This window comes from Podarcis cretensis (genome assembly GCF_951804945.1).
Source record: "Podarcis cretensis genome assembly, chromosome: 4".
In the NCBI taxonomy this organism is placed as follows: Eukaryota; Metazoa; Chordata; class Lepidosauria; order Squamata; family Lacertidae; genus Podarcis; species Podarcis cretensis.
The window spans coordinates 66,851,299-67,341,701 of NC_137173.1; the positions used below are offsets into that span (position 1 = coordinate 66,851,299).

At 42.4% G+C, this 490,403-nt stretch overlaps 4 protein-coding genes and 7 long non-coding RNA genes across 27 annotated transcripts; 6 read left to right on the forward strand and 5 right to left on the reverse strand.

Annotated features, from left to right (window-relative positions):
* Positions 1 to 985: 985 nt before the first annotated feature.
* On the forward strand, positions 986 to 54,293 carry SCML2 (Scm polycomb group protein like 2). Of its 3 annotated transcripts, none has more exons than XM_079972664.1 (15): positions 986 to 1,251; positions 16,961 to 17,057; positions 19,296 to 19,364; positions 22,291 to 22,361; positions 23,709 to 23,943; positions 25,716 to 25,804; positions 31,161 to 31,404; positions 35,631 to 35,887; positions 37,783 to 37,915; positions 40,460 to 40,663; positions 42,758 to 42,940; positions 46,890 to 47,003; positions 47,930 to 48,211; positions 49,121 to 49,284; positions 51,294 to 54,293. In XM_079972664.1, the coding sequence occupies exons 2-15, from the start codon at positions 17,036 to 17,038 to the stop codon at positions 51,417 to 51,419; spliced, it is 2,193 nt and encodes a 730-aa protein (XP_079828790.1). In that variant the 5' UTR covers positions 986 to 1,251; positions 16,961 to 17,035; the 3' UTR covers positions 51,420 to 54,293. The 3 variants fall into 3 exon arrangements, with proteins under 3 accessions (XP_079828790.1, XP_079828791.1, XP_079828792.1); XM_079972665.1 differs by lacking the exon at positions 986 to 1,251 and adding an exon at positions 2,153 to 2,742; XM_079972666.1 differs by lacking the exon at positions 986 to 1,251 and adding an exon at positions 2,952 to 3,051.
* Positions 36,812 to 39,982, reverse strand: LOC307214509. The gene is made up of 2 exons (XR_013838171.1): positions 38,638 to 39,982; positions 36,812 to 37,661 (listed from the first exon to the last, which is right to left on the reverse strand). It is a non-coding gene; the product is annotated as an uncharacterized lncRNA (long non-coding RNA).
* Positions 54,294 to 58,492: 4,199 nt separating the features above from the next.
* On the reverse strand, positions 58,493 to 151,464 carry RAI2 (retinoic acid induced 2). Of its 5 annotated transcripts, XM_079972777.1 has the most exons (5): positions 151,291 to 151,464; positions 129,608 to 129,711; positions 123,538 to 123,573; positions 106,892 to 106,969; positions 58,493 to 60,699 (listed from the first exon to the last, which is right to left on the reverse strand). In XM_079972777.1, the coding sequence occupies exon 5, from the start codon at positions 60,593 to 60,595 to the stop codon at positions 58,928 to 58,930; it is 1,668 nt and encodes a 555-aa protein (XP_079828903.1). In that variant the 5' UTR covers positions 60,596 to 60,699; positions 106,892 to 106,969; positions 123,538 to 123,573; positions 129,608 to 129,711; positions 151,291 to 151,464; the 3' UTR covers positions 58,493 to 58,927. The 5 variants fall into 5 exon arrangements, with proteins under 5 accessions (XP_079828903.1, XP_079828902.1, XP_079828904.1 ...); XM_079972776.1 differs by lacking the exon at positions 106,892 to 106,969; XM_079972778.1 differs by lacking the exons at positions 106,892 to 106,969; positions 123,538 to 123,573; positions 129,608 to 129,711; positions 151,291 to 151,464 and adding an exon at positions 95,120 to 95,432.
* LOC307214503 lies at positions 95,621 to 96,863 on the forward strand. Its single transcript, XR_013838165.1, has 2 exons — positions 95,621 to 95,753; positions 96,523 to 96,863. It is a non-coding gene; the product is annotated as an uncharacterized lncRNA (long non-coding RNA).
* Positions 114,085 to 117,144, forward strand: LOC307214024. Of its 2 annotated transcripts, XR_013837839.1 has the most exons (4): positions 114,085 to 114,349; positions 115,258 to 115,449; positions 115,540 to 115,710; positions 116,446 to 117,144. It is a non-coding gene; the product is annotated as an uncharacterized lncRNA (long non-coding RNA). The 2 variants fall into 2 exon arrangements; XR_013837840.1 differs by lacking the exon at positions 116,446 to 117,144 and having other exon boundaries at positions 115,540 to 115,842.
* A 20,747-nt stretch (positions 151,465 to 172,211) lies between the features above and the next one.
* BEND2 (BEN domain containing 2) lies at positions 172,212 to 185,954 on the reverse strand. Of its 6 annotated transcripts, none has more exons than XM_079972654.1 (12): positions 185,789 to 185,954; positions 182,970 to 183,101; positions 182,500 to 182,648; positions 181,777 to 181,845; positions 181,546 to 181,620; positions 181,175 to 181,279; positions 179,483 to 180,269; positions 178,562 to 178,762; positions 176,546 to 176,667; positions 175,891 to 176,080; positions 175,091 to 175,294; positions 172,212 to 173,709 (listed from the first exon to the last, which is right to left on the reverse strand). In XM_079972654.1, exons 1-12 carry the CDS (start codon positions 185,799 to 185,801, stop codon positions 173,519 to 173,521), a joined length of 2,238 nt encoding a protein of 745 aa, XP_079828780.1. In that variant the 5' UTR covers positions 185,802 to 185,954; the 3' UTR covers positions 172,212 to 173,518. The 6 variants fall into 6 exon arrangements, with proteins under 6 accessions (XP_079828780.1, XP_079828784.1, XP_079828779.1 ...); XM_079972658.1 differs by having other exon boundaries at positions 175,091 to 175,177; positions 185,441 to 185,907; XM_079972653.1 differs by having other exon boundaries at positions 185,441 to 185,907.
* Positions 185,955 to 187,721: 1,767 nt separating this feature from the next.
* Positions 187,722 to 431,547, reverse strand: NHS (NHS actin remodeling regulator). Of its 5 annotated transcripts, none has more exons than XM_079972421.1 (9): positions 430,583 to 431,547; positions 213,708 to 213,860; positions 209,545 to 209,678; positions 205,580 to 205,642; positions 203,241 to 203,433; positions 198,651 to 198,782; positions 194,403 to 197,378; positions 193,870 to 193,996; positions 187,722 to 192,891 (listed from the first exon to the last, which is right to left on the reverse strand). In XM_079972421.1, exons 1-9 carry the CDS (start codon positions 431,043 to 431,045, stop codon positions 192,255 to 192,257), a joined length of 4,878 nt encoding a protein of 1,625 aa, XP_079828547.1. In that variant the 5' UTR covers positions 431,046 to 431,547; the 3' UTR covers positions 187,722 to 192,254. The 5 variants fall into 5 exon arrangements, with proteins under 5 accessions (XP_079828547.1, XP_079828550.1, XP_079828549.1 ...); XM_079972424.1 differs by lacking the exon at positions 430,583 to 431,547 and adding an exon at positions 254,249 to 254,406; XM_079972423.1 differs by lacking the exon at positions 430,583 to 431,547 and adding an exon at positions 236,730 to 236,831.
* Positions 267,937 to 270,747, reverse strand: LOC307214519. Its single transcript, XR_013838182.1, has 2 exons — positions 270,537 to 270,747; positions 267,937 to 268,204 (listed from the first exon to the last, which is right to left on the reverse strand). It is a non-coding gene; the product is annotated as an uncharacterized lncRNA (long non-coding RNA).
* On the forward strand, positions 309,413 to 310,855 carry LOC307214494. Its single transcript, XR_013838156.1, has 2 exons — positions 309,413 to 309,529; positions 310,433 to 310,855. It is a non-coding gene; the product is annotated as an uncharacterized lncRNA (long non-coding RNA).
* On the forward strand, positions 371,369 to 376,667 carry LOC307214449. The gene is made up of 2 exons (XR_013838103.1): positions 371,369 to 372,196; positions 376,385 to 376,667. It is a non-coding gene; the product is annotated as an uncharacterized lncRNA (long non-coding RNA).
* Positions 431,548 to 439,008: 7,461 nt separating the features above from the next.
* LOC307215353 lies at positions 439,009 to 444,159 on the forward strand. The gene is made up of 3 exons (XR_013838476.1): positions 439,009 to 439,424; positions 441,596 to 441,739; positions 443,389 to 444,159. It is a non-coding gene; the product is annotated as an uncharacterized lncRNA (long non-coding RNA).
* Positions 444,160 to 490,403: the final 46,244 nt, after the last annotated feature.

The window sequence follows — 490,403 nt, forward strand, 5'->3', positions numbered from 1 at the left end:
TATTAGGAAGCAACTAGGGATAGTAGGAACTGAAAAAAGGTGGCTTGACAGAGGATACTTCCACATGCATTCATGTGCAGTATTTTTTAGATTATATTTGATGATTACTAGAGACTCTGCGTATAACAATTGTCAGAGCGGTAGCCGTGTTCAGTCTATTTTATTGATTTTGCTAAAGATAAGTCTTGTACTTTTTTCCTGCATAATAATTTGCAGACTGGGATCCACTATATCAGAATCATAGGGTTTTATCTTCTCTCTCCACTAATACTCTTGGGCCATGGCAATTAAAAGTACCCTGTAAGATAATTCTACATAGAGCTTAAATTTACCCAAGATAAGCACAGTGATAATTCACAACAGCTGTAATTGGTGGGGACATTATCATGCTAGTTTTGCAGGAAACCATTGCTTCAATTCCAGCATAAAGCCACAAAATCAAACTTTGATAATAGAAAATGTATGTGTCCACAGAAACATATGTATTCCATTGAACAGAAACATTTTGCTTCAATTTTGTACACATGCTTTTATGTGGCACATACAGAGCATACTGTTCTGACATCTGTATGGAACCACTGGAAAAGATAGTGAAATTAAGATAAAGGGGGGGGGGAACTAAACTTTTTTGGGGAACTCAAAGGAATTGCACCCGTTTTACGAAACTCTCTCCCCAGCTTCCAAGGTGATCTGTTAGCAGGTTTTAAGTGTAACTGTTTTGTATATTGGTTTATTAAAAATATATATTTTGCCCTGCATTTTCATAAATGATCTGTTACTTGTGCTAACAGAAAACGTATGTTTAAAACGTTGTTTTGCGAGAGGGTCGGCCCCGCCAGCTCCTGGCTCGCCCGAGCGGCACTGCGCGCGCTCTTCCTGCGCCCGCGCGGGCGTTTGCGCGCGCTCTGCGGAGCAGCAAGTGCACAGGAGCCGCCTGGCGTGGGCGTGGAGAGCTGGCGCCGCACAGCCCCCCTCCGACTCCGAGCCGGGTCAGCAGCATGGTGGTAGCGGCGGAGGCGGTGGGTGAGCCGCCGCCCGCGCCCTCCGCCCCCTTGTCAGTGGGCTGCGAAGGGAGGACGCGAAGGCGGAGGGAAGCCCCCAGTGCCGCTGCCGGGCATGCGCGGCGCCCCAGGAACATGGCGGAGGCGGAGGCGGCGTGAATCCAAGCGACGGGGGCAGCAGCCGCGCAGCTGACAGACACGCGAGCCGCGTCGCCGGCGCGTCGAGGGGGCGCCGGGTCCCTTCTCTTCGGTGAGTGCCGGCCGGCCGGCGGCTCCCGGGCCCGGGGTTCTGCCTCACGCCGGGGCTGCCGAGGAACCTTGCGAGGGAGGAAAGGAGGCGAAGCCGGAGCCGCCTCCTCCTCCCCCTTTGCTGCCTCCTCCTCCTCCTCTCCTCGCTGCGGCGTCTCCCGGGTCCCGCACGCTGGAGCGCGGGCAGTGCAAGGGGAAGCGGCGGCGGCGGCGGCGGCCGTGGCGCAGCAGTTGCCGCCCGCCTTCCGGAGAGCGCGCGCGTGCAGAAGGGGACGCGGTTGGCTGCCCGGTGGGTGCCGGCCGCTCGCTCGCTCGCTCGCTCGCCCAGAAGCCCGCAAGGCGGGTTCGGCTGAGGAGGGAAGCGGCTCTCCCATCCCGCTGGCTCCAGTCGTGTGTCTCTCCCCCCCCCCCCCCGCACACCGTTTGTGTCGCTGCGCCGTCCCTCTCCCTGCAGTTTGCCGCTGAGCGCGCTCTCTCTCCCCCCGTCTCCCTGTTGTTATTTTAGTTTTTGCGCGCCTGCCGCGTTCGGAGCGCGCGAGAGAGTTTTTATCTCCGCCGAAGCGGGACTTCCCCCCGCTCCCTCTTCCGAAACCTTTCACGTCCACCTTCCTTGCGATCAAAAGGCCGAGGGGAGGGGGAAATTGCATTCCTCTTGAGGGAGAGGCAAAGGAGGAGGAGGAGGAGGAGGAGGTGGGAGATCTTGGAAGGGGAGCTAACCTTGTGTTTAGCCCGGGGCATGGCAGGTCTCTCTCGGTCTCTTTTTCCCTCCCGCTCCCTGGAAGGCCCCCTAGATTTCGGGGATGGGCGCTCCTGCTCTTGCGATGGTGTAGTTTCTCTCCTCCTTCCCGCTCTTTTTTGGCGGTTGACTTAAAAATAATAATAAGGAAGGGGGGGGGAGCAGCCTGGCCGCCGGAGTTGAGCCTCCGCAGCTGGCGCGTTTGAATGCTACGCGCGTAGAAATCCAGAAACAAGGCGCCCAGGCGTTTCAACTTGGAGCAGAAGTAGGGCAGAACTCAGAAGGGAGGATTAGCGCTTGCGGGGCTGGGGAAACATGGGAGGCGGAGGAGGAGGACACCTTTCCTGGGTTCACAGAACTGACCGCCCAGAGATCAAGTTAGATCTCCTCCTTTTTGACCGCCACCCCCCCCCCCCCGTCGCCGTGCATTTTGGGCCGGAGTGTTCCGTGTGTGGTTTGGTATCGCTTTGCTGTATATTTGACAGGAGCGTGAGAGGACACACCTCCTTGGGCTGCAGCTTCCCGCAGGCGGAATGCTCCCCTCCCTTGTTCCTTCCTGAGGAGGAGGAGGAGGAGGAGTGGCGCCTAAAATCCACTTGCTTCAGAACCGGCTGCAGGCAGCTCTCGATTGAAGGCAAGGCTTTCAGCCGGACAGATGAGGAGGAGTCCGTGTGCTTTGGGTGCCCCCCACACCGGCGAATCTTCCCCTGCTTAAGACGTTGCACTTGCTCTTGTCCTTTTCGACGGAGTTTTCCCGTAAGTCAGTAGGGCTTGGCCTAAAGTGCCTTGAGGACGGGTGGAGAGCAGTTTTGCAGAGCAGCACGCTGCTGCAATACTGCAAGTTGCGTCTAGGAATACTTTGTTGACTTTGTTAACTTTAGATTCCGGTAAAAAACAAGTGGTACTTCCTTTCCTAAACACACACTTGCTTGGAAAGTAAATCCCATTATATTTCCATCCCATAGGATCCCAGGGTGATTTTCCAAGATCATATGCTTCAGATGACAAGAATTGAGATGGATCCTATGCATGTTTACTGTGAGCTCTTAGTGAGTCTTAGTTGAAGTAAGTAAGGGAGCAGTCCTAAACAGACCTATTAGGGAATAAGCCCTAGTGAACACACAGAGACTTGCTTCTAAGCAAATATGCACAGAATTGCTCTGTAAGTGTGCTTGGTATTTTATTCTTCATAATCTAAATGATCCATTTCAACAACATAATAAAAATGAAAAACAAAGAATCTAGAAGCTCTGAAAGTGCTTATGATGATGCCATGGTGAATATTGTTTTCATTGGAGATAATCAGATGTTGGAAGAATCTTAGGGAAATCCATGGGACTACTGCAGAGTAAATGGGTTGTAAAGTTAGAATACGGTTCTAATGTTAAAGTGTTTTTTGACAGCAGCTACACTAAAGGTAAAGGTACCCCTGCCCGTACGGGCCAGTCTTGACAGACTCTGGGGTTGTGCGCCCATCTCACTTAAGAAGCCAGGGGCCAGCGCTGTCCGGAGACACTTCCGGGTCACGTGGCCAGCGTGACATCGCTGCTCTGGCGAGCCAGAGCCGCACACGGAAACACCGTTTACCTTCCCGCTGGTAAGCGGTCCCTATTTATCTACTTGCACCCGGAGGTGCTTTCGAACTGCTAGGTTGGCAGGCGCTGGGACCGAGCAACGGGAGCGCACCCCGCTGCAGGGATTCGAACCGCCGACCTTTCGATCGGCAAGTCCTAGGCGCTGAGGCTTTAACCCACAGTGCCACCTGCGTCCCTCAGCAGCTACACTATGACAGTGTTTAATCAGTTAATCCTTACCACTTCCCTTTGAAATGCTGAACACAGATTTAGAAGAACACTTAAAGTGTATTGATAACCCAAGTGTGAAAGAACACACTGCTGTGATTATGTACTGTAAAAGCCATTATCCTGTACATAAGAACACAATCTAAAGAAATGTATGTTCTTAAGGACTATTGATTGTAGGCAGATTGAGGATACTTAAATTTTCTGATGCTTGTGCCTAAGTATGTTGAAATAGGCACTACAGGACTTTCATAAGTTTAGGATGGTGGTGCTAAGAGTGGATCATGTTCTGCAGAGTGATGTCTATAACTTTCAGGTTTTGTTTATGCTTTAGAATTTAAAAAAAGTTTAAAGTTAACTTTCAACTTTGATGCTGTGAAAAGAATATTTTATGAATTAGCCACTGCCCATGGTTTAGCAAATTGCAGTACAGATTGCAGCATGGTAGTAATTAAGTGGAACCTTACTTTATATAGCTGCATTTCATGCTTGGTTAAACTTTGGTAATAAAAAGAACTTTCATGTGTTTCTTTTCTAAATAGTTACATATTGTAGCCTAAAATATGTTAATTTCTTTCTTCCTGCCATTCTATTTTCTTCAACATTGAATTTGTTGCCTATCAAATAATTCTTTAGTGATTCTTTAATTTTCATTATGAACAACAGCAAAATAAAAGCTTATATTAGTAATATATTTAAATGCTATGTAGTAATTTGGAGTAAAACACACCATGCTATATTTGTTTAAATGAAAAATATGTATTTTGTAGAGCTTAGTGTTTGTACTAACATTTAATGACTAGAGTTAACAGTATTTTAAAAAGTTAGAGTGACAGCAACTATTATTTTGGCTCTTTTAATCAGATATTTTGCATTAAAAAAATAATCCTCAATTTGAAGTGCTTTAGATTGGACAGCCTGCAGGTTGAAATGGAGGAAATAAAGGTTGAAATAAGCATCATGGAACTTATAGCTTGAATGATCACATTAGGTTAAGATATGTGCCTTTTACATGATTATGGCATATTATTTGAATCTGCTACTGTGTTATAATTTGTGGGTCATTTTAATGAATTGCAATCAATTGTTATCTGGCAAGTAGTGCTATTGTGAAGGCAGCAATTAGTATTAAGGAGAAGTCACTGTAAACATACATAGAAACAACTAACTACAAATGTTGTACTGGCCAGCAAGTTGTCTTATTCCCCCTAGTCATGGTTGCTCTGATATAAAGCTGGGCAAACACTGGATGCACAAATGGTCAGCCAGCGTGATTCAGAGATAGTTGTTTGCACATAATGAACTACAGCAGTCGGGTTTCCCTTGTCAGCAGGATTTCCTGGAGCGAGGCTGTAGGTGGAAGTAGATGCTATTTTTCTTCATTTAGGGTGCAATTGAACTCCACTTACCTGGGGTTAAGCTTTAGTGAGGGGACTTCTGTGTAGTCGCATTGTTATTGTCTATTATGCAAGTGTGTGAGACACCAAACTTTCTTATATATGCATGGTTTGTTTGCACCGAAATTATACCAGGCATTAAGGTTTCCAGTTATTTCACATGGGGGTCATTTACATAGTTAAGGAACGTGATGTTACTGTTCATCAAGGACTGATTCATACATTATAATTGGATAATAATTTCTCTCTCCATCCCCTTCTGTAAATAGTCCGCAGTTGACTATTGCAGCAGTAACCCCAGTGAGAAGGAAAGTTTATTTCAGTACGGTTGTATCCAGTGTTAACCATACTCAGAGCAGACACATTAAAGGACATGGCTAATTTACCGGTAGGTTTGTTAATTTCAGTGGCTCTGCTCTGACAATAACTTTAGTTATAACCTGTATACTTTATATATTCAAGACCAAGTTGGAAATTTCCCAAAATTAGGAGGGGGAAGAACTCATTGGAAGTAAGATGGAATAGTACTGTAATAATACATAAAACAACAAGTTATTGGGTCCAGATAATGAAAGTCTCCAAGAGTTTTTAAGCACGTGTTCACCTGGACTGAAGGTAGCAAGTTTACAATGAAATGCAATGATACTTTTAATACTAAACAGCTTTGCCCTATATATTTTGATTCAAGTGGGCAGGGCAGGTTTCAATATTTATTTTATGTATTGCATTTAAAATAGCTGCCCCATAACATGAGTTCTTTGGGTGGTTCATGGAGTACAGTAGGGCTTCTCAGTAATAATAATAATAATAATAATTTATTATTTGTACCCCGCCCATCTGGCTGGGCTTCCCCAGCCACTCTGGGCGGCTTCCAACAGAGATGAAAAATACACTAAAATATCACATATTAAAAACTTCCCTGAACAGGGCTGCCTTCAGATGTTTTCTGAATGTCAGGTAGTTGTCCATCGCCTTGACATCCGATGGGAGGGCATTCCACAGGGCGGGCGCCACCACCGAGAAGGCCCTCTGCCTGGTTCCCTGTAGCTTTGCTTCTCGCAGGGAGGGAACCGCCAGAAGGCCCTCGGAGCTGGACCTCAGTGTCCGGGCAGACCGATGGGGGAGGAGACGCTCCTTCAGATATACTGGACCGAGGCCATTTAGGGCTTTAAAGGTCAGCACCAACACTTTGAATTGTGCTCGGAAACGTACTGGGAGCCAATGTAGGTCTTTCAAGACCGGTGTTATATGGTCTCGGCGGCCGCTCCCAGTCACCAGTCTAGCTGCCGCATTCTGGATTAGTTGTAGTTTCCGGGTCACCTTCAAAGGTAGCCCCACGTAGAGCGCATTGCAGTAGTCCAAGCGGGAGATAACCAGAGCATGTACCACTCTGGCGAGACAGTCTGCAGGCAGATAGGGTCTCAGCCTACGTACCAGATGGAGCTGGTAAACAGCTGCCCTGGATACAGATTTGACCTGTGCCTCCATGGACAGCTGTGAGTCCAAAATGACTCCCAGGCTGCGCACCTGGTCCTTCAGGGGCACAGTTACCCCATTCAGGACCAGGGAATCCTCCACACCTGCCCGCCTCCTGTCCCCCCAAAACAGTACTTCTGTCTTGTCAGGATTCAACCTCAATCTGTTAGCCGCCATCCATCCTCCAACCGCCTCCAGGCACTCACACAGGACCTTCACCGCCTTCACTGGTTCTGATTTAAAAGAGAGGTAGAGCTGGGTATCATCTGCATACTGATGAACACCCAGCCCAAACCTCCTGATGATCCCTCCCAGCGGCTGCATGTAGATGTTGAAAAGCATGGGGGAGAGGACAGAACCCTGAGGCACCCCACAAGTGAGAGCCCAGGGGTCTGAACACTCATCCCCCACCACCACTTTCTGAACACGGCCCAGGAGGAAGGAGCGGAACCACTGTATGACAGTGCCCCCAGCTCCCAGCCCCTCAAGACGGTCCAGAAGGATGTCATGGTCGATGGTATCAAACGCCGCTGAGAGATCCAGCAGAACTAGGAAACAGCTCTCACCTTTGTCCCTAGCCCGCCGGAGGTCATCAACCAGTGCGACCAAGGCAGTTTCAGTCCCATGATGAGGCCTGAATCCCGACTGGAAGGGATCCAAATGGTCCGCTTCTTCCAGGCGTGCCTGGAGTTGTTCAGCAACCACTCGCTCAATCACCTTGCCCAAGAATGGAAGGTTTGAGACTGGGCGATAATTGGCCATCGTGGCCGCATCTAGAGATGGTTTTTTAAGAAGCGGTTTAATAACCGCCTCTTTCAGCGGGTCTGGGAAGGCTCCCTCACGGAGGGAAGCATTCACCACCCCACGAAGCCCATCGCCCAGTCCTTCCCGGCTAGCTTTTATAAGCCAGGATGGGCAAGGATCCAGGAGACAGGTGGTTGACTTCACTCGTCCGAGCAGCCTGTCCACATCCTCGGAGGTAACAGCTTGGAATTGATCCCACACAACTTGACCAGACAGGACTCTAGCACTCTCCCGCCCCGGCCCTGCTCCCACGGTGGAGTCTACTTCTTCCCGAATCTGAGCGATTTTATCTGCAAAAAAATTTGCAAAATCATTGCAGGAGAACATGTGGCCCGTACTGGGCACCGATGTTACAGGTGGTTCCGCTAAATTGTGAACCACCTGAAAGAGTCTCCTGCTGCTGTTTTCTGCAGATGCAATAGAGGCGGTGAAGAAAGTCTTCTTCGCCGTCGCTATCGCCACTTGGTAGGCTCGACGTTGAGCTCTAACCTGTGTCCGGTCAGATTCAGAATGGGTTATCCGCCACCGGCGCTCTAGCCGTCTCAACGATTGTTTCATTGCCCTCAGATCCGTGGAAAACCACGGGGCTCTCCGGGCTCCATGCAATCGGAGAGGGCGCTTCGGAGCCAAACAGTCAATAGCCCTGGTTAATTCCGCATTCCAGCGGGCCACCAGGGAATCGGCTGAAAGGCCATCAACATGGGATAAAGCATCCCCTACCACTCTCTGGAAACCATTTGGATCCATTAAGTGGCGGGGGCGGACCATCCGAATCGGTCCCACCTCCCTGCAGAGGGGATGGGTCGCAGAGAAGTCCAGTTGCACCAGGAAGTGATCTGACCATGGCACTTCTTTCGTTTCACTTTTACTTAGTGTCAGATCACCAACATCCGTAGAGGTAAACACCAGGTCCAAGGCATGTCCGCGGCTATGGGTTGGGCCAGACTTATTCAGGGACAGCCCCATGGAGGCCATGCTTTCCACGAAGTCCCGAGCGGCCCCTTGTAAGGTCGTGTCGGCATGGATGTTAAAATCCCCTAGAACGACCAAGCTAGGTGTCTCCAGGAGAACATCCGCCACGACCTGAAGCAGCTCGGGCAGGGAATCCTTGGTGCAGCGGGGAGGTCGGTACACCAAAAGGAATCCTGTACTGCCCCTATTGCCCAACTTCCAGAACATGCACTCAGAAAACTGGGTCTTCCCAATAGGACGCCTGGTGCAAACTAATGACTTCCTAAAAATCACTGCAACCCCCCCTCCCCGCCCACATGACCTGGGTTGCTGTGCGTAAGAGAAACCTGGTGGACAAGCAGCGGCAAGGACAGGCCCATCTGCTTCATCCAACCAAGTCTCTGTTACACATGCCAGGTCAAGTCCTCCATCCATGATCAAGTCATGGATGGCAGTGGTCTTATGAATCATTGACCTGGCATTGCACAGCAACACTTTCAGGTCATGTGGGTATCCCTTGCTGATTCTAGTATTCATCCGGTCAGGACCAGACCCGGAGGCAGGGATAGTCCTCAGACAACGTCTAAACCTGCCTCCTCTGTAATGACATGGTCTGGTCTTAGTGTAACTCCTCCTCCTACCCGTGATCACTGAGATCGGTTGTCCCAGTGCATCCCCCCCTGTGGAACATGCCCCAGCCATTTTGTGGGCTGGGGCCCACTCCCCGGCAGCCCTGACCCCTCCCCTTAAGAACAAAATAACCCCTTTAAAAAACAACAACAAAAAAGCAACAACACAAATAAAACAATACAAACAAAAAACAATAAAAATTATAAAAATTACAAAAACATAAAATCAAACAAATTCCCAGGCCCAATAAACATCCACCCCACCCCACCCCACCCCACATACAAAAAATTCAAAATAAATTTTTTAAAAACATTTTAAAAGCACTCTGCACCCCTCCAGCAGTAACAGCAACTGTCCTAGTGAGGCCTGTCAGGCCCCGCCCCAGGCCAGATGGTGAGTGGCAGGAAGGAGCAGGGCCCTCAGACACTCACACAGGAGAGTCCTCCTGGGTAGCGGAGTGCAGCAGTCCATGTGAGGCTTCAGGCCCCACCCCAGGCCAGATGGTGAGTGGCAGGAAGGAGCAGGGCCCTCAGACACTCACATACAGGAGAGTCCTCCTGGGCAGCAGAGCGCAGCAGTCCCTGTGAGGCTTCAGGCCCCGCCCCAGGCCAGATGGTGAGTGGCAGGAAGGAGCAGGGCCCTCAGACACCCACACAGGAGAGTCCTCCTGGGCAGCAGAGTCCAGCAGTCCTTATGAGGCTTCAGGCCCCGCCCCAGGCCAGATGGTGAGTGGCAGGAAGGAGCAGGGCCCTCAGACACCCACACAGGAGCGTCCTCCTGGGCAGCAGAGTCCAGCAGTCCTTATGAGGCTTCAGGCCCCGCCCCAGGCCAGATGGTGAGTGGCAGGAAGGAGCAGGGCCCTCAGACACTCACATACAGGAGAGTCCTCCTGGGCAGCAGAGCGCAGCAGTCCCTGTGAGGCTTCAGGCCCCGCCCCAGGCCAGATGGTGAGTGGCAAGAAGGAGCAGGGCCCTCAGACACCCACACAGGAGAGTCCTCCTGGGCAGCAGAGTCCAGCAGTCCTTATGAGGCTTCAGGCCCCGCCCCAGGCCAGATGGTGAGTGGCAGGAAGGAGCAGGGCCCTCAGACACTCACATACAGGAGAGTCCTCCTGGGCAGCAGAGCGCAGCAGTCCCTGTGAGGCTTCAGGCCCCGCCCCAGGCCAGATGGTGAGTGGCAAGAAGGAGCAGGGCCCTCAGACACCACACATGGGAGTCCTCCTGGGCAGCAGAGTCCAGCAGTCCTTATGAGGCTTCAGGCCCCGCCCCAGGCCAGATGGTGAGTGGCAAGAAGGAGCAGGGCCCTCAGACACCCACACAGGAGAGTCCTCCTGGGCAGCAGAGTCCAGCAGTCCTTATGAGGCTTCAGGCCCCGCCCCAGGCCAGATGGTGAGTGGCAGGAAGGAGCAGGGCCCTCAGACACTCACATACAGGAGAGTCCTCCTGGGCAGCAGAGCGCAGCAGTCCCTGTGAGGCTTCAGGCCCCGCCCCAGGCCAGATGGTGAGTGGCAAGAAGGAGCAGGGCCCTCAGACACCCACACAGGAGAGTCCTCCTGGGCAGCAGAGTCCAGCAGTCCTTATGAGGCTTCAGGCCCCGCCCCAGGCCAGATGGTGAGTGGCAGGAAGGAGCAGGGCCCTCAGACACCCACACAGGAGAGTCCTGTAGGAATAAGTTACTCTAGACAACAAGTTACTTTCTCCCTTTACATGCATTTGCAAGAAATAAAGAGGCTTCATCTGCTCTGCTTTCCATCATACACTTAAATACTGTAGTTTCTGACTGAGGCTGGAAAATCAAAGCCCTAGGCATCACATACAGATGAATAATTCCCAGAGGTTTTCCTGTGCAAGCCCTATTGAAAGAAATTGGAATCTGCACTCATTTTGATGGGACTTGTGGAAGTGGGTTTTTTTTTTTTTTTGGAAGGTTGTGCATTAGGACATTTCTGGCTCTGGTTCCTCGAGCTCAGAAATTTCTTTGAGAAATACATTCCACTTTTTCTCTTTGATGTCATGAGCAAATAAACCATTGAAGTTTGAAGTCTTCATTAAATTATGGGGTTGTTTTTTTAAAAAAAACAACACTAAAAAAAAAAACTTCTGATGTGTTTTTAACCAAATAAAGACACACGAATCTTTCCCCCTTGCCATACAAGTCAACCTTTTTGATTTTTCCTTGATCAGTGTACCTAGATTAAATTGCATATTGAGTTGCTGACTGCAACAAATATTTCAGCATGGCATTGTGTAGTAAAGCATTATAGTGGTAAAAGAACAGGTGCTAAAGTACCTTCTAATTTTTAAAAGTGGTTATGTTTCAGAAATAAAAATTTGCTTTCATATATTGGCAGTAAAATTGTGCCAGTAATTTCTGAATTGTATCATTAGTGTAAATAATGTTTATGCTTACAAAATGGTTTCAGATTCTGTTAATTGTGCTTTTGGCTAAACCATGGGTGTGACCTATTGAGAGAGAGTTGGGCTGTTTAGGGAGGAAAGGCAGGATATAAATTGAATAAATAATAGCCATCTTGAGTGAAGCTCTCATGAATGTAGTCTCCTGTAAAATAATGCTTGGACACGTGGAAAATTCAACAAGAGAATCCCAAAATCTTGTACAAATCACTTGCCACGTAATCCAACTAAATACATTTAATTTCCATTTATCTCAATGGGAGATTTCAACTCTTCCAATGAAATCAGTGGGAATAAAATGCTTAAATGCTGGTAGCTTAGATATTTATAACTTCTGAGACTGTTTTGCTGTTAAGAATAAGATTAAAATCCCATTATGTAATTAAATCTTTAAATTATAACAGATTCTTTATAATGACAACATGCAGTAATTTTTTTTTAAAAGGCTACACCAATACTTTGAAATATTATATTCCATTCTTGCATAGGATAGCCAGTGGATTTGCATTCAGGTCACTGCACTATGTACAGCAGCTCTGCAATACCAGTGACTTACAGACAGGAATCATGTGCCGTTTCACATTCATCACAAAATAAACTAAATCAAAATCTACAGAAATACGTCTGAATTGTTTTGCATGCAGAAACAGTGTTGATTAAGTATGATGTGTAAGGTTGGATTCAGCTGGTGATTACCGTATTTCCAAATGCCCTTTCCAACAAGTTTACTCCACAACCGTTCAATAAGCACCTATGTTTTGTTCTCAAAAGTTTGTTTTTTTAACATGGTTACTTTTGTTGTTTGCCTCAGTAATTGGTTTCCCCTTTCTTCCAAAATCATTTGGATAGTTTGTATAGGAAGTTTAGCCTCTTTTTAAAAACATTATTTTGAGGTTTGCTGTTTTGTAGAGTGGTCCTATGTTAAGTATTTGATCTTTATAACCCATACCAAAGCAAAATATCAAATTGGTGGCAGTCCTATACATGGTTAAGAGGGAGAATTTTGTTTAGTTGGTTGTGCCTTATGGTTCTTCAACATAGCCTTCATTATTTTAAAAGTTCTCTTCCACTTTTTGTCAGTGACATAAAGTAGTGCAGTGGTACCTCGCGTTACATATGCTTCAGGTTACAGACTCCGCTAACCCAGAAATAATACCTCGGGTTAAGAACTTTGCTTCAGGATGAGAATAGAAATCGTGCGGTGGCGGCAGGAGGCCCCATGAGCTAAAGTGGTGCTTCAGGTTAAGAACAGTTTCAGGTTAAGAATGGACCTCCGGAATGAATTAAGTACTTAAGCCGAGGTACCACTGTACTTATTAAAAGTAAGAAAGCATCTTTTATGGGTAGTGCTGCTGCTGCTGCTGCTGGTGGTTATTATTAAATTAATATATAAACAATCTGTACAAACCTACAATTAAAACACTAAATAAACCATATTCATGTCATGGGAGGCCTTGCATCTTCTAAAAACAATGAAATAAGGTATTTTGGGTGTCTCTTCAGGAAAGGAGTTGCACAGTCATAGGGCACCAACAGAACATTTCTCTGTATCACATGCTTACAAATCTCACTTCCTCATGAAATGACACGTAGACATTCTGCTGGCATCTTAAGGAACATGGGTGCACAGGGGTGCTGAATATGTGGGGCCTGCACTGTTTAGGAATTTTCTCTTGGGGAGAATTATTAGTTGCTGAAATAGGTATGGTAATGCAGGAGTTGCTTAGTTTGAGGCCTATGTTTCTCTTTCTCTCCCCCACACCCCACCCTGCTTCCAAGGAGCTCAGGGCAGCGCAATGGGAGCTGTCTCTCTCGTTATTGCAACCTTGTTCCGTACAGCCTAACCTTCCTTGCAGCCGTTCAGTGAACTTGATTCCACAGCAGAAATTCAAACGGCCATTCTCTGGTGCAGGTTTTGCATACTTTCCATTTTGCCACACTACATGGATGGTCGTTTAGACCAGTGGTGGGGGACCTGTTGAGCTCTAGCTCCTTTTGGTTGCAGTCAGTATGCCAACAGTCAGGGGTGATGGGAGTTGTAGTCCATCAACATCTGGAAGGCCACAAGTTCCTCATCCTAGATTCATTGTGTGGGTAGAGTTGGCTGTCCTATATAACTAAAAAGTATTTTTTTCATTAGCTCCCAGGGCTCTGAACCCAAGTTATAAACAGAAAATTCAAAGGAGCTTACAGTGTCAATGGAAGATGATCATTGAGCTGTCGGTGCTGCTTTTGAGCATATATTTAATCCAATGCAGAATTGGCATTCTGAAATTTTAGCTCCAGGGGCTGATATCCCATTAATGGTTGCGTTGCGCTTGTACTTCAGTTCAGCCACACTTGTGTGACTCCAGCTCCTCCATCACTCCAGAGAAAATGCCACGCTGGCTGCAGCTGATGGGATTTGGAGTCCACTTCTTTAAAGTGCCTCTCAAGTGGATTATTTGCTTATACCCACAGTGCATGATTAATCACTTTCACTTACCAATGGAAGAGAGAACCCATTTTTGATAGATTAAATGTCACTGTTGATGAACTAAAAGATTGATCATGTACATTTAAAGGAAAACAAGATACAGCTTGGATATGTTCATCAGTCACATTATTAATCTTGCACCGAATAAGCATTAGTTCTTGTAAACTGTTAAAAGTCAATGGCTTGTGATGGTAAATGTGTGAATATGCTGGTGTAAGAGGTTGGAGTTTTAAAGACAATTTATTTAAGGTGCTGACTTGATATTTCATTGGTGAAAAAAGTGCAGGCATTTATATATTTCCGTGTGTGTGTGTGTGTGTGTGTATGCATGCATGTATATCTGTCTGTCTGTCTGTCTTACCAGAATGTAACAAAGCAGAGCTGATTCTTGAGAGGCACAACTTCAGGTTCATTGCAGTTGTGTAACTGCAAACCTGAAGGACTTTGGATAAATTAATAGTAGTCTGAAAAGCAAGTCTCAAACTTCATTCTTACTGCAACAACATTTTCTAAAGTCTATTTTGAAATATAATTAGGAAGGGAGTTAGAACTTAGATTCAAAACAACACTTCATACAGTTGGAATGGCATCTTTTGAAATTAATTCCTTAGCTTAAGCCATACTTTCAAACTGAGAGTATTTCACCATTTATTCTCACTTCTGGGCAGTATCCAAGTGGCTCCTATATTGTAAACTTGCACTGAGTCAGAAAGGCGAGAAGGCGAGGGTAGCAGTACCATGAATAGTAGTTTTAAGTGTGCAGTGGATGTTGTGTTGAAATGTAACTATGAACTAATAGTAATGATGAAGGGACTGTATTTCTGTACTGAATCCAGCGGGCAGTTTCACACATTCCCCACCCCCCAATGTAGAGATCAATCCCCATGTATGCACTGGTCATGGTATACATGACAGTTCAGATACCTTTTGGCCGTGCTGTACATACATTAGGAAGCCAGTGTATGTGTCCATAAATGAAAACTGGACTTCTCAAACCTGCAGCGGAATTTCATAAGCCACATAACAGTATCTTGGGGCCAGGGAGGGCTGCATATCAACAACCCCACTTAAGGACTGCAGTTGCTATGTTAGCAGGGAGTCGTCTCTCCAAAGCTGCACAGACTTTGGAAACTCTGGAATTCTTTTTATGTTTCTAGCAGGGACTCCAGTGGCTAAGAGGGATGATTATCACTGCTGGGTTGGAATCTTTATTATGGGAGCAAGTGCAATCTGGTGGCAACAAAAAAAGATAAAAAAACCACAGACTGTTTAAAGTAGCCTGGACATAAAGTGAGGCCACTGGGACTAAGCATCATCTTTCATAGTTTATTGCTGGCAGAGAAGAGTAGTTTAGGAATGTGTTTGACTTCAGCAGCTATTGGTGATGTTCCATTTAAGCGGATGTTCATTTCTTCTGCTTATTGGATACGATAGACGCATGAAATGTGTTATGTGTTTCTTTATGTTTTACAGTACTCTTCATAGCACCCTGTAGCACGTGAAGCAATTTATAGACTCAAATTATACGTGCAAGCATTTTTCAGTTTTTGTTAGCTGTGTAAAATGTCACAGAATGGGTTCAGACAGAATAATCCCAGGGAATTACATTGTTTGTGTAATGAGGCAATTGCCAGCTTAGTATTTTATTGTTTGATTTATTGCAGTTTTTGTAGACAGCTTTTCAACTTTAATGGTTCTCAGTCAGAGTGTGATATAAATTGCAGGTGATAATTTTCCTAAAATCCGTAACTATAAGTTAGCACCATCATGAAAAGCAAGTAATTTGGCAAATGCTGGCATAGTGCTACGAAATATAATAAATTAAAGTAATGCTATAATATCCGTCTCTGTTTTCAACTTCTCTGGTTAATAGATGAATATTTCATGAAAATTAATGTGTTCAGGATTCACTTTTTAAATTAATTATGGTGTAAACTTAAATTATACATATAATGAGATATACAAAGGCATGTGTCAATTTATTCAGTTATATACAACATCTGTTTTTGTAATATCATTTATAAATACAATTTTTAAATGGTTGTTTTAATAAATACAACATGCTTCTAATAATCCACAGTCAGTATAGATTACTATTAATTTGGCATACGTCAATATCTGAAATACTGAATTCTGGCCAGATGAAGCAAGGATTCAATATGGAATGAACGGCTGCAACTGGAAATCAAATTGGTTTCTCTTCCTGCTGTTTGGATCTTTGTCTTACACCTTAACATCAAAACCAAATGCAGGATAGTAATCTGACAAGTGCTATTGTTGTTTATCCCCTAATGTTTATCATTTCCCTGTTCAGAGTTGGGTATATAATGTATATAAATGGCATGAGAGATTATTGCCATTAATCAAGGTTGCACATATCAGGAAGGCAGGGGCAATAAATGACAACATAATTTAAGTTGAGGCACAGACGAGGGAACTAGTAGACTTAACAATTAGTTAAATTTGTGCCTTGTATATTTGTGGAGTGAGTGAAAACAACAACTTTATAGTTTCATTACTGCCAGACATGCTGCTGAAAGTGATCTGATAACGCCATTGGCAGTATTTATGAATGTGAGTTGTAAAGTGTGTGCACTTGAGTACAAAAACTCAATAGATTTGTTTACTATTATGTGCTGTCACAATTAAAATTTTAATACTAACACAACCTCCTGTTTTAATGAATTCTAATGAATTAAGTTTTCCTAGTTAGCTATTATTATTATAGGATGTCTGCAGTGCATGGGAAACAGTATCATCAAGTGGTATTTTGCTTGATAAACAAATTAGAAATAATAGCATGGCCTTTAATAAAATGGTTTAAACAGAATGAGTTATCCAAACTTAAGGTTCTGTAGCATTTGTTTCCAGGTGACTTGGAGCTAAGGTGTAACATTTATCTTCCATCTTCCTTCTCGACTGGGTTAAAAAGGCATTGCCTGTTTATATTCCGCTTCCACTGTATAAAAGTTATTTACATATTATTTTGCATTTGGCCTCACCTGCTGTGTTACTGCTCCACAGGAAGCAGTTGTGTTGAAAAAAGAAGCGTGGATGGACGTGTTCTTATTGTGAAAAAGGAGGACCAAACATTTTACCATGGGGAAAACAGCAGCTAAAGGTAAAGTTCCTGAAACAAAGCAACAACTTAAATGAGGGTTTTCAGGGGGGAAGAGGCCCCCAAGAGACCTAATAAGATGGGAGGTGGACTAGGAAAGATCTCACAGCTCCCCACAGTCAACTCACTAATCTCATGACAGAGTGGAATAGATTTTTGCAGGCTATTTTATGATTTTTATTCTCTGCCCTGGTCCTTTTCCCTTTTCATTTTGTGGTCCCATAAGTATATGGGTATATGATTGCACGTATTTAACGTACCTATTTCTCTCTAATTTAGTATGTTCACTATTGCTGTATTGCTGTGATGGAGTTTTTTAACCTTTTATATTGGGGATAGATTAAAATGTCAGGGCCATATAAAGTGGCTGCCCCTCCAGATAGCTGAGCATGTATGCTTGGTCCCATTGTTGCACTGCTGTAGGTCAAATCACTTCCAACACTTGGGAGAGAGTTTACAGAGCTCCACAGGGAACACACCGTGGTTGTAGTTAATTACATAGCACACTGAAAATGCTTACGCCCTTCCAAATTATGGAGAATTCTTGATTTGGCTAGAATGCAGCAACTACCATGCTGGGCCAGGTTAGATATTTATTGCTCCCCAACTTTGATCTGTGACCAGCCCAGTACAACAAGCAAAACAAGATTGCCATCTTCCTTCACATAGGAGCCAACTCCAAGGGGCCGAGGTCCCTTCAGCTCCCCCAATAAAATATTTGAGGGGTTGGGGCGCCCCAAAGTTGATGGGCATTGCAATTCAAATTGGTGTGCCCTGTCATGTGATGGATTATGTGGGGCACGGCATACCTGGGACCCCCCCCCAATATTTTATTCAAGTTGGCACCCCTGTTCCTTGACCTTCATTATCTGGCAGCCATTGTTCAACTTTTCCTTGAAGCATCTACATGGTCTTACAGTTATGCTAGTACAGTGGTACCTCGGGTTACATACGCTTCAGGTTACATGTGCTTCAGGTTACAGACTCCACTAACCCAGAAATACTACCTCAGGTTAAGAACTTTGCTTCAGGATGAGAACAGAAATCGTGCTCCGCCGGCGCAGCGGCAGCAGGAGGCCCCATTAGCTAAAGTGGTGCTTCAGGTTAAGAACAGTTTCAGGTTAAGTACGGACCTCCGGAACGAATTAAGTACTTAACCTGAGGTACCACTGTAGTTGTCAGAGCAACCCATGGCAGTACATTCTACAGATAACTATGAAACGGGGTACTTTGTCTTGTAAGGGAATGTTTGTTTTTAAACCTATGTGTCACTTTTAGTTTCCTCCAAGCGCTTACAGTATACTGTACCTTTCCCTGATTTTTAACTCTATTCATTACATGAGATGCACAGTTACTCTTAGAGAAATAACTAAATAAATCCCACTGAGTCCAGTTGGGTTTCCGTCTTAATAAATGTGTTTAACATTGCAGGATTTTGCACTGCCATTTCCTGCACGTATATGCCTGAAGCAGGGGTGGGTAGCCTTGATTGGCACAAGGGCCACGTTTTGGGTCAGCCACCCATTTGCAACACATTGCAATGCAAACACACCCTCAGCAAGGAAGGACTAGACAAGTATACATGAAACATGTATACTACCCTGTGGGGTGGAGAGACAGACTCAGCAGACGTGCTGCATCAGACTCACACATTCAGCAGAGCTTTTGCTCTCTAAGGAAGCACTGATGTAGAAGGGCCTCTTACCCCAGCACTGTTCTAGGGAGCAGAGGAGGAAACCAGCCTCTTTTGCAAAGAGGCCCTTTTCCCTCTTGTGTGGCAGAATTGTTGGGATTCTTAGAAGAATGGTGCAGTGCCAGAGGGAGAAGGGGACCTTTTGCAAAGGTTGAAAAGACATTCCCAGACTAAACATGATGACCAGGGGGAGAAATTGAAACCTCACCAGTGCAACAATGAGGACCTACAGTACCACCTGCTGCTTGGCAAATACATACATATACCTGTGTGTGTGTGTGTGTGTGTGTGTGTGTGTCCGTCCCCTATTTATTTATTTACTCATTCATTCAAAGTACTTAAATTCTTTTTAGGGCAGAGCTCTTTCAGGGGGCTTTAAAAAGATAATTAGCTCCAAATAATTTAGCTTTGTATACATGGCAGTGGTTCTCAGCTGGAACTATATCCATGCACAATGGAGGGATGCATGGGGTACCTCAGCCCGGGACAGTTTATTCTGCAAAATTATGTTAAAAATACTGTGTTTTATGTCCTTTCTTTTTCATTAGATTCTAAGACTATTAAAAGAGAAAAACATGGGAAGAGTTGTCTGTCAAGCAACCAATTGTTAAATAATGGTATGTATTGTAAATGTAAATATTATGAATTATTTTTAAAATAAATAAATGGGGTTTAACCTCTGCTCATTCACATATCTCTCCCATCACCTCCTGCCTCACCCGATTAGCCTCTCCACCTGTGCAAGGTGCCTCCTTCCTGATTTTTGGACAGTTACAACTACCTCCTGCAGTGTAGTCCATGCTGTTCAGGAGGTCTCCCAGTCATCCTGGGATCTTTTAAGAAGGCTGCTGCGTGTGGGGGAGAAGGAGACCAGAAAGATCCTTGCTCTAGTGGCCCTGCCATAACCTTTAGGGTTTTGAAATGAGTAGGGCACTTTATTTTCTTAGGGACTTCACTCCAGGGCCTGGCACCAAAATGGGGACACGCTGTTATGCACACTTAACCCAGACACACAACCTTAATACATAATAATAATAATAATAATAATAATAATAATAATAAAATTATTTATATTCCGCCCATCTGGCTAGGCTTCCCCAGCCACAAACGCAGATAAGCATAGTCAACTGCCTGCCCGGATATGCTTTTCTTCTTATCCTTTTTAATGAAATAGAGGTGTATAATTTTTTTTTATAAATAAGTAAGTTGCTTCCTGTTCTCCTAGCTGAGCCCTTTGCCTGGGTTTGCTGGTATCTTTGCTCTTGGGTTCAAGAAAGATTTTAGGGTAGGTAATGTTGCTAAAATAAACCAAAGGGAGAAATTGAAACTTGGTTAGGTAGACTGAGGGAGTTAAAACAAAAGGCAGGGTTTTTTTGGTTGAAAATGAAGGAATTAAAGAAGGACTTTTAAAAGTGACTAGCTCTGCTCAAGATGGGCCTTCCTCACCCTGATTGTGCAAGACTTTTAACATTTTAAGGAAATAATGGGCTGGATACATGAGTGAAACACAGGAGACGTGTGCCACATAAAGAATGGTAGAAATCCAGTACAAGCTAATGTCAGAACATGAGGTGCAGGAGTCCCACTGCTGCATCATTTGTGGCAGCCTCCGGGAGGGTTTCTGCTATTAGCCAGGACCTCTTGAGTTTTATTAGCAATTATAAAGCAGCCCTTCCCCCAACCTGGCAGCCTCCAGGTTGTTTTAGACTACATGCATCAAAGCAGTGTTCGAAACCCCCATTGTTCTAGGCGCATTTTGCGACGGGGAATTTCATTAGCACGAGCAGTTTCTGAGCTTTGGGTGCAGTACTGTGCCTAAGATTTCAGATTAAAACCTCAGAGTGGAAGGAAAGGAGGGCCTTTTTCTGCCTCCCCACTTCCAGCCACTCTCTGAAGACTAGAGAAGAGACCCTCTTAAGAATATTAGGGGGGTGAGCATGGGAAGGAATGAACATAATATTTTAGCTGCAGTTCATTCATTTTCAGCTCTGTATTCTTGTTATAAAAAAGCACGCCTAGACATTCCATTGTTGCGCCTATAACGTAAGTTTAAGGTGTCATTTAGCTCCTAGCTGTCATATCTCAGTTTCTAACACTGCATCAAAGTACTATCGTTATCAGCTGATGGGAATTGTTGAAAACATCTGGAGGGCACCAGGTTGTAGATTATCCTAACAAAGCCACTAGGTGGCAGCATAGTATCATTTTTTCAGTGGCTTACTTTTTGTATTTGGAGTGGAAACTCTTATGAAGGTATGGAGAACATGCACAGATTAGCAGTGTAAGGTGGGATCTGGACGTGTAGTCCTAATATATGTCTGTTGACTTGCCAGCGTATGAGAGACCTTTTTTTTTCCTCTTGGCTTGTGAGCTTTGGGATGTCATGTCAACCATCTCCTCCTTCATTCTGGAGGAGGATAGCTAGAGGTGTGCAGAAAGAAGGGATGAAGAAGTAGAGATGGTTGTGTGGGAAGCATATGAGTGGGTGGGTGTACAGGGGGGAAAGACAAGGGGGTGGTCCACCCCTTTTTTGACTCTATTCCTTCAACTATGTGTGTATTTGGGGAGGACATGTTCCTCTGTCCTGTCCCCTCATGTACATGTATGTATATTTTCATGCATATCTGTCGCTTGTTGTGCAATGTTGTATGCATTTTGTGTTTAGCTGGTGGTGGGTGGAGGTGGTTCATATCCATCTCTGCCTTCTCTCCACTCCTGCAAACTATTGTGCACCCACCTGCAAAAACAAACAAATTTGCATCTGGACTTTTGAGTGGAGCAGGTATTGATTCTCAAGCATTTGCCCAAATTATGCAGCTGTACACTATAATGAGAATCAACATTTGCATTTTTTTTAAAGAAACTTTTTAAAAGGATTATTTACTTAGCTCAGCCCTTGCCATTGTTAAACTAAGAACCACTTTATTGTCCCAGGAAATCTTGTGCTATGTAAACACAGTAGTTTATCCTTATTCAGCAGGGTTCTGAGGGAGTGGATAGATAACAAAGGGAATCCAGACCCTGCAAACTTAACACACTGCAAGGTCGAGCTATTCTAAGCTGCGGTGTAGACACAGCTTAAGTGTGAAAGCATTTGTGTTTGTTTTTTTCAGCAGTGACTCGCCTCCCTGTGCACAAAGAAATGTTCCTTTTTGTTTTATGTTAATGCTCAATCTGTAAACCAGTGAAATGACTTTTATTAATTTCACTAAAACTGCTCCTGCAAAGGTAGTATATAAATCTAGATTCTAAAAAGGGTTTCATATATCTATATCTATATCTGAAAGAAAAGAAAAGCATTATCTATATGTATATAGAAAAGAGAAGTAGTTCAGATCCATTGTTTTCCTTTGGGTAGATGATTTCTGCTTATTTTCCAGTAGTCTCTTAGAGTGCTAACTGCTTCCCTCAGCCACAAATGATGACAAATATACAAAAGACTGAAGAATATGATAAACAAAAATATGTGTGCTTCTTGCAGATTGAAGGCTTTTTATCTCAACAATATGTTTAAATTTTGCTCTCCCATGCTTTCCCTCCTAGAATATTTTAACTGGGATAACTACTTGAAAGAGACTGGATCCTTAGCTGCTCCTTCACATTGTTTCAGACAGGTAAATGGTTTAAAATATAAATGAGTATACGAAAGTGTTTTGTGTTAGTATTGTAGTTTCTTTGTGTTGCTTACCTTTCATATAGATATATGTTATGCCAGGGGTGGGCAGACCAGGTTTATGAGGGGGTTTTTTGGTGTGTGTTTTTTTAACAAGAAGCCCAAGGTTTAGAGGGCTTGTTCAGGCATGGCCAAACTCGGCCCTCCAGCTGTTTTGGGACTACAATTCCCATCATCCCTGACCACTGGTGCTCTTAAGCTAGGGATGATGGGAGTTGTAGTCCCAAAACAGCTGGAGGGCCAAGTTTGGCCATGCCTGGTATATATGAAGAGGGAGTCAACAACCTGTTGTAATCCCTGAGCCATTCACTGTATATTGATGTACAAATCTGTATCTTGAGTTAACATAGATCAAGGATGAGAACTCAGAACTCTTAAAGTGGCCAATACTGTTGTATAAAAACTTGGCCAAAGGCCGCCAATTATTATGCATATTTTATAAGTTAGAAACACCTAATAACATTAGCACAAGGAGAGAAGTGGCTTCCTTTTAAAAACTTTCACTGTTGTTAAACTATGAGGAGCTAGAACCACCTGTTAATTAACTGCAAATCACCCCAGAGATTTCCCAGTTGATACCAGTCTGTCTACTTCTGTTTTGCACAACCCATATGGGTATTTTGCAAGCTTCAGATACTTACACTATTTAGAAAGGGGGGGGACTCCAGTGGCTTTTAAAATCATAAATACTAGTTGCATAAGTTAAAAGTTTCTGTCAGGAAGGTATTAGCCTTTCATGCCTGTTAAAGCTGTGATTTGTTGTGAAGTTAATTAGAAGTAAATTACAATAAAATGGATGAAACAGCTTGTAAGTTTAGTGTAGAAGTGCCAGCTTACTATAGTTGTGCAGAAGAATAAATTTGTGTAAGAAGCCAACTTCGATACAGTGGATCATCTATTAGATTTGCTGGTGGGGTAACTCATCCATTGAAGGTCGTTGCTCAGTGTATGTTATCTTTTAGCCTAGCCTACCTCATAATGTGAAGATACAATACGAACTGTAAATCCTTGGTTAAATTGAAGAGTGATTTACAGTAAATATAAATGGCATTTAGAGCACCTCAAATAATTGCCCAGGACTGGAAATAGAATCAAATATTTAGGTGCCAGGAAATTTTCCAGCGATTTTTTTGAGGAGCTACACTTGATCTTGGCCCCAAAGGCTGAGAAACAATTGTGGTGGTAATAAATGAGCTTGTGACTAGCCAAATAAGTACTGCTGATTCCTTCTCTCTCTCCCTCCTGGAAAAATAGTCCAGTAAATGCCTTATTTTGCCTTTTTTTGCAGTCTAGGGTTCCACCTAGCAATGATTTCAAAGTGGGGATGAAATTGGAAGCCCATGACCCTCGAAACATTACCTCAGTATGTATAGCTACAGTTATTGGAATCACGGGTGCCAGATTAAGGTTGCGGCTTGATGGAAGCGACAACAAAAACGACTTTTGGAGGCTAGTGGATTCTTCTGACATACAGCCAATTGGAACCTGCGAGAAGAAAGGAGGAATGCTTCAGCCACCACTTGGTAAGAAAACATATAAGCCTAACATGGATGAAATCAAAGTTTGCTTTGAAGTCACAGTAGAGTTTGAAATGACGTATCAAAATAACAGCAGCCAGAGATAAAGGGAATGAAGAATAGACTAAATGTACTGGACTGGGCGAGTTGGGTTGAGTTTGCTAGAGATAATACAAGTGAACCATGGATTCATGGCACTGTCATGAGAAATGTCACTCAAGTTCCCAGGTTTTTCCTTCAAAACCCTCTGTGGCGTTGTTCTCCCGCTATCCTCTGCCCTTGCCCAGTTCCACCATCTTGATGCATGACTTCTTCAAAGAATTCCACCCCTTCTCTATTGCAGCCCTTTAGAACTGTCTCCCAGAAAAAAACCTGTGTGATGCCATCTCTCTCACTTCCTCAAGCCATATCTGTCCTGTGTGAAGTCTTTGGGGGCAGCTTCCTGGTCCCCCTTGCCCTACTGTAATTGCATGTCACTGAAATAATGCACATTCTTCCCTGTTTACCCCATGCCTCCATTTCCCTCCTCTTTCCCTGTTGATGTCTGTGTTCTGTTGTAGGCCGTAAGCCTGCAATAGATTAGGGACCTGTCTTCCAAAGCCTGTGTAGCACCACTGATGGTTCTGTAGGAATAATGGAAATAATAATTGGTTAGTAATTTAGTGGCGCTTTAAAGCAGAGGTGACTAACCTGTGGCCTCCAAATGTTGTTGGACTCCCAGTCCTCCCATCGGCTTCAGCCAGCAATGGCAAAGATTATCAGTTGCACATTTGGAGAGCCACAGGTTCCTTCCCCGGGTATGAAAATCTTGCTCCTGTTAGCAAGATGTTTTATTGCCTTCAGGGTGAGGGATGCATTCCCTTCTGAAAACTTCGTAAGGACCACGTGCCAATGGTGGCCAGAGGGGAAAGTGCACGAAGCAACAAATGTAAAATTTTTGCCTTGGTACCATAGGCTAGTTTCTATGCAAATTTGCACCCTCCTCTCTATCTAGCCAGTGAGGGGTGGGGGAAAAAGAGAGACCCGGAGGTTCCCCACACCTGGCCTATGCTGAGAAAGTAATTGTTTGGAAGCAAAATGGCTTGAAACAGGTGTTTCAGCACCACCAGTGAATGAAATTATCTGTGTGAGTGCCCCCCCCCCAATCTTTGCAGTAATGTTTACCGGATACTATAATGCAATTAGTTTGCTCCTGCAGTGTATGTAAACTGGCACATATCTTTATTGAGCCAGACAAGTGAGCCCTTGATAAAATATATCATACTGTATTTGGCCCTCCTATGTTTTCTGAAGATAGGCAGAATTCCAGTGTCCAAATGGTGTTGCACAGCTAAATACCTTTTTGAAACCTTCCCTTTGGCAGTTTTGCCACATCTTGTTTGTTGGCTGAGCTTGGAGCTAATTGTGTGTGTAATTGCCTCCTGCTAACTGTATACAAAACTGGCATTTCCCAAGTGACGTCGAACTGTCTGGTCCCAGAAATCCTATTCCGCTCGTAATACAGTATGAGTCAAAGGCTCCCTTTCTGCTTAACTTGAAATGTAGTGCTGCATTCCCACGTGTTGCACCAGGTGCTTAGCTTAGTTAGTATTGCTCAATTACGGTTGTAGCTTCTGGTGGGAAGTGCCTCAGCACGATGCGCCCATGCTCATCCTCTATTTATAATCAAAACGTACCCTGCAGAGATAACGCCACTTAACAAAGGTTCTCTTGTTTCTTAAAAGGCATATTTTTGGTGAATCTGTTATGCACAACTAATCTATTGTTGTCAATTTTAGGGTTCCAGATGAATGCATCTTCCTGGCCAATGTTTCTCCTAAGAACACTAAATGGTGCTGAAATGGCTCCTGCTTCATTCTTTAAGAAGGTAGGAGACTCGGCTGCAGTTCTATTGTTTGTTGAGGATTCCAGAGCACTCTACTGCACTGTCCAGCCTGAAAAGGCAAGGAAGTTGTTTAAAAGGACAGGACTACTAGGAAGGGGAACATCTTTCTCCATCCTCAGTGCCTGCATTTAGAAAATGCCTGTATATGTCTTGAGTTCAGAACAAATCTCTTTGGTTTTAACAGTTTTAGGCTTACAGTGGTGCCTCGCAAGACGAAATTAATCCGTTCCGTGAGGCTCTTCGTATAGCGGTTTTTTCGTCTTGCGAAGCAAGCCCATTGACAGCTTAGCGGATTAGCGCTATTAGCGGTTTAGCAGCTTTTAGCGGCTCAGCTGATAAGCGGCTTATCAGCGGATCAGCTGATAAGCGGCTTAGGGCTTAGGAAAAGGGGGGGGGGAGGGAAAAAACCCCCGCAGGAACTCGCAAGACATTTTCGTCTTGCGAAGCAAGCCCATAGGGAAATTCGTTTTGCAAAGCGCCTCCAAAACGGAAAACCCTTTTGTCTAGCGGGTTTTCCGTCTTGCGAGGCGTTCGTCTTGCGGGGCACCACTGTACCTCTCCACACAGGTCAAATTAATATATTAAAATATGTGTGTTGTTTATTACATGTGATGTTCCTGTTCATGCATAAATGGGGCATTACAGTCTAGACAAATGTAGAAGTTAATTCCTGTATGGGAGAGATTGACTTTTTTCTGTTGAATGGTCTGGTGAATGTATCAAAGACTTCTAAGCATAGTGAACACCCATAAATTATGCCCCATCCTCCTTATTCCAGTCACTGTTGTACGGATCATACACTAATGACAATGCAGAACACATTTTTATGCTAAAAACAATACACTCTCTTCTTGTAACAATCTCAACATTTTTACTCCTTTCTTGTCTCTTGGTATATGATGTTTACATGTGTTTTAATTTGTGCTTAGTTCATGTTATTTTAATAACTGAAGCTCAGCCCAGATAAGACTGAGGCACTAGACCAGATGGTTTGGGAGATCGCCTGCTCTTGCACTTCTGATCTGAAGGAGCAGGTTCGTAGCTTGGGGGTACTCCTGGATCCTTTGCTGTCGCTCGAGGCTCAGGTGGCCTCAGTGGAGCGGAATGCCCTCCATCAGCTTTGGCTAGTGGCCCAACTACGCCCCTATCTGGACAGGGATAGCCTAACTACTGTTGTCTATGCTCTGGTACCCACAAGGTTAGATTACTGCAATGCATTCTACGTAGGGCTGCGTCTGAAGATGTTTCGGAAACTTCAGCTACTGCAGAATTTAGCGGCCAGGTTGCTCACCGGAGCAAGATGGTTTGAGCATATTACACTGATCCTGGTCTGACTGCATTGGCTACCATTTCCAGGCCCAATTCAAAGTGCTGGTTTTGACCTATAAAGCCTTAAACGGCTCAGGACCATAATACCTCAAGGATCGCCTTTTCCCCCGACTTCCGGGTTGGTGCCTCCGGTAATGGCGGAATTCCTCTGATCGGGAGGAATTTGCCCCGTGGGAATTTGGGTCTGGCTGTCACGGCGAAGGCGGAGACCCACAAAAAAATCACAGGCAGGAGAAGCCTATGAGCGTGGGATTCGGCGAGCACCTTTTGCGCCTCCCCTACTGGCGGGGAAACCCAGTTTCGGGGGTCCGGAGCGACGTGGGGTGAGCGGCGCGGTGCTTCGAATCGTCTGCTTCTTCCACGGAGCGAAGCCTCATTGCTGTTGCCGGAGAGCGCTGACTTTTTCCTGTGGACAATTTGATTTTAAAGTAATTACCCGTGAGTAGAGCTGAAGCGGGAGAATTGGATTTCTAAAAGTTTAATTTGGTATCGTAACGGGGAGGTTCAATACAGGAAGTCCGCCTTCCCCTTTTGTAAATAGACTGAAGCATTGAGGCTGTAAGCTGAAGCCTTGGAAAGCCTATTGTAAAGGACTAAATTTCCATCGGTAAAGAACATTAAACCTCCCCTTGGAGGCAGGAGAAGAGGGGGGGAAGTTGTGAACTGAATATGCCTGCGGGAGAGAGCGAAGAGTGTTAAATACCGCCGCTCAGACCCTGGAAATGGGCTGCTAGCAGGACTGATGTTTTTTGGAAGGCTCACTGACAGCGATTAGAACGTTCGTTGACAGCTAATAAGAGAAATACATTGTTTCTACTGTCTCTGTCTGCTTTTAAAAAGGAGTAAAAGTAACTGAAAATTGAAACTAACTTCATTGTCTGAGCTGTGTTTAAAAGAGGACATTATTGACTAATATAAACAGAAACTGTTTCCCCCTAGAGGAAGCCTTTGAAACTGTTACAAGAGCTGAGCTGGGGGAATTTCCAGCTGCAAGATAAAAAGCTGTGAGACTCTGGGACTGACCTTGAATCGGTTAAGTATTATGGCAAATGGAAAGGAAAAAACGGACTAGTCAATTCTTGAAAAAACATTAAGGTCTGGGAGGACTTGGCAGCAATCTAGGAGAGCCTCAATATCAGTCCCCCCTGCTTCTTCTGCTATTGCTTTTGTAACAGTATATTCAAAATCAAGAGGAATGTCAACAGAAGAGGCCTTAGCGGATGCATTAAGTAAGATAAATGATTCACTGGAACAGCTTAACAAGAAAACAGACGTGATAAATGTGAAAGTGGACGCTGCAACTATTAAAATTGACTTAAATACAGAAAGTATAAATGATCTGGGACAAAAGGTGAATATCAACACAGAAACAATCCAGAAATTGATACAGAAATCTATTTTGATACGGCAGACTACGGAGGAAGCTAGGGAGAAAGCCGTTGCTGCTGAATGTAAAGTAACACAATTGGAGAGAGAGAGAGAGAGTCCCAGCCTTACAGAGGCAACTTGACCATAAGTCGACGCTTGCTATGATGGAATTTAAAGAAAAACAGACGAATTTGAGGATCAGAGCCCTACCTGAATTGGAGAAGGAAAGTTTGATAGACTTCTTCACACAGGAATTTGCTGATTTTTGGGACTTGGATTTGGGTCAAGAAGAGATTAAAACTGTGAGGGCCTTCAGATTTGGAAGGGAGGGAAAAAAGAGAAGAACAGAATAAGAGACTGTTGGCACTACCAGAAGAACCTAGAAGTACAACAGCCAAAAGTGGAAATTTTTAAAGACGTCCCGAAATACCTTTTGGATCTTAGGTCAAACTATGGAGATTTGGTTGCCCTGCTGAGAAGGAATAAAATCATCTTTAGGTGGGAGTTTCCCCAAGGTCTATTCTTCAGCTTCAAAGGAAGGAAAATAAAAATAAGATCAGTAGAAGACAAAGTAAAGTTTTTGTATAAATACGAAGAAGATCTGCAGAAGGGACTTGGAAAAGAGCTAAGAGCATCGGACAGAAGATCACCAGGTTGATGGACTATATGGAACTGGCGGAAATGACTGGCAGAATCCGAGACCAGGGAGAAGAGTCGGTGGAAGAAGATTGGAAAAAAGTTTAAAGACTATTTATAGAAATATTGTAAAATTAATGAATGTTAGGAAAATGTTGGAATGAAGTTATATGGCATTAGTAGAAATGTTATAAGGAATCAGGTATAAATAGATTATTAGAGTATTAAAGGAAAAATAAGGGTAGAATATGTTAAGAGAATTATAGGATAGAAAATAGAGGAAGATGGAAAGGAATTGCTGAAATAATTAATAGAAGTGGAATACAAAAAGGGAGGTGTGAGGAGGTCGTTGAAACAAGTGAATGAAAGATAAGATATTGAAATTGTATGATGTGTGTTAAACTGTTTTAGCTTTGTCTTGTTTAGTTTATTGTGTTAGTGTTGTGTAATTTTTTTATATTGTATTGTATTGTCTTTTTTTCCCCTTTCCTTTTTTGTAGTGTTTAAAAGTAATAAATATTTTTATTTTTTTTAAAAGGACCGCCTCTTTCCATATGAACCTACCCAGACCCTGAGATAATCTTCTGAGGCCCTTCTTTGTGTGCCTCCTCCTTGAGAGGTCCAGAGGATGGCAACTCAAGAACGGGCCTTCTCTGTCTGTGGAATACTCTCCCCAGGGAAGTTCACCTGGCACTATCATTATACACCTTTAGGCACCAGGCAAAAAAGCTCCTTTTTAACTAGACAGTTGATTTGGTTGACATCCTATGCCCTTTTAAAATGTGGGCGTTTTGGGGGGGGGTGGGTTCTTGGGTTCTTGTTTTCATTTAGATTATGTATTTTGTGGTTTTATATTTTGATTTTGTTCTGTGAACCACCCTGAGACCTCCAGGTATAAGGCAGTATATAAATTCAAACAGTAGTAGTAGTAGTAGTAGTAGTAGTAGTAGTAAATTTGGATGTTTTAAACTTTTTTGCTGATTATTTTATTGTGTTACTCATTTTGTAAACTGCTTTGAGGTTTGGTTGGGGGTCTTTATACACTCAAGTGGAACAGAAATGTTATGAAATAAATAAATAAACTTTATGAATTGCACCAAAGCTGGAACAGTACAAGTCTGTTCTGCAAAGAAAATGAAGTGGGTTGATTTACAAAGTGAAGAAATGAAATAACGTGCCTTAATTATGTAAGGGAAAAGAATATAAGTTATATTTACAACCTAAATTGTCCTTTTAGTTACATGGACAATTTTACAAATGAAGCTATGCCCCTTTTTATTAATAATGCATGTCCTTCCCCACAAAACTTGGAAATCAATCTAATGAACAATAAAACGTAAGGAAGAGTAGGAAACAAAATGCTATCATGGAAGCAATTCATCATTTGAACATGCATTGAAGTCACATTATGCAAATTCGAATGGCTTTATAAGAGAGTCTCCTGTTCGTTTACAAACCTGCTTTAGGCATAGACTTGAAGATGGTAATTGGTCAGTTCATGGTCTCAACACTGACGGGTGACACTGCAAACTACTTTATGTTTTTCACAACACTGTAACAACTTATTCTTCTTGTGATTATCAAGGCGTTGGAAATATGTTGCTTGGTAGTTCTGCTTCTTTCATCAGTAATTAAGGAAAGAAATACATATCTTAAATTTTCAACAACAAAAAATGGACTTCTTGTTGATAGGCGTTAATAGAAATATTGTAAATAACTAAATACTCCAAAGTGTCCTTTTGTTGATTTCTTTTAAATTCTTGCTTTTAAATTCTTTGCTGCTTTTTATCACTCATAAAACCTGTCATTTAGCTTAGAAACATGAATTTTTGTCCATGGAGGAGCTCTGGACCATAGAAAATACAGGAAAAACGCTAACATATTTCCCCCCCAGTACTACGTATCTTTTGGAGCATGAGTCCTTTTAGGCATCAAGGTTATATGAAACTCACTTCCCTCCAAGATCTCATGTGTACATACCTGTTTGGCTCTTTTGTTTTGGCAGGAACCTACAAAGCCTTCTCCAAACTGTTTTAAAGTTGGAATGAAGCTAGAAGCGATAGACAGAAAAAATCCTTATTTAATATGTCCCGCAACCATTGGGAATGTTAAAGGAAACGAAGTTTTTATTACCTTTGATGGCTGGCGAGGGGCATTTGACTATTGGTGTAAATATGATTCTCGGGATATCTTTCCAGTCGGATGGTGCGATTTAACAGGAGATGCTCTACAGCCACCAGGGAATAGTGGTAAGAATTTTTTATTTGTTAAATTCCACACGTCAGGCTCATCTGGTCCATCTTTGCTTTTAAGCCTGTGCCTTTAAGGCTTTGATAGAGCTGACAGAGAAGCTTTAAGGAAAAATGTGTTGGTTTTTGTGTGTTTCCCATCATCATTAAATGCAATAGCAAAATCTAAGTAGGATGAGATAAAGCCTAAGGCATCCCACTAGCTTTAATTAAATGTATTCACTAGCACCAGGGATCATCATCCCAGTGTCATGGTGCCATGGTGGCTACGAAGGTTTTGTGACTGTCACCCTACAAAATTTGCCCACTAGTCCAAAAATACAGTGGTGCCCCGCAAGTCGAATGCCTCGCAAGACGAAAAACCCGCTAGACGAAAGGGTTTTCCGTTTTGGAGGCGCTTCGCAAAACGAATTTCCCTATGGGCTTGCTTCGCAAGACGAAATGTCTTGCGAGTTTTTCCGACTTTTCCCCCCTTCCCCCCCTTTTTTCTAAGCCGCTAAGCCGCTTATCCGCTAAGCTGATAAGCCGCTAAAAGCCGCTAATAGCGCTAATCCGCTAAGCCGTCAATGGGCTTGCTTCGCAAGACGAAAAAACCGCTAGACGAAGAGACTCGCGGAACGGATTATTTTCGTCTTGCGAGGCACCACTGTATTGGTGACCTCTGCTCTATCATTTACTATCCTTGCAATGTAGCTTCCCCTCATGTTCATGGATATAGGATTGCAGCCAAAGAGAGACAAACCTTGATAACTTTACGCTTGCCACCAGTTCAGATGTAATGAGAAACCGTAGGGTCATGTTACCTGAGCAAGGTGTAGCAACCCTTGGGAGTTGCATGCTTCCCTCTCCCCCACTGTTGTGCTAAGGAAGGTGGTTGGAAGCTTCTTTGGATAATATGTAAACCATGGTTTCCTATGATCAGGGAAAAGTGGTTCTGGAACATGGCTTGTTCTCACAAGTCATCACTTAAACAGACTTACCGTCCCATGACATTGGACGTAATGAAAGCTGTGTTTAAAATCAGAAGCAAAATTATCCCATGGTTTTTCGTTATGTCTGAACTTAGCCAGTGTTATCATTGTCAGAAGTAGTGGCATTTCACATCTCCTTAATAAACTTTTCCACAATTACGATTGCATTATTTCTCTTGTGCATGTGCGTCTCTCTCTTTCCCTCCCTCTCCCTCTCTTACATTGGTGTACTATATTTTGTTCTCATTACAGTAATGTCAAGAGATGCTGCTCAGCTGTTGAGTTGCTTATGGCACCAGCATAGCTACTGTCCATACAGTTTTTCAAATAGTTTTTCTAGCAACTATTTCTAGATGCATTAAGTAGTTTTTTCTAGATGCATTAAAAAGCAGGTTCCCTGAAAAAGCTGAGCAACTATCTCCTTCCTGTTTCAGAAGACCATAATTTGTCTTATATGGAGCTGCAACATCTGACTATTTGGTAATAGTAGGGTTTGACTATTCTGGGTCTGTTTATGGATCCTAAAATAAATGAACAGATGTGGAAAAGTTGTAAGCGCCAATAATTTTTTAGTCTTTTTCATAGGTCTACACATAATGTTTAATGCATATTCTCACACCTTATCAAAACAAGGATAAGCAATTGTAGAAGCAATTGAAGCATCCTAGTTGCTGTTATATGTTTGCACTCTGTGATACTGAAAGCTCTATAAGCAATCAGTACTCTCAATAGAGAAAGCCATGTTAACATCCTTTGCTTCTTGTTCCATCCTTTCAAGATGCATTGTTGCTCCGGTTAGTATAAGACTATTCGGTTTGAAAAGACTTTAATAAAGTTGTTGCTTAGGATCAGAGTTTTAAGCAGGGGCTGCTGCATAGCTAGAGTACCCACAAGAGAGCTGAATGCTTGATGTCTCAATTGTTTTGCCAGCTCAGCGAGAAACAAAATGCTTTGTTTTGTTTGTGGAATGGAGAGGGCCATTGTAATGCAAAGCAATGGCCTGAAAAGAGCAAAAGGGCTGGCCACCCCCTTCCAACTGCACATTATATATTAATTACAAGGAGACACTGCCGATAACCCCCCCCCCGTCCCGTCCCGTTTTAATAAACTAATATTTTAATGCACTAATATTTTCATACAAATCCTGTTGAGATTACAAAATGGTTTTCAAGTTTTGGCTCCTGTAGCTCAGCTGAGAGACCTCTGTACATGATACAGTTGTGTTGGCAGCTAGATTTCTTGGCTTGTCCTTTCACTCTTTCCAGATTCTCTGACCCCATGTAACCTTTGATCCCCTCCTCAAGAGGGGGTGGTTAAGGAAGTATGAGCAGGTGACTGATGGTCACTGTCAATAGAGCCCACAGACAATATGTGAATTGCTTTAGCAGTCTCTCCCCTCCACTCTGTTGCCCTCCCCCTTCCTCTTCCTCTTAAACCAACAAATGCAAATTGCTGCACCCTGATTTGCTCCTGCAAAATTTCAGTGCCCGCTGTCCAGGCAGTGTGGGCTTTGTTGCAGATTTGCTTTTTCAGTCTAAAAAAGCAGTCCTATGAGATTGGGTCTTGAACCTTACAAGTTGCTAATGTAAATGACATCTGCATCTCTGGAATATAAAGGTAGGAGACCTGTTTAAAGGAAATTGTTTTTATATAGCGTTCCAGCAGGGGCTCATTATTACTCCATTTGCAGCCTTTGTTCAGCGAGCACTATCCATCATTTATTCCAAAGAGCAGAAAGTTACTGTGTGTAAAAGCGTGTACCTGCTATTTTACAACCTGTGGCATTGAAGGGTGTTTTCTTTGTATTTGTGAACTCTGCTGTCCTCTCAGATTTTTGCTGCACGTTAATCCATTGACATTTCAGTGGAGGCAGCGATAGACTGTAGCACAAACATGTTTAATCCAGATGACTGTTGTTTTGCAATGTGTGAGTGTGGTGTGAGAGTGTGTGATGAAATTTGTGTTTGTGTGCAGTGAAATTACATTTTGTAATAAAACTTTAATTTTTCAATTTTTACACCAGTGATGATTTTCTGAACATGGGAATATATGGAATTTAACTTCACACAAATGTACCTTTTTAGAAATGTTTCATTCTTCAACAGTAGTATAATGCAAGTGGTTGATAACTTTTGAATGTGATGAAGAAGAAAAGCAACACTGTTTAGTTACCTAAAAACGTCTCCAGAACTATATAAAGCTGTATGAAAAAGAAAAGTATAATCTGTAGGGTGTGGTCTAGTCAAACAATATACATAGGAGCTGTGCCAGATTTCATGTGTTAAAATTTTTTGTCACATAAATAAAATATATTTTTTATTTTCTATGAATGTGTTCTCTCTGTAGAATTTACCTGCTTTACACAAAAACAGACCATGCAACCTTGGTTATATCTTTTAAACATAAATGGTGCCACAATTTTATTTTTGAAAACAAGTGTTTTCCCTTTCACATTGAAACAACTGCATTTAGACAAGGGCAGACATTGTTTTACCAACTGTGGGACTTTAAAATTGGGGTTTTTCTTGGATGCGAGAAAAACAAGCTCAACAGAAATATCAAAACTACATTTATTTTTATGTGAAATATATATGCTTTATAAAGGGGTGGAGAAGCAATCTTCTTCTGTAAGACACATGAAGGAATTGAACGGCGTACTTCTTTGACCAAATGAAACCAATCACAGGAATCCACATGACTGGAAAGCCAAGGGGTAGAAGGCAGAATGATCAAAACTTTTTCAGTTAATCAGAAGCATGGGGATATATATATGACTTGCTGTTCATAAAGAATTACCACAAATATTCTTGAACAAATTCCATTCATTTTAGTAGGGCCTGTGAAAGCAAAACTCAAAGCATGTTGCCAAGAAGTTCCATTAAATTTCATTTAGGGCTTTTTTTTTTTTAGGGGGGTGCTCTTTTTTTATCTCGTTATGTCCTAACTGGTGTTGCCAGAAAAGAAATCACATGGCCCAATTTTGTGCCTCTAGCAGCAGTTTCTTGATGTACAGAAACCAGCTTTTCTTTGCATGAAGATTAACATTACCCACTTGCATATTTCTGCACATCAAGCTTGCCGTCAGAAGCACCACTTCCCTATCTGGTTTAAAAGTTAGCAGTCCTTGTTTCAGTTCAAAATCACTTGAAAATATCTTGTTGTCAACATACTTTGAAGTGTAATCAAACTTTTTAAAGAATACTGCTTCCTGAAGTGTATGCATTCTGATAAATGTATATTTGACTTCCTTCACAGTTTCAGGTACAAAGAATAATTCGAAACCTCAAACATCCCCTTCCAAAGTGACCCGGCGCTCAATGCAGTCTCCTCAGAAATCTGCTCCTGTTCCTCCTTCTACATCAAGGGGAAGGAAGCCTAGCCGGGGGAAACCAGCAGCTCCACCTGCAGTCCCCAGGAAAGGCAGGTCTCCCAAAAACACCCCTGTAGCGAAAAACACATCTCAAAAAGAGAATCTCAAAAAAAGGAAAAAAGGCTTGAAACCAGGAAGGAAGGTGAGAGCAAATCTGTTTACCATCACAATTGCAGTAGATGGTTTTTATGTTTCCCCAGCTTATTTTGTACTGATTTCCCCACCCGAGTTTCTTTTTGAAATGTCCAATTGTGCAAGCCGTTTACTAGGTGTGTCGTATTGAACACAGCATCTTTTTCAAGGTTACACTCCCTTTGAAGGAGCACAGGTTCCCTGTTCAGGTTACAGCAGCTTCGGGGTAATTCTGGATCCATTGCTGTCACTTGAAGCTCAGATGGTCTTGGTGTCACAGAGTGCCTTCCATCAGCTTTGGCTAGTGGCCCAGCTGCACCCTTACCTGGACAAGGGACTTCTGTCATCTGTGCTCTGGTAAACTCTAGATTACCGCAGTGAAACTTCAGCTGGTGCTGACTTCAGCGGCCAGGTTGCTCACCAGGGCAAGACGGTTTGAACATAACAATGCCAATCCTGTCCTGACTGCCCTGGCTGCCAATTAGGTCCCAAGCTCAGCTCAAAGTGCTGGTTTTGATGTATAAAGCCTTACATGGCTCAGGACCACGATACCTCAAGGACCACTTCTTCCCAAATAAACCGCCCCATATCATGTAATCATTATCTGAGGCCTTTCTTTTTGTGCCCCCTTCATGAGAGGTCTGAAGGGTGGGAACACGGGAACAAGCTTTTTTCTGTGTTGGCTCTCCACTTGTGGAATGCTCTCTCCAGGGAAACTCACCTGGCACCTTCGTTGCGTATCTATAGGCGACAGGCAAAAACATTCCCCTTCTTCTAGGCCTGTGACCAATAAAAAAAAAATCTATGGCCTTTTAAACAGGGGCGGGGCATTGTTTTTGTTTGTTACTATGTTATGTATTTTTGTGTTTTTATATTGTAAACCACCCTGTGATCCTCAGCTGAAGGGCAGTATAGAAATAACAATAATAAAAGGTGCAAACAATATATTTTATTGAATGTATTGGAGACAAAGATAAATATAAAGATATATTTAGATTGCTACATTTGCTGATACAGGGAGAGTGCACTTGCGACCAGATTACTTGAGAGACCACTTTATCCCTTACCTACCTAGTAGGCCTCTTCTTTTGAGCTGGACTTGCCCTTTTGTACATGTTATTAGTGAACATTTTAGGCCTTGGAGCTTCAGGTATTAAAATCAATCCTTAGTTGTTGTTGTTTTTACCTATTTTTGCTTTTTAAATTGACATTAAATCACCTTGATACTTATGTGAAAGAGATATTATTATTTCATTAATTTATGAACCACTTATTTGTCCTTAGCTACCCGTTGCTACCCATTCAGTGTTAATCTAATGTGGTTGCCAAAAGAAATATCCCTTTATTTAATTTCGTGTTGACTCTCTGCTTTAAAAAGAGCTGCTTCGGTGCAGGCTAACTTTACTGGCAAAGATTGTTAATTAAAGCATGCATTTTTGCTAGTGGTTGCAAGGACAGTGGTAGATATCAGCATCTGCCATCATTATCAATTAAAGTATCAGCAACTTTATTATCCATGGGAACTAGACATGCAAGTGGGATACAACTGATGTGGCTTACAATGCCTGAAGCTACCTGAACCTACCACTGTACTTAATATGGTAGTGATGTGTGAAGTAATCTTGAGCTGGCTTTTTGTGTGCTGGCCAGTCTTAACAGATTATCTCATGTGGTTCCCTAGCTTGTGATGAGATTCTGATGCTGACCCTTCTGGAGAACCCTTGAAAAATGGGTTGGGACTGGGAGTTGCAAAGATCTAGTCTTTATACTCTTCTGGCAGCATTCTACAGTTAAGAGAAATAAGATAGCTTCAGCAAATGGTGATCTGAAGGCTGTCTGTCTTCTGATAGGAAAGAAAGTTATATTTTTTAAAATTTACGATAAATATATTTCTTCTTTTTCCAGAAAAAAATCTTACCAGTGCAATCTCCAGTATTTCCTCCGCCCCTTACCTCTGCAAAAGTGGACAACAGCGCACCTCAGATACACAAAGATGGACCTAGTATCACTGGCGTAACAGCGGCTGTCATTTCAACAGGTAAAATGATCTATAGCTTGCATGTCTGTCTGTATAAATCTTCTGAGGTACTGGGGTACTCTGGTTCCAGAGTGTCATGAAAGCGCTGGTAAAAGTAAATGGATTCAGATACTGGTCTGTAGCTAAGTGTTAGAGCATCTGCTTGCACGCAGCTGGTCCCTGGGTCAGTCGTTAACATCTCTAGGTATGGCAGGGAATGCCCTGTTTGAAACCACGGAGAGCCACTGTCAGTCTGTTGTAGACATTATTGAGCTGGATAGGCCTATGTCTGACTCAGTGTAAGGCTGCTGCCTCTGTTTGCGTGAAAGTAAACAACAGCCTTTGACACTGGATCCGACTCCTCATTTTGTGTAAGGTTTGAAACTCTCCGGATATGTGTTACCTCTATCACCTCTCAGAAGAAAGCAGAGTGTGGGCCCAGTAACTTTTCTTTTTTAAGTAGCATCTTTTATGGATGCATGAAAGTCCACCAAACTAGAAATGCAGGTAACTGGGTGCATTGTTTTACTTCTAGTTAGCATGTACACAGTAGTAAAATAAAATAAAATAAAAAAATAAAATAAAATAAAATAAAATAAAATAAAATAGGAAGTAGTAGTAGTGATTGGAAAATGAAGCAATGGTGTGTGCTACTGCTAGCACCTTGTTCCCAAATCTCTCACTTGGCTTTCATTTCTTGCTAGACATTTCTTTCACTGCCTTCAGAGTTAGCAGCGCTCTACCTGCACAAAATAGGCCTCCATTGGTCTCTGGTATCTTCTTGTGTCTTGTTGCTTGGCTGAACAGTTTGCTTGTTACTTCCCTGCACAGGCTGAATAAGTATCTGGCTCTTGTCAGATATAAGAGCAGATTATTTCCCCAAAGCAGTATTCAAAGTGTCTCTGTGCTTGGTCCTATTCTTTCTCTCCCTGCTCTGTCGTTTTTGACAGTTTACCCATCTAACAACCATTCAGCTTTTCTGCAACCCCATTTCCTTTGCCTTCTAGATTTCCATGTGGCGGCTAACTCCTCCTTTTCACCTTCTGTTTCACTCTCCAGTGCATATCCAGTCCTGAAAGTGTGTTTATTTAATCTTTTGCTTTCCTCGCCACCTTTCTTGTTTTGCTTTGAAATTCCTCGTTCCTCCTTTCATTTTTCATTCACCATGTTCTGTTATCTTGTCTTTTCCCTCCCCCCTTCCTTCTGATCTTATTTTTCCTTGCCTTAATTCTGACCTTCTGTTTTCCTGCTGCCTATACCCTACCCCTCATTTTTACTACAGTGGTACTTTGGTTTAAGAACAGCTTAGTTTATGAACAACTTGGATTAAGAACACTGCAAACCCGGAAGTAGGTGTTTTGGTTTGTGAACTTTGCCTTGGAAGCAGAACATGTTCCACTTCCTGTTGATAGTGTTCCATTTGTAAATTGAGTCCCCCGCTGCTATGGAAAAACACGGCTTGGTTTAAGAACAGACTTCCGGAATGGATTAAGTTCATAAACCAAGGTACCACTGTATTCTTCTTATCTTCTGTTTCTGTTTCTGCTTTTCTCTCATTCCATGTATCATGGGCATGCAGCGGTTACCTCTCATCAACATCAACAAACTATATTTTCAAATGCATATGTTGAAGATTTTCACACCATGAACACATTAATTTCCTGCCACATATTCAGTGTAACTTTACCAAGACATTGTAGCCAACGTTCCCTATCCAAATATGGGAAGAGTACCTTGATCTGGGGTTATTACAAGGGCAGACAAAATATAGAAGGGAAGGAGCAGCATTTGCTCCTAAAGGCATATTTGTTAGCTCTATAGTTCTGGAGGATAACAGGAAAAAGCAAGGAATCTGGGTATATAATTTGACAAAGTCAGTTAGGCTTGTCTAGATGTGGCAAGTGTGTGGACATTTGTGGTTTCACCACCACCTGTTGGAGTTGGAGGTTAAATAAAGCATATGGAAGTAGTTTGTTTACTGTGGGTAGATTTTACATACAGGACATGGGTGGCAATGTGGTCTAAACCACTGAGCCTCTTGGGCTTGCCGATCAGAAGCTCGGCGGTTCGAATCCCCGCAATGGGGTGAGCTCCCGTTGCTCTCTCCCAGCTCCTGCCAACCTAGCAGTTCAAAAGCACACGAGTGCAAGTAGATCAATAGGGAAGGTAAACACCGTTTCCGTGCACTCTGGTTTCCGTCAGTGTCTTGTTGCACCAGAAGTGGTTTAGTCATGCTGGCCACATGACCCAGAAAGCTGTCTGTGGACAAACACCAGCTCCCTCGGCCTGAAAGTGAGATGAGTGCCACAACCCCATAGTCGCCTTTGACTGGACCTAACTGTCTAGGGATCCTTTACCTTGTTTTTACATGCAGAGCATCTGTTCATCATCTAATTACCGTTTAGCTATTTGCAAGCTTTTGAAATAGATAGAAATGTATAGAAGATGTTCATCCAGTCCATTCTCAATGAAACCTTTATGAAATATTATTTGATCTGGAATGCATTGTTTGCAAATTCTCCTTTTTTAAAAAAAAAAATTGACATTCCTCCTTTTTTCTCTTAGTTTGTGTCTATGTTAACAAACACGGAAACTCTGGGCCTCATCTGGACAAAAAGAAGGTTCAGCAGCTTCCTGATCACTTTGGACCAGGTCCTGTGCATGTAGTCCTTCAGCAGGCTGTGCAAGCCTGTGTGGACTGTGCCTATCAATCAAAAACAGTCTTTGGATTCCTGAAGTCGGGGCACCATGCGGGAGAGATCATCACTGGTATTTTATTGGTTTTATTTTTATATATAAATGGATTTATATCCTTTCTTTTTGCAGAGTCTCAAAGAAGCTAACCGTTAAATACAATCAAATGTCAATAAAAATGGAACGTAATAAAGCAGTATAATAAAAGCAGCAGCAGAACTAATAAAACAAACCAGGAGGCTGTGAAACATGTTGATAATGGCAAAGCATACTTGGGTAGAATCCAGCAAATGAATGAGCAATAGTAGCAGGTTTTCTTAACTTATTAGTAAAATGTGATTCAGTTTTAGAGTTGGTGCAAAATCAAGACCAAAGATTAGTGTGGCACAATTGTGTAAATGACGCACTTCATTTTATTTATTGGATCCTGCGGTAAATGGTAGAACTAGGTTTCTTTATGCTTACATTATCTAAATATTTTTTTAAAAATGGAAACCATGTTTATGCTGTTGTTTTCTAGTAAAAGAGCAAAGAGTAAAAGACCTTGTGCTTTTTTTTTTTTTACATGAAGCTACTCAGCTACTCAGTTTAGGGTTCCCACTAAATGGATTTTTAACTGAGATGCTGTTGCTGCTATTCTTTTCCTATAATTATATTTTAGAAGTGTGGAAGGGATAGCATCTTTATTCCCTCACTGTTCTGAGGGCAGACGTGTTGTTTAAATATTTCTCCAGTTCTAAATTAGTGGCTGCTGCTTGTCACTTTTCTCCTGGCAGAAGCAATCCTCAGGACACAAGTTAGCCTTAATTCATATGGCATTAAAAAGTGTTTGCCTTACTTTATTCTCTCTGTATTAATGCCAGATGAGGATAATGAACTATGGTATGCCTAAACCTGCATTTCCCGCAGTATAACTTGTGATGTGCATACTGTGAATGGTCACTAATCTTTGTTCACATCTTCTGTACGCAAAAGGAAATGTCGGTCTACTGGCATAGATTTAACAGTTAGATATCAGCTTCATTTGTAAGACCCCATTATTGTACACAGGATGTTTATGGGATGCAAGAAGTTATAGAAGACTTCAGCTGTGGGTGTAAATTAAAGAGCCCTTGGTATTTATGAATACAAAGCAACATATATATAAAGTAGCTTTTAAAATGTCTTATAAAATGCAAGGAGTGCCATTTGCCAGGGCAATCACAGGCATTTTTTCTCAGAGATAATTTCTGTTGAATTATTTGGGGCTTACTTTCAGGTCAGGTGGGCTGGGATTGCAGCCAGAGTTGTACCAGTACAGCAGCCTCAAATTTTGCCATTGCGGGGTCTCTCTAGGTTAAGAAAACAACTGTCCAGCTATTTCCAAACATAAAACAAAGCAGAAGTTTCAGCTTTGCAGTGTTTGCTGTTGTCCTTGATTTAAGCAAAATACAAAACAGGGACAGTAACAGTTGCTACTCTGATGATTACAGGTAGCCCAAGTCCCGCTCGTTTTGAGAAGGGGTCAAGGAGGACCAAAAGCTTCCCCTTACAAGCTACCTGCATCTGAGACATCAGCCCAGTTCACGTGTCATATTAAACCATGTGCAGGTACAGCGTGATGATGCATGCTGCTCTAAAGTTCCCATGCTGCTGCTGAGCCACAGACTTAAGCAAAGCCGGTGACTGGTTAGTCGTGTTGTATCACCCTCTGGCTCACCGTTTGTTTCCTCCAAACAAACCACAGGCACTAAGCCAAGAGAAAACCACAAGCCTACGTTCTCATGACTCAAGCTAGATTAATTTTTTTTCTTCGGTGGCGGAGCAGGGAAGAATTGTTTTGGGAACTTTTGAGCAACCTTTCATTCACATGAAAACCTTGATTTGTTTTACTATGGTTCAATGTGATACGGGAGCCAGGCCTTTGATGATAAATCTACAGCCATATAACAAACCTTGTATCAGACTACGGCACTGCCTTTATTTAAAGGGTAGCTTAGTTACTCCGGATTAGCCAAGGGACAAACGTTCAAGCTTTGGTATTGAAATTGGCAAAGACAACACAAGAAGCACGGCAAAATGTTCTGCCTTTTACCCCCTTTGTTTCTGTCAAACCGGAGGTCTTCTCCCATAGGCACTGGTGTTTCAATCAATCCCGCCGTGATTTGACGTCTTCTTTTTGCCCTATAGCCTCCTTTGATGGGGAGAAGCACGCCACCAGTCTTCCTTCTGTAAACAGTGCCTCATTTGTCCTGCGCTTCTTGGAGAAGCTCTGCCACAGCCTGCAGTGTGATAACCTTTTCAGCAGCCAGCCCTTCAGCCCTTACATGGGAAGTGCATACAGCCCCACCGAATATGATAGAAACAAACCAGGTAATGCCCTCCGCCTCCCTGCATTTTTAGAAGTTACGGTATGTATTTAAAACAAAACAAAACACAGTTGGGTTTACATTTGTGAATATCAGTGTAAACTAATCTAGGGTGAGCCATTTTGCGTCTTGTGCTTAAGATGTGTTGTTGTTTTTCTTTGCTGCCTGATACCATGTGTGCACAATCATAAGCAAGCACTGATAAAGTCAATGGATTTTGCAACCTTAAGTCTTAAAAGGAAACCTCTCTGGTGTAGCGTGGCATAGGAATTTATGGTTCTTGATTTTAAAAATAGGTTTTAGTGTCTTAGCTCGTTCCTAGATTTTGACATATAAAGAAAAACAGAATATTCCCTTGTGCCTTTTGTAGGGCTAATTCCACACCAGTTGCTGCTCAGGCATCATCCTGGTCATTGGCTGTTTCAGAAAGAAAGCAAACTGATTTTGATAAGCAATTTTAAAATTTGACACTCTTCGCCATCAAGCCTCATATTTATGCTGCTGGATTTTTGGTGTGGATTAAATAATTTTGGTTTTTGTCTCCCTCCCCCCATCAGATTTATAAAGGAATATTATTTATTTATTGCACTTATTAGAAATTGACCGTGGTTGCAATCCATATATATAGTATACTTACCTGGGAGTAAGTCCCATTGAACTCAGTAGAACTTAACTTTTAGATAGCCATACATAGGATTGCTGTGTGAACATGAGATTATATATATTGCTTCCTCAGATAGCCATGTTCAGGTGTTTCACAGTTGTCTAGGCATTACATTATTACTTAATTTTCTAAAACAATGCCGGCTTCGGCTGGGGAGGGCGGGATATAAATAAAATTTATTATTATTATTATTATTATTATTATTATTATTATTATTATTATTTTCAGAAAGTTTTCTGTTAGAAAACAGCGATTAAAAAGCTGAGTTACTTCCTAAAAAAAATGCTCAAACAGCATTTCCATCATGCATGCCAAGTGTGTTATCGCAGTAACTCATCGACTGTCCTATGAAAGGTCCGTTATCCCTGTATGAATTATGTATATGGAACAAGGGGCTGAGAGAAATGTGGCTGAAAGCCTAAGGCCACTGAGGATGCGCATGACTGGGGAGAGATGGGAAGTGGTCAGATTTCCTGGCTCACTCTCTTTGTCACATGATACCCTTCCAAGCTTATTATTTCTGTACCCACAATTTTCAGGAGCTGAAATAGTTGAAGGCTGTGCTTTCAATATTTTTGAGAAATTGTAGTTTGGCATCTGCCATGGCCATTAAAAAAAAGATGCACAGATGGTTAAGTATGCACATTTTAATCATTGCTTATTATGTCAATTGCTGCATGCTGCAATGAGCAAATTGACTGCAGGCCCTCTGTGATATACTGTGTTTCCTTTTTCAGTGTAGAATACACCTTTTTTTCCTGCTTACGGGTGACATCAGGTGGGGAGTTCAGCTCCCCCTAATGACTGAAGGCAGAAATCACTGTTCATATTTTTAGAGGCTTCTTATGTTCTCAGATCAGCCGTATTTTGCCTTTACCAAGTGTGTTCATGGCATGCATGCTCTCTCCATGATCTTTGCTTCTGGCGTATTACTGTATATAGTTTTGCTTTTGTTTTTATGGTTTGTGTGTCCGTTTAGTACCTCTAGTCTTTTCCTCCAGTAAAGGTAAAGGTAAAGGTACCCCTGCCCATACGGGCCAGTCTTGACAGACTCTGGGGTTGTGCGCCCATCTCACTCAAGAGGCCAGGGGCCAGCGCTGTCCGGAGACACTTCCGGGTCACGTGGCCAGCGTGACATCGCTGCTCTGGCGAGCCAGAGCCGCACACGGAAACGCCGTTTACCTTCCCGCTGGTAAGCGGTCCCTATTTATCTACTTGCACCCGGAGGTGCTTTCGAACTGCTAGGTTGGCAGGCGCTGGGACCGAGCAGCGGGAGCGCACCCCGCCGCAGGGATTCGAACCGCCGACCTTTCGATCGGGAAGTCCTAGGCGCTGAGGCTTTAACCCACAGCGCCACCTGCGTCCCTTTTCCTCCAGTAGTGTTTTTTAAAAATTATTTTTTACTTCAGTTGTGTCTTATCCTTCACTCTTTTCCTGCCCCTTGGTCAGCTCATTGCTAACTTTTTTTCCTGTTCTCCATTTGCCTCAGCTTTTTCCTATACCTCTGAACTTAAAAAGAGAGAGGGCCCTTTAGTTTCTGCTCTATATTTCGCCTTCCTTCTTCTCTTCATGAGGACTCTTGTCCATAGCCATCCCTCTGTCATGGTCAAGTTGTTCTCTGTTTTGGTTTTGCCTCCTTGCACCAAAATCCTAGCAAACATTTTGGGGCTTATGGTCTTGATGAACTAAGTCACCCCTTAGGCATGGAATCGCACCTGACCTCTTCAGTGGACTCATTTCAGAGATCAGGTGCATCTGCCCAGGTCAGTTCATCTGTCTCTTCCCTGGTAGCTTCAAGAGTCAAATCTTCAGAAAGAAGCTCCTCTTGGGGACCCTCTCTGGACAGTTACCATCTTGGATGCCAGCTCTGGAAGCGCCTTATCAACTTCCTAGAGCTTGGTCTTTCTAATGGCTTTCCGTTAGAGAACTGATCTGAGAACACAAGGGAACACCAAAAGCTTCTACAAAACTGAACAGGGATTTCTGCCTACAGCTACTGCGGGGAGATAAACTTTACACCTAATGTTACCAGCACATGCATGGGAAAGGAGCCCTTCATGAATACCAAATGGTATCATCGTACAGTGGTGCCCCGCAAGACGAATGCCTCGCTAAACGAAAAACCCGCAAGACGAAAGGGTTTTCTGATTTTTTAGCGGCTTCGCAAGACGAATTTCCCTATGGGCTTGCTTCGCAAGACGAAAGCCCATAGGGAAATCTCCGGGGACAGCGGGGAAGCGCAGCACCTGTCCTGAAGGCTTGCGGTGGGAGGTCCGGGAACAGAGGAGAAGGCGCGCAGCGATTCTCCTCTGTTCCCGGGGCTTGTGGTGGGAGGAGGGTTTTTCCTCCCCACCGCCAACCTTCAGAACAGCCTTCTGAATGTTGGCGGTGGGGAGGAAAGCCCTCCTCCCACCACAAGCCTTCAGGACAGGTCCGGGAACAGAGGAGAAGGCGCGCAGCGATTCTCCTCTGTTCCCGGGGCTTGCGGTGGGAGGAAGGTTTTCCTCCCCACCGCCAACATTCAGAAGGCTGTTCTGAAGGCTGGCGGTGGGAAGAAAAGCCCTTCTCCCGCCTCCAGCCTTCAGAAGAGTTCCCCGCAGGGCTCCCCAAGCTGCAGATGTCTGCCCCGCGCGAGGGGCGCTCTGCTTCAGAGCGTTCCTCGCACCGGGCAGCAGGCTGCTATCCGCAGCCTAGGCAGCCCTGCAGGAACTCTTCTGAAGGCTGGCGGCGGGAGAAGGGCTTTTCTTCCCACCGCCAGCCTCCAGAAGGCTGTTCTGAAGGCTGGCGGTGGGGAGAAAAGTCCTTCTCCCCCCGCCAGCCTTCAGAAGAGGTCCGGGGACAGACTGTCCCCGGATCTGGTCTGAAGGCGGTCTCCCTAGGAACGCATTAATTGATTTTCAATGCATTCCTATGGGAAACCGTGCTTCGCAAGACGAAAAACTCGCAAGAAGAAAAAACTTGCGGAACGAATTAATTTCGTCTTGCGAGGCACCACTGTAACTGTTTTCTCCAGTGACAGCGCTTTGGAACGATTTCTGCAGAGGAGCACATACAGGGAAGTGGTTACACCAGAATGGAAGATCGGCATACATTTTTGCATAGAAAGGTTTATGAGCAAGGTATTCACAGACCCATCCAATGCAGAAAAACCCACAGGGGTTCCCATAGGTGTTTTTTCTACAGGAACCAGCCCAAAGCATTTCCCCAAAGGAAATGCAGGGACTACATAAGGCAGTTAGAAGTGGGTGGTTGTTGTTTTATAAAATGAATCCTTTTTTTCCTCTCCCAGCAAAAGAGGAAATCTCTGACAACAGAAGTACAAAGCGATATTCTCAGGATTCGCCATCCTATACTGCCCCCCTGTCTCCTAAACTACCAAGGACTGAAGCTCATCCCTCAGAAGGTAACTATTGTTATATTTCTTTACAAAAGAATCACTGCATTTCTAGGCAGTCTAGCCCAAGAGCACACCAAAACCCACATGAATAGGAGGATAAGTAGCTACTAGCCATGATGGCTATGTTTCACCTCCGTTGTCAGAGGCTGTTGTCCTCGCGTCTTCCTTGCAAGCTTCCCATGGGCATCTGGCCACTGTGACCACAGCATGCTGGACTAGATGGGTGACTGGCTTGGTCCAGAAGGGACTCTTCTTATTTTCTCATGCAGTCCAGGCATGTACTGGATTCTGTGGCAGGCACACCCAGCTTGGAAGGATAGGGGGAATATTCAACACAAATAACACACTAGGCTACTTCCTCAGGACTGCACTATATGGTGTAGCTCACTGATTTCAGTGGGTTTACATCTACATATATTGTTCAGTACTAGGACAGGCAAAACAAGCTGCACGTTGATTCTAATGAAAACTGGAGAAATGAATATGTATAGGCATAGTTTCCTTACTTCACCAATTCGTAAATTACACCCCAAATCCATACACTTCTGGGATTACTGCCACTTCTACAGGAGTCCTTTTCTCTGAAATCGCCCTTGTTTGTGTATTTTTATGGGGAATCTAGTTACCATATAGGCACAGTCCCTCTTTCCTCTGTGTCTTTTCCACTATAATCTGGGGAGCGATGGTGCACTGGCAATAAACAGCATCAGGCTGTCCAGTGCAGATGGGAAAAATGCTGTCTTGTTCTTGTCTTTGAATGGAGGAAGCCCTTCCATTCATAGATGCCTAATTAGAATACCAGCCCTTTTTACAGCAAAGTATTTGTAGACATAGCTCTCCCCCCCAAAAAAAACCACTACCCTATTATCAAGGATATTGCCATAATACTTCCTAATGTAAATGCATTATTTATGTTAAATTACTTTATACAGCGGAAACCTTGCCAAGTGAAGAAAATGGCACTTCCAAAGAACACAGATTTTCAGAGGACTCAATGGATTCTGCACTTAATTTAGTCAATCCCGCAAGCCCTAACTGCCGGAATTCCACTGAATATCGAACCTCAGGGAGTGCAGCCTATTACAGGAATTCTCTTCCGCCAGTGACTGCTACCTCAAACACAGCACCAATTCTACGGAGACTGTCGTCAAGTTCTGCAGGGAACAGCAGTTACTATGAAGTCAACAGGAATAGGCTGCAGAGGAGGATTGAAGGTACAATCTAGTTCTTTAAAAGTCCATGCTCTGTTTTGTCTTCTTAACAATATATAAACTCATATATTATTGCTTTTTTTTGCCTTGTTGAACAAAAACTAGTTTATAAAGCAGGTTCTGAACGTGCTTTGATATGCAAGGATTTGAAAAAGAAGTCAAAACTTGCAAAGTTATCAGACGTGCCAGAAATCAAGTTAGCCATCCAATCTTGCTCTGTAGAGATTCCTCATGTTGTAATGAGTTTATAAGGGATTGGCTGGTTGTAGGTCACTGAAGAGCCATTTCTGAAATGTAGGAAAAAATCATGCTTGAAGATTCCTGTCTTCCTTAACAGTGTTTTAGGTATTTCCTCAACTCTCCTTGATATCTCAGAAGTTGGTAGGTAGTTAATTCTCAGTTGTCACTTCTATTTTTGAACCTTCTGTACCTTAAATATAGTGTGGTGTAATCTGTATTATTCAGGCCTTCCTAACCTATGAAAGTCTGGCCAGATGAGCTAATTGTTGCATTTCACAAATACCAGTTCACTCTTTTCTGTAGGCAGAACATCAAGTGTAGTGGAGCCTTAAGAGAAACATACGTGATCTTTTATAGATACAAAAAGTCACCATATGGTATTTTCCCTCCTACCACCCTTCTTAATTAACCAGTAATGCAGTCAGATGTATATTTAACCACAGCATGAATAATAATAAAAAGCACTAAGTGTTTACAGATTGTTATTAAATATAATCCTTCTTATATGGAGAGGCACTCAAAAGGAATGGCAGGGAAGGATCACCATGTGGAAATCTGCCCCCTCTTATTTATAAATGGAAGCCCAAGAACTTGATGTTGTGTGTCCAAAATAAGCTGGTTATACAAACAGCATTTCCACCTTCCTCAGTTTCTTGATTTTTTATATTTAAGCTGCAAGCTCCACAACAGGACCCGACCTCAGCACGCTAAAACGAGAACCCTCCCGTGTACCCAGTAAGGATCCTTCTATGTGGTCGATAGATGAAGTCATGCGATTCGTGAAAGAAGCTGATCCTCAGGCATTAGCGCCTCACGCAGAACTCTTCAGAAGACACGTAAGGAGGCTGTTTGCTTATATTACAACATTTAGTCTATTGTACTAAAGGACCCCTGACTATTAGGTCCAGTCGTGGCCGACTCTGGGGTTGCGGCACTCATCTCGCTTTACTGGCCCAGGGAGCCGGCGTACAGCCAGCATGACTAAGCCGCTTCTGGCGAACCAGAGCAGCGCACGGAAATGCCGTTTACCTTCCCGCTGGAGTGGTACCTATTTATCTACTTGCACTTTGACGTGCTTTCGAACTGCTAGGTTGGCAGGAGCAGGGACCGAGCAACGGGAGCTCACCCCGTCGCGAGGATTCGAACCGCCAACCTTCTGATCGGCAAGTCTTAGGCTCTGTGGTTTAACCCACAGTGCCACCTGCATCCCAGTCTGTTGTATTACATGAGAGTAAAAAAACTTGGGCACAACCTTTGAGAGATTGTGGGTTTTTTCCCAGGGACACAAACCATTTTGCTTTAAAAACAAACAAACAAAAAAAACCTATAGCAAGCTCACTTGAAGCCATCCATTGTGATGAATCACATTCTCTGTTGGGTTCTTCACTACAAATGCTCATTATTTCTCAAAGTAGAAGTCGCCTCTATTAGCCTGTGAAGCTTGACCTGTTATTGTGTAATTCTCTGGCAGCCCACTGGAGACTACATAATCTCTGCATTTTGTTTTTATTTTGGCAGGCAAAAACTTTCCAGTCTTTTGGTTAAAAAAAATCCCAGCAAAACTTTTATTTCATAAAATTTATATACTGCTTGATTGTTAAAAGCATACACCATCCAACCAGGCATTTTTGGTAGGAAACATTTAAAGGACTAAAATCAATTCCCAGCTCAAATTGAAATTGGTTCCCAGTTTGAGGCTATAGCTGACTGACTCCCACTACGAAAAAAATGAGGCTGCTGAACAGACTCTTGGGCTTGTTGATGCTGGTTTTTTATATTTTAGATCATGTTGTGATTTATTCGGAAATGGTTCAGTTTGGTTTTGTATATTTTAATGTTTTATTTATTATTTTTGACTACTTTTGTTAAGTTGTGGTTGAGGTTTTTTTTTCATGTTGTAAACTGCCTTGAGCATGAACTCTGGAAAGGTAGCATACAAATAAATAGTTTCCCTGCAGAACCCTTCCAATAATTTAGAATTTCTTTGCTTGGCAGGGTTTCTGCTATATAAAATAATTTAACACAAATAGTGCACTTACATTCGGAAGTATTTTGGCAATATCCTTGAGACTAGCTTTAAAAAAAGCTATGTCTACAAATACTTTGCTGTAAAAAGGACTGGTATCCTAATTAAAGGTAAAGGACCCCTGACAGTTAAGTCCAGTCGTAGACGACTGGGGTTGCAGTGCTCATCTCGCTTTACAGGCCGAGGGAGCTGGCATTTGTTCGCAGTTTTTCCGGGTCATGTGGCCAGCAAGACATAAACTGCTTCTGGTGCAACGGAGCACCAAAACCAGAGCAGCGCACATAAACGCCGTTTACCTTCCCGCTGGAGCTGTACCTATTTATCTACTTGCACTTTTTGGTGTGCTTTCGAACTGCTAGGTTGGCAGGAGCAGGGACCGAGCAACGGGAGCTCACCCTGTCGCGGGAATTCGAACCACTGACCTTCTGATCGGCAAGCCGAAAGGCTCAGTGGTTTAGACCACCTAATTAGGCTTCACAAATAGAAGGGCTCCTTCCATTCACAATCGTGACGAAGACCCTAGGTCAGCCTTTACCAACCTTGTGCCCTCCAGATGATTGGGATTACAGCTCCCATCTGTCCCTGCCAGCACAGGTGTTCTGGAGGGTACAAGGTTGGCAAAGACTGCCCCAGGTCATAATTTATCATTCTCTGTATGATGTTCCCCAAGGCTGTACTCTACAACCTACTGTATCTTGTTGAGCTTATTACACACAGATGCACATTGTCTCATGCAAGCCTAGTACTATTTTTTCTTTCAAGGATTCTAGACCAAGATATTACCAGGTGGTTAATCCTTATTGTGTGCTCTTTCCACAGGAAATTGATGGAAAGGCTCTCTTGCTACTGAGGAGTGATATGATAATGAAATACATGGGACTGAAGTTGGGGCCTGCACTAAAGCTGTGCTACCACATTGAGAGACTTAAGCAAGGGAAGTACTAGGCAACTGATGCACAACTATAATGTCACATGTTTATTGGACAACCTCTCAGGTTCATCAAGATGGGGGAAGGCACAATACAGCGGGAACTTTGCCTAACTGAGCATCTTAGAAATGGATGGGAGATGGTCCATTCACTTCAGCAAAACAAGTTTTCAGCAGATCGTGTCCAGTGTTCCATTCACTGTGCTAAACTGTGACTAAACTGTCACTGGTTTCCAGAAGTTTCTTCCCCACAATATGAAATTTGTTGTCAAGAGAAAGTAGTTACATTTTTGTATTTACAAAATTTTCAAGGTGCAGGGAAAGGCAGTGCCATGGGTATTTACATGGGAAGTTCTAAATATATTCGCAACCATTTGGCTTCAGCTGGTGCATTTTCATTCAGAACCAAAACAGCTGAATTTCCAAAGGAATTAAAATATGCTATCAGGATCTTAACATTCTTTGTTTTGCAAAGGTGACTGAATTAATAATGCTAAACGGGAAAAGGTAGTAATGTCTGCAATGAGTTCACTTCTCGGTTAACATCCTGATACTCCAGGAGATCACTATTCAGTTATGCTACATAGGTTTCCACAAAGGGAATAGCCATATGAAATGTTCTGTATGTGTGTGCGCTGTGTGTTTAAAAACAAAAGAAAGCTTTTGTAAAGAGTTTTAAATTATGAGGGGAATTTTTGTAGTGTTGACAATTTAAGCTGGCAGTATTTCTTTTTCTTTTTTGAGAAGGAAGTTCTCGTGGCTGATTTGAACAGCCAATTTTTCCAGGTGAGTGAACAAATTTCCTCCTCGCTCACTGGAACCTGTGCCACCTATCATTTTGAATCATTCCGTCTCTGTGGAGCTTAACGTGAACATAAAACGTTCATACGCTTGTATATTTGTGTGTGAGTACGATACATGCCTCTGTGCTGTACATAGTGTTCATTTTTTTGGAAAGTCTTTTAAAAGGTACTTTTGCACTGTGACAGATAACAAACTGTAGAGATAACCCCCATGCACAATCCATTTTGGCCTCTGTTTACAGATTGTTATGCGCAGTATGAGGCTTTGTGAGCACTCTGCTGAGCACTATGATCATTTCTTGACACTCGTACAGCTACAGGCTTCTTGCTGGAGGACAGGGTGGGGAGGGGAAGAAAAAGGCCTATAACCATTTCCTCTATCACTCCAAACAGATGATTTCATGCTTTCAGGCCTGACTGCACTGAAGTTTGTTAGGTTCTGTGTAATCCAGCAAGTATTTCTGCACGCAGCTCTAGTACTAGACGCACGGGTCTGAACTCCACAAAGCACCTTTTGCTGCAGGTGGAACACCCTTGCTGGATGAAAGTGAATGTGTCTTCTTGCTGTTATTGACTTAACACCTGTCTGCTTTGCTTTCCATTTCTGGAGGGATAAGAAACAATCAAAGGACAGGTGGATTCACGCAGGGGAATGTCCCTGTACTATGCAATATTTTGGATTTTCATCATGTCGTGCTGAGCCATTTTGTTCTGGGAAGATTTCTGGAAAAAAAAGTGTGGCGACTTTTTTTTGTTCTGAATTTCTATCTTGCCCTCAGCTTCTTTTAAAGTAGAAAAAAAATTACAATTTAACAAAGAAGTTGAACTGCACATGGATGTGTGTGTGTATTACACACTTTGGTGCTGTTTCTATAAGCTACAAGAAGTGCTGATAGTAAAACATTTTGCTGTCACTGCCAATATCATATCAGGGACAATTGTGTACATTTGCTGTGTAGGAAATGGAATGTACTGTATGTAATAGTACAAGTGATGATAGAGAAGATGTAGTCCAAAAAGGAAGGTAGATTTTATATTTCTTATTGCCTTTTTTTATATCAAATGTGTCTAGTTAAAGAAAGTATTTTTACACATTACTCATTTGAAAATGCCTTGCTTGCTGGTATACTAGTATTACTCAGGTTTAGCAAAAAGTACCGCAAAGTCTCAAAACAATTTCCAGGCTTAAGTATTTCTTTAAATCACTGCAATATGATTTAAATGAGTTCACTTCAGAGGTGTGTTGTATTTTATGAACAGCCTGATGTTAATATTTGTTGTGTCTGCTAAATAGTTCCCTCTATTAAGTGTACAAACCATTATACCAGCCCAGAATGGCTTTGGAACTGTGCCACACAGCTCTTGCAGATGTTTGGAATCAAGCTGCAAGGGCTGCAATATATTTAATGAAAAATAGATACATGACATGGGTAATGTGATAGCAAATACTTGGCATTTATGTTGGTGGCTGCAGTCTGTGAGACCCCCGCACATTTTTTCTGCAGTTATTGGCTAAGTGAAATTTACGCATACTCAAAAAATTACCAAATTTATCCACACTTTTTAATCGGCGATACTTGGACAAACTTTTTGCTTCTAATGTGGCAATTCTGAATGCTGTTAATACAAACTAGCATGTGGAAGAGAGACACTGTAAAATACAATGTTTATTCTAATAACTGTGGCTTATTCCACTCCATGATAGAGAATTTTAAAAAATAGATTTGAATATGGAGAAAACCCCAATCTTGCATGCATGTGGTTATTTTTAGCCGTCAACTGGAAGAACAAGTATCTTATAGTTCAACTCATTTTATATAACCTACAGTTGGTTTTAAAATGTTTTATACAAATATTTTAGCCTCCTTCATGCATTTTGGGAGTGTGGGTTTTTGCCATTGAATAGGGGAAAGGGTGTGCATTGCATTGTGTACACGAAACAAGAATGCCATACTGAAACTTAACCTTGTACTATATATATAGCATGATATCAAACTCTTATCAAGTGTTTGTAACAGAATATATATTTTAATTATTTTCAACTGGATGTTTTCATCTACGCAGAAAATAAAACATGTTCAGTGTTTATGTGTTAGTTTTTTATGATATCAGCTGTACCTGATTTATGCAAGTAAATGTGTAATTGTACAAAGTTCTACACACAGTACCAGACTACTAATAGTGCTTCAATTAGCTAATAGTTGAATTAGAGCGAGCCTTTCAAACAGACTATGTCATCTTTGCATTGAGCCCTGAACTACTTAACAAGACACACACAATTTCTCTCTCGCCAATTCTATATCTTGCCGCAGCACTAGATGTCAAGGTATTATACAGACTTCTGTCACCAAATCCCACCAGTAAAGGAGAGTTGAATACTTTCTGGATCAGAGGGGTTGCTAATGGTCTTAAGAAGCTGTTGAGATGATAAGGCTTGCCTTAAACCATACTTTAAGAAAAACATACGTTTTTGCATAACTGTGTGTGTGGTTTTTTTTATCAGAACAAGCTAAAATAGGTAAGGTATTCTGTTGGTCAATGCTTTACACCAAGTAGACCTTGAGCAAAGAAATACAGAGGGAGCATTGGTCCAGTACTTGAACTCAACACAAGAGAAGATGAGTGGCTATAAGCACAGAAGGGAAAGTGGGAGTTTCAGTCTCTTATTTCAAAAAAGAAAGACACTTAAAAAAATATATTCAGTAAAAATCTTTTTGACCGTCAGGCACTGAATTAAAGGAATATCTGCTGTGATTTGTCACCATAGAAAGTAGACCTATACAAATAATGTTCAAGTTCATTCCAGCCAGCATCTAGCAACATGGTTCATATTCAAAATGCTTAATTACCCATCTCCAGCCTTAGAAGTATAGCAAGGCATTTATTACACAGAGTTTTTTAACAGGCCTCAACAAAGGGATTCCTCTGCCCAGACATGGGATGGCTGTAGTGAGATCTAAACATTAAGTATTCTGCCCCTCTTTAAAATGTCGCAGTGACTGACTTGTCTCCTCCTTTCAGAAAATCTCACCTGAATACACATGCCCAGTTTCATACTTGGAACTACTGCTCATGGGTTCAAAATGGTTGGTGACCTGTGATCTAGCATTCCAAAAAGTCCATTCACACACATCTACACTTTGTTTTTACTGCTGGGGAGAGGGAAGGAGATGCCAAGTTCAGATTTCCATGTAAAGGTAAAGGACTCCTGACAGTTAAGTCCAGTCGCAGACGACTCGGGGGTTGCAGCACTCATCTCACTTTACAGACCGAGGGAGCCGACGTTTGTCCACAGACAGTTTTCCCCGGTCATGTGGCCAGCATGACTAAGCTGTTTCTGGTGAAACCAGAGCAGCGCACAGAAACGCCGTTTACCTTCCCACAGGAGCAGTACCTATTTATCTACTTGCTCTTCTGGCGTGCTTTTGAACTGCTAGGTTGGCAGGAGCAGGGACCGAGCAACGGGAGCTCAGCCCGTCTCAGGGATTTGAACCGCCAATCTGATTGGCAAGCCCAAGAGGCTCAGTGTTTTAGACCGCAGTGCCACTTGTGTCCCCTCAGATTTCCATACACGAGCATTTAAATGTTTTTGGGCTTTCCTGGAGAACTGGTTTCGGGGCTTGACTCACCAGCACACCTTGTGGAAGCACTTACATGCCCTCCAGCAAGATCCATGGATGTTTTCTCTAGGATCCCTGTAAGAGACACTGTTCATGCCCACCTCTCTCGCTCTCTCCCCAGAGAGAAAGCAGAAAGGTGAAGAAACTTTAAATTATTGAAGGTGCACCAAAGGAGGATAGAAGCAAAGCAAATGAGAGTCAAGTCCAGCAGTTACAACACATGAGATGCAGCCCTGGATCCCTTCCCAGTGCCACAGGGGAAGTGCCGACATGATTTCAAGGCTCTTCACCCACCCCCAAATACTGCAACTTGTTTCGGTTGCTCATACAATCCTGATTGCATTTATAGTCTCCGATGACACTCTTAAAAATGACAGTAGTTAAAAACAAAGGTAGCAGCATTAACTGTGGTAATGAGACAAATCAAATTGACAAAAACAACCCCAATCCTATTATCAAGTAAAAGAGCAAAACAACACACAATGCCACAACAGCAAAGAGCCAAAATGACAATCCCAAACTCACCAGCAGAAGACCCAGTTCTGCTGAAACAGTTAAACCTTTAGATGGCAGTAGAACACTGACCTTTCTACCTCATCCAACCTGCCGGTGCAGTAAATTCCACATAGGCGGTGTTGTCACAGAGAAAGTCGTCTTCCGCGTTGCCACCAACTCTGCCTCAGGATGTAGTGGCACAAGCAATACTTCTGTTAAAAAACAGTAAATTCACAGAGCAGGTGGGCAGTCCTCCCAAGCTGTTTAGGGCTTTCGAAGTAATAACTAGCATTGCAAATTGCATCTAAAAATAGTGGAATGACCAATATATCTGGTAACATGATTCCAAGACTAAGCCCCAGTCATGATTCTTGCTGCAGGATTCAGCACTAACCAAAGTTCCCAAGTGGTCTTCAAGAGCTGCCCTACAAAGTGTGCATTACAGCAGTCCAATCAAGATTTAACTAATAACATGTCTGATTGTGGTCTGACTGCACCAGAAAAGGACACAGCAGCTGAAACAACAAAAGCACTCTTGAGCTATGATCACCATGGGAGCATCTAGAAGAAACCTAAGAGCTCTACCAGTCTGCAAACGTGAAATTTTAAGGGCAACCTAATTTGGAGTAGGCTGACAATTCTATCCCTGGTGTGGTCATCCTGTCCATCACTGACTGCAAACAGATTCAGAGCTTCCACAACCTCCACAGAATGAGATAACAAAAGAGAAGACAGAGCCTGGCATCATCCACATCCTGACAGCCACCCACTCCATAACACCAGGCGTCTCTACTCAGTGATGTGGAGTGCACATTTTTAAAAAGCACTAGGGGATAAAATGGAACCCTGCAAGACACTAAGTCAGTGACCAAGTCATCGATCACAAGCCCCGACCAATACCACCTTCTGAAACATGTCATCCTGGAAAAACCACAAAGCAACACAATCCCCGAAATCCCTATTCAGCGACAACACAAGCTTTAAGAATAAAGGCACTGAAGCTGCTTGGAAGGTCCGATATAACCAATGTTGTTGCACTCCCCCTGTCTAGTCCCCACATAGACCTCGGAGACTTTTTATTTTATGTTCTTCCATATTTGTATAGCTAGCTTTTGTATAGTTAAAGGTAAAGGGACCCCTGACCATTAGGTCTAGTCGTGGCTGACTCTGGGGTTGCGAGGCTCATCTTGCTTTATTGGCCAAGGGAGCCAGCGTACAGCTTCCGGGTCATGTGGCCAGAATGACTTAAGCTGCTTCTGGCGAACCAGAGCAGTGCATGGAAACGCCGTTTACCTTCCTGCCGGAGCGGTACCTATTTATCTACTTGCACTTTGATGTGCACTTTGATGTGCTTTCGAACTGCTAGGTGGGCAGGAGGCCGGGACCAAGCAACAGGAACTCACTCCATCGTGGGGATTTGAACCGCCGACCTTCTGATCAGCAAGCCCTAGGCTCTGTGGTTTAGACCATAGCGCCACCCTCATCCCTGTATGGTTAATGAAATACAAATTGTCTGTCACTGGGCAGACTTGCACATAAATGTGTACATTAGGAAAAATGCACACTAAAATGATGGCAAAATTCAAGAGAACTTTTAACAACCAAACGGATGTAGAAATGTGGCAAAGCCAACTTAAAGTTTGGAGAGGCAGAGAAAAGTGGAAATTGTTAGCTTCCATACTTCTAAGTGTATAGAAGATCCCTACCCCACCCCCACCCCAAGGCCATTATTTTGCATCTAATTCTAGTCAGTGGATTCCAGGGAACTGGGAGGAAAAAACCCCCAAGTATCCCTAACAACCTGATGCCTGTTCAACCTTGGTCTATATTACTACTCAGAGGGTGGGAGATGCAACTTGCCCTCACCCACTTTCAAATAGAAGTTAGCTTTTTTTATATAGAACGGATGGATATACTTATTGGACTATGCAAATGTAGTTTTGCTATAAGATTAACATTCATCTTGTTTCAGTCCGCATAGTTCAAAACGCATCACTGCTAAAAATGTGATGAAGAGTGCCAAGGGTAAAACTGTGTAATGAGCTTGGATTAGTTCAACAGCTCAAGAACATGACAAGTTAATAGCTATACAAGTTTCCAGACTTGTACCAAACCTTTATGGACCCAGAGTGCAAATCTTATATAAAAAAGTACAAAATACCGCAACCAAACTAGCACATACAAATATTTATTCCGAAAGTTCCATTCTACCCACCATTGTTCAGAATTACATCATCAAAGCACTTCATGGCAGTGAAAATAGCTCTTACCCCTCTGGCTCATTCACCCATTGTATCCCATTAAAGCTGCAAAGGTGCAATCCACTTGAAAAATATGCTGCTTTTTATTTAGTTTTCATGAAAAGTTTAGAACGCAACAAGGTGGGAGGGGGACCCATTGTACAGGGAAGACGTAGCCAGTTCTCTCCAGCTGTCTTCCCCCCACCCAAGCTGCTCCACCCCCTTCCCTTCCCCTCCCCTCCCCACTCCACAGTCCTCTGCCTCGAAATAACTTAAAAGATAGCTTAACATTTTAATGCAATTTAAAATGAAGTGCATCTCTTTATTTATAATAATTATACCTTAAAACATTCTAAAACCTTATAAATTACTTTCTTGGAAAAAAGGCCGCGAGCCGCTGCTTTTTGATTGGGAGAATGTGTATTTCCTGCGAGCTCATTTTCTTTAACTTGACACTCCTGTTTTTTATAGGTTTCCTAAGAGCCTCTGCATTATCCTGGGCTTCCGGCTGGTTCTTCACATCATAACACTGCAACACCGAGTCCTGGGGCATGTCCCTTTTGAAGGAAAAGTTTTTCGTCGAAACCCCCGAGAGGCCCTTTATCTTGCCGCAGAAAATTGTAGGCACCGCATCTTTGACAGAGACGATTACTTTGGCCGTCTGTGATGTGCTCACAATCTCAATGTTATTGCCAGTGGGTGGCTCGCAGGGTGCTATACTGGTCTGGTCCACCAGCCATTTGGGCTGCTGTCTCAGGAGTTCCGATGAGCCACTACTGATCACTCTGCTTTCCACCTTTGCTGGAGCCTCGTGCAGTTTGGAAGGAGCAAAGGGCAAAACCGCACCGGAAAGCTTATCCTCTGCAGAATGAGAAGCGCCATCCATCGCGGATCCAGATCGGGTGCTGTTATTGCTTGCTTCGGTGCTGCTAGCCTTCCGACAGGAAGTAATCGAGAGGTCCAAAGCGCCGCCCTCCAGCGAGAGCTGGGAATTGTCCTCGCCTTCCTTAAGCGAAGGGGCTGTTTTCATGGACAGATCGAGGACCTCATTCTCGTTACTCATCTTGATGACAGTGTGCCGGCTCAGCTGGGAAAGCTCTCTGTGGTGGATGAAATCGAATGGTTTGGTTTCTTCTTTCTCCAAGGGAGTCTGGGTGCCTTTGCAGGAACGCAAGACGAACGAAGCAGTCGGTTTCGGACAGTCCATGTTGGCCTTAGACTCAGCACCGTGGGGCACGGGGATGGGAATGGGGATAGGAATAGGAACTGGGACTGGCAGAGGAACAATCACGGGGTATGGTACCAAGAGTGTGGCTGGCGGAACCAGTGGAGATAACGGGGAGCTGAAGGGCTGTGGCGGGGGGACAGAAGAGCAGTCTGGGGGTGGCTGATAGGGCGAAGGACCTAAGGCGCCTTGTGTGGGAAAGAGATCCTGCAAAACAGCAGCAAATCCTGGTGTCTGAAACACAGGAGGCAAGACAGACTCCTGAGCTGTATTTGATGGTTTCTGATCCAACAGTTGCGGCTGTCCCAACGGAGCAGAAGAGCCCTGAAAGAGGTTGCTGTGAATGGAGTTGGCTGCACAGGGAGAACTCTGCGGTAACACCAGTGGGGAGTTTAAATGCTGGAACACATGTTGCTCTAAGAGGACAGGCAGTGGCACTGGGCCTTGAGTGGTCATGACGTAGGGAGTGTTGCCGTTCGGAGCAATCTGAGGGGCTGTGCTTCCTGCTACTTGCAGGTGTATTGGGAGAACCACAGGGCTGTCTCCTAAGCAAATGGGCTGAAGCACTGTGGCAGCTACCTTGAGAGCGACCCCGCTTTGGGATTCTGCTGGCGGTGTCAATATTGATGGAGCGGGGACAGTTACCAGCGGCGAAAGTGCTTTCTTCATCAAGTCTGCTGAATTGATATTCCAGGCTTCTGCTGTTATCAGCTGGGCAACTCCATTTTCTAGCTTGTTGTTTGCCATAGCTGAGGGCGAGGTGGTAACATCCATAGGCAGGTTTTGCGTGTCCTTATATAGTTCCTCCATTTCACAGGATTTCCGAGGCTTTGCAGAACTGTAGTTTACATAGCTGTCACGGGCATCCAATTAATCTCTGGGCAGCCCAAAACATCCACATCAACACTACAGGCCTGCAAAAGAGAGACATGTTTTAAGCACGGCATAAATCACTTGCTTAAAATAATAACTGCAACTTTCTCTTTCTTTCTCTCTTTCTAAGACCACCTGTCACCAAAATGGAACATTAAGTGTTTCCACCCTTTGGGGACAAGAAGTCCTATGGTTCTGTATCCTGGGCATATGTGTGTATAGAATATATGCATATACAGAACATACATCTCTTGAGTGTTACTTGAAGAGTCCTGGGGAGCTTAAAGATAGCCATAAACAAAGATAATTTAAGGACTGAAGCTACTACGGGGGGGGGGGGGGGTACTGCTAGAAGCAGAGCAAGAATTCAGGCTGTTCATTTCATACTTTTAAACAAAGCTTCATGCAATGGCGTCATGTGACACAGGGAAGCAGCTGCACTGTTTACACTCAACAAGAGCCCCAAATTGAGGTGCCCTAAAAATAACTCATGATAAAAGCGATGCAGTCTTGGACTTGGAAAGCTTCAGTGCAACTGAAAGAATCAAATACTTTCTGCCTTGCAAACTCTTAAAGCTAGCCAATGCAAACATACCATTTGTGATAGGTCCATAGATTGTATTGAAGCAGCACCACAAAGCCCTGCACATGAACACACAACCACACACCCTACTTTGTGGGCTTTTAATCTGAGCCATATTTTAAAAGGAACTAGTTCTTCAGTGCTATACAATGACGGAAATAGAAATCTGTATTAAGAAAGACACACAGAATTAAAATCAAAGCTGATTTAGATGTACTCTGACAGCCTAATCTTAACTGTGCAGATGTCCGTAGGGGGGAGAGAGGGAGAGGGAGAGGGAGAGGGAGGGGAGAGAGAGAGAGAGAGAGAGAGAGAGAGAGAGAGAGAGAGAGAGAGAGAAGCACTCTTTGTAAACCAGGAGTGGTTTAGCACAATGTCGAGAACATTCTGCCCACCCTCAAGGCACTAAGCACAAATCAGGGAACCAGGCAGAGGGCCTTCTCGGTAGTGGCGCCCACCCTGTGGAACGCCCTTCCAGCAGATGTCAAAGCGATAAACAACTACCTGACATTCAGAAGACATCTTAAGGCAGCCCTGTTCAGGGAAGTTTTTAACGTGTGATTTTACTGTATTTTTGGTTTTTATGGAAGCCGCCCAGAGTGGCTGGGAAGGCCCAGCCAGATGGACGGGATATAAATAATAAATTATTATTATTATTATTTATTATCATTTTTGCTGTGAAAGCTTCTCCACCCTCACAGATACTAGAATTGTCAGATGTTTCTTACTTAAAAGGATGCTTCTTAATGCAGAACTTTAGAGCCCAAGGAGTCATATAAATGTATCACTTATTTCCAAAGAATCTTGCATCTTTATATTCTGTTCCCATCTGCCCTTTAGATTTTATACCATTTGGAACAAAATCTTGCTCACCACCATTATCTCAATGCACTGTTAATCTGCTCCCAAGTCCTTGAAGCGTGGCAGGCTACAGCCCTAATCAATTAAATAAATTTTGTAGTGCTATTCTATAGAAGCAGCGACAGAAAAAAAATCAGGCCAATAGCAAGAAAAAACAATGTATAATAATAAAAAGCAACAACAGAATGCATAGATCTATTTAAAGTAGATCCCAATCCAACTTCTGCCTACTGCTTGTCTACAGTTATTTTGAACTACTATAATGTGTGTTCTGACCAATGAAACAACCATCTTGGTTTTGTGTATTTGTATTCTATTTGTAATACTGAGGAACTACTTATGGTGTTTGCCACCATTCTGCATTAGGTAGATCTCTGTTATTCCTTTTATTCTTTTTTGTGATTTATTCTACATTTATTTATGATTACACGTATATTGCATCTTTTCTCCAAGGTAGAGTACAGGGTCCCCCCCCCCCCGCCCCACTTTAGCCTCACAAACCGCTGTGTTGAGAGTAGGTGACTGGCTGAAGGTCACTCAGGGAGCTTCATGACTAAGTGTGCATTTGAACCCTGGGCTGCTCAGGTTCTAGACCAGCTGCTTCGTTATTAACAAATTTTTTTCTCCCCTTTTTTATTTTGTTTGTGAGGCTTGTTCTCTTACCCACCCATTTTATTTTCTGTACTCTACAGAATAACACTATGATGAAATGTTGATGAAAAAAAGGCTCCACGGAAAACTTTTATCTTATGATGGGAAAGAACATTTTATCTTAAAAACAACAACTAGGTAACTGGATAATTTCAGGCTGTTCATTTTTCTTTTTTCTTATCTTCTTACTGGCAACATAGCTTAGTCATGTTAATGGTTACTCTGGCTAATTGCGAGGCAAACAAAAACAACCCATATTTGTGAAAGCCCAGGACAAACAGTTCCAAATGTAATCCTATAAACACTGACAAATTTTAAGGCTATATACTCTGACAAAGGCAGATGAGCCCTTAACATGCATGCTATTGAGCAGCAGTCCGTTAGCAATAGCTGCAAACCCTGACCCCACACGGGGTGCTAAGGGCATAAATTGCCCTCCTCACCTCTCTGCATTAAAACATTAATGCTGTATTGTCAACGTGGCAGTGGCTTTGCTCGTTTCAATTGAAACGGAACACTAAAAATGAATTCCAGCCACCTTTATCAGTGAGGATTTTCAAAGAGAAACATGGTTTTTGGAGAACTAGAAACGTTTCAATGGCAGAGGAGAAAATAATAGCCCCAGTTATAATCTCCACAATAGCTTCTCACTCAGACAGAAAACTTAAGGCCGCAACTGGCAAGTATTGATGTCAATGGGCTTAAGCACCCCTAACCTCTGACTGCAGCCTGAGAGTGTTGCATTCAATTCCAACCTGACAATGCAGCCGTTGCTTCTTTGTCCCAAATGCACCTTGTTGCACCAAATATAATCTAATACGATCTTTAGCCAAAGATTTCACAATTCCTATTTTAAAATTGTGGCGTTATGAAGGAGACAGTACTTACACTGTGAACACTACAAGCAATATCATCTTCTCACCTGCCAATGTTTCTCTTTCTTTAACAGCAATCCTCAAAAGTTGGCTCCATGGCTCCTCTGTCCTACATTTTGACACAGAAAGGTTTCACGCCATATATGCACACACTAATAATAATAATAATAATAATAATAATAATAATAATAATTTATTTATACCCCACCCAACTGGCTGGGTTTCCCCAGCTACTTTGGGCAGCTTCCAACAGAATATTAAAATACAACAGTCCGTTAAACATTAAAAACTTCCTTAAACAGAGCTTGCATTCAAACAATAAAACATCAGGAGTTGGTGAGAGGAGTGGCTGTTGTGATAGCTATGGAAAAAATATATTTATGACTCTGAATGAAAAGCTATTGAGGATTAAAATTCACAAAACACGCATTATTGGCTAACTATGCAAGCTTTGTTCATGCTCAAAAGAAATATCCTTCAGCAGCAATGCGTGGCACTAAGACACTCTTCTGAAAAGGAAAGTTAGCAATATCTGCTGGTTGGTATAAAAAAAGACCAAAACAAGAAGTCGAAATGCAAATGGTCTGAACAGCTGCCACTTGATGATGAAGTGTTATCATAGCACATAATTTACCCAGGTCTTCCAGTATAAGCAAACAGTATATTGATCACACAGTCTGAGCCTAGGGCTTACTGATCTAGTAAACACATGCTCCGGGTGGGGGTACACTAACTAATCGTTCACACGTCACAAAGCTTGATGCTGTACAGACACTGCAGAGACATAGCATTAGCGATAGGAAGATGCAGATGTATAGCGGATAAATCCTTAAACAATTTAAAGAAAGGGCACTATTTCATTGGCTATGCTAAAACTCCTCTAATACATGTCTACACATTTGCAGCGAATAATGCAAGAATATACAAGGGTGTTGCACATCTTTGTCCAAAACATGGTGAAAGTTTAAAAACTATTTCCTCTTCTGTGCTTTGGATTGTTTTATTTGTTGCTGCTTAATTAATAGTGATCTCTGTTTTCATGAGAAACTAATGACCTCACAGGACACAGGGGACCTCCCATTCCCCTGCCTAATCAATTTAACTATGAAAAATAGTGAAATTATAGTGAAAATGATACTACAAAGGAGACTTGCAAGGCAGGCTAAAGGGATTAATATACAGAAAGCACAGGAAAGAAAACAGATAACTGAGTAGGATCAAAGTATAAGACAAGATAAAAGACTGGTTTGCTTAAACTTAACTATCCCCCATCTCCAAGCACTGCAACATTTAAGCTGTACAGTTTTGCTAAGCTAGACACAGAGAATAGCCACACCAGACTGATAATAAGTTCTATCATAGGCAGGCATCTTGAAGAAAAACCTATGGGTTTTTTTCTCTTTGAAATACAATCAAGATATATTGCTTTCCAGGTTGAGCAGTCTCTCTCTCTCTCTCTCTCTCTCTCTCAATAAGTTTATTGGGCTGTATCCAACTAAACCCTACTCATAATAATTCTATTGAAATGAACGAAACTAACAATTAAATTCCATTGATTTCAATGAATCAGCTCTGAGTATGGCTTAGTCAGAAACCTATTTTTGGCACTGCTTTTCATTGTTGTTGTTGTTGCCAACAGCAGGAGAAGGCTTAAGAAGTAGAAACAGAAAAATGAAGCTAACCTTTCTTAAAGCTAGTAGATAAATGACAAGTGTGTATGTATCACACTCAAACACACACAAGGGACATCTATAAATTGGCACCATGTTGGCAGCCCTGTTCACCTATGTTAAATGAAAAACAAAAAGATACTGAGTGTTATTAAGGGTTGGCCATGTACCATAAGATAGATAAATAACCTTCCTCTATTCCTCCTTAACCATTCAGCACACTGTCATCCCAGATATTCCACATACTCTCATTCATACTTTCAAAACTCTTTAATTTTTTACAGCAATGAAAATGGATCTGTAAATGCTGCTAGGCATCCCAGACTGGCGGAGATAAGACTTAAGTGCATGTGATGAATGCTATGTCATAGAGAGCAACATGCAAATGTTATTAAAGGAAGTGGTGATTAATTCCATTGTGTTTAGCCACTGCTGAGAGTAGGGCACCTAAGTCATGTAGCACAGTTATGTGCCACAAGACATAATCAGAGCGTTTGAATCAGGAAAATTGCCAAGTGTTTGTGCCCTTAATACTGTACATGCTTGTAGACACTTCATATGCCTACTTACATCTTCTTTGCTATTCATTTTTCACTCATCTTGCTGACAGGCATTTCTGAGCTGGGTTCCTACTTCAGTTGTTAAGACTTTGATTACAGCTTCCAGTATTTGCGCTTACAGCATAGTTAGATTTAACCATGACATGCAAGAAAAAAATGGAGCTGCTTTGAGAAAAAAGCTGCTGTAGGTAATCCAGTGACCATCATGCAGCTGCCCCTGGATCACTGGGAGAAAGAAAAACAAAATCCAGTAATTCTGGATTTTGTTTGGACCCTCAGCCAAGCATCCAAAAATTAGTAAATACTCCAAAATTACATTCTCAAAATGGTTGACTCAGGTAGATGATGCAGACTTTCACAGACTAAAAAAATCTGTAATATTTTATAGTGAAAATGGGAAAATCTTCTAAGGCTGCAAACTAGTACTCTCCAGTACAAACTAGTAAGGCTGCAAACTAGTGTTGAATAGTTGTGCAGTATCCCACAGATTGATCTAGAATGAACTAGACCAGGCTTCCTCAACCTTCGCCCTCCAGATGTTTTTGGCCTACAACTCCCATGTTCCCTAGCTAGCAGGACCAGTGGTCAGGGATGATGGGAATTGTAGTCTCAAAACATCTGGAGGGCCGAGGTTGAGGAAGCCTGAACTAGAATTAATACAACAAAGGCACAGTAATTTTAAAGCCAGCCAAGAAGCACTGAGGTGGTCAATCAACCACCAAATCCCAAGTTATGCCACACACGCACCAGCCATGGTACAAATATGGGCTATGAAGTCTAGTGTTGCATAACCTCTGCAAAAATGGACACCAATGCAATCGCAGCTACTTACGGTATCTACTGGGTTAGGCTTCTAAATGATTCTCTAGTGACAAACCCTCATTTGCCATTATGAGAACACAACATGGCATCAGACATTCATAAGCATAACTTGAGACTTGGAACCTGCCATTTAGAAAATAGACAATAAAGTATAATAAAATGCCATAAATCCACTGGCAAGCAAACAAGATGCCTCCTATTTACTGGCACAGTAAAGACATAAAATCCACAAGGCTACATCTTCCAACTCATCCTCTTCAGTGCAAGAGATCTCACATTTCTGGCACCATAGTAAATGCCTTTCATGAAAAGATGTCCCAGTGAGAGTCCTGTTGTGATTATTACTTTGGGAATAAATTATCAGGGCATACATAGGATTATGCTAGTATTAGAAGTATTTTTAAAATGGAAGTTGTCTTAGTCTCCTTTGGGGAAAAAATGTATTAAACAAATTATACTGCTTGCAATTAAAGTCCCTCTGTTGATGGATTTAGTTTCATTTTTCATGTGCTTTATACTCACCAGCAAAACAAAGAAAAATGAGCTATTCTAAGAACACTGCCACTAAAAACAAATAAAGAGGGGTGTTTTGTTTTGTTTTTACAAGTAACTCTTGAATTTTATTTCCCTAGTAACCGATACATTTTAGATAAAAGGAAACCATTTAAAATGCATGATGATAATAATAATAACAAGGAAACAGAATTTTCCACTAAAGTCTGATGGCTAAATAGTTGCTTTTCTTTCAGTCCAAATCTATGAACTACCATTGGCAAAAGCCAGGGGATTTTAAAATTGGATTTTAGGAGATGCTTACATAAAACTTAATGGCTACATCATGGTCACACACATCTGATGGGCAATGTCAAATCCAGAGCACTGTCCCAGAAGAAAACATCAGCCAAAGATCAAAATATTGTGACAGAATTAACTGTGTGCATTCCTGTCCCTGCAAAACGTGGCAGGATTGGGAAGCATAAGATGTCTTTGACTGAAAGGAATTTCATCTGCAAGGCTGTATAGTCTAACTGTAGTGAATGTGGTAGAAAATAGCTGTTGTGGAGACCCATGGTTCATCCAATAGCTGGAGATGCTAATAAAACAATTTAACTTTCCATTTCATTTTTATCATTAATATTAGTAATAAATTTATGAATCACATGTTATGTAGGTGCTGGCATAAAAATATCATAGAACAATTAAAAATAGTTTTAGAACTGTACAAAAATAACCCAGATTTAAAAGCAATACAAGACAAGCACCAAAGCTGGAAAAGCTAATTGAAACGAGTATGTTTTTGTTTCTTAAAAGTACCTGTTGTATCTTAACAGGAGTGTTGTTCCACAGGACAGGGACAGTTGCACCAAAATTCCTATCGTTAACAGCATTAACCTGAAAAGCTCAGCTGGTTACAGCATGGTGCTGATAACGCCAAGGTTGCAGGTTTGATCCCCGTAAGGGACAGCTGCATATTCCTGCATAGCAGGGGGTTAGACTAGATGATCCTCAGGTTCCCTCCCAACTTTATGATTCCATGAGTTACTGTGGACCAGGCTTCTGATATTTTGGGGACCTGAAGGAGAAACTCTCCTTAAGAAAGTAGTGACCTACTGAGTACAGTCTCTCCCCCCCCCTTCTGTCAGCGACTTTTTCTCCTTGAAGCTGTCATGTGCAAAATTCCAGCATCCTGTATTCTGCAGTAATTTGCAGCACTCTGGTGTTGATATAATGACATTAGAAATCCCTCCAATGTTTCTCCAACAAAGCACCCATGTCCTGCAAATGAAAGCACACATATCCACACATATAATTTCTCGTTTGGGGCAAACTGCTGCAGTTTTGTTGCATGCAGGTGACTGAACTAGAATGCTAAACTCTCGAAAGACAGAAATTCCCCTTTGTTGTGGCTCCCATGCTTAGGCAGAAGTGGATCTGTGGTTGTACTGGGCTTAAGGGAGGACTTGTGGATGAACCACAAGAGCAAAGTTCCTGTTCTGGTGCTGTGCTTGCTTCTCTTCTTCAAGTACTGGATTTGTCCCAAGGAATGTTCATGTTGTCAGCACCAGCTGGGCAGGAGAGCGACCGTGCATGACTGGCAGGCATTTTCTGCAGAGATTATTTTGGTGGAGCAACCTCTACTTACTGCTGTAGAGACACTGGCTGAGAATTATACAAACATAATGAATAAGGAGGGTAGCCTTGCAATGAAGATTTGGGGGGGGGAGGGTTGTTAAATAGGCAAGGATATTTGTTCTTTTAAAAAGAAATCAAGGAGATGCCCACAGCGGAACTGGACATTGGCATGAGAAAGAAGTAACATGTTTTTGAAATGTCACGTGACTTCTGTGAGGATACAAACAGCCTTGAATGCTACTTTTATTTTTAAAAAGTTATATGTGTACAGTGGTGCCTCGCAAGACGAAATTAATCCGTTCCGTGAGGCTCTTCGTATAGCGGTTTTTTCGTCTTGTGTAGCAAGCCCATTGACAGCTTAGCGGATTAGCGCTATTAGCGGTTTAGCAGCTTTTAGCCATCAGCTGTTAAGCGGCTTATCAGCGGATCAGCTGATAAGTGGCTTAGCGGCTTAGGGAAAGGGGGGAAAGGGGGGGGGGACCGCAGGAACTCGCAAGACATTTTCGTCTTGCTAAGCAAGCCCATAGGGAAATTTGTTTTGCGAAGCGCCTCCAAAACGGAAAACCCTTTCGTCTAGCGGGTTTTCCGTTTTGCGAGGCATTCGTCTTGCGGGGCACCACTGTACTTACCTGTATGTGGTTAAGCTTATAAGCACTTATTTGTGTGTGCACTCGCACACACATATAAATCTGCCACCCTGGTTACATCTCCCTTTGATCCACATCACAGCAGGTAAAGACAGAAGCCAGGCATTTTACTTTTAAAATTGAATGCCTTCGCTTTGGTAAGCAGTCACTGTATCACAACAACTACATCAACAACAGTGAAGTAGCATGAAAAAAACACAACTGTCCCAAGTTATATACAGGCCAGTTGTAGGGTTACTTTAAAGATGATCTTCCACACTTCCATGAGTGGACTGACACCTTTGGAGCCAATTCAGGGGTGAGAAACCTAGTGCAGGGGCCAAAGTGGTTCTCTGAGTCTTTCTATGTTAACCTCAGACCTGGGAAAATGCAACCATACTTTGAGAGAAGTAATAGCTCTATAAATCTCTGAAATCTTATATTTTAGTACTACTGTTTCTCCATGTGTGTGTACGTTTGTTCACTGACGAAAATGCAGTATGCATTATTATTATTATTATTATTATTTGAATTTATATACCGCCATATACCTGGAGGTCACAGAACAAAATCAGAATATAAAACCACAAAATATATAATCAAAATAAAAACAACAACCCAATAACAACCCCCTCAAAAAGACCCACATTTTAAAAGGGCATAGGATGTCAATCAAATCAACCACTTAAAGGTGTATAATGAAGGTACTATACTTCTACTATAGTTTGTATGTAATACGAAAACTGCACAACTTCAAACCACAATTTCATTTTTCCTATATGAGGCTGCTGCATTAAATGGACCGTTCTAATTCATCATCATTGAACCAAAGCCCTTCTGGGCCATAGCACCAACTCTCCCTGAAAATATGATTTTCTATTTGACCTCTCTCCTAGAAATTAAAGGACACAGTTCAATAGGATTATAAAGAAGTTAAGCCTTGTCCTGACATGAGCAGTTTGCAGCAGCAACTTTTAGTTTTTGGAATTATGACAGAATGCTAATAATAATGCCTCACAACACAATCCTAAGCATATCTATTCAGAAGCAAGTGTTACTGAATTCAGTGGCGCTTACTCCCAAGTCAGTGGGGTGAAGATTGCAGCCGCAGTCCTTCTCAGAGAGAGGTTGAGGAGGTGGAGGTGGAGGTGGCAACAAGCCTTACTGGGGGTGGGGGGCTGGCTAGGTCAACAATGAGGCAAGTAGGGAGCCCCCCACTTGTTACCTTAGAAAACTATATTCTGCTTCATCATTGGCTCAGGTGCATTTAACACATTGTGGCTGACGATTAATCAAACACTTCAGTTCAAATGTCAAGATCCAAAGATTGTGGAGTTAGCTCCGAGAGAAGTTTACAGTTACTTTTCTCAAAACAGCAAGTTCCAAATGCCAAGAGGAGAACATGATGGTGATGTTACATAGATGCCCTGTGAAAAAGTGAGTGGTCAAAGTGTGGCTATTCCAGTGTGGAAGCATCTTTTGTAGGAATCTGGCATTAGTAAAAGAAAAATATCACTTAGTATTGTACTGTATGTGCCTAATTGCCGGAAGAAATATCAACAACCTCAGATATGCAGATGAGACAACTTTGATGGCAGAAAGTGAGGAGGAATTAAAGAACCTTTTAATGAGGGTGAAAGAGGAGAGCGCAAAATATGGTCTGAAGCTCAACATCAAAAAAACGAAGATCATGGCCACTGGTCCCATCACCTCCTGGCAAATAGAAGGGGAAGAAATGGAGGCAGTGAGAGATTTTACTTTCTTGGGCTCCATGATCACTGCAGATGGTGACAGCAGTCACAAAATTAAAAGACTCCTGCTTCTTGGGAGAAAAGCAATGACAAACCTAGACAGCATCTTAAAAAGCAGAGACATCACCTTGCCACTAAGGGCCCGAATAGTTAAAGCTATGGTTTTCCCAGTAGTGATGTATGGAAATGAGAGCTGGACCATAAAGAAGGCTTATTGTCAAAGAGTTGATGCTTTTGAATTATGGTGCTGGAGGAGACTCTTGAGAGTCCCATGGACTGCAAGAAGATCAAACCTATCCATTCTTAAGGAAATCAGCCCTGAGTGCTCACTGGAAGGACAAATCCTGAAGCTGAGGCTCCAATACTTTGGCTACCTCATGAGAAGAGAAGACTCCTTGGAAAAGACCCTGACGTTGGGAAAGACTGAAGGCAGAAGGAGAAGGGGACGACAGAGGACGAGATGGTTGGACAGTGTTCTCGAAGCTACAAGCATGAGTTTGACCAAACTGCGGGAGGCAGTAGAAGACAGGAGTGCCTGGCATGCTCTGATCTATGGGATCATGAAGAGTCGGACACGACTAAACAACAAACAACAACCATTTCATGGAGGGGGGAATGCATGGCTGTATCTGAGGTATTTTAACATTGCATTTGTTTCAGAACAGGATTCATGGGTATTTATTACTCAGAAAATTAGTAATTTCCTATGATGTGGGTTTAGCATGAGGTGGAAATGATGCATTACTGTAATGCTAAGTGCAGAGGCACATTTTGGGATAGACATCCAATTTGGCCTTCAAGCTTGCTCTGAATGGGAACATTATTTATTTATCTCAATTTTTGTAATGAATAAGAAGTGAAAATGAAGTAAAAAGTAAAGTAGCAAAGTGCTGTAGTTTTAAACCAAGAACAACTCATGGATCCACCCAATTCAGATAATAAAGTTTGTTGAGAGATACTATTAGAGTGTAAAAATGTGTACGCTGAACACTGTCAAGGGAAAGGTCATTTCTATATAATGCTCATTATGAAGCTTGAGGGGATAGTTTATTTCAAAAACACAGCTCTTTCAAGATGTCTCTATCAGTAATTATGATCTGCTGAGAAGAAAAAGTAGGGCAGATTAAATACCCTTTTCAACTGCTCTCAGTGTATTTCCAAAAAATGGTTTGAATGAAGGGGAAAAACCCCAACCTACTCTGGTTTGTAAATGTCAAAGACGTTTTTATTTTAAAAATAAATAAATAATGTTCCCATTCAGAGAAAGCTTGAAGGCCAAATTGGATGTCTACCCCAAAACTTAGCATTACAGTAATGCATCATTTCCACCTCATGCTAAACCCACATCATAGGAGATTACTAATTTTCTGAGTAATAAATATCCATGAATCCTGTTCTGAAACAAACGCAATGTTACAAATACCTCAGATACAGCCATGCTTTCCCCCACTCCATTCGGATTGGTAAAACGCCGATACATACTAAATACTTTTCTATCTTCAAACTCCCATTATCTCAGAGTAGTACTGGTATGCTTACTTCAGCTCTTCTTTCTCTGCTGTGCAATATCAGCATGTACAGAAATTATTGCTGGTACAGTACAATCACATCCAACACTGATTTAACTAGCGTAATTTCAATCATACACGTCTAAAGGCCATTAGTTGAAATCCTGAAATGCAGGAAGGCAGAAAGCTTAAAAGCTATTTTGTGCTGGGTTTTTCTGGTGAAAAAAGAGCTTTTAAACTCTGTGCCTTGGGAAACAAGGCTCTCTCAGCGTTATCAGGTCTGGGATGAGATCTCATAGGAACTGGAATAGCTCTGTGAAATCCTCCCATGGCCTTCAAAGCTGGCGTGCAGAGAGGGCCTTGCTCCCCAAGCAAGGTAGAGAGCTTAAAAGCTCTTTTTGAGCGGGGAAAAGCCAGTTGTTGGGTGTTCCTGTGAGATCACAGAAGGCCCAGAATGTTTGCGCAGGGGCAATTCCAAGGATTTGAGTATATATGTTTTTGCGCATATGCGGAACTCTTGGAATCGAATTCTAAGATGAGATCATACTGTATATGCAAATATGGATGTTGAAGAAACTGTTATTGACCTAAGGAAATTAAATGTACACACACACAAGTCTTCAAGGTTACTCAAGGATTTTGTCATATCTGCATTTTAGAGCAAACAAACCTGATTTGCAATTCCTAGGCTCATAAATCAGAACGCAGTTATGTTTCAGGTTTTTTTAGACTTCTTTTAATTTTGCAGCACAGTTTTCTGCTGACGTGTACCTAAATCCAAATTAAAATGTGCATTTTGTGAAAAACATAGAAAACATTGTGAATATTTCATGCAGTTAATAAATATCCACAAATTGATAGGGAAATGAGATTGAACATACTTATAAATGAGCACATGCAAAACTGACAGAGACCAGAAACAGGTGAATCCTCCCATTCCCTACTCAAGGTTGTATAACAAGGTTCTCCCCTCATTTATCATTATAAAACCCTGAGTTAGGCTAGGATGAGCATTGGTGATGGCTAAGGGTCACCCAGCGAGCTTCAAGGCACAGTCCAAGGTTTATATTCTTTCCAGTGCAACACAACTTGAATAAGGCTTGGGCACTATCTGGTGAAGGGACTGCAATAATTCCCATTTCATATGAAATGGGTTTTCCTTTGCTACATGATTTGACCACTTCTGCTGCAGTAACACCATGTGCTTTTGTTTTCTCATTACGCCATTGTTACCAATATTGGTAGTAAATTCAATTATTTTAATACGTATCAGCATTTAGCTCTGTAGGTGATTAGTTGCAATACCAATATTTCTTGGGGTGCTCAGTGGCATAAGCAGGGTACTCGAAAGGGTGCTGAGAAACTGAAAGATAACATACTGCTGAAGGTAACATGCCCATAAAACATGCTTCTTCCAATGGCATGGTGTCAGAATTTCCTGTTGCTAACAGAATGCAAATCCACGCTGCCACAAATTCTGGCAAGATGTACCTTCTCTCATCTTCTCTTGCCCCTTTTGTAGCAAGAGGCAAGTAATGGAATAGCAGCAATTTTCTACAATTACCATGAAGCCCGATTCTGTGAATCATTAGAAGCCCTCAGCCTTCATTAACGTCAGAAGGAAGAACAGGTAGTGAGCATTTCACAGGGTTGGACCCGTCACTGCTGCAAGAGAAGACTACCAATTGCCCTACAATTACTAGGATGTTCCTGTCACAAGAACACTAGTTTACAGAAGTCATATTACTGTAATCTAGAGTTAATTACTTCCTGGCTTTAAGTACCAGCTGAAAAAAACAGAAAGGAGTAAGTGTGCACAGAGGGGTTTGTTTTTTTTAATGCCACTTAGCAAAGTTCACAGAACAGAGACCAACTGTGATAAATGTTAACTCAAATGTACAAAGAAACAAGCACAGCACACCCCCCCTATCTATCTATCTATCTATCTATCTATCTATATATATATATATATATGCGCTTCCTTTTTGGTAAAAAATTTGCCTTTGGTTATTTTAAATCACTTGATAAACTAAATAATGCATGCCCTCTTCACCCCTTACATTTCTTTTGCTGTAAAATTAAATTAAATTTTATATCGGTGAAAACAAAACCAGGGCTATATACTGGAAGCCTTTGATATGGCAGATTTAGTGTTGCTATGCTGTTTTCCTGAAAGGCCTCATGCCTTTAGCAGTTGTCTGACAAGACAAAACTTCAGCAGGAATCTTTTTTCCTATAACAGAGATGCAGTGCTGGCAAAATAAGCACCTGTTGGATTTCTGCCACACAGCTGTTTATTTTTTAAAATATCAAGGGGAAAGGTGGGAATTCAATGAGTAGCAGCAAACATCAATTTCTCCATGAATACCTAATACTCTTCAGTTCCATTCTCATGGAAGGCATGACAGATCTTCCACAGGAAACAGCATGCACACTGCATATTGAGATAGCCACCATGTGTTAGTTTATATATATTTATTTTGAATGTTGTTACGTCAGGGCTTCCTAGCACATGTAAACAAAGACAAATACATCTGTGCAATCAGCACACATACATCACAGTGATCTACACTGAAGTGCAATGCTATTTAAATGCACAATAAGCTGAAATTAAGGCAATAGAGAGTTCTTTCTTCAGTGCCAAAAGCCTAAATGCCAAACTTTTATTTTATTCTGGCACTGGATGCAGAAATGCTCTTGTTTCCTATATAGATCACCAGCAAATTTGGAGTTCAAGCTCTGTTGGAAAAGCCATAAAAGCACTTTGCCATTAAAGGATGTTCAGCATCTTCCCATTCTGTCTGTTTCATAATACATATAATACAGAGCATTTATTCCAGCCATAAGCTTGTTTCAATTATATAGTTGATGGGAAATTTAATACACATTTCAATATAAAAAAGGAAAGTCACAATACTGAACCTGCTGTCACCTCTTTTATATTTGTCTCTAGCGTAGCAGTGAATCCAACATTGATATGCAATTCTTGCCCTTCTTTTCTTGCTCACCTGCCCAGTCACTACCGTCAAGTACTCCACCAGGGAAACAAAGTGATCTACTATTTTCACAGCACTGCGTGGGTCTCAACTCACCATCAGTTGATTCCCCCCATATATATAATTTAACAATAGTTCGCATGACCTAAAAGGTTATCTCAACCCACACTGTATATACCCAGTTGATCACTGGGCTCTGCAGGAAAGGGCATCATCATCAGGAAGTCTTCTCCATACAATATATGAATCAGACAACTTGTATGGTGGCACGTACCCTTTGGAACTCCCATTATATACATTATCAGGCAGGCAACATCAATATTTTCTTTTTGGTGCCCATTGAAGACCTCTTTCTTCCAGCAAACTTCTTAAATGGATATTTTTATCAAAGTGTCTATCTGCATCTCCCCCCCCCGCAAAAAAAGGATAAACAAATGCAAAACTGAGATGTTATTTCCATCTCTAAGTTGAGGTGAGGTCATTCATTTGGAATAGGAATAGTTAACATTTGTAGTTGATTCTCACAGCTATTATGTGGTGAATTCACCCAAGAATTGACTGCATAGCTTTCTGAATTCTCTGAGACCAGAGGAAATCTCCACTTGCCAGACTCTTGAAAAATATTGTGGCTTGATTCCAAAAGCATGGATACTAGCAATCTAGACACACTGTTCCTCGAACAAATATTATTTAATTTATTTTTATTTATGAAGCACTTCTCATGAAGCACCCAGAAGCAATTTAACAGTAAAAGCATCAACAAGACGACAAACACACACACTTCTGTATTTTTTAAAAAAAATCCACAAAGCCCCTGACACTATGTGTTCTGCTGAGGAAAATGTATAGCTGCTTGCACATTTCCCACAACAAAATAAATAGCAGTGTTATGAAGATTGAGGTATTATTTAGATTGGGGAAGTTTAGTGATGAAAAGAATTAAGCGGTCTCCCACAAGTAGCAGACTGGATAACAAGGACTGCTGCAAAACAGACAAAAGACACCTGAAAGAACTGAAATGTGTATGGGGGGGCATTTCTCACACCCTGAAATGGCAATTTTCATAGCAAATAGTCAAGCCTCATGAAACTTTGATGGCACAATACTCCACAAAGTGGAGTGTAACTCCATGGCCTATGTTTGTTTTATGTGGGCAAGGATGATCCATTGTGCTGCATTTTTGTCCTCTCTTATATCCACTGTCAGTTTCATACCTCTTTGAAATTGCTTTGAATAGTAAATTCTAGCCTATTTCACATACACCACAACATACAATGGCATTTTTAACGCCATCCTTTAATTCAGAAATTAAAAAGAGAAGCAGGACCCTAACTGATAAACATGCTCAGCTTTTAACTCATTTTCCTTTGCTTGTAGCACAAGGCTGCCTACGTACAGAATCAAGGACAGATCAGATATGAAAAACATTAACCAGATGATCTTTTACCTTGTCCCACGTAATTATTCACATCATGAGCACTAAGTGCTCTTATCAAAGACAGATTTGTGCCTGTTTCAACAAATGCTTTTAATAAACTGTGCTTCCTCAGTCCCTTGAATCTTCTGGACAAATTTTAGGCAGTCTCCCACAGATTATCACGTATGTGCCATCTTAGCAGTGTCATAAAGCTTAGCTTTATTTTGTTGAAGTTAGCACTGCCTGATACTTAAGATTATAACAGTATGGAAAAGTGATGTGATGTATCCACCTTTTCCAATTATTTTAAACATTAATGTAATCATACTCTAAATGCTCTCCTTTGTTCCCCCTTCTAAAAATGGTCCATTTTAGAGCTAGTTACCTGTCGAATCTCTAGCCGGCCTCACTTAGATTCACTTTTACTGAGCTGCATTTTCAAGCTATGCCTGCCATCCCAGACAGAAGATATAACAGGGTACAGTACAAAGACAGACTCTTTATATGTGGGCAACTGCAGGTGGAAGACATCTTGCACTATTTACTATATTGCCCACTATACATAGGACCCAGGAGGCAATTTCTCACCTTACCATCTGTACAGGAATGATATCTCTCCCTGGCAGAGAAGGTCCTAAATGATTCAGTGACTCATAAAGTCACTTTTTTACAAAATAAAAATAAAAATTCTCCTGGCATAATACTAAGTAAAAGGGCCTCAAGTTTTTTGTTAATGGAGAATTTAAAAAGATCAAAAAGACAACCCTGGACAATATAGCCATGAACTGTGAGGGAGACGCAGAGATCTAAACAGAGACCATTATTTGTGGCGTAACACCCCTTTTGCTTGTATTTATTTTCAATTCAGATTTGTCATGGCCAATGGCTAGTACAGTGGTACTTCTGGTTACACACTTAGTTCATTCCGGAGGTCCGTTCTTAACCTGAAACTGTTCTTAACCTAAAGCATGACTTTAGTTAATGGGGCCTACTGCTGCTGCTGCGCCGCCGCCGCACAATTTCTGTTCTCATCCTGAAGCAAAGTTCTTAACCTGAGGTATTATTTCTGGGTTACTGGAGTCTGTAACCTGAAGTGTATGTAACCTGAAGCATATGTAACCCGAGGTACCACTGTACAATAAATTGGATTGGATGCAATCATACTTATGGTTTTAACTGGAGAGATGACAAAATGGAAGAATTCATAAAGACTGATTAATGGAACCACAGTAAGTCTAAGCTGAAAGAGCAGGTGGTAATACATATGCCTTCATATTCTAGGACAGAGCTTTCCAAACTCTTCATGTTGGTGGCACTCTTTTTAGACGGGCATCATTTCGCGACACAGTAATTCAGCACTTCAATTTTACTGTACTAGCAAACTGAAGGTTAAACTAGCCCCTTTCCAGTCCCGGGAGGAGCGCAGAGAGCGTTCACGCAACACACCTACATACTGCAGCCGATACACTAACGTGTCACGACACACAGTTTGGAAAGCTCTGTTCTAGGCAGTTACCCTGCAGTCTTCTGTACCAATGAGCCTCTTTACCAGGTTATAGACTCTTTGCACAGTTGGTAGCCAATTAAAACAAAGGCAGGGTAAGTTGCAATCCTATTGCTTGCAAAAAGTCATTTGAACTTTGCATCCTATACCCAGAGGGATGGGATGCCTCTTGGTGCTGTTGGACTCCAACAGCCCCACTCAGTATGGCCATTGGTCAGGAATGATACAAGTTGCTGCAATCCAGCACCCTCTGAGGGTCAAGGGTTCCTCACCCCTGCCCTACTGTATATGAATCTCAAAACTACATGATTCTCATCTCAAGGCAGTTGACATAAAGCAGCAGCAGCAGCAGCAGCAGCAACAACGAAACAACCATATGTAAGTGACAGAACTGGCTACCCGAAGTACAAATTTTGACTGCTGTTAACCTGCTTGCCGAAGAGACAAACTAATCTTCTAAGGATTATGTCTTTATTTAGATGTGTTTCAATCAAAGCTACTTAAGGTGATTTCATAAGGAACCAAACAAATATTTGATTGTCAGTGCTCATTGTGTACCGAACTCCTGTTACATCCCTGTCCTAGACATGTTGACTTGAAGTACAGGCTTGACAGCATACCACTTTAAAATACATACACCAATACCTCAAGCTGCTGTTTTTCACATGCTGCTTTGTCTCTAGATGTCTCCAAGTTGTCCCATATGTTCAGCTGAGCTTACTATCACATGACTGATTCCTGAAATGAATTCTCTAAGGCCTGTAGCCACTGCAGGAGAGCGATGGTGGAAAGAAGAGGGTTTTTAATTTAAATAATAATAATAATTTTTTTATATCCTGTCCTCCCCAGCCAAAGCCGAGCTCAGAGCGGCTAACAACAATAAAAGTAACACAGCATTCTAAAATCAATTCATTCTAAAATCAATTCAGAATCAAATTAATGGCAACCACTGGGCTAGAGTTCTATGAGGATTACCAAAGGCGGGGATCAGACTGTGCCTTGCCCAAAGGCCTGGTGGAACAGCTCTGTCTTGCAGGCCCTGCGGAAAGATGTCAAGTCCCTCAGGGCCCTAGTCTTTTGTGACGTTCACCAGATCGGGGCCACAGCTGAAAAAGCCCTGGCTCTGGTTGTGGCCAGCCTAACCTCCCTGTGGCCCGGGACCTCCAAGATGTTTTTGTTTGAAGACTGTAAGGTCCTCCCTGGGACATACCAGGAGAGGCGGTTTCGTAGGTATGAGGGTCCTAGGCCGCATAGGGCTTTAAAGGTTAAAACCAGCACCTTAAACCTGATCCTGTACTCCACCAGGAGCCAGTGCAGCTGGTATAGCACCGCGTGAATGTGATCCTGTGGCGAGGACCCGCTGGAGTTTTTGGGTCAGTCTCAAGGGCAGCCCAACGTAGAGTGAGTTACAATAATCAAGTCTGGAGGTGACCATCGCGTGGATCACAGTGGCTAGGTCAGGGCGAGAGAGTAAATATTGTATTTAATAATTTTCCTTTGCAAGTAAAAATAGTAAGGAAAAGCATAGTCAATAATTTACCTAGTTACTCAGTAAAAACCTGCCCCCCCCCCCAATTCCCAAAATAAGCTTAAGCCTGGTGGGCTCTCTATAAATTCTGTTGTTCTTACTCCTTCCACACAGGGAAACCGTAACTGGACTCCTGCAACCACTTACCTAAGAGTAAGCGCCATTAAACACAAAGAGATTTAATCTGATTAGAAACGTATAACAATGTGCCAGTATTTATAGGTTAACTATACAGTGAATTCTTAATGAGTGCCTAGACTTCAACACTACACAGCAGGAGACATGCCTAAGCCTCTTTGCAAAGTTTTCACATTTTGCATTTGACATGTGGAGGTTGGGAGACATTTTTTAACACCCACCTTCACCTATTGCGCGGTAGCATTTGGAGAAAATAACTTCTAGGGAATACTGATCTTAGACAGACCAACCACAGGAAAGATGTGTCCTGGTTGCTAGAATGAGAAAGAAGCAGGAAAGGAAAGTACACTAAAGGGGAGGGAGAAACACCCCAGGAATTCCAAACAACTCACTCATCAATCATAGCTCTGATTTCACTCATTAGCCAAAAATACTGAAACGTGTGAGCTGCCAGGCTGGCTCATCTTAAAGAAATCAATTTGAAGGTTGCCTATACTTTTTGTTTCATAGCTTTCATTTATGGAGGGCTAGATACTTACTTTAAAACGGTGTGTGTGTGTGTGTGTGTGTGTGTGTGTGTGTGTGTCAACATCTGGGGTTCCTTTCAGGTATGGGTCATTTCAGGTATTGCATCATTATAATCCAACCAGGCACAATTCATTCTCTCCCAATGCGTCAGTTTGTTCAGTGACAAGTACATCAGTTTGTTCAAGACACTATTGCTTTAAATGCTAAATATACCCAAATACAGCTATGCATTCTGAGTGGCTTGCTGTGGGGTGGTATGGAATACATTCAGATACCACTGAAAATTATCCCTTAGCCAATAGTTATTCAAGATGGTACACTCCAGAAAGTGTAATTTATCATTTTCACAACAAGTTCTTATTCCCTACCACCATAATACACACAGCAACCAATAATGCTTTTTCATTAAGGGCATATTTTGAGGTTTTCTGCTACAGACTATTATGTAAGAGGACTATAGTTCTATAAGCATTTTGCCAAACAAAAATTTACCTAGCAAGTTCCTTTAAGTTGAAGATATTGGTTTTGTTTTGTGTGTGTGTGTGTGTGTGTGTGGAAGCAGCACCAAAATTTTGATCTTCCTTGAATAACAGTAATTCGATCATCTATTTTCAATTAAACTGAAGCCATTTTGCTCTTGCCAAAGTGCATTCTCCAAACATTATCACAAGAACCTTCTGTAGCTCTTAAATAATGTGTTTTGTGAATATACTGGATATCACTGGTTACTATTTGTTCTTGGTCTTTTTGTATAGCTATAAAAAAACAACAACATCCTGGTATAAATCCTTGGATCACCCTTCTTCTTGCCTCTCTTCACAGTGAGAGTTACCCCTGCCTTATAATCCATTGTTGACTTTCAGAAAAGGACGTCAGCTTTTATTCAAGGACCTTCAGTCAATGAAACACTCAGTGAGAAGGGTTTTTAAAATCCAAGGACATCACCATTTAGATTAAGCTTCTTGAAGAGTTTTATTTACGAATATGGCCACCTACGAATATTAGAAAACTTATTAAATGTGTCATATTTTATCTGTTTTTTCTAAGAACTAGAACTTAGAAAGGCTGCTTATTTGCCTCACATGCACACACACACAATTTTTTTTAAGATTGATAGTGCATTTGTTACCTTTCTTACACAGAAAAGTTTTCTTGCATATAAACTATTATATAGAGGGTATATAGATCAGAATATGTAATTCAGCTGTTATATACACAACTTGTTTTATAGTTCGTGAGAACATGCTATCAGGCCCTAGCAATTCATTGGGACTTGATCTATGGAACTTTTCTAAAATATTTTAATAAACACTTAATGTACAAGAGTTCTTCAGCTTTTCTATTTGAAAAGGTTAGGTCTTGTTTTCAGAAGGGAATTTGGTTTCTCTGCATATTCGTACATGATATCTAAGTGTCTTTCAATGGCCTTTCTGAAGCTATGGCAGGGCTTTAGATTTCTAACACATTAAGAACTTTATTACAGTGTTAAGGCTTCAGCTACAATTTCTCAAAACCTTCACTGGCTTCAGATACAATCACAATAAAATACTGCCAACACCTCATTGTCGCCATCACGTGAATGTCCCCTGCACTCTTCCTTACCAGTCAATTACACTCAAGTCCTTGTTTCTGAGGCAGCATTTTCAAATCTCCCCTAGTGATTCTACTGCAATTCATCCACAAATCATTCAATAGGCTATCGTTTCTCTCCTTTGGTTGTTACATATTGGATCTACCTTAAGGTAGGCTTCCCCTATATTTGTTACGCAAAATAATACATTAAGAATACTGTAATAATGCCTCTATAAATTAAATCTCATTCATTGCACAGGTGCATTCTCTTCAATTGAGTATTAACCTAAAGGCCTATTAGATAAGAGGGATGTAAGCATGCAATTTATGTCCACAAGAGCATTCATTTCAATTATTTAGATGCCCCATTAGATAGCTGAATTATCTGTTCTTGTCTGTTCTTGTCCATATTCTTCAATTGGTCCTCCACTGTTGGAAGCATCAGGATTGATCCCTAAGGCATTATATGCAGTGCATATACATAGATGAATGATTTGATCAGGGATGGGTAACCCATGGCCCTCCAGATTTTGCTTGACTGCCACTCTCATCATCCCTGCCCATTGGCCATACTGGGTGGGGCTGATGGGAAATGAGATTCCAGTTACACAGAGAGGACAACAGGTTCCCCATCCCTGGGTTAGATACCGGTAGTTATCACACTCAGCCATAAATTCTGGTGATGATTTCTTATTGCAATTGTCACTTATACTCAGTGACAGAGTACATGCGAGTATCCATAGGCACCCATATTCACTCCCAGATAAACTGAGGAAAGGACTCTTGTCTGAAACCCTGAAAACTCAGAACCTGCTGTTGAATTTGTTTTCTAGGATTTAGCTACAGATGAAACAACAGACATGAGCAATATAGCATAGCTTGCAGTCTTTTTGCCTGGAATCACACCATGTTTTGAGACTACAGGAGTTACTGTAAATAACATAACTAAATAACATATGCTTAAGCCTTGATTCAGATCAATTGTGTTCTGTGCTGCTACATCAGTCATAGGGAGAATCTTTCTGCATACTCTCTTGGTCTGAAAAGCATTACGTGTACTGTTGTTTCATGCATAAACTTCATTAAAGGCACGGCTATGAATAGCCCACCAGTTCAAATAACTTATTATATTCTGCCAAGTTTTACTCAGAGTAGACTACTGAAGTTAATGGACCTAAGAAAAAGTATTAACAGCTTTAAAGAGAAATGTGTTGCTTAGTATACTTTGTTATGGTGCAATCAACAGCCTTCTTCAGCTGCTTAAGTGTGCTTTTGCTAAAGACTTTTGTACCAAAAAGTCTAATATGAAAAGCCAATTGAGAGATTTAAAAACACTCACTATATGAATATTGTGTAATTGTTTCTGCAGAGTAAAAGTGCCAAGTAAAACAGTTTTTTTTAAAAAAAAATTAATAAATAGATCTTTTGTCTGTTCTATTCTTTTTTTTTTAAAAAAAACACCTTTGACCTCTCAAGAAGGCCTAAACATACAGAATATTCCCTGCAATTTTACCTTCCATGCTTATGCTTTCTTGACAAACAGATAACCTGTTTATTGAGCATTAATCCTGGTTTGTTTTTAGATAGATTAGATGACGTTGCATCAAACATTTTCCAGTCACTTCCTTTGTCACAAAAAGTCACATCTTTGGGGAAAGTGGGTTGTATCACAAGAGCTTCAAGAACAGCCTGAATGTGCTGGCATATAACTAAATCCCAACTGAAAATAGTGACAGTCTGGAAGTGCCCAAGGTTTCAAGAACACGTGCATGCACACACACTCAGGAGAAATGGCCTTGAACAGGCAGATTAGAGACAAGGCTTTCAATGATCAAGGATCAGTTCTGTAGTGGCTTTCTGCAAGCCATGCAGTTAATAGTATATTCTGCTTGCATTCTACACAGACTAAAAGCAGACTTACAAATCTCCAGCACATAATTTGAAAATGAAGCACAAAGCAAGGCTTGTTGGTAAACTATAGAAATAGCATACAAAAACATTATACAGAGAATGTTTTTAACATATGTAAAGAAACTAAAAGGGCAAGGAAACCATTGCCGTAGGATAACAATTAGGCACAGATTTTAAATCTGTAAATTAAAGCATGTGATGTTGTTCCTAACGTCTACACACACATCACAATAGGTTTCCAACAGCAACACCACACAGATATTTTTCTAGAGCAACAGAATGAATGCTTTATATGACCATAGGTACTAAATAACATTTATTGCCACCAGCATGGGACAGCATTACACTGTGGGAGGACTTTACTAATGAGGGAACAATCAAGCAGCAATAAAAACTTTATGGCATTCCCACATCAAAACATATATTGTCCATGTCACTTTATTGTGTTGCTGTCTGTCCTTTTTCAGTACTGTTCTTACGCTGCATATTTCTGCAACTACATCAGTTCTTCCAGTTGACTCTTTCCCCTCTTACATCTTTCTACCACTCATAAGTTATCTCCTTCCCCTCTAACACACAGTTGCATCATTTACCTCCTTTTAAAAGTTAGTGCTGAAACAGCCAAGTAACATGCAGGGCAGGTTTGAATCTAAAAAGGCAAAAAACCACATTGTTTTATAAACTGCTGGCTACTTTTTATTTCCTTCAAACGCCAACACAAGGTGTGGTGGAACTGGGAATACAAATTACAGTGGTGCCCCGCAAGACGAACGCCTCGCAAGACGGAAAACCCGCTAGACGAAAGGGTTTTCCGTTTTGGAGGTCCTTCGCAAAACGAATTTCCTATGGGCTTGCTTCGCAAGACGAAAATGTCTTGCGAGTTCCTGCGGGTTTTTTTTCCTCCCCCCCCTTTTTCTAAGCCGCTAAGCCGCTTATCTGCTTATCCGCTAAGCCGATAAGCCGCTAAAAGCCTCTAAAAGCCGCTAATGGCGCTAATCCGCTAAGCCGTCAATGGGCTTGCTTCGCAAGACGAAAAAACCGCTAGACGAAGAGACTCACGGAACGGATTAATTTCGTCTTGCAAGGCACTACCGTATCACTTTCATCAAGGGTTATTCTGTTGCTGACATGCTTTATTTCTACATGCATGCAATGAAATCAAATTCCTGGATATGGACCAAAAATCTGCCCTTGTTTACTATGGCCAGTTTCTGTTGGCATTAAGAACAGCCCTTCACACAAAAAAGAGCTCTGACGGGATGGAGGAACAGAAACATGCAAGCAGCTGAATGACTAGGTTCACACTACTGAATAATTCATATTAAACTGCTGTGCAGTTGCATCAATATTACTAACATTTCCCACCCAGAGACCGGCCATTTCTTTGTCCCAGGAAAGGCAGAGCAGGAGTGTGAATGCATGTAAATCTCTTTAGGTGTTCTGTTCTGACCCATAAATATATGGTGAGGTACCAGTGGTCTTCAAATGCCAGCTTCTCTGGCACCAGGACACTGCCTGTGCCAACAGCTCTCTGGATTACATAAGATGATGGGGGTCACTGTTTAGTTCATGTGCTTTGCATATTTAAGGGCCCAAATCCAATCACTGATATCCAAGGTTGAAGGATCTCCAATAGCAAAGCCTCTGCAGCTGCCAGTCTCAGTGCCTTGGACTACACTGACCAGTAATAGGAACAACGGAATCTGCCTACTACCGAGACAGACCACTGGCCCATCCAGCTTTGTATCACTGGCACTGACTGAGAGCTGCTCTCCAGGGTTTTGGCTCCATCTGAAGATGCTGGAGACTGAATCTAGGGACCTTCTATATGGTCTGAGCAACAGTTCTTGAAACAATAATGTAAGGCAAACAGCACTGTAAGGTCCAAACATCAGTAAGTATTATGAGACTGTCTACAGTACTTGATCCCTTATGCATACTATAAAACAGAGCTCTCAGATTCAGGAGGACAGTTGAGAGGAGAAGTGTGGGGAGCAGGAAGAAGAGAACTTGTGGCTGTAGAGAAGCACATATGGGGAGGGATGGAGAGGTGAGCTGACCAGCAGCTATATATTTCAACACATACTGAACAGTTTCAAACCATTATCTGAAGTGGGTTTGTAAACCCAGGTTAAGTGGAACCTAGTTAGCATTAATGATAGTTGGCATCATGTGTACAGCGTCAGTTAAGGCCAAAAAAGAAAGAGAGTGGGGAATATATGGCAGGGAGAAGTATGGTTTGCAGAGAGCTCATGCTACCTCTCTACCAGGCCTAGTTCTGCAACATCCCTCAGTGCTCCAGCTCTCTATTTAATTAAGAAAGAGCTGTCAAGGGAGCCACCATGTTTAAAAAGGCAGAGAAAAGAAATAGTGTATAGCAATGTCAAAGCAATTATGACTGGAACAAGTACAGCGCTCCAGGAGCAAGAAGCATGAGCTCCCCTTCCTCCCTCTCCGACTTGGCTCATCTCAAACAAATTAAGTGTTTGGGTTTTTAACCCTATTCCTCATTTATAAAACCCAAGCAAGTAAAATACCATAAGGTGAAATGCCATGAAAGAGACAAACAAAGAAAATAAAAGCATTTTCAATTCACAAACAGCAGGCTGAAGGGAGAAGCTGCCCTTGTAGGAGTAATCATCTCAATCTATGTTGCTTGTCCACCAAGAGCATCCAATCTCTTCTGTCCTTAAGGCCTTAGTACTAACTGTTAAGGCATTAAACTGTCAGAACATTCCATTAACACCAGAGCAGTCAAACAAGGGCTAGCTAGGGAAGCATCAGATGCAGCCTGCATTTACAATACATTTCATCTCTTAACATTAAATTTGCACCTTACTCTTCTTTTTAGCAGATCTACGAATTCTGTGCTTTAATTTGATGGCTCATGCTTAATTCCAAAATGCCCCAAAGCATCACCCACATGCTGGGCTGAAGATTGCTATTGCAATATATAACCAAATGCAGAATGGCAGCAGTGTCTGCATAATTCAAGGGTCTTGCCTTCCCTCCCTCCTGAACACTGAGGCTGATTCACTTGTTTCAGCCACGTGACTAATTTTATAAGACGTGTCACAAGAGATGCCAAATTGTACCCAGGGAGAAAATTATTTACCAATATGGCAGATCCAACCTTGAGCATGGCAGTAGGACTCCATGCACTGAATCTGACCTTAGATCGCCAATTTTTTAAAAGCTCTCCAAGGACTGGTCTCTTTCCTTCCCCAAATACCCCTTCTTCAGTTGTAACATTGAAGTGAAATAAAATAATACTCCACCGGGGTAGGAGTGTTGAGAATTCCAGGATATTAGAGTGGAACCAAGAGGTGGAACATATTTATGAAGCAAGGATTTATGAAGCATATTAAATTATGATATATTTCTAACTATTACTTTTCAACATTAGGTTAAAAATGGTGGGCTTCTATATGTCCCATATGCTTTTACCCATTCCAGTTTTTAATCCATATTCTTATTTAGCCTGTTGACCTTGCCATGACTGCCAGATAACAGAATGATTCTTCTCCAACTGACATCTGTGGAACTTTGCCATTGAAAGCACATCATGGCAGCCTTTGCCAATCTAGTGCCCTCCAGTTGTTTTGAATTACAACTCCTATCAGCCCCAACCAGTACATGTGGGGCTGGTGGGAACTGTAGTCCAAAATATCTGGGGGCACCAAGTTTGATAAAGCCAGAATTATAGCATTACTATACACACTAACATACTGCCATGAGAGGGTGCCATCCCTTTGCTTTCAAATTCTTCAAGATCCATGGGAAAGAATAAAACCAACACTAGCTTAATGCTACTTTGAACTGTTAATGCCAAGCCATATTTCCAGGAGGGGGGGACAGGAATTTGATAGAAAAGAATGGAGAGGGATTAGTAAAAATTCAAACACAGCAATTTAACTAATCAGTAAGTGCATTTTTAAAAGGGGGTGGGGAGTGACCTATATGCAGCTAAGTATGTGCTTAATGACTACTTCTTGGACTACTGCAATGCACTCTACATGGGGCTACCTTTGAAGGTGACTGGGAAACTGTACCTAATCCAGAATGCAGCAGCTAGACTGGTGACTGGGGGTGGCCGCTGAGACCACATAACACCGGTCCTGAAAGTCCTACATTGGCTCCCAGTACGTTTCTGAGCACAATTCAAAGTGTTGGTGCTGACCTTTAAAGCCCTAAAAGGCCTTGGCCCAGTACACCTAAAGGAGCATCTTCACTCCCATCGTTCAGCCAGGACACTGAAGTGCAGCTCCGAGGGCCTTCTGGCGGTTCCCTCCCTGTGAGAAGTGAGGTTACAGGGAACAAGGCAGAGGGCCTTCTCGGTAGTGGCTCCTGCCCTGTGGAACACCCTCCCATCAGATGTCAAGGAAATAAACAACTACCTGACTTTTAGAAAACATCTGAAGGCAGCTCTGTTTAGGGACATTTTTAATGTTTAATGTTTTTTTTAAAAAAATAATATTTATTAAAGTTTTAAAGGTTACAAAAAGAAAAAGAAAAAACACCAAGTTAAACACAAACTTAACAACACTTCACGATAAGAAAAAAAGAGAATAGAAAAAAGAAAAAAGAATAATTATAAAACACAGAAAAATAGAAAAATAGAAACAACGAACCTTCCCATAACTTATCTTTCATTTGCTTGTTTCCTTGACCTCCTCGCACCTCCCTTTTTTGTATTCTAGTTCGGTTAGATATTTCAGCAAATCCTTTCCATCCTTCCCAATTTTTATCCTATAATTTATCTTAATATAATGTAACTTTACCTTTCCTCCTTTCATCCATTAACAATATTTTTACTTAGTCCTTTATAATATTTCTGCTAAAGCCACATTTTAATGTTTGATGTTTTATTGTGCTTTTAATTCTGTTGGGAGCTGCCCAAAGTAGCCAAATGAGCAAGGTAATAATAATAATAATAATAATAATAATAATAATAATTGTGATCATTAGAACTAGATTTCTAAACTTTCTCCTCTTAAATTTTCAATATGGTCAAGGCTGTATTTATTCAATCACTGCATATGGCAAAACTGTACCTTTTGTAGGTATTTCTAGCTTTCTAAGATTCTTTAGCCTGTCAAAATAATGATCCAGTAAGTGCACTGCTTTCCGTGTGAGGCACTGCGTCAACGCTGAAGCCACACAAAGCACCAGCAGGATCTCCCGTAGCATCACAAAGGCTCTTCGGGGCACACCTCTGTGACCTCACAGTGCTTCATTACCACCCCAAGGAAGAGTTTTCTGTGGGATGCTGAGGAAAATACTCCCACTGTTATTCAACAGAGAAGGTTTCTGAATATGTGACACAATGAAGTCTTGTCCAAAGACAAAACCATTCACAGTAAAACAAGCCTGTTTCCCTGCTTCTGCTCAACATGGTGAAAAACAAAAATCACATGTCAATTCTAGTGCCATCACAAGCACATTCTCTTATTTTGCTTCTTGTTCACTTGCTATTTGGGAAAACCATATCAGCTCTTAGCTACACAGACTTGCAAATACACCACGCCCAATTACCCTCTGGTTTAGTCAGAAGAAGTCCTAGTAAGTTGCATGGGTAATTTATTTGTATTAATTGATTTACCGGTATATTAAGTTCATTAATACTATCATTCAATTATTAAAACATAATACCAGAAATCAAAAGTTTAAAATATTCAATTGTTTGAAGATCCCAGTGGCTGAGTAGTAAGTGTCACACACACATGCACTCCCTAACCATGTCTACTGGAAGGCCCTTAGTGACCCTTTGATGCCCCTTTTTTGGCCTCGGTGAAAGCAATACACATAGATCCCCAACCACACAGCAGCTCATCCCATTCATACTCAATAAACCACACTCAGAAGATGCTCCCTCCACCAGATTTTAACACACATGTGTAGAGCATGGGTAGGCAAACTAAGGCCCAGGGGCCGGATCCGGCCAAATCATCATCTAAATCTAGCCTGCGGACGGTCTGGGAATCAGCGTGTTTTTACATGAGTAGAATGTGTCCTTTTACCGTATTTTTTGCACCATAACACTCACTTTTTTCCTCCTAGAAAGTAAGGGGAAATGTCTGTGCGTGTTATGGAGGAAATGCCTACGGGTGGCATGCCTACGGATTTTCCTCCTCTAAAAACTGCGTGCGTGTTATGGTCGGGTGCGTGTTATAGAGCGAAAAATACGGTATTTAAAATGCATCTCTGGGTTATTTGTGGGCAACAGGAATTCGTTAATCCCCCCCCAAAAAAAATATAGTCCGGCTCCCCACAAGGACTGAGGGACAGTGGACTGGCCCCCTGCTGAAAAAGTTTGCTGACCCCTGGTCTAGAGGCAAACCCTTCTTTTTCCCTGTCTACCACAGCTGAGAGAGGGGATGAGGCCAGCATGGAGAAGTTCTAGAATCAAAACTCTTCTGAAGTGGACTGGGCTTTAGGAATACCCCATATCTCCTCCCTCACCTTTTTTTTCTGGAATCATCATTATTATGATTGCCTCTGTGTGACAAAGACAGAACCATTTATTTATATATATGCTGTAGTAAGATGGATTTCTGTGATGGGAATAGTAGAAACGTCAAGGAAGTGCTGTCAAGCCCTGCCTCCTCCACAATTATTTACAAACGATGGGAAATTTATAAATATATAAATAAACTGTGCTGTAACTATGCAGTAATTGGTTTTTACTGGTTTCACTCATTATTTACCTGCCTTTTATGTTTTACTTCATCTTTTATTGCATTGGTATTGGCTAGCTGTCTCAAGCACCATTTGGTGGAAAGGCAGAATATAAAATTAACAAACAAACCAAGGAAGGAAGGAAGCCTCCGACAGTGCCAGAATGAGCTTTCCTAGTGTCAGAGAAGGGTTGGACAGACAGAAGATATCTGGGCTTCCAGTGGCCAAGCTGCTCATACGTGGCAGGACAGGAAGAAATGTTTAGTGGAGAAGAAGGTATGCACCTTAAGACAGCAGTCTGGAAAAAGAAGTGTTCTAGAGAAGAGTTTCCCAACCCGGTGCCCTCCAGATGCTGCTGAACTACAGCTCCCATTAGCATTGGCTATTGCCCACATTGGCAGGTGAAAATGGGAGTTGCAGCTCAACAACTTCCCAAGAGCGCCCCCCCCCCCAGACATCAAGAGAAGAGGTTCTGGTTGCAATCCTAAATCTACTTAGGAGAAGCACCTTCTGAGGAAAGAATTTAATCCTGAGCAAGCATGCTTCAGACTGTACTATGAGAAAGGAAGGCAAAGTGGGAGGCAGTAGGGTAGCAGAGGCCAGGAATTGCAAGAATAAGGCAATCTGAAGCTCACATTGATTTGAAATAATCAGCTCTGCCCCTCCCCCAAGTCTCTTTTTAATACAACATGCATCACCATGTGTGTTTAGCCATTCTTGACAACCACTCATATGATTTATGTAAAAGTAATAGAGGTTAAATTATATGCCACATAAAACACCCTACATCTAATTTCAACTTTGCAACCTAGGAAGATCTGAAATAAACAAACCCATATATCATTTAGCTGAGGCTGGCAGCTGGGCCTAATTAGGGCCATTTTTATTGTATTGAAGAACGTTGCAGCCCACTATCCTGAGGTCTTTCGTCTAGGATAAATGCCTGCCATTCTCTAGGACATCCATAGTTTAGCCACTGGCAACCTAGTCTGTGAGGAGCTTTGAACTTTTCTTTGACTACTAACTGCCCAGTTCAGATGTAATCATGGTTTAGCACTATAAGAATACTCGTGTTGTGAACCACCCTGGGATCGTCAGATGAAGGGTAGTAAACAAATAGTAATAATGGTAATAGCAGCAGCAGCAGCAGCAGTAATGCAAGCCTACTGTTCATATGAACAAACCATAGTGTTCCATTGTATCTCAACTCAGGCAACTATGGTTTATTTGAACTGTGGTTTAATCCTAATTTCTTTGAATTTACCAAAGTTTTCCTGAGATGTTACCCTAGCATTCAAAACCAAAAGTGAATGCTTCAATCTCCTCTCCTTAGACACCAAAGGGGAGCAGAGAGGACAGCATGTAAGCAGAGGCTCACCAAGGCCTGTTATTGAAAAGCTAAATCATAGTGTTACATTTGAACGAAGTCAAATAATAATTTCTATTCTACTATATCGAATTAATTTTGCATTAGACTATAAATAGGAAAATCTAGTGAGCGTGTACATTGGCAACATTTTAATTATCATTAAATGCGTATTTCACCCGCATGATTTTATATGCTCAGGAAAAAAGCAGAATGCTTTAAAACATATACAAAATCCTCATCTGATTCAAGAAAGGTACCCACTCCACTGACACCCACCAATAAACTGTTTTTCTAGTTACAGGGCCAGCTCAGATTTCTTAGTTAGAGCTTTACTATTCTAGAAAAACATAAAAGGCCAAAGCCTTGTCTTTTTTTATTTGGCAAATATTCCCTCTAATATTAAAATTTTTAACCTAACGTGTAGGTTTGGCTATCTCTGTGAAGCCCCTAGTGGCAATTTCCATTTATCACAGGCCACTATTACAGTAACAAAATAAGGCTATTAGATGGAGTAAGAGAAGCTTAAGAAATTGGCTTTTCCTCCAGAAGATTCCACAGCCAATCCTGTAAAACACAATTTCTATCACATGTGCAGGATACCCATTTGACCCACTATTTCTTCACAACAACTAATCCTTGGCCTCATGGAAAGAGAAAGTGCTTATATCCCTACAGAGTAGGAGGACCAAGCAAACATTTTTTTTCGAAATAAATTAAAAAGAAGCCAAGAATGCACTGAAAATCAGAAACTTCAATTAATCAGCACACCCTTATCTGAAGCTGTTCCATGAGAGAGAACATACTGAAAAAGGAAAATGCAATAAATTAGTTTATTGGAAGAATCTCAACATATTCTTGCTTGTAAACTAGCATTTATCTGGCAAACCCAATAGCAAACAAATGAGCAGGGTATGACTTAAAATTCAGGCAAAAGTGCATTTTATTTCCCATCCGCAATGTATTCTGTGCAAAGTAGCACTTGGTCAATGTAAAATCTTCACTGAAATATTTAAACACGCTCCAGTAACCAAATAATGCAACTTCAAACCAGAATCATAGACAGAAAAATAATAAAACCACTATCACCTTGTCCAGAACAAACAAATGCACCGGAGGTGAAAGAAAAACCAAGGGATTATTTCCTACTGAATAACTTTAACTATAGACAGTGTATTTTTTAAGAGTGATACATAAGCAACTGCTCTGCAATGATTACAAATATTAAACTAAAAAAAATAACTGTTTAATTTCATATTATCCATTGTTTTGGGTTTGAGTGTATCAATCCAAGGTTTAAAAAAATATCGCTGACTAATAAGTCTGCAGCATGGGTTTGGTTTTAATCCTCACCTCATGATCTACCACTACCTCTCCAAATTATTGTTTTTAGGAAGTTTAGCAGAGGGAGATGTATGCACCCATAAATCTGCACTTGACCCTTGTCCTCCTCTTCCTTCATCGTTTACACACCATGTCACTCCCTGTCTAAAACCCACTCCTGGGACTTCGGCAATTGAAACACAAAGCAGCAGCTGTTTGGCAACATTTCTAACCCTAAACAGCAAATGCAATGAGATTTCATTTCAGTAAACATGCAGACCTTCCTCAGTGCCGAGTGAAACAATAGCCACTCATTTATGGGTAAAAGACATTGCAGGAGAGGGGGGACCAAATATACTCCAACACAAATGCATTTGCTCAACTTTTTTTTTACCACCAGAACAAAGTGATCGGAAATAAGGAATGGAAGCTCATTTTGCATTGTACTGCCATCTATAAATGGGAAGATTGCCTATGGGTATCTTTATTGTACAGCTCTGTTCCAATAAAGGCCATATAGCTGCTGGCACATTTGGTGCTACCTTTTAAGAGTCTCTCATCTTCCCTTGTGCTGTACCATTTCCCAGAATAGGAGAAAGACTCTCACAAGGCCCAGCACACATAAATACTGCAGGTCCAATTTGGGACTGCTGCATAAAGTCAAAATGAGGCGGATGCTGTCAAAAGACACCGCTGGGATCACTCCCTCCTCCGCCTCCTTTCAATGATTTAGCACAAATACAACTTCACAGCAAAGCATGCCAAGTAGGAGCCTTGGGGAAGCACTCGCTGCATTGCTAAAGCATCCCCTTCTAAAGGATCCATTCCTTCCTGTGCAGCCAAACCCATCAGATGGCAAAATGGATGCTTCACAACAACCTCAGCCTCCCCTCTTATGGACCCAAATTGGATGAGAAACCAGTCCTGAGTAAACAACCTCCCCCCCCCACCCTTTTCTTTTTCAGGCAACCCTTTATGATTATGCCACATATATAAATTATGCCTTTATGATTATACAACACACACACACACATATATATCTAAAGGGAGCTTTTCTCCTCCCTCCCCCCACCTTAAAGAGACAATTCCCCATAAAGCATCCTCTGAAGAGGGGCGATGGTGAGCACCTACCTCCCCATCCTCCCTGGACTCAGGCAACCTGTCAACCGGAGAGGGCAGCCCGGCCCCCGCCCCCCCCCCGCCTGGAGGGCTGGCCAGGTTCACAGGCACCCACCCTCACCCCACCCCAGACCCTGCGCTCGCTCGCTGCCCCCTCCCTCCCTTAACCTTCAGCTCCAGAGCCTCCCCCCTCCCTTCCCAAGCCGGGTGCCCGCGGGGCGGCTGAGCGGGGCAGGAGCGCCGAGGGGGCGCCCGCGCCGCTCCTCTCCCGGCCCGTTCCTCCGGCTGCCGGGGTCCCCTATCTACTGCCGACCCGAGAGCTTTTACCCCGTTGCTGTTACCTCGCTGTCCTCTCTGCCGGCGCTGCCTTAGCTGGGCTCCATGGACCGGGCGGGCAGGCTGGGAAGACGCGCGGCAGGCTCCTCGCCTCCCTGTTCGCTGTTTCAGCTGGCGAAGGGTTCTTCTCTCTTTCTCCCAGCCACCCCTTTTTAATAACGTCCTCGCAACGAGCCTGTCAGGCTCTGCCCGGCTGACAACGAGGGCGAGCCGCTCTGCGTGCCGCTTCAACGCGCGCCCTGCCCTCCCTGTCGCTGCTGCTGCTGCTGCCGCGGCTGTCTGGTGTCTGAGTATCCCTGGTATCTCTCCGTCTCCCTCCCTCACACACACACACACACACACAGAGGGGGCGGGAGGGAAGGGGCGGGCCAGTAGGAAGCCGAGCTGTGCCCGCCTCCAAATTGGTGCGGGGGTCCGTGGTTCCAGGGCGCATGCCCGCCGTCGCCAAGCGCGAGAGGCGGGCCTGGCACGCGCCGCCGCCGGTCCCCCCCCCCGCACGCGCGTTAAGCAAGCAAGCGCCAGCTGCTTAACTTCCCACCCTCCCTGTCCAGAAACGTCCTCCCGACCCGAGGAGCATTTTGGCTGCGAAGGGCTCGGGGGTCGTTCAGGGCGGAGGAGGAGAAAGAGGGCGCGGGGAAGGTGGAGCGGCTTCCCTTGGTTTTTCCCCCTGGCGCGGAGCCCCCAAGGGAGACCGAAAGAGGCGCGCGGGGGGGGGGGTTGCGGTTGGTTTGGGGGGGGGAGAGAAGGGTGCAGGGGGAAAATGGCCACGGAGAGGCGAAGCCTAGGGTTGCAAATCTAGTTGGGGGGGGGGAGCATGAATCCGTTTTGCTAGAGGCATAAAGCAGGGGTAGGCAACCTAAGGCCTGTGGGCCGGATGCGGCCCAATCGCCTTCTCAATCCGGCCCGCAGACGGTCCGGGAATCAGCGTGTTTTTACATGAGTGGAATGCATCTCTGCGTTATTTGTGGGTTGCTGATCCCTGGCATAAAGGGTCTGTTATTGTGCATGCATTTGGCAACGTCGTTTAGGGAGAAGTGAGGTGTCTTGGAAAGAAGTTAATTGTAAATTGGGGCCTGCTCTGCAGGGTGGGTAGTAGCACTGCAGATGGGTATGAATAGCAGAGAAGAGGAAAGCTGAGGAGTAAAGAGGGGAAGTTTGCTCTGCATTAAGACAGCCTGAGACTGGAGGGGGGGGGGTTCTGGCACAGAAAGGTAAGTACTGAAAGGTTAAGGATTTAAAGACCACATCTCTAATATTCTGCATTATAGAAAAAGAATTTGGGATTGTGGCAGACCATGCTATTTTAATATAAGGAAAGATACGAAAAGTTATAATGTGTTCTTATGTCTGGTTTTACGTTCCATTACATAGCACACATTTAGTATTTGCAGTTTATATCTTCATGCAGTGTAACATTTTGGAAGGTGGGGTGCTGCCTCTGTGGTTGGAATGCCTCTTGAGATAAGGCCAAGCTTGGCACAAGCGTTCCCGAGGAGGGGGCAAGGCTCTTCATCCTCATTTTGACACCATTTTGAATCAAGATGGCAGACTGAAATGTATCTTTGGCATCACTGCCCTTTTTTGGCATAGTTTTGGCTGGCTCTTGATATGTCATCGCCAAACTTGGTGTGAACGTTCCCAAGATGGGAGCAGCAGCCTTCGTCAGTGTTTGGATTCTGGGTGCCAATATTGAATCAAAACTAATTAATATTTTTATATATGACATTCACTAAATATTTTAAAACTCTGCTTCATGGTCTCTGTGCCCTCTTGTAACACACTAAAATCTGTTATATAGACGGGCATAAGCATTTGTGAATATGGAAGAGGGTGCTGCAGCATGGGAAGAGTGTGTTTGATTTTTCTCCTTCTTAGTTAGTTATTAGCACCAGGTAATTGTGATTTACATTACTGTACTTGTTTGTAAACAATTTCAGTTTTTGCCATAATAGTTTCTGCCAATGCTCTGGCTTTTTTGGACTATAGCACTAGTGTAGGGCTGCCATACATCCTGATTCTCCAGAACATGTCCTGGAATTGCCTGGATTATTTTCTTGAAATCGGGCAGATGTCCTGGAAAACCAGCAACGGGGGTTGAATCGTGCCAAAAATGCCTTAAAAAAAGCTCCCAAACTCAAAAATTCTTGTAGCTCAACAACTTCCGGGGTATCCTGATTTTTACTTTTTGAAATATGGCAACCCTACACTACTGACTTTCCTAGCCTATCCGTTTGCACCATATATATTTCGCATATACACTTATTTTAAGATGGCCATATTTTTTAGTCCATCTTAGAAAGTTTGGTACATTAATCTTGATTTTGTTTACTAGTTTACTAGTTTGTTTACTAGTATTATATAAGCTTGCCAACTACGTATAGTTGGGTTTTTTTAGTTCCATCATTGATTCTATAAAAAGCAGGCAACAATTGCTCTTCCAATTTGCTGTTTCATTTAAGTATTTGAATGAACTTCACACAGTACGTTTTGAAATAATTGGTGTCAGAAGAAGAAGAAAATGACTAAAGCAGCTTAGGTATGGCTTGGTGACATGTCTGAATTGACAAGCTATGTTCACAATCAGTTAGCAATCTATGGTTTGGTGTGATTATGACCATTGTTCAACCACCAGAAGTCATGCCATGGGCCTGATTCGAGGTCAAACCACAGCGAGTTGTATGTTAGGATTACTGTAGTGTGTACAGTATAAGGCCTGAATTGTGCCACTGTGTTATTGATTGCTTTATTCATTTCAAGATTTCCATCCAAAGCTTTTTCCATAATCATATTCTTTTATAAACTAGCAAAATAGAAAAGGGTTAGGTGGGTAGTCAGGCTAACAGGGTTGCAAGAGCATACACATGGTCATAGTTATATAGGGACTCATAAATAAATGTGATTGTACTTTTTTAAGGCTATGAAAGGTCCACTGTTCCTTACGACATAATTACTGTATCTTCCAGACCTCTGCTATGTATATATTTGTGTTGATGCTGTTTATAAATCAAAGCAATTTCAAAGGAGTGACTAGTGAAGTAGTATATACTCTTCCAAATACAATAACTATATATACAGTTATTAAATGAAGTTACAGCAAATTGTTAAATAAGGTGTATATAATTGCCACAAGGATTGTGACTGTTCTAGGTTTTCTGAACATTTGATAAATTTTGGGGTCACTGCTCCATGGAATAGCCAAATGCTGCCCATAAAGAAAAGACACCCAACACACACTTCAAATATGACGGAAATAATCAAATCTTTCTGTGGCCTGAGGGACCATGACCTTAATTTAAAATCAATCAAAAAAGCCTTCTGTTGTTGGTGGCTGGTTGCCCTATTCATATGTCTAATGCTGATGTTCTCATAAGCCTGCCATGGTCAATTTCATTGAAAAGTTGAGGCACGTCACTTTACTGTACGTGTCTTGGGGAAAGCAAGACATATCCCCAAGCTTTAGCATGTGGCAGGGAGAGATTATTATTTCTTTATATGAACTTACTATATTACCTACATTACTAATAATGTGTATTATGTATATCAGCAAATATATCTCATGTCATGAAATATCTGGGGCACTTTTTTTATATTGCCCAAGAATCCTCAAATGCTAATTTTAAAAAAAATAAATCCTAAAGTGAGCTAAATCACAATAGAACCCTAAATTATAATTATGAGATTGAAATAAATAAGGAAAATAAAGTATCTACCCATTTTGCAATTCCCATGAAGTGTGAAGAGTGCACATGTGTAGATTTAGCCACGTGCCTCTGAAAACAAAATGCATCACAAGTACAGGTTCCATGTTTTCCTTTATAAGTATTATTTTGTATGAAGATGGTATGTGCCTGATTCTACACATGCAAGAGCCTTTTACATGCCTGTGTCATTTTCGTATTTGAGTATTGTTGTGGGTGAGGAAGTGTTTCCCATGGGAAGGCATTCCCCTTCTCCTGGTTTTACTAATTAAATGAACAATCTCAAAAACTTTTTTATAAATTCAACCTTGATCCAAAATATCATGCTGCTCTAGGAGCCGGAGCAACTAAATATTAACTTTTTGAAATGCAGGCTCAGCTGTTGGGTTGCAGAGGGGAAGAATCACACTCTACATCTAGGTGGAGAAGTTTGTGTACCGTTTCTATATGCATAGTGTCCTGAGTAGGAGGCAATTTAGTAGGGATTATAAATGCAAACTGCAGCAAAGCAAAGAATGTGTATACAAAATAAACACATTACAAATTCAAAGACTAGGCTACAATATGGCTGGCTATATTCCTTCCATGTCCTGGACAATCTTGGGGAAATGGGCATTCTAATGGGTCATGTTCCACATCCAATTTCCCAAAATTCACTGGAAAAATCTGTGTTAGTTGTGAAGTTGTCAGGATCTGTAACTATACAGTACTCAAATGCTCAGAAGTATGGAAAAGTTTCTTATTGCCCAATTCAGGCTCCAGAATTCATCTGAGCCAATAAAAGTTACTCTTTTTTCTTTGTTTAATCCCTATGGCTTCAAATACAGCTACTCTGACTTAACTGCCTTGCATGCAATCTTGATTTCTGGAAGGCTGGCCATTCCAGGTTCAATGCTGATAGGAGCCCACAGTATGCCAGATTCTTTTAAGTAGAAAAGAAGGAAATCCCAAGGAAGAAAGGGACTTGCGCCAGAAACAGCATAATATAAAATGACAAAGGTAAATGGATACAGGATGCCAAATACAAGAGTTCGTTTTTAAAAAGGAAACTTTTTCTTTAAAAGCATGTTAACAAAATAACATAAATAATGAGAAACAACCGTCTTCCCAGCAAATATACCATGGCTCAAAGCTTTTCATCTCTGGAGCAAATGTTTTATATACTCCAGTAAACCATGAATTATATAGTAATTTAACTCCAAGCACATTCATAATTTCCCATTAGGGGGCAAGGAGAGTTTCTTCCCCTTTTAATGGGGAAGTAGAGGAAAGGACAGGTCATACTAAGGGTATGACAACTTGCATCCTTTCCCTTCACTCATCAGGCCAACAGACACACTCTTGTACTGAGTGAGTTGTATCACTTGGGAGAGACCAATCATAGAAACGCCAACATAAATTAGATACAAACATCTTCTCAGCTTCCCTATATCTGACCATCAAGTCCAATATGTGTATTTTTATCAAGCATTTCATATAAATGAAACTATGGGAGTTTGTAAAGATATTATGTGGTTCTGGCAAGAAAATAAAACATTTGGTGATAACTTGCAATGATTAGTCCAGGAATTTGTCCAACATATATTGCGCGTGTTATTAATTTTCAAATATATTAAAAGTATTTTGAAACCTGTTTTGGTCATGCAGCTGTTAATATGCATTAATAAAATGTGAGGATGATCAGAATAACATATCAGGTACTGATGATTCTCTTATGTGACCTTCAGTGTTAAGCAAGCTGAGCACCCGCAGCTTATATAAATTGTTCACACATAATGTAACACTTCTGTTACATGTTGACAGACCAGTTTGGAAGTTATAAAAATAGACTAGTAGAAAATACGGTGGAGAAAGAATGCAGGCCTAACTAAGCAGGCCTGAAAAGAATCAGAAAGCAGGACTCAAAAACTTATATGTAATCCCTAAGACATACTAGCAGCTGACAGCTATCAAACAGCCAGAAGAGAATCTATTTATCTATATACATTCATAAAAAGCACATGTGGTATACAATGTAAACGACATATCACTACCATGAATCAAAACAACTTTGAAAACTAGTTGGGTTGGGTTTTTTTAAATAAAAAAACACACATTCCAAAATAGTGTAGTTTTTAAAAGACAGCTAAAAGAACGCAGGAAGGACATCTGTACCTCTTGTGGCAATGAGTTCCACAGGGCATGACCTGCCACACTAAAGGCTCAGTCCCTGATAAAGGCAGACTGAACTTCAGGTGGATGGGGGACCACCAAAAGAATGTCTCATGGCTGAGGTGGAGCACAGGGAATCAAATGGTTCTTACATCACATTAGGCCCAAGTTATTTTAAGGTTATGTGATTTAACACAAGAACCTTGAATCTAGCTTGGTAGCAAACTCGCAGCCACCATGTATTGCTCAGCAAAGAAGTAGCATGTTCATCAGCTCAGAAGCTTCATCTAATATTCATAGCACAAGACATATATTTAGGGAGCTGTTCTGGGCAGCACTCGAACAGCTGACTGCATGAGCCAACAATGGCTTCCTTTGCCAGCCAGAAATATGACTGGGACATGGATTCCAATTTACGAGTCAACTGGCCTTCCTGCATCAATTGTAATCTTTCATGGGGAAAAAACATGTTCTTTCTGAAGAGAGATACTATAGTGAATTTGCTTATGTATTTAAACTGTTTACTGAAGTCAAAGGCAATCCAATTGTCCCCTGGGAAAACAGTTTCATTTGCCAATGCAGGAAATCATGGACCTGGGCCATTTGGCAATTGCTGTTGTAAAAATATATAAAGAGGGAAGCTCAGGAATCACAGCCTGTGTGTGAGGGTGTATGTATGAGTGTGAGAGAGAAGTATTTGTGTCAATGAGGTGTTTTCAAGGTGCTCTTTCTTAGTCACCCATCCATCTTCATAACATACTGTACTTGAAACACCATTCTAATGAAACAATTGTCATTGTTTCGGTTGCTCATTTACTATTTCTGCTTTTGTTTTTTAAACACCTCTTTACAAATTGCTGGGAGAGATTTACTTGGAAGACTAGAATATATATTCTTCTAGATCATCTGGATTTTTGATGCAGCATCAGGAAGCAATTATTTTTTAATAGTGTAGTGAAGCTGGAGTCTTCAAATTAAATCATTTCCCATAACTTTTCAAAGAGAATCGTTGCTTGTCATGTCGCAAGTGCTCAGTCATAACAGCTGTTGCTTCCACCAAGCAAAGCCCTATGAAATATTTGTCACCAAATGAATGCCATTACCTAATGGCATGAGTATTACAAGCAAAGGATCACCTCACGCAAAGCAGTGAAGAAGACTTTTGTATTGGTTTGTCAGCCAGCGACAACAGGCTATAGGGCAAGGGTGTGCACCCCCCTGGCTAAATTTGACATTGATACTGAAATTGCCCTCCGAAAAAAGAATCCAACCCAATGACGTTCTGATTGATGAAATAAGGCCAGATAATGCCCAGATGGTTTGTAGGTTGACATTGGCCACCTATACACATCCAAATCACTTCCGTGTGCCTCTGCTGAAAATTTGTGCTGGGCTAATCAGAGTCTGAATCTTGAGATGTGTGAAAGTACAGTAAGTGAAAAATACCTTCTCAGTCAGCACACAACTTTCTGAAAAGAAGAGTGTGACAGCAATAATGTGACATCAATAATGGTTAGCTGGCTTACTAATAACAGAATTAGCCCCTACATTACAAATTGAACAATCTCTGCTGTCGCACTTCCAACAGCTATTTTTTAATTTTTATTGCAAGCCCCCTTGGATGGGCATTACCAAGAGAAGTGACCTGGAAATGTTTTAAATAAAAATAAAAGTAAGCTTTCTAGGGGAAGCCCCCAATGGCATAAAGGTAAAGGTAAAGGGACCCCTGACCATTAGGTCCAGTCGTGACCGACTCTGGGGTTGCGGCGCTCATCTCGCTTTACTGGTCAAGGGAGCCGGCCTACAGCTTCCGGGTCATGTGGCCAGCATGACTAAGCCGCTTATGGCAAACCAGAGCAGTGCACGGAAATGCCGTTTACCTTCCCGCCAGAGTGGTACCTATTTATCTACTTGCACTTTGACGTGCTTTCGAATTGCTAGGTTGGCAGGAGCAGGGACCAAGCAACGGGAGCTCACTCTGTCGCAGGGATTTGAACCACCAACCTTCTGATCAGCAAGTCCTAGGCTCTGTGGTTTAACCACCCGCGTCCCTGGAAATGTTTTAAATAAAAATAAAAGTAAGCTTTCTAGGGGAACCCCCCAATGGCATAGCATTCAATTATTACAGAGAGGAAGTCAGCCATCTCTCTTTTCAGGCTCACTTTCAAGACTGCCTAGCTATTGTTCGCTTTCATACACACAGACAGACACCTGGCTGATGTCACCTCCAGACATGGGAGGGCAAGGCAAGAAAGAGATGCCCCTTTGTGCTAACTGACCAGAAGGATCTCCAGCTATTTACTTTCTGTAGGAACCCATTGCCCTGGGCTTATAATACAAAGTGGGTACTTAACTGACCAAGCAAGGGATATTTATGTCACAAAGAAACAGCCCCCTTATCCTGCAGAATCCCATATTTACAGCTGTAAAATCAAAAGGCAGGAGGAGACTCCAAAAACCCATTTAGTCCAACCCCAATCTCATTGCAATGCGTAGGAGAAGCTCCAGTTTTAAACTGCTGCTATTTTATATTTAGGACACTTATTTATTGGCAATCATTTTTTCTAAAGTGATAATTATACACAGCATTTTACCCGATATGTATAAATGGTTCACTGTGGAAAATCTTACATGTAAATTAATGAGAGTTCCATTTCATGGTCTAGATTTGCATTAGTCCATCAGTTTATAATTTTCCCATCCCTGTATATAAAAACCCTTCAAAACCAATGCATGAAATCTCAGAGTATGCTGGCACTAGTGAACTGCTATGTGACAGCTCCTACAATCAGCATAGCCTCTAAATGAGTAATATTCATTGCGCCTAGCAGCTAATGTCATGGTGATGGCACATGACATTACATTATGATGCAAATACAGAGTGATCCAAATAGCTCATAATATATCAAACAAATAATGTATGTAAAAATGATCCCAGTAACACATGATATAAATAAATTTGTTATGACTGAAATGATATACAATTTAAATGTCACATCCATTCCTCAAAAATTGAGGCTAGAAGACAGCGACCTTTCACATGGTGCCCTAATCATCCCTAGGCACATTGTATCTTTATGAATTTATTCCTACATTTTATCAGAGTACATAGCCCAAGCAAAAGAAGCAAGTGACCCATGATCTAAATTTCTTTTTAAAAAATAACATTATAAAAATATGGCAATATCAATACAGTGGTACCTCGGATTAAGTACTTAATTCGTTCCAGAGGTCTGTTCTTAACCTGAAACTGTTCTTAACCTGAAGCACCACTTTAGCTAATGGGGCCTCCTGCTGCTGCTGCGCCACCGGAGCACGATTTCTGTTCTTATCTTGAAGCAAAGTTCTTAACACAAGGTACTATTTCTAGGTTAGCGGAGTCTGTAACCTGAAGCGTATGTAACCTGAAGCATATGTAACCCGAAGTACCACTGTGGTTTATTGCAAGGGCAACCCAAATGCAACTTACTCTGAAAACCCATTCAACTCTATGGGGTCCCTCTTGCAAATCAGTTTGGAATCTTTATCATTACAAATGTCATTTAGTAACATGACGGGTAAGATCTAATCAAAGGAGACCAGGCAACAAAAAAACTGGGTGAAAATGAAAGCTTCATTCACAGGTTAGTGTGCTGCTGCTTTTTTTTTTTTAAAATAGTGCATGTTTACTGCTGACATCTGCATAGATAAACCAAGTAAGGAAACACAGACACCAAATAACAATGAAGTTCTGGACACGTTGTGAGGATGAAAGGTGGCGATGGTGTTGCAGTCTTGCCATTTATTGTCTCAGATGGAATGCTCCCTAGATTGCTATAGAAGCATATTCTCTTAACAAAGGCATGATGGGAGTGATTTTCCCACTACAAAATGCTCCTGGAAAAGCCCAACAAGGGTGAAGCTACAGGCACAAAACTCCTGTGTAATCAGAGGAAGAGTGAAAAATAAATAAGTAGATGAAGTGGCTATATTCCCCAAACTTTAGATGTTTGGTCTTGGCAGCTTTTGAGAAGTAAATTGAAAATTGTGAATTAGAAAAAGCTGCACATGTAACTGTCACTTAGAGAATCTGGCATTTGTTCAGTGTTGTTAACTAGAACTTCTTGAGGGCATGAAGAAGCAATTTCTCATTGGTGTGTGTGTGTGTGTGTGTGTGTGTGTGTGTGTGTGTGTGATTCATTCACTTCCATTGTGCCAGGAGGGTATTTTTAGACTGACTCGCAGTTGCTATATTACTGAAATAAGAAGGGTAGGCTTCCACATTTTTAGCTCCTTTTTAAATATAATCTTTTCTTTGGTGTGGCCTTTCAAAATGATCATGGACAATATATGTGCTCTCTTGTCTCTCTCTCCATTATTTAAACCAATCATAAATAGCATCCCTAAGAGCAGGGAAAACCTTCATCTATAACTACTAAGGCCTGGAATTCTTTGGAGACAAAAGACTGGAAACTGCAAAGGAAACAACACTGCTTTTGTTTGCTTTGCTGGTGTGTTAAATCTGTTGCAAATGGAGCATAAAGCTTGTCATATAACCTCAAAATGAACAGCTCTTTGGCTTGTTTTTTTAAAAAAGAGCATTAAAGTACATTAGCCTTGTGTTGCCTGCTGACTACACAGAAAGAATAAGCACATACATAAAAACATTAAAACTGAATCATATAGACCATAGGCTAATTCCATAGAACAGACTCCAGACACAGTTGTCATAGTACCATCATAAGCAGCTGCCTCCTTGTTGGAAAAACTGGTGCACCATTAATACAAAAGCTGCAAATGCTACAGAGGACAGAGATCCCAACAGGACAGAGGGAAGAAGGTGGTTTTTGAGGTATACCGAGATGACCGAGATGACCGAGTGTGACGCGGCAGCTAAAAAAGCCAATGCAATTCTGGGCTGCATCAATAGGAGTATAGCATCTAGATCAAGGGAAGTAATAGTGCCACTGTATTCTGCTCTGGTCAGACCTCACCTGGAGTACTGTGTCCAGTTCTGGGCACCACAGTTCAAGAAGGACACTGACAAACTGGAACGTGTCCAGAGGAGGGCAACCAAAATGGTCAAAGGCCTGGAAACGATGCCTTATGAGGAACGGCTAAGGGAGCTGGGCATGTTTAGCCTGGAGAAGAGGAGGTTAAGAGGTGATATGATAGCCATGTTCAAATATATAAAAGGATGTCACATAGAGGAGGGAGAAAGGTTGTTTTCTGCTGCTCCAGAGAAGCGGACACGGAGCAATGGATCCAAACTACAAGAAAGAAGATTCCACCTAAACATTAGGAAGAACTTCCTGACAGTAAGAGCTGTTCGAGAGTGGAATTTGCTGCCAAGGAGTGTGGTGGAGTCTCCTTCTTTGGAGGTCTTTAAGCAGAGGCTTGACAACCATATGTCAGGAGTGCTCTGATGGTGTTTCCTGCTTGGCAGGGGGTTGGACTCGATGGCCCTTGTGGTCTCTTCCAACTCTATGATTCTATGAAGCCACTGAGGGTCACAGAATCAAAACTAGAACCAACAGTTCCGCCCAGAAGGCTGTCAGTAAATGCTGAAGCTTTAGTGCAAGGCAGTCCAGCCTCTCATACCAAGTGGGCTACAAGAGCACTTCCACACAGAACCCGGGGCAGGGGGCACATACTGAATTACATTTCCATCTTTAGGGAAGTTTTTAATGTGTGGCATTTTAATATTTTTTTAATCTTTGTAGGAAGCCGCCCAGAGTGGCTGGGGAAACCCAGCCAGATGGGTGGGGTACAAATAAATAAACTAAGAGTAATCATCATCATCATCATCATCACATAAATTAAAGTGTTTGCAATGTAGTTAATATCAGTGTTTTTCTTTTTTAGCTGTTCCTGAGCATGAACTATATTTTTGGTTCACTTTGGTACAGACAGAACAAAGGCTAGTTGGGGTTGTTTTGAAATATTTACCTTGGATGGGGCAAATATGAAGGATGGCATAGGACGTAGGTGAAGCATTCACATGTCTTCGTATACATGATCTTAAACCTATGGAATGACATTGGAAAACATATTTCCAGATATATCACTTTTGGATTTTCTTGACTATAAACAACATGAGCCTGGGTAGTATTAGGTATGCCTAACCCCTTTGATTTTAATAGGGACCACTAACTCTGGATAGGATTTGGCTGAAGGGGCTTAATAATAATGGTGTCCTTTTCCAAGGTAATAAATAATAGTGTCTTTTTCTAAATTTTGTGGATGTTGGATGATAGAAATTAAATGCTTCTTTTGTGAGACATTTCCTTTTTGGAATGCACATTTTGCATTTTAACTAAACTTGATTGAAAATGCTCTGCATATTGCTTGTTTTATTCTCCCAAGTTGGAAAAATAATAAAGTTTTATTAAAAAGAGATATCTATACAGGATCAGGATGGTGCCTGCAATCTCTCTCTCTTGCCTTGACACACAGATGTGCTGCAGAGTTACTAGACTGGCTGGCTAAGTGAGCATTCTTGGCTTGCGCCCAAACAGGCCCTCCTCCCTTTTTTCCCTTTGCCCTATGGATGCAACATCTTCCACATAAGAAAAACCTTAACATCTCGCAAGGAAGTGTGAATGTAGCAGTGGGAGGTGAGCAGGGTGCATGCTCTCTTCCAGCACAAAGCAGCATGGTTCCCTTATTTAATTAACTTGCACCTGCTGTCTTATTTCCAAGGTCTGTGCCTATTTTGCGCTACAGACCAACTGGCAGGCTGCAAGGTCACATTACAAAAGCATGCCCCAATCAGAGAAATACGGCAAATCTTGTCTTTCCAGGTCTTGTCATTGTGTTGCTTATAACGTGTGTGTGTGTGTGTGTGTGTGTGTGTGTGTAAAATAAATAAGCTGGCAAAATAAGGCACCTTGCGTTCGAAATCCTAAATTCAGCTGTTGAATTGCAGTGTGTTAAACTCCTTACCACAATAACTGTTAACTGAAGGCTGAATGTTGATTTTAAAAATACAGTGGTACCTCGGGTTACATACGCTTCAGGTTACGTACTCTGCTAACCCAGAAATATTACCTCGGGTTAAGAACTTTGCTTCAGGATGAGAACAGAAATCGTGCGGCGGCAGCGGGAGGCCCCATTAGCTAAAGTGGTATCTCAGGTTAAGAACAGTTTCAGGTTAAGAACAGACCTCCAGAACGAATTAAGTTCTTAACCCGAGGTGCCACTGTAAAATAAAATAAAGGTCTTATTGTACCATCATCTTCAGGCTACAATCCCATACACCAAGAGTAGAGAACATTTGTCCTTCCAAATGTTGCTGAACCACAACTCCCATCAGCCCTAGCAAATACAACCAAATGAGGATTCAAGGAAGTGCAGTGAGTGCCCATCACAAATTGGCTGCCATAGGACATAAAGACTGCCACATCTTTAAAAAAGGAAGAAAAAAGGCAGACCACAAAATACAGTGGGGGGGGGCAATTACATCTGCTGCCACCCTGTTCACTCACAGAGAAAAGCTCTTTGCACTTCTCCTCTATTTAGAACAGATGGGAGGGTGGGCATCAAATCCTGGCATCCAATGAAATGTGAGCTTATTGAAGGGAGTTGTTCAGCGTAGGAGAGGCTGAGGCAGTGCAAACAGGAACTGAGCAGAAAAAGCAAACTCTTCTGTATTGTGGATTTTTAAAGAAAATATTTACAGTGGTACCTCGGGTTACATACGCTTCAGGTTACAGACTCTGCTAACCCAGAAATAGTGCTTCAGGTTGAGAACTTTGCTTCAGGATGAGAACAGAAATCGTGCTCCGGCAGCACGGCAGCAGCAGGAGGCCCCATTAGCTAAAGTGGTGCTTCAGGTTAAGAACAGTTTCAGGTTAAGTACGGATCTCTGAAACGAATTAACCCGAGGTACCACTGTACTGCAATTTTTCACAGATGCCAAAGGAGGTACTGATGGGCACACTTGCACCCATGGACACCATGTTGACAACCCTGGATATACAAGGTTCAGAAGAATTTCAGACCACTCCTTAAAGTGCCTGAATTCAACTGCCCTGTTTCAGTTATCATCGGTGTACTATTACGTCCAGTTATTTGATCTCTTTCTTCTGGAAACGTATGTGAAAGTACATGACTCTCATATCGCAGCAGCATCAGGTTGCTAATAGTAGCCAATTGCAGAAATCTCTAATTTAGGAAGAGTGAAGTTAGAGCCAAACTGCCTTACAATCAAATTATGTTAGCCATTCTTCAAAGTACATGGAGAAAACGAAACATCAGAGGATGTGCTGGGGACAGTTAATGACATTATAAAAATTACTATAAATATCATTTGAAATCACATCAAATACGATATATCAAATGCATTAATGTAGCAGATGCATTTTGTGCCGGGGGAGTAAAGAAAGATAGCCCTATGGATGTGTGATACCATGAAATTACATTTGCATAATAGAAAGTGAATGTTCCCTTCCAGAGCTCAGTAGTAAAGCCTTCATATAGTCAGTAATGAACAATGATGCTTTCAAAGCAGAATCTACAACATCATCCCGTGCAATTCATTGAGAAATAAGTTCCTCTGGGGCAAATGCCACTTAAATTCCCAAACAAGTGTATTTAAGATTGCAGGCTTTTGTGTTGTACCATTTCCTCATTAGCACTAGATGAACAATTTGCAATAACAAACTTATTAAACAATATTCCTTTTTACCAGTATCCATGGCGAAAAGCAATTTCCTTACACTTGTGTAAATTGTTGTATGAAGTGATTATGTAATTGGGGACAGTGGGAGTGGGAATCAGACACCTAGGACTGATCCCTTGATGCATCTTCATTCTAGATTCAGAATGCATCTTCATTCATATGGGCTCTTTCTATTGGCCCATATGAGATCAGCACAGGTGGCCGGGCCTAGTGAACTTGTAATTCCTTACCCTACAGTTATAATTCGTGGGTTCCCACTTAATTTTATTTTGATTTTAAATGTGATTCGAATTGTATTTTAAACTAATTGTTTGATTTTGTGTTTTTAATGTATTATATATTTGGTGTTAGCTGCCCTGAGCCTGGTCTCGGCCGGGGAGGGCAGGGTATAAATAAAAATATTATTAATATTTATTATTATTATGGTTTCAGAACGCATCTTCATTCTAGATCCATAATGCGTCTTCATTCTGGATCCAGAATGCATCTTCATTCTAGATCCAGAATGCATCTTCATTCTGGATTCAGAATGCCTCCATTTGCTATGAAATCTGCTGCTACTTCCATTTCTAATTTTATGTCCAGAGATGCTAGCTACCATGAGAACAACATGATCATGGCTCCCATTGTATTTCTAGATGCTGTTGGACCTGTTTGTGACAAGGTCCAGGACATGAAACCTGACATTCTGAAATTATTTTGTATTATTGAAACATTTGCCTTTGTACATTTGCATATGTAACACAGTGTATTCTTGTAACTTTTTCTGTTGTTGTTTTAGCTTTCTATATATCACTTAGTAATATTTTTATATATTAAATGGTATAGAAATTGTCTAATTACAATATGTGTCCCTTTGTAAATAAATAAATAAACAAAAGATTGAAATCTATCAGTGCTTACTCTGTGTGGTGCATTTATACACCTGGGTGTGTATTCCCTAGGATCCTTTACAAAAGAGATCTTAGAAACCCCTGTGTGATTGTCTCTTAAAATCATCATAGAATTTGAGGGGTTACTAAAGGAAATCCCACTTGCTCCCCACTCCACCCCTCTCTCTGGAGGGAAACGCGAGTCATTATATTGTAATAAATTTTTATATTGTTGGTGTCTCAAGCAGCAGGAGCACAATAAAGCCATAGTGAAAAGAACATATTGTTTATTTTTGTATCAGGCTTTCCTCATATTGGGCTTAGATTTTTTCCGCCAAAACTTTTTGCGAATGTTTGCACTTTTTCAAATGCAAAAGGAGATAAATAATTGAATTATTAATTCAGTTAAGGACACATTTGGAAACAGATGAGACGGAAAATTTGATCCATGATGAACTTGAGAGAGGACTGCACCTCGGCAAACCACAGTCTTTATTTCCATTACTTGCTTAGGACTCCTGGTAGTGAATAACTACGTTTTCATTAATTAATTAATTAATTAATTAATTAATGTTTGCATAATCTATGTAGATGTGCACAGAGTTGTCGTGCATGCAGACAAGCAAAGGAATGAATTCACAGGTAGATCTACTAATGCCATTTAGGTAAGTGGTTGTTAAGTTGTGGGTGAACATATCAGACGACACAGCGATTCTCCAAACTGCTCTTGTTTATTCACAGGCCAGAACAGAACAAAACTGAATGTTTCAGCCAGCCTGCTTATATAGAGCTCCACTAGAACGCAACAGTAACCATTTTCTGTAACTATCCAATCACTGAATGTCACTTTCAATCCCTTATTTGCATATGTGGACCTGAGTGAAAACTATCTACAGTATCCCCCTGCTGGCCCAGGGTGAGAACTTCAGTACATAACAGTAGTGAAACCACAGTCCTAGACAGCCACATCACAGGCAGAGAAGAATACATGTTTAGAAGTGTTTTCAAAAGTACAGTGGTACCTCGGGTTAAGTACTTAATTCGTTCCGGAGGTCCGTTCTTAACCTGAAACTGTACTTAACCTGAAGACCACTTCAGCTAATGGGGCCTCCTGCTGCTGCCGCGCCGCCGGATCACGATTTCTGTTCTCATCCTGAAGCAAAGTTCTTAACCTGAGGTACTATGTCTGGGTTAGCGGAGTCTGTAACCTGAAGCATATGTAACCTGAAGCATATGTAACGCGAGGTACCACTGTATTTCACCTACAGCAGACCTATAGCAGACCAAAGCCTTCCTAGCTGCCTTTCCTCTAAACACAGACTTGCCTATCCAGTCAGGAGAATGGATGCAGCAAAAAAAATTATATAAAACCCTGGGATGCAAATGTGTATCTTCTCTCCCTCCCCAATTGTCTAGATGGCAGCCATTATGGACAAGGGACATCCACATTTATTGGAGTACCACATCTGTAAGAATTCCCTGGCTACTTGCCTTGTGTGGAATACACTGAGAGGTTTCAAAAGAAAGCCTACACTGCATTCTTCTGATGTGTTAAGACACTAGGTTTGGCATTATTATTTTTAAAAACCCTGTCTTTATTGCAATCTCCTTGTTCACTCTAGTGCTCTACAAAGGTCACCCGCTCCCTAGTCAGCTTGATAATAAGGATCTGTAAATCAATATTTATTTGACGCTGCACTGATTTCCTCTTAGGCATTATGTCCATGCTGTTAATCCATATTGATGTTTTTCCTGCAGTAAAGGCCGGTTTAAAACAGCAGCATGTGCAGACTGAGAGCAGCACAGCTACAAATGCAGCCATCGATAAAAGTGCATTATATGTTTAGCCAGAACTCTGAGGTCAGAGATGAATGAACACAAGACATTCCACTAGAACTCTCCGTATTTGTTCGTTGGTTGGTAGGTAGATACCAGTAGTCTGTTCTTACTTTCCTTCCTGACAGTTCAGTGGGTGCATATGGATTTCCTTAAGAGTCAATTACAGACCTGGGGAACTACGCTGAATTTTTAGCGTCTCCGTGTGGGATTCACTAGCAGACAAAAACCAAGTATCAGGAGCCAGGATGATTTGTGACCAGTCAGGAGGCTGAAATTCTGCTATCCCTTGGCAGCAATGGAATCCATTATGAAATCCGATGAAGAATATGGTGAGCCACATTGAGATTTGACCTCACCTGGAAAAGGATTTTTTTATCTATAGCTCCCAGCCATGCAGTGGCGACCCAAGATTTCTTAAAGACAGGCCATTTCCAGACATTGGGCTGAAACAAATATTACGTTCTGATGCTGTGCTCTTACTCTGCCTGCTTCCAGATTGTCTCATGCCCAAGGAGGTTTGCCACCCATCCCTAGAAAAACGTGATTGTCCTTTTTTGAGAGAAAAGTGTCCCTTGCCCTGTTGGACTTCAAACAGGATGCCTTTTTTCACATATTCAAACTCCTCCTCCTCAAAACTGCACAGGCAGAGGGTGGGTCTGGTGGGAGGAGGAGAGCGAGAACCTGAGTGGGAAATTTGTGCAGGCAGAGGTGCAAGTCTACTCTATACAACACACGTATTACTTTTTTAAGGGATTGGTTCGCTGAATCAAAATAAATAATGACTAAGCTCCTTTGAAAGCTCAAGCATTTGCAAGTATCCTGCAAACTATCAGAGCTGTGTTGCTACAGTCCATTGCAAAGTATAGTGTAGTGTAGTGGATTGTTCTGTACGTTGAATGAGTGTTTTACTGAAGTGACAGCTGAATGGCTATAGTGATGTATTAGATGTAAGAAGAGTGTGACTGTTAAAATATGCAGGGTTACGTGTTTAGATTAGTTTTGTGTAATGTGCAAGCACATTGCCTTGCCCCTGAAATTTAGGGGGCTGGGGTCGTGCAACATCAATACACCATGGGCACACACTGCAGGGCTTGCGCTCATGACTCAAGCAAACACATGGTGTGTGTACACGGCTGCTGCAGAATTTTGAGGGGGCCCAGCCACCTCCTTGAATTATTTTTGGGGGGCCCAGATGGCGCCCTTTGTAGTGTGATGATAGATAACAGTATAATCACCAGAATTACTCATATTAGTGTGGTCCCCATTTATGATATATATGAGATTTTCTATAAATATCCTGTAATTACATTGCATTTTGATGATTCATGTACAATTTACATATGCACATTTATTTTACTTAGGAAGATCGATATATTTATTGTTGCTTATTTAAAACGTGAAACGATGATGATGATGAGGATGAGGATGATGATGATGATGATTACCACCGCAATAGTAGTAGTATTTTTTCACACTGAATGTGGAGTTTGCATTGTACCTTATTTATTTAATATTGATTTTACTGTGTACGAGTGATATGTAAACCACTTAAAGAGATTTCTGTTAAAATGTGATGCAGGAAACAAGCTAAATAAATATAAATATGCTGGATTACAATGTGTTCTTTATAAAATCTTTTCCTTTGATTATAACATATTGAAGAACCAGATCTGATGGCATCTTTACAATACCCAGTTATTCTTTATATTATTTGTAATAGTATCCTGGCACAGAGCCCCCTGGAGTTAAAACTTATTTACATAACCACTTGCACAGTGGACAACACATGTGAAAAAAAACATCTAAAAACTTGGACAAACATCCCCATTTGTTGTCAGGAATCTATGACGCCGCCATCTGGTTAAACATACACCTTTAGGCTGTCTTGGCATAAATGTCCTTCCCTGGGTGATCTGACATAATTTGAGTGTCTAACAATAGGCTTTTGAGGTCAACAAAGCCATTGGAAAAGGCCCTAACAACCCTGAGACAAAGAATATAAAATTATCAGAGGTTTGCATGCATAGTTTTCAAAAATGACAGCAGCAGTGTTGGCTCTTATGTTTGTTGTTTGCAACATATAATGTACACTCAAAATATAATGAGAACGTTTATTTATTAGGATAACCAATCCACCAAGCAATTGCTTATGTTCATATGGTGTAATGAGATAACAAGCTTTTCTACAATAAAGACCCAACATTGGAGGAGTGAAAAATCTGTGTTCCTGCACAGCAAAAATCTTAGGCCTTACAATTAGATCTTGAAGGAAATTTAGCTCTGAGTTCCACTCAGTTTGATGGGTCTTCAAAGTAAATAGGGCCTGACAGCTTCTTATTCCTCTTTAGTTATGACTGAACAAAAACTACATGCGCTTTTTTGTTCTTCTGTGCGCTTGTGTACATTCGATATTAAAAGAAAACTTATTATGCAAATATAACTGTTCTAAGTGGAATGAAGGATTTTTTGACAACAATGTCAATGGGGTTCTGTGCATTGCAGACTATATAAATAACCAAGCGTTATCTTCCCACTGAGGCAAGGAGGATATGTATAATCTGGCAATTTTGGAGCCTCATTTTAACAGCTCCTATTTTAATTAACAAATTTATTTTCAAATTATTAGGTGGCGCAGGAATAAAATAGCACAGCGTGTGCCTCCTTACATATTATTGTTATCAGTGGCACAGCAGGGCTCCAGTCAGCATTAAATATGAACAATGGATAAGTTACAGGAGCCATTCACGGGGCTCAGTCAGCAGGCAAGCATTTTGCTTATACCTGATAGAGGGATGGGGCGGGGGAAGGGAGGGGGAAATCCTTTGCAACCTCTTCAAAGTGCAGAGAAACGTATGAGGTAAACCGCGCTGATTACTAGGCTCAAAAAAGGCTAACATGCAATTTGTGTTCTTTTTATGTAGATTAAATGCATTCACCACAGCTCACAGAGCTTAGATTCTCAGCGGGGATTCAGAGGGGTTGAGTATCAGGCAGCCACAGTCGGGCGCTGAACTGCAGGGCGACAAAATCTACTATTGTGCATTAGAAATAGTCACTTAATCTATCTTAATGGATGAGAAACCCATGGGACAAGCGTGCATTAAAGTCGGCAAGTAAGTTGCGACATTTAAGGAAAGCTGTAAATATAGTTTTTGAGATAACACTTTGAAAGGTTATTAATGAGCCTGAAATCCTCTCAACAGTCTCTTTAAGCTGTGGCTAACTATGGAATTGTCACTGCCCACTCTCAACACAAGTAGATGTGCTGCAGTAAGCTTTTAGGGTAAGGTCATACACACATGGAATAAACAAGGCATGGATGAGGCAGCCTTTCCTCGGGTGAACAGGGAGGAACTACAGCCAATTTGGATGCAGTTAAGTATACAAGATGAACTGATCTTAGTTCTCTGCTGATTATTGCAGTGGAAATACAAATAAGTGTATACACCAATTTTGAACATGTGTGTATTTTGATACGATGACTTATTGAAGCTAATGGCACACTTCAGTAGGATTCAGTGCGCAAATTGAAACACAGCTCGCCTTCAAAGTTCTCACTTGCCCAAAGTCTGCAATGCAGTTTTCTAACAATTGCTTTTGGGAAATGTGCGTATTGCACAAAAACAGTAAAAATGCACATATTCGCAGGAAGTGCGCATAAAAATATACCAGTGAATATGCCACACGAAACGCATTGTGTTGGAGGGAAATGCTTGCAAGAGGTGCCTATTGGATAGAACTGGATACAGAAGTGTATGTTAGGATAATTTAACAGTAAAATGCTGATAAATTTTCATGTGGACATGGACAGACACACACACACCTCAAATTGACGTGGAAATGTGGCAAACCGAACTTCATATAGGAAAACAGAGAAACAGAGAGCAGCTAAAATTGCATTGCTTTATCAGGCATGCCAACCATAGCTTTAGTGAAATCCAGCAAGCCAATGCTTAGGCTCTGATGAGATGATGAAATTTCCTGTAAAGGAAAGCCCCAGAGTGGGAGGAGATGCTAAAAATTGGTTCATCATAGGGTGCAGGTGTTAAGTTGTGGGTGAACGTATCAGACAACACAGCGATTCTTCAACAGCTCTTGTTTATTCACAGGCCATAACAGAACAGAACTGAAGGGTTCAGCCAGCCTGCTTATATAGAGCTCCACTACAACACAACAGTAACAACTTTCCAGTCACTGAACATGACTTTCAATTCCTTATTTGCATATATGGACCTGAGTGAAAACTATCTACAGTATCCCCCTGATGGCCCGGAGTGAAAACTTCAGTACATAACAGCAGGCACGATGTACAGCCTCATCCTTACACAATTCAGGTTAAATGACCAAGGTGCAATCCAGATGCTCTCTGAGAGATGGATACAGAGAGTGAGCGAGCGTCAAATGAAAATAAAATATGTAAGAAGCAGGGCTGGCCCACCCATGAGGTGGGGTGAAGCAGCCGCCTCAAGCAGTGGAAGTCCCTGAGGCAGTGCCCCCATGAGTGCCCCATCTGCCCTGCTGCTGCTACCACCGGTGGAGAACCAATGCCAGCACCACTGGCATCTCTGCTGGCGGTAAAGGAGGCACGGTGAGCAGTGTGGAGGTCTGTGGCACCATTCACATAACAAAAACTACCATAGAGATATCAAAAATATTAAAAGTAGGGGGTCCATGACTTGGCCTTTGAAAAACAGCGGGTCCACAGTACTTAGCTAATTGAGAACCACTGTTCTAGATCCTTAGCCTTGTGTTAAACCCACTGACCTCTGCATACAGTGTCACAGTCAGTACAGCATGAGGCTCCTAATCTCAGGGTCGTGGGTTTGAGCCCCACATTAGGTAAAAAGATTTCTGCATTGCAGGGAGTTGGGCTAAATTAGGGCCATACTGATTGTGGTCTGAAGCCCTGGTTGCATCTTGGCCAGCTTCCCGTCTCAAAACTACCTAAGTAGGCACAGACTTGACTGCTCTCTTACCGCTTGGGTTTAACAGAGAACCTTTTAAGTTGGCCAGTTCTGGGAATGCATTCACCATCTTGCAGTGTAGTATTTGTATTAATATACAATTACTTTATTTTCAATCGTATTTCAATCATCTGAAAGCTGGGAAAGGGCAACTGTTGATGCCTTATTCTCTGGAAATGGAGAGGCTTTGGGGGAATTTTGCATGCTCAGAATTCCTGGCATTTGAGAAGCAAATTTTATTGTCCTTTCCCAATTTGTCAGAAGCAGTAATTTGCCCTGTCTTTTCCAGTTCACAGAAGCACTGACGTAAAAGCTCAGAGTCTTCTGATACAACTGTTTGCTTCTATGGCATCATTTTATTCCAGAGGAAAGGAGCTGCTGTTTAATTGTGTAAGCTCTGCTCAATTCTTCCCAATGGCAGTGAACTTAGATGCCGGAATAGCTGTGTGCAAAGGCTCAACCCTGTGTATTCCTTTCACACCTTTTCCTGATCCAACAGACATCACTATAATGAAAGTATTTGACAAGCTCAATGTGATCCTACTGCTCTTACCCTGACTAGTTCCATTAAACTTGTGTTGTTACTCTTCTCATTCTTATTTTATTTCAAGAAGCTCTTACACTGCCCTCCTACGTGATCCCTTATGTAGACCAGGTTGAGTCCTGCTTTGTTGTTGTTGTTGTTGTTTAGTCGTTTAGTCGTGTCCGACTCTTCGTGACCCCATGGACCAGAGAACGCCAGGCACTCCTGTCCTCCACTGCCCCCCGCAGCTTGGTCAGACTCATGCTGGTAACCTCGAAAACACTATCCAACCATCTCGTCCTCTGTCGCCCCCTTCTCCTTGTGCCCTCCATCTTTCCCAACATCAGGGTCTTCTCCAGGGAGTCTTCTCTTCTCATGAGGTGGCCAAAGTACTGGAGCCTCAGCTTCACAATCTGTCCTTCCAGTGAGCACTCAGGGCTGATTTCCTTCAGAATGGAGAGGTTTGATCTTCTTGCAGTCCATGGGACTCTCAAGAGTCTCCTCCAGCACCATAATTCAAAAGCATCAATTCTTCGGCGATCAGCCTTCTTTATGGTCCAGCTCTCACTTCCATACATCACTACTGGGAAAACCATAGCTTTAACTATACGGACCTTTGCTGGCAAGGTGATGTCTCTACTTCTCAAGATGCTGTCTAGGCCTGTCATTGCCCTTCTTCCAAGAAGCAGGCGTCTTTTAATTTCGTGGCTGCTGTCACCATCTGCAGTGATCATGGAGCCCAAGAAAGTAAAATTTCTCACTGCCTCCATTTCTTCCCCTTCTATTTGCCAGGAGGTGATGGGACCAGTAGCCATGATCTTCGTTTTTTTGATGCTGAGCTTCAGACCATATTTTGCACTCTCCTCTTTCACCCTCAATAAAAGGTTCTTTAATTCCTCCTCACTTTCTGCCATCAAGGTTGTGTCATCTGCATATCTGAGGTTGTTGATATTTCTTCCGGCAATCTTAATCCCGGCTAGGGATTCATCCAGCCCAGCCTTTCGCATGATGAATTCTGCATATAAGTTAAATAAGCAGGGAGACAAAATGCAGCCTTGTCGTACTCCTTTCCCAATTTTGAACCAGTCAGTTTTTTCATATCCAGTTCTAACTGTAGCTTCTTGTCCCACATAGAGATTTCTCAGGAGACAGATGAGGTGATCAGGCACTCCCATTTCTTTAAGAACTTGCCATAGTTTGCCATGGTCGACACAGTCAAAGGCTTTTGCATAGTCAATGAAGCAGAAGTAAATGTCTTTCTGGAACTCTCTAGCTTTCTCCATAATCCAGCGCATGTTTGCAATTTGGTCTCTGGTTCCTCTGCCTCTTCTAAATCCAGCTTGCACTTCTGGGAGTTCTCGGTCCACATACTGCTTGAGCCTTCCTTGTAGAATTTTAAGCATAACCTTGCTAGCGTGAGAAATTAGTGCAATTGTGCGATAGTTGGAGCATTCTTTGGCACTGCCCTTCTTTGGGATTGGGATGTAGACTGATCTTCTCCAATCTTCTGGCCACTGCTGAGTTTTCCAAACTTGCTGGCATATTGAGTGTAGCACCTTAACAGCATCATCTTTTAAAATTTTAAATAGTTCAGCTGGAATACCATCACTTCCACTGGCCTTGTTATTTGCAGTGCTTTCTAAGGCCCATTTGACTTCACTCTCCAGGATGTCTGGCTCAAGGTCAGCAACCACACTACCTGGGGTATATGAGACATCCGTTTCTTTCTGGTATAATTCCTCTGTGTATTCTTGCCACCTCTTCTTGATGTCTTCTGCTTCTGTTAGGTCCTTTCCACTTTTGTCCTTTATTATGGAAATCTTTGTACGAAATGTTCCTTTCATATCTCCAATTTTCTTGAACAGATCTCTGGTTCTTCCCATTCTATTGCTTTCCTCTATTTCTTTGCATTGCTTGTTTAAGAAGGTCTTCTTGTCTCTCCTTGCTATTCTTTGGAAATCTGCATTCAATTTCCTGTATGTTTCACGATCTCCCTTGCATTTTGCTTGCCTTCTCTCCCCCGCTATTTGTAAGGCCTCATTGGACAGCCACTTTGCTTTCTTGCATTTCCTTTTCATTGGGATGGTTTTCGTTGCTGCCTCCTGTATAATGTTACGAGCCTCCATCCATAGTTCTTCAGGCACTCTGTCCACCAAATCTAAATCCTTAAACCTGTTCCTCACTTCCACTGTGTATTCATAAGGGATTTGACTTAGATTGTATCTTACCGGCCCAGTGGTTTTTCCTACTTTCTTCAGTTTAAGCTTGAATTTTGCTATAAGAAGCTGATGATCTGAGCCACAGTCAGCTCCAGGTCTTGTTTTTGCTGACTGTATAGAGCTTCTCCATCTTTGGCTGCAGAGAATATAATCAATCTGATTTCGATGCTGCCCATCTGGTGATGTCCATGTGTAGAGTCGTCTCTTGTGTTGTTGGAAAAGCGTGTTTGTGATGACCAGCTTGTTCTCTTGACAGAACTCTATTAGCCTTTGCCCTGCTTCGTTTTGATCTCCAAGGCCAAACTTGCCAGTCCTGCTTAGTTTTCACAATGAAAAATGTGTCCCCAGATTATTAACTGGGCCTCTTTTCTACTGCCTGAAAAGATAGGGTTTTTGGGGCTGCCCCTTTCTCGGGGGGGACGGACGGACGACAGAAAGGTTATACTGAAAAGCCAAATACTGCAGAGGCAAATGTCCAAGCTGCAAAACTGAATGCAGAATTGATAAAAAGTTAGGGAGAGAAGTCTGGAGGAGAGAGCAGAACATACACTTCTGTCACATTTTTAATTATTACCCAGCATTGTAAATGTCTCTCAGCCCAGCTACTACGCAACTTCTTTATATATAAAAAAGTTGTTTATATTCATTAAGACAAATGATCTAATCCTTAGTCTTCCATTCAGATTAGCAACATTGGGAACGATGGCTTTGCTTTTTGGCATGAGGGAGGGAGGTCTGGTTCTTGGAGATGCATCATATTCTGAACGCTCCTGTTTAAAACTACTTTGGAAAGTATTCAAACAAAGTAATACTTTGAAAAGACAGACTAGCCAAATGGGAGTGGACTCCATAGGCATTATTTGGACAGCCTCACTTCAAGGCAAAGTCCAAACAGACATGAAAACATAGCAATACAGTTTTCTGAGGAAGAGGAGGGTTTAGGGAGCAGGGCCAGTTCCCCTGCACCGAGCTGAGGGGGTGCTGCAGGGTGCCACAACTATGACATACTGCATGAGGAGAACAGAAGGCAAGGGGGGAGGGGAGGCACCAAATTTTGGCCTTGCACAGAGCAATGTTGAAATTTAAAAGACTAAAGTCTACCCCTGACTGAGGACAGAAAAACAGAACCTTAGAGCAACATGAGGCTTTGTAGGAGCCCTGAGCCTACTCCGTGATCTTTGTTGACCCAGAGGGGGAAAAATCACCCCAATTCACCTCATTTTTCAGCAGCACAGGGCAGTTGCACTCCCCTACGAATTATGCTTTTACCAAAAGCAAGCAAAGGAATAGTTAAGAAGAATATCAAAACAATTGCCCTCAGAGGAGAATTATTTCCAAGTGTTATGAAAACGCTGGAAGCTTTTACAGAGTAGGTTTTCAGTTTCAGCACCAGTTGGAGCTTCACGCTTCTCTTTGATAGCTTATTTATTTAAGATATTTATTCATATCCTGCCTTTTCCCTAGACCTGGACTCAAGGCGGCTTACACATAAAAATACCAAAACACAGATAAAATAGAAAAGGCTAAAAAGATAGAAAAAAATAATCAAACAGTAATAAAACAGTAGCAGAATTAAATAATATAAAAATATATTGAATACAGAATACAACAACAAAGCAGTAACCCTTTCATTAAAAACCGTCAGTTCCTAAAGGCCTGTTGGAATAAAAAGGTCTTCACCCACGAGTGGAAGAACAACAAGGAAGCCAGTCTAACTGCTCTAGGAATGAAACAGATTTGAGAAAATAACTGCCTTTCAACCTCTTGGGGAGCTAGAATAATCCTATTATTTCTAATAAATATTTATTTCCCCATGATAATTTTTGCTACATAGATACACAGCTGTGTAAAGATGCAATAGTTGTCTTTACAAAAAAAAGTCAAGGATGTTGAGCTGTATGCTTTATTCCCACCACCACAACCCAAGGACATGCAGTTTGCACACTAATGTATGAAATTACTGAGGTCCAGGTATATAACAACCCTCATTGCCTTATTGTTCACAATTCAATGCACAGCAAATTCAAGAAATGGATTCATAAGGCAACACTCCACCAATCTGGGCTTGGAATCCCAAGTGTATCATCTGTAATTTACAACCAATTTAAACAGCATTAACAGTCCTCTCCTTATGGGAATTTAAATTTGCATCCTACCACTGAATTAAACACCAATTGAATTTTTGTTCCTATAGAGGATGTAATGCTCTTTGAAGCTTGTTTTGAATAATAAAAGTGCTTATTCATGAAAGGGGGGGCAAAAGGGGCCCCAAATCTAATTGAACTAAAATGTGGGTTAAAGTCACATTGTTCTTGGCTGTGAGTTTTATTATTAGTTTATCTAGATTTCATTATGTTGTTAAAAATGAATCTCTCCCCCACAACTGAATCCCATTCACTCATCATAGGTAGGTTTCCTGAAAGTAGTCAGGAGAAAAATAGACAGCCAAGTTCCTATCTTCTTAAACAAAAGGCAGACAGAAGGCTGGAAAAAACATTATGTTATGTGACCTCTTGGAGAATATCATTGTGGAACATGTTATTCCTCAGTAACTTATGTCAGTCAAACAGAAGCAGAGGACATTTTAAAAAAGCAAATTAGACAAAAATAACTGTGCTGGTCTCTTCTTTTTGCCTCATTTGCATGATTCTAATCAACGATTCTGGAAATAAGGTTAGTTCCAGCTATTACTGCCAAGGTAAAGACGTTTAATGATTCGGAACTCCAGTTAACCACATATTCCTTCATTTTATGGATGGTGTGTGTGTGTGTGTGTGTGTTTAGTATATTGAGCCCGGCCTTGGCTGGGGAGGGCGGGGTATAAATAAAAATTATTATTATTATTATTATTATTATTATTATTATTATTATTATATCTGAAAACACAAGCCTAAGATTGTATGTGTGTGTGTGAATATAATGTGGGAGAAAGTATCTGGGGACATGTAATCTTATTTATTTATTTATGTTGACCATTGACTCATGTACTTGGGGCTCATTGTACATTATTTTCTAACACGATGCAAGCCACTTGTAGAAAAGAAGGATATACATTTAAAGGCCACAAGGAAGCAATCCAAAACACACTTAGAATCCAAAACACCTTCCACTGGTAATTACTGTATATCCGAATAGATAGGCATGGTTTCGCACTGTAATTTTATGTATTCTGTATGTGCTCCTCCCACTTTTCTGCACTACATATTCAAAACAGTTAACAGAGCCCAATATACTGTGAAAATAAACTATTTAGAATTATTAAAATAATCAGTGTACGAAAACATATATAACAAATAAATGTAGCAGTTGTTGGAAAGAGAGGTTTGGAAGAGAACTTCTTACTCTCTCATAGCAGGGTTAGCACAATGGTGATTACTCCAAGCATACTAAAACTTGGTTCAATTTATATCTACCCTCAGTCATCTTTAAACAAACATTCTTTAAGAAAATACTTAGGCTGGGATACTTCACTTTCCAAATGAATATTTTACTCACAGTTTCCAGAAGTTACAGCAACCAAGTCTCCATCCACTGGCAGTAAAACTAAGAAGAAGAAAGTTTCAAATAAAAATACATTTGTTTCCTTACAAAAAGGATCTTTCAATCTTTGGATTAGCAAGGATGGAGGCTGTAAAATCTCCATTTTTGAGAGATTCAGTTCACTTGGCTTTTCTTGCAGCTGGGAGCCACTGGCTATATGGCTCCTTGCTTGTTCCAGGAAGCATAAAGTGAAAAAAAAATGAGAGGGAGGAAACAAAAGCCTGCTAAGCTCCACCCCCAGTGGCAACCTGAGCTCAGGTTAATCCTTTCATGTATGCAAGTGTGAGTCAGTAATTGTATATTACAACAGTAATACAACTACTAGCACTACTACTACTACTAATAATAATAATAGAAGCAGCACCATCAAAAGTCAATCAGCATTCCCTCTCTGAACACTACAGTCATACCTCAGGATGAATACGCTTCAGCTTAAATATTTTCAGGTTGCGCTCCGCAGCAACCCGGAAGTAACGGAGCGCTTTACTTCTGGGTTCCACCGCTCGCGCATGCGCAGATGCTCAAAATGACGTCACGCGCATGCGTGGAGGTGGCAAAATGCGACCTGCGCAGACACGTCTTGCATTCGCTTCAGGATGCGAATGGGGCTCCGGAACGGATTCCGTTTGCATCCAGAGGTACCACTGTATTTAAACTAAGCTGTCAAGGGTCTTTGGAGTGTGGTAAGACCTGTGGAGTGTGGTAAGACTGGCAGCTGGAATTTCCAGGAGGCTGGCAAGAAGACTCATCATCATTGCCATCCTCAGCATTTACTTTCTGCAGCTGCTAGCCTCCTTTGGAAGAGAGTTGAGGGAGCCAGCTGAACATCATCTAGCCTGGGGAGAAGACCCCTCCCACTCTGAACTGTATCCAAGCCAGGGTGCTGTGGCTCATTGGAGTGCACCAACAGATGGAACTTCTTTATCTGATCACTTCCTTTTTGCTTTACATATATATTTAAGCCTAGATTATTATTTTTGTCATGTTTAATTTATTCTATATTTGCTACAATGGTTGTATTTTTCTCTTCTTATTTGAATGTATTGATACATTTTGTAAACGGCTTTCTCCCCCAACCTCCACTTTTTGCATTTGATAAGAAGTGGATGTCTATTGTAAGCTGCTTTTGGCACAGCTCACCGCGGAAAGACAGCACATAAATAAACTAAATCAATCAATCAGATCAAAACCATCATCAGTTTGGTTTTTTAAAAGCCTACCGGACTTAGTTCTTATTTTGACTGTATTGTAAAAGACAAGCAAATTATGGAGCCAGGTAGATCTCCCCATACATGGTATATGGAAGGCTTCCTCAAGCTCAGCCCTCCAGATGTTTTTGGCCTACAACTCCCATGATCCCTAGCTAGCAGGACCAGTGGTCAGGGATGATGGGAATTGTAGTCTCAAAACATCTGGAGGGCCGAGGTTGAAGCCTGGTGTGTGGCATGTAAAGAGATTGAATACAACTATTGATCAATGACTCAGTAAGTAGTCTTTAGAGTGTGTGTGTTTCAACCCTCTACCAGTTTGGTTCTGTGTAAGATCTAGTCCTGATGACCACCTGTTTAATAAAGCAACTGTTTGGCTGTTCCCTTGGATGTGCTGTGATGCATGGTTGGCAGGAAGGTGTGTAACGCTATAAGGAGATGCACAAAGGACTACCTTCAGAATATGGCAGGACAGTGGCAACATGTGGTAGAACAGTAGCGTACAGAGTGAACTATGGAACTATGGGGGAGTGGCAGCCCAAGAGAGGGCCTTTTCTGTGGCAGCCCCTAAGCTGCAGAATTCCCTCCTGACAGAGGTATGTCTGGCAGCTACACAGTGCAGCTTTCATCATATGTTGAAGGCACACCTCTTTACCTGGCTTTTGACACTTGATACTGATACTAATACTAATATTTGTACCTCGCCCATCTGGCTGGGTTTCCCCAGCCACTCTGGGCGACTTATAGCATATCTAAAAACATCAAGCATTAAAAACCTTCCAACACAGGGGTGCCTTCAGATGTCTCCTAAAAGTTATATACCGGTAATTCTTTATCTCCTTGACATCTGAAGAGAAGGAGGGCGCCACTACCATGAAAGCCCCCTTCCTGGTTCCCTATTTCACTTCTCACAGTGAGGGAACCAGCAGAAGACCCTCGGAGGAGAACCTCAGTGTCCTGGCCAGTGGCGTAGCGTGGGGGGTGCAGGGGGGGCCAGCCGCACCGGGCGCAACATCTGGGGGTTAGGGTTAGGGGGCGCAAATCCATGGGTTAGGGGGCGCAAATTACTTGCCTTGCCCCGGGTGCTGACAACCCACGCTATGCCACTGGTCCTGGCCAAGTGATGGGGGTGGAGATGCTCCTTCAGATATACTGGGCCGATGCTGTTTAGGGCTTGAAAGGACAGCACCAACACTTTGAATTGTGCTTCAGTTCTATAGCTTTAGAAGCCTAATATTTTTATTGTAAAATGTTTAACCGATTTTAATAGTGCATATTTTGCATTGCTGTAACCTACTCTGGTACATTATGGTGAAGAGCTAATAATAATAATAGTAGTAGTAGTAGTAGTAGTAGTAGTAGTAATAATGTTTCTCAAGGTTCCAGCACAAAGTGGCTGTTAAAAATGCATGTGAGAACATACGTACTGTCAAGGCAGCTCAAGGACTGGATTCATTTACAGTGTTAAAAATCTATATCCTTGAAGCAACATCTACAGCTTATGTTTTTGTTTTTTTAAGAATCAGTTGTTAATTTTGAAAATAATTACTGGAACAATTTTTTAAAAAGTTTGGGATAAGATGAAATTTTAAGGTGGAGATGTATTCTTTAATGGTACAGTCTAGTCTTAACTTGAATATAATGGCCTCATAATTCCCCCACAAGGCAAATTCAAGTGGTAGCTGAGAAAGGTTTCAAGCTTGCAGGTGGTAGGAGACAGGAAGCGCAAGTGGCTTAGCTTTCATGTCCTCCTTTGCTTATTTGTAATGTCTGTAACAGAACTCATATATCTCGCCCCAGGAGGTGATACATGAGTTTGGCTGCAGGAGTGACAAATAGGAGCAAAGACCAGGAAGCACCAGTCATTCTGGATTGTCAAGCTTGCAGTCCTGGGCTCAGTTCCCTGGGAGTAAGTTCCATTGAATTAAACGGGGCTTACTTCTAAGTAGATAGGCACAGGGTTGCACTGCTAAGCATTGTTAATGTCTAAAGCTGCTCCCAATGTTTGTAGAACTCTACAAACTAGAGACATGTCTTATGGGAAAGTAGAATGTAATTTAATATATCAGGTGAAACAAGTAGTCTGCAACCCTAGGCACATTTACCTGTGCCTTACTATTAAATACACAGGGTCAGAATTCTAAGCAAGCTTGCAGAAGATTGCACTGTAGGCAATACAGGGCAATAGAATTGCAAAGAAATTGGACGTTTTTGAGCTGTTTCTGAGGGAAATTGGCAAAAATGACACGGGCTGCCACACGTCCAGATATTTTCCCAGACACTTGAGCCAATTTCTGCCCGGACACTGCTTGTGGCTGCAGTATTCCTGATATATCTGGAAAATTCCAGCCATATAACAACCCTATGAAGCCTGGTTTTTAAAACTAACATTTTTCACACACAATAAAGATTCACATTGTAACAATGCAGCCTTTAAAATGAATAAACCCATATGAAAGAAAGTGACAAGAATGTAGTATAATGTCATGTGGCTGAAAAACAGAACAGGAACCCCCAGTGAAATTGCTTGCCTTTTGTGAGCCCTGGCAGGGTGAAGAAGTGATGTAAAAGGGGCAGGGTGTGGAGAGACAAAGGTGATGAAGCAGAGACAAGCATCTCTGTCACCATAGCAACAGCAGCATTGCTGTGACACAGCAGTAGATTCCCTCCAAAATATGCCAGCACAAATAAGCTGTGTGTTAGGAGGCAGAGAGTCAAGGCGTTTCATCCAGTGAGACTGCAAAGCATGTAAGTAACAAAATGCAAATGCAGCACTCACGAGAGTGACTCATTGCTGCTTGCAAATACACTTTCTAGCAATACATAATTTTAATGGCATATCTTATTTCCTTGATTATAAAAAGGGAAAGAAGCAAATTGCCAAATCTTATACACACAAGCGGTAAATACAGGAGGTTGTCTGACATGCTATTTGGAGTGCTAAAATATTAATTGAATAATAAACAAAACCAGTGCAGTTTTCTAAATCTTGGCTGGGGTGGGGGTGGGAATTCCTTGCTTTGCATTAATAATGCAAACCAATGTTACCCATTTCATAGTGCTGTGCATTCAACACATCACAGAATTATAAACACGTTAAAGCTCAGCTATGAATTATGTTTTTTGCTTTTGTTTTAAATCACAAAACGCTTGCACAGGTTAGCCATACATCAATAGTTGGCTTTGCCATAGCCTGGCCTTTACATCTGCAAGCTGATACTAGGCATTTGGTCAAGCACACGCAGTCCCTGATATCCAACATGTGTGGGGGGTGTTTGCCACCCACCCCACCCCACCCCACTGCCAGGCTCAGTTTGAGGTGCAAGTACTGGTGTACAAAGCACAATAGAGCTGGCAACCGGGATGTCTAAAACACAGTCTCATCCCTTGTATACCCAGCTGATCCTCTCATCCCTTACTTACCCAGCCCAAGAGGGCAACCTGCAAATTCTATCCTATCAGGAGGTCCATTCCACACAATGTCAGAACCGGGCTTTTTATGTGGTGGCACCTACCCTCTGGAACAGCCTCTCAGTCCTATCAGACAGGCACCATCTCTGTCGTCTTTTCAGCACCAGTTGAAGATCTTCCTTTTCTAACAAGTCCTTTAAGTATACATTTTATCCCACTCTGTGTCCACACTGGACTTGAGATGTTTTTTCTAGATTTTTAAAAAATTGCTAATTCACCTTGAGATGTTTTATAGGAAATGATTCATAAATGAAGTAAATAAACAAACCTTCCCTTCATCTTAAGGATGTTTACCACATGTCCACACTCAAATTGGCACTGTAGGTGCCACATTTGTAAGAACTCAATTGTTTAGTGTGGCAGCCCCTGCCACTTTGGAACTCACTGGCTCTTGAGATCAAGCAGGCACTTGGAACCTGCTAAAAACATTCTTGTTTGGACAAGCCTACCCAGATGCTGGGACACGGGTGGTGCTGTGGGTTAAACCACAGAGCCTAGGACTTGCCGATCAGAAGGTTGGCAGTTCGAATCCCCACAACGGGGTGAGCTCCCGTTGCTCGGTCCCTGCTCCTGCCCACCTAGCAGTTTGAAAACACGTCAAAGTGCAAGTAGATAAATAGGTACCGCTCTGGCAGGAAGGTAAACAGCGTTTCCATGGCTCTGGTTCGCCAGAAGCGGCTTAGTCATGCTGGCCACATGACCCGGAAGCTGTACGCTGGCTCCCTCGGCCAATAAAGCGAGATGAGCGTCGCAACCCCAGAGTCGATCACAACTGGACCTAACGGTCAGGGGTCCCGCCGAGGTGATTTTAATCTGTTTTAGCATGTTAACTTTTGTATGTTTTAAAGTATGGCTGTCAATTTTGCTCCATTTTATTGTTTTATAAACCACACTGAGGGTTTCTTTAAATGGTGTATGAATTTCATGAAATAAATAAAATAATTATGCAGTTGTGAACATGTATTTACAACATGCATGCAGAAAGGCAGAAGTTGCAGCCATTCTTAAACCCAAAGTTCCTGCTCATATGGAAAAGCCTTATAGTAGAACCACTGGCATGCAGTGGACCTTAAATGTTCCTGGTAAATCAGAGTATTAAAGTAGCGCCTCTGCTCCTAATTGTTCCCCTACCAGAATTTTCACTGCATACCACTGCAGAACATGGGCAGGTCCCTTTCACACCAACACTGAATGTACCAAAATGGCTGGGGGCAGCATGCATTCCTCTGCTTCTCTATATGTTGATGGGTGTGGAGACTTGTGAAGGACCCTAAAGTCTATTGAGTTTTGGTTTCACTTTTATCATTACTGAAAAACAGGTGTATGACTACCTCCTAATGTCTCACCTGGTGTTTATCCAAGTCCTGGACAGTCAGACACTGCTCTCTTGCTTGGGAGAAAAGCTGGCAGGTGAATGGGTCTCCTCCTTCTGGCTGCCACTGTTTACCCTCTCTGGGAGACAGGGAAAGGATAAGCATGCGATTATTATCAGGAGCAGCAGCAGTAATAGGACTACGTTGGCTGCAAATGGGGTTAATGCAAAAATGACATTACTCAGTTGGAAGTCTTCCGGGATAGTATTCACTGTGCATACTAATTAAAGAGTACACAGAATTAATGGCTGAGAGATGGGTGTGTGGCTCTTTCTTCCTCGACTTGCCATGCCAGATTATAATAGCTTTTAATAGCTTCATCACAGAAATCAGAGTGAAAATGTAATTGAAAAAACAATACATGGCTATACAGTAGTTCAATATAAGGGGAAACACAGTTTGTCGGTATCTCACCACTGACCAGTGAGATTAGTTTCCTAATTCTATTTTGTTACTTTACACTAGAAGAAATCCTTTTAAGTTCATGTGTTAATAGGCTGGCTACAAAAAGCAGCTTTAAACTGTTTTTAATGTTGTAGTTTGAATTGTTGTAACCTTTCCTCAGACTTTAGAGAGAAGAGCAATAAATTTAAATATATGTATTAATAATGGTGATAATAGTGATAAGAATGATTAAAAACTAGGGCTGATTTGATCTTAATCAGTTTGAAGTGCTTTTCAAAATTATTTTTAGCCCCATGTTTCTTGTATTACTTATTCCCCTTCCACTATATCTAAAGCTTAGATAGTGAGCATTAAGAATCAGAACACACTTAAGAGGAAAAGGGAGCAGTTGTTTTCACAGCTTCTTATTTATTATCCAATTTCAGGAAAATGTGGGGAAGCTATCACCTAATTGGGCAAATCACAGATTATTAGGTAACAGGAACAGGTGTGATCCCCAGCGGAGTCATTGGGAATAATGTTTCATTAAAATCAATGTTCCCAGTTCAAAGCTCTGCAAGTGCTCTGATGCACACAGAGATCTCCCATGCAACCAAAGCTCCCCATTCTCCTAACTGATGGGTGTGAATGGCAGATACACAAGCGGAAATTGCTGCAGTTTGCACGTGGTCAGGAATGAAATCAGGCAAGCAAATACAACCAGTTGTTGTTGTTGTTGTTGTTGTTGTTGTTGTTGTTGTTGTTTTAGTCTACAAACAATGTACAGTGGTACCTCAGGTTAAGAACTTAATTCGTTCCGGAGGTATGTTCTTAACCTGAAACTGTTCTTAACCTGAGACACCACTTTAGCTAATGGGGCCTCCCACTGCCGCTTCACCACCGCCGCACGATTTCTGTTCTCATCCTGAAGCAAAGTTCTTAACCCAAGATACTATTTCTTGGTTAGCGGAGTTTGTAACCTGAAGCGTCTGTAACCCGAGGTACCACTGTAGAGTTAATAATTAACCCCTGCCCATTTTTACATTCCCTTTGAATGGAAATGGTGTGAAATCAATTACATCATTAATTATATTTGACCATAGCAAACAGCGATGCAAATCAGCTAGTTTTTGGTGGAAGCTGAACTGCTGAGGAATGGAAACAGTGCTGATTATGACCAATATAGGATGGAAATTGCTGCCTTCTTACATTCTGACTGAAGGGGCAGGTGGAGTCTGAAGAGGTGCACCTTCATTAATGTGAGCAGGGAGGCTTTCAGTCTACACCAGAGTAGCTGTTTGCACAAGGAGCCACTGGTTTTGGGTGCCTATGTAACAACTGTTGCTTTTATGAGCCTTGAATAGAAGTTCAGGTGAAGCAGTGTCCCTTAAGTTCAATTCTGTGTGCACTTTATCATGGAGAAGCCACAATTCCTGTAAGTCCAATTCTGTCTCAATTTTTTTTGGGGGGGAAGGAGCATGGCTGTCTCACAGCAAGCATTAATTACCCCTAAACTACAGAGCCTCTTGGGCTTGCCGATCAGAAGGTCGGCGGTTTGAATCTCCATGACAGGGTGAGCTCCCATTCTTCGGTACCACCTCCCAACCTAGCAGTTTGAAAGCACTTCAAAGTGCAAGTAGATAAATAGGTACCACTCCAGTGGGAAGGGAACTGGTGTTTCCATGCGCTGCTCTGGTTTTGCCAGAAGTGGCTTAGTCATGCTGCCACATGACCCAGAAAATAAACTGTCTACAGACAAACGTCGGCTCCCTCGGCCAGTAAAGCGCGATAAGCGCCACAATCCCAGAGTTGTTCGCAACTGGACTTAACTGTCAGGGGTCCTTTACCTTTACTTTTACAGTCTTTGAAAACTCACTGACAGGAGACCCTTTTTTGCAGCAGTGGTGGGTGTAAAGTAATTCAGGTCAGCCCTAGCAGATTTTCCTAGTGTGCATAAAAAGAGTCACTCTTCCTTGCTGCCGCTTGGAGTAGCTTTGGAACTTGCCTGAAATGTTATTTTAAAATATTTTTCATACCTAAAAATATACTTAAAACCACACACAGGCAGCCTTTATAAAAACAAAACAAAATAAAACAAAACACAACACCAACCCTGCAATACAATCCCATAGTATAATGCTTCCTCTGTCTTAAAAGCATTATTCTGATATTCAAGATTATTTTTCTTTTTTTTTTTAAAGTGTTAAATTGACTAGACCAACAAAGAGCCAATGTAGTAAATGTCACTGTTCCAATTACTTATATGGGACTAAGAAAAGGGGCTGAAATTTGCCACCAAGATAGAAATTAGCAGACATCCCTCCTCCTGCAGCAAAGTTTCTATCCCCTCCCACTGCATGAATATATTATGGTGGTTGGAGAGCTGACTGGTGCCATAGTAACATTAAGAGGAAGGTGTTCCCATTGCTCTTCAGGAATGATCATCTGTAACTAGACCTGATCTCACACTCCAAACACCACACGTCCTTGTACTTCAGTCAGCTCCTTTTTTGCAATGTATAACAGCAGGAAATAACAGCGTATGTTACTGATGGGCCATTTAGGGAGAAAATTAAACTTCAAAACCTTGCTTATCCTATTTCCTCCAGGGTCAACATTGTCCTTAAAACAATGAAAGGGCAAAGGCATTATTATCCATGAAAATGAAGAAGCATCTCTAAAAATCAGCAGCTGGAAAGGTTGTGTGCATGCCTTGAAGCAATGGGAGATATTTCAAGAGTGAAATCTCATTCAGATAGGATCAGTCTTCAAGGAGGTAGAAGAGACAGGGAGCAAGGAAGAGCAATAAGAGTTCCATTTCTGAAGAGTTAATAGAATTTCTGGTAAATGATTCTAACTAAGATGATAGCTTGCAATGGGAGGTGGATGAGAAATTCAGTTTGATTTGAATATTGATGCAAGCCTATGTAATTTGCACATTATGAAATATGAAACCTCAAATGTAGTATCCTTGGAAATTCACACTTTGCAGAATTTTTCAATGCAGTTCTCCAGCTAAAGACTATGTACAAAAATATGTGTATTACAGGAAAGCGAGCATACGAATGCATATATTAGTGAAAATGACATACAGAAATACAGTGCTTTTTTCTGGGGGTACGCAGGTGTAAGCATATCCCTAAGTTTGGCCTCATTGAGGGGCAGTATTTCAATATGAGTAGGAAAATGAGTACTCCTAAACATTTTTTTGGGGGGGAAGGACTGCAGAAATACACTGCAGAAGGGGGAAATGCATTTAAAAATGTGCATGTTAAGATACATGCATACTACAGTGTTGACAAATTTATCATCACATACTGAGATCCCAGAGTTCCCTGGTAAGAGGCACTGATTGTTGAACCACTCTGAGAATTGTAGCTCTGTGTGAGGAATACAAGTATCCTAGCAGCTCTCAGCACTCTTAACAAATGACACTTCCCAGCATTCTTCAAGGGAAGCCATAACTGTTGAATGAAGTATGATACTGCTATAAATGCATAGTGCAGATGAGGCCTAAATGCTTCTCAGTTGAGCATGACTATACCCCAGAGGAAACCAATATAATGCGTTCCAGATGTGATGGATGGCCATCAGCCCCAGCCAGACAATCAGAGATGATGAGATTTGTAGTCCACAACATCTGGAAGACACCACACTGGCTGCTCCTGCTGTACACAGTGTTGTCTGGTTCACCTTTAGGACAGCCACAGAGCCCCTTGTCAGAGAGGTTCACAGGTTAAACCATTAAAAAACATACCCAAACCCAATCTAGGAAAGAGAAAAGTGGATTTTAAATTCAAAATAAAGTTCTCATTATCTGATCATTATATTTCATAGCTGTATCAGTTATATTAGGTCATGCATATAAAAATATGTACAGGATAATTTTGTTTAGTTAGTCAAAATACTAGACAAAAAAAATACATAATCATCTTATGTTCCAAAGTTACTGATGCTTCAAAAACTGATTAAATTAAACCAGCAATAAATTGAACCAATTATTTCAGTATGTTATGAAAGTATTCCAGCTTTCACTATAATCTCTTGTATTATTATTACCTCTCCTATCCTTCTGGAATGTGACAAGATGTATTAATTTGATCAAATAATGTACATGCCGTGCATCTTTTGAGACAGTCTTCTAAAACTGATCCTGCAGTATCTTTTTACTCTTTCTAACTGTGGTGTTATAATCCATAAAATTAATTCCTGTGATACATTTCATATAATTACATATTAGTATTTTAAATATGATTAGTCTGCAATCCAAAACCCTCTCACACTGGGCTGTGGAGAGGTGAATTGAGCAGAGGTGTTCCTCTGTTCACGTGTCTTCTGGCTGGTACAGTCCTCTCCCTTCTTCCTATCAAATGTGCAGGAAGGCAGAAGACCACTTGAGCTAGGGGTAAAGATAAAAGTAAAGGGACCCCTGACCGTTAGGTCCAGTCGTGGCCAACTCTGGGGTTGCAGCGCACATCTCATTTTATTGGCCGAGGGAACCGGCGTACAGCTTCCGGGTCATGTGGCCAGCCTGACTAAGCCGCTTCTGGCGAACCACAGCAGCACACGGAAACACTGTTTACCTTGCTGCTGGAGTGGTACCTATTTATCTACTTGCACTTTGACGTGTTTTCGAACTGCTAGGTGGGCAGGAGCAGGGACCGAGCAATGGGAGCTCATCCCGTCATGGGGATTCAAACCGCCGACCTATGCTCTGTGGTTTAACCCACAGTGCCACTCCCTCTGTTCATGTGTTTTCTGGCTGACCTAGCTTCCTGCTGGTTGCCATTGCTGGTACAGACCTCCCTCTTCTTCCTAACAAATGTGCAGGAAGGCAGAAGACCACTTGAGCTACGGGAGCCCAGCAAAAAAACCCCAAACAGGGCATTCTAAGGGTGGCAGGGCTGAGCTGGCCTGGGATCCTCTGGATCCTAAGCTGGTGTCACAAGACAGCATTAGACCCGATCCAGGACCCCAACTGCACATACCTGGAGCTGACACACAGGATCAAACCCAAATGTCAGTCCACCCATATCCTTCCTGTGCTGCTGGGCAGGGCTACTGATGCATCAGATGCTCTGATTGCAGTTCTAATTCGGCAACATTTGGAGACCCCAAAGTTCCCCACACTTGAGATTCTGTTTTGTGTTCCCTAGCAGGAGCTTATATACTTCTTGTGAGATCCATAGCTGGCTCAAGAGTTAACTGGAATCCTGTTATGGTTGTGGTGTTGGGAATGTCATAAACATTATGCTGGCAGTACACTTCTTCCAGCATCGGGGATTTTTTGCACAGGTGCAACATTGTGCTCCACCGATGCTGAGAGATTTGGGAGCAATCCTATCTCTCCCAGCAGACTTAAATTGAGGATAGGATCTTCTTGGCTGTAAATCTGCCCCCTTTGAATTCAACAGGATTTACAGTGTGATCCTCTCTTCATATTATGCCCCGCTGAGTTCACTTTTCATCTTGGTTAGTGCAGATTTAAAATTTGGTGTTTTGTTTTCCTAGAGCAATACACAGCCGAGTGTACCTGCTGGTTTTGATTGGAAAAATATATATACATAGAGGAGTGATAGCGTACATAACCCAGTCATTGCAAGAGAAAGGAATAACAAAATGCAGTTTAACATATGAGATCATGGGAATATGGGCATTAACATTAGGTACTGATTTAAAGAGCCCCTTTTTATATACTCTTCAGGTTGACTGGATATGGAGAGAAATAATGGCCTCGCATTCTGTGCTAACAGTTTCCTGCTGCAGGAACTACGTTAGGATTCCTGCTGTGTTTTTGATTAATGACCTACCTGTGACTTCTGCAGATCTAGCTTGGTTTTTTTCCCCCTGCAGGCAAAAGAGGGGGAGGGTGGGAAAGGAGAAGCACCTTGTGCCATCATCACAGGGCTTGATTTCAATTTCATAAGGTGCTTAACATTTAAATTAGTTGCAATGTCATTAAAAAGGCATTTCTAAGGCAGGCACAAACATAGTCCTAAATCGGAAACTAATACTGAAAATTGGGGTCCTGTCATTTAATCTTTGCTGGAGAAGAACACCCCCCTTCCCTTCTTATGTTCCTCTGCTTTGGTTCCACTTGTTTGTTTGTTTTCTCCACCATACTGATAAATTTGCCCAAGTTCTGTATTTCCCCCTACATGCTAAGTTTCATCCTTTTCTTCTTGTACGACAAAAATGGTTCATTTTAAAACCTTTAAATAATATTTTGTTATTATTATTGTTATAGTAACATTTTCTCTCTGGTCTTCCTCTTTCGTTGTCTGAAACTATCTCTTCCTCCCAGAGTTCTTTTGCTTCCTTTATTTATCTCGAAAAGAGGTTATTTCGTTTTATTGTTCTGCTGCATTTCGTCTCATAAGAACACAGTCGAGCCCTACTCAGAACTGAGCCCATCGGGTCTGAAAACCAAGCCTTATGTTGGGGGCGTCATATGCCTGTTTAGCTGGGAGAAGAGTAGACTGTGCAGTGATGTGATAGCCATCTTCAGATATCTAAAGGGCTGTCACATGGAGGATAGAGCAAGCTTGTTTTCTGCTGTTCCAGAACCAAAACCAATGGCTTCCAGTTAGAAGAAAGGCGGTGGGCTCTCCTTCTTTGGAGGTTGGATGGCCACCTGCCAGGCATTCTTTAGCTGTGATTCCTACATTGCAGAGGGTTAGACTAGATGATGCTTGGGGACCCTCCCAACTATTATTTTAGTCCAGCATCCTGTTACCTATAATGGGTCATGGATGCTTCTGGACAACAGAGCATTAAGCCAATAGTGCTTCCCACTAGCACAGGGGAGTGGGACCTACAGCTCTCCAGATATTGCTGGACTACAACTCCCATCACCCCTGTCCATTGGCTGTGCTGGCTGGGGCTGATGGGAGTTGTAGTTCAACACCTTGAGGGCTGTAGGTTCCCTATGCTGCCTTAGTAACCGGTTACCAGTGGCATGCTACATCTAAAGCTAGCGTTTTCATTTAGTCATAATGTTTTATAGTTATCCACAGTTATCCATACATTTATCTAATTCCTTTTAAAACTACACATGACCTAACTGTGCAGTTCTGCCTTACTGTGCCCTTATCAGTCTCAGTTGTTTAAAATATATTAATTGGGAGTTTCCTCACATGTCTGCTTAACCTTGATGCCTTGCCAGCGGAGGCCGAGACACTGTCAGCTGGAGTTCCAAGTACATATTAGGGTTAAGTAATAGCAGGCAGAATACCTTAGAAGTTTGTTTTCTCCAAAATTTAGAACTGCATTTAAAGTGTGGGTCTGGTGGATTTAATCCCTGACTCGGAGTCTATTACTATCTGTAGGAGGGTAATTGTAGCCACTTCTGGGAATTATACATAAAAAGAAGCAGGAAGGGAGATAACACAACAGAAGGGTTCCAAAGACGTATGGTACCTACTACTTAAAATCTAAAGCTGTTTGCAATATAAATTTAATTTTAGAGGTTATACAGATTATTTTATTTCTTATATTTTCATTAGTTGTTGATATTTACCTGAATTGTTTTAGGTGTTTATCATTTGTAACTTGCCCTGGGATTGGTGATGAAGAAAGGCAGGGGAGAAATTTACTAAATAAATAAATCACTTAATGTACTGTTCCTGACACACACGAACACACACACACACACACACACACACACACACACAAAGACTAAACTGGGCGCCCCTGCTGTGTCAAGGATAGACTTTCAGACTTAACGTCATTCTTTTGTGTAAGCATATTGTAAGATAGGAAGAAATACAAGAAACCCTGTGAGGATTTGGAAAGAAAGGATGAAAGAAAACATAGGGAGAGAGAAGCTATTTGAATTACCAAAGAATATGGGACTTCGCCCATACTCTTGTTAATACATTTTTGGGCATGTCTAAAGCAGTCCTTTGGGTCTCAACCACAGCAAACACCAAGAACACCAACTTAAAGCACCTGGCTTTCACACATCCCTAAGTCCTGGGAGCTGTAGTTTATCCCCCTGAACTACAATTCCCAGCGCTCTTAATAAACTACAGTTCCCAGGATTCTTGGGGGGAGCCAGGAGCCAGTGATGTGCTTTAAATGTATGGTGTAGATATGACCTGCACTTACAATGAGAACTAAACATTGCTCTGAAAGGGTATTGATTGCTTTCTATGTGCCTGTAGGGCTGAAGTAAACGGACAAGGGTAATTTCACAGCTGTTTTCCCCACCCCAGAATTGGTGATTTTAAGATGTTTGATTTGAAACCAGGCCCAAAGCTGTCCCCCTGCAATTTATTTATTTGTTTGCTTGCTTGTGGCAGTGGTGGAATCAGAGATGAACAGTACAGTGGTACCTTGGTTCTCAGACTTAATCTGTTCTGGAAGTCCATTCCAAAACCAGGACATACTTTCCTATAGAAAGTAATGCAAAATGGATTAATCCATTCTAGACTTTTAAAAACAACCCCTAAAACAGCAATTTAACATGAATTTTACTATCTAACGAGACCATTGATCCATAAAATGAAAGCAATAATCAATGTTCTGTACTATAAAATAAATAAGACAGTATTGTAGATGATTAAAAAAATTTTTTTTCTTACCTGCAATGATGATAGTCATTGTTTGGATGGGGGGCTTTTATCCATTTATGCAGTCACACAATCAATCAATCAATCAATCAATCAATCATAAAACGGAATAAAGCCACAGTCACAAAAATGAAAAAAACACACAAACAAAACCACAAAAAATAGCAAAAAGAAAAGCACCAAATATCACTTCAGAACACTGCAATCAGAAATGGAAGGCTTTAATTACGATAGGAAGGACTTAAATGAGCTGCACAAGGGTAAAAACGGCAGGGCAAAAGTCTTAATTATGATGGGGGTGGGCTCAAATGAGCTGTGCGAGGCAAAGTTTGAAAATCGGAACACCTACTTCTGGGTTTGCAGCATTCAGGTTCCGAGTTGTTTGGGAACTAAGCTGTTGGAAAACCGAGGTACCACTGTACAGTGGCACCTCTGGTTACAAACTTAATTCTTTCTGGAGGTCCGTTCTTAACCTGAAACCGTTCTTAACCTGAGGTACCACTTTAGCTAATGGGGCCTCCCGCTGCCGCCGTGCAATTCCTGTTCTGATCCTGGGGCAAAGTTCTCAACCCGAGGTACTACTTCCGGGTTAGTGGAGTCTGTAACCCGAAGTGTTTGTAACCTGAGGTGTTTGTAACCTGAGGTACCACTGTACAACCCTATGCTTGTCAAATAAGCTAATCAGAGTTAAGACCCACTGAACTGGATGGACTAATTTCCAAGTCCATGGGCTAAACAAACAATGAAATGATTTGAAAAACAGCTGGGGGAAGGGCCATTTCACATAACCATTTCTCATGTTATTTCTTTGATGCTCTCCATCTCTGCACTGCACTGGGGGGCACCTGGCAGCTGAACTCACTGTCAGGAACCTCTAATGGAGGGTGCAGCAACGATTTGGACCCACGGAGTAGGACATCTTGTCAAAAGACCCTCCAAAACTGGGAAGTGCCCTTCTTGTGATGATGCCCACAAGGGACAAGGCAAGCCATTTCCCTCAAAGCATCTAAGGTGGCCCTGAGAATTAGAAATCCTACTTACACCTCAGAGGAAGAAAGTTTCTTCATTGTACTGGAAAACATACTCACAGCTACCGCCTCTTGCCTGAACTATCCTCTCAAATAGTTGCTGTTCCCAAACTCCTCAGCCAAGTCACTTAGCAGGGGGACGTGTCACAATGGAGGACATGACACCATTACTTTAGCTACCTTGCTTAACAATGGGCATGGCTCCCCTTAATATTCATTTTTTAAAATATATATTTTAGTGGGTTAAACGGTTTTATTTATTTTAAAAAGTTCTAGACTCCTTTTCATGCAGCACAGTGATTTTCTGGAAAGGACAGGAAACACCACACAAACACACATGCTTTTCAACACAGCAAGGTCACCAAAGGAAAACACTTCTGGCCTAGACTATGGTTGCTGTTTCTCACTTAATAGTTAAAAAGAACCCCTCTCAAAACCCTGTAGTAATCTGTGCAGTATTATGATGGACAGGAGCAAGACTTCACCCTTAGACCTCCTCGTCCCCCTGTTTCTTTCAGTTTCTGCTCAGTGTATTCTGCCAATAAACAGCTTTCCTTAGGCTGCAATGAAGTGAAATGTTATGAGTTTGTGGGTGCCAGACTCCCTTGTTTTCATGAGTTTCTGGGTGCCAGGCACTGAACCCATGGATTCAGCAAATGGCTTTATTTCAAAGAGATCCAAGAGCAGGAGGTCATGCAAGTTCAGTTCTTTGTATATGCCCAGAAAAACATGTTTTATCGTGTTTTTAATATTCTGTTGGAGCCGCCCAGAGTGGCTGGGGAAACCCAGCCAGATGGGCGGGGTATAAATAATAAATTATTATTATTATTATACTGGATCAATTTCATCATCATTTTTTTGTGGAATCCCTATTTCTCTCAAGCTTTTAGGATGACTCCATTTTTAGCTGCATGGTGTGGGAATTAACTACCCCAGCACTGCTGAGGTCTGAGCACACACAGCACTGGTGAAGGTGCTTTCCATACAACATGGGAAGCACATCTGAATATTCTAACAGCTGTGCATAGTCCTAACCATGTGGTGGCAATTTAAATTCAAATCATTAAAGCACAACTGAGAGGTGTACAGTGGAGATTAGTTTCGTACTGGAGGAAATTGCTTTGCATTGTTAAATCCAGAATCAAATTAGAAGAGGGAGAATATTTCTGACTGGAACCACTCTTTTGATTAGTTACGATAGAATAATTCACAACAGATAATTTAATGAAGGGTCTGAGTTCCTTTTTATTGCCTGGGAGTATTGCAAGATCAAATCATAATTCCCTCAAATATTTTTAAGATGTGAAAGGATTTCTTTTTTAAAAAATCCTGTGATCTTTTTTTCAATTTGTCGTTTAAATCAAATAACACCTCCCCCAACTCCACAATTTATTTATTGAAGATGCTTTGGCTAGGTCTGAACGGGTCAAAATCAGCCAGTTTGAGATCTGTACACCAGTTTCTTAAAGGCTACTTACAATGAACATCTCAACCTCAGTCCCCAGCACATCTCAAATGCACGGATTCTCCTGAAATGTTTATGTAAGAGATAGTCAGCTGCATACAAGGCTGTCATGTGCAAACATCAAAAGGCCAATGTTATTTTTTCCAAAGGACTGTTTGCAGATGTGTGCACTATTTGCTGACCTCTACACAATAAAAAATTGAAACAGATTGATTATTTTTAGCAGCAACCAGTATTTATTGTCTGCTGAAAGAAACATCATTGACAGCTCAGCCCCTATGAACCACTGCACCTCATATGTGGACAAACTTTAATGAGCTGTGTAACCTCTGAGTGTCACAAATGTTATGCTAATACACAATTCATGGACAAACCTTTAGAAAAACAACACCCTAAACTAAAGCAAAGAGAAAAGAAGTCCGAAATCGTCCGTGGCTCTCATTTGGTTGGGAGAACAACTGTCACGAGTCTTCTGCAGGAAATACGCCACATAACTCTTATTCTGCTTCCTCCTTTACCCATTCTTTCATCATTAACCATTGCAATTGTAGCAGTATTAGACTATGGATAAAGAAGGCCTGATAAAGTTGAGCCTACAATCCTATACTGTGCGTTGTTTCCCAAACTTAGATCTCCAGCTGTTTTTGGTTTACAATTCACAACAGTCCCTGACCACTGGTCTTGCTAGCTAGGGATGATGGAAGTTGTAGTCCAAAAACCGCTGGAGACCCAAGTTTTGCTGTACAGTGGTACCTTGGGTTACAGACGCTTCAGGTTACAGACACTTCAGGTTACAGACTCTGCTAACCCAGAAATAGTACCTCAGGTTGAGAACTTTGCTTCTGGATGAGAACAGAATCGTGCGGCGGTGGCGTGGTGGCAGTTGGAGGCCCCATTAGCTAAAGTGGTACCTCAGCTTAAGAACGGACCTCCGGAACGAATTAAGTTCTTAACTCGAGGTAAAACTGTACATGTATCCCTGGGAGCAAGTTCTGAGTAGCAGGCATGGATTTGTGCTGTAAGTGACAGGGTTAACCATCTAGCTAGCTGTTAAGACACATTTCAGATTAATACAGTGACCAGCAAGGAGTGAAGGCAGGACATACTGGCCTCTGGTACCAGCCTCACTGTTGCTTCCCAGGAGGGACTGCGTGTGGGGACAGGCAATGGGGAGGTCAGTGCTGTCTAATGCGCCAGCAGGAGCTCCCAGATCGATGAGGTGGGCTACTCTCATAGTTCCAAGGCTGCCATTTAGGAATTATTTGGGGAAGCCTCCAAAGAAAGGGGTAATTTGGCATGGAACAATTCCAGAACAAACGGTGCAGCTTGGATTCTCCAGGGAGCAATCCACCAATTGCTATTGTACACATCAACCAGGGAGAGGAGTGAATGCCTACGCCAGGGGTAGCTAACTGTTTTGGGGCCAAAGGCAGCATTGACTCATGGTCAAACCTCTTGGGCCCATATGTCAAAGTGGGCATGGCCAAAGTGGGTGTGACCAAATTGTTCATTTTAATTTTTTTTAAAGGACAAGGAATTTTGGGAACATGGGGTCAGGGGATCACAAAGCCTTTTGACATTATAGAACCACAGCAGAAGACCCATAGGAGTGGTCAGTAGAAACTTCAAAACAAAAACAAATAGGCAAATGTTGGGGAAGGGGCTGGAGGAACCATTTTTTTTAAAAGGCATCACAGAGTTTATCTTTTTTATTTAAATGACATTTTTAGAGGGACCAAAAAACAACAACTTTGGGCATCACAGTTGGGCAACATTAGTTCTTTTTAAAATAAAAATTAAATGGGGGGCAGAAACAACTTTGTGGGGCTTGCAGGTCACAGGTTAGCCAACCCTGGCCTACACTGCCTGCATGGCTAGAGGATCACGGCCTGTGAAATCAGATACCTAGGAAGATGTGGCCTAATTAGAGAAAGGTGTGTAACCGTTATTAAAAATGTGTATTAACCAGGCGTTTCAGAATAGCACTTCACCTGGGTTCAACACTGAGCTGAGACTACCAACACCGCCTTTACTTCTGTCTTCAGAGGTATGGGGAGCTCTAAATTTGGTAGCTGCCTTGACAGTTCTGGTAAGGAATTTATTTCCAACCTTTAATTTGTGCTACGAGCCAGGCAGGTCGTAAAAACAACTTTCTTCTGAGTGTTCCTGTACATTTATGTGCATTCTGATAGGCATTTGGAGACACCTGAAAAGGATATTTGCAAAGTGACCTTTTGCTCTTTGGCCTCTAGTGCACATAGTAAATCTGCCAGCATAACTATCGCTAGTTCTTTTTTAATGATTACCTGTATTGTAAAGGCACATGTGTAAAGGCTACAGGGCTGTAGATCACATCAGATCTCATTGCTAACATTAACATTCATTTCTAACCTGTGCACCGCTATCCCTACATGTCGCTCTTGCATAATGATTCTTCTTACTTGTGTCCCTTTGAAGCTGAAACCCCAAGAACTCGGGTCAAAGTTTTACCAATAGTTCTGGCAGGTGTGAAATGTTAGCCTATGTTCACAGCAAACTGGCATGCTCCTGCTGACAGACGGCAGGGGCAGCTGTTGGTTACAGTTAGTTACCCAAAAGAGGAGCATAAAAAACTGTGCCAGTTTTCAGTAAGACTTGCTGCTGTCCTCTTTCAGATGTTCCTATAAGTCTATTATTCCCCATGGAGCTGTCCATAAGGCCAGAGCAGGCAGAGATAAAGGCCGGCCTCAACTCTTCATTAGGGCATTCTACATTTCCTTACAGAAGGACTGAGTCAGCAAATGGCTACTTAATGATTTAATGAAAATTCAATACTAGATCTCAGATAAAAGCACAACAATTGCACATGTCTGTGCGGGTTCTCAAAGAGGAGGCTAGCTTTGGGTTTAAGATATTGTGAGTGATCCTACAATTCAATGGGGTGAGCCTAGAGTGGCATAATCCAATAATAATAATTTTATTATTTGTACCCTGCCCATCTGGGTGGCTTCCAGCATGTACAAAAATGTAATAAAACTTTAAAAACTTCCCTATACAGGACTGCCTTCAGATGTCTTCCAAAGGTTGTATAGTTACTTATCTCATTGACATCTGATGGGAGGACATTCCACAGGGTGGGCACCACTACTGAGAAGGACCTTTGCCTGGTTCCCTGGAACCTCACTTCTCGCAGTGAGGGAACCGGGCTGAATAACAGGGATGGAGATGCTTCTTCAGGTGCCAAGCATGATTTATATCACTTAAGAGCCCTGTGCTTTCTTGACTAGAGGCAGTGGCGTAGCGTGGGTTGTCAGCACCCGGGGCAAGGCAAGTAATTTGCGCCCCCTAGAGTGAGTGAGCCAGGTAGGGGCAGAGAGCTGCGAGTGCGAGCGCACCGCCCCAGATGTTGCGCCTGGTGCAGCCGGCCCCCCTGCACCCCCCCACGCTACGCCACTGACTAGAGGGACTGCAGATGCAAGAAGGTAGTTTGTGTAACTGAACAGTTCTACTACCACCTTACTCATCCCTTCTCACTGTTAATACTGGGAACTGAAATACCCACCATGCTCTCCCTTTGACTCCCCGGGGTGTCTGGATAAGCCAGGGTTTATGGAAAGGGAGCCGCTGCCCACTGGTCTGACCCAACATGCCACTTCTTAAATTCTACTGAGCAGTGGCATTGGCCAGTGATTTATCCCTTCTGCCAACCACAAGGAAGGATTGCCAGATCAACATTTAAAAAATGAGACACTGCCGAACTTTAACATTTGTGCTGCAGAGCAGATACAAGGGGTGTGCAGTATGAACCCAGGAAGCCACCAATATTCTGGATTAAAAGATTTTCCTTCCAAGCAAGGGGGGCCAGGAAAACCCCTGGATAACTATAAATTTTTGATCCAGCACTAATCCACCCACTTTCTCTTGCGATAGCCCTGCCCTGCCCTGTTTAGCTACCACTATAAATAGTTTGTCCGTGTCAAAAGGATGCTTGTTTTTGCCATCCTGCTGCTGGCATTCCAAATGCAAAAAATGGGTTTTTTTTCTCTTCCTTTTAGCAGCCCTTTCTTTTCTCTGTGCGCTAAGAGGAGTAACTCTTGAGAGTGGTGTTCTGTGGTCATGTTTCACAACTTCCTTCAAAAAGCCCTCCCCCATCAAGAAAAAAAAAGCCAGGGAAAAAAAATCACATTGAAGTACATCTTCAAAGCATTCTGGGGGGTTATTCACCACTTGACACATATTTGACTGCTTTAATAGGAGTCACATGGCTAAGTCCTTCCCAACAGTTTGAAATTGCCAAGTCCTTTCTGCTATTTTTCTGCACAATGAAAAGCTACTTGTCCCCCCCCCCCCCCGTTTTCTGTTTTGTTAAAGTGAGTGTTGGTGCTGCAGAGTGATTAGAATACACACACCAGGAATGGGAAACTGCCTTTGTACCAAGTCATATCAAAATATACTATTTTGTTTTTTAGAACTGTGGTGCTCCAAGCCTTTCAGAACAGATTGCCTTCAGGATCAATGCACCTACAAACACTGGCTCCCTCGGCCTAAAAAGCGAGATGAGCGTCGCACCCCATAGTTGACTTTGACTGGATTTAACTGTCCAGGGGTCCTTTACTTTCTTCTTTGTTTTTTTTACACTAAGAGATTAGCTCACAATTGAATGCAGTTTTTAGTGCAATACTAAAGCAGGACCCAGAAGCCCAACTTTGTGAACTCTCCACTTGAAATTTGATCTAGGTGTGTGTGTGATTTGGGGGTGAAAGTTTGTGAAGGCCTTCTCCTAGGTGTTTGGCACGGCAGTGCCAGTAGTCTTTCCCTCCCTATTCAAAAGCTATTTTTGCCACTGCTGCAAGTGGAAATAGTGAAACACTTCTCTGTGGCTGTTGGAAGTTTCTGCTCCCAAATGCTTCTTAGAGCATAGAATCATAGAACATAAGAAAATCATAGAGTAGGAAGGAATCATGAGGGACATCTAGTCCAACCCCCTGCAGTGCAGGAATCAACATGGGGCTCAAACTCATGACTGAGATTAAGAGTCTCATGCTCTACCAACTGAGCTACTCCAGCAGCTTCTGTGTCCTCCTAAAGGACATGGTGTGTTTAAGGGGCAGTTTCCAGGAGGTGGCTGCTGAGAGGAGGGGTGGCTGTTGCGTATGAAGTGCAATAAAGAAAAAAGGAAAGGCCCTTTAATGATTGCGTGACAAGAAGCAATGATGAGCAGTTCAAACTTCTCATCTTATGCAAGGCACAGCACTTTTCCATTCCCCTCCATCATATGATGAAGAAACTTGTTCCAAATCTATGGAGAACTTGGAAGAAGTTCAAGATAGGTACCATTTCCTCACAGTGGTATTCTGACATACAGCAAAGGCTTTATAATATGTTTATCCTGTTGATTAATCCAACCCAGAAACGGAGGAAGGACAACAGTTCTCAAGAAAGTATTCATGCGCTTTTCTTTTGCACGCTGAAGATTCTGGTCAAATAGGATTTTCAGGGATCACAGGACAGAGCAAGGGTATCACCATCATCACAAACCTTGATGTTATATTAGCAGAATCCGACAGTAGTCACTCAGATCCACAGGGCTAAGGTTGGACTATGAAGTGCATAACAGTGTCTACAACAGCATTTCCTAATGTAGTGCCCACCAGAATTTTTAGACTACAATCTTCATTAGCCCCAGGGCTATTTTTCTCAAAAAAGAGGTGTCACAAGTCACCACAAACACCTCCTTTGTTCTCTTAGAATGACAATGGTGTTGGAACTGAGTTCTGGTGAGTTCTGGCTGAAAAAAAGCCCCATGCTGACAGAGGTCCATGGGAGTTGTAATTCAACAACATCTGAAGGACACCACATTGGCAAAAGCTGTTGTAGACTTTTGATAGTCTACAAAAAGAAAGTAGATATGCTTCACAAGGACATCATTTAGACTTTTCATTTATTTCCAGAGTATTTTAGCCAAGAAAAGACGGGAGAAAGGCATGTGTGCATTATCCTAGCTTGGTTAAGTTCCTTTTCACATCTATATCATCATGACTATTTCCATGACAACCAATTTTGGTTGACACATTTTGTGACGGCAAGAGGATTTGCAAATCAAGGACTTATTGTCTAAGGATCATTGTTAAGAGATACATCAGCATCAGACAGACAAACTACCCTTATCTGAAATAATTCAAATAGCTGTCTGTCAGGAGAAATTGGTAACGTGCCAAATACCATGCTTAGCATTCAAAGCTGCATTTTCCCACCTTAATGACGCCTATGTGCATTTGATCACTGTTATAAACTGAACCAACTAACCGAGTACAGTCACCACCATTTCTACATTCTTATTTTCTGCTTTATTGTTGAACTGAGCCATAAAGCAACTTAAATTGATTTTTTAAAAGCAGGGGTGGGGGGGGAGGGTAGTTATTTGAGCCTCTCCCTGGAGGTCTATAGAGAAATGGAAATTTATCATCAATCATTGAGTTGACCTTACACAGTTGGAACTAAACATTTTGTATAATATGACCACAGTGCCATATAGAAGGGTCATCATCTATGATGAATGCAACATTGGCTTGGCTCTGAGGATTCACCAACATAACCTGACCAACTTCATCTTTTCCAAGACTTCCCAAACCCCAGTTGAAGAAGGCTGGTGGTATGGGTATATGCTCAATGTCTTTCTTGTCCTGGCTCAGAAGTGTTGTTGATTCTGACCCTGTTCTTTCCTAAAAAACCCTCCAACCATTCAAAATATCAATCCTGGAAGGTCCATTTCTCTGAATATGTTCACTCATGTGTTAGCCTTTACATAAAAAACAAACCAACCCAACCCTCTTCCAGGATTGTCAGCTACTGCACATGTAAGCCATAGAAACATGTCTACTCCAGATATTGTGCAGCAATTTGGAAAGCATGTTGTTTTCTAACAGTACTCTTGACTATTTCTAGGAGCTCCTGAAGGTGTTATATTTCTTCTGATCCCACAGATTTGAACAAAACCGGAAAACTGCACATGCAAACCACATTAAAAATTCCTATCCTATACAAAAGTTGCTCTTTGTATACAAATTTGAATAAGTGTGTGTGTGTGTGTGTGTGTGTGTGTGTGTACTATGTCTATTTGAATGGGGAAAAGGTGGATTAACAGTTAAATCATGTTCAAATGTGAATAAGTCCTTAGATAGATAGATAGATAGATAGATAATACCCTACCCACCTGACGGGGCTGCCCCAGCCACTCTGGGCAGCTTCCCACAGAATATAAAAGAAGACAACAAAACATCAGACATGAAAAGCTTTCCGATACAGGCTGCCTTCAGATGTCTTCGGAAAGTTGTATAAATGTTTATGTCTGACAGGAGGGTGTTCCACAGGGCAGGCACCACAACTGAGAAGGCCCTCTGCTTGGTTTCCCTAAACTTCTCTTCTCAAAGTAAGGGAACTGCCAGAAGGCCCTCAGAGCTGAACCTCAGTGTCCAGGCTGAATGATGGAGGTGGAGAGGCCCTGTATACAATTTAGTGGTTGAGCACATGTTGAGCACCATGTTATGCATGAAGGCTGTCCCAAGTAGGGTTGCCACCTTTGTTCTGGCAAAATGCACAAAGCAGGAGAGGATGGCTGCTGTGGAAGCACCTTTAAGGATATTTTGCTTTCTGAAATACCAACAAAAAAATAAAATGTCACTCAAAAGCAAAATAGGAAAGTTAAAAGAGAATGGGGTGGGGAGGGGAGAGACTGCAATATATGTTTCCACAATTGAGATTTATTTTTTAAAAAAATACAAGTATAAAAAGGAGGAAAGCGAACTACAATAGAAATTATTATTATTTGTATATGCTTTTGCAGTCGTCCCCCCACATGATTAATGGCTTAAAAAAACAGCTGGATAAAAGAGTGATCCACTAAAGTGGCCAATTGGGCAAGTGAGGTCATTTTCTGCTGAGTATGGTTAATGCTAGAGCTTATCATGAAAGCTGAGTGAATGCAGATGAGCTGGTATGCTGGGAGAGACTGCAACTAAATATGACACAGGAAAGGAGGATTAAATCTATTGGGAAACAGGGAAACATTGAGACATCTGCATCAGAAGAGACGTAAGGGAAAGTAGCTATCGCCGGCCAGTCCCCAAAACATTTAACTTCATTTGGTTCATTTTAACTCAACCATTATTTTCGAGTATTGACATTTTTTAAGTGCTGTGTGTCATGAATACAGCATGTAAGCATTTATGTGCCTAGAAGAGAAATATGATTATTTTGCCACAGTCTTTCATTTGTTTCCACGGAGGTAAACAGGAACTAGACATGATTCAAGCAGAAGAAAAATGCTGCTCAGTACACAGGTCAGATAAACTCTCACACAGATTATTTATTAGTGGGGTGAATTTTGGTAGTGAAATCTTCCAGTTCAATATTGCAGCAACCTCTTAAATAAAGCATTTGTGGGCTTTTAGCCAGTTAAAATGCTAAATCGTGACCTAAATCGTGACCCTATCTTATTTACTGTTTGACTATTATTGAAGATCCTCGTATCTAACCTCCATCTTCTGGCTTCCTTATAATCTTTCTTTATTTTTAATACTATGTTAACCAAAGCGTGATCAGTTACCTTTATTATTCCAATTTCCATATTTGTTATTTTAGATATTAAGTTGTTTTTTTAAAATGAAGATATAATCAATCCTTGAATAGGTGTAATGCATTGGTGAGAAGAAGAAGATCTTCTCGCCCCTCCCATTACTGTCCATACATCTTTCATATATTTTCTTTTCATAATTTTAGCTGATCCTGTAATGCTATTAGATTTTTCCTCTGGGGGTAGGATTTGACTTATCCATTTGTTTATAACCATATTTAAAACTCCTGCCATAATCATATAGCCCTTTTGAATGTCCTCCATTTCCTTAAATACTTTATCAAAAAAATCCACCTGATTTTCATTAGAAGCATAAATATTAATCATAGTGTGTTCTTCCCTTGCCATTTGCCCCTGGATTATAAAGTATCTTCCCTCAGTATCTTTCTTTATCTTCAATATACTAAACCCACATCTCTTTGAAATTATAGTTGCTATCCCTCTTGATTTTGAAGTACCATATGCTACCATACTACCCTGAACATGCCCAAACTCAGAAGCTAAGCAGGGTCAGTCCTGGCCAGGTTAGTATTCAGATGGGGGACTCTTGAATTTTAATGCTGTTGTTTGATAATGAAGACAGCCACTTTTGTTTTAACCTTGAAAATGCCCAGAGCAGCTCCTTCAAATGCTCCTGGATGAATAAATTGGTAAGTGGCTACTTCCTTAAGCACTTCATATTCTTTGGAAACCAATTATTTTTTACTTCAGGAGGTATGGAACCTCAAGAGCTCTTTACATCTCTTACTTGAATAATGTATTTGATAATGTCACTTCACTTTAAATTTATTCCTTTTTTTTAAAGGGGGCTGGCAGTGGAAATTGACATTCATTTGTGAAGTCACGATATTTGATGAGACATGAAAGCTTTCGCCATTTTTAGTTCTTAACAATATCTTTATTAAATACAGCATATTTCCTTTAGAGAGAGTGTCAGGCATTCAGCCTTGAGTGTGCAAGGGATGCTTGAATCTGACTAGGTATAGGATTGCAGTCTTAGTTTATTTATTTTAAATATTCTCATACTCTACTTCAGTTATACCCCCTTGCAGTGCTCCCCCCCCCGGGGGGGTACACATACCCCTAAACATTTTGTGAATCTTTGTACTTTTGTCTATTTACTGTATTTATTTTTCCCAACTTGTTAAAGAAAAAAGCACTGCCCCCTTGACAATTTACCAAAAGGACAAAACAAATAAAATGTAACTACAAAATCACAACAAGCAAAAGGTCACCAAAGCATGAAATCAGCCTAAAACAGTTGACAGGATAAAAATTGTATGAAACAAGCTCAGGAAAAAAAATGTCTGGCACTAGAGGAACAGTAAGGTAAGTGCCAGGGGAATTTCTTTGGGGAAACTGCTGGTGCCACCACTGAGAAGGCCCTGACTCTGATAGCTACCAGTCCGACCTCAGATGCCAAGTACATACATGAATAAGAAGCCCTCCACATAAGATCTTAGCACGTTGGTAGGTACAGATGGAGACAGGTGGCCCTTCAGCTATCCTGTTTCTAAGCCATAAATTATTGTTGTGAAGGTGGGGGGATGATTAACAAAACCAGTCCTCCTGACAAACTGGGAATATCCCCATACTCACACAGTTTAGGATATTCCACACCTTTCTTCAACAGAGTTTCTTTTTTCTTTGAGAAAATTAAGTGGCTCATGTAAATGTAAACAAGCTTGAATTTAAAAAAAAAACCCCTAACAAATTATCATAGTGAGAGAAACTAAATACAACACCACGAGGCAAGTCTGAGGCAAGAAAACAAAAAGAGGCATTTGATCCCTCTTAACTGAACATAACTAATGGAACACACACTGAAGGGAGGGGCTGATTCCAGAGCAAAACACACAAGCCCCGCCCACTAGATACCAAATACTTTACTATTCAAATTAGGCCCCAGTGTTTTTCATACACTTAGCACATCAGTAGGTACAGATGGAGACACAGGTGGACCTTCAGCTATTCTGTTTCTAAGCCATAAAGGCCTTTCAATGTCACAACCAAAGATTTGCAGATGTGACTATAGTTCTACAATAAGCAAACCATTGATTTTAGATGATGCACATATATGTGGCAAATGGTATTTTAGAAAAGGCATTCTCCAATTACACAGGAGCCAATTCGTCTTGTGACATGGTGTTTTGCCATAGGGAGTTTATTTAAGTACTGCTAATAAAAAATAAGTTAACATATTTAAAAATCTAACTCATTAATCGATAACTCCTTTTTAGCTCATTGAAATGTTATAAATAAATAAATTTAACCAATTAATCAACTAAAGTCTACAGCCCCAGCTCTTACATGTGATGATCTAGAAACTCTCAGGCTTGAAGGTAAACACTAATGAGACTCCAGCACTATACAATTTAGTGCAGTCTCTTACGACCTTATAGAGTTGGGTGGACCACACCCTTATCTCTACAGGCCAACTTTGAGGGGTGGGTGGGACCACCTACTTGTCAATCATCTAGCATAATGAAGTCAGGTGATTGTCTGATGGGTGGTTCCACCCAGCAGTGGTGTGGGGATATAGTGACCCAAGTAGGATTGAGCTCCCTGCCCCTCAGTGGATTGGGGGTGGGGAGCAATCCTGCTTCCTGCCAGTAAGCCAAACAGGATTCAGTCTACTGCTCATCAGCTAATGGGTGACAGACTCAATCCTACAGAAAATTACAGAAGCATGGATACCTAAACCTATGCGTTTATAGAAGTGAGGCTGAAGGAACTCAGTATTCCTGACATTGTGATGACACAACATTTATTGGAACCATACGGAGACAGAGAGTGGAAGAATAAGAGATTTTAGAAAAGAACGAACTTAAAATAAGCCCCATCACCACTGAAGATAGAAAATGGATGACTACATAGACATGAGGTGTTATGTACTAAGTTGAATAGGATCCAAAAGGCAGCAGTCTGATTGGTCCACAGGAGCCACCCAATCCAGCTCCAGGTGGAAGGGAATCCGCAACCTGATTGGCCTACAGGAGAATCCCGGAATTAGCCAATCACGTGGGGCCCATTGTGTAAATAATGTGTAAATACTGTAATGTATATAAGGCAGACATTCTGGGGGAACTTTCATTCCTCATCATCACTATGAGCTGAATAAAGAGCATGAAATCCACTCTCGACTCCGAGTATATTTCATGAATAAAGAGGCATTAATTGCTGCTCGTATTGAAGAGAATATTGACCACGAGGAAAAGTCAGTAAAGAACTTAAAGTTATGCTGTTTAAAAGTGATGATGCAACTGTTAGTCCAGTATCGTCTAGCGCCATTCATTTGGATCTGAAACAGGTTCATTTGGAGGAGATGTGGTTGCAGACCCAGAGAGAATGTGTGCAGCAGGAGTTGCAAATCCAGAGAGAGCAAAGAGAGAGAAGGGGAAAGGAAATAGGGGGAGTTGTAGCTGGAGGAAAAGTTTATACTGATGGAAGCCCAACAGCATGAAGAGCAACAACAGCTTGAGGAAAGGTGGTTACAATGGGAGGAAGAGCATCTGAATAAGGAGAAGGAAATTATTCTACATATACCAGTTGATTATTTTTTAAAGAAAACTCGGCCCATTGTCTGTCTTTTAATGAAGAACAAAGAACCAGAGAGGTTTAAAATACAACAGAGGAGCATAAATATTTCTAAAAGGATTTTTTAAAAAATGCTTTCCCACAACATATCATCTGCTCTCTAAGCTTTGGCTATTATCTCGTTCTCAAAATTTATGGCTCAAATAACAACCACATTTTCTTTCTTTTAAGTTTCCATGCAGGTTCTCAAATAGTTGGCTATCAATCTAAATCATGCAATGCTTTCATGTAGCAGTCTAAGCTGTGGCATAGCAAGATACCAGGATTTGGTACAAACATGACCAATGCTTTCCCCTCCGAGTTGAAGAAAGCAAGGCGCATTCACATACAAGAAGTATGGGTGCAATTTCTTAGATGTTGTCAAAATTGCTTTAGACAGTTGCAAATGTTGTTCCTGCTCCTTTTGCCTATGAAGCTTTTGGGAAATTGTTGAGGCCCCCCAGAGCTGTCCAGCTATGTCCAGCTGCTTTATATTCAAAATGCCATCTGTGTTTTGTTTTCTATTTAGACGTCTGAACCAAGGTGTTTTTTTTGAAGATAAAAAGTTATCAGCTCACTACTACACATACAAGGTCAGTTCAGGCATTCAGCCCTCATACAATTCCTATCACATGAGGAGGAAGAAGAGGGCTTTGCCCCCATCATGTCCGCTTCACGAACCCTGCAGCCCCTCCAAATGTTGGGGGCTGAACTTTTGCAGTGGGAAAGATTTTCTGTTCATGTAGGCTCCTTACATGCTTTAAGACCTTGATCGTCTACTGTTCATGTTAAGCTGTGGGTGAACATATCAGATGATACAGCGATTCTTCAAACAGCTCTTCTTTATTCACAGGCCAGAACAGAACTGAACTGAAGGGTTCAGCCAGCCTTCTTATATAGAGCTCCACTACAACGCAACAGTAACCACTTTCTGTAACTATCCAATCACTGAACGTCACTTTCAATCCCTTATTTGCATATGTGGACCTGAGTGAAAACTATCTACAGTATCCCCCTGCTGGCCCAGGGTGAAAACTTCAGTACATAACAGTTCCTAAGTAACACAGCAAGCCTACTGTCATATTCTGGGTCCATGCCGGGTCAAAGTGAAGTGGCAAGCAAGAGCAGGACCTTAGACAACTCCAAAGGGGCCCTACTGGCTAAAGCATCATCTGCCCAAGGCAGTTACAGTAAGATGTTGTCTGCAAATAACTAGAACCAGCTGAAGCCTTACATAGGCTGACAAGACCTGGTGTGTGGTAGGTTCTGCTTTCCCAGAGAAGCTCACTATGGAAAGGTTGCATACCAATAAAATTCATTGTGCATGTATGGTGCTCTAACATGTTGACAAGCTCTGAATCAGTCTCCACCATTCCCTTGCAGATGTTAAGAGTGTTTATAAACATTCCACGACATAATACCTATTCAGCAGCAAGGGCAGAGAGGAGACTTGCAAGTGACAGGAAGCCTATCAAATTAATACTATAATTACAGAGGGTATGCTGAATATATTATCCCCCCCACACACTATTTTGATGCACTAGAATGTAGATAATTCCAGAAACTGCTCTTTTCCCCTGTGGCATTTCATAGAATGCAAAAGGTATAATTTTTCCTTTATTAAAAAGGAAGATGTGGAAGGGAGGGTTATTAGAAATGGTCCTGATGAATCTGGCATTCATATCTCATGGGGAATTAATGACCAGCTGGAGTTAATGTCTCTTGGCTTTGCCTCAACACTCCCAGTCAGACTTAATCCATAAGATAGACACTGGGCTTTATTGCTTAATTAGAACACAAGCAACTAAGCAAATAGATCCAAAGGTTTGATTTGCAACAACAAAAGCATAGAAATAGAGGATTAAAATAGAAATAAAGTGGCTGAGGCCATTATCACTGAGCCTGAGTACTGCCAAATGTCTAGGGCTAAAAGCTTCATAGGCCAAGGACCTCCCAGAAATCCAAACCTGGGTGGGCAGAAATGGTAAATTTGGGTTCTGATGAGCAGATGGCTTATAAAAGCAGACAGGCATTACAAACATTTGAAAATTTCTGGAATCCATGTTTAAATGTTGTGACTAAACACTTGGCTACTGGCATACCTGCTCAGTCACCACAACTTTCCCCTCTCCTTTTCCCTAGCGTGGGTGTGTATATGCATCTCTTCTCTTTTAAAATAAACTAAAAAATTGCACCAGTGATAATGCCAATTGCATTTTATTATAAGCAACAGTTGTTGAAGATGAATGGCATGGTTCCAAAGATATTGTAAGTTGACTTGTTATTTTCTGGAAGTAGAGTGGTTATACAAACATGCTCATGTACCCCTATACAGTGCTCTCTTCTTTTTTACATCCAGTGTTGACTAAACAATTAAACTTGCAGCAAATGTTAGCGGAGTCAGTGCTAAGCTAGATAGGACAATGGTCTCATTTTAATATAAAACAGCTTCCTCTGTTCCTATGATAACCTCAAAACAGAAGGATATTCCTGTTCTGAGGAATGATGCCTGGGTCCTCTGCAGCAAAAGAACAACAGCCAGACAGATTATTGCATCAAGTATTATTGTGTAGGAAGCCCTTGAAATATTGTCTCTTCACAGCTGTGTAGAGAGAAAGACCCTTAGAAACTGAGATCAAGGGGTGTCTTTCTTTCTCTTTAGATATTACTAAAAGCTACCATGCATTGAAACTACAATTACAGGCATGAAACTATTGCTTCGTTCTTTATTTTTTAATTTGGGGGGGATGGGGAATGTGACTGCAGCTGAAATTCAGAAAGCTTATAAAAGTATTGCCACACACACAAAACCAGGCATTCTCTGTATTTACCATTGCTCTCTCTTTTGGGACAGCACACATACCATTAACGGCTAATCAACTCAAGGCTCTGAAATCCCTAAACAGTCCTTTCAATTTCCCAAAATGTAGCCTAGGATATATATATATATATATATATATATATATATATATATATATATATATATATATTTATTTATCCCATCCTGGCTAATGGTAACAAGCTCCCAAGGGTGACCAGGTGCAGCAGAGATGATTGTACATTATGTTCAGCAGTCATGTGCAGTTCATAGTTTTAAACAACCACAACACTCACAAAGCCCTACAGAGTTACAAATGGACCTGCTTTTCAGCATGTCATGTTATATGGACCTTGCCTGTCAATTAAAGGAGGTGTGAGAATGAAAGCCAAAAGAGAAAGAAAAAAGAAAAGGTGGAGTTGACTTTTTTCTAAATCTATGCCTGCAGCAGACAAAGTTTAAGGGACGTAGCAAACTAAATGCTACTCAGAGTGGACTCATTTCACTTTGAGAATGATTAGTATTGGATACAACTCTAAGAATGCACTACTATGGAATTCTACTCGTATGTAGGTCCCACTGAGTTCAGTGGGGCTTGCTCCCTACTAAGTGTCTATAGGATTGTAAGGTAAAAGGTAAAGGACCCCTGGATGGTTAAGTCCAGTCAAAGGTGACTATGGGGTGTAGTACGCAGCTAGCTTTCAGGCCAAGGGAGCCGGTGTTTGTCCACAGACAGCTTTCTGGGTCATGTGGTCAGCATGACTAAACCGCTGCTGGAGCAATGAAACACCGTGATGGAAGCCAGAGTGCACAGAAATGCCATTTACCTTCCTGCCACAGTGGTACCTATTTATCTACTTACACCATAGCTGTCAACTTTTCCCTTATCTTGCAAGGAATCCTATTCGGAATAAGGGAATTTCCCTTAAAAAAAGGGAAAAGTTGATAGCTATGACTTCCACTGGTGTGCTTTCGAACTGCTAGGTTAGCAGGAGCGGGGACAGAGCAACAGGAGCTCACCCCATCATGCGGATTCAAACTGCCGACCTTCTGATCAGCAAGCCCAAGAGGCTCAGTGGTTTAGACCACAGCGTCACCTGCATTCCAGTTACAGGATTGTACCCTAAATGAACAAAATGTTAGACAGATCTAGCTGGAAGACAGGTCAAGGCCAAATATTCAGACATAAATAGAGATACTACGAATAACTACTAGCAATGATAAAATATATAATTGTACACAGAACACTGAAAACAAAATTATAAAGAGGGACACAGTTTAACAGTTCTTTCAAACCTAATACTTTACACCACGGAAAGAATATAGTTGATCCAGTATAGGCAGAGGAATGTGATGCAGAAAGACCACAGAAATCCACTCATTGCTTTGTCAAGGAAGTGTGAAAATGGCAGCTCCTTGTTGGATTTCTCCCCTCCTATTCAACAATATTGTAGTTCAACTTAACCCATGTTTTGACGTAATTACTGAGGGGCTGCCCTGTGGGTGGGACACAGTAAATCAGGGTGGTCCAACTTTTCATACCAAGTGGGCTGCAAGAGTACTTAGAAAATGGAACCTGCAGGCCACACACTGCCTTGTCATGCACAGAACGGGGGAGTACAAAGCCGGATAAGCAAGGTGCTGGGCTTTGGGAAAGAGGTGCGGGGCTCCAGCAGTGTCCTACAGCCCTCCCACCTCCTTCCCAAACCTGGGAAAATGCTTACTTGGCTTTGGAAAAGAGGAGCCCTCTCTACTCCTTCTCACTTACCCAGTCTTTGGGAAGGCACATTGTAAGCTGGCTTGAGCACGGGTTTTGACTATGGAAAGGCAGTATACAAATAACATTATGTATGTATGTATTTGCAAGCCAAAAGCTTTAAGTGAATGTTTGCAAGAGATAGCCTTGTGGTTGATTACAAGCATTACACTGAGGGATGGATGCAATTCAAGCATTAACCGATTTCTAAGAAGGACAAAAGTTAGCACACACTTTGAGCATTGCAAAAAGTTCATATTAGGACATTCATATTGACAGACAAAAATGTACACACAGAACACCTGTCTCAGATGTTCAGAATTAAAGCTGGTTTATGGAATCAGGCTTTTCAACTTTTATAGCAATAGATTTACTCAAAGGATTAAGCTCAACCCCATTTAGGAATGTCTTGGGGAATACTAGTGTGTGTGTGTGTGTGTGTGTGTGTGTGTGTGTGAGAGAGAGAGAGAGAGAGAGAGAGAGAGAGAGAGATATTTTGGGAACCTTTACTGTACTATTATTTGCCTTAGTAGGACTTGAATTCCTCCAGCTAACCTCGAGATAATTAAACAAGCAGGAGAGGACAGTCCTATTTCTGTGAAGATCCTGTCTTATTTTTTTCAGTCTGCTCCCTATTAAAGCTCAAACATTTAACTTGAATTACGCATGGTTCAGAAAGTATTTATGAAATACGGTAATGGGAAGGGCAATTCCTTTCTTTCACTTCAGTACTTCACAGGCATTGACTGTAAGCTTCCCTAAATATGCCACCTGGTGGCTAAAAAGCAGAACAGTTTCTTAATATTAAGGTTGTTTCCAAATGGGGTGTATACTTGTAATGACCACTTTTGTAAAGTCCACTCACTTTTCAGCCGCAAAACATGATTATCATCATCTAATTGTTGTCCTCTTGTGTTTTGCTTGTACTGCTGCTGCCTTAAAGCAAAACACAATACAAAAACAGAAAACTATCTTCTTGTTGCTGTTGTTAACAAAACTGTTGTGCAATCACTCTGCTGTGTGGACAAGAAAAAGTGCAATCAAGACAGGATGAGTGCTCTGTTTATGGGCGTGATAGTCATTACACATTTGCAGTGTTATTCTGCAATCCTTCTTCTGTCTGTCCCCCCCTCCAAGGAGGGTTTTGCCCATTCTGAGGCACAGCTGAGAACCCTTTCAGAAGCTGTATGCGAGTTGTAAAACCACCCTCTTGCTGTCTCTCTCCTCGCCTGCCCCCTTCCTTAAAGGACAGCCATGCTGAGTCTGTTCTTGGACTGAAATTGGGGCATCAAACTGTGGAAACCTCCCTCCCCTTGCACTGAACTATGGTAATCATCCCCTTCAACCCCGCAGCAAGCAGAGGAGCACAGAAATTCAACGGTCAATCCCTCTTCCCAGGGAACGCTGGCAAGGGTAGCTTTGGGAGGGAAAATTATTGCTATCTTCAAATAGGGTTGTCACATGGAAAATGGAGCAATCCTGTTTTCTCCTGCTCTGGAAGGTAGGACCCGAAGCAATAGCTTCAAGTTACAAGAAAGGAGATTCTAACTAAACATCAGGAAGCACTTTCTGAGAGTAAGAGTTGTTTGACAGTGAAACGAACACCCTTGGGAGGTTGTGGCTCTCCTTCCTTGGAGGTTTTTAAGCAGAGGTTGGATAGCCATCCATCATGGATGCTTAATTGAAGTTCATGTATTGTAAGGAGTTGGACTAGATGAGCCTTGGGGTACCTTTTCCAACTCTATTAATTATTTGGTGGGAAGCCATTACTGTTTAATGTGGGGTCATAGTATTTTAAAAGGAATGATGTTTATGTGGCATAGAGCTAAACTCTGCTCTTCCTGAAACACTCCAAACCTGCCCCCTTGCCCCTATCCTTTATATATCTTTGACTACAAATGACTGTTAATAGTTGTGCTATAAGATTACAGAGCAGAAAGATGAATGTCATGGCATACAAATGTGCACAGTGCATTTCACATCAGCATTTTGAGTTCTGTGCAACCTCCTTTGTACCTGCTTACTGATCTTCAGCAAGTTCTTTAACTGCAGTGTTCCTCAGTTTCCTTCCTTTTTCAAGCGGAAAGACTACTGCTTTTCCTTACAGAGCGCTTTTGAATCAATATATATATGAGCTAGGTATTATTCATTAGCTGTGTAAGACTTGCAACTCAATGGCATACATCGATTTCTACAACACAACCTGAGGTAATAGCACCTCCATCTTAAACGCATTTACTTCAAGAAAATTTAATTGATTTAATTGGGAAGATTTTAGCTTTTGGCTGTGATCTACAATCTGCCAGACACTCGGATTTAAGGCTTAACAGATTGAGTCCCAGAAAGGAAGTACAAAAGACCACCACTTCAAATTAAAATCATGACTTTAGTATCCAACATGACCACTTTTGCAGACAGAACACTAATTGTCAGAGAGAGATGAGAAGCAGGATCGTTCTCTTGACTCTGCTATAAGAAGACCCTTCTTCCCACGATGGTCAGCTGCCAGCACCCCCCCCCCAATTCCATCAGGCTGCGGCAGAAGTAGAGAAGGGAAGCAAGACCACCCCATTGGCTCTGCTGAGACACCTGCTACATTTGACTCCTTCCCAAACTATTTCATTTTCAGCTGGCCATTCTAAAGACTACAATTTATCTTTCAAGAACTAGTGCCTGAGTTTGCTTTCCCCCCCTCTTCCACAGCCCTGCAGGCAGGGTCTGTCTTGTTTTTATTGATCATATGATCAATATGGAACTGTTGGGTTGAAGAGCCTTAAAGGTAAAGGGACCCCTGACCATTAGGTCCAGTTGTGGCCGACTCTGGGGTTGCTGCACTCATCTCGCTTTATTGGCCGAGGGACCCGGCATACAACTTCAGGGTCATGTGGCCAGCATGACTAAGCCACTTCTGGCAAACCAGAGCAGCGCATGGAAACGCCGTTTACCTTCCCGCCAGAGCGGTACCTATTTATCTACTTGCACTTGGACGTGCTTTTGAACTGCTAGGTTGGCAGGAGCAGGGACTGAGCAACAGGAGCTCACCCCATCGCGGGGATTCGAACCGCCGACCTTCTGATTGACAAGTCCTAGGCTCTGTGGTTTAACCCACAGCGCCACCCGCATCCCCCTGAAGAGCCTTAGACGGCAGTAATTAAGCACAACAGTTCTGGTGACATTGGTCTACTTTTAAAGACTGTCCCAGTCATTTCTGGCCTTTCCTGCCGGTACCATACTTCCATCAACTTTCCCAGCTTTCTTAACCAATCCCTATTCCTATTTTGTCACCATTTTCAAAAATTCAGATTGAGTTGCAGCAGAAGGAATGCTTAGTTGTCCCCACAAGCATACAGTTACATATAATGTGTAGTCTGGGCCTTGAGACCCACTGGTTGCTAGACTCTTATAAAGAATGGTGGGCTATGAACCAGCAAGACACTTATGTTCTTAAGCAACAGTGGTGTCCAAGAACATATTAGCTGTGCCTTGCTCTTGCTTTGTAACTTTCAGGGGACCACAGAGGTTATGAGAAAAAGAAAAAGAAACTATTGACATGTTGATATAGTCCATGTTAATGCCTGCCCCCCACACTTGGCTTGCACCCATTTGGGTTTGTAAAGCAGTATGTTGATAATAGATGCAATGGCACATGGGTGATCTAGAACTTGAACTCCATAGTCACTTGTGAGAATTGGGATTCAGATCGTTCTTGAATTCTGGAAAAATTCAGAATGCAAGGAGGGAGATTACAATTCTGTGGCTGGTTAAGCAAAGTCAGGAAGAGTTTATCTTGTTGGACTGAGCAGGTCTGCTCAGAAGCCTGGTCTAGCCTCTAGGAGTTGCTGTCTGGTTGTATATTTATCCCATGAACTTCAGAGCAATTTGACTCTGGTTTTTGGCACCTTTCATTTGCAAACAACTACCTTCCACTAGCGGTACCCTTTTTATTGTTTCACTGGAACTCTGAAATTCCATCCAGCTGGCTCCATCTCCATAAACTTAGGGCTGATTGGGGAGGGGAGTCAAGCTGGAATTTTTTTGTTATAGTTGAGACTGTGCAGCCTAATGGGAGCTGGCAGCTAAACAGCTAGCTACTGCTTCCATTGGAAATGATGTTGCTCAGAATGGGAACTAATGATCTTGCATTTTATTTGGAGCCATTATCTCATATCCCCAAGGAAAAGGAGAAATGCCAACTCATTGAGCAGCTCCTGTTCTTTTGGCTTGCATGCATCGAGACAAATTCATGTGTAATAATCAGGATATCATTAACATCATCGGCTGCATGCAAACAAAACTATGGTGGGAGTCCTGCTTGGGGTATTGGGGTTTCCAATAGCAGGTTGAACTCCAGAAAGGTTTTGTCACTGCAGATGCTTTATGCAATTAGCCAAATACTATTCCCCCCCTCCATTTTGAAAATGTGCTTCTGCTTCTATATGAGCATTTTCTGAAGCTGAAAACATGACAGTTGTGTTAATTATCAATCCTGTGTCACTAATAGAGCAGTAATCTAGTGGCAAGATGCAGAGATGAAACTCCTTCATTACAATGCTGCAGTGCATCAAAATGGAACAAGGATATAAAATGGGTAAAGCATATTTATGGACAAATGTTTGGATTCCCTGCTATGTGTCTAAGGGGAAACATTGGTCTGCTTTCAAAGACACAAAGAATAGTTCAGTGGTAGAGCATCTCCTTTGAATACAGAAGATCTGAGGCTCAATCCTTGACATTTCCATGTAGGGCTAGGAATGTCTGGAGAGCCATTGCCAGTCACTGTGACCAAGACTTGTTCCTTGGAGAAGCAAAGAAGGGGAACTTGAAGCCCAGTTCAGAGACTTGCCACACCAGATCATACATGTTTCCACTGGGAAGTCCTGTCCAAGGAATAGATGCCAGCACCAGCTATATGGAATTATTCGACTGAGCACATGGCTTGAGGCAAGACCTGAAAGGGCTCTCATGGAGCAGCAGATTGAGGGCTTTTATCCAACTCCCTGAAGCTGGTCAGCTGCTGAGCCTTGATTGCTGCCTTTGTTGTAAATACACGACTGCATTTACAGCGCCAAATGGAAGCGCAGGTGGGTAAAGGCCAAGAAGCAACAGAAATAATTGAATGATCCTTGCCGTTACACTTCCAACAAGTTATTTTTTGGTCAGGAACATATCTCGTGATTATCAAGGGGCAAGAAACAGGGGCAGCAGTTCGGCAGCTCTTGTCCTTTTTTACAGAGAACCAAAAAATTTGAAAATTTGAAAGCCTTATAGACTTGCAAATAGAAGGAAATGTGGCAAAAATGTGCTACTCCAAAGCTGTCAGGAAAACATAAGTTGGTGTGATATATTTGTCATTTACCTCATGATGATAATGATTCAGAGGACAGTAAGTCCCTCTCTTTGCTCACATACCGAGGGATGCAGCTTATATCCTACCCCTCTGCTCATGTTATAAAGAAACCTTTGCCAAACTGGAAGCCTCCAGCTGTTTTGGTATACAGTACATTCGCACCAGTCCCAGCTAGCACAGTTGTGCTGACTGGGACTGATGTGAAGTGTTGTCCAAAACAGCTGGAAGGCACCAGGTTGGCAAAGGCTTATCAATACTATGCAGTGTGACATACGGGACACTTTCTAATTCCTGCTGCCACCAAGATTTCTTTGGCATTGATATATCTAGAGTTCTCTGGAATGCTTCATGCAGACTTGTGGGAAACACACACACACACACACACAAAATTTTCAACCCCAAGAAATTAAAACAAATAGAGCTGAAACTCATTCAGTGTTCGCAATTAAACCGTGCATTGTAATACGCCCCCCCCTCCACCCAATACATTTCCTGGTAATTACTCCAAATTATCTGGATAGGAAACAATGAAAACAGGCATGCTGAGGTCAGGAGCACACTTTATTGTCTTACCCATTTGGTAAGGTGGAGGCTTGATGGGGTAAACATCCCATAACAAGGGAATGGGCATGGGGTTTTGCTGGTTATTATGCAGGAAAACAGCACATTTGAGCAAGCATTACTGCCTTCTCTTGGAAAGCACAACAAGGCTCTCAAATCACATCTTGTATTTTAACAACCCACATTCCTTCCCAGTCTCCCCTTTTGCTTTATTAAGGGGGAGACGTTTCCAGACCAAGTGCCCTTCCTCAGCCACACTACCACATGTGGGAGAGGCTTTTTCGAAGGAGACTGGTGTAATACTACTTTCTTGCTTTTTAATGTTTTAAAACAATTGCGCTTGGTGTAATTTTAAGGGGGAAAGAAAGAAAAATAAAAGAGGGCTTTTGAAAGAGCCAAGGGGGCAGCTTAAAATCTTTGAGGTGCGTGTTAGGAATGGTACCAGCAAAGGCAACTTCTTGTGTTTTATAGATTCATGTGCTTAAGGGAAAATGGGATACACCTGTACAAACAGCTAAGATTGGAGAAAAAGGCCATTATGAATGATGCAGAGTTGCACCATCATAGCTGTCTTGTGGCTCAAGTGGAATATGGGACAAGTGCAAGGTGGCGATGTGGTCTAAACCACCGAGCCTAGGGCTTGCCAATTGGAAGGTTGGTGGTTCGAATACCCGCAATAGGGTGAGCTCCCGTTGCTTTGTCCCAGCTCCTGCCAACCTAGCAGTTCGAAAGCACGTCAAAGTGCAAGTAGATAAATAGGCAGGAAGGTAAACGGCGTTTCCATGCGCTGCTCTGGCTTTGCCAGAATTGGCTTAGTCATGCTGGCCACATGACCCGGAAAAACTGTCTGCGGACAAACGTCAGCTCCCTCAGCCAGTAGAGCGAGATGAGCACTGCAACCCTAGAGTCGTTCATGACTGGACTTAACTGTCAGGGGTCCTTTACCTTTTACAAGGTGACAGAAGGCAGAGCCCTCCAGAAATCTCTCCTGTATATTGCTTAGGTCTCTTGTTCAACCAGGGTTTTAAATTGCATGGTGAGGCTTCACAAGTAGACGAAGTTCACAGCTTCAGATGTTCATCTCCCCAATTGTGGAGGGCTTTAAATTAGGTACTGACGATGTGCTGGAGGGGGTGGAACTTGCCACCAAGGCTCTTGCTTCTTCTCATGTTTGCTTACATGCAAGGAGACTGAATGCCCAAATGGAATTATGTGGCCAGAATAATATGAAACAGGCCTTGGTGAGAACTGCAGTGGTCTTCCACAGCTTTTATGAAGTCATGTTTACAGGGACCGAGTAGTTTTGTATCACAGATGGGAGTATTTCTAGTACAACTGCTAGAGAGAAATTATCAGGAAAAAGTCCAGAATGCATGTGGATTATGTGCATGTGTGCATCTGGACCATAGCCAATATGTTTGCTTGTAAAATATTCTTGTCAGAAAATGTCTGACCAACCTTAAAGTGTGTGGTGGGAGCTGTGGAAGAGACTTTTTCCAGACAAAGAAACAAGTTCTGCTAGTGTTGCTTTCGGCTAAGCACTCGTGTGGCATGTGTTTTACGTTCTCTATTGTTCTGACATATACTCAAGTACGTAATATTTTCAGTTCTGCAGCAGCATGCTCTTTGGGAAACAGTTAGACTTTCAAAACATACAACTTACAAATCATGTAAGCTGCCTTCAGATGTTGCCCAGCTGTTCCAGCATAGTCAATAAATTTTATCTGGAATTTTTAAAATTCTAATCTCGGTCACTGTGCTAAAATCCTGGAATGTTGTTTTGTGCTTCTCCTTCTTGCTTTGTTGTTGTTGCTAGAAATAGCACACTGTACTAATGTATAGTAGTAGATAGCTGTGACAAACAGCCCAATATAAAAAACATCAACAATGTGCATGGCCCAGTGTATTTTCCCCTGGGTGTTGCAACTCAACTGCTTCCGTCTGCCATAGTAAAATGCATCCTGTCAAGTTCTTTATGACCCACTGAGGACCATTACACATTGCAGAATAGCAGACCTGGATTTGCCAATGAGTGTACATTCAACAGGGAGCTACAGCCAATCACAGATCTGTATTAAGTGTACTGGCATGATACATATTTAAATACATTTAGGTGCAGGTGTACACCTAAAATGTAACATGTGGAATCACAAGTCTGAGCATCTATTGGATAAGGCTGTATATCTGAACTGGTAGTTTTATGAGGGGCTTTGGGTTTTTTAGAGCATTTCTTGCAAAAAATGATATTTTAATGGGCATTTATTGGAATATTTTATATCTGCTCCCATATTTCCTAGTTATCTGCTCTGAACCACTAGGTCAGAGTGGGCTATGAATTTAAATAAATGCAATACATAAATGAAAGCAATTTAGCGCTCTGCAGCTGTTCCCCCCTTTTTATTATATGCATATAAATTAAGGAAGCCTTTCAGTTTTTACATTAAATAACACTTGAGTAATCAGCTTGTAGCAACTCCAGTCTGTGAGTAAACTGAAGCTATCTAATCAATTTGGGAAGCAGTTAAAATTTGTAGCAGCTTATTATTATTATTATTATTATTATTCAATTTATATACCATCCTTTATCTAAAGATCTCAGGGTGGTGGTGTACATTACAAAACATCCATGATAAAAACAGAATAAAAACATAGTAAAAAGCATACTGACAAGACAGTCCAACAGTAAAATAATCATAATGGTAGTAGTTCTCTGCACCACACTTTCACAGGCCATAGATTATTTAATAGCCATTGTTGTTGTTTAGTCGTTTAGTCGTGTCCGACTCTTCGTGACCCCATGGACCAGAGAACGCCAGGCACTCCTGTCCTCCACTGCCCCCCGCAGCTTGGTCAGACTCATGCTGGTAACCTCGAAAACACTATCCAACCATCTCGTCCTCTGTCGCCCCCTTCTCCTTGTGCCCTCCATCTTTCCCAGCATCAGGGTCTTCCCCAGGGAGTCTTCTCTTCTCATGAGGTGGCCAAAGTACTGGAGCCTCAGCTTCACAATCTGTCCTTCCAGTGAGCACTCAGGGCTGATTTCCTTCAGAATGGAGAGGTTTGATCTTCTTGCAGTCCATGGGACTCTCAAGAGTCTCCTCCAGCACCATTATTCAAAAGCATCAATTCTTCGGCGATCAGCCTTCTTTATGGTCCAGCTCTCACTTCCATACATCACTACTGGGAAAATTTAATAGCCATAGGCCTAGGTAAAGAGGCATGTTTTTGCCTGGTGTCTAAAGACATGTAATTATGGTGCCAGGTGAGCCTCTCTAGGGAGAGCAGACCACAATCAGGGAGCCACCACAGAAAAGGATGTATCAGCAGTCACTTTGTTAGACACATGTCTTTTTAGCCAAGTTTAAAGCTATTCTGATAGAAACTGGCCTTTTTTTTTAGGCCTGGAAAATGTGCTTAGTTTTTAGAGATGTGGAATACCACAACAATGATGTGATACAAGCTTGCTTTGTACCTTATTTTAATAGATCTCACCTTCACAAAAGGAATATATTGTGCCATAACCCTACACAGGAATGGTAGAGAAATTTCATATTTTAAAAGTGACTCTTCCTAATTCACACCTCTTAAAACAAAATATTACCTGAAGGAGCTATTATTCAACACCAAATGCACATATTTGGGGAAGGAGTAAATAAAAATGCCCTGTTTTTAATGCTTGACATTTTATTTTTTATATTTTGCTGGAAGCTGCCCAGAGTGGCTGGGGATTGATTGATTGATTGATTGATTGATTTATTACATATAAAATACATAATGGAGCAATTCAAAAAAGTGTACTAGGCAAAAAATGCCTATGAAAATGAATATATTAAGAGAAGTGTGCACTAAAATTCTGATGTGATAATGTTGTTTTTTAAACCAACGGAGGCAGGAAATATAGTGAACTGAATCTAAGCTTGGAAAACTGAGAAAAACTGAAATTGACAGATTCAAGCAGCCCTAACTCTGAACAGTGCTAAGTTTTAATAAATATACTGGTGCTGGATTGAGGCCCCAAAGCTTTCTGTATTTTCCCTTCTCATGCACCATATGTTTTGTTCTGCTGTGCTGTTGAAGAACAATACTAAAAGCCTCCTGAGGTTAATTTTACACCTGTAAAACCTTCTGGATTAAAATCAAATTTCTGAAGGCAAGCAGCTCAGGCATCTGGCTTATAATGGCTGCATGGTGCATTTAAATCCCAGTGGCTTGACTTTCATTGGAAATCCTCCCCCTTCCTTCATTTTCTTTTTAGTGTCCCAGTTATCAAAAATTCCACTTTGCTTTTCATCCCAAAATCTTAAAAGAGATTCCTCTGAGATAGGAAACTTACAGATAGTGGTTTTGGTGCTGTTTTGGACTTCATTAACATCCTGGGCTTGGTTTTTGTGTGATCAGCTTCTTTGCTTCTTTTTGACAGTTTCAGAATAAAAGGCACATATTTGCTAAGAGATGTCCTGCTGTAACTACACTACAGAGCCTGGGTTGTTGGAGGGGCATAAAGCAGATTTAAGATTATCCACATGGGTTCTGTGGCTGATCCTGGTGATATACAAGATAGCTTGTTCTGTCTCTTAACACCTATGATTTACTAATCCCTGGCTCTGGTAGGAAGTCCATAATAATAAATTCAATATATGACTTATTGTGTCACTTTCAAGCCTTAACTGCAGAAGTCAACTATTTCCTCCAATGGTCCTTTTCTATGGAGAAAAACTGCTTTTAGTTCAATGTTTGGTCCCGACTCAGTTTTAATAGATTAAGACTTGATCGTGCTAGTTTGTTTTAAATTCAGATTTCTTTTTAAGCTATTCTTTTAGACACCATTTAGTAAATGTAGGGAATGTGCGTTGGCTGTGTGTGTACTCTATACTGTATAATGTGAATTGGTGTAATTCAGGGCAGCCTTTCACATTACTGAGTTAGTTCATGCCATTGATCATGCTATCAGGAAGTGCCTAACCTTCCAAGTCACTCTATTGACTCAGTTTTTCCATAAAGCTAAACCATCTCTCTCTCTCTCTCTCTCTCTCTCTTATTCTGAAAAATGAAATCAAGCTCATTGGGAAAATATCCAGAGCTTTAGAAAGGAGATGGGACAGGTAGAAAGGTTTGGGGAGAGGGTTGGAAATCATTTGTTTTGACAGACAGGTCTAGCTTTAAGTCACTCTGAATTATTTCCCAGTGCACTCCAATCACAGTGATTGGATGTTGAAGTAAACATGAGAGGGCCAAAACCAAACTGCAAATTTAACTTACTATTTAATCCCCTTATATGACTTCACTGCTAATGATTTAGCAGACAATTTAGCAGGTTTGGGGGCAGACAACAGGGCTTTTTTTCAGCTGGAACTTGCCGGAACACAGCTCCGTCACCTCTCAGGTGGGCACCACTGCCATTATAAGAACAAGGGAGTTCATGGTGAGTTCTGGCACCTCTTTTTCTAGAAAAATAGCACTGGCAGACAGTATTTCCCGCCCGGATAACTTCTTCCAGCTGCTCTAGGCTTCCTGCTCAGTTCTCCTCCAGGACCCCCCCCCCATCTCCCTCTCTTTAGTCATCCTCTCATCTAATCTCTGGTCTGCTTCCCAACAGTAGTAGAATAGGTCTATTTATGTCTCAGCCAGCCTATCCTTCAATCTGATTTGACAGGCATAGTATTTCCCTGCCTTCATCAGACTACCTATTCTGTCCAATGAATGATCAAGAATTTCTGTCCAATAAGCCAGTCAAAAGTCTAATTCACTATTCTCAGGATTAAACCTCACCAAGTTTCCCCAGACCAGACTCAGGTACTTACTTAACAGCCAACTGTCAACCAGCAACAGATACTTAGCATTTTCAAATGTAACCCTTACATGACCCCACATGCACATACATCTAAACCAAAAACCTGTTCTACTAAACATATTTTAAAAAGTGATTTTTTCACAGCATAATATTTATATTGCATTTTGATGGTCAGCAAAATTGTCTAAAGACTCAGTTATATGGGCAGTATAAGTTGTGTAATAAATAAAAACTTTTTTAAAAGGATTAAATTGTAAACTTCTAATTTATGAACCAAAAAGCCAGCATCTCTCCTAGCACTATGTTGTTTCTGTCTGCCAATACATTTTTAAAATAGATTTTCAGTTGCCTTGGTTATAGCACAACTGGGAATGATTACTATCAGGGTGTGTTGCTTTTGTACAGTTTTACTATAGTAGAGCATGGGAATATAGCCGGTATATTCTTCTGCTCTCCAGCTGAGGCTGTTTTACTATCTTGAGTTTTTAAGATTGATGACAATTCTGTTATAGCAGTATTGTACATTTTCCAGCGATACCTAGCTCCCAAATACATATGTGTACACACACAAATGGTCTTACAGACTACTTTTTACAAATAAGTGGACTCAGGCACATCATTCAGAAATGGAAGGTGGGGAGGGGGGGGACATAAATTGTCCCCTATATTTTGGAGAGGACTAACCCAGACCCTTATCCTGCTCCGGGAAAAAAATAATTTTGTCATTTTGTTACTGGATAATACATTAGCACATTAAACAATGGGTTTACCAGGATATTGTTTTATATACATTATATGTCCTAGTAACATCATAGCAAGCTGGAAATGTTTTGATATTCCAGCTACGGATACTCCTGGTCAAAATTCAAGGTAAAGGAAGTTTGGACAGAGCAATTGTCGTTGAGTTTGGCGAATCTGGTAAGTGCTGCTGGGTTTTTCCAAGGGTTTCCAGAGCTTTAGAGGATGTTTGCAGGCTTTTTCAATGGTGTTCTCCATAGACATGATTTCACTTAAATGTAGAGCCCCAGAATGTAACCCCTATGTAAATGGAGAGTTGCCTGTACATCATTCTTGCATTGTATAAATATCACATAAGGACCAATGATTGTATAATGTCATAATGCATTTGAGACCAATTATTTTAATCTGAAAAGGGGAATTATGAAGGGCTTGGCTTCCTCAGTTTGGTATTTTGTGTCACTAGCTTTTAAACAGAAAACTCCAAACATAATAAGTAGGCACCAACAACTTCTAGAACTGGATGGGCAGGGACATGGCCATTGATCATAACTCAGATTCCCAGCCCTGCCATTCTATTTTCAGGTAGAACATGAAGCTTTCAAATAGGGACAAAGAACTGTAAATATATAAAGGGCATTTTAATGGACACACTCTAAAAACCAGTTCTAGAGTCATGTGGCTGACCTCCAGTTATAGCTTCTCTGATGGGGACAAAGGGGCCTATCATGATTCGTAAGAGCCAGGAGAAAGATCCAGCCTCTAGGAATTTCAGATCTAGTGTCTGAAATAACTAAATAAATAGAAGGGCTTCACAAGTGAATGCTATTGCAGCAAAATTAGGTGCACAGCTGAGGCTGTAAATGCAACTATGAATTTAGGCCTCAAGCAGCAAACTGAAATATAAACTTCTCCAAATAATCCAAAAAGATGGTACACATTCAACTGAGCTGGTTTGCATAATATGATCAAATAAAACTACCAGGTGTTAAATGTAAACAACATAACAAAAAAGAAAAAGATAGACAGAGACAGGTGATTGTAACTTGGAAAGCAATAGCTTGGAGCTATATTAGACAAAAAGGAAGAAAACCCATTTCTAGTTTATAATAAATATTCCAGAATATTTATGCAGAAATGTCAGACAAAACCTATTCTAAACGAGAACTGAAACCCACAATAAAAATGTTCTACTTTATCAAAAATATGTGCCTAGCTATCATCCTTACATCAAATTCAAATGTGAGGTGATGTCCTGAACCCCTGGCTTACCTGGCAGCAAGTTAGTACATCAAGTCCAAAGTCCTGGGGTCAAGCAAAGTCCAAAAGTCAGGAAACACAGTCCAGATGTCAATCCAAGTAGTCAAATCTGAAGTCCAGCAGTCAGGATACAGTCCAGAGTCAAACCCAAAGCACAGTCCTGTAGACGTCCAGGAGCATCCAAGCCAAGGCCCATGAACGTGGGCTGCTGAACAGACACAGCACCTCAGCTTTGCTTCCCTTTTGTACTTTGCATGCTGATTGCAGCATCTGGGCTTGATGACGCATGTGACCCTCACCTGTTCCAAGACTACTCCAGCTGAGGAATCATACACTTCCTCCCAGAGCTAGCAAGCTCCACTTGGCCAGCTAGTGAGCTATAGGCCCTTGCCTGCCTCAGCCTCCTAGAGTGCCACTCTCACTCAGAGCCCAGTGTTCAGGGAGACAGGGGTTCCTTTGCTGGTTCCTGTGCACTGACCTGTGCATCCTCTCCGTCACCCTGTGAATACTTCTTTCCCCACCCCCTGCTTGCCCCAGTGTGTCCCCATCCCAGCTACACCCCTTGCTGGGATCCTCTTCCTTCTCCCCTTCGTCCTGCCAGTTCACGACTGGTGAAGCTAAAGGGTGGGGGGAAAGATGCAAACCAGTTTTGGTACCAGGAAAAAGAAGTTAGCATTTTTTGGTCCTTTATTCAGTTGTGGATATCTGCTACCACTCCCTCAGGCTCAACACTGTTTAGGCAGACCCTGCATCAACGGCATGATTCACTTGCTGATATTGTACATTTCACTATGTATTGAAAGTGCTCCCAAATTAAAATTATACCCCATGTGAAAAAATTACACATCAGAAAGAATGCTAGCCATCCTTTTATAGATGCACAAGGAATTAACCCACAGAGAACTTGTATTCCTTCAAAAACTCAGGAAAACATCCACTCTGTGCTCCTCCTTGGGCTTCCATTACAGTGGTACCTTAGTTCTCAAACTCAATCCGTTCTGGAAGTCCGTTCTAAAACCAAAGCATTCCAAAACCAAGGTGTGCTTTCCCATATAAAGTAATGCAAAACAGATTAATTCATTCTAGACTTTTAAAAACAACCCCTAAAACAGCAATTTAACACGAATTTTACTATCTAACAAAGACCATTGATCCATAAAATGAAAGCAATAATCAGTGTACTGTACTATAAAATAAATAAGACAGTATTGTAGATGATAAAATTTATTTTTTTTAAAAAAATTATTCTTAGCTACACTGATGATAGTCATTGCTTGTGTCAGATGGGGGGCTTTTATCCATTTCTGCAGTCACTCAATCAATCCATCAGTAGCTGAACTGGGTTCCACACAGTCACAAAAACAAATTAACTAAAAAAGCCTCAAAAACAAAAATGCGAAATAAATAGCAAAAACAAAAGCGCCAAACCTAATCCATTCCAGAAGTCCGTTTGACTTCTGAAATGTTCAAAAACCAAGGCACAGCGTCTGGTGCAGGCGTCCTGGAAACAATAGCCAACAGCCACATCGGACGTTCAGCTTCTGAAACACATTTGAAAACCGCAACTTACATCTGGGTTTTCGGCGTTTGAGAACCAAGGTACCACTGTATTCTACCTTGTAACCCATGTCCAGTGTAACTAACACGCACACATCATTTGCAGGTAATTTGTCTTAGGAATAGCATTTCTCAGCAGAAGACACTGTGCATTGAGAACAAGTTTCCTTAATGCCTGTCATCCTCTACAGCAGACAGAAGCATCACTGACACAAGATAGAAACAAAATTCTTACTCTGATTTACTAAATTTCATCTTGTTAAGAATACTAAAACTCTCCAGTTGACAGCTACTGAAAATAAACTATTGTACCACATCTTGAAAAAAGTCCACTGTGACTGTAGCAGAGGCTACATCTAACACAGTTATGGCTGACAGATTAGAAAGTTGCTTTTATATTGTTATACTGCAACAGGGTTTCACAGGGAACATTTTGAACTTCGTGACAATGGAGGTGGTTTAGCTGACACTTTGCTTTGGACTCCAGATGAGGCCTTTTTATGGTCAAATCTCAGGCTGCGAATTGTGCTGTTTATAGCTGCAACACATGCTTTCCAGTCATATCCAGTTTCCTTCAGCTCAAAAGATGGGTAAGTCTCTTGCAGAAAGTCTAATAAAAAGAAAGCAAGTTACAAATTATTGTTTATTCAAGTTTTATATTGCTTAGTAAGTATTGAGTTATACACTGTTCAGATTAGGCAAAGTAAAGGCATCCTACTTTGAAGAGAGAATGCTACAGTACCCATAACTGCTTCTGACAAGCAACTACTAAATCAGGAATCCTACAAATGAGCAGTAAATGCCTTTTGGAAGAGCCTCATCAACATGATTGCTCCTCTGGTGCTGTGGAGCCCTGGTATCCTAGGGAGTAGCGTGTGATGAAACAGGATGGAAGATGGTGGCACAGAACTCACTCCAAAGCTGACTGAGCACAGATTAGGGCACATAATCAGACCTACCGTGTGGCAATAAGGGCAGAAAAGAAGCATGTTTAGCCTGGAGAAGAGGAGGTTAAGGGGTGATATGATAGCCATGTTCAAATATATAAAAGGATGTCACATAGAGGAGGGAGAAAGGTTGTTTTCTGCTGCTCCAGAGGAGCGGACACGGAACAATGGATCCAAACTACAAGAAAGAAGATTCCACCTAAACATTAGGAAGAACTTCCTGACAGTAAGAGCTGTTCGACAGTGGAATTTGCTGCCAAGGAGTGTGGTGGAGTCTCCTTCTTTGGAGGTCTTTAAGCAGAGGCTTGACAACCATATGTCAGGAGTGCTCTGATGGTGTTTCCTGCTTGGCAGGGGGTTGGACTCGATGGCCCTTGTGGTCTCTTCCAACTCTATGATTCTATGATTCCTACTTCACAGCCTCTAGTAATCATCCAGCAGAGCTCTTACAGACCATCTGGAATCTGGTCTCATGTGCTGGTGGGGACGGGCATTTGGAGGCCTGCTTTGACCATTTGGTCCATTATTTTGAGGATAAAGTCACTTGACACTGCAGCAATTTCGATGCTGCCATTATTGTAACAATTCCACCTTGATCACTGAAATCTCTTGATGGGGCACTTCTGGTGGGTTGGCCTGAGATTTGGTTGGCCTATGCAATAAAGACCAAACCTTGAAAGTGGCAGGCGCTGCTGTGGAATGCCCTACAAGTAGAGGTTTGGCAGGAAGCTTCCCTGCCTCCTTTTAGACATATTCTGAAAGAGGTCTTGTTTAGACAGAGCTCCACAATATGAATTTCTTTTTCACCAACCAGTATCTCTTGATGTTTTAAATCTTATGGATACATTTGCTGATTTTATTATATTTTGCATACCACCCTGATATATCTTTTTAAAGAGCCGTTTATATTTCACAGCCTGACAGCTCAGTCCTATATAATGTCTGTTCAGAACCAAATTGCACTGAGTTCCATGGGGGTTACTCTCCCGTTAAATTGCCTTTAGGACTGCACTCTGCATCTCTCCTCTTGGAAATGTTACTGACCTCTAAGAGCATTTATTTTGTTGCAGTCCAGCGGATGTGTGCCACGGTCCAGGTTGCCATACACATTGCTTTTTATCAGGATATTCTCTGTGAACAGATGACGTATCAGGTAGCGTGCTGAAAGTTCTGGCCGAGTTTTTCCCTTGGCTGCAAAAATAACTGAAAAGGGCAACTGGACATTCCTTGATGGGTTCCCAAGATGTGCTAGAGAGGAGGTATTATTATTATTATTATTATTATTATTATTATTATTATTAAAAAGATTTCAAACCCTGTTCTTTAAGCAGAATGGCTCAAGAATGGTTGACAAATGTCAGCCCTAAGATTGTCAGCCTGAATGCAGGGACCATCTAAAAAGCTTAGAAATCTAACTATCCTGTTTTGTTCTAAGTGGAATGATTTCATGTTTGTTTTCAAAACTGATTAAAAATGAAGAGTTCTGTGTCTAAAATGAGCAGATTCCTCATAATTCTATATTTCTGAAATGCCTAAAGTAGATAACTAAAACAAACCCATGTCTGCATGCTCAGTCTAAACTGAAGCAGGGAAAAAATGAAGGAAGATTTATCAGTCAGACTGCTAAAAGTCTAATTTAACTTGTGAGCTACCCAGCTAGGTATAACCCACCAGCCACTACTATGCTCTGCAAGCTGCTGGATCACCCCACCCCCATTCTTTCCCTCTTAGACAGACAAGGGGGGAAATGCAGGTTTTTAAATGCCTGGACTGGTTTACAGTGTTTGCATACTGCATATGGCTTGCACAGTTCTGACATGGAAAATGAAGATTCAGCAGCTTACCCATTGGCTCTAAAGAAGGCGGTTCACTGGAAGAAGGTGTGTTTTTATTATTATCCCCTGTTGAATTTTGAAGCTGGTTTGATATTGAACTGGTTTGAGAATTGATGTCACTCTCTTCCTCAATATCAATTAAATCTACACACATGGATGTGTCTGGAGCTTCAGGAGCTTTCTCTTTTCCCTCAGTGATCTAGGAAGCAATGTAGCAGGGAGGAATATTTCCATAACTAATGTAAAAATGCAGTAATAAACTTTTACAAATATCATAAAGAAGAAACTTAAATGAATTAAAGTAAGAAAAATATTGTCTATTACTTTATTTCATAGTATTTTCAATTGAGTAAGCTATGTTATTTTTGCTCTTGGCAATAGCAGTTGAAGGAGTCCACTGACACAGTAGCAAAAGAGGCAGGCATTCTTCTGTAAATTCTCTATTCAATTTGAAACATTCGGAGCAATGGCTGTGAATCACTACTTCAGTAACTAGATATCTATAAATATTTTGTATCAATAAGCCTGAAACATCCTTAATACTTTCTGGGTTTCAGCGTTTATTATTAACTTCTGATTTCAAACTTAAAATAATTGCTTTCAGAGAAATGCAGTCTGGGCTAGGATGTGTTTATAGAGGCGTCAACACAAAGAAAGAACTTACTGGACTTGTTTTGCTTTCATAACGTAAGCAGCGGATCATTGCATTCACATTTGTAATACAGGTTTTCCAGTCTTTCCCATGCTCACTTAGATCATAACTTGGGAAATAAGCAGCAAGAAATTCTGTATTCAAAAACACAATTATTATTTTTTAAAGCACACTTATGTTACTATGAAACACCGTGCTTCTGTTTTAAACAAACCATTGAATAATAATAATAATAATAATACCCCGTCCATCTGGCTGGGCTTCCCCAAGCCACTTTGGGTGGCTTCCAACAAAATACTAAAATACAGTAATCCATCAAACATTAAAACCTTTCCTAAACAGGGCTGCCTTCAGATGTCTTCTAAAAGTCTGGTAGTAGTTGCTCTCTTTGACAACTGGTGGGAGGGCGTTCCACAGGGTGGGTGCCACTACCAAGAAGGCCCTCTGCCTGATTCCCTGTAACTTGGCTTCTCACAGTGAAGGAACTGCCAGAAGGCCCTCGGCGCTGGATCTCAGTGTCCGGGTAGAATGATGGGGGTGGAGATGCTCCTTCAGATATACTGGAGCGAGGCCGTTTAGGGCTTTAAAGGTCCGCACCAACATTTGAATTGTGCTCGGAAACGTACTGGGAGCCAATGTAGGTCTTTCAAGACTGGTGTTATGTGGTCTCGGTGGCCGCTCCCAGTCACCAGTCTAGCTGACGCATTCTGGATTAGTTGTAGTTTCCGGGTCACCTTCAAAGGTAGCCCCACGTAGAGCGCATTGCAGTAGTCCAAGAGAAAGATAACCAGAGCATGCACCACTCTGGCGAGACAGTCTGCGGGCAGATAGGGTCTCAGCCTGCGTACCAGGTGGAGCTGGTAAACAGCTGCCATGGACACAGAATTGACCTGCGCCTCCATGGACAGCTGTGAATCCAAAATGACTCCCAGGCTGCACACCTAGACCTTCAGGGGCACAGTTACCCCATTTAGGACCAGGAAGTCCTCCACACCAGCCCGCCTCCTGTCCCCCAAAAACAGTACTTGTCTTGTCAGGATTTAACCTCAATCTGTTAGCTGCCATCCATCCTCCAACTGCCTCCAGACACTCACACAGGACCTTCACCACCTTCACTGGTTCTGATTTGAAAGAGAGGTAGAACTGGGTATCATCCGCATATTGATGGACACCCAGTCCAAACCCCCTGATGATCTCTCTCAGCGGCTGCATGTAGATGTTGAAAAGCATGGGGGAGAAGACAGAACCCTGAGGCACCCCACAAGTGAGAGCCCATGAGAGTATCCATTTTGAGAGCTGGTGTAAATTGAAATATTTATGAAAATAAATATTGATTACCTGATTATAACCAGACAAAGGCGACTAAGGTAGTAAAATATGTTAAGAATATTTCAGAAAGCAAAGAAAACTATATTTCATCTGAACTGAATTAAGTGCATGTATACCATCAGGCAAATTTGTTTGCTCCAGTCGCAATAGGAACTGCCATTTTTGTGTGTAAATGTATGAAAACATGCAGTTTTTTTAATACTTGCAAGTATAATCATAAAGGCAACATTAGGGAAAGAATGTCTACAGAGGAGAAAAAGTGCCCAATGAGGGTGATGTTTAAACATTCTCCTATTCACTGATTCTCCCCCTTTCCATGTCTCCTAGCCATATTTCTTTCTGTTGTTCTAGGCAGCTGGGGGGAAAAGGAGAAAACCACTTGAGAGAGAAGGAATTGTGGATGAGAACTGGCAGGGAAATGATTAAGCACTTTTCTTCTTGGCTACTTCCTATCTACTGTTCTACTCTATCTAAATATTGGGAGAAAACATAAAACTGGAAACCCTGTCTGAGTCTTATTATGTAGTTCTGGCCTAAGGAACTACCAAGGGTTGAAAATCTAACCCCTTCTCTTAAACCAGTGTGACATCAGACGGCGGTGAGTGTCCTGGGGGGCGCCGCTCACGGTGATGTCACCCCTCTCAGGGGTGACACCCAGGGCGGACTGCCCCCACCTTACTCCGCTACTGCGTGACATACCTCTGATTGCAGCGACCTTGTTTGGGTCTAGTGTCCTGCGTCCTCGAGCCCTTGTACCCATAACACTGCATAGCAATGTTTCTTTTGGGAACAAAACCCGGACCAAGTAGCGCGCAGCATACTTTGGCACGGTCTTTTGCCACGCTTTCATCAAATAGTTGCCAAGGACCTTCACATTCCGCTTTGGATCACCAATGAACTCTAGATAAAGGAAAATATTAGAAGAGTATTAAAACAAAATTGCACTGCACCCACTGCAAGTCCTCCAAAGTGCCATTCTGGGCTTCTAACATTTCACAGACATGGTCCACGTGTTTGGAAGGCCCCCCCCCCCCCCGGTTCATTAAAGACACAATTTTTCTAATTTCTTAACCATGATTAAGAGACTGGGAATGGGCCACAGACTCCTTACCCCTTCTCCTGCAGCTCACGAACTTCCCCATCCCTGCTCTTTTCACAAATTACAGTAGTGCAGTAATATTTCTACCCAGATAGTAATGCTAAGCATCCTTGCAAAGTCTGGTTGCAAACTTCAGTGAGCTGTAGGGAAAGTCTCCTAAATATTCAGTCAAAAGAATAACACTCAATAAAAAAAGAAAAGGAAAAGGATGCAACACAGAAGCACCTTTTAAAACAGTGCCAGGCTGAGTGATGGACAGGGAAATGGTTGGAGGATAGTGGCTGCTATGAAAATACAACCTGCCATTATGCCCTTGTGACACCTCCACCAAAGGGCAGGTACAATAGGGATGCCTTTTGCCTTTATGGAGCAGGAAGTGAGAAAGCAGAACGTTGGTGCTATGAAAACAGTGGGTGGCTACCTTTTCAGTTTAATGGAAGAATCCCTGTGCATGCAAAAGAGTGGAATTAAAGAAGGAATTAAGAGCTAAACACATTATTCTTATGAAAACTGTAACTCACCAAAATTATGACTCATAGAAGAAGAAGAGGGAACCTCATTACTAATATCTGTACCACCGGTTGAAGTTCTGTAAGTTACCAACGTTTTTTTTCTCTCCAAACTGGTTTCAGGTAATATCATTGGTGAGGGTACAGCTGAAGATTCTACCTGAGCTGGACCATCAGTAGTTGAAAGACTAGCTTGTGTAGTTGAAAGACTAGCTTGTGAAGGAAGGACACACATCTTATTAGCTGTAACTGGTGCATTCAATAAACGACTAGAGGCAACTGCTGAACTGGCAGAAACAGAAGATGACGACGGTGGCTCATTACGAATACTTCTACTTCCAGGTGAAGTTCTGTTAGTCACTGTCCTATTGTTTCTCTCCAAATTAGCTGCTGGTGGTGTAGATGCTACTGATGACACCACTGGTGAGGCTATTGCCAAAGCTGCCACAGTAACAGAGCTTTCGTTGGCTAAGTTTGCTAGATTGGTTTGTGAAGGAATATTAGGCATGTCACTAGCCATGTTGAATGGGGGACACAGTGAACGGGTGGAAACAATTGTAGGAAGTGGTGGACTCTGCCTGTGCACAGGGGGCTGTGATTCAGGTTGAAGGGTGTGTGGAACTGGCTTAACCGCAGATCTGGTCAAAATAGGAGCTCTTTGTAGCTTAACCTTCATGGGTTGGCTCTGACATCCATTCCCAGGGGGTAAGATCTGACTTGGCTTTCTTTCTGCCTTCTGGATTCTGATTTTTCCAGGTGAGAGATTTCTAGGACTTCTGTACGTAAACCTAAGTGGCCTCTGAAAAGGAGAGAAAAACATTGAGCAAACACTCCAATTTGCCACACTGCTTGGCATTAGCCCCATTTGAAAAGGTGGAGATTATCAGGTAAGCACATACTGGAGGCAGGAGTACTCAAATGCTGTGCTTTGAATGGAACTGAATTTATATGTTCAGATTTGTTTTGCATCATGTTTTGTTAGCCATCTTAATCATAGTCTACAGTGGTACCTCAGGTTAAGTACTTAATTAGTTCTGGAGGTCCGTACTTAACCTGAAACTGTTCTTAACCTGAAGCACCACTTTAGCTAATGGGGCCTCCTGCTGCTGCCGTGCCACCGGAGCATGATTTCTGTTCTCATTCTGAAGCAAAGTTCTTAACCTGAAGCACTATTTCTGGGTCAGCGGAGTCTGTAACCTGAAGTGTTTGTAACCTGAAGCGTATGTAACCCAAGGTACCACTGTATTTGTAGCTCAAGCTATATAAAGTTATTTCAGCAACTTTGAAAAAAGTTATACAATATAGGCTAGCCTTTTGTATGCAAACATTAGGTTTATGTTTTTGTGCAATGTTTTCTTATTACTATATACACAATCTTGCATTGTAATAGAAACCAAACTTGGGCCCTGTTAGATGTACTGTGCTATCCCAAGCTGTACACAGTTATGTGCCTCTGCTACAGGGTTAGGGACGCACAGGGATGGGGGACCTGTGCCCTAGAGATACTGTTAGACTACAACTCCAATCACCCCTGACCATTGGCTATGCTGGCCCATTCCTGCTCTAGTGCATGGCCAGATTAGAAGCTTAATGCCATTTTTAAATCACCATGAAACACAATAAGAAAAACACCATTAAAGACAATTAGAAAATTAACAAAACATCAACAAAAACTAATTGCAACTACAGCAATTTAATACTCACTGGTTTTAAAAATAAAGGCTTTAACCGGGTGTGTTGCATTTCTGAGACCTTGCGATGAAGGCTGTCAAACTTCTCATCCAGTTTCAGAATGGCATCATACATGGCCTGCAAACATACATTTATTTATGTCAGATTGTAAGAGAGATTCAAAGCCAGCTGGAACTCAAGGGAGAAGACCAGGAAACCGGTACCTAAACAGACTTCTTGTTTTGGAAGAACTTATAAAAGCAAGGATGGAGAACCAGAAGTTGCTGGACTTAAACTCCTGTCTATCTCAGCCAATGGTGAGGGTGTAATGACATTTGGAGGGCCACACATTCCCTATCCATGACAAATGGCTTCTCAAAAAACAATGAAGGATGGTACAGTACCTGACAATAATTAAGGACCTCCATAAGAGTTTTCTGCTGATCTGCTGCACATGAAGCTTCAGATACAACACTCCCCTAGTGTAAAGACAATGAAAATGTAACCCTAGTCACAGGAATAATTGGAAACAAAAATGATAAAATAAAGCTCTCAAATTTAAAAGAAACCAATATTTTAATTTGCGCAGTTCCTCCTACAGAGAGGCTATAAATTATTTTTGGAAGTATACATACACATTCATCATCAGGGTCGTATTCATAAATAACATCTCCATCTTCATATTCAGGCTCTTTGGCTCTCATCTAATAAAAATATTGAAATAAAGAATATAAATAACATAAATTATAACTGATATAGCACTTATAATCATTTGTTACTATTGTTCCGTGGGCTGACTAAGAAAAATTATTTTAATCCATACTAAGTTTTGTTAAGAAAAACAGAACGCTGGTGCCACGCTGTGGATAAGAAATTCATTACATGGAAACGATCAATGTGCTCCACAGATACTGCTAATAGTTCATAGAAAGACAGTAAGCAGGGCTTATAGAAACAGTTTGAATTGTTATATTTTTGTGTCAGTTATTTGATAAAAGTTTATACAGTCATACCTCGGGTTACAGACGCTTCAGGTTGCGTTTTTTTGGGTTACAGACCGCTGAAACCCAGAAGTACCGGAACGGGTTACTTCCGGTTTGGAGGTTGTGCATGTGCAGAAGCGCCAAATTGCAATCCGCGCATGCGCAGACGTGCCACTGCGGGTTGCAAATGTGCATCCTGCACGGATCACGTTCGCAACCCGAGCGTCCACTGTATTTTAATGCTGGGATAAGCTGATTTCAGTCTTTTGCAGTCTACTTAAAAAACAACCCCTAAAACCCTAGAATCTCTGTGACCCGAATTAAGTTCTTAATCTGAGGTACCACGGTACAAGTAATTTATTGGAATATACTTACCCCCGTTAGAGAGGATGCAAGTCGGCGCCTTTTACGTAAATAAACTAATTCCATTCGTTCTGGATTGCGACTGAGCCTTGGCGCACTTGTTGAAAGATTTTCCTGTGATCCAGCTTGCTCCTCTATATCCAATAAATCTTCATTACCTTCTAAAAATGTAAGTTAGGCAGTGTCTTAATAATGCCTTAGATACCACTCAAGAAAGATTTAATTTAGTTTTATACCTCACTATCCCAATTAATTAGTCTTCTCATAGAATGCTACATTAAAAAAGTATTTCCAGAAAATTTGATTCACTGTGGGTAAGACTTCAAATCTGGCACTGGAAGGGTAGAAATCTGGAGGTCACAAGTTTTGGCTTGGCTACAGTACCAAGGCCAGACAAAAATTATGCTTCCCTAGATAACATCGCTGAACCCCCTATATGAAAAGTCATAATCATCTTTCAAAATGAAATTAAACATAATTACCATATGTAAGATGAGTTACATAGCGACCATCACACTTCCCTTGAGTTTCAGGTCCATTTTCTGTATCTTCCATTTCTGAATCATCAATTATTACAGTGTTGTCATCATCTTCAGTGTGCACTGCAATATAGCCTAAAACATGTACACAGCGGGGGAGATGAATTAGATGCTATTAAGTACAGTAGTTTACACTTCTCTGTATAAGCCCAACAGACCAATGTATCTACAATAAAAGCCTTTTATTGAACCATATAGTAGATTTTATGTCTACTTTACTTTATAATTTAACATAACGTAAATAAAGCCGCCTTCTCTCTCCCCCCCCCCCATTCAAGTTAATGGAGGGATTCGGTTGACTTGTACTACAATCACAAACCTCCACTTTCCACATGGAAAGTGAAGGTCTAGAGAAAATGTCTTTCAAATTAAGCACAGCTGCACATTGATAAGTACTGCTCCTCCCAAGCAGTTATGACCATCCAGTCACCGAGAATAAAACTTCATTCCCACAGATTAATTCTCATTCACCCGAGGTTAAAGAGTAAAGATGAGGTGGGGCAGGGGGTAAGTGTAGTGAACCTGTTTTGCAGGTTTGAAGAGACTCACAGTTATAATAGCAATAATAGTGTGCAGCTGATTCATATGGAAACGCACAGTAAAATTACAATGCAATAAGTTCATCTGAAAAGTAGCCTGAAATATCACAAAATAAAGGGGCAGAAGTTAGGAGCATGCATTGTGTGCATCACACAAAACCAAGAATCAGCACTGTACTGTACTTGGTGGAGGGAATGCTGGATTGTGGATTGGACCCAGGTCTTGCATCACTCATTTACTTCCTTATTAATTGTTTGGGGTACATTTCACTTTGCACCTATTAGAGCTGCACTTGCTTCACTTTTCCCTTGTCTCCCTTTTTATTTTAGGAGGGAGGCTTTGGGCAAAAAAACAACAACAAGACTTTCCAGTAGTCATATTGGAAATGATGATGTCTTCATTTGACTTTTAGATTATGCAAAGCACATGCATGTGCTTGCCCAATTATGCTCCTAATTGTCTCCTGAGTAGATTCCCCCCACTCTCACCAATCTATTGAGCAAAGCACAGAATCCTAGTTTGACCTGGATACATAAAATAGGAGTTAATGAAATGTCTTATTGGATGCTAAGACTTACAGTACCCTATCATTAGGTACACAAAACCCAAGGATCAATGACAGCCAAAGAAAAAGACATCAGAACAAAGATGACAGCTGTACCATTCAATATAGCTCCATTCAATGCTTTTGCGGGGGAAACCCCCTTTTTTAAAGGGAAAAATGTGTGTAATAAACACATACCCACACCTCGACACTTTATTTTTTATGCTGCAAAGCAGGTCCATGCAGCTGCCTTGTTTCTGGTGTTAGAATGACAATACATGGCCTAATACTTATTCATTTTTTAAAATGTGATCACAGTAACCACTATGTTTTAACTTTTGTGTTCAACATGGGTGTGAGACAATTTCTTGGTATGAACTCCTACCACTGGCTCTTTGGGATACTGTCTGGATGTCCTCATTTTATCTTATTTGTTTAAATAATTGTTTGAAATAACAGTTTGGAAATGAAAGGGGAAAAATTAAGCACCTTTGGATGGAATAATTTCACCTTTCCATTCTTGTTTTCAAAGACATCTTACAAAGTTATAGGAAAATTAAGCACACCACAAAGGTATAATTTCTACAACTCTCAGGAAGCTGCTGTTCTGAGCACAGGGCTGGTTTTAGGTTTGTTGAAGCCCTAAGCTACTGAAGGTAACGGGCCCTTTATATGTCCAGCTGTCCTTTGTCAACAAAAAATTTTCGCTGTTTTTTGTGTTGAATATATGCTATATGGTAATTTATGGACCTAATAGGTGTCTAAAGCCATTTGCACATAACAGTTAGGAGCCTACACAACACAAAACACTGTTGCTGTAAGTAGGTTTTATTCTATTTGTTTTTTATCTTATATTTTGGGTATGTGCATCCAGGTTTTTTTTCCTTTTAAATTTTTTTGGGGCCCCCAAGAGAGTGGGGCTCTAAGCTATAGCTCGTTTAGCTTATACGTAAATCCGGCACTGTCTGCGCAGTCAGAACGGCCCTTTTACTCTCAGCTTTAATCTAAGGTTTAGATGGACGACCGCGCTGCCATTGTACACACAACTGAGCGATGCTCATTTCTGAGGAAACACGCGTAAGGCCGCTCAGGGTGGCTGCAGTCTTGTGCCCCATCGAGCACGGGGGGGGGGGACAGACCCGCGTCTCCCCGCCCCCTCCGCACGAGGACGGCTTCCACGAGCCACCTGCCGTGCAAACGGCTTCCCGGTGTTCTTCAACGGCAACGCACGCGCACTGGCGAGGCAAGCATTTTCGTACATGCTCAGTTCCTTCGCGTAGCGCAGCTACAGAAGGTGAGCGCCCGCGTCCTCCCCACACTCCGCGCTCACCAAGATACCGAGCTTTCATTATCTCCTCAGTTCAATAAGGTTTTATTCGCCCGCCAAAGAAATCTCCTCAAGCCTGGCCTCGTTTCCCCCGCCCGTTAATCTCAAGCAGTCTTGGTTACTCCCCCCCCCCGCACAAGCGCCGACGTAACGCTGACAGACAAGCGCGCTGCGCAATAGCAGCGCCGCTGAGCACGAAGCGGGCCAATAAGAGATCAACACGGAGGTGGCACCTCGCGAACGGCTCGGCTGCTTGAGCAACGGCCGTTTGCGCGTCCAGCCGTCGGAAACGTTCCTTGTTTGCGTGCGGCCAGGCGGCGGGTGGGCTCCTGTCCGTTTCTAGCTTCTTACCTTTGGCAGACATGGTGCCGAAAGAGAGGAGGAGGGAGGGGAGCTGCGGACGGTCACGACGCGGCGAGGGCCAGCGACGGAACAGACCCGGAGTCGGGACGCGGAAGCGGCTGCAGCGACGTGAGGCACAAAACAGTTTCGGTTACCCTTGCGGCTGCGCAGTAGGGACTTGGGCGCGTCTGGCAAACGGGCGGCCGAGGGAGGGCGCGCTGAGGTGGTGGCTTTGCCTGTCCCTTACAGCGTTTGCGGGAAACGGCCTTCCCTCCGTCGCCTCTCCCACCCCACGAGATTTCAGAATGCGGTGACGGCAAGCACACGCTCAACCAGCTCTGTTTTCTGCGGCACATGCAGCCGTCGCTGGCAGCGCCACTGTTCCCTCGCTCTCACTTGGTTCGGTTGTGACAGATGACAGATGTGTTCGGGATGGCAGAGGGATTCAAGGAATGAAAGAAACCAGTACCTTGGTCTTGTGAATGGGCTCGCAAAGTTGCTTGCCTATAAACAAATACTTATACTGTAAAGCATGAAGTGTTCTCTCACTGTTTTCAGATGTTGTAGTAGACATTATCTTAGGAGAGACTTCCCTGAGTTAGGAAATGTGCCTCTTTTAAGCTTGTGCTATTTAGCATTTAGCAACAACAGAAGATTGAAATGTGCTGTTTCTGCAAAGAAAGTATTTTTGATCACTTTTTTTTTTTATTCCTGACAAGGCAGACATAAAAGGGAAACTATGGGAACCTATATGTGATTAGTGGGGCTTTCTTTAAGAGATTATTTGTAGCAGTGAAAGCCCTAAAATCTAGATTTCAAACTTTTTGACCATAGCTAGCCTTAACAGCACACAAGCCACTGAATGTTTAGTAAGCATTAACTTGAACAAAGGCTTGAATCCTGAAGTCATTTGCTAGAGAGCAAGGCCTGTTGAAGACAGTGAGGCTTCTCAGTGACTAAACATGCATATGATTGCATATACCCTGGAAGTGGACCATTTATACTTGGAATGGTACAAAAGGACAAAATAAAATCTGAGTAAAATAGCTTTTAAGAAACTGGTTTTGGTGTTTTTAGTTTGATTTTTTTGTTTTGTTTGGTATCACAAGTGCTCAGGGTTGGGTATAGCGATAGTAAATTCAGAATAATAAAGGTGATGGTGTGTGCAAGTGGTATGAAGCTGGGGCTCTGCTATTGGTTGATGAACACTTGTGTAACTTTACCCTCTGCTTAATTTTCTTGTTTCTAGCATGTATCTGTTAGAAATGCTTTGTGGCCCAGTTGGGATTTTAACTTGCATCTAATGGTCCTAATCCAAAACTCCTACATTATAATACTGAGCAAAGATGAAATCTGAACAATGCATAATGAATTTGTGGAATCTGGTGCCACAATAGATTATGATGACCTATAGCAAGAGTAGCCAATGTGGTTCCCCCCCAGAAGTTTTTGGACTACAATACCCACCAGCCCCAACCAGCATAACCAATAGGGAGGGATGATGGGAGTTGTAGTCTAACATCTGGAGGACCCCACATTGGCTATCCCTGGCCTATAGTTTAGGTGGCTTTAAAAGGGGATTAGACAAATCCTTGGAGGAGTCTGCTGCAATCATGTTCTCATGTACTTGGCGGTAAGTCCCACTGAACTCAATGGATGGAGCTTCCTTCTGAGCAGACATACAGAGGATTGTACTATATGACTTACCGTTGGCGATCGATCAGGAGAGCTGTAGTCTACTTCCGGATTTAGAAGAGGCATACATTTGAAGCACAATCTGGTAAGGAGCAACTGTAAGGAACGACTGTTGCTTTCATGCCCCTTCCCAGAGACATTTGGTTGGCTGTGGTAGGAAAGGGGATGTTGGATCAGGCAGACCTTTGGGCTGACCCAGCAGTGCAGCTCTTGCATTGATTGCAGTGAAGTGAAGAGAATGGAGCAGTTTAATTGCAGTCACGTTTATTTGCCATTTCTATACACACTTCCTAGATAATCAAACTTTTCTGACACATTTTAGAGAGGGGGTTCACAATGAAACTGTCACTGTTTTTACTAAAAATAAATACAAGACTTAAAGTGTTGCACAGCTCTAAAATATACAAAGGCTTGGATTTAATGTAAACTTTGAAAACATTTTACAAAAGAAACCATCTTTGCAACAATTTAAAAAGTTCATATTTACAAATATTACAAAAATACAAAATGGATGCAAGTCCATAAACCATTGTCTCTTCTGCCAGCATGAACTGGTGATAGTACCAAAATAGTTACACTGTAACCTTCTTAATTGGTTTTTTTTTTAAACTTTTAAGTCATAACCTACAGTATTTCTCTAAATCTGCCACAATTGCAGCAAATGCACTCTATCAGTGACCTTTGGCAAATGCAAACATATGCTTTATTTGCTTCAGCTAATCCATATTCTCTATGCTGCCACAATATTAAAATAGGAAAGAAAAAATGTTATTGAAAGAAAAGATCAAACAGCTGCATAACTTCAAAAACCATTCTTGTAACATCAGTGCAAACAACATAATTGCAAGTTGGAATGATGGCTCACAAATTACTTATGTGTTTATACCCTGTTTCAAGATGGGATGTGTTTTGAGGGCTCTGAAGACACTACTTGTGAGCACAATCCTATGCATGTTTACTTGGAAGTAAGTCCCACTGCATTCAATGGGGCAGGCTCTCAGGAAAGTATGCATAAGATTGTCAATTCAGGTTGTTTTTATCTCCAAATTTTGTCACCCTGGTCCAGAGATCTATGCACTCATACACAGGCAAGGCGCTATTGCTGGTTATTCCCATTAACGTCAATGAAAGGGCATCACTGTGTGCATAAAGTTATGCCCCATCCTCAGTTCTAATGGGAGCAACCCTTGTGGGCAGCAGAGCTCCATTTGCCAACCATCTATTGCTGAATCAGGGGTTGTTTGCCAATATATATATTTTAAAGTGGATTTACAATCCATATTCATTTGGGCTTTTAATCTGATAAATAGAAAATAGAAACACTTTGTCATAGATTTTTGAGTAAACAAAATAAGTTTTTTATATGATAGTTTTGTGAGCATTACATAAGAAGGTGTTTCACTGCCTTCTAATTCAAGTTGCATGTACTTTTTTTTAAATATATCTCTCTATATTTATATAGCTCTCTGGTATCAATACGAAATCATTAAATGCCTTGGAGTGTTATCCACAATGAAGGCGTTCACCAGCCTCAGTGCACTGTGGATGGCACCTACAAGACTGACATCTTGGAGAAACCAATTCAGCTGTTTTCTATAACAGTTTTGCTATAAAACACATTAGCATTTTTTAAACAAATGAATTTGGCACTTGGATCCTAAACATGTGGTGGTGATATTTCTGCCTGTGACACTGAAGCAATGCCATTGGTGATGCTCCATTGTTAGCACCAAGAGTTAAGACTCAGTTGTCTTAGCATCAGGAGTTTGTAAGGGTACTCTGGCAGTAATTGAAAAGTGGCCTCATATGGCACTTGTACCTCCCATATCAAATTTATTATATTGTTCTTTTCTTTTTTTTAAACTACATGAATCTTGTCAACCCACTAATGCTTTCTACTTCACTTGCTTTTTGACCACTTTTTAGAGCTTGTTTAGTAGCTCTATTAGGCTGCAATCCTGAATACATTTCCTGGGAGTAAGTCCCATTTAACTTTATGGGACTTACTTCTGAGACAACATGCATAGGATTGCACCATTAGACTTGCTTGTAATACTAACACTTCTCTATTACACATCCCTACCAAACATTTAGGTTAGGTTTTGCTTATAGCAGTCCAGATCCTAAATGTCTGCCCCAGCGTATCTACCTACTCCGCCTCCATAACATCTCTGCAGTGTGCCAGAATGTTGTCACAGTTAGTGACAACATACTGGCTCAGAAGTGCAGATGGCCCATCCTAAATCTTTATTTGCCAGCATGGCAAATTTTAGAATTGGGCCAGTGATTTCCTGTTCTCACTAGTCTTTTTACACACATGCTTACCATTCATCTTTTGCCACACTGGAGGACTATAAGAAAACCTAAAAAAAGAAAACCTTGTATATTTTTCACGAGCCCCCTGATGAAGATGAACTTCAACAATTTGTGACTAATTTTGAATGTTATTATTTGCTCGATCATTTCAACTACAGTACAAACAATATATTTAAGCTTATCCTTATGAGCAAACTAAAAAGTAATCCTCCCTCTGCTTTCCACCCCTTCTAAATTCCTAGTAAAACTTATTTCTGCTTGAAGCCAACTTACTTGTAGACTTACTAGTGACTATCAACTTAATTCTGCCATTTGATTCAATCTGTCCTGCACAACACATTCCTCCTTAAAACTGCCCTCAGCACTAAACCTTCCTGCATTTGTATTCCACAGTTAATATCAATGGACTGCATTTTAGAAAACTGGGCCTGAATGTCTATTTGATTTTGGAGTCTATTGCAATGGGGAAACTGATGCATCTATGGAAAATATTCTATTCTAAAAATAGTGACATTGTTTTGTGCATATGAGTGTGTTTTTTTTAAAACCCCTGTTGTACTTGATCTCATATCAATTTGTTTTTGCTCCTAGTTTTCCGACAAGAAAATTCAAGTAACTTCAAGTAATCCAGCTTTTGTTTCCCTGCCTTCATTTATTCAAAGTATTTGCTTGGATTCCTTTTCTACCCCACCCACTATATATTCCCACCCTGTTAAGCATTTCTGGTAAGGCCAGGACCAAAAGAAACTGAGCTGTATGTGGCTGGCATAATAGACCAAAGAGCTTCCCCATTCCAAGTTTAGTAAGCTATATAAAGTATGCATACATACACCTATTTCTCAGCTATTTTTTTCACAGTGTCATTTTCTAAATATTTAGGTAGCATGAATGTTGTCCGCACAAAGCTTCACTGAAAAGTTGTTACACAATTTTATTGATGAATCAAGAGCATTTGTTGCATGCTTAATAGTTATTTACTTTATGAACATGAAACTAATCTTGTTTCAAGATTTACGTTACCAGGTTATGACTAGGTCACCCAACAGCCTAGTAGTAGTAGTAATATGAAAACATTTCCTTATACTTGCCCCCTCTTTAGTGTCATTGTTCAAATTAAGTGTCAAACATCAGAGTAAAGTCTGACAGCTCATATTTTGCATTTAGAAGAGGGGGAGGTGTTTATTTTCCTATTTAAAGTGTGCTTTTTACCCGAACAATTGTTGTTCTTGTTCTTGTTATGGTTATGGAGGCACTAGAAACTTAAATCCGTTTAACAGATGTGGCTTCCCCCAAGAAATCCTGGAGTTGTAGTTGTGTAATGGGGCTAAGAATCTCTATGGCATGTGTGGGCAACCTTTGGACTGCTAAGTCCCCCCCCCCCCAATGCTTCTGAATTTTGCTGTTTACATGCAAAGGAAAACGCACAGAGGGAATCATCTTTGTGAGCCTTCCTTGCTAAATAAATTGCACTCTCCATAGGTTGCCAAATACAATGGGGAGGAAGATGTCTGGGAAGAGAAAATAGGATTAACTTGATTTAAGAGACTGATATTATTCTCATTTTACCAACTGCAGTCTGACTAACTACACTTCTCTAGATTCTTGGCAGGGGATTGGGAGAAGCCTCAACTGCAAATCTGGTTTATAAACAGTTTGTATTTGTAGTGCCTGCCAATAAGCCTCTTGCCACAAGCTGCTCTTTGAAATTAGCTTGTTTGGAACAGCACTTTTAGAAAGAAAATTGATCAGATAATATCAAATTAATCTTATAATAATATTTTATTCAGATTTTCCCAAATTAAAGGGTTATATTTGTGTTAGAGGCTTTCATTATTCAATTACAAGTGGTAGATATGTAAATTATGTTTGATATTAAAATTGTATTCACAGAATACAGTCAGTTCCTTTTTTAATCCTTTTTTTGTCTTTCAACAAGGTTATCGTTTGCCACCAACCAATTTTCTCTCTGATAATTCTATTTACACATGTTTATCAAAAATATGGATATGTACATCTGTTTTGTTCATTTCTTCTAAATTTTGTTTCTGTTCATTTTAATGTAAAAAAATACCAATTCCTCAAGCAATTTAATGTTTTTTCCCTAGGGAAGCACAACAGTGAAGGTAATGTTTTTGATCCTAAATGACATCTTTGGAGGGGCAGAGGGAATTCTGAAAATTGGATAATGTAAATCTACATTGACAATGAGAAACATGAAGACAAATGAAATGAAAGTTAACCATTTAGTAAATTTCTACTTATAGAAAAATGTGAAGTAATAAATAGCTACAGATCATCTTCTCATCTCCCAGTCTCTTAAGCAACCCTTAGCATTTTCAAGCATCAATATTGCCCTGCATGGTATTTGACTGCTACAGAATTGGCCTTTTATAGTCAGGTGAGCCAAGTGATTGCAGAGTCCTCCCATTTAACAGTCAGAAGTGTGCTCTGGCCCAGGTGTAGCCTATGTGGAACTCTGAGAAGATCGATCATCATGAGGACTCCCGTCGGAATTCTCAGTCTCTCCTTCGGAAATGGCTTGCATCGGGGTGTTGTACAGTCTGCAGCGGACACTGTAGCGGCTACTGCTGGCTGCCGGGGGTGCCCGTGACCGCCCCACTCTTGAAGATGCTGATGTTGGAAAGCTTTTTGAGGAAATCCCTTCTGCATTCATTCTCGGAGTGGAAGGAGAGAGAGGAGCTAATGCCTCGGCACTTGATGAGGCTTGGGGAGACTCATCAGCATTTTGAAGAGCATCCCCAATTAGTTCTCCAGGAGATTTGGGTGAAATAGGGCTCTTTAGTATCTCTGTGGCTGACATCCTGTAGCTAGAATCAGACCGGCTGCCCTTTTTCAGGAGCAACAGTTTGAATTCTTCATTAGATGTGTTGGACTTTTTGGCATTCCTGTAAATAAGCCCAGGAGATCGCTGGCTGCTTGCTGGGCTTGCTGCACCAGTTGTAGGGGGAACATTAGTTGAAGCCGCAGGTGATGTGTTGCTGGCACTAGAAGACACGCTGCTAGTACTAGATGAAGCTCTCAATCTGTTCCTTGCAGAAACCTCTCCAGAGTCCTTTCTTCCAAGAACTTTCCTTTTTGAGCTGTAATGGGGAGGGAAGAAGCCATCATATTCACAGCTTTGATACCTATCTCCTACTGTTTTTGCTGAGCAAGATCACAAGATATTTGCAATTATATAGACAGTAAACAGCGTCCTCTATAAAACTGAACTATATTAATATATTTACCAGTACAGTATAATGGCTTCTGCATCTGTGCATTTACAGGAGAAACAAATATATGTGAGCAATGCCTAACAGGCTCAGAAATCACAAGGGTGATGACTAGGATTCCAAGGGTCAGGCTTCACACAGCTTCCTGTCCTTTCAGTAGAGAGGGGGATGAGCTTCTGACCAACATAGGAATCTGAAAATAATTTCTGTCCCGCCTCAAAAACAAGTAGGGGGCGGGGAGACCTAGCAGTGCTATTGCAGATCTCATACATATATGCAGTGCTTTTTTCCTAAAAAAATGTTTAGGTATACTCTTATTTTCCTACTCCTATTGAAATACTGCCCCTCAAACTTAGATTCACAAATTGTTTAGGGGTGTGTGTACCCCTGCGTCCCCCCCCAGAAGAAAGCGCTGCATATATATGCATATGTCCATGCATTTACACAGCCCTCATGTAGTCTTCAGAGCAGGTTCTTAACAGCTGGAAGAGGTTTTATTGCAAATCTGCTATGTCTGCACCAGGTTTGGAAAGTCAGCCTCTCCCATTCCTGTTTCCTCTCTTGACTGCTACTTGGACCTGTTGATCCAATTTTTCTTCACCCTGTCCTCAGTTTAACTCCCAGTAACAAGGTTGTTGCTCATGAATGACAACTAGAAAAACATAAATGAGGCATATCATGAAGACCATTACAAACATTCCTGTGCAGTGGATTGAAGAATCCACATTTCAAAGCTAGTAGTTTATCACCGCTGCGCTGAATAGTTGATTGATTTACTTTAGGTCTATTCCTATTGCCATGAAAATAGCACATTTGCTGTTTTTAATAACCCTAAAATGAGCTTACCGGTGAATAACTGCAAATAGATCCTCTGTTGTTCGAGGCTTATTTGGAGACACAAAAGCTTCTTCTGCTTCAGCTTGAGAATCTTCACTTAAGGGTGAGAATATGGAATCATCACTTGGGGAAGATTCTTCAAAACAAAAAGAGAAGACCTACTGAGACTTAATCAAACACTTTCCCACACGTCACAATAGAGCTGGTTAATGTAATCTACTTGCTCAATAATTAATGGAGCTACTAGTATAATGACAGGCACTAGACAATCTAGTCTAAATATTGGATGATCTGTCAAAATAATGCTTCGTTATAAAGGGTTACTGCTCTTTTCACAGCTGAACTGAAATAAAAAGAAATGCAAATTCATTCCTACACATATATATATTTCTGCAAAGCATGGTAGGTTTTCTCTCTCTCTGCTGAAAAGTATTGGCAAAGCTCCATTAAAATAAATGGAGCTGTCAGCTGGCTGATCTCTGTGAACTGCCACCACAGAAAGCCATCTCACTCAAACAGAACAAAAATAGTTACGAACGTACCTTTTAAGACATCATCATCTGGGGTCCTTTGTGACTCAGCTGCTCTGCTGTCACTCTCATCAGAGGCACTTTTGGTTGGAATACCTGACACAATTTCGTTTTCCTGCTCAGATGATTTTTCACTGAGTGAATCTACAGTTGAGATCTCTGATTCATAGCTGATATTCCCAGGCACTTTGTCATCATGTTGACTTGGATCAAGCCGATGCTTTAGCTGATGACTAATGTCTGTTCCCCCACCTGCGGGGCCAGACTGGGACATAGTTTCATGTATAGGTTCGTATTCCAACTTTTGTTCACGGTATGCAGGTAATTCTTGCTGAAGCTGCACAAGGTCAAGACGCCTCTCCTGCTCTGATCCATATGTGGTTCTTTTCCCAATAGAATTGCTTGAAAGGTCATCTGAGCCTTGTGGAAATGGTTCAGCAGAACTGCCACAGGCTTTACTTAGCGTACTCTCTAGTAAAACATCATGAACCCGATGCATTTGATCTGTTACATATTTAGCTGTTGGAGCACCTACATTTCCTGAGGTCACCATCTGTTTGCAGGTATTCTTTTCACTGAAAGACAAACTGTTAGCCATGTGAAGTTGTTCTGGGGTTATCTGTACTGGAGATACATCAACATAGGACACAATGGCCTCTTCCATGGAGTATTGTCGTGATATTTGCTTCTTGCTTACATGTGGCTTCATTTTACCAGAAATGGCAGTAACCAATAAAGTGTTTCCTTGAACATGGAGCTCTGTATGATCTTTTTGTTTCACTTCTTCAGGCTTATTAATGGATCGAAGATGTACAGACTTCAGAACTGAAGGTGTGATTGCAAGGGCTTGTGGAGGATTGGAGTTCAGTGCTTCTTCTACCATACTCGGTTTATTGTAATTAAAAGCATGTAGTTGGTGTCTGTGAGCATATGGTTTATTCAAGACATTATGAAGAGCACTTAGGTCAAGATGAGTAGGAGGTATAACTGGAAGTTCTAGATCTTTGTTTAGAGATACGTTGCCATCTTTAGAAGAAGGCTGTTGTAATGAGGACTTCCTTTCTGGTACTTTTGGCTTTCTTTTACTCCCCCCTGGGGATAAGGGTCCAGAAAAGAAAGCTGTAGGAAAAGATGATGTTGGTGTTTCAGACTGACTTGAGTAACCACTTGAAGGAGAAGCTAAGCCAGCCAACTTTTCTGGGGAAGCCAATTTGAACTCGTTCTCAACAGAAGGGAGGGAGGGAGTGGTGGCTCTTGATCCAGACTGTGACGTTTGTGATTCAGAACTTTCTGGCGACTTTATGCATTCTATGACTGTAGTACCCGTAGCAGTGCTAGAATTGGATAAAGACCTATAAGGGTCATTCGATTTCAAGTCATTTAAAAGCCAGAGATCTGCATAGTGAGATTGTTCAGCACCTTCGTCTTTAAAGGATGGGATGTCCATGGTGTCAAATGGAGGGTCTTTTAATCCGCTCTCCTCCTGATTATCCCAGGCGAGTTCCTGCTTGCTTGGCAGACTAGTGTTTTCTGCTCTCGAAGGTGTGTTTGAAAACTCGAGGGGCAGCTTCATTTCCCTGGAAGTGTGAGGCATGTGCTGCTGCCCACTGCTTATCTTTGGTTCTTTCTTCTCAGGAAGATCTATGCTGCTGTCAGATTTCCTTAAAGATGAACTTCGTTTTGGTGGGGCTGGCTTTGCCTTTGGTTTCTTTAGAGAGATGCTCTGCTTTCCTTGCCTCCTATGGTTTACGTAATCCTGCCAGGCGCAGTTAGTGAGATTGGAAGCAACGCTTGCATTCTGGCCACTCTCGGAGCCCACAGCTGCATAGTTACAAATATAACTTTTAGTTCCCTTGAGACCACAGTCAAAGTGCATGGAGGTATAATAGCCTTCAGTGTCAACTGAAAAGTGTGAGCTACTGTCTGCTTTGTCAGATGGTGTCTTCTCTATAAAACTATCGTATGTGGCCATGCTTGTAAAACTTGGACATCCCAGACTGTCTGTCTTGGGGCGTTCAGGGCTGAAATCCTGGCGGCAGGATGCATCGTGGTGGTGATGCAAGAAATTCCATTCACTGTCACTCATGTTGCTGTTATTAGGGTCATCGAGTAGATCCGCTACAGTGGAAGTGAAAGAACTTGTCCTGTGTCCTCTAACCTTATCTAGCTGATCACTGTAGTGTTCGGTTATGAAGACACTAGAATCTTCATTGGCATTAGGGGCAATGTTCAGGGATAATTCTGAATCACAGTGTGAAGAACCAGTCAGTGGGGGAGAGGCAGCAGGAGGAATTGTTTCGGATGTTTGGGAAGGACATGTTGAGCTGCTTCCACTCCAGTTCCCACTGGATGACTGGTGATCATCTTTCTGGTCCATGTGACTGCTAAGAAGAACCCCAGCTGTGGAGATGGAGTGAATGGGACTTCCAAAGGTATCAGAGTTTGATGAAATATCACAGCTTCCAGAATCTGCCATCCTTGACAACCTTGACCTCCCCCTCTCATTTGAATTACAGTCTGGACTATGAAGATGCTGAGAACAAGTTAAACCTATGGGATGGTGTTCTTGTGAACACTGGATATTGATGACATCTTTACTCTTTGTGGAAATCCTTTCTTGGCTTGCTAGAAAGTGTTCTGCATCGTATGCTGACATTTTGGCACCAGAGTTGTGGTCCCCTTCATTGGCTCTAGCACCTTCACGAGGAAGACTCCTGGATCTGATGCGGTTGCTTACTGATGTTGTAAACATGGGATCACCATTGTCTGTCAGCACCAGTATGTTGCCAGCTGAGTGCGACAGGGAGGCTACTACGCTCTGACCCCTCTGAGCTCGAATTCTTCTCCGGGATGGGGCAGCAATAAGGATTTCTTCTGTCTGGCACTCAGAGTCTCTGGTACCTGACCTCCTGTTGACGTTATTAGAGAAGTCTGGATTTGCATGCACAATCACATTCCGCTCTCTTGCTACGGGTGATTCGTCAGAATCTAGGACACACACAAAACTCTGTGAGGCACCATTTCAGTTGGCTGACAAGCTATGTCCCTTACATTGGCCTTAAAAATGCATCACATAGGGTTGTTCTCCTCCCTGCCCAAACCTTTCAACAACAGTAACTAACATGAAGAAAAGGGATTTGCTATGGGCCAAATGAGATGGTTCAAGCAGATGTGCTTAAACATTATATCCCTTGTTCAACAGGGAAAGCTGTTTCGGGGTGGGGGCGGTCTATTAGAACAAGCAATTTGCATCAGGAGTGAGTGCCAAACTCATCACTCCAAGTCACCCCCCTCCTTGGTGGCTTTTCCTTTGAGAAGTACAAAATGCAAGGGAATAAGCAAACCACCCTTATCTAAATTCTGAATATTTATTATATTATGATAGCTTGAATCTTCAGTTCATTGTCTGTCATTGTACAACAGATGTGAGCTGTGTACACACCATACATTTAAAGGACATTTAAAACTCACAGATCCCTCCAAAGAAAGGAACTACAATGCCTAGCACCCTTAACAAGCTACAGTTCCTGGGATTCTTTGGGGAAATTCATGTGCTTTAAATGTATGGTGTGTATGCAGCCAGTAGAAAAAGTCTGTGATTCTTAGGTCCGGTGGACTTGACCCTGATTACCACTGACTTAACATTTGTATAGAAAAGAGCCAAGTCAGCACATCTCATGTATGTTATCGTCACAATTTTTTAAAAAAAGGTCAAGGAGACAAACATGAAAAGAGGAAAAATATTTGGGAAAGTTTTCAAACATTGAGAGCTATCTGGCATAAACAACTGGTCTTCTGTATAAAATCAGTGACAGTTCATCATCACTTTGCATCATATCATTTGTCACTGCTTTACCTTATGGGTCCCTTGGCTACAAGAATAAACTTTCACTGAATCTAGTTACTTTTTATGTACACACTATGGGTATCGAAACAAACAAAAATAAAAGAATACAACAAAAATTAAGTAACTCATTACACTTAAACAATAAGGGCTGGACACGTATATCTATATTACTCAGTAAGGCCTACTGTGCATCAAGACTGAAGGCTGTAATAAGTAATATAGTTTGGCTGGCAGTATTTAATAATAATAAAAAAGACAAAACAAAAAATAGCAATACCCAAACGCATTAGATTTGAAACTCCACCATCATTGAAGTTGAAGTGTTCCTTGGAAAGCAGTTTGGAAGGCAGGCTATTGCTGCAATTAAGGCAGTTAAGAATGCTATCTAGCGAAGAGTTTTATTGATACTACACCTATTTCTTGTTGGACTCTTCTGGGGATGCCAGAGATGGTTTTCCTCCTTCTCAATTTCCGTCTCCGCTGTAGTACGGATTGTGAGTGAACAAGAGAGCAGCGTATACTAGCCTCTCTGTCAAAACCAACTCCTGCAACCCATAAATAGGTCTCATTAGCTTTTGGAAATAGTAAACAAATTGTTACGACTGGAAGACAGTGGAGGTCATGTGAGCACTTTGGATTGTGCCTGCAAATAAATATAAGGCAGACCTTGTACAACTCTCATGGAAAAAAATCACCGTGTACCACAGCGTTGCTTCTATGATCCCTGTTCCCTCTGAGCAGCCTGCGTTGCCAAAAGTTACAAAAGGTAGGGGTGGGGAATGAAAGGGATGCAGGGAAAGTTAGGCACTCTCATTAGCAAGGAACATTTACTGTAATGGTTTGTCCATTTATTATGGATATACAGGCACTGACATCTATGAAATGAATAGTAGCATTCAGGATGATGATCAGAAATTGAGCAGCTGTACTTTTTTATTTTAATGCTTACATTGCAATGAAATTGTGGGAAAGCCAAGGGGCAGTTGCAAAAACCTGAGTCCAGCCTATCTTATTAGACCTCATGTTTCAGAATGATGATGGCTCAAGAGCAGGATGCAACTAAGTTTTCCCTATATCAATCCTCAGAGAACATTGTTGATGCTGAGACATATCTAAATGTTCACACTGATTTCATGGTTCAGTAATAGTAAATTAGATTGGTAATGAGTAATTACCACCAGTGTTTAATTGAGCTGAATTCCTAAACTAAGGCTGATACTGTCGTTACAGAGCAGCCACATCACTTACGTGTCATTACATCACATATCTGTTTTTACCTTGTAAGGTTGAACTGTCTGACTTCCTGTTCGCTGTATAGATTCCTACATGTCCCTTTCTCCCAACACCCTTACGTTGTCAACATATGAAGAACAGGGTGAATGCTTCCAGATGCAAGACATCGTCGTTGCAAAGGGCATTTGCAAAGTGTGAACTAAAAGTAAGATTCTAAAAAGGAGCAGTCTTCTTATTACAGGCTTTCTTCATCACTTCTAATGCAAATGATATCTAGTATATATTGCTCCATGGTACATAGTATTTCCCTAATTAATCTGGGAAGAGATTAGCAACAAGAACAGTGTCCACCACCTAGAAGCTAGGTAAGTCAGACTATTTGTCCCTCAGAGAGCTTTCTTGTTACCTGCTTCTTAACTGGACACAGATAACATGCAAAAAACCGAAAAAAAGCATTACTGGAGGAGATTCAAATTATTTTTTAAAAAATGTGTTATGAGTCTAAATAATTTGTTTTTCACTTGTTATTGGAGACTAAATTTTAGAAACAAATCTGAAAACCCTGTCAGCTATTCATCTGGCTAAAAATGCATTTACAAATTAAACACTGTGTTTCCATTTAGTAATAATAAACCATCCGATGTTACAGTAGATTTCCTTTCATCAAAGAGTTATAACTTGGCAAGGATCCCTTCAGAACAAATGTGTCGGGGCAGTAGCTAAGCATGAAGGTTCTCATGGTGTAATTTGAAAGGCAACAATATGAACTAAAAGTAGAGAGGAAGGGAATAAAAACCAAAAATCTTGATTCGAAAACCTGTACTTTCAATTCTGTATAATTATATCAACCATAATTATACACAGACATACACATACAGAGTACATTACATACAAATGTAAAACACCAAAAAGTAACTTTCTTGTAAAAGTTCTTCTTGAAATCTACTACAGGAGACCCCAGACAAAAATCCTATATTCCAACCATCACCAACACCACTGCAATAAGTGAACAGAAATCTTTAATATTGAACAAAAGCACTACGACACCCTACTGCCTTTCATTATTTTAGAACAAGTGTTAATGCATTGGGAGGGGGGAGAAGAAAAATAATGGTTCTGAACTTTTCAAGATATTCCGGCAATTCTGTTATTTGGAAACTTTTAGTGATATCTACAACAACTGAACAGAATAATCTCTAATAGTTTGGACACTGGAAACAGATTTTATTACAAGTTTTTAAATTGGTGTCATTGTGAACCTATTTTTATCACAGAAAAAAGCCACAGCATTTCTTGGAGCTTTCAAAAGTGAAATTTGTGCCCTAATCCTAAACACATTGGCCAGCATCCAAATAGCAGCAAAACTATCTTTGTCAACTCAAGGTGGTTTTAGATTTACTAATCTCAAATTACCGGTAATCTCAAACCTACTCACTATGCCATGTGACAAACTGATTTGAAATGGTGGAGGGGCAGGGGGCAATGTTAGCTAAACTTCAAGAGCAGTTTGTTATATGACGCTGGGATCAGCTATTCAGATAAAAGTCAAAAATTCAACTAGGCAAGACCAAAATCCAACCAAAAGTAGGATGGCATGGTAGTGGTTTGTGTGTAATTCCTTTTTGCAAGCCATTTCTCCATTCAGAATCAGCCCCTCAAAACTACTTCCCGATCTAGTAAGAAATAAAATACAGAGTACAGGCGTACCTTGGATCCTGAACGCCTTGCAAGTCGAACGTTTTGGCTCCTGAACACCGCAAACCCCGAAGTGACTGTTCCGGTTTGTGAACTATTTTTGGAATCTTCCAACGGGGCTTCCTGCAGCCAATCAGAAGCTGCGCTTTGGTTTCTGAATGTTTTGGAAGTGGAATGGACTTCTGGAACGGATTCCATTCGACTTCCAAGGTACGACTGTACCCTTCTGTTCTGCCCCCTTTTGTAATGTCTGGTTTGGTCCTGAGCTGCTTTATCCTTATACTGTCCTTTATTTTTGTCCATTCCACATGGCAGAAAAAAAATGAGTGTCTTAAATGAGCCTAGTATCCAAATAATTTGGGGGGGGGGGGCTTGGCTGGGGCAGGGAGCAAAATTTGCCCATCCTTGAAGCAGTGTAAAAATTTGCAGCATGAGTTTAACCACATTTCTGCTTGATGATATGTGCAATTACAAAAAAGAATCCACAAAGAATGCTCCAAGAGAATGGCAGCTAAGAATATTCACATCCACCACCTGTTATCACTATGACACCAGATGAAGTGTTTTCCCTTGCCTGCGTGGTTTGATTTCAAACCATGCAGGCAAAGGAAATGGGATTTGCAGCAACCACTGGTCTGCAAACCCCACTTCCTTTGCCAGCAGAGTTTGATTTCAAACTGCTGTGGCAATGGGATCCTTTCCTTTTATGCATCCTTTGCATGTGCAATTTGAAATAAAACCGTATGGGCAAAGGAACCATTTCCCTGTAGGGTTTGCTGTCAATGAGGCATGCTGTTGGTACCGATCAGCTGATTGGTGCTGATAGCAAGTATTGTTTGGGACAGGATAAAATCAGGAGTGCACTTTAAGGCTCCCAATTGTTTCTGTGCAGCTACGCCGTTACTTGTCTCACACTTTACATCACATATGATGTTACACATATGTGTGACACACATATGTGTGACAGCTGACTGTAGTTTGGGCAGAACGTCCACACACACATATTTGATCCCTCTTTCCTACAGAAATTTCAAAACACAAATTCAGATAAATGGGATACCCCGCCCCCTGATAATTCCACAAGCCCAGTGTAATAAATTTTATCACAATAGAGCACAAGTATATTTTGTTCTGGTTATTCAACTTGCCTTATTAGCAAGGATAAATGTGCATATATTACTTGGAAGAGTAATATAATAAACTCTCCTAAGCACTTCTGCTTTTGATAGACAAGCTTTTTAGGGGAAGACTGCATGGATATTTCTATTTAGTGTAATGCTCTCACCATGGAATGAGATAATGAACCAACAAGAGAACTGGTGAGTTCAGACATAGTGCTTAGTAAACCATGGTTTTGCCATTTTGAGAAAAAACCAGCATGAGTCTCAGACTTCTTAGCTGCTCTTCCCTCCTCTTCCTTATTTGGAAAGAAATCAGAAGCTTCTGCTTTAGAACTAACCACAGTTCCCTGATATAGCAAAACTTAGAGGACAGTGGTTTATTTTAACTACGGTTAGTTAAAACCAACTATGGTTAGCCAAAAGCATCCTTCCTGGTTTGTAAACTAACTGCCATTCTTGGAGGTTGGATATAATGGAGAACCAAAGTTGTTTCTCAAATAAAAGCAGAAGTTTTCAATTTTCTTGCATATGAAAGAAAGGGGAAAGGAAGCATGTTAGCCCAACGCTCATCTAATAACAGGAATGTAAGACAGAAAAATATCTCAGGGCTTTCAGAGACAGTTCTTCTGTAGGGCAACCATGGCATCTTACTTCAGATATAACAGCACCAGTGTTGATGGATACTCATGAGATTACCAATATAGCTTGTTTGGGCTGTAATCCTATGCATACGTACCTGGAAGAAAGCCCCATTAAACAAAGTAGAACTGACTTTTGAGTAGACATGCATAGGATTTGACAGTTGAAGCTATAAAGCTTTGTTACGTTCTTGCCTTGGAAACCTTACATTTGCTGATCATAAACTCCTGTGTTTAGAGATATGCTCACCGTAATAAAATTAATGACTTGAACCACCTTTTTGTCAACAAAAAAAGAAGTACAAGAGATCTGTACCAGTGACATTGATGGGGATAATGCAAGAGGAAATCACTTGGGCATCTTGTTTCATTTTCTCCTCTGGAGTTGGGAGAGGTAGTGCTTTGCTCCAATTGGTTTGCTTATCCAGTGTAGAAGGGATATTATGTATTGGATTTTTCGGCCTCTGCCCTAACATGACATCTGTATCTTCTTCCTCCGGAGGGTGGGACTGTAAATGAATACAATCAAAATCAGTATCTACTCTTTTTACGAGATAAAGTTACTTTTTAAAAATATCAGAAAAAATAGATTTGGAAGTAGGTTTCAGGAAAGCAGTAATGAAGAGCGCGTTGCAATTTCAACACAGGAAGTCAAACTACCTCACATACTGGAAACATTTAGGAGCTGTAGTTTAAAATGAATTTTCAGAAGATGGAAACAGCTTCTAGTCAATGCTTAGCTTCTGCAAAGATGTATCCTGCTACATATGATCCATATGTACATGCCATTTTAGCAACTTTTTAGTAAGTTTTAAGTCCCATTATTGTATTTAGTTTGATTAACATATACTTGAATAAACATATCAAATCAGTTCCATGCAGACTTTCTGTCTATCAGTGTATAACTGACACAACAACCCTGGCTAATCTTGATTAAAATTACTTGAAGGCAAGTTACAGTGGTTTTAATGGAATTCAGCATTATCCAAAGTATTGTTTGTACAGAAATTCAGTGGAACTTATTCCCAATCAGATGGGTTTAGAATTGCAGTTTAAGAGCCTGATCCTATCCTTAACTTCAAAGTAAGTCTCACGAATATTAATGAAACTGACTTCTAAGGAAACATGGGTAGGATCAGGACATATGTTTTATATCACACAATAGCAACTGTATACTAAAAGAAAAATGAAAAAGCAAAAGTTGAGCCACCACCTTCAAGTCTTAAGAATAACATTCAGAAGATCATGCAAAGTAATTCAGAATGTGCTACCCAAGATACAAGGCACAAAAGATAAATAGGCACAAAGAGAGATTAGTTAACCAACTCCAAGAATAACTTTTTGAAAAGAGAGCAGGACTGTCATGCTTTGTAGTTTTACCAGGTGAGAGTAAAAGATCAGAAGCAGTTTGCTGAAATCTATGCTTATTGAGAGAACAGCAATTACTTCAGCAACAGGGCAGAAATACTACCTTCAGAGCTTTATAAAGTTCTCACTCTTCCATTTAACTGGTTACTGTTATTTGTACACAGCCCTGGAGGAATTTACTTCGAAGCATTTTCTGTTCTGTTCTAAACATTTTCACCTCTTGTTTCCATTTGTTTCCATTTCCTACTTTGCTAACATGGATTTTCTGTCCTTGGCTCTCATTTACTCTGAAAAACTTTTAATTCTTTTAGCTGTGAGTTAAAGGGCCAAAATTTGCTTTTATCTAGAGTGCTTAATATTGTACTATTTTCTAATGGATAATCACCTTCAAATAACTATAGTTCTCTTCATAAATAAATATCTTAACAAGGCTGAAGGCCCTGAATAGGCTCGCAGGCATTCCTAACTTCCTACATGTACACTGAAGACCACACTTCACATCTATTTATATAAAATACAAGCAAGTCACTTGCTTACCTTGTTGAATCATCTGCAAAATAACCCACAAAAAAATAATAACAAAAGGAACCAGTCTTCCCCCAAAATATTTTTGTCCATCCCTGGGTTAGGAAAACATTGCAGCTTTCTTTATCTGTTCTGCTTTTGTGCTGTTCCCAGCAGACATGAATAGCTCATATAAACTACTAGCACAAAAGACTTTGTTTCCTAGGTAACCTCTGAAAAAAGTTGATGCGTGCAAAAAAAAGAGAAGGCGGTTGGGGGGGGGGGAGGCCCACATAGCCTGTACTTTGTTGCTGATTCCTTCCCCTGCATAACAATAGCTTTCTGGACAAAGAAAGTGAAGTGACCTGACCACAGACTCCCTGACTGTCTGCCAATGCTACTCTTTAGCAAACAATAGCAATGATAACAGTCTATAGAACAAATTCATGCTTTGCTCTGCTATGGTTTGGATGTCTTCTTGTGGTTATCCAAAATCTCTGTCTAATTCTTTTCAGCACCCTACAAAAAACCCATCAGAGACAGATTTGGTTGGGGCCTTTAAAACTAATTAGTGAAGGGAAACCCTCTTGTGAGCTGGTAAAACCTATTAAACTTACACCAAGGGGTGGGGGGGTGGGAGAAAAGTTGGTGTTCCTTGTTGATAAGAGCATAACATAAAGACAACAAAGTTAGTCAGCCAAAAAAAGCAAGCGAGAGAAAGGATTAGGGATGGAAAGGGACAGAATGAGTGAAAGGCTGTTATGTTAGTCTTTTTTCTGATACCTTTCGACTCCATGGGGTCATGTGGCAACACTCGGTGGGGGAGGGCGAGCGGGTGCTGTAAAACTATAAACATGAAATGTGGGGGGAAAGTGGTTAAAAAAATTAAAAACACATAGCTGAGAATGTTTCTGTGGTGTGGGCCAAACTCTTATCAAGGCCAGACAGTATTGAATTTAAAATGTATCATCACTGCAAGCTGTTGTCATTCAGCAAAATTTTACTCATAACGTGTTGTCAATCGGAATTTGCTCCCTGGTTTTCCATCTGCTTAACTTCTACACATGGTGGTTGGTTAGGGAGAGAAGTTAAGTGGCAGTAATCACGTGTGCAGATTATTATTATTTATGCCACACCAGCCTTTCGATAGCTAATAATGCAGCCCTTGAAGCAACATATGAGGCTCTACCCATTGGTGTTTTCTTGTGGTTTTATGACACACCAACATAGAATTTTAAAGATTTCCCCCCCTCTCAAAAGTACTTCTCAAACCTTTGAAATATGTGTGGGGAGTCTTAAGATTTTTTGTTTCCCCCTATCATCTGTGTTGTTTATTTATGGATTTTATTCAGGTTGGATTTTATTCTGTTGAAACAGAAACATTTCAAAAACAGCAAAAGAAATTAGTACACTTTTGGTAGTAGAAATGTAAAAAGCTTTAAATGCATAACCTTAGGGCTAGCTGGGGAGTCTCAGAAAACTAGTGATGCCACAAATGCTGCTACTCACCTGACTTAGAATACAAATTTTAATGCCACATCATAAAATGCACCCAGATTAATACAAAGTGAAGTGCTTCTCTAGCTCAGATCTTAAGCTGAGGTGCTGTACCCTTCCTGATACCATGAACGGCAGCATTGCCAGCACCTAGGAGTGTGGCACTCCCAGGATACTTTCCTTAGTATGGATGTCAGACACACTGGACATGAATTATTCCAGAACACTTGCACCTGAGATACTGTAATCATGATTAGCAGGTATCCTAGGTGCCTAGCAGTGAGACCTCATAGTCGCTACCAGTCAGGCATCTGGGATGGGAAGGGGCAGCTGCATGGGAGAAAGGAGGATTGTGAAGGCTCATAGGCAACTGAGGAGGGAGTTTGACTCCTAATAATGCCAAGACTATGTATGGCAGGGTCCAACCTTCACAACTGAATGTGGAATTAAACATTTCTGAGCACAATTCAAAATGTTGGTGTTGACCTTTAAGCCCTAAACAGTCTTGGCCCAGTATACCTGAAGGAGTGTCTTCACCCCATTGTTCAGCCCGGACACTGAGGTCCTCCTCCGAGGGTCTTCTGGTGATTCCCTCACTGCAGGAAGTGATGTTACAGAGAACCAGGCAGAAGGCCTTCTTGGTAGTGGCACCCTCCCTGTGGAATGCCCTCCCTTCAGATATCAAGGAGATAAAGAACTACATAACTTTTAGAAGACATCTGAAGGCAACTGGGAAGTTTTTAATGTTTGATGTTTTACTATGTTTTATATATGCTGTAAGCCGCCCAGAGTGGCTAGGGAAACCCAGCCAGATGGGGAGGGGGAAATTATTATTATTATTATTATTATTATTATTATTATTATTAATCAAATTAAGTTTCTAATTTGGGGAAGCTGGGGGAAATACCTCAGCTCTATCTAAATCTGAGGGGAGTTCACTTACCGCTATGGAAAACAGGTTTCTGAATATGAATTGCTTTCAGCTCAAGAGGCTGTGAGAAAGGTTTATGACAACAAAGTCTATGTAGATCCAGATCTATAGGATGGGATACATTATGTTTTGCCTAACAAAACACTTCTCCAGTAGGCTGCTCCTGTTTACAAGATGTATGCTAGCTTTCAGTTTTTTAACTACCTGCCTATTCAGATGATAACAGTATGATAACATAAGAAAGGGGGGAAATCTAAATAATCTGCTGGGGAAATTGGTTTCCACTTCCATCAGTTCTGAGACTCACATTTAGCATTTGATGGACTGATGGGATTTTGAGTCTGGTTGATAGTGTCCCTACAAATAATGAGTATTTGAACTTCCAGAGCAATTTTTCCAGAGTATTTACTGATGTACTGACATTGCCAGTCACACCAAATGTATCTACAGCCTGGTCGAGGAGCCTCTGGATAATCTGATGTATATTAAAGTAATTTATTTGACAATCTGGACTTGTTCAGGAACCTGTTGTTGCCAAAAAAATCTAAAAATAATATGCCTCCTTATCAGTGTTTATGGGAATATTTTCATTTATTATTAGTTTCTATCAAGAAACATCTTTTAAGTCCATGTTGCCATTGGATGCCCTATTGAACAGAACATTTCTACTCAGTTAAGCTTCAGTTTAATAAACCATCTGATGTGGCAAACTGCAGCTTGTGGAAGCCCTGCAGACCATGGCTAGAAACCATTGTTTCCAATTTTGGTCCCCAAATTTGGTTTGCAACGCTTGTGGAAACCATGGGTTGCTAGTTTCCTGTGTATACAGAGCTCCTTTGCAGCCATTTCCCTTTCCCTTTGTGTGACCAGAAGAACAATCCAGCATTCAGCATGTAACCATGGACTACCAATTAAGCCAGGGCATAAGGGCAACTTTAAAACATGACTTCATATCCTGACTTGTTTTGAAGCCATCAATCCTATAACAGGAAACTGTGGCTATGTGCTGAATCTTGTTCAACAACTACAAATGTGTTGAATGCTGCTCGAGTACATCCTAAACCAAGATTTTTGGCTTACAGTTGCATGCAAGCAGAATAATAATAATAAATAATAATAATGTAATTTATTACCTGTACCCTGCCCACCTGACTAGGTTGCCCTAGCCACTCTGGGTGACTTCCAGAAGAAAAGAACACAAGATATATCAACATGGCCTATGTGTGAAAAAGGAGTACAGTCGTACCTTGGATCCCCAACACCTTGTGACTCAAATGTTTTGGCTCCCGAACTCCGCAAACCCAGAAGTGAGTGTTCCGGTTTGCAAATGTTCTTGGGAAGCCGAACATCCGCCACGGCTTCCAATTGACTGCAGGAAACTCCTACAGTCAATCGGAAGCCGCGCCTTCGTTGTCGAACGTTTTTGGAAGTCGAACGGACTTCGAGAACAGATTCCGTTCGACAACCAAGGTACGACTGTATATTGATTTTTCAATTAAAGTAACAGAACAGCACATTTTCAGCATTTAGCCCAGAAGATCATCTGTGTACTTTGGCATAGTTTGTTAGTGTCTGTCTGTCTATGTGTTTGTGTGCACATGTGCATATATAGATGCAATGTTATGTACATTTACTGGGATCTGCTCATGCAGAATTAGTGTAAATGAAACGGCACACTTTGAAAATGTGCAATAAAGTAAGAGGCAGGATATGACTTGCCCCCATAGGTGGATTTAGGGGAGTGTGACTGGTTCGCCCACACTGGGCACCAAGTCAAGTGGGCGCCACAATGATGAACAACGGAAGGTGAGAGGCGGGCAGGGGGTGGGGGAGAGCTCAGCACCGTGCCCTCCATTTTAATATGGCTCCTCACTTCTGAACTCTTAGAGCTGTACCTTTCTACATGAGTAATATGAATGCTAAGCATTGCTCTCCCAGTGGAGTGACTGCATATCGGCTGGACATAGGCCTGTTTTTAATTTTACAGCTTACACTAAGACCAAGGCAAAGAATACTGTGAACATTTTAAAAATGCCTGGGATGGTTAAAGAAACATAATGAGGGGACTGGGAAAATTAGATGATAATAAACATGATTAGTTATTGTAACCACCTGATAATTAGTCTTGACTTTTAAGGGATATCTCTGTGCCTTCAGTAGCAGTATGATAAGAAGTTTAGCAGATGCTGTTTCTCCTGCCACTGTCTGGCAAATCTCTCTCAGCCACATGATGATTAAAGGCAAAGATGTTCTATGTGGATTAGAAGCTGGCAACCCTTGCCACAATAACCAATAGTATTGGGGAAGAGGAATAACTTACTTTTAGCAAGGGATGGTTCTTTGTCTCTTTGTTCTTCTGGGTGTAGGTCACAGGGAGGGAGGGAAATGGGGGAGCCACCACAGAGATTTGGCCCAGGACTTTTTGTTCCCTGTTATCACTCCAGTTTCGTTGCTCTGTTTAGCAAAAACAGGAAATAAGAAAATTGTTCAGACTGATGTGTATTTTAAAATAATCTGCCATGAAAAGCCTAAACTTTGGTCAAGATGCAGTTCATGGGAAGTGTGCACATTGGTATGATCTCGAGGATATTCATAGGAGGAAGCAAGCTTTGTTACTGGACCAGTTCTCACGTGATGAGGATCCCCATCCTTAAAAGCACTAATAAGAGAAGTCCTTATTTGGCAAAAATGGGCAGTGCAACATGCATCTTTGTACACATCCTCACACACCCTTCTCTATCCTACATTTAGGCAAGGAAGAGGCAGTCTCAAAGTTCAGTCTCTTTAGCAAACAATAGCAATGATGACTGGTGACACCCCCATTTATACTCCTTCTACGTACGTCCGACAGTGTATATGTGTGATGCTGGGAAATAAATAAATAAATAATTTCATACCTTGAAATGGCGGGAGAGAGCAGCAGAGTCCTCATGGCTCGTGCAGAGATCCTCTTCAGAGCCCAAAGAGGATATCAGTGTGGGTGGAGGAAGCCTCAAAGAGACCGGAGGCACAGCAGGGCTTTTTTTTATGCTGCTGAGCCTCCCCACCTAACAGCTGATGTGTGGGTAGCGCAGCAGCAGAAGCTGCTTTCCTGCACCGCCTCTAGCCTCCTACCAGCCCCTAGTTGTGGAGATTTTTGAATGCAGCATTTTTGATATGAAATGAAGAGACAGCAGCAGAGAGGGCATTTAAAAGATTATTAGAGGGTGCTCCCCACTTAATGCAATTTCACTTATGCATGTGGGACCCTGGAATGTAAACCCACGTAAGTGAGGAATCACCTGTATTCCAGGAGAAATCACTCAAGGAAGGGTGAAAAGCAGGGCTAGTGAGAGGTGTTGCTGGGGAGCAGATGTGACTTTCAATGTCCAGGGCCAGACAGAGAGGCCTGAAGGGCTGTATTTGACCTCCAGGCCTGGGGTTCCTCATCCTTGCCATAAGGTGGTAGAGTGAACACCCAGCAGGAACTGAGAAGCCTGATTTCAAGCTCAACCTCTAAGCTGCTACACTATACCAGCTCTCAACATACAATGAAAAAAGTATTAGCAGTTTTTTGAAAGATGGCAAAATGAAGTGATACTATGCTTCTCCTACACATCTCCTCCTCCTCCTCCTCCTCCTCCTCCTCCTACTGGACCCCAAGAAAGAACTAATTCGCACCCTGGTAGAACATTTAAAACACATACACAGACAGATGAAGACAAATTTTCTTAGTTTTTGAATATAAATTCTGCAACCACCAAGTCACTTGCTAAGAACAAAGTGCAGGTGAGTTAAGGCAAATGGCTCCAAATGATGGATGTGGTAGTTTAGTGGATATCAAATGATTTAAGCAGGAAGTTGTCAAGAACAAATTAACTACTTAGTCTCTCTAGAGTGTTATTCAACTAAGATATACCCAGAGTAGACTGAATGAAATAAATCAAGTTACTTACCATATTGGTTCAAATATTAGCTACCCCTGAATATAGGCCACACCCCTAAAATGAGGTATCTTAAATCACAGCTTAAATCACAATGGTAGGCTACATAAAAGTTTTATACAAGTCATATTTGGGTGTGGAAAGTGCAACCTATATTCAGACCTATATAGTAAGTCCTTTGATTTTAATAGGCCTGTTCACCCATTATGATCATTCTGCTGTTTCACTCTTTCCTCAACTTGTTGTCTCTTGGCCACAAGGTGGCAGAAGATGATTAAATTTAGCCAAAGCAGTTGTGATGTAGACACACAAATGTGTGTATTCTTATTTTAACACTACTATGATTGTATTTTCCCTTTATTTTATTTTTTATATTTCTATGCTGCTTTTTATTCAAATAAATCCCAAAGTGGCTTACAAAAAAAAAAGATAAAAATAACATAATGGAACATCACAAATGCAGCATAAATTGTATAGAATACTTAACAAATCACCAGTAAAACAATCACAAATTAAACAATTACCATCTATGCAACACTATTTAACAAAACAACTAAAAAAATACGCTAAACATCACAGTTACACCAAAAATTATATTATAGGATTCACAAAGTACCACAGCAGCCATATCTATAAAATAATATTAACAGCAACAAAACAAACAAACAAACCAACCCCTGTTGAATTTGTATACCTGCTCTCCCCACCACCATGACTCATAAACTTTCATTCTATTCAATGCATCAAAATACATCTGCAGATAATGCTCCTGGCTGCAATTCCCTTCTGAAGGATTCTTGCAAAGGTGGTGGTCCGCACAAAGACTCTCTCCCCTCACACCCTTTCTGCCACTATGACATTTCCATTTTCCTAACAGAAAAATGGAATACTAGGCTGCAATTTGGAGGTTAGGTGATTCTCTGACGTGTGTTCAACTATGATTAAAAATATCATTAGTTAACATAGCTACATGATCTGTGTGGGACCGATAAACTACTTGTGAAATCAGATTAGACCCTTACAACCTGTTTCCAGTTTTCTTAGGGAAAACGCCTTAAAATTATTACACAGATCAAAGCTGATGGAAGACTAATAGGTGCTTGATTTATCTAACAAACTTCAAGACACTTTGGTGTGTGTGTGTGTTTGAATTTTTCCATGCCTTTATAGTAAAACATTTATCTACACAATTGCTTCTTCAGGTACTTCACTGCTAGCAAGATCATGCTCAGCATTTTCTGGTGCAAGAGAGGGCTTGTCCCTTGTGAGGCAAAAAGTACCTGGAGGGTGAATTTTTGTGGGAAAACAGCAGGAGACAAAAGGGTTACACCCTCCCCCAACATACATGGAATACAGTGGTGCCTCGCAAGACGAAAATAATCCGTTCTGTGAGTCTCTTCATCTAGCGTTTTTTTTCGTCTTGCGAAGCATCCCTATTAGCGGTTTAGCGGATTAGCGCTATTAGCGGCTTAGCGGCTTAGAAAAAGGGGAAAAAAGGGAAAAAACTCGCAAGACTCGCAAGACGTTTTCGTTTTGCGAAGCAAGCCCATAGGGAAATTCGTCCTGCGAAGCGCCTCGAAAAACGGAAAACCCTTTCGTCTAGCGGGTTTTTCGTCTTGCGAGGCATTCGTCTTGCGGGGCACCACTGTAATAGAATTGCAGAGGTGGAAGAGACCCCAAGCAATGCAGGAATCTCAACATGCAGTTCCCCCATCCAATTTAAAACCAGACCAGACCTTGCTTATTTTTGCAAATGTGCTAGCTGGTGTCTCACTTCAATTTACAGCTTCCACAGCATTTTGTAAAAAATAAAATAAAGAATTCCAGAGACAAACGCAGTCATGTGTACTTTTGACTTCTGTCAGAATTATGACTCAGGAAGCAAAGGAGAATTAATCAAAGGGAAGAAGAGTCAGTTAAGGTAAGAGCCTAAAGTACATGCTGTTCCTGGAGATAGGATGGAGTCTAGTGAAGTAATTGTTTGAGTGGAATTGCTTATACTTGCCTAACAGAGCTGTCATTCCAAAACCTGCTCTGGGGTTTCCTCCACCCCTCTGGAGCAGATTTTTTTTTTGGGGGGGGGGGTATGTGGGAAGTCCTTAATTCTTAAGGAAATTAGCCCTGAGTGCTCACTGGAAGGACTGATCGTGAAGCTGAGGCTCCAATACTTTGGCCACCTCATGAGGAGAGAAGACTCCCTGGAAAAGACCCTGATGTTGGGAAAGATTGAGGGCACAAGGAGAAAGGGACGACAGAGGACGAGATGGTTGGACAGTGTTCTCGAAGCTACAAACATGAGTTTGACCAAACTGCGGGAGGCAATGGAAGACAGAAGTGCCTGGCGTGCTCTGGTCCATGGGGTCACGAAGAGTCCGACTAAACGACTAAACAACAATAATGTGGGAAGTGCATGGGCGCAGGGAGAAGGGGGGAGGGGAAGTTGTATTGCATAAATAGAAGTGATTCTGTTTGGACAATGACTTTGTTGGACATCACCTTACATCTTCTGTGAGCTACTGGAACGCAAAGCTGTTTCATTGACTACACGGAAATGATTTACCTTTCCTCAAGGCTCGCAGGTTCTGCTTTGCATGGCGATGCAGCTCCGCTACACAAGCTGGTCGGGTGGAAGGAAGGAAAATGTTTCTTTGCTGATTCCAAGGGGCGCGATAGTAGACACTCAGTTTACTCTCTGCATCCAGGTTTGAGACAGCTGCAGAACCAAAGAGAAAAGGACACTTAACTCACACTCATAATGGAGCAGTCAAGTCTTTTCAAATGCATCAAATCTGCTCAGAAATCAATGCAACACACTAAAAACTATTTTTAAAAATGCATTATAATTTGAAACAGGGAAGGTGATTTTCTGGTCGTAATTCAAATCCATAAGTTTAAGAAATGCCAGGGTTCATGAATCTACCAGATTTTAGAATCATTTTGAAGAGTACCCACTGCCTGTATGTATGAATGAAAAAACAAATGAATGAGGAGATGGATGTGAATAAACTCTGAAACATTTTGAGAACAGCATGAATAAAATGGATATAAAATTAGACACAATAACTTTACCCTCAGATATACTGGCTTATTTTTATTTATCTAGGTCAGTCAGAAGCATAATGAATTCTGACATTTACCACTAATCTTTAAAATTTTAGAAAGCCACCAGAAAATATAAGACCATTATTATATTAGCTGATCAATGATCAGATTTCATTCTCATTCCCATGATACACTAATAAAAGATGACAGTAATCATCACTGGTTTGCAAACCTAACACACATTTCTGACATTTACCAGTAAATCTCTGAGTAAATTTACATACATTATTGGTATAGGACATTTATGAAGACACACGGGTGTAAATGACAAAAATAAGTTTTGTGACATGGAAGTCTCTGACATTCACTGGTATAACTTGAGTCTACTAAGCACCTTCAGCAAATGACCCTATTTCACTTAAATAATAATAATAATAATAATAATAATAATATATATATTAAATACAGAAAAGGCTGTAGCACTATAACAACAGCTTATGTTGCCTTGAAATATATAATGCACCAACTTTGAAGTAGCTTTTCTCTTTTCTTGTACCTTCAAATCCCCCATCTTTGACCACAGTTAAAACCATCACTCTGTATTTCATAATCAAACCCTTTCAGGTTCCTGATTACAAGACGCAGGTACTGGCAGAGTCTGGCAAAGGAAGGGAAGGAGCATAGTATAGCACAAAGAGGCAATGAAGTTGGTGGGAGGAAGAAGTTTCCAGGAGAAACTAGTTGTAAAGAGATCCTGCATGCTGGAGTCTGCAAATGGGAGTTGCAGGATTGGGTGTTGAACGTAGCCAACGTGCCCTTGCTGTCAACAGTGGCTAATGTAGGTGACCCTGCCATTCTATTAACTGTATAACTGAAGCAATGTAAGAAACAATACCTTAGTGTAGCAGCACCTCTGGAACTCAATGCCTATTGACATCAGACTGCTGCCTTCTAAAAACACTTGTTTAAACAAGCCTATCCAGGCATGCAGAATGTTGATGTATGCATTAATCTGTTTTTGGTTTATTGCTGATTCTATCTTTTGAGTGTAATTATTGATAATTTAATTTATTCTCTTTGTAAATTGCTTTGAGGTCCCCCCCCCCCAATCAAGTGGTATAGAAATTTTATTAAATAAATAAATTTTAAGAATCTGCATCTTTTGTATTTTAACCTTGAATTCCTTGGATGAAAAGTGGGATATAAATATTTTATACTGTACTATCATCCTTCTTTCCTACACTTAAAATGCATCAGCTTCTGTCACTGATTGATAGTTATCTACGTACAGGTAGTGCTTTTTTCAGCTGGAGCCCATCGGAGCTCAGTTCTGGCACCTCTTAAATGGGTGCCATTGCCATTGTAAGAGAACAAGGAAGAAGCTCATGGTGAGCTCTGGCACCTCTTTTTCTAGAAAAATAGCACTGGGTACAGGGCAAACAGCCAATGTATGTGAACAGCTTTGTCACATGAAGACAGGCACCACATGGACTGGTTTACGACTGCCTACATACAGTGGCTATGCCATGTACCCTGGCCCACATGATTACATGGCAATTGATGATTACATGCAATTCCCAAGTATGAAGAAAAGCAGATTTTCTAGTTTTTCACTCTTGATCATAAACATCCATCATTCATAGCCTCTGCTCTCCAGCTTTCTTCTTCTTTTTTAATACTGTAGCTAAGCTGTGTATGGATGCTTGAAGGTAGTATGGCTTAGTTCACTCAGGCGTGTTTGTTCTAATAATAACAACACAAAGGCCAGCAAGAAAGATTTCTGCTCTATTTATTTTGATAGATCCAAGGGGTTACCCCCACGGCTCTGTCTGCTTTCCTAGACTCTCACATTTCCCTTTTCCTTCTTTTACAATTTCTCAACCCTTAATTACCAAATGGAGAATACGGTTTAAAAGAATTCTAGCCAGCGTCCCAAGTGAGGAGATTTTAATGTATATAAATAATAATGTGTGTGTGTGTGTGTGTGTGTGTGTGAGAGAGAGAGAGAGAGAGAGAGAGAGAGAGAGAGATTTAAAAGTCAGGGACATTTTTTCCCCCAGCAGATGGAGTACAGTAAGGGATGGAAAGGACAGATATGTAAAATGTCAAGTTGCCTCATTGTAATTGGGAAGTCTTAAATGCATCCTTGAAAGGGTTAAGTCCCAGTGCAGTGCAGACATAGGCCCAGTGCAGATGGAATTGAAACCGTGGTTTTCTGATTCGTGAACAAGTTGTGGCTCCATCCTCATATCTCCTTTTTCTCATGCCATAGGATATTGGAAGCTTTTATTTCCTTATTTTAAACCTATCACACTTTCCCATTACAGTGGAATCTTGGTTCTCAAATGGTTTAGTTGAACAAATCAGCTCCTGAACACCAAAAACCCAGAAGTAAGTGTTCTGGTTTTTGAACATTTTTTGGAAGCCAAATGTCTGATTGGCTATTGTTTCCAGGGCGCCTGCACCAGTTGGAAGCTGTGCCTTGGTTTTCAAACGTTTTGGGAGTTGAACAGACTTCTGGAACGGATTAAGTTCGAGAACCAAGGTATCACTGTACATCCTAACTCAGGGGACTGTGGCTTGATTACACTCTAGTTTAGGGTAACAAATCTGTGGCCTGTATTGTTGGACTATGACTTCCATCACTTCCAGCCAGCAAGATCAATAATCAGGGATGATAGGGGTTATTGTCCCAACAGCATGTGGAGGGCCAAAGGTTAGCCATCTATGCATTAGAACAGGGTTAAAGAAGATCACAGGAGGGGTTTTATTTAGAAAAAAAGTGAAAAAACAGGAAAGCATGTAAATCACGGCAATGCTTGTAAACTCCTAGCCATGGTTAAGAAATCAGAAAGACAATATCTGTTCTGATTCTTAGATTATAAAAGAAAGAATCTAAGAGTAGTTATGCAAGTACACAAGTTTTTCGTAGACAAGAGTACTCCACAAAATTTGGCTCAGATCAATCACTCCCCCATACAAAAAAATGTGTGAGAAAACTGGGGATAATTCAAAGCAAAAGACTCCCCACTTGTTCACAACAGGATAACACAGTGCCAAGGTATCTAAAAGCCTACAGACGTAATCTGTGGGTCAGGCAGGTTTTTTTCTTCAGTGCCACTTTCCTGCTCTTATGAAGAGTCAATCAGTTGCAATATTCTTCCTAATTAACATATTGATTCATTAAAAGCAGCAAATTCCCTGGGCTGCTCCATTCAGATCTACTAAGCCACTGAACTAGGAATTGTACAGATTCATAAGCAACCAATGTCCTAAATTTCTCCATACTGCAGTGTTGGTGCAACTCCCAATCCTGCGCCAATACTTTAAGAAATGCAGGAGAAAGGGTCTCATTTTTAAAAGCGTGCCCTCCAATTCTGGAAAGGAGCATGTGCATGCTTTAAATAAAAATATATGGAATCAATAGAACATTATGGGAAGGAAACAGGTATTCTTTTACCTCACTGATACAATTTGAAACCCTTTTAAAACAGTCCCCAAACTGCATCCTGCTGCAAGAGAAAGGCAAAGGGGAAGGGCAAAGCACTTGTTTTGCACACAAAAGGTATCAGCTTCAGTCCCCCTTGGAAGCTCCAGGTAAGGCTGGGAAAGATCCTTCTCTGAAACTGCAGAAAGCTCCTGTCAAGTCTGTAGACAATTCTCAGAAGGGGCTCTGCTCTGACTCTCTCTATGGCAGCTTCCTGTGTTTCCCAAGTCAACAGTATTTCCATGTCTGTACAAGCCCTAAGCTGAACCTGAGGGAGGACCAATTCTTCCACATCTAGCTGCATGATGAGTCAACAGGAGCACTCTTTGTTTCTAGCATTGACTGCCACAGAATATTGTAAGAAAAACAGAAAATTAATTTCAAGACAGAACCAGTTCATCTCAGATACAAGATAACCTGGGAACACATCCAACTACATCAAGCATATTAGTGCATAAATGTTTCATGGAGGCAAGTGCCAAGACTGATGTACATTTTATTTATAGCCCAGAATGCCTTCAATGATATTCCCCCCTCGCAAGAGCTTGTGTCTTTTGCTGCCATATTTTGGAAGTTAAAGTCTATAATGCTGGCAAAGCATACACATTGTTGCTTGTTATGCATGACCATGCTAAACAAAGCAGTCACTTCTCATTCTGCAGAAGCCACTCTTAAAGCTCTTGAGCCAAGGCAGCATGGAATATCCACTGTGATCCATTACCTAGAAAATTAGACTTGGATCTCTGGATTCAGATTCTGCCAATAACTTATTTTTGTGGTCCTGGGCAAGTAAAGGAACTTATCTCTCAGCCTCAGTAAAATGGGAACAATAGTGACTAATCTCACATGCAGATGTAGGAAAGTGTGGTAAAAATGGTAAAGCACTTTGCAGATAAAAAGTGCTGTAGAACTGTTTGGTGTAATGGTGGAAATCAGTGAGCTAGAAGTAAACCTCCCAATTTGTTGGGTGGCTTTAGGCAAACAGCCATGGCCCAGTGTAGAGGCAATGGGCTTCATCTGAAGCTCAACACATGTAGTTCTGCTGGTGCAACGGGTCTTCCATTTGCTCTCCCCGCTGCACACACCCAAATATGCTCTGGAGGGTCTCCCAACCCTTTGGAGCTAATTCTGAGGATGCATAGCCAGAGAGAGGAAACTGCTGTGCTCATTTAAGTCTGTTGTGACAGCAGAGCTATAGCACTGAATATGGCCCAAGGTCTCTTGATCTCTTAAGCATATTTAAGAGATCAGAATATCCCCCTATATTTGCAGGGGTGGGTCCCAGCTCAGTGGCAGTACTTTGCATGAAGAACATCTTTGAGCAGGGCTGGGAATGTTTCCTGTTTGAAACCTTCCAGAGCCACTACCTGTCAGTGCTGACAACAATGTGCTAGAGAGACCAACTGAATGATTTAGTATGAAGCCACTTCCTCCCCTTCTTACTTTTATCCTGCACAATTCCCCCTCCATTCTCTTTTTTTATCATCATATTTAAATCCGTATCTGTGGCCTGATGTAGTTTACATAGTAGCCTGATATGTAAGCCAAATCACAAGTTGCAATCCTGCATCCGACTAGATTTTAAAACAATGGCTCGGCACTATAGTTAGCAAAAATAACCAGCTCTAACTGTCGGTATTTAAAAAAACTGAAGTGGATGGAGAAAGGAACAGGAAGGATGGGAAGGTTACGGGAGGAGTGTGCAAACTCATAGGGCGCTTGCATTCCCTAAACCGTGGTTTGGTGCTCATCAGTTACATCTGCACTGGGCAGGCATAGCTGGCATTAATCAGGAGTTATAAGACAGCTTCAAATTCTGGTTTCACATTTCATTGTAAAGCCAGTGTGTCAAGACTACAGTGGATTATGGTAAACCACTTTGAGGGTGGTTATTATTATTATAACCAACCAAGCGGTATATAAATTTTATGAAATAAATAAAAATAAATGATATTGAAAGGGGAAGGGGGGTAGGAAATCATGTGCAAGGGAAGAGGAGGGTACAGAGTAAGTAGCAATTCTATATCTTGTGGGGGGGTTGTAAAAAAATGTTTTTAATAAAGATTTTCTTGGGTTAAATTCTAATATCTTAAGAGACCAGGAAATGTGTTAAGTCAGCAGAGGGCCTGTTTCTGTTCCCCCATCTGTAATATATGACTGGCATCCCAGGACCGAAAGAGGATAATGTATATTAAGCATTTAGAACATTTAGAACTGTACAAACAAACATATACTTGTATATTATTAGTAATTATCATTTTTAGCAGTATTATATAGAATTTGTCATAGGGAACTGTTAGTAATAAGCTGTGGTGGCTGATATCCCTTGTAAGGTGCAAGGCAAGAGGGCCCACAGGAACCATAGCCAATGAAAGGCAGAGCCAATGACTTCTGTTTTTCCACCCATCTTTCTTCCTGCTGAGTTCTGTAAGGTCAACCCTGAAGCTAAAATGGAGGAAGCAGGCAGCCAAGGCCTGGACTGGTTGTAAGTAAGGAGGCAAGCAGATGAGGGTTTGCTGAGGGCAGGCTGGGGTTGGTGGCACAGTGCCCCAGTTGCCCTTATGGACTAGCCTCCCCTGGTAATAAATGCACACACATAGCAGCTGCTAGACATGCCAAAATAACTTTCCAGAAGCTTCCGAAGGTCTTCTGGAATTCGTTCATGTCTCACCTCGACGTGCCCATTCCAAGGGCACTCTAAGCCAGAGCTCACTGAGTCCTGCAGCAGGGGAAACACGCTGGAACGGAAAGCAGCTGTTCACATCAGTTGAGCTTATGGGCCATTTTATGTGGCATCTGGAAACGCTTGCTGAAAGGGTGTTTTATTTATGTTAATGGCTCTGGGAATGGCCATCTTTGATAACTAAAGGTCAACAAAACCACATGCTTCAATTATCCTGTCAAGAAGCAGGATGCTCTAGCGGGCCTGTTTTTCAACAGGCCTCAACACCCTTGTGGGGGTCCAAAATGAATTACGATTCCATTCACCTAGGCTGCTCAGCTCTTCTGAAAAGTTGGCCACCGCCGATATATTGGAAGCTGCCATATGTGCAGCCTCTTCTTGCTCTTTCCTAGGTGACTAATTAGGGTCTGGGTTTTTTCAAAAATCTGACCAAATACGCAAATACTGCACAAATACCTGCCTACTCGACCTCTTCAATCTGCAGAACATGCAGTTTTGCAAGTGCCATATAATGGTGTTCCACATCTGTGAGGAGTCAAAAAAATTATTTAGCACGGCAGCTCTTATGCTTTGGAGCTCCCTGCTTATTAACATTAAGCAAGCACCCTCACTATACTGTAATACGGATATTCCAGTATGCCTACCCAGACATATAGTTTCATTACGTATAATTGGGTTTTGCCATTTTGTTGCTTTTATCTGTATATTGCTGATCGTTATTTTATGTAAATCACTTAAATGGGTTGTGGTTTTTTTTATTAAGCCATTCAGATTTTTTCTGAATAAAAATAAATAAGTTTTAAAGCCACAGAAGCGCGAACATTTGCAAATATGCCTTTTTTAAAATAAAAAAATCTCCATAGTATGAAGGCTACCAGGGATTAAAACCAGGTTGAGTTTATACACCACATTACTCACATATCCTTTGTCATCGTTTGGTAAACTGAACTATGAGAAATTGCTATATTTTTGTTTTAAAAACATGTTAAACATTATTACCGAATTTTGTTTTTTAAATGTTTCATTTGTACCCTATCTTTCCTTGAGGGAGCTCAAGACAGTGTGCTTGGTTCCTCTCCCATTCTGACAACAGCCCTGTGAAGGAGGCCAGGCCAAGAGTGTCTGCCTCTGGGATATGAACCTAGATCCTCTCAGTTTTAGTCTGACACTTGTAACAAACCATACTAGCATTATTAAAGATACATGTAAAAAAGAAAAGAAAAGCAAAACAGATAATCAACAAAAACAAGACACAAAGAGCTGTACTCATCACTGAGTAGGACCAGTGTAGGAGTAGGAGCAGACCCATTGAAAGGAATGGACATGACTAACTTAGGTTACTTTCAGTGGGTTTATGCAGAATATAACAGTTGGATACCCCCCAAACATCTCAGGTGGGTAGTCTCAGGCATGTAGCGTCATGAAAACAGAGGCAGATGTCAGTAGAGAAATCTCACCAACTTGCAACTGATTGATAAACATTCATCTCAGTCATTACCCACGACCCTCCTTGTTACTCAAACTTGACCCATTATAATAAATACATATGCATCTGTACTGCTTCAGTATATTTTCTTTTTCCTTGGGGCAGGGACGGGGGCAGGGGAGGAAACAAGTATATTAAAAGAACTTCCAAGTCTTGATCTGCTTAACCTGACATGAGCTTATGAAAAACAGTTCGCTCCAATGCTGTTACTATCCTACCTCGCAACTGAGAGAAGATGGAGGCCTCCATTTAACTCATGCAAAATCACTATCAACAGAAACATGGAGATCATGCATCCTACCCCCCACGGGCCATATTTCAGTAATATTACCTGAACTGGAGAGAGTAGAGACCATCCGTTCACAGCAAACAAAGAAGCCCATACACAAAGAAGCCAGAAAAATGTGACTGAGGCCTGTAATAGTCCGGAGGATGTGGGGATGGTAGCAGGGAGGAATGAATCAATGCCAGGAAAGGATTTCAGACCTCACTTGCGCAGTTTGGAGAAAGCTGAGAAGTCAGGTTTACTGATGTGCAGGGACCATTGTCATTTCAGCAAGGGTTCAACATACAGTTGCAAAACAGAAGAGGTACTCTCGCAGGAACATTGGCAGTGGGTAGATCTTACACAGAAGGAGGAAGGTGAAAAAGACACAGACAGAAGGGGGAGGTAGGAAAAATACTTCCACAGAGGCTCTCCAAATGAACAGATTTCAGGTATCTCATAATGGCATCCATGGGAGTGTGGCTCTTCGGGCCAAATTCTACAACAGAGCCTTCTGTACAAAAGAACACCTGTTCCAGAGATGTATGTAGGCTTCATTCCTAGAAAGTTCCACCATAACCCAATTCCTTTTCTCTGTTTTCTCCACGTCCCCCGCCTCCTCCTTTACTTAGTGACCTAGATTGCTTCGAAGAGGAAAGGGTTCAAACTGGGGGAGTGGAGCACAGAAGCACTTTGCCTGTGCTGAGTAGCAAAGAAAGGCAGTGAGAGGCTGACGAGAGATGGGAGGGTGTTTCCCTAAATGGATTTGCCCTTCTAATCCCTCCCTCCAAGTGAGGAGTAGGGATAAAAATGGATTGTCTACTTGTATGTGCATTGCGTCCATGTGCAATAGATACACACACACACACATATGTGCCTTCCTGTGCCGGTGGGAATCTCCCATCTGAAAAACACACTGTATTCCGCAAAGAACAAATCCCTCTGCAACTCATCCGCTCTAATGCGCTGTGACAGAATACACTGAGAAGTACCGCAACATGCTTATCTATTAATATATGTTTGAAACAATCAATAATGCATGTGCTGCGATACTCGCTCTCTGCGCTTGGTCCTGATACATGCAGAAGCAAATCTGTCTGGAGAAGCAACTTAGTAAGCAAAATGGAGAAGGGGGGGGAAAAACCACCACACCAGTATAGGAAAGCTCCGGCATAATTCCCAAGACGGTTGAAGGGTTCCTGGTTTGTATGCATAAAACTGCAGAATTTCATTTTCCCTCGCAAAGGCCAGCGCAAATGAACCCCAGAGCACGTGTGTGTGTGTGTGTGTGTGTGTGTGTGTGTATACACACTCCCACCCTCTTTATATTCTTCAAGCAATTGGAGTGATCCCTTCCCATCATCCCTTCCTTCCTTGAGAAATTTGAAGCTGTCATTTTAAGTGGCAGGTTTTTGCTTTGTTATGTAACAGAGAGGCAAGAAACCCACATAAACTCCACGAAGAGACTTTGATCATGCAGAGGAATTGAAAGCAACTTTTTTCAGGTCCTGGCTTACTAGTGACAACCAGCAAGAGATCAAATACAAATGTTGGCACAAACAAGGAACAAGGGAACAAAACAGGCCTTTCCCAAAGCAAAGGCTGTAAAAGAATTTCAGCAAGGTCACCACGGTGTCAGAGCTCTCTTCAGTTTTATTGGACTACCAGTGGATAACAAGGTAACTGCCTACAGAGAAAGCCTTCTATTGTTGCTCTACCTCTGTGGCTAAGCAGACTAGCTGGGAATTAGTTGATTTACAAAATATGATGCTTGCCTCCTACACCAATAAACCTTTCTTCTAAAGCAGCAGAGAAATGGAAGCGCACACACCAACGAAATAAGGAAAGAAACATGCAATTCACACACTCCAACTGTTTCTTCTGCAGAATGTTTTCCCTCACAGCCAAAGCTAGGTAAGGGGAAGGAATTCATTCTGCTTGCATTGTAAACTTGCACTGATTTGCAAATTCCCAACTCAACGTGCGAACTGAGACACAGCTATCCTTTGAAATTCAAACTCCTCCAAAATTTGGCGATGCAATTCTCTAACCAATATAGTGCACATAAATGCATGTTATAGTGAAAAGAACTTAGGAAACTACCCTGTATTGAGGAAAATAGCTTGTGGATGTTCATTTATTAGGTAAAATTACATAACAAAAACATATCGGGAGAAATGCATGTGAAAAGGAGTTCGCTGAAATTAAGGGTGGAAAAATGAGAAACTGGCAGAAACCAAAACTTATAGATTTGTCCATCCATCCCTAGCCACAACCAGTCCAAAATACAAGAATGCTCTAGCATACATTCAGTGCTGTGAGCATTCACTGAAGATACAGTAAGATGATAAAAGTTTTGGATGCTGTGGATGACTGCGCCATATATTTGCAAACTTACTGCCTGCATCTAAATCTGAACTCTGATGCATTGTAAGTTGTACATGTTTAATACATAACTAAGAGTATAATGCCTTCTGTTAGACTCTACAGTAGTCAGTTGGTCTTCTACCATGTGTTTCTAGGGTTCAGTCATATTACATTTTCAGAAGTGTCCCATATTATTTTTGTTCAGGAAACTTCATGTGAAGAGACAGTCACAAGATTTGGCAACAATACAGCATGGCAAAAAATGTTTTTTGTTTTGTTTTGTTTTGTTTTTCCCTTTGAGAAATCCTTGCAATATATAAATTACAAAAGTTACTTAACTACCTAAAGGGAACCAGGCAGAGGACCAGGCAGAAGGCCTCCCTTCAGATGTCAAGGAGATAAAGAACTACATAACTTTTAGAAGACATCAGAAGGCAGCCCTGTATTGAGAAGTTTTTAATGTTTGATAATTTACTATGTTTTATTTATGCAGTAAGCTGCCCTGAGTGGCTGGGGAAACCCAGCCAGTTGGGCAAGATATTATTATTATTATTATTATTATTATTATTTAATAGCATTTGAAATTCAGCTACTCCAGAGCTTCATCAAGCAATCTCTATTCCTGAACTTTGTATTGAAGGCACTGCCACCACATGGCAATCTGTGTTCAGCACTTATCACACTTCTTCACATCTCTGTTAAGTCTGCCAACAAGGAGGGCAATTATGGTTGGCTGAGATTCATATTGAGGAAGTTGTTCATTAAGTATTAGAGGGAGACCACCCAGTCATTTTTAACAACTATGGAGCCATTAAGTGGTATATATTTATTAGAGCAGTAGAGCCCAAAGCACAGCACATTACAAAAGTTGCCATACTCTATTGCAAAAAGACAATGAAATGATTAGTGAACTTGTATCACAGACTTGTAGCCAAAAAAGGATTTGGCTAGCACTGACCCAGTCTGTAGGCCACACATTAGCCACTCCAGGTCTAAATTATGGTACTTGGTTGAAGTTCCTTATTACTGGGAACCCTGATAAGGAAGGGCTCCTAGTTGCCAGAAGGTTTCTCACTGTGCTCTTCCAAACACACTTAGAAATCTACTTTATACATTCTTAGTTGACTCAGGAAGCTTGGGAGCAGAGTAAATTGTGGACATTTGCCTCCCCTCCCCAAAACTCTATTTTGAATGTCTCTTTCCGGAATGAGGAACTGAGATTTTAAAATCAAGTTTTAATTGGTGGGAATGGGAATCAGAAATAGGAGTAAGAACCAAATTGATCCATCTGAAAGGCATCCTTTCCCCTTCACCCTGACTTGGGTGAGGGGACAGGACCCTTGTCACCCTTCCTCTGTCTCCCCATCTCTCTTTATTTCAACATTCATGGCCTGCTTCTTTGGATGTTGACTTAGCAGTGCAGAGCTGTCTTCAATGGGACTTGCTCCCAATTGGAGAAGTACATAGGACTGAAACCTAAATTATGCAACCCAAAATTGGATGCGTTTCTAAAATGCTCTCACTCTTTGGGCATTTCTTTGTGATGGATTTTCAATTTTCATTAACAGACTTGATAACCACAGACCACAAATTAATTTGTTTGAGCTTGCTCCTCTTAGCAAAGATTTGCATTCCATACATCCTGTGTCGGGGATGGGGAATCCCTTTCTGCTCAATAGTCACTTTCCCTTCTGGTCAACCTTGTGAGGTGGGACATGCCAGTGGCGGGTGGGATCAGAGGCAAAAATGGACAGAGCAATTCACGCCAATTTTACCTCTGTGCACTGAGCTAATTTTTACAGAGACACCCCTCTTTAGACTCCTTGCAGGCAAGCACAAAGCATTATGGGAGTTCAAGGACACAACGCAATCAGGCAGAAACACTCAGGGAGGGTGTAAAGCAGGACAGGTGATAGGCTTTGCCTGAGAAGGGGTGTGGCCTAAGGAAAGTCGCAAGGACCACATCTGGGCCTGAGATCCCCCATCCCCACTTTATGGCATATGCATCTGATAGTAAAGGATGGCTAACAAATTTAATCATGATAAGATGTGCTGTGGTCAGGGCCAATGATTCCATTTTGCTGTTTGAGGCAAATCAGGAAGTGCTGGCCGCTGCTGCCTGTGGTGATGGCAGAGAAGCGATGCCGGCACTGGCACTGATTTCAGGGGAGATCTTGCCAGAAATCAGCGCAGAGGTGGCCAGGCGCAGCCTCACCCCACCAAACAGCTGTGGTAGCCTATGATATCTGGCCACAAGCAGGAAAATACAAAGAAGGAATAAATTCATTTGTCCTTTGCTCATCCTTATTCTTCCGTGTGTTTCCAGAATTTAAGCATTGTGCCACACCCTGGAAACCAGAAGCATGAAATCTCTCTCTCTCTCTCTCACACACGTTTATTTCTGCAGCCTCAATAATACAGACACAATTTATAATGCCAAACCCTTGAATGCTCACAATATATCAAATGGCAGGACGTATCTTTGCTTTCCATGTTGCGCATGTCACCTTTTCATTCATAAAAGACAAGTCGTATCTTTAATCACTCTGCCAGAATAACAGCACTCAATTGCTCGCGTTATCAAACACTATTGGAAAAGTCTAGATAAAGAAGGCTGGGCAACCCCAGCCTATTAGTATTCCACACACAGCCACCTCCTCGTAAGCGAGAGTCATTGGTATCCCAGCAACCCTTAACTTTTCATTCTCCCTGGATTGCCGGATCTTTATCAAAATATAATTACATCCCTCATTTGGAAGATAAATTTTGATAGCCTGTGCCATGCCCAAATAAATAAAATCTGCGAGTGCTAAGATTCCACGGTTACAAACACCTGCATGCATCAAGGCACTTAGGTGGCCTCCTACCTGGTGGAAAGATTTGTTTGGTCTGCAGCATCTCCCACCTTCGCATCGATGGCTGAGGTTAAATGTTCAAATGTGGCAACAAGCTGAAAGTCGGCCCACTCTAGCATCCAGTTCCCAACTGCAGCAAGCAAGGGCAGGAAGGAAGCAGGCCTTCTCCCACTTTCCACCCCACTACCATCCCAAGGTATACTGCTTTTGAACCTGGAGGATCCATTTACCTATCAGGGTAAAATCCCATGATAGAGCCGACATCCATTCATTTGATAAAACTCAGGAAATGCCTCCCTTTGGAAACACAGAGTCACAGAGTTGGAAGGGACTGGGAAGGACATCAAATCCAAACCCCAGCAATGCAGGAATCTTTTGCCCAATGTGGGGCTCAAACTCATGACCCTAGGATTAAGCGTTTTATGTTCTATCTATTGAGCTAACCCCCGATAATTCAAAATAAATAGTAGTACAGTCATAAAAGGTAAAGGTAAAGGTACCCCTGCCCGTACGGGCCAGTCTTGACAGACTCTGGGGTTGTGCGCCCATCTCACTTAAGGCCGGGGGCCAGCGCTGTCCGGAGACACTTCCGGGTCACGTGGCCAGCGTGACATCGCTGCTCTGGCCAGAGCCAGAGCCAGAGCCGCACACGGAAACGCCGTTTACCTTCCCGCTGGTAAGCGGTCCCTATTTATCTACTTGCACCCGGAGGTGCTTTCGAACTGCTACGTTGGCAGGCGCTGGGACCGAGCAGCGGGAGCGCACCCCGCCGCAGGGATTCGAACCGCCGACCTTTTCGATCGGCAAGCCCTAGGCGCTGAGGCTTTAACCCACAGCGCCACCTGCGTCCCATTAGTACAGTCATACCTTGAGTTAAATATGCTCCAGGTTGAGTGTTTTCAGGTTACACTCCAAGGCGACCTGGAAGTAATAGAATGGGTTACTTCCGGGTTTCGCTGCTCACGCATGTGCAGACGCTCAAAATGACGTCACGCGCATGCATGGAAGCGGCAAATCGCAACCTGCGCATGCGCAGATGCGGGCTGCATTCACTTCAGGATGCGAACGGGGCTCCGGAACGGATCCCGTTCGCATCCGGAGGTACCACTGTAGTATGCAGTTTTACATTTACTGGAGGCAATCAGTGCTATTTTTCTAGAAATAGAGGTGCCAGAACTCACCATGAACACCTCCCTCATTCTCTTAGAATGGCAACGGTGCCCACCTGAGAGGTTCCGGAACCGAGTTCTGGCGAGTTCCAATTAAAGCCCTGGGAGCAAGTGATTTTGCACTTGACAGGCATGTGAGAGACACTGCAAAGTGTAACAGAACTTTAAAAATTTATTTTGTGACCTGTTGCATGACTCAGAATAAAAGAGGCTAGTTCTTGAGTGCACCAGAAAGTACTGCAGTACAGGCAGCAACTGTCTGAGGTGTGTCCTATAAGTGCATGACGGTGCACGCATTGTGCTGAACACAGAAGCGACCCACAAACGTAACAGAAAGGGGCGGGATGTGCAGGCGACAGAATGGGGCTTTTGCAGGCTTTTTCAATGGTGTTTCAAATATATGCAATTTCACTTAAACGTGGCGTGCCTTGGAATGTAACTCCCGGGTAAATTGGGAGTTGCCTGTACTTTATGGGGAAGAAACACAGGGAAGATGCTGGAGTCACACCATCGGTCAATCTAGCTCAGAAATGCCTACACTGACCACCAGCAGCACTGCAGGGTTTCAGACAGGGGACATTTCCAGCCACGTTTGGAGATTCTGGGGGTTGGACTTGGGACTTTCTGTATGCAAAGCAAATGCTCCATCGCTGTCCTAATGCCTTTTCTCACCTACTCATACCAGTAGTGGCAGGCAAGGTGGGGAGCGCTGCTCACCTGGTTTCCCAACACTGCCATCACTGCTGGTTGCCTAGAGCAGTGTTTCCCAACCTTGGGTCTCCAGCTGCTTTTGGACTACAACTCCCATCATCCCTAGCTAGCAGTACCAGTGGTCAGTGATGGTGGGAAATGTAGTCCAAAAACAGCTAGAGACCAAAGGTTGGGAAACACTGGCCTAGAGGGAAAGGGGTAAGGCCCTCAGTCACTGGAATCACCTCCATGCTGCGAAGTAGGTAAGCAAGGTGCCCCACCCCGATCTACCAACTGCTATCGTTTGCCTCTAACAAAAAACCCCCTACCAGTATCTCCATAACTAATTAGGTTCCTAAAATACGTGCAAGACATTCCACCTTCCTAGGCGATGGTGCTTATGCTGGGATTCAGTTTTAGCTACCACAGACATTTACAATGCAAAAGCTGAGGTAGAAAAGGAGGAGGGAGGGAGAGAGAGACAAATGCATCCTGACAACTGGGACATTTGGAGGTTGGTGTTTTCCCTGGGGCCGGCACTCTGAAAAACATGGCAGTCCTGGCTGAAATAGCACCATTGGAGGGCAAGTTGTGGAACCGTAAATGTGAAGATAGCAGTCAATCCTGCCCTTCTTATGCCATTAGTAAAGTGACGCTAATTTAAGATTAGGAATGTTTAAGAGGCATTGCCTGTGGACAGGTAAAATAATAACTAGCAAACTATATTGTGTGTGACTGGGACGCAGGTGGCGCTGTGGGTTAAAGCCTCAGCGCCTAGGGCTTGCCGATCGAAAGGTCGGCGGTTCGAATCCCTGCGGCGGGGTGCGCTCCCGCTGCTCGGTCCCAGCGCCTGCCAACCTAGCAGTTCGAAAGCACCTCCGGGTGCAAGTAGATAAATAGGGACCGCTTACCAGCGGGAAGGTAAACGGCGTTTCCGTGTGCGGCTCTGGCTCGCCAGATGCAGCTTTGTCACGCTGGCCACGTGACCCGGAAGTGTCTCCGGACAGCGCTGGCCCCTGGCCTCTTGAGTGAGATGGGCGCACAACCCCAGAGTCTGTCAAGACTGGCCCGTACGGGCAGGGGTACCTTTACCTTTACCTTTATATTGTGTGAAGCGCACTAGGATGATTCAGAGAAGAGATTGAGTTTAATCTCTGGTTAGTTTAAGCATGCCTTTCCCTGCTAGCTGTGACTAGCAGCGTTTGGCTCACATTCAAAAATGGACTAACAACATACCTGCTGGATCATGCCAAAGGTCCACCTTGCCCAGCATCCTGTTGTCCCCGTTGCCAACCAGATGCCCATGGGAAGCTCATAGGCAGGACCTGAATCACTTGTGATTCCCAGCAACTGACATTCAGGAGCATGCACCTTCTGATATTGTAGGTAAAAGGTAAAGGTAAAGGTACCCCTGCCCATACATAGGGTGTCTGACTCTAGGGTTGTGCGCCCATCTCACTTATGAGGCCGGGGGCCAGCGCTGTCCGAAGACACTTCCGGGTCACGTGGCCAGCGTGACGAAGCTGCTCTGGCGGGCCAGCACCAGCGCAGCACACGGAAACGCCGTTTACCTTCCCGCTATAAAGCGGTACCTATTTATCTGCTTGCACTTAGGGGTACTTTCGAACTGCTAGGTGGGCAGGAGCTGGGACCGAAAGACGGGAGCTCACCCCGCAGCGGGGGTTCGAACCGCCGACCATGCGATCGGCAAGCCCTAGGCGCTGAGGTTTTACCCACAGCGCCACCCGCGTCCCTGATATTGTAGGTAAAAGATATGAAAAAAACATCCATTGCTCATCAATGCTGTGCTACCTTGCTGTGTGTTGTTGAACCATAGGGCCATCACTCAGGGGTAGAGCTTTGGTCCCAGGTTCAATCCTTGGCATATCCAGGTAGGATTACAAACACCCCCTGGCTGAGAGCTGCTGCCAGTCTGTGTAGACCAGTGTTTCTCAAACTTAGATCCTCAGCTGTGGTTGGACTACAACGCTACTCATCCCTAGCTAGCAGGAAAGTGGTCAGAGATGATGGGAGTTGTAGTCCAACAACAGCTGGAGAGACATTGAGCTAAATGGACCACTGGTCTGACTCAATGTAAGGCAGCTTATGTTTCTATAAAATCACACATACACCATGGATAGCTGTATGTGTGATGCGGGGGGGGGGCAACAAGTGTAAACACAAAATACAAACTTTGACATGGTAACGAGCATGCAAATCTATCCTAAGTTCCATGTTCTGTCCCAATACCAGATCTCATGGAGAAGGCAGCTCAGAGGTTGCAGGACCATGGATAGCTCCAAGTCCTGCACTTGACCCAATCAAGGTTGAGAGCAAGACTGAGCCTTTTTAAGCATGTGCCCCCAGATTACCCCACCTGACTTCCCAAAATATGCTCCTATGCTATGTTCCACAAGCTGAGCCAAGGTTTGCAGCCACTGAATTCAAGTAATGCTGCATTATTCCCAATTCACAGAAAAAAAAATTAATAGTCTGGTTTTTTCCTTTTCAGTTTTACATTATTAGAACCATTCGTCTGACTAGGTTTCAGCCAATTCCATCTGTGGGAATTGTGTCATCATTGCTAACAGACAGATATTTTTGTAAGCAGCCGTTCAGCATATTTCATTGTAGCCCAGTAAGGCTAAGCACTGACATCAGGGGCAAAAAAGGCGGCCAGTGTCACGGAGCAGGAGTAAATATTTCAGGTGCTACTAAAGTATGAGATCATATTCTCCGCTATTAATACAGGGTGGGATTCAGTGAATCAGTCCATCAACTTGCTTAATGGGCCTTTCCCACATCCCAGCACTGCTGGACTGTGAGGTGCAGTGGGAAGCCTCCGTTGTCTCCTGGTCTACCATAGCAGACTCAGAGCCCGGCACCTAGTTTGGCTCCTTAGCTAGAGACTCTGCAGCCTCCGACTCCAAGTCTTGATTGCTGCTGGACTCTGGGTCACAACACTAAGGTTTCAATACCAAGCCATCTTTCCCTGGGTTAGCAGTTCTCGTGACATGAAGTAACATTCAGGCAACTTTTTGTTGGGTCTAAATGTGCAGAATCAGGTTCACCCCAGCAAAAACAACAATAATTAATTGGTCAGATGGATCTCAGTGGGATTCATGACCATTATAGACATTGCACTGAATGTGTTGGACTGAAGTGACAGAATTCAGACTATACTACCACCGATAGGTGGTTCCCCCCCCCCCACCCAATGCTTGGCCATATTAAAAAACATCAACAGATGTCCCAACATGCAATGAGCTGGCACCTAAGTTAAACCTTTCTCCCTGACAAGCTATTTCCCATCTCACAAATTTGGGGGGTTTCTTTTTTACAGGGGGGAGCGGTGCAAAACATATCCCCTGAAGTGGTTCAGTCCTCAGGTGACTTCAACCGATCATGTGTAATGTATAGCTCGTCCAAGCAAACTTGTTCAAGAGCTAGTGGTAAGCCTTCTGTTGGTGTCCTCAGAAACCTTCCTGAATATCACTACAATAACAATCCATGTTTCTTCTGCAAGGCTGTTAATCACACAGGCAACTATGGTTTTTCTAGGTATAGAAAATATGCAGTGCATTTTAACCAATTTCTAAATATGTATTGCTCCTGCACTGCCCATTCACAAAGACCTGAACCTGGAATGACTTCTTCCTTTGCAGATACTCAGCTGGGGTTACTACTTGGTTTCCTATTTCTTTTCCAGCCTTAAGCTTTTATACTTTTCTGAGTTTCTCACCAATATGTTCCACTGAGCACCCTCAGTTGCTGCTGTAACACCAATCACAGGAGATTAGATAGACAGATAGATGATAGATAGATGATATAGATACAGTGGTACCTCGGGTTAAGAACTTAATTCGTTCCGGAGGTCCGTTCTTAACCTGAAACTGTTCTTAACCTGAAGCACCACTTTAGCTAATGGGGCCTCCTGCTGTTGCCGTGCTGCTGGAGCACGATTTCTGTTCTCATCCTGAAGCAAAGTTCTTAACCCGAGGTACTATTTCTGGGTTAGCAGAGTCTGCAACCTGAAGCGTCTGTAACCTGAAGTACCACTGTATAAGAATAGATATAGATATTATTCAATATAAACCCCACTCTGCAGACAATCCTTTCCATCAACAGGATCATGAAGGAGCAGATCTACAATATTGGTACCATGAATGTCAAGTAGCAAGAACTCTGTATCATCAATGCTAAAAATAACTGAAATAGAGGGAGGGTTGGGAAACACTGCTACCTGAAACCCAGTCAGTGTCAACAATACTGAGCTAGAGGAACCAATGGGCTCATCTGGTATAAGAAATACCCAATGCCCAAGGGATATTTTCCCCCTACAGGCGACTGTGCAGTGTCACATTTGTGAGAGAACATTGCCTAGTGTTTCCTGTACTCTTCCATCACAGCCAGATTAATTATTCCATATGCCACGTCCACAATGCTTGTCAACCTAATTTACGAATGTAATAATACAGATCATTTATAAACTAGAGGTATGAAGATCACAAGGAAGTCAAAGTCTATTTAACTATAGATAGCATTTGGTGGGGGGTGGGGGATGGGGAATTGCATTATGGAGGTAGAACCCACTGAGGTTGCCCCTTCATTCATTCCCACACGCGATTCTGCCCTCTGCCATTCAGTCACCATGCAACCACACTTGCCCCTTCTTATTGCTTTCATTATAATCAGCAAATGGCAACACAGGTGCCTCTGTAGAACAGGAACCTGAAAGTTAAGCTGTGAACAGACCATTTAAAATAAAAATAAAAATACTGTTCTATCTTCCAAGGGCAACTGAGGATATGAGAAGGGAACGATTAGGGGGCATCCACTCCCTGTCGTACAATGCACCACACTGCAGAAAGAAGAGTTTGCTGTGATACAACCCTCTAACATTATCATAATCACTGCAAAGCCAGCCTTTGTACTGAGCATGTTTACTGGTGGCAATGAATTTCACAACCCTCTCCAATATTTTGCATCCTGGATAAGTGGTGAGGATTTGTCAATCACGATACCATTTCTTATTGTGCTCGTAATTTTTCTCTGTGCCTTTTGCATTCCTGTGAAGGAAAACACACACACACCTCAAAAGCCCTTCCTAACTTCTTAGTAGCTGCTGCCATCATAAATGGACTGGCATTTTCTGTATCATATATATCAGCAACACAACACAAATCCAAATGGGTTCTATGAGTCAGCTCTGTGCCTTTGCAGAGTAAGAAGCAAACAGATCTAGCCCTCAGCAGCAGGAGGAGAGAGGATTCAAGCACTAGTTTTGCAAATCATAATTGGGCTTACAGGGCAGGCATTATTAGCAGCTCTTGTGTCAGACCAAATAATGTAAAATAAAAATAAACCATGAAAAAGGGAGAATCGGCCAAAGTAGCAGAAGTATTGCAAAGACCAGCACCACTTAACAACTGCCCACCATCTTGGCTCAATCATTCCACCATGTATGACATCTCCCCCCTTTACAATGACCTTAGCAGAAACTACTGCATGAACATTGCATTTTATTTTTAGGTGCAAGCACTCAGAAAATCCCAGGTGTGTGGCTGAATGGCCAAAGGGCAGCCTCACCTTCAATACCCTTTTATGGAAGGGCTGGGGAGAGAAGCAGGCTCTGGGGAAAGGGGCCAGCATGGATAGTAGTACTCATTTAGGTTATTAGAATAGTTCTATTAAGGACACACACACACACACACACACACACACACACACACACAAATACATTTTCCTTTCTTATTTGTGAATCCCCCCCCTTTTAAAAAAAGTCAGATTTAGTGCCCTTCCTTTGAGCTTTTAATACCCAAATAATTTCCCTTCCACCTGCAATTTGAAAAGTACAGCCTTGTTCCCATGCCAGAGATTTCTCGGTGCCTGACAGCTTCTGCATTTCCATACCTTGCTGGTAAGCATAAATGCTGCATACTAAACTCTTACAGCCAGTGGCAGTGATTCTTACAGAAAGGAGCAACACATTACTACGACTGCTAAGATAAAACTTACAAGACAATGCAAGACAATTTTTTTTTAAAGAAGCCACAAGCAAACAAAGTCACATTGCAATTATAAAATAAAATAAAATAAAATATTTGATTTAACCAGAATAAAAGGATTAGAAGGAGTGGATTAAAATAGGAAATTAAATGTATTACCATTGGGGAAACTCCTGCTCATTTAGATTCTCCAGCCAATGCATAGAGTCACCCAGAGATTGCAGCTTTTCCTTTTAACTTCATTCCCCAACTGTGTAAGGAATTGGTTAAAAATGACGTCACTGCTGATCTACTCACTCCCTTTCCTAGTCCTCACCCCCATTCACTTGCCAAAAGAGCTGAAGCTGCTACACTTATCATCCCGAGTTGGCCAATGAAACACGACTATCCAAGTTCCTGGTTCTGCATGGGGCCATGTCAGTGCAGTACTGCAAGTGCATCTCTCTTAAGTCTCCTGCAGCATCATTTTGCTAAAATGCACCGTCAAGAGGCCCCAGAAACATCCAGAGATCTCTGAAGAAATCCTATTTGTCCCAGTCTTAGGATGCATAAAACACAGATTATGCCACACCAAATTCATCATTAAAAAGCAGTGAGAGAAAATCGCCTTGCCTGGATTCTGCCTGTGTGTGTTTATTTAACACACTTTTATTTCCTCTCTCTCTCTCTCTCTCTCTCTCTCTCTCTCTCTCTCTTTCTCTCTCTCTGTTATAGCTTTCTTGTATCAGAACTGCAACATATCTTCTTTTTTATCCTCCTCCCCTCTGGATATTACATCACCAATACATGATTCCAACTCTTACTATGGAACTGGGAAAAATAATAATTCTGAATGGGAGCTACCCGCGGTGAGCTCATCTATTGAATTCAAGTGATGCCAAAGTCTGAATCCCGGCAGTTTTACACAAAGACTCTGGCCTGACATAGCACTGCTTGGATTTTTATAACCTTGCATTTGCTGAAAAGCGAAATGTCTCATTGTTATGCTATTGAAACCAGATTAGTTTGCTTGCCACCACAAGCTGTGCAAAGAAGCACTGGCTGCAAGCAATGCATGGCTCCATCCAGAACATTCCTCTGGAGAATGCATAGGGTATTCAGCATTCTGGGGCTGCATTTAGCATTCCCTGCCTATCTTATCTGCCGAGAAGATGTTGCAGTAAAATCCTCTGACCGGCAAAGCTACAAGAGAGAGAGGGAAAAGCCGGCTTGCGAGCACACTGCAGAAATACTTGGAAGCATCTCTCTACCCCCCGCCCTGCTGCTCTCCTAAGCCTTCATTCATTCTCTTAAGCATCACTAAAGGGGACTTTGAGAGAGAGAGAGAGAGAGAGAGAGAGAGAGAGGACCCCGATTCCATTGCTGACACTCACTGCAGAGAAGCTGACTGCATGGCACCCTCTCTACAGCCACAAAACCAGCAGCAAAGCAGGCCGGCTATAATATAATGCAAGGCCTGCTGCATAGCTAGCTGGGCCGCTGGTTGCTATGGGCACCCATTCCACGCCCCTCCACCTCCCCAATCCATACCTGTGCATCTTCTCCTTGTGTACTGCTGCAGCTTGCATTGGGATTTGCCCATCCACGATGTGGCCAGGCACTACCCATCCCTGATAAGTCTCAATGGCCTAATGGAGGGCAGGTGCTTGATACTGCATCCTCTCTCTCTCCCTCCCTCCCTCCCTCCCAGCAGCAGCAGCAGCAGCACAGTCAGAGTCAGTCAGAAGCAGCAGCAGCAGCAGCTGTATCACTGGCAGCAAAGGGGAATCACTATATGTGTATGGGTAGCCTCAGCCTATGCAGATCTCTCGGATATATATATATATATATAGAGAGAGAGAGAGAGAGAGAGAGAGAGAGAGTGCACCCTATTCCTTTATAGCACAACTTACTGACATGGATTTGTTATGTGTACATTACTACCAGAAAACATGCATCACATTGGGTACATGTTGGGAAATTTATTTTGGGAGTTCAGATTACTGGACCCATCAGGGGCCATTTATTTATTTATTTATTTATTTATTTAGTAAGTAAGTAAGTAAGTAAGTACAGTGGTGCCTCGCAAGACGAAAAGAATCCGTTCCGCGATTCTCTTCGTCTAGCGGTTTTTTCGTCTTGCGAAGCAAGCCCATTGACAGCTTAGCGGCTTAGCGCTATTAGTGGCTTAGCAGCTTTTAGCGGCTTTTAGCGGCTTATCAGCTTAGCGGATAAGCGGCTTAGCGGCTTAGAAAAAGGGGGGGAGGGGAAAAAACCCGCAGGAACTCGCAAGACATTTTCGTCTTGCGAAGCAAGCCCATAGAAAATTCGTTTTGCGAAGCACCTCCAAAATGGAAAACCCTTTCGTCTAGCGGGTTTTTCGTCTTGCGAGGCATTCGTCTTGCAGGGCACCACTGTACACAGCGCTGTACCCAAAGATCACAGGGCGGTTCACAACAATGAATCTAATGGATATGCTGGAAGAAATCCTCATGCCTTTAGCATGCCAGCCTACGTGCTGGCATTCCATTCTAACTTGAAGGCCTGTTCTCTGCAAATTGAGACAGAGTTGTTCCACTCTAAATCTGGGTGAGGGGTGGAGAGGAACCCGTCTCACTGCTTTGGCATGCTGCTCAGGGTTATCTTTTTCTCTCTTTTCTACATTAAGGGCTATTGAGCCTTCAAAGCAGGCATTTCACAACTCTTTCGTCACTTGGGGACAATGGATGAAGGAACCTGTGAAGTGCAAAAACTGTATGATAATCTTAAATAAAAACCCAGCTACCATCTCTTTCTGAATATTCTCCCCATATTCTGTCATAGTGAGGCATTTGGGATGAACACATTTGGGCTGAGAGGGGAAAGGAAGCACACAGAGTCCCTACCCCTCCATATGTCTGAGGGCATTGGCTCTACTTGAAGCCAGCTTGCATGGAACATAGGCTTAGAACCCTCATCTTGATCTGTAACCCCAATAAGACAGGGTTCCCAATCACAGAGATTGTTCAAAACACTTTTGGGTATTCCCTTCAGACCCTCGCTCTCAATGGAGGAAGGTCTGAAATGGAGCCAACATGCCTTGGGATGTTGGGGGCAGGGCTTGTGTGTGTGTGTGTGTGTGTGTGTGTGTGTGTTCCTACCCCCTTCCCACATTTAATCATATGCATTCACCTTAATAGGCTCAGAAGGTGGTCATGAACGGTCTAATTGCTGGATGGAAACTATAAGGCACAAAAGGGCTGAAAATCACCTTTCCTTGAAGGGGAGGGAAGGTCAATTTGGCTGAGGGGAAAAAACCCCTCACAGAACTTCCCAGAACATACGAGAAGCCATCTACAGTCCACTGGTAGTCAAAAACTGCTGAGTGACCACATGGAATCTGTTCACTTAGGCCAATATTGGTTACTTATGCGGATATGTCTGAAAATTTCCGCCAGGTCAGAATTTGTTGCACACACCCCTCATTCATCTCATTGAGCAAGTTCCTGGAACGGAATGTAGATTTTTGGTTTTGTCTGCAGATCTATGAACCGGGGGGGGGGGGGCCTGGTTTGTTCACTGCACTTAAGGTAATCCAAAAGCTTGCTATCTCTCCCTTGCCTTGTTTTAACATTCTAACGCTTCTTAGAACAGCTTTGAAAGTGCAGCACCTCTGCTGTCCTAGGTAAACCACTTTTTTCAAAAACAGTTCAGGAAGTGACTGTACATCATTTCCTGTATATCTGCACATGCAACAGACAGAGTCCCCCACCCCCTATCTGAACACCATGGGTGCAGGCATCTTTTTGTACATACAATGACCCTTCATACATACAGTTTTGGTGGTGTGTGTGTGTGTGTGACTGTTTCTCTGCACAGATTTTTAAAGAATTTCCCAAAAAGTATCCTAAAAAAATATGCATAGAAATGGGCCACAATATAAGCTTTCAAGATGTCCACATATGGAAACAGGATGAGATGAGCTAGGCTACATTTGTCCACCCCTACAGATTATGTTCCACACACTACCCTTGACCTCTACTATGGGGCAACGTATTTTCTTCAGAAGAATTTATTTTATTTTGGTCAACACCCCCTGAAGACACCCTCCTTGTGATACTCATAACCCCCTGAGTTTGTTGGTCCAATTGGTCACTGCCTTCTGCACACTTCAACATAGTAAGTACAACGTGAGCAAAGTGTGAAAGGAGAAGACAATGACAGTGAAGAGGAAGGCAACAATATTGTTTCCTCGTGGCACTGCCAAGGTAGTGCAATCATTATGGAGTTTGTTTTTTATTTAGGGCATTCCTGTGTAGGAGGCAACACACTCAGGAAAAAGGAGCTACCATCTCACAGACACACACAGTGACATAATTACTGCAGCCCTAAAACCTTTACACTGCTTCCTTGTAAAACATCGATTGATTTTTAACATCTTTTCTTTAGCTTTTATGGCCCTTAAGAGACTAGCCCAACATCCCTGTGAAACATCTTTCACCCTAAGCCTTTAGTCAATGTTTTGAAAAGATTGGTCTCATCCTTGTCTTGCCATTCTAACTTCAACCTTGAAAGAGGAGGAAGAAAGTGTTCATTCATCACCAGTCCATCAGTACCATATATTTAAGGCACATTTATGGAAGAAACCTGGGAACTGTAGGTTACCTCTCACAAAGCTACAGTTCCCAGCACCATCAATAAACTAGGTTTATTTTGGCACAACTAATGCCACTATTAAAAATGAGTGCAAAACCCAGCTAGACAGAATAATCACACAACGATATCAGCCACACAATATGAGACTCTTCTGCTACCACCAAGATTGGCTCATGCTGTATTTAACTCTAGGGTGTTTCTACTGCAGTTTTCAACTGCAGTAGAAACTGCCTGAGGGCACAAACAAGTGAATATCTCCAACTTTAATGTGGATTGTGTCACTGGGAGAGGACATAAAGGTCTTGCACTTTTTGATTAGGTAATTCTAGTGTGCTGGTGACCTTGGAGAGGGTTTGCTGTCAGTATCTATAGTGGCTTCCCTTTCACTGCGTAACTCTGCATCTGAACCTTCAGGAGTTCAGCATGCAGATTAGCTGGGGGTTAAAGGGTGCCTAGCTGCACACTCACTCTCAGAGAAGAAGTAAAATATGAACTGTGAGTGATGCAAAAAGCAAAGGGTTTCAGAAATGAAATTACAAGGGTAAGAAAACACAGAGAAAACGCATATGAACAAAATGTGATGGGTGGTAAATGGAAAGGGGATAACAAGCAGACCAAGGAAGTTAAAAGACAGAAACAAGAGGAAAGTTCATCTGAACATTTCTGAGCACAATTCAAAGAGTTGGTGCTGAACTTTAAAGCCCTAAATAGCCTCGCACCTGTATACCTGAAGGAGCATCTCCACCCCCATCATTCAGCCCGGACACTGAGGTCCTCCTCCAAGCGTCTTCTGGTGGTTCTCTCACTGCAAGAAGTGAAGTTATGGGGAACCAGGCAGAGGGCCTTCTCAGTAGTGGCACCCGCCCTGTGGAATGCCCTCCCATCCAATGTCAAGGAGATAAATAGCTATATCATTTTCAGAAGACATCTGAAGGCAGCCTTATATAGGGAAGTTTTAAATGTTTGATGTCTTATTATGCTTTTTTGTATCTGTCGGAAGCAGAGTGGATGAGGCAACCCAGTCAGATGGGCAGGGTACTACAACTACTACTACTACTAAGGAAAAGCAGGTATGCTGCTCACATAGGATCAAAGGTACAACCAGCTGCTTAATGCCCTCCTCACCCATTACTTTCTGCCTCTGTCAGCTGCATAGCCAGTGGAGGCTAGTCCGTTAGGACAAATGAGGCACTGCTCCACCAACCTCAGTGTTGATTCTTGTGAACCCACCTGGCTTCTTATTCACAACCAGTCCAAAGGGTGGCTCTGACAATCGGCTTCCTCCTCCTTAGTCTCAGTGTTGCCCTCATAGAACTCAGCAGGGTTGGCTAATCTGTCATTGGCTCTACCGCCACCTACCATTGGCCTCCTCACCTTCTGCCCTACCAGACGCAATGGGCAACAGCCACCATTGGGTCCAGCCTGTGACATCTACCAACTCTCCTGCTTTGATTTGCATTCCTGTTATAGACCGAAAAGTATCACAATTGCTCCTGCATTGTATGTTGAAGATCCCAGGATCAATTCTGATGGGAAGTTTTGCTTCTGCACATGACTCTGGCAAACTGCTCTAAGCTGAAGCGTTCCTTCCTCACCCACCCTAGAATGTTTAGTTCACATTGAGTTCATGAAACATCGTACCCTGACCTGTTCTCAATGCATGGTTAACCACATCTACGGAATGCGATAGTTATGTTCTTTTAAGTCTTGTTATATCAATCATTAGTAATAGTTTAATAAGGAGGTTTTCATACCTGTCTAATTCTGTGTTCCCTTTCCCAACCTTTAATCTATTGATGATTAATGCCTATATGCAACCCTTGCATTGTATTTGTGTTAACCAATCAGCAACAAGCACATATGTGGCAATGCTGTAATATTCAATAAAAGGGACTCCCCGAGACATGCTCGAGAGATGCCTCCCATATGACACTTGTCATTCGTCTGTCGTTTATTTCAACCCAACAAATTCAGCTGGGACAACCATCAGGGTCTTTGAGCAAATAAGAGAATTACACAGATGTACAGTGGTACCTCAGGTTAAGTACTTAATTCGTTCTGGAGGTCCATTCTTAACTTGAAACTGCTCTTAACCTGAAGCACCATTTTAGTTAATGGGGCCTCCCGCTGCTGCTGCCGCGCTGCCGGAGCACGATTTCTGTTCTCATCCTGAAGCAAAGTTCTTAACCCGAGGTACTATTTCTGGGTTAGCGGAGTCTGTAACCTGAAGCGTATGTAACCTGAAGCGTATGTAACCCGAGGTACCACTGTAACTGGCTCCTTGATTTAAAGATAAAAATAATAAATTATACAGTGTCAAAATTGTATGTGATTATGTTTCTGTTTCTGTTTCTATTTATGTATTAGTCAAAGCTGTCAATAAAAAGGAAGCATTAAAAAAAAATATCATCATGTCACATTGGAGCTTTTAAACTTCTCTCTACTTTAATCAGGAATCCCTGAGCTGTGTGCTATGAGAAGTATTGAAATAAGCCTTGCAAAAATAAGCCTCTGTCTATCCAGCATCTGCCAGTGATTCATCCATCAGTTTATGCCCCTCAGGTTGGGAAGACAGCATTGATCCTTCTGTCTGCCCATATATGGGCAGTGACATCATCTCAAGGGAGAGATTAAGGATTCCACAGGGATTCCACAAGGAAATCCCAGAAGTACCACTCTTGCCCAGAAAGCACTGCCCTACCCATCTCTGAGCTCTGATTGACATTTTAGGGAAAGCAGTGGGAGGGGCCTGAGGACGCAGTCTTAACTAGATTACTTGGTAGTTGCAGAGATGTTGCCTGTTCCTTTGTTCCTGGAGCTGAGTAATAAAATAAAATAAAAACTGTGCATGTATATTTTTTTAGTATATGATTTGAATGTGCCTTCCCATGTTAACCCTGTGCCCCAGATACATTTTTTTTTTTTAAAAAAAATGCTGCTCTAGAAAGACTCGTTGGTGATATAAATGCAGGCCTGGAGTTTGTAGATTTTGAAGGTTTCCCCAAAGAATTTTCAAAGAACAAGTATAAGGCAGAAACTCGGTTAATACTGGCTTAATTATATATCCAGAATTCTGAAAACAACACAGCTGTGAAAAGAAACAACCTTCTTGTTTCTTTTTGTTAAATAGCTGGTTGTTTATTTCAGGCCATACCCACTACTACAGTATACAATTTGCTAATTACCTCTCTCGTTACAAAGACAGTCTCTGTTTATAGTGAAGTTGTTCTAGTTGGTATAAATCCCCCCCCCCATCCTAAATTCCTTTGGGCTCTTTATAATCTATTCACTGGTTTGAAGGGGCTCCCCCTCTGTGTGTTAGTTTCAAATAATCTCCTATTCATAGACTTCTAAAAATAGATGGATTTTATTTACATTTTAAAATGGTGCTTATATTTTATACAGCACATTCATTCCCTGAATGTTCATGTACACTCTCACAGTACTTCAGGTGTGGGGAACCTGCAGTCCTCCAGGTGTGGCTGCACTCCCATCATCCACAGCCACCATGGCCAATAGGCATATAGTCTTTCATCCCCCTACCGCTGAAAGACTACCTGATCCCTTACACCCCTGGCTAGACTCTGAGATCATGGGAGGAGATGCTCTTCTCACAGGGCCACAGTCCTCAGGGAGATGGTGCATGGCCACTTGCAAGAGGATGTTCTCTCTCTGCTGTGGCATCCTGACTCTAAAATTCCCTCCCCTCTCATATGCGAGCAGCTCCAGCACTGATGAAGTTTCAACACCTGTTAAAATCATGGTGGTTCCTCTAAGTATATGACTAGAGTGGCATCCCTCGCCTAGCTGATGTAGTTACGTTCTTAGCATACTGCACATTCTTACTTTTAAGCAGTTTTTAAATGAACTATTGCTTTTTTGTACATTAATGTTCCAGCAAAGAGAACAACAAAGAGCTGTTATTAAACCACTATACAGTGGTACCTCGGGTTAAGTACTTAATTCGTTCTGGAGGTCCGTTCTTAACCTGAAACTGTTCTTCACCTGAAGCACCACTTTAGCTAATGGGGCCTCCTGCTGCTGCCACGCCGCCGGAGCACGATTTCTGTTCTCATCCTGAAGCAAAGTTCTTAACCCGAGGTAATATTTCTGGGTTAGCGGAGTCTGTAACCTGAAGCGTATGTAACCCGAGTTACCACTGTATATAAAAGAACTCTTAACAGTGATTCTGTAAAGCAGTGGAGCTGTGAGGGTCTGGCTCAGAAACAATGGTTTGCTTAAGGCCAATGACCACCTATGAGCCAACTCACCAGAGTCGTATGCCCCAGCAAGATCTTCCGGCAAGAAGGATGCACAGCAGCACACATCTGGCCCCTTGAGCTCTCATTTGTGCCTCAGGTCTTTTCTGAGTGGGAGAAATGTGGGGGTTGTCTGTTATTTGTACAGACCAGTTAAGAAACTGCAAATGAAAATCTGTTTTGTACAGGCTTCCAGAACCTGGTGCACGACAGACATCACTGGACTCCCATCATCCTGGACCACTGACTACGCTTGGGTATATGGAAACTGCAGCCTAAAAACTTCTGGAGGGCTAGATGTCTACCTGTTTGACTTTCTGTCCTATGCCCTAGCCACAGGGAAGGTGTCACAGCGGAGGGGAAGAGCACATGCTCTGCATGTGCAAGTTCTGAAATTCAGTCTCTGGCATAGCCAGATGAAGAAGGGGAAGATTCTTGTAGGAGACCCTGGAGAGATGCTGCTTGTCAACGTCTACAGAACTGAGCCTTATAGACCAATGATCTGACTCGGTATAATAGGGCTGCCTTTGCTCCTAATGAAGGAAAGTCCTGCCCCCCCCTCTGCATAAACCTTCTGCATTTGCCAGTGATGGAAAGAGGATGGGATGGATGGGGTGGTTGGCAGCAAGCACAGACAGAAGCTGGCTAGTAAGCCAAGGACCCCTGATGAGGGACACCCCACTTCGCAGCCCGTTTATGCTGCATCAGCTGCATACATCCCTGAAGGCTCCCACGTCACATGACTTTTTTGGTAGACATAACGCAGCTTGCACGAATGGATTTATGAAATGAAAATGTACGAACAGAAGCATCATGTAACAGTGCACATGAATGGGCGACACATTCAAGCAACTCCCTAATGGTCGACTCACAAACTGCAAAAATCCAGACCTTGTCTACTGGTCTTTGGGGGCGTAGGAATCAAATATGAATCAAAAGCACCAACATTACATGAATACATAAGCTGATAAATGTTATGTTAATGGGAGTTCTTTCCCCATGCTTCCCTATGTATTATATCATAGAATCATAGAATCATAGAGTTGGAAGAGACCACAAGGGCCATCGAGTCCAACCCCCTGCCAAGCAGGAAACACCATCAGAGCACTCCTGACATATGGTTGTCAAGCCTCTGCTTAAAGACCTCCAAAGAAGGAGACTCCACCACACTCCTTGGCAGCAAATTCCACTGTCGAACAGCTCTTACTGTCAGGAAGTTCTTCTTAATGTTTAGGTGGAATCTCCTTTCTTGTAGTTTGGAACCATTGCTCCGTGTCCACTTCTCTGGAGCAGCAGAAAACAACCTTTCTCCCTCCTCTATGTGACATCCTTTTATATATTTGAACATGGCTATCATATCACCCCTTAACCTCCTCTTCTCCAGGCTAAACATGCCCAGCTCCCTTAGCCGTTCCTCATAAGGCATCGTTTCTGTCTATGTTCTGTATATCGTATATGTTAGCTTCAGGTTTGTGGTCAGGTCTGGTGCTGAACTAACTACCGTAACACCATCAAATAAATATGACTGATTCTGAGTGATGAGTGTCAGCAGCTATATATCCAAAATAGGAGACTAACAACACCTTATAATTAAAAAAAGAAGTACTGATCACCCACTTCTGTTCTCTTTTGGATCCTTCTGTATCTTGGATGTGATAGCATGGATATTTCTTGTTAACTGAATACAGCACATCCAGGTCTTACCAAACGTATGGGGGTAGAAATGTGGAAATGTATTTATTATATTTATTTTTATGGAACTGTTGCTCCAACTTATCACTCTGACAACAGTGCTCAAGGTGGTTTGCAATATTTTAAATTTATAAGGACAGCAGAGGAGGATCACAAAGCAAACGCAGGAGGGAGACTAAAAGAGAAATCAATCAGAAGGCAAAGCAAATATTTGCCTAAGCAGAAGCCCTCACCTAGAATCATAGAATTGCAGAGTGGGAAGGGGCCATTAGGATCATCTAGTCCAACCCCCTGCAATGCCGGAATCCTCATAGTTGAAGACTGAGTTTCTGAAGCAGGATTTTCACAATTTGGGTACCACCACAGAGAAGGCTCTTTCTCTTATTGGCACAACCAGCACTGAAGCTAGTGCTGAGACAACACACAACAGCCTCTGCAGCTTAACCCTGGCATCACAAAGACTTCATTCATTCATTCAACTTATATCCCTCTCCCTTCCTCCCAAAGGAGTCCAAGGTGGCAAACAACAAGAGATAAAACAATTAACCCATCTTAAAAAGACATCTTTATAACAATTCCAATACAAATGCAGATGCATTTTTGCAAGCAAACTCAACCTCCTGTCAGTTTCTACCCAAAGTATTCTCCGCCACACAGTTCTAATATTATCTCAAAAAAACCCTGCAAGTCGCATGTTCTAGACTGCTATATTCTGAGCTGCTAAAATAAACAGCAGCTGCAGTGCTCTCAGTTTAACACATTCCTTAAAACAGGGTAAGACACACACACAGAGGGCACTTCCAGACTGTCACTATTTTTTGGCTGGGATTCAATCACATACTAGGAAATCCAGGCTGCACAATTCTAATAGAACTTTGGGGGAAGCAGGTTTGTTGCTCAAGGTCTCCTGATCTGAGTTTTTGCCATCAAGAAAGTGACAGGAAAATGCATTGGAATGTGTGGAATAATACTTGCTTTGAGTCAATATCATCTAACCTCCCCACAAACAAATCAGAATGAATGCTCATTCAGGAGCAAATGCCTCTGTGCAAATTAATCAGGATGCTCAACTAACAGGTCACCTGGAAGCACCCAAAATACAGAGTAGACCTAAGAATAATCTGTTCTATTCCAGTCCCCTCAGCAAAAAAATACTAAGCTGAGCACAGTAATTTCATATACAAAAACAGACTTTTATCATGCCCTCTTCCCCTTCCCCCTTTAAAGAAATGTCAGACTTATTAGCAACTGAATGCTGTGCATACTGCTTACTGTAGAAAAGTGTAGATCTTGTGTCTACATTTAAACACATTCCAAGTGTCCCCATTAGGCCTCCAAGACTGGCTTGTTTTCTGAGAAAGCTTGAGTAAGCTTTCTAAGGGGTCAGCAGAGTTCTAATGTATGCACTCTCTCATATCAATTTGTGGTCCTTTGATTAAAGAGCTGGATCACATTTTTGACTGGAAGAGCAGTCCTTTCCACTTTTTGAGTATGGCCAGAAAACCAGGACTGAAAGATACAATCGTTTTTTCCAAAGCAGACAAAAAGGGCAGGTAGGCTGGTGAGTTAGAAAAAAAACCAGCAGTTGTCCTTCTTTGTCAGGATGAACTATTTTGCATTGTTCTCAATTGTTCCTAATTAACAGTATTAAATGGGACGCAGGTGGCGCTGTGGGTTAAAGCCTCAGCGCCTAGGACTTGCCGATCGAAAGGTCGGCGGTTCGAATCCCTGCGGCGGGGTGCGCTCCCGCTGCTCGGTCCCAGCGCCTGCCAACCTAGCAGTTCGAAAGCACCTCCGGGTGCAAGTAGATAAATAGGGACCGCTTACCAGCGGGAAGGTAAACGGCGTTTCCGTGTGCGGCTCTGGCTCGCCAGAGCAGCGATGTCACGCTGGCCACGTGACCCGGAAGTGTCTCCGGACAGCGCTGGCCCCTGGCCTCTTAAGTGAGATGGGCGCACAACCCCAGAGTCTGTCAAGACTGGCCCGTACGGGCAGGGGTACCTTTACCTTTACCTTTTAACAGTATTACAGACTGCTGTTTTTTGATACCACCACTCCACCTTTTATGCAGAACTTGCTTTTCAGCCACTAGATGGCAATAGATAGGCAGTTTGCATCTCTGAAAGCAGTAAATGTCGATGATGTGACAGAGAGCAATTGATTCACATAGAATAGATACATACATGAAGATATTGCTCCAAGTCAGCACTTTACTGCTCACTGATTTTTTAAATAAAAAACACACACACTATCAGTGCCATCTCTCAAATTGTCAACACATTATTTCCTTTTGTTTGACTTTTCTGCCCCTCCACCTCAAAGGCTTGAATAAGTAAGGATGTTATTGTCACATGCACATGCTTATCCATTAAATAAAAATCAAATCAGGAAAGCTCTTATCTGGAGGCAGCCATTCCAGCACTGGGAGAGCAGAGAAGCAGAGCTTACTCCATGGGCTCTGCTGCTGCGACAGGCCAGCTCCATCAGGCCTCTTCTCCCTCAACTGGGAGCAGCCATTTCGTCAGCTATCCCAGCTGCTCAATGTAGGAACAACTGCCTAGAAATCTGAGTTCTGAGTTTTTATTTTCCTCTTGCCTCCTGGTCCCTCTCCCCTTGAGTGTTGGTATTTTCACAGTGCTATTTTTCATGGAACTCACCATGAACACCTCCCTTGTTCTATTATAATGGGAATGGCACTCACCTGAGAGGTGCCGGAACTGAGTTCCGGTAAGTTCCAGCTGAAGAAAAGAAAGCCCTGTATTCTGATCTACTTATTTATTAGAATGTAAGCCTACAGGTAGGGAGTGTCTTAGTTTTGATTTCATGTATGCCACAGTGGGAGCCTTTTTGGCTGAACAGTGGCGTACAAATGCTCTAAATAAATAAATAAAATAATAAGAAATGGCATTCTAAAAATGTTGTAGATTTTCTATCAGGAAAGAAGAACCCTCTCGCCTGATCTTCTGCAGCTAATGGGAAATCCAACTCCATTCTTTCACTTAACCCAGAGTGGATCTACACACAAGAAAAACCCACTATAAATAAGTCATGAATTAAATTGTTATAACAAAAAAAAGGGGGGACCCAATGTAAAATCACATAGAAAAGTTTTGTGCTCTACAGCACCATCTGGTGTTCCATGCTTATAACACATTTAAAATTCTGTTTGCTGAGTCCCCAGTGTGGTGTAGAAACTAAGAACATACCTGTGAAGGGGAAAAAAAAGAGAAACCAGCTATATAGTTTGGATTGTCAATAAGATTGCAGAATTCAGTAACAATATTTTGTTGCTTTTGGCTGCCCTGCAGGAAGGAGAATTTTGAGAGCTTCTCCTTCTCCCACCACAGGTCTTCTACTCTTTTATTCCATGCACACAAATTTTCCTTTCCTTAAGATCTGATGACTTTAATTCCCAATTTATTCTCACAAATCTCAGACTATTCAGTCAAAAAGGAAAGCGCAGACCAGGGGTGTTGGTTGCGCATCAAATAGCCACCCAAGTAAATAAGAGCTAGAATGCAACATGCAAATCAGGAAAGGGATTCAGGTCTCTGCCTCTCTCATAAGATCCCTTAGCTTGTTCAACTATTTCCTGCTCTCAGGCAGGAAATGCAGGACTGAGGGCAAAACATACAGCAAGAACAAAAACAAATGAAACACCCCTCCAGCTCATTTCTGTATTAAAAGGCTTTTAACATGAAAGCCCATTTCAGCTGAGTTTATCCAGGTGTAGGTTCCCAGGCGCATTCTTAGTTCAGAATTAATTACCCACCTCTAAATTACCAGAGAGGCTATCAGGGGGGTGGCAATTGGAGTTAATAGCTAGAGGCCATCCTCAGCTAGTTTTAGACAGAGGGCAGGGTGCTTGCAAGAAGGGTAATTTTCTGTGCGCTGAAAATGTAAATCACAATTTCCTGTTGGCCAGCCATGGATTCCATCAAGCAAGGAGAGAAATGTTTCCATGAAGGCCCCTGGCCACTCGCCCTACCCCAAGGCATTTGTTTCCTTCTTCTGACCAGTGTTTGACAAGTTTGGTCTTCAGAGTCACAGAGAAATTACTTCTTGAAAACAAGATCATGGCCTCCCCATGCCCCATCTTACAAGCTCCCAGCATCTCAGCGAAGGGATGTGCTGGAAACTGACCAAGCAACAAGCCAAACTTAAATAACCACAACAACCAAAACCATCATTAATCAAAACCCACTGGGACTTGTTTCAGAAAGGAAAACATTTGTTTCGTTGTCTATGAATTCCCACTAGCCAAAATAATAACAAGAGGTTTTCAGCAATCAGCTTTTATTTCCCCAACACTCTTTAGGATGGATCCAAATGTTTCATGCCTCTGAGGGGAGTCTTCCTCTAGCGGAGCAGTGAGTAACCTTTTTCTGAGAAAAGGTCATTGATTGAGGGTTAAAGTCAGTCAGGGCTGCAGCTGATCATGGGCAGAAACAGATCAGGTGGTGGGTGGAGCCACAGCCAAAAGTAGGTGGAGTTTTCAGCATCACATGACTGAATAGCCCTTTCTCTCTTGTCTATGTCACCCCATCCCTTCTCTACCTCTCCTCACCACATACAATAACAAAGCAACAAACGAGGTGGTTGGTTGCCAGATGGGTGGTCAGGACATAGAGAGTGGAGTGGCAGCATCCAGAGAGCCACAGAAAAGGATTCAGCCTATGTGGCAACTCTGGCCAAAGGAGAGACTAACCTGTCCTAGGTAGCCTAGCCTTTGCCTTGCGCTATCCTCAATAGCAAGGTGGCTGGCTCAGAAAATGGTAGCAGAGAACCCATGTTCATACCTAACGTATTCTGCTAGGGACAGGGATAGGAGTAGCCCCATACTGAAGTGATCAGCTGTCTCCAGAAGTGACTCTGTGCTGCATTCCAAAGAGGATGTATCTGTGTTCTGTGATAAGTGACTTCCATACCACAACTGTGAGCTCTGGAGTCCGATCCAATGAGAAGCATAGCACCGGTCAGCACAGAACACAGAATGCATTTTCTCAGGATTTTAATAACAGGTTATCTCACCTGTGAACAATCCCCTCCCCTGCTCTAGGTCTGAAAAAGGAAAGTGAATATAGACAACACAGAGAAACCCTATTGACTTCCAATCCTTTTCCAAGGCCATCCCAATTTTGAAACGGAAATGGAAATGGAAGTGGCAAAACATTGTGACTGTCACACATGTTCTGTACAGAAGGCACAGCAACAGAAGTTTAATTGGGAATGGGTGGGAATCTCTTATGAGTATTCTCCTCCTTTGTAGAAGAACACTGTATGCAAACCACACATGAAATTATTGGGGGATTATAAAGGTTCTTTTTGCTTTCTGCATGTGTGTCAGAAAATGACTACTGTCCACCACCTGGTGCTATGAGGTCCTGTTTAGTGGGCCACCTATGGAAAAGTCCAGTTACAACACAGTAAAGCCAGAATTGTTCTTTTTAAGGAGCAAGAAAAAAAGTCATTAGTCCAATCTAATGTTGCACCTCTACCCAGCAATTAAGGAAATAATAAACATTCATTTGGTTTCTTGTTCTTGAAAGCAGAGCTTATGAATCAGAGTCTAGGACACTGAGCTGGCATCAAAAGTTGTTTAATGCTATTATTCAGATCATTCAACAGAATTCACAAAAGCATGCAGCTTGCTTTATGGTTGGCTGTCACGGGGACCAACACCTGAGATCTGAAGTACCAACTCTTCTAATCTAAGGTGTCATCAAAGTTCAGAGCACACATGTGAAAAGATAACCTATAACCAAGGCAGATGGGGTTTGGCCTGATACTACTTTTGACTGTATTTTTTCCCCCATAGGTTGGGTTCGGAAAAGGTCAACCTGACACGAGTTGTAACCCCACTCTAAAAATCCCTTATGGCTGCACACATTCAGCTCCAAGGTACCAGGCACACTGTTTTCATCAAAGGCTGCTAAACCAGGTCAGTTTCAGGTCAGCAAGAGTGCGCCCTGGTAGTGCAGGCAGCACTGTCCATGGAAAAACACTCTAAGCTTAAAATGGCATAAATTTAAGGTTGAGCATAATGGTTTGTATGTGACTATGACTACAATCCTATACACACTGACCTGGGAGTAAATTCCCACTGAATTTGACTTACTTCTGCTGAGACAGGCTTTGGATTGCACAGTAGATTGAATTTATTGTATTAAAAAAAAATCTCAAATCAATGAGACTATCAACATGTTTTAAAATTGAACATTTTCTGAATTAGACACAACAGATTACATCTCAAGGCGCAGGAGTTGTCTTGTATTTCCATAACCATGGAAGCAATTCCTGTGTTAATAAACAGGGGTGAGCTCAGAGGGTTGATTCATGCCATGGCTTAATTCCAAAGCTCACCCACGCATTCGCCATTACATCTGAACCACAACTATGGTTTGCCCTCCAAACCATGATTGTAAACCATGGATCAAACCTGGTTTGAATGGCAAGCAGGTTCAGATGTAATGGCCATCTATAGCCCTAAACATGTGTTCAATTTTGGGCTTAAATAGGCAAGGAAGGGTGACTTTTCAGAGGCATGGTAAACTCTGCCACCACACTCATTGGCACCTGCAGGTTGAAGGGCACCTTCAGCAGTGAGGTGCTTGTGGAGCCTCTCGTGTTTTGGAACCCTGGGAAATCAGGTTTCCAAACCAGAGGCTTCACTGCTTATCCTAACCTTCCTGCTGCAGATGGGAACACGCAGAAGGTAACAGGGATGGGGCTGGGGCTGGTTCGTTTGTTCCCTCTTTGGAATGCCACAATAGGTCTTATAGCTTGCATCCATTGTGACCAGAATATTGTAATGCAAGCCATTTTTCTTTTTAAAACCTCTAGCTATAGGGCTTGGTAGGTACAGCTCCTCTCCTTGTTGAGGCTAAGGACAAATTTTTACTTGTTGAATATTTCCCTTTGACAAAGTCATTACAGAGGCAGGAAAACATTCCAAGGCCACGCATTAGGAATTCTGCTCAAGGGGTCTGAGAAGGACAGAAACAAGCAAATAAGTTTTTGAACCTGCTGTACAGCCATACAACACAGATTGCATTTTAAAAAGGTGACTCATTTAGCAATATCTGGGGAATGGCTTTCTTGAGGTGAAGTGGAAGGGGGAGCCATTTCTTTTTAGTAGCGTTATCTCAAGCAATAATATAAATGCCACTTCTAATATCTCCTTAATTTCCCCCCTAAGTATCTATAAGCAAATCTAAATATCTATTAGATTTGTTTCTCTCATAGGGATGTTATTTTTAAAGTAGTAGATGAGTTAACAGTTGAGCTGTTTTATATAAACTTTTGTGAAATCCTTCAAATTAATTGAAGCAACTAGCCACTCTGTAAAATAATTTCAAAGGTGATGTGGGGCAGAGCATATTTTCAGTGGTACTCACCTTTTGGGACTCTCTGTCCAAGGAGAGTCACTAAGACACCTTCGTGCTTTAGCTTCACCCAAAAGTGAAGACTTTGGGGTTATTGTGTTTTTTAATCAGCAGAGCCTTTTCTAATTATTAATGCTGTTGTGGTTCTTTTGCCATATATTAAATGGATTTTATCTTTTAATGGAATGTTTTGTTAACTTTCTCATAGTGCTTTTTGAAATGCTCCGATTCTTTAAATTAAAAGTGACCAATGCTCAATAGATAAATGCATAATTATCATTTTTGTTCAAGAGTTTTGAATAGATTGCTGCATTAGTCAATCAATCAATCAATCAATCAATCAATCACTAATGACTTTCAGTTAAAACCAAGCTTGCCTTGAATGTACAAGTCAGCTACAGAGAAGCAACAGAGGTCCTCAGAATGTCTATATCATCTATCTATATCTATCTATCTGTCTGTCTGTCTATCATCTATCTATCATCTATCTATCTATAAAACTGGAGCATCAATTAAGTGAAAGTCACAACAGAAAATTACGTATATTTATTGCTGACTGGCTGAGAATATACACCAACTTGCAAAAAGCAAAGTCGAAAAATGTGTTAAACTTTTTAACCACATTTATGCCTGTTGCTGATATATAAGTTACACTTTCTTTGTGTAACCCAAGGAGGTTCACCTGGTACTCACCTTTTTGGCATTGGGTGACCACCTTTTTATTCTTCCAGGTATTATAATGTTACAACATCCTCATGCTTTTGGTCCTGCTGTATAAATGTTTTGCTGCTGGTGATTTTTGTTTGTTTGTTTTATATTGAGGTTAATTTTATTCTGCTTTAATCTTTATGGTTTTTTATTTATTTATTGCTAACGTCTGCTCTCAAGCAGCAAATACATTTTGTAAACAAACAAACTGCTAGAATACAACACACATTCCCACATCTTTACTTAGCAAATGAGTTTTGCATGGGGGAGTTTGCGGGGGTGGGGGTGGGGGTGGGGAGAGAGAGAGAAAGCGTGCTTTATTATCTCCCGGTTACACACAAACCCTGTCTACAAGGAAAAAGAGTATATTTATATATATAAATATATATACCTGCATTCTTCAGCAGACAGCAGCCCAGGGCCATTTTTGATCACTTTGTTGTGCTTCTTAAGAAAATCTCCCAATGCCCAACAGGCTTTGCCTCTCCTGCATACAGTACTGTTCTCTGAATCTCAGAGTCCCAGTGATATGTGCAAACTGACCTGCAGAAGTGAGGGGGAGACCAGAGGGTCGAGGGAAAATCCCTCCAGGAAACACGCATGGCACAGATTTTTTATGAACATCTGCACGCCCTCCAGCTTCCCCTTCTAGACAAGCACATGGTTCAGCCCAAGTACTGGGTCTTTCTAATCTCTTCACCGTCCAGCATAAATGGTAAATCAGAAGAGTGAACAGTAATCCTACTGCTCTCACTCTCTGTCGCATGGAGGTGGAAGGGGGAGGGGAGGTTTAACTCTTTTGTGGCCTGAAAGAATCTCTGGAATCTCTCTCTCTCTGTGTGTGTGTTTTTAAAGATGTTGCTTAAGTGACAGGTCTGGAAAGAATTACCCAGGTTCCCAAGAAGTATGAGAAAAGATTTACCTGAGAGAAGGAGACTAAAAGAAAAATTCAGAAGCTTCTGTCACTGTTTGTTTGAAAAGATTTATGCTCCACCTTTCCATAATAGATTTCTGCCATTAGTAAAAGCAAATAAAAGGGGGGGGGATAAAATAGCATATTTCGAACAATTTGAAACAGCAGAGAATAAAATCACACCCTTCATGTGCCCAAGTGCTTCTGACCCCTATGATTCACCAATGAAAATGGCGGGAAAGAACAGTATGCTGAAATACTATTCCAAAGCCCTTTCCGAGCATGGAGAGGAGAGGACGTTGCGAGCAGGACCCTCCCACATTCGCGGGGGCTTCCCTTGCCCCCGCGAGAGTTGGGGAATCCCTGGGCGTGCCTGCAACCCAGCCCGCCAATCGGTGGGCGAGGGGAGGCGCGGCCTGGGCTACTTAAGGCCAGGCACGCCCAGGGACCGCCCTCTTTTCCCCTCGCCCCAACAGCTGAGCGGTTTTCCCATCCCACCCACCCTTAGGCTTAGCTAGAATTGGCCTTGCTATGGACTTCGGTTGGTCGCCGCAAGGGGCCTGGTAGGAATTTTTCCAAATTGGCGCACTTCCTGCCAGTTGGTTTTTTCGCCTACCTCGTAGCAATCGTCACAACTTTCACGGTGTTGGCGGTTAGGCATTGGCATGGGGCAAATTATAGGAAAAAGGAGGGGGGAAGGGAGCGCCATCACCTTCCCCCAATGAGAAGGGGTAGTCCGGTAGAGGACTCCCAGGGGGGGCGTGGCCTTGTCCGAAGCCTGGAGAGGTAGGGCCTCCGGCACGCCCCCGAGCGGTGACACCCGTGGGACCCTAGTTGGCGTACTTCAACAGGACTCCTGCGGTGTGTTCAACCCTTCCCGGTCACCATGCCGGGTAGTCGATAGAAGCCAATGCCTAAGGCCAATACCTTCAATTCCGTAATCAATAAAGTTGTGGCCTTTCACGCCCATTAACCTTAAAGCAACGTGTCCGTGTCTTCATTTCAACTGGGGGAGGAAACTTGCCACGCAAAGTTCATCACATGAGCAACAGTGGCATGTTCCACGGAAACTGTGGGGCAATTACAATGCAAAACTTCTGTAATGTTCTAGGTGGGTTAAAATATGCAAACATATATATTTTTTTTCTGGAAGCAATTAACATGCACATCAGTGCTATGTTTCTCCTTTTTTCTGGAAGTATATTTTATGTCATGCAAAATATTGCTTAAAACTCAATAGTTATGAAAGGAAACATGGGGGAAAATGTGGTTTGAAAGACAGAGAGAAAATGGGGAAAGTACTGGCTCTTCCCACTTTGGGCTTTGGCCCCGCCCAACCGTGGCATGGAGCCAGGCTTCAAACCAATTGCCCCTGAGGGAATGAATGCAGCCCTGGGGTCAAGATTTCTCACCCCTGACCTAAATTTTCTTCCATCTCATTTCCTTTATTTCAAGATAGTGTTTCACACACACACAAAAGCAACGTAACTGATCTTTATGATTCATCTCTCACCTCTGCTGTCAAGTAACTGGATTATGACATGCAGAAACAGTGTCGAGGGGCGAAGGCAGCAAATCAGACATGATTATTAAGTAAACAGAGAAATAGGTACTATAGTAAGAAAAGCGCAATGAGAATCTGAATTCTCCTTTGTAAATGATAAGCACACGCAAAAAAAATGTTGTCTAAGCAAAAGCTGAGAGGTGCAACTTGGATTCATAACAGGAACTGAAGCATAGCAGAGGTTCTCTGATGCATTAAGACAGCCCAAGTCAACAGAAAGTCTGGCTGTAACAGAGGCAGCGGGCTTGGAGAACATGACCTAGATAAGATACTTCAGCCATCCAAACAAGAGGAATCAGCAGCTTACACAGCCATGCACAGTTTCCTAAAAGGCTTGTAATTGTAGCCCCCACAGACTGCTCTTTCCCTTCCTCCTGTTTTTCTTTTATTTCTTACAAAGATAAGTCAATGCAAGAGATGAAATCAAGGGAAACAAAGGCAGGGGGAGAGATTGCGTGCCTTCCAACAGACTTTATTTAAACATCTATGAAAATCTAGAGTGGCTGCTTTCTAGTTGGAAGTCCTTGTTCAGTCTAGAGTGGCTGCTTTCTAGTTGGAAGTCCTTGTTCAGTCTCCACAGAAAATTTTAATACCCCCTTCCAAGCCCCCCGCTTATTTTGGTGGTGGCAAAAATAATAACAAAATAAAAGTAGTCACACATTGAAGATGGTGGAAACCACCTCCTCCCCAATCATCAGATCGATTATTATATTGGTGAAGAGATGTTGATCATCTCTGCTGGATCACCAGGCAAAACAGTTTAGCTATCCCAGATGTAGAACGTACATCTAGATACATACAAGATACACACACGAAGTCCTCCTGCCCTGAATGTTATTTAGGCCTGGCTTCCGGATCTTTCTAGCCACTTCTCCATTTTTATTTTAAAAAAGAAAGCTCCCCCCCCCAACAAAAACCATGCTGAAGGAAGGAAAAGGTGCTTGACATTTTGTTTTCTTTAGAAAGTCATAATAATTTTTAAAAGGTTGAAATATCAACAAGTCTGCTTTCCCCTCAAAGTGACCTCAAATACCAAAGGAAACATACTTTCTCTCAGTGCCTGAACAAACCGCAGTGAATTAATTCCGTGTTGTTAATGGCAAGGATGCAATTGCTCTGCAGACAACCCATCCAGATGTGGGGAAAATAACTTGAGGAGTTGGACAACTCAGCAAGCTGGGGCCTGTCACTTTGATGGTCTCCCTCAATCTGCCGCACATTTGCACACATCTCAAAATTAACCAGCAGTTTGGATAGGATTGCATAAACAGACCTCCAGACTACTGGAGGAGGGAGAACCTCTTATTTCTTTTCAAATGCCAGAAGAGGCCAGTTTATGGAACTGTGTTTTTTTTCCACACTTTTCAGTATGTTTGCCAACCTGGAAGAGTCACAAGCGAGTAAGCGATGAAAAATGAAAATGTGCAAAGTCACTCTCTCTCACCTCTCACAGGGCTGTTTTAGGGATGAAGAGAAGAGGGGGAGAACCACACCTGCCGCCATGGAGCAACTTAAGAGGGCAGGCGCAATAAAAATGTAATAAGAATTATAGCAACGAATTATGGCATTTTGTTTCAAGCTTACACTTCTGTACCTGCAGGTTAAAACAGTCTGACCCAAAAATATTGTGGAGTCTATGAAGCAGATCCACCATATCAACTAGAGGTCAGACTCCTGACACGATACAAATTTTAATAGCCTTCTCTGCTTGCAAGTAGCCCTGAGTTTTGATGCATTTATAGGAAGTGATAGAGACACACGTGAAGCCATTATCATACTATACTTTCTCCTCTGTCCAACCCAACTATTATTACCCATGTCATAAATGTAAAATTTGAAGTGATAACTAGAGTGGCTGTAGGAGAGGATTTTTTCCAATGCTTTTATCAAGAGACATCTTGACTTTATACATACAGTCATACCTTGGTTGACAAACATTTTGCGAGTCAAATGTTTTGGCTCCCAAAGACCGCAAACCCAGGAGTGTGTGTTCTGGTTTGCGAACATTTTTTGGAACCCAAACGTCCATCGCTGCTTCCACTGCTTCTGGTTCGCTGCAGGAGCTTCCTGCAGCCAATTGGAAGCCATGACTTGGTTTCCAAACGTTTTGCAAGTCAAACGGACTTCTGGAACAGATTCCATTCGACTTCCGAGGTATGACTGTATATTCCAACAGTATGATGGACCACGTTTTAAGCTCATCTCTTGAGACCACTCTAATTGGCTCCTTCTGTAGATGAGAGATGCTTCCATTTCACTTGATCATAATTCCAAAACAAATCTCCTGTACTTTTAATTATTCTTCACCTCTATCACTGGACAAGGAAGGCTATAGTGGAGATAAAGCTGTTGCTCAATAAATATTGGGATTTCAAATGAACTTTTCCTCCAATTCACTTAGTTCTGAATTACACACGTATGTGCATCGCTTGATACAGGACACCACTTGTCTCATCTTCTCCGTCCTTCACACTCATGGTTAGCAGTGCAGTGCTTCATTCATTTATATTGAATACATTTTTCTACTGCAATGGTATAACGGCTAAATTGCATGAAAGTGTCTCAGTACAATGAGTTTGCCATTCGCCAAATATAGGGTAAACAACACAGGCTGCTTGCAAAAGGAAAAGCAAGTACACTTTGCCCCCTTCCTTGTTAGTGTGTTATTGCAAAAAGTTTGCAAAGACCCTCCTTGCAATTTCCCTCTCCCCTCTTTATAAACATGTACTTTACGTATCAGAGAGCACTGCAATTGCCAACGGTCTGTGAAATCGATACAGTTATTTATTCCGCTGCATACGCTGTGTGTGGGTGTACGTGTACAAGACAAAGCTGTTGACTTACGGAATCGGGTTGAGTTTGTAATCCATGCAGAGAGCTCTGCTTTCCCTGGAGAAATCAGGATGTGAAGAAGCAAAGCTTTCTTCATTTTTGTTGATTCCTAAGTAGGCCAAATCACTTTGGAAGATAGCCAGGAGTTAATTTAATATTCATCTCTGACCTGTTTTATTCCTTCAAGGTTTCAGTATGAAGTTGGCTGAAAGCCTTTTTCTCTGTTTGCCTGAAAATGTATCACCATTAATGCTATCCCCCAAAGCACGATCTGCAGTGCACACATCAATAATGAATTCAGAACTACTGCTGCTTTCTTGTTCCATCAGCATATTACTGCAGGACCTTGATAGTCGCTACTCAGGTAATAGTCGTGTGCATATGTTAACATAAAAGTTTGGGGCCTGCTCTTAATTTCACTTCTCCCCCTCATTCCAGTTTATATGGCAGGTTGCAAGAGAATCTCTTCAGTTTCCTCAAGATGGTTCCTCAATCATATTTGTCAGAGCACAGCAGATGAGCGTAGCTGGCGGTATCATAACCCTTCTGGTAGCCACAGATGCAAGTAGTGACTGGACCTTCTCAGTCTTAAGTAGAGCAGAGTTGGGTTTGCATCTAGGCTGAGAACTTATCAGTCAGAAAGAGCTTTTGCAAATGCAAAAAGGCGCTACTGCAATGTGGAAATGGAAAAAAGGTGACCATAATTTTGCACCCAAGATAAAGCACTTTTGGCAGGCCTTGTTTCAAACCAATGGAATCCTTTGTAAAATCCTTGCTACTGTAATTGAATGATTTGTAATGTACAATGCAGAAAGAATGCACATGCACTTGGACACTGATGTGCACAATCTTTCCTCCAACTTTCCTCAGTGGGAAGGAATCTTACACATAAAACATTTGTACATGCCCATAGATGTGTTGACCACCTGCATGAAATTTAATGGGTCATAGGCATGGGCTGGCTATTGTAATACTGATTCCTCGTTTAATGTGGGTGTCATAGTCATATTATAATCATTTGTCATTTTATAATAGCTTCATTACCTACAAAATCATCTTGGAAAGTTCTCAGAGCTTCTAAGGGCATCCACTCACTATTTCACTGCCCATCACATTCACACCACAACTTCTGGATAAGGTAAAGGTAAAGGGACCCCTGACCATTAGGTCCAGTCGTGACCGACTCTGGGGTTGCGGCGCTCATCTTGCTTTATTGGCCGAGGGAGCCAGCGTACAGCTTCCGGGTCATGTGGCCAGCATGACTAAGCCACTTCTGGTGAACCAGAGCAGCGCACAGAAACGCTGTTTACCTTCCCACTGGAGCGGTACCTATTTATCTACTTGCACTTTGACGTGCTTCCAAACTGCTAGGTTGGCAGGAGCAGGGACCGAGCAACGGGAGCTCACCCCATTGCGGGGATTCAAACTGCCAGCCTTCTGATCGGCAAGTCCTAGGCTCTGTGGTTTAACCCACAGCGCCACCCGCGTCCCAACAACTTCTGGATAGTGAGTCTCAAATATTGCTTTGCAATTCTTATAAGGTATATTACTATGGGTTGTTATGAGAAACAGGTATCAGCTATCATCTTATCATGTAACATTTGCAGTTCTAAGCCAATGTGTTACTATGGCCACAACTCATTATTTTTAGTTTCAAAGCAGTGATCTCTTGGGAGTTCTTATGACAAGGGTCTACATAGACTACAACACTGCTGCACATTTGTAATCAATCTCCAGAAGACAATTATAGCACTAGCTGTAGGTGAGCATGCTTTAGTGCAGGGCTTCTCAAACTTTTGATCCCCAAGATCCTCTTGAGGGGGCTGAAAATTAATGAGGCCCACCAGTTACCTCATGGCAACCAGTCACAAAACAATGGTAGATGGAGACAGAGTCAAAATAAGCTGGCAATTCTCTTGCCTGCTCTTGCCACACTGAACTTGTATTCCATTCCCTGCCCCTGCCAGTTTATTTGATCCTTTCTTCCCTGTTCTTTTTACATTCAATTCTTCTATAACATATTTCTTCTCTCATCCCCTTTTTTTCTATTCCCAGTATATTGTTCTAAAGTGAAATATTTAGTGTATTTCTCTTTATAAGTTCCTCCAACACCTCTTCTCACCCCTTCCCCTCAGAGGAAGCAGACTTCTTCTTTCCCATCCCCTCCTGACCACCTTCCCTTAGCAGTTGGGGAGTTGCTGGTGTTTCCATTGGGCCAAACAAAAGGCTACAACAAGTGAGGAGGCACAGAATAGGCTTTGGGGCTGAGGCCCACCAGAAGGTGAAGCGAAGCTCACTGCTAGTTCCATCCCACTGTTTGAGAGATGCTGCTTTAGCGAGATTCTTACTCTATACTCGCTCCATCAATAAAAAGGGACAAACATTTACAGGATTTGCATAGGAGGAGGAAGAAAGACTTGTGGATTAGCAAATGTGAAAACTCAGTTGTGGTTTCCAAGGGCAGACCTTCCAAGTGTCCCTGTTTTCCAGGGACAGTCCTGGATTTAGAGAAGCCTTCCCGGTTTCCAATTTGATCCCAGAATGTCCCGCTTTTCCTTAGGACGTCCCTATTTTCATTGGAGAAATGCTGGAGGGTATGCAATGGCAGACTCAAATGTTGAGCAAGCTGACTTCCACTTGTATAACACGCTAGCGCAGGTGGAAGTCCGTTCTGCTTGTGCATGGCTGGTGTTGTGGGGTGTGTGTGTGTGTCTGTCTAGATAGACAGACACACACACAAAAACAACAGCAACAATGCAGCCACATTTTTATTGAAACTCTTGTGATTGTCTATTCCTGCCAGAGCATCACGGAGCTGACTCAAAGCAGCCCAACATAGCTGGTCTGATCCATCAGCTGTAGACAAGCTGTTCCAGTGTGTGAAGCAAACTGCTGCTTGTCTGCCAATAAAATACTGTTTGGTTCATTCTTACACGAGTGCTTGGATTTACAGCCCAGCCTGTCGAGCCTGAAGCGGAACAGCCGCTGCACCAAGAGGGGTGTAAAACTTTATTCCATCCATTCAACATGGCCTTAACATCTGATCTTCAGGAAGCAGGACAACACAGCCTTCAACATTTAAAAAAAGAGACATGGATGTAACAGATTTGGCTAAGCCCCATTTTATTTTTCTCTGATTGAAAGGGAATTCCCACTTGACTTGCAGCCAAATCTTCTTGGCCTGAGGCCATCTTCAGGCCATGTAAGCCAGAACAGACCTAGAATCTACTCTTGGAAGGGTGTTAGTGCTTGAATAAATGGCATCCTTCCCAATGAAGTCAGCACTGCTCCACCAGTATGTGAAAGCAGTCTGACACCTATTTTCTTGGTGGGATGTGTTAGATCTTTGACCTGTTTGTAAATCTCAAGGATATGGCTACTTGGTGCCCCAGTTCCACAGAGTCACCACAAGTCCCCAGCTCCACAGAGGTGTTGCTGCTTTAATAAAAAATATCATTTCCAAAGACTTCATATAACACAATGTATAACAAAAAAATAAACCCAAGGAAGAGTCAAGGAAGAGCATACAAACATAATGTAGTACACTAATTTCTATGCAGAGAATGCTGTTTATAAACTGCTTATAGGGATTTTTGTTTTGTTTTGTTCTAGTAAGTGTGTGTAAATCCTGCTAAATAAAATAGATGTCATCATGGTTGTATCTATTTTTCTTCAGGATAGGGTGGTCCAATGCAAAAATAAAATGAAATAAAATAATTCTACACCTTTAACAGAAGAGTATATTTCGGCAGGTGGAGCAACTCCCTTCCATCCTGTCTTGGTTTTCCTCCTCTGCGCAGTAGTCAGTATTACGTACCCAGTGAGCACGCTCAGTCCTGGTCAGCTCATTTTGGGGAGAGGTGTTTCCCTCCATGTTGAAGTTTTCTTCTCTTCATTTTGGGGCTGGATGCAAAGGTCACTCTTGTACCTAACCCTAGCGACAATAAAATATTTGATTTTTCTCCCATCGATGTTTATGGCTAGCTCCCACTTCTGCCTTTGGGAATGTTTAAAAATAGGTAGTTAGAAAGATAAAAGCCAAAGTGGAGTTGTGTGTGTGATCCAGAAGAAAGCAGCAGGTTGGGTAGCTGGGAGGGACAGAGCCATGCCTGATTCCTGTTTGGATCCAAGGCTGTGGCCATGAGAGAAGCAAGTCCCTTTTGGAGTGTGAATGCTGGGAGCCCCTTCATCTCAGGCTCACGTTGTATATAAGCATAAATAACCATATATCATAAAGACACCACAGTATCCATTGTTCCTCATTATGAGTAAACCAAACCCTGGGTTAAGGGCCTGGCACACTTAGAATCTCTCACTGCTCAGCGTTTGGGGTGGCGTGCAACAGTGCCATCACAGAAAGTCAAAGTATTTGACAGGTACAACACAGCTACAATATTTGTGCTTCAGTAGCATCTAAAATGGCTTTAATTGGGAACAAGAAGGAAGGAAAGAAGAAGAATCTGAGAACAGCGGGACCAAAAGTTCATAAAGGACTGGACCAAATTTGTAAATAATTTGAAAGACAATTGTATTCCATCAAATACATTGGTAGGATTGCAAGAAGTTTTGTAAGGAAAGGTACAAAAACCATTGCAGATAAGAATAAGAATGTATGATATTTTAATGTTTTTGATTTTAAAGCAATGGTTAAATAGTGAAAATGCAGAAATTTGAAATGAAAGATAGGAAATCATAAGGAAGGGTTGGAGGAAGTCAGGGCCCTAAAAAGCCAAAATGTGTAACATAAGAGGAGACATTGCAATGGAAAGTATTATTGTAAAACTAATAAAAATGATATGGGGAAAAAGAAAGAAGGAAATAAGGAAAGAAAATAGTCACAGTTATGTTAAAACAGCAACTGCTTAACCTCTCCTGAGGTGAAGAAGTCAAATGATAAGGCTCTGGATGAGGACTCAAAGGAGCGGAAAACAGAGTCCATATAAATTAACTCCAAATCTCCTTATGCCGATTAATTTACATTAATTTGAAAGTAGCTTTTTCACATAGTTTTGTGGGGCATAATGCAAGACAGTAGACATACAATCTTTTGGGGGGGGCGGGTTTACAAATTATTTGTATTATGTAGTTACCCAATGATTTTACGGTTGTTGTTTTTCTGAAAAGCCGTCAGTGAGGGAGGCACAGTCATGGATTTATCTACCACCTCCTGACCAGGCCTCAGGAAAAGATTGTGCTGATTGGAAAACTAAGTCAAGTGAATTAACCCATGTTGGATTTGGCATTAGCTAGAAAATCCTTCAAATATGATTACAAGCCTCTCCCCGCCCCTTATTTTAAATCCAAGTTAGGTTTCCCAATACAGTCACGGAAGATTTGTTTTGCTTCAGACATTAAATTGGCTGTAGGTTAACATCCCTCGCAAAAGGCTCCTCTCTCATATACAGAAACAACTCTTTAAAAGAAAAAGAAAAAAAAAGACACTTCGTTCAAATGCTGTGGTGGCCTTCTTTTGCAATCTTGGGGAAGGACTAAAGCTCAGTGTCAGGGCACAGGGATTATAATACAGAATATCCCAGCTTCACTCCTCAGCACCTCCAGTTACGCCTGGGAAGGTCTCCTGCCTAACACCCTGGAAAGTTCCTGCCATTCAGTGTTGATAATAAAGAGCTGGGTGGAACAATGGTTTGACTCACTGTAAGGCAGTTTCCTGCGTTCCTCTCCTTGCACTCAAGGTACAAGGTTGTGTGGTGTCAAGGTTCCCATCAGCTAATTACTGCTCCCATTATCTCATCTCTTTAGCTGGACTCCATCCAAACCAAACACCCCAGTGTGACTCTGCTCAGCATCATGTGACTCCAAACTTTAAGGGTACAGCAAAATAATACAGGAAGCAGGGGTGCCAAAGAGTTCTGTCAGAAACAGAACTGGGAGTGGAAATGGCCACAATGTGCATGTCTGCCCGAGGTCAGGAACACAAATCACACAAGTGAATATGAGCGGTATTTTTCATTGTGTCTTTAGTCTGCAAGCACAGCATAAATAATTATTATTTTCTGCATGGTTTTTGATGTTTCTCTTCCACTGAGATGTATTGAAGTTAATCACATAATGAAATGAATGATTCGTTACATTACATTTCGGCCATAGTGAATAGTGAGGTGAATGACACAGATTTTAGCAGAAGCCGAAGAGTAGTGGAATGGAAACAGCGCTGATTGCAAGGAAGGGACAGAAATCGCTGGCTGCTTACATCCCTAGCAGGAAGTAACTAGTCAACTAATGCAGATAAAAAGGTTCAGCAATAATCAGGTGACATATTTTCCTACTCTGATCTTGCTTAGGTGTGTTCCTCCTTAGTAGCACATTAACCCAGCCCTGATTTTCACATGAAATTTTGTACTCAGTTCAAAATATCAGCACCTCAGAGGCAAAGCTAGATGTGATACTCTCCATGCCTGATCCAGATTGCGATCATAGTTGGAAGTGACAGAGCTTTAGCTCTTTGCCCATTGCCCTGCTGCAGTCTTGATCCAGATCATGCTCCAGCCACTCAATTTTGTTGCCTTTTTTCTCCACTCTTGGTCTTTCAATTAGATCTGTGTGCATGCAAATGTACTTGCACACATACAGTGTGTCTGGAGCAGTCTTTGGCTTAGCTGGTTGGTTCTGGAACCATTACATGTTATTTGAGTGTCACTGGCAGACAAGGAGTCCAATTCCATTAATATCTCATGCCAGGTTCTGCATTTCTGGGTTCTGGTTCTTCACAATAGAGCCAAAGCATTCTATAATCCATAATGTCAATGCAACAAGCAAACAAAACAATGCTGCAAATGTAAGAAGAGGGTACAATTGTCAGACTTATTTCTGGGAGGGGATCCTGTGCTCTTTAAAAGCTGCACGACTGGAGGAAATTCATCAGGTCGAGCTTTTCCGTGACTGCCGTGCAAAGTTTGCCTTGCAACCTAAGTACCAGCACATGGTTATGATTCAAACTAATCTACAGCTGCATATCTGTACAGATATATTGTGAAGTACATGACTTAAGAGAGAGTATTGAAAATTTGTGCCATAAGTACAGTGGTACCTCGGGTTACGTATGCTTCAGGTTACATACGCTTCAGGTTACACACTAACCCAGAAATATTACCTCAGGTTAAGAACTTTGCTTCAGGATGAGAACAGAAATCGTGCTCCGGCAGCGTGGCGGCAGCAGGAGGCACCATTAGCTAAAGTGGTGCTTCAGGTTAAGAACAGTTTGAGGTTAAGAACGGACCGCCGGAACGAATTAAGTACTTAACCTGAGGTACCACTGTACTACCATTGCATGTCCATTTTAAATATGCTCTTTCTTCTAAATACCATAGTGCTAAAGTTAGCAAGTCAATGTTCTGCTCACATGGCAAGGGGTGCTGGCCTATTAAGAAAATGAAATGATAAAACAAACGTCTGGCAATGCTTCAGATCAAATACCAAAAACCTTGAACTGCCACTATTCATTGGAGACTCAAAGCTCTGAAGATGGAGGCCTACCCACATTTTTTACATTATGAAGCAGATGGAAGCTGTAATCCTCTCAACAGCACAATGGCGCTCCCCCACCTCCGCCCCACCAACAGTAGCAGGTGACAAGCTCATTTCCACAAAATGTTTTCCGCTTCTGTCCAACGGACCAACAATGTTCAGATGGAAAGGAGATGAACTGAGCAGCCTACAGATGCAGTGTAGAGAAAAGAAGCAACCAAACTATTACAAAACCTAGAACTCCTACACTGGCCTGATGATTGGCATCTAGTTAGAGGCAGTTTGGTGCTAACCAAGGTGCTGATCATGCTGTTGCAGAAAAACCTGGGTTTTACAAACTTCGTTGAGCACAGATCTTGAAGATGCCAAGGCAAAGTCGAAGTTGGTATTGTATCCATCTCTGTCTACTAGACCAAGTTCAAATATAGACAATTTATCAAGACAGAAGACCATCTTTCCCCAGCTTGGTGCTCTCAGCTGTTTTGGTCTACAAGCTCACTTGACCAAAGGTCAAGATTGGTGGGGGCTTAAAATATCTGCAGAGCATCAGGTTAGTGAAGGCTGGTGAAGCAAAAACATTCTAAACATGGTGGATGTGATTCAAACATCTCTTCTTCGTGCTGAAAACAAATGCCTTGGAATGCAGCAAATGTGTATTCAAATAATTTCCAATGCACCTGGAATGTTAATATTCCATCTGAATATTACCCTGCTGGAGGAAGCTTACTTAAGAGTCTGATTCAGAACACTAGCTGTTGCATAGTGACTGACTACTCACCTCCAAGAAGGCCCTATGCCAGTGCAGATGTCTATGTTGATACATAGGGTAGATCTTTCACATCAGCGTGGGACTACAGAGCAGCCACAAGCAAATCTGAGATTACTGCTATGCAGACCCAACCTTGTCTATCCACAGCTCTGTAGGATAGACAGGCAGCAAAGCTTTGGAATACGGGAGGCTGGAAACCACAGGAGGGGAGAAAGCTCATGTTCTGCTCCCTTGTATCCCATAGGCATCACTACAGTGTTTTGGCCACATGAATTGGCCTTTACAATGAGAGGCACTCCAATACTGCATTGCTGATGAGGGCTTGCTTTAAAATGCAAACAACAAGCTTTGGAGAGGTGGTTTTTCTTGAGGCCAGGTATGCAGAGAATGTATTAAATCTTCCCTACCCCCAACAGCCCTTCACCTTTGCAAGGCTGTGCAGGCTTCCTTCCTCACAGCTACTTACATCATTTTAAAATGCCATTAGTTTCATTAATGCAATTGACTTCATGTCTCTAGTTTGGTCTTAGGTTTTTGTTTATTTATTTCTTCCCTTCAGTACTCCAAATATTCTCTAAATCCTACCCTTTATTAATTTCTAACTGTCCCTAACTCTAGCAGTTATGGGTGCCCTTGCACCTCCAAACTCCGTTACCCAGATCTGTAACAAATTGTATTCATTTTTGCTCTATTTCTTCTATCGACTTCTGAGAAAGCAGCAACTCTGTTTATTCCGTAATGTGTTGACAGCCGTTTTAAGGCTACTTTAGAATCTGGAGCAGACCTTTAAAAATAACCATCAGACATAGAGACATTAAAAATGTATAGCAGAGAGAGAGAGAGCATGAGAGCAACATTTGCTTTTAGTTTTCTTGTTCAAACTACATATTAGACAGCAAGGGAAGCGTTTTCGGCGAGTTAGCAGATTTAAATATCTCCAGAAATTAAATAAATAACTAATCAAAGTCTAATTTAGGGGACGGGGGAAGAAACAATTTCTTACACTTTAATTTTGGAAGGGGAACGTTAGCATCTGCTATAGGCTACAATATACATTTCACTACAGTCATACCTCGGGTTACAGACTCTTCAGGTTGTGTGTTTTCCGGTTGCGTGCCGCGCCGAACCCGGAAGTACCGGAACAGGCTACTTCTGGGTTTTGGCGGCTGTGTATGCACAGAAGCACTAAATCGCGCTTTGAGCATGCACAGAAGCGCCAAATCACAACTCGTGCATGCGCAGATACGGTGTTGCGGGTTGTGAACGTGACTCCTGCACGGATCACATTCACAACCTGAGCGTCCACTGTATACTTTATGCACATTAAATGTTAACCCTTCATGTCAGATGGGGCATTGGTATCCCCATGCTACTTTAAACATTGGAAGGTAGAAATCCTAATCAGATACCATTGTGTGATTCAGGATATTTTTGTGAACCAAAGCATTTGACCTGTGCTATGTCATGCTGAAGAGAGGCGCCCCCTATTGGGCAAACACATCCCTCTCTCTCCCCACCCCCAATTCCGACAAAGAGCAGATAGCTTGTGTGATTTAAATTATATGTAAAATATAAAAAGCTTCTATGGAAACAGCATGTTTCAAACTCTGTTGGCCTTATTATTATTTTTATTATTATTACCTCAAACATGCTGTATTTTCTATCATCAATCACCTTTTCAGGGAACTTCTCTTGTACTTCGAGCTTAACGCTGAGCAAAAGTGTCAAGAAGAAGGGAAGTGTCCTATTAAAGTTCCTACAAAACTAAATAGGACATGTGGTATATAGTCATAAAAATTTCCCTGCAAGAAAGGCCCACTCTTGTTTTGCTAACCACACATCTCTCTCTCTCTGTGTGTCTCTGTCTCTCTCTCTCACACACACCACGATTGCTTCTTTTTAAAACTGAAAAACCCTTAATGAGGACTCAACTCTCTGATCATACCAGCTGCCTTTTCCACCCTTGTTCAGCTCTACAATATCCTTTAATGCCATGATCAGAACTGTATACAGTATTCCAAGAGTGGTTTCACCATAGATTTACAGTTGCAAGTTTTATTTTTCCATCCCTTTCCAGATAATCTGTAGCACGGAATTTGCCCTTTCCAGCATTCCAGAGATGCATTGTAGCATTTAGAAAGATTTTCACACAGGAGCGTATTCAAAGATAAGATTTGCCTCAAGTATCTCTGAGCTGGTAGTATCCCGTGTGCTCTGCTGAATGTGTGCATCACACCTCAGACAGACAAACTTTGTCTGCTCTCTGCAAGCACAAGCCAGAATAAATGAGTCACAATTAAATCCCATTCAGATCAATGGTTCAATATTAGGTGTTTGATGAAGGACTGATATGGTATGCAGTATCCCTTAGATCTCTCTTTGCACTTGACTGGGGCTGCTATGAATTTCACCCTTCAAGTGAGGATAGAGGTGGCAATCGTGTTTATGCAATCAAGTTCCATGCCTATGAATCACAGAAGCATCATCCAATGGCTAAGGAAACTCTTTGTTGTGCACACAATTTTGTTCTATTAATCTAGAACCATGTAATCTTCCCTAAAGAACAAGATTAAAATAGTTTATGAAATGCAGAATGTATCATCACTTTTGAAGTTTATTTTATCTAGCAAGTTTGGGGTTGTTGTTGTTGTTATAGTTGTCCTTGACTGAACTGCGTAATCTTCTCCTTTTGGCTTTACTTTGTACATCTTCAGTTCTATCAAGATTTACTAAAAGCTTAGAAAGCCAGACATCGCCATAACATGTTGGCAAAGTTGTCAAAACAAATAAAGGCAAACAAGAAAGCAACATGCTTCAGAAGAGACTTATTTAGGGTGAGAACAGATTTACAAAGAAGTGCAGTAGGAAGCTACAAAATCTCCCCTGCTTCTCAAATATAGCTCAGACAAACAACAGATGTCCTTGCACTATATTCTGGGTAGGATCCAGACATAGTCAGGCTTAGAGCACACCCACGGAAATCAAAAGGACTAAAAATCCTCCTTCATTTCAATGGGTCCACTCTAAGAATCCAAACCACTACCTCCCCTCCAAAATCACAGAGTTTGGGTCCCTATCATAAAATGACTAATAAATGGCAGAAAGATTATTCTCACCTTACACTCCAACAATCCAACACCTTACACTCCAACAAGCCAACAATTCCATTTCTGTGACATCATTTCCTGCTCCACCCACATATCAGAACATGGCTTCCTGGTACTACAGAAGAGCCATTAACAGGACAATCCTATGCATGTTTACTCAGAAGTAAAATCCCACTGTGTGTAATAAAGTGTCCACAGGAATGTGGTTTTAGCTGTAGTATTTAATTCCCCCACTGTTATATTGGCTCTTCAATCATCCAAACTTATATTGACTTTTGTATCTCATTTTGTGAAATAAGCACAGCAATCCAAGTCTATATTTCAAATATCAACGCAGCTAATAACTTGGGAATTCTGAATAGCTTCCCACATATAGACATGCATGGAATACAGTGGATCATTACAGGGGGTAGCTTGGGTACAGATAAGGACTTAAAAAAATGAGAGTTTTCAAAAGGCATTGCAATGGAGCAGGTGCTTCCAGTTGTATAACAGAAAAGTAATTGTAAGATCGGTTTTGGCCTACAGGCTCTTTTTATGGCTATGTCCATAAAATCTTTCTAGTAGTCTGTACTTAACTGTATGAACACACAATAGGGTCTTTCCTTAACTGTTCTCTCTATGGAAAGTCAGGTCAATGGAGTAAATGATACCTTAATGTTTCTTTTTCAAAGTCAGGATGACTCGAAAAGCAGACTACTTATGATGCCTCTGAGCAGCTTCCTAGGACTCTATTCCTTTGGTCCATTCTAAACTTCTGATTTACAAAATGATAAATATTCAGCCAACTGGAAAAAGACAGGGGGGAAGCACAGGTTGGTTAAACTCTCCTAGGAAACACTAGAACCAAATGCAATTTTTGTTTCAAAGCCATAGCACGAAGTATTGTAAACCGCTTTACAATGCACATCTCCATCTTTGCATGCAACTTTCCTATTAAAATAAGTAGAATGTGCCTGTATGGGTAAGACACTCTGTGGTGGCAAGCTTTAAGTTGACTATATTAGGCATTTTCCCTAACTGAAATAGTAACTGGTAGGATTGTCACCTGGTTAAGAAAATCATGTTGGGCTAATAAACTGAGTGAACATTGTAGCTCCAATAAGTAGGCAATGGAACAAGTTTCTTGAGAAGATGTGAAGTTGTCTTCTTTGCTTGGTTATGAAGGCCAACAAACTCAAGTTAAAGCTGGTCCAGTTTTAAAGCCTCACACCAACAAACATTAAGCGATGATCTCAAAAGTGATGGTTACACTTCTCAACCCCAGGGGAAGAGGGTGGGCGATAGAGACTGTCCCATGAATATGACCTCTTTGTTTTAAAAGAAAGTTAAACTCTGACCTACTTTTTGAAAACATCCTCACTCTTACCAGCTCTTGCTTTGCTCATTTTCTTTTCTTGCTTCCCTTTCTTTCCCCCACGAGCCTTCTCCAAGGATTTATCACAACAGTTCGAACAGATCTGACCACGGTGTCATCTTAATAGACTCCAGCAATGCGGGGATATTGCAGATTGTGACAACATAAAACAATCCCACCCCCAGTGCAAAAATAAAACAAAAACCAGAAAAGAAATGCCTGCACTCTTTGAAAACAAACTAATAAATAAATAAAAGCATTTGCACATCTTCTCTGGTGTGACATGGCAATATGGCACTGAATACTTATATAAAAACACCAATAAACATTTCAGGAATTCTATATTAAATCAAATGTAGCTAGTCTCCAGTCAGTTTATTTTCATAGAATCATAGAATCATAGAGTTGGAAGAGACCACAAGGGCCATCGAGTCCAACCCCCTGCCAAGCAGGAAACACCATCAGAGCACTCCTGACATATGGTTGTCAAGCCTCTGCTTAAAGACCTCCAAAGAAGGAGACTCCACCACACTCCTTGGCAGCAAATTCCACTGTCGAACAGCTCTTACTGTCAGGAAGTTCTTCCTAATGTTTAGGTGGAATCTTCTTTCTTGTAGTTTGGAACCATTGCTCCGTGACCGCTTCTCTGGAGCAGCAGAAAACAACCTTTCTCCCTCCTCTATGTGACATCCTTTTATATATTTGAACATGGCTATCATATCACCCCTTAACCTCCTCTTCTCCAGGCTAAACATGACCATTTTGGTTGCCCTCCTCTGGACACGTTCCAGTTTGTCAGTGTCCTTCTTGAACTGTGGTGCCCAGAACTGGACACAGTACTCCAGGTGAGGTCTGACCAGAGCAGAATATAGTGGCACTATTACTTCCCTTGATCTAGATGTTATACTCCTATTGATGCAGCCCAGAATTGCATTGGCTTTTTTAGCTGCCGCGTCACACTGTTGGCTCATGTCAAGTTTGTGGTCAACCAAGACTCCTAGATCCTTTTCACATGTACTGCTCTCAAGCCAGGTGTCACCCATCTTGTATTTGTGCCTCTCATTTTTTTTTGCCCAAGTGCAATACTTTACATTTCTCCCTGTTAAAATTCATCTTGTTTGTTTTGGCCCAGTTCTCTAATCTGTCAAAGTCGTTTTGTAGTGTGATCCTGTCCTCTGGGGTGTTTGCCACCCCTCCCAGTTTGGTGTTGTCAGGGACAGGTGTCATCTGCAAATTTGATCAGGATGCCCTTGAGTCCATCATCCAAGTCATTGATAAAGATGTTGAATAAGACCGGGCCCAAGACAGAACCCTGTGGCACCCCACTAGTCACTCTTCTCCAGGATGAAGAGGAACCATTGATGAGCACCCTTTGGGTTCGGTCAGTCAGCCAGTTACAAATCCACTGAGTGGTAGCATAGTCAAGTCCACATTTTACCAGCTTCTTTATAAGAATATCATGGGGCACCTTGTCAAATGCCTTGCTGAAATCAAGGTAGACTACATCCACTGCGTTCCCTTCATCTACCAGGCTTGTAATTCTGTCAAAAAACGAGATCAGGTTAGTCTGACATGACTTATTTTTCAGAAATCCATGCTGACTATTGGTGATCACAGTATTCCTTTCTAGGTGCTCACAGACTGTTTGCTTAATGATCTGCTCCAGAATCTTCCCTGGTATTGATGTCAGACTGACTGGGCAGTAATTATTTGGGTCCTCTCTTTTGCCCTTTTTGAAAATAGGGACAACATTTGCCCTCCTCCAATCTGCCGGGACTTCGCCTGTTCTCCAGGAATTCTCAAAGATGACTGCCAGTGGTTCTGAGATCACATCTGCCAGTTCTTTTAATACTCTTGGATGCAGTTCATCTGGCCCTGGAGACTTGAATACATCTAAACTAGCCAAGTATTCTTGTACGATCTCCTTAGTTATTCTGGGCTGTGTTTCCTCTGCTGAATCATTTGCTCCAAATTCTTCAGGTTGGGCATTGTTTTCTTTATCAGAGAAGACTGAGGCAAAGAAGGCATTGAGGAGTTCAGCCCTTTCTGTGTCCCCTGTTTGCATTTCACCATCTTCTCCTCTGAGTGACCCCACGGTTTCTTTGTTCTTCCTTTTGCTACGAACATACCCATAAAAGCCTTTTTTGTTGCTTTTAACCTCTCTAGCAAGCCTGAGTTCATTCTGTGCTTTAGCTTTTCTGACTTTGTGTCTACACGTGCTGGCTATTTGTTTGAATTCCTCTTTGGTGGTTTCCCCCCTTTTCCATTTTTTGTACACATCCTTTTTTAATCTTAACTCAGTTAAAAGTTCTTTAGATAGCCACCCTGGCTTCTTTAGGCACCTTCCATGTTTCCGTCTCATTGGTATTGCCTGAAGTTGTGCTTTTACTATCTCCCTCTTAACAAACTCCCAGCCATCATGAACTCCCTTTCCTTTTAGTATTACTGTCCATGGGATCTCACCCAGCACTTCCCTAAGTTTTATGAAGTCGGCTTTCTTAAAGTCAAAAAATTGAGTCCTAGTATGCTTGGCTGCTCCTTTCCGCTGTATAGTAAACTTCAGAAGAGCATGATCACTCGCGCCTAATGATCCTTCCACTTCTACCCCACTAACCAGGTCATCAACATTGGTTAGGACCAGATCTAAAATGGCTGTTCCTCTTGTTGCTTCTCCGACTTTCTGGACAACAAAGTTGTCTGCAAGGCCAGTGAGGAATCTGTTTGACCTTATGCTCTTGGCTGAGTTTGACATCCAGCAAATATCTGGGTAATTGAAGTCCCCCATTACTACTATCTCCCTTCCTTTTGCATGCTTGGCCATCTGTTCCAGGAAGGCATCATCTATGTCCTCCGTTTGGCTTGGGGATCTATAGTAAACTCCCACAATGAGGTCCCTGTTATTCTTCTCTCCCTTAATTTTGACCCAAATGCTCTCACTTTGGCTCCGAGGTTCTAAATCTTGGATCTCTTCACAGGTATACACATCCCTGACATATAACGCCACTCCTCCTCCTTTCTTGTCTGGTCTGTTTCTCTGAAATAGATTGTATCCCTCCATTCTTACATTCCAGTCATGGGACTTATCCCACCAGGTTTCAGTGATGCCTATTATGTCATATTTAGTTTGCTGTACCAAGAGCTCAAGCTCATCTTGTTTATTTCCCATGCTTTGCGCATTAGTGTACAGACATTGAAGTCCATTAATCATTCCCCCGTGTCTCTTATTTAAGGATTTTTTCCTCCCACCACTAGGTCTGCGTGCTGTTTGCTCCATTTGGTCTATGACATTTGGATGATCATCTTCATCAATTGATAGACTCCTACCTTCAGGAGCACTGTCTTCCTCCCCCACATTAGTCAGTTTAAAGCCCTCCTGATGAGGTTTCTGAGATTTTTGGCAAAAACATTCCTCCCAACCGTTGTGAGGTGCAGCCCATCGCTTGCCAGAAGTCCATCTTCAAGAAACTGCAGTCCGTGATCTAAGAATCCAAACCGTTCCTGTTTACACCATTTGCGAAGCCAGCTGTTCACTTCCACTATTTTTCTCTCTCTCCCTGGGCCATGTCGTTCAACTGGGAGGACAGATGAGATGACAATTTGTGCATTTAATTGCTTCAATTTCCTGCCCAGAGCCTCATAGTCTCTTTTGATCTTCTGGAGGCTATTGCTTGCAGTGTCATTGGTTCCCACATGAACCAAGAGGAAGGGGTATTTGTCAGTGGGTTTTATGATTCCTTGCAGTCGTTCAGTTACATCTTGGATCTTAGCCCCGGGGAGACAGCACACTTCCCGAGACATCTTGTCAGGCCCACAGATCACTGCTTCTGTTCCCCTCAGTAGGGAATCCCCTATCACCACTACACGCCTCCTCTTAGGTTTGGTCGGGGTTCTTCCATGAGCTGTCCGTTCCAAGGTCGCCTGCACATTCCCTGAGGACTGACTTTGCAGCTCGTCTTCATATACCTGATCGACTGTAATGAGGGAGAGATCCTCAAATTTTGGGCTTCTTTTTTTCATTCCCCATAACTGGAAGGCTTGAGGCCAAATTTTAACTGAATGTAGCATAGCCACAGGCAGTAGCGGTTGGCAGAGCATCTTATGTGTCACTGCAGCTTACAGGGAAGAAGAGGAGCAAGGTGGCTGCAAAGGTGGAAACACTGGAAACTGCTCCTTTGCCAACCTTGTCACTGCTTCACCTGCTCCTAGCAGTGCCTCCAGCAGCTGGAGATCAGATAGGCCCCCCTGACTGCCACTAGCCCCAGGGCTGGTTTTACTCAGATTTATGGCCCTTATCCACCAGGAGCTGTGCAGTCAGTATAGTAGGCCCAACCCTTCCTTCCAGTTGAGGTCAGACAGGTCCCCTTCCCTGTTGAACTTCTGGCACCTGTCCAAAACCTTTTATAAAAAATTCCAGTGAGCATTTTGACAGAAATCTCATTTTAATCATTTTTTTATAAAAATTCTGCATTTTATTACTCGAATACCCTTATGGGGCAATTAGTTAAGTGGTGTGTGTGTGTGTGTGTGTGTGTGTGTGTGTGTATATATAATAAATAAATAGATAGATAGGTAGATAGATAGAGGGATGGATGGATAGATAGATGATAGATAAGTGAAGCAGGTGGGGGTGTAATTTCTCCATCAGGTCATTTTACTGATCTGTTTCTTTTCCCTGCCTCCACGGGCTATTTCCTTGGGAGATGGGGAGGGAAAGGGTCCTCATGCTATTGCCCTGATCAAGTTCCCCATTTACGTTTCTTTAAAAAGAAAAGAAAAGAAGTAACACTTTTTTGGTCATGGATCTCCTGGCAGAATCTCCTTGTGGTTTCGCCCTAAGACAAGTACCGGTACCTTAACGATATGCATGACTTGCATAAATTAATTTGAACTGACATAGTTAATATCTTCTTTCCCTGCTTCATGCTACACACACTGTTACCTGTAGGAAACTCTAACATTCCTCAAGATGGGAGCAATGAAGATTTTAGACCTTATAACTTATATCTTGATTACCTCAGGACGCTCATGAAACAACCAGCTGTGAAACAGCTGCCTTTGATCTCTTGAGTTAGCCTTGTAGCTCAGAGACAGCTGCTTCTAACCGCAACCTTGAGCTGTACCTGGTCTATTAGCTCCACGTTTATGGGATGTGACCTTTAACTTGTGACTTTTGCTCATGTTTCAAGTTTGAAATTGGCTTCCTGCTTGCTGATTAAAGGTTAGCTGTTAATGGGAAGGCATTGGATACCCTATTTATTATTGTGCTAATTTGCGTGTAATTTCTCGGTTTAGATCGATTCTGTTCATGTACACATACGTGGAGATTTACATAGTGTGTGTGGCTTTGTTAAATGTTAAAGGTGCAAACATTAAAGCAGTTTCCCCGAAATCCTTTTGGATGCCTGCTGCATCTATCAACATAGGATGGAATTCCATATCGCACTATTACAAATGTTCTGTCTGCACAAGTATATCATCTTGCAAGATGGAACAATACCCTCCCCCCATATAATGTTCTGGGGGTGTGTGTCTTCCAACACCCCCCAAGTGAATTGTGGGGGTACATGGGGAAGGAATGGGGAACTACATCAAATCCCTGGTACAGGTAGGAGAAGGGAGAAGGAGAAGGAGATTACCAACTATATTTGTGAGTTTCTCTAAAATTTAAAGCATCGGGGTATCTGATCTCCTTAAAGTCATTGGGAGAATGATCACACACATATCTCCTCTACCCTCACAAGCCCCCCAATAGTCCAGTCAACACTTTTATTGTTGTAAATCATGGACTAGGAACCCGTGACCCTCAAAATGTTGGATTCCAGTTCCCATCATCTCTGACCATGGACCATGCTGACTGAGGCTGCGTTCACATTCCTATTTACTGTACATTCACAGTGTTTCCAATGCTGGGCTTTTAATCAGTATTCACACAAAGGTATCCCAAAACCACGTGTCTTCTGTAGCTTGTTACAAGCTATATTACCGTTCAAGGCATTGTTTCTCAAACTAGCTTAACACAGATTGGAGTCCTTAAGCAGTTCCTAATTCATCTCTAGCCAAGAGATGAACATCTGCATAAAGACATCCTGCCCTGTTAATGCCCCAAGGTGAGCACACCTTGAGGTTTATGGAGTCCAACAACATGGGGGGGGGTTTCAGGTCCTCCATCCCCATTGTAAACACAGAAAACTATGCATACTAACACACCAATCCCATATTTGCTAGCATGCCAACAAATAGTAGGCTGAACAGGTAGATCAATCCTGGACTCAAAATTACTGCCATGTGGCTCTTCTGCAACATTTAAATAAGTACACAATCCAGTAGTGAATTAAGTGTCTTTAAACTCTTGGATTTCAACTGACTTCAGCATGCCTTGCTAACTCAATGTGGGACTGAAAGTGCAGTGTTTAAAGTCAATAAATTCATAGCTCTGGAATTTAACCTCCCACTCCCATCACTTACTGGTACATTTAAAACAGGTTCTTTCTCCTAAGCTTTCAGACAGAAAGGAAATTCTGAAAACTGAACTCCCAGTCTTGTTTGACATGATCAATTAAGTAAAGATGTCTAATTTGCAAGGAGAGCCAATGTAGTTGTCAGGACTCCAACTCCTATCATCTCTGACCACAAGCCATACCAGTTGGTGCTGATGGGACTTGCAGTCCAAAACATTGACGGCCCTGACTTATGGAGACAGACTAGGCTACAACCAATGGCTTTATTATTCAAAATGCACTTGTGATGTTTTGTCTAAGACACTGGTGCAAATTCAGTGATTGCCATCTTTTGGTTTTGTCCTGTTTAAGCAGCTATGTATAGTACACAACATAAATTTGCAGGGCGTTTCATGCGTTCAGAGGCTCAGAAATGAAATAGCTCAGTCTATACCAGGGTCCTAGCATGCATACATGCACCCCAAGCACTGAGAAACCTATGCTGGTAGGCCTCCTGCTTTTAAGCCATAGGGAGGTACAGAGGCATCACACATGCTCCCAGCTCGGGCCTGGCAGAGGCCTTAAATGAGGGACTCCACTGAATCTTGTGTGCCACACTCGGCAGGCAGACCCAAGTTCCACATGTGCAATACGTCAGTAAGAAAAGCTAGCCTGAAATGCATTTTGCACAGTTGAGGAGCGAGAGTGGGCTTTATTTTTATTTTTGTAATTGTAGCAGTAGTTGCATGCTGGTAAGCAACAGGGGCAAGATACGTATGAAGACACTGCAGTACAGAAAGCAAGAGCAAAATCACACACACACACACACACACACTCTTCTAAGTCATCTGGCTCTTATTCCTCTGGAGATACTAACTTCATTGTGTGCTGTAACAGACAGAGCAGTTAATCCCCCTCCATCCGATTATGCCTGCCTTCTTCTCAGTGACCGAGTTAGCTTTCAGTTTCTAGCTGCCCAATGTCAGAGGTGACACTTTAACTCTGTAATCTTTAATGCAATGCTTAGCCACAGAGCAAACAAGGCAAACAATAGCGACCTCTGATTAAGAAAATCCTTCCGGCCATTTCCTAGCCATGCCTATTTTTGCCATTATTTTTTTTAAACCAAGCAAACAAACAAATACAACATGTTTCCATTCCACCCTGTTCTGAAAACCCATGAGCCTCTTTGTCTCAATACAGAACTGGACAGCTCCCCTTCCTAAATCAGGAGACGTGGGGACACATGAACGAGAACCGTTCCTTGAAATTAGCCCTCACCCAAACCTGGTCTGCTTCCAATGCTTTGGGATAAAATGCCCCACCAACATGAGCCTGTGTTCAGACAACACAGTAAACCAAATTTTGGCTTAGCTTGCTGCAGTACAGCAGTAAAACAGAGAACAAAACAGCTGTGAGCTCCTCTCTGGGAGCTTGCACTTTTACTTGTTTGTGCTAAACCATGGTTTGGTCTAGCATTGTGTGCAAACAAAGTCATGGGCAGAGCTCCTTGACAGTGACTTCAATAGAATATGAATGGCCTAATTATGTGCATGGTGGTACCCTTAACAGAGCTGTGCAGTTCCACATAAAAAGAGAACTACTTCAAGCTTTTGTTTTGCTAGCACCTTCAGATTTTATTTTATTTTTTCTCACTGGGTACTCGTGGTTGGAATATTCCTGCTCAATGGCTTTTAATGACTGGTCCCTAGCTGCAGGTCCCTAGGACGCAGGTGGCGCTGTGGGTTAAAGCCTCAGCGCCTAGGGCTTGCCGATCGAAAGGTCGGCGGTTTGAATCCCTGCGGCGGGGTGCGCTCCCGCTGCTCGGTCCCAGCGCCTGCCAACCTAGCAGTTCGAAAGCACCTCCGGGTGCAAGTAGATAAATAGGGACCGCTTACCAGCGGGAAGGTAAACGGCGTTTCCGTGTGCGGCTCTGGCCAGAGCAGCGATGTCACGCTGGCCACGTGACCCGGAAGTGTCTCCGGACAGCGCTGGCCCCTGGCCTCTTAAGTGAGATGGACGCACAACCCCAGAGTCTGTCAAGACTGGCCCGTACGGGCAGGGGTACCTTTACCTTTACCTTTACCCTAGCTGCTGACGTCATTTATCATGCCCTGAAGAAAAAGTCTGCAACTGAATGTAGCCAGCAAAGAAGGTGGACATCAGAGGACTTGCAGTTGACCAGGCAGTTCCAAGGATATGCTGTGCTTTGCGAAGGAAAGCTTTCTGATACTTTAAAAGCTGGCATTATCTGTTTTGGTGCTTGCTCAACTTGTGGATTTTTAAATTACTGAGTAGAAATTTAATAAGTAAATAATAATTAACAAATAAATGAAGAGATGCTATAAAAATGTTAAAAGAAACTGCTCCTGTAAATAGTTCCGCCTCTCCATCTCAGAATTTCTTAGTTCTTGGGTAAGTGGAGACCTACATAACACAGTGAAACACTCGAGCAGCAAGGGGCAAGGAGACGAATCATGTAAAGTTTTCCCTTTGCCCCTTATTAAAATCCCAGAAACCCTGTCAAATATGGCAACCTCACTCTGTATTCTAACTCATACAAAGCCATACCTGCAGCCCACCAGACACATCTTTCCAAAAGAGATGACTTTCTAGGCTCCCTCCTTCCTTCTCTCTCCTGGTGATTTCTGCTGCCATTAGCAGAAGGCTGCTACTGCTGCCGCTGCCTGGAATTAAGGCGGCAGATTAGAAATGTTAAAAATATGCCATTTTTCTCTCTTGCTCTGTCTTTGGGAACCTGTTTTTCAGGCAATGCGTGTGTACTGAAAACAAACATAAAAGGAAGATACATCTCCTGTGCAGCAGTGAAAGCGTGAGTGTGTAAAAGACTGGGGACCTCTCAGAATTCCTTGAAGCGCTATTGCTCTCTGAGACCTTCCTTACACCTCACACCCATCCACAGACCTTCTGCATGCAGGCATATAGGAAAGAAAAACCTGGCTTCTCCTTTTCGTTTTCCTCTTATCTTTTTTTTTTGGGGGGGGGATCCCTTAGCTGGCACAGTGGCAAGCCTTTCTTCCTTCAAGTGAGAAATCTACCTCAAACAAGAAATCATCACCCAAGGGGGATCGGACAAATTGATAGGAGGATAAGCCACTACTGGCTGTAAATACTGGCAGCTATGAAACATCATGAACAAGGAACCTTTGCATCTGCCCCTGCATGAACCTCGCATGGCTTGACCATAAATCCACAGCCCAGGTTAGTCTGGAGGGACACGGAGACAAACAGAAATCTCTTGGATGCAATTCTGCGGATACAGAAGTGACACGTATACGATCCCGCCAGCACCCATCCCGTATCAGCCCCCTCAAACTGTGGTTCACAGTTTATAGCTTTTTGTCTCTCACTTTATTCACACTGCCTGAAGGAGAGGAATAATACACTTAAATACTACTGTGCTTAGCCTTTAAAACACACACACACACACACACACACACACACACACACACAGCACTGAAGGAAGCAAGTTTTCCCAACAGTTTGAAAAAGATTCTGAACCTAACTTAGTCATGTTCATTAATTTCAAGGGATCCACTCTACACCAAACAAAACTTAGTTGAATGCCACCCACTAATTCTAAAGTGCAAAGAATTATATTACCGGGGAGATTTTGACCATTTATGCAGGTTTATGTAGTTGTAAGTTGAATCTGAGTACTGCCAATTAGGTTTTTTGGAGCAGGCTTTCACTATTCAGTTATGGACATGGCCTTGATTTGTCCGTTATAAAAAAACAAACCAGGGCCTATGGATTTATGATAAGTAGGGACATAATCCATTGGAGTAATAAAGACAAGAGCGCCTTTGAACATATGCAGAATGAAATCCCCCCTCCCCCTCTATCCATGCCAGGGATAGGATCTGCAGGCAAGCGTAATTCATTCAAACGGCTTTAATTTTTAGAAACACATATATCTTTCGCTAAACTCCTGTTCGTGTGAACACATATATCACACATATATCGTGTGAACACATATATCTTTCGCTAAACTCCTGTTCTTACAAGAGCTGGATATCACTAGATAACTGAACATCAACAAGGTGTGAATGGACCAGCGCAGATACAAACCTCAGAGAATGCACAACCACCTAAAACTCAATGGTTTTCAATGGAGTTGACACACCTGTTCAGATGCCAATAATCAAGTGCACAGAAATGCAGTTTTGTATATGAATGTGTTAAGCAGACCTAAGACGTTGATAATCATCTCATAAGCATCTTTTCTTCTCCATTATAATCATACACAAAACCCCCAGAGGTTTATGGCATGGACCTATTATTGCATGGACCAAGCAGGAGGAAAACTCCAAATGTGGTAGCAGGAAATTGGTTCTGCAGCTAACATGGCATGCCTAACCATGTCTGCTCAAAAGCAAATCCCATTAAATTCTATGGGACTTTCTCCCAGATGAGTGGAGGGCAGTCTAATAGGATCAACATCACATTGTATCCTCCTCGGTGATGCTACTTCCTGCTCTATCCAGTTGGTGTCCCAGAGATTCCCAGAGGCACCTACACCTATAAATTAGCATATGCAAATGTTATGCAGATTTGTGTGCCCTGAGTCCTGGAAGGAAATGCTAGAGTTGCATCACAAGTGGCTTTTCCACAAAATGCTCCTTTCAAACACTTCCCGACCTTACCACCCAAGGGCAGGCGGCAGGATTTGGATCAAAGCCTTGCTGTTGGGTGGAATATACACACATGTTAAAAACGCTGTGAAAATGCTTTTTAAAATAACATTTTGAAAAATACATTGAATTTTGCATAGCTCACTGTCACCATCTAGTATCAAATTTGTATACTGTACTTTACAACACATTTACAAATTTCTATTTACACATGTGTAGCTGAGTGCATGGTCTCAACAGACACTAGGGCAACCTTTCTCAACCTGTGGGTCCCCAGATGTTGTTGAACTACAACTCTCATCACCCCAAGCTAGCAAGGCCAGAGCTCAGGGATGATGGGAGTTGTAGTCCAACAACATCTGGGGAACCCACAGGTTGAGAACCACTGCACTAGGGGATCAAACAGAGTCATTACTGTAAAGAGCATCTCTAGTCTAAGGTCAATGCTTCCGACCTTTCAGATGACTGGAACTAATGTGTTGAGAGAGTTGCCGGCAGCAGGGCCATCAAGTCTGAGAGGGAGAAGAATTATTATTATTCTTTTCAGAAGGCAGCTTAGACCGACAAAACCAGATGTTCCTTCTTTCACCAAATTTTCGTCCTCCATACTTTTGTAGGACCAAAAGCTTTGTGGCTTCACTGAACTGCACAAACTGGAACTCAAAAGGCACAATGAGCTTTTGTTGGAGATGGGTACCAAAGGGGAAAAAATGTCCATGGCATCAGAAATTTGCTATCAGTTGATGAAATTGCATTTCGTATGTTGTTATTTTCCAAGTAAACAGGCAGACAGGGGTGACTGCATCGCTGGAGAAATACTGTGGTTGGTCAATTATGTGGTTAATATATAGCCACAACGTTCGTGTGCAAGATGAAATTCAGCTAGAGGCTGAACATGGCTGCCCTCAGGCTGTTTACTCAGCTCCAGAAAACATTAACCACAATAACAATGGCAATGCATTTTGAATGTATCTTTTTTATTAAAAAAAACCAAGCCCATTCTTTGCAGCAGCCAGAACCACCACAGGAAACAAGAAACATTTGAAATGACTTTGCAGCCTGTTCTCAAACTAGTGGTCTGTGTTCTCCTCCATTTCAGTGTAAGAGAGAAACTTCAAAGAACTTTGCTTACAAATACAGACTCATTCATCACAATAGAAAGGAAAGACTATGCTTATTATATTAGTTTAGTATGTGCATTCATTTGTAGAATGCACACAAAATGTATTTAGTGGTCTGCTGAGACCACCATTAATTTTCAAGTAGTCTACTACTTTGAGCATCAGTTTGTGATACGTATTTTTAAAGTCCTCATGAAAAAGCCGTAGCCTTTTAAGTGTGAACCTCTCATAATATACATGTATTTGTATGCAGTTTTGCCCAATATATATATATTTTTGACAACAATGTAATTCATTTTTTAAATATAATATTCATTAACGTATGCATTTTAAGGCACACTATACTGCAGCGCATACATTTTTTAAGCACATTACCTGGCTGGATAACTGGAAACAAATGCTGACCGTGTTTTGGTTTGCATATCGTTTCGCAGAATGCAAGTTTTGGTAAGTTTGCCTTTAAATGCGAACTGAACAAAAATTTCTCCCCCATCCCTAAGTACCACAGGCCTAGTAATTAAGAACATGTGCTATATTCTGGAAGTTTCCCATCCACATCTCAGCTCAGTCTGTATCAGGAAAGCTTCTAACTCCCACCTAGCAAAAGGGGCTTAATCAATTGACATATCTTACAAGGCACTGAGTGACAGATTCACCACTGCATCTGAAGACCTGCCAGCTTCTGCTTGTTAGGGCAGAAGGCGGCCTCCTTCCACTTTTTACTTTATTTTTACTGTGCTAGCAGTTCTAGGCTGATGCCACTAAAGGACCTGAGTACAAAGCCACTATGGCAGTGATGGCCAAACCTGGCCCTCCAGCTGTTTTGGGAGTACAATTCCCATCATCCCTGACCACTGTCCTGTTAGCTAGGGATGATGGGAGTTGTAGTCCCAAATCAGCTGGAGGGCCAAGTTTGGCCATCACTGCACTATGGGGATCTGCAAAGCTTTGGATCTGCATGGACTGATGGGAGTTATAGTGAGAAGAACATAAAAAGAGCCTGTTGGATCGGGCCAGTGGTCCATCTGGTCCAACATTCTGTTCTCACAGAGCCCAACCAGATGCCCAGAGGGAAGACTGCATTAGAGCAGCCAGACCATCCTCAGACTTGGCCAGGAGCACGGCTAGGTGTGAAATGAGGTGGGAAGGTAAAATGGAGCTTCATGAGAAGCTGCTCCACACCTTCCTCCTCTCCACTTATTCAGCGTGTGGGATTATGACCACAGCCACTAGCATCACAGTGAAAGGTGCACCAGCCTCCCCAAAATACACAGCTTAGCATTGGCTTGATGCTAGGAAACGAATGGTATTTATACCCTTGTTATTTGCACAGAAACCACTGGCTGTACTGTACAGGAGCCCAATGCACATGGCTTCAGCTCTATTTGAAAGGCAACCCTGTGCTCTTGGGAGGGCATATCAAGGCCCCAGTGGCAGTTATAGCCTTGTGATGCTTGCTTGCATGGGGTGTATTTTGCAGAAATAATGTGAGAATACACTAACACAATATTCTGCAGAAGCATTTATAATTGCAACCAGGATATTCAGAACTCAAGTGGCAAAGCCACTTAGCTCTGACAGGTGGCACCAGAGATCTAGCACACTGCTGCTGCCTTTTGAATACAGCTTGACCAGTTAACATTGCAAAGGAAAAATGCAACCAGGAGAGTGTGCAGAGTTGAAAGTCCACTACAAACCTTGGAGGCTGGTGAATTTTTATTTTTACCTTAAATCTCATTATGGCAAAGGAATTGCACGCCACGTTATTTTTAAGGATATACATCATCAAAGAAGTTCACCAAAGCTACCATAAGGCATTTAACCAAAACAATGCCAACCTGTTTAAGAGGTGTATACTATTTCTTCCCACCACTTTTCCTTGATAATGAAGCCATCCTCTAGCAACAGCCATTAAAACGGATATGGGACTAGGCAGGAAATTTGATGTGCTCCACTGGCAACATTGTCCACAGTCAAGCTTGCCTTTATAAGAGTCTGGTTGTTGTTTTATTGCTTAACTATTACTATTTGTCATGTTGTGGACAGAGAAACTGACACATTGTTTATCTTTATCATGTTGGCTGACTTTATGGAATTTTTATTTTCTTAGTGTTTTACGCTTTAGCCCAGGAATAAAGCTGAGAATGAGTGTTTGTGCATAAGAGCCTATTCATGGTGTTTTCAATGCATGATTTAATAATCAGTGTCTAAACCAAGTAAGGATGGGGAAAGGTTTCAGCTTCCCTCACACTTAGTGAATGCAAATTTCATTTGTCTCCAAACACACAGGGTACATATGGATGTCATGCTAAACCACAGTTTAATGTGATGTGAACGAGCCTCGCTTCGTACTGGGATCATGTGCTCCTGTCTTTCCTTTCCCTGTCCAACCTGGAGGTGCTAGGAACCTTTAGTTTTTCCTTAATTGCAGTTTGTTGTGTCATCTGGTGCGACAAACCGTGGTTAGCCCAAACTGTGGCTCATTTCAAACTAGCCAACTGTGGGCTATGAAGCTGGCATGAGAGAGTCCTGTTGCACTCATGTCCTGCTTCTGCTAGTTGACCACTGTGAGAACAGGAAGCTGGACTAGATGAATCTTGCATTCTGGTTCAGCAGGGTTCTTCTTATGTTAATTCCTGGTTCGGATGATATGGAGAACTGCAGCTCAGACACTAAAGTTGCAGAATTCCTTCTCTTAGCCATGCAGAAATAGGAGAGAAGAGTGTGTGGGATTGGGTGCATGCCAGGCTCGTTCACATTGCACTAAACAATGGTTCGGGGTAGCAATCCAATGCAGTCATAGAGAAGTGTATCCTTTGGCTTCAGCAGACACATGGGAGATTTAAGCTAACCTCTGCTGCATATGCAAGCCAGCAGAGTCCCGGTCCATCAGCCACAAGCCCATAAAGATAGGCCAGGAGGGACCAAGGTAAAATTTGGATCTCCTATAGCAGTGGCCTATGCCGCTGCTTTTCTTGGGAAAGTCCACCTCCCAGTGTGATTGACTACACACCAGCCTTGCTTGGGTTTAACTCTTGATAAGTTCTTTCTTTATACTTCATTCTTTATACTGACAGATGGCCAAGATGACTGTCAGAACATCATTATTCCCCTGAGATATCTTCAGAATTCCATGTCATCACAGAGTCTTTCTTGCACTCCCACAAGTGACATCTGATCCTAATCCTTTTCAGTAAAAACTGTTATTTTTAGTAGCATAAGAAAAGATGGAAACAGAAACAGAGACACGGAGGCCCATGAGAAACATTGTAAGAATTCTTTCAACATATCTGCTTGTCTTTTTGATGGTGTTTTCTCCCTCCCTAGACTTGGCTGAGCCTATCTGTGTCTTTTTGAATGGCTTAGTTAAGAATATATTAGGGTAAGGCTTTGTTTTCAAGTGCACCTTTTCATCAGAGAAAAAGTAATTATTTCTAAGATCAAAAGCCTCTCTATGTCTTTTTAAAAAACTTTTAGAGCCTGGATTTGGTACTTGATCGCAATAAAATATTTCTCTTTAACTCTTGTGAAGCCAGGGAACAAATTTAGGACTCTAGGAGTAATCTTACCTCCTTTGGATAAAAATTTCTGCCCTATAATTTTTTAACTTCTAAGTTTTATCATCTGACTTGACATTTACTAAAGGGAAGAGATAACTCAATTCAAACTGCAATTCTTTGATTTATGTGTATTCACCTGGATTTCATTGGAATGTGATATTTTCTAAATGTCCACTTCCCCCCAGGTTGCTACTAGATTGACAAAGCAAAGCCTAAACTTCCAGTCCACTTTTCCTAATTACATACTAACCATGATGTATAAGTTTTGCTCAGTAGCCCATTGACACCAGCCAATCGGAGCATCTTGCCCTGAACACCACCTGGTCTGAACAAGGATGCAAAATGGGCACAAGAGCATGCAGTAGATTGGCAGTTATTAAAATAATGTGTTCTATGTATTGCTTTCTTTTCAGCATGTAAGAATTAAGCACATTTTCAAAAGCAGTCTATCTGAGCACTATGCACATGGGGTTCACAGAATCACAGAATTCTAGAGTTAGAAAGGACAATGAGGATCCTCTAGCAGCCCAACCACCCGCAAAGCAGGAATCTTTCACCCAAAGTGGGGCTCATGCCAAAAACCCTGAGATTTGCATTTAACCCTGACTACAACCCTTGAATATGACAGTGAAGGTACGCAGCCAGTCTTACATCAGTCCTGTACTGGTCCCTGGGGGGTCATGAACAGGAAGTAATTACAGGATGGGTCCAGCTAATTCACAACAACAACCGCTTGATATTCTTTTGAAGCTTAACCCAGATTCTTCAGCGACGGAATATAGTTGCAGCAAGGCTAATTCTAAAGAGGTCAACTGGAAAGTATTTTCAAACAAATGTGGACAATGTTTCACACTGGTTTCTAGGCAAGGCACTTTAGACCAGACTATGCTAAATCAACCAATCACACAGTCAATCAGTAAAGTATTGTTGGAATGTTTCAATTTTTGACCCAACTATATATTTGAGATATTTGGGCAAATGTAAAGATGTGCATATTTATTTATTTACAGTATCTATATGCTGCTTTTCAGGCAGATCTCGCAGTTTGCATAGGATTATTAGAATAATAAGCATTGGCTTGTTTGTTTTTAAAGGTATAGCGTTATGGAAAAGACATCCAGTTTGCTCAGAAAAAGCTGTTACTTTTTTAAAAACAGAAACCTTTGCACAAGTACCCTCTAAACCACCATCCACAGACCCTCAGAGGCTCATACAGTGCCCTTTGTGAAAGCTGAAAGCCGCAAGCTAGCAGCTCTACAAGAAATAAGCTGATCTGCACCTTGGTGACAGAGCAAGCGACACCATCACAAAAATAGATTTCAGTTTTAACCTACCATCTGCTTATTCTATATCACGAGCGAATGTATTTTAAAAATGATTGTTTTACAATGTGCATATCTGTCTTATTCCGTTGCGCTCCTTGGATATCAAATATGCGGCATATTTCAGATATGCTACACTGCTTGACATTTCTTTCCATACAGCAGCCCAACATGCTGCAAGTTGCACTGCCTGCGTTCACATTTGCTTAGTAACTTGGGGCCGATTCACATATTCATGTGCAAATAGCCTCCTCGTATGTGTTGTATTTTTAGACACACAGAAGCAATCTTCCTCAGCAACACCAAATCTGGGCCAGAGCCCTTAATTCATGAAAACACAACACAGTTCAGCATTTATAGTTGTAAGAAAAGCTTTGCCCTGACTTCTGGTTCCACCTCTCTTCTGAATATGAATGAATCATGTCATCCATAAATTGGACTCAAATGGCGCTTCTGTTAGGAGCTCAGCCTACACTCGAGTAGGACCCTGGCAGAGACACATGCCCAACTGGCATGTTCTCTCCCTCCTGGTCAATTGTTCGGGAGCTTCAAAAGCTTTCTTCAGCCCGAACATCACAGCGACCGATGCCAACTGACACCGGCACACTTAGGGATCTGCAGAGTCTGCGCATCATGCGTAACAGAACTCAGCAACTCAGCATTTTGGCTAATCTACTTTATTTTCATATAAACACACACGGAGCACTGCAACATGGCTCCCTCTCTCTCTAGCATCAGACAGCAAAGAGAAAAATAACAAAGGACAATAGTCCCACTTCACGGAACACAGTAACACAAACATCCTGTTTCTGTCACTTCCCATTCTGTGGAGACAAAACATATACCGTCATGTGAAAGACAACAATCCCATGACTGCAATCATGGAGTAGGAATTCTAACAGCTTCTCCCATCTTGTGCACTTTTCTCATAATCAATGGCATGTGGTTGTTCAGCACATATTTATACTCTATGTAACTGACAAGCCTGATTTGCAGCCTTAGTTGGGGAGTGGTGTAACCATCCTCTTCCCAGGACTGCTACAAATGATTAGTTGTTAGCGGTGGTTTCTTTTCTTGGAGGAGGGACAGGCACACACCCCTTTTCTCCATGCAGGTGGTACACACCCTTCATGTCAACACCTAACAAATCACTTGCATGAGAAAAGGCAGAGAAATCACACTGGAATGCTCTTCATGCAATTAAGTGCAAATCCTAGTCGTCGGAGGGGAGGAATGACCCCACTTTTTCAAGCATGGAAGAACAGTGCCTTGGCTAGGGCATAAACTGGGGCACAGAATACCATATGCTGAGAAACCGACCTACTCTAAAACAAAGCAGGAAGAAGAGTCATTCATTGAAATACAGCTGGTGACCATTTCACACATGTTCAACTGATTTTTAACCACTGACACGCAGGTCATTTTGGACCTGGAAGAGGGCAGAATGGGGGTGGAACGGGGGTGAGGCATAATGGGGCATAACGGGGCAGAGTGGGTTTATGTGTACTCTGCTGACATGTGCAGGGGCCAGGAGCGCAACCCCCCGCACAAATTGGGGGTTGCCTGTATAATTTCTATCCCAATTTTTAGCCAAAACAAGAGCCCCAAGACATAACACAAAAGGGAAAGGAGTCAGAGAGGAGGAGGAAGCAGTCAAACTCATGTTCAAGTTCTTGGGTACAGACATGTTTTTAGCTCCGTGTACACAGTAATTTGTAGTTTTAGCTTAAGTCAACCACCCCAGGCTCTTCCCAAAGAAGGACGACAGATAAATAAATAAATATTTGCAGGAGAGAATGCATCAAGCTCTAAACAGGTGACGAGGCGCATAACAAAAGCAAGCAAAATACATATTTATACAACTGCAGCAGAAAAGCCCTAAACATATTAAACCATAAAACCTCACATTAACTCTTGGACTTTGCATATCCCCAAGGCATTGATTCCAGAGCTAGGGAAGCATATACTTATTTTAAGAATTTTTTCTCATCCCTCTTTCCCTTGAACTCAAACGCTCACATTGGACAGGATCCCAGAGCAATTCACACAAGAACTGCTCGGGGCCCCCTTCTAGTGGAAGATCCCTCCACCCCCTGGAAAGCTCCCAGCAGCCAGGAGCCCCCCAGAGTAGCAGAAAGGGCTACAGTCAGAAGGACGTTTCACCCACTCCCCACCCTTGGTGCCATGTGGAAACACTTTCTGATCATGCTTGAGAGGGTTGGACATTACATGGCACTGATAATTTTTCATGCACAATTAGCCACGGTGCACCAAATCCTTCCCACAACCATTACTTCTTGGTTTGTCCCCCCAAGTACTGGATGAAATTAAACCTGCAAACTTGCAGAAGTGGAAACTCTCATCTAGCTAGGGCTGACAGAAGCTGCTGCCCAAAATTTCTGAGGGCACCAACTTTAGCAAAGGCTGGTTTATATAATCTGCGGCATTAATACCCTGGCATCGCCCATGTACACAAAACAACAATTTAAGGGAGTTCCAAACATCAATCCTGGTTTACTAGAAATGGACTTGTTTGTTACAGCTCTTTAGATATCTGAAGATGGCTTTCATACCTCCTCTTTACTAGGCTAAACATGCCCAGTTCCTTCATTCGGTTTGTTGCTGCTGATGTGTAAGAACTTGGTGGTAAATATACATGTCAGCAAGGCCTACGTGAAGGATTTCAAAAGAATGGAAAGATCTAGCACACATGAAAACAAGTCAAAATAATGCCGACCCTCTCAGTCTTACAACCATAATTCTGTAATATGAGAAATACAAATCAGCACTTTTCAAACTTACCTCTCTCTTGAATTTTGTATGGCTACTTTTTATGTGGGATTCGTTTAGAATCTTAAGTACGCACAATATGGCTGCTAAAATAATCAAGAGAGAGTCACAAGACATATCCTTCTATGCATGATAGGGCCAGGGGCTGTGATGACATACATACTGCGGGAAAGTGTTGACCCAGACTCTGCCTTGTGAGACATTTCCCAGTACAGTGGTACCTCGGGTTAAGAACTTAATTCGTTCTGGAGGTCTGTTCTTAACCTGACATTGTTCTTAACCTGAGGTACCACTTTAGCTAATGGGGCCTCCCACTGCTGCTGCGCCGCCACCACACGATTTCTGTTCTCATCCTGAAGCAAAGTTCTTAGCTAGAGGTACTATTTCTGGGTTAGCAGAGTCTGTAACCTTAAGCGTCTGTAACCCGAGGTACCACTGTATACTTGAGATGTAGATTAATCTTGCACATCAGTGTACAAGCATCATCCGTGCCATATTGTTTTTCTGTTTTCTTCTAATCGCATATGTATTAAGATCTGTGTGGAACTCAAGAGCCTTTTTCATTTTTATGCATCCCTTCCAAAAGCAACAACAACCCAAGGTAACAAAAATACTGTCTACCTCTTTGCCTGCCTTTTCTCTAACAATGTTTAGGGTTATCACAACAAGAAGTCCTGAATCAATGCTTCTGTTATAGTGCTCTCATAACAAATAAAAAAACCCCACGGAGGACCATAAGCAGCATCAAATGTCACAAACTTTGATCTTAATAAAATGGATGTTATTCCTCTGAACTCTCAAAGTAGATCTGTACCATCTTGGCTCAAGCATTCTAGAACTCATCTCATGGCGCAGAGTGAACTCTTATCACCCTTTGTGGAAGCTTAAGGAAATGCACTTTTGGCTCGTTCTGTGTGTTACACTGGGGATGGAAAATGGGCTAAATTATGGATGAAGAGTAGAGGCTGACTCTGCTACAAAGGGAATGGGAGATTCGCAGCTAGCACAGATCACAGGCCAGCCTTCTCAGGGATTCGTCCACCAGAAGAGAATTGGATCGACATCAAGGGAATGTTGTATCATTTTGTCCCTTGCCAGGAAATGTTAAATGACCACTGGCACAAAGGCTTGTGGTTCCTGGAAAGGAAACAGTTTAATTTGTTGGTGCATCCTTACATATTATCATACATTATGCTAGAACTTCTGTTAACATAAAACTTTGCATTTATTCCACGTTTTCCCTTAAGGAGCAGAAAGCATATTTCCCAGGGTTACTCATAATAACAGACTACGTTGGGTCATGTAAAACTGACTCTAGAATCCAAGTTTCCAAATTTTCTGGATCTAAGCATTTGTGGTAAACATTTTCGCTCCCACAATTGCCATGAAACTACAGATCTGACCAACAGAACAAATGCCAGACATCTTTTGTACCATCAGGGAAAAATATGTGATGCTATTAAGAGCATGGGGAGATTAACTCTTCTGTTGGCCCATACTCGATCCATAAATCACAGCCTCATGTGCAAAATTTCACATACAAGGGCAAATTTACTCAGATACAAGCATACACAGAGAGGTGCCCTAATTCCAACCACCACATCTTACTGGGCCATCATCCTAAAATGTTCGGGAGTACAACAGTTTCCCTGCTTTTCATCTTGCCTTGACTACCTGCTTTCTGATTTTTTCTTCAACTGCCAAGGAAGCATCCACTTGGTTCTGAGCTGCAGGGAAATTCCAAAGAAGTCTTACTGCAAGGAGCAGGACTGCCCCCCACACTGCTATGGGGCAACTTCCTAGATTATTGCATCCTATCTGGATACCCGGTTTTTCTGGGCTCTGTCTGTGGGCTCTATTTCCAAACCATTACTTAGCATGACATGCATGCAGCCCTGCTTTTAGGACAGAACATAAGAAGAGACTGCTGGATCAGGATACTACCTGTCTACTTCCTGTTCGCAAAGTGGCCAAGCAGATTACCTGTGGGAAACCCCTCCCGGTTTCAAGCAACTGCTGTTCAGAAGCAAACCACCTCCAACCATGGAGGCAGAGCATGGTTAGTATGAACACCCACCCAGTTATAGCGTTATAGCACCAAAGGCCTCTTTGACATATTACAACACAAGTGACTTCAGCACAGTCACTGCACAGCCTGAGCTGATCAGGAAATGACTGTCTGTCTCTGCCATTTAGGTCACTACACAAGATGTAATGTGGAGCGGAAATCCTTCAGTTGGAAGCCTTCCTCTCTCAGGCTTTATTATGGGATTCTCTTATTACTGTGCATGAAATAAAATTGGTTTCATTTCCAAATGTCTCAAAATTTAGGTCATCTGAAGTATACTTAACATTATGATGAGACAAGTAATTAATCTTTGGCACTTTGAAAAGGACGGCTGGACCTGCCAGGCAGCAGGATGAAGTGACCTCCTTCAGGCGGCCCTCTGGGGGACAGGATGAACCCATTTGTTTGCTTAGGCGTCGGCGGGATATTAGTTTTAGTTTGTTATTGCTGGAGGTTGTTGCCTGCTCTGTGTTTTAGGGACCTGGATTTTAATTATATTCTGCCTTGCCTGCTTTTGTCATTAAGTGCCTTTCTTGCTGTGACTGTTTCATTTGGATGAGCTTTACTTCTATTGTATCCTGCCCTGAGATTGGCTATGATAACCTGTTACGATGTTCTAAATAAACAATAAGGTGTCTGAATGGTACTGACCATAGTATTTGGGCCTCACTTCAGGCGGTAGAACGCCTTGGGCCTGTACATTCTGCATCAGGCAACACCTCAATGGAATGAAGGTAACAAAAGAATGATGATGTTGGAGGAAACCAGACAACAACGATCACCATAAACGTCTAATCACATACCTAGAAATGACCACAATACCCATCCCCTTACCAAAAACTATCAGCTTCACAGTGGTTAAACACAGGTCAATAAAGCCTTTCTAGAACCCTGTCTGGAATCAGGCTTGTAACAGGTGACCTTAAGGATGGCAGCCATGAATTTACCCACCTCCTTGCTTAAACAAAGGGAGCAACGGCACACAAAATGGCATCCTGGCCAGGAAAGTCTCCTTGCCTCTAGAAAGGCTTATTCTGGATCAGAGTTCTGAGCAGTGAACAATGCATTTGCTCTTCCTCACCCTAGACTGCACAGAAGCTTTGTCAGACACGCCCTCTGAACATCTAAGAACGAGTCTGTTCTAAAAGTATGCTCCTTGGCAGATTCCTTTCCTCCTTAAAAATAAGGAGAGGGGTGGGGTGGGGGAAATCAAGCAGAATTTTATGTGAGCAGCTCTCCGTGTGAGGCTTTTGTGGTTAAGATATAACATTGCTAAAGAAATCCTCTATCCAAAATTTAATAGGATTTCAGCCACATCAAAGTGTTTCATTTTTAACAGTTTTAATCCCTTTCAGCCTCTGGCTGTCTCCCAACAAAAGTCAAGTCAATTAGTTAAGAAGTCATTAGAAAAGCTCTCACATGTTTCCCCCCCCCCCCCAAACACAACATTGCATCTCCTAAGTCCAGTCTCTTTTCAGAACTTGTCATATAGGCCCAAACTACCTCAGACTCCCATTCTGCCCACCCGCCACACTGGGCTGGAGCGCTAAAGCATTTGCAAAAAAAACCAACAAAAAAAAACCAGGCACCATGCTAGGCTCCAGAGATCTCACTACAAAAAGAAGTGCCAAAAGCCTCAGTCATGTTTATTTTTAGATTGGCAATGCATACAGCTGAATTATAGAGAAGCTAGAAAAAAGCAGCTGCACTGCTGGGCTAGTGTTGGCTGCCTAAGAATAATAACAACAATCATATAGATTAATAATCCCATAGAATCATATAAATAAATACACCAGACATCTTCTATGGTCTTTCTTGAATTTACAAGTTATTTACAACCATTATGGAACACACAAAAACAGGTCATTATTCTTTCACAATCCCCTGCTTCAGGAGCACAATACAGTACATACAAAGGGGAGGAAGAAGACATACAACACAGCACCCATGTAACTTTCTGAGCTAGGGTGCTGAATAGTGAACACAGAGCGTGCCTGGGATAAGGGTTCAAGAACCACACAGGGAAGGACAGTCAGTTCTGCCAAGGAACTGAGATCAATATCACAGAAACACAGTGAAAGTGGCAGCCTCCAGTGGCTCCCTCTACTAGGCATGGGGTTGAGAAGCAGGGCATAGAAGTCTGAGCCCCTCTAGGGGAGAACTCAAGGCCCCAACTTTTGCATCAGGGATGGGAGAATCTGACAATTTCAGGTTCTCTCTTTCCCATGTTTCCTCTCTTTAGTACAGTTCTCCACATTTCCGCATAAGTTTGTGGGATTTTTTTAAAGTCCTTGTGAAAACTCACCAATATTTTTGTGCAAATTTATCTTAACATACACATTTTTGCAAAGCAATTTCTCTTATATGACGCATTTTGGCATGCTAGTATCACTAACATACGCATTTTTATGTCTGCTTCCCCCGTGCATTTTTGTACTGGAGAGCTGCATTGCAAAATTGGGAAGGATGGCTGTGTTTCAGTTCGTATATAATTTAGGAAAGAGCGAATTAGGCAGGTTTGCCTGTAATTGCGAACTGAATCACATTTCTCCCTCATCCCTGGTCAGGAATTAAGAGAGGAGGCTCCTGCAGCTCAAATGCACCCTGCAAGCTGCATGGAGCGGTTTCCTAGCCTTGTCCTAGCTTGTCTTCTCGCCACTTCCAGCCTAATCGTGGAGACCCCAGGAGCCCATCGAATGCAGGAAAAACCTTAGCCAAGCACAACAGCTCACATTTTCCCTGCAGGGGATCCCAGGCAGCAATCTTCCATGGAAGGCTTTTTCTGCTGACCTCAAACTGGGCGTAGGGCCTACCCCTCCCAATGCTTGTTCAGTGGTAATATTTCGGCAGCGGGTAGCATTCCCAAGCCCATGTCCAGCCTTGATCACTTATGCTGTTGAAAGCCCAGCTGGTAACCAGAAAGCTTCATCTCCGCGAGATAATTTTCTAACCTGCAATCTCCAATAAGTGTGTGCTGCGTTGTGTTGACCAAAGCTCAAGAGAGTTTAATAACATGTTGGCTGAAACTTTCCCACTGCAAGATTGGACGGTGCGGTGAAAGGAGGGAGAAAGTTTCCGACCCCTCACTGTGCTTATTGCACTTGGCACAAAGAGCGAGCGCTTCCTGAGCTCTGCCCCCGTGCGCTTCACGCATCACGAAATATCATGGAGATGCAGCCAAAGACACTGCTATTAATGTCAGTTCTCTTGAAAGCCTGACACTGTGTGTGATGAAATATTGCTGCTTGGCAACAGAAAAGGGCTGATAATCTCTGAGTGGTGCGAGATTCCAGGCGCTTACCCAGGGTTTGGATTCCTCGGAATGAGGGACAGTGGAGACTGTGGTGTCTTTATGATTTACAGCTTATTTTCGCAAATATACAACCTGAGCCCATGATTATAATTAACTATGTTTATAGCCTGTCTTTCCTCTGAGAAGTTCAAGGTTGCCTTCATGGTTCTATTTCCCCCTCCCCTATTTTATTTCCCAAGAACCCTGCGAGGTAGGTTAGCCTGAGAGCATGTGACGAGAGCCAGTGTGGTGTAGTAGTTAAGAGTGGTAATCTCGTAATCTGGTGAACCGGGTTCGATTCCCCGCTCCTCCACATGCAGCTGCTCGGTGACCTTGGGCTAGTCACACTTCTCTGAAGTCTCTCAGCCTCACTCAACTCACAGAGTGTTTGTTGTGGGGGAGGAAGGGAAAGGAGAATGTTAGCCGCTTTGAGACTCCTTCGGGGAGTGATAAAGCAGGATATCAAATCCAAACTCCTCCTCCTCCTCTTCTTCTTCTTCTTCTTCTTCTTCTTGAGTTACCCAGTGACTGTATGTTCTCTCACATGCTCTGAACTCCTCTGGGGATTTTGAGTTGACACATCCCTCACAGTTATCTCTGGTGAGTGGAATTCACAGTGACCCACAAGCAATTCCACGTGCAGCTGAAACATCTTGGAAGAATAACATGTGCAGGAGGACTGTTTCCAAGCATAATTCAAAGTGTTGATGCTGACCTTTGTACTTGTATACTTGAAGGAGCGTCTGCACTCCCATCATTCAGCCCAGACACTGAGGTCCAGCTTTGAAGGACTTCTGCCAGTTCCTTCCCTGAGAGAAGTGAAGTTACAGGGAACCAGACAGAGGGCCTTCTCAGTAGTGGCACCTGCCCTGTGGGACACCCTCCCATCAGATGTCAAGGACATAAATAACTATTTGACTTTGAAAAGACATCTGAAGATTTAAATGCATAATGTACAGGGAAGATTTTAATGTTTGATGTTTTTATGTGTGAGGGAAGCTGCCCAGGGTGGCTGGGGTGACCCAGCCAGACAGGCGAGACATAAATAATAAAATTATTGTTACTGTTATTATTACTCTTTTTTGTGAACCACCCTGAGACCTCCAGGTACAGGGCAGTACAGTAGTACCTTGGATCTCAAATGCCTTGGCTCCCAAAGAAATCCACTCCCGAATGATCAAAACCCGGAAGTGAGTGTTCCAGTTTTTTAATGTTCTTTTGGAAGCCGAATGTCCGACTTCCTGAACGGATTCCATTCAACTTCCAAGGTACGAATGTATATAAATTCAATACATAATAATAAATGATAATTACTTGGAATTACTATTATTACTTGCCAGGAAGCTAACCTAGCGACTCTGCCCCACCCAGCAAAGCCGATCACTGGTGAAAAAAAAGCCCACTGAGTTTCCAGTTCAGAAACTGTACTTTTATCACCTGTTTTCTTCCTCACATGAGTTAGTTCCTTCGTTATCAACTTGCAGTAGGTGACCTGGCTCATGCGGCATGCTAAATCTGGAAGAAACCTGCCACAGAGAACTAAAGTTTTACTGATACTGTTTGCACAATATTCAAAATATATTAGCAACATTATAAAATAAGGATGCCTGGCTCTATTGCCATATTTAAAGTACAAATTCAGTTGGGAGTCAGGAAGGCTTATCAGTCTGCAAATTCAGTCATTCTATAATCCATCTGCATGTCACAAATAATGTTCTCTTTCCTCTCCCTTATCCAGTCTCCTGGCTGGTTAATTGTTGGATTATCTAGAGCTCAGAAAGTCTCATTGCCTGGGGGAAGGGCTGTATTCTCTGGCACTTTCCTCCTTCCTGCTGGATTTTCAATTAGAATATTAAAAAGTATCAAAAAGGTGGGCACACTAACAGCATCTAAGATGCCAAAGGACCTATTGCAGAGAAAAGCAGATACCAGGCTTGCTTGTAGGGTCTAATTTCTCTCCGCCTGTCTTTATAGCCAGTATGCTAAATTCCACTCACTGCAACAAGGTGAAAAATCGTGTGGTAGGTGGTAAAAACATTTTTAAATTGTTCTAACCCACCCTGGGACCTCATGGTGAATATGAATGCCAATAAATAAATAAAGGACCTACTGCAACATGAACCATATGTTGGGGTGACCTATATATGCATTATAAAGCTGCTCAGTTACTACAGGTGAGTAGAATTACACAAACACCTGGTGAAAGGCAGCCATTGAATATGCCTATTATACAGGTGAGGAAAACTGAGGCTGTGAGAGAAGTGGGGCAGCAACTGCAGAGGTTTCTCCTTCCACTGCTAATTTGGCTTGCTATTAGGAAACTATTGGGACTCAGACACCCTCAAAGATCTACTGTAAATCTCCCAGTGACCTATCATAAGATCCCTATTTACTTTCTTGGATTATTGCAGTGGAAGTTTGGAAGCCACACCTGCTAAACCTGCATTGGATGTTGTATCTTTAAAAATAAATAAATGAGAAAGGTCTTTAGTCTATATGTGTCTTGAAAACTGCATAACAATTAATGACTGTGCGTCAGCTGGAACAGCAAAGGAGATCCTTACATGGCAAACTCCACCTTGGAGTTTTAAAATCTAATCTATTTATTTATTCAATTTCTATGCTGCTCTTCATCTGAATATCACAGGGTGGTTTACAATATAAAAATACATACCATAGTAACAAACAAAACACACACACACACACACCCAAGTTTAAAAGGCCACAGATTGTTTAATTAGTCAAATCCCTGGCTGAAGAGGAACATTTTCACCTGGTGCCTAAAGATGCACCAGGACAGCATTCCACAAATGGGGAGTCACTGCAGAAAAGGCCCGTTCTCGTGCTGCCGCCCTCTGGACCTCTCGTGGAGAAGGCACCTGAAAAAGGACCTTCAATGATTATTGCAGGGTCCAGGTCAGTGCATATGAGGAGAAGCGGTCCTGGAGATATTATGGTCCTGAGCCAAAACCAACATTTAGAATTGGGTCCTGAAATTGGTTGGCAGCCAGTGCTTTGAACTAAAGGATGGAGAGATGAAATACAAGCTTGCAAGCCTTGGCTGATGTTCTTTATCTGTAGCCAAGTAACGGGCTAGAAGTTATCATTTTATGTTATTTCATTTTATGCCTCTGAAACGTTTTGATTAATATTCAGGGCTGTGTCCCATTTTTGTGAAAGTGACTGCTTTGGTTGCTTGGTTTCACATTTTAAGAGGAGTCAGCTATGTCAAGGGGAACCAGCTGGTACTTAGGCCTTTGAAAGGCTTTGCTCTCATGGTGCTTGTTTTTGTTTTAGGATTAAAGAGAGGGTGGTATCATGATTTTGACTCAAGGTCTCCCTGCCCTTCTCTCATAACAAAAGAATAAAACAAGATGGCAGCAATTTTTATTGTTTGGTTGTGTTTTTATATTTAGTGCACAATCCCATGTATATTTATTTACTGAGAAGTAAGATCCATTTAAGTTAGCACCCTGTTCTTAAAGTGACCAATTTGGGTGCCTATGGTTCAAGCAGGATATGAGAGCAACAGTGCTCTCCTCACCTGTCATTCCCAACAACTGGTATTCAGAGGCAGGAACTGGTAGTTCCCTCTAGCTATAATGACTGGTAATCATTAATAAACTTCTACTCCATGAATTTATCTAATTTTTAAAAGCTGGTCATCCCCACATTCCATAGATTAATCACCAATTCCTCAACAAAGGTTACTTCCTGGTATGTAGGACTACATAGGACGGCGGTCTTAGATTCTGAAGATGCTTGGATTGTGTAAGGTACAAGCATGGATGAGGGACAAATTTTGTTCTGTTCACAATATCCTAGTCCTAAACCAATCTGCACACTAAAACACAGCCATCCTTCGAAATCCTCTGAATGTGGTCATGCAGTTCTCTAACTAAAGGTGCATACAAAAAGAGAACGCCCTCTGGCATCAAAAGCTTGGATTGATATTTTTGAACAAACATCAAAAAAAGTAGAAGTAAATGCCCCATCCAAGCTTCCCCACAACTTGCACTTTTGAACTTACGGGATGATCAAACAGTACTTTTCTGATCTAAGGAATTTCTTACCAGCTTCTTTGGCTCAGAAATGGAAGACGCTGCAGGACTCAAAATTCTCATTGTGGTAGAAGACTACTTGGATTCTGGCTGTTACACAGAAAAGAACTCGCAAATCATGTGTTTCCAAAGGTAAGGAAGAGATGGAATATTTCCGCACTGTTTGGTGGGATTTCATTTCTTATGTGTCAAATTTGGATAAACAAAAATATATTATCCCACCAAATCACAAAATCTGGCTTTTACAATGTGTTTTGCTACTTTTTCTACATTATCTGATCTCTATTTGGAAAATGCAACCTCTGTACTGCTGCTATGTTTTGTAACTTTTAATACATTTGTTTGTTTAATTTGAGTGTTTGATTTTATGTTAATAACATTTTAAAAAACTTATTATTTTGTAAAAGAGAATTTAGTAGAGAAACACGTATACAAAACTGCAATGTATTGAGAGGATTGGAAAAACTGCCACCCTGCTGTTTCGTGGAAGAAGGGTGGGATATAAATATAATAAATAAATAAAATATTAGGCAATATATTGTTAATGATGTTAATGATAACTGCATACAGAATTAGGTACAAAAATGTATCTTTTGGGGAAAATGAGCATGAACATGTGTATAATGCAAAAATGAACGTAAGCTTTGAAAAAAATGAGAAACTGATAGAAACCAAAATGGACAGATTCATCTATTCCTAATGACAAGGGTAGTTGTATTGCAGGTAAAAGGGCAATAAGGTAAGAACAACCTTCTTCCAAGGCTATGGGTGGTAATTTCTGAATCCTCTCCTTTCCCCACGTGCCCCCCATGTCCCCAAAATATGCTCCAGAGGGCTGGGGAAACAGCAGAGAAGATGTAGGAGGTGTGGGGAGAGGAGAGGGCAGGGAACTCATACTGCATGGCTAAAAGGCATCGCACTCACTTAACTGTCTATCTAGATACCGTGCTGCATTTCTGCCTTGTGGGAACCCTCTCAGTGCCCCAACAACAGAGAAGAAGAGACAGTTCCTGAAAAATTTAGCTCAAGGATACTATTGTTCCTGATCTTCTCAAAAAAAAAGGCAAGACACAGTGTGTGAGAGGCGGATCCCCCCCCCAATCTACTTCCTGTCTATTCTATTAATCAAAATTTCTGTTCCTCAAACACAGCAACTGTAACCATTCTGCCAGGAATTATACATCAGTGGGAAAACAGCGCACACGGCCTCAGCGTCTTATGCACAGCTTTCCACAGGCCAGGTCTTGAGCTGAATCAACTTGACAGCTGAGAGGAATGGGAAGATTCCAGCAGTCACCTTTCAGCTTGCCGGCCTGGCTTGTCATATGACAACAAAGTCTGGAGAAAACAGACAATGGCACCTGGGGGAAGGTGGAAGGGAGAGGGTACATATGCATATATTTTTGATGAGGGGTAGTAGCTAAATTCAGATGAATCTTGAAAAATTCTTATCCTAGAAGGCAGGACCCTTCAAAAGATCCTACTCTCCGTCCCTTTTAATCGCAATATTAAAGTAGGGAATATCTATCCTATTCCTTATTGTATGATCAAGCTTTCCTCACCCACACCACCCCCGTTTATATCACTTTAAAAAAAATGAATGTATTTATTTCAAATAAATAAATAAATAAATGATAACGCTTTTAATCAATATAACATAAGCAGAAGGAGCCATGAAAGTTTAAGCCAGTTAGGTATAGACTCTCCTCCCTGAAAGAGAGGGGAGTGGTTGTGGGCGGGAGCCCGAGCACCGCCCAGCAGGGGGGCATTTGCCCCCTGCCTCCAGCTCACCTGGCTGGTGCTCACGCCCCCCTCCTGTGGCCATCCAACCAGGTGCCACGGAGGGGGCGTGTTCAGCAGCCTTTTGCTGCAGCACTAGCCTCTCCCTGGCCTCATTCCTCATCGTCGTCCCGTGGTGAGTATCTGCCCAAATTCTGAAAAATTATATCAACAGGAGAAATCGAAAAGAGGGAAGAGGTGCTGGGTGCTGCTTTCCCCCCTGAATGGAAGCCCCATAAAATGGCGGTTTGAATAGTTGTTAATCATCATAAATAATGGTTGTATCAACCAGCGCTTAGTCTGCATGTATGCTTTGTATTACCATCATCTAACATTTCAAGTTATGGTTTACTATGAGATGTCAATCAAAACACAAGAAAGTGTTTGTGCAAATCCTTACTCCAATAAGTGGTTTTCCAAAGTCTGCAAAAATTATTTTTGCTGTAGTCAGAATGAGAGCCTCTCTTTGCTCCAAATAGATAACCACCACCGAAACATCTGAGGGTTAGCTTGGGAATGCCCTATCGGCAGTGTAAAATGCCCCTGCTTTTTTCCAAGCCAATGTTTTTAACACTAAATGAAATCAGCCCAGACTTAAGCCACAAGAATGCATTTGTAGTCATCATGTTGCGTTTAACTCCGCTTAAGGACTATTATCTGCTGCTTTTCTCGTTGATGGAAGGCTCTTCAAAAGAAAAAGTATTTGGAGAGTGTCCAATAATTAAGATGTTGTGTATTAGGGAACATAATAATAGGGTAAAAGGAATCCCATAACTTGTCAGCTCAGTAGACATATAAACAAACTTCAAAAAGCAGTCTGGCAGGGTGGAGGTGGGGGAGCATGCTGTCTGCATAGACATTATGAAGATCTTGGATGTTTGAGTGCACCATTATTTTGGAGGTTTAAATCAAAGGCTTTTTCTCGGCCTCTCTCAGTCCCAAATTTGTAGATTTGCAGAAATCACTTCATTAAATAGTTTTGCTCTCTCTCTCTCACGCTCTCATTTTAAGACAAAACATATAGCAGCTTTTAAATAATTTGAAATCTTCTGGATTTAACTATCTCTGCTAGATAACCAGATTCTATCTTGTGTGACCTAATATACACAAACACTGTTGCGTGACTCCACCCCACCCAATTTATTCCTCCAAACTACCCACACCCTTTGCCATGTGTGATCAACAGAACTGGCAAACCTGGGCTGGAAGAGTGATCCATAGAGATCAAGCAAACTCTTCTATAGGCTTTGCTTACAAGAAACCTCTAAACATTTCATCTCCAAAAGGTTGTAAAGGCTGCCTGCCACAAACACTATAGCTGCTTCACATAGCAATCATGTTGGCCATAACGTTGGTGTTGCCTTGGAATTTAAAGGGCAAAATGTAATGCGCATCTACTCTTTACATATGGATCCAGCGGAACATGGAGTAAAGGCCAACATGTGGGGCTATTGCACAACTGGTGGTCCAAGCACTAATAAAGTTCAATTAGTGTAATGCATTAATGGTCATCAGCCATCATATAACCTCTGTGCTGAGAGATGTGTGTTGGCTGCCAATCTGCTACTGAGCCAAGTTCAAGGTTTTTCTGTTGGTATGTAAAGCATACCAGGCAGCAGTGTATTGCAAAGACCGCCTTACTCCTTACAGTACCCCTCCCCTGCCCTTAAAGTCTGCAATGGAGACATGGTTGACGGCACCCAACTGTATCAGATTTATCTACTCACAATAGTGCTTTTAACATGGTGGCCCCTTAGATTACAGAAGCTGAGAAGCTGGACTGGAACCATCAGTGAGGCCTTTGAAGTGTCCACTGAAAATCCTTATAATTAGATATCCAGTTGGCATTTTTATACCATTTGTTCTGATCTCTCTTTTTTTTGTTCTTCTTTTAAACACAGCACAGATATTATTTATGATCTGCAGTAAACAAGTAGAGTAGCTGCATAAAGAGTGAAGAGACTCTCAATCAATCTGGATTGCTCACACTAGTCAGCAGCTTCGACCCTGCGCAGTAAGTAGGCCTCCAGGCAGCGCTCTAATTTTTGCTGCCATTGTGTACAGGAGCAGTGTTTAAATCCTTATTATATCACCTTGCTCTAGCCTTCGCCTTACATTTTAGATCAAGTGGGACTCCTCTTCTTGTAGGAACAGAGCGTAGTTCTAAACAACGTGGCCTCCTGACTTTCCAGCCTCTCTAAATAAATAAATAAAGTCAGTTTGCTTAATGCCAGATGCAGGCAGCCCAGCTCCTCTTGCAGCTTGGATGTGAGTTTGTGTAGCCTGAAGCGACTTGCAGCCCTGCCTTGCTCCCGTCAGAAGTCAGCAACATTTCTCAGCCTGCATCCCTAAGGAAATGGAGAGACCTCTTTCCTTAATGTGATGAAGGCAACAAGGAGCCTTGCTATCTGGTGTGTTCCATCAAGAAACAAGAGAAACAGGGAGGAAAGTAAGCTAATGACAACAACAGAGAATATAAAAAGACATACAATCTCCAGAGCAAAGGCCATAAACCCAGGGGTAGCCATCATGGTGCCCTACAGATATTGCGGCCTACAGCTCTCTTCACTCCCTGACAATTAGCCATGCTGGCTGCGGATGGTGAGGGTTGGAATCTAGCAACATGGGGAAGGGCCACAGGTTCCCCATTGATATATTCCACAGGGAAGTTTGACTAGGTGCAAGAGGGAAGGCTTCCAAATATTACTCTGAATAACAACACCAAACAAGATTTGCCTTCAGCAACAACAACAATGGACAGGTGAGCATCTTTGACTCAGCCACTGGGATGAGGGATTCCAGTGAAGACTTGGTACATGATGGCACATAGGCAAGCTTGACATCTGGCATTTCTCTGTAGAGCCACTTTTTGAGGGTGGGGATGGGCAGGCAGTCAAGGAAGCAAGAATGACAGGAAAGCATTTTTGCAAAAATAATTTATAGGCCTCTGCTCCATTACCTCTAGGTGAATTAGCAATAAGCACTACAGTTATGTGACAGCTTCTGCCATAGCGGCCACACAGTTGCATGATTATCTGGGTCAAACATGCTTTTGTTTAAACACATCAAAACCTTCACCAGTCCATTCCACACTATAAATTTTGTTAATTCAACTGCTATGTATCCACCTGTGGAAGGCTATATATGGTGTATTCTTTATATTGTGCATGGAAGTTCCTCATGCATTCACATGCCTGTCTTTCCATAGGATGAGGAACCCAATTTGGGGTGTGAAGAACTTCTCAGCTATTGCAACTTAAAAAAGAGACCAGCCTTTATTTATAAAATGGCATCAGCTGTGTTATCCCACCCATACATACACACAAGGCAGCCAAAATATCTGAAACAAATTGTGTAAACTTGACATTTTATACGGATTGTAAATCTTTCCCAATAATTTTGCTCAAGCAAACTGTTATGCCATTGGAAACCTAGTCTAAACTGGAGCTGTGTCATAAGGTATATAAACAAGGTTTCCTTCTTTTCCTATTTCTTTTCATCCTACAGATCCCTCATGTCTTGTCATGGTTCATGTATAATAAAAACCAAATGCTGGCAGATATTTGTTATAAAACTAAGCAAGGTCAACTGGGCTGGTGTTTGTTGATACGCCATTCCATGCACACACACACATAGATCACTAGTCTGACTTTTTACAGGTGTAAGAAAGGTATCTGGATCTCATTTAAAACCAGCTAGACACATGGAGTACGGCACATTCCACATTCCCAATCCAGAAAGCCTTTCTTGTTCACCAACAAAAAATCACCACAAATACCTCTCTTTGACTTGCTGTATTTTATATTAGCCACACCCAGAAGCAGGCCATCAATGAAGAATAGTCCTATTCCTACACTTCCTGAGCCCCACAAAAGCCTGGTTGTAGTTAAGAACAGCTTGTATTCTACAGTAGTCTGATCACTTTGACTGAGCTTACTGCTTCCTATGGGATGAATGGCCCATTATTTCTGGGTGGGAATGACACTGTGACCAAGTGCACGAGTAGCATTGAGAGAAAGCCACTCTGGCCAACTGCACTGAGTAGCAATGGGGAGGAACCATTAATTGCATACACTTATGCAATATAAAAGGTATATAGCCCAGGGGGAGAGGGTAAACAGTACACTAAATCTTCACATGATTTAAAGATAAGTACACCTGCTGTTTCCAGTGCAAAAGTTGGAAGGGGGAAGGCTCATTGTAAAGTAGAAAACAACTACTGTACACTGAGCTGCATGCACGCTGAGCTTTGCAGCCAAAGAGCACAAGCTGACTGGATAACTGTGGAGGTCAGGAGCCTATGGGAGGAGCCATGAAATAATGGATTGTTTTTGTCACTCATAATCCACAGCACTTAGTCTGATTCCTGTTGTATTTGGCAATCAGGATGTAACGATAACATGGAGGAATGAAGAAATGTTTCCTGTGTGGGCTCTGGAATTCTTTATTTTTGTGGTGACGACATTATGGGGTGGGGGTGCAAGGGAAAGGGTGTGGATAAGAGGAAAGAGTTAATCTTTCATGTCATCACTCTTTTAATTCAAAGCATACTCATGCTCAATGTTGCTATACCGCACAGGCTGGTCGTGACAATCCACCACCACCTGAATAAATAAACGGCAGGGTAGTTCGTACCATAGATTTAAGGGGAAGGGAGAATAAAGATAACAGAAAAGTTTCAAAGCATATGGCACATAAAGGAACACCTTTTAAGACACTGGATTTCTAGGTAAAGCCGTAATTCTAAGAATGCTGAGTTGCAAGCATGCTTCTATACTTAATTCTCCTCAGGATTAGGATTTGGTTGTCAGACCCATCATTGCAACTCTTTCATGGCAACGCTACCTTTGAATTGCTGGTGCCTCCCCTGAAGGTGATTATAGGTGGGTCTATGACATTCTGCAGACAGCTGTTCTTTGGGTGGTGCTATGAGGGCTTGAAAAACCCTACTTCAATCATCTAGCATAAAGTCAACACACATAGAGCTCTACCTGTGCTAAAAGTGTGGCCCCCCAACTCCTCCCTTGCTTTTACAGGGTCATTCATTCCCCTGTGAAGATTAGGCTTTTGGGGTGGCTAGGAATTGTGCTCGCAGGCTTCTCATAGGCATCTGGTTGGCCATTCTGTGAACAGGATGCTGAACTGCTATTCTGCTATCCTAATTGCTATGCAACTGAATTGGGGGGGGGGGCATTTGGTTTTGTAATATAAAAAAGTATTAAAAATACAGCATGATCACTATAGGACTTTCATGCAGTGGTGTATCCTTCTGTAGAAAGAAGATACAGTCAACTGGCACAATTCACCTGAAATCAACTACAGTGGTACCTCGGGTTACAGACGCTTCAGGTTACAGACGCTTCAGGTTACAGACTCTGCTAACCCAGAAATAGTACCTCAGGTTAAGAACTTTGCTTCAGGATGAGAACAGAAATTGCACAGTGGCGGCACAGCGGCAGTGGGAGGCCCTATTAGCTAAAGTGGTGCTTCAGGTTAAGAACAGTTTCAGGTTAAGAATGGACCTGCAGAACGAATTAAGTTCTTAACCTGAGGTACCAATGTATAAGGTTGGAAGGGACCCCAAGAGTCACCCTGTCCAAACCCCTGCAATGCAGGAATCACAACTAAAGAATACCTGCCAGATGGCCATCCAGCCTCAGCTTTAAAAGCTCCAATTAAGGAGAGGCCGCCACCTTCCGATGTAGTACATTCATTCCACTGTTGAACAGCTCTTACCATCAGAAAGTTTGTCCAAATGTTTAGTTGGAATCTCATTTCTTCTCCTTTGAAGCCATTAGATCAGGGCCTACCCTCTGGAGCAGCAGAACTTGCTCCATATCTTCCATGTGGCAGACCTTCAGATATTTGAAGATTATTATCCTATCACCTTCTCTTCTTCAGGCTAAACATACCCAACTCCCTCAATGACCACCAGAGGTGGATTTAGGGATGTGTGACCAGTTTGCACTTACCGGGCGCCAAGCCGAGAGGGTGCCACAGGGGACGCTGCAACAATAATGAGCAATGGAAGGCGAGAGGCTGAGGGCGAGGTGCTGCGCAGGAAGCCAATGAACTTGAGGAGCCCAAAGTCCGCCACTGATGACCACCACCATCCTATTTGCATTGCTAATTGCTCACAAAAGCAACTTGGAGGTTTGTAACCAGATTGTTCTAGAACAACCATTATGAGCCCAATTAAACACAATAGTGCCAGTGACGTTCAATGTAACACTTAAAGAAAGCTGAACAGACCTAGATGCAGTTACATGGCTTTTCAGAGCACCGACCCAAAGTTTGCAAACTCCAAAACAACACCTTAATATCTTTGCAAAATTTTTAATGTAAGCCCCATCCCAATCTCCAAAAGTCTTAAGACCACATATCCACTTCTTTTCCCAATGATGTCACAATATCTAGGTCTGCAAAATTCCTCTTCCTTCGCCACCCAGGTTCCTATCTACTTATTTCCTGCACTCATCCCTAAACCACTCCCCACAACCACCAAATGTGGCAAGGGAGAGAAGATATTCACACAAACATGCTTGATCCTTTATTATAAGGTGAGGACTACCAGCTCCGGGCTTGACTGGGTGTTCCCAACCACCTGACAACAGCTTTGGTGCCTCTGAATGAGTGCTTGGACATGTCCCATCCAAAGTGTACTAGCCTCACAGATTGAGAACTAGTAGCATTTTCTTTTCTAAGACAAAGAAAACAACCGGCAACAAGAGATAAAAATAGATTGGCTGTTAATAGTTTCCATTGGAAATATTTTACCCGAGTTGAGCAACTGAAAGAATTAAGCGTTCATGTGGAATCTCTCAGCAGCAGCTGCAGTGTGTGAAAATAGGGGAGATGGCATAAATGGCTTAATAGCCTGGGTCTAAAAAAAGACCCCTATATTTCAATGTCCAATGACAGCGTTTTGACATCCATGATAATTTGTCTCGTTATTTTATTTTAGCAAAATTTATATTCTGTCTGATTATAAGAACATATCAAAGCAGTTTACAAATAAAAGGAAACATTAAAATCACCAATAAAAGACAGTTAACAAGTGATACCTAAAAACATTTCAATACTAATTAAAATCTACAAGAAGCTAAAAACAGATTAAAATGCATGTAACTTCTGCATGTCTGGATAGGCATGCCTAAGCAAAATCGTTTTCAGGTTTCATGTAAAAAGATGGATGAAAACGGCTTCCTCATAGAAGGAACCTATTGTTAACAGAGTTCTCTGAGACTAAATCACCAGTGCTACCTATTAGGAACATTTTTTTTAATGTTCAAAAATAAGAACTATGAAAATTAAATCACCATCTCTTTAGTTGTTAAGGGGGCTTTCTTTGAGACACAATGCAATTTTCCTGGATCAAAATGGATATGCAACATATGGAGCCATTTGGAAAAAAGGGGCACTTGCTATGATTTCCACATCTTGTAAGTATTCCGTTCTCTCAGGGTCAGTCCATGCTTGCTGTGGGCATAAGAAGAAATGGATATAGAGATGGCAACAGTAAATGCACACAACAGACCAGCCTGCCATTTGGATTCCCAAGAGTTCCAGATGCCAAAGACAACCGTATCGCTCTGGAATTCTTCAAATACTTCTTCCAGAGAAGTATAAAGCAAGAAGACTGTGTGTATTTTGACCACAACTAATAATTATATGTGGCTATCTGTATCAGTGCCAAGCTGTGGTCCCATGTATCTAGCATCCAAAATGGCAACTGACAGATCGATGGCTTCCAATGAAGAAGTCCCAGCAAAAGGGACTGGCTTGTATTCCTTTCAGTCATTTACCATGCAATTTGAACTTCACCATTCATTATCTTCCCCCACCCCCACACCTATACAGGAACAGCACAGCTACTGATTTAGAAACCTGGCATCCAGATGTATATTCCAATCCTAGAGGCCCTGTGAAGTTCCAAGATTGTTGAGTGAATGGGTCCCAGGGGGAGAAAATGCCTCACAGCTAAGATATATAATTTGCCGGGCATCCATTAAAAAAGTGAAACATGCTCCTTTTAACCTCTGAAAATGTGATCTATAGGAAAACAATGTCTCACACAGCGCTCGCCCAAGACATTTTGTTGTCTGAGGTGAAGTACAAGAGGGCCCCCGCTTCCCATTCCATGCCCAGAAGCCAACTGAACGGGCATTTGAATTTCATTTCAACACCAGTGATGTCAGAGCATCATTTGAGGCACCAGGCCATATTCAGTGCCACAGGAAAGGCAAGAGAAAGAATGGCTGGGGTGCTCCAGAAGAATAGCTGCAGGCTATTGTTGCTGTCCCCCAGACACCTTCCACTTGAAGTGATTGCTTCCCTCTGTCAAATGATAGGGCCAGCTCTGCTTTCACAAAAGTGTCAGTTGCAACAATAGTCTACATTTCAGACCTGAATAAAGAATCCCATTAAATCTGGGAAATACGTATTTCTAAGGGGTGAAACCTTGGTGAAAATCAACTCTACTAAGCCAGAAGCTGTAACCCAAGTGGTATGCCATGGGGCTATCACAAACGCCTGGCTTTAAAGGGATACTAATGGACAGAAGTGAAGGAGACTCTGCTGCTTGCCTGCTCACTCAGGAGGCCTTTCCACTCACCAGAGGGAATAAGGCAAGGGCACACATCTGGAATGTCACAATATAACCAAATAAGCACCACTGTTACGCTACTTTTACTATGTAGTCCAGTAAAAGAGAAAGGGAAAAAACTGTTCCTTCTAAATATTGCCAATGCGTCTTCAGTCTTGTCCATCCAGTAGACTCATAACTCCTGGCCGGAACTCCTTTGGAGGCTGAAAGGGCTCTTGACAGTATCACACCTAGGTGCCCGCTCTGGCACTGAGGAACTCAGAGAGCTCACTGGAATTCTGGGAAGCTGAAAACAATGAAACCATAGAGATGATCTTCATGCCTACCATGTGGTGGTGGTGGTGGTGAAAAGAATTACTTCTCTGCCATCAATGCATTCTCTAGTAGACATCCAGTTGAACATTTCCATGTGGTGAAAGGGACTGTGAGATCTGCCCAGTTTGAGGAGTTGAAAGCTCGCTGTAGTAGATCCATGGCTGTGCAATGATCTCCCTACAGAAGGGTGCCTTGCCTCTGCAATGTATTCATTTAAGTGACAGCTGAAGACAGGCCAATGGGTGACGTCTACTTCAAGTATGACACTGCTACTATATTACTTGTGGGTATTTTATGTGAATCGATTTCAATGGATTGGCTTTTGTTGTATTTTATTTTGCTGTACATCTCCTTGTCACTGTTGGGAACGGCAGTATCCAAAAACCTAAATAAATAATTAAATACTCTCCTCAGTCACTCAATACTGTAGAAATGCATGGCAGATCCCCCTGCGGCCTAATCAGGAACAAGCTCGAATAAATGGAATATATTTGGAAGACATCCATTAGCTGTTGAAAAATAACCTAGTTTTAAATCTAACTGATTCTGAATCACCCTCAAGCTACAATGCCATACACTAGACCCCAAATAAGAAAAAAGAGCTACATAATAACAGTACATACACACAGAAGCAAACACACACACACATACACTCAAACTGTTTCTCACGCCATGGTGTGGTTTTGCCTCCAAACCATTGAGCTGAAGACCAGGTAGCAGCAGCAGTTAGAGTGGCAGGCAGGAACGTACATCTGTCTGCATGCCATAACTCACAGGAGCCTTCTTGTTCCTGTCCAGAGAGTGATCTCTCTCACACACACAGAGAGACACACACACACAAACAAACATGCTGGTTGTAGCCAGGAAGTTTTCCCCTTGGCCTTGCACCAATGGTGAATTCCATTCTCTTTCCCCACAACAATGTGCTAGTAGCAGCTTTACTTTTGTTTCTATGGCTGATCCCTCCATCTGCTCAGTGACTGCATCAATTCACCAGCCATTTTCCTGTCTCCTGCTGCTCTGCACTCCAGCAGCCGGCCAATCATTGTCTCTAATAAATCAGTCAATCCCCCTAAACAAAACCCTCCAAAGCTGGGCAAATCCTTCTGACAGCAGCCACACAACTGAAAGGAGCTGAACTTGGGCTTTTTTCTTTCTTTCTCTTGTTCCTTTTTTTTTTTTAATTCAATGGTACAGGCTTTGCTGACCTCTACTCAAAAAAAGGGAAAAAATCACATAAAGAAAAAGAACCCACAGACCTGGCATTCTACGTCTGTCCTCCCACTTTTCTCACTTGCAGTGGTTTTTCATTCACAAGAAAATGTACTAGAGGCCTGATTAAGGTGTACTTACTTGATAGAAGATTTGACAGCGTGGTGGGAAGGAGGGGGGGGGGGGGTCCTCAGTCTGCCAGAGAAGTGAGGCTGCTTAGACATTAAACATTCTGTCTACCTACTTTTAGGGATATTACCATAGCGACAGTGACAGAACTATTCTCAAGTGCAGATGGGACCACATTTACTAAAAATGCATGGTGCACCTTGGCAGACTTTTAGAGTCTATTACTGTAATTGTCTGCAGGTTTCTGCATTTTTACAAAATAGCGCAGTATTATTATTCTTTTTAATGACTTACTCACCAGGCAAGGCTGTGGCTTCTGTGCAATGTTGTTCTAAATACTCATTTTTCGAGTGCCAGAAAGAAGTTGTAGGTTTAGATTAGGAACCTCACATGGATCCCAATGTAATCAGAAAAGGGAGAAAGAGCCTCGCCCAAGTAACCCCAAAGACAGCAACCGATGCTAGGATGATGCAGACTTCTGTAGGTGACAGGTTTTAATTAATGTAATTTTTAATAAAAAAAATATTAGTATACCACTGTCATCATAAAAATATATCACTGTGGAGAGCAGTTAGTATCAGTACCTGTTGGTCTGTGTCACTCTGCCACCTGATCTGGGTAAAGGTAAAGGGACCCCTGACCATTAGGTCCAGTCATGGCCAACTCTGGGGTTGCGGCACTCATCTTGCTTCATTGGCCGAGGGAGCCGGTGTACAGCTTCTGGGTCATGTGGACAGCATGACTAAGCCGCTTCTGGTGAACCAGAGCAGCGCACGGAAACGCCGTTTACCTTCCCGTCAGAGCGGTACCTATTTATCTACTTGCACTTTGACATGCTTTCGAACTGCTAGGTGGGCAGAAGCAGGGATCAAACAACGGGAGCTCACCCCGTCGTGGGGATTCGAACCGCTGACCTTCTGATCAGCCAGTCCTAGGCTCTGTGGTTTAACCCACAGCGCCACCCGTGTCCCATGATCTGTGTAGGTGGCAGTAAAATCACAGGCTTCTGAGCAGTTCTGATCCCTTGCCCACCTCATTTTTAGGGGTGTAGTGAAAACAGCACAGGTGGAAGGAGAATGGTGCAAAAATAAGTGCAAGAGAGGAGCATCTGACAGTAGCCAGCTCAAACCAGCATCATATGGACATGGCAGAGTGAGTGAGTGAGCGAGATCGTATTCCTGTCTATGCTTCTTGTGGCTGTCATGCCTCAAGAGCATCATTTCATTACAGGGAGCAAGGGATCTGTGGTTTCCCCTTCTCCACAATGGAACCAGGAGGCAGGGAAAACTATACATTCAATTCTTCCTGGCAAGAAATGCATGGGAGTATCACTTCTAGTTAAGAAGCCAGCAAAGGCACCTATCTGGTTCCTCTCTGCTTGATTGGGGGAAAGAGCTGGCAGGGAGTACTGCATAGCAGGTATGGGGAGGAGACAAGACACCCCATTTAATGCTATACTATTACTAAGGATGGGTTGATTTCAGTTCTCTGTTTTTCATTACCCCAAATTTAAATTCAGTTCTTCACATTTTCACTCCAGTTCATGGTTGTTGTTTTTAAAAGTCATCATGAAAATCCTCCAGCACTTCAATGCAATTTTCTCCTAATATACACATTTTTGTATAAAGTTTTGTCTCATATGCACATTTTTTTGCAAAGCAGCTCTCCTATTATAATGCATTTTCTATTATTTTCACTAATACACGCACCTATATGCAGACTTTTCTGTTTTAAGTTTGCATATTGTTTCAGAAACTGTGAATAAGGTACGTTCACCTTAAAATGTGAACGGAATCCAATTTTCCCACACCTCTGTTGCTCCCAGTTTAGACTGCAATGTAGGACTGCAGCTGTAGTATTCAGAGGTTCAGGGTGCAAATCTACCTGAATATTTCATGGCAGGCACAAGCTCCTTCTTGGAGAACATTTCCTATGCGACTTGCATACCTTTAACACAGAGACCATTCTCTGAGAGTAGATTTGAGGAAAGTAGGAATATTGAAAAACAAACAAGTAAGAAAATACTACTGCAAAATCCACTGTATGTTTACTCCAATTTCAAGCTGCGATAACAGAGAACAGATGCTGGTCTTGATTTTAACACATGGTTGCCTTACCAGTTCAGTTAATTGTTATTCATTAATTGCACAGGAAGCTATTTTGTTCTGGCCAAGAATCTGTCTTGAACAATTACTGTTAATTATGCTACATTGCAACAAAATTTGGAGTTTTCTGATACTACAATGGCTGGTAACCTTAACCCATACAGTGCTTAGAGATGGCGGTGATTAAGTGGAATAAAAATTCTTGTTGATATAATTTAATGATGGTGGGAAGTTTTGGTGAAATCACTTTAAGAAGACAATCCTGCATTTTAGTCTACTATCTCAAACATACCTTTACAATGAGAAATAAGAAATATGTGAAAATCTAATATATTTTAAAGCATACACCAAAAAATTGTGAATGTGACCATTATTTGAGAATGGTCTGCATGCATCATACAGGTAATAGTCAGAGAGCTCTGACTGGATACAGGTCCCTGCACACCATGGCACACCTGAGTAAAATGTGAAATAGCCTTGGCTGACATAAAAATGAATGATACTTCCAAAGAAATTTGACGGAACTGAGGTGGCCAAGGCAGAAGGCATTGCAACCACAAATGTTTCTTGTAGGAAGTGCGTAGCTGGTGTGTGTCAGGTAAGAGGTAATTAATTGTCCTAAGGTAGGGCACTGAATGTCTTATGGTTATACCTGCAGACTTCAATTTTTCATTGGAAATCAAAGAAAGGTATTCTGAAGCTTGTCTAGAAAGAATGTAAAGCAAGGTTCAACCATGTCACTCTAGTTCAGGCAACCTCGGCCCTCCAGATGTTTTTGGCCTACAACTCCCATGATCCCCAACTAGCAGGACCAGTGGTCAGGGATGATGGGAATTGTAGTCTCAAAACATCTGGAGGGCCAAAGTTGAGGAAGCCTGCTCTAGTTATTGTACCTTGATGAACCACTCCTGTCTGGGTGCAGTGGTGGACTTGAGGCTTTCAGATTTCAGTGGCAACCTGTGTGATGTCAAAATTTGTCACCCCCACCTCTAGACTTCCATTCTACATAATTGTTGCGGTGCCTCTTGGGGCACCCTCTCGGCTTGATGCCCAGTGCAGGGGAACTGGCTGCACCCTTAAATCCACCTCTTCTGGGTGACTTATATCACACCCATCCACCTCTTCTGGGTGACTTATATCACACCCAAGCAAGTCTGCTTAACCTATTTTACATGGCCAAAGCTACTGTGACCTGCTGTGAGCAACCAGTGCTTGATTTCCTGTCAAAACACACAACTTGGTCATCTTGTATCCACATCTTTGCAACCTTGGTGATAAAAAGAGACTCCTTAGTGGGACTCACGGTTATCCTAGCAAGCCACAGGGAACTCAATTCATGGGCAAAGAAACAGAGATGGGGGGAGGGGGGGAAATGCATGTTGCCATGGTTCAAATATATTACTGCCAATGATGCAGTCAGCTCCATGCTACATTACAACCATACTGAGGCCCTATCACAAGTACATCCCTTATCAGAAGGGGACTCTGAAATTACAAAGGAAGCAACTGTTTCAGCGGTGGCTCCCTTCCTTTAAGAGGCAATTCTGGCTCCTGCTTTACAAGCATCCAAATACCAGTTTAAGCCATTTTTATTTATCTAGGCATTTTTTTTAAAAAAAGAAAGGTGTAATGGAACATAGAAGGCTGCCTTCTATCCGATGACTGTTCCATCTATCCTACACCGAGGGTAGACATTGTGGTGCTCTCCAGATGTTGGACAACTGCCACCATCTTTCTCCAATGGCTGTGCTGGCTGGGGCTGATAGGAGTTTATTATTTACTTATTTCATACAATTTACACACTGCTTGGTTGTATGAAAAACCTCAGAATGCTTGGGAGATTGAGTCCAGCAGCATCTGAAGGGCACCATGTTGGCTACCCCTGCTCTACACTGCCCAATGCAAGTTCTCCGCCAGTCAGGGGACATTTTCAGCCCTACTTGGGAGGTGCCAGGGATTGAATCGTGGACTGTCTGCACGCAAAGCCACTGGGCGACAGTCCTTCCCCAAGGAAAGCAACCAGCAATGCTATTTTTTCTAGAAAACAAGGTGCCGGAACTCACCACAAACACCTCTCTCATTCTCTTAGAATGGCAATGGCGCTCACCTGAGAGGTGCCAGAACTTAGTTCCGGTGAGTTCTGGCTGAAAAAAAGCCCTAGCAACCAGTGTTGTTTTATGCTTTCACTACTCTCTCTTTTTTATGCTGTCAATGTTTTTGTTGTATTGAGCTCTATGTAAGCTGTACACTGCCCTGGATCTGATATGGTCAAGAAATAAACCACAGCTATCTTCCTTTTTCACTACAGCTACCAAAACCTTCTGAGTTTACTTTAGTAAGTATCAACAGGAACAGGAACCATTTCTGCCTTCTTCCTGATTTTTTTTTTAAAAAATAATACACTGGGAAATCTATTTTCTCAGCCTTACAAAAAAGAGTGCAACCCCCTTTTCAATGTTCACAAATGTTCATTGAACAATGCAAAAAAATAGAATCCTCTTTGTTTCCAGTGACTACCCCCAGACTTCTGAATTAACTCAGAGCAGCTTTAACAAGAGGGAAGCCAAATTGTCTGTGGGCGAAGAATCACTTGGAACATTTCCTCAATTAAATATACTCTGCTAAACTTTTCTTAGCTCCTACTGACTATGCCAGAATGATAGCTTCCCACAGAATTTTTACATTCAAAATAGAATTTCCAAGACTTACCCTGTTTGGCTGGAATAATTTTTGCAAGAAAAGTCATTACAGTGGTACCTCGGGTTAAGAACTTAATTCGTTCTGGAGGTCCGTTCTTAACTTGAAACTGTTCTTAACCTGAGGTACCACTTTAGCTAATGGGGCCTTCCGTTGCCACTGCGCTGCCACTGCGCGCTTTCTGTTCTCATCCTGAAGCAAAGTTCTTAACCTGAGGTACTATTTCTGGGTTAGCAGAGTCTGTAACCTGAAGCATCTGTAACCTGAAGCGTCTGTAACCCGAGGTACCACTGTATATCCGTAGCAACTTACAGACTCCATATGCAATGATAAATAGGTGTTGTTGTTTTTTAATTTTTTAAGTTGTCCAATGTGCTCAGAGACACTTTTATTTCCAGGTCTTAGCCCTGTCAGATTCTGTGAGCAAGTTCTGGCTGTACTCAAGTCCTGGCAACTGATTTTTCTAAGGGACTGAAATCCACTTGCAAACAGACATTTACCGTATTTTTCGCTCTATAAGGAGGAGGAAACAAGAAAAAAAAATTCCGAATCCCAGAAGCCAGAACAGCAAGAGGAATCCTTCTTGCTGTTCTGGCTTCTGGGATAGCTGCGCAGCCTGCATTCGCTCCATCAGATGCACACACATTTCCCCTTACTTTTTAGGAGGGAAAAAGTGAGTCTTATAGAGCAAAAAATATGGTAAGCGGCGATGGATGACAAGGCATGGGAGAACAGTGGTTGAGAGGGAGGAAAGCAAAGAGGTTTGTTGTACATAGTTACTGAGAGATAAGATGGAACAGGAGAAATCCTGACTCCTTCCAGAAAGCAAAGGAACAACTAATGTTTGAAATACTTTCTCTCTCTTGTGACCTTTTCCAGGCTGATGGAGATTATCACTCTGCTTACATTTCTAAAATTATTCCATTGTTAGCATTAAATCCCAGGCAGAAATATTTTAACTGTCAAACTCTGTGCACAGGGCTCTTGCTCTCCAAGTACACAAGTGATTGCTTCTAGTAATACAGTGGAACCCTGGTTGTCGAACGTAATCCATTCCGGAAGACCGTTTGACTTCCAAAACGTTCGACAACCGAGGTGCAATTGGCAGTCGGCAAATTCCTTTTAAAAAATGGAGAAACGCACCTCAGAAGCCATTCAACTTCCGAAGCGCATTCGAAAATGCATTCACTTCCGGGTTGTCGGCATTCGAGTTCCGAATTGTTCGGATTCCGAAGCGTTCAACAACCGAGGTTCCACTCATTGATCATGAAGAACCCATTGTCTAGCTTTCAGGACAGTGGATAGTCTCCATGGCTTTTGAGATTTTTCTCTGTACCATTCCCCTTGCATTTCTCTCTCTCATGCATATCTTCTTGCTTGAACTCCCCTACATTTGCTGCGGAGCTCCTTCCCTCCTCTCTCCACACCCTTTCAAGCTTCGGCGGTTCCCTGTTTCTTTTCATCATTAGCTGGGCTTCAGTTTGCTCTTCCCACTGGAGTCGCAGCTGCTGTCTATTGTTACCTTCCCGCCAGGAGATTGTTTGCCTTGCCTGTGGCTTGAGCCTTTTAGGACGCTATATGCTTCAGCAAGCCTGTGCTCAGTGCCAGAGATCTTGGCACACGCTACGTCATGACAAATGCCCAGCAAAGTCTCTTTTTCTTTTTTCAGGGTTGAGCTACATGTTATAGGAATCATAGAATCATAGAGTTGGAAGAGACCACAAGGGCCATCGAGTCCAACCCCCTGCCAAGGAAACCCAAAATGGCTGCTCTGAGTCAAACTCCTCCTTCCTCTGCTCTAGTGTGGGGTACTCCTGCATCCCAACATTAAACTGTTTTCCACTGTACCTGTTTCACATCATGGGCAGTGACTGGTAAGGAGAGAAATGCATGTACTTACACTGAATGTAAGTAAATTAACAGAGTGACCTTGTGAATTAACTGTACATACCCCTTTAACTGCAGCCTAGCTTCCCATGTTCTCCTGTCTGTCTCTCTTTCCCAACAGAATGGGAAAAATCCTGCTGCAGACCTGTGTAAAGAGCCTTCGCAGGGAGCTGTACAACCCTGGTAGATAAACCTTTCGCATTAGCAATACCTACACAGAGCCTGAACCAGTGACCTGGTTCATATGCCATAGTTAGGCAAAGTATGTGTTACTGGGACCGTGCAAACGTGCTGGCTCACACCTACTTTGCACCTTCCTTTAGGACAGGATGACCGCTAAACCAAGGTTTGGCTTAGCATGTAGCCCAAATGTGGAATCCTGGTTAAAATCTCTTCTTCTTAACCATGGCTTATAACAATGAGACAAAACTTGGCTACAGGTCTTGGTTAAGGACAAGAAACCTTAACCACAGTCCCAGGTTTGGCTCTCAAGCTATTTCCAAACTATTTAGCTGCTGTACTGCACTGCGCTAAAAAGCATCAAGGAACAGCAAAACAGATACAATCTCTTCCATGGGAGCCAGTTTGTTGACACTGATGCATGGTTTGGCTTCACATTACATGTGAACACAGCCGCTGACACCTTTGGGTCGCAGGTAAAGCTGCGCCATACAGAGAAAGAACTGGGAATGGGGTTGCCTGTTCTGCTGTCCGTCTCATATTCCTTCATTTACAGATCTTAAAAAGTAACCGTGAGTGTACTTAATCATAGGGGAAATGTCTTGGCAACATCAAACCTTAGCATGGGCTACTTGATTTAGGAGCTATGGGCAATTACGGAAGAAGACCTCTGAAGCCAACTTGCTGAAACTTCATAGGAATTCTTCTATGTGATTCCATTCCTTGAAGCAGGAGGGGGAATCAGCTGTACAGCCTTCTTTCTAAACAGTAATGGAAATGTCATCCAGGGATATAAAGCTACACCTCAGAATCAAATTAGCTTGTTCATTATTTGGCAATGGTTAAGAGAAGACTGGGAAGGTACTGCTAATCTCTCCCCATCTCCCCATTCTGTTCTTGAAAGAAGGTTGAATCATCCTCAAACTAGGAAACAACTCAGGAATAATTGTTGCAACCTCCTCCCCCCACCCAAAAAAGAAACACAGCTGTTTCTTAAAACTGTCAAAGGCCTGTGTTTCCACGGAAAACGAATATATATATATCTATAAATTAAATAAGAAAGGAGATGAATCCATTTGTGCAAACAGAAATGTTCTGAACAGATATTTTTAAAACTCATAAAAATCAGCAGTCCCTTTCCCCTGAAAAACAACTGGTTAGCTGTCCTTTTATGGCAGTGCTTGCAATGAAGGAGCCGACCCTTCACAGCCAAATACGGATCATGGCTTAGCAAAACGAGGCACCCGCTCTCGCCTGGATCCGAGCCACCGATTCCCTGCTTCTTCACAACTTGCTCTTTTCTGCTAGGAAAGCAGTCTGTGTGTAATAAAAGCTAATCATTTCACACCGCCAGCCCCCTATGCCTTCGGTCAACAGTGCATCCCCGTGAAAGTACCGCCTGGTCCTAATTAAATAACCATACTTGCAAGGAGAATGATCACACACACATACACACACATGAAAGAAAGAAAGAAAAAATGGAGCAGTGTTTCAGCTTACATAGCACCCTGCTTGACAAGCAGCCCCAAGTAGCTGACAGTACGCAGAGCACCAAGCTGTGCGCGAGTAATTCTGATGCACTCGGGAAATAAATAAATAAAGCAGCGCCACAATCGCCCTGGAAGAGAAGCCAGACGTTTCCCTCCTCCCTACAGGCAGCACATTCAAGAAGCCTGTGGTTGTGACCTACTGCCAATGGTATCTTCTGAAAGGTATTTCATAAGGAGGCATTTAGAAAGCGATTAGAAACACATATGGATAGCGGTGCTGCCAAAAAATACTAATTGGAGTGCAATTTCAAGAACCACACCCCATGCCAGATCAAGGTTTCTTTTTAACAGTCTGGGCCAGAGACCTGCACCTCTAGAAGGAAACCAGACAAGCTGCAGGAGGTTTTGGGGTATCATTCATGCAGAAGCAAGGGAGAACTGGCAGGGGGAGGTGATGCTTAACCCCACTCCCTCCCACTCACTGATTCCCCTGCAATTGCCCTCAACCATTTTTGTTTTGTTTTGTTTTTGATGGGTCGAGATGCCTAAAGAAGTTTCTCTGCACAGAAAATGGCTTAGCAGAGTAGAGATTTGGAGAAGAGAATCAGCAGTGATAGGAAGATTTAAGCATCCCATCTCTTACCCTGACAGGTCTTTAACCAGTATAGCTGATCAATTTAGTTCCTGATCATGTAACACCAGCTCAGAAGCACCTTATTTGGACTCCATCCCAAAGACTCAGGGTGGTTTCAAAAAGAAGCAGCTCAGAATTAATAAATATAGCGAGGAAAATGAACCATCTCAGAATCTCAATGTGCAAACATTATATTTGCACAGCTGTAAATTCATCGACAAATGCGGGGAATCTTGGTTATTATTTTTCCTTTCTGGAAGAGATGCTGCCAGGCTGAACTAAGTACGTGTTGACCCCAAGGTGGCAGTTTAGGACAGCACATGGCAGAAGGCAGTAGGTTTTCCTCCACCAGCATACAGGACAACTGTGCCTTCCGAGATGCTACATTACTACATGTGCTCCTTCCACTGGTTGCTAGACCCAAAGGAATTATGAGGCAAAGGAAAGAGGTGAAAGTCAGGGCGAAGCAACGCCCCATTACCCCATCACAACTGACACAGCTGCCCAGGGATTTTTAGGACAATCTCATTGAGAAGTCTACCTTCTGCCAGGATAACACTGTTAAGGCAAGGCCTTTCCAAGTGACAGCAAAGTCACCTACCTAATCCTGAGTCTCTGTAGCTCTCCAAAGATGGGCCTCAATTCACTCCATCTTACACACAGTATATTTAGGCAATAATGGAAACTTACATGCCATGGAGATGTGTAGGCATGGATGGAATAGGACTATAGACATCAGGGATGCCCAAACTGGAGACTATGGTGAAAGTACAGGTACAGCAGTTCTGGAATCCGAGGGTGGTGATTGGGGTCTATAATATAGAAGAGTAGCTTTGTAAAATATGCAAGCTGCTCCCTGCTCAGTGTTGATTTTTCTGCCTTTGGAACACCTTTGTTCTAAACCTAGTATCACTGTGAGACAATGGGCTAAACAAAGTATGAAGTAGTTTTTTCCCATCCACCTGGCCCCAGAGCAGTGAGTGAATCTGGGCATGGATTTTCAATCAAGTGGTAAGCAAACCAGAGGGGATTCCAGCTCTTGTTAGTAGGCTATTTGTCCAGATCTCCCAAAGGAGCTTCACTAAACATATTTCTTTGCCTGCAGGTACCTCTAATAGGTTGCAAACTCTTGGCCAAATAACCCTTCATAGGTGGAAGTATTTGTTGACTCATGATGCAGCTGAGCTCAGAGGACCTTTTATTTCACATCACCCTCCATGATCAAATGTGAAGTAGCACACCACTGTGTTGGCAAGTCTAGTGGTTATAATAACATGAGATATTCTATATCCCCCACTGTTTCCTTATTCAACAAAGTTCTGTACTACATAATAACAGGAAGTGTGAAATAGACAGTGCCTCTACAACCTAAGTGTATGCGTATTTACAGTGCCCAGTCATTGAACTCCAATGGGTTTTTATTTATTTCCTGGTATGCCTTACTCTCACACCAAGGCACTTTCCTACACACTTTGTAATGGCAGATGTGGGTGGCTTTCTGTCTGGCTAGAAGATACACAAGGGAACAATTCTGCTCTGGCTAAAACAGATGTAAACACCCATCAACTACAGCCCATGGCATCAGCCTGATCTGCATCATAGGAAATGAGAGCAAACCCTCTTCTGCCTGCCCCCACTCCCAATGTTCCTAAGGAAAACAAAATTACAACAAAGTGCTGCTTGCTAACTGCAGACAGCTGATATGGTCAAAGACCCAAAATCACAGGGGACAGGGGAATAATTAAGATAACTGACCTAAAAGAGACTTAAAAGGAGGAAGCACTTCTAAGAAAGTGATTCTGGAGATTCATTATGGCTATAGGGACAATAGATGTTTGCTTTTACAATCCAGGTACAGGAGTGGCCAAGAAGAGATTAAAAGGTGAGATAGTAGTCAAAAGAAAAGCAGAACAAACATCCTGGGAAAGCTTTTAATGAGAGCCATTTCAAATCAGTTTCTATAGTTCTTTTCAGGTTGGTTAGAGGAGGAAGTGTTGGAAGGCGTGGATGTTATTCCACATTCAGTGCTTCATTCATACAAAATAAGGTAATTAGAAGGGAAGCCTGAGAGATAAGATCAGTGAGGAAAAAGTGCTGATTGGGCCCACAAAAAAATGCACACACCCGAAGAAAAACATGCTGGCTTAGTGCTTATTAAGGATATTTTTATCCAGCCAGACCTCCATCACAATAGTGCCCAGGCGGGGTTCAATGCACATCAGAGGACACAAGTGGCATAAAACCAGCTGAAAAACAATCCAAAGTATAAATCAACATAAACAATTAGAGCAGTTTAACATACAACATTAGAACTTATAAAGGTTATTGAAAAACCACAAGGCTAGCTACTCTTGCTCAATAAATAAAGACTCTAATATCCTACATGTGGTTGGGTAAAACAATATGTCTTTATTTGGCACCAAAATGATACAAGTTGCAATCTACTAATCTTAAGAACCAGGACCTGAGTGCAAGAGAACTCTCTGCACTTATATCTCCAGGCAACTTGTACTCAAAGGCATATGGCCTCAGATAGTGGAGGCAGAACATAGTCACCATGACTAGTAGCCTTATCCTCCATGAATTTGTTGAATGCCCCTTTAAGTCACGCAAGGTCACACCCACACCATGGCTTCCCCCCAAAGAATCCTGGGAACTGCAATTTGGTAAGGGTAGTGGGAATTGTGAGGTGTGAACTATAATCCCCATGATTCTTTGGAGGAGCCCATGTACTTTAGATACATGGTATTGGACGTGAGCTAAGTGGACGGACATTGCTGCATCTAGTGGGAGCAAATCCCATAGTTCAACAATGTGCTGTGTGAATAAGTTCTTTCTTTTGTCTGTCCTAAATCTTCCAACATCCAGATTCATTGGATGGCTAGACATTCTGTTATTATGAGAGTGGCCTATGTATCCACTTTCTCTATAAATTAAAAGTGCTTGCACTGTACATAGGTTAGAATTCGGCAAGCTGCTAGTCAGTCAAAGGCATGTGTTGGGGTGCAATAGGACAACCAACTCACAAGAGGAGCAGCCACAATGTAAGTCAAAGGGCAGCAGAACACACACACACACACACACACACACACCCACACCCACACCCACACACCTGAAAAGGCCCACACACAGTGTTAAAAGAATTTTATGACAGAGATGGAGGGGACAGGAGAATGAAGGCGACTGCCCAACTCATTTGTGGGAAGTGCTTTTAATAACTGCCTGCACACATTACCAGTTCAGCATCTATCCACTTACTGCAGCGTATGCAAGTTGGACAAGTTAGTGGTCTCTCTTGATTAGATGAACAATCCTGCAGGGCTGTTAAAAGCATATGAACTTCAAAGAAGCCTCAGATCCAAGGCTCCTGAGTCAGAGTGCCTAGCATTAGAGGAGAACATAGATATCGAGTAGCAGTACTAGAAACCTGATGGTGCAGTGATCATTGATAAGATGTACAGTTATCTCTTGCTATTGAATCTACGGGAAGGACAGAGCAGGTAGCATGGTATCCCAAGGAGAAAATGTTAATGGGTGAATTAATTATCATCCCATTGGCTCAAATGACTTGTCATTTATATCACAAAAGAGTAACCAGATACAGAAGAGGACAGTATTAGCGGGTGGTGGGGTGAGGCTGCCCCACTCACCTGAGCTCCAATCAGTTGCGCCACTGCTGTTTTCCAGGAGAGAAGGGGAATGACGAGGCAGCAACAAGGTCAGCATGGTGCAAATGCACCAGCAGAGTAAATCTGGCATTCCTACTGGTGCATTTGTTCTGCACCAACATCCTTACCACCTCGCCCTCTCGGCCTCCTGGTAAGCAGCAGCAAAGGTGAGGTGAGCTGTGGTACCCTAACATGTCTGTTACTAAGGACAGGGCTCTTGCAAAGTCAGCAGTGCATAGCAGAGGGAATTGCAGAAGGTGCAGCTTGTCATTCAAGCTACATCTCTCTTCCACATTCAGCTATTAACATCACAGAAGCCCTAGCATTAATTGCATCAAGCCACCTTATTACAAAGAGTAAAAAATTACAGGTAGGGGAAAATAAAGTCTTAGAATGCATACAATGCAAGACTATATGGGTATGTCTACTCAGAAGTAAGACCCAGAGAATTTAGTGAGACTTAGTCCTGGGTGAGGCTGAAATCCTTACTCTCTGTTTCTAGGAATAACTCTCATTTAATTCAAATGAATTTATTGTTGAGTAAACATGGTTAGGACAGTGTTGTAACTGAATTGGGACTCACTTCTGAGTAAACATTCAAAGGATTGTGTTGTCAGGTAGAAATTCTTAATGCAATTACTAGGCAGATTTATTTACGAAACAACATATTAAGGATTGTATTGAATCAAGAAGCTCTCAATTTCATTTTGAAAGGATGTACCTAGGGATGAGACGTGGGTGGCGCTGTGGGTTAAACCACAGAGCCTAGGACTTGCTGATCAGAAGGTCGGCGGTTCGAATCCCTGCGACAGGGTGAGCTCCCATTGCTCGGTCCCTGCTCCTGCCAACCTAGCAGTTCGAAAGCACGTCAAAGTGCAAGTAGATAAATAGGTACCGCTCCGGTGGAAAGGTAAACGGCGTTTCCGTGCTCTGCTCTCGTTCGCCAGAAGTGGCTTAGTCATGCTGGCCACATGACCCGGAAGCTGTACGCCGGCTCCCTCGACCAATAAAGCAAGATGAGCACCGCAACCCCAGAGTCGGTCATGACTGGACCTAATGGTCAGGGGTCCCTTTACTTTACCTAGGGATACAAGTGTTGCCAAGCCACTTGGGAAGAATGACCCCCAAACACAGTCAAGATTCAGCATGTATATGAATAGGAAACTGCCTAGAAAGTCTAATGCAGTCACATTTAATTTCAGAAGAGGAAATTTCTCTAAAGATGGGGATTACTTAAAAGGAAGTTGAAGAGTGGAGTCATTATGTTATTATTGATTGGGTGTCCCCCCCCCCCGCCAATCTCACAGCTCAAGGCAATGTGCAAAAGCATCGCACAATATATTTGGACTGTATAGGTCTATGGCTTGTGTTATCATGCCACCTGAGTACCATAGCACAAGGAGGACACCACCTCTCCTTCAACAAAGGCTATATTTTTAGATCTCTTCCCATGGGTTTCTACTTTTAATTGCAGTCTGCAGGGGTGGAAAGTGAACTCATTGTCTGTCTAGATGTGAAAAATCAAAAGCAACTTCATTTCATCAGTCTATATGATATTATGCATGCAGCATGAATAGAAGAGTAGAACCCCAGATTCCTCAGAGACATCTTGTGTCATTTTCAAGATGACAACATTGATTCTGTACTCACCTGACAATCTGTTTTTCATTATATGAACTCAAGCCCACACAAAAAGTGGGGAGAATGTATTGCTGACATTCCCATTATTAAGTGTGTAACATTAAAGGCCCTTATCCCACTAGCGGTTTTATCGTTAGCCCTAAACCACATTCACGTTAGAAGTTCAACAGCAGCTGATGTTATTGCAGTTTTTATTTGGGTTTTAATTACCAATATATATGTATACAAACTGTAAACTACAAACAGTTTCCTTTCTTTCCTTTCCAAACCCCAAACACCAGACCCCACAGTAAAAAACAGAAAGAAGCAAAGAGATATTGCCAGACCAACAGCAACTGGTATTTATTAAACAGAACTCCTACATAAAACAGAAAGGAGTGTGTCAGATTATTGGCTTCACGCTGAGACAGCTTCACACAAGGTTGCCAGATCAAAAATATAAAATTAAGAGACACTGCAGAGTGGATATGTTTTGCTTTGATTGCATATTGAGATCCAAAAGACATTTCTCCCAAGGCGAGAATGCTTAGCCACCTGGAAAAAAACGTCTTACGGATGAACCACATGACAAAGCACGCTTGTTTGAAACAGACCAAAGTCATTCTGCTAGTCCACATGAGATACCTTGATAATGATATGTCCCCTGAGATCCCATGGTAAAGATATCTAAATAAATAAATAAATAAATAAATAAATAAATAAATAAAGTCACACTACCATTTCCAATCCCTGACATTAGATTTAAAAAATTCCAGTTTGGGAGACCACAAGGGTCCTAGATTTGCTGTCCATCCATGAACACATAAAGAAACAAATACTCAGTTTGAGTAAATGTATTACACTATGCAAACACAGCAATATTTATCTCTGCACATATTATTGTAAAAAAATTCCTGCTAATTTGATAAAAGATACATGTCTTCTTCCATCGCAAAATGACAGGTTTGTGCAGCATCTTCTTTGTGCATCATTTTGGCATCCAACCCATTCATAATTGTTTACAAAAATATGAAATGTGTGATACGTTGCATTGAAATAAGCAAAGGCAACAAATTCAGAAGTGCATTATGACTGCTTTCTGAAAAGTCAGTTCAATTAATAGAATGCACTTGTCTGGAATGAATATGTATGTGTTTGCATGAATACATACACACACATGCATGCGCACATACACCTGTGCCTTACAGAAAAAGGCAGAAGATACCACGCCTTGCACATCATATATTCTGCACTACCTGCTACTAGGGCTTGTGCCTTATTTAAGCAATGAAATTCAGTTCAGGTTTTCCAGATGACCACAATACTGTAAAGTTCAGAGGAGCTGTAGCCAATGCTGGTACAGTGGTGCCTCGCAAGACGAAATTAATCCGTTCCGCGATTCTCTTCGTCTAGCGGTTTTTTCGTCTTGCGAAGCAAGCCCATTGATGGCTTAGCGGACTAGCGCTATTAGCGGCTTAGCGGCTTTTAGCGGCTTTTAGCAGCTTATCGGCTTAGCGGATAAGCAGATAAGCGGCTTAGCGGCTTAGAAAAAGGGGAGAAAAGGGGAAAAAAACCCGCAGGAACTTGCAAGACATTTTCATCTTGCGAAGCAAGCCCTTAGGAAATTCATTTTGCGAAGCACCTCCAAAACGGAAAACCCTTTTGTCTAGCGGGTTTTCCGTCTTGCGAGGCATTCGTCTTGCGGGGCACCACTGTATTCAGTTTGTTCTGTAACAACTCCAGAGATGGCTGTAGCACAGTCTCAACTCATTTCTAGCTCATATTATCTGGACAATCATCTCATAGGCACATCAGAAAAACACAAACCAGCATTAGAGATCTGCAATGAATAATACTCCAATAATTTTCAGAAGCAAATGTACAAAGGACCAGTTACAGCACATCTACTGGCAGATGTCATTGTTGCATCTCATATGCACTTTAAAAATAAAAATAAAATTGTAGTTCTGCCATCAGTGGAACAAGATTAATACACAGAATTGCTATTGGGAATGTATATGTTGCAATTAATAAGAGCTGCATGAAGAAAGTACATAACCCCAGGCAACTGTGCGCATTCAAATCAAGGCAAGGAAACGTACGGAAGTTGGCAGCACAGCATCTTCCATATATTGTCTGGTAGATAGATACATACATTGCCTCCAAGAGATATTGGGAATATATGAACAACATGAGAGTGGAAAGGCCATTGTGCAATGGGTGCCTAATCAATATGAATGGTTTTCACTTGAGGTCTAGGTATATTGATTGGGCAGTGTGTGAAATCCCTTCTTTGAATTCATGTTCTTTAACAACAGTTGGGGAATGTGCAGATTGATCAACCATCTGGGTGAAAATCTTTGCTGATACTGCCAATCTGTCCATATTTTCTATGCCTTCTCATGAATATGCACATTCTCTAGCCAATTCCAATCAACCCCTCTCTATATATACAATCTAGGGATGTTTTGACTATCAGCAGTAGTTTTAAGTGGGAGAATCACACTGCCGGTAGTAAAAGAGCTCCAGTCATGTCCACACTCTGAAACTGAGGTCCCCTTGGACAAAGAGCAGGGGACACACAAATGCACAGCAAACTCCATTTCTGGGAGTGACCCAAGAAAACCTAACCTCTCTGTATTAACTTCAGACCCTGACATTCCATCTGCAAGATCAGACGTCTCCGCCACTGTTGCCTGGGCTCCTGGACACAACCCGCCAGTTGTCAACCAGCAGGTCCACAGGAGACAGTGAAGTAGGCAGATGCAACAGGGCTGTTGGCAAAGTGCCAAGCTAGCTACGTAAGGCAAACTTTCTTATTAGACTACTTAGAATGAAGGTGAAGCCTATATAGGCATCTGTCTGGACCAGAGCCAGTCTGAAAGCCAAGAAAGAGTGGAGTCTCCAGTTTCAACACAAGTAGAGATCTGGTTTGTAGCCAGCCCGCTGTCAGGTTCATATTCTTGAGCCTCTCTGAATTGGGAAATGGACAATACAATAATTTGTATTAGACAGTGACCCCAAAAGTGTGCCCAGTTATCAGTTGCATGCCACCAGATACAGCTCACTGTGTAATTCTATCTATTTATAGTATATAATGAAGAATAGAAATGCAACTGATGTACCTATGCACATTGTACTTGATCTTTACACAGTCCATAGTTATAGAATTCTCGTCCACAAGAGGCAGGGATAGACACCAACTTCGATGGCTCTTAAAAGAGGATTAGACAAATTTGTGGAGAAGGAGGCTATTAATGGCTTCTGATGACTATGTTCTTCCTTCCACTTCTGGAGTGCCAATCTGGGTCTGGGTGCCAATCAGAGGTGTAAGGTGGGGGGGGTGGCGGCTTTGGGGCCATGGCCCCGGGTGCAAATTTGTGAGGGGGCGCAAACAAGCATACCTCAGACCCAGCCACAGCAGCTCTGCCGCCACCTCAGGCCTGACTTGGCGGCAGAGAGCTGAAGGAGAGTGAGCAGCAGCTTTCCTGGACTGTGGCGCACGGGAGGGTGCAGACCCAGGGGGGCTCTGCCGACGATGCCAGTCGCTGGGAATAACCAGAAAGCAATGTGCTGTTGTGTTCAGGTCCTGCTTTGTGCCTCCCATAGGCATCTGCTTGGCCATTGTGAGAACAGGTGCTGGACTAAGTGGGCCACTGGCTCTTCTGATGCTCTTACATAAATTCCCAGGGACAGGACTCCTTTCTTCTTTTTCATCTATGCTGCAGAGAGGCTCTGTGTATGACAACAAACTACAGTGTCCCAGATTTATTTTTTTAAACTCCCTACTGATAAATTCCCTGCAGAAAACCAGAAGCTGGATGAAGAACACAATCTATTTTAGCAGCAATTTTTTGTTTTACGTATGCATATGTTCTTTCCCCCACCCCAATGGGAGGTTATGAAAGTCTCCTAGGTAAAATGACCCCCTTTTCTGATTGTGAATTCTGTTTACAACAGGGTGCCCTCTAAAAGAATGATCGTTAATGATGTACTTTTGAGCTCTTTTCTGCAGGGTTTATACCCAATATACAAACCCTCCTGAAGAAGACTCCGTAGCACAGCTGAACAATAGATAATCAAACACAAACATGCAATCAGATCTTGTAGCGGCACTACATTACACCTGGGCATGTATAGCGGAGCTGATTCTTTAATTCAATTCACCAAGCATTTAACACTGAACAAAATCCACATTCTGAAAGCAGAATTTTCATCAGCATGAACTGTATTTACTATTCACTCTACCCACTGGCAGAAATCCAGGGACAGAATAGCACTCATCAGGTGTTTGTGGCAAATGAATGAGGGTTTAAAGAGGGCATTTGCAAGTCCAGCCCCCCAGATCCCCAAAGGCTCTTCCTGTTTTGAGAGAGGGGGTACTAAGCATGTGTGGGTGAACGCATTTAAAATCCTTCTTATGGTTGGAAATCTAGAGCAGAATTCTGCACAATATTGGCAATACAACAAGTTTATTGAATTTGTGAGGTCCATGCCTTTACACAAAATACCATAAAACATTATTAAAAAGATAAACAATAAAATTATAAAATAAGCTAAAATTCATGCCATGCTGTCCCAGCAAAGGAAACTACCCAAAAAACCCCATCATTCAGGAAAGAAGATACAGCAACAGGTTAGGAGAGCAATGGGAGGGACCTCACCATTTCATCCAGGAACCATACCCTAGTTTTCATAGCCTTCACCACAAAGACCGCTACCACGTGAGAAATCCGTGGATCAGCGTCCACCAGTAAAAACTTTACTTGGTCCTCAGAGTTGACTATTGATTTGGGAATAGTTTGTAACATCACATCCCTGAAGGCCGAATAGATGGGACAATACAACATGTAATGTGTGAGATCCTCTTTGGTTCTCATATGACAAGGACATATACGCTGCTCTACTGGGATTTTTGCATATCTGCCTGACAGATAGGCCGTGGGAATGGTTTGAAAACGGGCCATGGTGAAAGCTCTCCGAAGGGTGGGATTGGTGATATTCGCCAAGTAATTGGCGCAGGTTTTGACTGTTTTCAGTCGGGGAAACCAGTGGGAGGACCCTGGGTTCTGTATTTTTGTGATGTCTAACAGGGCGTCTCTCTCCAGGATCCATTCCCGAACTTTGTCCGGGCTCCACAGTTTGAGAGTATTAAACTCTGGTAGGGTGTATCTAACCAGGATCTCAGATAAATTTTGACGCCAAGTGGTGTTCTTTTGAAGAGATACAAAGGCTTGTTTGGCCAATAAGGTATTTGAAGTGTTTGCAAGGTTGATGTAAAATCATAGGAATCTTAAGTGGGCCCTGGCAGACACAGAGGGTAATCCAACCTCCACCCTCAAGAAAGCTGCTGGGGTTCCTTGAGGAAGGCCTAGAATCCTCTTGAGATAATAATTTTGCAAAATTTCAAGCCGTTCCAACAGCCTCTGGTTCCACCCCCAGAGTTCTATCCCATATAACATCTGGGGAATAGCTTTCCCAACAAAAGCTCTTAATGCCGGGATCACCAATTGTCCTCCCCGGGTATGGAAGAAACTAAGCAGGACACCAATTGTTCTTCGTGTTAGGATGGTTACAGCCTTAAAGTGGGCTAGCCAACTAGATGTAGCCTGGAAAGTAACACCCAGATATTTAAAAAAAGGGCACTGTTCAATCACATGTTCATCTAAAGACCATCTAAAAGTGTGGCGAGCTCTAGTGAACACCACAATTTTTGTTTTGTCATAGTTTATCTTTAGTGAGTTATGGGAACAGTAGGCTGCGATCCCCTCCAACATGCTGCGTAAGCCTCTTCGGGTGAGTGCCATTAAAGCCATGTCATCGGCATATAACAATATATTCAGACGTTTACCTTCGAGGGCTGGAGCCGATGACTTGTACTTTGCCATGTACTGGACAATGTCGTTTATATAAAAGTTAAAAAGAAATGGGGCTAGCAGGCATCCCTGTTTGACCCCTTTCCCCAATGGCAGTGGGTCCGTAAGAGTTCCCGATGGCCCAGTTCTGATTTTAACTGTAGTATCTGTGTGTAACTCTCTGAGAATTTTTAAAAGTCGTCTATCAATGTCCGTTTCATATAATTTTTTCTATAGTCTATCTCTACAGATTGAGTCAAAAGCAGATGTCAAGTCTACGAAGGCCACAAAGAGTCTGCTCTTATACGCTTTTGAATATTTAGCTACCAGGGTCTGTAGTACTATACAGTGACCTATCGTATTGTGGCCCTTTCTAAATCCTGCCTGTTCCTGGTTGAACAGGTTAGTGTGGTCCGCCCAGTCTACCAACTTGTTTAATAAGTACCGGGTATAAAGTTTGTATGCGATGTCCAGAAGGCTTACAGGGCGGTAGTTTGCTGGATCTTGAATATCTCCCTTCTTGTAGATAGGGGCTACCACACTTAGTTTCCAATTTGCTGGAATTTTACATGTGTTGTTTATTGCCGTAAAAAGTTTGGCCAAAAAGATGGCCCACCATTGGGCATTTGATTTAAATGCCTCAGGGGGGATCATATCCTCACCAGGAGCTTTGCCATTTTTTAATGTTTTAATTAGCTGTAGGCACTCTGATTCCGTAACAGGATCCCAACTAGCTAGATGATCATTCTTCAATGTGGTTGGAAATCTAGATAATACATGTGCTTGATCATATGGCGAATTCTACTTGCCTGAATAGGGCTTACAACTAACTGAAATGTTCACAGCCCACATTCATTTATTTGGGCAGAATATCACCATATACACACTTTCATGTGATCATCCACATGGAAGGAGGCAGGGGGTAGTTGACAACTTTTGGGGCAGGGAAATTCATTGAGTTTCAGCAGGGGGACTTATCTAAATGAATTGGCCACCTTTGTTTTTCTTCTTTTCAATCAATCAGCATCATCAATACTTTTAGCGGTCTAGCCACTTTCAACGGCATCATTTAGGGGAGGGGATATAGCTGCCCTCAATTTGCTATTAGTTTAAATGAAGCAAAGCAAAGATTTAGCCACATAATAAAGATATGACACATACATCCCTCAAATTTGTAAAATTCATTCACTGTTGGAGATATAATCCAATATTTGCAGGAATAGGAGGGGGTGCTTTTGCCACAACTCCCGAAATTCACAGCACTTGGAGACAGCTTCACGCCCTTTCTTTGTTTTGGGTGGTGGCTCTTGGAGATGTTCATGCGCATGGACCACTACACACCACACATCAACTGCAGCGTGACTTTACAAAGATGTGGGAAACCCATTTATCCAACAGCCTTTAGGACAAAAGCGTGAACTATCCCACTGGGAACTTATCCATAGCAGGTTCTGTACTGGAACTAATGAGAACCACATAGTGTCTTGGGCCCAATGTGTTCTTTTCAGGAGAATTAACTAAAAAAAAAGTCCATTGTACATAGGTAAACATTAAGTGTTCCATGTTGACCAGAGCTAGATGTTTAAGAGGAAGTGTTAATAAATGGCAACGAACAGTACCCTCTGTTGTTCTGTGCTAGCAGTGGTGTAGTGTGGGGGGTGCAGGGGGGGTGGCCGCACTGGGCGCAACACCTGGGGTTAGGGTTAGGGGGCGCAAATCCACGGGTTAGGGGGCGCAAATCCACGGGTTAGGGAGCGCAAATTACTTGCCTTGCCCCGGGTGCTGACAACCCACGCTACGCCACTGTGTGCTAGTTTCTTATACAGTTACGAAGGTGGGAAAAAAATAAATCCCCTCTCCTCTCCCGGCCACACCCTTTCTCACTTCTGGATCCTGGAGCTTTGTGGGGACCAGCCAGACCTCTTAATTCATCCCTACTCAGCATCCACGATCCAAGTCTCACCTGCTGGAGACCCTGGTAAGGAAGGATGCCACTACCAATTTCCTCATTTTTCTACTTGTAAATTCAGTTTTCCATATTTCCACATCTGTTTATGATGGTTTTTTTAACTTCTCATGAAAATTCACTAGCATTTTAGTTGAATTTCTCACAGTGTACCTGTTTGTGTGTGTGCAACTTCACCTAATATACTCATATTTGTGAAGCAATTTTCAGTAACGTACGGGCTATTTCTATGTTACATTCACTGCACATGCTTTTCTAGTCACACTTTACCTCATCATATGCATTTTTTTGGTACATGTGAGCAATGCATTGCAAAATTCAGATGGGTGCCGTGCTTTAGTGTATTGTTTTGGAAAGTGAGGATTTGGTAGGTTCACCTTTAAATATGAACTGGATCAAATCCCCACCCTAGCTCCAATCCCTAGACTCCTGCTAATGCTTGTCCCTCCTCCTCCCCTAAATGTAAGGGGGGGGAATGTAAGAAAAATGAAAAATGAAGATTTGTTTATGTGCATTCACAGCCCACCCTTCAGGTCTACATGGGAGGATCCTTCAGATATTTGGTGCCCAAGTGGTTTAGGAGTTCCTATTGTTGATTTAAGCACCTTGAATTGATCCCAAGCACACAGAACATTCCTAGTAGATGAGAGAGTGTTGTTAGCACTAACATATATCTAGAAGCCACAGTCTTACTCCGTGTCTTACTCTGAGCAAAGAGGTTAAATAACATGATGTGGTAAATTTAAGGTCACCCACAATTTCCTCAGGAGATTGCTACTTGTGGTAAATATTAAGCCTTCTGCTGCTGTCAGCTATCTAAGCTAATGGAGCCTAAGGAAAGGAAGTCAACCTTTCTCTCTCTCTCACTCTCTCTGCAGCTTAAAGCAAAGCACTGAAAATTGTGCTTGCATTAATTCCTGTTTCATGGTCTCAGGAAGATAAAAGGCTGCAGAAGAATGCAAGAGGGGAAAGAATCTTTTCCACATGCAGACATAGATGTTCCTTGCTTGCTTGCTTCCCTCCCTCAGCACCTTAAAATGAAAACCACTCGGCTTTGATTTTCACCAGTAATCAAATGAGTCACATTTAGCCATAAATTAACATGATTAATACTGAAAAGCAAGCAGCTATTTTAAATTTGCCCACTGGCAGTCACACACATTGGCATGCGCCTGCGCACAAGCACACACACACACACACACACAGTTATTCCAGGGCCTTTTATATAGTTTTGCACACACAGAGACACAAATTCCCAAAACCACCTTCCCCCCGCTTGACATCAAAGATTCTAACAAGAGGCAGCTTGAGCCAAAAGTGTGAGTTATTCCCTATTGTAATTCCCTCATTCGTTTTGTGAGCTGGGGTGAAATACTAAGGAACAGGATTTATGGCAAACTTGGACAAATGTTATTACTCTCAGTTGCTGCATGGCTCACAAAGGAGACACACCTGCTTTTCTCTGTGTTCCATGGCTGGTGCCCTTTTCGTATGGAGGGGCAGAGGACAAAGTGAGGGGGAAATGGGCAAGGCCCGATATGCATATTTTCATACACCCTCAACTCACACACAAACACCTAAAAACAAATACAGTAATACCTCAGGTTACAGACGCTTCAAGTTGTGTGTTTTTGGGTTGCACACTGTGCTGAACCTGGAAGTACCAGAATGGGTTACTTCCAGGTTTTGGTGCTTGCACATGCACAGAATCGCAACCCACACGTGCGCAGATGCGGTGCTGTGGGTTGCAAAACACTGCAGGTTGCAAATGTGCACCAAAACAATCTGAGCATCCACTGTACCTAGACACAGAATGACACTAACAAACACTCACAGAAGTTGAAGGTGGTGGGAAAGGAGAAGGGCTAGGGACTGAGAGGTGGGGCAGGGGACCTGACTCTCCTCTCCCAACAGCCACTGGCCTTGCTCTATTGGATAGAAAGAGTATTTATGTGCTGTGAGAAAGGAATACATCTTTTCATAGCGCAGCACAAGAGCCAAAGGATCTGCTCAAACCCTTTAGGAAGCTCCTGGTTCAGGTGTTTATTCCTCCTGAGAGGTGGTGGTGGGGAGCTTTGGAAAGGGTGTGTAGAAGCCCAAGGCTCACTCAGGACCTATCCTTGGAAATAATTATGATGAAGAAAGGAAGTTCCACGGAGCCCACCAGATCTCTATGGTTTAAACAAACTCCCTCTCCAAGGACTAGTCCTTGCTGCATAAAGTTAAAAGAAGACCTACAGGCTGCAATGGGTGGAGTCAACCTTAGGAAGTTCATAGAAGGGAAATCTCCCATTCCCTACTCTGATGGTGCCCCATTTCACATTATTCAGAAGGGATTCCAACCACCCAGAGAGGCTTTTTGAGTGGGGGGGGAAGAAGGATGGGGAAGCTTTTCTTCTGTGAACTTCCTTGAGTTAACTGACATTAGGATGCAAGCCAGAATTATCAGAGGCAAATGCGTCCCGCAGTCAAAAACTTCATTATTATTTTTTTGTGGTAAAATTTCCTGTGGCATAAAATGGCTGAAGAATATAAAGTCCCAGGATCAATAAAGTATCTGTCACTGGCTGGTAGGTCCAGGCAATTAACACAGATTTCGGCTGCAATCCTAGTACTTCCACTTATCTAGGAGTAAATCCAATTGAGCCGAATGGGGCTTACTTCTGAGTAGACATGTACAGGCTTGCACTGTTAACTGCTTGCTCTGACCATAAAACAGTTCCATCAGCTTTCACAAGGACAAGCCCAGGCAAATACTGTCCACAAACACAGATCTTTCCTAATTCTTAGCCTGCTCTATTGTCTTTCACCCCACCCTGAGATCTTCTTAATTTGCCAGAGACATTCTGCCCTGCATGCTGGCCAAGGCACACTTTCAACCTGAACTTCTATAACTAGGAATTTTGGTCACTGATCCTTTGCCTTTTGATATAGGATATTGGCTTTAAGAAGCCCAGTGCATGAAGTAGAGTTGGCAAATATTTTATATTTGGTGTGGCAGAGTCCTGATCTTTCAAGCCAGAGCGTGGGATTCTGAGCACTTGTTGTGTTCTCTGAAGCTATTGTTGCATACATACACACATAGCCAGAGAAGAAATAAAGAAATGAGGTATGGAGAGCCCACTAAAGAGAATTAATTCATTAAACAATAAATGCAAAGAGGTAGAGCAAAAAAATGCCATTAATATATTGTTTAAACGAGGAAATGCAGAAATGCAGAGATTTCAAGCACACTCAACAAAATGGAGAACAGCAACAAAAGGTTAAGAAACATCAAAAGGATGTTACAGAAGACAGCAGAGTAACAAAATAAAGGTTCTCTTTGAAATTTACAGTTACATCAATGGAAGACATTGTAATCATCCACAAGTCTGAAAGTTTGTACCAATACAATTTTTGAGATACCATGCTGGTTCTAAGATGACCTTGGCTTATAATTTGTAGTTTAGACACTCAGGCTCTGTGTAATGTTTGGTTTGTAAAAAGATACACAATACCATTCCTATTTATTGCCAGCTCAAACTCTCTAAATATTGTTGTAGACCATGGAACGCTAGGAAAAATGTCCCTTCCCCAGGGGAACACTCAATAGTAGCTTTCATTTTCCCTGCAGTGGCCGTTGCTCTGTGTAATGTTTGGTTTGTAAAAAGATACACAATACCATTCCTATTTATTGCCAGCTCAAACTCTCTAAATATTGTTGTAGACCATGGAACGCTAGGAAAAATGTCCCTTCCCCAGGGGAACACTCAATAGTAGCTTTCATTTTCCCTGCAGTGGCCGTGGCTAGGAAGGAATACAGAACTGAAAGCCCCACCCACAGCGCCTTCCCAACAGGGACCTGTCAGAAAAGCAACAACCCAATCGGCCTCTTGCTCATAACCTTATCCATCACTAGCATCCGTGACAAATGTCAACCACATGCCAGATGGCAGTGGTTGCTGGGCCTTCTGTGTTGAACCAACACAATGGCTTGGGGTGAAAATAAGGAGAGAGTGAGCGAGCACCGAATTCAAGTTAAAAGGTTATGCTAAAAGCAAGCAAGCTCTGGTCTGTCAGTTCTAGTTAGCGAAAACAGGACTTAAGATAAGAATGCAAGGCCAAAGGACCATCCTAAAAATAAAAACTTGTGCTGTAGGACCTATAAACGAAAACTCCCGAGGTCACTGGCAGGCTACATCAGCAAAACAAGAGCTGGCATTCTGCAGATTTAAAAAATATATATACCCCACAATTCTTCATATTCACTGTCAAATACTTATGTAGTCTTCTCACAGACATGAAGAAGACATTATATCCAGTTCTGGGACTGTCACTGACATCACCTTCTCAGACGACCCAATGAACGTGCTGCTTTGCCACCTTTTCTACAGAGAAAAGCAAGAGAGTGAGCAAGCTGCCATTGTGCATTCACACACACTCACTACAGACTTGTCCGCACAATCCTGAAAAGTGCACCACATTCTCCTCTCCCCCACCGCCCCACCTTGATACCACACACACAAACACAAATCCCTCACACTAGTACAATATCCAGTCCCCACGGGGTATGATATATGGAATGTCTTGCTGAGAACCGAGTGTCAATTCACTTCCTCAACCTCGGGAAGTGGGAATATGAATCTGACAAGGCTTCACTTTTTTTGTTGTTAACATTCAGGAAGGGCAGGCACAGCAAGGAGGGAACACATAACCTTAAAAAAAATGTCAGCATACAAGAAGGGAAGGAAGATTCATGAAATGGCAGCCGCTGCGTTGCTGAAAGGATAGGGAGGGGCAGAAGCCATGTTTGTGGCATTTTTAAAAGCAAAGGTGGTGAGGAATGTAAAGGTCTCTTCCATTCCGCTGCTTTCTGGGATGTCCATCTCTTCCTGGATGTTGCTCCTAAAAAGCTTTAATCCACCACCACTGAAAAACAGCAGAAGCCTATTGTTGATGACAGAAGGGGTGTGGGAACAAATGCAGTCCTCAAGGCCTCATTGCCCAGCCCTCAGGACTCTCTCCCATCCATGTTCCTCACCAACCCTGCTCTATGCCTCCTTAAATGTCATTGGCTGGCAGGAATGTCTTACTTTACTGTCAAAGTGCCTTTCACTTGCCTGGATGGAGAGATGTGTGCTTATAACCCTCAGCTTTTCCTGGCTGCAATGAGGTCTCCTGGCATAAAGGGTTTCGCCGCTTGCACATGTGCAGAAATCCATGCGCAGAAATCCACTGCATTATCCATTTTTGCCTCTGTCCCCACCCACCACTAGTATGTTCACTGATGAGGGAATGTGGCCCATGGGCTGAAAGAGATTCCCCAAGCCTGCTGCAAGTTGTTCACCTGTTTCTCTGATCTTGGGGCACACAATGGAAGGATGCAGGTTGGGTTAGATGACATGTAGACAGTACTGAGCTAGATTTAATAGCTGGCTAAGGTGGCGCTGTGGGTTAAAGCCTCAGCGCCTAGGACTTGCCGATCGAAAGGTCAGCGGTTCGAATCCCTGCGGCGGGGTGCGCTCCCGCTGCTCGGTCCCAGCGCCTGCCAACCTAGCAGTTCGAAAGCACCTCCGGGTGCAAGTAGATAAATAGGGACCGCTTACCAGCGGGAAGGTAAACGGCGTTTCCGTGTGCGGCTCTGGCTCTGGCCAGAGCAGCGATGTCACGCTGGCCACGTGACCCGGAAGTGTCTCCGGACAGCGCTGGCCCCTGGCCTCTTAAGTGAGATGGGCGCACAACCCCAGAGTCTGTCAAGACTGGCCCATACGGGCAGGGGTACCTTTACCTTTACCTTTAAGTATAAAAGATTTAGTAGTTGGCTAAGTATAAAAGGAATAGGTTCTTAGGACCACTTTCCTGTTTTTCACACATGCTTCTCTGCCTGTCTCACATGAAGGAATATTTAGTTTGTCAGGGCTTCAACCATTTTATAACAGAGATTTGAAGGAAAATGCAAAGAGGATTAAGAGTAAAGGCAATCTCTAGGATGGGTTTGCACATGAAAAGCAAAGAAAATGTGTTTTTTTATTAAAAGAGGAAAAATAAAAGCTATATGGAAATAGTTTTGACTAAGCTGGAATGTGAGATGTAAGTTATTGCAGAGTGAGGTTGTTGAGTAGGCAGAATACAGGTGAGGAGGTCAAAATTGTGCAGCAAAGGCAATTTATTTCACTCTTTGCAGAAAAGAGAGGAATTTATTCTATGTTAACAATAACCACATGCAGCATAGATATCACACACACACTGTTTTTGAACACAGTTACAAAGTGATAACACCTGGAACAAAAAAATAGAAAAGGGGGAACCCAAACACATGAAGAAAATAGGCAACAAAAAACATTATCCAAGAATTCAGAGAAATATGGATTCATATCCCTCCTTTCTTTAAAGTGAGGATTTAATTGACCAAAAGAAGTCACAGGCATTAAAAGAATGAATCTCAGCTTGCCAGAAACTAAATACAAAGAGTTCAGAGATGGCTATTCCCATTTAACAAAGACACACCAATATTCAGAGGGGTAATTCTGTTTCTCTTTCAAATACTTCCTGATATTTTAGACATACAGTCACACCTCATGTTATGGCCGCTTCAGGTTACCGGTATGTGTTTTTGGGTTGCGGACTGCGGGATACCCGGAAGTACCGGAACGGGTTACTTCCAGGTTTCACCGCTTGCACATGCGCAGAAGCGCCAAATCGCGCCTGCGCCTGCGCCTGCGCCTGCGCCTGCGCCTGCGCCTGCGCAGACACGGCACTTCAGCATGTGAACGCTGCGGGTTGCGGGTGTGCCTCCGTCACGGATTACGTCTGCAACCTGAGGTTCCACTGTAATTAGAAGAAGCTCCATTCTAGCTCTTTTCATTTCAAATATAAAATATTCTGGAGCCAACTTGGATTTAACACCATCTGGCACCCCAGATGACAATCAAACTGTCACCCCACATCTGCATCTTTAAGGTCTGAGAAGGATAACTTTCTGCTTTTGTTGCCAAAACCTATATAAACACACATGGCTTCTCCGTTTTTTGAGGCTGTACGTAGCACTGATTTGCTGACACACTTATGCTGCCACCAAGAAATCTCCTCCCAATCTTTAGAGCACTTTTAAAAGCTTCCTTTAAACAAAAGAAGAAGTAATGGCCTTGCAATGTCATCAGATTCCAAGAAGAAAAAGAAGAAATGGATGGATGAATAAACAGGTGAACTGTAAAAAGTTTGGTATTGTATGCATAATTCATGTGGCACATAAAAAAAATTAGCGGCAGACAACTTGCCTGAAGGTGGAAGCAGGTCTGGCAACTAAGCATACATTCTGTTCTCTGGTAAGCATCTCTTTCATTTTAGTTGCAAAGCCAGAAGGAAACCAGGAGTCCTCACCCAATTATGTGAGCCCTTATTCTGATATCTGTTATCATATAATGCCTTTCTTTGTCCTAAGTTGTATCTGAGTGCAGGAGAAACAGAAGACCACACTCCCTTACAGAACCTTAGACATTCCCTCCACTCCACCCCCCAGCATCTTTTAAAATTTGTAACTTGCACCTTCATTATTATTATTTACCAAAAAAGGCAACTCTTAAAACACAAAGGGTTGCATCTAATGTTAGTCATACTCAGAGAAGACCCTTTGGAATTAATGGATATGACTAATTTAGGCACATTCATACACTCTACTCAGAGGGTAATTCCATCAGCTACAACTAACACATTAACTTAAAGACATTCTGAAAACACTATTATTTCAAAGATAAGGTGGCAAAGAGAGCACTGGTCCCTCTCTCTTTGATGAGTCAAGTAAACAAACAATTTTTCTCCTTCAGCTCTTGTTGCACCTTAGGATTCTGTATCTGTTACCAGCCCCTATACTCAGCTTGGCCATTCAAGACCTACAGGTGTAAAAATGATACTCTTGCTTTACTTTAAATGATCAAAGGGCACTTGATGTAAGCTGATGTTTGACAAATATTCTGCTGCTATTATGCTTGTGTTTTCATGGTTACGACTGCAATTTAACTTGTTTTATCCTGCATTATTATTATTATTTTTTTGCATTGTAAGCCACCCTGACTGTGCTTGTCACAGGAAGGCAGGATAAGATGTCCCTAAACAAAACAAGATGCATACTTGAGCGAGCCATTTCTATATGATTGACTTACATGTCCTGCTAGGATTTTTTGAGTATTAACTCCAAAATATGCTCCAGTATTCTGAACTATAGGTTTTTGCACACATACGTCTATCTTTACTGTCAACACACATCTCGCCAACAGAATCACACATTTTATCAAGCAAAACAATATCGCCCAGCTTATTAGTCAATAAGACCCTAACATCAGGCACACATTCAGAAGACACCATCAGTAAACTGTATGGAAATGTACCAGCTTAAAAGATGCAATTCGAAGATATGGTAAGATTGGTAGACCCAGATTGTGACAGTGATGGGAAAGGGAGCAGGGGTATTACCCACAACCCACAGTCCTTCTGTGGCAGAGGACTCAGGCTACTTCCGTGCAGGGGAGAACCCACAGAACTTCATTCAGAGTGCTTTTGGCTTGCAAAAATCACAGATTACAAAATAAAGCAGGCTCTTTTAACCAGCCAACCAGCTCTTCCAGATTGGTGGAGCCCACCAAACCTCAGGTGTGGTCAGCTTACATAAGGCTTCAGTTGGCTCTAGTTCTCTGTAGAAGCAACATCTTGGGTTTAGCAGGGCCTCTTGGAGCTGTCCAATGTCCTGTATCCTTTCTGCTGGATCTACTCACTGCTTGCTCCCCTTATGAGTCTCATGTGCTCATTGAACTGGAGGTGATAGTACTTAATGCTCTCCCATGGTGGCACTCGGTCAATGAAACTCTCTCCCTAGTGTAGCTTGCTTGGCACCTACCTTGATATAATTCTAAGGCCAGGCAAAGACCTTTTCATTTTTCCAGGCCTTTTATTATGTTCCTGCTTTAAACCCATTTGACCCAAGCTATGTTGTTGTTTTTTACATGGAGTTTATATATTATTATTTCTGTTACTATTTCTGGGTTTTTGTCTTTTTGTTTTGCTTTAAATGGACCTGATAACATGCAACTCAAAACTGACCAGCAATGGCCGGATAACTGCCCATATTGTCCACGTTTGGAAACACCCAGAGTCTGAAACACTGCAACCAATGCACAGGTTCACCATCTCAGTGAGAACTAGGCCAAAGATGTATCAGGTCGTGTGTTGTGCTGTCCTTTCCCTAGAGGCTAGCATCTGCCGAAATGAATGTGAGTGCTTGGGGACGGAAGGACGCAGAAAGGCACTAACTAGAAATCAGGGATTCGCATTAAGGGCTGAGTCAGCTTACAGAACAATGAAAAGGCAGTTTTAGTTTATAGTATAATGAAAGGAGGGAGAGGCGCACACAGTTAATTCAGCATGCCATCTGGTGCAGCACTGTGCTTCAAAGCAATATTACTATACCATCCTCTGTTAAAGCAGACCAATCACCAGCAGAGACTGATACTCTCAATAGCTGGACTCAGACGCTGAATAAAACAGAGCCTGTCTGTAATCTACATGGATTTGTATCTCATACACATTACAAGAAAGCTTTTGGAGAGGGTCTGTTTACCCTTGCCTTTTCTGCTTACTCCCAAAAGAAGAAGTTTGCTTTCTAATATATGAACAATTTGTCACAAATAAAAAAAAGTGTCCTTATTGAATGCTAAATATAATAAAGTTACAATCACACATTTATAGCTGTCTCAAGTCTTCACATACACTATAGGAATAATCCTTACAACAGCCCTATAGAGTAGGTCTCCTGTTATAGGAGGAGACGAAAGCTGCAGTTTTAAAGCTAGTCCTGGAATTTGGATTTTCTAGTGTGTGTTTTCTGTTCTTCCCAGGCTTAACATACAAAGATATGATGGTTGTCACACCATCATAAGAGGCTTTGTCTCTCTACAACCAGCACACACATAGTGTAGTGTGAAAACAGGATCGCTCCAAAAAGGATATAGCTTTAAGAAGTAAAAACCACAAAACCTTGATTTTGAATTCTCTCTATGTGAGTTAGAAACGCACTCTTTTCTTTTTTTTTTTTTTGAAAAAAGTTGCCAATGAAGAAAATACAACTGCATTCCGCTTTCCACGCTAGGAGCAGGGTTTGGTTGCATTTCTATTTCTGTCTCCTTTGTTCCCTAGAAGGAAGAACATTAACTGGTCTGACAAGTTCTATTAAAACAAGGAAAGGCTATAAACAATGCAGAAGACCATGTATTTTTTACTGGAAAAAGAAACAGGCAGCAGGAAGAGGCAGACAGACTGGCCTAAGCTGCCGGCCAAATCAATTATTTGTCTGTAACAGACATTTATCTCCACATTTATGTCCTGAATAAAACGAATGCCTTGTTGGCCTGGTAACCTGGCAAGGAGGGTTAGCTGCTCTGTTTGAAATCCACAGCCAACTCCAAAACTCGGTAAGGGCCAAACTCAACGTGATGGTGACTATGACCTTTATAAATCAGAATCTGCCCCTGATCGTGAATACAGCTGGGGAAGGCCCCTCTTTTAATAGCAGGAAGAGAGGATTGATCAATTCTCCCCCACAATCTGAGAGGACCCACCACCAACAGCAACTGGGCTCCAGTACCATATTCAGTACTGAATCCAGCTGGGAGAAACCACATCATGTGACAAACTACAGGGAAGAAAGCCATAGAGGAGAGCTCAGCATCCTCTCCCCATTTTAAAGGTGACTGTGGTAGGCCTGCAATTAAAGAGGGATGTCTGCCATTGTCATGTCTCCCTTGTTTCTATCTTACTTTTTCTTATTTACTCTTCCCGGAAACACACAGGCTTTAGCCCTATCCAGTCATTCGATTCCATGAGTATTTGTGGGATGGGGTGGCATTGCACCAGAGTGGCAAATAAGCATGGGGACTCTGCTCAGGTTAGGGACCAAGCCTGCTGCTATTGGGCTGAACTTGGCATTCCTTTAATGATTCTGAATGAACAGACAGGGCTTTTAGATCAGCATGTCAAGCAGTGCTTTTAGAAACGTGGCATCACTCACTTTCCATATGAGGCATTTCAACAGTCAGCAAAATACAAATTCTATGTTAGCCAACTTCTGCAGGCCCAAAGCCCAAATTCTGAAACCAGTGTAAATTAAGCAAATTACATTGCAATTCTGTGTGCGTTTCCTAAGAAGTAAATTCCATTGTATTCAATAAACCTTACATGCATGGAATTTTAGCCTTCTGCAAATGGATAATTCTAGTTCTGTTAGTCAGTGGGGAACTGTAGGATGTGGATTCTGAACTCCATGATCAGAAGAAACATCCAAGGCTTTGCCTTTTTAGGTTTAACCATGCACAGCCCATGTACTTTCAAGTAAGGATTCTGGAAGACTGATCTCTACACATTTACCTGGTCTATACCTCTCAATGATGGAAAATGGGGCAGTCAGACTTATTATAGGTGAACACATGGGAGAGTACATCCCTACTTTTAAGCCTGTTCTCATGACAATAAGGACTAGAAATACCCTTTTTGAAATATGAAAGCTGAGATTCTCAAGATGCTGAATGCTGCATCTATGTCAGGGACTGGCTGGATAACAAAAAGTGGAGGAAGTCTCCAGCAGAGGAACCCCCTAGGGAAGCAACAGGGGAAGAAGGCTCAGACCCAGGGGAGTGGTGGTGAAACACGGAAGATGGAACAGAGGAGGGAGGAAGCTGGGAGGTGGAAGACCCAGGAGGCTTAAGTGAGCAAGAAGAGTCAGAGGCAGAGAGCCCTCCAAGGACAGGACTGGATGCAGAGGAACACACTCTGAGCTCAGCATCTGAAGGAGAGACAGGGAGAGGCCAGTCACTGCAACACCTTCACAGCAGCTACCCAGACCCTCTGCATGGAGCTCCCCTCCCCCTTTGACTCCAAGATTGTGCAGAGCTTTACACATAGCTGAACAGAAAGCTAGAAAAACCCAAGGGGGGGTCCCCTCTCCCCGCTTGCATTTGCATCTGTTTGGAAGACATCCAGAAGAGGAGAGTTAGGAGGAAGAGGAGGTGCCCAGAGCCTAGTGCCTGAGTGATCTCTCTTATATACTAATTTCCTGAATAAAACAGCTGACTTTACTTCAAGTCTCTGAGTCTCCCTTCTGACCTGTTGATGAACCTGTTCCCCTGACAGCCCCCTGACAATTTGGTGCTTAATTCTTTACCTTTTGTCAGAAAATAAAATATGCTTTATTATTTTTTTTAAAAAAGAAAATGCACAACTTAGCATATTTTTTGGATGGGTGGGGGAACTCATTACCTATCCAGTTCTTGCCTTGTTCAAACAGGAGGCATTTGAAATCATTGCATTCATCAGAATACATCTCCTCCTTCCTACTGATTTGCTAGAAGCCTAAGCAGAGAAGTTCCTGAGATAAAATATTTTACCAATAAACATGTGGAATAAGTTACTGAGAAATGCATCTGAGAGAGGAAGCATAAAATGTATTAAATCACAAGGATTTGTTTCAGGAGAGGAAGGAGATTGAAGGGGATTGGGGGGAAACAAAAAAATGGAGACTAATATAAATTTTATACAAAGGAAACTTCCTACCCCACGGTTTGTTTGTGTTTTTTAATGCTTAGAGCTGGCCACGTATTTTTATGAACTCTTAACACAGGATGTATTGCTCTGCTGATTAAAATAATAATGACAAAATGAGATGTGGGCTGAGTCTGCCACTCTGTCTGCCACATGGCATTGTCTTGGTGGTCAGTGCACCCGCAGGTAAGGTTACCAGATCCGGAACTGGATGATGCATCTACTTTTTAACAACTACAGCACAGAAGATGCTATAAGCACAAATGTCAATTCATGCCTATTTCCCCAGCTTCCTCTTAAAGCAGGGGGGAAACCGCCATCATCTGCTCTAAGCAAAGATACAAGTGCAATGTAGTGGACCCCACACAAAACCAATTGAGCTAGAAACTGCAGCTTCTCATAATGTTCTGGTCCCTCCCCTAAGAAGCTGACACAGTCACCACGTTCAAGGTCTCTTTAGCTGGAAATGACTCAAACCATTATGTAGCAGGATTAGCTCAGCATGATCAGAAAGGGCCGAGGAGCAAATTTGTTGCAAATCCCTCTCTGACATGGTCCTGGTAAGTGAGCCAGTCCAGATGCTGGGCTCTCCTTCAATGGAGATACTTAACCAAGAAGCTAGTTAGCCATACGTCAGGAGTGCTGCAGTTTTAACCTGCATTGTTGATCCAGTAATGAGCAAACAGCTTCACGAGATCAGCTTTCTCCAGCTCTAGGGTCCCATATCAAGCTGAACAAGAATCCCCATCATACTTGGTCACTGGTCACACAGGCAGAGAACAGCAATACCTGAGGACCCAAAGCTGTGGAAGGCTGGACTAGATGGTCCTCAAGATCCCTTACAGTTCTATAATTTTATGGCTATTCTAATTTCAAAAGAACACAGCTAAAACATTTTGAGATGCCCGCCCCACCAATGCCTCACACAGAAAACTGGGACTTTATTATTTGCATTAAGAGAAATGCATGCAAAAACAGTTGAGTCATATTACCCCTGCTAGTAACAAACAGAATCTACCATCTGTCAAGGGATATATTTCCAGATGAAAGTGCTTTATTGGAAGCAAAATTAGGATGCAGGAAGATACAAATGAAAGTATTAGCATCTCTTTCAAAACAGAGCTACATCAACAGGTAGGAGCATTTCATATATGCTGATTTCAATGGGCACATGCTGATAACCTGCTTAAACTGTAGCATTTGAAGGACAGACGCATCGACTTTCATGTATTCATGTATACAACAGCAACATGTGGCATGCAGCTGCAACTGAGCTCTGCTCCCTGGAACATGTTTCCACAGCGAACATGATGTTAAAAAGTAGTGCACACAGTTCAAACTCTACCATGTAATAATATCAGCATGTTTATGAGGTATTCTTCCCATAAATACAACCTCTTACCTTGCACATCTGAAATACAAAACAGGGATTTCTAGATATCCCCAAGAAACCAATTAATTCCAGTTGGCAAAGTGTGTGTGTGTGTGTAAGAGAGAGAGAGAGAGAGAGAGAGAGAGAGAGAGAGAGAGAGAGAGAGAGAACTAATTGCATTAATCATATATACGTTAAAGAGCTGGTTCACACTTCATACTAATGTTTTCCCCCTTTGCCTCATTTTATTTCCTGACTACAAGAGATAAGGAGACATATTTAATGAAGAATGTGGATGGTGGCAAGTTCAATGGCTAGAGAGAGATCTGGTAGTGGGTGACTACAGGCAACGCGTTCTCTCTCAGCTTCAGTTCTTTAACATAATGACTTTTTATAAATCAGTTGCAAGGATGAAGTGCTGTTTTTAAAAGCCCCAACTTGACGGATCTTAACAACAGCACAATTCCTTTCAGGTGAGATTAGATTAATCATCTAGATTGATACTAATGCTGAATTAAATAAAAATTAAATACAGACAGGTGGAGGTGCAGGGACTGCAGGAATGGGGGGCGGGGAGGAAGGGTAAGTTTCATTTACAGTTATCCAGTTGGAGTATGAATTGAATTTGAAATGATTGAATGTATGTGCTGTTGTTGTTTTTAACCCTCCCCTCTGTGTGTGTGTGTGTGTGTGTGTGTTGTGCATGGGGTCTTAAGGGAAGCATAGTACCTCTGGTGGGGGGCACAGACTTCCCTTGCATGTGAAGACAGGCTCTGGCAGACTGATCAGAAACGACCAACAGTAGATCCAACCATCGAGAAGGCAGTTTCTGCATGTGTTGTAGAGGGATGCGAGGGGCAGATGGGGCTTGTTAACCTAGGAAGGTAGCCCATCCAGGAGAAGGAAAACTCTGATCCTAAACTTCCACTGCCTTGCTGGAAGAAGAAAAGGCCAAATAGTAAACCCTATACAAATCCAGAATGGAGTCCCTAAGATGGTTGGGTGGCGCCTTGTACACCTCCTTCCAGCAACTCCTGCAGCCAAGCTGGTGCCAAACACATTGCTCTGCTTTCTTTTGGACCACATCAGCAAGACCGAGAGGCAGGTCTGGTTGTCTGGACAGTCCAGGACCTTCATACACAATGCCCAGGCTTGGGCTTGGGGAGGTCACTTGGGTGCTGCTCATGCAGCTGTTTGACTTCACCCCTGGAAGTGCACTCTATTGTCTCTTGAGACAAAGGAATGCCAACAAATGTGTGTGTTTATATAAGTACCTCTTTTATGTATGCTATCATGTTGTAACTTACTTCAGGATACCTCATGGGAAGTTGCTTCATAAATGCAATAAATGCATACAATAAAATAATAATATGTGCAAGCAGAAGTCTGCCACGCAAGTGGTACACCACAATCGGATATCACCCCCATAACTGGAGCACGGAAGACATGGCACAGAAGCACTAACACATTAGTCTATCTGAAGACACCTAGAGCACTGCACCCACCACCTTTGCTTATAGCACATAGTGTGAAAGTGAAAGGAGCTTAACTATGGGGACATCTGTGAATGGGCAGTTGTCCTTCACAGTGGGACTGAACTCATTTGATGACTTGAGCTGGGGAGAGACAACAAGACACTCTGTGGTCTTATAAACAGGACAAGAAAGCATTTATAAACACAAGAAAGTATTTCTTCATGCAAGGCAACTTAAAGAAACTACTGCCAGAAGATGTGGTCATTGCTTCAGGCTTCGATGGATTTCAAAGAGGATTAGACAAATTCATGGGAGGGAAAATCTATCAATGGCTATGAGCCATGAAAAGAAAAAAAAAAGAACCTTCATGTTCAGGAGAAAGTTGTTAAAAGGGGTGCAAATAGCAAGTGTGTGCCATTGCCGTCATATCCTACTTGTGGATTTCCAAAGGCATCACTCACTTGACCTAATCCAGCTAGTTTTTTCTTCTGCGGCAGCTTCATAGCTCAGCGCTAGAGCATCTGCTCTGCCTGCAGAAAGTCCCAGATTTAATCCCTGGCATCTCCAGATAGGGTTAGGATGGACTCCTGCCTCAAACCCTAGAGAGTTTCTACCAGTCAGTGCAGACAATACTCAGCTAGGTGGACCAATAATCTACCTCAGTGTTAGACAGCTTCCTTTGTTGTTCCAAGCAATGTTGGGCCGGCCCTTGAGAACATATTGATTACAAACTCTGTTTACATCCTCGGGGAAACTGACCCACTTTTATTCTTAGTAACTGGAAAGAAATGTGTTTCAGAAAATAAATGAATATAATAACCACAGGCATGTTTAAACATATTAATGCACAAGGGAGGGATTTGTCAGAAAAGGCACTTGAATTTTCAAAGGGCAATATTAGAAAGAAATGTAGGGAAAGTTAGTTATTTCCTCCCTCTGTTCCCGCAGTTTTCAAACTTGCACAGAAGTCCATCCCTGAACCAGGAGTGGAGCTGAAAGAATGTGCTTGTGTGGAATTTAGAAGGTATTGATAAGGAGGTATTTGTTGACAATGCCTTGACAGCATTTATAGGGTGAGAATGAATAATGATTGTCCATTTGGTGAGAAGTCGATTTCAGGGCTCCAATGTAATTTGTCACCAGGGCTATTTTAAAGATTGGGAGGAGAAATGTGGCATGCAATGTATAATATTATATATATCCAAAGAAATCCAAAGAACATTGCAGTTTGAAATATTTCTTTTCACATATGGCAGTTTCTATGCCTTTCTTCTCCCTTGTCAACCACAAATAATATTTAGAAACAGCCACACTTTTAATTTTCTCTAGCTCTAGAGGCAATGTATAGGAGACTGCTGGTCAGCTAACCTGTTTGCAACCATGGTCAGACAAGTAAATCAGCCTAATTTTATGGAGCAAGTTCAAGCTGAGCTGATATAAGGCTGTGCACACACTCCCATTTACTCTGCATCCAGTGTCACTCCCACTGCTGGTTTGGGAAGCAGTGTACACAGAACTTTTGCCACAATCTATACTAATCCCATTGCTTCTTAGGAAATACTGCATTTTGAGGCACTTTTCCCTACACCAATCCAAACAGAGGAAAATATTGACCTAGCTGCATTTGAGGTTGAAATGTATACACAGCCTTAGTTTAGGGGCTGACTCTTGGTACATTCGGAACAAGGTAGCTCTACTGAGTGTACATAATTTGGCCGGTCAATTAAAAGAGATGAAATATATAAGCTCCTACAGTTGAATAAGCAAATCAACTTGCTTAACTCGGCAGCTTTTCTTCCTCATTTTCTGATATTTACAGTGCGTATAAGAGCACAACAGGATACAGAAATGTCAAAGGTGCATTCTAAAAATTCTGTTCCAAAATATCTATGATGCCTTTCCATAATGAAAACCCATATAAGAGACAAGCTACCCAGCTCTGCACTGATAATTATTCTGGAAAGTTGTCACAGTTATGTCATATCTAGAAGAAGGGGAAAGTGCCTTCACCTGCTAAATGCGCTGTTCAGCTGCTTAGAAAATATTATAGAAGAGTTAAATCTACAATGGCTTCTGACTCCTTTGAGAGCAACGAATCTTTCTAGAACATTTCATTGGCCCCAGTGAAAATGGTTCCAAAGGTGTTAGGGTCTAGCTCTACGACTAAGCCTTTTATATGTGAATTCGTGAAAGTGCAATGACTGGGTGATTTATATTAACAGGGTGTCCCTTTGAATATCACAGTAAACCCAAGTGTAGTCTGAAGGCGACCACTGAAACTTAGCATGTGTGGTTAGTGCCTGGATGGGTGACCAACATTTACACTGCCTCTTCAGTTCTATGATACAAGAAAGGTGGATTAGAAATGTAAAAAACAAAACAAAACAAAAAACCCTCAACCCAAGAAACTCATAGTTAATGGTTTACAGAACATGTTGATGGGTTTTTGCTTTACTTCTCCCCTTGCAGATAAAAGTAACAAACCATCGTCTCTGGCTTAAGTGTTCCATCCAAGCCAAAAATCACATTTTGATTTGTTCCAAAGCCAACCTTGGCAAAAACAAACCTCTAACTCAGTGTTTCCCAACCTTGTGCCTCCAGCTGTTTTTGAACTACAACTTCCATCATCCCTGACTAGCAAGACCAGTGGCAAGGGATGATGGGAATTGTAGTCCAAAAACAGCTGGAGGCACAAGGTTGGGAAACACTGCTCTAACTGAGTAGGCTGGAGTAGGCAGAAGAAACGTAAACCTCTCTGCCAGCTTAGCACTTTGATCAGAATGCAAATTGTGTTTTCACCCTCAACCCTCATCATCAGATTGATCATGTGGGAGGGGGGCTGAGCTGAGGGGACTGCGTGCTTGGGTGTGTACACATGTGAGAATACAGGGAGGTTGCACCTATAGCCAAATTTGGCTAAGGCAAATGTAACTTACTGTGACTTGCGAACCGCACGGTCACTATCAGACCATTTCCTTTGTTTACCGTGATTTAAAGTTATGCTGAATCTGTGTGTCTGTTGTATCTGTTTGTAGCTCTTGCTTTGGTGATGCTAAAGAAAGCTTAAAAGCAAAGACAAAAACCCATCAAAATAAACCAGATGGACAAACTGGGGTCCACAATGAAGCAAAGCCTTGTTATTATGGATGCGCTGGGGCTATGACTGAAATCAGCAAGCTCCCTGAGTGGAATGCAGAAATCTCCACTAGAGGGCTCAGAACCTTCATAATATAACTCTACTACAGTCTACTAAAATGACATGCCATTTCTCCCAAGCCTTCATGTCCACAAGTGATAGTCAAACTGGAGTCCTCTATGTGTTGCTGCGTTCCAATCTCCTCCAGCCCCAGCCAGGCAAGGTCACCGATTACAAGCAGAGGAGTTGCAGCAGGATATACCTCCCGTCATAGGAGCAACTGTCGTGGGAACACACATGGAAAAACCCCGAGAGACACCCAGGTAACTCTTGCTTATGAGGCAATACAAACACTACAAAGGAAGCAAATAAACAGGTAAGTCTTCTGCTTCCTACTCACTGAATCTTTGACAGCAGAAGAGGCAAGATTATGACCTGCGCTCTTCATTTGGTAACAACCTTTTCAATGACCAGGATCTCTGCAGTGTGTACAGCAGCATCAGTATAGTTCTAGGCTTCTGGGGAAAATATTTCAAAAGGTTTCAAACTGGTTTAAACCTCTGGATTTGCTCGGAGTGCAGGGGCAAGGAAGCCAAAGGTGGTGTGGAAAAGAAAGGTGGTTTTCTCAAAGCTAGCAATGTGAAATGCCATGCCACAGAGCCCTTTAGGAGCTGAATTGGCGGCATCCAAGTGTTAATTCCTCTCCACTGCAACCCGAAGAGCCAGTGGCATGTGAGCAGATTCCAGGTTTTACCTTAGCAATGTCCAGTGGAGCAGCTGCACTCCAGGAAGCTTCTTGCCTGCATGTCCTCAAGCTGTCACTTTGCAGTATGTCATTCCAGTCATCTATCTGAAAGAAGGCCAGCCAAACAAGGAAGCCTCACTACAACCTGCCCAATAATGTGTCCTGCTGACTGGAAATCCCGGTCAAATGAAGTTCTGTTCCATCCTAACTTCTTGCAACGAAAACTCACAAGGATAACTAACTCCAGAAGCTGCTAACCTCACCTGACCTTCAATTCGCTGCATCCATTTGCCAGCAATTTCAAACGACTTTTTGTATCAGATGGTTTTTCTATCATTTTCTACGGATTTGTTACTATTTACACATTACAGTATTTGATTCACGACTTGTTGATTCAGATTACATGGTTTTATTTTTTTACTTCTGCTTTTAAGACTATTTCTTTGCGCTATAGTTAGGGATGGGGGATAAATACGATACAGTTCACATTTAAAAGCAAATCTATCAAGTTCACATTTTCCAAAATAATATGAGAACTGAATGAAACACAGTAACCCTTTGAAATTTCCACTAATCCAAATTTTGCCATGCAGTTCTCCATATGCATGAAAAGTGCATACACTAGGGAAAAAGCGTGTATAAAAAAAATAATTCATTTGTGAAATTAATGTACAAAAATGCATGGTGTTGGGAGAAATTGCTTGCGAAAATGTGCATATAAGTCAAAACTGCATACAAAACTGTATTAGGAGACATTCACACAAAAATGCTGAATATTTTTCATAAGGTTTTTTTTATATAAAAAAAAAATCCCACAAATTAATCAATTCCTGCAAAAATGTGAACAGAATTTAACACTGGAAAAATGAGAAACTGAGAACTGAAATGGACAGATCCTTCCACCCCTAGCTGTAAGTAGCTAAGAAACCTGTCTCCAATATAACCAAACATAATTTATGGATAAACACCCACAATTGAGCTACCCCTGTAGACTAGTGATTTTTAATGCAACTGAGACATCTTGAGAGCTAACTGAAAAATTACTTGGAGGGTGGGGAGAAAAGTCTCTCTGCAAAATTCTGCTTTCAAGTGTGAGTAGAAACTTGTTTCAGGGTGGAAACGGACATCACATCAGAGGCAGCCAAAAGGAGAAACACCAGAGCCAGGCCCCCATAATGCTTGGCTTGTCAGACATCTTGCATGACACTGTGATAGGCAACAGCTTGTGGGGTGGGACGGAGTCACAGACCTGCCCTTCCTGACGCCAATGTTGCTAAAGCATCCCAGCTAGGGGCTGGGGTGGGGCAGGGCAGGGCAGGGCTGTGCAGACACACTGGCGAGAATGCCAGATATGCTCCAGCACTGCATTCATGTAGCCTCAACCTCCCTGCCCTGAACCAACACCATCCAGGTGAGCTGCAGCAATGCCAGAATTGGGAGGGCGGTTCTGCCCTACTGCATGGGACATGGGACATGTGGGTCTTTCCCCAACTTCCACATTTCTGGTTGCTGCTGAATTGTGTGCACTACAGAACACGACTGCATCTTGCCAGACACACAAGGAATTAATTGCCATTGGGAGAAAACGGGAACTGGAAGGTAGAGTTGGCATCACATCCAGTTCTGTACTCAGTGTTTTTGATAACTGTTTGTCCTGCAAGCAGTGCCCATTTAAAACAACCTTCAGTGGTCTCAGAGCACCACGGCTTTGTCTAAACCAAAATATTTTATATTTACAAAAGAATCAGGTGAACTCACTGAGCAAGGAGATATAAGGAAATATCCCAAGTCATGTCAATCCTAATCAAAATGGCTATGTGTTCACTTTCAAGAGGCACAAAAATTAATTAAAAGGACAATCACTTTTCACACAGTTTTATGGTTCACCTTTTAGAACATAAATTATCACGCTGTTGCATTAGTGTATCTTTCTTGGCAAAGAAGCCATGTGAAAATACAGAACATGATGCTCATGTGCTCTGGTGAATAATGTTGCTTTTGTGCAAATGCAGCCCCTCCAAATTGTTTCTAAAAGGTGTTGGAAATGTAAAGAATATGAAGGAACATTCTTTCACCTCTGGCGGACCTGCCCTAAAGTGAAGGCCTTCTGGGAAATGATATATAATGAGTTGAAAAAGGTATTTAAGTATACCTTCACTAAGAAACCAGAGGCCTTCCTTCTGGGTATTGTCGGCCAGAAGGTGCTAAAGAAGGACCGAACATTTTTTATGTATGCAACAACGGCAGCAAGGATACTCATCGCTAAGAGCTGGAAAACTCAAGATCTACCCACACTGGAAGAGTGGCAGATGCAGCTGATGGACTATATGCAACTGGCCGAGATGACTGGTAGAATCCGAGACCTGGGAGAAGAGAGGGTTGAAGAAGACTGGAAGAAATTCAAGATTTATTTACAAAAATATTGTAATTTGGTTGAATGTTAAGAAGGATGCTAGATCATAAATAATTGCCCACCACTGAATTAGATCTGAATTTGACGATAAGTGAGATTAAGGAAAATATAATTTTTTTGGAGAACTGCTAGATTTTATTTAAATGAGCGGAGATAAGATTGCAAACAAGTGGGTAATTTGCTTGGAAAATTTTTTTGTAACGATGTAAGTGGGAGCGGGAGACGTGAGGGAGTCCAAAGAAGTGACGAAATTATGTTATGATATAAGTAATGTTGTTTATTATTTATGCATTTGTATTCAAAAAACTTTAATAAATATGTATAAAAAAACAACAACAAATTGTTTCTAAAAGGACAAATGAGGGCACACACTGGGCAGAATGACCCACACAGAGACACAAAACAAGGGAAACCTGGGGAAGCAGGGAGAAACAAAAGATGGACAGGTTTGGGTGTCTTTGGCAAGATGGTGCAATCTCATGGTTTTTTGAGAAGTGAAACAGGATCACCCCAAAACAAGGGCCTGTGGAGGGGGGGGATAGCAAAAATACATTTCCTCTCCCCCCTCCTAAAGTCCCCACAAGGGAGAGGCTTGAACACTTTCTACAAGGCACCTGGTTCAGGCTGGTTAGAGCCATGAAGAAGAGTTGCTCCTGGGATAAGGATACAGTACCGGTTTCACTTCCTTGTAGCTCAGAAATAATAACTTTAATTATTACTGTAAAAATGGGAAGGAAGAAGCCTAGACCAAAAATAATAAGCAATCTTCTAATTCCACATAGGAATCTTTTAATTTTCTTGAATTAGGCACTTTGAGGTTTTCAAAACAGAATGATGTAATGACTCTTGACTCTAATAAGTTCTCACAAGAAAATTAACAGTCTTACGGCACATGTAGCATTTATAGCACAGCTTACGTTCTAAATCTTGGAATCTAATTTAAAGATCTGTTCAAAAGTGAGTAGTTTGATAGTTTTCCTTTGTGCTTCCACCTTTGTCTGAAACTCCCATAAAAGATGCATAATAAAAGTACAGCTTTCCATTCCAAGACACAAAAGTTTCCATGGGTGCAGCGCTCATTCCTTAACAATGTTAAAGTGTACTAAAGAGGGCCAAAGTTGACTGTTCTCTTTTCAAATACCAATGTCCGTTGGTCACAAAATCATTTCAATGGCTCATTTAGTCAATGCCACAAAGAATTATAAGCACGCTTTCAGAACCAAAGGTCTGAAGGAGACACAGACACTGGCCAGGGAAACCGCAACCTTGCTAATTTGGTATGTAGGCAGTCAAGTCAGGCCTGTAATGCTGTCATTCTAACAAACTCAGGCTAGTTATAGCATGGAGAAGTGATAATTTCAACTGCTTTCTCCTCCACAGTCTGTTGAAGCAACAACATTAAATTGGTCTCGGACTACCTGTCTTCCTCTCATGCACCCAGCTTGAGAGAAAACCTCCTTGTTTGTTAAACTGCAAGTTTCCCATAACATCTGAACCAGGAAATTATAGCTTAAGTACTGCCTTCAAGCCATAACTAGAAATCACAGCTGTAAACGAGTTTTAAACTAACCAAGTAGCCTCTTTTCAGACTGGGTCAGAGGGAGGCAGGGGGTGGCCATTATTCACTAGGGCTTCAACAAACCAATGTTTGTTGGAGTGGGAGAACCATGTCTGAATGAGGCCTGAGATTAGCTTGGTCTTCACCTAAGCAGCATGTTGCTTTCAATAAGAACCCAAGAGGATTTTTGAACCATGCAGGCCTCTGTTGGTTCCTCATGTTGTTTGGCCCATGTAGATCTGGTAATTCCAGTTCCTCTCTCCAGTCATCCATATTCGCAGCGCTCAAGTGCAATAGAGAGGCAGCTAGCCGCTAGCTCCTTGGACAAACTACCATGATGGTGGAAAGAATTATATGCCTTAGTCTAGCTTTCGGAGGCCAAGTTTAAGACCCCCCCTTGCATAGCCACTTAGGATTAAATTTAAAAATTATTTAAAAATCTTTTTGACCAAAGTTATTGGCAACACATACATATTCAGTATTAGGAATCCCAATTTATAGCTCTGCACAACACATACCGCCTTACTTTCAGAGCAGCTTTGTTGCAATGATTAACATAATATTCTGTTAGAACAGTTTGTTCTTTGGGATTTCTTTACATTCTCATAGAACAAGTAACTATAAATTATACTTTGAATAATGATAATGACAATAATAATGAACAGTAACCAACAACCTTAATTTTTTTTGCAGGGCCGTATAAACTTTAACTGTTTTCTACAATGTTCCCGTATGATTCAAGTCAAGTAGTATTAATATAATCATGTTACTAAGAAGTTAACCTAGTTTTCAAATCCACTTTAGCCACATTGTAATCTGCATGGGCCAGCTGTAGCCTGAAGGATCGAAAACCAGATAAATAAGCAGAACTCAACATTTTTTAATCTTACGATTTGGGAAAGGGGGAAGCAGCAGCTGTGGGTCTTCATGATTTTTTAATGTTTCATTTTGCAACTTTGCCAAACTGTTTTCTAATTAAAGAAAAGGGTTTTCACACTGTCATTGATTCATACAAAACCTATCAGATCAGTTCTTGGATGGAGAGAGATGAGGGGAGGCCAGTCAACATAGGGAATATCATATTCTCCAGTGACACCAATACAGCACCATGCTTGGGGAGCGTGTGCACTCATATATGTAAAACTATCTTATTATAGTATTTTACACAAAGAAGATGTTTTGTGAAAGATAATTTGAGTTTTATATATTCAAGGGATTACATTCATTGTTCATTCTCAACTATGTAAAACTGCTACCTAAAAGTGAAATCATGCATTTATATTCAACCCCAACCCAATTTACCTCCTGCCTTTGTATGCCATGCAAAATGACATATCCATCACATTACCAAACCATTCTGCAAAAGAACAATTGCAAAACAATAAAGCAGCACAGAATACCGTCTTGATTGCCATCTTGATTTGTGCCACTTTACTTTCTCAATATGGTGCCCTCCAGATGGTGTCAGATGAAAACTCCCAACAGTCATACTGGCTAGGGCTGGTGGGAGCTATAGAGTTCTTGGAACAGCTGGAGGATGTTGGCCTACCCCTATCCCAGCTTCTCTTCCTCTCAATCTTCTCTCATCCCCATCCCCTTTTCCAAAGAAAACACACAGCTGCTTTGAATCCTTCTTGTGGTTTCAGAAGAAGCTGGCAACTTGTCTAGCACATGGCTGAGTAAAAGGGAACATAAATAAGCTAAATCTGAAACAATACGAGATTTCTGTCACGAAGGCAGCATGAAATGAGAGGGAAATGGCAAGAGTAGAAATTGGGAGGGTGACACACTTCAACGGAGACTTTGTTTACTATACTTCTTGGGAAATGGAACCACAAGGCAGAAAGCACTCTTAAGTTTCAGGGCTAGAAATGACTAGCTTTCTGTCTAAATGGAATACCTCCTCTCCGAAGGCCAGACATTATAGATTTCTATGTGGCTAAAGTGGATTTTAAAACCAGGCTATCTTCTAAATGGCATGGTTATATTAACACTATTCTACTTGCAATGGAGGAGTCCTGTGGAGAAACCAATTAATGTTTATTTAGCACTGTAAAGACTGAACCTATGGATGTTTACTCAGAGATAAGTCCCACTTATGCACTTATCACACATATGCAGAGGACGACAGCACCAAGGTGCTTGTTACCATTTTTTTTTATTATTGTCATCAAATGTAATTCTAAGCTGTGTAGTATGCAAGACCGAAGGTTCAAAGACTGTAATTTTGTAGGCTTTGGTCTGTTTCGTGTTATACATTAGAGGTGGGGAATCTTCAGCCCAAATGTGACTCTCAAAGCCTCTCTACCCGGCCCTCTCTCCAGAACAAACTCCCTCCCCAGCCATACCTCCTACTGGCCCTGTTTCACACGCTAAAATGTGTCCTTGAACTGTGATCATGCCTCTTCCTTTTCTGGATGGAAGACAGAGAGGGGTGCATGTACAAAGGCAAAATTTTGATCTCTCCACTTCTGCTTCTGGCCCCATCCAGCAATAGCTTGTGGCTCCTGAAAGGTTGCCCATCAAGGAAAGTGGCCCTCAGACTCAAAGTCATTCCCCATTCCTGTTATATATGCATTTGTATTACATCCGTCTTCAAAACAGCACAGAAGAATAGCACTGCAGCCTCATAGCTACCCCATGAAACAGTCAAGGCTGAGAGTGTGATCTTACCAAGCTACAAAGTGCGATTTGTAGCTGAACTTGGGGTGGAATGCAATGTTGTGCTATTACAAATATTCCATCTGTGCAAGCATATCAGCTTGCCAGACAGGGCCTTCTTTAGGATATGCGCTGACGGGGTGCAAAGATCTGCTCAGTGCCCCTTTGGGGGGGCTTTTTTGGGGAGGGGGGAAAACAGAAGTTGTTGACTTTTTTAGGGGGACAAACCCAACCTGTAACAACGATGCAGTGGAAAAACAGCTTTTTTTGACAAAAAACAAAAGAGTAACAGAGCGATGGGTGAGGGGGCGGGGACTTCAGCTTTTCACTGCTGCCAATTGAGAGGGACCGGTGTGCATTTGCTGCCCCCCAGAGTGTGGCGCCCAGGTGCACCACACCCCTTGCACCCCTGGGTAAAGACAGTCCTGTTGCCAGATGGAATGATCTCCCCACACCTACACCCACTGTTCTGGGCATTTTTCTGACCCCAATAGCCAATTTTGGGGGGATACAGGGGGAAGAGAGGGGAGAAAAACCAGTTACAACCAGTTCTGTTGACAGTGTCTGTTAGGTGAATCCCATCCAGTATTTAAATCAGTACAACACATATATCATATGCCCTTCTTTTGAGTGCTGCAGCGATCAGGGAGAACACATTGTTTATATTTCACTTATACATCTTAAAATACAAACGATAGGCTTAAATAACTTTTATTAAAATAAAGCCTGACACATTTCAAAACAAATGAAGCTACCACTAAGCCTATCTTGGGCAGTGTTAGAAAGAATCTACTACCAGCAGCTCATAATGATGAAAAGCCAGCCTGTGAAAAGTCAGTGAGAATACCAAACCTATAACTAAATTGGTAATTCCTTAGAGAGTTTGGAAGAAATACGTTCCATTTTCATCTTGGTTATTCTTTCATTCTATTTTTATTCAATGTGCCACTCTGTGTTGATGTCTCTAGAATTTGTTGATATCTCCATGCCTGAGAACTTAATTCTCGAGACATTTAGGTCATCCCAGATCAGGCTCCTGGCCAGTGATGCCAATGGAAAGTGGTTGATATAGACATAGCATAGGCAAAAGGAGAATTAGGTCAAATGTACTCAACCCTTAGGTGGTTTGCTTATGGAGACAGCGGGGAGAAGTGTGTGTATGTGCCTGTATGCTGCAGAGATTAAGACAGATTTGTGAAGTCTCTGTGACATCTGGAGGAACTCTTTCTATTACAGCCCATTAATCATAAAGCAGTTTTGAGGACTTCTCCCTCTAATGAATAATGCATCCCTGTGATGATGGAGGGTAATCCATTTAGCCAACATGGTGACTGGAGCCTCAAGACACAGAGTCTTTCAATGTGTCAACAAGCCAGCCCCAGATTTACAATGTGAGGATGATTTCCTGGTGACTAAAAATGAGGAAGGACAAAGTACAGACAAAATCCTGGGATGACAGAGCTCATCCCAGTTTGATGAGTGCATTTGCCCAGGTTGCCACTATCAGAACACTGTCTTAAAGGGAAATGTACTGAAAGCAACACAAATAGGTATGAAAGTAAGCCCAACTCCAGTGTATTTCATTGGCCACATTGCAACTATTACAGCTGAGCCAGCTGCTCTGTCAGAGCTTCCTGTTTCACACATAGAAACATGTGTATTTAAATCCCAGAGGCGGCTCCATGCTGTAAATAAAAGCTTTGTGAAGGGGCAATTTTCAAAGAAAATAGGAGAGGGATGCTTAAGCCCCCCTCATCTCCCCTAATGCGGGGAGGGGGGCAAGGGAAGAGAAGGACTCCATGCTTGCAGAATTTGAAATTCCAATATGATCTGACCTGATTTGCATGTCCTGGACTAATCTGGGGGTCACAATTTGCTTATTTTTCTGACTTTTGCACTTCTTGAATCTCCTGATTTAGTTCTTGGCTCAAAAATGCACCCACACACATTTTAAAAATGTATACTTTGGAAAACAATGTTTTTGAGATAACATTTTGAGAGAAAATATTTTAAGGTTACCCATTTGAACATGTTTCTAGCAGTGAATTCTTGGGCAGATTTTTTAGTATTTTTATTTAATTGCAGATCAATGTGGAAACAGAACCAATTTATGAGTGAACACAGGCAAAAGGGACACGAACTAGAAAGAGACAGATTCTTTCAGACCACTCATTTTAGCCGTGATTCCACAGTGTTAGCCATGTTAGCACATTGTAGCAAAAACAACAAGGGTCTTGAGGTACCTAAAAGAGCAATAGATTAGTGTAGTCATAATGTGGGTTTTTTTCTTAGACTTTAAGCTAAAAGATTAGTCATTCCCAGTTCTTGCTGAATAACTACAGTGACCCAAACTATGCAGGATTAGCAGTTGAAGCAACTGAGTCAGTTACAGTGGTACCTCGGGTTACAGACACTTCAGGTTACAGACTCCGCTAACCCAGAAATAGTACCTCGGGTTAAGAACTTTACCTCAGGATGAGAACAGAAATCGTGCAGCGGTGGCGTGGCAGCAGTGGGAGGCCCCATTAGCTAAAGTGGTGCTTCAGGTTAAGAATTAAGTTCTTAACCCGAAGTACCACTGTACTGGCACAAAGGTTGGAACCCCAGCATATTTTAATTTCACAATCTGAGCTCTGCAGTTCAGTGACAACTTCCAGGAGGTAATGGAACGACTATGGGCACCTGATCATTCAGAGGCAGCGTAACCAGTACTGTGTAATTCCTCTAATTTCCCCATGTCTCCCATTCCTTGTACGTTATCTATGCAGCTTTGTGTATTAAGACTGCTGGGTTGTAAATAATCAACAAAAGTGGTAGTTATAGGGGAAACACCAAGGTAACACCAATCTGGTGCATTCCAAATGTTTTGGACCACAACACTTATGAGCCCCAGCAAGCGTGACCAATAACCAAGGCTGATGGGAGTTTTAATCTAACACCACATGGAATAAAACTGGCAGAGATGCTAAAAATACTTGACAAAACTAGTTGATAGTCACCACACCTTGTCCCTGGAGCAGCATTTCACACTAGTTTTTCAAATACTGAACTATGTACCATAATAGAGCACCGTTTTCAAAGCAAGTCGAAGTTCAATGTTGCCATTAAGTAGTTGGCACCGGGGCAAGGGATAGAGCTATGAGGAGGAAACAGCAGTAACATGTTTTGGCTTTCACAGCAGAGATGGCAGATAGTCGAGCTTTCTCCCACATGGATAATTTCTTAATTATCTGTATGGATTTTCTGTCTATATTTGTTACTGCCACAGCTACAGCTCATTAGTAGCCATTTAGCTACAGACCGACTTGCAATTATGGGATATTTTGGCAATCTTAAGAAAATTACTTTCATTTGATTTTGGTTTATGTTAAAAAGCATTGAACTATGAATGATTTTGAATTATTTACAAATTATAAAATGTCAAGAGTTCATTTGAATGGATGTGAATAGAGGGCTGATTTGAACAACCATTTGGGAGGCCCATTTCTCAACCTGCAGAGACTTATTTATCTGCAGAGGCTAATAACATCTCTTGGGACAAGTGTTTTTCAAACTGTTTCCTGAACTGTGTAATAAATTAGGTGAATCTCAAGCCAACCAGATCAGGAGACAAAACCTTGTTGCATATAAATATGCACATTATAGAGAGACATATGGCCAGGAACATAGAGATAATTTTTTTTTCTGTGTTTACCACAGATTTGAAAGTTTTGATATACAGTATACATGCATGAAGTATATTACAGATAATCTTCAGTCTAATTTCTCAGCCACGCCTAACACTCGTCATCTCAATCATTGAGCCATAAAAACTACTGGCCCAGATAAAAATACTCCTGTTTCTGAAACCTGTCTGTAAGAAAGGAAAAGAAACCTCACTAAACATCTTGGCTTAAAAAACAAACAAACCATTTCCTTTTAATTTTATTATGTTCACATGCCAGTATGAAGTATGTACACACTCTATTAGTCCTTCTGGGCAGAATATAGAACATAGGAACATGTAACACCTTTCTAAAACACTCTTGAATGTTCTTCTCATTCCCAGCAAACTTTATGTCCTTTAATTCACTCTAGTAATTTCCCAGATGGAGTGACCTTTATCTTTTACCTTCTTTATAACACTCAAGAAATAAAATAGCTCCCACAGCCTGTGCCAATAATTACACGTAACCAGCTATGGCTTAGATTGTGTAGCCTTTGTATGCAAAACCCAAATATGTTTGCCAAATTAAAGTGCTGTGAACAAACTTGAAGGAACTGATTTCCATTACCGTACCTTAGCCTTTTTCAACTGAGTCATCATGAGGCAATGCTGACCTTGGACTCCAAAAGTATCTTGGAACATTAGTGGCTACTCACTCAGTGGAAAAAACAAACCTGTTTTGTGCATGGTAAAGAGATCCATCAAGCTTGGAGGTTGTTTCCCATTCTTCCCAGACACCATTCCCTTATTAATATTTCAATGTTTAATTGAACTATCGAATGAATTAATTTTTTATATATTAAAATGGTTTCCCTAATTTATCAGCCAACTTATTTTTTCCCCAAAAGTCCACTCTTCAGGAGTTACTTCACTTCAGAACTTACCTGAGGGAATGGCCTGCTTTATCACCTCATAATTCACCTGAGGTAATAGCTGAGTTTTATCAACTCAGAGGAGGAATGGCCTGCACATGGAAAAGTTGGCATGCTGGAAAACGTATAAGTTCAACCTTCTCCCTGATATTCATTAACCTGTTATTAATTTGTTTGTTTTATCTATATCCCTCCTTTTTCCCAGTACAAGGGGCCAAGGCGGCTCACAGCATGAATTAAAACCAATACAGCTAAAACACACAGAATCAATATAAATATTTCTTTAAAGCAGTTAAATAAGTAACTCTATTAAAGACAACACTGAAAACACTGAAAATTGGGGGGGGGGGGAATAAAAATATGGTGTTAGCCTTCTACATGCAAAGAGCTTTTGAGATGAGGGGTGCCTTCACATAACCCCATGTACACGGTTAAGGTTGCACAAGCCTCCCAGAGGGCTATTCTTCCTGCACTAGCTTCTTGAAGTTGGCTTTCTCCATGACTTCCCACCAAATGTGTCTTCCTAAAAGCCCACAGCAAATACCAACAGGCAAATGTGAGCTGGTAGGACTCCCGCTGGCAGCAGGACCCATTTTTTTTTACAGGTTGCTTTCTCTTCTTCTTTTCTCTCAGCTAGTAAACAGACAATGGCAGTGCTTGTCTCTTTGCATGCAGCTCTGGCCCAAATCCAGACCCACACTGGCAGGATCAATGGAGGGCTAGCATTGTACCATTCTGTTACACACACCACTCGACTTGTCATCCTTTTGGGGGGCAGCGACTCGGATGTAACCTCATTTCAGGCTGGCAGCTGGTGGGACGGGCTGGGCAGAAAAACTCACTTAGAGCCACCACATCGTAAACCCAGACATAGGCCAAAGACAAGAAGCTGTTAATAAATAAACCCAAACAAAACCGCCACATAATGAACTGAATGCTGCCTGTTGAAGATGGCTTGTTTGGCTTCTTTCTGGGTGCACATGTTGGCACAGTCTCCTCAGCCATTTGCTAATTAGTGATGCCAGAGAACACCAAATTACGAGTGTGCTGGCCATTTCCTGACCTTCACCTCCCATCCTCTCCAAGCGCACCTCTTGAAGATGTATATAGTGCCTGTTCTCACACTAACTGCACTGAATAACAAAGCAAATCCATTTGCTTCCCTCACAATGGCTACTGCAACCAACACATTGATGGTGTGTCCATCTGCTTACATCCATCTGCACGCCGCTGTGCCTGACACCCCAAGCGTCTGAAGCTTTTGAATAGCTACCGATTCTCTTCTGCAAGGTGTTTTTTTTGTATTCCCCCAGTCTAACAGAAAGGGTTTCTTTTTCTCCACTCCTTCCCCATCTATGAGACCTGTAAGAACTTGAGAAGAATGTCCACTGATAAGCCAGCCACAGCCTCCCCTTTTCCCCTCCCCCTGCAGAAAGAAAGAACACTCATATGTTTGTATGGGGTTATCAAGTCCCTTCAGCTACAAGGCCCAGCCTCCTAGCTCACGGCAAGCTCTGAAGGGCACTTGCTTCCTTTGTTCCGTCTGCCTACCCCACCCTTGTAGTTGCTGCAATGTTGGGGATCCTAGTGTCCCCACCCCCCTGCTTTTCCCTGTGGGTGCTTCTGCACAATCAAGAACTCCAGTGCTCTCTCTGTGCAGCTGCTTTCCCAAGCAACAGCGTACTTAAAACTGACCTAATTTCTGCCAGCTTTACCGCTGCCTGGAGTGTTCCAAGTAGCACCAGTGAAAACAAGCAATGAGAGCAGTGATCAGTTTTCACTCAATCCAGCACTATATCTAATATATGTGTGTTAGATATACACAGACACATATATCTAAACTTTCACTTCACATTTGACGGCTTTTTAAAAAACCAGCAAGATAAATTAATCTCTGCCTTTTGAATGCAGGTTGGGGTGGGGGGTTTTTTGGCATTCTGAAGGAACGGCTTATGATTCTCATATTATTCCAAACCTTGATGACTTATTTTGTGTTTTCTTTTATACTCGGCACAAGACTTCTAGGTGCCCAAAGTTCCCATCAAGTATGATTACCTATGCATGGGAGCAACATGCATCCATCCTCAACTGGTTGGGTGATTGAGCCACTCAACCCTTCCTCCAATACCCACATATATACTGCAGATGTCTGCAACCTCCTGCAATGGGGCTCGAACCTACAGACTTTGAGATTAAGAAGAAGAAGAAGAGTTTGGATTTGATATCCCGCTTTATCACTACCCGAAGGAGTCTCAAAGTGGCTAACATTCTCCTTTCCCTTCCTCCCCCACAACAAACACTCTGTGAGATGAGTGGGGCTGAGAGACTTCAGAGAAGTGTGACTAGCCTAAGGTCACCCAGCAGCTGCATGTGGAGGAGCGGAGACGCAAACCCGGTTCCCCAGATTACGAGTCTACCGCTCTTAACCACTACACTACACTACACTACACTGGCTCTCATGCTCTGTCGACTGAGCTATACAGTTCCTGTATTCAATCGTACAGTGGAATACATAAAGACTTCCCTAGAATCTGGAGCTCCTGACTGTTTAGCATTCCATATTCTTTGGAAGTCTTCATGAGGATAAATGTATATGCAAAGGCTCCCTGCCTACGGATGCCATCCGAAGGAGGACTGTGAGAAGTGGGTCAAGTCAGTAACAGAGCTACACAGCACATCCCCACTCCTCTTCATAGTGACAAGGCTGCTAATCACACCCGCAGAGGCCACCTAAGCAGTATAACTGTATACTTGTCTCCTCCTCATGTCCCTCCATACAGCCCAAACAGAGATCTCTGCCTTTTGTGATATAAAACTTTGGCTGAACTTTGGACAGAAGATAAAGCAAATTGAATTTTGCAGTGTGTGCAACATGTTATTTGAAATGTGCCTTTGCATTTGCCAATCTAATCAATTCCACTCACCAAAGTGTTTGTATTAACCTGCCAGTACCAAGCTAAAAGTAAACGAGAACCAGAATTTGTGCAGGCACACAATGGATCTATAGTCTCAATACCTGCCACAGATGAGGGAATATTGGGAGGCGACAAATTTATCAATCTGAGCCTTGTCAACCATTATTTTTTTGCCAGAACCAATCAACATCAAAAAATAGAATCCGTACAAGGGCATATGCACATTTTAAATGATCAAATGCATGAATATATTAAAAATCCTATCCACGTCCTTATGAATACTTGGCAGCTAATCATACTATACCTGCTATTGCCCAGCCCAAAGAGTTACAACCTTGTCTTCTTACCGAAATGTGAATCATTTAAAAGGTGGCATGATTCTGGTCAGGGGGTGCTCCAGCCCTCTCCTGCATTAACCCTTCAGTGCCCTGCAGTGCAGCCATTTACACAACTGGGATGACGCATACATTTTCCCTCCTACTCTTGACTCACTTCCTTTAAAAAGTTACAGTTCCTTATTGTTGGAGAACTGCAATACAGGTGCAACATTTCAATACAGGTGCAACATTTCAAATATACAAGTCTGAAATAACTGCAGTTCCTATTTTCTTACTGGTTATCATTTTGTCCTTAATAGGATACCATACATCTTGCAATGGGTGTCATCTGTTCCAGTGAAAAAACATACTAAAAAGTTTGCCAACCAGAATAGACAGATGTTGATGACAGCAGATGGTTCAGTTTCCTCTTGCCAGTCTCATTCTTTGTTCCTTAGGACGCAGCTCCCTTAGACCTGCAGATGCATCAAATAAAAGGCATCCACAATAAATAGTGAAGGCCTATTTTTCCTTTTAAGTGGGTGCTCTCCTCCATAAAAAATTGAGGGGTGAATTGAAATATCTGTAATTTGATCCACCATTGTTAATTTTGAACCAGATACACTGATACAAAGTAGAACCACATTAAAATGTTTTACAGACCTTCCAAAGGGCAAGCATCCATTGTAGCATGAATTGAAAGGTTTCCATCATCCACCCTCCCCAGTATAAAGTGTTTAAATGAAGTGTTTCCCACAAATCTTTTGAGTTTTAAAAAACCAAACAAATCTGTTCCAAACTCAAAACCCAAGTAAAATTGGATTCTACAGCTAGAATAAATTGTGCAGTTCTTCGGGTCCATCCATATCTGGGCTTACTTATAACTTATTTTGCTTCTTCTAGTCATGGCAACCAAAGCCCTATTTCTTGATCCATCATAATCTCTGCTACTGAGACAAGGCGATGGCCCAAGAGACAGGGAGTTAGAAATGGAGAACTATGGTTCCACAGCCAGTTTGATGGTGCTCCAAATTCCAGACCCCAGACAGTGTTAGAGCTGCTGGTTCAGAGTTCAGTGGCTAAAGTGTAAGAACATGACCAGAAATCCAGCAGTTGAGGCAGAAAGAAAAAGTTGCTGCAGCACTAGCCTGTAGTAACTGCCAAGGCTTTGTAGTTTAGTCTAGAACAGGGTTTCTCAAACTTGGGTCTCCACCTGCTGTTGGACTACAACCTCCATCATGCCTAGCTAGCAGGACCAGTGGTCAGTGATGATGGGAATTGTAGTTCAAAAACAGCTGGAGACCCAAGTTTGGGAAACTCTGGTCTTGAGTCTAAATACTGAGGCCTGATTCTCAGAGGAGATCAAGGCCAAGTTTGTTTTTTAGTCCAAAGGCAGAGATACCTCCTGAGCTCCAGATGAGAGCTCTGGTGCTGGTGAGTCTATTCAAGAAGAGTCAAGCAATGGATTCATATTCTTTGGGTTACTGTCACTTTAGGACTTAACCTCCTAACTCATGGAAATCTGACTAAGATCCCTCTCTTTGGAAATACTGCTAGCCATTTCTTAAATGTTTTATATAATATTATCACAGTAGTAAGACCTTGAAACATTATTTTAAAAAACCTTTGATTATTATGACAATGAATTCTGCAGCTAATGTCAGCCACCAAAGCCAATAATCACTTTTGTGCCATTTAAAAAGTTTTCAGCAGCAAGATAATAGCTAAAACAATAATAAAAAGACAGCTAAAATAAACAGGAACAAACCAAGTCAAATTTAAACCCACCAGCTCACTAATCAGTGTGTTTCATTTGGTAGATTTGATTCACAAAAATCTTCAACTCAGAGACCACAAACTGGAAAGGTTTGGAAGAAACCAAGAAAAAAAGGATAAAATATTATGTATGTTTTCAATCAACAGGTGCAGTAACAGCCAGAAATATAATGCTGGGGGACCTCTGCATTATCAGATGGGGAATTCATGTGTAATACACCCATCCCTGGGCACTAGGTATTTATTAACAATGGATGAAAAATGTTCTGCCTCCAGCTGAATTCACATGAACAAAAGCAAACAAAGGGCGAGATGCTTTAACGCACCAGTACACTTGAGCCAGGGATTCTGGCAGCAAAGCCCAGGACACTTTTACCCCCTGTGCCACTGGGACAATTCTCAGGCTGAAAGAACGACTGCCCTGACGTCTGCGGTGCTGCAGACCCACCCATGTAATGCCCACAGAAGGCAGCTCATCAGCTTAACTAGATCAGGTGAGTTGAGGAACCAATAGGGGTTTTTTTTTAACTGCAGCTCTGTGCTTGGTTTTTTAGTCTGATCAATTTGTCTGTCCTGAGCCCCATGGAGACATCTTGGCAGGGCTGGTCCAAGCGGGAGGAGGGATAGGAAGAAAGGGGTGGGGCCTTGTGGCCTAGTGATCTAGATGCTGAGGAAGGGGCGAGGAGGTTGTCAGGGGAGAGGCCTACCTCTTTGACAGTGGATCCCCTGGCTGCCACAGTAGAGCAGCAACCTGACTTACCTCAGCCCCTGCCACCTGTCAGTGAAGTGTTTCCTGCTCCTGCGAAAGGCCCTGAGTGTAGAATGGACAGTAAGCTGGTTGTGTAAGCCCACCCATATCACCCAAGAAGCAGCCACAGCTAGCAGACCCAGCAGACTACCTGCCTGTAGGAGTGCTCACTTGCTTGCCTGATCCCAAGGCTTAGGGAAATGACTGCATGAATGGATGTGCCCGCCCCACTCTTCCAAAGGTCAACCTGGGGGGCATGCCAGGTATTGGACCATGTCTTAGCCTAGCCATGTACCTTAGAGCTCTGCTATGACTTCTGAACTGTGTAACCTGATATATATTTGGACACTGTAGTGAAATCTGGAATAAAGCCATATATGGTTACCAAGCCTGAGTAATGAGTCCACAAGTTACCACTTGTAGCCAAGATGCTGCCCTTGGGAGAAGCTCCTCAAGAAATCATTTCATCTCCCTGCTCCAAAACATGACTACCAGGGCCATCTCAGACCATATCATCTGCCTCTCATCTTGCTGGGCTGTAACAGGTACTTCTTGAGGGTTGCCTAATTATGCTTTATGTAAAAGAAGGCATTCCCCACTTTCTCCCAGGTAAGAATATCATATTGGGCAAAGTTACTTCCTTGAGGGGATGCAACTATTCTTTCTGCCTGAAGCAGACGGGGAGAGGGCCCTACACCAGTCATGCTCACATGAGGAAACTGCTCAGCTACAGGAATATTTGTTATAGGAGTGTCTAGGCTTCCTTAATGGGAAAAGCAGGTACTGCTGGTGTGAACACAACCAGTGTGAAGGGGTCCTGAAACATTAACTTCTGTGTAGCACACATACACATGCATGCACACATACAAGCCCTGTTATGAATATGTCTATTTCATTTTCTGTTCTTTGGCACCAGTACAGCAACAATTATCCAGACAAACCTTCTCATATGTCTGAATAATTTTGTTCTGAAATACAACGCTTATAGGGCCTTATCGCTGGCAGCTAGAAAGGTGATGACTTGCTAGGATCCACATTAGTATTTAGTCTCTTCCAGCTGCTGCAAGCATGCTGAAGCTGGTGAGTGATGTGTCCTTAAGTCTTCCAAGAGAGAAGACAGTCTCATGAGAGAGAAGCGCATCTCATGGATTAACCTAAGTGGAACTGCTCACTCTAGATACTTCAGACAATAGCGTATTGGAATTTTTTTATTAGCATTATTAAACATGCTCTTTCCAGTCTACATTATGGCAGAAGCTTAAGCTGGAATATTCTGAACAGTGCAAAAATAAAGAATTTGGCAGATCCATATTCATATAGATGGTTTTGCTCCCAACAATTGCACTTCAGATTCTTCCCAACAGAACGCTTCTAGTATTTATTTCAAATAAATAAATAAATCCACTCGAGAGGAAGATGAATTTAAATATTTTTGGAATGACAGATTATATATTATATTAGATCAACTGAACCATTTAATCTAAAAGAGGGAAGGCTGAGTAGATGTCGCCAGATAAGATTAGACTACTGACTTCACACAGTGCTGATTGTCAAAGCTATATATTTGATCAGACAAGTTGGTTTGTAATATATCATCCTTCTTAAAAATGAAAAGCCACAACCAACAAAAGGGAGGGAGGGACGGAGGGAGGTAGGTATGAATGTTGAGGGTGGGGTGGGGTGGAGCCATGGTAGCAGTTATGAAATTAAGACTGCTTGAGTCAGAATACTTTATCAGCCAACCAGTAACAATGTCGTATTTGGCCTCTTTCAGAATGCCTCACCAATTTTCAGTGTTTGCTTTTGCATCTTAACATTCTCTAGTAGTGCAGTTCTGGTACTTGGAACAAACTTCAGAAACTGTTTTAAAGAGCAAAGTCCAGATGTTACAGATACAGTACATGGTGTTTCTGCTTATGCAAAGCACTTGTGCATGACGCAAACTGCCATTCGAACTGTGTGTCAGAATAAGATGGGAGGGGAAGGAGAGAAAGTATGACAACACTGGATATGGCTCTCTTGTTATATTTCCCACTTCTTCCCCAAAAATCTGTAACAAAATTTTGGGAGCAGGTGAGAAGACAGTACAATACAATTGTGTTTGTTTAGTCCCACCTCTGCCCGCAGTATTCATTCTGAGGCAATGAACCTCTTCTAATTAATATGAATACCTTGTTCTTCAGGACTGGTGACAAGGAATAGGCAATAGGCAGTTGCATGGGATGGTACTCCAACTTCTTGTTGAAGAAGAGTCCCATCCTACCTACCTACCTACCTACCTACCTACACACACACACACACACACACCATTTCTATTCATAGCTGCCTGGGTCAGCAAGGCACAGCGCAATCGCTGTGCGCATGTTTAGAATACGATCCTGGGCAAATTGACTCATGAGCGATCCTCCTTCGCTTGCTCCCACCCAAAGGTAGCCCCTGGAATAATCCAACAGCACTGATAATAATGGCAACTCCAACTGTAAAGGTTAAGTAGCCAATAATTTGTTACATAAGTCAATGATTCAGTAGTTCCCAGAGGGAGAACAATGATGAGATAACAAAGACACAGAATTCCTCATCCGCCTTCAGTCCTTTGCGGTCCATGTTGAACCATTTCCTCGTTACTATTGTTTGCAAGAGAGATTAATAGGGGTTCAGCCTCCCCCTGGTTTTACATGGGGATGTTGCCTTTCTTTGGTCTTCAGTGCACCTGTCATGCATATGAGCAAATCACAGGTTGGAGTGGGATGTGGGATTGCTGTCCCTGCCTAAGCCAATGGAGGTTTTCCTATTCAATGCAATGAAAGTTGAATCATATCCTCAAAGAAAAGGAACTGAGCAAACACCACCGTAATCTGAGCTAAACTGGCTCAGAGCCCAAGGTCAAATACACTGTCAAAACTGAGAAACAGCTAATCCTAACATGAACAGGAAGCATCCTGATAAGATTTGTGATAAGGAACTCTTTTATGGCTCTAAGAACTTTTCTGCACCTCCCAAGCCTCTTCCACAGGTTGAAAAGAAATATCACAATGCAGAGCTATTGTAAGGCAGCATTTGAAGGCAAACCTCTACTTAGAAACAATACCAGGCTTCTGTCTAGACCCTCAGCTGTGATGCTAGACCCACTTGTGAGGTCAATGTGATCTCTCTGGGAAACCTATAAAGATATACAACCATTCTGGTGATAAGAAACTAGTTTGTAAGGTGCAGAATACAGCTGATGGTGACAGGCAGCTGACAGCATGTGACAAATTTGTGAAAACATCTGCACCAACTGCCCATACATTACCAGGTTAAGTTCAAGGTTCTTGCATCAATATACAAAGCCCTGAGCAACTTGGGTCCAGAAAAGAATTGCCTGAGCCATTATATCCCAGCTTGACCACTGACAGCATCCAGAAGAGTACAGTTAGTTATTCTCCTTGTTACAGAATCATTTAACTGGACAGAATTCAGGCATTTAATGCAGCTGGTTCTGTGCTATGGATTACTCTTCCAGCAGAGATTCAGAATATATTCTAGCTATTAACCTTTGGGTGTCTCTTGAAGACTTTATGTTGAGAGGCCTGCTATGTTAACTCATTGCCAGTTGGGAACTATATTCAGTAGATGATTGACACACTCTGCTGCAATTCATTCCAGATTCTGTACATACCAGTTGTTGAAGCCACCCTATCAAACACAAATACAGTGGTACACTTCAGGTTACATACGCTTCAGGTTACAGACTCCACTAACCCAGAAATATTACCTCAGGTTAAGAACTTTGCCTCAGGATGAGAACAGAAATCGTGCTCCGGCGGCATGGCGGCAGCAGGAGGCCCCATTAGTTAAAGTGGTGCTTCAGGTTAAGAACTGTTTCAGGTTAAGAACAGACCTCCAGAACGAATTAAGTTCTTAACCCGAGGTACCACTGCACTACATGGGAAGTCAAAGATTTTTGTCCTTGCTTTTTATTTATCTATCTCCTGCTTTGCTTCCATTGAGCCAAAAGAACTATAGGTAACATCCCCAAGTAGCTTCCCATCCAAGCATTGACCAGACCCAGACCTGCCTGGATAGCTCAACTGGTTAAAGCATGGTGCTGATAATGCCAAGGTTGCAGGTTCAATCCCCATGTGGGACAGCTGCTTTCAAAGTTGGAAGGGACCCTGAGGATTATCTCATCCTCAGGGTTCTTTCCAACTCTGAAATTCTATGGTTCTATGGTTCTTTGAAGCTTTTTCTACATGGCTGCATGAGTTGGCAACATGAGCAAATGCCTCATGAGGGAATAGTGCAGGCTTGTTATAGCTATCTTTGCAGAGAGTGATGAGAAAAAGCAGAGCCCACATGCATAAACAGCACAGGGATTTGCATAGTGTACGGTTCCCAAGTCAATAACAGCACAATGTGCTGGGGATGTGGCTGGCTGAGAAATGTTTCATCTGTGTGCAATCCCTGCTAATTGCATAACCACAATACTTTATTATGTAGCTGTAATAGCAATAAATGGGATAGGATGTGGTTTCATAATATGCTACTGGAACAAACTGTTTAAAATAGTGTCAGGTTCATCTTGTAAATGATTTCCTGCATGCTATTTGGATAAGTTTTCTAAGTTTGCTATGTCATGAAGTTAAAACCTAATAAGTAATATATTAATGATCATTTGGGGTGGGGGTGGGGAGACAGGTTTACATGTTTTTGGTGGAGTAAGTAATATAAACGGTTTCAATTTCTGCATTAATGCCAATGAACTTTGTCCCTCACTTCAGCCAAGAAACAATTTATTTTTTCCTATAAAATCTTCAGCAGCCCAAATCCAGCTATGATTCCAAGAGGATCATCTAACCAAGGAAAAGGTACGGCTTCCATTAAATCCCTGCTTGATTTAGTGACAATTCTTCTTGGAAACAAGAGGGGACTTTCCTACGATCCAGTGAGTCATGGTGAAATGAAGAGAACAGGGATTGCAAGATTCTGGAATCCTTCTCAAAACCACAGAGTAGTTTTTCCAGGAAATGTTTACAGACTGGAAAAGAGGAAGTTTTTATTTTTATTGCCTTTCTCCTTTATTAAATGGCACGCTTAATAAGGACTCCAGAGATTCATTGCTCAGGTTCGGCAATCAAACTCAATATTCATCCTTCCATTCTCCACTTTCTTTCCTTTCCTGCTTTTTTCATTTGATCAACATTTGATTAACATTTCTCATACCCAGGGGGGGAAAACCCTGCAAAGCATAGATTGCTCCATTGGGAGCAGTGCAGGGGGTGGGGTATTACTTGTTATAAGAACCAGCCAAGGAATGGCATAGCTGGCATGGGGAGCCCTCTGGGACTGCACATTTAGGAGCCAGATATTTCTCTGGGTCCACCACAGGCTCTCACTCCTGGCATCACAGATTGGTGTATATGAGGCTTCTGTGGATTGCTAATCCAAGTATAAAGATGTATCTTATAACATAGGCTTTGACCCTTGCCCGGTTAACAGAGCAGCACTCTCCAGCTTGGTTGCTATGTTGAACCTTCCCACCTTGGACTCCTGCTTCTCTGCACAGGAGTTCCAGTTCTCCTTGGATTTATTCTTTCTTCTTGTTCTGTCTCTCCCTTTGTTCTAACTCACTTTGTCCCGTCGCCTCCGTCCTACCCTGTTTCACCAAAACTCTTGTTTGTCTTCTTGACTGTCACCAGTGTTTTGGCTTCCAATTCTGACTGTGCTCTCTCCAAGCTGGTTCTATTCTCTGTTACCTCTACCCAATCTTTGTCCCTGAAACTGATGCAAAGTAGCTCCATCCAGCATAAAAGGACAATAGTACTATTGCTCCTACCACATTCTACAGTAGAGAGGAAGTATGGGGAGAATCTCAGCCCAGATTACCAAACAGTTTTCTCCTTCTTGGAGAGACTATATATTGAGAGGCATCTCCTTAATGAAGAGTGGGTACTTTGCCACCTGACAGAGCCATTAAAATTATCTCCAGTATCCGAACTGGTTCCAGTAATACACTCCTGATCAAATGCCAATCTTACAAGTAGAATCATGGGGGGTGGACATTGGAGAGGAACAGAATCCTTGGCCATGCATACCAATCATCATCCTATTCCTTTAAATTAAATACAGCAATGCTGTTGTCAACACAAGTCGGACAGATAATTACTACTACTATTATTATTTATTGGTTTTCATACCTACCTTTCACCATGAGGTCCCAGGATGGGCTAAAACAAAATAAAAACACAGTACAGTGGTACCTCTGGTTACGTACTTAATTCGTTCCAGAGGTCCATTCTTAACCTGAAACTGTTCTTAACCTGAAGCACCACTTTAGCTAATGGGGCCTCCCGCTGCTGCTGCACTGCCGCCGTGCGATTTCTGTTCTCATCCTGAAGCAAAGTTCTTAACCCGAGGTACTATTTCTGGGTTAGCAGAGTCTGTAACCTGAAGCATCTGTAACCTGAAGCATATGTAACCCGAGGTACCACTGTAGTAAAATCAGTTAAAACAACGGACTATCAGAAGAGTAGGCTGGGCTTCATCCAATACCACCTCACTGCTCAATATCCAAGATCTCCCTCAAAGGTCTAGAGGATAAGGTCTAGAGTTCCAAAATACTGGGGTAGGGGTGGGAATTACATAATATGACTCCTGTTCATCCTCAGTTTCCCAGCAGAGTATTGAAACTTTCTTATATAGTCATTCCTGACCCACATTTCTTACATCTCTGCTGCCATCTATCTCCCCTGTCCTATTCTCACCACACCTTTGGCAGCCACTGCCATGCCTCCTCCACCCAAGACCACATGGCTTCAATTCTGTATACAGCTGTCCCATCCTGACACTAAATAAAAATAAGCAGTAGGAAGTGGAGGGGAGATGGATAAAGAAACATGCTGCGCCATTCCCAACATGTAATTTGGACCAAGGCGCTTGCATAATGCGTCCAAAAACAGGCACCCAAGCAGGCGAAAGAAACACCACAAGGCAGCATACAGAGCCAAGATCAAAGAACTACACACAGAGGCTCTTGAAAGCTTTTCTCTAATTAAAATGCTAAAAAGGAAAAAAAAAAAAAGAGTCCCCTCCAGATGAAGGAGGCGAAGAAGGATGGAGGAAAAGAGAGAGAGAGACTGAACTAGGCTTTCTAGAGAAGGAAGACAGAACAAGATAATGCTGGATTCTTTTCATCAATTAAGTCTTAATCTTTCTCTGTTGCACCCCCTCTTTTGCACCCCCATCCTCATCGCCATTAAAGAAAGCATAGAAACCTCTAGAGGATTTTTTTTTTAAAAAAAGCTAAAGCCTTTCAAATCTAAAATAGTACAGTATTCCTCAGCACTCCTCAATGACAAAGGGTTAGGTTTTTGGTTTTTTTAAGGGTCCTTGAAGTTCAGTGGTTGAGAGTCATTTTGAAACGTTAACCTGTTTGACAAGATATTTGTCAAAAGTCATGCCAGAGTGTGTGAACTAATAAGACCCATATGTAACCGCTTAATGGTAAACACACTCTTAATCCTGTGTAGCTAAACGGTATAACAAAGGAATTAGCTGGTGACATCCACTTAGGAAATATGATCCAGTCTATATTATGATTTTCTTTCTAACTGCTGAACTGATTTTGACACATATAAAAATGTGGCTTCAATCACAGGAAACTATACCACCATTAAGTGTGTGGGGAGTGTAAAAAGTAAGGAGGCTTTCAATAAACCTACATCTGTAGGGATCTAAACAATAAGAATGCCACAGTTGGGCTTTGACAGAGGAAGGTGGTTGATCAGGTTCATTCAGAGTCTTTCTATTAATCACCAGTGAGATCAAGAGATTACTCTTTTTGGACCAGTATTAAAATATGCCAAGTCAGGAAGGAAAAACAGTGAAACTTTCCTGACCAGCTTACTATCATCTCCCAGAGCTTGGGAATTCTCCATCCAAAGTTACATCTAAGAGAACAAGGATAAAAATTGCTCCCTTCTGGCAAACATTGAGAACTTGCTGTTGTGTTTATAAAACAGGAGGATTCAATTCCCTCCCCCCCCTTCTCGTGTCAAGGAAATAAAAGTAACTTGAAATCTGAGCTCCAGCTTTACATATTACATGCAATCTGGCAAAACAAACAAAGCAGAACGAAGGTGGCAACCCTAAATACTGGAAGGCTAAGTCCTCCTGAACTCGCTGGTTCTTATTTCTGCGTAAACATGCATAGGGCTGAGTTTTAAGCCCTATTAAAATCAACAAAACTTAAGTACATTAGTTAAAACCTTAAAACCTGCTGATTTTGCACAGAAGTCCACGCATGCATGTTGGAGCTCAGATTACTTAATTAGCCAGTAGCCAATGACTTGAACAAACTGTATGTACAAACATGGTCCACTGATGCATTATGGGTGACAATATGAAAGCGCTCTCTTGCTCTCTCGCTCTTTATGTCTGTTTCACACAGACAACTCATCACTTTATTCTCCAGCTCTTCACAGATGAACATGGCCCATGTAGAAGTGGGTCTTGGACTTAACTTGGTGACTTAACTTGGTGCTCACCAAATTTCCTCTGTTTAGTTTTACCAGTTTGCTCACAGTGTATGCAGTTTGTTGGTATCAGCTGAATATGTGTTGATATTAGAGATTTCCAACCAGCATTACACATAAAGCTTCCTTACCCATTGGTCCATCTAGCTTAGCATAGTCCACACCAGGCATGGGGAACCTGGGTCCTCCTGTCATCCTTAACTATTGACCATGCTGGCTGGGAGTTGCAGCCACATATTCCCCATCCCTAGTCCATGACATTCATACTGCTAGAGCACTGGTCCTCCAAACTTCATTGACATATGCCAAACTTTCATAAAATGCTGCAAATGTTAGCATTTTAAGAACGATGCTTTCTTGTGTGACCATAAATGTACGACTTTTCAAGATACGAAGGCATGCTTCGTGGCTGCAAATAAATGTATGATTTCTAGTGGATATTTCACACACTCTTCAGTGCAGCATACCATTTGCCTCCTTGAAACTGTCTTGGTAAGTTGCTTTGGTCTCCACTAGACTGCACACTCCTTGTTTGCCCAGCATAAACTGCAGTTCCTTTTCCTCTGCATGTTGCTCAGGGGACTTTAAGTCACATAATTTACTATTTCGATGCAGGATGAATACAGCAAGGCTACTCCTTCCCTAAGATTATTCAAATATTTACTCAGAATTGCTTTCCTTGTAATATAAAGGAAATAAAATTATTTTAAAGAAACGCACATAGAAGGTGCCTCTGATCAGAGCATAGCATGTATTATATCTCTCTTTGACAGTCAATTCCGAGGCCTGGAAGAAAAAAGGAAGGCAGACACTGATCTCTGCAGACAAGAATGACGTTTTAAAATGAAAAAGCAGAGCTGTTGGCAGAGAATAAAATCTGCTGCAGGATTTCATAATTAACATGTACCAAAACACTCGTAAGAAGTGTGCTGCTACATTTCTTCAACATGCTGGGACTTGTTTTAATGCCTTATGGCATTGGGAGATCACAGGAAACATTGACAGAGGTTAAAGTCAAGGTGAAATGGGTCTCAGACACCCCTGCATGCAGTTTGGGAGAAATTCAGAGTAAGATCCCTGTCCCCCATGCTGTTGCCTTCTGGCTGACAAACCCAAGTCAGCGAGGGGTTGCTTATGAGCGCTGCAAGGAGGTGCAGTGAGAGTTGTGTATGAATAGCACTCATTTAGTTTATCCATTTTACTTAACATTTTTCACCTCTCACCTTTCCATCCCAAAGGACCTGCTAGGCAACTTAACATCAATGCAAAAGCATAATATATACAAGCCCAAGAAAGCAATGTAATCACATAAAGCAACAGACCTCAGTAAGAGCATGAAGACAACTAGTTGCCCTCTGTCCCGAATGACCTTTCAAACAGCAGGGTATTAACTAAATAGCCATCTGAACTGCATTATGAGATGATTCCCTCCCAAGAGAGGCCTCCTGGCTCCATAAACCAAGCCCCACCACTGAGAAGGCCCTGTTGCTACATCAAAAGGCTAGGAACAAGAAATTGGGCCTCCAAAGATCAACATCAGTTCATATGGAATTGGGGAGGTTTACCGCGCAGTTTCTCTCCAGCAAAGAACGCTATAATGTAGCAGGAGTTTGCTCTCAACCTTATCTATTTTATTCATATCCCACCTTTCTCCCCGTATAGGATCTTAGGCGGCTCACAACATGAATTAGAACAAATACAGCTTAAAACACACAATCAACATGATTTTTTTTTAAAAAACAACAACACACAAATAAATACATAATCCTAGCAAGAACACAGAAGGAGGGGGAGAAAACCCAACACCCGCCCTCAGAAGACCTTGCAACAACAACCCCTTAGTGGTCCAAGGCCTCTCCTCACTAAATGTTCCTGTGAAGCTAGTGGCGCCAAGAAAAAGGCCTTCAATGGAAGTTCTCAAGGCCTAGACAGGCTCCTATAGCAAGATATGGTCCTTCAGAAAGCCTGGACCCAAGTTGTACACAGCTTTGTGAGACATAACCAACACACTGAATTGTGCTTGGAAATGGACCGGTAGCTAGTGGAGCTATTGCAACAAGGAGTTTCTGTTCTCTCTGGAACCTTGCCCCAAGTTAAGTCATTGATTGAAAATGCTGAAGTGCAACAAAATGAAGAAAGCATTCTCTAGCACAGCCAGTGCTTAGCGATCCTCATCCCTCTTCCTTAATATCTCATAACAGAACAAGTACAGACTTTTCAACAATGGAGACTCCAACCAGACATTATTTCACATTTAGTTTTATAGTACAGGACAGCATGCCAGGCTAGTTTCTTTTCCTCTTGAGCATGTAATTTAGTGGTGCATAACCAAACTAACCCAATGAAGTAATTCAGGCTTTACCTGGCAAAAGCTGATGTGCAAAATAAAAAATTAATAGTATCCCTTCATAGCCGTTATGCCCCTGTACCTTCCACCCTCCCTCAACAGTCCCAAACCCTACGAGTCACAAATACTGCAAGCAGAACAAAATTATTCTGTCTCCAGAACTCAGGGGAGGCTTTCAGGAGTGAAAAGAGGTGCCCTGGGGAAGAATCGGTGGGGAATACCCTTGCGTGAGCAAAACATTAAATAAACCCCTTAGGGGGAGCAGAGGTGGGGTTTTTTGTGTGGCTTCTCTCTGTGAAAACGTGAGCAAATGTTCAGCTCCTATCAAGTGATTAAGAATATTAGCTATGATTTTCACTTCGTCTGTGAACTCCGCAGGTAATGAGGCCAGACCCTTGCTGAAGCAAAGCAGGTCTGAGTACAGCCATTGCTTGGAAAAGCTGACCACCTGGGAACCACATGTCCACCACCTGGGGATGCATGATGGAAGAAAGGTGGGATATGAATGTACCGGTAAATAAACAGACATGAAGAAGAGAAGAAGAGTTTGGATTTGATATCCCGCCTTTCACTCCCCTTCAGGAGTCTCAAAGCGGCTAACATTCTCCTTTCCCTTCCTCCCCCACAACAAACACTCTGTGAGGTGAGTGGGGCTGAGAGACTTCAGAGAAGTGTGACTAGCCCAAGGTCACCCAGCAGCTGCATGTGGAGGAGCGGAGACGCGAACCCGGTTCCCCAGATTACGAGACTACCGCTCTTAACCACTACACCACACTGGCTCTCACATAAAACATGTCTTTCAATCTCCCATGTGTAATATGGGGAAGGTACTACCAGCCCGTCTTACTAGCATGCTACAAACGATTGCTAAAATATGCAACTGTTGAAGGTGAAGAACATTTAGTCATTCAGGAAATATACTATAAAAATGGTTTTTTGCTTATGCTGGCAAGGAGCATATACTCTACTTAACTGATTTGACCTATAACTGCTCAAATTTCTTGTAACTTTGTTTAGGATGAAAAGTGCAGTGCAAACCAGGTATGGTCCCTAGAACTCAAATGTAGCAATAGTAAAGAAAAGGTTTTGTTCACTCACCAACTAAACAAAATTAGATTTGAAACCAACTTCTCTGTTATGCTCAGAGATCAGAGGATCTGTAGGAAAGATTCCCTCCCCCCCCCGCCGAGGTTTCCAAACTGTTGCCTGTGAGTCACAAGAGAATGGTCTGTCTTGAACTATGAAATGTGTGCTCTTGGCTCTTCCTTACTGTAAAATTTAAAGTCAACTAAAGGATTGGCTGAATGCATAACAAAAGCTGATGGGGGGGGGGGATGCAGCTCAATAATGCCAGTGAACGCTAACAGTGAAGTGGGTAACCATACCAATTTCCAAGGAGCAACTGCTGCTGTCGCCCAGCAAGCCAAGAGAAGTAAAAAATGGGTAATGGAAAGGATGAAGAGCCACCTTTTGGACAACCTATGCTCGTTCTGCCACATTTGGCAATATGACCTTGGTGTCCTCTATTCAATATTTCAGAACCTCCTGCATCTCAAGTTTTTGAACTAGGAACAGCAGCATTCTCAAAGGCAGAAAGAAATAATGGTGCTAAATAATTGACCACCACTAAATTAGATGGAATTAGGATGATAAGTAGATCGAGGAAAATATAAACCATTTGGAGAATGATTAGATTATGTTTAAAAGAATGGGACTTAGGAATATAAATAAGATGATAATTTGCTGGTTAAAATTTAAGAAGATGCAAGTGGGAGCGGGAGATGTGAGGGAGTCCAAAGAGGTTTTGAAAATATGTCATGATATATGCTATATTGTTGATTATTTTTGCATTTGTATTCAAAAAATTCTTAATAAACATTTATAAAAAAAAGAAAAGAAATAATGGTGCTAGTGAAAGACGCTTCAAAAGCTAGAAAGGGGGTCAAGAAAAGGTCTCAGAAGAAAGTGCCTGGGATACAGTGGGAGGATTCTGGCAGAAAGGGGTAATTTGTGGATGAAGGGTGTGCTCCTGAACATAAAAGCATAGCTTCTATGGGCTATGGGAATCTGACAAATTCTGATCCTTAGAAGCAGGAATCACCTTTGTCGTGAAGCAATAAGAAAGCTACTGCCAATAGCATCTTGTGCCTATGCTATTCCCCCATGGCCATGAGTGAAGAAGCCGCAGCCCAGTGACAAAACATATCCTTTGCATGTAGAAGAGTCCTGGTTCAATCACTGGCATCTCTGTAAAGCAGAAGAGCATCTGTGGTCCAAATGCCCAGGGGATTCCCATCAGGCTTTGCCAGCAAGGGCAATTGTCAGGGGTTGGTGGGAGGTGAAATACAACCACATTTGTTCCTCACACAGGCAGGAAGGCTTAAAATACCCTGTCTAAAGGTTTGCAAAACCATAGCCAGGCAGTAGCAGACACTACTCAGATCAATGTACTATTTATCCCACTCTGATAAGGTTCATACATTTACTTCTACTTCAGACTCGGACTGGAAACATTTGGGGAAGGGGGTGACAGACAGAGGTGAAGGTGATGCAATTGCATCATCATGCCCAGTGATGGGGGTGCCGTTTTTTTCCATCGCACCTTTACCTTTGTTCAGAGCATATTTTAAAAGGTTTTGCCGTGCCTCAATTCCCTACAGAATTCATTGTCAGTCACTCAAGATAAAAGAGAATAAGTACATCTGTCCACCAAAGATTAAATAAAAACACAGGCCCTGCCTCCAGGCTTAACAATTCAGTAGGCATGTCTGGAGAGAAAAAAGGATGGGGTGTGAAAAGGAAAACAAGAAAGTTCAGGCACCATTTCTTCAAGTTGCATTAAAGCTGTAACCCTGCAGTTGACATTCAGCCAACTAGACCATATAAAGCAGCACTTCCACCACTGGATGCATGCTGGAATGGTCCAAGTGCATAGATATCCTGCCAGAAGCAGATCAAAACGGGGTGTTGGGACATGTGTTGAGACATGTCTGGGACAGCTGTGAATCCAATGGATCCCAAGTCCCCACATTCTCCTGCCATGTCCCCCTCCCCCACCAAAGAGGCCTGGAAACTACACCAGTCTGGAGCTACCATCCCATGCCCCACCCCGGCCACAGATGGCCAGCAAGACAGTGGCTGTTGCTTCACCATGGCTTCTACACACACACACAGCTGGGTTGCTCTGAAAGTTTATCATTGTTATTGCAATGGAATGCTGGCCACCACAGAGATAGTTAGGGTCAAAATATTAAGCCCCATATTGCTACTGAATGACTGCATACTTAGATAAATGCCACTGTATCCCATGACATAGCTTCCTAGCTTAAGGTGGAGGCATGTTTTGTACTAAACTGAGTCCATATCTCTGACATTGGTCCGCCTTTCTTCCTTCCACCACGTGTGACATGAGCGTGCTGCACACTGTAACTGGGACGATCCCAGCATGTCTCCCTCATTACATTCATTTGTACATTCACTAGCTCTCGGGTATCTTCCAGCCCTGCTACTTAAGAGTTCTGCAAATGAATCCTCTGCACCACAAATAATGGTTCTCCAGGCTTCCTGAGATCATATGGCAAACCTAACTAACTAAACTGCAGTACTTTACATGTGTTCTTTCTCCATCTATTCATCCATCCTAAAATCTTATTCAAGAGACAGTAAACAAGTTCATCTACAGTCTACTCATTCTACAGTTCATCTTTGTTAGCTTGACTGAAGAACTGAAGCTCTGCCCATGTAAGTAAGATTTAATCTTGCAATCCTATGGCAGCTATGGCTGCCTATCTGTTCCTTGAAGGGCTCCTGTTCTATTTAACAGGACTGGCAAAAATTAAACAGGTTACATTTCCCTGCAACATTTTGAGACCCATGTCAACATATAAATTCCATATTATCAAATAAAATGCCCAACAAAAAAAATAATAGTTTTATCTTCTTCCTTAATAGGTAAAGGATGTGAAATTAGGAGCTCTGTTTTACGATGGTCAGGTTTTTCCTGTGTGTGTGTGTGTGTGTGTGTGCTGTTAACACAATGGTTTTTATCCTCTTAACTTGAGAGATCAAATAAATATTTTATTTGTCTTGCTCAAGAGTAGCATTGCTTCTTCATCCCACCCACCCACCCCAGTGTGGCTCTTTCAGTAGGCTGTGGATCAAAAGTTACGATCTTCCTAGTTGAGGCCTCTGCTTCAACAAGCATGGATAATTATTTAAAATGGGAACTGGAAACCTATTATCAAAATGTTTATAATTGCAAGGTGAAAAGAACCAGCTGTCCAAGAGAAGGATGTCTCAGAAGGGTTTGCCAACGAGGCAGCCATGAGGCCCCTTTTGTTCCTCTGAGAAAATGTGACCTATTCAACATCAGGAAATGGCTCTCTCTTTGTAGCCCTTCAAATGAGGTTGTGAAAACACCTTGTGATTATACATACACAGAAGCATTTGTCATGGCACAAAGCAAGAATATGGGTGTTTTAATAAAAACAACAGCACAAAGACAAAACTATTGGATTTATATCACTGTTGTCAGCAGCTTGCATGACTGAAGTGAGGTTTGAAGTTTGGAAATTCCAGCTTGCAGCTCAAGCTCTTTGGGATTGGGTCCCTTTATTTGCAGCCAAGTTGCCATTGCTTTAGAGAGATGCAATCTTGTATGTCTTGCTACTGGCTGTGTTTATGATACAGTTATGAGAGTCAAGCAGATTGCATGGGCTGTTCATATGTAATTGGTATCCCACCAAGAGGGAGGTTGCCAATTATGCAGGAAAAACACCATGCAATCTGTCCTGTACACACAGCAACATCATTCATATGTGGTTGTCACAGGATCAAACCACAGAAATGCAGCTGACATGAAGACAGACTCCAGTTCCCCATCTGCTCCATCCCGCATGGCCAATGGTCAAGGGGATGATAGATGTTGTAGTCCACCAACATCTGGAGGGTTACAGGCTTCCCATCCTCATGTCCTAATAAATATTAAATGTAGGGATGGGCAACCTCAAGTATCAGGGTGGGGGGGGGATACTGCCTCTTTATCCAGACTTTCAGGTTCTACCCAGACGCATTCCTCACCAGCCTTACTTCAAGCTCATCTCCAGTGCTTTTGCTGAGCTGAAAACTGTCCTTGAAATGTGACATTATACCCTTGGGCTGAATAAGAGTCCCCCTTCCAATTTAACATGATATAGACAGACACATACCAGTTCCTTGAAACGTCTCTGCATATCAGATCCTAGGCCAAAGACAAGCAGGTTATTGCATCCTGTCATGGTGTACCCCGATAAATATTTGTGCATGGTAAATGCCATGCAAGAGAAAGATATAAATATGAGTAAATTAAAAAACAAAACACCTTACACATTCTTAGGTAATAATAAGAATAAGAATAATTTATTGTTATTTATATGCCACCCATCTGACTGGGCGGCTTCCGACAAAGTATTAAAAACACAATAAAAGGGTAAATTCCATAACCCACATTCATTATATAAGACATACCAAATACCTGACAAACCTGCCTGGTCGATTATAAATCTTTCCTCCCTGTCTCCCACCAAAAACTGGCTAAATGACAAGCCGCAGAACGAAAGGATAGCTAATTAAAGAGGAAAAGGAAAACGACACTGTGAAAAGGAGAGGCTTCTTAGACAGAAACCAAAGCTGGATGTTTTAGAATAGATGGCCACTAATTGCAACAAACAGCTGGTTTGTGTTCCACTCAGATAAAGAACTGACAGACCACCAACACTATTAGAGAGTCAAGTTTCAATATACCCACTTGAAGAAAACAAGTCTGGCCAACACACCATTCATCAAAAGTGCTAGAAGCCACTGGAAACGGATGCAGCTTTGGGGAGAGCAGAGACATTGGGAAGCAAAACTGGGATCTCTTTTTTGCAGAAGCGATTTAGACCCAAGGGCTAAGGAAGGGGGAGGGTGATGTTAAATTATAGTACGCTCAATGGAAAAATGAGAGGACTCGCATGACATGTGAGTGAGAGATAAACCAACGTTAGGGCAGGTATACCAAGCCAGACTGGTGGCACATGTGGGCCCCTAGTGCAGAGTACACAACATGGTGTCCTTCATGTTGGACCACAGCTGCTGTCATTTCTGACCATTGGCTGGAGTTGATGGGATGTTGACCAGCCCTGCCACTCCAACTAGCAGTAGCTTCTCACAGTCAGAGACATTTGTCCTTCACAGCTGCTGCGCGAATTTTAACTGGGGCTGCTGAGGCTTGAAGTTGGGACTTTCTGCGTGCAAGGATATGTTTTGCCAGTGAACTTCTCTTGCTTGCTTTGCTTGCTTGCTTGGTGCTGCTTTTCATATTTAATTAGTGGTGTCTCTCTGAGGGCATGAACCATTATAAACTTAAGACAAATTTGGGGGGCTTTTTGTTTTTTTTTTGAAAAACAAAACTATTTAGGCCCCCACAATTACTGTGATTGCACACCCAAACTGGCTAATTGCGCTTGCAAATTAGCACAGTTTCCTATTTGCACATACAGTTATTCAATCTATATGTATAATCATGCTAATTGCACGCACAGCTTGTTGAAAAATCAGGTTGATAAGTGAATTATAGTAATTCCGTGAATCCTTATCTTGCACATTCCATCCGTACTGCTATAATTTTCTGAGCTGGTGCCACATGTAGCAGGAAGTGTTGAGTGTTGGATGCCCTCCCCCCCGCTCTCCCTTGGATTCTTTGAAAACATGAAATGTGTGGGAGCAGGGGGAGGGGGAGCCAGGATGCGTAACCTCACATGGCTTTTCTGGCACACGTTCCATTCATGTCTACAAAGCTCGCTTCAACAAAGAACTTGGAGGATCAGACTTCAAAAATTTATTAAGAGGTCATATTCCCCCTCCATGACTTCAGCAGCTACTGTGAAAGCAAATGTGATGCATTTTACCACCCCACGGAACCAGAGATTATGTTTAATTTTTAAAAGCAGGAGAAGTGGGGCTGACATTCTCCTGAAATGTCTAGCAACCCTGCCACAATGCCAAACCAAGAGTGCAAGATGAGGACCAGGGAGGCAAGGGTGCATTCATTCATTTATTCATTCATTTATGTCTCATATTTTTTCTCTAACGGGCTCAATGTGGCATACATGGGTCTCCCCACTCCTTTAATCGCCACAGCAACCCTATGAGGCAGTGACTGGTCCAAGGTCACCCAGTGAGCTTCATGGCTAAGTGGGGATTGGAATCCTGGACTCCCAGGTCCAAGCCCAACACTCTAACCACTATACCACAGTGGCTCTTGCCCCTGTTAAAGTCCCTATTCAGCTATGAAGCTCATTAGGTGGTCTTGGAACAACCTCTCTCATCTTAACCTCCCATGCATGGTTGTTCCTTCTTTAGAGGAAGGATGACATTTTTTATAAAAATGTATTTTTAAAAAAAGGAATCATGGGTAGGAAAAGTAAAATTTGAGCATAGGCAGGGTGTGACTGCTACCTGGTATATTATTGAGCGCAGCTTGCTGTGTGTTGAATCTGGTGACCCAGAGTCAAAGTTATCCTCTTCTATACTATACAACTCTGTGATATATGTGGGTCTTAACTAACTTTCCACCAGTTGTGAATTTAAGGTCTTCTGGTAGTTTACTATATGCTTACCAGACTTCTAATTTCAAGCCCCATAAGCAAATTAATTTTAAAAATAAGCCACAAAGATACACATAGAATTATGTGACTGCACCACTGCAATATTTGAATGGAATTAGCTGTGCTCTGTTGCCTCTTACTTCCTTTCCATGACTCCAGTCTCAGCACCTCTCACATGTCAGAATAACAGTTTTGGAAATTTAGGTTTAGGTCCTGGTTGGACTACAAATCCCATCATGCCTGGTCATAGATCATACTTTGATCCTCTCAACTGACATTCACAGGATTGACTGGACATTGGTTGCGAAACCACTGTGTTTGATCACATCCTCAAAAAGATGGAAGAATACTGGCATTTGCATCTCTACGGAGTTGGCAGTGAGTCATCCCAAACTAAAACATTTCCTCTTTGAGCAGGTTCAGAGCAGTGCCCAGACTTCTGAAAGCATTTCAGCAAAGTAAAATCATCATTCCTTCTCATTTTTCCACTGTTCACTTGCAAGCAGATGCCATTGCTTGCAAAAGCACATTCCAGAGGGACTCACTTAGTCTTTGAGGTGCCACAACATTCCATCATTTTGCTCCTGCTCCAAAATACAGCTATTCCCCCTCCCCTCTTGGAGTTCAATGAGAAAACTGTTCCACCTATAGAACAGCAGTCCATTATTAATAGACCTGGACAATACAATGCCAAATACTATGGTGTGGATGGGATAGCCACAGCACAGCAAGGAAACAATACCAAGAGATCTCAAGAGGAAAAGAGCTTTCTGCATTTTCTTGATTTCATCTGGAGTCGACAATGCACATCTTGTATGGCTAAATAAATGACCGACTTGTTACTGGTGACCCGGATGACAAGTATTGACGTCCTCAATCGGAGAGAAATGTTCATGGATTTCAACAGAGCTTTGTTCAGGCAAATGGTATTGTTGTCATACAATTTAGAGCACAGGTCAAGGAGTTAATAGTCTTACGTACAAATCGCCATTCTGCCTACAACTTATTGTGTCACCACGGAGAAGTCACTTGCGCTGTTTACTCATCTGCAAGAGACATGCAAAAATAATTGCCTCCCTTGTCGGCCTGCTGTGAAGCTTTATTTCACAGGAATCTAACACATTCTTGATGTTCCATAAATAAAACAGGCCCATCATGATTTTTAATAAAAGAAACAGCAGTAATTGCAGAGCCTTATTGTTGATAATAAAGCACCTAGCTAATAAGCACTCAGTAATTTCCCTTCATAAATCAACTACTTTAGCAGTCAATTTTGCTATGTTCTAAATGTCCTTCCATGTATTCTTGATAATGGAATGCTGCCCAAAAGGGGTGAAATAATGGTTGCAAGTAGGGCAACAAAGGTAGCCATGGCTCCAATGAGACTAGAATTTCGTCAAAAGCATTCTGAGCAGTCACATTGCGTTATACCCCATTACTCCCATTGCGAAGGAGGACACCTCCAGTAGCCTTTCAACCACAAACTACTAGGTCTCTTTCCAGAGTGGTCAGATGTTAGAAACTACACATAACATTATCCTGGGGGGGGGGGGGAATTGTGCTTCAGCTATCTACTTACATTTTGAAAGAGAAGCAGCTATGTGCGACCCCAATCCAGAATGTGCTGTCAATCTGAATCAGGACCCACAACACTTTTTTGCCCAAACAGCCCCCAGCAGTGCTGTTTAGTGCTAATGGCACCTTCAGAAACAATGAGCAGTCAGCAGACAATTGGCATGGACTCCCAATTTGAATCACTTTTCCTTCTAAGTAAAAGTGGCTAGCTTAAGCATACTTTTTGAAATGCATGATCATCATAACACATATTTTGTCCAGCAGTCAATTTAAACTCCTTCAAGTGCATATACAAAATGTTGTTGTTGTTGTTAGGACTCAAAATGAATCACACAGCTGACACAGAATCCTCCTTGTCTCCCAGTCTGGAGCGATTCTTTTGAACTCTTCACAAAGTGCCTGGGATTTCACCATCCTAAATGATTTCATGCCATTTGCAAACTTGGCTGTTTTGTGGTGCGCTGCCTAGTCCAATCATTAAGTTAACAGAATTATGAAAAATACACAGTAATCTTCACTGTCTCTTCCCCCCCCCACCTCTCCCATTAGAAAAAAACTGGCCACTTATTTTTACCTTCCGACTCCTGTTTTTACAATTACTTACTATCTGATATTTAACTTATATGCAGAATTTATATGCATATTTAACTTATATGCAGAATTCATCATGCGAAAGGCTGGGCTGGATGAATCCCTAGCCGGAATTAAGATCGCCGGAAGAAATATCAACAACCTCAGATATGCAGATGACACAACCTTGATGGCAGAAAGTGAGGAGGAATTAAAGAACCTTTTAATGAGGGTGAAAGAGGAGAGCGCAAAATATGGTCTGAAGCTCAACATCAAAAAAACGAAGATCATGGCCACTGGTCCCATCACCTCCTGGCAAATAGGAGGGGAAGAAATGGAGGCAGTGAGTGATTTTACTTTCTTGGGCTCCATGATCACTGCAGATGGTGACAGCAGTTATGAAATTAAAAGACGCCTGCTCCTTGGGAGAAAGGCGATGGTAAACCTAGACAGCATCTTAAAAAGCAGAGACATCACCTTACCAACAAAGGTTCGTATAGTTAAAGCCATGGTTTTCCCAGTAGTGATGTATGGAAGTGAGAGCTGCACCATAAAGAAGGCTGATCGCCAAAGAATTGATGCTTTTGAATTATGGTGCTGGAGGAGACTCTTGAGAGTCCCATGGACTGCAAGAACCTATCCATTCTTCAGGAAACCAGCCCTGAGTGCTCACTGGAAGGACAGATCGTGAAGCTGAGGCTCCAATACTTTGGCCACCTCATGAGAAGAGAAGACTCACTGGAAAAGACCCTGATGTTGGGAAAGATGGAGGGCACAAGGAGAAGGGGACGACAGAGAATGAGATGGTTGGATAGTGTCTTCGAAGCTACCAGCATGAGTTTGACCAAACTGCGGGAGGCAGTGGAAGACAGAAGTGCCTGGCGTGCTCTGGTCCATGGGGTCACGAAGAGTCGGACACGAGTAAACGACTAAACAACAACAACAACTATCTGATAGGGGTGGGGGGTTTAGGGACGGGGTAGTACTTTTGGTGGAGAACAAAACATGCTCCCTTCGGGGGTAGTTTACATTCTTTTAAACTGCTTTTTAATTTTTTTTATTTAAAAAAATCAATTGTTTTTAACAGGTTTGTATGTTCAGTCCCCTTTTTAAAGGTGTGTGCATTTTTTTTTTGGTGGGAGGGTTATTTGGTTCTTTCTGTTTTTATTTTGATTATGTATTCTGTGTTTTTATATTGTAATTTTATCCTGTGAACCGCCCTGAAACCTGTGGGTATAGGGTGGTATACAAATTTAAATAAAAGAATAATAATAATAATAATAGTTTGTCCACTGTTGGATCCCACCCTCCACTCAGCTCTCACATGTGCTACCTAAAAGCTGTCAGCATACAACAGTGGCCCCAGGAAATGGCTTCAAGTGGCTGGCTGAACAATGGAGACTTATCACAGAACAACTAATAAAAGGAAATGATGCATGGACAGCCCAGTATGAAACCACCATGAATGCACTATTCTTGAATCAATGATGTTTCACAGAACACCCACCCAAACCCACACCAGACTGGGGGTATCCTATAATGGCATGGAGAAAATTAAATGAACCTGCTCCCTTTTTCTGTTTTATACAGTGCCAGATTTTTCAAAGTGGTTTACAAAATGAAACCACAATAGAAAAATAAAAACACAAGCTTCAAATAAACCACATCCTAAAAATATAAAAACATGGAACATAAAACAAGAATCAACATTAAAAAAAATAAATCCAGCAGAAATCAATGATAAAATGCCTTCTGGAATCAAAACAACAACAGTCTAAACCGAAAATGAGGAAGACCTTATTGGACCACTTCAGGGGAAGAGTTTCATAAATTCAGTACCACCCTCAAAAAGGTTGCTTTCTTGGTGCCTGTCAAATAACCAGTGTCATTGATGCCAATCATAAGGCTCAGGTAGGTTCATAAAAAGAACGGTGCCCTTCAAGTCCAGCATCCTGTTATCACAGTGGCCAAGCAGATGCCCAGATGAAGATAGATAGCATGATATGAGCAGATCTGTTGCTCAGCAACCGATATTCAGAACCAGGCCACATCAGGTCCTAGAGGGAACTATACAGCCATCATGACTAGAAGCCTCTGATCAGCGCTATTTTTCTAGAAGAAGAATGATGATGAAAAAGAAGGGGATGAACACCTTCCTCGTTCTCTTAGAATGGCAACGGCACCCACCTGAGAGGTGCCAGGACTGAGTTCCTGTGAGTTCCCCCTGAAAAAGCCCTGCTTCTGATAATCTTCACTTCCGTAAAGAAGGAGTTCATAGTATGTAGCATGCGAACTCTCCTATTTTAAATAACTCCTGGACACACCCTCTCCATTTCGGACATAATGTCAAAGTGGAGGTGGAGAACATTTGGCCTTCCCACATGTTGCTAGACTACAACTCCCTTCATCCTTATTGGCCATGTTGGCTGAGGACGATGGGAGTTAAAAGTCCAACACCACCTGGAGGGCCACAGGTTACCCATCACCTGGTGTAAACAGGTGACGTTGACCCAAAAGCCAGTCCCACAGATTTCACAGGGACTTGCCACCTAGAACTGCAGCTCTTTGTTAGAATAATCTCCATGTTAAGTTTGTTAATGAGCTGCTACCAGCATGGTCACTCTTCATTTTCCACTGCACTTTCTATGACACTGATGGGTTTCTTTCTCCTCTCCCAAAATTACACACCTGCCTACTTTACCAGTTTTCCCAAGAGAGGTCACATGTGCAGCAGATGAAGGAGTTATTTTATGGTAGCTGGGGAGACTCTACCTTCTTTCCCCAAAAATAATTTTTAAGAAGTTTTCAATTTCACGACTGAAATAAAAAACCCCAATAAATTCTCCTCCTCTGTTTTCTCTGCGGTTCTTTCTAGAGAGTTATATTCTCAGCAGGGCTTCTTAGATGCCTTGGATTTGCCTGAAGAAACACGTGCTGTTTCTGTGGACCAAATCAAAGTGAATTAAACATTAAAGCACCGTAATAATGTTGCAGGTCTGAAGTAGCTTGATGTATAAAAACAATGATAGGGTGAGAGCAAAATTCATAATGGAGTAAACTGGACTTCCCCTCCATCATTTCATTCTGGCAGCTGTTCCTTAATTCTAATTTGCTGTCAAGAAAAGGATTTCTCACTTCAACATTTTAAGACTTCCATCCCATACACACTAATCTGGGAATAAGTTCCTTTGAACTCTGTGGGACTTAGGTCTGACTAGATCCACACAGGATTGCACTGAAACTTATAATGGCCTAATGTCTGTCTGTCTATAACTTCAGGCTTACTTCGCAGTAATTCCCATAGTACTTAATATAGGCTTACTCACTAGTAAGTGTGCCTAGAATTTTGACCTAACACTGTAAATCTATACATGTTTACTTATATGTAATTCCCATTTACAATCAAGCAGTACATAAATTTTGTGGTTAAGGAAATAAATAAGACCCTGCTGTGAAACACTGCTCCCATTTTCCTTCCAGGGCACTCTCTGTATATACGTATATAAAAAACACCATCAAGTTACATCTCATGCCCAGGAAAGACCCTGGAGCACAGCACATAGCTTCAATTTATTTTTATCTTACTTTGCCAAGGTAGTAGCAAATATATATATATATATAGAGAGAGAAAGGCTTTTTATGTAGCCCATTTTCTTTTCTCTGCCTCAGCTCTTTCCTCTCTGTGAACACACTCACACATTTCTCCTTTCCTTTGGCCAGACCTGGAAGATTATCAAATGGGAGTGAAGCCAAGTCCACCTGAGCAGGCAGTGGTTATGTAAGTTCAAAGGGGAAAGAAGCCTGGCTTTGAAACAAAATGACGAACACTTAAAATTCCCAACCAAGGGCACCGGAAGGAGAACAAATTAAAGAATATGAGAAACGCACCAAAATGTAATTTAGGGCCCTGAGCAGAAGGAGCCAAAATCATGTCTCTCTCTTCCCCCACCCCAATTCTTCTAGTTCTACTGCCTCCATCTGATTTGCTTCTTTATATTACACCTGGAAGAGATTTAAGTCACCTTAAAGATAAACATTTGAACATGTTCTTTGTGTGGACAATGAACCGCATATGTGGATGAAACAAGTTTAGACTGGAAATAAGCTGAGCCATTCCAAAAACTTCCTTCCGTCGCGCCTAACCCCGATACCTGAACACCCCTTCCATACTTCCTGCAAATCACATTTATTGGCTGGGCCAGTAGCAGAACTGGCATCCAGGACAGGCCTTCAGGGAATGTCTTGCAAAAACTGGGTTTCCCCAAGAGCCACTGGGGTCAATGCAGCAGCTGGCTAGAAAGGTCAAAGAGTCACTGCTCCTGCCACTAACTCAGTCAAGTATGTTAAGTTGTGGGCGAACATATCAGACAGCACAGTGATTCTTCAGACAGCTCTTGTTTATTCACAGGTCAGAACAGAACTGAACTGAAGGATTCAGCTAGCCTGCTTATATAGAGCTCCACTACAATACAACAGTAACAACTTTCTGTAACTATCCAATCACTGAACGTCACTTTCAATATATCCTTATTTGCATATGTGGACCTGAGTGAAAACTACCTACAGTATTCCTCTGCTGGCCCAGGGTGAGAACTTCAGTACATAACAAAGTACATGCAGCCTGAAGGGAAATGTGGGAGGAGGAATTAGTTCTAGCGACAGCCAGTCAACCAGGAATTCTTATCTGGCTCAGATTTTAATCTGAGAGGAAGTCAGAGGTGTGATGCTCATTTCTTCTTTGGAACTTTTATCCGGGCAGTTTCAGGAGAAATTCTACTTTTCACCACTGAAGGCAGCAAGCATGTAAAGGGTTAATAGGGTACACGGATGTCCAGTGTAATCCAGATTCCTGTATGATGCCCACATTTTATGTATTTTCTACCAGAAACATCAATGTTTCCCACAGTGGAACTGTCCTTACTGAAAACGAATATCCAAGGAAGTCAATGGGACCTGCTTCCAAACAAATGCATTTAGGATTAAAGTATTTATCAGGTGTTAAATTTAACATATTCTTTTTGAAAGCTGGTGAATGTTGACTAATCCAGATAAATATTATGGTTGATTGACAGATAGGATAGAATTTTAGCCTTCTCCAAACTATGACATTTAAAACAAACAAATAAAATAAGAGAACTTTTGTTTCTATGGTCCAGGTTGTCCAGAAGGGACTGAACAAACACATTATTAACACCTTGTTAACTACTGAGCAGTTCCCAAACATAAGAAGTCAATGAAACTATTCTCTGCAGTTTTATAACTAGAAAAAAATAACAGGTGATAATTCTCGTAAATAGTTTCTCATTCTTCTTGTCAGCCTTATCTTCCTGAAGCAGCACAATGTTCCCTTTAGTTAAAAACAACAGGAAAGTTATTGGGAAGAACCACAGTTGCTTGAATTGATATTAAGTTATCCAGCAGAACACAAACAAGATTGCTTACTGATTCCAAGTGACAAAGAGCAGCAAAGCTGATGTCCAGCTTTCTATCATAAATTCTAAAATCCTAAAGAAGTTCACTGAAATGGTTTCTCATTTCACCTCTAATGAAACGAATAGCTTTTCTATTTTAAAAAGTTTGTTTGATTTAGAAAGAAATTGCCCGCTGCTTTTAACCCCATTCGAAGGGTGGCCTGAATTGAACTACATATAAAAAGGCCTGTTGATTTTTGTATAGTTTAGATCAGATGTGGGGGTACCTTTGGCCCTCCAGATGTTGCTGAATCACAACTCCTATCATCCTTGGCCATTGGCCATGCTTGCTGAGACTGATGGGAGTTGTAGTTCAGAAACATCTGGAAGGCAAAATGTCCTCCACACCTGATTTAGATATTGACAATATTACCATAGCCATCTCAGAAAGCCACGCTATAGGGAATGTAGGGAAGACATGTAGAGTGAAAAGTGCCCATTACTTTAATCTGAAAATATGCTAAGCATGATTACCTTCTTTCAGAAGATGCTGGAAGCCTGAGAGGAATAATAATAAGGCTTTGCCTATGACTTGGCTTGTGAGAAACCTACTGAGGTGTGTGAGAAAGCAGAAGTTTTGGGGGCTTTTCTGAAGGCCGGATGAGGCTGGGCCCTTGGGCTTCATCTGGTCACCTTCTCTGCCTTACATCAATATTTGCAACTGGGGGGAGCCCAAGGCAGGTTTGTGAGCACATCTGAGGGAAGAGAAGGAGCTGAAGGATGCCCCCCCTACTGTGAATCCAAACTCCCAAATTCATGCTTTGAAGGCTCAGCTTCTTTAGAATGGCAGGCCCATGTGATTTCTGAGGAAGAGACAGGCATATGGAAGCCATTCAGCCTGAAACAGATGATTCTAGAGCAGCCTTCTCCAACCCTTGGTCAGCAGATGTCATTGTACTCTAACTCCTGGACTTCTCACCATGGTAGTTGGAGATAATGGAAGGAGGGGATTGTAGACCAACAACATTGCAGGGGGTGGACTAGATGACCCTTGGGTCCCTTCCAACTCTGCAATTCTATAATTCTAACAACCAGGGACCTGAGATGGGGGAAACTGCTCCAGAGCAACCATGTGCAAAGCACTGAGTGGAAAAATGGATTCATTCAGTTAACTATTTTCTCTTTCCAGTGGTATATCTTTCAAGCACCTTCATACAATACTCTCTCTCTCTCTCTCTCTCTCTCTCTCTCTCTGTGTGTGTGTGTGTGTAATATACAGTTCATGGATTGTATTGGGAGTGGGGGGAGAAGAAACTAGTTTAAGAGGAAAATCAGAACTAGAAGCTCTGAATGATGAAAAACATGCACTGCAAAGCTTCCAACCTTTTCAAATATTCCTGGCTTTTCTGATATTGAAACCTTTCTAAAATATTCAAAACATTATTAGATCAAGCATTTCCCTGCAAAGCACAATGAACAAAATACGGCATTTCAGCTGACAGACTAGACACAATAACAGAGTGAAGCCTAGAGGGAAGGAAAGACTTCAAGCCTTGCCGGCATACACTCCATAAAAGGGATGCTCAGCAGACTTTTTGGGTCATTGGTAATCAAGAACATTAAAGCCCAGTCAGATAGTAGAAGTGGGAACAAATCCTTTCATACTCCTGTAAAGGGAGGCAACAGCACTATCTGGGGGAATAATCAGACAACCTTTTCTTATAAACAAGTAATGCCATAGCAGACAGTGCTGTTACTCAAAGCCTGTTGCATAAGGGGAGCTGCACTGGCTCCAGAATGCAGACACACAGCTGTCCTGAACAATCAACCCTCCATCTAAAAGCACACTCAGCTGGCGAGTGCCAACAGGACTGCAGACACAACAGGGCCACAGAGAAACAATACAGAGGTGCCCGCCTGCTCAGAGGAGCCCCCCATTTCGCAAAAGGCACAAAACATCTTTGTAGGGGAGGGGGAGGACCTAAAAGGAGGGCCGCAGAAGATGGGAAGCAGGTAGAATGCAGAGGGTTGTTTAACTTGCTGCTCTACATTAGCCCTGTGCAAGCATTTTTCACTCTTGTTTTCAGTAAGTTTATTATTTATTTCTTGCCCTTCACCCTAAAGGAACAAGAAGTGGGGATACACCTAGCAGTCCTGCCTCCAATGTCATACACTATCTAGGTCCTCCTCTACAACATCTGTACATACAGTGGAAATTGCTCTGGAGAGGGTGTGTGTGTGTATATACTTCTGTGCACAAAAACTCCCCAGAATCTGGAAGCCTGAACAACCAGCATTCCAAATTCCATGGAAGCATTTGCACATTGCACTCTAGGTGTGAAATGATCTCTCCCTACAGACCTTTGCAGTGTACAAGTGTACACTGGGGAGAAGTGCACCAAATTGGAATAGGGAAACTTGGCATGACTGACACCCCCCCCCCCCCACTCACACACATGTCTTGCTGTTGTGTTGCTGGGCGTGGTAGTGAAGAATCCCTGAATATGACTACTGTGCTTCAGGTCCCGATTCTGCATTTAGATTTCTAACAGCAAATTCAGACATTACCCTGAAACAGGCAGAGTGTATGAACAAGCAATTCATGATTTCACTTTTCCTGTTTCTGCTTTCCGGTGCAGTATCTAAAGGAAAAGCCGCACATCTCTTTTTGCTCTCCACTGTGGTGAGATGGGTGTGAGAACCACATCGGCAGATGCCTCAGATGAGGAAATGCAAGCTCTCCCTGACAAATAACACAACCAGGAATACAGTTCCATTTAAACACACACACACACACACACACACACACACACCCCACTCCATAGTAACCATTTTAAAATTGCAAACAACTTAGACTCAACATGCAACTGGTGCAAGAGTGATAAGCATGGGCCAATGCAAGTTCCAAGTTCAGAACTTGCCTTCCTAGATTACTATAGCCCAACCGCTATCTTTCAATCTCAGAAACTAACATGCACACTATAGCAAGGTGGCTGCAAGAATTCTGAGGCAATAGAGGCGAAGTGTTTTGACCGCTATAAAGTGCTGTATACATGCAAAGTGTTATTCTGCACATTGGATGAAGTGATGGTGGCCATTGGCAGTATTCTTCCATCTCAGTCGCTGCTTTTAATGCATCCCATGCTGCAGTCCTAAGCACACTCACCAGGGAACATGCCCCTATTCAACTCAGTAAGGCTTAATTCAGGGTAAACATGTTTTCAGATTGCACTGAATATTACACTAGCATAAATAGATATACTTAATAATTAAAGTCTGAAGTGAATATGGTGTATTTCTAGGCCAAACTTTTACTTTCCCATTAAAATTTCTCATTAATGAGTCCTTATTCCAACTGAATGGAGTGCAAGCTATGAGCAATTTTTGAAGAAGAAAAATGAAATATGCATACATGCAGAACTTGGGTAGACTCTGCACTTAAGTCTATGCAAATGGTCTGTAATGGAATGTTGTTCTCGTTAAGAGCCGGGGGCTCTGGGCAGCCTCAAATATAAATTTAGAATGAAGCCAAGGTAAACCAAGCTGTTTCTTGCAGAGATAAACTTTAAAAAGGAAACTGAAATTGGTTAGATCAAAAGGTCCAAATGTTAGCTCAGAAATGCAGACTTTGTAGAGAGCGTTTTGTAGCCCAGACTAACACAGTTTTTGGTTAGTACATCCAACTGCTTCCAGCTGGTGGGATAAATGGGATTTTATGGATTTCTCTTGAGGACGGTCTGTTACATTGATCATATAATAGAGCTTTGTTTCCAATCGGGGCATCCTAGTTTAATCCTAACCACAAACAAATTTGCTTTTTTCTTGATTGACCACATTATTTTAAGCATCTGCATTTTAGGATGGGACTGGGATCTTCTGGCGGGTGATTGTGTATCCGGCAATACTGTGGCTGTCAAACCCATGGGAACGTGACTTTTGTCCAAGTACAGATAAGACTCCTAAGTGCAACACTGGAGCCAGCAATAGCAGCAGGCGGCCATGCCAAGAAACAAGGAGGCGTAGTTCCCAGTGGACTTTCAGCGGGAGCAGGTCAAGCCCACAAGGGCAGCCATACCTTATCTACATTGGCTGGAGACGCGCCCCCCCCCCCCTGCAAAGCCAACACAGGAAATACCATGCTGTTCAGACTAAGCTACATAAATAACTTAAGTTTACATATTTGTGTGGGTGTGTGATTTGTTCCAGAGAATATAGAAGTAGGTTAGGAAGGATGGACTCATGCACCAGAATAAAGTGGAAATGTGGTAGAAGGATAGGCAGGACCCCTTAAGACTGCAGCTGAGAGATCACCTTTCTGCATGCTGCCCCTTCAGAAATATACCCCCACAAGCAGAAAAAATAGACCTGAAGCACTGGTGTGCTAGTTTTCCATTGAGGGACATTCCTAACAGATCTGTATCACCCCCCCCCCCATCTACATTTTGATTCTAGCACCTCATTCTGCAACATGCTTATTCTGCCACTGTGCATTTGGCAGAACTTGGCTATGGTTCTGGAATCTGAAAAATTATAGCCTTCCCATAAGAGGCGCTGATCAAAGTTGCCTATTTCAATATATTTCTATCCCACTTGTCTTCCATCATGGACCTCAAGGCTGCCTGCCTACATGGGACTCCCAAATCCCATTCAGGCACTGACGAGACCCAGATGCACTTAGCTGTAGCATGGTTACTGCATCATGCGTCTTCAACCCAAGGCATGCCTGAAGGCAAGCCTTGGGTTGAAGGCAGTGTGCAGAATACAGTGGTAGGCTGTGGCATGAATACTCTATCAGAGAGAAAGTGCAAGGTAGTCCTGTCTTTGACTTGCTAATTCACGACTCATAGGAAGTCTTCTCTGTACAAGAAACATAAAAAAACTTACAATATTCTATCTGTGGTACAACCCAGAATTCTACTACCTTATTCTGCATAATGTGTATAACAGCTCTCAGCTCAGAATGAGGTCATAAATTCTGGGCCATACTAAATCAAAACGCACACATGGAGTGAATAGATCCTCTTTATCTGGCCAAATTTTGACCATTAGTTTGGTACGTCTCAGGCATATTCAGTTGTGAAAGGAAAGCTACCTGCTGGCATTTGGGACCAGAGGAACAGGAACATTAGAAAATGATAAACAATGAAGCAAAAGACATCCCTCAAGACACAGTCAGCATGAAGGCTTCCACACTGGGTTAAATATTTACAGACTATACATCAGCCTAACACTTACAAAGTCAAATGTGGTGCTTAAGGATTATGTATGTGAGCAATACTGTGCTCTGGATTTGACAATTTCTGTAAATCATAGTTTCATTACGCGCCCAGATTCAAACTGTAAACAGAGCAACCAGATGCACACAGATAGGGTGGGATGGTGGGAGAGAAGTGTATTCCTGTACCCTTAACAAAATGTCAGAATGTGTAGTCTTTCTCCTGGGTAGCACAGCCTCTTCTGCATAGCTCCTGAAAGGTACAGAAACCCTTCTTTTCTCCATTCAAGTGGTCAACAAAGGTAAATTCTGCAACTGTTTGATATTTTTTGCCCATGGTAGCCATTTTCTGTTGGCACCCACAACACATCATTAAACAAAAAACAAAAAACCACTGCTTGTATCAATTGACACAATTTGGGAGGAATTACACTCATATTAAGAGATTCAGGCTGTCTTTAATTACTTTAGAGACCCACACACAACTGCTAGTGAAATCATCCCAGAGAGATCAACGCAAATTTCTCTCTCTCTCTCTCTCTCTCTCTCTCTCTCTCTCTCTCTCACACACACACACACACACACGGGAGATAGTATTTCGAAGGGGAGATAGTTAGGTATATGGGACATTAGAACTGCAATCTTGCATCTGCTCAATATGGTGTCATCCAATTTAAAGTTAACAGGAGATAAGTGAGTCCAGAACTTTAGTTTTTGAGTCCATAGCCCCTATTGTAATACAGCACAGCTGCTAGAAAGTGAGTGAAGCAGCTATCAAGGGAGATTATGTGGAAATGTTCCTAATCACAACATCATTCTAAAAATGTCTCTTCATCTAACGCTGAAATACCAGCGCTGAGCCCCTGGCAACTAGAGAATGTCAGCTATGAAGGGCTGTTTGCCAGCTTCGTCCTGTAGGCAGACACATGCAAGGGGCTAAAATTTAGCCGCTAAATTAAGAACTCGTTAACTGCCATGTGAAAAATGTGGCTACATATTTACTTGCTTCTTACTGAGTGGCAATTCTGAGAGTTTGTGGGCCAGTCTTATGAGAAAGCTAACTCCCTTTTCAACAGAAAGATGAGTCACTGGCAACAGAGAGTTCATACGCTCCCTCGTTGTACATGGTACATTTTAAGCTTGACAAACACCTTTGAGAGAATGCGCAAACCATTTTTGTTTCATTTTGCTTGCTCCTTAAAAACATCCTTCATGTTTTTCAGGTTTTCCTTCATAGAAGTTTGGGGTTGTGCTGAACTTCTACAAGTCATGAAAATCATGACTAAGGCCCCCCACCCCAAGCATCACTGAGCTGTGGTTTGGACACATTACTTGCTCTGCCTTGTGAGCATCACGCCTGATTGCAGCCCTCTGGCCATCGATTCCACGGGGGCTGATTTACTGTTGTTATATAGCCCCCAATGGCATGAGCATAAGATGCATAGCAACAGGACTTTGTGGATATCACCATGGGAGTATAATTATAAATAATCCTAATGGCTTCTAATCTACCTCCCACCCACTTGCAATTTTTTTTAAAAAAAACAAACTGTTAAAACTTTCTTAAAAACACAAATTAACATGATCCTAAGATGACTGCAAAAAGTGTGGGCAGAGGTACCTAGACAACCTTCCAGGCATTTTTGTGAATTGAACTATGGGCTATAATTATGATTAAAACCCCAGAAGTCTTAATATTATACCCAATGACTACAGGGTATATTAATCAGTACATTAATGTTTGGCTATGTTTTGACATTCATAATAAAGCTTAAGAAAGGAGTGAGCAGGGAATAATTATGGGTTAGGAAGAGAGAGCAAAAGCAATCTTGCCAATGCCAGCTAAAATACGTTCCCATCAAATGCAAAAATAGATTCTGTGTTGTTACTGTTAGCAGCTGGCATCAAGTTGTTTGCTTGGATTTTTAAAAATAAAAAACATCAAGGGATCAAGATTTTTGCGTGGTGCTGAACCAGATAAACATATAACTTTCTGTATTTTTACAGTCATGCCATGGGTATTAAAGCAACTGATTCTATATATAAAGGTAATAATTTTAATACAATCAACCTTTGCATTTCGTATCATATTTAGGCTGCGATCCTCTTTAGTCTTCCTCATATGTGTTGGAGAGAAATCTATCTAGTTTCCAACCTAACCTAGCACCTTTGCATTTCCTGAACAAATGGACCAGGAATGGGGAACCTCACACCAAAAGATTGTATGTGACCCTTCTAGTCCCCTTTATCTGGCTTTCAGGACTGTTCCCCAGGCCAGACCTTGCACCAACCCTGCATTGCCTCCTTCTCGAGAGAACTGCCTGGATACAATGTGCCCTTGATCACTTTTATGCATGTTTATGATTTTTTTGTGACATTGTGCAGCTGGAGAACTACTTCACAAAATTCAGATTAAGCTCAAATTTTAAAAGTTGACTGAATTTTGCTTCTCATTTTGTTTCGGAAAGTACAAATCCGGTAAGTTCATCTTTAAATGCAAACTGGATTAAATTCTTCCCCCATCCCTAGCCCGAATTTACCCCTAAAACGCAATCTAAAAATTATCCATGATCTACATCTGAGATACCAAAACAATTCCCATGGGACTACATAGGAAAATAAAGAGACAATACAGTTAACCCTCCAGAGCTGGAATAATTAGTTGCTTTTAACCCTCTCCTTGCACAGTGTTTTGTCTGACAGCTGGCACATGAAATCCCCCTTTTAAACGAGCCTTTGCTCCAGCAAACAATCCTGGAGCCCACATGGAGTGCAATGGTGCCGTCACCAGACTGCCATTTTATACACGGGAAAGGGATGTTTCGACTCTTTACACCAATAAGTGCATTACATAGGTGTCCTAAATTAGCTTTTAAAAAAATAAAATGACACTGTCATACAGACAGGAAACAACTAACAATCCAGTATTGTTAAGAGAAGAAAGGAAATACTGTTCTTAGGTTCTGCAACAGTAGCCCTGATTATTGCCATCCACCAGCCTATCTTTCCTACTCTGCAGCCTAGACATCTTCAAGGTCTATAATTAGTGTCCTCTATTGTACGGACGGAATCAGCTCTGGTTTCAGAATTCTTGAAAGAAATTTCTCAGCGCACACAGCTTTTCACATAAAGGAGGCCACTGTACTGCTGCTGTGCCTCTCTGAGTGGTTCTGTAGGTGGTCATTTAAACAACAAAGAGAGTTCAAGGGTTTGTAACAGATTTCTGCTGCTTAATAATTTCACAGACATTTACATTCGAGAGAGACTCCTGCCATGCAATTATGTGTAGATTTAAGACTGGCCCTCTCTCCCCCCCACCCCAGTCCTTGTTAAAAGTCTGGGCCGTGTGTAGTTTGCAGAAGAAAAATCAGGTCACACAATCAAGAGAAGCAAATTGCCCCAGCTGTTGGGGTCTTGGGGGAACCAAGTCCCTGTTTTCATTCCCATGTTCTTCTGCACACTTCACCGGTTTCTAACTGTACACTTTGAAAGTCTTGTTTGGCTCCCCGTGAAGATAGGAACTAAGACAACACTGTAGCTAAGCTATCAAAGCTGCACTACGGGGAAATTCTTAATATTGGCATTAAGAGGAAGGACCACTGAAAGATTGCCTTTGGATTATTACTTTCATTATATTGCAACTGTCTTAATGATGGGATGGCCCTCCCTTCTGAGACTGAAATCTCAGTGGCACTGTACGCACCTCTTGAACATTCATTAAAAACTCTGTGCCACAGAGAAGGCTGCCAGTTCCGTCAATTCCCTGAACGTGTCGTGTCTTTTTCTCAGTCCCTCTCGCATGCACAAGCCTGGCAAGGGGGGAGCTTTATCTGTTTGAGAGCCTTTTCTAGGGAACAAGCTCCCCTCCGAGTTGTGGCAGGCGCCAACATTTCCGCCATTTTTATTTTCCCAACTGCCTATGCGGCCAGTTAATACCAGTTTGTTCTTCCTTTTCATGATTACTTTTGCATATGTGCTGGTTCCAATGGAATTTCATTTCTGACATTTTACACCCCTTTGAGATTTTAATGAAGAATGATAAACATAATGTAAATAAATAAAATTACAGTAATACCTTGGTTCTTGAATGCCTTGGCTCTCAAACGGATCAGCTCCCAAACTCCACAAACCCAGAATTAAGTGTTCCGGTTTGTGAATGTTTTTTGGAAGCTGAACATCCGACACAGCTTCCGATTGAGTGCAGGAGGCTCCTGCAGCCAATCAGAAGCCGTGCCTTGGTTTTCAAATGGTTCTGGGAGTCGAACGGACTCTGGGACCGGATTAAGTTTGACAACCAAGGTACCACTGTATATCTAGTGGTGTGTGGGAATTGGTGGGGGTTGGGAGGAAGAGAGATAAGCCTTAATGTCAAAGACTATTATGCCATAAAAGCCCTCCACCTTTTGAACATTCAGAAAAGAAAGATTTGAAAACTCCAGACGGTTTCGGTACAGCCCCACCTCCCCTGGTTGTTTCCCCCTTCAACAACAAAATGCCTTTTCAAATGGGGAGGGGGGTAGCTGGTGCCAGGAGGGGCTCACAGAGAGGCACCTGTCTCATTCTCCATTGAAAACGATACGCCCAAGCATTGATATCACTTCCTTCAGAGCGACAAGCTCCATGATTGCAGGAGGAACTGATATTCCTGAGAATGCTCAGGAGTGCCATTTTAACAGAAGCACCTGCACATGAGCTCCCCCTTTGCAAAGGTAAGGCATTTTTACTGGCATTGAGGGGGAAAACTGAAGGCTGGCGATGGCAGTGATGAATGACGAACCCCTTTTCCAATCTGTTCTAGTCTCCAAGTAGCTAGGGTCAACTGGAAATGGGGAATACCACTGTAAATGGGGGGAGTTTCAAAGCCTCTCCACATTTATCTAGATCTATAAACCCTAACCAATGAACACTCCCCAACCCAAACAAATGTTTCAATTATAAAGATAAAGGGACCCCTGACCATTAGGTCCAGTCGTGGCCGACTCTGGGGTTGCGACACTCATCTCGCTTTATTGGCCGAGGGAGCTGGTGTTTGTCCACAGACAGCTTCCGGGTCATGTGGCCAGCATGAATAAGCCGCTTCTGGCAAACCAGAGCAGTGCACGGAAACACCCTTTACCTTCCCGCCAGAGCGGTACCTATTTATCTACTTGCACTTTGACGTGCTTTCGAACTACTAGGTTGGCAGGAGCAGGGACCGAGCAACAGGAGCTCACCCCGTCACGGGGATTTGAACTGCCCACCTTCTGATCGGCAAGTCCTAGGCTCTGTGGCTTAACCCACAGTGCCACCCGCATCCTTTGTTTCAATTATACTGGTGCTTTTATTGAAAAAGATTTGATAACATTTTACTCACTTCCTTACACCTTCAGAATGCAATAGGCCCAAACTTCCCAGTTCTGCAATGCGTTGCAAGATAACCTTTTTAGATCTGCTCACTGTTGCTGCCTGGGTCTCACCTGTTGGACCCACACAGCCTATGACCCAGGCTTTCCACATCATCATGGAGCAAAGACCTCTGTTCCAAAGACGACAGCTAAGGAACTCTAGGTAGAAGAGGGGGAAAGATGTGAGGAAGCCACAAACTGTCCTATTGGCACCGAAACTCCCCTGTCCCAGTCCTTTCCACCATTTTCCCTTCTAGAATGGCTGGTGTCACCATGATGAGCACCCAGGGATGTGACAGGAAGAAAAAGCAGTCAGTTGTCCCACACCCCATTGCATGTACTGCTGGGCACGTCTCCCATTAAGCTACTAGACACGTATTGAGTTCCAAGAGTGTACTAGGCACAGTCCCTTCCAATGTTGCTGCGTGGCCCCAACCTCACTGCTGTCCCCACCCACCCCACTTGGCAAAGCAGCAGCTGTACTGCCTATGTTAGAAGGCACGTCACTACTGAATAACCTGATCCTTATCTAGTAGGCTTACATCCCTTTGTGTTGAGGACAGCACAAGCATAGTTTGGCGCTGTGCAGTGGCGTAGCGTGGGGGGTGCAGGGGGGGGCGGCCGCACCGGGCGCAACATCTGGGGGTTAGGGTTAGGGGGCGCAAATCCACGGGTTAGGGGGCGCAAATTACTTGCCTTGCCCCGGGTGCTGACAATCCACGCTACGCCACTGGCGCTGTGTGAATCAACTTTCACTTAAGCAACCCTCAAAGACTTAGTTTCCCCCAATTTGTGTTGTGCGGCGTCTAAATTTGCTTAAAATAAACGTAAAATAATTTAAACCAGTTGCTGCCGACTCTGGGGTTGGAGCGCTCATCTCGCTTTACCGACCGAGGGAGCCGGCATTTGTCAGCAGACAGTTTTTCCAGGTCATGTGGCCAGCATGACTAAGCCACTTCTGGCGCAACGGAACACCGAAACCAGAGCAGCACCCGGAAACGCCATTTACCTTCCCGCTGGAGTGGTACCTATTTATCTACTTGCACTTTTTTGGCATGCTTTCAAACTGCTAGGTTGGCAGGAGCTGGGACTGAGAAACGGGAGCTCACCCCCTTGCGGGGATTCAAACCGCCGACCTTCTGATCGGCAACCTCAAGAGGCTCAGTGGTTTTAGACCACAGTGCCACCCGCGTGCCTCTATGGGGAGGTTAAAGGGTGTTAAATAGTAACTAATCCCAGGTAAGTGATCTTGAGCGTAAAATTAAGAGTATGATGATGAAAAGTTCAGAGCTATGCTTTTGTATTTATGTCTGCAAAAACAGTTTTATTGGGTTGTGGTTTTTTTAATGACACCCCTTTTTGAATTACTTAAGGAATTAAAGTAAAGCACACCTAGGGAGTTCAAAGGATGTCCTTCTAGATGGGACCAGTGTAGGACAATATCTGTCTAACCTTGCACATTCTTCTGTTACAAAGGATTCCAATTCCACAAAAAATTATTATTATCAGATCGTCTGTCTCTCATGAAGTTCCTCCCTCTTTCAATTCAACTTCAACAGGTATTACATGAAGAGGATTTCCCCCAAGATATCTTTCATATCTTTTCAGCATTTTTATCCTATTTTAAAATTTGTCCATCATTTTTCATCTTTCTGGCTCTCGAAAGCTAATAAAAATTGATAGTCTCCCTGAGGAAAAACAGGTGAGGAGATAAGAAGAAGAAAAAAACCTACATTATGTCATCCCCATAAATCTTTCCAAAATAAACAGTATTTCCCTTTCTTGTTAAATGCTTTTTAAATATCAGATTCTGGTTTGTTTTATTAAGCATTCTTTCAGTGCTGTGGTAATCTGACAATGGTCCCGTCATTAACTACAGTACAGTACTTAGTCTGCTTGGTAGGTTACTTTCTAAAAGCAACACATGATGCAGGTTCTACAAGAAGCCTGCAACACACAAAGAGAACTGACAAAATTCTGAGCCAACAAATTGTGCCCGGAGAGGTTTCAAGGGTAGGCTTTGGTCGAATCCAATAAAAGCAACTCATAAAATTAAAGCTGCAATCAACAAACACTTTATCTGGGAGTGAATCTCATTAAATGCAGACTTACTTCTGAGAAGACATCTATGGGATTGTGCTGTAAATTAGGGCCAAGACTAGTAACAGAGCAAATGAAACAGATTCAGGGTCCTGTCACAGGTTAGGGTTCCAGGAACATATACTGTATTTATTATACTCCAGAATCTCAAGTGTGCTCTAATGCACAGAGCCCTTCCATGGAAATGGACTTCCCAGTTCACTGCAATTCATGTGAGATAACCAGCCTCATATAACCAACAAGCTTAAGTTGAATTAATGCATGAAGGAGTTAATACCATAGAATAAGCAGTCCTTTAGCTATGTATGTTTCTCTTATATTGGGAGGAAAAGGGTAATCCAGTCTATTGTGCACCCCAAACCTATAAACCTTTGTATACCCAAAGGTTTGCATGCACCAAACAGACTTCAGATGTCTTTAAACTGAAGCCCTCGCACCAAGTATCACATTACATGTGGTTTTCATTTTTTTATTGGATTCTGTCTATGAATCGCTTCCTATAAAACACACCCCAAAGCGTTTTCACAGCAAAAACATCAACAATAAAAGCAGTTCCATATATACAAACAATTACAACAACTCTGCCTTTGAAAACAGAGATACAGATTGAGATTAAAAAATTCCAATTAGAAGACTTGCTGGAAAAAAGAAAAGCAACAGAGACAGTGCCTGTCTGACATGTAACAAGAGCCAGTTTGGAAAAGTAGGTGTCACCATATTAAAGATCTGGTCCTCCTGCAGAGCTTAGTGATTAGTTGGGCATATAAGGGGTGAGATGGTCTTTTAAAATTGTGTTAATTTTCAAAAGCAAATCGCCCTGTGCCCTGGGTTTTTCAGAGGAGGGGGGAAGAGGGGGGAAATCAAACACCTCACCAGGTAAACAGAGTTAATATCTGAATTGTCGTCTCAGTCCTGATTAAAATTTCAGATGGAAACATGATATAATCTTAAGCAATGACTCCCAGGCAATTTTTGCCCTACAACTATAATATTTTGAAGGGATCAAAGCTAGAAATGAATGCATAACAGTGATCTCATGACAATTTACAAGCCACCTGTGGGTGGTAATTCATACCCTGATCAAGTTTTGTTGTAAAAAAGAAAACTTTTACAGTGAATAACCTTGTCTTTCTATGGACCTTTTCCTTCATGGTCTACCGCATTCAGAGTGAACCTAAATTGTCCTCCAAAAGTGTTCAGGGGAAAGAAACATGGCGCCTCCTATGCTTCCAATGGTGTTGTGGCTGACCAAATTCAAAAGAAGTATTCCACCCATCCTATGTGGTCCAGACAGGGGAATCTTTGTCAACTCAAGAGCCACATTCCCACATTGGAATCCTACCCGAAGCTGCAGGCCAGTGGTGGATCAATGGCAGCAAAACATCTTGAGGTGGTTCTGGCCTAGCAAAAAGGTATTTGTGACGGCTGATCCAAAAATATAGGCAATGCAAAACCGTTCTCTTTGGATAGTCATTTGGAGCCAAGCCAACATGTGCTCCTTTCAATAACACCCAATGTGAGACAGGGGGGTAGCATGAAAATGGGGTAGCATGAAAATCTGAATCAACAAAACAAAACACAACTAGACCAGCCAGTCTACAATTAGTATTCCTGTCCAGTCCTTTGAATGTGAAGTTTGTTTGCTTTTTACTGACATGAGATCAAAGTCTCCTAAAAACAACACCTCCGGCACTCAGCCATCATATAGCCCACATCAGATCTTTAATATAGTTTTTGTCACTGCTTTTAAAAAAAATTAAATTAACTCCCATGGCACCATCTCATCTCAACGTGACTGTAATTAAAACGGCACATGTGGTCCATAACACTGGAGATGAGTATTGCAGTTTTCTTTCCCGTCTTCCTGATGGAGAGTTTGGAAGACTTGTGTGCCATCACTGTGAAAACAACAGCAAATTTATTTATTTATTTATTTGCCCTTGAGAGATGGGATCCAGTTGTTGTCAATAATAAGCTTGCTTGCTTGCGAAAGGAATGAAAATCATCATATCCCTGTGTCCCAGTCATATGCTCAAACCCGTTAGGGCAATGCAGTAACTGGAAAGACACGGCTATTTTAAAAATAAAAATTTCACCATTGCCACTTGAGAGGTGGTAACCCACTGAGTATATTCAGTTCCATAGAGAGAGCCTCTTAAGAAGTGATTGGTACCATGCAGGCCAACGGGCTAATGCATCTAAATGCATTCTGATTGGCGCTTGCATATTTCTCTGCTAAGGTTCATTACATAGAAAGCTTCACACCGTTTCCTCCAGAATCTCAAAGCCACATTATTTCTGTCCCACTGCCCCACAGTCCCAATCATATCCTTCTATTTCAACTTTAACAGAAATGTCACCCAGGGGTCTATCCCAGGGGTCAGCAACCTTTTTCAGCCGTGGGTCCCTCAGACCATGTGGTGGGCCAGACTATATTTGGGGTGGGGAGAAATGAATGAATTCCTATGCCCCACAAATAACCCAGAGATGCATTTTAAATAAAAGGACACATTCTACTCATGTAAAAACACGCTGATTCCCAGACCGCCCGCAGGCCGGATTGAGAAAGCAATTGGGCCACATCCGGCCCCTGGGCCTTAGGCTGCCCTACTCCTGGCCTATCCCATTCTCTGGCCAATCAGCTCACTGCACTACTCAGGCAATCCCAATCCAAAAGTATTGCTATGGCCAGGAAGTCTCTCTCATCCACCGCCATGCATTTTACTTAGCCCTAGCAGTTTCACGGGCTCCATTTCTCCTGTTTTCAAGAGGGCAGTACACTCAATCAAGGCACAAGAATCAGCATAGATGGGAATCAGGAGCTGTCGAGAGAGTTATAATTCTTCCTAATCCCTAGGCTGGCTGTGCAAATTATAATTGCAAAAGTAACACATACATAAGTAGAAGGTAAGGAATTTAGGACTGTCAGAATCCCATACAGTTTTCAGAACCAAGGTTAGAGAAATCCTCTAAAAAGCAGGATGTGCATTTATCAAATGCATGGAAATGCCCCATAAGCCACACCAAACCAAACTGTTGGCCAACTCCAGTAAAGTAGCAATACCAGAATTGCATTTTACCAGGCAAGAGCATCCTGAATGAAATGGCCTGAAACAATTCCCAGGTTTGAGGGAACTCTCCTCACAAGGCAGCCCTGTGAGACACAATCTGAAGTCCAGTAGGTTGCCTCCCCTCGGGAGAGGCTTTTCAATGGGTACAAGGCACAGGAAGGCGGATAAAGGAATATCCATAAGCTCAGGCTCATCTTCCACTCCGGCAGTATCAGGAACAATCCTTTATTTTAGCATTTTATTTGCTCAGATATACATGAGAGGGTTAAATATAATGGTGCTTAGTCTAAATTGGCACTCTAACTCAATGTAAACTAGTACAGCCCACAGGGTGTGAAAACTTTAATCAATAAATATAACTGTACTTAGATCACACTACATCCAGGAGGAGACTTTGCTGAACACCAGTAATGATTCTGCATATCTAGGCCAGCCTTGATTATATGCTGTAATAAACACTAGGGAGGAAAAGGAGCTAATTCTTGAGTTTAGTTACTCTTTACAGATTCATGGCTCCATAAACAGGCCTCCAGAGTTCAAACTTCAGGTGTCTGGCCTCACAAATAGTTTTATTTAGCACATGTCAGTCATACCACACAAACCTTAACCATCTCCATGTCAAGAACTGGAGGTACTTAGAAAACAGAGTACAGTGTTACCTCGGGTTAAGTACTTAATTCTTTCCGGAGGTCCGTTCTTAACCTGAAACTGTTCTTAACCTGAAGCACCACTTTAGCTAATGGGGCCTCCTGCTGCTGCTGCGCTGCCGGAGCACTATTTCTGTTCTCATCCTGAAGCAAAGTTCTTAACCCAAGGTACTATTTCTGGGTTAGCGGAGTCTGTAACCTGAAACGTATGTAACCTGAAGCGTATATAACCCGAGGTACCACTGTAATTGATGCTCCTCCATCCTGAGATCAAAAAATTGCAACAGATGGAATAGGTACAGGTGGGGAAGAAAAGGAGGCATACAGAAAACAGAGGATAACTGAAAGAAGGTGGGGCTGATAACAGCCAAATAATGAACCAAACTAGCAAGCCATAAAAATGAAAACTGAATGTCTATTCACTCACACACAAATATAATATAAAGGATTTGAGATTACTTGATGTTAAAAATCACGAGGAGCTGGCAAAACTAAACCATGGAAACTTCCGCTAGTCAGACTGCACTGAGATGAACAGGACACGTGTATTTGCATAAGTTTTTCCATTTGTTTCTATGGTGCAGCAGACTGCTCTGTGGGATTGTGCCCAGTTTGCATTTAGACTAGCAGAAGGCAAAGGCATTGTTGAATAATCAAAATGCTGAGAATATCCACAGTAATGTGACAAACAGTTCTGTGGAACCTCAAAGACTAACAAATTGGTTATGGCACATGCTCTCGGGGACTACAGCCCCCAAACTAACAAATGTGGTAGTCATGAGACTCTTTGTCGCTTTTGCTGCAACAGACTAACAAAGCTACCTTTCTGGAAATTGTTGCAATGGAAGACACTTGGCAATACAGATTCCAGTGCAAGAGAGGTTCTTGCACCCACTCCCTCTCTGGCATTTCATACCTCAACTCATATGAAGCAGTAAATATGTTTGAGAAAACTGATTTTTGTGTATTACAGTGTGAACTGGCCTGCCCTGCATCTCTAGAACTAATGTGCTGATCTGAACATAATTATCTGTTCTATTTTGCACTTCTCCAACATTTTATGATACAGATGTAAAAGGAAAGGAACCACAGTGTGTTGAAATTCACATTTTAGGATAAAATGTTTATAAATGTACATATTTGAAAATATATTTTATACATGTTTAAATATATATTGTAACCAGAAAATATCAGTATTTGAATATGAATTTTCAGGGGTTTTTTTAAAACAATGCAAATTAATGTGGAATTGAGACAGAACAGAAATATCATGAATGAATTATCTGTGAAGTTGGCATGGACCAGATATAGACTGATCAATCCACCCCTAAATGAAAATCAATTTAGATCTTTCTGTTCTATCTGAAAAGCACATCTCTCCAAAGAGATCACTCCAAATCATGTGAGAAGAGCCAGAAAAGCTGTCTGCCAAATTGTAGTCATATAACCTCATTTCTTTTATTTCAAACAACCTGCAAAGGGTACAAATGACACCAAAGCAACTTTTTAAAAATAAAAATAATTAAGTTCCCATTTATCAGATGGCATGGAATACAGGGAACTGCTAAACTGTAATATTATGTTGCAAAATTTCACTGCACGGCCCCACCCTAATTTTTAATATGACAATTGTGTTTTATTGCTGCATTTCTATTACCAGAAAGGCCCAGCCTACTGCAGTCCTATGCTGTTGCTTCTAACAAATGGATTGTGACAGCATTAGAAGACAGACAATAATCAGCTTTTTAATAATAATAATAATAATAATAATAATAATAATAAATTCAATTCGGACCACATTGTTAATTTGCAACCTTTTTAATGGATTAAGCCCAACGACCCCATTCTGTGTTCACCTTATCACCTTGTACCAGTGCAATGATATAGCCTGAATCCCTGATTTACAATAGCCAACAGAACTTGTATACAGTACTCATGTTCAGAAGCAGAGGAACTGTGTCATGAAAGTGTCTTCAGAAGGGGAGAGGGGAGAGAGCAGACTGAGAGGAAACCGGGGGTAGCATATCCATATGTCACAAGGATATGCTGTAGCCCTGATACGAGCAGAAGGTTGCACATACAAAACCTACACAAATCTGAGCAAGAGATTTCTATTGACTTTTTGATGCCAAGTATGTGCGAAAGAGAACTACACTGGGCCAAGTGAGGCAGAACGACTTCACGGCATAAGAGCCAACAGTATCATAAGCCAAGGGTTGTAATGAAAATAATGGTGGTTAGATGTATCATTCATTTTTTAAAACCTTTCAATAAGCCCTGGCTAGAAGGAAAATGTTACCGTTCCACCTATTACAAATGTAAAGATCTGACTATAACAACAAAACCATATAAGAGAGTTTATATTTCATCATAAGTCAGCAATTTGGACTTTTTCTAGATTGGCTGAGGCCTTCCACGCACTGCCATGTTTGCATGCAGCATTAAACCATAGTTTAGTGCCATGTGAATGAGCCTTCATCAACCAGAGCATAGTACTGGGTTTGCTTCCTCCCCTCCCAATCTCTCCTCTTCCAGTGCAGTTGGGTGGACAGTCTGCTAAGTTTACTTTCAAAGAATCTCAGCTTAGCACTAATAGGCGAAGCAGAAATTCTTTTTTTAATCAAACAATGGAGAGTTGCAAAACCATGGGTTATGAAAATGAACATCTGCCAATACTCCTGCTGTGCAGATCCAAGGGGCCTTTCAGTTCCATGTTGTCCACACCAGCAGAGAACTATGCCCCAGGTTTTCAGAGATTCCTGGGTGAAAAGCAAACATGACAGATTTTAAGAGGGGTGGAAGTGGTTGGCTTACATATTCTCCTCATTGAGTCAAGTGGGTTTCCAGGACAGAAACTGTGCCTTCAAAATATTCCGCACACTTATAATGCTACACATCTTCCTGCAGCCCAACAGTGGTAGGAGACCAAGAGGGGGCACTGCACCAGCCAGACATTCCCATCATCCCCCAACACACACAGTCCTGACTTCAAGATCCACTACCGTCAGGTGCTTGAAGAGCGAAGTGCTACAGATGACACAAACAGGTAAATGAAAACACGTACTACAGGAAAGTGCTTGGGGAGAGTGGCAGGGAGCTTGCTAGACCATGGAGGTTGCTTCAGCAGAGGTGGTCGCTGCTTGCACCACCATGATCAGTGCAGATGTACATTGTACAGGGTGCCCAGTACAGCACTCGTAAGTAAATATTCCCTTACAGTCTACCATACTCATTAATTATAATCAGATTCTAAGCACATTTCCACGCAACTGAATGAAGTTGATGAATGATTCTCCCAACTAAGCACGCTTAAACTCACAATAGTAGGCAATCATTGCTAGGGAGAAAATTCTATTGAATTCACCAGGGTCTACTTTCCGGTAAAGAAGGTGGTTAGAAGTGAAATACAAATCTAAGCTTACACGAAACATATTTTCCCCTTAAAAGACACCTGATTACCACTTCATTTCCATTCACAGCTGCTTTTTCTCCAATAACTTTGATAAAACAAAGTTTAACAACGTGACAAACTGAGTGCCTAACTAGAATTACACTGGTAGCATGATCTGCAAACGTGGTGAGATTTTTCTTAAATTCTGTATCGGGCAAGTGGGGGGTGGGTTGTTCACATCAAGCTGCGATCTTGCAGTATCTCCCCCACTACACAACTAGCTTTGTTGTGGAGGAGGAGAGACTCTCATTGGCACTAATGTGGTTTTTGCCTAATGCTAATTGCTGGATGGGGAGGGGGGCAGAGATATTTAATGAAATCATGACTAGAGAGGACTTAAAACTCCCCCCATGCCCTGTGGCGTAGACGATGACACCCACCAAACACATCCCTGGTGTTTAATATCAAGCAAGACGAACGAAGAATAACTATCGGGGAAGCTAACTATTAGTTCAGAGATGGGGCACTCTGCATGCAAAGTTCTAAGTTCAATTTCTGGCATATCTAGTTAAAAGGAGCAGGTAAGCTGGTGGTGAAAGTCTGAAATCCTAGGGAGCTGCTACCAGTCAGAGTTGGCAATGCTAGACTACAAAAGTCAAACAGTCCAAGGTAAGGTGGCTTCCTACTTAACAGGTGGCACTGCAGTCCCATATACTGGGATGGGCAGAGGGTAGATTGGAATCTATTGGTAGATCTTTGTTTGATTTGCAGTAGATTGGCAAGGGTCTCCGACTCCTAATTTTTTAACAACAGCAAAGCAACTTTTTCTACCTTAATCAGGCTGCTGAAATGAAGAAAGCTAACTTTCGTGGGAAAGGGATGTGACCTCAGTTCAGTTCTGTGACAGAATATAAACTCCCAGGCTCAGAGGCATCCTGTTGTTTTCAACTCCTAACTGTGGGCATGCAGTTGGTCACTCCTGGTTGGTAGAGCTTGGGTTTCTAGTCAAAACAAAGTAGATCCAGCAAGACTTAACTCTTGTCTACCCCTTCTATGTGTGTCTACTCAGCAATACGTTCAATTCCATTGAGTTCCGTGGGACTTACTGATAGATAAATGGGCATAGCACTCCAGTCTCAATATAGCTGTCCTACATGATCATGTGAAGTTCCAAGTTAAAACATGGTCCGCATGCACCTACTTAGTTGCTCTGAAATATTACAAGTATATATACATATTTGCTGCGAACCAAATTAACTATCAGCAAAACACTATTTTCGACATACAGAAACGCTGTGACTTGCCCTTTCTCTGCACATTATACGCTTATAATTTCCTTACATTTTCACTCGTCTCCCCTTGAACACATAGGAATTTGTGTATAAAATTCCAAATCTTGAGGCAATTAGAAACACTGCTAATCTTGCTTCATGCTAATTACATCAAAGGGATCAAAGACCGCATCATGCACAGCCTATCTACCACTCAGATACGTTGAGAGAGTTCATCTTCTCCATTTAATAGCTTGGGTTTAATAGCTGGTGCGGTTCCAGCGGAAAGTTTTTATATTGACATTTGGTTAGAGGATATAAAAGCACAGCTTTTGGGAAAGAAGCCTGCCTTAAAAAAAAAAAAAAAGTTGATAGAATCAATTGCATTTGCTCTTCTTTAGACAAATTAACATGGCCATCAAATATTGCCATGGGAGTGGTAATCCCGACAGTTGTCAGATGTCATCATTGGACAGGCCATAAAAACGGGTGGAGCAAGGAGGTCTGGGCAGCCAGGCTCATTACAGTCTCCAGAGCAGTAAGGAATGTGTTTGGAATAGCACAAACAGGCTCTAAGAGACAGTGCAATGTGTTCCCCGAGAATGGGAATTGTTTCTGCTCCACTCATGGCATGGCAAGATGCTTTAGAAACTCACTGGTGATCTGCAACGGAGGCTGCAATTTGAAAAGAGGGGTAGCAGTAACTCCATAGAGCTAGCACAAGTCCCTTTCATGAGTCAACACAGTTCTTTAGATTCAGAATCACAGCTTCTCATTTGGGAAACTCTTCCATTTTTCTTAACACAACTCCCCACCACCTCACATCATCCCATTCTTTCACAGAGCCGAAGTGATTTGTTACGCCCATTCCTTTCTCACCCACACCTTTGCATACCTATGTTAAAGGCCAGACAGAATCTAATCCTTGGAGTATAAATCACAAGACAGACTATGCAAGAAATGTCAACAAAATCCGATTCACTTGATCAAGAGCAGAGTTTGAAAGGCATAATTACGTTTTATATTCACAATTTCCCCCCAAATAGTCCATTCCTTCAGCCCCAGCTCATACTAAACAATAGTTTTTGGAAATATTCCAGACATTTCTCCTTTCCAATTTCTCCCAAAAAGTCAAGCTAAAGCATTTATTATTTAGAAAAAGGAATCCCACCAACATAGTGCGTTACGTCACATTTTTTCCTGTATAAAAATAATCTCGTTGTAGAAAGGGAGGGTCTCGGTTCATGCAAACTATGTGTGAAAATAATCCCAAAGCCTATTTTGCTCTATTAGCAACAACATAGCAGTCACATGATAAATTGCACACTACATTTTCTCACACTGAGATTATTTATCTCTAAACTGTCTTGTAAATGAATCATACTGGGAGAGACAGAAATAAGAAGAGATATTATGAAAACAATTTATAACATGCATGTTCATGCATATTAGTCTTAATCGCTTTTTACAGCAGCCATAAATCATATAGAAATCATATTTCTAACAGTCAAAAGGAATTTAAATTCTGGTCTAATTCTGCTGAATTGTTCCCTGTACATACATTATAAATGATTATACATGCAACTTTATGGAAAAATTCCATTAAGAATATCCGGTCGAAATTCAATATCCCGCTGAAGGAATCATGTCTGTAAAGGCAGTTCCAACATCATTTTTCCATATGCATCTGTCATGGGATTATCACGTGCCGTACCACAGCGAATCCCTTTTCTCACTTACGTTGGTATGAAGCAGTGACAGGTTCTTATAACACTATAGGCTAAAGCATAAAGCCCAAAGCATCTTCACAAATTATGTCCCAACCTGACTATTGTCATTTTAATGCTCCTGGCAATGTAGAAGACAGGAAAATGTCACTCAGTATAACCCAAGATCCACAGCATTCCCAAATAAACAGCAACTCTGTGGTCATAATTCTGAAAATCACCATGGGCTGTAACTAGGGACACGCTGGGTGACATATTTCATCCTCAGGGTTTGTGTCCCTGCAGGAGTTGAAGAACACATTGTGGAGGCTTAGGCCATGGGAAAGTGAGCAGAGCAAGAAAAATCCCATGAGTATTTATTTCTTAATCCAGCAACAACAGCAGAAATGGAGAGAAACTTGCTCAGCAAAGTATTGCAAGTTGTAACATTTTCACACAGTTCTGCTCCTATGAAAACAATGAAGGTTTTTACCTAGCTCCTTCAGGCTGTTTCACAAATCACTTTGTAGGGGGGGGGCACATGACAGACACATATGCCAACTAAAACATTTCAAGCAGCTACAGTCTGCACCCTCTTCTTCTTTTGACTGTGTACAGGTATCCTCCCCACGCCTCACCATGTATACATGCAGCACCTGGAAATTAAATCAAACCAGGAAATGGCGGGAGAGACCTCATGGCTCACAAGGAGACCCTCCTGGAGCCACAAAGGGACTTCAGTGAAGGCGGAAAAGGCCCTGAAGAGACTGGGGTTGCAGCAGGGTTTAGTTTAGGCTGCTCAGCCTCCTCGTCTAACAACTAATGCATGTGGTAGCGCAGCAGCAGCAGCCACTTTCCCACACGGCCTCCAGCTGACCCCAGATCTTCAGTTCTAGATGCTTTGGTCTGGGTTGGTGAGAGGGTATCAATAAACCTTAGTGCCCACTTCAGAAAATCTTAATACTGCCAGCATTAAGCAGGAAAGTTGGCAAGCAAGACTTCAATATGTGCAAAAATGCAAACCTTCATTTAAAAAGAATTATAGTAACGACATGTGCTTGGGCAGAAAGCCTTACAGACACAAAACCCTGCTTCCCCCACCCCACCCCCTAGTCCGCATGGGGTCGGATGGAAATACGTTTTTCTCCTGCACCGGATCAATAACCTTTCCCCATGTCTTTCAGGTTTAATCTTCTGGCTCAGAAGAGTCCAGTGGATTTTCCAAATTCCTAATATAAAAGAAGGGAAGCTGCTTCAGTACAAAAGGAAAGTTCAAGTTTAAATGGAAAAATAAACAAACAAGCTAAACCTGCCATGAGTTCTTTATGAAGTTTTGTCTGTTACAGGAAAGGCAAGGCTGGAAAGAAAATCATAGCATTAAGTTTACATTGTTACGCTAGGAGGCTTTATCTTGTCAGTTTTTGAAATTAATTAAATCCAACTCTGGTAGTTTGGTTTTACAGCTATGTTCTTCATTTGGATGTTTTGTAAGTAATCCTCGAGTCACTTTCACAGGCCTGAAACCTGCCCCAGGCCAGCCTAACCCAGGGATCAGCCAAAGTAAATGTGGAATCAGGAGGATTTTGAAACTACCTAGCAAAATGACAGGAATAAGTTTTGTAGAAAAACATTCTCCAGCAAATTTCTCACTTTGTAACTCTTTAACTGACAATATCATTGTTTATTTACTGCGTACAAAAGAGACAAATTCTGTCCAGGCTGCATTACAGAATGCAACCCAGGGAAAAAAAATAGAGATGCTCTTCAATCATTAACTGGCGACACTAGTGTCATCCTATTTGCATGAACCATTTCAGAATGTTTCAGGGCATGATCCCTCTCCAGCTTGAGCCACAGCCAACTTGGATCAAGACACTAAATACAAGACAGAGAGGCATGCATATAAATCAGGCATCCTCAATGACTGACAGCATCTCCTCCATTTGACCCAGGAATGACCTAGGTCAGGTGGATACCATTTCATGAATGGAGGTTATGAACTGCAGAGGGGCCATGGATGTTTATTACCCAATGCTCCAAGAGTTATACTGTCAGCTGAACTGGCTAAGACTCTCAGAATAATGTCTTTGCTCTAATCTTTGTTGTTGTGCTCCTTAATCTTCACCGTGTGACAGGGTCATAAGTATCCACTCTCCCATCCAAATTGCTGTCACTGCAAGCCACATTTACTGCATTGCCACAAAGTGCTGAAGGGGGTCTGGAACCTTTTACTACCAAGCATGAGAATGGACCGGGGAAGGGGACTGTATCAGCATCAGTCTTAAGGGGGTATCTTCTACATGTTTAAGGTTTTCTCCGAAGAGAGAGAAAGTCTAATGGATCAGGTTTACCATCCCCATATTGGAAAGCTTATGCATGTAGAAGTAGACTCTTTCTGAATGAAACCAATAATGCATCAATTGGAGTGCACTTGCCGGTGCTTGGGGTAATGTTGAGGGAATAGGACTAAGCCCAAACATTCCCAGGGGCTCCTTCACGGATGCTAAATATGTAAATAACGGCTGGTCTACACAGGGAGCAGAATCACTTGATGTTTCTCAACATGGCCATTCAGCCTTCAAGTAGGTTTCGCTAGCAAACACAGTTTGAGTGTCCACCCACCAAAGTAAAATAAAATTCAAATACTTCCTGTGAACAAAATTCACACATGTCATGGAGAATATGGTTTGAGCCTAGCCTCTTTCTTTCAGACATCCTAGTTTTCTATGATTGCAGATTTGTTTTTAGTTGTCTCCTGCTGTCAGTCTGATATATTACGGTCCCGGGGAGGGGGTGGGGAATCACTGTACTATGGAATTGTTCTGCATGTATAGATCAGTACTAAAATGAGTGTTGAGTTGTATTTATTCTGAAACTATCTTGCTAGTGCTTCACTACTGGCTGAACCACCTATCCATGGATCAACCCAACTCATTTTTCACATGACAAGTTAACTTCCCACCCCACCCCCCAAAACCCCCACCCCTGTTCCTACTTAGAAGTTCAGTGTAAGGATGCTCAGAGACAGAAGCTGTGTACATGCTATAAGCTTTAAAACACAGCTATCTATCATTCTTTTTCTCAATTTGGATCAAAGCTGGTTTGGAGGAAAATGCATCCAAACACACTATTTCCTAAGAAACAACGGGTTAGATATGGAATCCGGCTCATGTCATGGTTATGCTGCTTGCCAAACCAGCAGTGGGGGCACAATGGATGCAGAGTAAATGGGAGTGTGTACACAGCCTAGATTTCCCATTGTAGGGAAAAAGGCACCTCTAGGAAGGATGCGCTGCAAGAGCAGGACCTCTCCTCTGACTGGGGCCACACTCCATTGCTTGCTAGGCACAATGGTGAATCCACATGTGGCTGGAGACAAGACCCAGCTGTGAATTGAAAAAGAGAGCATGGCACCGCGTCTCTTTGCTTTCTTTCCGTGTCAACCATTTGGATGAGCAGCCACTGGGAGGATTAAAGGAAAGGCAGCCCTAATACTCTAACCGGTAAATAAATTAGGTCAAGCCAATTCTTGACGGGCTTGCTATGACAATATAATGACAGCTAGATGCATGCTCTCCCTTTGACCAAACAGAGCTAGTTATTTCTGATTTCTATAGAATTAGTTCAGCACGGAGGGGAACAGCAGTTAGAAGTCGCATTAAGCTATGTTGTACTGTCCTTCAATAAAACAACTGGTGCAGGTAGGGAAAGGAAGAGTTAGGTCAAAGCTATTATTTCTGTGTCAATATAATCATGGACGGGTTCCATTTCAAGGTTGCTCGCCTTTTGCCTGGATGGGGTGTTACTGAGAAAGTATCATTTTGAGCTTGCTGTGAAAATCTCAGTTCTGAAATCTACCCCCACTCCCACCCTGAAATCCACACAGAGAGACACAGGTTTGCATAGGGGTGTATGGCTAAGGAAAAACTTAGGCTCAAAGTGCCCGTGCCAACCTCTACCTACAGCAGCCTTTGCCAACCTGGTGCTCTCCACACCAGGACCACCATTTTGGACCACAACTGTCATCAGAGCCAACCAGCACCAGACTGGCATAGGCTGACCTACATCAGTCAAAAAGGAGGAGGGACTCTGGCCAGTTAGGCACACCAGCCCAAGACTCCCAAGACCAGCAAATGTCTTCCTCTTTACCTGCTTCCTAACCTAATTAAACCCTTCAAGGAACATTATTCAGAGCCCTACCAGAGGAGAATCTACGCTTGATATACTGCAAGCCAGCAATAGACACATCATAGAAATACGTGTGAACATCCATTACATCCATATGATGCACACTGCAGCTTTTGAACTCCACACTTCTGCACTCAGAAACCATGGGAAGAAAGCTTAGGTCCACTAATATTCCAGACACCTTATCCACCTTCTCTTTTTTGTTTGCTCTGGAAGAAAACCTTCCCTTGAATACAATGCCTCCAAGAGTTTTCTCTTCAAAACCCTCAACGTTCAGTCCTACCATAGCCAAGCCCAGTTCATTCAGCTGTGGTGAACAGGAGGCTGGTCTGTTTCCTCCCTCCTAGTTAGCTTAGCTGCCGTTCCTACTTTCTTTGCCTAGTGATCATTTCCATCTTCTACATCTTTGCTATTTTCTTACATGTTTAAAGCTAGGACACAAAGCATCTGAAGCAGTTTCGTACCATACTGAGCTCAAGGAAGCCTATGAGGTATCCTCAGCCTTCCATCACAGGCTTTTCCCCAATTGTTCACCAACAAGGCACCTTGTTCTCCAAGAACCAGTCCTGGGAAGTCGCAAGGAGCAGCTCCGGGCAACCACCAGTGACAGGGTGTTGAGGGCAACTGCTGATTCACTGCAGCCACCTGAAGACAAGCCTTTCTCCACTCCTCTTGCCTTGGAATAGGCAATATCTGCACCTCTCTTTCACGTCTCATGCAGGTACCTGTGCTGCTTTGCAGCAATGTGTATTTACACCCCAAATTTCCTTACCTAGCCTGGTTCAGTTCTACACCTAACCTATCGAGCACCCATAATCCTCTCCTTCCTACATTTAGTATCACAACCATCGTGTAATTCTCACTGCCTGTATTTAGCTAAATAATTGCTGCCCCAGTACTGAGCAGGCCTTTGTAATGAATTGATCTTTCTGCTTTGTGAGAAATAGCATACCCCTTCTGAACTCCGATCTGTTGTTGTGTTGCTCATCTGCCCCTTGTTTAAGTGTATAATTCGTCCCATCTCACACTGTCACTCAAACTAAAGATCTGAACAAATGTTCGTCTCGTACATGTGCATTCCTCAACATGCGTGGACAAGGACACACAGTAATAAGAATTAAATTTTCCTAATTAAATCTATCTAACTATGTACTCAGTATGAGAGGGAGAGGGCTCAGATATAGTATTACTAGATTTCTAAGTGTCCTCAGCAGCACTGCTGGTTTTTTTTTAAAAAATCCTCAGCTCCCTGTGCTGCAGTTTGGAGTGAAATATCACCAATTGTCTTTACAGCAACAGTGACAATCTAATGACTTAATAACACATTTTTAAAAATATGGGGGGGGGGGAGAAGGGTTTGTGTGTGTGTGTGTGTGTGTGTGTGTGTTTGCAGTTTCAATTAAAAACATTATTCCTCAGTGCCTTGGGAAATATAACCAAACAACTTTATAGTACAGGACGTTCAGCAGGAAACATCAGTTTAGTGGCGATTTGGAAATATACCGCATCTTCCCATGTATAACACAACCCCATGTATAAGACAAACCCTACTTTGGGGAGCCCAAAATTAAGAAATCAGTATTTTAAAGTTCAGTTTTTTAGGGAAATCACCCAAAGAGTTGAGCTTTTTTTTTGGGGGGGGGAAATCGCCAAAAAAATTGTTGAGCTTTTGTGTGATCCCCCATGCTTTGGCACAGCAGGTGAGAACTGACAGAATCGTGGCCAAGTTCCCTCCTCACCTCGGCACCCTCTTGGCACCATCTTACCTCTCCAACCAGCTCAACAGCACTGGTGACTTAGGAGCCACCAGTTCACCTAAGGCTTACTGTATAAATCCATGTATAAGACGACCCCCAATTTTTGACCAAAAAAATGGGGGGAAATCAACATCTTGTACAAGGAAAAATGTGGTGTGTGAGTCTAGGGAAGTCTTACCAGTTGGATGCCCTTCAGATGCAATTCCCATCAGTTTCACCCAGTACAAATGTGCTGGCTGCAGCTGATAGTAGTCATTGCAAACATCTGGAGTGTGCCACTGGTTGGGACCAATGACATTATAAGCCATAACATCTAGAGGGGAGGGCACCAGGGTGGCAAATACTGGCCTAGGGTGTCCTTAAAGGGAGGATACAGCATTGCTTCCTTCCCAGCTGGTAAGACATGATTCGTTTCCATTCTCCTTGGCCCATCATGACCCATGTTACATGTGCCAGAAGAATCAGGTTTGAATACAGTCACTTCACAGCATGTTCTGGCTGCCTCCCATTTGTGATACTTAAAAATGGATGCTGTGTTGACATGTAAGTTTCTACCACAGTCCATTAAAAAAAAGAGTTCTTCTCCAGGTTGAGGAGTTGGGAACCCTTCCATTTTTGGTGTAACTCCATTATGACACAAAGGAGGCAGCTCGCTCCATCCCAAAAATGGTGTGTGCATGCAGTTAAACACCAGTGTAGTGCAATAGTTGGAGCAGAGGTTCTCAAACTGTTTTCTCTGGGCCACACTTTCAGAATAAAAATTTGCTCGTGCCAGATTTTTAATTGATAAGAAATACATTGGGAAAACACACACACACACAAAACTTCTGGCAGTTGTTTATTTATTCTACAAATTAAATAAATAATAATTTTTGATACTGTAATATACTTCTCTGAAATGTTTAATTGTTTCTTTGATTGTCCTTGAATATTCCCCACCACACTTGCCATCCTCACCTGCCACACCCTTTGAGAACCACTGGCTTAGAGTGTTGGACTGTGGCCCGGGAGACCATGGGCTATTCTAGTTCAGTGTTGTCCACACTGACTGATAGAGGCTCTCCAGGGTTACAGACAATGCTCTCTCCCAGCCCTACCTGGAGAATTCAGGAATTGAATCTGGGACCTTCTGCATGCAATGCTCTACCACTGAGTTGGAGCCTAAACTGGATATGAAAATCAGTCACTCTGCCCAGGGGGCCCTTGGAACCATAGTTCTGGAACAGACATCTTCAGCAGAGAAGGTTCAGATCTTTGGGGGAAGAAACACCATTCGAACTGGTATGAAACCAACCTAAGTTTGTTGTGCACATATACATTTCCTGCAAAGACTTTAGGTGGCACTACAAAGAGCTAAAAAAATAAGGCTAGTTTTCATTTGTTATGGTACCACATTGCAAGACTACAAAGCAGAGCCTGAAGCTCTAATCAACTTGCACAGCTTATCTGCCTTACATTAATGCTCAATTATATTCTGCTGATTAGCACACAAAGAACCTGCACTTCCTCAGATCATGCTGGTTGATGTTTCAGGTCAGGAAAAGCCCCATGAAGAGTTGATGTTAGTGAGAGGGTTTCTTTCTCTCTCTGTCTACCTGTAAGCTTTCGCTTTCATTGAATGGCCACAAACTGCCTATGGCCACAGAGTGGAAGGTGTGGGGCTGCTGGCCAGGAAAGCAGCCCTGGAACTCAAATACAGATTTCTGTACCTCTCAGGGCCATCTTACCCATAGACACTAGTGGTGTGGGGTGCCAGGGCCCCAAGTTCTGTAGGGCGCCAGGCAAGAGTCCGGGGAAGACCGAATGAGCACCCTGAGTGAGGGTTCGTGTGCCGCTCCCGCCAAGCGTCTGCTCAGTTTTTTCCCTTTTTAGCCTGCAGGCTCCGAGTTCTGCAGGGCGCCAGAAGGCTAAAAGGGAAAAAACCGAGCCAACGCTCAGTAGGAGAGGTGCATGCACCCCTGCTCACTCAGTGTGCTCTCTCGCCCAAGGGGTTGAGGTGCAGGCATGCATGGCGCCCCTCCTGCTAGCCATCTTCATCTTCGAGCAAGGCATCAGGCACCATGGATCCCCACTGGGCCGGCTCCCCCGGCCCGCTCACCACCCTCGCCTGCCTCCATCATGCCGCGCCAAAGCAGCACAGCGCCCGGAGCCTCTGCCTGCCATGGCCACCGTGGCACGAAGTAGCCAGCTGAGCATGTCGCCAGCAGCACCATCCCGTCCCAAGAGGCTTCCTCTTGCGCTGCTGGTGTTCCCTCCTTAAAAAAGGTTGACAACTCTGGGAAATGGGGGGGGGGGGCACCGGAGGGATCTTTGCACCAAGGCTCCAGATATGCTTAAGAAGGCCCTGGTACCTCTCAGTGGAGACTCATTTCCTGTGTTTCATCACAATGGCTGTAGACATTTACAAGAGCAAGAGCGACAATCATCTAGCCCAGATCATCATTCTGCAGCTATGCTCCTTTACAAAAGTGGGTGGGTAGGAAGTCATTGTTTTGTGTGTATAACATCGACCCAAAGCTTGCTCTATAAAGATAAAACCACTACCATGAAATTGCCGCAAAGGAGGATCCACAATAAGGACCCAACCTGCAGGCATCAATTGCTCTGCAAGCCACATCCAGATGTTGGCAACGGCTGGAGGTCCTGTGCCTGCCTTTTGCTCTTGTCGCTGTGAACGATGAGCACATATGTTGGGAGCCACCAGCTCACTTGAAAACAACATCAGAGATCCCTCCTTAAGGCAGCTGCCAGCCAGTCGCTCGCCCAAAACCAAGGCACCCACCTTGGCCTTAACTCTGCACCACTTCAAGTCTTCAAAGGATGGTTGATGGGGAGAGCTTAAAGAGGGTGGTGGAGAAGGGTATTTCGTGGGGGAATCTAAGCGGGAGGGGAATCAGAGAGAGAGATGCAGAGACGTGCCTGAGGAATCCCTCAAAGCTGCCCCACCCCCTCCATCACCGCCTCCTTGAAGGCACTTCAAGACACCGATCAGGCAGGCAACCTCCCAGAAAAACCACTAAGAGCTGCCTCAGAAGGCGAAGCGGGAAGCCAAGTAACGAGGGACGGAGATCAGCTTTGGTAATGGTCACCTTACGTGTCCATTCTGTACACAGGAGAAAAAACGCTTTTGGAGACTCACGCCTTCACGCACAGGCAGAAGGAGCTAGCCTGCTGCGAAGGAGCCCCCTCCCTTAAGTCTCCAGCATCAGCAAGAAAAGTGGGTCAGGCAGATCGCTCATTGCACAGGGAGTAGTCGCGAGCTGGAAAATGCCTGCTCCCCCCGCCCGGACCCCTTTGCTTATCCTCCAGCGCTGGACCCCCTCCTCCGCTCCTCTTTCACCTTCCCAATGCGATTAGGTATCGATTCCCGCCTTCCCTGCCCGACCCCTCTATCGGACCAGGCGCCTTCGCCTTATCCGCCGCTCAGCCATTCCACCTGCAGAAAATCACTCGGGTTGGCGCGATCCTGCTCGCTAAAGTCACATCCTGGGCCCCGGGCTCGCGGGAATGTGGATCCCGAGGCAGGTGGGGAAGGAGGAGGGAGGCGAGAGCAGGCTTCGAAGAGGCGATCCATCGCGGCTCCTCTCCATACCACCCACGGCGTTTTAACAAGGAAATCGCTTCTCCAACCAAAACAACAGCGAAGGCGCCTTCCACACCAGTAGCGCGTCCTGGAGAAAGCCTCTCCAAGCGCGCACACCCCTAAACTTTACGCACAGTTCAATCCGCAACCTCCCGCCCTACTTACTCCCACCTACCCCCCCCAAAAAAAAACACCCCACCAAGGAATATCCTTCCCTTTGCTTTATATTCCCCCGGAGAGGGGTAAAAAGTTCGGTACACACTGCAGCTTCACGGACAGCTATAAACACTGGGAGGGGTGTGTGTGTCTTGTATATACACTGTACAACCTCCATTTCTGTCAGGGCCACACCTCCAAAGGCTCCGCGCGCCACAATTTTGGGGGATCACCCCTCTTCCTTGCCAGAAATCTCGCCACCTCAAGCAAATCGCCACTCCGCCCTCCTCCCAAAAAAGGCCACCCAGCGATCCATTCTCCTTTTTAACACCCCCCATCCCTCCCATCAGGCCCGCCTTGATGTGCAACTGGCCAGAGGTCAAGGTGAACCACCGCTAAGGTCGCACCAAGGGGAACGAAGGAAGGAGAGGGGCGCATCTGGAGCTCTATAGACGGAGAGAGATAGAGAAAAAGGTTCCACTTACGCACTGCCTCCTGCTTGGGATCCAGGCTGTGTATAACCCCTTGGACGCCGCCGATCCTGCCGTGCAGCGCCCGGACCCTGCGCTGGGTGATCTGGATCTCGCCCTCAATCTCCTGAAAGAGGGCGCACGCATGCCGGGCCACATCGGAGAGCTGCCGGAGGATCCGCGACAGAGCCACGTTGCTGAGCGAGCACAGGTCCAGCACCATCAGCGCCGCCGCCTCCTTCTCCTGCCCATCGGCCGGCAGCACCACCGCCAGCCCCGCGGCTTCTTCCTCCGGCTCGTCTGTCGCAGCCGACGCCGCTGCCGCTTCGCCCGGCTCCTCTCTCGGGCTGCTCCCCGGCTGAGGAGGAGCAGGAGGCGGCGGCGGCGGCTCGCCTCCCGCGCCCTCGTCCAGCACCGAGGCGATGGGCTGCCGGCGGCACAACCACTGCGGCTCCACGATCCGCTTGGCGAAAGGCATGGCTGGGGAGAGAGCCTGGGCGAGCGCCGCGCTTCGCTCTCCGAAGAAGCCGCTGCCGCCCTCGCGTCCCCGGCGCCGAGTGTCTCTCTCCGGGCTCTTTCCAAAGTCGCCTGGCTTCCTCCTCCGCCCGAGCGCCCGTCACTTGCTAGCAGCCGGCATGGGAAGGCGCCGGGTCCCCCATGATCTCTCTCCGCGCGGGCTCCGGGCAAGCGGCCGCGGCCACCCTCGCTTCTGCTGCCGCTGCTGCTGCTGCTGCTCAGTTCCTTCCTTCCTTCCCACCCGCCGCCTCTGCCGCCGCCTCGCTCTCCTCCTCCTCCTCCTCCTTCTCCAGCTGCTGCTCCCGGCAAGCTCCCTCCTCTGCCGCGCGCCCCTTGCTTCGCTACGCAGCCCGAGCCTTCGGCGCGAGAGGTGGATTTTAACAGGGCGCCTTGAAAACCCGGAGAAAGGAACGCGCGCCGCTCTTTTGTGAGGAGGAGCAGAGCAGGCAGGCAGGCAGGGAGAGACACCCACTCGGCGCAGGGAAGGAGGCGGCGGCGGGCACCCAGAGGCATTCCCCCTCGCCACCGCGAGGGGACACTGCAGGCTCCGCGCAGCGCCTGGTTGGCTGGCTGGCTAGCGGACTACCACCATCAATGGATGATAACTTGGGAGCTGGAGGGAGGATTTGGGAAGTTTGGCAGCCCAAGAAAAACATCACTTTCGAGATGCTTCCAGAGAGAGGAGAGGTGTGCGCTGGGCTAGGGGGTTTCGAAAAGCAGAAAGGAGGTCCTTCCTTAGGAATGCCACTGTGTTGCTTAAGGCTGCAGTCTTTTTTTTCCAGGGAGGAAGCGCAGGCCAGGTTCATGCCCTGCGCCAGCATTTGACAACTCGGTGCCCTCCTAATGTTTTGGCGTTCCCATGCTCCTGACTTCCAAAGGGTCACAAGCTGGGGAGACCAGTCAAGTCCCACCTCTCTTCCATGGAGTCAGTGAGTGGCATTTGGCAAACGGGCTAGTCTCACAAGAACAGGGTGAGCAACACTTTGCAAAGTAACAGCACAATGTCAATAATCAGTAGCCAGGGATTGCTTGGAAAGCGCTCAGCCCTGGGACTCCAAAAGACCTTCTTCAGAAGGACAAGAGCATCTGAGAGCATAATTCAGAATGAATAATTTAGTAAGTTTAACGCAGTGTAGGAATTGCAAGTGATGTCCTTTGACATTGGACAAACACGTGGGAGATAAAATGCAAAGCTATTTCAGCTTCCCCTGAATGCATTCTGGCTGCCACCCTTCATTGGCCTCTTTTGCAGGAAGAGGCTGCTGACTGGTGCTCAGGGATCCCCTGGTCCTCACTTGGCTGTTGCCTTGTTTGATGCAGTTCATAAACCAGTTAAAGCCAGTGAAATAACTGGATTGAAGGTTCTAATCCTGAATGCAAGCCCTGCAGTAATTACACTAGGGACCAGTCTCCAGGTTACGGTCAAAACATGGCAGCAGTTTGAAACAGTCTCTTTCTGGCAGGTGGACCATAGATCTGCAGAGACAAAATGGGCAAATGATCACTAGTTTCTGCAGTCCCCTCTTTATGCACACACACATAGATGCACCTGTGGGCATTTGGCATTCCTTTCTTTGCTGAAGCTGTGCAAGTCTTGGTCTGGTCAGTACCTACGGTAACTTAGATGGAAGATTGTCTTGGGAACCCCTGGATTTAATGACTGGGGAAAGGCAGGTTATAATATAAATGTTACAATATAAATGTCTCATAATAGTATCTTTCTCTAAAGGTAAAGGTAAAGGTACCCCTGCCCGTACGGGCCAGTCTTGACAGACTCTGGGGTTGTGTGCCCATCTCACTTAAGAGGCCAGGGGCCAGCGCTGTCCGGAGACACTTCCGGGTCACGTGGCCAGCATGACATCGCTGCTCTGGCCAGAGCCAGAGCCGCACACGGAAACGCCGTTTACCTTCCCGCTGGTAAGCGGTCCCTATTTATCTACTTGCACCCGGAGGTGCTTTCGAACTGCTAGGTTGGCAGGCGCTGGGACCGAGCAGCGGGAGCGTACCCCGCCGCAGGGATTCGAACCGCCGACCTTTCGATCGACAAGCCCTAGGCGCTGAGGCTTTAACCCACAGCGCCACCTGCGTCCCTAGTATCTTTCTCTAGGAGGTCTCTATTCTATGCACAGATCCTGCAGGCCCAGACCTATCATTGGCAGAGCGTGGCAAGTACTTCAGGTAGCAGATTCTGGGAGCAGGAAATGTTGGGAAGGTGTTGGAGGACAGAGCTGTCAGCTGTGCATGAGCTATACAGTCTGCCCTTTGGACAAGCCTGACCAAGTAAGATTCAACTCCCAGTTGGTTGGGCTCAGAGGTTCCCTTGATGCAGCAAAAGGTTGGGAGTCAACCCTGCATGTTACAGAGGTTATCTTTGCATCTCTTGGCAAAGGACCATAACTCAGTGGTAGAGCGGCTAGCTGCTCTGAGGGTGGAAGATCCCAGATTCCAGGTACAGAGAGACTCCTACCTGAAATCCCAGAGGGCCACTACTAGTCAGTACAGACAAAGCTGAGCTAGAACGACTGCACAGCTAATGGAGGGTTAAATTCTGCCCTCCCACCCAGCAGCTGATATCACCTATGATGTTAGCTGGTGGGTGAGTGGGCGTGGTTTAAGAAAAATGGAGCCTGTGGGCCAAATTGGATCCCCTGGCAGGCCAAAACTGGCCCAGAGGCTGAAGGAATCTACCCCTGCCTTAAATGGACCATCTTATGCACCATATTCTGATTCCCACAATGGCTAACCCACTGTTTCCAGAAAAGTCTACACACAGGGCTTGAAGTTTCACTCGCACACACTCCTGCCATTGTCCCCAGCATCCTGCCGCTGAACAGAGATGCTTCCTTTAACTATATGATTATACTAAAAAGGGCAAGGAGGAAAGAGGTAACTTCTGTTATTGCTTCTATTACTATTACTTGCTAACCAAAACAGTAGCCTCCTTAGGGAAGCTGTATATCTCCCAAATCCAAACATAATTGCTCAGGCAAGCACCTGGAAAAATCATCTAATGCCTTTTGGCTTAAAAACTGTAGCATTTACCCCAGAAGCCTTTGCTTTTTCAGTTTTATGTGTACATATTTTCTTATGTAATATTCATATTTTCTTAGGTGGGGCATTTTTCACCCTGGAATTGACATTTCATCCTCCTGTGCATATATGTTAAGGTGGTAGTTGCCCCTCCTTCACCCTTCCAAAAACGTTCAATATCTTTTTTAGAAAACCAGCAGTTAAACAAGTCCGATTTGGACCATTTTGGCCTCTTAGCACTACAGTAAATTGGAATCATTATTTAAAATGAATGCATTCTGAAAGGCTGTGTTTTTCTATACTTTCTTTAGGCATGGTTTTGATTTAGTTTCTTTAATGAACTGAGCACCAGCTGTTTAATTTGGTAATGTTCCTCATTGCTCTCTGAGCTCTCCAACTCATCACCAAGGCCTGACTCATTTATTAATGCAGGGATAGGAAACCAGTGCTCTAGCCAGATAGTGTTGAACTCCAAATCCCATTAGCCCCAGCCAGTGGGTTCAATGATCAGGGGTGATGGAAGCTGTAGTCCAGCAACTTACTTGAAGCCTACAGCTTCCCCATCTCTACCGTGTTTTGGTTCTTACTTAACGATTCACATGTAGTCATGATCTGAGTATCTCAAATGTGTTTGTTATGGCCAAGAAACAGATTTGTACTCACAGAAGCTTCTCCAGTTCAAGGTATTTCTGTTTACGAGACAACAAATTGAAACAGGACACTCTGTAAAGCAAAATGTAGTATATTAACCCATTTGATAATTCAGTGCTATTTTGTTATACATTTTCCACCTACTTTGCTCAAGAAAAGGAACAGCCCTAGATAGAAGACCATTAACTTTACTATTTGGAAGATATTTACTACAATATGGCTGCCTGGGTAGAGAATCCAAGAGAGATTTAGGCGAGGCAAAGAGAATGGAGTGCTTTGGTCTTTCTTAAAGGTAAAGGCACATGTATCACATGCAGTAGTCACTTCCTTATGACCTGATCCTACATCACCTTGATAAAGTTAGTAAAGGAGCAGTCAGTGACTACTAACAGTAGATTCTTGGCTATTTCAAGTTAGAGCATTCATTCATTCACACTGGGGTCCAGCTTTGAGGGCCTTCTGGCGGTTTCCTCCCTGCAAGAAGCGGAGTTACAGGGAACCAGGCAGAGGGCCTTCTCGCTTGTGGCACCTGCCCTGTGGAACACTCTCCCATCAGATGTCAAGGAAATAAACAACTATCTGACTTTTAGAAGAACATCTGAAGCCAGCCCTGTTTAGTGAAGCTTTTTATGTCTTACGTTTTATTGTATTTTTAATATTTTGTTGGAAGCTGCCCAGAGTGGCTGGGGAAGCCCAGCCAGATGGGTGGGGTATTATTATTATTATTATTATTATTATTATTATTATTTTCAATTCATTCCTTGAAAGTAGTTCAATGAGAATTAATCATAAAAACACCACCAGACTTTCCTAATTTTTTTCAACGTGGGCCTATACCTGTTGATGGATATAAAGCCAAAGATGTTGAAGTCTTGATGGGTCTTTGGATAGGAAGTCACCATTATTTTCCATCACAAGAGGGTAATCAAGGTCAGGATGCTTGTGCCAATTGTGATAAGAATGTAAGTCCTGCTGACTGTAAGCCCAGCTAGTCCAGCATCCTTTCTCACGTTGGCCAACCAGGTGCCCATGGGAAGCCCAGAAGCAGGTCCCAAGTAGAACATTGCCATCATGGATGGTAGCCAATGAAAGCCCTATCATCTTTTAAAGCTGTCCAAGTTGGCAGCCATCACTACGTTTGGGGGGGGGGATTCCACTGTAAATTATTTATTACATGTGTAACTTACCTTTCCCCTAGAAGCTCAAGGCGATGTAAACATATGCACTGTGTAATTACGTACTTTTTGGGGGGTCTGTCCTGACTTTTCTAAGTACAGTGGTACCTTGGGTTAAGAACTTAATTCGTTCTGGAGGTCCGTTCTTAACCTGAAACTGTTCTTAACCTGAAGCACCACTTTAGCTAATGGGGCCTCCTGCTGCTGCCGTGCTGCCACTGCTCGATTTCTGTTCTCATCCTGAAGCAAAGTTCTTAACCCGAGGTACTATTTCTGGGTTAGCAGAGTCCGTAACCTGAAGCGTCTGTAACCCTAGGTACCACTGTATTCTAATATTATGAGAGAGGAACAATAATTATTCTCTAGGTCAACATATTCCTCAAGCCATCCAAGGTCTTGTTCTTGATCAGTCACTGCTAGCTCAGATTCCATGAGCACATATATGAAATTAGGATTATTATTATTTTTCCCCAATATACACCACTTTACACCGGCTTATATTGAATTGCATTTGGACATTCACCCAGTCCGGAGAATGTTGTAAAATCAGAGAACTTGACTATCTCACTGCTGACTCCTAACTCCAGATCATTATGAACAAGGTAAAAGGCACTGGTCCCCTTGGGTAGTCTACTTCCGACATTCCACTTCTATTGGGAGAACTGTCCATTTAATCCTAGGACCGGTCCTAATATCCTTGTTATTGTGCATTCGTGATTATCGGTGCTCATCATGTTATTGGGAAGTCCATACAAAACTCTTGATTTCCATACTCCTGGTGCCTGCAAACTGTTTCTGCTTCATTTCCAAGCAAATTGCATCCTGTAAGCTGCTGAAATCTTGTAACTTTTCAGAGCACAAGTGTACTGGGTTGTTGGGTTTTTCAGTCCTGCTTTTGTTACACTATAGCCCTACTGTGGTAGCACTGGTGAAGCATTGCAGAACAAGTAATCAACGTTTGGAGAATCCAATATGCATCTACCATTAATGCACTGTTACTGTGTTTAGAACGTGCTGCTGAATATATCTGCCAAAAAAAATCACCAATCTGGAGTGGGTCCTACTCTTGACTTCCTGTTTCTAAATAGTTACTGATCTGTACTGGATCTTTCCTCTTATTCCATGACTCTTAAGCTTAATCAAGAATCTTTAGCAAGGTACTCTGTCAAAACTTTTTGAAAGTCTAAGTACTACACATTGTCAATTGGATCAGCTCTGTCTATAAACTTGTTTATACTTTCAGAGAACTCTAAAATATTAGTGAGCCTACATCTCCATTTATCCTTTCAAACATCTGGGATTTGATTATCATTTCCTGCCTTTGCCTGTACGAAGCACTCTGTCAATCACTGTTATTGTTTAGGCTATATAAGACCTTCTACTTCCCTGCCCCAGACCTCCGTATCGTCCTGAACATCTACCTTACCAAAATCCATTGAACATTGATAAACAGCTGCTGTAGGTTTAGTTTTCTGTAAGGATCCCAACTTTCCATCCAACAGTTTAGGACAGGCTTCCTCAACCTTGGCCCTCCAGATGTTTTGAGACTACAATTCCCATCATCCCGGACCACTGGTCCTGCTAGCTAGGGATCATGGGAGTTGTAGGCCAAAAACATCTGGAGGGCCGAGGTTGAGGAAGCCTGGTTTAGGAGATGCAGAAGCACTCCAAGCAAACGGGCCATAAATAGACACCAGCAGATGTTAAGTATCATCAGCAATTGATACTTAGGATCAAATAGTGTTTTTTAATCAGTTCCTATTTTACAGCTTAAATAATACAGCTTGATAATGTATATATCCCACATTCCCCCCAATTCTGCCACAGAAAAAGATTCTGGCCTCTAAGATGTTTAAACCTCCACTCATCTCCCACAGTCTCCAAGTTATCCTTGGGGAAGGGTTTTAAAAACAATAAGGGTGCTCAGGTCAGAAGAGCAGAACTGTTCTCTTTCATTCTGCCTCCCCTTTCTTTAGTCACCTTCTTCCTACCTGACTTTGATATTAGAACTGATCCTGATGGAAAGAACAGCACCTTTGCTTTTAAAATTGTGAAATAATACAGGAGATTTTATATACCATATATATATATATATATATATATATATATATATATATATATATATAGTTGTTAGAACATTATTAGCCACATGTTTCCTGTTACTGCTAAAGTTTGGTGTTTAAAAATGGAAGCGCACTTTTAAAAGCAAACTGCCATGATCACTTTGGTTTGGCCTCTTAAAGGAGAGTTGAATGGACCTTACTTACTACCTTCCTACAGTAGGAATAGGGACTCTGTCCTCCCCTCCCCCCACCCTGTTGGACTTCAACTCCCATCAGCCCCAGCCAGCATGATCAATGGTCAGGAATGATGGGAGCTGTAGTTCAGCAACATTATTTTTGGTATAAACTTGGCTGTTACTTCTTCAGTTTTAAAAAGCTCCATATTTTTGTGTGAGCAGCTGAATGCTCTCTACCACACACACAAAATGTGTTGTCAGATTTCATGAGGAAATTTTAAGAATTATGCGGGAGGGAGAATTTTAACAGTGCAGCTTTTCTCCTATCATAAGGAGAGGCTGCACTAACCAAACTTTTCCCTTTTATGCATTTACCAGGGAGAAGTAAAGTCACAGGGATTCTCACCCGAATGAAACATGACAAGTCCTGCAAATGATGTTTTCCCCTCTTTTAATTACCGTGGTACCTCGGGTTACATACGCTTCAGGTTACAGACTCTGCTAACCCAGAAACAGTGCTTCAGGTTAAGAACTTTGCTTCAGGATAAGAACAGAAATCATCCTCCGGCGGCGTGGCAGCAGCAGGAGGCCCCATTAGCTAAAGTGGTGCTTCAGGTTAAGAACAGTTTCAGGTTAAGAACGGACCTCTGGAACGAATTAAGTACTTAACCCAAGGTACCACTGTAACTGCATAGTCAAAGGATTATACAGTAAAAATATATCCAGAAATACACAATATAAGAAAAACAAAACACACTTGTCAGCATTTGATATTTTACTAGAGTATTGTATTTGCTAGAAGTTTCCAAATGATGTTTACCAAAATGCAAAAGTAACTTATAGGTAAGTCCTCTTGAGTTCAATAGGACTTAGTCCCAGGTAAGTGGGTTTAGAATTGCAACTATTTAACTATTTCATATTTCCAGTGGTGCTTACTGCAAGTAGCTATAGAAGTGCAGACTAAAGAACGATTTCAAATTTCCAGAGCACTTTCAAGGTATGCAAGGCTTTATAAATGGTACCTTCATAATAACCCTTTGAAAGTAGGACATTATTATTTCCATTTTGCAGGTGGAATTGAAACTGAGAGACAGTGACTTCCGCAAGGCCACCCAAGTTCAGACTGAGCAGCAATTTGAAACAGAACCTCTCTCAAGGCCACAGCCAGCTCTCAAAGCTGCCATGGCTCTCAAATTATGAGATGACGCATCCATTCTTTTCCAGTATCATTCTCAACAGACTGAAGGTAACATTCTAGAAAATGCGTAAGTAATCTATATATTGAAAGAATGCTGTGCTCAAGGCAAATCTTCCCATCTTCTTTTTATACATTGTGGTCCTCAGCAGAATCTTCACTTGCCCAATAATTTCAGGATAGTTATCCGACCCCACCCCCATAGAGCAGACTTTATTGGAAGTGTTGAGCCAGTGCTATTTCACAGGTGATCACTGGTTTACAATGTGTGTGCTCAGGAATGCATTTTCACACTGATTTCCTGTAATTTAGCATATGCTAGTACTTGCAGGTTTCCTGCCTTTCTGTCAATCTAGCTGTTCCTTTTATTTGCATTCCCATAACCATGAGAAAGGCAGGAAGTGGGACAAGATTACCAGTCCACCGCCTGCAGCTCTCTCCATTGGCACACCAGGTATTATTGCATAACTCAAAGTCAGGTAGCTGCAGTTGTTTTTTCTAAATACAGTCTTCTACAGCACATCGGTTGCAGTGAATTTAAAACAACACATGCCTTATTTTCTCCCACCCCATCCATAAATGCCATCAACACCAAAGCTTAAAATAGAACAACACAGTGGTACACCGGGTTACAGACGCTTCAGGTTACAGACGCCGCTAACCCGGAAGTAGTACCTCAGGTTAAGAATTTCAGGATGAGAACAGAAATCACATGGCAGCGGCAGGAGGCCCCATTAGCTAAAGTGGTACCACAGTTTCAGGTTAAGAACAGACCTTCAGAATGAATTAAGTTCTTAACCTGATGTACCACTGTAATACTTTTGTGACTGTGCACTTATACAACTGTGACTAATGAGGTGGCCTATCTGTAAGAAGCATCGGTGCTGGTGTTAGACCAGGGTTTGCAAGAGCATCACATAGAACAAAATGTGGATCATGCATGCCTTGTTTGATTTCTTGGGCAGTGGAAAGGCCTGCATGATGAGCTTCATGTGTAACCCCAAAAATTCAGGTGCCTGGTTTCACATTCTTTCCTCCATCAAAGGGATATGTGCCCCCTCCAGAAGAGGTTTGGAGGGTGGCAACATGAGTACGGGGCTCTTTAATGGTGGTTCCTCACTTGCAGAATGCTCTCCCCAGAGAAACTTGCCTTGCACCATCACTGCACACCTTTAGGGGCAACCGGTCTTTATTTTCCATCAGGGCTTTAGCTTTTGATTATCTGTGGCCTCTAAGTGGGTGGGATGTTTTAATTCTGCCTTTTAAAAATACGACGGTTGTTTAGATTTTTGCTTTGTTTTGTTTTCTGCTAGTTTTAATGTAGGTGTCTGCTTATTTATTATTCCATGTCACCTTTGGGTTGCTTTTGCAAGAAAATCAACTAATATTTTCAAATAGATAAATTAATAGTATTGCATGGAATCTGAATCCAGATATCAATTAGCTACAACCCCTATTGACTTGTATCACCATGACCAGCAAAATCAACTCAATCTTGGGGAAAGAGCCACTAATTATTCTTGTGTTCTTAAAATGCTGCACATAAAGACAGTATGATAATGTGATTACCAGTCCAAAGGCAAACATGCTTTATAGGGGCAAAATTAGTCATTGGCTCATAAAGAAAGTGGATGAGCATGTACACTGGAATTACATAGAGATTTCTGTAAAATAAAAATAAATAGATGTGGAAATATGTTGAGCAATGGAATGCTACTAGGCTTGTTACCTTTTCCCTGTGGCCATGTTTTACTCTGTTTTGCCTAATGAGATCCTTTGCTTGTATTTCAGACCAAGCAGACCAACCTTATCCTGTTTACTGTTGAGGCAATATTCAATTCAGCATAATGATTTGAGATCTTGAGCGCGGTAACTCTGTCTGCTGGCAAGAGAAGAGCCCTCTCATGTTATGTAATTATGGCTTAGGGCTGCAGTAATGAAGAAGCTGTGCAGGCTGGAGCCTGTTTTCTGTTGTCTGGAGGCGTCGACAGCAAGCTTGTGGTTGTGGTCACATGGCGCTTGAAAGAGACTTGGCTCACCAGTCAAAACAGCAGGAAGGCTAGAGTATACCGTTCACTCCATTCCAAGTGGCTAGAACATCCTTGTTGGGCAAATACTCAGACAGACGATATTAAGGAGGACTTAGGGATTTACAGTGTGACCAAAAAGGGTATTTCCTTCCTTTTTTCTCACCCAAGTGTGTTTTTATGTCTTGTACACAGTTGTCAAATATGTGTCAAGAGAGGCCTGTGCCTGGTTTCCTGTCTTCTTCTTATGTGGCCACCATATTGGGTTTCACGGAGCACCGCAGCTCTTTCCAAAGAATTCCAAAGGGGAATTCTTTATGCTTAAACAAACAGTTCCTGGTAGGTAGACATCCTTTACATTTTTTGTTGGTGTGGCTATGTGTCCTATTTAAAGGAGTTCTCTGTTTGAAAGGCTATCTGATCCAAACCCAGCTTTAAGTAAGGTTACCACATTTTTTCCCCAATGAATCCAGGGACACTTCATTGAAATGAGTCTGAATGATAGGATTTTGTCAGGGGACTGATTTGTAAATCTGGGGACTGTCCCCGGGAAACGGGGACGTCTGGTAACCTTAGCTTAAAGCTTAAAGAAGGGAAAGCAAGAGGAGCCTTGAAGTTGCCCATCAACAGCAGCCTGAGCAGGCACACTGGTCACCTGGCCACAGTCTTCAGCCTGGTCCATACAGGAAGTTAATATTGGCTCTGTTGCTTCCTGGAGAGGAAAAACCAAGGTGGTGGTGCTGGGGCACTCCTAGCTTGGCCTCTACGCTGTGGAGTCCCTCAGGGTTCTGTTCTGTCCCCATGCTAGTCAACATTTACCACTGAGAAAGGTTGGAGTTTTTTTGTGGTCCAATACCACCAGTATGCTAATGCAGCCCAGCTCTCTCTCTTCTTAAGAGTTTGAACTTGATATCCCGCCTTAAGGAGTCTCAAAGTGGCTAACAATCTCCTTTCCCTTCCTCCCCCACAACAAACACTCTGTGAGGTGAGTGGGGCTGAGAGACTTCAGAGAAATGTGACTAGCCCAAGGTCACCCAGCAGCTGCATGTGGAGGAGCAGGGAAGCGAATCCAGTTCACCAGATTACGAGTCCACCGCTCTTAACCACTACACCATGCTGGCTCTCAGCGTTAATCTCAGGGTTATAGGTTTGTTGCACCAGAGGTGAAGGCCATTTTATTTTGGCAGGCTTTTAAGAACTGACTGCTTTTAAGGAAAGGTCCCTTAATAGTGTGCTATACTGTGTGTTTGTGTTTGTGTTTGTGTGTGTGTTTTGCTTTTCTAACTGCACTTTAATAGATACCCTTTTGCATTGTTTTAATTCCATCATTAGATTAATCACTTTTTAGTCATACATTTTTTTTCTTTTTAGTTGTGTGTATTTTATTTGTATTTGTGAGCCAGTTCTGGGGGGAGAGATGAGATATAATGAATAAATGGGCATTATATCAGGCTGCACAGCTGTACTAATTTTTCAGCCTGCAATGGGCTGAAGGACTTCTTTCCACACACTGTCACCCAAATCAATCTGCCCATGTTCCCCTGTGCTCAGTGTAATGGATGCAGATAGAGATTGATATACAACTACCGGTAAAATGTCTAATATGCCATTTGCAGCTCCTAGTATCCAACCCAAACATCCCAGACAGCACTTTTTTCTGGTTGGACTTTGTCTTTGAAGAAACCATGCCGTGACCAGATTTTAGGCAAGACATGTTATCTGGTGCCTTGTGAGCTATGCTTCAGAGCTCATCCGTCTGCCTTGGACATGGCAAAGCCAAGGAGGACTATTTATATACAAACAATAAGAAAATTCAGTTTTGTTACATTCAAGTGATACTAGTATATACCTATACTAAACATGATGAGCTATGTTTTAGGTTATGGCAATAAAGTGAAGTATGGTATTATAAATATACTGCCTCATCTATGTTTAAATAATAGCTACGAGAGAGAATAATTTTCATTTCCCCTCTGTTTTCACACTAGGCCTGAGGATATCTATTTCTTTCAGCAAGCTATCATCTCTCCCCACCCCCTGAAGTTATTTCCCCCCTAAGCCTGATAAACTGCCATTCTTTCACCTGTAGGCTACTTATTCCAATTACAAGACTACTGAACAAGTCAGCACCAGCCATGTCCCATCCTGTTCTGTTCAGATGAACTCAAATATTGCCTACATTGCCTGCATCTTAAATCCCAATTGTCTCACAATGACAGTTTCCCACCAAGACTTCCTTTTAAAATTTGAGATGCCCAAAATTGTATCCTGCTGTTTCCTTGGAAACCAGCTGCTGGAAGTCAGATAAGTGGAACGAGATGCTTCCAAAGGTTTGCAACACTGAAAAGGGAGGGACAGGATAAAGAAATAAAATCGAGGTTCTGCAAAGGAAGCCATGGCTGGCTTCTACATATGTTCGAGTCTACATTCAGTATTCACTGCAAATGGTGGCTCTTATAGAAATTTCTCACATGTTTGAGTGTGCTTTAAAAAAATAGATTTAGTCCATACATACATACATGCATGAAATGGAATCTGATGGAACACTGAAGAACAGTAAGGAAACAGTAAGGAGAGAAGAGCTGCTTGAATAATTCATAACTCAAAGGAGCTCAGGATGGCAGTCTTAAAGCTATGGGTTTCCCAGTAGTGATGTATGGAAGTGAGAGCTGGACCATAAAGAAGGCTGATCGCCGAAGAATTGATGCTTTTGAATTATGGAGCTGGAGGAGACTCTTGAGAGTCCCATGGACTGCAAGAAGATCAAACCTATCCATTCTTAAGGAAATCAGCTCTGAGTGCTCACTGGAAGGACAGATAGTGAAGCTGAGGTTCCAATACTTTGGCCACCTCATAAAAAGAGAAGACTCCCTGGAAAAGACCAATGTTGGGAAAGATGGAGGGCACAAGGAGAAGGGGACGACAGAGGACGAGATGGTTGGATAGTGTTCTCAAAGCTACCAGCATGAGTTTGACCAAACTGCGGGAGGCAGTCAAAGACAGGAGTGCCTGGCATGCTCTGGTCCTTGGGGTCATAAAGAGTCGGACATGACTAAACAACTAAACAACAACAACCCTGCCCCATTGTATTCTCATAAGGCTCAGTGGGGATTTGAGTCTAGGCCCTCACACTCAATGGACAACCCTCTAATCATTACATCACACTGGCTACAGGTGCATACAATGAGAAATGCAATGGTGTTTTGTAAAATAGCAACAAATGGCTTTTTCAGCACATGCTTTTTCTCACCATGAATGTGGGATTGTGGTGGGGATAGTGATGACATGTGAAGAGCGCATGCCTAGTGCAGGACTTTGTCCTCCTGGCTTTGAGGTACTTTGGAGAATCAGAGGAAAGGGGAATAAATGGAAGGGAGGGGATATGACTGGTGGAACATGGAGAGACCTTTTGCTACTGCTTATATTATACGGACTGCAATATTTCTTTCAGCTGCATTTCACTCTAATGCATACAACTTTTCACCTTCAAATAAATATAAACAGTAGCCATTTATTAATACAGGATTAATGCTGTTCAGTATGTTTTCATTATTCGTGACTGAATATCTACAGGTGATTTTTGAATGATTGTCAGAACAGCAGCTTATGCAGCACAGTTCAGGAATTGTTGAGAATAAAAATTTTTTACAAAGATTTTAATGGCATCGCACCAGTGTTTATATTTCAGGCTGACACATGCAATATGCTCTCCTTCAGCACATGCAAGTTTAGTGCTAGCTAAAATTGTTTCCTTGTCATAGCAAGCTAACCATTTTAATATCCCCTACACTGTTGCCACATTTTTTTCCTGGAAATGATTTTAGGACGGAGGACTATTCCTTTGCAGAAATTGCCAGCTTTAAAACTGACCCAAACGAAGGCAAAAAAAATGAAGTGGTAGATACCTGCCAGTATAATACCTGCCAGTATAAAACTGGCATAAAGAGCAAATTGACTTAGAACCCCTTTATAGGGTTACTGTTGTTTTTAATTGCAGGTAGGATGTCTTTGTTTTCCACATGGGGGACATCCAAAAATGGTATCCCTCACCTGAAGTGGTACATATTCAGAGGAAACTAAAACTGATGCGACATTGAACACCGGGGTGCATTATCAACTGGAAATTAAAATAAGGCTGCAAGCCTACGTATGCTTGCTGGAAAGTTAACTCCATCAAATCAAAAGGACTTTACTTCAGAGAAAATAGCCTGAGGATGAAGCGTTGATGTGAAATATACTTTTATTTCTATTTCAGAAATCTAACATGGGGCAAAGCTTCCCACCACCAAAATACACTTTAACCCTCAAAAAATGAGCCTCTTCTGCTGTGTCTGACCCTCCACTTATTTTCAGGGACACGTGTTCCCTTGGAGAAAATGTTAGACAGTCTGATCATGGAAATTGCTGCTGGTGGAAAAGATGTAGCTGTATCCACAGATGGTTCATTCACAGGTTTGGTTCTCCATATGGAGTGCATCCCCGGGAATTTCAAGGATACGGTGGTACCTTGGTTTAAGAACACCTTAGTTTATGAACAACTTGGAACTTAAGAATGCTGCAAACCCGGAAGTAGGTGTTTCGGTTTGTGAACTTTGCCTTGAAAGCAGAACATGTCCCACTTCCTGTTGAGTGTGTTCCATTTGTAAATTGAGTCCCCCGCTTCTATGGGAAAGCACGTCTTGGTTTAAGAACACTTTGGTTTAAGAACAGACTTAAGGAACAGATTAGGTTCGTAAACCAAGGTACCACTGTACATAGGAGCCATCCCTAAATTTTTAATATAAATTACATTCAAAATACCAGTAGTAAACTTTTAATAGTTCATTACTGTCTATATTTTAAAAATGCAAATATCAGCAAGAATTCCTTTTTCTAGACAGATTAGCAGCAGGGAGGCGGGGGGGGGCAGGGGCGGGGAGAGCATGCAACATGGTCAAATTGTCCTGTTTGTATTCTGTATGATAGCACAGTATATTTATCAAAATTGAGATTTTCTATATGTGTCACTAATAAGTATTTCAGTATGCAGATAAGTTGGGACCAGTGAGTCATGATCAGTATATTTCTTTATAGAGGTCCCTCATTCTCCCAAATGCCTGAGTGTCTCTAATTCCCTTTAAGTAATTTATATTTGTCAAAACATAAGTTTTTATATTAATTTTCCAATTTTACAGGTAGCATAGCAAAATTGAAAATAAATTTCGTTTTGAGTGGTAAATATACTAAAAGCTGCAAGAGCAATATGGAATACATTAAAGCTTTAAGTAAAAACAGGAGAGAACTTGACATTGTGCACTTAGCAAGTCTGCCTGTAATTAAACATATTCAGTAGCTTGAATACTTTATGGTTAATATTTGCCTAGATTCATTGGTAGTAATAGTGAAAAGTTATGGACTATGAGCCACTTAAAATTTTATGCCTTTCCTGCTCATGAAAGCACTTCCCAGTAGGAACAAGCATGAAAACCATACATAGAAAGTCATATGAATGTATACATATTATGGTACAAGTCTACGGACAGACATTTAAATGAACGTAGAGCTTAGTGAATATTACAGGACTCACTTTTTGAATAACTGGACACCCTCAACACTTGTATGAATAATTGCAGTTAAATGGGAACAGATACAGCACACTGAGGACAGAAATCTTTGAAAAGGCCCTTTGAATTCTATATTTTCAGTTTTGAAAATTGAAAATTGACTCTGAAACCAAAGAGAAGCCAATCCATTAGGTTTAGATACAATTTAGCCTTATCTCACCATAGCATAGTCCTCTGAAGCCTAATGGAAGAGACAAATTCTGAGAGGAATTAACAGCCTGCAAAACCATCTAGCAAAAGCTGCTTCACTATCAGGGATGCTTTACGATACACTTTAGATCAGCTTCTCAGCATTATACAGTTCTACTAGTATAAACCTAGAATAATTCCACACATTTAAACAGATTTGCAGCCTGATCTTATGAGCTGCTACACCAGCCAATAATGCCCGATTCGTACAACACCCTAATTCCTGCAGGAGGTGGAACAGCAAACATGGGATTCCCAACCTGATATGCAAACAGAGATGGGTGGTTGAAATGAATTCAAGTCAGAGTACAACATAAGAAATAAAAGAAACAATAAAATACAATTTTAAAAACCACAAAAGGAAGGTTTAATGCCGAAATGCTATGGACCACCTGATGAAGCTTGCAGAACCACAGTTTGGGAACGCCTGCCCTAAGCTATCTAGGATGGTGGCCATCACTATTACCTTGTGGTAGAGAATCCCATCATTTAACTATGAACTGCTTGAAGAAGTTCCTCCTTTTGTCAGCCCCGAATCTCCCTCTGTTCAGCTTCACTAGATGACCCCAGGTTCTCACAGTACGAGAGAGGATGAAAAACCATCTCCTTACCCTCTTTTGTGCATACCATGTGAATCTGGTTACCAAAACACTTGATGTTTGTTTGTTGAAAAAAATTCAGCCTAGCTAATAAGTGTGTAACGGTAAAGGTAAAGGGACCCCTGACCATTAGGTCCAGTCATGGCCGACTCTGGGGTTGCGGCGCTCATCTCGCTTTATTGGCTGAGGGAGCCGGCGTACAGCTTCCGGGTCATGTGGCCAGCATGACTAAGCCGCTTCTGGCAAACCAGAGCAACGCACGGAAACGTCGTTTACCTTCCTGCCAGAGAGGTACCTATTTATCTACTTGCACTTTGATGTGCTTTCGAACTGCTAGGTTGGCAGGAGCAGGGACCGAGCAACGGGAGCTCACCCCGTTGCGGGGATTCAAACCGCTGACCTTCTGATCAGCAAGTCCTAGGCTCTGTGGTTTAACCCACAGCGCCACACGCGTCCCTATAATAAGTGTGTGATATGGCACATATATAGCACTCAAATCCTGGAGATTATAAATAACAACATTAAAACAAACTGCATTGTCATTCCACATTGGCAGGGGGTTGGACTCGATGGCCCTTGTGGTCTCTTCCAACTCTATGATTCTATGATTCTTTGAACCCATTCAAAAGCCGCATGTGAAGCACACCAAAACTTAATTTATACAGCTTTGGTCACATGCAAGGTTTTTGGGGTGAGATGAAATCATCTGCTACATGGCTATTGCTACTGAAACCACTTATCTTTAATATCTTACATTGCATAATTAATATATTTTGAAGATGGCAAGGTTAACTCGGTTAACTCTCTGGAGAGAGGGCTATTATGGCGTAACAGCCTCTAATTTTTCTTTAACAAAGTGTTCAACCTTCTCTCATAGCACAGAAAATAAATTTCATAAAGGTGGGTGCCAATACATTACGGAGCAATTAGGACCATTTATGAAAGCTGCCAAAGACTGCAGGACGAGTCAGAGAAAGGAGTCTTCGTGCTGCTAATGCTTGCTCTTTGTAAAAACAGCAAGATGGAAACAACAGGAGGACAGGTATAAAAGTCAAAGGAAGTCCAGGTGCACCTGCAGATGTTTCCAGCCACAGATTAAACATTCCCTTGAACAAATAACAAAAAACAACAACAACTGTATGGTACAGTTCACACATATTTTACAAACGGGAATAAGTCAGGAAAGTGGCGATGCAAGAAAATATATGGATGGATAAAGATACAGAGGAGAAGGTGTGTGAGAGAAAAGAGACAGTGAGAGAGAAAGAGCTCTTGGTTTCTGCTTCTTAAAATGGCTGAAGACAGGTTTGGAGTTGTGTGTGTGACCGTTGACATGAGAGCTGTCAGAAGCAAGGCAAGTAGGGGAGGGGAAGTGTCAGGGAACTGCCATCAGTGCCGGAGGGAGAGAGCAAAAGCCAGAGGGATTCCAGAGAGCGTCCAGGGATTGGGAGAAGCAGCCCATCTTCTGGGGAAGAAAATCAGCGTAGCACCAGTGGAGAAGGGGAGCAGCTGGGGGAAGTGGCGAGGCGGTCCCATGACTCCTTGCCTGGGACCAGCGGGGAGAGTAGGGGTCCTCCGTTGCCTACGCCCTCCTTGCGCAGAAGGCTTTCGCGCAGAGAGAGTAGGAGGAGACTAGGCGTCAAAGAGCTTTTTTGCTGGAAGAAGTTTAAGAAATGCCCACTGACGGATTCTGCCAGCGATTGAGTCAGCCACGGGTGCGTGGCTGTCCGGACAGAAAAGGTTCACTTTGGCAACCCAGCCAGGTGTTTGCACCCAGCAGGGGAGATAGGCACCTGCTTACGCACGAGCAACCCCTAGAACCATTACAGGAAGGAAACAGATGGATGACATAGTTCCTCAAACATGGACCAGACAACTGCAAAGAGAAAAAGTTGAACTCTCAACCTGAATCCCACAAACAGGACTTTTGGAACTAAAAACAACCCTGGCAGGACCCTTCACCAAATTAAGCCCTGGTAGGCCTCCTCACCCCTTCGAGAAGCAAAGAACCATGTCAGCATGGAAAAGAGAGTGATCAAGATGTAACTAGAAATGGAGGGCAGAGGTCATCAGGCTTCAAAAACAGATTCCAGACACTCTGGAGAAGATTTGGAGATGCAAAAGAGAGAGAAGACTGAGAAGTCCCATCATATTTGCTTGCTGAGCATTATATATTATCACATGAGACTAATATTCTCAAAAGCCATTGAGGTTCCCATTCCAAATTTAAGGTTGTGCACAGTGTGTATACTCAAAAAATAAATATCCCTATCCTCAGGAACATTACCGTATATTACATGACATACTTCAACAGTCAGGTATATAAAATGAACTATTAATGCTCATCATGATACAACAATTAATCTGCAAAACTCCCAGGAGGTGTTATACAATCTGTCTAAGATCAGCATCTGGCAACCTACAAATATATACCAAAAATTTAAATAAGCACTCCAATATCTTGATAAATAGATTCAGCAATCTGATGCTTGCCTGATATAAACCGCTGTTGCTTTTCATACCCCAGTCAGATCTGGAGGACAAAATTTATATTCATTTAAGAGAGACTAGAAAATCTCTCTTAATTTCTCTTTTACTCTCTGATACAGGAGTAAAAGACTATGCTCAGCGCATCTCTCAGCACATCAGATCTGCCTCCTCTTTCAGCGAAAGGCATCCAGCTACACTGAAGAATTGCTTTTAAAACTGTTTGCTTTCAGCAATGACTCCACAATAACCTCTGTGTGATGCGGAAGGTTCTGGGGAATATTTCTGGGTTATAAAATCAGTTCAGATAGGAGGGGCTGGTTAGGCTACATTGCACCAAATGCAGTCATATTGCTATGCATTTCAGGGAAATACTTTGATGAACCCTAGATGGGTCGCCAAAGGAATCCCTCATTTCCTCAGAACACAGTTTGGACACCACTTTTGTGCCATCATGGCAGAAAGCACAGTCTACCAGAGTTCTGAAGTTGCTTCTCTACTTGAAAATGGAATATGGATAGATAGATCTCTACTTTTCTACCAAGGCAGCTAATACAGTGGTACCTCGGATTAAGTACTTAATTCGTCCCAGAGGTCCATTCTTTCTTCTTCTTCTTTTTTTAATAATATTTATTAAAAATTTTCCAGAATAAAAAGGAAAGATAGCAAGAAGAAAGAAAAAACAAATATGATTTACACTTGGTTTCAGTGGCATCTTTCCCGGACTTCCGCCCCCCTCCCCCTCTTGTATTCCATTTCCCTTAAATTGATTCCACAGATTCTTACCCCAAATTTTAAAACCTTATTTGTAATTTTAAATAACCCATTTATTCCAAATTAATTTATCTTAATGAACCATTTCTCCTTATATTTTATATAATTCCCTAAGATCGACCCCATTTCCCTTCCACGAATTCCCCTATTTTCAAACAACAAACATGAAAAAAGTAAAGAAAGAAATAATATATAATTTTACAGCCTTTGGATTCCAAATCTCCCCCCCCCCCCCCATTCCCCGGTTCCAATCCCCAAAGTTCATCCATTGTCTACTGCCAGCCTGGTGTATCCACGTCTATATCTCAACTCCACTTTGCCGTCTTTTGATAGCTTTTAATTTCAGAAAGTCCAATCTCGAAAAAACTCTCAGAAAAAGTCATTGTTCTTCCATCCAGACCTCTATGTTTAAGAGTCTAACTTAAATTCTATTTCTTGGTCCTTTTAAAGTCTGGAAGTTCCAAATACTCCGGCTTCAAATTTGGTCCAGCTCTTATTCCTCAGGTTGCTTTTTCCTGTTCTGCTGCAGAAACCTTCTAATTCAGAAACTTCTTGTTCTCCACAGAGGCTTTTGTTATTCAGGAACATAACTTGCGTCAAGTCCCTTCCTTTCTTCAATAGATAAATCCATTGTCTCCTTTAGTATAGAAACCTCTGTAGACAAAATAATGCTTCGTTTTTGCAGCTTTCCCAAGAGATAACAGATCCTGCTCAAATTCATAGTATTTTTCCACTTGCTGCTACTGTTGCAATGTCCCAGCCTCCCTCTAGAGGGAATATGGTAACTTAATTTCTTTCAAAATCAGACCCAAAAGTCAAATAACTTGTTGCCTTTATTTCCAATAATTTATGTCCAAATTGTAACAAATCTAACCAGCAAAGCCATCGTAACAAAATTCTCTTTTATTTTCCTGCTTTGACAGCTACTTTGACAGCTGTCAAAGTTTCTGTGTCTCTTCACCAGTCTCTCATAGCGGATCGTTCCCGGGGGGGTTGCATTTTAGTTCCCACAAATCAGTCTTCTCCTCCAGCACAATTATTGTAATTTCCCTTCGTGAAGTTAAAATTTTTTTTCAGGTAAACAAGTTCATCTCTCGATCTTAGTTGTCAAATCCTTGCGTTGAGCCATCTACAACAGGGGGGGGGGGCGGACTTCCTTTTTGCACTCCCCCCGCTCGCTCCAAATTCAAAGATCAAATTTCCCTTTTAAGTCCAATCAATTTACTCACGGGTTGTTCCTTTTAGTCCAAATCCGAAATTTTCAAAGAAGAAGTCGTTGCTCTCCGCCGAATGGCATGCGGCTTCGCTGGGCAGGGGAAGCATTGGACTCACAGCACCACACCCCCCTGTCACCCGCTCCGCAGCCTTTAAAAAGGCTCCTTCGCGGGTCGGGGGGCGCAAACGCTGCCCACCGAGTCACCAAGTCCATGGGCATCTCCGCCCATGGTTTTTGAGGGTCCCCGCGTCGCCGGCACGGCAGGACCCGACCCCTACCCAGCCGACTCCCTCCGGGGCTCGGAGGGAGTCCGCCATTCGGCGATGGCGCCGACCTGGAAGTCTCCCAGAGGTCCATTCTTAACCTGAAACTGTTCTTAACCTGAAGCACCACTTTAGCTAATGGGGCCTCCTGCTGCTGCCGCCATGCCGCCGGAGCACAATTTCTGTTCTCATCCTGAAACAAAGTTCTTAACCTGAAGCACTATTTCTGGGTTAGCAGAGTCTGTTGGTTTATAAGCGTTTACTTTTAGCTAGACTGTGTCCACAGTCATACAATAAAGGTTTATAATTTGGGTGGCGCAGTTTCATTATTTTGCATACAAACACGTCAGCTGTGGGACTTGCCACCGAGCCGTGTTCTCAAGAGAAACCTAAAAGACCCCTGCCACTTACATAGAAGGCCTCTTCTTTATAAGGTCAAACAAAAGATGGGTTTGGGATTGCAGTACTTTTGGTTGCTTGCCAAAGTGAAATTTAAACTTAGATAGCAATAAAGGAGCTTTATTTTAAATCCAGCTAATCCTGAAATGGTGATTGGTACATGACACAGAAGTAAGCTGCATAAGCTTAGGAGTTCGACCAGAAAGAATGTATAGCTATTGTTCATATTAGGGGTCATAAGAGAACTACTTTCTCATTGCCAGTCCTTGAAAGCGACTTTCTCCCAGAGTAAAGGAAAGATATGAATAAATTCCAAGGCATAGTATATATTTTATGAAATGGCGGTATAAAAATATTTTTATAGATAAGTAAAAAGTATTTGATTCTTTCTACTCTTGCTGCAACATGAACCTGTAGACTTTTCAAAACCTGGGAGAGGAGGATAGATGCAACACAGCATCAAGAACGAACAAAAAAAATTGGTTGCCTAGACTTCTGCTCAACATGGAACACTTTGAGTAGTGTTTCTATATCTATATGTAATGTTTCTGAAGAATGAACATTAAGGTTGGTTCAGAAGTGATGTTTTGGGTGTACTGGACCCCACAGTGTCTTTATGAGATGGAATTGGCTAGTTGTGATGTAATGCTTGTGATGTACTGCTGACAGGGCCTCTTGGAGGCATATGATGGGCCTGTGTTCTGTAGTGTCTTCCTTTTAGTCAGAAAATGTTCATGTTAAGTTTGTTTTGGAAAATCCTTCCGATGTTCACACACTTTTAAATTATATTCCTGCGATGCTATTCAATGGACAGCAAAAGTGGATCCTGCAAGTCCTTGTGGCTGCAGCGAGACTTAAGATCTTGATGCACTTTCTATATTTGAACATGTAATTTATCATTGTCAGTCTCATTTGGCTTTCTATTTGGACACAGGGACTGCTTGTACTAATAATGTACATAGGTTTAAATTAAGACAGATGGGTTTTTATTGTTTATGTGAGCTGACATTTCTTTTTTCTATCTGTTATAGTTGCAATAAAAACAATTCTTTTTTGTTTTTTTAATAAAATAGTAGCATGAGATGACGAAGCCATCTGCTTGTTTTCGTATCAATTCAGGGCTCTGGTGTTTTGATTGCATTAAGTTGTGTGTGTTTTGGGTTCGTTTAACTTCTTTATAAGCTGTTCTGGAAGTTTTATTTATTTATTTAGGAGGCAATCCTAAATTCCCTGGAAGGGTGACTGAGAGATTGTAGGATGTAATGGAGCTCTCTTTTTCTTTGTGGATAGAGAAAGAAGCCCAAAGTCTCCAATTGCAGAAGTGAAAAGGTATGCCTTCATTCCTCCTCTGCCACTGTTGCCCTGTTGGTGGTAGGGACTGGAAAGCGGAATGTCTGGGTCAGATCAGTCTTTAGCTGGCAGAGTTACTAAAATCCCAACCCTTCCAGTCAATGGGATGAAAATTAGGAAACAACTGTATTTGGCAGGGAGAGGAGGAACAACCTGTTCCCTCCCCAGTTGGCAGAAGCTAGCAGACCTCAGGAACTGGTGGCTTTCCATCAAGAACACAACCACCCTGATATCCATAGGATCTTGCCTGACCAAAACAAGAAATGTAATTTACACAGAGATTCAAATACTCTACAAATTTGAGGAGTTATGGTTCATAAGTGTAATAAAACAGTACCAGACTTAACAAAAATTGTCCACCAATATATTCCTTTGGGTAAGCATAGTGCAATATCCCATCATTTGTGATCCGAAAGGTCAACCATGAATGGGCTTGAGAACATCCATGCCTTTGGCACAAGCATATAGGTGACTCAGGGTGTGTCCACACTAAGGCATTAATGCAAATGTGGGTCAATTTTTCCATGTGCAAATCTGTGCACCTTTTCCCACACATGAATGCTTTTAATTTTTATGTCTCAAAATCCACCTCATTTCCCCCCGTCCTCATTAGTAGGTGGGGTTTGACAGGATGAATTCCTGCTGTGTGTTGTCCCCTCCCTTAAATTGTTACTTGCCCACCCACCATAAGTCCCAGAAACCCAAGGTTCCTTTTGGGCATGCAGGCTAGTATTTGTTTACCCACTTGTAACCTTTTATTTTTCATTTAAAGAAAAAAATAAACACAAGTTTTCTTATATAGCAGATAGCCACAAAAGCGCAGTCAACAAGCAATTCTTCAAAGTGTTCATCTCTGCCAAGTGATGAAATTTCAGATCCCTTATAGGACTACCTGTATATGCGCTGCTTAATTTTTGGAAATACAAGTTTTCCGATAAACCAGATTTGCACATAAGTGCACTAAAAAAGAAGAAGGGTGCATTACTCCAAATAGAGGACAGATTTGGAATCACTTAGCTGTTCCAACAAGGTTCAGACCTACACTACAAACCTAACCATTCTTGAAAGTAATATTCAGCATGCCACAAGCAATGTGGGCACATGTTAAAAATGTATCTTATGAAATAGTCCTTACTCCAAGACCACCCAGTGAGTGGCGGGTGGTGGGATTTAAACCCCAGACTCTAAGTTCCAATACAATATTTTATCCACTGAACCTCATTGGGTTTTTTACTTGCAACAGAGGTGGTCAGTACCCAGGATGCATTTTTCCTTTCCACACAACTGTGTGTGGATTATGGGTATCTTGGACTTCTTATCACCTAATGTCCTGATTTTACTGAGCTTGCACTTCTGAGAGTTACTATAAAACCTATTATTTATGTCAGACCCCAATGATCTCTAAATGTTTTTAAGGATAAGGTTTCCAAAGAGTTCTCTCTTCATTGTGGTTTATAGCACAGCTGTTTTTAATTTAACTGGGGTGGGTTGGGGGGTGTGTGTGTGTGTGTGTGTGTGTGTGCACAATTCCATTTGGAATCAGCACTTCATAATAAATAAGGAAGCGTTAGATCAAATGAACAGTATCTCCTGTGTATAATTCTAATTTTATCCTTTAGCAACAAAAAACCGTAGGAGAAAGGGGGTTCTATGTTTTGATGAAGCCAAAGGTGGCCAACACAGGACTGGCTTGCAAAGGTATATAATATTCATGTATTTTCAGACTCCCCAGCCCTTTTATTTAATATAAATGAGATAACATAACTTTCTTACATATACAAAAACAAAAGCAAGCACTCTGAAAATTCATATGTCATTTAAAAAACATAAAAAGTAAGGCTAAGACAACAAATGCTCAGTATTCCATCTAGTTGCATAGTAAAAAAGGAAGCCCTGCCTACACTTTCCAGTGTTCCAGCCAGTAAGTGTAAAGGTTTTGGAATGAAGGACATGTGACATTTCTGTTTTTCAGCTGTTTGATATAACCCCTGGAGGCACACTCCATTGTCTCTTGAGGCAGATGGATGTCAACAAGAAATTGCTTTATTTTATTAGGGTACATAGTGTTTAACAATTGGTGCTTAATACCTCATGTTACGTTTGCTTCAGGTTGAACATTTTCAGGTTGCGTCCCACGGCGACCTGGAGGTACCTGAAAGGGTTACTTCCGGGTTTCACCGCTTGCACAGACGCGCAAAATGACGTCACGAGCATGCGCAGAAGCGGCGAGACCCGCGCACACGCAGATGCGGGTTGCATTCTGTTCATGTTGCAAATGGGCCTCCAGAACAGATCCCATTCGCAACCAGAAGTACCACTGTACTGATTTTATTTCATCATTTTCAAGAGTTTGAAAGCCTTTGGGGAAGTGGCAGAAGGGCTCTTGGACCCCACATCGGAGCATCAGGACTCCCTCCCTAAGCTGGACAGAAGCTTCCTGGGCTTTGGAAAGGAGACGCCAGGCTTTAATGCTCTAATTTACCGGGAACATTTAGATGACTAGCCTAGTTCCCCTAGTCCACTGGCCACACGCCACTGCTTATTTTTGCTTATTGTTTTGCTGGTTGTTCAAAAGCAAGACAGAGGTTGTAGCTTTCTTTCCTTTGTGCAAAATGGAGGGATGTGCAACATCAAGGAAAACAGTAACTTGCCATGGCCAAACTACAAATGGACTACTTTTTAGTGGGAACCCATCACACTTTTTGGGCCCTTTTGAAAAGCAGGCACCACCAGATTAGTTTGGAAAAGGGTGGGTTCTTTTCGGCTGGCAGGCATATTTTCTATTTATTAGCTATACAGAAGCCTTTAGCGACAAGATGCATGACTGTTCTGCAAGAGCAAGCCACAAAGATACCATTTTGCTCATTAGAAAGGAAGTATTTAGGTATAAGCTTCAGATGTGGGGGCAGTGGGGGATAAAGTCCCTCCTCTAGTGCTGTAAGGGTACTATTACCCCAAATGAAAACTAAGCAATTGTAAAAGGATTGGGAAGCAATTAAGTACAGTGGATATTGCAATTTTCCTGTCTCAGAAAAGGCCCAGCTGGGAGGCAATAAATCTGGTTTCAAATGAAATTCACAAACCGCTCATTCTGGAGAAATCGTGGAGTAGTCCCAAGACTTCAAAGGGATTTTTCATGAGGCTACTTACAAGTAAGCGCTTCATAGATTACAGACTCTGTCTGGAATTGGATTTTAAACAAGAGCCAGTTCTCATGACCCTTCTTTGCATATTGAGATGTGGGTTGAATCCAGGCCAGCTGAAATTCACAAGATCAAACTGGAGTTGGCCGTGCTCATCGTAAAATGAGTAGGAGACTCTTCCAACAGAAGGGCAGCTTGCAACTTCATTCACATTTGCTATGCTAGCATGACACACCCACCCACTATGGCCCAGTGCTTGCCAAGCTCTAGGGCTTCCCACACTTCCCGTTGTTCTGCTGCTTTCCCCCAGGGAAAACCACTCTTTAGCATTCAATCAGAGAAAACGGCAATTTGGGTTTTCTCCAGATCGACGTTTGCTCCGACTTAGCACTAAAGAGCAGGTTTTCCCTGGGAAGGAGTGGGGCAAAAGGAAAACCACTTGGACCCATGCTTTCTAGGCACAGGGCAAGCAGAAGTGTGGATGGGCCCTTAGACTTGTACACAAAATACCCAGTGTAAAACAAAAAATGAAAAACCTTCGCCTATAAAGCAAACTTGAAGAATCTAGGTTCCATATCTGACACTTTCCTAACTCCAAACAGAAAGATTTAGAACTGGATGTATAGAAGGCTTAGTTATTTGACATGTTAGTTGAAAGCTTCCAAGCATTACTTGGGCACCATAAAAGCAGTTAACCAAAACCATACACTGATTAGGCAATGGGTTTTAATAGACATCTCCTTGCTACACTGAATTTGTGGCTATCTACTCCCCCTGCCCCTCTGCAGAAGCATTTGCTCTTATGTTGCTCACAATTAGTACTTTGCATGTATGAATAGAGAGTTCAATCATTAAGAATGCTCTAGTTATCACATTTTAGGTATTATGTTGCAATAAATATTTTCCGCTCTTAATCCTTAGTGCTTCTGAACATTTTGTAAAACCTGGACTGGAACGGCTTGAGACTCTGCTGAAGTGAAACACTTAAAGCACTGTCTGGATTCCCTTAACATTGCAGCGATCAATGGCCGTTGGTTCTAAGGCTACTTGCTTCTGGGTGCCTATCCTGTCCCTTGGCATTTTGGTAAAAGAAAAGTAGCAATTACATGTATCATGAAAGGTTGCATCCACTGCTATTCCTACTAGACCCATTTTATGCAACAAAACTGCTGAAGAAAGCATGTATGAATACAGTGTTACCTCGGGTTACAAACACTTCAGGTTACAGACTCCGCTAACCCAGAAGTAGTACCTCAGTTTAAAAACTTTACCTCAGGCTGAGAACAGAAATCGTGCGGTGGCAGCACAGTGGCAGGCCCCATTAGCTAAAGTGGTACCTCAGGTTAAGAACAGTTTCAGGTTAAGAACAGACCTCCGGAACAAATTAAGTTCATAACCAGAGGTACCACTGTATCTATGAATAGTTTACAATAGTTTTCATTCATTCTGTTCCTTTAAATAAAGTTCATTTTGGGGTGAAGAAAAGTGTTTTCCTTTTTTAAAAACCTCTCACTATAGGTGCACACCATCTCATTAATTAGATATGAAATACTGTTTAATAATATAGCAGCAAAAATGATAACCATGTTATTAACTAACTTATTCTTATGCATTTAGTTCTGTCATGTTTTCACACAGAGACACATTAGCGTTTGTCCACACTTTGCTTGTTCTGTGCCTAGAAAGGCTGGGTCCAAGTGCTTTTCTGCTTTCTAGGCACAGGTCTGAGCAGTTTTTTGTTTGCCCCACAGCTTTCCCCAGGAAAACAGGTTCTTTAGCTCTGAATTGGAACAAACAAATCCATGGAAAACCCAATTGCTGCTTCATACAATTCAGCACTAAGCTGCAGGTTTTCTTAGGAGCAAGCAGTAGGACAAAGGGAAGTATGGAAGCAGCACTGTTCAGGTGACAAACAGAACCCTTTAAAAGGGCTGTGCACAGTACCCCACAGACCATAATGCCTCACAGCATTTCTAGTTGAAGCGACTCTAAACTACGCAAGTCTCCTGAACCCCTGGCCTACCTGGCAGCAAGTCAGTATGTCAAGTCCAAACTTGTGGATCAACCCACACAAGCAAAGTGCAAAGGTCAGGAAACACAGTCCAGGGCCAACCTAAGTAGCCAAGTCTGAAGTCTAGCAGTCAGGGGACAGTACAGAGTCAAGCCCTCTAGAGGTCCAGGAGCATCCAAACCAAGTCCCTCCAACGTGGGCTGCTGAACAGACACAGCCCCTCAGCTTTGCTTCCCTTTTGTACTTTGCATGCTGATTGCAGCATCTGGGCTTGATGAGGCATATGACTCTCACCTGTTCCAAGCCTACTCCAGCTGAGGAATCACACACTTCCTCCCAGAGCTAGCTAGCAAGCCCCACCTGGCCAGCTAGGGAGCTGGGCTGTGAGTCCTTGCCTCCTAGAGCACCTCTCCTGCTGCTCCCCATGCCTCAGAGCCCGCCATGTTTGTGGAGACAGGTGCCCCTCTGGCTCTGGTGATGCGTCCTGCTGCTCTGGTTCCCGTGCATTCACCCCCAGTGGCAGAGGGTGCGCAAACCCCACCCAGGGCTCACGGGCAGGGTGGCCCCCAAGGGAAACGGGGCAAGAGGCACAGAGGGACCCCACTGTGGCTCCCCTCATAAAGTGTACCCAGGGCACACCTGGGAGCAGAACAGCGGCCAGGTACAAGGAAGTTGCACAGCTTCCTCGAATCCCACAGCACTGGAGAGTGGCACTGCTGTCGCAGCCAAGCACAACGAAGCTACAGCTTCCTCGCACACCGCAGCCTCTCTCTGGAGCTGCCATGGCCGGGTGCAAGCCAGGCTCTGATGACACAGCCTGTCGGTGGGGGTGGTTGGTCGTGCCCCCTCAAAAAATGCACCTGGGGCCACAGCTCCCCCAGCCCCACCATGTTACACGACTATTCAACCCATCCTCTCGCTATCCTGTCACTCTGAGTACTTTCTTCACCATCCCCTGTTGCTCCAATCCTGGCTACATTCCTTACCGGGATTCTCTTCCTCCTCTCTGTGGTCCTGCCAGTTTATGACAGCAAGAGCTAAACTTAACTTGCTTTCAAACCTCTAGTGAAACATTCCGTGAGAGATACTTATGTTTAGCCTCAGAACTGACACCCATGTTTTGAAATCTGTAAAAACACTGTTGGCACTATATTGTCTTATGGATTCTAGACGTGGTGAATCACAAACTCTGGATCCCTTTCCTACTGATGCCTATGTGAGACCATGTGTCTTTTATTCCAGTGTATCATTTCAACACAATGTAAGACATGGCTGCGTCTCCTGAGAAGGGACCTGTGACTTTCAAAGGTAACCTGAGGGACAGCCTGCTGTTTTGAACAGCAACATTAAAAAAAATAATACCCATGAACAAAATGCATACTTAATGGTATTTCTTTGGCTATATATATATGAGGCATTTCACATTGTAGGAAGGAGAACTTTAATGCTGTTGTGGAAGGATATTATGCAATGCTCTATTATATAATATTGATAAGGTAACAGACAATTTAAAGATTTGGGAGGAGCAGCTAAGGTCAAACAAAGTGATTATACAGTGTAGACGGGGATGTTTTTAGTGTATATCGCAGGATGCCCACAGAACAAACTGGATTATCATAAATGACTTGTTCATTAAAAAATACCTAATATTATAAACATTTATTCCACCTTATCCATTTCAAATGTATAATTATATCACACTGTCAGTTAATGGAAGACAGCCAGTGTCTGATGTTGCCATGAATATAAATCCCATGTCAACTAGGAGGGCCACCTATTTTTGAAAATGGACTTGACCTGCTTTCACTTTAATCCTCTTGTGCCAGAAACTTGCTCCCTGAGCATATATAGAAGTGACCATTTTGCTCTCGCCATTTGCATTCCTATTCAAAGCTTCCTTCTGAAGCAAGATGCTTTCAAAAATGCTATTTTCTTTTCAACCCTATTCATGAAATATGAACTCAAGAGATCACTGGGTACGGATTATAGCTTTTCAGGGGCTTAGATGGTATAATATTTTCATGTGGCCTATGGCAGTCTATGTTCCCCTCCCCCCTTTGGTCTTGTCGAACAGGTTTCTGCAGTGCTTCAGAAGTGGATCCCACAGAATCATATGTCTGAGGTAAATTCTCATCCAACTTTCTGCCAATCCACCCTCATCTTAAAAACTTCTAATGAAGGAAAGTCCGCCATCTCCTGAGGTAGTCAGATTCTGTTCTACTCTCAAAGAATCTTGTACCATGAGGAAGCTAAGGACCTACAAACATAGAACGTAAGATGAGTCCTGGTGGTTTGGACCAAAGGCCTTTCTAGTCCAGTTTCCTGTTCTCTTAGTGACAAACCACCTTGTGTCCCTGTCAGAGAAAAAGTGAGGTATAAATAAGAGAAGAAGAAGAACCTGAACCTTCAACATATTTCACCATTCACTTTCACCAACAGTCTGTGTACATACTACCACTTACTCCATATCCAACGCACTCCCACCACTGGCAATTGAAGCCCAAGTGCACATGACATTAGCCAGAATCAATAGGTATTCTATAGCTTCTTGAGAAATACTCCTGCCTGATGTGTTTCCCCTCAAACCAGCTTCCACCCTATTTGAAAATGGAAGCCATGGTTAAGCTGAGGTGTGTACATTTCAGGCGGTGTTGCACATGCACGGTTAATAGCACATGTGCAGACGACAGCTTCAGTGAATTGTAGTTTGTTGCAGGGAAACAAATTGGGTAACGGGCATTGAGTGAGGACGCCCACCCACCTGATCTGTATATCAATGTAGGAATGAGACTTGAAATGCAGTGAGTGAGTGGGGCTGGGCAAGACAACTTCAATGTGTGCGTTGCCTCAGATATCGTGAGAGCTGTAGTCTGGCAGTATCTGGAGGGCAACAGGTGTTCCCTCCCTGCCTCACCATCACATGGCTGGCTAATATCTATCTCTTCATTCCCTGTGTTACTGCTTCCCATTATCTAACATGAAATGGTTATGTCCTACAAGAAAAAACCCTGTCCTTTTCTTTGTGCGATAGAGCTATCCACTGGTTTTAATAATAAAAACATGGGATTATCATGCAGCTGGGCACTTTTGAAATCTGAGAAAAGAAAAGGAGATCAAGGGAAAGGAGCATGCTCAGAAAAAAAGGAGAAATATTATCTAATGGCTGCAGCCAGGCCTTGTTTTTGTGAACTACTTGCTCCAGTTCAAATTAAATATGAATGATCAAAATGATATAAGAAAGTTCAAATCCCCAGGCAATGACTTTTCTCATTTCGGGGTTATGCCTAATTAAAATAATAATAATGGGACAGGAATATTTAAGCTTAAGTTTAAGTAAGCTTTAAGTCAACATCCTATGTTGAAATAAAATTCCCCAAAATTCCCTGGAGAGCCTGAACTGATTCTATGAAATCCAACTGCATAATCCAACATAAGCCTGCATGTTAAAAAAAGTTTGAGATTTTCCTGTTTACCTCAAGAAGCTGAGGAATATTATTTCTCACGTCCATTTTGGGTGCAGCAAAGATACCACGTGGATTTTGCCTCATGAGGTCTAAAGATGGTTTTCAGTCTACCTTTTATACTCAGGTTTGAATACCCAATGACCTTGGAGCCTGTACACTGGATGCATGCTGTTCATTTAAGTCCCACAATGCAGCAGGAGGCAAGACTTCTCCTACCTATTCAGTTCAATCTGCATTGAGTCATCTGCCTCCCTGTCCCTGCTGTAGTGAAGAGAACTCTGTCGCAAGCCACATCATAGGTCTTGTTTCATTTGTTACATGTACAGTGGGACCTCGGGTTACAGATGCTTCAGGTTACAGATGCTTCAGGTTACAGACTCCACTAACCCAGAAATAGTACCTCGGGTTAAGAACTTTGCTTCAGGATGAGAACAGAAATCATAGCAGTGGGCAGCCCCATTAGCTAAAGTGGTACCTCAGGTTAAGAACAGTTTCAGGTTAAGAATGGACCTCCAGAACGAATTACGTTCTTAACCTGAGGTACCACTGTACAACCTGCCATTCTTCCAAGGAGCCTTAGAGTGCTTTTCATGGTTCTCCTCTCCATTTGCTCCTCACAACGACCCTGCGAGGCTGACAATGAGTAGCCAAAGGTCATGCAGAGATATTCATGGCTGAGTAGGGATGAAAGGGCAGATAACAGTACTGTGGATGAAATTAATGAACTGGAGAATCTTCACGTTCATTTAAGACTGTAAAGACTCCACATACAAAATAAACTGCTTCCTGTCACTTCAGAATAACACCAATAAAGATATTTACATCACTTATTTGAGGAAAAACATACAGAAGTGGCCACAGAAAAAGGAATCTGACACCCTGGATCTTTGGGCAATATCCAACAAAGTGCTTTCACTAGCACATGGTCTATTATTATTATTATTATTATTATTATTATTATTATTATTATTATTTTATGCCATCCCTCATCTGAAGATCACAGGGCAGTTTACAATATGGCTGCACAATGGAACTTCCCCTTGCTGTCCTTTGCCCCTAAATCTGTTCTGAGGTTTCCCTCAACCTTCTGTAGGAACGTGGGTGACGCTGTGGTCTAAACCACTGAGCCTCTTGGGCTTGCCGATCAGAAGGTCGGCGGTTTGAATCCCTACGATGGAGTGAGCTCCCATTGCACTGTCCCAGCTCCTGCCAACCTAGCAGTTCAAAAGCACACCAGTGCAGGTAGATAATAATAATAATAATAATAATAATAATAATAGCTTTTTATTTATATCCCGCCCTCCCCAGCCAAAGCTGGGCTCAGAGCGGCTAACAACAGTAAAAATAGCACAATTTACATAAAATGGTGTTTCCATGTGTTCTGGTTTCCGTCACGGTGTTCTGTTGTGCCAGAAGCAGTTTAGCCACGCTGGCCACATGACCCGGAAAGCTGTCTGTGGACAAATGCCAGCTCGGCCTGAAAGCGAGATGAGCGCCACAACCCCATAGTCGCCTTTGACTGGACATAACTGTCTAGGGGTCCTTTACCTTTTTACCTTTATATGCCATATGGTCCTGGCATCAGATTCTTCAAGATATAATAAATATCAAATCATAAAACATTTGAGCATTCAGAGTAAAGGCTTGCCATGAAGAAAAACAATAGTGAAAAGTCACTTTGTGATGACTTTAGCTTAACGAAGAGTAACGTGGGAATCTGACCATGTCAAGAATGACTGTCTACTTGCATATACAGGAAAGAAAAAGCAAAGAGTTCACTTGCAATATCATTTAGATATTACAGTGATATTTGGACAGATCGTTCTTGGCTGAGCCGAACATCCTCTGCATAACCTTTGAAAACTTCATTTCATCTTTGCTCTTACGTCAACCCAGCTGGAGAACTGGGTAAGAAATAAATAAGGAGTAGAAACTGGCTGCACACCAGATGTTTAATATGCGCTAATCCCTTCCAGGTAAATACTTTTATTTTATTTTTTAAAAAAACAGTAATTCTAAAAAGGAGGTTAGACTTAAAAAGGTAAAGGTACCCCTGCCCGTACGGGCCAGTCTTGACAGACTCTGGGGTTGTGCGCCCATCTCACTTAAGAGGCCAGGGGCCAGCGCTGTCCGGAGACACTTCCGGGTCACGTGGCCAGCGTGACATCGCTGCTCTGGCCAAAGCCAGAGCCAGAGCCAGAGCCGCACACGGAAACGCCGTTTACCTTCCCGCTGGTAAGCGGTCCCTATTTATCTACTTGCACCCGGAGGTGCTTTCGAACTGCTAGGTTGGCAGGCGCTGGGACCGAGCAGCGGGAGCGCACCCCGCCGCAGGGATTCGAACCGCCGACCTTTCGATCGGCAAGCCCTAGGCGCTGAGGCTTTAACCCACAGCGCCACAGTAATTCTAAAAAGGAGGTTAGACTTAGTACATGCTATTTTTCACATTTACTGCTGAGCTAGAGCCCATTTACTCCGAGACGATGAATATATTGGTGCCAGAAAATATGGTAAAGTTTCAAGGGGAAGCACCACCAACCCTTGTAGGGAATATCATCTGCTTGCCAAAGACAACACACAGGATAGCTTTATGTTCCACAAACCTTCCCAGTCTCTGTGGGCTAGGATCGAGTATCTAGCCAAGAAGCATATGAGGATCCAGCCTACCTAGGAGTCTGGGCTTTGTGAGGGATGGAGGGATGGAGGAAGTGAAGCCCTTGCCAACAGGGACCACCCGCCTTCGTCACCATGGCAAGCTGGCTCTTCGAACCCGTATCTGCAATTTCCCTTCCCCCTGGCAATATGACTTGTGTTGTGGTCATGTTGCCAAAAGGAAGGCAAGCTAAGCCGTAGCCCAAACTAACTGCTCAGGCTTGATTACATTCCTGATGCACCACAAAACTCATTTACAAAATAGTATTTTCAAGGGAAAGTTGAAAGTATGTTCCCAGAGGTGGAAGAAATGAAATCTTAGGGGGCTTTTTGTTCTGTTGATTTGCCCTCTAGCTAAACTATCTTACCATTTGTGTTCATTTAGAGCTGCTTGGCAGGCTGAGTGTATGTCTGTGCGCGTGTATACGATTCATACGGAACTGTAAAGAAGAAATGTTGGCTAGTCAGTCTTATAAACCAAAGTTCGTTGTGGTTTATAAAAACAAAGCAGCTTGTCAATTATCATTAGCAAAGAATGGCACGTGCCAACTTTTTTCCTGCACTAGGACTCATTAGCCTTTGTTATGACATGCCAGGCAGTGAAGTTCACTAGATAAGAATTTTTTGTTCTGAGCAGTAGTTCTGTCCTGGTTTATACACTCAGCACCTCTGTAAGAAAAGCATACTAGACTGGAATCCTATACACAGACACTTAACCTGGGGGTAAGTCCTATTGAGTAGACAAGTATAGCATTGCACGGCACAATAGTGTACCATTTATCATTAAGGATGCCTCCATTTGACCTGTTCATTAACCAATCAACCTGAATTGTTTGTGTGGTGATTATATGCAACTCAGAACCTCAATACTTCAATGACTGTGTCTCCCCACATGAAATAACTTGGACCCTGAACTTGGCATCTGAGACCCTTCTCCATGTGTTCCACACTGAGGGAGGTTTGGAAGGTGGCCACATGACAGGCCTTCTCAGTGGTGGCTCCCCATTTATAAAATGCTCTCCCCATCAGTATCTGTTTCGGGCTCTGGGCAAAGCCATTATTGTCCTCCCATGCTTTTCAATCTTAATTTCCTTATCTTTTAGCAGGGTGGCGTGGAACTTGATCTGCTCCTTTATATTTATCACTGGTGTGTTTAAAGCTGTTTTTATGCTTGTTTTTAAGTGTTTTTTGTAAGTTGCTTTGATTAACTTTTCTGGGAAAAAAGCAACTTAATAATGATAACAGTGACTTCCCTTCAATTGATTGTTATCCCACACTTTCTAGCGGGTTTCCCCACCAATCTCCTTATTGCAAGAAGTCCATTCTCCTTGGCCCAGTATACCTAAAGGAGCATCTCCACCCCCATCGTTCTGCCCAGACGCTGAGGTCCAGCGCCAAGGGCCATCTGGCGGTTCCCTCACTGCGAGAAGCAAAGCTACAGGGAACCAGGCAGAGGGCCTTCTCGGTAGTGGCGCCCGCCCTGTGGAACGCCCTCCCATCAGATGTCAAAGAGATAAACAACTACCTGACATTCAAAAGACATCTTAAGGCAGCCCTGTTCAGGGAAGTTTTTAATGTGTGACATCTTAGTGTATTTTTGGTCTTTGTGGAAGCCACCCAGAGTGGCTGGGGAAACCCAGCCAGATGGGCGGAGTACAAATAATAAATTATTATTATTATTATTATTATTATTGCAAAAAATCCATTTTTTAAAAAATAAAAAGACTTGTTGTGGAAGAGTGCCGGAGCACTTTAATCCACTTCAATTGTACAAACCTAAACTTTTAAGTATGCAGTTGCATCTCTACTGCTAGATAGTGACAATTGGGAGGGGACCAGAGATGGCTGGAAAAAAGAAACGCTTAGATGAGCCCAACAGTTTCTACAGGTTAATGGGAGAATCTATCTTCTCAACGTTGTTTTGAGACCCCAAACATTCCCTGCCACACATCAATGCCTTTGCTGCATTCAACATTTACTTTCAATAACTTGTTAATATAAAACTCATCACTTTGGTTGCTGCCTGAGTACTACTTCTAACCTACCACGAATACAAGAGGCTGTTTGCTTGAACGGGTTCAAATGTCCTGCTTTGAACCCTCCTTTCTAGCTATATTTATTCACGTTATGTCAGAAAATCAGATTAGATTGTATGCTCAGAACATACTAAAACTGTCTTTATTTTAGCTGTTTTCTCCTTAATGACACAGTTTTGGATGTAGTCCAAATACAGACAGAATCAACAACATTCGCTTCTAAAAGCCCTATAAGATCTTTCCTTGGAGAGATTTGTGTCACAGGAATGACAATCCCTTAATGGTCATCTCCGTTTACCGCAATATTTAAGGATTTTTAGCTGACCAAAAAAACATTCTGCTAAATCCAAAGTAACAGTCAGATGATATTATGCTGTTCATTTTCTAAAAAGGAAAACCTGTATTATACTGTGCATTGAAGATGCATGTTTCACATTTTGCTAACAGAAGCATCACACAAAGCACAAGATTCTGAGATACCTCAACTGGGGTTTTTAACTGGAGCTGGTAGCTCAGTTCTTTGGACATATTGTTAGTTTTATTTCTCACAAGAAAGACACAGTTGTTCTTTGGCATCCAGATAACTTTACTAAAGATGCCCAGATCATTCTGTGGCACTGTCCTGCCCCTGATCTCATGTTGTGTAGGGTGAGGTGGAGTAACAATACCAAAACAGACACAACAGGCATAAAAGATAAAGAATGAACATGGAAGAATGTTCAGAGACTGACAAACAAAGGGGATGTGGAGGTGACAATGGCTGCAGAGGAGAGCAAGGTGAGGGAGATCTTCCTCTTATGAAAGAATATGGAAAAGGAGTCAAAAGCAGCCTGGAAAGAGAAGGGGAAGCAGTTCCAGAAAGCACTGCAGCTCATCTGCCTGGCATGCAGAAAGTCCCAGGGAACAATTCCTGCTAGAAATCCTAGCAAAATTCTGCCAGTCATTGTAGACGGCACTTACTTGGTACATGGCAGTTTCTCCTGTGTAGTAAATAGATGCTGGTTGCGTTATTCGTGCCATGAGCATGAGTTTGTGCAGCTCTTTTCCCTTCAAAAGTCATAGAAACAGCAACTGGGAAAGTTGGGGCTCTCACGCCATGCACTTTGAAGGGGAAATGGACACACAAATGCCCTTCACAACTAATGGAGCATACACATATCTTCACAACATGGGAAAAGATATGAGGCCCTCAGATCCACATTTTGAAAAACATAACATTATATTTTGAAACAAATGCAGCAGCAAAATGGGTGTGGGTGTGCGCACACGCAAACAAATCAGCAATACAAGAGGACTACTGATTAAGGCAAGAGGAGGTAAGGAAACTCACAAATCAGGATTATCATTGTGGGCAATAGAGTGAAGCAGAATTTAGCTATGCAAATACGCTAACATCATGCATCAGTGGCAAGCTTTTGCCAGAATATATGCAAAAGAGATTTTGAGGTGTGGCAACCTGCTGAGCACAACAAAAACTCTGCTAGTACTCAGCAAGTTCTGTCAGAAGTCAAACAATTCCTGCTTCCCTGCCCCATCTCAGTTCCGCTCTTTGTCACTGAAGCACTTCATGTAGGAACAAGCAATTACAGCTATCGGTGAAATAGTTGACTACCTCTCAAGGCTTCATAGCACATGATTTGATTTGTAATGGGCTAAACAGTATTATGTGCTCTTGATTATAAACTGGAATAATGTTGCCTTAATGTTCGCCTAAATCGAAAAAAGAGAAGTCAGGAGCAAAGACGATGTGCGGAATAATGGCATATGCCTAATTACTCTTCTCAAGAGCAGGCTGTCTAGACAGCCAAGCAAGTTAGAACAAAGTAAGATGGAGGGTGAAAATTCAAAATATAACCATAGCAACAATAAAATAGTAAGAGAAGCAAGCAAATTATGTCTTATGCTAATTCTACAGGGAGCCTTAACAATGTGAAAGGAAAAGGAAACATAAAACACCCGACCAAATTCCCTCAAACACACACACATTTCTAGATGACAGAAACGAACTTTTGTCGACAGTTACAAGTATGTCACATGTCCTATTTAATGGGTAAAGACAGGCTTGAAAACAACAAATTCTTTAGATGGTGAACATTTACTATGTTTCATTAATGGACCTCTCCATATTCCTGGCACAACAGGTTTGGGGTTGGGAGGGGAGGGGGCGTTGCTTGTTTTTACATCAAATCTGACTCTCAGATCTACATTGTGTGAAAACATCCAGGAGAGGAAAGGGGAAAGAAAGGCAACGGATTGGTGAGGTCTGCAAATACAAAAATAATGAGAAGCAGATCCTACATAAACAGTCAGAAATTATTAGTTCAGATTTAATACAATACTAGGGAGTAACAGTCCCCTAAATATTTTATTTCAAACCAAAGGCCTTCAAAAAACACAAACATTTGTAAGAACATGAGAAGCGCCTACTGGATCAAGCCAAGGGCCCATCTAGTCCAGCATCCTGTTCTTATAGCGACCAACCAGATACTTGTGTGAAATCTGAAAGCAGGATTCGGACACAAGAGCACTTATCCCTTCCTGGGGTTTTCAGCAATTTTGGGTATTCAGAAGCTGTGGAGGCAAAGCATAGCCCTCATGGCTAATAGCCATCACTAGTCTCTTACCAATTTGTCTACAGTGATAAAAAAATAAAATAAGTAAAGGCAGTGCTGGGGCGGGGCAGGGAGAAGGGGGAACTCAGCTGATATGCATGGATCAGCTGAGAAGTGGAACTGTTTTGCCAGAATGTCTGTGAGAGCGTATGGAGTGGCCACACCCACTGCCAGCATGTGGACCTCAGAGGGTTGGTCAAGGGTGAATATGGCCCTCGGGCCAGAAAAGGGTTAACCACTCTTGCTTTAGGGTCATTCATATAAATGATTAGCCCCATCCCGCAAAACCACATATATATCATTCCAACCAGTGGCGTAGCGTGGGTTGTCAGCACCCGGGGCAAGACAAGTAATTTGTGCCCCCTAACCCGTGGATTTGCGCCCCCTAACCCTAACCCCCAGATGTTGCGCCCGGTGCGGCCAGCCCCCCTGCACCCCCCACGCTACGCCACTGATTCCAACTACTAGAGCACATTATAGTCCAGCCTAACAGATATTTAAGTTATTTCTGCTTCTGATAAATACACGTACATCTAAAACGTGTGTTGTCCACCAATGAGTTATGTTGCAGTCCAGATTCCCAATGGCTGATGATATGTAAACGTGCTTCCATACCCATGAAGTTGGCTCTAGGATTTGATATGCCGTTCAGCAGAACCGGACTGGTTTCCAATACTTCTCAGTACTTCCTTGCACTAGCAGAATGCTATCACACAATCACTGACATTTATTGATGGGATTTGTAATTTGCACTGGTGGAGAACATTGGCCCTTCCAGTACAAAAGAGCTTCCTGCAGGGCAGTGCGAGAATGGGGTAGCTGTAATTTGATGTCACACATAAAATAATGTTGTTGTTGTTGTTTAGCCATTTAGTTGTGACCTACTCTTAGTGACCCCATGGACACCAGGCACTCCTGTCTTCCACTGCCTCCTGCAGTTTGGTCAAATTCATGTTAGTAGCTTCGAGAACACTGTCCAACCATCTTGTCCTCTGTCATCCCCTTCTCCTTGTGCCCTCCATCTTTCCCAACATCAGGGTCTTTTCCAGGGAGTCTTCTCTTCTCATGAGGTGGCCAAAGTATTGGAGCCTCAGCTTCACAAACTGTCCTTCCAGTGAGCGCTCAGGGCTGATTTCCTTAAGAATGGAGAGGTTTGATCTTCTTGCAGTCCATGGGACTCTCTAGAGTCTCCTCCAGCACCATAATTCAAAAGCATCAATTCTTCGGCGATCAACCTTCTTTATAATCCAGCATACATACATAATACAATGGCCAATTCAAAGGTTGTATGAAAATATAGAAGAGGCTAGTTGCTCCATCCATTGCTGGCGACCATCTGGAAAATGCTATATACTGGACAGCAGAACTAGGTTCCCTATCATTAAATCTAGATTCCACTTCCTGCCCCTTAAATTTGCAAACTGTCCCCCCCCCCAATTTATTGCACTCCATCATTCATATTTGTCTGAGCAACCCATGCAGAATGCCAAGCTTTGTCACTGTTGATGTATCACTTCGTATCGTCTCCGTTTTTTGAACATTCCTGCATTAATGTTTAACATCAGTGATGATTGGTCCTCCCATGCTTTGACCAAAGCAAGAAGCTAGTCTGGCAAGGAGTGTGGGTGTTGAGTGGCTTTTCTCAAGCAGTAGCATCCCATGCCTTGTGGGAAATGCTTTTGAAATCGAGAAGCATTCCAAAAAGCGGTGTCTGATAGGACATGGAGGGAGAGGCCAGCTGTTCAAAGAAGAAAGCCAAAACTGGGCTAGCACAAACCTAAATAGCTCTTCGGATCACAGCTTATGTCAGCAAAACCATTTCTCTGAAATCCCTGGAAAACAGTACTATCTGGAATGGCTCTTATTAGCAGAAATTGTAGAGATTTGGTTGCAGTGGAATGCTGGAGTGGAAGCAGAGGCGTTGCTGTGTTGGCTAACGGATCTGTAATTAGGACCATGCATGTGCTTCAGAAACTGTGATGTCATGGAAATGATAGTCTTCGCCATGTGGTTCCTCAGCCACAGTTATGATAATTAAACCTGTTGACTCTGGGGCGTGGCTAAGTAAAGCTTGGATTCATGAGAGCAAGAATGGCTTTAGGATTTTTCATATTCACTCAGTTTCAGCTATAGATCGTTAGCCCAACTTCATTTTCTGCTGCTAATCTTCATTCTCCAGTGTTTGAATCTAGAAAACTCAACGGTGTGTAACTAGGGCTGCAATCTATACACACTTAGCTGAGAGTAAGTTCAATTGAATTCAGTGGGACTTATTTCTGAGTAGACACATATCAGATTGCACAGAATAGCAGCGCGAGCCAGCTTTATTTAGTCTTCACTGTGCTCATCACTGTCAGTGGGGAACCACAAAAGGAGAGAGTGAACCTGATTTTAGAAAGATTCAGATGTTGCTTTGTTTATGTAACTCCTTCCAGAATGAAATTTTACAGTGAAAGCAAAATTGCTCCATTTCAGATAGCAGAAACCAAGTCTAGCTCATTAGTATTTGGCATCTATATCAGGAAGAAACTAAGAAATCAGCGACATCCTGGAGGTGTGTGCTTTACCAAAAAATCAGCCATATTGAATTTATTTTCAAATCTGAGAGGAGCTCATAAGTTTCTGATCCAATTTTCTTTAAAGCAAACAAAACAAAAAAAACAAATGAAACTCTCATACATAATATAAATCTAAAACTGTTCCAGATTTTCTAATTCTCAGACAGAAAAAAGCTTCCAGGAATAATTCTCCATTGCAGAATATGATTTTGTTTCTTAAGGAGTCCAGTTTTAAAGCTTCCAAAAGTGTTATTTCTCCATTAAAAAATGCTAATAAAATAGAGACTGTTGAACTGTTCAGATAAAAGTAAAAAACTGGTGGCTTTTCTTATCATGGCTACATGGATGGTTGCTGCCCCATCTGTGAAGTCAATGGAGAATCTTAACTTGGAGTTCTGAGAAACTACCCTTTTGGAAAAGTTAACCAAACAACTCAGAGCTACAGGAGAAAAGGCAGACAAGGAAAAATTACCATGAAATTTGGCTTGACCCCCCCCCCCGCCATATATAAATATTATAGATAGTTGACAGCCCCCAGATTATCATGGGCTGCAGATACTTTCAGTGTCATTAAGGCACTCAAATTAATCTGACATTTTTGTATGAAATGAGATCGAGGCTGTTCCTCAGATTGCTTATTGTTTATTGTTCATTTTTATGTTGTTTCAGTCGTTCATTGTTATAGGAAAAGCCATTTACATAAATGAAAGTCAGAAACCAATCAAATGTGAATTGCCCATCCTCCATTTCTGCCTGCTATGAAACAATTCAAAAGTCAGATTACTGCCAGGAGATAGAGGCAGAGGGAGGGTGATGGGAACAGAACACAGCAGCAGTGCCAGAGAAGCCACAGCTGAATCCGCCTTTGCAGCTGTGGAGTTGTTACAAGATAGGGTGGTTTTCAAGGTTGGGACCTAGAAACCTCAGTTCACTGCGAAGGGTAGCATAAGTGGCAATACACTGCTAATCCAACACATGGCAAAAGTCTAAATGGTGATTTAAAAAACAAAAAAAACCCTAACACTGTCACAATAACACTTGTATTGGCTTTGGACGTCACCTCTTTCTCTAGAAAATATAGCTCTGCTAGAATCCAATGATGAGCAAGAGTTTTATCTGATTGTATTTTATTTTGTTGTTAATTCGCTTTAGGAAATTTCTTTTTTCCTTTTTTTTGTATAAAAGGTAAAGGGACCCCTGACCATTAGGGCCAGTCGTAGACGACTCTGGAGTTGCAGCGCTCATCTCGCTTTACTGGCCGAGGGAGCCGGCGTACAGCTTCCGGGTCATGTGGCCAGCATGACTAAGCTGCTTCTGGCGAACCAGAGCAGCGCACGGAAATGCCATTTACCTTCCCACCGCAGCGGTACCTATTTATCTACTTGCACTTTTGTGCTTTCGAACTGCTAGGTTGGCAGGAGTAATGGGAGCTCACCCCGTCGCGGGGATTCGAACCACCAACCTTCTGATTGGCAAGCCCTAGGCTCTGTGGTTTAACCCACAGTGCCACCTGCGTCCCAGTTTTTTGTTTTTTGTTTGTATAGTGACTAACAAATTATTATTTATATCCTGCCCAACTGGCTGGGTTTCCCCAGCCACTTTATGTAATAAATAATAACAGTAACTGAATGTTCTTTTGTGTAACAGGACTTCACCTTCCTCTTCTCCCACTTCTCCCCAAACAAATCTGTTTTAGTTCTCTTAAGAGGAAGAGGAAGTTCTATTGTATGAGCAGAAATACACTCCACGTGCACAGACAAAAAGAAAACAAGAAAGTTATTCCCCTCACACATTTACAACATTGTAAACATTGAAAGAGTCAGGGCACAGGCCGTTGCACAAATGTGCATAAAATCTGCATATGCTAATTTATATGCATAGCTAAAACTTTAGGTCTCTGAAGATGACTAGGGTCTCACAGCACTGAGCTTTTGTGCTGTGCATTCTAGCAACCATGTAAGTGATAGGGATTGTTGTTATTGTTGTCTAAAAAAGGAGTGAAGGAAAGAGGCTGGAAGACTGGGACTCTGGTAAAAAGACCTAGAGCTTACCCCCTAACAACGCCCTTAGTTCCTACAATGGAAAAGGCTGTGGAAACCACAATAGAAGTTTATCTCCCTTATATGTTATGTCTCTTTTTAAGAAAACCCACAAAGCACTGCACTCAATGATCACAACACACACCTGAAAAGTGTCCAGACCTGGATGTATTGATGTTACTGATTAAACACACCAACCCTACAAGAACCCATGCCAGAACTCACCACAAACGCCTCCCTTGTTCTCTTATAATGGCAATGGCACCCACCTGAGAGGTTAGAAAAAGCCATGTGGATTCTGTCCATGTTTGCACAGAAGGGTGAAAGCCATCCCCCCCTCTCCTCAGATTGACACATAAATGAACCAATGTCCTTCCCTCTCCCAAAATGGGAAACAATGCAGTTTCATTTCCCAAAACAGTCTGATACAACAATGAGGTGCTTCTAGCGGTGCAAGCCACCATCTTAGATTATATCCTGTAAGTTCCTCAGCTGTGAATTTGCTATAGCAGCCAAAATGTTCAAAAGCAACACATATTTGAACTAAGCAAAAATGACTGTTTCCTTAAGTGTTATAAACTTGAAGTCACTGACAGAAATATTTTAACATGATTTGGGGATGTGAAGCAAGGGAGGGTAAAGTTCCTATTAGAAAAGGACCCAGACCACAACAGTTGGAGCTGAGCTGAGATTTTCTTAGCATCTGGATAGTATTCAATTCTGGGGTTTTGGTCTGGCTGTTCTTACGAACTGAGACTAGCTACAAAGTTTGGAATTTTGACTATAGCTCTCCCAGTGGAGCCACAGACTTGAGTCAAACCCCTTCCAATTCATATGCCTCCAAATAATACAAGTTAAACTCTTTGAGCTATGTTTATTCTGAGCCTCATAAAGTGGGTGGTCTCATTTTTTCTTTTTCACCCACAATTTAAATAAAACACATCTTTGATAGGTGTCTCAGATTAATCATCACCACCACCCTTCTCCTTCATTCTTTCCTGTGCTGAACAGCAATTAAGAACATAAGAAGAGATCTGCTGAATCAAATCATTGATCAATATTCATAGACCACCCACCTATGCAATGTCCTTTAAAAGGATCTCAAAACATCTACAGCACGATGACACAAGATTTCTTCACCATGTGAATACATGCATGCATTCTTCACTTGGCCAAAAAATGTATCTGTTCCACTAGGGAAGGAAAGATAAAGATTAATTAGTTCCATAACACACATAAGAAGGTTTGGATTAACTATTCATATTGGTTTAAATGGGATGCAGCTCAACAAACTTAGATCTAACACGCTGTGTCCCAACTTGGCAGTTTCATTCTTGGTCATTCTTGACCTTGTATGTTCTTGGTCATACAATGACCTTGGTCATTCACAGACTTTGTATATGTTTTATTAAAAATCCAAAATGATTGTGATCATCACAATTCTCTGCAATTCCGAACCCTTTGATTTATTTGTAAGTGGCTTGAATAGAAACTCTGTGCAGCCTCAACTGTTGATTTTAATAAACTTTTGAACCTTTTGTGTTTTCTATCAATAATTTTTAAAGTTTTTTTTTTATATTGTTGCAAACTGCTTAGAAGTTTGGTGGTTTGGGGGGGTTTTTTACAAACAAATTTTATCTACATTTTATTAAATGTCTGGTTGTCTCTGTTTCCATAGATGGAGAATATTAGGAGACCTACCAGGTTTGATTTTGGGTCAATGGCTTTAAAGGAATCCCCATCTCAGCTTGTCTGGTCTCCTTGAGGATCAGGTGGTCATTTCCTTTAAAAACTAGAACACCAAACACTATGAACCCTACCTTCCACCCAACCACCCCCAAAAATCCCTGCTAAGACTGCAGAATTGATTCACTCTGTTCCTTTCCCTCTTGCCTTGAATTGTCTTGAGGTGAAGAAGAGCAGCCAGTGCCCAGGCTTTATATCCCTAAAGCTAGAGCACAATACAAAGTTATAACTCTGCTTCGATCCTTTGTTTTGAGAAATTAAAGCATTGTGTGAGTCACAATGTTCATGTCTTTAGGTTCCTTTGTTTCAACATTTGTATCTATGGCATCTGTGTTCTATAATTATACATGAGTGACAAGTGTCTGTTACTTGCTGCTCTCTATTACTGGGATCTACTGGTATTTCTCCTATGAACTTGGGAGTCCTAACTCAGTTGCTCACAATTTTGGGGGGCTGCAGCCTGTAAATCCTGTCAGCAGCCCCAGCCCCCACTGTCCCTGGAATCTCAATGTCCTTGAAGAGGGTTGTCTTCAACATCCTTCCTTCCAGCTCACACTTGGTGCCTGAGGCAGAACAGCAAATGGGACCCCCTTCAAAAAAAGATAAGCGAAGGTGTGTAGTGCCAAGGTCAGCCAAGTTATTTTGACACCTGAGGCAAGAAAATCCCACAGTTACCTCTCACTCACTCTGACAGTAATAACAAATAACAATTTGCTGTCCTTTGGTGAGTCCCCAAACCTGCTGCCTGAGGCAGCTTCTCACTCTGCCCAATGGCAGGGCCATCCCTGGGCTTCTGCAGTCAGGCCCCAGCCTTCACTTCCACATGACTGTTTCTGCCTCTCAAAGTCCTAGAAGTGAGGGAACCCAAGGTAGAGAAAGGCTGGTCCAGAGATAAATTATTACATTGGGGCTTCCTCCTGACCCAGCTTGTAAACCAAATGGTTGAGCTATTCCTGTTTGTTTAAAAAAGAAGGAAACAGCATGCTGAAACTGGCCTTCTTCACCTTTCTATACCAGTAGAACAAGGTGGCTACTGTCCTGCCTTGGCTACTCAGAAATTGTGAGATAAAAGTTTGGGGGTTGTGCAGCCTTAGCAAGTCCACATCAGGTTTGTGTTGAGGGGCATAGCATATAGCATAGCATTTCATGTCCCTCTAGGAACAGTTAATGAATCTATTATGGTTGCCTTCAGTCACCTGGGAACTTGTAGATCAGGCGTGTTTATTTCCTGGGGTAAAATCCTAAAAAACCCTCAACAACTCTTCAATCCTAAAAAAGGCTCAACAACTTTGAGGTAAAATCATAAAGAACAACAACCAACTTTGGTTGGCCCTTATGGCCCTTTACTTCATCAATTCTGGCCCTCTTTGAAAAAAGTTTGGACACCATTGCCTAGATGTTTTGGACTACAACTAGAGTGCAACTTCCTTTTTGCATCGCATTTGAATTCATGCTAAATTTTCTCCAGCTTGATACAATCAACCCTTCCTAATCTAGGCCCATGTACACGAAACTATATTTCCTTCATGTTCAAGTCTTCCCATATAGCCAATAATGGTTTGTTCAGGTGGACATTAGCTTTTGAATTATTTCCATATATCGTTCTGTTGAAAAAATGGAACAATAGGGAGAAGGGGAGGGGAGTATTTGCAGTCTGCTGGTTTCTGCCTCAAACTCCAACATTAACTGCATGGCTTTGCATTCTTAGGAAGGAGACTGGCCCCAAGAAACAACCAAGATGCTTATCTGATGTGGCACCGAGGACAGTTTTCTGATGCTTTGTAACTGCAGGTTTAATTTAAGGACAAAGTTTTGCTCACTGTGAAATCTTTTCCTGTTCACCTGCCGCTGTCATACTGAGCAATTAAAACGCAGTGCACTTCATTCCATGGGAAAAGCAAAGACAGAAGAGCATCATAGTTACAGTATTTCTGACCTAGCTAGGTCTTGATTAAAAATGTAGATTTGTTTATCCCAAATATCATTTAAATTTACCTTAAATGTGAACCTCGGTTTTTATAAATGGTTCCCATTTCCAATTAGCCAAATTAAACAGAGAGCAAAGAAAATTAGGATTAGGTAGATTCCATGTGGGGTAGGCTCACTAGTACATCTAGGTTTTTTGTGCAATCTGTTATAGTTATGTATGTATTTATATGTCGCCCATCTGACTGGGTTGCCCCAGCCACTCTAGGTGTTTCCCAACAAAAAATAGTAAAAACACAATACAATACCACACACAAAAAACTTCCCTGAACAGGACTGCCTTCAGATGTCTTTAAAAAAATCACATAGCTGTTTATCTTGAATATTGAATATCATTCAATATAGACAACATTTCATGATCTGCCACTTTTCATGTTCTCTTTCACCATCCATTTACTAGCCCTGTATGCACCAAAGCTTATTACTCAAACGTTTGTGCCACATTCACTCATACAACTACGACCCAATCCCTCTCTGACATTGGTCTCTGGCATTTCAGAAAATCCATGTAATCCAATTTAAATATATGTCAAGTGGAGTTATAACCTGCAACCTTGTTCAATTCAAATGCAACAACATGAATAGGTTTTACTTTCTTGGGTTATGTTACATCGCACCTTAATTTCATGAAGTCCTCTGCAGAACTGGAAGTACGTACAATTAGGAACTTGCAGCCTCAGGTCGTGTAGCCTTGGGTGAACCGGTGGAGGTGGTGGCATGAAGCCTGAAGTTTGTGCCAAAGAGCAAATTTAAATCAAGCTTGGCATTGAGATGAACTTTCTGGGGAATCTGGCCAGATCTGGCAATAAATCCAAAAGGTAAAGCAAAGTCACTGTTGGGGAACAAACTACAAAGTAAATCTCAGGGAATGATCAAAGAAACATGGTGCAGCTACCTTGCTGAAATAAAGCAAGTCTGAGTCTGGCTTGTGCTCGGATAGGAGACCACCTGTATTCCCCCTTGTAAAGTATATTGAACTCCTGAGATGATACATAAAACAAATCTGCTATTAAGGCATCATAGCAACAAGCATGAATGCAAAAGCTGATTTTTATTATGTTGTTGGTGGTGGTCATGAGAGGCAAAGGGGCATTTTTGAAATTGCTTAAGTCTAATTAATGCATGAAGGGGTTAAGACCATAGAGTAAGCTGTCCTGCCAGGCTTAGCTCACCTTGAGAAGGATTGGGTAATCAAGACTTTGTCCCCTCCAGTCTACTCAATGTGTGCAGAGTTGGTCTAGTTTAGCTGCATGGCTCTCACAAGTCATTTGAGTGTTCCTATACTAACAATTTAGGAACTTTCACCACTTTGGATCTAAGTTTCATTTTATTGCCTGTGCAACTTTTTAGAAAAGCACATGAACCTGGCCTTTGAAGAGTTTGTAAGGAAGCCAATTTTTAATTTACCAAATGTGTGCTCTCTTCCTGTGCTGAGGAAAGAGGGAAGTTTTGGAACACACAAGGGCATATTTTAAAGGTCTAACAGCCTCTATTTTCCTCGCTTTCCTTTGCTGCATATTTTGTGAAGCTAAATCTCTGCTTGGGTTCTCTCAGCAAAGAGCGCTTGCCCCAAACTTGGATGGCATATCAGGAATTCTCCTTTTTATACCTTTTTAAAATTATTTGCACTGAAAGAAATGATGTTGGCTTTTGGATGGAGATGGAGGAAGGAACAGTGACCTATTCCCCCCACCCCCAGTGCTTGATCCCTTAATTTCATCTGGTGGGGTGAGGGAAGATTAGTTTTGCTGAGAACTCTCATTGTGGGAAAGGCAGGCTACCTGTGAACCAGTGCTTGGAGTGCTGCAGAATGCCCTTGGGCACAGATAAAGCCCACAGATTAGCTAAATGGTATTTCTTATTTACCATTTTGAGAGAGATCAACAACACTGCAAATCCCAAGAACACAGAAGTGATGAAATCAGGGAAGCAAAAGAGATAACCCCCCACCAAAGCAAACCCCCCAAACCCACTGAACATTTAAGTCAAGTAACACAAAAGTATTTTATTCAGATGCGCATAGGGTGTGTGTGTGGATTTTTCACTATGTTTAATGCTTAAGAACCCTCAGTGTATTTGATGCATATGGGATAAAAGTAGTTGCCAACTTTTTTCTGGCAGAGTTTCTGAACTTTTAACAGCTGTGTGGCAAGCAGGTTGGTCCTCCTCACCCCCACCTGCATTATCAGGTTCCTTATTTGGACAATGTAGTCAAGCCTCCATTCTCAAGGAGTTTACATACTGGGGAAGTAACAGGAGGAATAAAGGGAGAAAAGGATAGGTGTCCTTGCCTTCTGCCCTACCAGTCCCAATGGGCACCAGCCACCACTGGTTGCTGGACTCCAACTCTCATCAGCCCCAGCCAGCACAGCCAACATCCCATCCACCAACATTTGGAGCACCAAAGGTTCCCACTCTACCGTACGGAAAACAGAAGTTTGGAGGAGAGTTGTGAAGGAAAGGAAAGAGGTGGCCCCAGGGGTGGCCAGAGGAGCTCTGCTAGAGGTCAAAATTTGGCAACCCACCACCTCTCACCTTCCGTTCTGCTCAATCCACTATGTCATAGTTGTGACGCCCTGCAGCACCCCCTAGGCTCGGCACCCAGTGCAGTGGGACCAATCCTGCTGCCCTAAATCCACCTCTGGGTGATCCAGTATTCCAGCTAAGGGAGGGAGTCCCACCCATGGGCTGGAGCAGGGAGGGCAACCAGAGGGAATGTGCAGAATCACTTTAAGGAAAAGGAAATCTTAATTGACTTGCAAGCAGTAGTCAAAGCAGGGAAGGGCCAAGACACAGCCAGAGTTTCATCAGCTAAGGAGACAAAGATGGATCATGGGTGGATTTCTGCCATGTTGTGCAGGAAGAGCACAACCTAGGCTGTGTACACATCACCATATACTCCGGCTCCAGTAATCTCTCAGGACTGGTGTTTGAAGCCAAGTAAACATGGCAATAGGCATAATCCATCTGGACACTGCAGTTCCTTGAGAAGTACTGCTGTTTGGTGCATTTCCCCTCAAACCAGCTTGCATATGAATTGAAAATGCAAGCTGAAGTTTGTAGATCTGAGGCAACTGCTGCACATGCGCAGGTGATAGCTTCAGTGAATACGGTAAGCGCTCAGGGAAGTTGTAGGCTGGAGGAAACCAATCAGGTAATTCACATGAGGTGATAACATCCCCACCCTCTCTCTGGTGTGTCCAGCAATGGGACTTGAAACACAGCAGGAGGAAACAACCTTGTTGTGTTTTAAGCTGCTGGTGTGTAAAAGGTTGAATGTGGGGAGCAAAGAAGATAAAAGAATCAAAGATGAAGCTGTGTGCGGGGTCCTACTGGGGGTGAGTGCTACTGCTGTTGTTAAGGGGTCAAGGAGAGCAAGCCTTGAGAGTAAATATAAGCAGTTCCATCTGGTCCATGTTGACCTGTACCTGCTGGTTCTACTCCACTTTGAGCAGAAAGATCTGAAGGAGGGGGGAATTTATGCACGTTTGGCTGAATGTGCCTAGACTTTCTGTGTCATGAAAACCTTTTGGCATCACAGAACCAGCAGGGAGACCACAGGAGTGGTCACACACACACACTTACAGATTCTCTCTTTGTGTACAGCATTTGGCATCACAGTGATGGATCTATGGGCACAGTCAGTTAAAACAATTAAAAAAAAAAAGAGCAGAGGGCATGGGTTACAGTAACCTCTCATCATCTCATCATAGTGGGGGACCCATATAGACAATCGCTTAAAAATATTTATTTATTTATTTATTTAAATGACAAATGGGAGATCTTGGGGCCAAATGCTATGGATTAACCACCCCTGAAACAGTGAGAGAACCAGCTAAGGCAGGGTTCACCAATCATTTTGTACCAGCGGGCATCTTTTGAAATTTGAGAGTGCTGTGGGTGCCATTCACAAAATGGCTGCCATGGGAGTGTGGTGTAAAGCAATACGGCTGCATAGGAGAGGGCATGGTATAGCACAAAATGAAGAGCATACAAACATGGTGATGCCCTGTGGTGCCCCATAGTGTAAATCTCCCAATGTTTTTCTCTGGCCATAAACTCATAGGTAGGATGAAGACCGCTGTAATTTAATTCTGTGTTCCCATTCCATGGAGCCTGTGCAGGAGAATACTGTGACCAATGAAATGGACTGCCATGGCAGGGGGTCAAGAAGCAGGAGCAAGTTTGCAGTCCCCCCTGTCCTGCTCTCTGGAAAGGTCATCTGTCAGGATGACTGGGGCTGACTTAGTTCCATGGCCAGGCCTGAACCTTGATTGGAGCAGATCTAAGTAATCTGTGTCATCCACAAAATGTGCAGCTGTCTCACCAGAACTCTCTCTTCCACCTTCCCCACAACTGAGTATTTGCAACTGGTCAATAGTTATTCCAATCCAAGGAGTCCGGGGCCTTTTTCTTTCCTCCAAAGTCACTCTGTTGATCAAGAGAATAACCAGAGTTGATGAATGCGCATTATAGCTAGTCTGGAAAGTTGTGCAACTTTTCATGGAACAGTGTAAGAAATAAGCCAAGAGTTTAGGAGTGGGAGAAGCCGTAGGTGGAGACCACAGCGAGGAGGGAGTCAGCAGAAGTTGCAGAAGAGATAAGATGGATAATGTTTCTGAGAAAGTCGGTGGACCGCAGGTCACAACAGGCGCAAGAAGCTGGAGTCACAAGGTAATGACCGGAGAGGAAAAATTCCATTAATAGAGCTAACACAGGGCAAGAGAAAACAAGATCAAATGAGTGAGTGGAGGAGTCACGCCAAGGCTGTAGGCCAAAGAAAATCAAAGAGGGGAGAGAAGCAGCAGTAACTATATTGGTGAGATTATCAGCATGAGCACTGAATTTATGCTTGTGCCTTTATTAAAGTTGCAGGAGTCTGCCAAAGAAAAAACCAAGCCAAACCTGGCAACTTCAGGCTCAAGCTTTCATCTTTACGGAACAAAATGTAACGTGTTTCTTGCCTGGCCTTTTAAGTTAGCTATTCCCAAGTTAAAACTCTGTAAAGCTTTTGTGATTCATGAACATCCAGATTCCTCTGGGCTGTGGCCTTTCATATCAAGCTGATATTATGCACCAGTCATTGCTATCCATGTCAAAACCTAGACCAGCGTTTGAAACAGCAGCTACTCTTCTCTTCTAGTATGCGTGTTTACTTTGTAGCCTGGCTGACATTTTCAATCTCTTTATTCAGGCTCTGAGTGGAAAGGCCAGCTAGCAGAGCTTGATGAGATTTGTAGTCCAAAATATCTGGAGGGCACCAGGTTGGTGAAGGCTGAGCTGGGCAGAGCCACATTCCTCAGCAGAAGTGACAATGCACTTGCAAATGGCTTTGCAAAATCAGAAGCCAACATGCTGAAGATCAGTTTACAGGGGAATGGTCATTTTTAACCCCCCCCCCAAGAAAGCGAAGCATAAAGTATTCCTTGAGCTTTGTTGTTTGGGCAAGGTCAGAATGGGAGAATGGACAGGGTGTTGGATTTGGCACTGCACAATAAAGTTCAAATGAAGCCCAGCCCTGAAACTCTCAGCTGTTGAACTGTGAGAGACAGACCAAGTCTTCCAAGAAAAGGATCCACAAATCATTTATTTGCTTAACTCTCCTTAATTGGCTGGCTGTGAGGATTAAATGGGATAAGGAATAGAGCTACCACTGTTTTTTTGTATTCCAAAGAGCTTGTGCCTGCAACAGCTGCTTGACAGGCAGAAATTCAACTGGTGCTGTTTTCCCCCATTACAGTTCCTAGGATTGTCAGGCTGTGTGTGTGTGTGTGTGCGTGCGTGCGTGCACTTTAAACTATCAATCCAAAAGTCCCCAGTTTGAATCTCACCTCTGCAATGAACTCACTAGGTGGTTTTAAGGCAAGCCACTCTTTCTGTCAGTTTCCGCTTCCCAATTTGTAAAATAGGAATAATAAGATAACATCACGGTAGAAAATAATAATTGATCTGAAGGGCTTTGAATACTCTGATTGTATGTTACACATATTAGGTATCAGTTATCACCATTAACTAGATGAAACTCTGTCAGATTAGCACTTTTGCTAATCTCCCTCCACTGCAGGGTGTGAAATAGCACCTTTCAATTCTGAAAGACTCCTGCAAACAACAGCAGCTGAGCTAGGAGGGCTTTCTGAGTCCCTTGCTCCTGTCTTTGAAGATAGTCAAGAGTTATATAGCCCTCTGGCTCTGCACAGGCATAGGAGAAGGCAGCGGTGATGCTATGAACAATGTTTTGAACTCCCTTTCATATAATACTTTCCCTCTTTGGCTGTTGTACAGGTTGTGCCTCCTGGGTATATTCGCATGACTTCTTTTCCACAGTCAAGCATAGGAAAAAAGCTGCGTCTCGGCCAGCACGCTCAAAGTTTGTTTGATCTGTGCTGGGATGTAACTGTTTTTCTAACGGAGTCATGGCCTCGTCCAAGAAACAGGTGCAGATAGGAATTGCAGAATCTACTTAGCAAAGTTATATAAAAGTTCAAAAACATGGGGGGAATGTGGAGAAACGTTTGTTAAACCTGAGACAAGAGAGGAAATATCGGATAGTGCAGCCTGCATGAGAAAAACCCAGGGACTGGCCCGAGAACTGCCAAGGAAATTTATTTTGTTGTGCAATCAACCTGGACTTGATTATGAGCTAGTCTGAAAGCCGTTCCCCAAGGCTGTATTTGTAGTTCTTTGCCTCCCCTTCTAGCCACAAAGGAAACAAGCAGCACAGAACTAGCAAATGAAGTGGAAAGCCGCATTCACAAGCCATCAGCTGGCTGATATATCATAGGGCTCCCTTGCCCACTTGGGTTTTATTATGCTGCCACATGCCTCACCATTGCATCACAATTGCCACCGCAGTGCTGCGAGTTCATTGCAGTCAGGTTGTTGCTCTTGACTGGGTGCCTTTGGCTAAGCCACTCTATGAATCCTTTTCCCAAAATGGGCAGGACTGTATTTCCTGTTAGCTCACAAAGATTCTGGCAAGGATCCTGCAGGACAGCTTGCAATTTGATGGGTAGAGCTTTTCTCAGCAGAGCAACATGGCAATGAGAAAAGGTTCTCATTCTGAATTACGTTTGTTGCATAACGGCTAAAAACATGGGAGTTCTGGGTTAGGAGACTTCTAAAGGGGAGGAATTCTGGGGTTGGCATGGAAGGCATAGTTCATAGGATGAGAGGAAGGTTGCTCTGGGCACTTATGGTTTCATTAGGATTATTATTTAGTAAGACAGTGGGCGGCATCTAACAGTTGCTATTTCAACAGATTCTCCCTTAAACTCTTGCAAAAAAAAGAGGGAGGCTCCAGAGAGTTGAAGATTCTTCCTGAACAGTGCAGGTGTCTGCAGGGAGAAATCATCAGCCTTCCATGAGTGGAGGTGTCAGGTGGATCAAAACACCTTCTGCGAGGGCATGAATTAGATTCCACTCCTTTTTTTCACCTGTGCCATTTCAAAGCTTTGCCTCTTCTTTTGCTTCCCCTTGTCCATAGCACCAACTCAAGTCTGGCCCAACATTTTGCTGCCTGAAATGAAGGACAAGATCTCCCTGCACCGCTGCCAACTGGTAATTGTATCTCACTTCAACACTGGTGATGGGATAGTGCCTTCTACAGCACCCAAAACAGCAGACTAGTTCAGGGGGGCTAAGATCGATCTCATAGCATGACTAGAGGAAGTCCTTAGAAGGATAGCCAGGTGTGTGTGTGATTGTTGCTTCCACCCCACCTCCCGGCATGTGTCACCTGAGGTGGTTACTTCATTGGTAGGGATGGCCCTGTATGAACACATCACTCTGGATTAGCATGGGAAGATAGTTTGCACAGAAAATCTCAGACAAGCCTTGTCACCCACAAAAGTATTATCACCTACTAAGCACTTTCTTCATTAGATCCCATTCCACATACAGCCCTTGCCCAAAATCCTGGTTCACCTCCACACTCCTCTTACACCTCACAAGCCTTTGAGTCCTACTGTGAAATACTGAGGGTGAGTAATTTCCACGCATTTCCGTGAAGCTAACTAAAAACCAGCTTGGTGAGAGGTGACAGAATGGGATCAGAATACGAGTAATTAGTTTTACAAAATTTGCTTCCAGTGTCACTGTAGGAATGGCACTCTTTAACAGTTGTTAAATCCCATAATCCCTGCTGAGGATTTGGCCTGTTGAGTTTTATGCTGCACCTCGTGCTTTTCATCTTGATGATCCTGGGGAATAGAAGGGAAGGAAGGGCATTTCTTCAGCGAAACCTGCCAATGCATCAGAGAAGCAAGTACCACTATGAAACACAAACTGCAGACTAGGACAAAACTGAAATGGAGAGGAACAATTCATCCATTTTGCTGAAGCAAAGCAGGTCTGTGCCTGGTTAGGGTCTGGACGAGAAATCACTTGGCAGCCCCACATACACTTCATGACGAAAGAAAGATGGAAATAAATCTACCAAATTATATTTGGCAATAAAAACTAATAAAGCACAGAAGGAAAGCATCCAGGGAGAGAGCACCGGATCTTACCTGGCTAAAGCCCTCTAAACATGGCAGCTCTGTGTGAACATCTGTTGGAAAACAGATCAAACTGAACAGCTTAATGCCAGGGATATTTTTATCACTGCATAGGTTTCTGTTCAGTGCAGAAGGAGCTGTTCAAGACAACCATGAAATGGTTAATATTAGGGGTGTTCATACATTACATTCAACCAGTGTATAGTCCTTTGTACCTGTGCACACAAATACTGTACATTCGGTACAGTTATGCACATGTAACATTCAATGAGTCTGTTAGGTCAGAGGCATTTCTGGGGAAATGAGGGCAGCAGGCTGCAGCACCTTAGAGCAGCCTTTCTCAAATTTGGGTCCCCAGATGTTGTTGGACTACAACTCCCATCATCCCTGACCACGGGTCCTGATAGCTAGGGATGATGGGAGTTGTAGTCTGCGGGCCCAATTTGAGAAAGGCTGCTTTAGAGTGTCTGCTGCTCCTGCTGGTTTTCTCTCTCTCTCTCTCCACCCCTCTGCATTTATCTGCTGTTCACTCTCTGGCATCTTTTGGACCCCCTTGGGCTCCAAAATCCACACCAGACAGAGCCATAGTGGGTTGGCAGAGAGCAGAACAGCCCTGCTAACCCCTCCAACATTTTGCTTAGTGGGAAAAACATTTGGGCATGTGGGTAGACAAGACACAACCCAAAAAAAGGGGGGGGGGACCAACAGTAGGCCCTACATGTGCAAGCATGCATGTACTTCAAATCACTAGCAGGGAGTTTTTAAAGCTTTTTAAAGACCTAACAGGGACTTGGGACTGCAATCCTATATGCAATCTGGGGGTAAGTCCCACTGAACATGACAAGCCTTAAGGGATTGTGCTGCTGGTGTAGTTTGGTTCTGGTGTCTAAATCCAGTTTGGGGAGGTTGTGGAAAGTTCCCAAAATGGACAATGCAGAATAGCTACTATAATGTAAAACAAGAATACCCTCACAAAAAACAAACAAACCACAAACCAAACCAAACCAAACCAAACCAAACAAAAACAAAAACAAAAAACAACCCAAGATGTCCCATAGAGAGGATATAAATTACCAGGCAGCCGATGAAACTGGAAGCCACTGTTTTACATGACTAGGCTCCTCCAAGGCAAATCAGAGATTATGGATATCAGACACAGCCGAGGTCCTGTGCGTGTTGTTATCATAAGAGTAACAAAAAAGGAGAAAGGAATTTACGGTAAACAATGAAAGCTCTGTACCAGGCAAGGCAGGTACTGCCAAGTAACCACACCTTAAACCTATGGCAAACACAATGAAATGCCTGATTGTTTAAAACAAATCTGGTACGAAATAATTAGAATATTAAGTTGCTGGCCTCTTTCTACATCTCGGAGTTGGAGGTGCAATTTAAAGGGGGGAGGTGCTAGTTATGTGTGCAAGAATTGGGGGAATCAAGGGAAGCATTGTTTGCTTGTCTACCTAGGAAACATGAGCACTGTATCTTATCATTTTTGAGCTCTCCGATTTTCTCATAAGTGTAGATGACAGAGAAAAAGCTGCATTTTCACCTGTAAGCCCTCGACATATAGGATGCATTTATATGCATTATACACTACACACTGCTATTTTGCAAGTTTTTTCTGACCACTATTCCTCCCCCACCCCTTTCTTTGGATGAAGATGTAATTTAGTAGGCTTGACAATCTATGAAAAGGCTGGTTTTTGTCAGCCTCTAAGCACATTTTAACTAGATGTTTGTAGCTCAGAAACTCATTCACAACTCAAGTTAACCTTTCAGGATCTTTGGGAGACTTTCAGCTTTGAAACCTAAGGCAAAGGTCAGGAAAAAAGCAACCTAGGAACTGATCCTCAATTTCTGGAGTTTAAATAAGTGAATCAGGAGCATGCAAAGCACTTAGGACATGGTACATTTAGACAAACCTGGCAAGGTGTCTCACAGGATAATTTGCCATTGGCTGACGTAGCCTAACCCTTCCCAGGAGACTGCCTCTTCACAGCTGAGTGTTTTGCCCCTGAACATTATCCAAGTTATGCTTTATTAATCAGACCGTTTTCGATGAGATTATGTTAATTACTTGGCAGATTAGGCGTTTATCTCAGAGAGTCACACTATAATCATTTACCAGGGTCTGAGCCTTTAGTGTAGCAGGCCTTGCCCTTCGGAACTCCTTGCCAATAGAGGCTCAGTAGGAGTCGTCCATATTCACTTGCAGACTTCTTCTGTATTATTCAGACAGGCCTTTTGAACCTGAGATTCTTTGCCACCCAGCTTTTACTGATGTGTTTTGTTGTGTTTATTGTAATCCTGTGCTTTTAGCCTGTATACTGCATTGCAATATTTTATATGAAAGTATGTTTTAAATGTTTAAATAAACAAGCAGTACTATATGTTTCCTTGTGTGTGGTCTGAGTGCAGAAGGCAGGAAAGAAAATATTACGGTACTTTCCATAAGTTGATTGAATTCACTAGGTGAAGGAAATTGCATTTGCCCTGCTTATGTGCTATGGTACTTAATAACAAACATTTTAATTTTAAACGTTACACCAAGTTTGTATGTTCTGGCCTCCAAAAGATTTCACATGCACTACAGTGTACAGTGTACTACAGTGGTACTTCAGGTTAAGTACTTAATTCGTTCCGGAGGTCCGTTCTTAACCTGAAACTGTTCTTAACCTGAAGCACCACTTTAGCTAATGGGGCCTCCCGCTGCTGCTGTGCCATCGGAGCACGATTTCTGTTCTTATCCTGAAGCAAAGTGCTTAACCTGAAGCACTATTTCTGGGTTAGCAGAGTCTGTAACCTGAAGCGTATGTAACCCGAGGTACCACTGTATGGGTTTACTGCCTTATACTTCTGCAGTTGTGAAGACCATATATTTTCCATTGTGTATATGCTAACATATAGCAACTTGAAGAAAACATAATAATGTTCCCAATAATATTTTGAAAGTCAAAAAGTCAGTAGAGGAGCAAAACATATCACATAATTTTATTAACACAGTATCAACAAAATAATAGAATAAGGAAAACTTCAAATATATAATTTCTTCCCATCTTAGTCACTTGGGGTAACAATGTTCTAACAAAATAAATTATCTCTTATTTCATAGAATACACAGGCTCGTTATCAGTCTTTCCTAATCAGATGTTTATCACACAAAATATTTATTTCTGAATGTGTGCACGTATGTGCAAAAAACTATAAAGATTTGGCAGTATTACTCCCTTCCTGAGGCTATTCAAGAATGGAGTAGCAGTTTTTTTTAAAACAAAACTTCTTCCATGGTCTACAAAATACTCACTTCTCAAGAACAAACTCAATAGCCAGAAAAAAAATATTTCATACTTTCTTCATGCTAATGTGGATCAACACTGACTC

Bases quoted from the DNA above. Each gene is read 5' to 3' on its own strand.
- SCML2 (XM_079972664.1), top strand. From the start codon at position 17,036: ATGGGGAAAACAGCAGCTAAAG. The intron at 35,888-37,782 runs GTGAGAGCAAAT...TTCTTTTTCCAG, and splicing joins GCTTGAAACCAGGAAGGAAG to AAAAAAATCTTACCAGTGCA. The intron at 48,212-49,120 runs GTACAATCTAGT...TTTATATTTAAG, and splicing joins GCTGCAGAGGAGGATTGAAG to CTGCAAGCTCCACAACAGGA.
- RAI2 (XM_079972776.1), bottom strand. From the start codon at position 60,595: ATGGAGGAACTATATAAGGACACGCAAAACCTGCCTATGGATGTTACC.
- BEND2 (XM_079972653.1), bottom strand. The intron at 180,270-181,174 runs GTGAGTATTAAA...TCTCCTTTTCAG, and splicing joins AGCCTTTATTTTTAAAACCA to AGGCCACTTAGGTTTACGTA. The intron at 175,295-175,890 runs GTAAGCTGCTGA...CCTCCTCTCTAG, and splicing joins GCCTTCTTTAGAGCCAATGG to CACATCTTGGGAACCCATCA.
- NHS (XM_079972421.1), bottom strand. From the start codon at position 431,045: ATGCCTTTCGCCAAGCGGATCGTGGAGCCGCAGTGGTTGTGCCGCCGG. The intron at 213,861-430,582 runs GTAAGTGGAACC...TTGGTTCTGCAG, and splicing joins TCCCAAGCAGGAGGCAGTGC to CTGTCTCAAACCTGGATGCA. The intron at 205,643-209,544 runs GTAAGTTATTCC...TCATGTTTATAG, and splicing joins AGAACCATCCCTTGCTAAAA to TTTTACAGCACCCGCTCGCC.